The sequence below is a fragment of the Cynocephalus volans genome, chromosome X, assembly GCF_027409185.1.
Source record: "Cynocephalus volans isolate mCynVol1 chromosome X, mCynVol1.pri, whole genome shotgun sequence".
NCBI lineage: Eukaryota > Metazoa > Chordata > Mammalia > Dermoptera > Cynocephalidae > Cynocephalus > Cynocephalus volans.
Genome location: NC_084478.1, coordinates 20,582,719 through 21,159,307, shown reverse-complemented (window position 1 = coordinate 21,159,307; position 576,589 = coordinate 20,582,719). Strand labels below are relative to the sequence as shown.

Below are 576,589 nucleotides of genomic sequence, written 5' to 3'. Positions count from 1 at the left end.
CTGCTTTATCACTCTAAAGTAACTTCAAAATGACTATTTAATTTGGTCCTCACAATGTCCCTGGTGTGTAAAGTGGGTAGAAATGGCAAACAGGAGAAATGTAGGGCCAAATATTTAAGCAGAGAACATCTGTTACTACCAATGTGTTCCGTAGGTTGAGTTGCTTTTTTTTTTTTTTTCCAGAAGGAATTTAGGTGAGACAAAATGAACTGGTCTAGCAGCCTAACGTTCACAGTGCTGGTACTTCAGTGATTCCTCACGTTACTGGAAGGACGTCATAGTAACAGAGGTGATTCCCTTCCTAAGTGCTTCATATCAACTCATTTTAAATGTTCACTTCATGTTGACAGCATGATGGAAATTATAAAGCCTGGCTCAAATCCATTGCACGATTCGTACAGAAAACTAGCTCCCTCGCATTTATCCACTCAGCCAATTGTTGCCATTGCCGAGTAGTGATGTAGGATGTGAACATGAAGCCAGTGGAGGCCACGTGACTTGTTGACAATGAAGTTGTCAAGACTAGCATGGCAGTCATTGGTTTCCCAGATTCCCTGTTTTTTTATTGAATCCTAACAGGGCCAGCAATTGTTGTTGGCTCTGAACACAGCTCCCCCTGGATGACACAGGCTTGATTACCATGATGTGTTGGTCTTACATAAGCGGGTATTGTTCCACTCCAGAATGACTTGCCCAGTATTTATCCTATTCAGTGTTGTATGGAGTCATTTTCTAGCATGTCCTTTAAGACATAAAAAGTGGACCAGGTGGAAGTCCAATAGATGAGACTAATACAGTGTGTTATAGAAAGCAGTGGATTTGTTTACCTTGGAATCAGTCCCTATGTTCATGACGTTCAGTTTCTAGTGGATGTTACCTCACATGTAACTCACTACAACTACTGTGTACATCAGAATTTATTGTTGGTCTAGTGTGGTCTAGTGTCAACGAACTGCTGCTTCAGGGGTTTCCCCAGTGCCTGAGTGAAAATTATGCTCAGGAAACTCCAACTCTTCTTCTCATGGTGCTTGGTGAGCTGTCCTCTGTCATCCCATGCCCTGCCCCTTTGCTGGATGCCACTTAAAAGGTCAGTCTTTTGGATTGGTTTCCATATGAATGACTTGTTCTGTGTTCACTTTCCTCGGGGCCACTTACGGTCATATATGCAGCATATGATGCAGGCTTTGAACACTTACCCAGCACAATATTTTCTATGTGAGAAAATAAATGGTTCCATATTATGTATACCAGGCAATAATTTCTCTAGAACCACTTGCCATATGTTGGCTACCTTCTGTTTCTGCTGAACTAGGTGAACATTGGTACTGAGTTTTGTTTTGTTTTTTTCCCTCACCTCCCTGAAGAAAAACAGTTGGTCTTGTTATATCTGCTATAGAGATTGAATTAGGGCCTAAAAATTATATGCCCATGAGAGAGACAGATTGACCTCCATCACTACTGATTTAGAAACTACCATGCATGCTGCCATAGCATGGTGACTCCCCACAGGAGTGATGCAGGTACATTGGTCAAAAATAACATGGAAAAGTACCTAAGATTGCAGCATTTATTCAGCACGCTACAGGGCCGCATAAGAAAGCCTTGTTTAGCAGTTAAAGGTATGGGGGATTCAGTGATTATTCACATTACTGAAAGACTTTCGTTATCCAAGGAGATGATTAAATTCCTCTTAAAACTCCTCATTTCTACATTTTAAATTTTCATTAAACCAGCAGTATGAGGAAAATTATAGGCTCTGTTGAACATTCATTACATGAATCTCACAGAGAATGACATCCTTGTCATCTACAATCAAAGGGGGTTGTTGCATTTGCCAAAAAGTGCAGTGGTATACGAACCTACGTCTAGTGCATACCACAACATTTGATGATGGGGATGCTCCAGGTTTCCTATGTCAGCCACTGATTTCTAAGATCTATACTTTCTCATTGTTTATTGACAAGGCCATGCAGGCACTATTAGAAGTTTTCTACCACAAGTCTATCTAGTGCACAGGCAAGAAAAGACCGTCTTTCCCTTGGAGCAGTGCTCAGGTTAATAACTGGTCATGTGTGCACCCCGGTCTGAGCCACTACACATCATCCTTCCTCATGGCATGTGGGCTTTAAACACACAGCGACCTGCTTATTTCCTGGATATCCCAGGGGAATGAAGGTTCCATGCTGTGATGGCCAGATGTAAATCATTTCCCATGAGGCTAATTGTCACCTCCTCACACAACATCCTGAAGCCTCTTGTGTGTTCCCTTTGCATCATGCCGCTTTGCTGGTGGCCAGCAAGCGTGCCTAATGATCCCAGTAGTGCCATCCCAGTAGAACTTTTCCCTATTGGTGTACCTACTCCTCAGAACAGGCCAGACCACCTTGATCTCCACTGCACAGTACTGGTGGTTCAGGGGTTCCTTGGTTCCTGGCATTGGTGGATGAAGGTCTGAGCGATGGGACTGAATCCCTCCCTCTTGGGTCCGTGATTCCCGCTCCAAAAGGACAGAGGGCAATGGAGATACTGGTCGTATTATGTCAGGAACCAGATTGCAAAAGGTTATTTTAAATAGCAAGCAGGTTCATTGCAGAAATTGTACAACAAGTATTGGGTGCTGCAAGCAGAGCTTCACCCACAAGAGACAGGTCGGTCAGCAAAGACAGGGCCAGTCATGAACACACAGGTTATTGATGAGGTCAGAATGATTCACAGAGTAAATGCCCCTCTGAAGATGAAGTTACAGATATCTTCCCGAATGTGCTGTGGGATATGAAAGGAGAATCATGTGGAGGTGCAGCTGGGGTGAACGAGATTGTAGAAAAGGTAGAATGCTTTGTACTAGATTTCCGGAACATGACCCCGCATTCACGGCCATCAGTTTCTCAGGTGATTTTGTCCTCTAAGGAGCTGGTTACAGTCGATGTCCTATATGAAGACAAGTGGTGGCACATTTCCAAGTATTTCTGTTGCTGAAGGGTGATGTCAGTAATGGAAGAAAAGTCATGCCCTTAGTCTTCGACCTGTTGTCCTTCATTGAGCGGATAGCCTCACGCTTCTGTCGCGACAGGCTGTCCCTATCATGGTGATTCTTAGAATGGTGGGTTGGGATTCCCCCTGGTCGTCTCCCCCTCTGCGATAGGTCCTGTGTCAGTCCTCTCAAGGTCGTTAGCAGGCAACTGGTAGCATGTGCATCATGGTTGTAAGCACACCTGGCAATATATTCCCTAGTACCTATGTACCAAGAAGGATTCAAGGTCCTAAGAAAGGAAAAGGAAGTGTTACCCCAGAGCCAGTTACCCTTTTTGACTGCTTGTTTCTGCTGGACCTGTCCATTGAGGCCACTGATCTCATTTCCGTCAGCTCCTGCGAGGAAAGCTGGCCATTCCTGTGAACTCTGACCTGTTCCCCTGCCTCTGATGCCTGTCACAAAGACATTCTCCCCCGGAGTCTGACACTCTCCTGTTCTGTACTGCTTCGGGAATGCTCACGTATGTTCCCATTGTGTGACATTATCCTCCCAGGAAATGAAATTCCTTTTAGTACAATCCTTCGCAGATATTTCATCCATAGTTCTCATCCCCACTGTCACACCGCTTGGCAGAGTAGTCAAGCCTGTCTTCTCTGTGAGATGAGTACACGCGTGGTCCTTGACAACTGGCTTTTCTCTCAGAAGTGGGAGAACTATAATCTATAGTGGTGATGGGCCTTGCTTTCCTTCCCTTCAAAGTGCTTCATTTGCACTCATGTTCCAATCCTGGGGTTTCCCACATCTATATTAGAAATGAGGGTGTCTTAACCAAATCCATTGTGTGGGTCTTCCTGAGAATTACCTGTCCTGTGTTTGCACCAACTTAAGTCTGGTGCTTGCACTGCTCTCTGATGCTGTGTGTAGGTTCCGAAAGCGAGCTTCTATCCAGCCAAAAGTCTTGGGTCCTCTTGTGCAGCAGTGTGATGACAGGTAATCAAGTGCCTGTTGGGAGACCGAGGATGTGAGGGCAGTGGAGTTGTTCGAATCAGCATGTCAGGGCTCGGTGTCAGGGAATGTATTAATTATCGACACCATGCACCCTGCAGCCATATTACAAAACGTATGGGTTTCTTGGACTGAGCTTCCCATGCATGAGCCAGGCCTGTCCCCAAAGATGTGTTCATTCATGAATACACAGGGTGTTGCTTCACAGCAGAATGTTTCACAGATTAAACGCTCCTCCAAGAACCAAGTTTTAGAAGTGTTCCAGAAGGTGCTGTGGGGTATGAAAGGAGAACTTTCTGAAGGTGCCCTGGGGGTGAACATGATGGTCAAGATGGTAGAATGCTTTGTACTGGATTTGGGGAACTTGACTCCCATCATTCATGGCCTTCAGTTTCTCAGGTGCTCTTGTCCCCTCAATCACTGGTTACAGTTGATGTCCAGTATGTAGACAGGAGGTTGCAATTTTCCAAGTATTTCTGTTGCTGAAGGGTGTTTCCTGTAATGGAATAAACGTCATGCACTTGCTCTCCCTCCTCTTGTCCTTCAGTTAGTGCATAGCCTCTCGCTTCTGTCCCCACCTGCTTAAACCCAGCATTCTCAGAATCAATACCATAGGGACAGCCAGTGGGGACAGTAATCTTTGAATGCTGGCTTTGGACTCCCCCTTGTTGTCTCCTCCTCCATGACAGGTCCTATTTCACTCCTCTCAAGGCTCATAGCAGGGTACTCATAGCATGTGCACCCTGCTGGGAAAGCACGTCTGGCAAGATATTCCCTATTCCCTATGTGAGAAGAGGATTCGCCCTCCCTTGAAGGCAAAGGTACTTTTATCGCAGAGCCGGTTCCCCCGCTTTGACTGCTTCTTGTTTCTGCGGGACGTGTCCATTGCGGGCAGTGATTGCATTTCCGTCAGCTCCTGCAATGAAAGCTGGCCATTCCCGTGAACCTGACCTGTTCCCATGGCTTCGAGGCCTGTCTCAAAGACATTCTCCCCTGGAGTCTGACTATCTTCTGTTCTGTACTGCTTCGGGAACGCCCATCTATGTTCCCACTGTGTGACGTTTTGTCAGGGCTCCGTGTCAGAGAATTTATTAGTTATCAAAAGCATGCACCCTGCAGCCATAGTATAAAAAGTTTTGGGTGTCTTGGACTGAGCTTCCCGTGCATGAGCCAGGCCTGTCCACATAGATGGGTCCATTCATGAATACACAGGGTGTTGCTTCACAGCAGAATGGTTCACAGAGTAAACGCTCCTCCAAGGACCAAGTTGTAGAAAGGTGACAGAAGGTGCTGTGGGGTATTAAAGGAGAACCGCGTGTATGTGCCGTGGGGGTGAACATGATGGACAAGAAGGTAGAATGCTTTGTACTGGATTTGCGGAACATGACTCTCTGCATTCACGGCCTTCAGTTTCTCAGGGGCTCTTGTCCCTTATGGAGCTGGTTACAGTCGATGTCCTGTATGAAGACAAGTGGTGGCACATTTCCAAGTATTTCTGTTGCTGAAGGGTGTTGCCAGTAATGGAAGAAAAGTCATGCCCTTAGTCTCCGTCCTGTTGTCCTTCAGTGAGTGGATAGCCTCACGCTTTTGTCGTGACAGGCTGTCCCTATCGTGGTGATTCTTAGAATGGTGGGTTGGGATTCCCCCTGGTTGTCTCCCCCTCTGCGACAGGTCCTGTGTCAGTCCTCTCAAGGGCGTTAGCAGGCAACTGGTAGCATGTGCATCATGGTGGTAAGCACACTTGGCAAGATATTCCCTAGTACCTATGTACCAAGAAGGATTCACGGTCCTATGAAGGCAAAGGAAGTGTTACCCCAGAGCCAGTTACCCTTTTTGACTGCTTGCTTCTGCTGGACCTGTCCAATGAGGCCACTGATCACATTTCCGTCAGCTCCCACGATGAAAGCTGGCCATTCCTGTGAACTCTGACCTGTTCCCCTGCCTCTGATGCCTGTCTCAAAGACATTCTCCCCCGGAGTCTGAATGTCTCCTGTTCTGTACTGGTTCGGGAACGCCCACGCATGTTCCCATTGTGTGAAGTTTTTCTCCAAGGAAATGAAATTACTTTTAGTACAATCCTTCACAGATATTTCATCCATGGGTCTCATCCCCACTGTCACACGTCTTGTCAGGGTAGTCAAGCCTGTCTTCTCCGTGAGATGAGTACATGCGTGCTCCTTGACAACTGGCTTTTCTCTCAGAAGTGGGAGAACTGTAATCCATAGTGGTGGCGGGCCTTGCTTGCCTTCTCCTCAAAGTGCTTCGTTTTCACTCGTATTCCAATCCCGGCGTTTGCCACATCTATATTAGAAATGAGGGTGTCTCAAGCGAATCCGTTGTGTGGGTCTTCCTGAGAATTACCTGTCCTGTGTTTCCAACTTAAGTCTGGTGCTGGCACTGCTCTCTGATGCTGTGTGTAGTGTCCGAAAACGAGCTTCTATCCAGCCAAAATTCCTGGGTCCTCTCGTCCAGCAGTATGATGGCAGGTTTTCAAATGCTTGTTTGTAGACACTGGACATGAGAGCAGTAGAGTAGCCCGTATCAGCATGTCGGGGCTCGGTGTCAGAGATGTTATTTTAGATTACCAGTGTGCATGCTGCAGCCGCAGTGCACCAAGTTTTTGGTGCTAGAAACGGAGCGTCCACTGCATGAGCCAGGCCTGTCCACAAAGACAGTTCCAATCATGAATACAGAGGGTATCCCTTCAGTGCAGAATGATTCACAGAGTAAATGCTCCTCGAAGGACCCAGTTTAAGAAATCTTCCAGAATGTGCTGTGGGATATGAAAGGAGAACCATGTGGAGGTCCCCTGGGGATAAATGTGATGGTCGAGAAGGTGGAATGCTTTGTACTGGATTTCCCGAACATGACTCTCTGCATTCACGGCCTTCAGTCTCTCAGGTGCTGTTGTCCCCTAAGGAGCTGGTTAGTCAGTGTCCTGTATGAAGACAGATGTTGGCACATTTCCAAGAATTTCTGCTGCTGAAGGGTGTTGCCAGTAATGGAAGAAATGTCATACAGTTGCTCTTCCTCCTCTTGTCCTTCAGCGAGTGGATAGGCTCTTGCTTCTGTCCCCACCAGCTGTCCCTATGGTGATTATTCTTAGAATGCTGGGTTCGTATTCACCCTGGTTGTGTCCTCCACGACAGGTCCTATTTCACTCCTCTCAAAGGCTCATAGCAGGGTGCTCATAGCATGTGCACCCTGCTGGGAAAGCACGTCTGCCAAGATATTCCTTATTCCCTATGAGAGAAGAGGATTCACCCTCCCTTGAAGGCAAAGTCACTTTTACCCCAGAGCCAGTTCCCCCGCTTTGACTGCTTCTTGTTTCTGTGGGACGTGTCCATTGCACATTGCAGGCAGGGTTCGCTTTTCTGTCAGCTCCTGTAAGGGAAGCTGGCCATTCCCGTGAACTCTGGCCTATTCCCGTGGCTCCCATGCCTGTCTCAAGGACGTTCTCCCCCGGAGTCTGACTATCTTCTGTTCTGTACTGCTTCGGGAATGGTCACGTATGTTCCCATTGTGTGACATTATCCTCCAAGGAAATGAAATTCCCTTTAGTACAATCCTTCGCAGATATTTCATCCATAGGTCTCAATCCCCAGTGTCACACCTCTTGGCACGGTAGTCAAGATTGTCTTCTCCGTGAGATGAATGCATGCATCCTTCCTTGACACCTCGTTTTCTCACAGTGGGGGGAGAAATATAATCCATAGTGCTGGCGGGGCTTGCTTGCCTTCCCCTCTAATTGCTTCACTTGCACTCGTGTTCCAATCCCGGTGTTTACCTCCACTGTATTAAAATTGCGGTTGTCTGAACCAAAGCCTTTTTGTGTGTCTCCCTGAAAATTACTTGTCTTGAGTCTAGGGCTGTGAGGGACTTCCCCCACATGCAAACCTGTCAAAGCATTAGCCAAATAAAGCTTGTGTATGCTGCCTTATTGTGGTCTTATCTTTTTCCTTGATCAGCCCTGAAATTTCTTGAACTCCCTATATGGAGGCATGAAAAGAAGGTGGTAGAGTAATCTGTGATTATCTGTTGTGCATAAAACTTTTCTTAGAACGTGTGTTGGCCCATTTTCTGTTGCTGCTTATAACAGAATACCTGAAACTGGGTAATTTACAAAGAAACAGAATTTATTTCTTACAGTGTTGGAGGCTGGAAAGTTCAAGGTTCAGGGGGCATCAAAAAAGTCAGTACCAATTTATCAGGGATAGCTAAGTGAGGTGCTAGTTCGGAAAATTGAAAATCTAAGAGGCATCCTCAATCCCTGTGTTTCACATTCAATTAGTGAACAATTCCATTCATTTATACCTATAAACATGTATGCTTTTCACAAGTTCCACTGCTGTCACCTGATTGTTGCTGTGGTGTCTTGACTTGTCACTCTGCCTCCAAACTCAAATCCTTAAGATTCATCATCCACAATCTCACTACCCTGGTCCTTCAAAACAGAATGTCTGTTCATGGTAGAAGTACCCATTTGTGGCTCCTGTTGCCTTAAGCGATCCCTCCACCGTCTGTACCTTGGACCAGCTCTTCAGCCTCATGTTTAGGTTTGGTAGCATTGTCTTTCAGAAAGCCATGTTAGGGCTCACACTACTTGATGTCTTAAGCAGGACTTCCACTTGCAATTTTAAAGGTGAAGTTAAGAATGGCATATATATGAAGACTTTCCTAACCTTTCAAGGTAGAATGGAGCCCCCATCTACCCCGTTTGTTTTGTTATCATCCATAGAACCCATAACCATATTGAGTCCTGTTAGATTCTGCAGGTAGACAATACAATTTCTTATCTGTCAGTGTTTACCTTGCACCTTTTACTGCTCTTAGCACATATTAGATGCTCAAACCTATTGGTTGGTTGGTTGAATAAATGAATATTTGGAGAGTTGAATGAATATCTAAAGAGTATGCATTTTCATTTAATTAGAGTGTATTTAAAATACTCTATCCTGAAACCATACTTTTGATTATTTTAATGCCCAGGGCTCATAATTTTAATTTTGATGTTCAATGGTAAGTTTTCATCTATTTTTCTATACACAATAGAGAATAAGCTGGAGAAATATGTTTTTCAATCACGTGTCTTACAAAGTTTTTGTTTGATTTTATTAAATACTGTTTTATTGTTCCTCAATTAAATCTATTGGAACAATTAGAAGATAGCATGCAGAATATGTAAAAAGAAGCAAAATGTTTTATCATCCTTTTATCTTTATGAGTTCCTTGGTTTCTAAATAAAGAAGAGTTTATTTAACTAATGAAAAGTGTCAACAATTCTTCCATCACAATAAGAGTGGCAAGACTTAAATGATCTTTTTTCATCTATATGCAATGTAAATATAAATAGAAAATATTTCCAAAAGGATTTATTATTTGTCCAGAAACGTTTAAATGAAAAGACTGGCCTCTGTTTTATTTTCCTTCTCTCTAGTGAAGGGCTGTTTTAGTATACCAGATTTGTAACGCTAACATTTTTCATCGAAACATAGGTCAGAGAAAACCAAATACTATTTGACCTTTAGAAACTGGTTTTTTTGTTGTTGTTTGTATCTGAATTGATTCTCTCTCTATTGTTTGAAGGAGAAAAATGTTTGACATGGTGATCTTTAGCCAGGCAATGTACAAAATCATTTATTAATTTTCGACTTGGTAATTCTGTATAATAATGAGAAATAAAGCACTGCAATATATCACATATAAAAAATTACTGAAATTAAGTCAGTAGCAGATATAGGGTTAAAATACAAAGCACCGGTTCTTCATGAAGTTCCATGAGTAATACTTTTTAAAGATTTAGAAAGTTAATGACATTTGAGCTTACCATAAATTAATGTTCAACAAGAATTTTAGCATAGGTGACTTTGTTTTAAGGAAAGTATCTTTCACGTAAATTATTTCTGCATTTTGGTAATCATTGCATTCACGATAATTTTTTAAATTTTTTAAATTATAATTTTATAAAAAATAGTTTTGAAAGTTTTCTGGGAAGTGGGATTTGTAATTATATCCTGCCGTCAAAGCATGTTATTTATGTATCAAATGTGCGAATATGCCTTGTCCACTAGTATTGCAGATACGCAAAGTTCAAGCAGCATAAATTAAAAATGTTATAATCTCCTTATCCCTCACAAAGTTCTTTGAAACCAGTTTAAAGTGATGGAGAATAAAATGTGAAAATATAAACACCATCTCTGTAGATACTAAAGGCAAGTAATATTTAAGTAGGAAAATAATAAAGTGTTCCAGTGAATAAAAGTCAAGGCAAATAATTATTCTGGTAGGGGGTGTGGTAGAAGAGGGGTTGAGTTCCACAGATGTCACAGCAGCCCCCGACGGTCCATGTCAGGGCTTTTCTCTCTGCCGTGCTGCCTCTTCATGAATTCAGTTCCCAAATCACACCTCGCTCATCGAAAATCATGAATGGAAAAATCAGTTTGGGTAACCCTGATGTTAAGTAGAAAATTTGGATTTTTAAAGCAACAATGAGGAAAATCACAAGGACCCTTCTGCAGCGCCTTGAGAGACATATTTCCCCCTCCTGGGAAGTCTGGTATTTTATCATAGGTGACCCACTTCTGTTAGCTAAATCCACCCCAGGAAGCTTTTCACATCTCTCTCACCTTGCTTGCAAGGGCAGTGAGTCAGGAAAAGCTGTACTAGAGGGAGAGGCAGCCAAAAGGGAGCCCAGCCATGGTGCAATGGAAATTTCCTTAGCCTTGTGTCTTCTTATATTTTCTTGTGTGATGTTGTGGTTTTGTCTCATTGTAGTGGCACTATCAGAACAGGGTGATGTAATGACGGGAATAACGTATACCCCTTGTCTTCTTCCTTAATCTACTGAGAATGCTGCTACTCCATGCAATCCAGTAAGTCCCTTTATAATGATGTGATAAAAGTGTCCTTTTATTTCCAGTTACAAAAAATAATTTTTATCACTAATTAAGGTTGCATTTTATCAACTGTCTTTTCAGTATCCATTAACATGATCATACAGTTTTTACCATTTCATGCATTCTAGTATTAAATTTCTTCACATTGATTCAACTGTTACATAAACTGGGATTTGCTAAAGTTTATTTTTGGCATGTTGCTGGAATTAATTGCTGGGTTTTCTCCTAGGATTTTAAAACCAATTTTCGTAGAAGAACATCATGTAGGTTCTTTTTCAAGTGCTGATCCTTGAAACCCTTTCCCCCACCCCCAGAACATACATTATCATCTTGAAAGTGCTATAGAAAGATTTCTAATATTGTCTATGTTTAGAAATAATTATAATGCATTAAAAAAATGAGTTCACAGATGAAGAATCTGAGTGAGCCATGCATATTTTAGAGGAACAGTTTTTTGAAAATGTCTGACATCATCATTGATTTCAGGTTTTATACTTCTTTCTGAGTCCAATTCGGCTGTTTACAGTTCCAAAAAAAAATTTATTGTGTTAAGATTTCTAGTATTCTCATGGAATTTATAGAATATTTCCCATAGGATATCTACCTTTGTTGCTATGTTCTCTTTATATTTTCTAGTGTCTATATACATTTTTCTCATTTTTTATAACACTTGCCAAAAGTTCACCCATTTTTTGTTGTTGTTTAATCAAAGAACAAAATCTTGGATGTAATTTTCAATTCTATTCTTTCTGTTTTCTGATTCATCAGACTTATCTATATTTGTTAAGTCCTTACTCCTGTGGTCATTAAACTTGTTTTCTTCTTTTGATAACTCTTGACTTGGCTAATAGGCTCATTTATTTTTAATCTTTCTCAATTAATAACGACAATATCTGTAGCTATGACTTTTACTTGGAGTACTATATTGGCCACATGAAATAAGACATATAAATATACATTGTACTCATTCTTATTTTCTAAATAGGTTACAATTATAGTTTTAATTTTTTTCTTTATTCCAGTAATTGCTTCAAAAAATGTTTGACAACAGCAAAAGAAACAGCAGCCCAAAATGGCATGAGTCAAAATACAGGCTTCTATAAATCATGTCAGGGGAATAGCCAAAAGCTCAAATAACAGATATGAGACACTGTAAAAAACTCGACTTCAAATATGAAGACACCACAAGTTACATGTCACATGGAAGGTACTAAAAACAAATTCATTGTGATATAGCTTGATGGAGATCTCAACAAAATAGATGGGAAACAGAACTAGGCACTAGGGCTCTTGTCTCTCAACATAATGTCTTTACTTGCTTACACTTTTCAAAACTTTGCACAAAATTAGTGTTTGTTCTGACATACAAGTTTTAAGTAGTAAATTTTGAGATTTATATCTGTGTAACTTACTTCATAAAATGCTCATTTCAGCAATTTCACATATGGGAGGGTAAGAACTTATTAGTAACCATGGTAATGATGACAAATAAAGCAGTTTCAATCATTCTGAATATGCTAACACTGAATTCTAAATGTTCAGAGCTTAGAGAATGTAAATAAAAAGTTCAGATTACTGTTGCCATGAGCAATACAAAAGGGCACCAAGTCTCCTGAGACAATAAAAAATCGCTTTCTCCATGTTCTTGATACTCCACAACACTACTGAAAAGTGGTTTCTGGGCACACAGCTATTGATCTGCGGCTCTGGAGTAAGTAAAATATGAGATCACACAAAAAGACAAAATGTGTATTCTTTCAGTTCATGCAAGATGCCTTTTAAATTTCACCAGAGCCATAAATGCATGTGGGGATATGTAGGCTCCATTTACCTGCAATAAAGCAAGAAGTAGGGAGGGTCAGTGTTGCTTTTAAACTTTTACCTTGATTATTCGGTTTCATTGTCACAAACAGGAATTTAGTAAACCTATAGTGCTTAAAATTAGTATAGTAAACTGTGAAATTATTTCCAATGTGACATTACTCTGTATATTTTTATTGGGTTCTGAGAAATGTATCTGGCTGAGACACATTAAAAGAAATCAAATAAAACCTTTACTAACTGAACATGGAAACTTTTTATAAGATAAAACTTTTCACTTTTTAGGTTAACTTTTTCATTAAATAGCTGCAATCAATGATTTTCTAGAGTACAAGCTGCAGAATTTTAAAGAAATGTGATCCTTTGTTGTTTAAATTGGAATAAAATCAGTATACTATATAATAAACATCAAAATGTTTATATTAATACACTATCTTCAATATAATTGGGTAACAAAATAATTTTATCCTCTTTAAATTACTGATTAGTATTTACATGCATGGAGAGACAAGAACACTGTGCAAAAATATTCTATTTTAACTCAGTGGTTTTCAGTTGGGGGTTATTTTGTCCTCGAGAAAACATTTGGCAATGTCTGGAGCCATTTTTGGTTGTACAAATGGCAGGAGAGAGGGCTGCTACTGGCCTCTAATGGTAGAGGCCAGGAATGTTGCTAAACATCCTACAGTCTATAGTAACATCATTTAGACCTATATCTTTTACCTTTTTTCTCCTTGTAGTTGGGATAATAGAAATATCCCACACAAGAAAGAACAGGAGATAAAAGGGAACAAAATAGTGTGATTGCATGTGTGTAAAACTAAGCATATATTGAGGCACTCATACTTACCTGGCTGTGTCCAGCCCAGCTGGGGTTGTTAGACATCCATGCTGTGCCACGCTATGCAGTAACCAAGACCCCCACCCAGATGTCATGTCACTCCGCCTTCTCTCACGCTGTGGTTACCATAGACTTGCTAACACCCTGCTGCAGCTACAGGCCCCCTAGGTCTCACCCTGTGGTTTCCACAGACTGCTAAAACAGAATTTTTCAGCATGCTTCTCACCTGCTGTACTTTTCCACCCCGAGACAGAGTCATACCCCCATAAGATCATAAGATCATTGCTCTTGCTCAGTCACAGAAACCCTGAAATACTACAATATAAAAATAACTGCCCCACTGTGTTGGGGTGCTCAGCCTTTGGACTTGAGTCTGCTGAGACAACACCAGCCTATCAATAAACTCTGTTTTCCTGTTTTAATCCTTGGTGTTTCCTGCCTCTACCTGTGTGTTCACAGTAACTCACTGCAATACTAGCAGTAACCCATGAAAACTTGAGTTGCACAAATTGACTCTGCTCTGGACCCAAGCCGTAAGTGAAATCAAGCAATTTGACCTATTTTCACAAGAAAACCAATTAAAATCAAGGGTATTGAGAAATGGCAGGATCACCTAGAGCACCACAGGCTTTTGAGAGGACTCCTATTATACAGAACTCACCATCCAGCTCTAAAGCACACAGCTTAGACCAGCCACTCCTCCAGAGCCTCCCAGGCTCTAAGCCAATCACAGGCTTCCTCTCTTTTGCTGCCTTCACCTCAGAAAGTGCCTGGGCTGAGGAAGTAGGGAGGGAGACTATGTCTCTCAACAGCTCATAGGCATATGCAAGCCTTGATAAATTTGCATTTAACGCCTAGCCACTCTGCCCACGTAAACAAAAAGGCTTCAGTTTCTTGGACCCATTTTCTTTGAACGGGAGTAATGTGCCTTAAATAGTATAATAATGACTTCACCCGATACCATTGTGTTTTATACATGTTACCTCTTTTAATCCTATAACAAGCAACTGAAGTAGAGAATGGTTCCACTTTAGAGATGCAGAAATGGAGGCCCAGACATATTAGGTATCTGTCCATGTCACATGACTAGTGCCTGGCAGAGCCTGGGTTTCAACATGAACTATCTGTTTTTGAGTTTGAGCTCTTAATCACCAAGACTGCTTCCTCTCAGTGACAGATACAGATAAGGAGAGAAATGTGGATCTGCATATGTATGCATATGTGGATGGGATATAAATATGGATGCAAATGAACATACAGATGACTATAACTATATGCCACTGTATCTATCTATATATATCTTCTAAGTATAAAATAAATAGTAAATATATGTCATTGCACTTTTTTCCATGTGCTCTTATTTTCATTTCTTGTAGGCTTTCTTTTTTCAGTTCCTTGTTCCAGTAACTAGGTTTCTTCCTTCCTTTCCTTGATCTATTTTCTGCATGGGGGTAATTGCTTCCTATACTATAAGCAACTGACACTTCCCTGAAGTAACTGCAAAGACCCCAGGGACAGATTTATAGTCAGAGGCCTTAGGTGTTAAAACACCCTTGGGACTCCAGTTGAGCCTGAACGTTAGAGCCCTAGGGAATGGGTATGTCTTATCATTTTTCATTGCTTCCTTTGTTGCTTATTCTTAATAGATGGCAAAGACTCCCATAAGTATGTGCCAAGAGCAACCTCAAGAATATTACAAAAAAGGCATATTCTTCCTCTCATATTTTCGTTATTGAATTAAAGTGAAAAACAGACTAATATTGCTGAAGTCAGCATAAATACACAAGACACAGAAATTGGATAATTAGGTACATATAATTTTTGAATAATGGGGGGTTCTTTGAAGATATATAGAATTGCTATATAGTAGAATTCTATTTCTCCTTGAGATATGCTGCTAAAGTTATCTTTTGTGAAGAGAGAAACATGCAACCAAGAAAGTCAGACACCATAAATGCAATGGGATGGTCAGGTGTGACTGTCCTGGGGAAGACTGGCGCTTACCTTCTGATAAAAGGAAGCCACTCAGCACATGTGACCTCTCATTCTCTGCCTCGGGCAGTGAAAAGAGAATAGGAGAAGTTACAAAAGGAACGTTCAGAACGTTTATTTGAGAGGAAAGGCAAAAAAAGGGTCTCATTGGTGCAAGCTGAATGATATTAGAAAATATTATCTATGCAAGTTGTCACATCTCCTTACTTCATCATCTTTAAAATAAAAGCAAAAAAAAAAAAATCTTCTGCTCTGTATAATAAAACCAGTCTAGGTAATCTAATTCTACCTATGGATGGCATGAGATGCACAGAGTAAAGTATCAATGAGATAATCTCAAATGGATTTTTTTTAAAGATGAGCAGTAAGGGGATCTTAACCCTTGACTTGGTCCTGTCAGCACCACGCTCTCCAAGTGAGCTAACCGGACATCTCTATATAGGGATCTGAACCCGTGGCCTTGGTGTTATCAGCACCAAACTCTGCAAAGCGAGCCATGGGCCAGCCCCTCAAATGGAAAATTTTAAAAGGAGTTCTCCATATACACCTGCATTAAAAGAGATACAGCTTGAGCAAATGAGTGGCAAGCATCGTAATGAGATTACTACAAAGAGTGATCCCACTGATGAGTGAATGGGACAAATGGCTGTAAAAACCATGTTTACAAAGATCTTTTATGAGTTCAGAGTGGGAAAAAATAAAGAGAGAAAAAATACATTTGGAAAGAGAAACAGTTGTGAAAAGTCAAGGGGCAAGATATGCTGAAGGCAAATTCGAATAGCACACATTTGTAAAGCTAGCATTTCAACTGAAGCTTAGTACAATCAGAAGCATGTGGGAAAAAGAAATAAACTCAAAATTAGTTTACCTCTATTTAAAGCAAAAATAAGAAATAGGATAAGAATAGTTCTGTTTTGGAGAGAAATACTTTAACGTAGAGAGATGACGAAGTAGACGCAGTTGATACCTAATTGCCCTCTATTCTTTCCATTATGGAGAAAAAGAGGGCGGTGAGAGAAAGGAAGGGACATATGGAGACATATATTTGCCTGTCCTGAAAAGCTGAGAATTCTAACCTGATGATTTTATAACATTGATATATAACTTGCCTTCAGCACCTATTTAAAGAGAAGGGAAAGAGAACGGTGACATGCTGTAGAGCAAAGAGCTTAACGACACAGGTTCTTGACTCTGACTCCAGTTTTCATATCTAAGCTGAGTTTTACTGTGGAAACTCGGACAAGTTTGTTCACCTCAATACACTTAGACAGAAAGAAGTTTAAGGAAGATCCTGAAAAAAAAAAAAACTGGTTTCTGAAATTGATACTAAATTAATAGATTTTAATAAAGTGAGAAGGAATTTAATTCTTTTTATAATGAAATCTTCCATCATAGTGAAAAGAGTGATTTTTTTCATTCTTTTATACACTCGTTCTTAATATTCGCTGAATACCTATTGTCCTCTAGGCAACGCGATACAGGGGAGAATAAGACTGTCCAGGATCCATCTTTGCCTCTGGTGGGGTGGGGGCAGAAGAAGACAATAAAAGTAAGCAAATGATGTGGTGACTTCAGATTGAGAAAGTTCTATTGATAAGCTAAAATAAGGCAACGTTACAGAAGAGAAGGGGATGCTGTCTCAGATTGTGGGCCGAGAGGTATTTTTCAGGGACTGATTTTGGAGACGAAATGTGAAAGATGATGAGGGAGATATGTGAAAATATAGTGGCATGGAATTCTGGCCAGTGGAAGCAGCAGGAACAGAGGCCGTAGATAGGAAAGAGATATGCAAGAAAGCCAGTGAGCAAGATGAGCAGTAAGCTGAGGGGAAAGGGGTTGGAGATGAGTGTGAGGAGGTGAGACCTGCTAGAATGCTAGACTGTGGATTTGTAGAAAGTGTGAAAGCTCTTCCTGCTGGAGGGAAAGACCTGCAGGACATCAGAAGGGAAGTTGTGTCTTGAATCAACTCCTTGAGTTTCATTATTAACTTATTTGGTAGCTTCTGTCCCCAGCAGACACCAGAGGTGCACACATGAGTCTCCTGTGGGTGGAGGGTTGGTGCATGGGAAGGGCAGCCTCAGTGTCAGGGGTCAAATTGCTGCAGGCCTTCAATGACACAACCACAATATAAACCTTTAAGAGTTTTTAGTACTTATGGAACCTGGGGGGTACAAGGCATGCCTGGAGGAGGCCACATATACAGGGAGGTCAGGGAGGGAGTGCAGGTGGGCTGAGTGGGGACCCTTGGGCCAACACTTTTATAGCCAAACAGGTTTTCTGCAGGGAGTTTTAATTATTGGGCTTAAAGCAAGCAGGCATTAGTTCTAGGAGCTCATGCTGTGACTGAGGGGTCATCACTTTAAGTTTCCAGGCAGATGTCTGAATGGTCCCTTTAAAGGAAGCAGTGGGAAAGCAGGTAGCCCAGCCTGCTAGGTAGAGGACATGCCCCTAAGTCTTTATCTCTGGCCACCAGCTGAAGCCATCCAGGCAGGGCATAGAACTGGAAACTGTGTCAAGGGTGACTGAACTTTTCTTCTGGTATAAAAAGGTAAACGTATATTCAAAAATGGATGCCAAAGCAACATAAAACTATAAGCACTCACTACACATTACTAAAACAAATTCATTTTTTAATTATTTTCCTGGAGAAAGACCTGAAAATAAATGACATTTACTGTTTTATTATAAATGTGCAGAGATCCTGGTTAATAGAAATCTTGGACAACAAAAGTTCAAATAAGCTGGTTTTACTATATCAGACATGAAATAAGTACTGTAATATTTGAGTTTTTTAAACTGCTTTTTACATGTTGGAAACTTAGTAAATGATAAGAACTGAACATTATTACTAGCAGTATTTCTCGACTAGGAGTAATTTTGTTTTCCCCCGCCCCCCCAAGAGAGATGTTTGGCAGTGTCTGGAGATACTTTTGGTTGTCAAAACTGGGGGGTTGGGTGCTAATGGCATCTAGTGGACAAAGAAGAACTACCCTACTCCACCTCCTCTCAATAATCAACCACCGAGCCAATGTAGGCATTTTCCAGGCCTGAGATCTTTATCAAAATTCACTTCGTAGGGTCCTGTTTCATGGGAAACATAACGCTTAAGAATCATCTAAGACATAGGAATACAGTTATTGTATTTATGAAGTTATACAGTACACATTCAGTACTAAAAACCATGATACTCTATGCATCGTCTATAAATCTGATAAGCCTCTTAAATTATACTTTTAAGTAACTATAAACCAAAATTTGATATTTTTTGAGTGATTTTAGTGTATAATTTAAAAATACATTCCTACACCAGCATACCAGCACTCCTGCCCAATAAAATGATAGCAGATCACCTTGCGGTAACAAAACACAGAAGGTTATTTCTCGGGAAGAATGAACCACATCTTCACACATGTAGCAATGCATCCAAAATCAATACCAGCCAGGATGTTTAGGATTTTTCCTTATTTATCATCAAAACAATTTTTTCTCTGTCTGACTCAGTCCAGTTCTCTCACAAAATATCAAATATATTATATTCAAGGCACTCTTTTAAATGATAATGGAAGTAAATGTAAAGTTGATATCAAGTGCTACCTATAAAATGAAAATTTATATTTTATTGCATAATAGGTTTTGTGTTATTCTGAAGATATGGAGATTATTTCTATCTGTAAGTAAAAGTTGAGCAGTTTTTAACTCCAAATAAGACTCCTTGCTGTTATTTATACGAAATGGTTATAGGATAATTAGTAAGAAGACACCTAATGTTATTCCCAGTGTTCCAGGAGGGAAAAGGAAGTAGCCTGGTCTATCCAGACGAAGAAGAAGTGAAGATCTATGAATAATGTAATTTAAAACAAAATTCAAAATGAGTGTAGAAGTAACTATTTGAACAGTAGGAAGAGGAGAGGATGGCACTGAAAGTCAGATTCTAAAATTTACATGAGGCCAAGACAACATTTTTCTCCTTTTCAGTCCTCTCCTATGTTTCTGAGGTGTGAGCAGAAGATTATGGAGCTTCCACAGAAGCCAAGCACACAACTGAGAATGTGCTAGTGCTGACACCAACTGCCTGTAGATCCGAGAAAATACTTAAGACTGAGTCTCACTTCTGATACTATGGGAAGATGATGGCCAGTACTGCTGCAGTGCACACACAACAGGATGACGCTTTCAGCTGAGAATAAAAGGTTTTAAGTGTTCACACACGCTAATACTCTATGTATACAGGAACCATACATCACTCTTTGCCCAGAAAAGTTCTGCGTTCTACTTGTTGTCCAAGTTTGTGGAAGATTGCATCAATGTACCCAATTCTTCACCGTTCCCTCTCCCCATGTCCTTTGCTACATAACTTTGCTATGTTCCCGCACTCTAGGGGCAGCATACTATTTATCCCTTGATTCTGGTCTTGGCCATGAATTTTCTTTGGATAAGATATGACTCAAACAGAAGCTTGAAAGAGACTGAACATTTTAATACTAGAATTAAGGTTCTTTCAGTACTTGAGAGTGGATGGAAAAGCCGCAATCTCCATCTGAAATCTCGAAGTTAGGGAAGAAATATTTGACAGAACATGGAGGAAAACATCCAGCTGATTCAATTCACTAGCATTTCATGCAAGTAAAAGCTGAAAACAGGAGAATATTCGTCCCCTGGTCACTATCAGTAAGAAGTAAACTCTCCAAAAGGGTGGAATTGGGGCAGCAGAGAAAATGCCAAGTGTACCTTGTAAATTAATAATATCTCCTGATACAACCATCAAACTATTCCAAAATAGGACTGGACATAAAATTTCAAATTCCCTGTTTTGTCCCCAGTGCCTGATATAGGGCCTGTACATAGGGGCTGCTCAATGACTAAGTGAGAAAATAAATAAATGGATTATTGGAAATAATCCTAGAAAAAAAGGTTTGTTTGTTTGTTTGTTTATTTATTTATTTATTTATTTATACATACATACATATATACATACATACATACATACATACATACATACATACATACATACATACCATAAATAATTGTTGATAAAATATAATGAACCATGCCTACAGCAAGTGCTAGAAACACAGAACTGAACAAACTAAAACAATAATAAAATAAAATCACGGCCCTTCTACAGCTGATAGTCTGGTTTAAAAAACAGAATAAGAGAAATACAAAGTAATCAGATGATACTAAGTGATATGTAGGAAAAAAATATAAATATATATATATAAAAGGGATGGGCAGGTTGGGTCGGGAGGACATTACAATTTTCAAGAGGTGGTTAGGGAAGGTCTCACTGAGCGGGGGGACATATGAATAACTTTTTGAAGGAGGTGAGGGTGTGCCACGTAGATACAATTCTGAGAAGTAGAGTGTTCTGGGTGGAAAGAAGGGCAGGTGCAAAGGCCCTGAAGCAAGAGTGTGCCTGATGTACTTCAGACACAGCAAGGTGGCTAGTGTGGCTGGCGTAGAATATGGGAAAGAGAGACTATCAGGTGAAGAGCTGGCATAGTTCAAGGGGCCAGATCTTGTTAGGCTGTATATACCGTAGGTAGAACTTTGGCTTTCACTCTAAGTAGGGTAGAAACACATTTGAGCAAAGAAATGGGAGGGTATGACTTCTGTTTTAAAAGTCCCCGCTCTCGTTATTGTGCCGAGAATGTACTAGTAGGGCAAAAAGGTAGAATCCAGGGGAAGAGAATATTAGAAATTTCCAAATGAAAGATGATGGTGCTTTGACACTGGTGGCAGTGGTGAGAAGGAGTAGGATATTGAATACCTTTTGAAAGTCAGACAGACAGTATATACGCGAAAACTAAACGTAAAGAGTCAGAAAGAGAAAAGTCAAGAATGACCCCATATTGTTTACAAGAACAAAAGGAAGGATGGAGTTGACTCTGCTTGCCTTGTGTTTCAACTATGAAATGCTCTTTCTTCCTACAAAAAGAATATTTAGACGTGTAAATATTCTATCTGTATATATTTGCTTGGGTTACCCATATCTAAACTTCAGAAATATGTGACACATTTCTTTAATGTCTTCTAAAACAAATCAGGAAGTATACAAATTAAGCTCTTAGTAGTCATAAGATGTGGATGAATTGCAAAATCCTTGTGTAAAAGTATTTATTTTCAGAGCAGAGTCATCAAGAACTATACCTTTTACTCCCCTAAGTTCTGGGGGGAAAAGTGTGAGGAAGGCAGACGTCCAACATGGAAGAAGCCTCCTGAGTCTTAAGATTGATACCACCCATTTGGATTTTGAACTGCTCTTAAGTTTTTCCTTCACAAAACAAAATGGAGAAATATCAAATAACAGTGATCGTTGGGATAAAAATCGCATTGTTGTAAACATCTGCTGTAACCATTTATTCATAGTCTGAGAAAGAGCATTACATATTGGGAACAGCAAAGTGGGGAGTCGGAACTACTCTATAAAAGGCCTGGTTTCAAATACTGGCGTCATCACCAACTGTGAGGTTTTAAACCAAATATTTGACCGAGTTTGCAGTTTCAAGTTTTTTTCTCTCCAGTAGGACAGTAATAATATCTTCCTCATGCCATTAGTGAATGAAGGTTAAGTGAAAAAGCAAATAAAGCATACAAAATTATGAAAACACACAGATGTGTGCTGAATGCCTCTTGAAGAATAGAACCTGAGGGCACATTCAGAGAACTGACAGTTTTAGAATTGATTCTAATACATACTTTAATATAAGCACAATAGAGAAAAAAATTGGGCCTTTAGCATCCATGTCATTATTATTACGGTGTATTGGCACATCCTATCATTTAATAATTCTTATGTTTAAATATTATTCATGATTTGTAAATTTACTAAACCAGCAGTATCCTGGCATTGATTTGAATTTTATCATGAAATGACTGTCCAACAAAAAACAAAATAAAATAAACAAACAAATAAACAAGGGGGCTGTCTGGTTAGCTCACTCAGTAGAGTGTGGTGCTAATAACACTGGGGTAAATAATTCAGATCCCATATAAGCCAGTCACCAGAAAAAGAAAACAAAAAAAAATGATTGTAATTCACATTCAATTCTCCATGTACCCCATGTATACTGTCCCAGGGAACATGCCAGAATCTTCTGGAGGCAACACTGCAAGAGAGGTGTGTGGAAGTTTTTCTGTTTTACTTGAGAATTGTCATACATCTCCAATGCTATGTAAAATGAAGTGATTGTTACAAATAGGACAATTCAAGCTCAATTGAGCTTCGTGTGGCCCCGTTTTCAGATTTTCCCTTGCAATAACAGGGTTAAGGTTTTGGAGAAATATTTTTTAAAAGAACACTGCAGAAGTTGCTGCTACATCAAAAATCAACTTGGTTACTGTTAAAATTATATTTAACAGACTTGCCACATCCAAGCTTCTATTTTTCAGTTGGCCATACACAGATGTGTATCTAAAGGAGGAAGTGCGTGACTTTCATCTTGTCCTGATAATTTTATGTTATTACAAATTATATAGATGGAAGGAATGTGAAATAAAGTGTGATGAAAGCCAAGAAAAGAAGGGGATATCACAGTTCAATGGCTGAGAAAACCAATTTTGGAATCAGAAAGGTGTGTTCAAATCAGAGTTCCTCAATTTATTAGTTGTGTGACCTTTGGCAGTTTACTTAACTTCCCTAAGTCTGTTTCCTGATTCTAAAAGGATTCTTAATACTCCTGTATCACTGGATTATTACGAAAATTAAGTAAGAAATTATGTATAACATTCTTGTCACAGTGTCTTGAACATAGTAAGCACTTAAATATTATACTTGGTCAATTATGTTATTACCTTCTTCATAATAATAATAAGCAGTAATTATTGTTATTGATTTGTTGTGCTCGTTATGATTATCATCACTAAGAAAAGAAATAAAATAATTTATCTGTAATTGTCAATATCGACTCTTGGCTAATTTCAACTCACAGTTTCACTTTGGCTCAGTCCTTCCCTAAGAATAAGGAATGAACTTATGGATTGGAAAATGTAAGAAAATGTGTGCTGGAAGACAGAGCTTCAGGCCTAAGTGAACAGAGGAAAGGGGCTGCCCAATTCCCTCTTGGAACAATATCTTCTCTCAAAGATGGATTAAGAGAGGGATCCAGGCTTAGGCCAAGTCTTAGGGAGGAGACCCAAGCCTATTCCTCTGATTCTTGCTAATGGTCTGTAGGTCACTTGCTCCTGCTTCTTATTTGGTCCAGCCTTTTCTTGTCGTAGAACGTCAGATGTGGACTTGGTCAGGACATAGGTGATTAAGCTTCCCTTTTGTCAAAGGTCCTAAGTCTCCATCCCCACACACAAGATGAGTAAAAATGTTTCCGAGGGACAACAATCCTTTATGCAAGAACATCCTCTAACTTCGAAGCTCCCATGCGTGCATTTAGCAGCAGCTCCCTGTGGCAAGTATAGTTACTGTCACATAAGCACATTCTTGGGGCAGAATCCTGTGGGGATCACAAGATTCCTTCGGGATCGAGGCTATTTCAGACAGCCGAGAGCAGGCCCAGAGGCTCCCTTTTTAGGAGATCGTAGGTAAGGAGGGCAGAAGGCAGGGATGGAGGTTGGGGAGATTGAAGTGGGGACAGTGGAAGACAGCAGGGCCGCCGGGAACCCTGCTGACCTGTGGCCTCCCAGGAGCCGCTGCTGCCCCTGTCACCACTGCCGACCCGAACTGCCACCTCGGCCACCGCAGCTGTCCTAGTCGCCGCAGCTACCGTTGCCAGGATACGCAAAGCGGCGGCCAGAGCCAACCCCGGACATGGCGAGCAGACGGCGCCACGTCAGAGTCTGTGTTCGGGATGAAGACCAGCGCTGGGACCAAGTAGGTCCCGGGGACGTGTCCTGGGCTTCCACTGAGCTGGTCCAGCTGCCTAACTGTGAACTCGATGGGCTTGAACAAATCGCTGCTTTGGTTACCTCGGTTCTCCCCTCGCCTACCGGCAAGGAAAGGCTGGCTCTGGTCCTGGAAAGTGAGGATTATATTCAAAAACTCCTGCAGCTGTTCCGCACTTGTGAAAATCTAGACAACACCGAAGGCTTACACCGTTTCCATGCAATGATTAAAGGCCTGTTCTCCTTCGACAGCAAACCTCTGTTTAAGATCATGCTTTCTGATGAGTGTATCATGGATGTGATGGGATGCCTTGAGTACGATCCTGCTTTGGCTCAGCCAAGACGGCATAGGGAATTCTTGAGCCAAACTGCCAAGTTCCAGGGATTTATACCAATAACAGACTCTGAACTTAGGCAAAAAATACGTCAGATGTACAGAGTGCAGTACATATATGACGTTCTGGTGCCTCAGCCACCCACATCTGCAGATAATCTTTCTACTCTTCAACATTTTATTTTCCTCAAGAAAGTTGAGATAGCCAGCATGCTGCAGCGAGATCGCAAGTGTTTGTCTGAAGTTTTAGCAAAGTTTAAGGATAAGACTCTAGATGATGACAAATGGCGTGAATTGGTGCTTTTTTTCAAGGACTTCTGTGCATTTTCTAAGACATTACGGCCTCAAAGCAAGTATAAGTTATTCCAAAAGTTGACACAATTGGAAATTCTTCCTGCTCTTAAAATCATAATGAGTGCCGATGATTTGCTAATAAGATCGGCTGCTACAGATATATTTACTTATCTAGTTGAGTACAGTCCATCGAAGATCCGAGAACTTGTAATGGAGGAAGCAGAGAAGACTGAAGGTGATGACCTTTTCATTAATGTAGTGATTAAACAAGTGACCTGTGATACTGATCCTGAGCTGGGAGGTGCTCTGCACGTGATGGAACATCTGCGCACTTTGCTTGATCTGGACAACATGCTGTCAGTATCCAATAAAAACGTAAGATGCGATTTTCTAAATTTCTTCTATAAACATTGTCTACATAACCTGATAGCACCACTTTTGGCCACCACTTCAGAAGACAAACGTAAAGGAGGTAATATATCCACCGAAAGCAAAAATTGCCCCAATAATTATCAAACAGCAAAGCTGCTTGCTCTAATTTTAGACCTACTCACATTTTGCTTACAACAACACACACATTACATACAAAGCTCTATTTTGAGCAATGATTTGCTAAGAAGGGTCTTGATTTTGATGAATTCAAAGCACACTTTCCTGGTCTTGTGTGCTGTTCGCTTTATGAGAAGGATGATTGGCCTTAAAGATGAACTTTATAATAGTTCATCAGGGGAAATCTGTTTGACCCAGTTGTAAATGCTTTTCTGCATAATGGAACCAGGTACAATATGTTGAATTCAGCTATTATTGAGCTGTTTGAATACATAAGAGTGGAAAATATCCCGTCTCTTGTTGCACATATAGTCGAAAGGTTTTATAATGCACTTGAATCGATTGAATATGTCCAGACATTCAAAGATTGAAGATTAAATATGACGATCAGAAGGACAGGGAAAGTCGAATACAGAATTATTTGCGTTCCATACCATATGGTAACATACCTCAAGGAGGTGCCAAAGTCTCAGAGGTAAAGGAAGAAATGTGTTTTAAAGAAGATATGGGAGTAGCAGTCATGCCGTCATTGGAACATAACTTTCCAGATTCTTATGATCAATTCATGGAGATGAAAAGAACAAAAGAAGATTGGAACGAGGTAGGCCTTCCCAAAAGAACATCACCAGGTGACTTAAAATTGTTTTCATCTCCTTCTGCTGCTGTTGGTAATAGAACAAGGAGCCCAAACGGTAGCAGCGTAGTTCGCTTAGTGGATTATCCAGATGATGACGATGAAGAAGAAGATAAAAAAGAAGAAACATCCCAAAGAGAAAGACCTTATCTCAGCAAATAAAATCTTTATGGAAGACCCTCAACATGTGCTTCAACTAAAATTCTATAAATTTCAATGAGCTGAGAAAAATCTGATTCCAAAAGCTTTCTTGTGTGAGATATACAATAGCATATATGATGAGCTTAAGAGGGTTCAATTCTGTAAAAAAACAAGACTTTCCATAACCTTAAAAAAAAAAAAAAGTAACCAGACTTGCTTGATAACTTGTTAGCAAGAAAGTCTTAGTTTGGGGGGAAGACACAGGCTGATAAAGTAATATTAAGGTAGTTTTGTTTCAGAGGTTTATATTAGAAACAACTGCGACAGTTCTTGCAAAGTTTACTTGCACAATGGTTCTAGCCATGGTGTTCTTCCCTTCCGTTTCCTTTTTGAAATAAACGTTTATATTTATATGGAAAAACAAGGCCAAATAAAATAAAAAATAAAGTTATGCTGTCCAGATCTTTCTGCAAACATTTAACAAAAATTCAGCCTGATGGGTAGAGGGAAGGAACTTCCAGAGTATATTTCCATGAATAAAAAAAGCAAGCTGCATTCAAAATGTGCAGTTGTTGGTCCAATTCTTTTCTTAGACAAGAGATGGCAAGGAACAGTGTGGTAGTATTCCCACAGGGTTTTCTCTAGAACCTTGGGAGTAAGTAAAACCGAGTACTTTTAACTGCCTAGATTGTGAAAGATATTTTTAAGTCATTTCCTGATTCATTAATGAAATTTATCGTTCTTTCTAGACCAGAGGTAAGAGTTAAAGTGTAATATATAAAGACTAACATACAAAAAAAAAACAAAAGCACTGCTGAATGAAAAGGCATTTCATATGTAGAAGCCATTTTGGGCCAAGAAAAATCTACCTAAGTGTCAAAGTCAGCATACTCCACATGAAGTTTTTCTCTGTAAATAAATAAATGTATACTATAAAAAATACTTTATAAAAGAGTGTATGCAGATGAATCTCTAAAAATTAGTTGTAGCAAAGTGTTAACAGGATTCATTTCTAGAGGAACAAGTTAACTTATTCTATTTTTCCTGGAATTTCTTAAACTGAAAAACACTTTCTCGTGTTTTGAAGATTTCAGAGTTAATGTTAATTAGTGCTATGTACATAGAAAGTAGTTTTCCATAAAACAGATATTTATTTCGTATATTAAAAATACCACTGTACTTTTTTGTACCATTTGGTGATATTCGTGCTGAACTATAAAATTTAGGAGTTAAAATGTGACCTGTAAATCCAACAAATAAAAGAGACAATATTAAATTTCCTATTCTGCCAACAAGAGACACAGCTTATGCAAAACTAAGAGCCTAGTGGAGAAGCTACAAAGAGACTATATTCCTAAGAACAACAAGCAATAATTTCATCAGATATAGCATCTACTAGAGTGTGGACATGACCTCAGGAGATATAATTACACATTGTAGAGGACACAACACAGTAGGGAAACTGCATTTTTACACTTCTTAAGCCATGCTAGTTAAATCAAATGTTGTAACGGGATTATTCACATTGTGATTGTATGTCAAAAAAGATAGCTTGCTAGAAAGGAATTTCATGATTTCCTTCTGGCTAGACTGTCATGGGGGTGAATTTCTATAGTACACATGTACACAGAGTTGTGCTTTGAAAAAATATGTTTAAGTCTTTATTCTGGTGGGTGTAAACGAAGGTCCCTAGCAGAGCAGCTATTCACGACTGGACAGAGAAGAAAATTTCTGTTTTGACATTATTTCTGTTTATTCTCTTCCTATCAGCTAGTTTTAATCTGCCATGAAAAGGAAAAAAAAAAAAAAAAGGACAATAGGATTAAAAGAAAAAAAGAATACTGGCATTTCTTGCTGTATTTTTCCCAGTGAATTTGTAAGGAAAGATGAAAGAGGGCTTAGAACAATGGGAAGCAAAAATAAATACATAAATAAATAAATAAAATGTACAAAAAGAAAAACAGGATAGGCGTTCTATTGAGCTGAGTAACTTCTGTGAGCCCTTTTCTTGTCTCAGCTACCTAATGTTAGTGGAACCAGTGTGACAAGCAAAATGGTGCAAAGGCAAATTCCCCATCAGATGGCAGAACCTACTATGCAGAGAACATTCAAGTGGGCAACAAAACACAGAAGAGCAATCCTTACTGTGTACACACTGAGTGAAACATCGATCAAAATGTTCCGTGTGTCTAGCTGTGGTGTGTGAGAAGAGAACCATGTCAAGAACTTGTAATTTCCTAGTTAAGTTTTTTAGAAGTAATTTCGAAAGGACCCTTAAGTAGGTCATTAATGATATGAAAAGAAGCAGTTCGACATGGCACTGTATGTACTATAAACTCCGGGCAGGCATTTTTGGAGAGGTGCCCTGGACTCATCAAGGTTGGGCTTTAAACACACAACTTCCAGTAGTTTGTATGACTTGGTGACTTTCTAAACCCACCAGAAAGGGAGGGTGACATAACAGATAAAGCAAAAGCTTCGTATTGAGACGGACTTTGATGATAATGCTGGCTCGGACGCTTACCAATTCCATGACCTTAGTCCACTTGTTTCTACTCTGGGCACAGTTTCTCTATCTTGTCTTAAAATTAGAAATTATGTATAAATCACCCAGAACATATTAAGTACTCAAGAAATAGATTTTCAAACTCATTTTTAACAACGGCAGCTGTATAATCATTCCTAAGTAGATGCGGGACAAAGCCAGCTATAAGCACTTACATCACAAATTGTGCTTAAAAATTCATAATCTTATATTCTGGATCAGATTGACAGCAAGATAATAGATTAAGAACTAATGAGTTCAGTTCCGGTTGGCGGAGACGTCTATGTGTATGCGATGGGCCCTGCTGAGGTGCAGCTGAAATAAAGAAAAGTAGAAAGAAAAATGACCTCATGTGGCAGTGAGGACACTTGGTAGCGTTGTATGTGGCATGTTGAACAAGGAATGAGTGGTGACAGGAGTGAAGAGTGAAACGGAAATTAGGGGAGTCGGAGGGGACGTGGGAAGCGAATGGAAGGTTTGTAGAGGTGACAAGAGTCACTCAGCCTTCTTCCCTCCATGCCTCACACCAGCAGGTAGAGCAGTCACCCAGAACGTGTCCCTAATAACAGACCACAGATCCTTCCCCTAAAGCAATTGAAATAACAGGCCAGGCGGTCCTGGGGGCGGCGGGGAGGGGAACGAGGGGGACCAGGACGGACAGACACCACAAGAGTTGCTCCGACAGAGGCTCTGAGGACGGGACGGGGACGAGGGAACCAGGACGGACAGACAATGCGAGAGTGGCTCCGACAGAGGCTCTGAGGACGTGAGGGGGACGAGGGGACCAGGACAGACACCCCGAGAGTGGCTCCAACAGTGGCTCTGAGGACATGAGGGGGTGGAGGGGACCAGGGTGACGGGCAGGAGGCGGCGCAGATGCAGAACGGGGAGCGCGGGAGAAAAGGCGGGAAGGCAGAGTCCCTTTTGCAGGAGATGAAGAGAGGAGTGGATACGTGCAGGATGGGGACACGGCGGGGCAGCTGCGCTCTGCGACAGTGCTCAGTACGTCCCCTCATGGGAGGCGAGCTGAGCAGACGGTGGATGTCCAGAAGAGGAAGAAATGCAAAGGCGAAGGAAACAGGAGAAGGGTCTGATGAGCAGGTTCAGTGGACCAGACATGGCGTCCATCAGGGGACAGCGGGAGGCGCTGTGATGGCCCAGCAGGAAAGACGTGAGTGACACTAACCGCTGCCCTGCTGGGCGCCTGTGTCTGTGATGCGGCCATGCCCAGCAGGCTGGTGATGGAGCATGTGCTCTTGCTCAGCATCCTGCAGCATACGCTGGCAATCGAGGTTGGGGCTCACTTCTTGGAGGCCCTGGTGAGGAGGTTCGAGGACGTCTGTGGGACAGGAGTGAAGGGAAGGGACGCGGTGATTGGGGCACAGCAGAGCAGGTCCACAGTGAGAGGAGGAGCTCGAGCCAGGACGTCAGTAAACACACTGCTTCCTTCCTGCAGAAAGTCTTGCTGTGAAGGAAAATGTGTCAGTTGGACTAAACAGTGTGCTTAATGCCTTAGTCGGTTTCCATTCTGATGCGAGCTGATCTTGTGGACCAGGCGGTTCACAGACAGGCAGCCAGTGTATGGAACACGTTTCAGTAGCACAAACGTAACAGACTTGAATAAGAATTAATTATGTGCGCAGCTGGCAAGATTAGGAGAAGACACCACTGCAATGGTGCCCTCTAACTTCATTATGTCACGTGTACAGTAAACCTTGTTTGAAGTATAGATGAGTTCAAGCTGGTTGTTCTGCAAAAGGTAAATTTCTGTAAACAATCCCATTCTTATATCGTTTATTATTAAAACCATAAAAATGTCTTTCTCTTTGAAAATAAATAAATAAATAACAGGCAAAGCTGAGGGTCTTAGTATGGCTGTCGTTGCCGCAGAGTTAAGCCCTTCTATTTAGAGTGATTGAGTGTCTAAGATGCTGAAAGTTTGCCACCCGTAAGGGACAAGTCACAGCGTTTTCAGGAGCTGGGAGGTCTGGCATTACTCTGCTCCATAAAATGACTGACACTGGGAGAGGATTATGTGTGTGAGCGGGGAGGGAGGGACAGGAGCTGGAAGCCTCCCCTGCTGCTTCTGATAGATCTCTCAAAAGTAAAGGGAACTGGTGGTCAGAGCCATCTGGCTGGGCTGGCAGACCCAGCAGTCAGTTAAACTGAAGGTTCTTGCAACAGTTTAGAAGAGCTGCACCAGAATGTTCCTTGGGGAGAAAGGTTCCAGCGGCAGTTCTAATAGACAGAAGTCATTAATGCCCTTCCTCCCTTGTACATCCTAGATGCTGGGTTGTTGCCCTTCTCCCACCCTCCACAATACCTAAGTGTCCCATTCCTCTAACTATAACTTTCGTCATTTTCCCCCAATTATACTCTACACTCACCTAAACCTTTCATGTAGGAAGATCAGGTGTAAGAGGGAGAAGAACAGTTTTGGAAAAGGAAACCAGAATTAAGTTTGGATCTCATAGGCCCCATTTTTGCCAGGCTGCTAATCACAGGGTGGACCAATCAGGCTGGCCTGGAGAAAAAAATATGCATCATGCCCAGGAATGGTCAGGATAGAATTCTAAATTTTCAAAATAAATCCATACAATTTGTGATCCCTTTAGCTCTCGTCACTAGCTGGAGGTGGCTAATACGGAATGATCCCTTTCTAGGGACTGACAGGTGCAGTGACCAAATTGTCTTATTCTGTGGTTGGGTTTTTCAACTTTACCACTGTTGACATTTTGTGCCAAATAATTTGGTGTTAGCGGGTCTGTACTGTGTTTGGTAAAATATGAGCAGCATTCATGATCTCTGCTTACTAGATGCCAGCAGCACAAGCTCAGTTGTGACAACCAAAAATATAACCAAATACGTTAAATGTCTCTTGAGGAGGCAAAAATCACCCTTGATTGTGAACCACTGGTTGAAAGATGTGTGGAGATTGATTCAAAGGCTTCTCTTACTTTGTGGATGTCGGGTCCACTTCCACTAGCCTGAGTCACCTTCTCTGTTTCCCTGCTACCTACAAAAGCCAAGTACATACAAGAGTGCATAATGCACATTGATGAAAAGAGAAGGCACTTTGCTTAGAAGTACAGAGATTATGATTTTGTTTTTCATTACAAGTGTAACTGTGGCATCTTATTTGACAAATACGGTTCTCAGTTTTCCTGTTTGTAAAGATTGCCAATAACACTGTTACAGCTAATGTGCCCCCCCCCCAAATTCAAATGTTGAAGTCCTAAACGCCAAGTACTTACGGATATTATTTTATTTGGAGATAAAGTCTTAAATAAATAAATTAAAATGAGGTCCTTAGGGTAGGCCTTAATCCAATATGACTAGAGTCTTTAGGAGAAGAGGAGACGAAGGGACAGACACACATGGAGCGAAGGCCATGTGAGGACACAGGGAGAAGGCAAATGTCTGCAAGCCAAGGAGAGGGACGCAGAAGAAACAAACCCTGCCAACAGCTGGATTTTGGACTCTTAGCCTCTAGAACAGTGAGAACATAAATTTCTGTTATTTAAGCTCCCAGTTTGTGATAATTTGTTATGGCAGCCTTAGAAAACAAATACAAACACCTGAAAGGAAGGAGTTTGTGACTGTTAAAGAATACATATCCTATGAATACCACAGAGTCATTACGAGAAAGAGTCCACACATGGGCTATGACAATAGGTATTCCTTATTCTTTATGTGTCGAGCACACTGTCCACGGCCATTTACCTCCATTATTTCTAATTTCACAATAAACCTGCATGATGGGTGGGGTGGCCACAAGAATGCACCTTGTAGAGAGGGAGTGTAATTGACTAAAGGCCCCAACCACTGTGCTCTGAAATCACTGCCCTGTTACCTCCCAGACAGTGATTAGCATTGCAGGGGTGCTAAGTCAGGTCTGGGAGATGAAGGCCTCCCGTTACTGCAGACTTTTGCTTAAGGGCTTTCTGAAGGTCTTCCTGAACTTTCTTTCAACTGCACGTTAAGCGAGGATGTTTCCATCGTAGCTTTATTCCCTCTCTTTGGCACTTGGACTCAGTTGTACCTGGTGGCTCTTCTCACCTCCTCCAGCACACTCTCCATTGCCTCTCATAGGCAGTTTCCCTAAGAAAACTCCTGCACACTAAATCTTCACATGCTGACTGCTTCCTGGAAAACTTGGACCAGCACAGCAGATGACTCTATTTTTTAGAAGAAACAGAGGCACATAACTACTGCTAGTGAGCCTGTATTTAGATATAAGTTCATCTGATTCCATAAACTGAGTTCTTTCACCAACATATAATGTGTCTCAAAATCTATAGTGAAAGTACGTTAAGTATTAAAACCATTAAATGCAGCTGCTGTGTACATTTATTAACAATAACGTAGAAATATGGAAATAATATATAAGGTCTATGAACAATCTAAGCACATACACAGTAACGGTGTCTTTCTGTCTGCTTTACCCATGCTTCCAATGGTCATGTTAAGTTGAATTCTCTCTCGAAAAATGACAGTACTCTGCAGACTATTGTCATCACACTCACCACCGTAGTTGCTAAAGAGGTAGCGAGTAAAATTCCCACTGTTACCTTTGAAACGAAGAGAGGTAAAACAGCTAACTTATACTGTGTGCCAAGCACCGTGCTATGCACAGGACTTTATATGTATGGTGGGATACTTCAGTAGTAACAATGTGCCCCCATACTGGAATTTAGTGCTAATTTAAGAAAAATGTTGGGAAAGAAAACGTAAGTTACTGTGAGTAAGTTTCAGCGCCACTAAACAATGGTGGGTTGAAACAGAATTTATGTCCGATTTTATAAAACTCGGAATTAAATAACTTGTACATCTGAGTGCATGAACTGAGTGCCCCGGGCACTCTGTTCCTTTCCAGCTTTCCGTTGGATCGTTTGAGCGTTTGTTTCCCTTTTCCTCTTTACTGCTTTAGAAGTTATTCTTTCTATTCTGATCTGGTTAGTTACCTGTAAATGGTAACATGCATACTTCATTTTACACAGGCTAAATTTAATGTCAGTCTATCCTTCCCTTTTATAGTTAAGGAAATTACTTATATCCATCAGTCCTTTAGAGTATTGCACGTGACTGCTGTTTTAACATATCTGACACATTTAACTGTTTTTACTGGAAGGTTTTTGGTTTCCAAACTTTTGGAATCAGAAGCAAACCGAATATCAGAAACATTATTTCCTGTCCCACTGCAATGACTAAATTGAGAAATTATTTGGGCACTATTTAGAGAAAACTGTGGAAAACTACTTCTGTTGGATGGTTGCTAAGGCAACACTCTGGACAAGAAAGACAAACTCGTATGAATGGGCTGAGGAGCCTGTTTAGCCACCCAATAACACGAGAACGTTTCTGCTGTACACATTTTCAAAGATACTCCACAAAATCCAAAGCGTGCGTTAGTCTATCACACTTGACAGTGGAGAGTGTACTGTATTTTAGCATATTTCCAAACATTGTGAATTATCAAAGAATGGTACATTTATTTCAAGAGTAAAACAAGATGTGCTGTTTTAGGAAAGCGATGCACAAATTTTTTTCAGATTTATAGATTTCTCTTTAAATGTTATTAAATTCTGTATAATTTTCACTGATCCTAAATATTAAGATGTTTTAAGTGAATAATAGATTATATATTATAAGGAAAGTTACCGTTTGTTACAGTTTAAAAAATACATGTTTCCTTTATATATATATATATATATATATATATATATATATATATATATATATATTTTTTTTTTTTTTTTTTTTTTTTTTTGACCGGTAAGGAGATTGTAATCCCAGGCTCGGTGTCTTCTGCACCACGCTCAGCCAGTGAGCGCACCAGCCACCCCTACATAGGATCTGAACCCGCAGCCTCAGTGCTACCAGTGCTGCACTCTCACGAGTGAGCCACGGGGCCGGCCTGATAAATATATTTTTAATAATTGGATTATGTATGATTGTTTTGCATATCTTTACTAATATATTAGACATGGGTGAAAAGTTTTTTGTATTGGATATCGATTTAGTATGGTTTGGAAATTGTCATCATTGAAGTACTTTCTACCTATTGGCCTTCATTCAGATCACTCATTTAACCTCTCTGAGTCTCAGGTTACTTACCTATAAAATGATTCTGATGCTATAAATAATAATATAGATAAATTTTTAAATACGACAGAGATGTTGATGATTAGTATATACTTAGTTAATCTCACATTATAACAGTTTCTCTTTTATACCTAACAACTAATGCATTTCATTATTATTTCTCAAATGAAATATTGTATCTCAGTACTCAGACATGTAACCCCATGTTGATACCCTGAAATTAGACTGTAAGCAATAATTTACAGTAAACTCTTTTTTTTTTTAATAAGGTATTTTACTCAAATGTAAGAGGATTTGCACTTTCTTCTCTTTTTTTCTGTCTTCTTTTGAAATTTATAAAGTGATACTTCATATATGAATATATTATTCTGGTACAAAATACCTACTAATAAGATTTAAATCTCCTTTTACCATCACCTGTAATCTAAAATCTGTCAAGCCTACATATTGCTCAGGAACCCATCTTTATCAGTCTGATGTCCATGAATTTGGTGTTCCATGGATTTCTATAAATGGTATACATATATCAAGTTCACATTATAGCTATGTGTGTATTTACATAAAATGTATATATGTTGTTATGTAACATTAGTAGATTTTTACTTTTTGTCTTATCCATTATCCCTCGCCTTCCTTGAGAAGTATTCTAAATTACTAATAGGAAATTTAACTCCCAGTCTTTTTTTTTGTGTGTGTGACTGGTAAGGGGATCGTAATGCTTTGCTTGGTGTCGCCTGCACCGCGCTCAGCCAGTGAGCGCAAAGGCCATCGCTATATAGGATCCGAACCGGTGGCCTCAGCGCTACCAGCAGCGCTGCGCTCCCAGTGCTGCACTCTCCCGAGTGAGCCACGGGGTTGACCCTTAACTCCCTGTCTTAACAAAGCAGTCTGCCTCTGTGCCAGGCTGAAAAAGATAGTCCTCCATGTGATAAACATCTCCAAATCCATGTAACTGGTGAATATAACCTGAAATGGCCATGTCTTTGTAGGTGTGATTTAGTGATTACTTTTAAGATGGGAATATTACCCTAGATTATACTTGTTGGCCCTAAATGAAACCACATGTATCCTTATAAAAGGAAGGAAGAGGGAGTTTTGAAATACACACAAAGAAGAAGACAATATGAAAACACAAGATAGAGAAAGATTTGAAGTCGTAGCCTTGAGGATTAGCATGTTGTGGCCACAACCCAAAGAATGTTGGCAGCCATTAGAAGGGGAAGAAGCAAGAAGCAGATTCTCCCCTGGAGCCTCTGGAGTCCTGCTGACATCTTGATTTCCACCCAGTGATAGTGACTTTTGGAATTTGATCTCTAGAACTGTGAAAGAATATTTCGTTGTTAGAAGCCACCCAGTTTGTGCATACAGGAAACTAATACATATACACTCTGGAACAATTAAAAATATAAATTAGAATAAAAATGACATGTTATTCTGCAATGATCTCATAGGTAGATGGTTATAATGTTGATTAAATATGGTGATGGAAGGAATGCGGGGTACTTTTATTCCTTTCCCCTGCAATTCCTAAGGATGCATAGAAATAAACACTAACCTTTGATTCATATATTATCTCTTTAGAATTTTTCCTACTAACATATTTAAAAACTGTGACGAGGGAAATATACTTTGATATTTATTGCAGTGTTGTTTAGAGTAGCAAAGTCTGGAAACAACCTAAGTGTCCATCACTGAGTGACGAAAATTACACATTATAGCATAGCATAGTATAGTATACATATATGTAACGTAGTTTCAAAATGAAATATTTTTTCTCGGCTTCAGCAGAGGTCCCAAAGTTGGAAAACAGAGCAAAATAGTTGTTGTCAAAGGAAGGCACTAGTCCTCTTCGGCAGCTCGTATAAAGAAGTTGTATAGAGAAAGGTTGCCTAACCTTTAGACCACACCTGAGACTGTGAATAGGGTTTAAATTGAAGTGAGGTCAAGAGAGTATTTCTTTGGAGATGTTTGCCATAGTGTTCTGGTACTTCCTCTTATCTCACAATCACACTTACATCTTGGAAGGGGGAAGGGGGTGGCCAGTGGTGCTTTTCATTGCTAGCCTAGTGAGAGGAGCTTTAAAAGAACCATCTGGAGAAACTGAATTTTCTGATTTTGTGTTTCTTGAAGTTTGGGGGACACAGTGTTCTCTTGTTTGACTCTCACCTGAGACTTCTAAAGAGGCTATGTAATTATCCAGAGATAAACAGGGTCATTTTAGGAACAAACTGCACTTCCACAAACAGAATGAAAAAGGCTATGAGTGTGTGTTCCACAAACTGGTATGTTAATATGGGACCAGAGAAACAGAAAATAGCTTGAAGCCATTGACAGGAACTTGGCCAAAATAGCTCCCTGAAAGAGAGATGGGGCTTCAGTCTTGAAAGTCTGCTGACTAACCTACCAGACACCAAGGAACGTGAGAGCCATCACACACATCATGTGGACGAAATTCTCAGAAATCACTAAAATAGCCCTATGGGAGAACAAGCTATCTTTGAAGGGCTGCCAACCCCAGAGATTGCTGGCTGATAAGCACACACAGTAAATCCCTTCTGGAATTCTCAGAAACCATCAATAGTCAGGAAAATAAGAAACGAGAGAGAGAGAGAAAGAGAGAGATTGACAAGGGTGGCGGGGACGGGTGGATGGTGCTGATTCTCCCCACAGGTGTCCCCCGAGACAGACTCAAGCTGGACTAAGACAGCACTTTTGAAATTCATCTGTGGAGGTTCCTCACACTAAACAATTTGTTATTCGAAGAAGATGGGTACATTGTTTAAAGATACAAGAAGATTATGACAGCTATTATCCAAAAGTGACTGGAAAAAGTCATAAATAATAACCAAGACAGAAAAGAGAGTCCATAGAGCTGGTATGCGGGCACCATGGAAATACCTGTACCCTGTCAACTTGAGCCTATTGAATGACTGTTAAGTTACAGAATACAGGCCATCTACATATGTAGAGCCCAGAAAATATTTCAAAGCTACATTTCTAAGTAACAGAAATATCAAATAGATGCAGAAGGATGTGAACAGTGAGATCCCATACATGTATTTTTATAAAAATTAATTTCTAAGGGAAGATTTCAATGATTAAGACAGAATAATAAAGAAGGCTGTAGTGAAGATAATAACAAAGGAGACGTAAAAGAACAGCATATTCTGCTGTTGGATCCCACATAAATGCTCCTTTCATTCCGTGTTTCAACAACACCTCGTTTACTTCTTCTACTTTAAGAGCCTGGACGATAAAAGTGAATAGGATGAATACCATGCACCATTCTCTCTAAGTTCCCTGTAATCTTTTTCAGCGGTTCTTTCCCCAGCCTTGAGTAGTGTGTTCTCACAAAAATCCTCTGATCAGCACATCGATCAGAATAGTTGAGGGGTGCCATCTCTAGATCTCTGGGGTCTTTTCTCTGTGCAGCTCTTTTGTCTTCAATTCCCTTTTCTGAGAACAGAAACCATGCTGGTCTCCCTGCATTGTCGGCTCCATCCCAGAGAACCTACAGGCCCATGCCATGCCTGGATTCCCCGTCCCTATGTTGTAGTTAAGAAACACTCCCCAGAGGGTAAGCACAGGCAATCCTAGGTTTCTGTTTGTTTTCAGTCTCTCAGGAATCACTGTCCTTTGCTTCCTGATGTTCAGTGTCCTGCAACTGTTATCTGTTTTTGGTGTTTTCACATGAGAGGATGAATGCAGTCCCTGTTATGCCACCTTGGTCAGAAATGTGACTCAACTTTTTCCAAACAAAACACAAAAGAGTTAAATCAAATACATTTATTCCCCCGCTCATTCAAGAGGGTTTTGAAATGACAGAAGAATATCTCAAAAATACTGAATCCCTTGTTGTCACCTAGTTAACTCTTTCTTTAGATCTCGGCTCACTCTTCCAAGATTCATTTCTCTCCTTCTCGTACTTTCCAGTCTCTGTATGCCCTCACTTCATAACATGTGCCTCACGTACAATTTTATGTTTATGTAAGTGATTATTTGATTAATGTCAATTTCCCTTCCCAGACTGTAAGCACTATGAGGATAGGAGCCTAGGCGTTTTTTGCTCAAAACTCTCTCCCCGGTGCCCCCAAAGCACAGACAACAACAACAACAACAAAAATAAACAAAGGGATTATATCAAACTAAAAAGCTTCTGTTCAGCAAAGTAAACAATGAACAGAGTGAAAAGACCACCTACAGAATGGGAGAAAATATTTGCAAATCATGAATCCAACAAGGGATTAATATTCAGGATATACACAGAGCTTAAATAACTTTACAGTAAAAAAAACAATCCATAACTTTACAGTAAAAAAACAATCCAATTAAAAAGTGGGCAAAGGAGCTGAATAGACATTTCTCAATGGAGGATATACAAATGGCCAACAGGTATATAACAAATGTTCAACATCACTAATCATCAGGGAAATGGAAATTATATCCCCTTTGAGATATCATCTCACCCCACTTAGACTGGCTATTATCAAAAATACAGAGAACAACAAATGCTGGTAAGGTTGTGGAGAAAAGGGCACCTTTCTGCCCTGTTGGGGGGACTGCAATTTAGTTCAATCATTATGGAGAACACTATGGAGGTTCCTTAAACAACTACAGATAGAACTGCCATATGATCCAGCAATACCCCTTCTGGGTATATATCCATAGAATGGAAATCACCATTGTTGCTTTGCCCCCCACGGTTTAGTCACCTCTCTTTTCCTAGGTGATGGAGCTGCAAAGGATTACTCAAGCCCATCTCTTCTGACCAGTGAGAAGCTCCAGAACCCTCAAGAGAGAGGCATTCCTTCCATTTGGGAAATTAACCCTGAATTGGGGATCTCTTCCTGTATTTATTCTCCAGACCACGAAGTTACAGGAAGAGACATAGGTGGGCTTAAAGTTTTAACAAGTTTAACCATACAAGCTGTTAACATTTAGTAAAAACAAGTCAGATGACATTCCATTAAGGCAATTAAGTGATCCACCAACAAAAGTTGATCTTAGCAAACATTTTTTCTTATGGCAATTTCCCAGTATCTTTACATATCAATCAGAAACCTGTCTGTCTTTGAGCCAGCAACCTGCTGGTCTACAACTCTTTATCTTCCAACAGAGACTCAATACAATCAGGAAAATTACCTGTTTTTTGTAAGGTCAATATTTGAAACTGTAAGGCTTTGGAAAACCACTCCCTCTGAAGTACATTTGCTTTAGAGTATACTGCACACAACATGTCGAAGGGATACCTGCACTCCCATGTTTATTCCAGCTCTTTTTACAATGGCCTGGCTACGGAACAAACCTAAATGTCTAACCATGGGTGAGTGGATAAGGAAAATGTGGTGTATATGCACAATGCAATACTACTCAGCCATAAAAAAGAATGAAATTCTGCCCTTTTCAGCAACATGGATGAGTCTGGAGAAAATTATGCTAAGTGAAACAACCCAGGAGCAGAAAGAGAAACACTGCATGTCCTCACTCATAAGTGGCAGCTGAATTCATAAACAAACAATGAAAAGAGAAAGAAAGAAACAGCAATCAAAGTAATACACTGAACTCTTAGAAGGCCAGAATAGAACTGTGGTTATTAGAGTTGGAAAGGGTGAGAGGAGGTTGGAAGAGATGGGGGTTAATGAGAAATTGGTCAGTGGACACAAAGAATGATTACTATTGTAATGATGAATAAGGTAACTACCCTGATTTGACCACCACACGTTGTACACAATTATTGATAGTCAACTTTGTACTCCAGAAATTTATACAATAAGAAAAGGAAAAAAAAAAAAAAAAAGAAAGAAAAAAAAAAAAACTTAGAAATTTGTTTTCCCGATAAAATACTAAACTGCTGTATCAGTCCGTTTTTGTGTTGCTTATAACAAATACTTGGAACTGGGTAATTTTTAAAGAAAATGCAATTAATTGCTGACAGTTTCTGAGTCTAGGAAGTCCAAAGTCCTTCTGGTGGTAGCAACAGTGACCCAGGGATCTCACATTGCAAGATGGTGGAAGCAGAGAGAGCAGAGAGAGTGAGCAAGATAGACTCTCCTCTTCTTTTAAAGCCCTCAGGACCATGCCCCTGACGACCATTTTCAATTCATTCACTACTGCACAGTCCTACAATCCAATCACCTCTTCAAGGCTCCACCTTTCAATTACCATAATAGGATTTCCCACCCTCTTAATAGTCATAGTTGGGACTAAGTTTCTAATACATAAAACTTGGGAGATATTCAAGCCTCAGTGAGTTTTTTAGGAACATAATTAAATCCACTACATTCGGCTCCTGGCCCCACAAAATTCATGTCCTTTTCACATACAAATTCAATTATTCTACCCCTAAAGTATTAACTTGTTTCAATTCACAAGTCCAAAGTTCAAAGTCGCATCTCTGAAATCAATACAAGTTATCTACTTCAAAGATACAATGGTGGGACAAACTTAAGGTATATATTCCTTTTCCAAAATGGAGAAACATACCAAAAGAAAGGGGTAACTGGTCCCAAACAAGCCCAAAACCCAGCAGGGCCGGCATTAAATCTCAAAGCTGGCAAATCATGTACTTGGACTCCACGTTCAACTTCTGTAAGCTTGTGTCATGGCTGGGTCCCCAAGTCCTTGAGCACCTCTGCTCCTATGGCTTTCCTGGTGTCAGGCCACACTTTAGGACTCCCAGGCTGGTATTCCACTCTGGTAGCTCTACAGGTCTGGGGTCCCCATGGCTATCCCGCTCTTACAGCTCCAGTAGGCATGACACTGATGGGGTTTCTCTGCTGCAACTCTGACCCCACATTTCCACCTGGCTTTGCTCTAGCTAATGTTGTCTGTGGTGACTCTGACCCTGTGACAGATCTCTTCCTGGACCCCAGACTTTTCCATTAATCCTCTGAAATCAGGGTGGAGACTCCCAAGCCTCCACAGTTCTAGCATTCTGCCAGCCTGCAGACCTAACACCACGTGGATGCCACCAAGCCTTCTGGCTTGTATCTTCCAAAGCTGCAGGTCCACTCACACCTGGAGCCAATTGAGCCATGGCTGGAGCAACGAAAGCAGCTGGGATGCTGGTGCTGGAAGCAGCTTCCCAAGCTGGCCCTGAGCAGTAAGCCTGTGGAAGGTGCCTCAGGCCTCTTGCCCAAGACCTTTCTGCCTCCCTAGGTCTTTGGGCCTGAAATGGAAGCATTGTCCCCAGAGACTTCTGCAGTGCCTTCAGGGCCCTTTTCCCCTTCTCTTGATAATCCCTTTTCTTTGTAATAATCTTCTTAGCTAATGGTCACTGGACTGCACCATTGCATGCTCTCTGCATCTCTTGCACATGGCCAGGCTGCAAATTTTCTAAATTTTCACACTTTGCTTCCCTTTTAAATTCAGGCTTTACGTTCTGCCTTTGCTGCCATAACTCAGCATAGGCTGTTGCAAGTAGCCATGTGGCTTTCTTAATGCTTTGCTGCTTAGAAATTACTTCTGCCATGTAGTCTAGTTCCCAACTCCTAAGTTCCATCTTCCACAAAGTCCTAGGGCATGGGCACAATGCAGCCAACTTCCTTACCTATTCATAGCAAGGGTGATCTTTGACTCAGTTTCCAAAAAACTCCTTCCTATTTCTATCTGAGACCTCCTCAGAATGGTCTTTACAGTCCACATGTCTATCAGCATTCAGCTCACCACCATTTAACCCATCTTTAAAAGTTCCTCTAGTTTTCTTGGCTTCTAAACTTTCACTAGCATCTAGGCTTTTTCTAGCCTGTTCCTCCAAAATCCTCCAGCTTCTCCTCAACATCCAGATCCAAAGCTGCTCACATTTTCAAATATTTTTTATAAGCAACACCCCATTCCTTTGTACCAATTTTCTTTCTTAGTCTGTTTTGTGTTGCTATAACAGAATACCTGAGCCTGCGTAATTTATGAAGAACAGAGTTTTATTTGGCTTACGATTCTGGGACAGCTGCATCTGGCATGGGCCTCATGCTGCTTCTATTCATGGAAGAAAGCAGCAGGCAACCAGCAGGCACAAGCATATCATATGGCAAGAGGAAAAAAGAGAGAGAGAGAGGAAGTGCCAGGGTCTTTTAAACAACCAGCTCTCACTGGAACTAGTAGAGTAAGATCTCACTCAGGACCATCGTACCCCAGGGAGAGCATTAATCCCTTCATGAGGAATCTTCCCCCATGACTCAAACAGCTTCTAACACTATCACATTAGGAATCAGATTTCCACATGAGTTTCTGGGAGACCACATCCAAACTATATCAACTGCTTTGTCTCAAACTTACCAAATGTATTTCAGCATGACTTCCTTAAATTGACAGCGTAACCACCATTTGAATTCTTCTGCGAACCAAATTCCCCACGTGTTGTTTCACTCATTATTTTACTCATTATTGAGTTAAATAAATATTTGACATGTGTTCACATTATAACTTTAACTTTTGAAAGTGATTCTGTGTAACAACCAATTCTATGTATGAAAATCAAAATACTGTATGTATATGGATTGAAATTTTAACAAGCATTTTATGTCTGTGGACACAGGGTATTAAGGAGTAAAATTTGTCCTGTGGATTAATTTTTGTTACAATAATAGTTAATATACAATTGATCAAAACAATATTAAATAGTATAAATTTTATAAGTATTAAAAAGTTAAGTTTTATGGAAATTGTACTTCCTAATGAAATAAAATGTGATAGAAATTAGCCTTATTATTTAATATCTGACACCTAATAGATTATTTTTTGTGAAAGTGTAGTAGAAAATGTTAAACATTGCACAAGATAAAATGAGAATTGTTTGTAAAGGAAATAGATATTTCATAATGATTTGATAAAATAGGTTTTAACTTTATTATCAAAAGCCTATACTCAATCTGAAAAATATCATATAAAACTTTTATCCTTGAATTTTATCCAGTATGTCTTCAAGTTTTCTGTATGAAAACTTTTTGTTCTGTATGACAATATAAGGAACACCAATACTATGACAGGAAGGTGACATTTTTCTGCCTAGTAGCTCGTCCTTAGGGATCAGTAGTGAGAAAAGCTGAGAAGAGTTGCTTATGTTTACATATGTGGAAAAATGTCATTTTAAGGCTTCGCTATTTCTTACCAAACCTTTCTTTACTTTTCTCTCATGTGACTCTTTTTCAAAGGAGATGTGTTTGTTACAATAGTCTGATGGAGGAAAGTCATTTAATAAAAATCATCTTTACTCCTACCATCCTGCTCTACCATGTACCTGAAATGAGAACATCTCATCATGGGGCAAAATACCACAAATGGCTCATCACTGAAGTATGTAGAAAACAAGAAAATACAGGAAATGTTACATATTTATGGCTTCTTGATGCAAGTTTTAACCTTTGTTGGTGCCCTGGAGTTTTTCACCCCTTGAGGCAATGCTGCATAGTAGGACTAAGGATATCTGAGCATCGCAAACAAAACTCAGTATGTAACTCTTACACAAGGAGGGAGGAATCTTACTGTGAACTCACAGCTTTCTCAGTCAAATCTGTTTCAGAGAGTGTACATGGAAAAGGTGGCTATTTGAGATTTATGACCTTTAAAATTTTCTATCCATTGTTCTCTACCCCCCAAAACAATTTTGGCAAGCGTCCAAGGATGGATGATCACCAGATAGAAGGCTGCTTGCCCAAGGTATTCAGTGTGAGCTTCAGCGTGGAGAAATATAGAGAGCAGAAATTAGCCCTCAGGGAATGTTTCTAAAATTTTTATGATGATAAGAATCACATGGGGTTCTGTTGCTTTTGCAAACCCACTGTCCTCCGCTGGAGATTCTGATTCCATAGGTCCAGAGTGGGACCCTGCAATCTGTAGGTTTCACCAGTGTTAAGCTGATGTTTGCAGCATCTAGAACTAGATATACTTTGAATAAATACATAAGGGACGTGGTTTACAAATCTGGCTTCTCAATTATTGATTGAGGGGTGCTAAAGAAAAATAAACATAGATTCCCGTTTTATTCTAATTATATCAAACATTCTAGGGGCTAGAGCGCAGTCATCAGTTTTTAAATTTCCTCAGAGATGAGGGGTCCAGCGTAACCCCACTGCTCCTGCCCCAGTGCTTAGAGTCTCACAATAGAGAGGGCTCCCAGTGAAAGAATTCCTAGTGGGGTCTGAGGGAAACAAAACAAGTCTGCAGTAACTCTAAATCTCTATAACACACACAGATACTTGTTTATGACATACATGTTTAGGATTGTAATTTTCCAAGTGGCAAACTAGTATATGAATAGAATTCTGTTTTCTAAAGTAGGGGAAGTTGGTCAAATACTAAGATTTGGGCTTAATCTGTAGCCAACTTTCAAACGGCAATGTACGTTTTACAAAAAATATGCAAGGTCTATATGAATAAACAATCTCTGCTAAAGCACAGAATGGAGACTTTCCATAAATGGAAAGTATTTTCATATATGAGAAAACTCAATACTTATTAGCAATTTCTCCTACACTAATCTATAAATGAAATACAATTCAAAACAAGGTTACTTTTATTAATTAAACATAATCAAAAAAATTATAGAAAAATGAAGACAAAATAATTTTCAAGGAAAAAATTGCAAAAACAGAAATGAACAGGGACTTTCTCTGCACATATTAAACTGCTTATACTGTATACAATGGAATGTGTTATTGGCTCAGGAATAGACAAATCACTGGAATATATTCATATATGATAATTTAGCTTTTTATATTAACTGGGGAAAAGAACAGATTTCTTCCATTGTCTCTCAAATATGATGACAAGTATTCACTAATTACTAGATTTTGAGAAATACTTTATTTAATCTAAATGCTACAACTTTAGGTTTCCTGGGTAACATGTGATCTCAAAAAGGAAAATAAACAAGAGCCCTGAAATCAATAGATAGCATTTGACTATAACATGGTCAGTCTCAGGATGTTAGGAAATCCTGCTTAGCATTTATAGAAAAATAAGACCTGATCTCTGCTTTATCAGATATAAGGTTGTGAATTCCAGGTGGTTTAGAATGCTACATATGAAAGACAAAATTATCAAGTTAATAGAGAACAATTTAGTAGAAGAGTTTTATCCCCTCATTTTAAGAGAGAACTTCTTAAATAAGGCTCATAAAACATCAGTCAGGAGGCCCAGAAAAGAATTGATTTAGTTACATCAAAATAAGGATCCTCCCCTGATGAGTGACGTTCAGTGTAAACCTAACCTACAAATAAAAGAAGAGGAAAGGTATTTGCAATATCTAAAAGCAATGAAAATATAAACACAGGATATAAACAGGCCAGCAAAGAGGGTGCCCAAGAAATGAGTGCATATATGAAAAGATAATCAAACCCATTAGTAATTTTAAAATGTATTTAAAATAACAAGAAAAATAATGCTTTACATTGGCAAATAAGAAAAGTAGCACACTGCAAATATTGGTGAAGATGTGAGAAATAGGAGCCCTTGTGTCCTGCTATTGGGCATATTGACTGTTGCAAATCTGGATATCAATTTGTCAGTATTTAGTCAAATTAAAGTTGAATGTACTCTACTATCTAGCAGTGCCAATGAGCACATACCTGGAAACAATCCAAATGTCCATCAATGGTGAATGGATAAGCAAATTGTGGTATATCCACAAAATGGCAAGATGTTCTGATACATGCTGTATTAGTTTACGAGGGATGCCATAACAAAGTACCCGAACTGGGTGGTGTAAAAATGAGACGGTTATCATCTCAGAGTTCTGGAGGCTAGAAGTCTGGGATCAAGGTGTTGGCAGGGCATGCTCCCTGTGAAACCTGCAGGGGGGAATCTGTTCTTCTAGCTTCTGGTGGTTTTCTCGCGATCTTTGCTTTTCCTTGGCGTATAGATGTTCAACGCGATCCTCCATCTTCACCATGGTGTTCTTCCCACGTGTCTTCCACACAGTCTTCTCTCTGTGCATGTCTGTGTCTGTGTCCAAATGTCTCCTTCTTACAAGGACACTAGTCATATTGGATTAAGCCCCACCTTGCAGCTGCAGCACTTCAATCGCTCCCTGTGTCATCACATGGCATCTTTCTCTCCCATGTATGTGTCTCTCTTTCTCTTCTTATAAGAACAATAATCATAATGAATTAAGGGTCTACCCCACTTCAGTGTAACTTCATCTTAACTTCAGTAATTACATCTGCAGCAACCCTATTCCAAATAAGGTCGAATTCTGAGGTATTGGGATTAGGACTTCAACACATCTTTCTGGGGGACAAGATTCAACCCACAGTACATACTATAACAAGGATGAATCTCAAAGCAATTATTCTAAGAGAAAGAAGCCAGACAGGAAAAACTATCTACTGTATGATCCTATTTTTATAAAATTCCAGGAAATCCAAATGTATATATAATGGCATAAAGCAATCGAGTGGTTGCTTAGGGATGGGAGTGGGGGCAGAAATGAGAGTTAAAGGGAGGGATTATAAAAGGCCATGAGGAAACTTCTGGAGATGATGCATATGCTCATCATCTTGATGGTTTCATGGGTGTGTACATTTGTCAAAATTTGTCAAATTATACCTATGAAATACGCATAGTTTATTCAATGACAACTGTACGGCAATATTGTCGTTAAAAATAAATGCAAGTTTTGGTATTGCTACAAAGGTATGAAGCGCATTTCCTGATTCTAAATTTTATGTAAGCTTTGAAACTATGAATTAAAGAAAAAAGGTAAGATAATGCCTTACTTCATAATTTGCATATAAATATTTTGCCCCTAGTAGACAAACTTGCTATTGGGGGAAAAGTATGTATTGTTTTATCAATAACTCTAAGTAGCATGTAATATATTTTTTTAGTTATATTGTGATGGCCTAACCATAAATATAAATGCCTGGACCTAACATACCCCTAACATTTGTGACCAGGAAAGTTTTAAACCAACTCTACTTTCAGTAAATTCAAATGAATGCCAAGCACTTAAATTGATTTTTCCTCTCAATTCATGAAGCAGATTTTACTGTGGGAATATTAAGGGTGTTTCTGCTCTAGAACGTCCTTTTTTCTGCAGTCTTCATTGCTTGTATCCTTATTCTGTCGCAGTATTAGTGTGACAGTCAGGTAACAGGCTGTCTACTGTGCAGACTGTTTAACCACAATGGCTGGAAAGGGATCTATTTACATCACAAAGCCAGAGAATTTTAAATCCTCTCATTTTAACATAGAGTGTTATTTGGCAATGAGTTTTCTCTTGATATTTCCCTTTAACTACCCTCAAATACTCAGGAGAAAAGGGGAAAAAAAGAAATTTCTCTCAGTCTCTCTTCACATGCTTTCCGTTTTTTCTCTCTCCCTATTTTTTTCTGGATTATTATTTTGCCCCCTCCCTCGCTTTTTTTCTCTCTCTCTCTCTATTGAAACTCCTTCCTCATCTTAAAAAATATTTCTCCTGATCTGGTAAAACGTCAAAAAAATAAAGCATCAAAACAACTTCAATTATATGGCAAGCTGGTCTCAGATGGGTAAACTGACAGCTTTAAAAAATACATATTATTGCCCTCTTTTCCATGATCCAGATCCAACTGTTTATTCTTATTTCAGCTTTCAGAGTTTATGCTCTCACAGGGTATTTGTTACAGATGAACTCTGTAAATGGTAAGTTTGAAGAAAGGAATTGAGAAAATGTGTGATTTTAGAACACATCTAACGATTACTGTTTATTTAATAACATGTATTAGAAATAAAAAACCTTAATCATAAGGTAGGATAGGACTTAATATTTTATGTGAAAAATGATCATTTTCTGATGTCTGAAATATCTAGCAATTCTATAAAATATTCTAGTTATATAGAAGAAGGGAGAAAACTATTAACTCAGCGATATACTTTTCTTAACTTTTAATTTGGTAATACTGTATAGTCTTTACACCTCATTAAAAAAAAAAAAAAAACTGAAAGGAAATATCAAAAAACCTCAGAAGAAATTCCCACTCAGCTTGATCTTTCTCAAGCACAGTACATCTTATATCTCTCATGTGTAATATGACTAATGTAAAGAATCCAATTTTTCCTCTTTAAAAACTTCTCGAATAGGTGTTAGAAATTTTTTAAGAAGTAATTGATTTTTTTAATAAATTTAGCATTAAGTAGTTTGACTGATGAAACTTTATAGATAGCACGTTGTCTTTTGTTTTAGAAGTCTTTCAGCTTTTCCTTTATCTGGGCATCAAGGGGGTAGTTACTGAGCTAATTATTTTTCCTATTCCTTTCTAGCTATATTTCAATCCAACTTGCATTACATTTTATTCTTTACTAATCCTTCTTCCCTTCTAAATTGATTATTTACAGCCAACTTTTTTTTGTTTTAGGCACTTTTCCCTGATTAAAACATATACAGTATACAGCTCTTGCACAGACTTATATTGAGACTGAAATGGTGAAGTATCAATGTATGAATGACTAAGGTCTCTTCTGAAAAGTCTTTTTCTAGCATCCTGCTTCATACACAAGGCAGAATAATTCACACCCTCTACTGAACCCAGGTTGTTCTTACTACGGGTATAATGTCTTTCATTTTTAAAATTAGTTTTATATATGCATGTGTCTCCTGGAGATAACAAGCTTCTTATGGACTAGGTCTGGATTTTTCTAATATTTATATGCCTGGCAGATAGAAGAGCCTTAATAAATGTTTATTGAATCAATGCAGAAATACTCCATGGACTTCCTTTACATATATCCATTAATAACACTGTTTTATTTTTGTATGGGCTGTTATAAATATATTATTTTAAAATGCATATATTTCCTCTCATTTCATGGAGTTTTAGTCAGGAGTTGTGGAAACACAAGTGCTGGGTCTGACAGCAGACATGTTTTCTCACAAAATATATTAACAAAATGAGAATCTTGCAAGTAAGATTTTTTTCTTGTAGATTTTTATTTTAAATGTATGGAAAGGAAAAAAGAACATGTTTATAAAGAAAATATAAATAAATATGACAAATGGCTTCTTTGGGAGTCTATTTTTAGTTATTACTGATTTGGATATGTTATTTTAGAGAAGGAAATACATAGTATATTTCTTTGCAGATGCAGAACTCATTTGTGATACACACAATATAATGAAAGTAATGTATGTTTGCGTATGCACGTATGTGTGTGTATGTGGATATGTATGCCTATAGCTGTACACATTGTGGTATTTGTAATTTTGCAGTGACTCAATGAATTACAGAAATTAATCTTTGATGTTATGGTAAGTATAGTACGATTTTGAATTGCACTCACTGCTTCCTCACCTTCTGCTTGAATAAAGAAAATGACTATAGTCATATAGATATACATCATTTTTCTCATCCACTCAGGGAAGATAAGTATGTTATCATTTTAAACATACGTATCTTTATATGCTCCCTTTCCACAACCTTTTTTTTCCCACACTAGCTTCCTTCATATCCACTGTAGTTTAGATGGTGTAAAAAGTCATTTGGACCTTTAAATTTTCAGGAAAATAAAGCGGTCATTTGCATTCTCTTTTCCTACCTCACTTATGAGAGAGTCACGACTCTTTTCCCAATGCCACCCTAACTTCTTATCCTGAATGGAAGTAAAGAACTTTTGAATTTTGGGTGCACGGGGATTGAGGAGATTTAGAGCTCCCTAGACTGGTTGACTTGTTTCCATTCTTTTCTTTTTCTTGCTTTTTAACATTTTTTATTTTTAAGTCTTAGAAACTAGATCGTGCCTGGTTGTATGTAGGCAATGTGATTTATGGAGGGAATTTGATTTGAAATGCCTGGAGAGGCAGGACTTAAAACACATCAGTCTTGTAGCAAATGAAGGAACCACTGTGAATGATTTCTACACCCACCTGGAGCAGGAGACCCACCTAAGAGCTGTGCCAAAGGAGTGATCGGTATCACAGACAATGAGTCCATTGTTAAGTGACTAAATCGTAATGCTAATTCCAACCAACCTCTAATATCACCTTTTGTTAGTTGTTTATAGGAAGAAAGGGAACTGCCATTTAACAGTCATCATGTGGGAAGACTTGTGAAGTAATTTCCTAAACATTTTCATAGAAATAAATAGCTCTGGCATGTGGATGGCCACCAGCCCTTTGTGATGCACCTGGCTGCTGCATTACCACTGCCCTGCCCTTCTTAGTTCTATCTTGGCCAGGATCCCCTGACCTTTCATTAAGTATTTATTAATATTATTTTTTTACATTCTATGATGTTGTGGTGGAGCAGTTGGAGGGAGTGGGAGAAGGGAAGGGGGAAGGAAATAGGGTGGGAGGAGAAAGAAGGAGGAGGAGCAGGGTTGAGGCCTGTGGCACCCCCCTCATTCCTGCATGGGAGACCATGGGGCTTCTAGTGGTGTCTTGGTAATTGCTGGGCTGGTTATGGGTGTCGGGGAGGGGGTGCACAGACAAGGCCCTTGGAACCCCACCACCCTGACTCAGGAGAGCCTGGGGCACTTCCTGCAGGGGCTTGATGGTCATTGCTGAGCTGGTTGCAGGTGTCGAGGGGATGTAGCTGAGTCCACCAGCCCTCTCCCCTCCCTTGCTTGGTAGCCCAGGGGATTTCTGGTCTTTCTAGTTTTTATAGTTGTTCTTTGGTGATGTGAGACCTTTACTAGTTCATATCAAACATTGTCTCTGGTCTGTGGGTATTTTGTTTTTTCTTCCAGTACTGTGTTGGATTATTTGCTGTTCCTACCACTTAAACTCTGCACTGGAACTAATTTGTTGTCCTTTGCTTACCTCTAAAATGGGGGAAACTCCTGTGGGACCAGCACTTGAGCTCGGCAGTTTAGCTAAATTTCCATGTTGCTGCTGATGCCCTGGGGAAGGCTTTTTGGGCACCTCAGGTTTTAATGGTTGAATTTATAGTTACTACTGGCTCTCATGAGATCTTGCACGCCTGGGTTGTATAGAAACTCTGGTCTGGGCCTGAGTCTTTTCTCCAAACTGCACCCCATGATGTTCTATATTCCTGACCGCTCTCCACTGAGTGGTCCTATACTGATTGGGGGGCAGATCAACTGTCCTTGCTGTGCCCCAATATACTCCTGGTGGCCCGTCTCCTCCACTGCCCATACTCCAAACACTTCCCTTGGGGTGGACTGTGGGCCATTCCCTTCTCATGACTCATTGGCCTCTGAGTGGCTCCTTTTTTTCAGTTGTTCTGGCACCTCATACCTATGTGGGTACATGGGAACCCTATTAGTAATCTTGCTGGCCAGGGGGCCAGCAGGGCCCTCTTCTCCCCTGAAGCCTCCAAGCAACTTCATCCGAAGGGCACAGCTCAGCTTTTCCAGCTCCTGCTCCATGTGCTCACCAGCTCCAGCCTTGAAGCAGCTGGGGCTCAAAACGGTTGGAGCAGTTCTTTCTTTTCCTCATCGTGGCATCTCCTGCCTTCATGAACTCCGTAGGTGTCTCCTCCTCTTCCCCTGAGCCTTAGCAGCCCCAGCTTTGTTGCCCTCACTTTTTAGTAGTTGTAAATTGGTTGATTTGTGGGAGAGAGTGATGCTGGGAACTGTCTATTCCACCATCTTCACTGGAAGCTGGATCCCCTGATCTTGACTGGTGGCCTGGATTGCCCTTTTCCATTCACTGTGAGAACAAAAGACAGAAAGGAAGGGTTTGTGACAAAAGCAAGCCACATAAGGCATGTGTGGGGCCCAGGTGGTAATGGGCCTGCTTTCCCCAGAGCTGAGCATTGGGTAGTGCCATACCTGCCTCGAGACCAGCTATCTGATTAGGGTACATTCACCAGTGAGTGAACATATCCTTCAGTCTCCCCAGTGTACGTGGTCTCACATTTATGGACTTTCTGAGGGACAGTGGAGATTACTGCCAGGCCCTGCCCAACCTCTACCCAGACTCGTGAACTCCAGAAAGTCGTTAATATTTGAGAAGTTCCCATGAGAATGAATAACTGGGACACCGAATAGCTAAACTCAATGGCCAAAAATTATACAGGACCGGGATTGGGTAAAACTGAGTGCACTTATTATCTGTTGACTCAGTATTACTTGATTGAAACAGTGATGCTTTTTGGTTGGTGGTTCATTTCATTTCCTATTACTCCTAACTTTGTATTCAACTGGACTATTTTGTAGTAGAAGTCTGTTATTTTAAAATCTTTCTGTGTTTTTTAAAAATTTAATTACATCAACATAGCTGGAATGAATCGCCCTGCTCCTGTTGAGACTGTATACAGGAATATGAGATTTCATGTTATGCACAACTCAACCAATGCCCAACATATTCTTACAGAAACTTCAGAAAGATGGAGCCACCACTATAGTAAGAGTATGTGAATTGACTTACGACCCTGTCATTTTGGAGAAAGAAGACACGGAGGTTCTGACTGGCCATTTGGTGATGGTGCACTACTATCCAGCCAGATTGTTTATATGTGGGCAAAACTTGAAAAAAAGAAAGAAATTTCGTGAAGATCCCGGTTTTTGAATTGCGGTTCCCCATGCTGCGGGTCTTGGGAGAGCTCCAATGCTGGATGCCCTAGCGTTAATTGAAGGCGGAATGAAATATGAAGATGTGGTACAGTTCATAAGACAAAAGCAAGTTGGGTCTTTTACCAGCAGTCAACTTTGTACTTGGAGAAATATCACCCTAAAATGTGCATGCTCTCAGAAATGCCAGAAAGAACTGTTTCATTCAGTAAAAGGGGGCTGCATGATTCTACAGCCTTGGAAGTAAAACTTGTAAAGGATCTGATTTATTTTATATATTAGCCCATAGGAGACCTGGTGAATACTACTCTAATGTGGATTACATAGGAACATTCAAAAGAAGTTTTAGCAGGTCCCGAGCTTGCCAGAATTGGACCCTCTTTGTTTGATGTTATTTTGACACTTACTAAAAGATTCTAGATCTTTAATATTTAAAAGGTGTTTTTTCATAGGTACAATTGTTTCTTATCAATATATAAGGAATTTAGATAAATGACATGCCAAAACACCAGGCACAATACTTGTATGATTTTAGTGTCACACAGATCTTAGGTGGTTTATTTCTTTAGTCATTTTAAACTTTGAAGGGAGGACCTACGTGGTCACCTGTTCACTGTGCTTTTATATCTTAGACATTCAAACTGATGTACAGAAGGGCTTGCACAACCACTGACTTAGATGGATTTGTACAAAGTCTTAGGTGATTATTTCTTTTTATAAATTACATTTCTGTGTTGTTAGAAAAATTTCCATTTTGAAAAATCACACACACAAATTTCTGGCTGACAGTTCAATGTAAATTGCACTAATTCACCTCTATTTAAAGTCTCCAGACAAAAAAGAGTTATAGTTCATTTTAAGTTTGCACTTTAGTGTACAACTTAACAAAAGGGGCATGAGAAAATAATGAGAGGGTGCTATTAAATATTTCTAGTAAAATATTTCCTTTGTCTTATGTGGGATATATAGCAAATATTTCAATAAATGCTTTTACATTTACCAGATATTTTTAAAGCTAGAAAAACTGTGTTATTGTAGCTATAAATCTTATAATAAATGTTCTGAAAATCTTGTAATGCTTTGTTTCATACTTATTCGAAAATATTTGCCAATTTTTATTATTATATGGAAGCGTGTTAACATGTATGCATTTGTTTAATGTAATAGAGCGGAGTAGTAAATTAATATTACACAGATTTTGTCTCAAATAAATATCAATATTCATTATAATTTTCTATAAAGTGATATCAAATGCTGTTACTACCAATGTTGGCAGGTGTACTGGATTGAATTATGTCCCCCAAAACTCACTGAAGCTTGAATTGTGTCCCCCAAGTTTTATGTATTGGAAACTTAGCCCCCACTGTGACTGTTAAGAGGGAGGGAAATCCGATTATGGTAATTGAAAGGTGGAACCTGGAAGAGGTGTTTTTATTGGAGGAACTTACAGTAGGGAATGTATTAAAAATGGTCATTGGGGCATGGTTCTGAGGGCTTTAAAAGAACAGAGAGGGGAATCTGTCTCTCTCTCTCTGCTTCCACCATCTTGCAATGTGAGACCCCTTGTTCACTGTCGTGACCACCACTCAGGTATTTTGTTATAGGCAACAAAAACAGATGAATACAGAAAATCGGGCAAGTCCCATGTGGTAGAGAAGCAGAGAGCATGAAATGGTGCAGCCCAGCGACCCTTAGCTAAGATTAGTGCAAAAGAAAGGGATTGTCAAGAGAAGGGGAAAAGGCCCAGAAGGCATTGCAGAAGCCTCTGGGGCTAACCCTTCCATTTCAGACCCAGAGACCTGGGGAAACAAAATGGTCCTGGAAAAAAGGCTGAGGTGCCCACCACAGGCTTGCTGCCCAAGGCCAACTTGGGATGCTGCTCCCCACACCAGCATCCCAGCTGCTTTGGCTGCTCCAGCTGTTGCTAAACTGGCCCCAGGTGTGGCTGGACCCACAGCTTTGGAAAACGCAAGCCAGAAGCCTTGGCAGAGTCCACGTGGTGTTAGGTGTGCAGGCTTGCAGAATGCAAGAGCAGGAACGGCTTGGGAGTCTCCACTGCGATTTAAGAGGATGTATGGAAAAGTCCTGCCCAGAAAGTGATCTGTTGCAGAGGCGGAGCCACCTCAGACAACCTTCATTAGAGCAGTGCCAAGTGGAAACATGGGGTCAGAGTTGCAGCAGAGAAACCCCAACAATGTCATGTCTAGTGGAGCCGTGAGAGCAGGACCGCCACAGCAACCCCAGACTTGTGGAGCTACCAGAGTGGAATACCAGCCGGGGAGAGCTGAAGTGTGGCCAGAGACCAGGAAAGACATAGAAGCAGAGCTGCCCAAGGACTTGGGGATGCAACCCCCACACAAGCTTGCAGGGGAGGTTGGACATGGCATAAAAGTACCTGATTCACCAGCTTCGAGATTTGGTGCTTACCCTGCTGGGTTTGGGACTTGTTTGAGACCAGTTAAACCTTCCAGTTGGCCTATATCTCCCTTTTGGAATGAGAATATGTACCCTATGTTTGTCCCACCATTGTACCTTGGAAGGAGATAACTTATATTGATTTCACAGATGGGACTTTGAACCTTGAATTTTTGAGTTGAAACAAGTCAAGACTTTGGCAATGAAATGAATGTATTTGCTTGTGAAAGGACATGAGTTTTGTGGGGCCAGGGGCCAAATGTAGTGGATTGAATTATGTCCCCCCCAAAACTCACTGAAGCTTGAATTGTGTTCCCTAAATTTTGTGTATTACTTAACCCCCACCATGCCTGTTAAGAGCGTGGGAAATACTACTATGGTAATTGAAAGGTGGACTCTTGAAGAGGTGATTGGATTGTAGTACCATGCCATAGTGAATGGCTTAAAAATTGTGGTCAGGGACATGGTTCTGAGGGCTTTAAAAGAAGAGGAGAGTCTCTCTTTCTCTGTCTCTGCTCTCCCTGCTTCCACCTTCTTACATTGTGAGATCCCTGGGTCACTGTTTCTACCACCAGATGCACTTGGGACTTCCCAGCCTCAGAAACTGTAAGCGATATATTTTGTTTTCTTTATAAATCACCTGGATGCGTATATTTTGTTATTAGCAACAAAAATAAACTAATACCATATGGTAGCAAATGAAATAACATTCAACAAATATATGTGCATTTTTTTTTTGAGTGGTAAGGGGATCACAACCCTTGGCTTGGTGTTGCCTGCACCACGCTCAACCAGTGAGCTCACCAGCCATCCCTATGTAGGATCCGAACCTGCAGCCTCAGCGCTACCAGCGCCGCACTCTCCCGAGTGAGCCACGGGCCTGGCCCATATATGTGCATTTTTTGTAAAAAGTTATAGTCTCATTTTTCTAGTTGAAATATTCTTTATGTTTTGAATACTTTATAAACCCTATACCAAAATAAAAGCCCTGGGCCCCATGTGAGGATATCATCATGTAACGACCTTCAAAAAGTAACAATACTGTAAAGATTAATACAACTTAGTGAAAATATGAGTACCACAATACATATAAGCAACCTCAGGGCATAAAGGTGAAACTTCACCATCATCGCTAATGTTAAAAAGAGTGACCAGACATTGTTCACAGAACAGGGCAAAGCCAAGAAGGGATACTGTGGTATATTGAATCATTCGTTGCATTTCTAACTTTCCTTTAGTATAAATATTCTTCCATCCTATTACCAGCACCTCACAGTAGTTGATGTGCATTTCTTTGATTGACGAATTTGTACTTGGCTATGTGTTTTGCTTTGGCCAATGGAGTATTAGCTGATGGATGTATGCAAAGGCTTAAAATACTCTATCACAACTTGGCTTGTCCCTCTTGGCACATCTTTTTTCCCCACCAGAAAAAAAGGACTAAGTATCCACTACGCCTTCATCTGGGGTTGCAGAATGAGACACATGAAGCATACTTAAAATTGGTTTGTTATCTGGAGCCAAATCTAGATGAGCTACTAGCTACTTGCTAAGCAAAGCCTAGATCAGCCAAACCTTACGCTACTGATAAATTGACACTTTTTATTATACATCATTATTGTAGCAATAGCTAAGTAGTACAGGCTTTTAGCAGGTTGAAAAAAAGTGTGAAATGCAGAAACCATTTGTGAACACAATGAAAATCCCAGAATTTTAGATGCATTAATTGCACTTCATTACTACTGTAATATAAGGTATGAAGGTATTAGTGTGCTTTAAAAACACAGTTTGAGTTTATTTGAGTGTATTTAAAATTGTTTCCTTACATCTAAGTTTTCATTGTATGTCAACACTTCACATAGTGGCTGACACAGAGCAATTACTCAAACTTCACTGAAATAAAATAATCTAGACCCTCTAAAACTATGATCTATAATTGTTGTGAAGATCATTCAACGTAATCCAGTGTAAAATCACTGGATTGTAAAACTTCATAGTTGTGGCCCATACTATGGTGAGCAGGATTTGGTTAGTTTTGTTTTAATATCGGGACCAAAATTCTTGACAAATTACAATGTCTGAAGACTCAAAATGTATTACTATCTTTACTCAAATTAAGAACATGCTTATACCCGGTGCAAAATTTTAAAAATTCTCTTCCCTCCCACCTGAATTCAAAGTGACAGATTTTCCAACTAATATATTCTAATATATTCTTGTATATTCTTATATACAAACATGAAAAATGCTAATGTATTTTCTTTTTTGGAGGCAATGAGCAATGTAAAGTAGTAGTAATTCCCAATGAATTCTGATGCTGATGAATATGGATATATTTGTAAATGCTATTTTTGTCATCTGAATTGACATCAAGACTACAAGTTAACAACAACACAATAAAAAACTTGTCCCAAATACAGATTATATGAGTTTATTGTACATGCATTCTTGCTCTGATAGACTTAGCTGTAGTACGTTTACCATTGATATTTTTAAATAAATTGATTAAAAAATGACACAATTCCTCAGTTTTAATTTTGATATCAGTAGTATATCAATAATAATATATATAATCCATATAAGTAAAATGCTTTGTGGGTATCCAGTAATTTTTGAGTGTAAAAATTACTGAGAATAAATCGGTTAAGAACTGCTGTTAGGTTATGGCAAAGGCATCAGAGTTCTGGAAACAGCAGCTGTAGCAGTGATTTCCAGGTTATGGCAGAGGAAGCATGGCTTGAGAACTGGCAGTCATATGGAGTTCTAGCTTCCCGTTTGACAGGAAGCTTCCTCATTCTGGGTGCCTGACCTTGGCAGGGTCTGAAGTCTCCTTGTTGGCCTGTTTCTGCTTTGTGGCTTTGAGATTCAGCCATTTCCTATTTTTCAGTCCTTCCAGTTATTCAGTAATACATTTAGTGTTGTGTCACTAATCTGATTCCTCTTATAATAGCTACAGAGAACTAGAGACCACATCTAAGTAACAGAGCAGCTTCTTAAAAGAACCAAATAGGAATTCTAAAACCAAACAAAAGTGAAAGAAAGAACCTTGGAGAGACAAAAAATAATTGAAAAATACAGAAGAAAGGGTAAGATAAATAGTATGCAAGAAAAACTCCCACCATTATTGTAATCGGAGCTCCAAAGGAGAAAAAATAAATATTAGATCAAAAAAATTTTGAAGGTGCAATGGCAGGGAAGTTTCAAAAATCAGTTTAAAAATAGGTGCTTACATCCAACTGATGTTTGACAAAGGCACCAAGAACATACATTGGGGAAAAGACAGCAAGTGGTCTTGAGAAAACCGAATATCCATGTGTAGAAGAATGAAACTAGACCCATACCTCTCACCATGTACCAAAGAAAACTCAAAATGGATTAAAGGCTTAGGTATAGGACCTGGAACTATAAAACTCCTAGAAGAAAACATAGGGGAAACACTTCAGGAAGTAGAGTTGAGCAAACACTTCATGAATAAGACCCCCAAAGCACAGGAACGACAACAAACATAAACAAATAGGATTATATCAAAGTAAGAACCTTCTGGAGAGCAAAAGAAACAGTTAACAGAGCAAAAAGACATCTTACAGAATGGAAGAAAATACTTGCAAACTAGACACCCAACAAGGGTTAATATCCAGAATTTACAAGGAACTCAAACAACTTCACAGTCAAAAACCAAATAATCCAATAAAAAAAAAAATGGGCTAAGGAGTTGAACGGACATTTTTCAAGAAAGACATGTGCCAACAAACACATGAAAAAGTGCTCAGCATCACTAATCATCAGGGAAATGCAAATCAAAACCATGTTGAGATATCATTTCACCCCAGATAGACTGGCTATTATCAAAAATACTGAGAACAGCCAATGCTGATGAGGATGTATAGAAAAGGCAACTCTTCTGCACTGGTGGTAGGACAGTCAATTAGTGCAGCCATTATGGAAAATAGCATGGAGGTTTCTCAAACAACTACAGATAGAACTGCATACCATGCAGCAATTCCACTGTTGGGTATTCATCCAAAGGACTGGAAATCATCACCTTTGAAGGGACACCTGTACTCCCATTTTCACTGCAGCTCTATTTACAATAACCAACATGAGGAACCAACCTAAATGACCATCAACAGACAACCAGACATGGAAAATGTGGTTTATACACACAATGGAATACTATCAGTCATAAAAAACGAATGAAATTCTGCCGTTGACAGCAACGTGGATGTGCTTGAAGAAAATAATATTAAGTGAAATAAGTCAGGCACAGGAAGAGAAATATCTCACTTATAAGTGAGAGGAAAGAAAGAAAGAAAAAGAAAGAAAGAAAAAGAGAGAGAGAGAGAGCACAATAAAACACTGAGCTTTCAGAAGGAGGGAGCAGACCTAGAGGTGTGAAAGGGAGAGGGGAAGGGGGATTAGGGTCTAATCGGGTCGGGGATACAAAGAGTAGTTACTATTTGTTATGATGAACATACTAATCACATTCATTTGATCATCACATGCTGTACACAAATACTGATAGTCAACTGTGCACCCCATAAATACGTATAAACAAAAAAAAGATAGAGAATTTCTGTAAAGTCCAAGGAGGAGAGATTCATAGAAAAGAGCACCAGTTAGACAAAAAACTATTATTTGAACAGAAACACTGGAAACTTTAGCACAATGGAATTTAAATTTTAGCCATTCAGATGAGTGTTTAAGTGTTTAGAAGTATCCCACTAATAATAATATTTAGAAACCATATACTTTAATTGACTCTTTGGGTCTCCTTTTTTGTGAAGTGACTTTTCCAAAAATTAGGTTTTCTTCCATTTGCTTTTTGAAATTGAGGAAGAATTATAGAGTACATGGTCCTGTCAAGCACATATTACAAACTTACAAAAATTGGCCATATGATCATAAAACAAATTTCAATGAATATCAAAGAAATGAAAACCTACAGAGCATCTTCTCTTATCAGTACGCACTGTTTCAGAAATCATTATAAAAAGATAACTAACTTCCTGTCCATGTTTGAAGTAATGCCACTTAAATGATCTGTAGATCAAAACCAGTATTACAAGGGATAACAGACATTACTTCAATAATATTAAAGTATACTGATAATAAAGATACTGAAAAAGCACGCTACACCCAAAACAGGAGGAGAAGGGGAATAATATACACTAGGAGATAATCAATAACACAAAAAATTAGTTAAATAATCAGAAAAACATAGAAATAAAACGGAATCCCTACAAGCATTCCAGATAAGAATACCCATTTCAATCGACGAGATACCAAAAAAAGGATAATGAGATGATAACAAACATAACCCTATGACACTAAATTGGGAAATTTAGATGAAATTGGCAAATTACAAAAAGATACCAAAACTGGCCGCATAGTTCTATAACTATCAAATAAATTGCATCAATTATTATTTTCCCAAGAAAACTTTAAACACAGTTGGTTTCATTGCAGAAGTATAGCAAATATTTGATAAAAATATAAAAATAATTACACAAACTCTTCCAGGAAACAGAAATAACTGGAACAACCTCTGCTATAGCAAGAAATGCGAGTCGTCCTTTTCTGTGGGCAGAGGGCATTCTCTCTTCTCACTCTCCCAGCTCGTATACGGGACTGGATTTACCTCCACTTTTCTTGAAGTGCTGCTTTACTATCAGCCTATTCTATCCATGGCTTTGGACATATTCTCCATTACCTTGTAGCAGCTCAAGAAGAGATAACTAAGGGAGACATTAAAGAAATAAGAGAATGTGAAACTCTGTTTATGCTCTTCCTTATTCCATATTCGTTCCAGTCTGATTTTTTTTCACTTGGATTTGCTAATGAGGGCATTTGTGCCATGGCCTAAGGACTGTACATGCATTCTCGTAATGCCAGGACAAAGCAAATACATTGAAATATAAACTCTGATTTAGTTTCCATTCCCTAATCAAATTCAGCCAACAAAATGTTGAGAACACTAATAATTTAAACAACTCCCTAAGTCACATTTGCTCTGGATATTCTTATATATGACGCAGAAAAATAAAAAGAAATAAATTATTCATTAAGAAGTGTATCACCAGGGCTCCTATTGTAAGATTTAGTGGAATTGTTTTGTGCAGTTTAAGGAGTAAAGTTTGATAATGAACATAAAAGTGGTTTTCACACTTATCTAAGGAAACAGAACTAATAAGGGACTAACATGAAAAGAGTTTTTGCTATTTGTCACTGATAAAAATAGTGAGCTCTTCAAGTACCTGTCATTATTAATCCCATAGGTTTAGGCAATAAAATCATTAAAAAGATGAACAGTCATTGTTAATGAAAATGAAGATTACACAGTGATTGCAACAAGGGAACTATTCATATAATAGAAAGGTTGACTTGAATCTAATGAATGAACCCCTGGGGTGGGGTGGGGTGGGGGGCATAGAGGCTGGTTTGTAACAGTAAGTTACTTGACTTCCCAGGTTCCAGCCGGTGGCCCTTAAAGAATGAAAACAAAAACAAACTAATAAGCATTAAGAAACTAACTCAATTTATTTCTACAATAACAGTATATACAAATGCATACTTTCAGTATTATACATGATAAGTTAGTTTGAAAAAGCCATTTGATTTTGGCATTATGGCACAATGAACGGAATCCTTTTAAGAAGATGCTGTACAGAGTTATTCTAGTATGTGATGAATAAAATTAAGAAATATATTTAAGGGGATGCTGACAATAGACAGTATAGAAGCAACTCTTTCTCTAAGGAATTGAATAAGTGATATTGTATCAAATTCTATCACCTTTATAAATCACCTTTATTTTTGTTAGTGTATTAATATGGGCACCATAGTTCATGATTAAGATACAAATGTATTATATTTTGAAATAATTATTTAGCAATAGAGTGTATCATGAGGCCACCAAGTTTTGCTTTATTCTCCATTTTAGATTATTGTATCAATTAGTATGAGCATATTTCATAGAGGGGGAAATCACATATGCAATCAAGCTATTCAGTCTATCTATTAATTATATGTTCCAAATTGCCTTATATTTTACTTGTCGCTATCTAACTGTATCGTTATACAGCTCATGACTTTATAAGTTTTTGAAGTTCACTTTAAACTGTAGTGAACATGCCCAAACTGACAGACTCAAAATAATCATTATAATATGCTTACTTTCAACTAAGAATTCATTTTACTGCTAGAGTCCTTGATCAGACAGAATTAATTCAAATTGCCAAGTGAGAAGTGAATTGAATTTAAGATTGAAATTTCTAAATGCTGCTACTGGAAAGTTACTGTGACAGTAGGTACTTAATAAATATCCATTCTGTGTACCAATTGCACAAAGTACAACACCCTAATTATACCATTGATTATGCCATTTGCAATTGATAAATATTATATTTCATGTGTTGCAATAATTAAAATAGTTTTAGCTGTCAAATATTCATCCACAAATATGTATAATTTAGTATTTAAAATAAAAATTTTATAAATGGTTCAAAATTGGCATTCTAATTTCACATTAAAATATCCTTCTTTGAAATACTATAAACCTTTTACACTTTCCCTAAATAATGGCTATCAAAGGGTTTTAAAGTGGAAATCTCGACTGCTTGACGTTCAAGACCATATAATGACACACACAACCTCAGACTAAAAGGTTCATAAGGATTTTCAAGAATGAAATATGTCAATTACAGTAGACTCTTCAGAAGGTAGTTTGTAGTAAAGGTGGAAGGCTTCTTAATTAAGCATCCATTCCATGCTGAATAGGAGGTTATTCTATTCCATGCTGAATGGAAGCTGGCGATGGGTCAGTTTCTGGCAACTCAAGTGAGATGTCAACTCTACGATAAGTTCACTTATGGATCTCAGTTCTGGGATATATCCCAGAGCACCATTCACTATTGAGAATAACTCCAGATTAAAATAACCTATTATGTCACAAGGCCTGATCTTGTAGCCAGCTTCGGAAAACAAGCCCTTAGATCTTTTTATGAGTCCAGATAACGGTGTTTTATACCATCCTGCTGGGTGACAATTTCAAAGCTATTTTTCCAGGAGGATTCTATACACGGTCTATTGTAAGAAACAGGCATTGGTTAGTATTGTGTCTAGGCCCATGATGATTGTTCCATGTAAAATCCAATTCCAAATAGACTCTTTCATTTTGATCCATACTGATCACTATGAATGAAAAATTCTGGGAAACGAAGTAAAAAATTCTTAGTAATCACATTGCAAATGAAATTATGTTTACAGTAGGAGATGGGAGTTCTAAAGATAATAAAGCATATACAAATGTATTTTGAGTAACTAGTGTGTTTCAGGTATTCTTCTACATATTGGTTATAGTTTTCTTTCCATACAGAAATGTGTATTTGAAATTCAGAAGGTGCCAGACATTCTTGTAGGGGCACAGATTACAATAGTGAGTAAGAGAAGCTGAAATGCTGCCTTAACAGAGAAAAGGTTGAGTGGCAGAAGAGAAACAATTTAAAAATTCAAAAACTAATGAATTTGTGACAGAGAAGTACTGATTTCCGGGAGCACCTAACAAGGCTATTCAATTTGATCTGTAGAGGAGGCTCTTCAGAATAAAGTAATATATACAACAAACTTGAAAGATGAAAAGGATAGTGTTCAAGGCAAAGAAAAATCACACATTCAAAGAAGAAGAGATATCATGGAGAATTCAAGTGTTTATAAAATTTCTGATCATATATAAAGACGGTAGATCAATCTTTATGGAAAGTACAAGAGAATTACATTCTGTTTATTTTCTGTATTCATATACTGTCTACATAATGAACAGTTTATCTCCTAGTTTGGGATTCCCATAGCTTACTGTGTGCTATTTGCTAATACAGGAAAATAACATATGTTCTCTTGTTAGTATTAATAGATAAAATAGTGGGCTGTTAACTGTACAAACGATATATATGTATATATATACACACACATGCACACATATGCATACATATTTATTAATCAAGTTAAAATCTCAATATTTACTCTATGTTTTTGTCCCTTTGGCCATATTCTTCTTTAGTAAAATGTATGACTTATCTTTTATGATCAGATTATACTTCTAAAATTTTTCAATACAGGTTATGAGTATTATTTGCAGACATTTTTAGGAATTTTTTGTGTGGATCCCCATATATTACTAAGAAAACTTAAGAGACAGCTTAAAAGAAATTCTGCAGCCAAGCTGTTCCTGAGGCTTATAAAATACATGTGCATCCTTTTGTACTTGTGATAAATATCCACAGCAATGTGGGAGCAAATGGATTTAACTCTTCTGTTGCCTTCCCTCCTTTTTTTATTTTATTTTTTTTCTCAAGGTTATGTTCTTCTATTAATTATGTTTGGTAACATTAAATAAAAAAATTAAAATGTGAACAAGTGTTTTTCAGATTATTATAAATTAGGTATATGCACCAAGGCAATAGTGTAAAAATAGCATAGCTGAACAACTAGACAGATGACATAGTGCATTTTTTAGTGGGTGTATAGACAGGGTTTCCTGATTCTTCTTTCATATTGAAAGCAAGAATCTCTCCACTTCCACCATCTTGCAATGTGAGACCTCTGGTTCACTGTCATCACCACAAGTCAGGTATTTTGTTATAGGCAACAAAAACAGATGAGTACAGAAAATCGGGCAAGTCTCATGTGGTAGAGAAGCAGAGAGCATGTAATAGTGCAGCCCAGAGATCATTAGCTAAGATTAGTGCAAAAGAAAAGGATTGTCAAGAGAAGGGGAAAAGGCCCAGAAGGCATTGCAGAAGCCAAAGACCTGGGGAAACAAAATGGACTTGGAGAAAAAGGCTGAGGTGCCCTCCGCAGGCTTGCTGCCCAAGGCCAACTTGGGATGCTGCTCCCCATACCAGCACCCCAGCTGCTTTGTCTGCTCCAGCTGTGGCTAAACTGGGGCAAGGTGTGGCTGGACCCACAGTTTTGGAAAACACAAGCCAGAAAACTTGGCAGAGTCTATGTGGCGTAAGGTGTGCAGACTTGCAGAATGCCAGAGCTGGGACGGCTTGGGAGGCTCCAACACGATTTCACAGGATGTATGGAAAAGTCTGGCCCAGAAAGAGATCTGTTGCAGAGGCAGAGCCACCCTAGACAACCGTCACTAGAGTATTGCCAGGTGGAAACGTCAGGTTGGAGTTGCAGCAGAGAAATCCCAACAATGCCATGTCTATTGGAGCCATGGGAGCAGGACCGCCACAGCAACCCCAGATTTGTGGAGCTACCAGAGTGGAATACCAGCTGGAGAGAGCTGAGATGTGGCCTGAGACTAGGAAAGACAGAGGAGCAGAGCTGCCCAAGGACTTGGGGATGCAATCCCCACACAAGCTTGCAGAGGAGGTTGAACATGGTGTAAAAGCACCTGATTCACCAGCTTTGAGATTTGGTGTTTGCCCTGCTGGGTTTTGGGCTTGTTTGAGACCAGTTACACCTTACTGTTGGCCTGTATCTCCCTTTTGGAATGAGAATATGTACCCTATGTTTGTCCCACCATTGTATCTTGGAAGGAGATAACTTATATTGATTTCACAGATGGGACTTTGAACCTTGAATTTTTGAGTTGAAACAAGTCAAGACTTTGGCAATGAAATAAATGTATTTGCTTGTGAAAAGGACCTGAGTTTTGCAGGGCCAGGGGCCAAATGTAGTAGATTGAATTATATCCCCCCAAAACTCGTTGAAGCTTGAATTGTGTCCCCTAAATTTTGTGTATTACTTAGCCCCCACCATGCCTGTTACGAGGGTGGGAAATCCTACTATGGTTATTGAAAGGTGGACTCTTGAAGAGGTGATTGGATTGTAGTACCATGCCATAGTGAATGGCTTAAAAATCGTGGTCAGGTATGTGGTTCTGAGGGCTTTAAAAGAAGAGGAGAGTCTGTCTTTCTCTCTCTCTGCTCTCTCTGCCTCCACCTTCTTACCATGTGAGACCCCTGGGTCACTGTTGCCACGATCAGATGGACTGGGGACTTCCCGGCCTCAGAAACTGTCAGCAATAAATTTCATTTTCTTTATTTATTACCCAGTTCCCAGTATTTTTTTTTATAAGCAACACAAAAATGGACTAATAGAGCAGTTTAATACTTTATTGGGAAAACAAATTCCTAGGGTTCCTTTTTTTATTGTATATATTTGTGGAGTACAAAGTTGACTATCAATAATTGTGTATAATGTGTGATGGTCAAATCAGGATAGTTACGTTATTCGTCATTACAATCGTAATCATTCTTTGTGTCTGTTGACCAATTTCTCTTTAACCCCCATCCCTTTCAACCTTCTCTCCCCCTTTCCACCTCTAGTAACCACAGTTCTATTCTGGCCTTTTAAGAGTTCAGTGTATTATCATAAGTGGCAGCTGAATTCATAAACAAACAATAAAAAGAGAGTGAAAGAATTGTCCTCACTTATGAGTGAGGACATGTAGAATTTCTCTATCTGCTCCTGGGTTGTTTCACTTAGCATAATTTTCTCCAGACTCATCCATGTTGCTGAAAGGGGCAGAATTTCATTCTTTTTTATGGCTGAGTAGTATTCCATTGTGTATATATACTACATTTTCCTTATCCAGTCACCCATGGTTAGACATTCAGATGGGTTCCGTAACCTGGCCATTGTAAACAGAGCTGGAATAAACATGGAGTGCAGGCATCCCTTTGACATGGTGATTTCCATTCTTTGGATATATACCCAGATGTTGGATTGCTGAATCATATGGTAGATCCATCTGTAGTTGTTTAAAGAACCTCCACAATGTTCTCCATAATGATTGTACTAAATGGCAGTCCCACCAACAGTGCAGAAAGGACCCCTTTTCTCCACATCCATACCAGCATTTGTTGTTCTCTGTATTTTTGATAATAGCCAGTCTAAGTGGGGTGAGATGATATCTCAAAGTGGATTTAATTTGCATTTCCCTAATGATTAGTGATGTTGAACATTTTTCATATACCTGTTGGCCATTTGCATATCCTCCATTGAGAAATGTCTATTTAGCTCCTTTGCCCATTTTTTAATTGGATTGTTTTTTTTACCGTAAAGTTGTTTGAGCTCCTTGTATATCCTGAATATTAATCCCTTGTTGGATGCATAATTTGCAAATATTTTCTCCCATTCTGTAGGATGTCTTTTCACTCTGTTCATTGTTTCCTTTTCTGTACAGAAGCTTTTTAGTTTGATATAGTCCCTTTGTTTATTTTTGTTGTTGTTGTTGTCTGTGCTTTTGGGGTCTTATTCATAAAGTCCTTGCCCAGTCCTACAACCTGGAGGGTTTCCCCTATGTTTTTTCCAAGCAGTTTTAATGTTTCAAGTCTTATATTTAAGTCTTACCACCATGGTTTCTGTTCTCAGAAAAGGGTATTGAAGACAAAAGAGCTGCACAGAGAAAAGACCCCAGAGATCTAGAGAGGGCACCCCTCAACTATTCTGATTGATGTGCTGATCAGAGGATTTTCATGAGAATACACTACTCAAGGCTGGGGAAAGAACCGCTGAAAAAGATTACAGGCAACTTATAGAGAATGCTGCCTGGTATTCAACCTGTTCACTTTTTTTGTACAGGCTCTTAAAGCAGAAGAAGTAAACCGGGTGTTGGGGAAACACAGAATGAAAGGAGCATTTATGTGGGAGCCAACAGTAGAATATGCTGCTTCTTTTACTTCTCGTTTGTTATTATCTTCACTACGGCCTTCTTTATTATTGTGTCTTCCTCATTGAAATCTTCCCTTAGAAATTAATTTTTATAAAAATACATGTATGGGATCTCACTGTTCACATCCTTCTGCATCTATTTGATATTTCTGTTACTTAAAAATGAAACTTTGAAATATTTTCTGGGCTGTACATATGTAGATGGCCTGTATTCTGTAACTTAACAGTCATTCAATAGGCTCAAGTTGACAGGGTACAGGTATTGCCATGGTGCCCGCATACCAGCTCTATGGACTCTCTTTTCTGTCTTGGTTATTATTTATGACTTTTTCCAGTCACTTTTGGATAATAGCTGTCATAATCTTCTTGTATCTTTAAACAATGTACCCATCTTCTTCGAATAACAAATTGTTTAGTGTGAGGAACCTCCACAGACGAATTTCAAAAGTGCTGTCTTAGTCCAGCTTGATTCTGTCTCTAGGGGACACCTGTGGGGAGAATCAGCACCATCCACCCGCCACGCCACCCTTTTCAATCTCTCTCTTTCTCTCTCTCCCGTCTCTTATTTTCCTGACTATTGATGGTTTCTGAGAATTCCAGAAGGGATTTACTGTGTGTGCTTATCAGCCAGCAATCTCTGGGGTTGGCAGCTCTTCAAAGATAGCTTGTTCTCTCGCAGGGCTATTTTAGTGATTTCTGAGAATTTCGTCCACATGATGTGTGTGATGGCTCTCACGTTCCTTGGTGTCTGGTAGGTTAGTCAGCAGACTTTCAAGACTGAAGCCCCATCTCTCTTTCAGGGAGCTATTTTGGCCAAGTTACTGTCAAGTGGCTTCAAGCTATTTTCTATTTCTCTGCTCCCATATTAACATACCAGTTTGTGGAAAACACACTCATAGCCTTGCTCATTCTGTTTGTGGAAGTGCAGTTTGTTCCTAAAATGACCCTGTTTATCTCTGGATAATTCCAAGGCCTCTTAAGAAGTCTCGGGTAAGAGTCAAACACCAGAACACTGTGTCCCCCAAACTTCAAGAAACACAAAATCAGAAAATTCAAATTCTCCAGATGGTTCTTTTAAAGCTCCTCTCACTAGGCTAGCAATGAAAAGCACCACTGGCCACCCCCTGCCCCCTTCCAAGATGTAAGTGTGATTGTGAGATAAGAGGAAGTACCAGAGCACTACGGCAAACATCTCCAAAAAATACTCTCTTGACCTCACTTCAATTTAAACCCCATTCACAGTCTCAGGTGTGGGCTAAAGGTCAGGCAACCTTTCTCTATATAACTTCTTTATTCGAGCTTCCCAAGTGGACTAGTGCCTTATTTTGACAACAACTATTTTGTTCTGTTTTCCAACTTTGGGACCTCTGCTGAAGCAGAGAAAAAAAATCTCATTTTGAAACTATCTTCCATATATGTATACTATACTATGCTATACTATAATGTGTAATTTTCGTCACTCAGTGATGGACACTTAGGTTGTTTCCAGACTTTGCTACTCTAAACCACACAGCAATAAACATCAAAGTATATTTCCCTCTTTACAATTTTTAAATATGTTAGTAGGAAAAATTCTATAAAGATAATTTATGAATCAAAGGTTAGTGTTTATTTCTATGCATACTTAGAAATTGCAGTGGAATGGAATAAAAGTACCACACATTCCTTCCATTACCGTATTTAATCAACATTATAACTATCTACCTATGAGATCCATGCAGAAAAACAAGTCATTTTTATTCTAATTTATATTTTTAATTGTTCCAGAGTGTATATGTATTATTTTCCTGTATGCACAAACTGGGTGGCTTCTAATAACGAAATATTCTTTCACAGTTCTAGAGACCAAAAGTCCAAAAGTCACTTTCACTAGGTGGAAATCAAGATGTCAGCTGGACTCCAGAGGCTCCAGGGGAGAATCTGCTTCTTGCTTCTTCCAGTTTCTGATGGCTGCCAACATTCTTTGGGTTGTGGCCACAACACGCTAATCTTCAAGGCTACGACTTCAAATCTTTCTCTATCTTCTGTCTTCATATTGTCTTCTTCTTTGTGTGTATTTCAAATCTCCCTCTGCCTTCCTTTTATAAAGATACATGTGATTTCATTTAGGGCCAACGAGTATAATCTAGTGTAATATTCCCCTTCTTGAAAGCCATCACTAAATCACACCTACAAAGACTTGGCCATTTCAGGTTATATTCATCAGTTACATGGATTTGGAGATGTTTATCACTTGGAGCACTATCTTTTTCAGCCTGGCACAGAGCCAGACTGCTTCGTTAAGACTGTGAGTTAAGGGCCGACCCCATGGCTCACTTGGGAGAGTGTGGTGCTGGGAACGCAGCAGTGCTGGGAACGCAGCGGTGCTGGTTGCGCCGAGGCCTCTGGTTTGGAACCTATATAGGGATGGCCAGTGCAATCACTGGCTGAGCGTGGTGCAGGCGACACCAAGCCAAGGGTTATGATCCCCTTACTGGTCACAAAAAAAAAAAAAAAAAAAAGACTGGGAGTTAAATTTCCTATTAGAAATTTAGAATACTTCTCAAGGAAGGCGAGGGATAATGGATAAGACAAAAAGCAAAAATCTACTAATGTTACATAACAACATATATACATTTTATGTAAATACACACATAGCTATAATGTGAACTTGATATATGTATACCATTTATAGAAATCCATGGAACACCAAATTCATGGACATCAGACTGATAAAGATGGGTTCCTGAGCAATATGTAGGCTTGACAGATCTTAGATTACAGGTGATGGTAAAAGGAGATTTAAATCTTATTAGTAGGTATTTTTTACAAGAATAATATATTCGTGTTTGAAGTATCAGTTTATAAGTTTCGAAGGAAGACAGAAAAAAAAGAGAAGAATGTGCCAATCCACTTACATTTGAGTAAAAATACCTTATAAAAGAAAAAAAAAGAGTTTACTGTAAATTATTCCTTACAGTCTAATTTCAAGGTATCAACATGGGGTTACATCTCTGAGTACTGAGATACAATATTTCATTTGAGAAATAATAATGAAATGTATTAGTTGTTATGTATAAAAGAGAAACTGTTATAATGTGAGATTAACTAAGTATATACTAATCATCAACATCTCTGTCGTATTTAAAAATTTATCTACATTATTATTTATAGCACCAGAATCATTTTATAGGTGAGTAACCTGGCACTCAGAGAGGTTAAATGAGTGATCTGAATGAAGCCCAATAGGTAGAAAGTACTTCAATGATGACAAAATCCAAACCATTCTAAATCCATATCCAATACAAAAAACTTTTCATCCATGTCTAAAATATTAGTAAAGATATACAAAACAATCATACATAATCCAATTATTAAAAATATATTTATCAGGCCGGCCCCTTGGCTCACTCGGGAGAGTGCAGCACTGGTAGAGCCGAGGCCGCGGGTTCAGATCCTATGTAGGGGTGGCTGGTGCGCTCACTGGCTGAGCGTGGTACAGAAAACACCAAGCCAGGGATTACAATCCCCTTACTGGTCAAAAAAAAAAAAAAAAATATATATATATATATATATATATATCTGTGTGTGTATATATATATATATATATGTATAACATACTGTAACTTTCCTCATAATATATAATGTATTATTCATTTAAAACATCTTAATATTTAGGATAAATAAAAATTATACAAAATTTAATAACATTTAAAGAGAAATCCATAAATCTGAAAAAAAACTGTGAATAGCTTTCCTAAAACAGCACATCTAGTTTTAGTTGTGAAATAAATGTACCATTCTTTGATATTTCACAATGTTTGGAAATATGCTAAAATACAGTACACCCTCCACTGTCAAGTGTGATAGATGAACGCACTCTTTGCATTTTGTGGAGTATCTTTGAAAATGTGTAGAGCAGAAACATTCCCGTGTTATTGGGTGGCTAAAGAGACTCCTCAGCCCATTCATACGAGTTTGTCTTTCTTGTCCAGAGTGTTGCCTTAGCAAAGGTCCAACAGAAGTAGTTTTCCACAGTTTTCTCTAAATAGTGCCCACATAACTTCTCAATTTAGTCATTGCAGTGGGGCAGGAAATAAAGTCTCTGAAATTCGGTTTGCTTCTGATTCCAAAAGTTTGGAAACCAAAAACCTTCCAGTAAAAACAGTTGAATGTGTCAGATATGTTAAAACAGCAGTCACGTGCAATACTCTAAAGGACTGATGGATATAAAATAATTTCCCTAATTATAAAAGGGAAGGATAGACTGACTGATTAAATTTAGCCTGTGTAAAATGAAGTATGCATGTTACCATTTACAGGTAACTAACCAGATCAGAATAGAAAGAATAACTTCTAAAGCAGTAAAGAGGAAAAGGGAAACAAACACTCAAACAATCCAACGGAAAGCTGGAAAGGAACACGAGTGCCCGGGGCACTCAGTTCATGCACTCAGACGTGCAAGTTATTTAATTCCGAGTTTTATAAAATTGGACATAAATTCTGTTTCAAGCCACCATTGTTTAGTGGCGCTGAAACTTACAGTAACTTACGTTTTCTTTCCCAACATTTTTCTTAAATTATCACTAAATTCCAGTATGGGGGCATATTGTTACTACTGAAGTATCCCACCATACATATAAAGACCTGTGCTTAGCACGGTGCTTGGCACACGGTATAAGTTAGCTGTTTTACCTTTCTTCATTTCAAAGGTGACAGTGAGAATTTTCCTAGCTACCTCTTTAGCAACTACGGTGGTGAGTTTGATGACAGTAGTTTGCAGAGTACTGTCATTTTTGGGGGGAGAATTCAATTTAACACGACGTTTGGAAGCATGGGCAAAGCAGACAGAAATACACTGTTACTGTGTATGTGCTTAGAAATTTTCATAGACCTTATATATTGTTTCCATATTCCTACGTTATTGTTAAGAAATATCCACAGCAGCTGCATTTAATGGTTTTAATACTTAACGTACTTTCACTATAGATTTTGAGACACATTGTATGTTGGGGAAAGAACTCATTTTATGGAGTCAGACGAACTTATATCTAAGTACAGGCTCACTAGTAGTAGTTATGAGCCTGTTTCTTCTAAAATATAGAGTCATCTGCTTTGCTGGTCCAAGTTTTCCAGGAAGCAGTCAGCATGTGAAGATTTAGTGGGCAGGGGTTTTCTTAGGGAAACTGCCAATGAGAGGCAATGGAGAGTGAGCAGCAGGAGGTGAGAAGAGCCACCAGGTACACCTGAGTCCAAGTGCCGAAGAGAGGGAAGAAAGCTACGATGGAAACATCCTCGCTTAACGTGCAGTCGAAAGAAAGTTCAGGAAGACCTTCAGAAAGCCCTTAAGCAAAAGTCTGCAGTCACGGGAGGCCCTCATCTCCCACGCATGAGCCTGACTTAGCACCCCTGCAATGCTAATCCCTGTCTGGGAGCCTCCCTTCGGAAACACAGCCTGGGAGGAAACAGGGCAGTGATTTCAGAGCACAGTGGTTGGGGCCTTTAGTCAATTACACTCCCTCTCTACAAGGTGCATTCTTGTGGCCACCCCACCCATCACGCAGGTTTATTGTGAAATTAGAAATAATGGAGGTAAATGGCCGTGGACAGTGTGCTCGACACATAAAGAATAAAGAATACATATTGTCATAGCCCATGTGTGGACTCTTTCTCGTAATGACTCTGTGGTAGTCATAGGATATGTATTCTTTAACAGTCACAAACTCCTTCCTTCAGGTGTTTGTATTTGTTTTCTAAGGCTGCCATAACAAATTATCACAAACTGGGAGCTTAAATAACAGAAATTTATGTTCTCACTGTTCTAGAGGTTAAGAGTCCAAAATCCAGCTGTTGGCAGGGTTTGTTTCTTCTGCATCCCTCTCCCTGGCTTGCAGACATTTGCCTTCTCCCTGTGTCCTCACATGGCCTTCGCTCCATGTGTGTGTGTGCCTTGATCTACTCTTCTCATAAAAACTCCAGTCATATTGGATTGACGCCCACCCTAACGACCTCATTTCAATTAATTTACTTAAGACTTAATCTCCAAATACAGTTCCATCCTTTAAATACTGGGGGTTTAGGACTTCAAGATTTGAATTTTTGAGGGGGACACATTAGCTGTAAAATGTTATTGGTAATCTTTACAAACAAGAAAACTGAGAACCACGGTTGTCAAATAAGATTCCACAGTTACACTTGTAATGAAAAACAAAATCAGAATCTCTGTAATTCTTAGCAAAGTGCATTCCCTTATCATCAATGTGCATTATGCACTCTTGTATGTACTTGGCTTTTGTAGGTAGCAGGGAAATAGAGAAGGTGACTCAGGCTAGTGGACGTTGACCCGACATCCACACAGTAAGAGAAGCTTTTGAATCAATCTCCACACATCTTTCAACCAGTGAGCTTGTGCTGCTGGCATCTAGTAAGCAGAGATCATGAATGCTGCTCATATTTTACAAAACACAGTACAGACCCCCTAACACCAAATTATTTGGGACAAAATATCAACAGTGGTAAAGTCGAGAAACCCAACCTCAGAATAAGACAATTTGGTCACTGCACCTGTCTGTCCCTTGAAAGGGATCATTCCATATTAGCCACCTCCAGCTAGTGACAGGAACTAAGGGCATGATTGGTACAGCCTGGCAAAAATGGGGCCTATGAGATCCAAACTTAATTCTGCTTACCGTTTTAAAACTGTTCTTGTCCGTATTACACCTGGTTCCTACATGAAAGGTTTAGGTGAGTGTAGAGTATAACTGGGGGGGAAATGACGAAAGTTATAGTTAGAGGAATAGGACACTTAGGTATTGTGGAGGGTGGGAGAAGGGAAACAACCCAGCATCTAGGGTTGTACAAGGGAGGAAGGACATTAATGACTTTTGTCTATTAGAACTGCCGCTGGAACCTTTCTCCCCAAGGAACATTCTGGTGCAGCTCTTCTAAACTGTTGCAAGAACCTTCAATTTAACTGACTGCTGGGTCTGCCAGCCCAGCCAGATGGCTCTGACCACCTGTTCCTTTACTTTTGAGAGATCTATCAGAAGCAGCAGGGGAGGCTTCCAGCTCCTGTCCCTCCCTCCCCGCTCACACACACAATCCTCTCCCAATGTCAGTCATTTTATGGAGCAGAGTAATGCCAGACCTCCCAGCTCCTGAAAACGCTGTGACTTGTCCCTTACGGGTGACAAACTTTCAGCATCTTAGACACTCAATCACTCTAAATAGAAGGGCTTAACTCTGAGGCAACGACAGCCATAATAAGACCCTCAGCTTTGCCTGTTATTTATTTATTTTCAAAGAGAAAGACATTTTTATGGTTTTAATAATAAAAGATATAAAAATGGGATTGTTTACAGAAATTTACCTTTTGCAGAACAACCAGCTTGAACTCATCTATACTTCAAACAATGTTTACTGTACACGTGACATAATGAAGTTAGAGGGCACCATTGCAGTGGTGTCTTCTCCTAATCTTGCCAGCTGCGCACATAATTAATTCTTATTCATGTCTGTTACGTTTGTGCTACTGAAACGTGTTCCATACACTGGCTGCCTGTCTGTGAACCGCCTGGTCCGCAAGATCAGCTCGCATCAGAATGGAAACCGACTAAGGCATTAAGCACACTGTTTAGTCCAACTGACACTTTTTCCTTCACAGCAAGACTTTCTGCAGGAAGGACGCAGTGTGTTCACTGACGTCCTGGCTCGAGCTCCTGCTCTCACTGTGGACCTGCTCTGCTGTGCCCCAATCACCGTGACCCTTCCCTTCACTGCCTGTCCCACAGACGTCCTCGAACCTCCTCACCAGGGCCTCCAAGAAGTGAGCCCCAACCTCGATTGCCAGCGTATGCTGCAGGATGCTGAGCAAGAGCACATGCTCCATCACCAGCCTGCTGGGCATGGCCGCGTCACAGCCACAGGCGCCCAGTAGGGCAGCGGTCAGAGTCACTCACGTCTTTCCTGCTGGGCCATCACAGCGCCTCCCGCTGTCCCCTGATGGACGCCATGTCTGGTCCACTCAACCTGCTCATCAGACCCTTCGCCTGTTTCCTTCGCCTTTGCAGTTCTTCCTCTTCTGGACATCCACCGGCTGCTCAGCTCGCCTCCCATGAGGGGACGTACTGAGCACTGTCGCAGAGCGCAGCTGCCCCGCCGTGTCCCCATCCTGCACGTTTCCACTCCTCTCTTCATCTCCTGCAGAAGGGACTCTGTCTTCCCACTTTTCTCCTGCGCTCCGCCTTCCGCGTCTGCCCGCCTCCTGCCCGTCACCCTGGTCCCCTCCACCCCCTCATGTCCTCAGAGCCTCTGTCGGAGCAACTCTCGTGGTGTCTGTCCGTCCTGGTCCCCCTCGTTCCCCTCCCCGCCGCCCCCAGGACCGCCTGGCCTGTTATTTCAATTGCTTTAGGGGAAGGACCTGTGGTCTGTTATTAGGGACACGTTCTAGGTGGCTGCTCTGCCTGCTGGGGTGAGGCATGGAGGGAAGAAGGCTGAGTGACTCTTGTCACCTCTACAAACCTTCCATTCCCGTCCCACGTCCCCTCCCACTCCCCTAATTTCCCTTTCACTCTTCACTCCTGTCACCTCTCATTCCTTGTTCAACATGCCACATACAACGCTACCAAGTGTCCTCACTGCCACATGAGGGTCATTTTTCTTTATTTCAGCTTCACCTCAGCAGGGCCCAAAGCATACACAGAGACGTCTCCGCCAACCGGAACTGAACTCATTAGTTCTTAATCTATTATCTTGCTGTCAATCTGATCCAGAATATAAGATTATGAATTTTTAAGCATAATTTGTGATGTAAGTGCTTATAGCTGGCTTTGTCCCGCATCTACTTAGGAATGATTATACGGCTTCCATTGTTGAAAATGAGTTTGAAAATCTATTTCTTGAGTACTTAATATGTTCTGGGTGATTTATACATAGTTTCTAATTTTGAGACAAGATAGAGAAACTGTGCCCAGAGAAGAAACAAGTGGACTAAGGTCGTGGAATTGGTAAGCATCCGAGCCTGCATTATCATCAAAGGCTTTCTCAATATGAAGCTTTCGCTTTATCTCTTATGTCACCCTCCCTTTCTGGTGGGTTTAGAAAGTCACCAAGACATACAAACTACCGGAATTTGTGTGTTTAAAGCATAGACCTTGATGAGTTCAGGGCACATCTCCAAAAATGCCTGCCCGGAGTTTATAGTACATACAGTGCCATGTCGAACTGCTTCTTTTCATATCATTAATGACCTCCTTAAGGGTCCTTTCGAAATTACTTCTAAAAAATTTAACTAGGAAATTACACGTTCTTGACACGGTTCTCTTCTCACACACCACAGCTAGACACATGGAACATTCTGATCAATGTTTCACTCAGTGTGTACACAGTATGGATTGCTCTTTTGTGTTTCGTTGCCCACTTGAATGTTCTCTGCATAGTAGGTTCTGCCATCTGATGGGGAATTAGCCTTTGCACCATTTTGCTTGTCACACTGGTTCCACTAACATTAGGTAGCTGAGACTTGAAAAGGGCTCACAGGAGTTACTCAGCTCAATAGAACGCCTGTCCTGTTTTTCTTTTTGTACATTTTATTTATTTGTTTATGTATTTATTTTTGCTTCCCATTGTTCTAAGCCCTCTTTCTTCTTTCCTTACAAATTCACTGGGAAAAATACAGCAAGAAATGCCAGTATTCGTTTTTTTTTTTTTATCCTATTGTCCTTTTTTTTTTTTTTTTTTTTTTTTTTCTTTTCATGGCAGATTAAAACTAGCTGATAGGAAGAGAATAAACAGAAATAATGTCAAAACAGAGATTTTCTTCCCTGTCCCGTTGTGAATACCTGCTCTGCTAGGGACCTTCGGCTACACCCACCACAATAAAGACTTAAATATATTTTTTCAAAGCACAACTCTGTGTACATGTGTACTATAGAAAATCACCCCCATGACAGTCTAGCCAGAAGGAAATCATGAAATTCCTTTCTAACAAACTATCTTTTTTGACATACAATCACAATATGAATAATCCTGTTACAACATTTGATTTAACTAGCATGGCTTAAGAAGTGTAAAAATGCAGTTTCCCTACTGTGTTGTGTCCTCTGCAATGTGTAATTATATCTCCTGAGGTCATGTCCACACCTTAGTAGATGCTATATCGGATGAAATTATTGCTTGTTGTTCTTAGGAATATAGTCTCTTTGTAGCTTCTCCACTAGGCTCTTAGTTTTGCATAAGCTGTGTCACCTGTTGGCACATTAGTAAATTTAATATGGTCTCTTTTATTTTTGGAATTACAGGTCACATTTTAACTTCTAAATTTTATAGTTCTGCACGAATATCAAAAAATGGTACAAAAAAGTACAGTGATTTTGTGTTTTTTTTTTTTTTTTTTTTTTTTTTTTTTTTTTTTGTGCGGTAAGGGGATCACAACTCCTGGCCCAGTGTGGTCTGCACTACACCCAGCCAGTGAAAGCACTGGCCATCCCTATACAGGATCCGAACCCGCAGCCTCGGCGCTACCAGTGACACACTCTCACGAGTGAGCCACGGGGCAGGCCTTACTGTGGTATTTTTAATATACAAAATAAATATCTGTTTTATGGAAAACTATACTTTTATCTACATAAACAGCACAAATTAACATTAACTCTGAAATCTTCAAAACACGAGAAACTGCTTTTCAGTTTAAGAAACTCCAGGAAAAATAGAATAAGTTAACTTGTTCCTCTAGAAATAAATCCTGTTAAGCCTTTGCTAGATCTCTTTTTAAGAGATTCAACTGCATACACTCTTTAATAAAGTATTTTTTCATAGTATACATTTACTTTTTTACAGAAAAGAACTTCATGTGCAGTATGCTGACTTTCACACTTAAGTAACTTTTTCTTAGCCCCAAATGGCTTCTACATATGAAACGCCTTTTCATTCAGCACTGTATTTTTTTATTTTTTCTGTACATTATTCTTTATAAATTACACTTTAAATCTTACCTCTGCCCTAGGAAGAAGGATAAATTTCATTAATGAATCAGGAAATGACTTAAAAATATCTTTTCAATCTAGACAGTTAAAAGTACTCAGTTCTACTCACCCACAAAGTCCTCGAGAAAACCCTGTGGGAATACTACCAAACTGTTCCTTGCCATCTATTGTCTAAGAAAAAAATTAGATCAACTACTGCACATTTTGAACCCAGCTTGTCTTTTTTATTCAGGGAAATATACTCTGTGTAGATATACCTCATTTTCCGTTCCCACTCATCAGATGATATACATTTGGGCTGGTTCCAACTCTTGGCTATTGCAAAGAGTGCTGCGATGAACATTGGGGAACAGGTATACCTTCGACTTGATGATTTCCATTCCTCTGGGTATATTCCCAGCAGTGGGATAGCTGGGTCATATTGTACATATCTCTGCCATTGTTTGAGGAACCTCCATACCGTTTTCCATAGAGGCTACACCATTTTGCGGTCCCACCAACAAAGTATGAGAGTTCCTTTTTCTCCGCAACCTTGACAGCATTTATCTACACAATGGAATACTACCCAGCTATAAAAAAGAATGAAATTCTGCCATTTGCAACGACATGGATGGACCTAGAGAGAATTATATTAAGTGAAACAAGTCAGGCACAGAAAGAGAAATACCACATGTTCTCACTTATTGGTGGGAGCTACAAATAAATAAATAAATTCACACACACACCCACACACATACACACACACACAAAAAAAAAAAAACCCGGGGGGGGGGGGAAGAAGACACAACAATTACAATTCCTTGAAGTTGACACAACAAGCATACAAAAAGAACATTGTTGGGTGGGAGGGGTGAGAGGGAGGACGGAGGGCGGTTTTGGTGATGGGCCACAATAATCAACCACATTGTATATTGACAAAATAAAATTAAAAAAAAAAAAAAAAGAAATATATTCTGGAAGGTCCTTCCCTCTACCCATCAGGCTGAATTTTTGTTAAATGTTTGCATAAAGTCCTGGACAGCATTACTTTATTTTTTATTGTAGTTAACTTTGTTTTCCATATAAACATAAACCTTTATTTCGAAAAGGCAACTGAAGGGAAAACGCCATGGCTAGAACCATTGTGCAAGTAGACTTTGCAAGAACTGTCAAAGTTGTTTCTAATATAAACCCCTGAAACAAAATTACATTAATATTACTATATCACCCTGTGTCTTCCCACAAACTAAGACTTTCTTGCTAACAAGTTATCAAGCAAATCTGGTTACTTTTTTTTTTTTTAAGATTATGGAAAATCTTGCTTTTTACAGAATTGAACCCTCTTAAGCTCATCATATATGCTATTGCATATCTCACACAAGAAAGCTTTTGGAATCAGATTTTTCTCAGCTCATTGAAATTTATACAATTTTAGTTGAAGCACATGTTGAGGGTCTTCCATAAAGATTTTATTTGCTAAGATAAGGTCTTTCCCTGGGGGATGTTTCTTCATCTTTATTTTCTTCTTCATCGTCATCATCTGGATAATCCACTAAACGAACTACGCTCCTACTGTTTAGGCTCCTTGTTCCATCAGGAGCAGCAGCAGAAGGAGATGAAAACAATTTTAAGTCAATAGATGATGTTCCTTTGGGAAGGCCTACCTCATTCCAATCTTCTTTTGTTCTTTTTGACTCCATGAATTGATCATAAGAATCTGGAAAGTTATGTTCCAATGATGGCATGACTGATACTCCCATATCTTCTTTAAAACACATTTCTTCCTTTACCTCCGAGACTTTGGCACCGCCTTGAGGTATGTTACCATATGGTATGGAACGCAAATAATTCTGTATTCGACTTTCCCTGTCCTTCTGATCGTCATATTTAATCTTCAATCCTTTGAATGTCTGGACATATTCAATCGATTCAAGTGCCTTATAAAACTTTTCGACTATGTGTGCAACAAGAGATGGGATATTTTCCACTCTTATGTATTCAAACATCTCAATAATAGCTGAATTCAACATATTGTACCTGGTTCCATTATGCAGAAAAGCATTTACAACTGGGTCAAACAGATTTCCCCTGATGATGTAACTATTATAAAGTTCATCTTTAAGGCCAATCATCCTTCTCATAAAGCGAACAGCACACAAGACCAGAAAGTGTGCTTTGAATGCATCAAAATCAAGACGCTTCTTAGCAAATCATTGCTCAAAATAGAGCTTTTTATGTAATGTGTGTGTTGTTGTAAGCAAAATGTGAGTAGGTCTAAAATTATAGCAAGCAGCTGTGCTGTTTGATAATTATTGGGGCAATTTTTGCTTTCGGTGGATATATTATCTCTTTCCCGTTTGTCTTCTGAAGTGGTGGCCAAAAGTGGTGCTATGAAGTTATGCACACAATGTTTATAGAAGAAATTTAGAAAATCGCATCTTACGTTTTTATTGGATGCTGACAGCATGTTGTCCAGATCAAGCAAAGTGCGCAGATGTTCCATCACGTGCAGAGCACCTCCCAGCTCAGGATCAGTATCACAGGTCACTTGTTTAATCACTACATTCATGAAAAGGTCATCACCTTCAGTCTTCTCTGCTTCCTCCATTACAAGTTCTCGGATCTTCGATGGACTGTACTCAACTAGATAAGTAAATATATCTGTAGCAGCCGATCTTATTAGCACATCATCAGCACTCATTACGATTTTAAGAGCAGGAAGAATTTCAAATTGTGTCAACTTTTGGAATAGCTTATACTTGCTTTGAGGCCGTAATGTCTAAGAAAATGCACAGAAGTCCTTTAAAAAAAGCACTAATTCACGCCATTTGTCATCATCTAGAGTCTTATCCGTTAACTTTGCCAAAACTTCAGACAAACACTTGCGATCTCGCTGCAGCATGCTGGCTATCTCAACCTTCTTGAGGAAAATAAAATATTGGAGAGTAGAAAGATTATCTGCAGATGTGGGTGGCTGAGGCACCAGAACGTCATATATGTACTGCACTCTGTACATCTGACGTATTTTTTGCCTAAGTTCAGAGTCTGTTATTGGTATAAATTCCTGGAACTTGGCAGTTTGGCTCAAGAATTCCCTATGCCGTCTTGGCTGAGCCAAAGCAGGATCGTATTCAAGGCATCCCATCACATCCATGATACACTCATCAGAAAGCATGATCTTAAACAGAGGTTTGCTGTCGAAGGAGAACATGCCTTTAATAATTGCATGGAAACGGTGTAAGCCTTCGGTGTTGTCTAGATTTTCACAAGTGCGGAACAGCTGCAGGAGTTTTTGAATATAATCCTCACTTTCCAGGACCAGAGCCAGCCTTTCCTTGCCGGTAGGCGAGGGGAGAACCGAGGTAACCAAAGCAGCGATTTGTTCAAGCCCATCGAGTTCACAGTTAGGCAGCTGGACCAGCTCAGTGGAAGCCCAGGACACGTCCCCGGGACCTACTTGGTCCCAGCGCTGGTCTTCATCCCGAACACAGACTCTGACGTGGCGCCGTCTGCTCGCCATGTCCACCTCCGGCCTCACCACACCAGACCCGGGGTTGGCTCCGGCCGCCACTTTGTGTATCCTGGCAACGGTAGCTGCGGCGACTAGGACAGCTACGGTGGCCGAGGTGGCAGTTCGGGTCGGCAGTGGTGACAGGGGCAGCAGCGGCTCCTGGGAGGCCACAGGTCAGCAGGGTTCCCGGCGGCCCTGCTGTCTTCCACTGTCCCCACTTCAATCTCCCCAACCTCCATCCCTGCCTTCTGCCCTCCCTTACCTACGATCTCCTAAAAAGGGAGCCTCTGGGCCTGCTCTCGGCTGTCTGAAATAGCCTCGATCCCGAAGGAATCTTGTGATCCCCACAGGATTCTGCCCCAAGAATGTGCTTATGTGACAGTAACTATACTTGCCACAGGGAGCTGCTGCTCAATGCACACATGGAAGCTTCGAAGTTAGAGGATGTTCTTGCATAAGGGATTGTTGTCCCTCGGAAACATTTTTACTCATCTTGTTTGTGGGGATGGAGACTTAGGACCTTTGACAAAAGGGAAGCTTAATCACCTATGTCCTGACCAAGTCCACATCTGACGTTCTACGACAAGAAAACGCTGGACCAAATAAGAGGCAGGAGCAAGTGACCTGTAGACCATTAGCAAGAATCAGAGCAATAGGCTTGGGTCTCCTCCATAAGACTTGGCCTAAGCCTGGATCCCTCTCTTAATCCATCTTTGAGAGAGGATATTGTTCCAAGAGGGAATTGGGCAGCCCCTTTCCTCTGTTCACTTAGGCCTGAAGCTCTGTCTTCCAGCACATATTTTCTTACATTTTCCAATCCATAAGTTCGTTCCTTATTCTTAGGGAAGGACTGAGCCAAAGGGAAACTGTGAGTTGAAATTAGCCAAGAGTGGATATTGACAATTACAGATAAATTATTTTACTTCTTTTCTTAGTGATGATAATCATAACGAGCACAACAAATCAATAATAATAATTAGTGCTTATTATTATTATGAAGAAGGTAATAACATAATTGACCAAGTGTAATATTTAATGCTTACAATGTTCAAGACACTGTGACAAGAATGTTATACATATTTTCTTACTTAATTTTCGTAATAATCCAGTGATACAGGAGTATTAAGAATCCTTTTAGAATCAGGAAACAGACTTAGGGAACTTAAGTAAAGGAACTCTGATTTGAAGACATGTCTTTCTGATTCCAAAATTGGTTTTCTCAGCCATTGAACTGTGATATACCCTTCTTTTCTTGGCTTTCATCACACTTTATTTCACATTCCTTCCATCTATATAATTTTACAATCTAAAAGAGCCTCAAGTCTGTATTTCTTATTGCTATTTCTGCAGTAGTGTTTTTCAGTTCCTGTCTTATTTGGTTTGAAAAGTAGAGTAATGCCTTTTTTTGCCTCCTCTCTTATACCTACCAAAGATTATTATTTTGTTGTTTTTGTTGCTATTGTTTGACAGGGAGCAAATAATACGAATAAGTGATTGCCATAATCTAGGAGCTGTGTAAACCATTTTTTTGTATGCATTATTTACTTTTCCACTTAACCGTCATTCACTAATGGCATGAGGAAGATGTTACTACTGGCCTATTTGAGAGATAAAAACTTGAAACTGCAAACTCAATCAAGTATTTGGTTTAAACCCTCACAGTTAGTGATGACGCCAGTATTTGAAACCAGGCCTTTTATAGAGTAGTTCCGACTCCCCACTTTGCTGTTCCCAATATGTAATGCTCTTTCTCAGACTATCAATAAATGGTTACAGCGATCACTGTTATTTGATATTTCTCCATTTTGTTTTGTGAAGGAAAAACTTAAGAGCATTTCAAAATCCAACTGAGTGGTATCAATCTTAAAACTCAGGAGGCTTCTTCCATGTTGGACGTCTGCCTTCCTCACACTTCTTCCCCAGAACTTAGGGGAGTAAAAGGTGTAGTTTTGATGACTCTGCTCTGAAAATAAATACTTTTACACAAGGATTTTGCAATTCATCCACATCTTATGACTACTAAGAGCTTAATTTGTATATTTCCTGAGGTGTTTTAGAAGACATTGAAGAAATGTGTCACATATTTCTGAAGATTAGATATAGGTAACCCAAGCAAATATATACAGATAGAATATTTAGACGTCTAAATATTCTATTTGTAGGAAGAAAGAGCATTTCATAGTTGAAACACAAGGCAAGCAGTGTCAACTCCATCCTTCCTTTTGTTCTTGTAAACAATATGGGGTCATTCTTGACTTTTCTCTTTCTGACTCTTTACATTTAGTTTTCTCATATATGCTGTTTGTCTGACTTTCACAACGTATTCAGAATCCTACTGCTTCTCACCACTACCACCAGTGTCAAAGCACCATCATCTTTCATTTGGAAATTTCTAATATTCTCTTCCCCTGGCTTCTACCTTTTTGCCCTACTAGTACATTCTCAGCAAAATAACGAGAGCGGGTACTTTTAAAACAGAAGTCATACCCTCCCATTTCTTTGCTCAAATGTGTTTCCACCCTACTTTGAAAAAAAGCCAAAGTTCTACCTGCGGTATATACAGCCTAACAAGATCTGGACCCTTGAACTATGCAAGCTCTTCACCTGATAGTCTCTCTTTCCCATATTCTACGCCAGCCACACTAGCCACCTTGCTGTGTCTGAAGAATATCAGGCACACTCTAGCTTCAGGGCCTTTGCACCTGCCCTTCTTTCCATCCAGAACAATCTACTTCTCAGAATTGTATCTACGTGGCACACCCTCACCTCCTACAAAAATTTATTCAAATACTCCCCTCCCCTCAGTGAGACCTTCCCTAACAACCCCTTTAAAATTGTAATGTCCTCCCATCCCAACCTGCCCATCCCTTATATATATATATATATATATATATATATATATATATATATATATATATATATATATATATATATATTTTGTTGTTGTTGTTGTTTACCACCAAACCACTTAGTATCATCTGATCAATTTGTACTTCTCTTATTCTGTTTTTTAAACCAGACTATTAGGTGTATAAGGGCTTTGAATTTATTTATTTTTATTGTTTTATTTTGCTCAGCTCTGTGTATCTAGCACTTCCTGTAGGCATGGTTCATTGTATTTTATCAACAATTATTTATGGTATAAATAAATAAATAAACAAACAAACAAATAAATAAATAAATAAATAAATAAACAAACAAACAAACAAACAAACCTTTTTTTCTAGGATGATTTCCAATAATCCATTTATTTATTTTTCACGTAGTCATTGAACAGCCCCTATGTACAGGCCCTATACCAGGCACTGGGGACTAAACAGTGAATTTGAACTTTTATGTCCAGTCCTATTTTGGAGTAGATAGATAGTTGTATCTGGAGATATTTTCAATTTACAAGGTACACTTGGCATTTTCTCTGCTGCACCAATTCCACCCTTTTGGATAGTTTACTTCTTAATGATAGTGACCAGAGAAAGAATATTCTCCTGTTTTCAGCTTTTAGTTATATGAAAAGCTAGTGAATTGAATCAGCTGGATGTTTTCCTCCATGTTCTGTCAAATATTTCTTCCCTAACTTTGAGAATTCAGATGGAGGTTGCGGCTTTTCCACTGCACTCTCAAGTACTGAAAGAACCTTAATTCTAGTATTAAAAGGTTCAATCTCTTTCAAGCTTCTGTTTGAGTCATATCTTGTCCAAAGAAAATTCATGGCCAAGACCAGAATCAAGGGATAAAAAAGTATGCTGCCCCTAGAGTGCAGGAACATAGCAAAGTTATGTAGCAAAGGACATAGGGAGAAGGAAGGGTGAAGAATTGGGTACATTGATGCAATCTTCCACAAACTTGGACAACAAGTATAACCCAGAAGTTTTCTGGGCCAAGAGTGATGTGTGGTCCCTGTATACATAGAGTATTAGCGTGTGTGAACACTTAAAACCTTTTATTCTCAGCTGAAAGCGTCATCCTGTTGTGTGTGCACTGCAGCAGTACTGGCCCTCATCTTCCCATAGTATCAGAAGTGAGACTCAGTCTTAAGTATTTTCTCGGATCTACAGGCGTTTGTGTCAGCACTAGCACATTCTCAGTTGTGTGCTTGGCTTCTGTGGAAGCTCCATAATCTTCTGCTCACACCTCAGAAACTTAGGAGGGGACTGAAAAGGAGAAAAATGTTGTCTTGGCCTCATGTAAATTTTAGAATCTGACTTTCAGTGCCATCCTCTCCTCTTTCTACTGTTCAAATACTTACTTCTACACTCATTTTGAATTTTGTTTTAAATTACATAATTCATAGATCTTCTCTTCTTCTTTGTCTGGATAGACCAGGCTGCTTCCTTTTCCCACCTGGATCACTGGGAATAACATTAGCTGTCTTCTTACTAATTATCCTATAACCATTTCGTATAAATAACAGCAAGGAGCCTAATTTGGAGTTAAAAACTGCTCAACTTTTACTTACAGATAGATATAATCTCCATTACTTCAGAATAACACAAAACATATTATGCCATAAAATATAAATTTTCATTTTATAGGTAGCACTTGATTTCAACTTAACATTTAATTCCATTATCATTTAAAAGAGTGCCTTGAATATAATATATTTGTTATTTTGTGAGAGAATTGGACTGAGTCAGACACAGAAAAAAATGTTTTGATGATAAATAAGGAAAAATCCTAAACATCTTGGCTAGTATTGATTTTGGATGCATTGCTACGTGTGTGAAGATCTGGTTCATTCTTCCCGAGAAATAACCTTCTGTGTTTTGTTACTGCCAGGTGATCTGCTATCATTTTCTTAGGCAGGAGTGCTGCTATGGTGGTGTAGGAATGTATCTTTAAATTATACACTAAAGTCATTCAAAAAATATCAAATTTTGGTTTATAGTTACTTAAAAGTATAATTTAAGAGGCTTATCAGATTTATAGGTGATGCATAGAGTATCACGGTTTTTAGTACTGAATCTGTACTGCATAACTTCATAAGTACAATAACTGTATTTCTACGTCTTAGACGATTCTTAGGCCTTATATTTCCCATGAAACACAACCTATAAATTGAATTTTGATAATGGTCTTAGGCCTTGAAAATGCCTACATTGGCTGCTTGGTTGATTATTGAGAGTAGGTTGAGTAGGGTAGTTCTTCTTTGTCCACTAGATGCCATTAGCACCCAATCCCCCAGTTTTGACAACCAAAAGTATCTGCAGACACTGCCAAACATCTCTCTTGGGGGAGCGGGGGGAAGCAAAATTATTCCTAGTCGAGAAATACTGCTAGTAATAATGTTCAGTTCTTATCATTTACTAAGATTTGAAAATGTAAAAAACAGTTTAAAAAACTCAAATTTTACAGTTCTTATTTTATGTCTGATATAGTAAAACCAGCTTATTTGAACTTTTGTTGTCCAAGATTTCTATTAACCAGGATCTCTGCACATTTATAATAAAACAGTGTCATTTATTTTCAGGTCTTTCTCCAGGAAAATAATTTAAAAATGAATTTGTTTTAGTAATGTGTAGTGACTGCTTATAGTTTTATGTTGCTTTGGCATCCATTTTTGAATATACGTTTACCTTTTTATACCAGAAGAAAAGTTCAGTCACCCTTGACACAGTTTCCAGTTCTATGCCCTGCCTGGATGGCTTCAGCTGGTGGCCAGAGAGAAAGACTTAGGGGCATGTCCTCTACCTAGCAGGCTGGGCTACCTGCTTTCCCACTGCTTCCTTTAAAGGGACCATTCAGACATCTGCCTGGAAACTTAAAGTGGCCACTCCTCAGTCACAGCATGAGCTCCTGGAACTAGTGCCTGCGTGCTTTAAACCCAATAAGTAAAACTCCCTGCAGAAAACCTGTTTGGCTATAAAAGTGTTGGCCGAAGGGTCCCCACTCAGCCCACCTGCACTCCCTCCCTGACATCCCTGTATATGTGGCCTCCTCCAGGCATGACTTGTACACCCCAGGTTCCATAAGTACTAAAAACTCTTAAAGTTTTATATTGTGGTTGTGTCATTGAAGCCCTGCAGCAATTTGACCCCTGACACTGAGGTTGCCCTCCCCATGCACCAACCCTCCACCCACAGGAGACTCATGTCTGGACCTCTGGTGTCTGCTGGGGACAGTAGCTACCAAATAAGTTAATAATGAAACTCAAGGAGTTGATTCAAAACACAACTCCCCTTCTGATGTCCTGCATGTCTTTCCCTGCAGCAGGGAGAGCTTTCACACTTTCTACAAATCCACAGTCTAGAATTAGCAGGTCTCACCTCCTCACACTCATCTCCAACCCCTTTCCCCTCAGCTTACTGCTCATCTTGCTCACTGGCTTTCTTGCATATCTCTTTCCTGTCTAAGGCCTCTGTTCTTGCTGCTTCCACTGGCCAGAATTCCATGCCACTATATTTTCACATATCGCCCTCATCACGTTTCACATTTTGTCTCCAAAATCAGTCCCTCAGAACTACCTCTCTGTCCACAATCTGAGACAGCAACCCCTTCTCCTCTCTAACATCGCCTTGTTTTAGCTTATCAATAGAACTTTCTCAATCTGAAGTCACCACATCATTTGCTTACTTTTATTGTCTTCTTCTGCCCCCACCCCACCAGAGGCAAAGATGGATCCTGGACAGTCTTATTCTCTCCTGTGTCGCGCTGCCTAGAATACAATAGGTATTCAGCGAATATGCACGAGGGGACCGCTCGGCAGCCCGGGGACCCCATGCCATCCGGAGGAAAAGGGAAGCTCAAGCCCCTGTCCTTCCCACTGCTGGCCCCAGGCCCTTGGCTTGGGCACCAGGGCCTAGCAGCTGCCTCTGCTTTTGTAGCTGACAGTTAAAGGGAGAAAATGTGAGAATTTTGGCCTGGTCTGGAAAAGTGCAGATAGCTACTGACAGAAGGGTGCTCGCTCTCATCACTGTGAGAACGACCATAACACATAAAATCGAGTAACTGATTCACTGCCATAAGTAACGGCGATGCACGTTTCCTTCTTCTAGGACGGATGTTAATGTCACTTTCTGCAATTTAGCTCTTAAGGAAATGGCGAAAGCCACCTAGGGTTTGCGGTTTAGCCTTGATAGCGCTGAGTTGATGTGGACGCTCCTGTAATTTTCACCCATCATACGTCCCTGTCTTCTCTCTGAACGCTAATGCCATTTCTGTCCTTTCATTTCTACTGGTATCTTGGAGTAAAATGAGGCCTTTTCCTCTAATAGTTGAAAAGATCTAACTTCAAAACCAGTGTCCAAAGGCTGCTGGGTAATTGACTGTAGTGCTTAAGTTAGAAAGTCTGTTCACGTTGGTGTGACACAACCTCTTCCTGAAGTCATTTCCCTCAAAAGCACGTGCAGAAGGAAGCTGTCGAGCCCGTGGGAAAGCTGCAGTGCGGGGGAGACAAAGTAGAAGCCGGCAACGAATTCAGGATCGGGGAACAGACTTGGCTCAAATCTCAGACAGAGGGCCCAATGATGATAACACTTAGTAGAGCTTAATGAGGAAGCACCAAAACGTTTCTGAGGTCAGAGGGGGCCAAGCGTTTTGGGATGTAGGGTGGGTGACCCAGGGGTTGCAGGGAATAAGACCCCTAACACTCTCCATTCACTCATGAGTTCTTTTATTGGCTGATCCCTTATTTAAGGAATGATCCCTATGTATACGATTTTGAAAACACAGCGATACTCCTATGCTATAATTTTCTTCTGAAGAGAGTTTTCACAATGATAGAAATGACTTTGCTAAGATATCTCTCAACATAGCAATGGCATCAGAGTGGACAGTCTAAACCCACTGGGTATGGACTCTTACAATGTATTTTTCTTTCTGATGTCTACAGAATTTCCCATGTCTTTTTTGTAATATAACCCAGGGTTTCATATCTCAGGTTTGTGGCTAAAGACCCTCTGACAAACCGCAACTTTCTCCTGGTGAGCTACAGGCAGTCATTAAGTGAGTCACTGCTAGATACGCCTTCTATGGTAAATCAACGTGTCAATTAAAAGCCATTCTCATAGACACGGAAGACGTTTGTTTCTTCTCCTTCTCATGCATCAGGAGGTAAAGATTTCATTAGTTAGTTGATATCAGAGTATCACTAGTGTCTATTAGTTCTGTTCAACCAGGTGAGTTTGCAATGGACATTAGAGAATGTCTGGAGATATTTATGGTTGTCACTATCTTGGGAGGGTGGTACTACAGGCATCCAGTAGGTAGAGGGCAATCTTGCTGAACTGAACATCCCGCAGTGCCCTGGACAGACCCCCACAACAAACAATGATCCAGCCCCACATGCCAACAGTGCAGAGGTAGAGACCCTTTACCCAGCTTCCCCTAATATTATTGTACATAATCACGATGTACTCATTAAACTAAGAAATTAACACTGGGTCAGTACTGTTATGTAAACCCCAGGCTTTATTCAGATCTCCCTAGTTTTTTGCTAGTGTGCTTTCTCTGTTCCAAGATCCACTCCTCCTCAGTCTCCTCCACTCTGAGTTGTTCTGCCTCGTTTGTTGTGACCTTGATGCTTTTGAAGAAGTAGAAGTCCTTCCTCCATCAGCTTTATTTTGTGTTTTCTCATGATTTAGACTGAGTATACAAATTTTGGGAAAAGAATACCATACAGGTGACTGGTATTTAAGATGTCTACAAACAATGGTGCAAAGAGTAACTATGCATATGTATCATAGTTTAGGTGTGCAATTTATGTGCAGGATAAATTCCTCAGCAAAAGTTACGTGCATTTGCACTTTGATAGCTACTATAATGGTACCAATTTAGCATTTTACATTCCTTCAATACTGTAATTGCTAGTGAATCAAAATACTTTTTAGCCTATTGTATCATTGATTTATATCTTTATTCTTGTGCCATTACCACTCACCAGCAATACGTGAAGCTGCCCTTCTTAACACTTCTACCCACACTGGGGTGATCAAATTTTGGGGTCTATGCTAATTTGACAGGTGTATTTCTGTGTAGTAATTTCATCTTGTTTCATCCCTTTTTATGAATTAGGTTGAAATTTTTTTCATGTTTATGAGCTTCTTGTTTCCTTAATTGTAAAGAGTCTGTTTATACCATTTGCTGTTGATCATTTAAAAATTGACTTCTAGAAACTTTTTATATATTAAGGCAATTAGATCTTTCTCTCTTTGGTTCACTATCGTGTCCCAAACATCTAGAAGAATAGCTGGCACTCTATAAATAATGGCTGAGTGAGTGGACACAATTGCAAATGTTTTCTTAGTCATCTGTCTTTGGTTTACAGTGATTCTCAACATGCAGGATTTAAAAAAAATTCTTCATAGAATGAGTTTGGGAGATTTGCGCCCATTTCAGTCTTTTGGAATAGTTTGTAAAGAATCGGTGTCAATTCCTCTTTGAATGTTTGGTAAAATTCTGCTGTGAATCCATCTGGTCCTGGGCTTTTCTTTGTTGGGAGCCTTCTGATAACAGCTTCAATCTCCTTTATTGTTATTGGTCTGTTCAAATTTTCTACGTCTTCACGGTTCAGTTTTGGGAGCTTGTGTGTGTCCAGAAATTTATCCATTTCCTCCAGATTTTCAAATTTGTTGGCGTATAGTTGTTTATAGTAGTCTCGAATGATTCCTTGTATTTCAGATGAATCAGTTGTAATATCGCCTTTTTCATTTCTAATTTTTGTTATTTGAGTCTTCTCTCTTCTTTTTTTTGTTAGCCATGCTAATGGTTTGTCAATTTTATTTATCTTTTCAAAAAACCAACTTTCTGATTCGTTGATCTTTTGAATTGTTTTTTGGTTTTCAATTTCATTCAGTTCTGCTCTGATCTTAATGATTTCTTTCCGTCTGCTAACTTTAGGATTGGATTGTTCTTGTTTTTCTAGTTCTTTAAGGTGAAGTGTTAGGTTGTTCACTTGCCATCTTTCCATTCTTCTGAAGTGAGCATTTAATGCAATAAATTTTCCCCTCAATACTGCTTTTGCAGTATCCCACAGGTTTTGGTATGATGTATCATTGTTTTCATTAGTTTCAATAAACTTTTTGATTTCCTGCTTGATTTCTTCTTGGACCCATATGTCATTAAGTAGAATGCTGTTTAATTTCCATGTGTTTGTATAATTTCCAGAGTTTTGTTTGTTATTAATTTCTAGTTTTAATCCATTGTGGTCTGAGAAGATACATGGGATAATTCCAATTTTTTTGAATTTATTGAGACTTGATTTGTGACCTAATATGTGATCTATCCTGGAGAATGATCCATGTGCTGATGAGAAGAATGAATATTCTGAGGTTGTTGGGTGGAATGTTCTGTAGATATCTGCCAATTCCAATTGGTCTAGAGTCTTGTTTAGATCTTGTGTTTCTCTACTGATTCTTTGCCTAGATGATCTGTCTAATATTGACAGTGGAGTGTTCAGGTCCCCTGCTATTATGGTATTAGTGTCTATTTCCTTCTTTAGGTCTAATAGAGTTTGTTTTATAAATCTGGCTGCTCCAACATTGGGTGCGTACATATTTATGATTGTTATGTCTACAGGCCGATATCCTTGATGAATATAGATGCAAAAATCCTCACTAAAATACTAGCAAACAGAATACAGCAACACATACGAAAAATTATTCATCACGATCAAGTGGGATTCATCCCAGGGATGCAAGGTTGGTTCAACATACGCAAATCAATAAATGTGATACACCATATTAATAAACTCAAACACAAGGACCATATGATCATCTCTATAGATGCTGAAAAAGCATTTGATAAAGTTCAGCACTCATTCATGACAAAGACCCTCTATAAGTTAGGTATAGAGGGAAAGTATCTCAACATAATTAAAGCCATATATGACAAACCCACTGCCAATATCATCCTGAATGGGGAAAAGCTGAAAGCTTTTCCTTTAAGAACAGGCACTAGACAAGGATGCCCACTCTCACCACTCCTATTCAACATAGTGTTGGAAGTACTAGCCAGAGCAATCAGAGAAGAGAAGGAAATAAAGAGCATCCAGATTGGAAAAGATGAAGTCAAACTGTCCCTGTTTGCAGATGACATGATCCTATATATCGAACAGCCTAAAACCTCTACAAAAAAACTGTTGGAATTGATAAATGATTTCAGCACAGTAGCAGGATACAAAATCAACACACAAAAATCAGTAGCATTTCTTTTCTCCAATAGTGAACATGCAGAAGGAGAAATCAAGAAAGCCTGCCCATTTACAATAGCCACCAAAAAAATAAAATACTTAGGAATTGAGTTAACCAAGGAGGTGAAAAATCTCTATAATGAGAACTACAAACCACTGCTGAGAGAAATTAGAGAGGATACAAGAAGATGGAAAGATATTCCATGCTCTTGGATTGGAAGAATCAACATAGTGAAAATGTCCATACTACCCAAAGTGATATACAAATTGAATGCAATCCCCATCAAAATTCCAAAGACATTTTTCTCAGAAATGGAAAAAACTATCCAGACATTTATATGGAACAATAAAAGACCACGAATAGCCAAAGCAATGCTCAGCAAAAAAAAAATAAAGCTGGAGGCATAACAATACCTGACTTTAAGCTATACTACAAAGCTATAATAACCAAAACAGTATGGTACTGGCATAAAACCAGACACACTGACCAATGGAATAGAATAGAGAATCCAGAAATCAACCCACACACTTACTGCCATCTGATCTTTGACAAAGGCACCAAGCCTATTCACTGGGGAAGGGACTGCCTCTTCAGCAAGTGGTGCTGGGATAACTGGATATCGATATGCAGGAGAATGAAACTAGATCCATACGTCTCACCGTATACTAAAATCAACTCAAAATGGATTAAGGACTTAAATATACACCCTGAGACAATAAAACTTCTTAAAGAAAACATAGGAGAAACACTTCAGGAAATAGGACTGGGCACAGACTTCATGAATACGACCCCAAAAGCACGGGCAACCAAAGGAAAAATAAACAAATGGGATTATATCAAACTAAAAAGCTTCTGCACAGCAAAAGAAACAATTAAAAGAGTTAAAAGACAACCAACAGAGTGGGAGAAAATATTTGCAAAATATACATCTGACAAAGGATTAATATCCAGAATATATAAGGAACTCAAACAACTTTACAAGAAGAAAACAAGCAACCCAATTAAAAAATGGGCAAAAGAGCTAAGTAGGCATTTCTCTAAGGAAGATATCCAAATGGCCAACAGACATATGAAAAAATGCTCAACATCACTCAGCATCCGGGAAATGCAAATCAAAACCACATTGAGATACCATCTAACCCCAGTTAGGATGGCTAAAATCCAAAAGACTATGAACGATAAATGCTGGCGAGGCTGCGGAGAAAAAGGAACTCTCATACATTGTTGGTGGGACTGCAAAATGGTGCAGCCTCTATGGAAAATGGTATGGAGGTTCCTCAAACAATTGCAAATAGATCTACCATACGATCCAGCCATCCCACTGTTGGGAATATACCCAGAGGAATGGAAATCATCAAGTCGAAGGTATACCTGTTCCCCAATGTTCATCGCAGCACTCTTTACAATAGCCAAGAGTTGGAACCAGCCCAAATGCCCATCATCAGATGAGTGGATACGGAAAATGTGGTACATCTACACAATGGAATACTACTCAGCTATAAAAACGAATGAAATACTGCCATTTGCAACAACATGGATGGACCTTGAGAGAATTATATTAAGTGAAACAAGTCAGGCACAGAAAGAGAAATACCACATGTTCTCACTTATTGGAGGGAGCTAAAAATTAATATATAAATTCACACACACACACACACAAACCGGGGGGGGGGGGGGAAGAAGATATAACAGCCACAATTATTTGAAGTTGATACAACAAGCAAACAGAAAGGACATTGTTGGGGGGGAGGGGGGGAGGGAGAAGGGAGGGAGGTTTTGGTGATGGGGAGCAATAATCAGCTACAATGTATATCGACAAAATAAAATTAAAAACAAACAAACAAAAAAAAAAACAAATGCTTTTTCAGCAAAAATAAATAAATAAATAAATAAAATTCTATGTAGTCTAATTAGGTAGTTGTTTTCTTGGTGGCTTCTGGGTTTTGATTTATATTTAGAAAAGCTTCCTCCATGTGGAGATACAAAACAATCTTCCTATCCTTACCCAAGTACTTTTATGACATTATTTTCTATTTATTTATTTATTTTTCTTTTCTTTTCATTTCTTTTTTCTTTTTCTTTTTCTTTTTCTTTTTTTTTGCTGTTTAAAATTTTTATCGATAATTTATTGTTAAAAAAGAACAGCTGTTTAAATTATGTGGCTCATAACCCAGGTACATCCAATTCAGTTGGAAGAAACCCAATTTTTCATGTAGAACTTCAAAAAGGAAATTGTATAAAATCAAACATATAAGTTGATCATAAACTTTGATCAATCAAATAAGTATCTAAATACAATTTTAGACAAGATTTTTGATATTTCTGGGCCCCAGATTTATGTTCTATAAAATGAGGTTGTCTTGAATTTTACATAAGCTATATAAAGTAGATAGCATAGTAATCAGTATAGAGGAGATAACTAATTATGAGTTGAATGAATTCAAATACTAAATAAGTGAACTATTGAAGCAATTCATCCTTAATTAGACCCACTTACATTTATTACCTCTAATTTTGGAATACTATTAGTATAATTTTAACCCTCAATAATTCACTATTTAATGTATTATCTTTATCTCCTACCAACCAAATTTGTACACGTTTCAAAGCCAAAGATTGTTTTTATTCCACTTACATGAACTTTTTAAAAAATTTTTATTGAACCATAATTGGTTATACATATTTTTGGGGTTCAACAATCAATATTACTAGCATATATATTGTTACGAATCGTACTTATTCTTTATGTCCCTTGTCCAATCTCTCCCATCCCTTTCTTCCTCTCCCCTCTAATTACTCTAGATTTCTTCTTTCCTTCTGAAAGAGTAATGGTTACTCTGTTGATTTGTTGCCTACATGTTCTGTCCAATGCTGAGAGATGTGTTCAGGTCCCCCAATACTATCATAAAGCAGATGTTTCTTCTGTTGCTCTGAAATGGGCTTTGTGGAGAGAGACATCCTCTTCTTTTCTTTGGTCTCTGCTGGTGATTTTCCTCGTGTCAACGCACTCCAGTGGCTGGCGGATCATATGCATGGTGGTTGTGGCATCTAGCCTTTTCCGTGGAAGCAGTGGTTATTGTGGTGGCTGCGGTGGGCCACCCACATGGAGGTGATGTTTCTGGCATGCTCCTTGGTGCTGGTGGTGTGCCTGGTTGTGGGAGGGGGAGTCCAGTGCCCAGTTCCATACCTCAGTCCCTGGGTGGGCCCTGAGACACTGGTGGTATGCCTGGGCTGAAACTAACTTTTTGTCCTTTGCTTACTTGTAAAATGGGGAAACTTCCTGTGGGGACCAGTACTTGAGCTGTGTGGTTGAGCTAAATTGCTGCTTTGCTGCTGATTCCCTAGGGAAGGCTTTTTGTGCAACTCATGTTTTAATGGTTGACTTTACAGGTACTTCTGACTCTCTAGAGACATGGTGCACCTGGGTTTTGTAGAAAGTCTGATCTGGGCCTGAATCTTTTCAGCAAACTGCACCCCATGCAGTTCTATATTCCTGACCAGTCTCCTCTGAGTGGTCCTACACTGACTGGGGGGCAGATCAGCTGTCCTTGCTGTGCCCCACGGTTCCCCTGGTGGGCCTGTCTCTCCCACTGCCCATACTGGAAACACTTCCCATGGGACAGGTTGTGCGCCATGCCTTGGAATGACGCACTGGCCTCTGAGTGGCTCCTTTTCTTCAGTTGTTGTGACTCCTCTATCCTGTGTAGGTCCACAGAAACCCTATTAGTGGTCCTGCTGGCCTGTGAGCCACCATGGCCCTCTTCTCCCCTGCCACCTCCAAGTAACTTCATCCAAAGGGCACAGCTGTGGCTTTTGCCAGCTCCTACTCCATGCACTCAGCAGGCCCAGCCTTAAAGCAGCCATGGCATAAAATGGTCGGTGAGATTTTTTCTTTCCTCTTCGTGGCTTCTCTTGCCTTCATGCACTCCATAGGTCTCTCCTCCTCTTCCCCTGAGCTCCAGCAGGCCCAGCTTGGCTGTTGTTGCTTTTTTATAGTTGTAAATTTGATTTGTGGGAGAGAGTGACACTGGGGACTGTCTATTCTGCCATCTTGACTGGAAGCCTTTTATGGCATTATTTTTTAAAGTTTTGTTCCATCTGGAATATATTTTTGTAAGGACAGATGATCCAACTTTTTCTCCCAAATGCCTGCTCAGGTGTCCCCTAGTACCATTTACTGAATTTACCTTTTCCCTCACTGAACGGACATGCTATCTTTTTCATAAACTAAATTCTCATGTATTCAGCATATGTCTGAACTATTTCTTTCCCCTGATTGATAATTTTATTGATGTGCCAATACTATACTATTTAATTATTTTGGCTTTATTGTGTGTCTAATCATCCCTCATTTTCTCTTTAAGAATTTTTTCTCGCTATTCTTGCTTGTTTTCTTTTCCACCTAAACCCTAGAAGTAGTAGTACATCTACTTTAAAAATTCTGTTGGTATTTTTATTAAGACCACATTAAATTTAAGGAGATCACACCTGAATGGGAATTGACATCAAAGGTGTCTCTATGGTCTTTCTTCTCAATAACATGGTACAAATTTTACTAATTGGAGTCTTTTGTGTCCCGCAGGGAAGCTACAGTCTTCTTAACACTTCATGTTGAGTTTATCTCAAGGTAGTTTTTTAGCTTCTGTTATAAGTAAACTTCCTTCTTTCATTATGTCTTCTAATTAATTGTGAGTTATATGTGTCAAGAAACTGATTTCTGTAAGTTAATACGGTACTCCATTAATTGCCGAATTATCTATTTCTGTAACAGTTTTTGTTCCTCTACTGTTCTTTATTTTTTTGGTCTACCTTTATTAGCTCCGACCTGAATTTAATTCAACTTAATATTAACTATGCTAATAACAGTGCAGTTAGTAGATATCTTTTCCAATTCAAACATACTATTCATTTTTGAACTGAGATTCATCTACTTCACCAAGTTAGGGAATCCTCACTTGGTTTCCGTTTTATTAAATTATTTTTATAAAGGGAGGGTGAATTTTGTCAAATGTATTTTAGGAACCTATGGAAATGATTATGATTTTTCTCTTTGGATTTGCTAATGAGATGAAATGTAGTCATCATGTGTATATCATTCCTAGTACTGAACCATCCTTGCACTTCTGGAATACATCCTACCTGGACAAAGTATATATTTCTTCTAATGTACTGCTGGATGCTGTTTCTCATATTTTATTAGCTTTTGTTTTCTGCTAAATATTTCTCAGAGATATTGGCCTATTGTTACTTTGGGGGACTAGGGAGGAGTTCCAATCTTTGATGGGTTTTGGTATCACTGTTATTCCAGCTTCATAAAAAAAGAGTTTGGAAGCTTTTGTTCTTGTGAAAAATTTTTCATCAATAAAAATCCAATACAAACAAGTAAAAGCAGTTATTACTATAGGTTCGTTAATTTGTGTATTAAACAGGATTTTTGTGTTGATGTAGTACTCAAAACATACACTTAGTCTCTAAGGGAAAAATAAATCCCAAGTTCAAAACAACCAACCTCATTAAAATTTCTGGATAGAGATTGTTGGATTCTTTCTTTATCCTGAGATTCTATAGCAAAACTCCCTTCAGGACTTTAAAGGGTTTTGAGCACATCCATTTCCAGACATCATCTCTGCACTGAAGAGGGTCTGAGGAGAGGTGCAGCACTAACAAACGTGGCAGCTGCGCACTGGCCTCCCGTGTGTGGGTGTGAGGGCCATGCACGCCGAGGCTCCAGCTTGCACCTGCATCGGAAAGCTGGTGGAGCCTTCGGAAAGGGAGAGCAGGCCGAAGAGGAAGGCTCGTCCTGAGTGCCGACTAAAGAACAACCGGCAGCCTTGAGAAAGCACCATGAAGAGGAGATCGCTCATCACAAGGAGGAGACTGAGCGTCTGCAGAAAGAAATTGAGCAGCATAAGCAGAAGATCAAAACACTAAGAAATGATGATTAAGCACACACAGTTCCCATAGAATGGCACATGGGATTGCCCAATTCTATGTAGGCATAGTTCCGGTTTAATTAATATTGGTTTGTGTGCTACCAACAGATTATAATAAATGTCAGTGGAAAAAAGGGTGTTCCTTTTTATAATCTACCAATACATGTATAATAAATCATGTCATTGTCCAGTATAGAGGTAAAAAGCTCATGTTCTTCTATGATTTAGCTCTTCTCTCTAGTTAATTTGAAGCATCCTGTAAAGCTACACGGCTACACTAGTCGTTGGTTGAAGCAATAGTTAATAGCCACGCCAATTGTATTGTTAAAGCAATTCATAACTAAAGCCAACATGTTTCGTTATTTTAGTTATACTAAGTTTCCACTCATATTGTCAGGGCTAGGGCTCAGACCTTTCACACCCATTCCACAGACTGGGTCACCAGACCCCTCACACGCAGGTCCACGCTAGGTAATTGGGAAAGATCCCAGGAGCCATTGGCAGGTGACACGATCTCATTCCTCAGCAAGGACAGCAGCAGCCTCCAGCAGCAGTATTGGCCTCCCCGTGGCCCACTGGGGACATCCCGGGGGTAGGGGGGTGGGGTGGGGGAGACAGCGCTGTGGATTAAAGCCACTCATCCTTCATACTTAAGTCCATAACCCAGGACACCTGGGTGCACATGCGCAATTACATAAGACAATAACCAAGGAACACCTGGGTGCACGTGCATATTTACATCAAGTAAATATGCACGTGCTGAGGGACAGCACAGGGACCCTATTTTCCTATATTTTCCCAACACATCCCCAAATTCATCTGCAAACTGAGACAAGATGGTAGCACACTTTATTACAAATGTACAAAAATTACAAGACATTATAACTGATGCCAAAGTTTGACCCAGCCTTGTTTTCAACGGGCAGATTAGGATTTCCTTAGGTGGAAATTGTAGGAAGAACGTTCCTGATCATGATCAACCTTGACTGGCTGCTTCTTAATGATCCAGGTGACAGACACAGAGAGGGGCATGGTAGTCAGAGACCCTGAGCAGGTCCAGTAATCCCGGCAAGTGGGCATCAGGCAGGAAGGGTTGAATGACACAAATTCCACAAAGCTGTCCTGGCCAAGAGATGGGGGTCACCGAGTCACTATTTAGTGGTGAAACACTCAGGAATCGCATGACGAAATGATGATTCTCTGGGGTGTCCAGGTACCAGCAGTGGTCCAGGGAGCTCCAGGTACCTCTGGGCAGCTCCCTGAAGAGTCACTGCTTAGGACAGAATCATGCCCAGGCTTTGTTTCTGCAATCAGCTCCTCATTTCTGAACCTCCTCAGTGGGAAAACAGCCAAAACCGTGTTCTCCCTCAATTCTAGTGAGTTTACAGCAGGTGCTGTCCTCTGAGTACCGTTGGGAGGTATTAGACAGTGGCTGGTGCAGAAACAAGGCTTCTTTTTCTCAAGAGGGACTAACTGAGCATTTCCCCTTTCTAAAGTACAGTGCAGATTAGGAGACGCCAGGGTCCTGGACTAGGGAGCAGGGAAAAAGAGGAAGAAGAGGAGGAAAGGACAGGGGAAAAGGTAGGGGGACAGATGGATGGGGGAATATATGGACTTCCAGGGAGAGGCCCCTTTGGGATTCTGAATATGGAAGAATTAATCTTGGGGGTTGGGCAAAGGTTTCCAACCTGAAGGAGAGGGATCATTTCTCTTTCCAGCTGGAAAATCAAGTTTCTGTAAAATTTTTCTCTGCTCCCCGACTTGGGAGGGTAACTAGAGAAAAGAAGGCTGCACTGAGTGTTTTCACAAGAACTGATCAGGAACAGAACAGGAGACAACTTTATGTTCCTGAGTCCTCAAGTCCTCAGAGGCATGGCAGTAAAACCAGAAAGCTCAGTGCCCACTAACGCAATCACTTCTGTCCTCTGCAAAGTAACCCAGGGCCAGGGGCTTTCCCAACACAGCATCATAAATGGCAAGTCTCCTTCTAAGGGAACATTCAAAGAGAACCTGAATACAGTTCACTTAATTACACTTCCCGATTCAAAGTGCCTTGGTAATGTCTCCACTCTGAGATTGAAACACAAGATATATTTCAAGTGATATAGGAAAAAATATTACCTTATGCTTCACTGATGGCAAAGTATCCACCAACTTCTGTAGCTCTTTATGATGTTTGTGCAGCTAAAGAAAAACAAATGAGAAAATGCAAGGTTTAAAAACAATTGACATCGACTACAGAAGTGAATGGAATGAAAATTAAAATCAACCACCTGGTGATTACCTAAAAACAAATGACAGTCTGAAACTGACTTAAACTGGCAATTTAGGATGTGACGAACACTGCTGAATTAAATGAGATACAGAGCAGATGAGCAGGCTGTTTGCAGATGTGCCTGCGGTCTGCAGGGAAAGTGGCCTTGGTTCCATTCGCTTGCCACTGGGACTCACCAGGCCTCGGCCCACAGGGACTCTGGAGGCTGAAGCTCTAGAGCAAACCAGAGCACAGGAAGGCCCAGCTTTCAGCGCAAGCCCGAGGCCTCAAGGGCATGCTCCAGGAGCCTCTGTATAATAACCACGTTTTCTAGCTTCTGTATGTGATGCTTGGACATCTGGGGCCTTGCTGACACTGGAGGGATTGTCCCCTGCAAGGCTGGCTAATTCCTATTGTGCACAAACAATTGGGAGAGCACCTTTCATATGCCAGCCAAGCAATCCACAGCCCACACCCCCAACCTTCTCCTTTATGGGGCTCTTGCTCATGGGGCCACGACTCTCCTGCTCTAACCACCCCAGGGTCAGGTATGAGACAACTAGGGACTGACCCTCCACCCCAGAGCACGCTGAATTTATTCAAAGTAGCCAGATCCTCAGCTGCTTACCCTGCCTTGCTGTTCCTTCCCGAGAAACCCACAGTGAAGTCTCCTGCCTACACTTTCCCCTGGCTCCCTCTGCCTTGTCACCAACCCTGGTGAGTCATCAAGTAGACTTGCATGGTGTGCTGTAGGGAAAGTGAAGGAAAATGGTCAGGGCCCTTCAGATGTTCAGAATCGTGTGGAGCATTTGATGTAATTATGCACATGCGCCCAGGTGTTCCTTGGCTATTGTCTGATGTAGATGCGCATGGGCACCCAGGTGTCCTGGGTTACGGACTTAAGTATAAAGGACAAGCAGCTGTGCTGCACAGCCACCCCTTCCTCTGTCCGCAGGATGCCACTAGTGCTGCTGAAGGCTGTTGCTGCCAATGTCCCCGGGACCCTCCTAGAGGCCGCTGTTGCCAGACCTGTAAGCTGCTGCTGCTCATGAACCTGAGGACTGATGTCCCGGGATTTTTTCCAATTACCTAGCATGGACCTGTGTGTGAGGGGTCTGGTGACCCAGTCTGTACAATGGGTTTGAAAGGTCTGAGCCCTAGCCCTGACAATACAAATGGAAACTTAGTATAACTAAAATAATGCAACATTTTGGCTAGAGTTATGAATTGCCCTGGCCATACAATTAGCACAGCGATGGCCCTATCCTGACAGTTGGCGTAGTTGTGTAGCTATTTTTTTTTTTAACTATATAATTGTTTTTTCTTTTTAATGTCCACAGTTTGGAATATAAGGGCCAGAGCTTCCTCCCAGACTCAATATTGTACATTCTCAATTGGCTGGTGAGGCCAATAGGGATACTTCTGCTTGTCCAACTTGGTTTCTGGGAAGGCTTCATTCAAGTCCTCAACGGTCATCAACTCAAACGGAATTATGTTCTTCATCTTCTCCAGCTCTTTCTCATATTCCTGAATCCTGGCCTTCGAGAGGGACACAAACTCAGCACAGCTTTTCACATCTTCTTTTTCCTTGGCATCCACATGGACAGTATATTTATCCTCTGGCACGGGAACTTTCAGGGCATTAAACTTCTTTTCAAAGTCATCCACCAAGCCCGCCTTGGCCACATTAGCCTTGTAGTAAGCCCAGTCAATAGCTGGTGGCTTCTCAGGTAGAGCAGCCAACCTGGAGCTGAGGGTCTCACTATAAGATTTCAGGTAGTTAGCGATGGCCTTTTGGTTTTGGGGTATGATCTCCCCAAAAGCTACCCAGTCAATGGCTTTTAGAGCAACTTTTCGCCCAGCCATCTTGGGATCCTTCACCAACCCTGGCGGTGTACAGGCCAGGAGCCTAGTTGTGTAGCTATACATGTGCTGTGCCTCCTGCTTCAAGTGGTCTGTGTGTATAACAAACCTCTTCCTTCACGACAGTCATTCCCATGTCTGAACATCTTACCACACCTGATTAAAACAAATCCTGGGCCTCCTTTAAACACTCAGCCTCCAGAGTGGACTAAAGCAAGAAACTTGTGGGAGACCTGCAGCTGCTAAACCTTCAGGAACTCAGAGGCCCCGTGAGTGTGGTATAGGAATGTACCACCCGTTATCCATTAGCTAGTGGTGTGACCCAGCAGGAAAGCACTTAACCTTGTTAAGCTCCACTTTCTTCATATGAAAAATGGAGACAATAGTACTGGCACTGAGAGCTCTTGGGAAGATAAACTAAGCACTTAGCAAATACAGAGTCACAGAGCACTCGCAAATATTAGTTCCTGTTATAATCATTTCCTATAGTTGTTTGCCTTTATCTTTTTATTCTGTTTAAAATATATTTTTAACTAATTGCACATTTTAACCATTATTTACTTAGTTATATGCTTTTATCCTTTTATAACAGTGCTTAAAAATAGAAATACAATGCAAGCCACAGAGGTAATTTAAACTTTTTAGTAGCCACATTTAAAAAGTAAGAAACAGGTAAAATTCATCTTATTATGTATTTTATTTTACCAAATATATGTAAAATATTATCACTTCAACATGTAATCAATGTGAAAAAATTATTGAGCTAAGTTTACATTTTTTTCCATACTAAGTTTTGAGAATCTGTTGTGTATTTTACACTTACAGCCCACATCAATTTGGATGCTAAGTATTCATCACAAATAGTTGATCTGTATTTAGATTTTTAAACATTTACACCTCAAAACGTACATACACATACTCAAGTGGTTCCAAACATTGTTGTTTTACAATACCTAAATTAAATATCAGTTCTTAAATGAAACGTAAATGAATTAAAATTAAATAAAATTAAAACTTCATTTCCTCAATGGCACTAGCCACCTTTCAAGTGTTTAGTAGCCCCACATGGCTTGTGGCTGCCATATTGGATAGTGCAATTTTAGACCATTTAAAAGATATAAAATATATTCTTAACAATCCTGTATTTCAAGCATTGATTATGTAACCAATGTATTGATCCCAGTATTCTTAAAGTGAATAACAATATTGTAATGTATCTTTTCATGCTAGGATACAAAACATCATTTAGAGTTGGCGAGATTTTCGTTACCTTTAAAAATACTCCTGTCACAGCCGAACATCTTCCAGTCCTGCATCCTCGAAACTTTCAAATTTGACTGCATTCCAACACACCAAGTGCAGCTGAAACACCATTAAAGAGGTTTTAACAAATGACCATACAAAATCGCTCCAAAATAAACTGAGCCTCATTCCACAGATGATATTTAAACATTTTTCCTCACCCAAATTAAAGCCACTGAGAAAAGCATATGACAATCTGCTGCAAAATGAAATAGTAATAAAGAACAGGAAGAAATTTAGGCAAGAACAGCAATTAATACTATTTTGGAATACAGGGATTTATTCGGGGAAAGAAAAATTTATATTCCAAGGATGCAAATTTATTTGCATCTAAAGCAGAGAAGATGCTTATCTTGAGAGAAACAGATTCTTAAAAAGTTTTCCAATGTGACAATAGTTCAAGATACATTTCTTCTTTTAGGGATGATCACTTAAAATGTGCTGCTTTTATTTTTGATGCCACATTTACAACTAAATCACAGAAAAAGTTGTGAGCAGATATTCCATTTCCTTATGATCTCCCTACTTTTCCCTCCAAGTCACTCATCATCCATCACTCATGAGCTTTCTTTCTGGAACCAGCATTCCCCGAGCCTCCCAAGTGAGGCATCTTCAAGGTCATGGTCAACTTTGCCTTCAGTTCTATTTCAGAGGACTGCACCTTCAAGTTCTGTTGTTTATATTTCACAAATGCTTTCTAAACTCGCTCTTTCTCTTATTTCTATTGCCACAGCCTCTGTTTTGGCTCCTACCATCTCTCACTTAGATTTATCTGACCTTGCGGCCCTGCTCTGTTGTCTGGGTTAATGTAAAAACAGTAAACTAATTGACTAATGAATTAAATGAAATCTTCCATGCTGCTGTCCTGTTTAACAATGAGTGTCTGATGAGCCTGCCCTCCACCTGCTCTTGTCGGCTTCAATGACCACCATTGTCCCTGCCTCTCCTACATCAGACATTCTTCACTCTGGCCATATCACTTTGTTTTTTGGCCATTTCCAGAACATACTATCATATCTGCCTTTGAACACGATTTTCCCTCAGTCTAAGATGCCCTTCTAGTTCTCTTGGCAAACTCCTATTCATCCTTCAATACCCAATGTAGATGTCCCCTCCTCAGTGAAATCACCATAAACTCCTCTGAGCAGTCTACATCACATGCCTTACTCTGTGGTCCCAGAGCACATTTAGAAACCTTTTTAAGTCACACTTGCTTTATAATTCTAACTTCAAGGGTGCTTCTCTCACTAGATTTTAAACTCTAGGGAGTCAGGAATTGGGTTCGTATTCTTGACACTTTGCAGTGCCTGGTGCATGTTTGGCACTCAATAAATGTTGAATGAATAAATGAGTAACAAAATACATACATGTTACCAGGTGACCAAAAATATAAAATGTTTTTCTTGCGTAATTATCCTTTTGCTCTATGTTGCAATCTTATAATTTAAAATCAGATTAAATAGTATCAGTATTTAACATAGAAGTTATTTGAAAAGTCAGCAAGCAGAGGAAAATTAGCACATATTCAGCACCCACACAGAAAATAGATTTCTGGCAAAGTGTTCATTTCATTTTATGTCTATAGCAATTATAAAATCTATGCAGAGATACATGTATTTATTAATAGAAAATATTACCTATACTAGAAGAAGGAAACATGCAGAAAATATAGAAGGGAACTTTTTCGTATTCTCAGAAGTTAGTGTAATGATGATACAGCAATTCCACTTCTGGGCATGTACCCAAAAGAACTAAAAACAATGTCTTGAAGAGACATTTATACACCCATGTTCATAGCAGTACTACTCACAATAGTCAAAAGGTGAGGAATGGATAAAAGAAAAGTCTTATATCCACACAATGGACTATCACTCAACCTTAAAAAGGGAGGAAATTCTGTCACATGCTACAACATGGATGAACCTGGAAGACATTATGCTAAGTGTAATAACCCAGCCACAGTAAAAGAAATCGTGGCAGCCTCCACCCAGATTTCAGAGGATATATGGAGAAGCCTGGGGCCCAGGCAGAGACCTGCCACAGGGGTGGAGCCATGGCAAAGGCCATCTACTAGAGTAATGCTGAGCAGGAAAGTGGGGATGGAGGCCCCACAGGGAGCCCCCACCAGGGAAATGTCTCGTACAGCCAAGGGAGTGGGTCTGCCGCTGGGACCCCAGAACTGAAGGGCCAGGGCAACGTGCAACGCTGCCCTCAAAAAGCCATAGGCACCAGCGCTGAGCCTGGCAGAGCTGTGGGGGTGGGGCTACCCAAGGCTGGGTGGGTTACCCAGACCACCCTCTGTGCCCAGGATGCAAGACTTGGAGTCAAAGATTATTTTGGAGCTGTAAGATTTAAGGTCTGCCCTGCTGGGTTTTGGACTTGTTTAGGTCCTGTTTCTCCTTTCTTTTGGCCTATTCCTCCCTTTTGGAGTGGGAATGTGTACCCGCCGGCTGCCTGCCGCTTTCCACCAAGAGTAGAAGCAGCCTGAGGCCCACACCAGATGCAGCTGTCCCAGAACTGTAAGCCAAATAAACCTCTGTTCTTTATAAATTACCCAGTGTCAGATATTCTGTTATAGCCACACAGATATGGACTAATACACAAATACCGTATGATTCCACTCAAATGAGGTACCTAGAGTAGTGAGATCCACAGAGACAGAAAGTAGATTGGTGGTTGTCAGGGTTGTTAGCTGGGGAAAAGGGGAGCTGTTGAATGGGTAGAGTTTCAGTTTTTCAAGACAAAAAGATTTCTGGAGACAGATGGTGGTGATGGTCGCACAATAATGTGAATGTACTTAATACTTAAATGTATTCTTAAAAATGGTTAAAACGGTAAGTTTCATGCTATGAGCCTTTTTCCACAATTAGAAAAAAAATTCCAATGAGTTCCATGCCACTGCTAACAAAGACATCAGTACTACCATGGAGGGAGTTGGACCTGTCCTGTGTTGACATGACACTGTTCCTTTAACTCCAGGCAAGACCATCGGATCTTACCCTCACCTGATTTACCTGTAGAATCTTCAAATTCCACGAGGAAAGAACACCTGTTATTCCAGACGTGGAGGCAGGTGGTCAGGTCATAAGAGATGGTGAGGGATTTTAGCGCAGGATCATAAACACTTTCCCTCCACTGGATGTTGATGGGCGACTGTCGATCACCCCTGGGAACCAGATCCAGGCTCTCCCTGAGTGGATGCACTAGGAGAAAGCAGGTCGGAGCTATTAGCAAGACCGTCCACTGTCTAGCATCACACACGAGACAATTTCACAGGTGGGGACCCTGTGCAGGCTAATTGAAACTAAAAGTCAGGAAATAGCCACTTAGGGCCTTCATCAACTGACTAAAGCAGAGGATAAAGGCAGGTCAGACAGCACCTTGTGGAGCATTCTGTCAGCTTAGAAAACCAACGCGTCGCAGTCTGTCTACTAACTTCACCTAAAGCAAGTGTGATCACTCCTGAGATTAGTCCATCGGGAAACAGGGTATTCACGAATGAGTTTCTTGTCTTTGTTGATAGTTTCCTGGGCCCCAATCCCCCCCCCAAACCCAAACTAGCTTTAAATGCAAAGACAAATTAATTTAATTTCAATAACAGACTTTTCAGCAAAAGAAATGGAGGAAGAATTATTGGGCAGCAAATTTCTATCAAGTACCGTCAGTGTTTAGTTGCTTGGGTAGTAGACGTAAAGGCCCGTGGAACCTGCATCCCGTGAAAGGCGCACCCCACCTAGGGTGCGTGCTGAATTCACCTCTCATGTGAGCAAACTTTGAGGACTAGGCAGCCACCCTGCCATACCTGGGTAGAATATCAGCACTGTGAAGGTCCCGGGAATTCGCAGTCACACGAATATGAACTATTAAGGTGTACACAGACAATTCATTTACACAGGCACTAACGACATCGCTGATGCTGATTTTCTTCCAGAGTCAAGCACCAGGTCTTTGTAGCAGGTCCCTGAAAAATATCAGCAGAGTTCCTGATAACACAGATAGACCTGTTGTGACATCCATGCATGAGGAATGGAAGCCACGTGTATCAGTTAGGGGTGGTCCACTTCTCTGCCCTTCAGATTTGCATCACGGATGAGTAGAATCAAGACAAGGAGGAAAACTAGAAGAAACGTGACCGAGAGAAATCATTACCAACGACTCCCTGCATCTCGCCCCCTCTGCTAAGAATGAATCTAAGGATTTGAGAAAGTGACAAGGCAGCTGCTACTCAGTCAAATCCCCACCTATGGCAGGGCATCCTCCTATTTCCATAAAACCCAGAAAGCTGCCTCTAGTTTACTCTAAAACAGGAGACGTTCCTCTTGCTTCAGTAGCTGCCCAAAGATGGAATTTCAAAATCGTAGACTTGTTTTTTGGGGGGTGGGGCGCAAAAGCATCCTAGGGGTATGGACATCAAGCTCCCCTGGGAGTGTCTGGACCAGTGGTTCTCAACAGAGGAACTGATTCTTCCCCCAGGGGACATTTGGCAACCTCTGCAGAGACTTTTGCTTGTCACAACTAGAGGAGATACAGGAACACGGGGGCCTGTTTAGTACAGAGAATGCACAGAGGGCAAAAGCATTCACAGAGGGCAAAAGCCTTGAGTGCACAGAATGGGAACATTACGTGCTGAAAACAGCACATGCTGAACAGCGAAGATGTTCTGATTCAGTAGTAGGAAAGACTGAGATCGTTTCTGTCCTGTTCACACACTCCTTTCTGTACTTCTTTTGAAAGTATACTCAGCTTGTTACTTGGCCAAGGTCATGGTACCACAATAAAAGATGAGACAAGCCTGAGCTCGGGGCTACACCGACTTTCTCCTCTCTTGCAGGAGTTAGCTTGGTGTAGTCCCTCTGCGCCTCTCATCACTTTCAAGTATTTGGGCTCTGAGAGGACAGTGACAGAGGAGGGTGCTAGTGCCATCTAGTGTGTAGAGGCCAGTGATGCTGCTTAACGTCCTACAATGCACACACAGGTAGCGCCCCTACTGCAGAGAATTATCTGGCCCAAATGTCAACAGTGCCAAAGTTCAGAAATCCTGATCGAGGGAAATTGAGAGTATTCTTTTTTTATTTTCCTATTTCTTCCTATAACACATTCCTGTCTTATCTCTGGAGAGATCCAAACCCAATGTTTGTTTTTATTTTTCTTAGTATAAAAGAATTTGTTCCTAAGAGAAGAAATTTTTATTTCAGAAACTTAAAATAGGAAATGCATTTGGACTGGGAAAATATCTTACCAGGATGCAGATGCCTTCTGGAAAGCCCTTGAATGGATCTGATGTTGGTTCAAAGCTTCCTGGCACAGAGAGACCACATCTTCCCCTCAGAGATACTCCGACTGGCTGATAATTTGAGAATTCACACTTTTTAAAGCCAATTAATGAGGGTCTCCTGTGAAGACTAGGCAAGAAGTGAACGAATGATCAGGTCCCCTTAAGTGTCCACACTTCATGCAGGAAATGGAAAGTAGCATCTCTCACAGCCGTGCAAACACCAGCCCAAGAAAACCGGGCCTATTCACTCAGTTGCTCTTGCATGACCTTAATGCCACAAGTTCAGCTTCCAGAAGGTTTTCGTCCCCCCTACCCACCTACTCCTTTATTAACCCAAAGCATCCCCCAAGTAGGAGTGGTTGGTCCCTCTCCCCTTAGTGGAGGCACCTTTTTGCCCAGAGCTTATTTTGCTAAAGATAAACTCATATTTCTGTTCTCCCCTCCCTTTCTCTTCCTTATACAGATTAAAATGATTTCTTGGTAGTTGTCAAACCGTCCCTCAAAACAGGAAGATGATTAAGTGTTCTACCAAAGGCTTCATTTTCAGGTTTTTCTTCTATTTAGAAAATGAAAAACACAGAGAGATTTTATCAACCATGGTTTAAGTGAGCACTCTGCCATTGGTAAGGCATCAGTAAGCCATGACTGATAAGCGACAAAGGACCTTTAGATTTCAGAGAGAGGGTATGTTCGGTTTTAGTTCTGATTTATATGACCAGCCCTTGGTTGGATTTATTTTAGGTTTGCACCACCTATTTCTCCAGCCTCAGCTCTTCAAATGTGGAAAACTCATTCCTACCTTAGCCCCCTGGTTCCTGATCCTCCTCCTTTGCTTAAATTTCCCCTCATTTCACTTGGTGCTTGCTCCTCTTATGGGCTTACCCGTCACCTCCTCACCTCTCTGACTATCCTCTTATAACATGAGCCCTCGCATCACTATTTTGTAATCACAGGACTCCGATTCGTCTTCCACGACGTTATTACTCGGTACGGTTACAATTATACGCACATGTGCTTAATGATCTGCCTCCCCACTGCTCTGCACACCACTACCTGTGCATGGAACGGGGAAGATGAAGGGCATTGCTGACAAGGTTGGAGTCTCCTCTTTGCTCTAAATCCTCTTACCCTGCTGATTACCACGATTCCTTCGTTAAGAATCTTTCGGGCTCATCTCTTCCTTGCCTTGCCCATGACCACCTAGTTGGCGCCTTTCCTCCTGCACCACGCCCCTCCACTCCTGTTCTGCAGCTCAGCAGTTTTCCTCAACTACCACCTTCATCATGTGCTTGTGCTAAAGACTGTCCATCAAGTTGTGACTTCTGTGTCTAAGTGCCCAGCTTTCCTGCTAGGAAACCACCCACTTATCCAATCTCATTTCTGTTCATTCTTCCCAAACTCTGGTCCTCCCGTGCTGCTCCCCTTGGTCAGGCCAAATAAGAGGTACGGTAATTGTAGAACACCCACCAGGGTTTGAAGACTTGGTACAAAGGAAAGAATGCAAACTCTCTCAATAACTCTTCCATTAATTCCATATTAAAGTGATACTGCATATAGGTCAATATATTACTAAAATTAATTTCACCTGTTTCTTTTTCCCTTTTCTAACGCGACTAGAAGGAAATCTAGATTTGCCTATGTGGCTTACATTCTGTACCTGTGGGACAGCATTCCTCTGTACCCTCATTTGCTCTTTATCCTGCACCTTGCTTTGTACTGCCCTTTCCATAAGGAATGTGCTATTTCCTCATGTAACTGAAGCTCGTTTTAGTAGAACTAGCTATGCCTGAGCACAGTGGCAGGATACACAGGGACCCTCCATCTGACTTTGTGGAGGACGTTCACAGAATCACAAAGTGCCTTGTTGGAGCATCAGGGCTGCAAAAGACACTTTGATGTCGGGTCCATTAACCAGAGGATACATGTGCGGTAATCAGCACAGCAGAATGAAGCCCATACTTCCTGCTGGTCAGTTCCAGGGCTATTTGTCAGTCCCAGGTGGCTGAATATAACACTGAGGCCATTAATGCAATTCCGAGGGGCTCCTAATCCACCCATTGTTTCTCAAGATTATTCGAAAGCTAATGAAAGACAACAGTCTGGGGCACCCCAACCTATATGAGTTCCTCCTGAAGACACCACAAAACAAGCCTTTTAATGCTATTGTTCTCCAGGCTTTGTTCTTCAAAATTAATTGGACAAATAATGGAACAACTTTGTAACACAGTTCAGTTATAATATAGATCAGCGCTGTTAAACAGAACCCTCTCTGAAGACAGAAACATGGGATATGCTAAGCGGTAGGCACATGTGACAATAAAATTTTAATGGATTTAAATTTGTATGTAAATAACCACAAGTGGCTGGTGACTACATCTTAGACAGCGCCACTCTAGACCGAGTTGTCCTACAATGTTTTTCTTCTTTATAAAAATAGGGAGATCGTGAACATTGAGAACCATTGGAATAATACCAAATTTGTAGTATTTCCATTCAAGCTGATATTCTTTATATTTCATTAAGCTAAGAATTAACATCATTAAGTTTATTTTCCTATGGTCTAGGGTCTCACACCTAAATGGTTTTTTAATGTGACAATTAGGCTAAATTTCAGTAGATGATACACGCTGTGTGAATCTGATTTTATTTTCATCTTGGGCAACAGGTATAGGATTTGATCTTCATTTTATTAGATGACAAGTCCCCAAAGTAAGGACTCTCAACAGTTCCTGTCCATTACTTGAGATAACAGCAAACAGCAATCTCATTGACAGCCAAAGATTATCTGCAGGGAGCGTGGGCAACAAAAGCACAAGGGCAGAGCGTGGGGCTGTCCTGAAGTGCTGCTTTCCGAATTTGCCACCACTTCCTCCTTCCATTAATCCTTCTTCCGCTTCACATCTTCTTAAAATGATCACATTCATACATGTGAGGCAAGCACTGCACCTGTGAAGAGATAAAGATGATGAGGACGATGACAAGTGTCTCACCAGCAGTAGCTGCCAACCCTGTGTGGCAGGCACTATCTAAGGACTCGGCACGTTCTCTTTTCTAACCCTCACGAACTCGGGTCGTGCTTGGTCACTAGTGTACAGTGGCCTTTCTCTTCATGTATTGAGCTGCCAGAAACAATGACTAGTGTCTTTACAACTAAGCAGGTGAGGGTCCAGAATATAGCAATATGACATGCTCAGTGGCTCAGGTCCGCAGAGACCATAATACTCTCCTGGGTGAAAACAGGTCGGGACAGTTTAATATGGCAAAATCAAAATCAAATGGTGACGGCATCCTGTTTCTCCCAGTCACTTAGAAACATGAAACTAATGTGAGAAACCAATCACGGGAAGCCCCACTTCCTCAGGCCACTGCGATGCGGCTTTTGTCAGTGCTGAGAAGCAGCGAACTATCCTAAAGACATAAGCATATTGGAGTTTAGATCTTTAACTTTCAAATTTTCGCAAATAAAAACACACAAAATAAACATCTAGGACAAAAAACCACTCACACAAAACATTAATAACTGGATCAGTGTGATTAATTTTTTTTCCATTTTAAGCCTTAGACTGCCAAGTGCCAGTGTTTGCAATAAGCCAGTCTGGCAGGATGGAGGTTCACCCAGCAGTCGGAAATGTATGGTGACCCCGGCAAGTCCATTTCAATGAGAACAGTCAGCATTGGAGAAAATAAACTTACGCTAATAACATATTTATAAAGCAGTTTCAAGGGAACAGATTTCGCTGGATTAGCATTACTAATGAATTCTTTTTCTTATGTGCATATAGGTTCCAAGAGGAAAATGTGAGAAACCTTGAATCTTCAGGCAAGACATTCTTTGAAAACTATGTTAACTCACTGTGAATAGTGGAAATATATACAATAACTATTTAAAAGATATACTTAGCCAGTTGATTAAAGTCATCTCTCCACCATCGCACACATCCTCTCCTGTCATCTCAGTGACTCTCTACCAAGGTTACTGTTTTCCCCCCCAGACATTTGGTAATGTCTTCAGATATTTTTCAATGTGGTCACTTAGGATGGGGGGAGTGTGGTACTGGTAAGAGGGCAGTGATGCCATTCAACATCTGGAGCACAGGACAGCCCCCAACAACAAAGAATGATCCACACCCACCATGTCAATATGGTACAGTGGAAAATCCCTGCAACATCCAGACATGGATGAGCACCTGTCTTTCCAGGAGGGCAATGAGGTGGAAGAGGTTTGAGGAAGACCATCTGCTGCCTCACTTAATGTTCCATGTTTACAACAATGCACACCCTTTCAAGCAGGTCAGCTAGGGTTACTCAGCAATTCAAATTTGGGACAGAATATTCCAGAAGGTGAAGCTACTGAACTGCTTGCAAACTTTAATAAACAACTTCCAGAAACTTAAGAGTCACAGAAATAATTTGCAGTCTGTGGACCACCCTTAGTAAAAACACAATGGCTAACAAGAACAATAAACAATATGTTCCAAAATATTTGAAACTGGACATCTCATTTCTCTTGGCCAGTTTCTGTATGACATCATATTGACATTTTAAAATTGGTCAAAATGGGCAGGCCTGTGGCTCACTTGGGAGAGTGTGGTGCTGGTAACACCAAGGCCACAGGTTCAGATCCCTATATAGGGATGGCCAGTTAGCTCACTTGGGAGAGCGTGCTGCTGACAACACCAAGTCAAGAGTTAAGATCCCCTTATGGGTCATCTTTAAAAAAAAAAAATGGTCAAGAAAGTACTTTCCACATTTACTTTAATAGATCAGTAGAGAAACAGTCATTCTCACATATAATCTTAAATCATATAAAACCACACTGGAATGCCAATGACCCATAGCCACAAAGGCTTAACACATGTGATCGTTATAAAACCAACAAGCCTTTCTGCTCTCTTTGAGGTAGAAGTGGACTCGGTTCTGGGTTTTCTTAAGTGCAGATATGGAGGCTGCAGGGCCTCACTAAAATGAACCTCTGAAGCTGGAACCTTCTCCATACTAATTTGCATGGAGACACTTGAAGAATGACCCTCAGGCTATTCCTCACCACCATCCTTAGCTTGAATTCTATCGGTTCTCAAATAACTTGCAGGAACATATACCCTAGTGCGAGGAAGGAGGAGGAGGAAAGCTGTAAACACTAGAGATTTGAGATGCTGAGGAGGAGGAATCCTCTAGGTAGGATAACAACATTCAGAGCAGCAGTTCACACCCTGAGTGGTTGGGAGGGCCAGGGATAATTCACTTTTTCCCCAAACCCATTGGTCCCTCACAGCGACATTTACTTTTCGTCACATCCACTGCCTGCGCCTGGACCCACAGACTTCACTTCTCCATGTCCTGCCCTTCTCCAGCCTGTGCTGATGTTCTTGCTTCCCTGGACCACCCGCCCTCCATCTGGGCTTTGGTCACTCCTGCCCCCTGTTCAGGTGACTGACTCCAGCGTGATCCCTCAAAGGCTGCCTGACCACCTGCTCACCGGGTTGGCCCAGCACCCTCTTCTTGGCCCAGCACTTGCGGCAGCTGGAGGAAGCACCTGAACAGGAATGTCCTTTACTACTTCATCCTCCCAGCACCTAGACCCCACGGTGGTGGGGACTGTGTCTGTCTCCATCACAGCTGCGTCTTTCAGGCCCTGATTCCCCACAGGTGTTCGAGAAGTACTAGCTGAAAGACCTGAGGAGGCTTCCTTGGTGACAGAGATTTTAACGTCAAGAATTGAGAACTGTGACATGACAGCCAGCATGACATGACAGTACTGAGGGGCCTTCCATTTCTCAAATGCCACCCCCCCAATTGTAGGGCTGTTTATACTTTCAAAACTTTTAAATGCTTGTCCTTTAAAAGGAGGGTCTCATATCCCTACCTGTCAGATCTTAAGGAACCCCAAAGTCCTGCCTGATCTATAAGAGGGACATAGCCGAACATGAACCAGACCTAGCCTCACAGGGATGGGAACTCTGTCAGTTAGCATTTCCACCCCAACATCTACTGCATTTCCTCTGCTGCAGGCACTGCGTCAGGTGCTGTGATGCAAAAGTGAATAAGGCTTGAGCTCTACTTTCCAGGGGTGTAATTTTTCTCCTCCTATGAGTCTCTTGAAATGCACATAGTATGGAAAGGGAAAGCCACAGCAAACCAGGTCACAGCACGGTGTTTGTGCCGCCTAAGATTCTGCCTTGTCTTGCCAAAAAGTGGGCTCTTAGTGGTACAGCCATGGGGGGGCGGGGGTGCCAAACACCAGAAAAAGAGAAGTTTGGGGCCATTAAAGACACATTTCACCCACAGACCTGAACTTTATTTCTTCACATCATCTTTCCAAGACGAGTGTAAGAAACAAAACCCACGTGATCCCCAGCGATGCTAAGCAAGGAGGCCAACATTGTGATTTCACCATTCTCTCTTCATGCATGTCCCTGCTACTAGTTGGCTGTGAACTAGCTCTTTTCTCTGTACTGCTGTCCTTGAACCTGCTGCACCTGAGCTACAGGGGAGAAGGCTACACCTAAGTGAAAAGCAAGAAAATCACCTCTACGTGTATCACAAAATGCAGCACAGCAGGGCTGGAAGCTAGTCATTTGGCTGAGTGCCTTGCACTTTGTGCGTGCATCACTTTGGGAATGTTATACACTTGTAGTGGGTTAGAAATCTTGATTCTCCTTTGATCTTAGAATAAGATCTTTAGGTAAATATGTGAATGGAGCTAAGAGGCTCTCCAGTGGAGGACAAAAGTCCACAAATAGCTTGGCAAAAGCCATCTAATCAACTCTAATCACTGTTTAGGGATGGGATTGTGTATTTTAACTGTTTTAGGTCCCTGGTTTGATTCTGGCTTGAAGGACTATTGACTATTTAACTCACCGATTGTTCTTAAGATATGTTAAGGAAACTGCTTGAATGCTGTTTAAATATGCTGAGAAAATCGCTGTAGGAAGTATGTGGAAAAGAAAATGTTTGATAAGGACAAGCTGTTTCTTGGCGGATGGACTTAGCTTTTTACAAGTTGCATTCTGGAATGCCACAATGTTAATTTACTGCTGTTACTAGTTTTACACTGCCGGTTTTTAGGTCCTTCTTTGACGATTGAATCAACTGATTTTTCTTATGGAACTTCCTTGTCTTGTCAATAAAAAGAAAGGCGGATTTTGAATCGGGGCTGCTCCCCTGATGGGTGCAGTCCCTCTAGGCCTCATTCATGTTACTTTGAGTGTTTCTTTCTTTTTTTTGTCTGTTACACAGAGGGAAGTGTAACAGACACTGAACTCAGATGGGCCATCATGTGAAAGAGGAGTGTTAGGAAGTTCGTGTATAACACAGCAGCTCCTCACCTCCAGGCCTAACTCCCTACCTGGCATCTTTAGGACGGCATAATAGCTTCTAATAAGATACCATAGACTGGATGGCTTAAACAAAAGAAATTTATTGTTTTACAGTCTGGAGGCCTGAAGTCTGAGATCCAAGTTGTCTGAAGGGTTGTTTCCTTCTGAGGGCTGTGGAGGATCTGTTTCTGGCATCCCTACTTGGATAGTTAGTTTCATCTGCCAACTTGGCTAGGCCACGGTACCTACATATTTGGTCAAATACCAGGCTAAATGTCACTGTGAAGGCATTTTTTAGATGAGATTAACATTTAAGTCAGTAGACTTTGAGTAAAGCACACGACCCTCCATGTGGGTGGGCAACATCCAATCTGCTGAAAGCCTTAAGTGAAAAAAGACTGGAGGTCCCCTGAAGAAGAGGAAATTGTCCCTATTTACTGCCTCTGAGCTTCAGCTGTGCTATGGTTTGAATGGCTCTGTCCTCATGAATGGATTAATGCCATTATTGTGGGAGTGGGTTCCTGATAAAAAGCTGAGTTCAGCTCGCCTCCCCCTCACCCCCCCACCATACACTTGCTCTCTTGCCCTTCCACCTCTTGCCATGGGATAACACAGCAAGAAGGCCCTCACCAGATGCTGAGCAGATGCTGGTGCCATGCCCTTGACATCCCAGCCTCCAGAAAATGTGAGCAAAATAAATTTCTGTTTATTATAAATTACCCAGTCTCAGGTTTTCTGTTACAACATCATAACATGGACTAAGACAAGCTGCAACATCAACTCTTCCCTGACCCTCCAGCCCGCTGGCCTGTACTAGATTTCAGATTCCCATCCTCCATGCTCACATGAGCCAGTTCCTTAAAATAAATCTCTCTATACATACACACATACACACACACACACACACCCTACTGATTGTGTCTCTGAAGAACACTGACTAATACACCAGGCTTCCAGTAGTTCCTTGGCTTGTGACAGTGTTAACACCAATCTTCACAGAGCACTCTGTGTTCTGTGTACAAATATCCCCTCTAATTAGGGACACCAGTCATACTGGAGTAGGAACCACCCTCACGACCTCATTTTAATTTGATTACCTCTGTAAAGACCCAATCTCCATATAAGGTCACATTCTGGGATACTTACTGGGACCTAAGATTTGAGTATATGAATATGGGGGGGGGGGTTGTGGATAATTCAGTTATAACAACCAGTCACACCTAAAGAATGTCTGCATCACGCAAAAGGTGTTGGAAATCCTCAAGTCAAAGTTAAAATTACTTTTATTCAGCTTTATATGTGTGTGTTTGTATAAACACGTTTTTTAGAGGGAGTAGGTATGTCAAAATGTCTGAGCAGATGAGAAATCACCTTGTTTAAGCCATGTAAAGGTCTGGCTCAGGATTTAAAAGAGACTACAAATGAACTTTCAGTACACTGCATCGATACTACCTGGAACCAGATAATAGTACCTGGTTTTTAAATACAGTTGTCTCTCCATATCCATGTGGTATTTGTTCCAGGACCTCCCGTGGATACCAAAGTCTGTGGATGCTCAAATCCCTGATATAAAATGTTATATTTTCATACAACCTATTCACATCCTCCCATATACATTAAATCATCGCTAGATTACTTATAATACCTAATATAATGTATATGCTATGTTGTTGTTATACTGTATTGTTTAGGGAATGATGACACAAAATAAAAGTCTGTACATGTTCTCGGGTGGAGGCAATAGCTACGTCAATTGTATGCCTAGGGCAATTCATACCTAAACCCAAAATTTTCATTATTTTACTTACACTAAGTTTTCCATTTGTATTGTCCAGCCTGGGCCCCACATACCCTTCAAACCCATTGTACAGACGGGTCACCAGACCCCTCACACTCAGGTCCATGCTAGGTAATTGGGAAAGATCCTGGGAGCCATTGGCAGATTACACGAGTTCAGTCCTCAGCAGCAGCAACAGCAGCTTACAGCGGATCCAGCGGCAGTGGCCTCTCAGAGGGTCCCACACACACTGGCAGCAACAGCCTCCAGCAGCAGTAGCGGCCTCCCTGTGGCCCCCTTGGGGACATCGGTGGGGGGGGGCGTGGACCAGAGGCACTCGTCCTATCTACTCGTCATAATCCAGGACACCTGGATGCACATGCACAATTACATTAGACAATAACCAAGGAACACCTGGGCACATGTGCCTATTTACATCAAATGCTCTGCAAGATTCTGAACATCTGAGGGACCCTGACCATTCTCCTATATTTTCCCAACACATGTTCAGTACAGATGCAATTATTCTTTTCAAATATTTTCAATCCGGAGTTGCTAAATCCACAGATACAGAATCTATGGATACAGAGAGCAAACTGTACCTTCATTACCTGAATTCACCCAGCAGGTTTAAAGAGCAATAGACCATGGGTCATCTGAATTTAGAATCTGATTCTAATTTTTTTTTTCCCTCTTAACTTGTTATTAGGGAAAACTTCAAACTTATACAAACGTTGTGAGAATAACAAATCACCTGTATATCCGATACAAGAGTACTTCAAAAAGTGTGAAAAAATGAAAAGATAATACAAATCTTTCCATGGACTTTTTTTTTTTTTTTTTTTTTTTTTGCCGTTTTTTCGTGATCGGCACTCAGCCAGTGAGTGCACCGGTCAGTCCTATATAGGATCCGAACCCGCGGCGGGAGCGTCGCCGCGTTCCCAGTGCCGCACTCTCCCGAGTGCGCCATGGGCTCGGCCTTCCATGGACTTTTTCAAAACCCCTCATACTCCCTTGGAACCATTATCAACTTATGGTGGGATGCCATCACTCAAAATCTATGTAGGCATTGGATTTTACTAACACGTTCTTTATCTGCTATTAACAGACTCAGAAATGGGTGAAAAAAGAAAAGATTCAAAAAGTCTCTTTAAATCATCCATAATTGCGTATGAAATGCCTCCTAGCTTGAGCTCTCCCTAATTAAACCATATATACTGACGCACAACAGACAGCAAAAGTACTGACAAAAGGTTATAATTACATTAAAAAATTCCTTGTCATCAGATTGATCCTCCATTTTTTTCACCTTCTGATTTCAAAAGGAAGCCAACCTCTTGCAATTCCTTGCAATTCAAATTAGAAATTATGTTGTCATGTCTTAAGAAATTTTTGCTTCCTCCTCTCTCCCATTTCTTCCCTGAGACCATGATCCCAATGTAGTGTTGCCAAAGGTTTCAAACCATGTTTTTCATACCTGATTTGTGTGTTGCAACTAACCGCTCTAGTGCGGCCAATGAAATACAATGCACTTCCCTCTTTCTATCAGATTATTTCCCTAATATTCATCTTCACTCACAATTTACTCAACCTTTGTTGCATTCCAGCTGTGAGCCATTGCAGCATTTTGCCTGGGTCCAGGGAAAACAGGGCAGGTGTTCACAGAGAACCACGCCCTTGTTGATTTTAGACTTTGGGTGGATTCTAGCCAAGGTATTGACTTTAAAAAAATCTGAGTAAAGGAGGAAAGCCCGACAGAAGAGTTTTCATTTCCAAAACATTCGAGAACAGTGCAGCTCTTCACTAGGTCCCTGAAGAGACGGTGGGTGGGATGACCTTTGGTTCAGTGGGACTGTGAGGCCGGCTGTGAACAGTGACTGCTCTGAGAGATGTGAAGAGGAAGCTTCTCTCATCAGACTTCTCACTACTCTCCACACTGCAGCAACAGTTTTAAATAGCAGAGCGAAGATGGACAGATTATCAGTAAAGAAAGAAGGGGAAGCAGAAAGCAATGTGGTTTTCAGTGGCTGACACAGAACAAATTCTATCCAAATTAAGTTGTAAGCATCTTCGCTAACCCCTCTTATTTCTCAAGTTTTCCAGCAAAAACAAAAGAGAGGGAATTATCCTGACAGTAACGTGTTCCCAGCAGCATCGGAGCAGTAGCATTTAACGCTGAATGTCATATAGAATCCCAGCCACCAATAACGTTTGTAGTTTTGGAGGTTCCTCTCCTCCAGCTCTGGGGCGGGACACTAAAGGACAGAAGGAACTGAGGAGTGGAGAAAGCTCAGATGGTCCACGGGCCACACCTGTACTGTTGATGCCCTATCCTGGGTCTTTCCAGAACCCCTGGCATAGTCAGAGGAGGAAGATCAACAATGCAGACCCGAGGGAGTCCCAGCTGGCTGCGCCTCGGTATCTGGAACTGCACCCCTCATCCTGCAAAGTCTCTGGACAGCTGTTCTACACTTCAATGGACAGAAGAGTGTCTGGTGACGCTCGCAGTGGAAGAGAAGGGCTAAAGTGAGTAAGGGACTATTCTCCGCGGCCACCTACCACCCCCTTCCTCAGAGAAGCTCCGCCGGGACCCCAGCAATCCTAACGGGGCCAAGAGCTCTCTGCCAGGCCACGACCCCTGCTGCCCGCGCTCCACATCGCCCCCCGCCCTTACCAGAACGACTTCGCTGAGTCGGAACCCCCTCGTTCGCTTCCGGTTCCCGTGTTTCCTGCGCGCGGCCACCGTGGCCACGCCCCTTATGCGTCGCCACGCCCAGACGCTGGAGACGTCATTTCGTTGATTCAGGCCACGCCCCGTCAGTCAGGCCTCAGTCCCCGGCAAAGCCTGGAGCTCTGTCCTGGCTGCGCTCTCCACGCCGCCGGCGCCCGGATCCGCAGCTGTTCTCCGACTTGGCTGCATATCGCCTGTCACCGCCAGCGGCCTCCAGCTGCGGCCATGCGCCTGGGCGCTAACTTGCCTACGCCCCTACCCTCCGCGGGCTCCACCATCTTTGACACGCCCCTGAGCGCAGCAAAGCCCCGCCTCCGCGTTCCGAGCACGTCTCTTCGCTCCGCCTACGCCATGTCCCGCCAGAAGCACTAATAATATTGTATCAATTGTTTTCACTTCAAACAGAAGTTCAAAGTTTCAAAGCCAGAATTTAATTGTGTTTAGTCTGACTGAACACACTTGTAAATATCTTTGTGGAAATACTGCTTATTTAATCTTCATATCAAAAAATTTACATTTCTAGGCTAGAGTGTGGTGTTATATATAACAAGGTCCAGGGTTCCGATCCCCATACCAGCCAGCAAGAAAAAAAAATTACATTACTTTCTTCCTTTCTTTTTATTTTTGACAGCTGGCGGGTTCAAGGAACAAACCCTGGACCTTGGTGTTATCAGCACCATGCTCTAACCAACTGAGCTAAGCAGCCAGCTCCGAAATTTTACATTTCTATTTGCATAGGTTTTGAAATGAACACGATCTATTAGAACATCAGTACAGGTGTAAAATTTAAATAAATATGTATGTGTATATGTATGATGCACACTCAGAAAACTGTTCCAGACTAGCATGCATGATGACTCAATTTTAAAGGTTGGCAAAGTCACTTAGAGTGCTGGATAAACCGTCAAATGTCTTCAGGGGCACAGTTCATGTCTCTAGAAGGCCAGAAACAGGCAGTACATGCAGCAATATGGGATGTATAGTGCTTACTGGACCCTAGTTTGAGAACCCATTTGATATTTGATATAGATCCCTCCACTGCTAATCATTCAATATTATGGGCAGAACATACTTTCTGGCTTTACTGAGCAGTTGATATGTCATATCATGTTAATAGTTATCAATACGACCTTGTGGTCTTCGCGTTTCCAAGCTTTGTAGAGACCACTTAGATATCACCTAATGTTATATTACATAATAGGCCCTTTTGCAGTAATTATTGCATCAACGAAATAACTCAAATAAGCATTGTCTCTACTTCAGGGCTGTGTGATAATCATAGAAGCTTACCCTGAGAATTGTAGCACTAAATATTATAGTTTTTTCACTTAAGGAGTCCCAAACACTGGGGATGGAGGAGTTTATCTAAATGATTTAGAAAAAAGAAAAAATTAACCTCAGTCAACACATGTTTTGTCCCTATGCTATAAAAATGATCCTCCCGTTGTCCTTCATGTTTTTAATGTTGCATTTTCTGGCTATTTATCTCAAAACAAATACATAGGATTAGTATGTGTACCTATTAGTAATGAGTGCAATAATGTGAAAAACTCTGGAAGTTCTAATTATATCAGAGCTGTCAAGTAGTCGATAATGTATATATTCTCCAAATTCAGCCTCCGTCGTCTAGTTTATCATAATGACACTTGCATGTCATCGAGGAGAAGATTAGGGTCTATATTGCAACTGCTGTATGGAAGATACATGTTCCTTTGTGCCCTGCGTTTGTTTCCCATAAAATAACCATATAATCTGTTTATTATGCAAATAGCATCACTTAAGGCACAAATATAAAATGGTGTTCCTCTAATTGACCCTTTCTTTAAGCTGTACGGCTAACTTTTTTCACTGCCTAGGATAAAATTACATTCAGATTCCATAACATTTCCAATCACTCTTAGATAAGGAAAAGATCTTTGGCCACATTCAGTTCAAAGAACAGTCTCATTTTTATAATTAAAATATTTGGCTCATTATAACTATGAAAATTCCACAGTCTTATTCAGTTATGAGCTGGCTCTCTCAGTACAGTCCTGCATCACCCTTGGGGCATTATCTGGTTCTTCATCTTCATCATCTCTGTCTCACCTTAAGTTTCTTTATTTTTTTGTTTTATTTCCTTCACTCTCTTTCCTCAAATGGGCAGCCTATATGGTCAAGAAGAGTTTTCCTTGAATGACAGATGTATTTCCTTGACGATTCCCTCTGGATATGGTAGAATCCTAGTGACGATTAATGTTTCATAAAATCCTTTTTTGTGTGTTTGTGAGAATTATTGAAATGTATTCCATCTGCAGCCATCAAAGTTCATTGCCCTTGACTTTGAAAATATCTGGCTGGCAGCTTAGAACTTTCCTCAATTCCTGTTCCTAGGCTGGGGTCATATTCTACAACCAGGCAATAATTTTTGAATGGACACAGTAATTTTAGGAAGGAGCCCAGGCAGGCTTCCTCACACAAAGTCCACACAATCCATCTGAGGTCTTTTCTTTTTTAATTTTTACTATTTATTTTTACTTTTGGTGTGTGGGCAGTTTGACTTCCATGGTCTCCCTGTCTATTTTGGTAGAATTCTTTTCAGATGTGAGCCTGTCACTGTCCCTTCACAGCCCAAATTCTAAGAAGCACAGGTTTGATTTTCCAAATGGTTTAGTTACCATTGAGCGACACTTACAACAAGTCTTTCTTTTTGGAGAAATAAATCGTGTTGGATCCCTCACTGAGAGCATTTCTTAAGTTTCTCTCCAGAGGTACCCACTATCCAGAAAGTGGTGTTTATCTTACATTAGTTTTCTATTTCATGACATATGCATGGATTCAAAAATAACGTTGTATGTATTTTTCTGTTTTCAAACTTTAAGTGATGCATATCTTTCCAAAATTTTATTTGTGTATCGCAACTTTATGTGCTTAAATTTAATGTTAATAGCACATATACAATTCAGGAGTTGTATAACATTACAACCGTAACATGATACATGAGTTCTTAATCATTTATCTTAACCTCTACTCAGTGATTCACTGAAGAAGTGTATAATTTTTTGATCTATTCTAGTATGCAAAGGCAATATGTTGTTTCTAAATTTTCAATATTACAAAGAACATTGCATTAAATAATTGTGCAAATGTTTCTCCATGTTATGTTTTCTAGTTTCTCTAGGGTACGTTCTTGGAGGTTAAATAGCTTGTCTTAAAGTATAAACATCCCTAATTATTGGAAAGCTTGACAAATTGCTCTTTTACTATCTTATACTACCACGGCAACATACAAGGGTTTTTGATTTCCCAGATTCTTACTTAAACTTTTCTATCAGACACTGGAAAAATTTGGCAATCTAATGAGTGTTGTATTATTTAATGCTGTTCCTAAATTATTAGTGAGGGTGGCGTGTGTGGGGGGGGGTATGTCTGTGTGTTTGATATTTGGGATTTTGCCTCCTTTTCATTGGGTTGTCTTTTTATTTTTAATTTAAATGCATCCCTGACGTATTTTGTGTATATAATCCTTTGTCACATTTATGTTTTGCAAGAAAGAGCTTCTATTGTTTGGTTTCTATGAGGTGAGACTTAATTCCCACAGATGTGGAATTGTTCTGAGTTCTTTTACTGAAATAAGAGTACTTGGATAGCACTGACATAAACTACACTGACTACTAGTGTTGCTATGCAACTATAGGTCTGAGGAGTTCTGGGGCGATTTGCATGTCAATATTATTTATAGATAAGGAAGACTGATGATTTGCACCTGGTCTTGGTGAAAGACCTGGAGAGCTGTGCCATTAGGGCTGGTTGTGCAGCAGCAATATGCCTACATGATCTTCATGGTATAAGAAATCCTGGCTGAGACTCCGTCTTGGACTGCAATTTTCTGAGTCACTGATATGAGAGAAAATTCTGTTCCTCATCTGACAAAAAAGGTACATCCTGGTGTGGTCTTTGCAAAGCGAGGACACTGGGAGCTTCTGTTTCGATTCTTTAGACCCTTTCTGTGAGGAAGCTTTTTGCTATGATATTTATCCTGACTTCATGCGTTGCCTTATTGTAGCCTTTTAATGTAATGGACTGTAGATTTGTAAAGCTTGTCAAAGTTGGTCCTGTGAGTCTTCCTTAGCAATCGAACACTGCCTAATGCCATCTTTAATGCAGTTTGTCATTTAGTACTACTAACAGTGGAATCACTGATATCTGAAATAAAAAATTTAAAAAAAATTAAGCAATGTTTCTTATTGAAAAATTGTATTACAGATTCTTTGGATTGTGTTTATACTATCAATACACCTATTTGCTATTTGGGACTAATGTTTCCTTGAAAGTAACAAACTTCTCAGAATACACAAAATATTAAGTTGAGTATCAGATTTTTAATATATTAGCAACTGTCATAATTCAATATTTCCAAAGGGTAGGGTACCCACTATCCAAGTTTCCTTAATAGAAATGAACAGTTTCGTTGGAATGAATACAGATGGCAAACAAATGCTCATGGAGGAAAACATCTTCTCAACTTAACAAAATATTTTGGTTTAAGAAAAATATTTTCACATATTGTTTTGTTTTGTAGCATACAATTATAGTGTTTTAGATTGCTTTACATGAGGGAAGTGAAATGGTGAACAAATATCTAGAAAAATAAAAAGTAAAAATTACTTTGTGTAGGGCATATGTCTTACATATGCCTGTAAAAAGATAAAACAGTTTGCATAAAAAATGCAAACCATTAAGATATACCGGAAGAGATTATTTACATATTTGGGAGTATGTATATAACATGTCTCCATATATGGGATGTAGCCATTTATAAATTTGTATTTAACTAATGGCTTAATAACCTTTACTTGGAATGTTCTACTGATGAAAAGTGTTTCAAGTTCAAAGGTTCACATTCATTATTTGTTATTTAATACATTCATTTTTTTCTAAAAGTTACTTATTTATTTATTTATTTATTAGCTCCCACATATGAGTGAGAACATGCTGTATTTTTCTTTCTGTGTCTGACTTATTTCACTTAACATAATGTCTTCCAGGCTCATCCACGTTGCCATAAATGACAGGGTTTCAATCCTTTTCGTGACTGAGTAGTGTTCCTTGTGCGTATATATCACATTTTCTTTATCCATTCATCTTTTGTTGGGCACCTAGGTTGATTCCATATCTTGGCTATTGTAAATAGTGCTGTGAGAAACATAGGGGTGCAGACATCTCTTTAGTAAGCTAATTTCCTTTCCTTTGGATAAATACCCAGCAGTGGGATTGCTGGATCATATGGTAGCACTATTTTCATTTTTTTGAGGAAGCTCCATAGTGTTTTCCATAATGGTTGTACTAATTTATATTCTCACCAAGAGTATATGAATTCCCTTTTCTCTGCACGCTTACCACATTTTTTGTGTGTGTGTGTGTTTAATAATAACCATTCTAACTAGCTGATATGTCATTGTGGTTTTGATTTGCATCTGCCTGATGATTAGTGATGTTGAGCATTTTTTCATACACCTGTTGGCAACTTGTATATTTTCTTTTGAGAATTGTCTATTCAAGTCATTTGCCCATTTTTAAAATCAGAATGCTTTTTTGCTGTTGAGTTATTTAAGTTCCTTGTGTATTCTGGATATTAATCCCTTGTTGGATGAATAGGTTGCGAATAATTTCTCCCACTCTGCTGATTGCCTCTTTGCTCTGTTGATTTTTTCTTTTGCTGTGCAAAAGCTTTTTAGTTCAATGTGGTTCCATATGTTTATTTATGCTTTTGTTGCCTGTGCTTTAGAAATCATCTCCATAACATTTTTGCCCAGATGAATGTCTTGGAGTTTTTCCCTTATGTTTTTTTCTACTAGTTTTATTGTTTCAAGTCTTACATTTAAGTCTTTGATCCATTTTGAGTTGATTTTGGTTAATGGTGAGAGATAGGATTCTAGTTCCTTTCTTCTGCATATGGATATCTAATTTTTCCTGCACCGTTTATTGAAAGGCTATTTTTCCCCAATGCATGTTATTGGTGCCTTTGTCAAAGATCAGCTGGCTATATATATGTGGATTTATTTCTGGGTTCTATATTCTGTTCCATTGGTACCTGTGTCTATTTTTATGCAAACACTGTGTTGTTTTGCTAATCCATTCATTCTATAATCAGTTATTTTGGATGTTCTATGTGCCAGATAGTGGACCAAAAACTAAAAAGCATGGAATAAATCAGATAGGAACATGACCTCAAAGAGCTTATAAACTTATTTAAAAACATATATGTCAAGAGTAAATAAAGAGAGGTAACTAAAGTGCTGCAATGAAGAGAGAGCTGGCCTATAGTAGGGGAAACTGGGAAAAGCTTCCTGAAATAATTGGCAACTTAAGCTGACACTCAGCTAAGATGATTTGGAAATGCAGTTTGGGCAAAGGATTTTTAGAAGGGAATACTATACGAGTTAAATTATGAGTATTGAGGAAGCATAAACTATGACGCCAGAATAAAGATAATTCTATTTAGATAGATTAGAGCATATAAGAATGAGATTAATATAAATGACTGGAAAAGTGTGATGGAGGCAAATCAAAGTGAACTTCAAAAGTGAGCCTATGAAATATGGACTAAGTAGTAGCATAGAATTAGGCATTGATAATCTTTAAGCAGCAGAGGAAAATGTACACTTATCTGTATTTAAGAATAGATTGGAAGATATTTATCCTGGAACTTCTAAGATCAATTCAGACTACAGAAAATATCCTAGCACTGTGCTGTCCAATATAGTAGCTACTAGCCACATGTGCTTATTCAAATTTAAAGCTTATTAAAATTAAACTAAATTTTAGTTTCTCAATTGCACTGAGCACTTTTAAAATGTTCAATGTCTCCCCATTGGCTACCTTATTGAACAACGCAGGTATAGAATATTTCTATCATTGCAGAAATTCTATTGAATATCATTGTCAAGAGCAATAGATCTTACCTATCTTACTTAGGGCTACAGAAATAGATATTAGAGAGGAGAGAATAGATATATGAGATACTGCAAATAAATTTTTGAAGCTTAAATTCTGTGCCCAGACCTAATTCCTGAAGTGTTTCACTTATATTTTTCCCTTAGTGATTTTATAGTTTCAGGTCTTATACTCAAGTGTTTAATCAATTTTGAGTTGATTTTAGTATATAGTGAGAGGTGCATGTCTAGTTTCATTCCTCTGCATATGGATATCCAAGTTTCCCAGCACCACTTGTTGAAGAGGCATTGTTTTCCCCAGTGTATGTTTTTGTTGCCTTTGTCAAATATCAGATGGCTGTAAACCTTAGGGGTGATTTCTGGGTTCTCTATTCTGCTCCACTGGTCTGAGTGTCTAGTTTTAGGCCAGTACCACACTGTTTTGGTTGCTATAGCTTTGTAGTTTAATTTAAGTCAGGTAGTGTTATGCTTCAGGCTTTGTTTATTTATTTATTTTTGGTTTGGATTGCTTTGGCTATTTGGGGTCTTTAGTTGTTCCATATGAAAGTTAAGATTGTTCTTTACCAATATATAAATAAAATAATAATTAAATAGATAGATAGATAGATAAAATAAAAATTTAAATTCAATACCATTTACAATTGAACCAAAAATATCAAATACGTAGAAAAAGCTTAATAAAATATGTCCAAATTATGTACATTAAAACTAGGCAATGTTTCTGTGAAAATTAAAGAAGACTTAAATAAATCATGATATATATGGAAAAAAAAGAATTTGTGAAAATTAGTGGTGAACTAATTGGTAAGGGACAAAACAAAAGTTGGAAATCAAATATAAGTCATTGAAAGAGTCTAGGATAGGAGACTAAGTTAGTTATTATCTGTATATACTTGGTAAATAAAATAAGGATAATCCATAAAAATATTCCAGTGAGAGACTTAGGGAATACAAAGAGAACACTGCCTTTTAAAGCCACGATTAATATGTTAGGGAAATGAGAAGAGTCAAAAATGAGATACAGAAAGAAGCACTGGAAAAAGAAATCTAGAAATATAACACAGTAAACATGATAGAATATAGGAGGAAAATTATTTCGAGGATAGAATGATGACTGTGTTCAACAGCAAACTTCATTGTGAGAAATACTACAGTATTCTTGCCATATTATTAAAATGACTCAGGGCAACTTTGTTTATAATGTGGCATCACTTACAAAATAGTTAATAGCTTAGTAATTCTGCTTTAATATACTTTAATAACAAAATAAAATCCCCTTAAATGTAATGCCTCATTCATAAGTTAATCAATGGATGGATTGCCTTCCACAATATAATTTAAAAATATTGATGTGTGCACAACTGTTAACAAATTAATGACAGCCAAGTTCATCCAGCCACTCCATCTTGTTTTGCTCACTGTCCGTTGAATGTTTCTATACATGCTTTTAAGCATATTGAAATAATTACTGGAAGAATTAAATTTACACTTACAATTTGTCTGTACATTGTCTTACTGGGAAAAAAAGTTGGCAAAATGATTTTTTTTCCATCTCTCTTCAGAAAGAATGACCAAAGATACTACTCAGCATTTAAAAAGTGCCTCTGCATTTCCAAAGCTCTCTGAAATTACATAATATATACTCTATATGTACTGATCATTAAATCGTTTAGTTTAGTGTACAGTGGCATGGACTGCTTGAAAATTCCATTAAAAAATATCTCTAGAGTGCATTTGACTTGACCTTGGTTCATTAGATTGAAAATATGCTGATAGGCTTGAATGGCCAAGGAATAAGTACTTTAAAACAACAAATAGGAATGCAATTATTCTTGGTTAGTATGTTGCTTATTTGTTTAGTATGTTCAAATGTTTTAGAGGAAAGTGCAATAAATTAGAATGTTCATTATATAGTGGTTTTTGGTAATTCCAATAAAAATCACATTTAATTACACTCTCTTGAATATTACTTCAGTCTGGTGATACAAGAACACTTTGTGAAGAATTGTTCATATTGGAATAGGCAATATCTTTCTAATTTTACTGAAAACTTAAGTACAGTTTATATAGTATATTTTAAATGCTTCTGTAAGTTAAGCAAAACATTCATATTACTATTTAATTTATGAAACACTAAAAGTCATTTCAAAAGTGTTATTTTGCATTAATCAAGTAATGCGTATATGCACACATATATAGTTGTATATAATTCAAACATTTTTCAGATTTTAAACATCTATACTGTAAAAAATTGGAAGGAAATACATAAAGATTATAGAGGTTATCTAGTTATTAATATCTTTATTTTTCTTCATATGATATACCTACTCCAAATTGTTTATAACAATTATGTAGGACTTTAAAAAGGACAAATAATGCATCTGTTGTAACTCTAATGAATGTGTTTTGCTTTGGCCAATGGAATATTAGCTGATGTGATGTATGCAAAGGCTTGAAATACTCTATCACAGTTTGGCTTGTCCCTCTTGGCACTTCTGTCATCCCGACCAGAAAAAATGCCCTAAGTATCCACTACACCTTCATCTGGGGTTCCAGAATGAGACACATGGAGCATACTTAAAATTGGTTTATTATCTGGAGCCAAGTCCAGTTTGTCAGGCCCGCCACCAGCCAACCCGAACAGCCCTAGCCTCGTTGCTTTTGGTGGGCGAGCAAATGGCCTGGATTCCTCTTTCCCTCCTTTCCCTTTGGAAGGAGACAGGGGAAGAGAGCCGTGAAGAGAGGTGAGCACAGCTGCCGGCCCCAACCAGCCCGGTTAAAGGACACTCAGACGCAGAGGGGGTTCTGTGGAGCAGTTCCGTTTATTATCACACAAGCACTTGCTTTTAAAGGCAAATGGGGAAGGGAGGTTTTTTACATAATCTTATCAGCTTAAAGGTCAAGAGCATGCGTCCTGTCTCAATGCCTACCTATTGCAACCACACAGTGTTCACGAGAGCAGAAGCACGTATTTGGCCAGTAAGGGCTAAGGCAAGGTTCCTGCAGACACTCCCACCCTACTTCCTCCTGGTGCCATCTTAGGCTGCCACGTTAATTACACCCTTGTGGGCCCATAATGGTGCCACTTGTAATGTCACTTAAGGTGGCGTTAGTTTTTAAAGCCCGACACAGTTGAGCTACTAGCTACTAGCTAAGCAAAGCCTAGATCAGCCAAACTTTAAGCTACTGATAAATTGACACATTTATTATAAATCATTATTGTAGCAATAGCTACGTAGTACAGGCTTTCAGCAGGTTGAAAAAAAGTGTGAAATGCAGAAGTCATTCATGAACACACTGAAAGTCCCAGAATTTTAGATGCATTAATTGTGCTTCACTACTACTGTAATACAAGGTATGAGGGAATTAGTGTGCTTTTAAAATAAAGTTTGAGTTTATATGAATGTATTTAAAATTCTTTCCTAAAGGACAAGGATTATATCTAAGTTTTCATTGTATGTGAACACTTCACATAGTGCCTGAAACAGAGCAATTACTCAAACTTCACTGAAATAAAATAATCTAGACCCTCTAAAACTATGATCTATAATTGTTGTGAAGATCATTCAACCTAATCCAGTGTAAAATCACTGGACTGTAAAATTTCATATTTTGTGTCCCATACTATGGTCAGCAGGTTTTTGTTTAGTTTGGTTTTAATATAAGGGCCAAAATTCTTGACAAATTACAATGTCTGAAGACTCAAATTGTATTACTATCCTTACTCAAATTAAGAACATACTTATACCAGGTGCAAATTTTTTTAAATTCTTTTCCATCCCACCTGAATCCAAAGTGACACATTTTCCAACTAATATATTCTTATATACAAAACCATAAAATGCTAATGTATTTTTTTCTTTTTGAAGGCAATAAGCAATGTAAAGTAGTAGTAATTCCCAATAAATCCTGATGCTGATGAATATGGCTATATCTGTAAATGCTATTTTTGTCATCTGAATTGACATCAAGACTACAAATTGACAACAAACAATAAAAAACTGGTCCAAAATACAGATTATATGAGTTTATTGTACATGCATTCTTGCTATGATAGACTTAGTTGTCTTACTGCATATTTTTAAAATTCTATTTTAATAACAAACTATGAATAATTCATTCAAATAATGCTCGTAATTTTCCATTTAATTCTTCTTTAAATGTTGTCCACACACTATAATTGGTCATTTTATACAATTTAAGTTTTCTTTAATTTGATTATTTTCTCCTTTCCTTGAGTTATGTCACCGCTACAATTGTTTGGTCTTTTTCTGATTTACTGAACTCACCTTTCCTTCTGAATACAAATTATCCACGTTTCCAGAATTAGGTATCAACCTATATGAGCTGTGATATACAAAAAGAAAAGTGATATATCCTGTAGTTATTTATGTATTTTTTTCCAATATGTTAGTATTTTAAAACAATACTTATGTTTTAAAATTAAAATTAAATTTAATCTCTTCAAAGTAGTCTTTGAAAATTTGTATGCCCTTTTCATTGAGTCATTAGCTATTATTTTACAACTGTTACGTTTAAGATTATTTGAAAGTATCAGCAAGTTTAGATCAAATAATACTCTCTCTCTCTGTCTCATCCCCCACAACACACACATTACTGAATCTCCTTTAAAATATTTTTGCCAACTCATAACTCATCGTGGTGCTCTGTCATTAGACTGGTGCACAGATTTATTCCAGTGCTTTGTATGTATATAACATGCAGTAGCCAAAAGACAAGTTCAGTGAATTGTTTTTTAACTACACGAGGATTGCCTATTTATGACACATGAGCTGTAGAGCTTGAAAATTCCTCATAGAAAGCATCACCTTGAGGAACGTAAACGGTCCTATTACTTCTTTGGCAAATTTAAATACTGTGATCAAAGCCAGCAATTACTCTTTTTTATTAACAAGTATAAAGGGCTTATTTGTTTCCAAGTTGGAGGTTACTAATATTTTTTTCACTAAGTACCAAAATATAAATATCTTAGCACCTCTCCATATTGGTATTTTAGACAATTGCAGGACTAGACATGGTTCTTCTTGAAGAAAAGGTAAATGTAATTTTGGTACAGCACTCATTTTTTAGAAATGAAGGCAGATGTAAAACTAATATGCTTGTGTTTGATACTATTTGCAATTTTGCTTTGTTGAAAACATGGTCACAATGATTAAATGAGCCAAGACAATGGTTGTACCATGTGATATTACTTGCCTATTACTGAAAATACCAAATACTTAAACAGAAGGACAACATGTTAGCACCATCACAGTGAAACTAATGCTTCATGGTCTGAGGTTTGCATAAATTGAGATGGACCTATCCATAAAGGACAGGTCGGTCTGCCTCTATATCCATAGTGAGTGCATCATTTGCCTTCTGGATTCAATATCACAAAGCACTTGCTAATCAAAGTGCAAATTTACATGAAGCCCCAAGAAGCCATCATATTAAACTCAAATAATACAGTTGATGCATACCCCCTGTTTGTGCTCTCAGTTTCTACAAGTTATTTTTATTTTTTTATTTTTTATTTATTTATTTTTTTTGTCTTTTTCGTGACCGGCACTCAGCCAGTGAGTGCACCAGCCATTCCTATATAGGATCCGAACCCGCAGCGGGAGCGTCGCTGCGCTCCCAGCGCTGCACTCTCCCAAGTGTACCACGGGCTCGGCCCTACAAGTTATTTTTTTAATAGCTTTATTGAGATATAATTTATATGCCATACAACACACCAATGTAAAGAGTACAATTTAATGGTTTTTCGTACATTCACAGAGTTGTACAACCATCAATACAATAAACTTTAGAACATTTGAGAACATTTTCATCACCTCAAAAAGAAAGCCTATTCTTCCATATCACCTTGTAGCTCCAACCCCTCATCCCCAGCCCTAAACGACCACTAATCTGCTTTCTTTCTCTCGTATTTGTCTATTTTGGGCCTTTTGTGTAAATGGTATCACACAATATGTGATTTTTGGTGAGTGGCTTCTTTCACTTAGCATACTGTTTTCAATGTTTATCCAGGTTACAGCATGTATCAGCACCTCATTCTTTTTTATGGCCAAATACTATTCCATTATATTAATAGAACACTTTTTGTCTTTTCATCAGTTGATGGACAATCGGTTGTTTTTACTGTACTTTTGGACTATTATGAATAATGCTATGAAGATCTGTGTACAAGTTTTTGTGTTTTCATTTCTCTTGTAAGTAAACCTAGGAGTGGAATTGCTGGGTCAAATGTTCGAACTGCCAGACTGTTTTCCAAAGTGGCTGCATTATTTTGCATTACAATTGCAGTTAATGAGGGTTTCAGTTTTTCTGCATCCTTCCACCCTTGTTATTGTCTGACGTTTTTATTATAGCCATCCTAGCAGTGTGAAGTGGTATCTCATTAGTATTTTAATTTTTATTTCCCTGGTGACTAATGATGTTAAACTTATTGGCCATTTATTTATCTTCTGTGAAAAAATGTCAGTTAAATCATTTGCTCATTTTTGATTTGCGTTATTTATCATTCTAATTATTGTCTTAAGAGTTAGTTATTTATACATTCTAGGTATAAGTCCCTTATCAGATATATGATTTCAAATATGTCCTTGTATTCTGTCTGTTGTCTTTTTACCCTTCATAATATCCTTGGGTGCAAAAAAGTTTTCAATTTTGGTGAAGTCCAAATTATCTATTTTTCCTCTGTGCTTTTTGTGTGTCTTGGAAGCCAAGTCCAAGGACAGAAAAATTACCCATAAGTTTTGTTCTGTCAGGTTTATAGTTTTGGCTTTTACGTTTAGGCCATTTATTGTTACTTAACTTTTATATGTGATTTTAGGTGAGAGTCTAACTTTATTTTTTGTGTGCTGCTATACAGCTGTCCCAAGACCATTTGTCGAAAAGGCTATTTTTTACTTCTTAAATGATCCTGTTGAAAACTATTTTCATAAACACATTTTAATGTTGTGAACATGTAGTAGGTTTACCATTGCTATTTTTAAATAAATTGATTAAAAAATTACACAATTTCTCAGTTTTAATTTTGATATCAATAGTATATAAATAATAATAGATACAATCCATATAAATAAAGTACTTTGTGGATATCCAGTATTTTTTGAGTGTAAAAAAGTACCGAGAATAAAACAGTTAAGAACTGCTGATAGGTTATGACAAAGGCATCAGAGTTCTGGAAACAGCAGCTGTAGCAGTGATTTCCAGGTTATGGCAGAGCAAGCCTGGCTTGAGAACTGGCAGTCATATGGAGTTCTAGCTTCCCATTTGATAGGAAGCTTCCTAATTCTGGGTGCCTGACCTTGGCAGGGTCTGAAGTCTCCTTGTTGGCCCATTTCTGCTTTGTGGCTTTGAGATTCAGCCATTTCCTATATTTCAGCACTTCCAGTTATTCAGTAATACATTTAATGTTGTGTTACTAATCTGATTCCTCTTATAGTAGTTACAGAGTATTCTGTTTTCTGGCAGAGAACTAAAGACCACATCTAAGTAACAGAGCAGCTTCTTAAAAGAACAAATTAGAAATTCTAAAACCAAACAAAACTGAAAGAAAGAACCTTAGAGAGACAAAAAATGTTGGGCTTTAAAAACTAACGCTACCTTAAGTGACATTACAAGTGACGCCATTATGGGCCCACAAGGGCGTATTAAAGTGGCAGCGTAAGATAGTGCGCCGGGAGTAAGTAGGGTGGGGGTGTCTGCGGGAACCTTGCCTTAGCCCTTATTGGCCAAATATGCGCTTCCGCGCTCAAGGTTGCAATAGCTAGGCATTGAGACAGGATGCATGCTCTCTTGACCTTTAGGCTGATAAGATTATGTAGAAAACCTCCCTTCCCCATTTGCCTTTAAAAGCAAGTGCTTGTGTGATAATAAACGGAACTGCTCGACAGAACCCCCGCAGGGTCTGAGTGTCTTTTAACCGGGCTGTTTTTGGGGGGCTGGCGGTGTGCTCACCTCTCTTCATGGCTCTCTTACCCCGTCTCCTTCCAAAGGGGACAGGAGGGAAAGGGGAATCCCGGGCCATTCGCTCGTCCAACAAAAGCAACAATGCTAGGGCTGTTCGAGTCGGCCGGTGGCAGACCCGACAAAAAAATAATTGAAAAATACAGAAGAAAGGGTAAGATAAATAGCATGCAAGAAAAAATCCCACCATTATTGTAATGGGAGCTCCAAAGGAGAAAAAAATAAATATTTGACCAAAAAAATTTTGAAGATGCAATGGCAGGGAATTTTCAAAAATCAACATAAAAATAGGTGCTTACATCCAACTGATCTTTGACAAAGGTACAAAGGAAATACATTGGGGAAAAGACAGCCTCTCCCGTAAGTGCTGCAGGGAAACCTGGATATCCATATGTAGAAGAATGAAACTAGACCCATACCTCTCATCATATAGCAAAGTAAACTAAGTATGGATTACAGACTTAAGTATAGGACTTGAAACTTTAAAACTCCTAGAAGAAAACATAGGGGAAACACTTCCGGAAGTTGGTTTGGGCAAAGTCTTCATGAATAAGCCCCCAAAAGAACAGGCAACAAGAACAACCAAAAATAAGGGGGATTATATCAAACTGAGGACTTTCTGGAGAGCAAAGAAACAGTAAAACAGAGCAAAAAGACATCTTAAAGAATGGGAGAATATATTTGCAAACTACACATCCAACAAGGGATTAATATCCATAATATACAAGGAACTCAAAGAACTTCACAGTAAAAAAACAAAAACATACAAAGAAACAAAAAAACCCCTAATAATCCAATGAAAAAAATGGGCTAAGGAGTTGAATGGACATTTTTCAAAGGACGACATACAAATGGACAACAGACACATGAAAGAATGCTCGACATGACTAATCATCAGGGAAATGCAAATAAAAACCACGTTCAGATATCATTTCACCCCAGATAGACTGGCTATTATCAAAAATACTGAGAACAGCAAATGCTGGAGAGGATGTATAGAAAAGGCAACTCTTCTACACTGGAGGTAGGAGAGTCAATTAGTGCAGCCACTATGGAAAATTGCATGGAGGTTTCTCAAACAACTACAGATAGAACTACATACTATGCAGCAATTCCAATGTTGGGTATTCATCCAAAGGAGTGGAAATCATCACGTTTGAAGGGATACCTGAACTCCCATTTTCATTGCAGCTCTATTTACAATAACCAAAATAATGAACCTACCTATATGCCCATCAATGGACAACCAGGTAAGGAATATGTGGTATATGTACACAGTAGAATTCTATTAGCCATAAAAAGAATGAAATTCTGCCATTCACAGGAACGTGGATGAGCTTGGAGAAAATAATGTTAAGTGAAATAAGTCAGGCACAGAAAGAGAAATATCTCACTTATAAGTGGGAGCTAAGAAACAAAGAAAGAAGGAAAGGAAGACCACAATAAAACATTGAGCTTTCAGAAGGAGGGAGCAGACTTAGAGGTGTGAAAGGGAGAGGGGAAGGGGGATCAGGGAGTAATTGGGTCGGGGATACAAAGAACAATTACTATTTATAATGATGAACATGCTAATAATATTGATTTAATCATCACACGCTGTACACAAATACTGATAGTCAACTCTGTACCCCATAAATATGTACAAATAAAAAAAAGATAGGAAATGTCTATAAAGTCCAAGGAGGATAGATACATAGAAAAGAGCACCAATTAGACAAAAAACTATTATTTGAACAGAAACAGTGGAAACTTGAACAGAACGGAATTTAAATTTATGCCATTCCGTTGAGTGTTTAAGTATTTAGAAGCATACCACTTATATTAATTTTTAGAAACCATATTCTTTTATTGGCTCTTCATGTCTCCTTTTTTGTGAAGTGACTTTTCCACTCCTTGCCCATTTTAAAAATTGGGTTTTCTTCCATTATCTTTTTGACCTTGAGGAAGAATTATAGAGCACATGGTCTTGTCAAGCACATATTATAAACTTACAAAAGTTGGCCATATGATCATAAAACAAATTTCAATTAATATCAAAAAAAAAAAACATACGGAGCTTCTTCTCTTATCAGTACACACTGTTTTAAAAATCATTATTAAAAGATAACTAACTTCCTCACTATGTTTGAAATAATGCCATTTAAAATTATCTGTAGATCAAAACCAGTATTACAAGGGGTAGCAGATAGTACTTCAATAATAATAAATTATACTGATAATAAAGATACTAAAATAATAAGAAAAATAGATCATTGCAAACCATGCTATACCCAAAACAGGAGAAGAAAGGGAATAATATAGACTAGGAGATAATCAATAACACAAATATTAGTTAAATAACCAGAAAAACAAAGAAATAAGACATAATACGTACAAGAATTACAGATAAGAATATCCATACAAATCGATGAGATACAAAAAAAAAAAAAAAGTATGAGATGATACCAAGAATAACCCTATGACAGTAAATTGGGAAATTTAGGTGAAATTGGCAAATTCCAAAAAGATACCAAAACTGACCTCATAGTTCTATAACTACTAAATAAATTGTACCAATAATTATTTTCCCAATCAAACTTTAAGCAGAGTTGGTTTCATTGGAGAATTATAACAAACATTGGAGAGAAATATACAAATCATTACAGAAACTCTTGCAGGAAACAGAAATGATTGGAACAGTCTCTGCTATAGCAAGAAATGCGAGTCGTCTTTTTCTGTGGGCAGAGGGCATTCTCTCTTATCACTGACCCATCTCGTATAACGGGACTGGATTTACCTCCACTTTTCTTGAAGTGCTGCTTTACTATCAGCCTATTCTATTAATGGCTTTGAACATATTCTCCATTACCTTGTAACAGCTCAAGAAGCGATAAATAAGGGAGACATTAAAGAAATAAGAGAATGTGAAACTCTGTTTATGCTCTTCCTTATTCCATATTCGTTCCAATCTGATTTTTTTTCACTTGGATTTGCTAATGAGGGCATTTGTGCCATGGCCTAAGGAATGTACATGCATTCTCGTAATGCCAGGACAATGCAAATACATTGAAATATAAACTCTGATTTAGTTTCCATTCCCTAATCAAATTCAGCCAACAAAATGTTGAGAACACTAATAATTTAAACAACTCCCTATGTCATGTTTGCTCTTGATATTCTCTTATGTATGAGGCAGAAAAATAAAATGAAATAAATTATTCATTAAGAAATGTATGACAAGGACTCCTACTGTAAAATCTAGTGGAATTGTTTGGGCCTGTTTTTTAAGTAATTGCAGTTTAAGGAGTAAAATTTAATAAACAACATTAAAGTGGTTTTCACACTTATCTAAGGAAACAGAACTAATAAGGGACTAACATGAAAAGAATTTTTGCTATTTGTCATTGATAAAAATAGTGAGCTCTTCAAGTACCTGCCGTTATTAATCCCACAGGTTTAGGCAATAAAATCATTATAAAGATGAACAGTCATTGTTAATGAAAATGAAGATTACACAGTGACTCCAACAAGGGAACTATTCATATAACAGAAATGTTGACTTGAATGTAATGAATGAACCCCTGGGGTGGGGGTGGGTTGGGGGCATAGAGGCTGGTTTGTAACAGTAAGTTACTTGACTTCCCAGGTTCCAGCTGGTGGCCCTTAAAGAATGAAAACAAAAAAATAATAAGAAGCATTAAGAAACTAACTGAATTTATTTCTACAATAATAGTATATACATATGCATACTTTCAATACTATACATGATTAGTTAGTGTGAAAAAGCCATTTGATTTTGGAATTATGGCACCATCTAAGAATGGAATCCTTTTAAAAAGATGCCGTACTGAGATATTCTAGTATGTGATGTATAAAATTAAGAAATATGTTTAAGTGGATGCTGACAATAGACAGTATAAAAGCAACTCTTTCTCTAAGGACTTGAATAAGTGATATTGTATCAAATTCTACCACCTTTATAAATCACCTTTATTTTTGTTAGTGTATTAATATGGGCACCGTAGTTTATGATTAAGATTCAAATGTATTATATGTTGAAATAATTATTTAGCAATAGAGTGTATCATGAGGCCACAAAGTTTTGCTTTATTCTCCATTTTAGATTATTGTATCAATTAATATGAGCATATTTCATAGAGGGGGAAATCATATATGCAATCAAGTTATGCAGTCTATCTATTAATTATATGTTCCAAATTGCCTTATATTTTACTTGTCGCCATCTAACTATATCATTATACAGCTCATGACTTTATAAGTTTTTGAAGTTCACTTTAAACTGTAATGAAAATGCCCAAACTGACAGACTCAAAATAATCATTATAATATGCTTACTTTACAACTCAGAATTCATTTTATTGCTGGAGTCCTTGATCAGACAGAATTAATTCAAATTGCCAAGTGAGAAGTGAATTGAATTTAAGATTGAAATTTCTAAATGCTGCTACTAGAAAGTTACTGTGATAGTAGGTACTCAGTAAACATCCATTCTGTGTACCAATTGCACAAAGTAAAATACCCTAATTATACCATTGATTATGCCAGTTGCAATTGATAAAAATTATATTTTCATGTGGTGTAATAATTAAAATAGTTTATAGCTGTCAAATATGCATCTACAAATATGTATAATTTAGTATTTAAAATCAAAATTTTATAAAAACTTTAAAATTGGCATTCTACCATCATATTAAAATACCCTTCTTTGAAATATTACTAAATCTTTTACATTTTCCTTAAATAATGGCTATCAAAGCATTTTAAAATGGACATCTCGACTGCTTGACGTTCAAGACCATATAATGACACACACAACCTCACACTAAAAGGTTCATAAGGATTTTCAAGAATGAAATATATCACTTACAGTAGTCTCTTCAGAAGGTAGTTTGCAGTAAAGGTGGAAGGCTTCTTAATTAAGCACCCATTCCATGCTGAATAGGAGGTTATTCTATTCCATGCTGAATGGAAGCTGGCGATGGGTCAGTTTCTGGCAACTCAAGTGTGATGTCACCTCTACTATAAGTTCACTTATGGATCTCAGTTCTGGGATATATCCCAGAGCACCATTCACTATTGAGAATAACCACAGATAAAAATAACCTATTATGTCACAAGGCCTGATCTTGTAGCCAGCTTCGGAAAACAAGCCCTTAAATCTTTTTATGAGCCCAGATAAGGGTGTTTTATACCATCCTGCTGGGTGACAATTTCAAAGCTATTTTTCCAGGAGGATTCTATACATGGTCTATTGTAAGAAACAGGCATTGGTTAGTATTGTGTCTAGGCCCATGATGATTGTTCCATGTAAAATCCAATTCCAAATAGACTCTTTCATTTTGATCCATACTGATCACTATGAATGAAAAATTCTGGGAAACGAAGTAAAAAACTCTTAGTTATCACTTTGTAAGTGAAATTATGTTTACAGTAGGAGATGGGAATTCTAAAGATAATAAAGCATATACAAACGTTTTTTGAGTAACTAGTGTGTTCCAGGTATAATTCTACATATTGGTCATAGTTTTTTTCCATACACAAATGTGTATTTGAAAATCAGTATGTGCCAGACATTCTTGTAGGGGCACAGATTACAATAGTGAGTAAGAGAAGCTCAAATGCTGCCTTAACAGAGAAAAGGTTGAGTGGCAGAACAGAAACAATTTAAAAGCTCAACAACTAATGAATTTCCCGGACCACCTAACAAGGCTATTCAATTTGATCTGGAGAGGAGGCTTTTCAGAATAAAGTAATTTAGACACCAAACTGGAAAGATGAATAGGATGGTGTTGAAGGCAAAGAAAAATCACACATTCAAAGAATAAGAAGAGATATCATGGTGAATTCAAGTGTTTATAAAATTTCTGATCATATATAAAGATGGTAGATCAATCTTTATGGAAAGTACAAGAGAATTACATTCTGTTTATTTTCTGTATTCATATACTGTCTACATATTGAACAGTTTATCTCCTCTTTTGGGATTCCCATAGCTTACTGTGTGCTATTTGCTAATACAGGAAAATAACATATATTCACTTGTTAGTATTAATAGATAAAATAGTGGTCTATTAAGTGTACAAACGATATATATGTATATATATACACACACATGCACACATATGCATATATATTTATTAATCAAGTTAAAATCTCAATATTTACTCCATTTTTTTGTCCCTTTGGCCATATTCTTCTTTACTAAAATGTATGACTTAACTTTTATGATCAGATTATAATTCTAAAATTTTTCAATAAAGGTTATGATTAATAGTTGCAGATATTTTTAGGGTTTTGGGGGGCTCCCCATATATTACTAAGAAAACTTAAGAGACAGCTTAAAAGAAATCCTTGATCCCAGCTGTTCGTGAGGCTTATAAAATATATGTGCATCCTTTCTTACAGGTGATAAATATCCACAGCGATATGGGAGCAAATGGATTTAACTATTTTGTTCCCTTTCCTACTTTTTATTTTTTAGCTCAAGGATATGCTCATCTATTAATTATATTTGGTAACATTAAATAAAAAAATTAAAATGTGATCAAGTGTTTTTCGATTATTATAAATTAGGTAGATGCAGCAAGGCAATAGTGTAAGATAGCGTAGCAGAACAGCAAGGCAGATGACATAGAGCATTGTTATAGTGGGTGTATAAACAGGGTTTCCTGATTCTTCTTTCATATTGAAAGCCAGAATCTTTCTCAAATGGAATAGATTTTCAGTGTGACAGTGATTTGTATACTGGTAATTTATTATCATTATTTATATGTTGATAATTTATTAATTAATATATTTGTATACTGATAATTTATGCAAGACCCAAATTGCATAATGCCTTTATCTAGTCAATAATATATGCAGAATTTCTGTAGAAATGATTATATCATGTAATGTCAGCACTTTATGTGACATAAAAATATATTAAAATAAACAGTATACATATCAGTCAAAACCTCTTCAGAAAATTACTGTGATTTTCATAAAAGGATATTCTTCAAGACTTGCTTACTTGCTTGTTTGTTGTAGGTAGAGTTGATTCTCCTGACTGCAGTCAGTCTTCTCTGACGACGCCATCTTCTCTTGACGTGAGGCAATAATAATTTTTTTCTTGCAAGATAGACCCAAGTATGGTTCCATTCTCTCAGCACGTGAAAATTAATGTGATATAATTTTTTTCTTTGTCTGTGGTGGCACATATTTATGGAAATATTTTTTCATTGTGTTCTGTACCTTTAAGTTGTGTTTCATGTGACAAGTAGGATTAAACAAAGATTATTGTTCCTTGAATACTTGATCTGAGTGTAATAAATCTTAATAATTTTAGAAGTGATTTTGAAAAGCTATATGTAATTCCAAAGACATAGGAAAATTTTGACCAATAATCAAAGAACATCCTTTTTTTCCACTGAGATCTCTAAAGTGATAAGTATGTACTTTCTGTAAGTCAGGGAATGGATGGTTCAGTATTATAAGAGATAGGCTCTCAGTCAAAAGGGTTGCTTTATTTTCTACTTAAGTTAATTTTACATGACAATCAGACATTATCAGCTCTGGTTTCCAGCCCTTCTTAACAATTGCACTATGTCAATGAACCAAGCTCAGCTTCAAGACATACCACGATAAGACTCCCCTCTTCTATCTCTTAAGGTAGAAGGTAGTTTGTAGGGGAGGTTTGCCCATGGTCAAACCTTTTATAGGGAGTAAATTATTAAATTTCTGTAGGTGGCTTAAAAGCAGCTGCCAATTAAGAAAGTGCTCAAGCTCAACAATCAAAATGCTTTAATTCCAACTATTTATATAAACACTTAACATTATATATAAAATGAACTAGTGACCTCTTCTCTCCCTTGAGGTGACCTGCCTTTTTGTTTTGTTTTGTTTTACTCCAAAATGTTTTTCAATGATGACATCTAAGTTTTTCTCTTTTTCCTTCTCATTTTGGACACTGATCAGGGAGCTTCCACTATTCATCAATGAAGATCCAGTGGTATTTCAAAGTAGCAAGCCAGAAGAGTTTCTGATGACATACCACCGAACAAAAAGAAACACCCCGCGCTTGCATGCGTGCTTGTTATAAATTTCATGACGTAGGTTGAACACTGTGGCACGGCTTAAGCCTGCTCTCTACGTAACAGGCTGACAACTCTTCATGTTCACAGGAAATTCACATTCACAGAGCTAGCGAAAAAGAAAGGCCCAGTTCCATTGCCACAGTCTCAGGCTCATGTTAAAGATTACATTTTAAAAGTTTTTCCTTAATAATTTGATCAATAACATTAGTAACATGATGACAGACTTCATTTATTCACTCATTTTTTCAATACGTACTTATTACTGCCATAGTGTACAGACACTTAGTTTTAAATACTGGGGATAAAAGCTCTTTTCTCTATGAGCTCCGGGTATACTATCATCTCTGCCTAAACCTTAACAAAATCATTATTTTACCCGTAGTGAGGCTTGTATTTGTATAGAGATCTACAAATTTGATTCTCGTTTGTTTTTCGTGATCAATATTTAGATTACAACTTGGACTTTATTATTCACTTATTAAATAACTAAAATTTATCACGATCCTCTTATGTGCTTTGTACTGTGGGGATCCAGAGAAGAAAACTTGTCATCCACTTCACAAACATTCAGAAAATACGGAGTTATTTAAAAATAAATGTGTGTGTGTGTATATATGTTATAACACACACACGTATACATACATATATATATACATATATATATGCACATGTATATGTATATAATAAAACCTCCTATGATAAACATGTGTAATGCTGGATTAGGAACCCATTGATTTGGCTGTAAAATCTGAAGTTTCAGGAATGGTGGCAGGAAGAGAGAAATTTTTGGTCATATAAGTTATGTGGAGATTACCCAGCTAGAATTTGGTTGAAGAGATAGAGTTTAAAGATCTTTTTGTAGAGTTGTAAAAAACCAGAAAACCTTAATATATTGTCATATGACTACATGAGAGTGTTTTAGTCACACGGTGGAAGATAAAGATTCAGATGTAAGGGGCAGATTAGAAGAAACTAAGACATTTCTTCCAAAGACTTTTTAGAGTAAGCAAGAAAATGTCTTTTATTATAATGTGAATGATGATTAGTAAGTGGCAAAACTGGTGAAGGCACAGTTATAGGAAAAGCATTGCCATAATTCAGAAAAGTTATGAGTACAACTACCAACTACTGTCAGCAGAGGGCGCAATCTCAGTCTTTCTGCCCAGGGCTTTTCCGGCATACCGGATATTCTCGGCTTTCATCACGTGCCACTTCCTGCAGCCTGTAGAACTTCCTGTAGCAACAGAAATTACTGACGATTCAGTGACAAACTGCCTGAAGTTTGTGTATGTGGATATGTCTTTTTTCTTAGTTTGGAAAGAAAATTTTGCTGGATATAGAATTCTTTGGACAGTTTCATTTGTTCATCAGCATTGGAAATATTCTGCTCTTTTTTCTCATATTCCATGGACTCTGTTGGAAAGGCAGCCATCTTTAAATCATCATTCCTGGAAAGGTGATGTATCTTTAGTTCTCAGAGTGTTTCCTATTGAATTGAATTGCTATTGCCCCTCCTGACCTGCTCTTTTTAAAGCCAATGTTACTATACATATAGTTTGTTTCAGAGTTGTCCATCTTGCCATTTGTTTTCTATTTTTCCCATCACTTATTCCTGTCCCTCTTTTTGTACCTCCTTTTGTGTTTATTGGATTTTATTATTATTACATTTAAATTGGTCTTTTAGATTTTTATCTGGCAGCTTAAAATTTTCAAATTTCAATAGCTATTTTCAATAGCAATTCAATTCAAATTTTCCCATTTGTGTAAATAAAAGGATATTTGATTTGATTGACAATAGCAACAAAACAAAGGGCATTAAAACCCCACACATAGAAAAAACCAAAAGCCAGAAGTCCCATTTTTTTATTTCTCATTAAAATAAATTTAAAAATCTGCATAGATTATATGTATACACATTAAAAGAATGTGAGCACATTCATAAGCCAATATTAAAATCAATTGTTATAATTGTTGATCTGATGTTAATGTTGAATAGTGTGAGAAACTGTAAGATAATACAACTCTTGTGTTACCCATAGCAAAATATTTTGCATTACTTTAATTATATAATATATAATAACTTTATGCTTTGGAAAACATGTTCTGCTAGTGAAGTGATTTATGTAGAGTGCATATCAGAACCAATTCAGTAAGGAGTGTATAGACTGTAAGTGAAAGTAACAATTTATGCATATATTTATATACATAATATGTAATAATTTTGGTATTCAAATAATTATAAAATGACATACTGTGACATATGATATTAGTAAAATCCATATACGATATACCAATAATAAGTATTAGTTGGCTATTAGTATTAAAATCATTAACAATTAGTGTAAATTAAATAACAAGGTATTACATTGTTATCCATTGATACCAGATTTTGGAGAGAGCATAAATAGGACTGTTTTGGAAATTAATTTGGTATTTTTAAAGAATATTTTAAATTCACTTATCCTATTCCACAGTAACTGCCTTTCTATGACTGTATTTGACAGAACTTTTCAAAAGTGTATGAAAATATGAATATAAAAAGGCAAAACAGCTATTATCAATACAATAAACTGGGTTCATACCATAAATACCATGCAGATGTTAGACCCAATCAGGTAAATCTTTAATAATTACAGAAGATATCGTAATGACATATTGTTAGTAAAAAAACAAGCAAACTGTAGTTTATTCACGTGTTCCCATGTACATAAATGTATTATTTATGTATATTGATATGTATATTTGTTAAATTACCCACTTCACTGCTAATCGTGGTTACTCCTGTGAAAGAACATGAATCTGTACTTTTTGGAAATTTTACGTCGAGTGAACAATTTATTTGTAATTAATAAAGGAAAATAAAATGTTCAAATGACAGCATATTAGTAATGATTCTTATGGAATTTGTTTTTTTTAATGAGTACATTACAGTCCAGGTAAGAAATTATGCTTAAAGCCAAAATTAGAACAGAGTTATAAAAGAAAAAATAATGAGAAAAATATAGAAAATTTATGGGGAGAAATAATTTAATTTAGTTGTGATTGATTTATAAGAAGCTGACCTCTAATTAGTCTGCGAAATTATTATATTGAAGGCCATAAGAGAAATTGTCACAAAGAATGATCTTTTTGTTGTTCCACTAGGATTAAATGCCAAGTGAAAGCTAGAGTTTAACTAATATTCATGAGCCACTGTTGCCATGATATCAGAAAAACTGACAAGAATATTTAGGGTTAAAATATTCTCAATTTGTATCTGATTAGTGTATGAAAAAAGACTTAATTGTAACCTTGTTGTGCAGGGTTTTCATGCCATTTCTTATGATATCTATAAAATAGCAAGAATTGCTATTCTCATAAAAGTGTGTTTAGATTTAACTGTATGAAATCCAGAAATTTTGCCAGATGCAGTTATTAATTCTAATTTATTACCTGTAAATGGCTTTTAGATATTCTAGAAACATAAACATAAAATCTGTGAACAAATGTGGGTTCATTTCTTCCTTTGCTTTCATTACGCATTTTTTTCCTGCATTTTTGCCCTGGCTATGACCTCTGCAAAATGTTCAATGGATGGAAATAGTAGACACCCTTGTCTCAATCCTGATCTCAGGGTGAGGTTTTCAACATTGCATCACTTATCATGATATTTGCTGCAGTTTTCTGAGATTTTTCTTTTAACCGTAACTGGATGGTAAATTTGTCAAACGATTCCTGTGTATTTGTTGTGATCATGACATGATTTTGTCCTTTGTTTTGTTAAGGAGATTGAGTATGTTAGACTAGTAACAGTCCATTGGATTCACCCCAATTCGTGCGTGGGGTATTATAATTGAAAGTGTCTTTGGATTCCATTTGTCAAACATAAGAATATTTTTAAAAATTTTGTCTTGATGCATATTAGCCGTTGATTTTCTTTTATGCTAGTGTCCTTATTAGTTTAGTGTAAAGTTTATAGTGATCTTACTAACATTCTGTGGAGTGTTTTTACTGTTTTTATTCTGTGGAAGAGGTTGTGCATGTTTGGTATTCTTTGTGAAATGTATGTCAGAGTTCACAAAATCAGGCATTAGGCTGTGGAAACTTTGTAGGAAGGATTTTCACTATGGGCTTCAATTAATACACATAAGTATCATTGAGACTTTCTGAATTTCTTATTTTGTAAGATGTGTTTTTTTTTTTTTTTTTTGGAATTTTGTCACTTTGTATAACTTCAAATATTATATAAGCATCACCAGCATCTTTAATGATGATCTACTCTACATTTCTGGAATTGAAATGTATGTCTTCTTTTTTCTATTTTTTTTTCCCATCAGTCTTGTCATGGTTTATAATCTTTTAAACTTTTCAAAAGGAAAGCAATTACAAACAAACTAACTTTTGATTTGTCGATTTTAACTTTTTTTTCTGACTTTCATTTACTGAATCTAATTTTATTCTTTTCTGTTTTCTTTTGGTTTTAATTGACTGTTCTGTTCCCAAATTCTGAGGTGGTTTTCCGACCTTAAAATTTCAGGATTTCTTCTTTTCCTTTTAATGCTGAAATGTTTCTTTAGACACATATTTTGATGGGTACTACACATTTTTAGCAACTTTATTTTGGTATAGTTGACATAACAAATTACATAACTTTAAAATAATATTACATTTTGAGGTATCTACATATTTGTGAAGCCCTCATCGTGAATAATATAATGAACATATTCATTCTTCAACCAGGTTTCCAGGTGCACCTTTGGATCTACCCCTTCTGGTCCTGCCCAGGAACTTCTCCATTTTTCATGCTATGAATATTTTAATACCATTCTTATGTGCACAGACACTTTCATTTTTCTTGGAAAAGCATCAAGGAATAGAATGGCTGGGCCACATGTTCTTTGTATCTTTAAGATATTTTAGAAAATGTCAACCCAATATAAACAGTAATTTTCCTTCTAGGACTACAGTCAAAATAGCTACTTAGCAATGTTCATAAAAGTTTGTTAAAAAATGACCAAAGACCTATTTTTAAGTTAATTATATTGTGTTCAATGCATGACTATTACCGTTTTTGGCCTTTACATCTTAGCAACCAATCAGGTAGTTCTTACATATTTGCAGAAGATATGTCCAAGTTATACTACTCATGAAAAAACAAAGTAAATTGCAGTTTGTTTCACACGTCTGTGCATGTATATAACTATATCATATGTGCAAGTGAATGTGTGTGTGTATATCTGTTCATATAAAACTTCACTGCTCATCATTATTACCTCTGTGAAGAGATATGATCTGCAATTTTGGAAATTTTAAACCGAGCACCTACTAAATTTGTAATTCATAAAAGGAAATCAAAGAAATAGTCACATGAAGGGATATCACTAATGAAATATTTTCCTTTTTAAAGTAGGGCAGAATAGATGAGAAGTTATGCTTAAAGACAGAACTAGAAGTGAGACAGAGTAAATCTTTAACTAGTAAATGAGATCAATAAACTGGAGGCTGTACGTAGACTTGTCAAAAAGAATGCCCTCTTTTATTTCCCTTGGATTAAATGTCCAGTGCATTATCAAGTTCATTTTATATTCTGAGGCATCTATTCACATGGTATCAGAAAATATGACAACAATAATCAGGGTTATAATGACTCTCAAATATTATCTAATAAGTATATTTAAAAAGCCTTAAAATACATTGTGTAGGTTTTTGTGCCATTTCTTAAAATATGTATAAAAAAGTAAGAATTGCTGTTCTCAGAAAAATGTGTTTAGGTTTAGCTGTATGGTATCCACCAAGCTTGATAAATTCACTTATCATTGTAATATATTACCTACAGATTGCTTTTAGATAGTCTGGAAACATAAACATGCAATGAATGAATAAAGGTGGATTAATTTCTTCTTTTCCAATTGCTATGCCTTTTTCCCCCTCTTTTTGTTGCATTATTGTCCTGACTATAACATCCAGAAAATGTTGATTAGATCTGGTGACAGTAGGCATTCTTCTGTCTTCTGATCTCAGGGGGAGGTTTTCCATATTTCACCAATAGTTATGATATTTGGTGCAGCTTTCTAAGTTTTTAAAAATCATTAATTAGTAGTAAATTATGTCCAAAGGTATCTCTTTATTATTTGTTGTGATAGTGATATGATTTTACTCCTTTGTTTGCCATACTAGTTTGAGTTCAAAATGATAAGACAACAAAAATTTTCTCTTGGATGAAACACTTTTGTTCATAGAGTATTTTCGTTGAGGTATCTTTGATCTGTTTGCAAAACAAAAGTTTTACATTTTATGTTTTGTTTGTTTGTTTTTTGACATGAGGCATAAAAACCTTTGTAATTCCCTATGTACAATATCTTTATCAACCTGGTCCAAACTTTATAGGGGTCTCATAAAACATTTTGGGAGTGTTTTGACGTTATTTTTCTGTGGAAGAGGTTTTGCAAAATTGGTGGTTACATCTTTCTCCCTTACAAGGAGAAGATAGGAATTCAGGCATCAGGACATGGAATTCATTTGTAAGAAGGTTCTCAGTACAGATGCATTTTATCTAATAAATACAGAATTACTGACATTTCCTAGTTTGTCTCTTTGTTAAGTGGTGTTTTTATTTTTCGTGATATTTCATGTAATTAACATTTTATTGGCATAAATTTGATTGTAATTTAATTTAAGTGTTTCCAGAATCTACAGTGATGATCCCTTCTGTATTTCTGTTGGTGATGGTGATGGTGCGGGTGGTGGTGTTCTTTTTTGATCAGTCTTGCCAGGGTTTATCTAAAATATTTAACCTTTGGGGAAAAAAAACCCATTTTGTATTGTTGATTATTTAATATTTTTTAGTTTGATTAATTGATCATACTTTTAAGTTTTGGTTTATATTCCTCATTTATTTTCTAATTTTGTGTTTTATCGAATCTCAAATTTTCAGGACTTCCTCTTTTGCAACAATTGCATGAATTTCCCTTTATGCCCATGTGTTGATACATCTACACAGTTTTTGATAACTTATTGAGCTATAATTGACTTAAAGTAAACTGTACAACTTTAAAAGAAACATTATAAATTTTGATATGAGTATATTTATGAAATCCCTACCACAAGCAAAATAATGTAAATGTCCATCCCCCCTCACCAAGTTTCTTTCTTGGCCATTATTTTTCTCCTTCCTGTTTCTGCTCAAGCCCATTCACCAGTCACATGCTATTAAAAGTCTTCTTGCACAGAACTTCGTATAAACATATACTTTGGGTAGTTCTGCTTGTTTGTTTCTTTCATATTGTCTTTGAAAAACTTGAAGGAAAGAAATGACTGGATCACATGAGAGTTGTATATTTAATTTTTTCTAGAACATGCCAAATTGTCTTGGGATGTGACTGTACTACTTTACATCCTACCAGCAGTAAGAGTTGCGGTTGCTCTACCTCCTCGCCAGCAGTTGTTATAGTTAGTTCTTTTGATTGTAGCTTTCTAGTCGGTGTACACTTGTATCTCACCATGACTCTGAATTGCCAGGTTGTATGTCTTTCTGTCTCAGGTACCCTGTCGGGCTTTAAAAACTAACGCCACCTTAAGTGACATTACAAGAGACGCCATTATGGGCCCACAAGGGCGTATTAAAGTGGCAGCGTAAGACGGCACCTGGAGGAAGTAGGGTGGGGGTGTCTGCGGGAACCTTGCCTTAGCCCTTATTGGCCAAATACACGCTTCCACGCTCGTGGTTGCAATAGGTAGGCATTGAGACAGGATGCATGCTCTCTTGACCTTTAAGCTGATAAGATTATGTAAAAAACTTCCCTTCCCCATTTGCCTTTAAAAGCAAGTGCTTGTGTGATAATAAATGGAACTGCTCGACAGAACCCCCACCACGTCTGAGTGTCCTTTAAACTGGGCTGGGTTGGGGCCAGCGGTTGTGCTCACCTCGCTTCACGGCTCTCTTCCCCGGTCTCCTTCCAAAGGGGACAGGAGGGAAAGAGGAATCCCGGGCCGTTCACTCGCCCACCAAAAGGAACGAGGCTAGGGCTGTTCGGGTGGGCCGGTGGTGGACCCGTACCCCAAGTAAATGAAGAAAATAGATCGTAGGCCTGAAACTAACCATTTCTCATTACATTTTGCATGTATACTTATTTTTTATTGCGTGCTGGATTTTCAGTATGAAATACTTTAAGGATAATTGTACGACCTGGATGATTTTATTTTTATTCTGGAAGCGTTTTCCTTTTGCTTTGAGGTGGGCTGGGATAGTTCATCTCACCTCAATCAGTGATTAAGTCCTTTAGAGGCTGGATGTCATGATTTGGGAAGAGTTTTCTATTTCTAGTTTATATCAACACGAAATAAATAGCCTATTAGGGATGTTGTGTAAATCTTTGGACTGTTTTCCAGATCTTCTCTGTCATGGTGGGCCCTGAACTCAATGTGCATCCCCTGATTTGGTGAGACTGCTGAAAGCCCTGATCACGTGCTTAACTTCTCATCTAAAACTTCCTATGTAGCATCTTGGCTTCTCAGTCACCTCCTTTGAATTAGTATAAGCCTTGAGGGAAAACGAATATCACATTTGGGTCTTACCATCTGGGCTTCTCTTCAAACTGAGATCCAGTCTCCACCAATGCTTGTTTCCTTGGGTTTATGGTGCTTTCAAACAATATATTTAATATCTACCCGCTCTCTTAGTTTCTCTTAGCAGGATGGGTGGATGGAAATGGCTGTTTTGCCATTTAATGACATCAGACAGTTCCACACATACTATTTTTTTGAGATATGTTTTTGGTTTTAGATGTTTCACCTTCTATAGCCAATTAATAATATTTATATCAATAATCTAAAAATATTTTATGGCAATGACCTACTCAAGCAGTGGAGTTTTTCTGTTATTATTTGTTTAATGTACTCCAGTTATTTTTTTTTCCTTTGATACTCTAAATATTTCCATAGTCCCCATCATGTACCAGGTATGGATTAGGTGGTAGAAGTATATTACTGAGGTATTGCCTAATAAAATCTAACAAGTAAAAATGGAATATATTGTAGACAATATGTGTTTTGGTGATTAGTTATTATGCAGCAATAGTAACCAGAATATTACTTATACCACTTTGTATTATGTTCAGTCATTGGTGAAGGGGCTGGCATATGAATCCTTTACTTATCTTGGTTTATTTCAAGTTAGGATCATATCCCTTTGTGTAAATACTTGTATAACCAGAACAGTATAATTAATTTTGGTAAAGGAGTTAAAACACATTAAATTAAATACACAAATCTTAACCTTATAGTTTGATGAATTTTGCAAATATTTTCCATCTACGTTTCTACTTACATTTTTGTTTCAAGTGCTGTTTGTCTTTTAATGAAATAATAGAAAGAAACTAGTCTTTAATATGTGTTCAATTTTTTTTTTCTCAAGTCCTCTTCGCTCCATTCTGTAGTTCCCAGTATGTATCAGGTGTTGTTTCCCTTTAGCCAGGAGAACTTCCTGTTGTATTATTTATATTACAGGTTGGCTAGCATCAGATTGTCCCAGGTTTATGTGGCTGTGTCTTATTTCACTTTCAGTTTGAAAGGATAATTTCTCTGGATGTTGAATGCTGGCTTGAATGTTTCCTCTTTCAGCATTGGAAAGATGCTGGTGCTTTTTCTCTGGTTCTCCACGGGTTTTGTTGAGAAAGAAGTTATCATTTTAATCATCCTGCTTGGGTATGGGTGTTATCTATCTTTTTTTGTTTGTTTTGGAAGTTTTTGTTTGCTATATGTTTGTTTACCGATACTCTTGATACTTTACATTAATGTCAAATAAAGAGATTATTATGTCTTTTACAATTTCAATAGCTATTTTGTCAATCCCAATTTCTCCATTTCAGTAAATGAACAAATGACTTTGATTGGCAAGAGCAAGAAAACAAAGCAAAATAAAAAAAACCTTGTGAAAAATTTAAAATTCCAAACTATCAATTTTTCTTATTAAAATACATAAGCATATCTGCACAGATTCTATGCAAATTAAAGCACATTCACAAGCAAAATACCAAAGGATTTGTTTCTGTAATTGCTGTTCTACAGCTTATGTTGAGTTGCATGAGAAAATGTATAAGGACACACTAATACTCTTGATACAAAATAATGAAGTGCCCCTTGCATTACCTATAGCAAAATATTTTCTGTATGCTATAATAAAATAATACAAAATATAACTATTCTTCGGAAAAATATATTTTACATGTGAAGTGATTTATATATAGTATATATCAAAATCAATTAAGTAACAGGAAATATATAGAACATAAGTGAAAGTAACAAAATTTTAGGTGTATACATAGGCTTACTATTTAATCATTTTGGTAGTCAAGTAATTATGAAATGATAGTCTCTTTAACAAGTGGAATTAGTAAAATGCACTAAGGATATACAGAAAAAAATCATGAATTGGCAATTAGCATATAAGATGCCCTTCTTTATATTGAGACAAGATTATGGAAGATGTATAAAATGGTGTTGCATATTTAAAATTAATTACGTATTTTTAGCAAAGTTTTAAATTTGCCTCTTCCTTTATGCAGTAATTGCCTTTTTACAACTGTATCTGACAGACCTTGCTAAATGTGTGCATAAAAGTGTGGATAGAAAAAGGCGAAACAAATATTTTTTATGTAACATATGCTGTGTTAATACAATGAATACTATGTAACTTTTACAACCAGTCAGGTAGATCTAATATACTTGCAGAAGAAATCACAAGGAAATAAAAAGGGAAGCAAACTACTTTATTGCACTTGTGTGCACAAATATATAAACGTATTACATATGTAAATATTTTTGTATGTATCCGTTTAAAAACACTCCTCACTGTTAATCATGGTTCCTTCTGTGAAGGGATATACAGTTGCATTATTTTTTAAAATTAATTTACACCGAGCACATGAAGGATTGATAATTAGTAAAAAAAAATCAAAGAAATAGTGATATGAAGGCAACTCACTAGTGATATTTTTGGAGGATCTACTGCTTTCTTTCTTTTTTCTTTCATTCTGGTAAGGTAGTACAGAACAGGTAAGAATTTTACATTTAAAGCTAGAAATAGTAAAGGGTTAAAAAAAAGAAATAAGAAAATACATAAAGAATTTATGTAGAAAAATAATATAATTTAATAGTGAAACATTTAGAAGCAGCTGATCTCTAATTAGTCAGCAAGATCATTAACCTAGTGGCTGTAAATAAAATTGTCACAATGAATGCCCTTTTATTTGTTCCACTAGGTTTAAAAATTAAGTATTTTGTTGTGCAGTTTATATACATTTAGCGGCATCTGTTCTCATGAAAACAGAAAAAAAAATTACAAGAGGAATCAGGGTTAGAATAACTTTTGAATTTTAGCTGATAAATATCTAGAAAAAGAAAACATTTAAACTAAGAACTTGTATGATTTTTGTGCCATTTCTTATGATGTGTATTTAAAAAGTTAAATAAGAATTGTTAGTCCTAGAAAAAATATGTTCAGGTTTAACTGTGAATTTCAGCTCTCTTGCTAAATTCACTTAAAAATTCTACTATGTTGCCTATAGATCGCTTTTTAATAGCCTGAGGTCATAATTATTCGATCTATGAATAAATGTAGTTTCATTTTGTTCTTTCCAATCTTTATACATTTTGTTATTTTTCTTGCATTATTGTCCTGGCTATGTGACCTACCTAAAATTTTGTATAGAACTGGTTATAGTAGGCATTCTTATCTCTATAATCTCAGGGGGAAGGGTTTCAGTATTTCACCTCTAATTATGTTATTTACATAAGTTTGGTAAGTTTTTTTAAAAAATTATAACTGAATGGTTAATTTGTCATATGGTTTCTCTGTATCTATTATGATGGTGATATCACCCTCTCCTTTGCTTTCTTAAATTAGTTTCTTTACAAAGTGCTAATCCAACAATAATTCATGCTTGGATGCTACCCAGCTTATTCATGACCTTATATCATTGAAACTTTTGTTTCTGTTTGTCAAACATAAGTGGTTTCTTTTCTTTTTCTTTTTCTTTTTTTTTTTATGGGAGGAGATGAGTGGGAAGTGTGGTTTCGTGAGGAATATACATATTTGTTTTATTTTCTTATAATATACTTATTGTGGCAGAAAGATAATAAAGGTCACATGAAAGATCTTGGGAAGTGTTTCTACTCTTTTTATTATGTGGAAGAGTTTGTAAAAGATTGTTGTTATTTTATTCTCATCATATAGAAAATTTATAATTTCAGGCATAGAATTCATTTGTGTTTCATTTGTAAAAGTATTTTTCAATATGCAATTTTTTTATGAGCTGCAGGGCAATTGAGATTTCCTAGGTTTATGAGTTGTCAAGCTCTGTTTTTCTTGGTACTTTTTCATTGTGTGAAATATCAAATTTATTAGTATAAATGTTCCTATATAATTATGTATGTCCCTCCAGGATGTTGTGTGAGGATTTCCTTTACATTGCTGATGTAAATTATACAGAGTTTTTTCTTTCATCAGTCTTGCTAGGGACTTATCAATTTTTTAAATCCTTTATGAAAATAACATTTTTAGACGATTTATTCTTTTTAATTTAAAATTAAAATCTCTTACTGATCTTATATTATTTTATTTGCCTTTGCTTCTGTCATAGGTTTCCCATTCGTCTGCTTACATTACCCATCTGCTCTTGCTTGTTGTCCACTTTTTCCATTGGAACCCTTAACGTATTAATTATAGTTATTTAAAATTTCCAGTCTGAGCATTCCAAAATATCTGCCATATCTGAATCTTATTTTGATGCTTTTGATGGCTGACTCTTCAAACTGTTATTTTATTTTATATTTCCCCTTTTAGTATGCCTTGTAATTTTCAGTTGAAAGCCCAACATTATGTATTGGGTATAAGGAATTGACTTAAATAAGTCTTTAGGTTAAGGTGTTATGTTTTTATCTGGCTGAGTGTTAGACTGCATCTACTGTTAGTTGTAGCTGTAGGTGTCATAGGTCAAAATTTTTTCCAGGGTCCTTGTTTGGACTCCCTGTTGTCTTTTAGTTTCCCTAGAGGTTTTCCATATTTCACCAATAGTTATGATATTTGCTGTAGCTTTCTAAGTTTCTAAAAATCATTAATTAGTAGTAAATTATGTCCAATGGTTTCTCTTTATCATTTGTCGTGATAGTGATATGATTTTACTCCTTTCTTTGCCAAACTAGTTTGAGTTCAAAATGATAAGACAACAAAAATCTTCTCTTGGATGAAACACATTTTGTTCATAGCGTATTTTCGTTGAGGTATCTTTGATCTGTTCGTAAAACAAAAGTTTTTCATTTTATTTATTTTTTTGTTTGTTTTTTGACATGAGGCATTAAAACCTTTGTAATTCCCTATGTATAATGTCCTTATCAGTCTGGTCCAAAGTTTATAGGGGTCTCATAAAACATTTTGGGAGTGTTTTGATGTTATTTTTCTGTGGAAGAGGTTGTGCAAAATTGGTGGTGACATCTTTCTCAGTTACATGGAGAAGATAGGAATGCAGGCATCACGACATGGAATTCATTTGTAAGAAGGTTCTCAGTACAGATGCATTTTACCTAATAAATACGAAATTACCGGCATTTACTAGTTTATCTCTTTGTTAAATGGTGTTTGTTTTATTTGTTGTGATATATCATGTAATTGAAAATTTATTGGCATAAATCTGATTGTAATATAATGTGTGTGTCTCCATAATCTATAGTGATGGTCCCTTCTGTATTGCTGTTGGTGATGGTGGTGGTGCTGGTTTTGGTATTCTTTTCTGATCAGTTTTACCAGATTTTATCTAATATATTTAACCTTTAAAAAAAACTTTCTAGTATTGCTCGTTATTTAATTTTTTTAGTTTGATTAATTGATCATACTTGTAATTTTATTTCAACTTTTGGTTTATTCCTTGTTTATTTTCTAATTTTGTGAAATGTTTTATCAAATCTTAAATTTGGAGAATTTCCTCTATTGCAAAAATGGCTTGAATTTTTCTTTATGCCCATGGTTTGATACATTTACACGTTTTTTAATAACTTATTGAGGTATAATTTTTTAAAGTAAACTGTACAACTTTAAAAGAAACATTATAAGTTCTGATATTTTTATATTTATTAAATCCCCACCACAAGTAAATAATGTAAATGTCCATCATCCCCCCTCACCAAGTTTCTTTGTCAGCCATTGTATTTCTCCTTCCTGTTTCTGCTCAAGCCCCTTTCACCATTCACGTGCTATTAAATGTCTTCTTGCATAAGACATGGTATAAACGTATACCTTGGTTCTTTTTTGCTTGTTTGTTTGTTTGTTTTGTTTTGTCTTTGAAAAACATGAAGGAAAGAAATGACTGGATAACAGGAGAGTTGTATATGTTTTTCTAGAACATTTCAAAATTTCTTGGGATGTGATTGTACTATTTTCCATCCTACCAGCAGTAAGAGTTGTGGTTGCTCTACCTCCTTGCCAGCAGTTGTTATAGTTAGTTCTTTTGATTGTAGCTTTCTAGTCGCTGTGCATTTGTATCTCACTGTGACTCAACATTGCCAGGACGGATGTCTTTCTGTCTCAGGTAACCCCAGTAAATGAAGAAAACATATCGTAGGCCCTTTCTTATTACATTTTGCTTGTATGGTTATTTTTTATCGCATGCTGGACTTTCTGTATGAAATACTTAAAGGATAATTGTATGTTCTGGATGATTTTATTTTTATCCCGGGAGCATTTTCTTTTTGCTTTGAGAGGTGCGCTGGGATCGTTCATCTCACCTAAATCAGTGATTAAGTCCTTTAGAAGCTGGATGTCATGATTTGGGAAGAGTTTTCTATTTCTAATTTATATTAACACGAAGTAAATAGCCTATAAGGGATGTCACGTCAATCTTTGGACTGTTTTCCAAATCTTCTCTGCCATGGTGGGCCCTGAAGTGAATCTGCATCCCCTGATTTAGTGAGGCTGCTGAAAGCCCTGGTCAGGTGCTTAACGTCTCATCTAAAACTTCCTACGTAGCATCTTGGCTTCTCAGTCACCTCCTTTGAATTAGTATAAGCCTTGAGGGAAAACGGATATCACCTTTGGGTCTTACCACCTGGGCTTCTCTTCAAACTGAGATCCATTCTCCTCCAATGCTTGCTTCCTTGGGTTTATGGTGCTTTCACACAATGTGTTTAATATCTACCCGCTCTCTTGGTTTTTCTTAGCAGGAGGGGTGGACGGAAATGGCTTGTTTGTCGTTTAATGAAAGCAGACAATTCTGCACATACTATTTTTTTGAAATATGCTTTTGTTTTTAGTTGTTTCTCCTCTATAGCCAATTAGTAATATTTATATCAATAATATAGAAATATTTTATGGCAATAACCTACCCAAGCAGTGGAGCTATTCTGTCATCATTTGTTCAGTGTACTCCATTTAATTTCTTTTTTCTTTTGATTGTCTAAATATTTCCCTAGTTCCCATCAAGTACCAGGTATGGATTAGGTGGTAGAAGTATATTACCGACGTATAGCGTAATAAAATTTAACAAATAAAAATGGAATATATTGTAGACAGTATGTGTTTTGGTGATTTATTATTATACAGGTATAGTAACCATGATATTATTTACACCACTTTGTATTATGTTCAGTCATTGCTGAAGGGGCTGGCATATGAATCATTTACTTATCTTGATTTCTTTCAAGTTAGGATCATATCAATTTGTGTAAATACTTGTATAACCACAACAGTTCAATTAATTTTGGTAAAGGAGTGAAAGCACATTAAATTAAATACGCCAATCTTAACCTTAAACTTTGATGAATTTTGCAAATATTTTCCCTCTACATTTCTACTTACATTTTTGTTTCAAGTATTATTTGTCTTTTTTTTTTTTTCTGAGTCTGCACAATAAGTCTTTATTAAAGGGAAGCACATCAAGGAAATACATATGTTAAATAATGCAACTAAAAATATTTTTTAAAAACCGTTTATTTTATTTTATTTTTTTTTTTAAAGTTTATTTTGTCGATATACATTGTGGCTGATTATTGCTCCCCATCACCAAAACCTCCCTCCCTTCTCCCTCCCCCCCTGCCCCCCAACAATGTCCTTTCTGTTTGCTTGTCGTATCAACTTCAAGTAATTGTGGTTGTTATATCTTCTCCCCCCCCCCCGGTTTGTGTGTGTGTGTGTGTGTGTGTGTGTGAATTTACGTATTGGTGGGAGCTAAAAATTAATATGTTATTTGTCTTTTAATGAAATAATAAAAATAAAAGTCTTTAATATATGTTCAATTATTTTTTCGCAAGGCCTCTTCGCTCCTTTCTGTAGTTCCCAGTATGTATCAGGTGTTGTTTCCCTTTAGCCAGGAGAACTTCCTGTTGCATTATTTATGTTACAGGTTGGCCCGCAGCAGATTGTCTCAGGTTTGTGTGGCTCTGTCTTATTTCATTTTCAGTTTGAAATGATAATTTTGCTGGATGTTGAATGCTGGCTTGAATGTTTCCTCTTTCAGCATTAGAAAGATGTTTGTGCTTTTTCTCTCATTCTACATGGGTTTTGTTGAGAAAGAAGCTATCATTAAATCATCCTACTTGGGTATGGGTGTTATCTATCTTTATTTCTTTCAAGTTTTTGGTTGCTATATATTTGTTAACTTATACTCTTGATACTTTATATTAATATTAAATATAGAGTATATTATGTCTTTTAAAACTTCAACAGCTATTTTGTCAATCCAAATTTCTCCATTTAAGTAAATAAAAAGATAACGCAGATTGGCAAGAGGAAGAAAACAAAGCAAGATATAAAAAAGCCCGTGAAAAATTTAAAAAGACAAAGTATCAATTTTTCTTATTAAAATACATAAGCATATCTGCACAGATTATATGCAAATTAAACCACATCACAAGCAAAATATCAAAGGATTTGTTTCTGAAATTGCTGATCTACAGTTTATGTTGACATGCATGAGAAAATGTATAAGGACAGACTAAAACTCCTGATCCAAAATAAGGAATGACACTTGCATTACCTATAGCAAAATATTTTCTATATGCTTTAATTAAATAACGTAAAATATAACTATTCTTTGGAAAAGCATACTTTATATGTGAAGTGATTTATATATAGTACATATCAAAATCAATTATATTAAGAGGAAATATGTAGAACATAAGTGAAAGTAACAAAATTTTAGGTGTATACATAGGCTTACTGTTTAATCATTTTGGTATTCAAGTAATTATGAAATGATACTCTCTTTAACAAGTGGAATTAATAAAATGCACTAAGGATATACACAAAAATAATCAGGAATTTGCAATTAGTATATAAAATATGCTGAATACTTAGTGGGAATTAGGTAACAAGATGCCATTTTTTATATTGATATGAGATTATGGAAGATGTATAAAGTGATCCTGGATAAGTAAAATTATTTGGGTATTTTTAGCAAAGTTTTAAATTTGCCTATTCCTTTAAATGGTAATTGTCTTTTTACAACTGTATCTGTCAGACCTTGTTAAAAGTGTGCAAAAAAGTGTGGAAACAAAAAGGGAAAACAAATTTTCTTTAAGTAACATATACTGTTTTAATATAATGAATACTATGTAACTTTTACAATCAGTCAGGTAGATCTAATATACTCGAAGAAGAAATCACAAGGACATAGAAAAGAAAGCCAACTATTTCACTTGTGTGTACAGGTACATAAATGTATTACATACGTAAATAATTTTGTATGTATCTGTTTAAAAACACTCCTCCCTGCTGATCATGGTTCCTTCTGTGAAGGGATATATAGTTGCATTTTTAAAAAAAATTTACACTGAGTACGTGACGGATTGATAATTACTAAAAGAAAAATCAAAGAAATAGTGATACGAAGGGACGTCACTAATGATATTTTTGGAGGATCTACTCTATGTTTTTTTGTTGTTGTTGTTCTGGTAAGGTAGTACAGAACAGGTAAGAATTTAACGTTTAAAGCCGGAAACAGTAAAGGGTTTAAAAAAAAAAAAAGGAGAAAATATATGAGGAATTTATGTAGGAAAATAATATAATTTAATAGTAAAACATTTAGAAGCAGGTGATCTCTAGTTAGCAAGATCATTAACCTATTTGTCATAAGTAAAATTGTCACAATGAATGCCCGTTTATTTGTTCCACTAGGATTAAATATTAAGTATATTGTTGTGCAGTTTATCATAGATTTAAGGGCATAAGTTCCCATGATAATAGAAAAAAAGTTACAAGAGTAGTTAGGGTTATAAGGACTTTTGAATTTTAGCTGATAAATATCTAGAAAAAGAAAACATTTATTTTTTTATTTTTAAAATTTTTATTAATTTTAATTTTTTTACTATTTATCCAGTTTCTCCCAGCACCACTTGTTGAAGAGGTAATCTTTTCCCCAATGTAGATTTTTGTTGCCTTTGTCTAATATCAGATCACTATAAGCCTGAGGAGTGATTTCTGGGTTCTCTATTCTACTCCACTGTTCTGAATGTCTATTTTTATACAACTATAATGCTGTATTGGTTACAACAGCTTCGTAGTATAATTTGAAGTCAGGCAGAGTTTTGCCTCCGCCTTTCTTTTTTTGCTCAGGATTTCTTTGGCAATTAGGGGTCTTTTTTTTCCCATATGGTCTTTGTCCTTGAACTTGTTGATGTGATGTGTCACATTTATTGACTTTCATATGTTGAACCATCCTTGCATCCCTGGGATCAATCGTCCTTGATTATAGTGTATAATTTTTTTAATATGTTGCTGTATTCTAATTGCTAATATTTTGTTGAGGATTTTAGCATCTAGGTTCATCAGGAATATTGACCTGCAATTTTCATTTTTTCTTGTGGCTTTATCTGGTTCTGGTATCCGAGTTATGTTGGCATCATAGAATGAGTTCGGGAGAGTAGAGTCTGTTTCAGTTGCTTGGAACAGTTTCATGAGAATTGATATTAACTGCTCTTTAAAAGTTTGATAGAATTCAGCTGTAAAGCCATCCGGACCTAGGCTTTTTTTGTTAGGAGATTGCTAATTACCGCTTCAATCTCCTTGCTGTTGTTGGTGTATTCAGGTTTTCTATCTCTTCTTGGTTCAGCCTTAGTAATTTAGATGTGTCTAGAAACTTATCCATATCTTCCAGATTTTCAAATTTGTTGTCAGACAGTTGTTTATAGTAGTCTCTAATGATTCTTTGTATTTCTGTGGTGTCAGTTGTAATGTCTCCCTTTTCATTTCTGATTTTTGTTATACAGGTCTTCTCTCTTCTTTTTTTTGTTAATCTAACTAATGGTGTGTCTGGTTTGTTTATCTTCTCGAAAAACCAACATTTATTCTTGTTAGTCTTTTCTGTTCTTTTTTTGAGTCTCTATTTCATTCAGTTCTGCTCTGATCTTAATTATTTCTTTCCATCTACTGCCTTTAGGTTTGGATAGTTCTTTTTCAAGTTCTTTACGGCATAGAGTTAAGTCGTTTATTTGGAGTCTTTCCATTTTTTTGACATAAGCATTTATTGCAATAAATTTGCCTCTTAGTAATGCTTTTTCAGTATCCCACAAGTTTTGTTGCAATGTGTCTTTGTTTTCATTAGCTTCTAGAAATTTTGTGATTTGCTGTTTAATTTCTTCTTCCTCCCATAGGTCATTCAGGAGCCTGTTATTTATTTTCCATGTATTTGTATATCTTCCAGTGGTTTGCTTATTTTATATTGTAGAAACAATACAGTTTTAGTCCATTGTGGTCTGAAGAGCTTTGTTGGAATGATTTCATTTTAAAAAAATTTGCTGAAACTAGATTTGTCACCTAATAAATGGTCTATCCCAGAGAATGTCCCAAAACTTTTGTTTGTCTGGGAAATACACTATTTCTCCCTCATTTCTGAAGGAGAGCCTTGGTGGGTAAAGAATTCTTGGCTGGCAGTTTTTTTCTTTTAGTATTTTGAATATATCGTTCCACTTTCTTCTGGCCTGTAGGGTTTCAGTTGAGAAGTCTGCTGTTAGTTTGATGGGGGTTCCCCGTAAGTGACCTGACGCTTTCTCTTGCTGCTTGTAGAATTCTCTCTTTGTCTTTGAGCTTTGTGAATTTAACTATAATATGTCTTGGGGAGGATCTTTTTGGGTTGAATCTGTTTGGGGCCTCGAGCTTCCTGGATCTGAAGGTCTGTGTCTTGCCGTACACCTGGGAAGTTTTCTGTTACTATTTCTTTGCATAGGTTTTCGATACCTTTTCCCTTCTCCTGCCCTTCAGGAATACCCACAATTCGGATGTTACAGTGCTTGAGATTGTTTGCTATCTCTCTTAGGTTTTCCTCAATATTTTTAATTCTTTTTTCCTTTTTTTTGTCTGCCTGAGTTATTTCAAAAAGACCATCTTCAAGCTCTGAAATTCTTTCTTCTGCTTGCTCTGCCCTGCTGCTCAAGCTCTCAGTTGTGCTTTTTATTTCATTGAGTGAGTCTTTCATTTCTAGAAGTTCTGCTTTACTCTTTTTTATGGTATTAATCTCTCTGTAGATTTCTTCCTTCATACTCTGGATGTTTTTTCTTGTTTCATTCTGTTCTCTAATTGAGTCTTCCTTTATTTCTTCCAGTTTTCTTAAGATCGTTACTCAAAATTATTTTTCAGACATTTCAAGGATTCCCTGTTCCATGGAGTCTGACTTTGGGGCATTACTGTATCCTTTCGGTGGTGTCATTTCTTCTTTATTATTTGTACTTCTAGTGTTTTATCACTGATCCTTATTCATTTGATAGGGGGTATGCCTCTTCTATTACACTTAGGTTGGCTGTGGAGTGGCCTTGCTTGCTATTGCGGGGGTGAACTGTATTACATCTTGACAGTAGGTGTGGTGGTGGTTATGTTAAACCAATTTGGTTCCCATTCTTGACTCTGTGGTCATTGAATGAGCACCTAATGTGTGAAGCTCTGCTCGGTCAAAGTCGGTGGGTCAGATCTGTAGGCTGCTGTTCCCCCCTGGTTCTGAGGCAAGATGGGGCTACGTGGAGCCACGTGATTCTGCTGGCTGGCTGGTGCCAGTGGAATCACCTGCTCTGTGCCGGTTCGGGGTGGCAGGGTAGGGCCTGAGCTCCCCCTAAAGTTTACATGATTGTGTAAACTTTAGGTAGATAAATGTCTATGTGTATAGATGTTGACACACTTTACTGATAATCACAATTACTTCTAAAAGGAATATGTATAAGATTTTCTCAAAATTTCACACTATGCACACACTATATCTGTGCTACATGATGTAAATCAAAAAATAATCACGTGATGTCATATCACTAGCAATTTTTGGAAGATATACTCTTTGCTTTTTTTGTTTTAAAGTAGAGCAGATTGGAATAAAGAAGCTGGTTCTTAGAAAGAGAAGGTTTAGAAAATAATTAGAAAAGTAAGAAAAACATAAAGAAGTTATTAGAAAAAAAATAATTTGTGAGCACTTTATAAGAAGTTAACCTGTAATTAGTCAGTTAAGATCATTAAACTAGAGGCCATAAGTAAAACTGTGACCAAGAATTCTCTTTTTTTAATTGTTGCACCATAATTAAATGTCAAATATAGAGTGAAGTTTATCTTATATTCAGGGGCCTTTGTTGCCATGATAGAAGATAAAAATAACAGTAAGCAGAGACAAAACCCTCACAAAATTTATCTGATTAGTACATGGGAAAAGCCTTAAAAATATACCTTTGTCTTGCAGGCTTTTTTTTTTTTTTTTTTTTTTTGGCTTTTCTTATGATTTATATATATTGTTGAAACAAATCTGCTGTTGTTTAAGTATATGTTATCCCCCAATCATGCTAAATTCTCTCTTTAAGTCTAATGCATTATCTATAGATTACTTGTATATAATTTGGAAACATGAACATGCAATCTGTGATTAAAGATGATTATTTATTTATTCTTCAATCGTTAAAGGTTTTAAATTTTTTAAATGTTCCTGCTTTCGTGCCCTGGCTATTATCATCTCTGTAAAGCATTGAATAGACCTATCGGTAGTAGGTGGTTTCTTGTCACTTTCCTGATTGCAGGGAGACGTTTTCAATATTTCCCTATCACCTATGTATGATATTGGGTGCAATTTTTCAAAAGTTTTTGTTATTTGTTTTTATCATGTGTGGATGGAAAATTTGGTCATTTTGTTTCCCTCTGTCTTGTGACATGATTTCTGTCCTTTCTTTTGTTGGATTCCAGAATTTTTTTCTCACTATAATTCATCCTTTGATTTGTTCATGCGGTATTTTAGTTTGAATATCTGGGTTGTTTGTCAAATATATGTTGCTTAATTTTGTGGGGGGATGTCATTAGGAATATATGACAATAATTTTCCTTTGTTATAACATTCTTATTATGTTGGTGTAAAGTTTATATGGGCCTCATAAAACATATGGGAGGGTATTTTTACTATTTCTATCACATAGAAGTACTTATGCAAGAATACTATCATTTCACAGTATAAAGAAAAGTTCGTGACTTATGGCATCAGTGTGTGGAGTTCATTTCTAAGAAGATTTTTCATTACCAACACAATTTTTTATTAAAGATATAGGACAATTTTGATTCCCCAACTTTTCTTGTTTGTTCAGGTGTGCTTTCCTGGGAATTATCCTTTTTTCGTGTAGTATTAAAATTCTTACTGTAATTTTGTTTATATACTTATGTATGCATCTCAAGGATATGGTGTGGGGATTTCCTATATTGCTGATATGGAATGTATGTCGTCATCGTCGCCGTCTTCTTTTTGTTTTCTTGAATACTCTTGCAAGGGATTAATATAATGCTTTTACAAAAACAAGAAAAGAGTTGCACACTGGTCTATCCTCTCTGTAATTATTTTAATATTTTGAAATGGATTTACTGATGATAAAATTTCAATATTTCTATTTTGCATTTATTACTGCAAATTTTCTTTTATACACAAATGTTGTTGTATCCCATAGTTTGTAACCATCTCATTGAAATTGTGTTTAAATAATTGAGTTTGAATAAACTTTACACGATAAATTGAATCATAAGAGTACAAGTAACACGTACACACACACACACACACACAAACACACACACACACACAAATGTAAAAGCATCACTGCATGGCAATGCACAAATCCATTCCTGAACGCAAGTTTCCTCATGCAACTTTATATTTCCTTGTCCTGTTTCTGACCAAGCCCTACCTCCTTTACCATGGAGTGTATGTAATTGTACAAGTCGTTGTATGGATGTCTATATTTTTATTTTCCTTGGATAAACGTGATGAAATGGGATTTCTAGATATCCTGATATATTTACCTTTGTGTATTCTAGAAAATGTTAAAATGCTTTGCAACATGGTTGTACCATTTTCCGTTCTACCAACATTGTTATGAGAGTTTCAATTCTTATCCCTTCTTGCTAGCACTTATTATAATCAAAGTTTTTAATTGAGCCCTTCTAATAGGTGTTCAGTGGTATCTCTTTGTCTATCTAAATTGCATGTATGTACCCAAGTCATACTTTTTTTTATTTGGTCATTCTCAGTAAATAGAGAAAATAGATCACCCTGGGGTGGAGCCATTTGGGGTAAGGAAAGGGCACATTTGGGCTGAGAGTGGAGGTCTAGACTCTCAATTGGACCTTTCATGGTGTAGGTGAAGATGATGTTTGGCTACAGAAGAGTAGTTATTGTCTACAGGTTTTCTGTTTTGTTTGGCTGTGTCTTTCTTAGTTCTTTGTCTAGAGAGTGGGCTTTTGTTGGCTTCCATTTTTTGTTCTTGTTTTTGTTTATACCCTTTGGCATTTTGGGATTGCCTGATTCTTCAGGTCTGGGTCTGGCATGTATGATGCAAAACAAAGCAAAACAAAACAAAAGGGAACTTACCATCCTATTGTTCCTTGGGTCCTGAGTTCCCTAGTAGTTTTGAATTCTCTCCACCTTCAGTCTTACGTTTGTTTTATATATAATATCCGGATTTTTTAGTTGACCTTCGGGTAAAATATGGGGAGAAGACGTTGACTATATCTTCTCTGCCATATATATCCAGCAATATTTTTTAGCTAAATTACCTTTAGAAGCAGTGGATCTTTTTTTTTTTGGGGGGGGAGCTTCATTTGTTTAATTCTCTTAATGTAATTATTTCATTCATCTTATTAATGTGACTTTAGATTTAGACACATCCCAGGTATTGACAATGTGCTGGAATTGTGTTATTGAGGAACAACCTAGTAAGAATATAGACATGTAAATGTGGGTATTATTATGGAGGATAAATTTTGTGCTAATTTATTCCGCAGTAATACTAATTAGGATATTACCTAACTTTTTGCATTAGATTCAGTGATTCAAGGATTAGCATTTGAATTATTTATTTTTCATGGTCCATGTAGAGTTAAATAGAATCACTTTTTATAAATGTAACTTCATAATACTACAATCTCATATATTCACCCTTTCCTTTATGTTCTTCTTATATAATATTCATTTACAATAACATTTATCATTTTGTTTAAAGAATCAGTTGTCTTTCAAAAATATTTGAAATTTTGCCGTTTTAAATTTATCCAAATGTTTTTCTTCAGGTATTCTCTCCCTTTAGCGTAAAGAATTTTCCTTAGCATGACTTTTATTACTGGTCAGCCAGCTACATATTGTTTCAGATTCTGTTATGTATCTGTGCCTGATTTCCCTCTAAATTTGGAAGGATAATTTTGCTGAATATATAATATTGGTTGAAAGTTCTATCTTTTCTTTTGTCATTGGAGGGGTGCTTCCCCATTTACTTTTGTTTTCCATGAATTTTGTTGAGAAGACAGTCACCATTTAAATCATTTTTCCTGGGAATGTATTGTGTGCTTATTTCTTTTATTTATTTTTTTTGTTTGCTCTTATTTTATTAGTTTATATAACATTAAATGAAATAACTATAATGGATACACTTGTCCAAAGTAGATTTGGGAATGAACAAAGCTTGGCCAGTATTCACCTTAAATCACAAAAGTAGGAGGGTATAATTATAAGAGAAACTAGCCTACCGGCCTACTTGAGTAAACAGCTAATTGTGACAATTCTCCCTTCTAAAGCACTTTACTATTCCCCTCAAAAAAGTGCCAAGCACAGATGGATTTGAATTTTTTGGTGGATATACATTTGTTCAGTTCACTAATGTACTTTATATTTTATATAGATGTCCAATGTATAATTTGTTATTAAATATTTCAAAAACATAACTAGTTATTTTACCACTGAAAATTATTCTGTTTATATAAGAAAATAACTTAATCAAAGAGAGCAAAAAAAAAAATCGTAAGCAATAAGTCTGCATGAAAAGCACCAAATAGAAAAAATGATTTCTTACTTAAATATGTAAGAATGCCTGCATAGATATATACCAATTAAAATAATTGAAGCACATTCACAAGCAAAATATTGAAAAAGTTTGCTGCTACAACTTATAATGTTATCATTAAGTATCCTGGATTTGATATTGTACGATAGCCAAAATATCCTGATAGTGATACTTATATTTACTACAGCAAATATTTTATATCTAATATACTTATATAATATACAATACATTTTGCTCGGGCAAAATATGTTCTTTATGAAAAATTATTTATTTAAATATCCTAACATGTCACAATCAATTAAGGAACATGTGATACATAGAATATAAATGAACATAACAAGAGTTTATATATGGGTGTGTATATACAATATATGTTATAAATACTTTTATGAATTAAGCACCTCTCTTCTCTCTCCCTTTCTGTCTCTCTCTCTATATATATAAAGAACAAGATAGAGAGAAAAAAGGGAGGCTTAATTTATAGTTTTGATATTCAAGTAATTATGAAATAATAGACTTTAAAAAATAGAGTTAGTTGGGCGGGCCCAGTTAGCTCCTTTGGTTAAAGCATGGTGTTAAAGTCATGATTTCAAATGTGCATATCGGCTAGCTGCCAAAAAAAAATCAAACAGAATTAGTAATTTGCATCCAAGGATGTAAGGAGAATAAATATAAATGGGCCATTAGTGTATTAAATATGCTGAATACTTAGTGTAACAATTTTAAGTAACAGGATACCCTTTTTGTCTTGATAACAGATTACTGATGGAGTATAAATTGGTCCTGGGTTTTAAAAGTGGTGTTTTTTGTTTGTTTGTTTGTTTTTTAGTTAAATTGTTAACTTACCTATGGGTTTACATATTAATTTTCCTTTAAGGACTCTCTGAGAAAGTTACACACGTGCACAAAATCTACTACGCACACATGGTACAAAAGGCTACTTACACATATGCTACAAAAAGGCAAAAAAAATCACTGTATTCATCACTTTGTATTTGTTAATTTAACTATGTAAATTTTACCTCAATTTTGAAAGTAAAAAGAGCAAAAGAGCCAAACTGCTATTTTAAAAATAACTTATCCTATGTCTATTCTATTAATTCAGTGCAGCTTTTACACTCGTTTCGGTATTGAAAGTTTACAGAATATATCTCCAAGGCATGTTGCTAATAACGATAAAGCAAGTTGTAATTTACTTACAAACTTGTGTACAAAAATGTAAATATATGGTTTGTTTAAATGCATGTTTATACTTGTGTACAAACTTCAGTGCTAATCATAACCACTTCTTTTTTAAATTTTCTTTTTTTATTTATTTCTATTTGCTATTGTACATACATGTGAAGTACAACGCTGATTTTCAATAATTGTGTAGAATGTGTGGTGGTTAGATCAGTATAGATAGCTTATTCATTGTTACAATATGTGATAATTCTTTGTGTCTGTTGATCAATGAGAAATATTTGCAAAACGTGCATCTGACAAGGGATTAATATCCAGAATATACAAAGAGCAAAGACTACTTTACAGCAAAAAACAAATACCCAATTAAAAAATGGGCAAAGAAACTGAATAGACAGTTCTCAGAGAAAGACATACAAATGACCAACAGGTATATGAAAAATGCTCAACATCACTATTCATCAGGGAAATGCAAATCAAAACCATTCTGAGATATCACCTTATATTCACTTCATAAAAGGGGTATGCATTAGCAATTTTTTGAAAATTTTACTTTCAGCATATGCCATATTGTATGTAGTAAGAGATTTAAACAGTCACATGATGACTTGCTGTTTTCCATATAATGAAAAAGAACCCCAATCTTGCACAATGTTTTCCAGATAAAAGAAATGCTTCTCAATTATATTATGAGACTGGTATAAACTTTACATGAAATCAATACCATAAGAAAGATAAGAAAATAAAATCAGTGTTTATAGTGGAGAACAGGAGAAATATAGCACCATCTTTCCAATGTTGAAGGAAAAAGTAAAATTGTCAATTGAGAATTCCATATGTAGAAAAATTATGCTTTCATGGAGAGTGAAATAAGAAACAACCAAACTTGAGACAATTTACCACTGGGAAAACTGTAAAAGAAGTAATGCTAAAGGAAGTCATGCAGGGTGAGGGTAGAGTTATCTCTCCTGGTGCTAACTAAGAACTGCAGGAAGAAGTGAAAAGCTCTGATTAAGTAAAATATGTGAAAAAAAACACGATTATTTACGATTACTCATTTAATTCATAACTGAATAGAGCTAACTACTCTGTTCAAGCAAAACATCACAGCAAAATAGAATTCCCATCTTTAACTATGTTATCAAAGGTCCACCCAGACCAGGCTGTATGTAGCTAGTTAACTCAAATCACCATCACATGGCATCCATAGCGGTGCAGTTGGAAGCTGGTACGTTCACACTTGCTGTTAGTAAAGAATGCACCCTCCACCACACCACAGTGGTAATGGAGAGCAGGTAGACAGCACTTCTACTCTCTGGGAGTTAATGACATACTGCTCCCCTTCTTGCTGAAGTGCTGTCAGAGGAAGCTCAGAGAAGAGTAACAGTTTTCACCACAGCCCATGGTAAAGAAGTCACTCTAGATGGTGTCAGGATTATGTGCATCAGGAGCTGTGACCTGCCACTCTTAGTGGAAGCCTAGTGGGGGGACAGAACTTCCAACCCTCCCCAGGAGTAACGAGGAACATCCCCCACTCAGGAGTCAATGGAGGCCAAGGGTTGAATCTGGACTTCTACAATCACCTGGCAACAGAGGCTGTGCCTTCACTTTCCCCCTGTTGATGTGGTGCAAAGGAAATAATCATTGATGTTGAAGGCAAAAAAAGAGTAATTACCCAGTCAGGAAACAGAAAGGAAATATTAAAAAGGGGCTGGTTAGGAGAACAAAGTCTCAGAGACCTGTGGGTCAATAACAAAGGTTCTAACATTACTGTCATTAGAATCCCATAAGGAGTGGACAGAGTATAGTACTGAGAATAATTTTAAAAATAATGCCTGAAAACTTCCCAATTAGTCAAACAAAGTTTATACGTATACGGCCTTAACAAAATTCTCTCAGGATAAACCTGAAGAATTTCAGACCAAGATACATCATGATCAAAATTCTGAAAACTAAAGACAAAAAAACTTTATTGAAAGCAGCAAGAGAGAGATGGCATCTTACCTATAGAGAAAAAAAAAATACAAGAACATTCAAATTATGTTGAATTTATCATCAAAACCCAGGAATGCTAGTAGAAAGTGCCACATTTTTCAAGTGCTGAAAGAAAAGAACTGTTAAATTCTAAACCCAGTTAAAATATCCTCAGGAATCAAGTGAAAACCAAGACATTCTTCGATGAAGGAACTCTAAGAGAATTTACTGCCAGTACAACTACCCTGAAATAATAACTAAAGGAAATTCTCTAAACAGAAACAAATAATGAAGTCAGAAAACTTGGAAGATCAGAAAAGGTGAGCAAAAGACAGGTGAATACAGTAAACCAAGTTTCTCTTCTTGAGTTTTCTAAATTAGGGTTTTCATTATAAGTAAAAATTATAACATTTTCTGATGTGGACTTCGAAGAATGAAGAGGAAGTATTTATGATAATTATATTAAAAATAGGGGGCGGGTAGAGAGATGTAATAGGAGATAAGGTTTTTAACACATCACTAAAAGAGGTAAAATGATTACACCTGATTGTGATAAGTATACATATACATATATTTATAAATATATAATGTTCAGAGTAATCAGTAAAAAGAGTAATGCAGAAAGACACACTCAAATACGCTATAGATAAACAAAAATAAAAAGATGAATTGCTAAAAATGTTTAAAGTACCCACAGGAAGGCAGACAAAACACAACGAAAAAATAAAAACAGGGAAAACAAACAGAAAAAAATGTTATACCACACATAAATCCTAACACACATAATAACATTAAATAAAAATGAACTATACAATTGTATAACAACTAAAAGACAAATATTGGCTGAGTGAATTAACAAAAAAAATGACAACTATTTTCTGTCTACAACAAACTTGCTTTAAATATAATGACGTAAGCAGACTGAAAGTAAAGGATAAGAAAAGGTATACCAAAAATAATCAAAATAAAGCAGGAATGGCAATAAGAGTATTAGATAGAGCAGAATTCAGAGCAAAGAAAATTACCAGAGACAAAGATGGACATTATGTAATATAATAACAAATGGCCAGTTCAACAAAAAGATCTAGAAATCTTGAATATGTATGCACCCAAAACAGAGCTACAAAGTATGAGAAGCAAAACTGATACAATTGAAAGAATAAATAGTTGAATTCACAATTAAAGCTGGAGACTTCAACCACTGTCTCTCAACAGTTGACAGAAAAATTACATAGATTCAGAAAAATTTCTGAAGAAATCACCACCATCAATCAACAGGATGTGTTCCACAATTACAGAACACTGCACCCAACAACAGCAGAATACAAATTTGTTGCCATTGTCCATTGAACATACACCAAGACAGATCATATTGTCAAGCATAAAATAAACCTCAAAAAAATTAAAAGGACTGAAATCACAAGAATGTGTTCTGTGACCATAATAAAATCAAATGGGAAATCAATAACAAACATAACAGGAAAACCTCCAAAAATTTGCAAACAAAAAATTCACTTGCAAATAATCCATGGGTCAAATAAAAGTTCTTTTAAAAAAAGTCATTGAAATAAAATAGAAAATATATCAAATCAACGTTTAAAGTAGTAAACAGAAATAGAAAAATAGCAAGCTAAAGAGGCGGAAACACTTCTCAATTCACTTTAAAAAGCTACAATTATCATTACATCAAAATCAGACAAAAATGCATCACAGCAAAAAACCGATCTACAGACACAAAATCACAAAATCCTTAACATAATACCAGCAAATAGAACTCAGCAATATATAAAAAAGTTTATGCACCACAAACAAGCACATTTAATTCCAGGGATACACACAAAAAGGTAACCGTGGAATGTGATGGGTATGTAAATTAGTTTGACTACAGCAGTCAGTTTGCTATGTCCGTGTACATCAAAAAATCACGTTGTACACCTTAAATATATACAATAACTAAAAAACACAATTAATGTAATCTACCATATTAACGTGCAAAGAAATGAAAATAACATGAATACAGTAATTGATGAAGCAAAAGCAATTAAACAAATTTAATACCCTTTTGTCATAAAACTCTCAAAAAAACACGAATACAAGGGAGTTTCCTAAACTTGATGGAGCAGCTGCAAAATGCCTACAACATTCAGTATATATAATGATGGAAAACTGAATGCTTTACTGGTAGGTTCAGGAATAAGGCAAATATGCCCATTTTCACCACTCTTTATTCAAAAGAGTGCTGGATGGTGAGTGAGGGCAACAAAGCAAGAGAAGGAAGTAAAAGGCAAAAAACCTGAAAGGAAGAAAAAAAAACAAACTACCTATACTTGCAGGTCTCGTGATGTGAACAGAGACAATCTCAACGAAACTACGAAAAAAAAACAAAAAAACCCTTAGAAATAAGAAGTAACACTGGCAAGGTTATGAGACGCAAGAGGAACATGTAAATCCCGTTGTATTTCTATATACTCATGATAGACATATGGACACGGAAATAAAACATGTAATACAATTTACAATTGCTTCAAAAGTAAAATACTAAGAGTTAAATGTAACAAAGCATCTACTGGCATTCTATGCTAAAAGTTACATATTGACACTGATGAGAGAAATCAAAGATTATGGAAAGACAAATTAAACAAATGGACAGACATACTCTGCACATGGATTGACGGCTAACCATGGTAAAGATTTAAATTGTCACCTAAGTGATGTAAAGGTTTAATACAATTTCTAAGTAAATTCTAACAATACTATTTGGAAATATTCAGAATACTGTACTAAGATTGATATAAATGAGAAAAAGAGCTAGAATACTTAACATTTTGAAATAACAAGTTATGTGGGACAACTCACTCCACTTAATTTCAAGATGTATTATACAGCTATAGTAATCAAGACAGTGTGGTATTCATAGTAAGATAGACACATAGATGAAGGAAACAGAAACAGAACGCAGAAAGAACCCTACACAGCATGGCCAATGAATTCTTGATAAAGCTGCAAAAGCAATTCTATTAAGAAAGGGTATTTTCAAAAATTATGCAATAGCAATTGGATATTCATAGGCCCATAATTGAACCTCAATCTAAACTTCATGCCTCATACAAAAAAAATCTCATCAAAATGTATCATAAATTTTAAAAAAATAGACTTTTAGAAAAGAAATAAGATTAAAAACATTCCAGACATTGGGGGCATGACAAAGAGTAATCAGATTTGACATCAAATATACAATCCATACAAGGGAAATGTGAGAAATTAGGCTTGGTCAAAATTAAACACTTTTACTATGCTAATAGCTTTATCTTCTGTTAAGCAAACAGAAAGTCAAACTACATACTGGGAAAAATATTTATAAGCCAAATAAGTGACAGAAGACGAGTATCTGTAATATAGAAAGTATTCTCATAAAACACATCTTGAAAAATCCAACTGTAAAATGGTCAAAAGAAATAAAGAGAGATTTCACCAAAGAGGATATACAAATAGCAAATAATCACATGGAAACATGTTTAACATTATAGTTATTTGGTAAATGCAAATTAAAATCACAATGCAATATCACTACACAGCTATCTGAATGGCTAAAATAAAAAATAGTGACAGCATGAAATGCAGACAAACTCAGACACTATTTCTTGGAATGTAAGATGGTGCAGCCACTGTTCAAAATTTCTGCAGTCTGAAAAAATAATAATCCCTGACTATGCAAGTACCATATGACAGAGCATTGCACTCTTTGGCATTTAGCAAACAGAACTAAAGACGCATGTTTCCAAGGAAACATGTACAGAAATGTTTGACCCAGATTTATTTGTAATAGCCCCAAACTGAAAACACCCAGATGTCCCTCAAATAGTTAAACAAGATATGGTATATCCATACCATGGAATTCTACTCAGCAACAAAAACTTTAAAAACCTATTTATACACAAAACAATCTTTATGAATCTCCAGATAAGTATACTGAGAAAAAAAATTGTCCCAAAGGTCACATACAGAATGATTCCATGAATATAATGTTAATAAAATTTTTAAAAATTACACTAATGAAGAACAGATCATTAGTTGCAGGATGTCAAGTTTGGGAAGACGAACGACAGGGGCCTGCCTGTAACAGGGAAACGAGAGGGATTCTTGTGGCGATTGAAATGTTCTCTCTCTTGACTGTATAATTATTAATATCCTGCTTGAGATAGTGCACCATGGATTTCAAGATGTTAAACCTGGGAGAAAATAAGTAAAGGGTACATGGACCTCTTCATATCAATTCTTGTAACTGCAAATGAATGTACACTTCCTCAAAACAGGAAGTTTAGTTAATTTTGTTTATAGTCTTGATATAGTATTGTGATTAATTGGCTATGGGAGGAAAACACCTATTAATTAAAACTTATTTTAAATAATAGTTTTAGGGAAAAAAAATACTTCTTCCTGTAATAATCTATGAGTCCAAACATCCTGCTGAGAAAAACTGGGAAAGCTCCAAATATATGAAAGATATCTCTTTGATGTATTATAAGTGTAAAGGGGCAAGAATTAAAGGTTCAGAATCTCAGGAGGAAGAAAAGCCCAAGTGGTGAGATCTAACTTTGGTATCATCTTTGCCACAAAGTATTTGTTAATTCAAAGATCTGAATGAGCACTCAAGATGCTAAGCACAAAATTGAGGCTGAGAAACTAAGCAACTGACCATCTTCCAGTACTACCTCCATCACAGGCAGCACAAATCCAGCTCAGAGCCCACCAAAGCAGAAGGATAATTATTATTTTTTTTTAATTTTAGGTTCTTTTGACATACTAGAGGGGCTATGTACTAAATGTCTATGTGAACAAGAAATACAATATAACTTGAAATCCAGCTTCAAAAGTTCTCAAGGTCAGAAAGGGCATTCCACCAGTATACTGCCTCTCAATAGCAAAAGAAATGGTCCCTGGAGGAAGATAAAATCACCCAGAGCCTGCAATTATCTCTATACTACATCAAACAGAAAAGCCAGCATGCAATAAAATAGAACTATACATGCAAAACAATGAATGGAAAGGATTAGCATCAGGCCTTTAATCTGTTTTCTCCTTTTACTGGGAATGCTTGGAACACAAAGAACTATGACTTGGTTACACCTTGCAACATAAAGCAACAATGTGATACCAGTGCATACCTATTAGAAGGGCTACAGTTAAAAGTTCTGACCATGACAATCAATGGCAAAGATGTTGAGCACCTGTGACACTCATATTGCTGGTAAGCTGTAAAATGGTATAACGTTGCAAAGTTCTTTGTCATACTGTAAAATAACTTAAAGAAACAGTAATCATGCGATCCACTCATCCATTTCTGGAAGTTTACTTTTTTTTAAGAAAATGATAGTATATGTCCATAGAAAGTCTTACACAAGAAGGTGCATAGCATGGGAAAAGGTGGAGTGTTTGGGCAGAACCAGCAGAGAGGGGATACATATATGCACAAGAAAACTTGGAAAAGTATGTGAGATGGATCGTTACATTATCTTCATTATGTTGACTGTTTCATAAATATATAATATCTCAAAACATATATTGTTAATTTAGAAGTTGTACAGTTTTTTAAGTCATTTATATTTCAATAAAGCTATTATGATATATGAGTTGCACCAAAATATGTCTACACAAAAATAAATAGCACTAATTGCACAAGTGGAAAAACTGAAAATTTAAGATATGACAGCTCACCTCAAGAAATTGAAAAATGTGTAATTTACTACTAAATATCATTGAAGACATGAAGCAATAAAATTAAGATCGTTGAATGAAATTTTAATGATTGCAAAAAGAAGATTGACGAATCCCAAAGTTTTTATTGAACTGAATACAAAATTGACAGATCCCTTGCACAAATTATGGAGAAAAATAAAAGAAACCCATTACCAGTATGAGAAACGTAGAATGAATCATCACTACCAATCCTGTAGACAAACACATAATACTACAAATTTATATTTATATAAATTTTATGCTAAGAAATTTTAAAGTATACGAAATGATAAATAATTATAAAAGGATGGGAAATCTCAATAGCCCTTCAATTATTAAATAAATTGTGTCTATAATGAAAATCCTTTTTATGAATGAATTCCAAGTCCTAGTGCCTGAATTCCTGAACTTTTCCATATAATGAGAAAGAAATAACACCAATCTTGTACAAACTCTTTCATAGAATAAAAAAACAATCCCCCAAATGTTCTAGGAGACCCTTATAAACTTTACAACAAATCGAAGAGGATATTATAAGAAAGTAAAATCATAGGTTTATATCTTGCATGACCAAACACAGAAAACAACAACTTATGTTGGATAAACAAAATCAAAGATATATCAATTATAAAACGCAATGCAGAAATTGAAGTTAAGGGCCGAGCCTGTGGCGCACTCGGGAGAGTGCGGCGCTGGGAGCGCAGCGACGCTTCCGCCACGGGTTCGGATCCTATATAGGAATGGCCAGTGCACTCACTGGCTGAGTGCCGGTCACAAAAAAGACAAAAAAAAAAAAAAAAAAAAAAAGAAAAGAAAAGAAATTGAAGTTAATCCCAGAATGAATTCTTCTTGGATTAACATTTTGAAATCAAACCACTTTAAAAAAAAAAAAAAAAAAGAAAGAAAAAATTAATATACTATTACAATGGGTATAAATTATTCGACATAATTTGCCACACTTAAGATTAAAAATGAAAACTCAGAACACTGCAACAAATATCATACTTAGTGAAAAATATTGAAAACTTCCTCCTGAAATCAGAAAAGATACAACAATATCTCCTGTCCCCTGTTCTATACAACATTTTATGGAGGTCCTAGTCGGGGCCATAATGCAAGAAAAAATGTAAAAGACCAGAAATTAAAAAGGAAGATATGCAAACATCATTATTCCTAGGTTACATGTTTGTTTCCAGACTATCTAAAAGCAATCTGTAGAAAAATGCATTAGAATTAATAAGTGTTAGCAAGACTGATGGACACTAAAGTAGTAATCTGGTTACTGTGGCTGTAAAATTCATTCCCCCAAACTTATCTGTTTAGTATACTCATTATTTACTGTTTGTGTTTCCTAACAAACTGTACCTCAATAAAAGTACTTGCAGTATATGGCTCATACCTTGTGCATGTTAAAAACTGAAGAATGATATATTTAACTTGAAATAATTATGTATAATGATAACAGAGAAAAAGCACTCTTCAAGAAGATCATTTCCTGTTCTGCACTAAGTCAAAAAAGAAGAAAGAAAAGCATAAGCCAACTTTTTTCTATTTCTTTCATTTTTCATTTTTTACTTACACATACATCGTATGCTCATTGAACACTCTCCAAAACGCAGATCTACATTCCTTTCACAAGTAACCATGAGCAGCAGTGAATTGTGTGTATTAATAGATCTACACACACATATGTATTCACATTAATAGTATATTTACAGATTGGAAAGGAAATTACAATTTGCTTACTTTTATAGTAATATATCCTGGAAGTTTTTTCCATAAGTCTAGCTCTAGATTGGTTGAAAAAGCTACATAGTATTCATGGTACAGACAAAGCATAATTTATTCAGAAACAGCACTTTTACCGTATTCGGACGCATAATTTAATGTACATTTGTGAATAATTGTGTCAGATGTGGTATTAGAAGGAGAATTACTTTATAGAAGTTTAAGTAAAAAAAAAAAGCCAAATGGCTTTCAAAAAGCCAGTTCTATTTTATACCACTTTGACAACCTCGTAGCAAGATATTATATAGAGTCTTGCTATGAATAACTTGAAATAAGTATTAAGCATATTTAACAGAGTAATTGCCAATTTATAATTAGCTTGTGTGTACCTCAGTACTTAGATGCAATGTTAAGTACATTTGTTAACCTATCATTATAATTATTTTAAATACCAAAATTATTATATATTAAGCCTATCAAATTGTTACACATATCCTCTCATCACTGGCCTCTGTTCTATCTGTACATAGGAAGTATATGTCCATACTGATAGATTCGGCTTGCTAGTCATAGATACTGATATTTGCTACATTTCTATGAATTGTTTCTGATATGGTTTTGCCAAAGTTTAATGTTACCGAATGCTGTAGAATAGCCTTAGACACAAAATATTTGGAAATACAAGTGTCACTTCCTTATTCTCTCTCAAGGGGTTTTCGCATTTCTCATTCAATTTCTCATCCAAGTCACAAGTAATACCAGATCAGCAATAATAAGAACAAACCATTTGGATATTTTATGTGGAAATGTGCTTAATTTATTTCAAGTTGTGCACATGCAGATATCTTTACGTATTGAAGATAAAATTAAATGTTTGCTTTTTGGCTTTTGTTATTTTTCATACCAGCTATATGTTCTGCATTTGCTTTGCTTTATTGTTACTGTCCAATAAATTATCCTTCTATTTACACATGTGGAATAATCTGCATTGACATAAAATATATAGAAGTTTTTGAAGTCTTACTTAGTAAACTATATATTTGGCACCTATGTGAAATATAAGTAATATTAATGAAGTAAGCTACTGTATACCCACGAAATACTTCAGAGAAATAGATATAGGTTACAAACCCATGAACAATGATTTAAATGACAACTGCCTTCTTAGCAGGATCCACGGAGAACAAGAAAAGTGGTATGGAATGTTCCAGTGCTGAAGGACAAGGTAAAATTTCAAACAAAACAGTATTCTCACAAAACAAACACCAGACAAATGACAGCAACAAGCCAGGTGAGGGATAAATCTCCATATTTCCTACCTTATATTATGCAACATGTCCACTTCTTAAGACATTGAAAGAAACGGGAAAGTGTGACACATATAAAGGACAAAAGGCAAACAACAGACACTGCCTTTGTGGGGACCCAGATGTTGGACCAGCAGACAGATGTTACAACAGCTATTATGAATATGTTCAGAGAACAATAGGAAACCATGTGCTAAAATTTAAAAAGATACAGTAAGAACAATGACTCATCAAGTACAGATTAATAATGTAGAAATTCTCTTTTTAAAAAAGCACTAAATTGAAATTCTGAAGCAGAAAACTATGATAAACAAAATGAAAAATCCACTAGATGACTACAAAAGTAAATTTGAGGTGAGAGAAGAAAAATCACCATACTTAAAGATAAATCAATAGGAATCATGCAATTGGAAAAACAGAAGGGAAAAGGAATGAAGAAACATGAACAGAGCCTCAGATAAATTCGGGACACAATCAAAAACACCATTATACACATAACTAAGTACCAGAAAGAGGCAAGAGAAAACAGGCTAGAAAATATAATCGAAGAAATAATAGCTAAAAACCTCCCAGATTTTAGGAAAAACACTAATCTATACACCTAAACACCCAATGAACTTCCAAGAAGTTAAATGCAAAGAGATTCACGTCAAGAGATATCACAGCCAAAATGCTGAAAGCCAAAATGAAGAGAAAATATTGAAAGCAGGAAGAGAGAAGTAAATCAGCACATAGAAGTGGTCATGGGTAAGGCCAACAGATTATTTTTCATCAAAAATGCTGTCAGGATTCACTGGCATGACATATTCAAAGTGCGGAAAGAAAAAAGAAACTGTCAACCAAGATGCCTGTATCCAGCAAGGCCATCTTTCAAAATGAAGGCAAAATTAAACTTTCCCAGATAAATAAAAACAAAGAATTTATTGTTAATATCCTGCAATGTAAGAAATGTTAAATGAAGTTCTTCAGCAGGAGAGGAGTGACAATAGACGGCAGGTAGAATCTGTATGGAAAAAAAATTAAGATCTCCAGTAATAATAATTGTGTAGGTAATGATTAAACAAAGCATAGTGACTTACTGAGGTTCCTTTCCAATCATAACTCACTTAAAGGACAACGGCAAAAAACAATATCGATAAAATTGTATTTTGGTCATATAGCATATATCAATGTAATATATTTGACAATAAGCACATGATAAACGGGCTTGTGAATGAAACTATATAGGAGTAAGAAATTAAGAAAAGATGGTAACACAAATTCACAGAAAACAAATGAAAAAATTCAGAAGTAGTACATAAGTTGAATACAAAACCAAATGAACTCTACAAATATAATTCACTCTCCTTTCTTCTCCCTTCTTCAATGGACATTAGATTGTATACAGCAATAAACATAAACGTATTTTGTAGTGTGTAACATACAAAAACATATGAATAAAATAATAGCACAAAAATGAGGGAGTTTAATGGTAGTAAATATTCTGTATCCTACTGGATGGATGTACAGATTAATTTCGTGTAAATCTGAGAAGTGGTGGACTAATGAGGACAAAACTATGCTCTCTGTCCTAAGTGAATCATTGGGCCGTACATGCATGTATTGAATCAACACACTGCACCCCACAAATATGTAAAACTAAATGCTCAAATTTAAAAAATAGTGTAAATCCAAACTAGATTCTGATAAAATTTATACTGTAAATCACAGAGAAACCATTAAGAAAATAACCCAAAAGTATGATCATAATTATTAAAGAAATTAAAATGGTACACACAAAAGTCTACTTAATAAAAGGAAGTAACTGTGGAGTACAAGGAAAAAATAGTCATAAGTCATATAGAAAATAAAACCAAAATAAAGTCAGACATAAATCCAACCATATCAAACGCAATATTAAAAGTGAAAGGATTAAGCAATCCCAGCAAAGGAAAAGATTGTTAGACTACATAAGAGAACATATAACTCTATGCTGTCTACATGGGACACATTATATTCAAAGTTGCAAATATGCTGAAAGTAAAAGAATGGAAGAAGCACCATATAACGAACAACTGTGAGAAACCTGGAGTGGCAGAACAGAACATGTAGGCACAAAATCAGGCAAAAAATCGACAATTATATGCAAGATGTGAACAACATCATAAAATAAGAAGGCCCAAAAGACACCTGTATAATACTCCATCCAACAATTGCAGAATACACATCCTTTGCATGTGTACATGGAACATTTACAGTGTAGACCTCATACTAGGCCACAGAACAAACCTCAACAGAGTAAAAGTACCGAAATGGAACAAAGTATGTTCTCTAGCACAACACAGTGAAACTACAAATCAACAACAGACAGAAATTTGGACAATTTGTAACATGTAAAAATTAAACCATATTGTACCACATAAAAAATATGTCAAAAAGAATTCAAATGAAAAATTAGAACATTAAAAAGACAACGAATTTTGCTAAGCAAAAATGTGAAGTAATATTTCATATATAAAATATAATTTATAAAATTCATTGAAATGTTAGATTCAGATCTACACATTTAACTGAATATTCAATTTTCTCATTTAAAAAATTAATGGAAAATTTCCACAAGATATTTAAATATAATATAGGACAAAAAGACCACAAAGAAAAGGGGGGATATATGGAATTTCCCTGTTAGGAGGTTGTATTTACATAAAGTGCTACTTTCTTAACTCTAAGTAGATCAAGATAAGTAAAGGATTCATTTGCCAAACTCTATTGCAACCAGTAAACATAACTCACAACACAAAGAGTTATAACTAACATTTTGGTTACTAATGTAGCTTAAAAATTACCACAAAACTTATATCCTATAGTATATTCCAAATTTCCTTGTCTGCTTTACACTATGCTATACCTCAATAATGTACCCCCACCACATGATCCATACGTGGCACATGTTGGCAACTGGAGAAACATTTAGGCAATTAATGAAAATATTTAATTGCAGTACATTAAGTAGAAAAAGACAGAAGAGATCCACTCTGCAGAAGACTACCTGCCTTTAAAGAAAATTTATCTTATTGCTATAAATATTAGGTTAATTTGGTATGAGAGGAAAAACAACTAAATGTCTACCAGGCTAACCTTTCGCTGAGAAAAACTAGGAAATCTTGAAGACATTACAGATATTATTTGAAGGCACGACAAACCCAAGGAAGCAAACATTTGAAGAAACAAGATCTCAGAACAGAAGCCCGAGGGATGACATCCAAGTTTGGTAACATTTTTTTCCTTAAAATATATGCTAACTCAAAGGAGGTGATTAAGAAGTCGACATGCTCTGCAAAAAGTTGTAGTTTAGAAACTAAATAGCCGAGCAGAGATTCCAGCAGTCTCAAAAGTTCAGCTCAGGGGACACAGGTTAAGCTAACGGTGAACTAAAGAGAAAGGTTCTGGAAGACAACCCGAGGGGTCATTTGGCATCCCTGAGTGACTATGCCATAAATGTAATACCAACCAGAAATAGAAAACACCTAACAAAACCTGAGATACAGATTCAAAAGAACTAATTCCCTGAGATGAACTATGAGATGAACTTTCTGCATGCTAACTGCCTCTCAGAAGCAAAAGCAAATGCTCAGTTAAAGAAGAAAAATCAATTCAGAGTTCTGATTATTTCTACTGTATTTCACACAGAAAATAAGGCCTACGATTAAAAAAATACATACATGCAAAAGTGTAAATGTGGGGAAAGGATTAGCATAAGATTGTCATCCATTTTCTCCATTTATTGGGGATAACTGTGACAGAAAAAATAATGACTCGTGTACACCCCTACAATTTAGAGTGACAGCGAGATATCACGGCACACCTATTAGAGGAGCTACAATTAAAAACACTGACCATAAACATCTGTGAAATAACACCTCTCATATGACTCAGCCATTCCACTTCTTGGAGTTTATCCAAGAAAAAATGCAATTACACACCCATCAAAAGACTCATACAGGAATGTGCATAGCGTGGCAAAGTAGGGAGAGCTTGGGCGGAATTACGAGGAGAAAATCCAAAAGTACACTAGGAAGTCTGGGGAGCGGGATAAATATGCTCATCATCTTAACTGTGGTCATGGTTTCTCTCTCTCACACACACACACACCAAAATACACAGTGTTTATTTTCAATGGTGAGGTTTATTTAAAATCAATTATGCCTCAATTAAGCTGTTAAATATTGCGTGGTATATACCAAAATACATGTCTAATGGAAAATTTAGATCATTAATGTAAAAGGTGAAATCCTGAAAGTTTAAGATTTAAAAATAATTTTCATAAAATTAAAAAATAAATCAGGAATTTCAAAAAAAATTTTAAGCATGACAAATTAAAGTTAACATCAGTTAATGAAACTAAAAACAGACAAAAAAAGGCAAATGCAAGAGTTGTCTTTTTTTGTGAAAGGATAAAAAGGTGATAAATCCCTGGCAACACTGATCAAGGGAATACAAAAGAAGACGCACATGATCAACAGCAGGAAGGTGGACGGGATCATCATGAGGATACTGAACACACGTGCATCACGTTATGAGCAAATTTGTGCCGATAAATTGAAAATCCATGAAATGAATTCAAAAAATAGCAAAATATTTAAACTAGGAAATCTCAAGCATTCTTTATTCAATAAACTGCATCTTTACAGAGAAACATTCCTATAAATGAATTCCATCTCTTGGAGCCTGAATTCCTGAGTTTTCCCATATAATTGAGAATTAAATAACAGCCAATACTGCACAAACTCTTAGTAGGAGTGAAACAGCAATAACTGCCCAAAATGTTTCATAGGTCCTGGATAAAACTGATACCAAACTGATAAAGACATCACATGAAAAAATCAAATTCTGGAAACCTCATAACAAACATAAATTTAAATGGAACTAAAACTTTACGTTTAACAAACAGAACTCGAAGATACTACAACTTCCATGCACCACGAACAAGTTGGATTTAATACAGGAAGGCTTTTCTTGTTGGTTTCACACTTACAAATCAAACATCTTTGACAAACAAAATCAGGTCACTATGACAGCAGATACAGAAAAGCCGTTCGAAATAATTTACCACCTACATATGAGGGGTTTTCTTCCTAAAAAAGGACCCACCCAAATCTAGAAAATTACAGCAAATATAATGAGTGGTGAATTACTGAAAAACTTCTCCTTCATATCCGAATAGAGACAAGGATGCCTATTACCTCCAGTTCTATTTAGTCAGGGAAATAATGCAAGAAAAAAAAGCATGATTATTGGAAAAATTGAAACGAACCCAGCCATTATCAACCACACAATTATGCCTCCAGAGAATGTAAAAGCAACCTCTAGATAATGTTATAGAATTACTAAGTGAATTTATAAGGATTGATGAATACCACACAGTTAAATATAAACACACTTTTAAGACAGTAGCAATTTTTAATACACTTTTCATACTCATCATAAAAAAAGAATAACCACAATGCACAAGGTTATATTTTTAAGACTTTTTCGATATGCTTATCAGATAAAATTTGAGTCACCATAACTCTAAAGATTTCTATCATCTTTTCTGATATCATGAAAATAGAGGCCCTAACATATACAATAAACTTTTGCAGAACACTTGACATTTAATCCAAGGGGAACAATGAAAAGATCATTCTTTGTGCAAATTTTCCTACAGTCTTTTGTTTAATGATCTCACTGACTAGTTAGACTCGGCTTCTTTAAAGTGAATCATAACTTTTTTTTCTTATTTCTTGAACTTGTTTTTTTTTTCTTTTTTCTTTCCTTTCTATTTTCTAGTTCTATATTTCAGCATGAATTCTTAACTGTTTCTGTACTACATTAAAAGGAAAAGAAAAAAGGCAAAGGGTAGTTCCTTATAAAAAAAATCACTAGTTACATGCAATCGTGACGATGTCCTTAATTTTATTTTACTACTTAAATTTGGCCAATGTTCAGTAAAATTTTCAAAAGGGCAGATGTATCTTTCCTCTCAGAAGTAACGATGATGATCAGTGAAGAGTCTCCCAGAACAGATATTCACGTATGTTTGTATTTACATAAAGATTATATTTATACACGTGTGCACGCATGCAAAATTACAATTTGCTTTCTTTTTTTTACTGGCATAATATACTGACGACATCCTCTGAAAATATATAAAATCTACCTGATTCGTCATATACCCACAAAATATTCATGGAATGAAAACGATGTATTAAAAAATAACTTTTGTTAATTTTGTAACCATACACTTTTCTGCCCATTTGTAACTAGGTGTGTTCCATAGTCCTAAAAGGCAATATTATTTTTTACGTAGGTGAAAAAATACTTTGCTAAGTCTAAACTAATTTCCAAAACCCCAGTACCATTTTATACTCCCTCGAAAATCTGTTATTGAGGTAAAGAAACATCTTGTAATTTATTTAATTTGTACTAATTATTAAGCATATTTTAAGAGTTAATTAAAATTTATGCTTATTTTCTGTAAATTGAAGTATGTTAGTACTACATTTTTAGTTAATAATTTAAAAATATTTTAAATCCCAAACATTTTATATATTAAACTTGCACATATACTTTTCTCACTCTCTCTTATGTTCTATATTTTTGCCTGTTACTGAATCAACTCCTATTTGTGCTATATTTAATCAATTTCAGACACGGAATATGATTTGACAAAACAAATATTTTGCTCAAGTTAATACAAGTGCCACTTCATTACACTTTATAAAAAGTTTTCATTCCTTCCCACACATTTCCTCATGCATGTCAATCTCAGCAACACATGAGCAATCATAAAAACAACTTTTAGGTTTTTCTTGGGAACGTTCTTCAATTATTTTATTTTGTATATGATTTGTAGATATTTATATATTTAAATAAAAATTAGACGTTTCTCCTTGGGAGCTTTTCCTTTGCTTTTCTTGTGTTTTGTAGTGATTGTCAGTCAAAACATGTTTTATTTTCATTTACATAAATGGAATACTTAGATTGACACCATAGGTATTGGAATATTTGATTTTTTTTAATTAAACTATACGTTAGGCATCTATATGAGATATACAGAGTATCAGTGAAGTGAACAAATGTATACCAAGTGAAAACGTCTGAGAAATAAAGATACATTACCTATCCCAGAGGGACGATTGGAAAGACGGCGTCCTTCTAGACAGAATCCATGCAGAACGGGAGAAAACGGAGCAGAATCTTCCCAGTGCTGAAAGAAAAAATAAAACCGTCAGCACAGAATTTTCCATGAGGCAACATTATCCTTTCAAACTGAGAGTTAAATAGGACATGGCCACATAAACAAACCTGAGACAATTTGTGGCGGGACAACCTGTACTTTGCGTTGTTACCTGAAGTCCTTCTGGCTGCTGGAAGTGACACGTGATGGGAACTGAGAATCTCAGGAATCCGTGAAGAGCACCCGGCGCGAGGGCCACGACGGCGCCCTCCGCTGGTGGCAGTTGGTAATGGCGGGTGATAGAATTTCAGCCCAGGAATTTGTGTAATGTCACAACTGCCCGCATTGTATGGGTGACCAGAGGCACTAAGCTTTCTCCAGAGTCCAGACAAGGGGCCATAAACCCTACTCTTGAAAGAAGGATGTGTCATAGAATGGGTGGGTGTGTTTTTAAAATGTGTCAAATAAAAATCCAATGAAGGAATTTAAATTGAAGAATAAAAAAATTTCAATTATCCCAAAAGTAGACATGGAAGGTGGAATAGACAAATAAAAAGTGATGAAAATAAATAAATAAATAAAAGACTTTAAATCAAACAATATTAATATAAACATGAATTTTTAAAAAGTCTAAATATTCCAATTAAAATGCAGAGTTTTTCAGATTGGGATGAAGTAAGTCCCGATTATATGCTAAATGAGAGGCAATTACATGGAAAGGCACAGTAAGGTTGAAAGTAACAGTACAGACAATAATATACCACGTAAAATTAAGCATAAGACAACCGGAACTGGTAGAGTAATGCCAAACAAAGACTTTCCGAAAAGGAAGGTAACTAGAAGTAGAGAACACTGTCTTATGATTAAAGAATCCATTAATCAAAAATGGAAGAAACACATTATTTACAAAAGAAATATCACTACAGAATCTGGAAACAAACAAAATATAAGCATTTACATGCCAATAAATTTGAAATTCTATGAAATGTAGAAGTCCAAGTAAACCCACCTTAATGAAATACAAAACTGAGAAGGTCTGCATAGTCTTAAGTTTGTAAAATAAATTACACCTATGATGGAAAACCTTCCTCTAAGTGAGTCCCGAGCTCTGGTCGTGGAATTGGTGAATTTTCCCCTACAGTTGAGAAATACATGACACTCATCTTACACAAGACCCTGCAGAGAATAGAAACAGCAGGCATCGCCTCCAAATCTTTTAACTTTACTCGGAAATGACTACATAAAAGGAAAATGATAGGGTTATATCTTTCATGACCAAATGGAAATAAAAAGTTAGTTTAACAAACTAAATCCAAAGTTAAATCAAGTCTGATACACCATGATTCTTTTTGGATTACCACTTTGAAATCAAATGACTTCAATAAAACAAAGGAATATATAATAATGTTATGATTATTACAATAGATGCAAAACAATGACACAACTTATCTCCCACTTAAGATTAGTAAGAAAAACCCCATAAAGCTGCAGCAAGTATTGTAATCAGTGATGAAATAGGCACATCTTCTCTGTGATCAGGAATGAGAAAAGGATTCCTACAAACACCAGTTCCATTCAATATGTATTTAAGACAATAATAGAAGAAAAAGAAACAGAAATACGTAAGGATTGGAAAAGAAGAAATGAAACTGCCCTTATTCACTTATTGAATGTGTATATTTCTAGACTAACGTCAATCTATATGTCACATATTAGAATTAATGAGTGAATATATAGCAACATTACTGGTTACCTGGTTAAAAAACAGATTTTAACTGCAATTCCCAATACCAGAAACAAATAATTAAATTAATTTTCTTAAAAATACCATTTACAACTGCATTAAAGTTTGTCAAACTCCTCGGTAAAATTTTAATGAAAGCTGGGCAAGATCATCACACAGCAAACTACAGGAAATTATTGAGAGGATTTCATGGAGATATGAATAACTGGAATGGTGAACAATATTTACTAATGGAAGATTTGGGTTTTTTAGGGCAATCACTTCTTCCCACTTTTTTTTGTTCATTTTTTATTTTTATTTCTTTATTTTTTTAAATTTCATTTCATTTTATCAATACACAATGTGATTGTTTTTTGTGTCCCTTTACCGAATCCTCCCTTCTCCCTCCCACTTCTGCTCCCTCCCATCAATCTCATATCTATTCTCTTATCTTAACAATTTCAAGGAATTGGGTTTTTCTGTCTTCTTCCCTACACCCCCATTAGATTGTGTATTTATTTATATATTTTTCGCTCCCACAAATAAGTGAGAACATGTGGTAATTCTTTTTCTGTGCCTGACTTGTTTCACTTTATATAATTTTCTCTAATTCCATCCATGCTGTTGAGAATGGCAGTATTTCATTCTGTTTTTACAGCAGAGTAGCATTCCACTGTGTAGATATACCACTTTTCCCATATCCACTCATCTGATGATGGACATTTGAGCTGGTTCTAACTCTTGGCTGTTGTAAATAGTGCTACAATGAACACTGGAGTACAGGTATGCTTTCAACATGATGATTTCCATTCCTCTGGGAATATTCTCAGCAGTGGGACAGCTGGGTCATATGGTACATCTATCTGCAATTGATTGAGGAACCTCCATACCATTTTCTGTAGAGGCTGCACCATTTTGCATTCCCACCAACAATGTATGAGAGTCCCTTTTTCTCCGTCACCTTGCCAGCATTTATCATTCACAGTCTTTTGGATATTAGCCATCCTAATGGGGTGAGATGGTATCTCAGTGAGGTTTTGATTTGTATTTCCCAAATGCTGAGTGATGCTGAGCATCTTTTCATGTGTTTACTGGCCACTCATATATCTTCCTGTGAGAAAGGCCTATTTAGCTCCTTTGCCCATTTTTTAATTGGTTTACTTGTTTTTTTGCTGTAATGTTGTTTGAGGTCCTTGTATATTCTGAATATTAATCCTCTGTCAGATGTATATTTTGCAAATATTTTCTCCCACTCTGTTGTTTGGCTTTTCACACTGTTAATTGTTTATTTTACAGAGCAGAAGCTTTTTAGTTTGATATAATCTCATTTGTTTATTTTTCCTTTGGTAACCCATCCTTTTGGGGTCATAAATTCATGAAGTCTGTACCTTGTCCTACTTCCTGGAGTGTTTCCCCTCTGTTTTCTTTAAGAAGTTTTATTGATTCAGGGTATATATTTAATTCTTTATTACATTTTGAGTTGATTTTTCTATATGGTATGATGTATTGGTCTAGTTCCATTCTCCTGCATATGGATATCCAGTTATCCCAACACCATTTGCTGAAGAGGCACTCTCTTCCCCAGTGTATAGACTTGGTGCTTTTGTCACAGATCAGATGGCTGTAGGTGTATGGGTTGATTTCTGGATTCTCTATTCTATTCCATTGATCCGTGTGTCTGTTTTCATGCCAGTACCATGCTGTTTTGGTTATTATAGCTTTGTAGTATAGTTTAAAGCCAGGTAGTATTATGCCTCCAGCTTTACTTTTTTTGCTCAGAATAGCTTTGGCTATGCATGGTCTCTTGTTATTCCATATAAATGTAAGGATAGTTTTTTTTTCTCCATTTCAGAGGAAAATGTCATTGGAATTTTGATGTCCTCTATTAAGTATATTATATCTATGTGATTTGTCGTAGAAGCTTCATAGTATTCTTGGTATGGACACAGCATAATTTATCAAAAAATACCTGTTTTGACTTTTTTGTGCCCATACTCTAATGCACATGAGTGAGTAGCTATGTCAGTTACAGTCCTAGAAGGTGAATTACTGTGTCAAACGGTAGGTAAATTCATAAACTTTTAAAGAAAATGACAAATTACACTCCAAAATCCCTTTACCATTATATGCTCTTTTGATCAGCTGGTATCAAGATTTTCAAAGAATATTTTCTTACTTAAATAACTTACACAAGGTATTAAGCATACTTAAGGTAGAAATTGTCCATATATATTTATTATTCATCTACTATTGGATACATACTATTGATCCCATTTGTCTATTGTTTCATAATGTAAGTTATGAAACAAAATTATTATATATTACAGGTAAAAACATACATATATACAGATATCTACACGTGACTTTTTCTGTTTTATATATTTCCTTGTACCAAACAGATTTTCATACATACTATATGCTGTTTTATATAAATTACTTTGCTTGTACAATGCATTGTGTTTATTAAAATTATGATAGATATAAATATTTTGATATAGTTAATACAGTGCCTTTTCATTATTCTTTAACAGAAGATATTGGCTGTTATACATTATTACATTCATATCAACATTACCACAGGATGGGAAATAATAATAAAAAAGTTCGGCTATTTTATATATATCATGAAAATATTTTAATTTGTATTTGAACAGTAAAGATACATGTATATATCTTAATAAGAAAAACATTGGTTCTCTTTTGGCTATGGTAGTTTTCATGCAGCTTATCTCTGTTTTTCTTTTTTTTCTATTGTTGATCAAAAATTAACCTTTTTTCCACAAACGGAATCATGCTTGTTTACAACATAGCTAGCGAAGATTTGAAATAGTTCATTAGCAAACTATATACTTGGCACCCCTATAAAAAATAAAGTATTTTAATAAATTGAACAAACGTATATCACCCAAAAACTATAAATAGATACACTACCTACCTGGAAATGATGACTTAAATGTTGCCTGATTTGCCCATACAATCCACGGAGATTTGGAAAATAAAATACTATTTTTCATATGCTAAAAGATGACACGGAATTTTAAAACCAGAATTCTATATCCAACAAAATTGTCCTTCCGAACTATAAGTGAAGTAAGTCACATCCAGATAAGCAAAACTGAGAAAATTTGTTGCTAGTCAAACCTTAAGTAATGCTACAGGAATGTATTAGTATATAGGGCTGCCATGATAAAGTACCACTAACTAGGTGGCTTAAAACTAGTTGGCATTTAAAAAAAAAAACAACAGGAATTTTTTGTCTCATACTTCTGGTGGCTAGAAGTGTGAAATCATGGTGTCTACAAGGCCACGCTCTGTTTGAAACCTGCAGCAGAATCCTTCCTTGCTTCTTTTGTGTTTCATGGTGTTTGCCAGCGATCTTTGACATTCTTTGGCTTGCAGCTGAATCACCCCAATCCTCCATATTCACATGTCATCCCCCTGCATGTATCTTCACATAGACTTTCCTCTCTGTATATCTGCACCTGTGTCCAAATTTTCCCTTTTTGTAAAGACACCATTCAAATCGGATTAGGGCTCATCCTAACAACCTTATCTTAACCACATCTTGCAAAGACCATATTTCCAAATAAGGTCACATTCTGAGGTAATGGGAGGTGTAGGACACTTTTGGGTGACAGAATTCAACAAGTAGCAAGAAAGTTCTTCAGGCTGAAAGGAAATGACACCTGATGGAAACCAAAAACTACAGGACTACAAGAAGGCGAGAAGAACACTGGATGGGGAAAATAAGTGGATAAATATAAAAGACATCTTTTTAAAATTTATTTATGAGATATATGCCTCTTTAAAACAAAAATGACCAGTTAGGATGGCTAAAATCCAAAAGACTCTGAACGATAAATGCTGGCGAGGCTGCGGAGAAAAAGGAACTCTCATACATTGTTGGTGGGACTGCAAAATGGTGCAGCCTTTATGGAAAATGGTATGGAGGTTCCTCAAACAATTGCAGATACATCTACCATACGACCCAGCTATCCCACTTTTGGGAATATACCCAGAGGAATGGAAATCTTCAAGTCGAAGGTATACCTGTTTCCCAATGTTTATCGCAGCACTCTTTACGATAGCCAAGAGTTGGAACCAGCCCAAATGCCCATCATCAGATGAGTGGATACGGAAAATGTGGTACATCTACACAATGGAATACTACTCAGCTATAAAAACAAATGAAATACTGCCATTTGCAACAACATGGATGGACCTTGAGAGAATTATATTAAGTGAAACAAGTCAGGCACAGAAAGAGAAATACCACATGTTCTCACTTATTGGTGGGAGCTAAAAATTAATATATAAATTCACACACATACACACACACACACACACACACACACACACATACACAAACCGGGGGGGGGGAAGAAGATATAACAACCACAATTATTTGAAGTTGATATGACAAGCCAACAGAAAGGACATTGTTGGGGGGGAGGGGGGAGGGAGAAGGGAGGGAGGTTTTGGTGATGGGGAGCAATAATCAGCCACAATGTATATCGACAAAATAAAATTTAAAAAAATAAAAATAATTTAAAAAATAAAATAAATAAAAAATAAAAAAAATAAAAAAAATAATAAAACAAAAATGATAAATGTTGTTATTGATCTAAACTATACAGCAAGATCTCAAAGGAACGGGGAAATAAATAGAATTGTAGTGTAGTAAGGGTACATACTCAGGACACGACACCACCTAATTCTATGACGATGAAGAAAGTAAAGAATTTAATATCATTCAGTCCCTGAGGAATCACTAAACACACCACAAAAATGTATACATAATATTCTAGTTACTATCACAGGATAACAAATTATCACAAAATTTATTTTCTATAATATAATGTATATACAGTGGTCTGTATTTTCATTAGGCTTTCTAGCTCTACAGTGTAACTATACCAAATCATCTGTACTTGGTTCACATTTGAAATTGAAGAAATACTTATGGGAGGAATAAAATAACTACAATGAAATAAATTAAGCAAATCAGGGCCCCCCAAAAATTAAAAAAATTAAAAAGATCCACTGCTTCTTCATAAAGATCATTTGGTAAAAAGAAAAAAAAGATGTTGATATCTGCTTTCAGAAAGATGGAATATTTTCCCTATTTCTTCCCCAAAGTGCAACTTAAATCCCTGGATATTATATACAGTGAACATAAAAAGGTGGAAAAATAGGGAAGACTGACTAGGAACCTCAAAACTCAGGAAACAACGTGGTGTTTCCACAGTCTTTTGTTTTGTCTTGTTTTTGCCTCATAAATCCAAGACCTGGAGCAGAAAAATCCAACAACCCGAAAACACCGAAAAGTGCTAATAAAAAGCCTTTAAAGCCTGTTCTCTCTAAACCAAGGACTAGGAAAGTCACAGATAAAAGAGACAGAAAGCTTGTAGACAGTAACTGCTCTATGCCAGACAAACACCATCCTCATTCACACCAGCAGAGACTCTGTAGTGAACCTAGACCCAGTGAGGACCAGGCTCCAAAGAGTCACCCTAAGCTGTCTCTCGCCATGCTAATTAATGTTTCCATTTACTGAGCATGCATGGGAAAGAAAGAACTATGACTTGATTACACCTATGCAATTTAGATAAATGGTGAGATACCACCACACACTTATTAGATGAGATACAGTAAAAAACAATGGCCATTACAAGTGCTGATAAGAGTTCAGAGAAATTGAAACGGTTGGTAGGATATAAAATGGTACAACCACGTTGCAAAAGTCTTTGACATATTCTGATGTAACACGAAGGTTCACACATCATGCGATCCAGCCATCCATTTCCTTCATCCTCATCCAAATACACACACACACACACACACACACACACACACACACACACACACACACACACATTCATCTATTGATACAAAGCCTTGAAGGTAATGCATACAGCATGGTGTCTGAAGTCATGATCTTATCCATATAACAGTAAAAGAAATAACATCATATTTGCACAAGGCTTTCCACATAATTGAAACTGTAAAAATGCTACCCAGAAATGCACAGTGAGAACCATATCAACTTTACATCAAAATGATAACAAAAATGAAAATCAATGGTGTGTATCCTTCATCATATCCCTGGCACTTCCCAACACCCAATCACTCCTCTCCCAAAACACAACTTATGTTTGACAATCAGTTCCGAAGGGTACTTCACTATTCATGTACCATAATCATTATGGGTATATCCAAGAATACATTCAAATCAGATAAAAATTTTGGTATCAGACAACTATAACACAGCAAAGGGCAACAGTATGTCACTATCATAATAGAGAAACGATATGACCAAATTTAGCATCCAATCACAGAAAAGACACAGCACAGAAATGGCAGCAAATATACTTAGTCGTGAAATATTGAAAACTTCTCCCTGAGATCACGCAGTGGAATCAATCGGTAAATTAAGCAAGACTGTCTGATTAATAAAGTTAAATATTAGCTCATATTACCAAGAGCATCAATTGTTACTAACCTGTTTTTACACATCATAGGAAATGGTAGAAAACCCTACACTACAAGGTCACATTTTTATTGATTTATCTGGATAAAACTTGACAGGGTTTTAACCCTTACTATTGTTGTCATTTTTTTTGCTATCGTGGTAACTGAGACCCTGAAATATGAGAAAGTTTACTATACAATTGACAGTGTATAATTCTAGTGGAACAATAAAAAGATGATTCTTTGTGACCATTTCACAAATGGCCCCTTGTCTCAAAATCTTACTGACTGGAAGTTCAACTTTACAATTCAATTAAACTTGTTCTTGTTTTTATTATTTTTCCTTTCTAACTCCTTTTTTTCCTAGTCACCTAGTCTATGGTATTTGGTTATGGCTGCCCGAACTGACTAAGAATGACTTTTAAAACAGCATAAAAGGAAGGCAGAAAATGGAAAATAGGGAAAGAAAAAGAGACAACAAAGAGAAAAATAAATAAATGCCAGACTTAAGCAATAACACATTAATAATAACATAAATGTAAATGGTGCACACATAATAGTTAAAAGACAGACACTGGCACAGTAGATTAAAAAAACATTCCTCAACTATTGGAGGTATACAAAAAACACTTTTTATACAATGACAGAGGGAGACTGTAATTTTAAAGATGAGAAAATATGTATCATGCCAATGATAAACAAAAGCCGTCATAAAATAGCTATCTTAATATCAGATAACAGAATTCAGAGCAAAGAAAATTCTGAGAAACAAAGAGCATTATATAAGGATTGAAAGTTTAATTCAGTAATTAGACACAGCCATCCTAAGTGCATATACCCTAAATAACCTATCGGCAAAGTATGTGAACTAAACTGATAGACCTAATGGGAGAAATAGAAGAATCTAGGGATTACTGCTCCCCCTTCACAATAATTCATAGAACAACTGGGCAGATTCGGCAATAATATAGAATATCTCCACCAAACTGTCAACCAACAGGTTCTAATTGATAATAATTGAACACTTCTCTCAACAGCAGCAAAATTCCGTATTTTTCAAATCTCTACAAAACATACACCAAGAAGGAACATATCCTGGGACAGAAAACAAATCTCAACAAATTTAAAAGAACAGAAATCATACAGAGTTTGTTCTCCCATCACAATCGAAGCAAGCTGAAACCACCAAAACATAAAGGAAAAACTCCAAAACTTTGCAATGTGAACAATATACTTTATACGTAACCCATGAGTCAATGAGGAATTATCAAGGAAAATCAGAATATCCACTCAAATAGATGCAAACGCAACATTTCAAAATTTAAAACAGAAAACAGGAATAGAAAATGAATAAAGACAAAATGAAACACTTCTCAATTCATTTAATGAAACCACCATTACTTTGATAAAAGCAGAGAGAAACATTACAGAAAAATCAAACATACAGACCAATATCCATTGAATACAGACACAAACTCCTTAATGAAATATTAGCAAATAGAATTCAGCCATAAGTAAAAATATTATAAACTATGACCAAGCAGCATTAATTCCAGTGACACCAGGTTGAGTCCATATTTGAAAACCAATGAGTGTAATCTACCATAATAATGGGTTAAAGAAAAATAAAAATCACATGATAGTGTATGTATACACACACACACACACACACACACACACAGATACATTTTTTTTTTTTTTCTTGTGGCAACTGGCTGTTACGGGGATACAAACCCTTGTCCTTGGTGTTACAATGTCATTTTCTAAGCAACACAGCTAACCAGTAAGCCATTTAAAGGAAATGTATTATTTCATTAGGGAATCTAAATCTAATATTTTATTTTTGGAAAAGCCAGAATATAATATGTGCCCAATTCTATCCTTGTTTACCTAATTTTTGTATTAACAATTTATTAATTTATTTATTTTTCTGCGGCTGGCCAGCATGGGGATTCGAACCCTTGACCTTGGTGCTATAACATCACCCTCTAAGCAAGTGAATTTGATTGTATCAACTGATGAAGAAAAACAATTGACAAAAAATCAAAACCCATTTATAATTTTTTAAAATACCCTCATAAAAACAGGAGCAGAGAAAATCTTTTCAGACTTTACAAAGAGCATCTAGAAAAACCTATAGCTAACATTATACATAACTGTGAAAACTGAATGCTTTCCCTCCGGAAACAGGGAGGGTACGTGTACTCTCTCTACTCTTATGCAATACAGTGATGGAAGGTAAGTTAGGGTGGTAAAGGATAAAAAAGATGTAATAGGCATACATAAAATTGGCCCTATTTGCAGAGGGCATGATGTCTACATAGAAAATCATAAGGAATCTAAGAAAAACCTCCTAGAAGTAATGACTCAATTCATCAAGGGCGCAGGACAAGACAAGCTTACAAAATCAACTGTATTTATGTATACTACCAATGAACATATATACACTGATATTAAAATACAATCAAATTTATGATTGCTGAAAAAATAAAGCACTTTGGTATAAATCTGATGAAACATGTGTAGGCCTTATATGTTGAAAACATCATGATGCTGATAAAAAAAAAATCAAAGTAGATCTAAACAAATGCAGAGACGTACCATGTTTGTTGATGAGAGGACTGAACACAGTAACGTTACAATTCTCCTCAAATTGATATATTGGTTTAGTAAATTCCTAACAAAACCATAATAAGATTTTTCGTTTTACATGCAGATAGGGTAGTTCCAATAAAAATGCAAATGCAAAGAAATGAGAATAGATAAATTTCAAATTAAAAATAAAGTTAGAGGAATCACAGCACTCAATTTCAAAATGTATTGTATAGCTACAGCAATCAAGAAAGTGAGGTACTGGTGAATGGATAAACATATAGATCAATAGAATGGAAGGACAACCCAAAATGGCCCCACAGCAAGGCCAGCTGATTTCCAATCAAGCTGGAAAGGCAAATCAAAAGAGGAAAGCATAATCTTTCAACAAATACTGCTGGAACAATATGATATCCAGAAGCAAATACATGAACCTTGATCTAAACCTCACAGCTTATACAGAAATTTACTCATAATGGATCATAGATTTAACTGTAAAACGTAATTAAATAAGAAAAGGAAATCTCTGGAATACCGCAAAAGGAAGAATCCTTAGGCTTGATACCAAAAGCATGAACCATAAGGGAAACACTAAGAAATTAGGCTCCAAAAAACTGAAGACTTTTGCTATTCAAACAGTTTTATCCTGTGCTAAAAACATGAAAAGACAAACTGTAGACTGGAAGTAAATATTTTCATGCCATATGCCCCAAACAGACTTCGATCTAGAATATATAAAGAACACTCAAAACTCAACAGTATAAAAGGAACAATCCAATTTGAAAATGAGAAAAAGACACAAACAGAAACTTCACTAAAGAGGATGTACAGATTGCAAATGAAAATGAAAGGATGCTCCTGGCCATCGCATCTTGGGCACAAGTGGTGACAATCAGCTCTGTATCTCATGAATAATCATAACCAATACAATAACGTGGTAAGAAAAAAATGTAAAAAGAAATAGAAAATGAAAGGATGCTCAACATCACAACCACCAGATAAATACAAATGAAAACCACAGTGAGCTATCATTACACGTATATCGGAATTACTATTTTTTTTTTCAAATAGTGACCTCACCAAAGACTGAGAAGGCTGTAGGCAGTCCAGATCACTCACACATTGCTGTGGGAATGTAAACTGTCTCATTATGGAAAACTGTCAGGTTCTTTAAAAATAAAGAAACTAAACTTGCAAATATCATACAATACAGCAATTGCAGTCTAGGGCATTTATCCAAAAGAAATGAAGACTTTTGTTCACTTGGAAACTTGCATGTTCATCGCAAATTTTTTAAATTTTTAATTTTTTTTAAGTTTATTGTTTTCATTGTATACATTTATGGGGTACAGGTTTTTTTTTGTTTCAATACATGATTATATTCTATAATGTCTAATCAGAATACTTAGCATATCTATTATCTAAACAGTTATCACTTCTTTGTGGATATAACATTCAAGATTCTCTTTTCTAGCTATCTTGAGATATACAATACAATATTGTTAACTATTGTCACCCTAGAGCACCAGAACTTTTTCTTGTATATAACTGTAACTTTGTAACTTTGTACTGGTCTACCAACCTTTCCCCGGGTCCCCCGTCCACTCACTTCCCCGGGCTTTGGTAATCACTATTCCATTCTCTATTTATCTCTATTTTTCTTCTCTTTGTTATTTCTTTTTCTTAATTGCATAGTAGATTTATCTGTATTGCCTAAACCTGAAACAACCTGAAGTCCATAGAAGTGTAAATGGTTAAACTAAATGTGGTACATCCATTTCAGGAAGTACTATTTAGCAAGAAGAAGGAAAAATCTACTGATACATGCGAAAACCTGGATAAATCTCCAGCAAATTACGCAACGAAATAAAAGAAATACCAAGCTGACATACAGTATTATTCTATTATACAGCATTGCTGAAATGAATCATTCATGTATACACATGCACACACACATACATATATGATGAAGAACAGATTATTGGTTGCTGGAAATCAGGGATGGGAGGGAGGTGTGGGCTGGAGTGGTCAGATGTGGGTGGATTTGTAAAGTGCAACACGAAGATGCTTCAGATGACTCAAACATACTTCAACCTGGTTGGATCAGTGTTAATACCCTGGGCGGAATATTGCACTATGGTACTGCAAGATGATAAAACAGAGTGGAACTGGATAAAGGATGATTCATGGGACGTCTCTGTATCAGTACTACATCTGCAAGTGAATCTAGGATTATCACAAGATGAAAAGTCCCAGTGACATTTTCCAAATTTAATACGCCTCACTCCCCATAGTATCCTAACTCAAAGGAGGATATTGAAGACCCAAGATACTAAGTAGGGTGGCACTATATAGCACTGAACACCTATCTGCATTTTTAAATAATGACCATAACAAGTGCTAACAAGAATAGAGAACAAATGTAAATCTCATACACTGCTAGTAAGCTATGTAGAATATAAAATACTCAAAAATACGCAAAAACATTAAAATTTTCTAAAATAGCCACACCATGTCTTCATGTTTATACAATAAAATAAAAACATCCATCATACAAACACTTGTAGACAGGGTACACCTTATATGAGAAGGACAGGGTTATGGCAGGAGGAGGAGCAGGAAACTTAAAATTGCGCAATGAAACTGAAGTGGAGGGATGAATACACACATGGCCTGGCTTTTATTGATGGTTTCACAAATAAACGTACATATGTATGTGTGTACATATCTACATACTGATTTATACATGAGAGAGTACTTCAAAAAGTTCATGAAAAGATTCCTGTAATCTCTTCATTGTAGTTTTCATGAACCTTTTGAAGTACGCTTGTATACACACATATGAAGCTTGTATTATTTGAAGTTGAAAATTTTAATGAAATACAATTATATTCCCATGAATCTGTTATAAAGTTTAAGATGAACCAGTATATGCTCTAAAGGGACATCTATAGCAATAAATGCAAAATGGAAATCCTGGATATTTATAATCTGATAATATATCTCAAGGTATTAAACAAAAAGCAGTAATTTAATACTAAAAATTGGCAGAAATGAAACAAAGACCTCTAGTTCCTAGGAGACATGTAAGGTGCTTGGAAGGTGTCACTCTCATCCTCACAACAAGAAAAGAGCTGAACAAACTGGAAATTAACTCTTCTTAATCCATTATACAACTGATGATGTTACAGGGTGAAACGCTGCCCCAAGTACTGAAGAGAGGAAAATACACAGAGTCACAGCTTGCTGAAGCAAAAGCCCAGGAGCAGAAGGCCACCGCTGCAGCTAGTACCAAGGGTATTACAATGTGAAGAACTGCACATCTCAAGCCTTATTTAAGTCTCTAGGGAAACTAAAAGACAACAGGGAGTCCAAACAAGGACCCTGGAAAAAATTTTGACCTATGACACCTACAGCTACACCTAACAGTAGATGCAGTCTAACACTCAGCCAGATAAAAACATAACACCTTACACTAAAGACTTATTTACCTCAGTTCCTTATACCCAATACATAATGTTGGGCTTTCAAGTGAAAATTAGAAGGCATACTAAAAGGGGAAATATAAAATAAAATAACAGTTTGAAGAGTCAGCCATCAAAAGCATCAAAATAAGATTCAGATATGGCAGATATTTTGGAATGCTCAGACTGGAAATTTTAAATAACTATAATTAATACGTTAAGGGTTCCAATGGAAAAAGTGGACAACAAGCAAGAGCACATGGGTAATGTAAGCAGACGGATGGGAAACCTAAGACAGAAGCAAAGGCAAATAAAACAATATAAGATCAGTAAGAGATTTTAATTTTAAATTACAAAGAAAAAATCATTGAAAAAATATTATTTTCATAAAGCATTAAAAAAAATTAAGTTCCTAGCAAGACTAATCAAAGAAAAAAGTCTGTGTAATTTATATCAGCGATGTAAAGGAAATCCTCACACAACATCCTGGAGGCACATACATAATTATATAGGAACATTTATACTAGTAAATTTGATACTACACACAATGAAAAAATTTCAAGAAAAACAGACCTTGACAAATCACAAAACTAGGAAATCTCAATTGCCCTAAAGCTCATAAAAAAGTTGCCAATATATTGAAAAATACTTTTACAAATGAAATACAAATGAATTCTATGCCTGAAATCAAAAATTTTCTATATGACGAAAATAAAATAAGAACAATCTTTTAGAAACTCTTCCACATAATAAAAGTACATTATAAGAAAATAAAATCAAACATTTATATTCCTCACGAAAGCACACTGCCCAACCAACATCTCCTCCCGCCCCCGCCCCCCCCAAAAACAAAAACGACTTATGTTTGACAAACAGAAACAAAAGCTTCCACGATGTAAGGTCATGAATAAACTGGGTAGAATGCAAGCACGAATTATTGCTGGATTAGCATTTTGGAAAGAAACTACTTTAATAAAGCAAAGGAGAGTGTTATATAACCATCATAATAGATACAGAGAAACCATATGACAAATTTACCATTCTGTTATAATTTTTTTAAAAACTTACCAAACTTAAGTAAATATCGTAATTAGTGGTGAAACATTGAAAACCTTCCCCCTGAGATTATAGAGATAAGAATGCCTACTATAACCAGTTCCATAAAAAATTTTAGGTAGGTTACATAGCCAGGACAATAATGCAAGAAAAATAACAAAATGCATAAATATTGGAAAGAATAAAATGAAACCCCCTTTACTCACAGATTGAATGATTATGTTCGCAGGCTATTAAAAAGCGATCTATAGGTAATACAGTAGAATTTTGAAGTGAAATTAGCAAAAAAGCTGAAATTCACAGAGTTAAACCTGAACATATTTTTTTTAGGAATAGGAATTCTTATTTAAATTTTCTAACACACATCATAAGAAATGGCACAAAAATCATACAAGTTCTTAATTTAAACATTTTTTTCTAGGTATTCATCAGCCAAAATTCAAAAGTCATTCTAACCCTGATTCCTGTTACCATTTTTTCCTATTATCATGGGAACAGATGCCTCTATATGTATGATAAACTGCACAAAAACATATTTAATATTTAGTCCTAGTGGAACAAATAAAAGGGCACTCACTGTGACAATTTTACTTTTGGCCACTAGGTTAATGATCTTGCTGACTAGAGATCAGCTGCTTCTAAATGTTTCACTATTAAATTATATTCTTTTTCTACATAAATTCTTTATGTATTTTCTTATTTCTTTTTTTTTAAACACTTTACTGTTTCTGGCTTTAAATGTTAAAGTCTTACCTGTTCTGTACTACCTAACCAGGAAAAAAAAAAAGAAAAAAAAGAAAACAGTAGATCCTCCAAAAATATCACTAGTGATGTGCCTTTATATCACTATTTCTTTGATTTTTCTCTTACTAATTACCGACCTGACATGTACTCAATGTAAAATTTTTTTAAAAATAATGTAACTTTATATTCCTTCACAGAAGGAACCATGATTTGCAGTGGGGAGTGTTTTTAAACAAGATACATACAAAAATATTTACATATGTATTATATTTATACACTCGAGCACACGAGTGAAATAAAGTAGTTTGCTTCCCTTTTTATTTCCTTGTGATTGCTTTTGCAAGTATATTAGATCTACCTGACTGGTTGTAAAAGTTACATAGTATTCATTGTATTAACACAGTATATGTTATTTAAAAAATATTTGTTTTGCCTTTTTGTATCCACACTTTTATGCACACATTTAACAATGTCTGCCAGACACAGTGGTAAAAAGGCAATTACCATATAAAGGACTAGGCAAATTTAAAACTTTGCTAAATATACCAAATTAATTTTAAATATCCAAGACCATTTTATACATCTTCCATAATCTTGTATCAATAAAAAAATAGGGCATCTGGTTATTTAATTTCCACTAAGTATTCAGCATATTTTAGACACTAATTGCCAATTCATGATTATTTTTGTGGATATCCTTAGTGCATTTTATTAATTCCACTTGTTAAAGAGACTATCATTTCATAATTACTTGAATATCAAAACGATTAAATAGTAAGCCCATGTATACACCTAAAATTTTGTTACTTCCACTTATGTATATATTTCCTGTTACTTAATTCATTTTTATATATAATACATATAAATCACTTCTCGTGTAAAATATGTTTTTCCAAAGAAAAACTGAACAAATATTTAAGAGTGTTTTATTTCTATTATTTTATTAAAAGACAAATAACACTTGAAACATAAATGTAAGTAGAAACGTAGAGGGAAAATATGTGAAAAATTCATCAAAGTATAAGGTTAAGATTTGTGTATTTACCTTAATGGCTTTAAAATCCTTTACCAAAATTAATTGCACTGTTGTGGTTATGCAACTTTGTACACAAAGTGAAATGATCCTAACTTTAAATAAACCAAGATAAGTAAAGGAATCATATGCTAGCCCCTTCAGCAACGGCTGAACATAATACAAAGTGGTATAAGTAATATTCTGGTTGCTATGCCTGCATAATAACAAATCACCAAAACACATACTGTCTAAAATATATTCCATTCTTACTTCTTAGATTTTATTAGACTATACTTCTACCACATAATCCATACCTGGTACATGATGGGAACTAGGGAAATATTTAGAGTATCAAAGGAAAAAATTTAACTGGAGTACATTAAACAAATTATGATAGAAAAGCTCCACTGCTTGGGTAGGTTATTGCCATAAAATATTTTTATATTATTGATACAAATATTATTAATTGTCTATAGAAGGAGAAACATCTAAAACCAAAAACGTATTTCAAAAAAATAGTATGTGTAGAATTGTCTGCTTTCATTAAATGGCAAACCAGACATTTCCGTCTACCCTTCTTGCTAAGAAAAACCAAGAGAGTGGGTAGATATTAAACACATTGTATGAAAGCACCATAAACCCAAGGAAGCAAGCACGGGAGGAGACTGGATCTCAGTTTGAAGAGAAGCCCAGATGGTAAGACCCAAACGTGATATTCATTTCCCCTCAAGGCTTACACTAATTCAAAGGAGGTGACTGAGAAGTCAAGATGCTATGTAGGAAGTTTTAGATGAAAAGTTAAGCACCTGACCAGGACTTTCAGCAGCCTCACTAAATCAGGGGACGCACATTGAGTTCAGGGATCACCATGGCAGAGAAGATCTGGAAAACAATCCAAAGATTGACACAACATCCGTCATAGGCTATATTTACTTAGTGGTGATTTAAACTAAAAATGAAAACTCTTTCCAAATCATGACATCCAGCTTCCAAAGGACTCAATCACTGATTGAGATGAGATGAACTACCCCACCCCACCTTTGAAAGCAAAAACAAAATACTCCCAGGATAAAAATAAAATGATCCAGAGCATACAATTATCTTTAAAGTATTTCATACAGAAAATTCAGCATGCAATAAAACATAAGTATACATGCAAAATGTAATGGGAAAGGGTTAGTTTCAGGCCAACAATCTATTTTCTTCATTTACTGGGGGTACCTGAGACAGAAAGACATACGACCTGGTAATTTACAGTCACGGTGAGATACAAAAGAACTAACTATAACAACTGCTGGCAAGGAGGTAGAGCAACCGCAACTCTTACTGCTGGTAGGATGGAAAATAGTACACTCACAACCCAAGACACATTGATGTGTTCTAGAAAAAATTAAATATACAACTCTCATGTAATCCAGTCATTTCTTTCCTTCATGTTTTTCCAAGACAATACGAAACAAACAAACAAGCAGAAATACCCAAAGCATGTGTTTATAAGAAATTCTGTGCAAGAAGACTTTTAATAGCATGTGAATGGTGAAAGGGCTTGAGCAGAAACAGGAAGGAGAAATATAATGGCCGACAAAGAAACTTGGTGAGGGCGGATGGACATTTACATTATTTTGCTTGTGGTGGGGATTTCCTAAATATATAAATATTAGAACTTGTACAGTTTCTTTTAAAGTTGTACAGTTTACTTTAAATCAATTATAGGTCAATAAGTTATCAAAAACTGTGTAGATGCATCAACACATGGGCATAAAGGAAAATTCATGCCATTATTGCCAAAGAGGAAATACTGAAAATTTAAGACTTGATAAAACACAAAATTAGAAAATAAATGAGGAATATAAACCAAAACTTGAAATAAAAATTTAAAAGTATGATCAATTAATCAAATTAAAAAGTATTATATAATCAACAATACTAAATGTTTTTTTTCCCCAAAGGTTAAATATGTTAGATAAACCCTGGCAAGACTGAGCAAAAAAGACCACCACCAACTGCACCACCAGCATCACCAACAGGCATACAGAAGGGATCATCACTATAGATTCTGGAAACACAATAATTATATTACAATCAAATTTATGCCAGTAAATTTTAATTACACGAAATATCAAAAAAAAAAATAAAAACACCACTCAAAAAACAGATAAACTAGGAAATGTCAGTAATTCTGTATTTATCAGATAAAATGCATCTGTACTGAGAACCTTCTTACAAATGAATTCCATGTCCTGATGCCTGAATTCCTATCTTCTCCATGTAACTGAGAAAGATGTCACCACCAATCTTGCACAACCTCTTCCACAGAAAAATAACATCAAAACACTCCCAAAATGTTTTATGAGACCCCTATTAACTTTGGTACAGGCTGATAAAGACATTATACATAGGGAATCTACAAAGGTTTTTATGCCTCATGTCAAAAAAACAAACAAAAATAAATAAATAATATGTAAAGCTTTTGTTTTACAAAGAGATCAACAAAAATACCCTATGAAAAAAAAATGTGTTTCATCCAAGAGAAGATTTTTGTTGTCTTATCATTTTGAACTCAAACTACATTGGCAAACAAAGGAGTAAAATCATATCACTATCACAACAAATGATAAAAAAAAACCTTTGGACATAATTTACTACTAATTTATGATTTTTAAAAACCTAGAAAGCTGCAGCAAATATTGTAACTATTGGAGAAATATGGAAAACCTCCCCCTGAGATCAGAAGAGAAAAGAATGCCTACTGTCACCAGATCTATTCAACATTTTCTGCATGTCATAGCCAGGGCAATAATGCAACACAAAGAGGGGGAAAAGGCATAAACACATTTTTCTGAGAATAGCAATTCTTTCTTTTTTATACACATTTTAAGAAATGGCACAAAAACCTACACAACAAGGTTATATTTAAATATTTTTTCAATATGCTTATTAGATAATATTTGAGAGTCATTATAACCCTCATTATTGTTGTCGTATTTTCTGATACCATGTGAATAGATGCCCCAGAATATAAAATGAACTTGATAATACACTTGGTGTTTAATCCAAGGGAAATGGAAAAGCATTCTTTTTGAGAAGTTTACTTATGGCCTCCAGTTTATTGATCTCATTTACTAATTAAATATTTGCTCTGTCTCACTTTTAGGTTTGTCTTTAAGCATAACTTTTCACCTATTCTGTAGTACTTTAAAAGGGAGAAAATTACATCATTAGTAATATCCCTTCATGTGACTATTTCTTTGATTTCTTTTTACGAATTACAAATTTAGCAGGTGCTCGGTGTAAAATTTCCAAAATTCCAGATCATCTCTCTTCATGGAGGTAATAATGATCAGCAGTAAAGTTTTATATGAACAGATATACACACACACATTCACTTGCATATAAGATATACTAATACAAATGCACACACGTATGGAACAAACTACAATTTACTTTCTTTTTTCGTTAGTGATATAACTTGGACATATCTTCAGCTAATGTATAAGAACTACCTGATTGGTTGCAAAGCTGCAAATGCTATAAACCATAATATTCATGCTTTGAATAAAATATAATTTACTTAAAATAGATCTTTATCATTTTTTAACCAAATTTTTATGAACATTTACGAGTAGCTTTGTTGACTGTAGTCCAGGAAGGAAAATTACTGTTTATAAACTATTGACATTTTCTAAAATATCTTAAACATACAAATTTCATGGGACCCAGCCATTCTATTCCTTGATGCTTTCCAAGGAAAATGAAAGTGTCTGTGCACATCAGGATTGTATTAAAATTTTCAGAGGTTGAAAAATGGGGAAGGGCCCGGGCAGGACCAGAAGGGGTAAATCCAAAGGTGCACCTGGAATCCTGGGTGAAGAATGAATATGTTCATTCTATTAATTGCGATGATGGTTTCACAAATATGTACATATCTCAAAACGTTATATTATTACAAAGTTCTGTAGTTAATTTTATGTCAACTATAACAAAATAAAGTTGCTAAAAATGTGTAGAACCCATCATAATATGAGTCTAAAGAAACATTTCAGCATTAAAAGCAATAGACCAAATCCTGAAAATTTAAGGTCTGACAGCCACCTCAAAACTTGGGAACAAAAGAGGCAATGTAAACCAAAAAAAAAAATTGAAATAAAATAATAAAATTAGAATCAGTTAATGAAACTCAGAAGAAAAAGGTAAAATCAACAAATCCAAAAGTCAGTTTATTTTTAATTGCTTTCTTTTTGAAAAGGTTCAAAAATTATAAATCCTGAAAAGACTGATTGGAAAAAAAAAAAGGAAGACATACATTATCAATTCCAGAAATGTAGAGTAGATCATCATTAAAGATGCTGGTGATGCTTATATAATAAATGAAATTATGCAAAATGACAAAATTCCAAAAAAAAAAAAATACATCTTGAAAAAATACGAAATTCAGAAAATCTCAATGATACTTATGTGTATTAATTGAAGCCCATAGTGAAAATCCTTCCTACAAAGTTTCCACAGCCTAATGCCTGATTTTGTGAGCTTTGCCATACAGTTCAGATAGAAAGAATACCAAACACGCACAAAATCTCCTCAGAATAAAAACAGTAAAAACACTCCACAGAATGTTAGTAAGATAATTATCAACTTTACACTTAACTAATAAGGACACTAGTATAAAAGAAAATCAATGGCTAATATGCATCATGACAAAATTTTTTTTAAAATCATATGTTCGACAAATGGAATCCAAAGACACTTTCAATTATAATACCCCACGCATGAACTGGGTTTAATCAAAGGGACTGTTATTGGTTTAACACACTGAATCTCTTTAACAAAACAAAGAACAAAATCATGTCATGATCACAACAAATATACAGAAACCATTTGATAAATTTACCATCTTGTTATGGTGAAAAGAAAAAACTCAGAAAACTGCAGCAAATATCATAATTAGTGATGCAATGTTGAAAACCTCACCCTGAGATCAGGATTGAGACAAGGGTTTCTACTATTTCCATCTATTCAGCATTTTACAGAGGTCATAGCCAGAGCAAAACTGCAGGAAAAAGATGCGTAATGACTGGAAAGGAAGAAATGAACCCGCTTTTGTTCACAGATTTTATGTTTATGTTTCTAGCAAATCTAAAAGCCATTTACAGGTAATAAATTAGAATTAATAACTGCATCCAGCAAAATTGCTGGATTTCATACAGTTAAATCTAAACACACTTCTGAGAACAACAATTCTCGATATTTTACAGATATCATAAGAAATGGCATGAAAACCCTGCACAACAAGGCTATATTTTAAGTCTTTTTTCATATACTAATTAGATAAAAATTGAGAAGATTTTAACCCTAATTATTGTTGTCACTTTTTCTGATATCATGACAACAGTGGCTCATGAATATTAGGTAAATTCTAGTTTATACTTGACATTTAATCCTAGCGGAACAACAAACAGATCATTCTTTGTGACAATTTCTCTTATGGCCTCCACTTTAATGATTTCAATGACTAATTAGAGGTCAGCTTCTTATAAATCAATCACAACTAAATTAAATTATTTCTCCACATAAATTTTCGATATTTCTCTTATTGTTTTTTTTCCTTTATACCTCTGTTCCAACTCTGGCTTTAAGCATAACTTCTTACCTGTACTGTAATGTAGTCATTAAAAGAAAAAAAAAGACCGCCCAAAAGAATCATTAGTAATATGCTGTCACGTAAACATTTTATTTTCCTTTATTAATTACAAATAAAATGTTCACTCAATGTCAAATTTCCAAAAAATACAGACTCATAATCTTTCACAGGACCAATCATGATTAGCAGTGAAGTGCATAATTTAACACATATACATATCACTATATACATGCATAAATAATACATTTATGTACATGGGAACACGTGGAAAAATTAGAGTTTGCTTGTTTTTTCACTAACAATATATCATGAAGCTATCTTCTATAATTATTAAAGATTTACCTGATCGGGTGTAAAATCTGCATAGTACTTATGGCATCAACCCATCTTATTTTATTAAAAATAGCAGTTTTGCCTTTTGATATCCATATTTTTATGCACTTTTGAAAAGCTCTGTCAAATACAGTCATATAAAGGCAACTACTGTGGAATGGGATAGGTGAATTTAAAATATTCTGTAAAAATATCTTATTGATTTCCAAAACAGTACTATTTATGTGCTCTCCAGAATCTGGTATCAATGGATAACAATGCGAAATCTTGATATTTAATTTACACTAATTATTAAGTATTATGATACTAATAGCCAACTAATACTTATTGTTCTGTATTTCATATATGAATTTTACTAATATCATTTGTTAGAGTATATGAGTTTATAATTATTTGAATATGAATATTATTACATATTATGTACAAAAATATATGCATAAATTGTTACTTTTACATACGTTCTGTACATTCCTTGTTACTGAATTGGTTCTGATATGCACTCTGTTTACATAAATCATTTCACTAATAGAACATGTTTTCCAAAGCATAAAGTTATTCTATATTATATAAAGTAATTTAAATTATTTTGGTATGGGTAACACAAGTGTGTCATCTTACAGTTTCTCACACTATTCAACATTAACATCAGATCCACAATTATAACGATTGACTTTAATATATGCTTGTGAATGTGCTTACATTCATTTAATGTGTGTACATATAATCGATGTAGATTTTTTATATTTTTTAGTGAGAAATTAAAAAATGGGACGTTTGGCTTTTGTTTTTTTCTATACGTGGGGTTTTATTAGCTTTTGCTTTGTTGCTATTTATAATCAAATAAATTATCCTTTTATTTACACAAATGGGAAAATTTGAATCAAATTGCAATTGAAAATAGCTATTAAAATTTGGAAAATTTAAGCTGCCAGATAAAAATCTAAAAGAACAACTTAAATATAATAATAAAAAAATCCAATAAACACAAAAGTAGGCACAAAAAGAGGCACACGAAAACAGTGAGGGGAACAATAGAAAACAAACAGCAAGATGGTCAATTATAAATCAAACTATATTAATAGTAACATTGACTTTAGAAGGAGCAGGTTAGGAGGGGTGAAAGCAATTCAATTCAAAAGGAAACTCTCTGAGAACTAAAGATACATCACCTGTCCAGGAATGATGATTTAAAGATGGCTGCCTTCACAACAGAATCCATGGAGTACCAGAAATAATGAGCACAATATTTCCAGTGCTGAAAGAACAAATGAAACATTCCACAGAATTCTATATCCAACAAAATTTTCTTTCCAAACTAAGAAATAAGACATATCCACATACACAAACCTGAGACAGTTTGTCACGGAATTGTCAGTAATTTCTGTTGCTACAGGATGTTCTACAGGCTGCAGGAAGTGGCAAGTGATGATAACCGAGAATATCCCATATGCCAGAAAAGCCCTGGGCAGGAAGATTGGGATTGCGCCCTCTACTGACAGCAGTTAATAATGGCAGTGGGCTGGAACTTCAGTCTAAGAATTTATGCCGCATCACAACTACTGCACTGTATTACTGGTCCTGAGAGAGTCACTAAGCTTGGTCCAGAATCCAAGCAGGGGCCATAGCTCCATCTCCTTTCTCTTTTCATGACTTTTGTTTGTTTATTTGGTTGGTTGGTTTGGTTTGGTTTTTGTGGGTACTGCGATCTGGCCCCATGACCTTGGTGTTATAGCGCTCCACTCTAACCAACTGAGCTAATGGCCACCCCCAAACCCCCTCTCTTGGTGGAATGTATGTTAATGAATGTGTGGGCATGTTTTTAACCCACCACAGGTAAAAATCCAAAAGAGAAATTCAAATCGAATAATTAAAAAAATTAACAACCATAAAAGTAGGTATAAAAAGAAGAACAGAACAATAAAAAGTGATGGGAAAAACAGAAAACAAATAGCAAGATGTACAACTTTAAAATTAACTATATTAGCAATAACACTGAATTTAAAAAGAGAGGGTCAGGAGGGGTGATTACACAACTCCATACAGAAATTTGGCAGATAACAGTTATGTTTATTATCTTGATTGTGCTGATAATTTCATGAGTAGGCATATTATAAACTGCATCATATTGCACATTTAAAAACTGCACTTTTTTGCATGTCAATTATACTTCAATTAGTCCATTTTCAAATGTGTGGAATGAGCCTCAGCATACATCGAAAGAAAAGTTCCCACATTAAATACAAAAGAAAAAATGCTGAAAAAAAAAAAAAGCTAAAATACCTAAGATCAGGGATTAAACAAAGGACATCACTCTCAAATTTCCACAAACAAAAAAAAGGCTAATAAGAGATTACTATAAACAACTACATGCTAAAAATCAGATAACTTACATAAAATGGACCAATTCCTAGAATGGCATGAACTAATCAACTGCACAAAAAAAAAAAAAAAAAAAGAAAAGAAAAGAAAAGAAAAGAAAAGAAAAAAGAAATAAAGAAAAAAAAAAGAAATTCTGGATAGACTTACAACAAGTGAAGATATTAAATTAGTAAGTTGAAAGTAATTTCTTACCATGAAGCACAGCCCGTACCCAAATGGCTTCACTGGAAAATTTTACAGAACACTTAAACAATAACTAACAGCGATTCTTCACAAAATGTTCCAGAAAATTTAAGAGGAGAGAACACTCCCCTACTCATTCTATATTGCCAGTATCACCCTGATACCAAAACCAGACAAAGACATCACAAGAAAAGTATAGACCAGTATCTCCTATGAATACAGGTGCAAAAATCCTTTGCAGTATACCAGCAAACTAAATCCAGCAACATATGAAAGGATTATACACTATGACCAAGTAGGATTTATGCTAAGAATACAAGATAACTTCAATATCCAAAAATCAATCATTGTAAAACACCATATTAACAGAAAAACAAAAATCATACCATCATTTCAAGATATGCAGAGAAAGCACGTGACAGTATCCAACACACTTACCTAACAAGACAACAAACTAGGAATAAAAGAGAACTTCCTTAACCTGACAAAATGCATCAACGAAAAACCTACAGCTAATATCACACTTAATGAGAGACTGTATGTTTTCCACCTAATATCAAGAACAAGATAAATATGTCCACTCTGAAAAACTTTATTCAATATGCATTAGCAAGAAACAGACACATAAGGTATACAGATTAGAAAGAAAGAAGGAAAAATATCTCCACTTGCAGATGACATTAAACTGTATATTAAAAATTCTAAGAAATCCACTAAAACTTAGAACAATGATCAATTTCACCAATGTTGCAGAATACGAGGAAATATACAAAATCCACTGTATTTCTATACAGTCAATGAATAAGCCAAAACTGAAATTAAGAAAAATAATTGTTTACATCACAAGATATTAATTACTTAGTAATATAATCAATTAACCAAATGCAAGACTTATAGATCAAAAATCCCATAACAATGTAGAAAGAAATGATTAAAGATTTAAATAAATGAGAAATAACCATATTTACAGATTGCAAGTATAAATATTTTTATGATGGAAATACACCAATGGGAAAAGAATATTTTCACCATGTGGTACTGGGACAACTGGATATCTACATGCAAAAGAAAGAAGTAGGACCCTTACCTCACATTACATAGAAAACGGAACTCAAGTGGATCATAGATCTAAATGTAAGGGTTACAACTAAAAGGCTCTTGGAAGAAAGTATAGGAATGAACACGTGTTACCTTAGGTTAAGCAATCATTTCTTAATTATGACAGCAAAGCATAAGCAATAAAATAGAAGACTGATAAGTTGTAATTCATCAAAATTGAACATGTTTTTGTTTCAAAGAACATCATTAAGAAAATGAAAAGACAATTCACAGAATGAGAAAAAATCTTTAAAAATCATATACCTGATAAGGGATCTGTATACAGAATATGAAAAGAACTTTCTCAATAAGAAAACGAAAATCCAATTTTTAAAAATTTGGCAAAGAATTCCAATAGGCGTTTCTCCAAAGAAGATATATAAATGGTCAATAATCACATGAAAAGATGTCAAACATCATTAGTCCTTAGGGAAATGCAAATCAAACCCACAATGGTATACTACTTCATATCCAAAAGAATTAGTATAACCAAAAAGACAGATAACAAGTATTGGTGAAGAGAAATTGAAACCCTCATATATAGCTCTACAGTTCGGTCATTCTTCAAAAAGTTAGACAGTTAGTATATAACCAAGAATTTCCAACCTTACCTGTCCACTACAGATAACTAAAAACATATGTCCATGCAAAAATTATATCCGATTGTTCATAGCACCATTATTCATAATAGCAAAAAGTAAAAACAACCCAAATGTCTGTCAACTGATGAATGAACAAACAGAATGTGATAGACCCATATGATGGAGTATATTTGCCATTAAGAAGCCTAAAATACTCGTCATTCTGAAGCTTAGCAAAACTCAAAATTTAGGGTGAAGTTATTCTCTGCCCAAAATCGTGCATACTTGTATCTACTGGCTCCTTTCCACTAGATACAGTTAAAAACCCTGGAAATAATACAAAACACTACTAGAAAGGAACTCTGAACAGTGGGAAGAAGAGGGCGGCTTCTAAGTGGAGGCAAAGTGAAGGAATAACAGAGCAGCAGGCATTTGATGACCACTCACCCTACAAAAGAAGGTAACCCAGACCTGGTATTTCTCAAAACCCAGCATAACAACCTATTTTGGCTCATACAGGCTCCTTTCTCCCCTGGATCCAAGAAGAATTCTGCCCAAATCGCAGGACCAGCCAACTAGAATCAGAAAGAGGGGTGTTATTGGAAATACTGATGACAATAAAGAGCCAAGGAATGTGCTAGCCTTCCCAACTTGACCTGAGACCCTGCTCCATTCAGTGCATGGCAGCAGGCACTGGCAGGGATCATGTCACAACAACAGTTTGTATGTAGAAGAAGTCTGTTCATATTCATTGGTGAGTGGCATTACATTGCGTGATATACCTCATTTTACCCATTCTTAGAAATGGTGAACGTTTCGGTTGTGTCCAGTTTGGGCAACTAAGTATCAGTGTTTCTATACAAGTTTTGGGGACAGAAGTGCATTTTTAGGATAACTATGTAAGTCAGAGTAGAATAACTGAGTCATATCGTATGTGTCTATTCAGCTTAATAGAATCTGCCAAAATTGTGCCAGAGTCCTGGCTCTAATTTCTCTTTCCACAAACTATGTAGGAGAGTTCCTCACTGACACAAGCTATTGTCAAGGTGTGAGATTTATGTTCGCCCAGGCTCTCTGGATGAGGCAATTTCACCTATGGCAGGAAGTTTGAAACAGGTAGAGCATGGCAGAGTTGTTAAGCTGATGAAACAGAGATTAAAAGTCGAGGCTGCTGTGCAGCTGATATTTACCTGGTACGACACTCTAGATGAGGGAGCTGTCCACAGGACCAAGGCAGTAGTATGTGTGGAAGTTAACAATAGGTCCTTGGTCAGGGCCTGGGCTGAACATGTGCACAAGACTCATCAAGGCATAGCAGAAAGTGGCTGTGAGGCTAAGAGAGGAATGGAAATAACAGAGGTCTTGCAGTGCCCATTGACTGTGGGAAGAGTACAGCAACCTACAGCAACCTGTTAGATAATATTCAATCACCAAACTTCTACTTTAACAAGAGTCCAATATCAGTAGGAAGAGTAATGGATCAGGGAAAAAAACATATGATTTATAGAAATGAGGTCAAAAATTCCCAACTTTTGAAAAATATGTTCTAATTACAGATCCAAGATTAGTGGAACCAAAAAATCAAAATAGATATTCATGTGGTACATCGTACTTAAACAGCTAAAAGACAAATAATAAAATTAAATGTGCCAGAGAAATAAAAATGAATTGCCTTCCTATCTGGGAATAATGATGTAAACAATGGCTGCTTTCTCAAGAGTATCCACAGAGAGCTGAAGAAAAATGGACCAGCATCTTTCCAATGCTAAAGAAAAAATAAGATTGTCAACTCAGAATTCTATGTCCAGCAAAATTATCCTTCCAAACTGAGAATGACATAAGAAACCTCCACACAATCAAACCTGAGACAATTTGCTGCTGGATAACCTGTAAGGCAAGTAATACTGTAGCAAGTTCTTCAGACAATAGTGAAACAACACTTCATGCAAGTTAAAAATTAAGGAAAAAAATGAAGAGCACACACACAAAAAAGAAGATGTGAAAATACGTGGTGAGTGATCTTTTTAAAGGGCTACTTGATTCGGTTTGCTAGCGTTTTGTTGAAAATTTTTGCACCTTTTTTCATTGGGATATTGGCCTATAGTTTTCTTTTCCTGTTTTTTTTTCATGTCTGCTTTAGGATTGATCCCTGGGACGCAAGAATGGTTCAACATTTAGGTTGGTTCTGTATTTTGTCCAGTGTAAATAAAGCTGTGATAAACATGGGAGCGTAGTTATCCCTTCAACATGATTTTCATTCTTTTGGTTTATACCCGGAAGTGGGATTGTACCCCCAAACTATGTATAATCAATTTTGCTTCAGTTAACAAACAAAAGGGTGGTTAAACAAATGGAAATCAACAAACTTGTTACATCACAACAACAGAATGAAGGACAAAAACCAAACGATCATCTCAACTAATGCAGAAAATTTATTTTATAAAATTCAATATCCCATTATGACAAAAATCCCAACAAACTGGGTATAGAAACAACATACTTCAACACCATCAAGGCTACATATGACACACCCACAGTTAATATCACACAAATGTGGAAAAGATGAAAGTTTTTCCTCTAAGAACGATGCCCACTCTCACTGCTCATAACACAGTACTGAAGCAATTAGGCAAGAGAAAGAAATAAAGGTCATGCAAATTGTAAAGGAGGAAGTCCATTTGTCCCTGTTTGCAGATGGCATGATCTTATATGTAGAAAATCCTAAAAGCTCCAGCCAAAACTCTTAAAACTGATAAATGAATTCAGTATAGTTGCAGGATACAATTGAAAATACAAAAATCAGTAGTTTCTATACACTAATAATGATCAACCTGAATAAGTAATCACGAAAGCAATCCCATTTACAGCAGCTACAAAAAACAGAAACTACTAAAATATAAATTTTACCAAGGGAATGACAGATCTGCAGAAGAAAAACTAAAAAACACTGATGAGAGAAATTGAAGACATGAAGAAATGGTCAGACGTGGACATTCCACATTCACGGATTGGAAGAATCAATAATGTGAAAAATACCACACTACCAAAAGCTGCCTATAGATTCAACTCAATCCCTATCAAAGTGCCAGTGACATTCTTCACACAAAATAGAAAAAACACTACTGTAATTTGTTTGAAACCACAAAAAACCCCTAATAGCCAAATTAAACTTGAGCAAAGGGAACAAAGCTGGAAGCACCACAGTACCTGACTTCAAAATATACTGCAAAACTATAGAAACAAAAACATCATGATACTGGCATAAAAAAGACTAGAAACTAATAAAACAGAATAGAGAACCCAGAAATAAAGCCACATATTTACAACCAACTTGTTTTCTCTCTTCTTTTTTCAGATTATAAAATAATTTATTGATAATTTTTTTAAAATCTTGAGTAATTTTTTTTCTGTTGCACATCAAAAATTATATATGTCCCAGAAATGATTTCTTCTTATTATTATTTGCATTTTTACCTATTTATGGGGTTCAGAGTTGACTACCAGTATTTGTGTACAGTGTGTGATGATCAAATCAAAACTGATTTCGGACAAAGACCCTAAGAATATTCATTAAGGAAAGGACAGTCACTTCAATAAATGGTGCTGGGAAAACTAGATACCCATATGCGTAAGAATGAAATTTGACCCTATCTCTCACTATATGCAAAATAAACTCAAAATGAATTAAAGACTTAAATGTAAGACACAAGACTATGAAACTACTTGTAGAAAACATAGAGGAGATGCTTCAGAATATTGGTCTGGGAAAAGACTTTATGAACAAGACCTCAAATATACAGGCAACAAAAGAAAAAAAAAAAAAAACCCAAGAAACAGACAAATGAGATTACATCAAACTAAACAGCTTCTGCACAGCAGAGAAAAGAAATCAACAGAGACAACCTACAGAATGGGAGAAAGTATTTACAAGCTATGCATCTGACAAAGGATTAATATCCAGAATATAAAAAGAACTCAAACAACTTCACGGCAAAAAACAAGCAAACTTATAATCCAATTCAAATATGGGCACACGAGCTGAATAGACATGCTTCAGAAGAAGACATATAAATGGCCAAGAGGTATAGGAAACAATGCTCAACATCAGTAATCTTCAGGGAAATGCAAATCAAAATTAAAATGCAATATCATGTCATTCCAGTTAGAATGGCTAACATTAAAAGACAGAAAATACCAAAGGCAGACGAGGATGCACGGAAAGTTGAATTCTTACACACTGTTGGTGGGAATGCAAATTAATACAGCCATTATGGAAAACAAGATGGAGGTTTCTCAAAAAGCTAATAATAGAATTAAAATGTGATCCAACAGCCCCACTACTGGATATACATTTAAACAAAGGAAAGGAAATCAGTATATCGAAGAGATGTGTGCACACTCATTTTTATTGCAGCACTATTTATCATCACAAAAACATGGAATCAACCTAAGTATCTATCCAAAGATGAATGGATAAAGAAAATGAGGTATGTAAACACACAATACTATTTAGCCATTAAAAAGAATGTAATCCTGACATGGGCACATGTGTGAGCTTGGTGGATATTATGTTAAATGAAATAAGCCAGGAGCAGAAAGAGAAATACTACATGTTCACACTCATATCTGGAAGCAAAGAAAGTTGATCATGGGTAAGTAGAGATAAGAATGGTGCTTACCAGAGATTACCATGTGGAATTTTTGCAGAGGATTCTTAAAGCAAATGTTCTTCAGAGGTCTTGGTTTTCTAAAGCCATGCAGTTTCAAATATTGACCTTGCAGAGGACTGGACATTTTCCTCAGGCTATAAAGTCTTTGCTGTAAGATAAAGATTTGTGGAATAGCAAGGCTGCTGGCTCAAGGACAGAAAGATTACTGATTGTTATGTGAAGATACTGGAAAATTTCTGGAAAAGGAAGGAATGTTTGCTAAGATCAAGCTTTTGGTGGTGGATCACTGAATTGTCTAAGGGAATGTCATCTGACTTGTTTCACTGAAAGGTACCAGCCTATATTGTTAAACTATAACCCCACCTTTGTTCTCTTCCTTTAACTTCCTACTCTGGAAAATAAATGCAGGAAGAGAACCCCAATTTGGGGTTACATTCCTAAGGAAGGGATGTCTCTCGCTTGAGGGTTCTGGGGAAGTTAACCACTTTGGCGCTTCTCACTACTCAGAAGTGATGGGCTTTGAGTAATCCTTTGTGGCTCCATCACTAAGGGGAAGTGAGGTGACAAATCCGGGGCCAAAGCAACAAGTTTTTAGCAGAAGAATAAAGTGGTAGGGGATAGTGAGAGTTGATTAACAAATACAAAATTCAAGCTAGGTAGGAAGAATAGGATTTAGTGTTCTATAGCACTGCAGGGTGACTGTAATTCACAACAATTTATTGTATACATTCAATCAGCTGGAAAAGAGGATCTTGAATGCACCCAACACAAAGAAACAATAAAAGTTTGAGATAACAGGAAAAAAAATACCAGTGGTTACCAGAGTATCAAGGAGAGAGAGAGATGCACCAATGAATAGGTGGAGAACAGAGGCTTATTAGGGCAGTGAAACTATTCTGTATGATACTGTAATAGTGAATACATGACATTATGCATTTAGCAAAACCCATAGAACTATACAACACAGGGAGGAAATCCTAATGTAAACTTCACTTCATAATAGTGTATCAATATTGGTTCATAACTGTAACAGCAATGCTGGATATTAATAATAGGATAAAGTCTGTTGTGTGTAGGGTGGTATTTTCTGCTAGATTTTTCTGCAAACCTAAAACTGCTATAAAGTAAAGTCTACTACTCATAAATAATATAACATGTATGGGGAAATATAAGACAATTTTTCTATTGTTTTTAACATGCATTTCAATGAATAAAGCAAAAATTGAAAAAAAACAGTATCGTATCTGTAAAATATATGACAACAAGTCCACATATTAAAAAGGATTAAAAGAAAGGACTAAGTCCTGAGGGTACATTTACATGGAGTGGTACAAACATAACTCGAAGTACACAAGGGTAAGATAAAGGTTGATATGCCAATCCCTAGAGCAACCATTCGTCCCGGTGTACGTAGTAATCTGGTTTCCCCCAAACTTAGCTTTTTAGTATACTCATTATTTACTGTTTTTGTTTCCTAACAGACTGTACCTCAATGAAAGTACTTGCATCATATGACTCATACCTGGTGAATGCTAAAAACTAAAGGAAAATTTATTGAATCTATAAAAATTTTAACTTAAAATAACTAGGTATAATGATAATAAAGAAACGCACTCTTTAGCAAGATTATTTGCCTTAACAGCAATTGTTTATCTTATGGACATATAGACTGAATTAACTTTCTATAAAAGAAATAAAATGTACAGAATCAAAAGTATTGCAATAACTAGTATTTGTAGAGATAAAAAAAACTTGCTCTAATAGCACGCCAGCCTTTTCACCTCAACCATCCTACTGAGAAAAACTAGGAAAGCTGGAGGATATTAAAGATGTTGTTGGAAGGCACCACAAATGAAAAGAAGAAAGCATTCAAAAAGACAGAATCTCAATTAGGAGAGAAGCCTTTGTCGTGAGAACCATTCACATTTGTTACCGCTTCTCCCTTGAAGGCTTTTGCTAATTCCAAGGATGTGAGTGACGATCCAGGAGGCTTCAGCAGAAAGTTGGAGCTGAGCAGCTAAGCAGCTGAGAAAGACTTCTGGCAGTCTCACCGAACCAAGAGGACACAGGTTAAACCTGACAGTTCACAGACGAAACGAATCACAGTAAACAAATCAAGGGTTCATTTAGCATCCCCAAGGGGTTATGTCCTAAGGTCAATATAAACCTAAAATAGAAAACTCCACACAAAACTCGAGATCCAGCTTAAAAAGGACTCAATTTCTGACTGCAGTGTGATTAACTGTCCCCACCCTAACTGCCGGTCAACTGCAAATGTATGCCAGAGAATGATAAAATCACCCAGAAACTCCAGTTACCTCTACACTATTTCATACAGAAAATCCAGCCTGCAATCAAAAGTACCAACACATGCAGAAAGTGAATGGGTTGGGAAAGGATTAGCATCAGGATTGGGATCCATTTTCTCCATATAATGAGGTTGCCTGGAACAGAAAGAACTAAGACTTGGTGATTCCCACACAATTTAGGGGAACAGTGAGATACCACTACAAACCTGCTAAATGAGAAACAATGAAAAATAATAACCATAATAAGTGCTGACAAGTACTTAATCAAAGGTGACTCTTTTACACTGCTGCTAGGGTTTAACACAATATGTTCACTGCAGAATATTTACACAAATTCTAAAGTATCTGAAAGGCACAACTATCACGTGATCTAGCCATTCGGTTCCATGAAGTTAAATAATAAATAAATAAATAAATATAATTTTACATCCATACAAAGACACCTTCAAGAATGTCCATAACACAGGAAAGGATGGAGGGCTTTGGCAAGATGAGAAGGGAACAATATGAGGTTCATAAGGAACCTAGGTGGAAGAGGAGAGGATATTTATGTTATCTTGATTGTGATGACAGTTTCATTAACACATGAAAGTCTTTAAACTTTTTTGATGACTTTAAAATTGTGTGGTTTATTTTAAATCAACTATACCTCAAAGAATTGTTCCAAATGTGCAGTATGCACCAAATATGTGTCACAAAGAAATTTCAGATCATTAAATTTAAAACAAGAAGTACTAAAATCTGTAAATATGATCATCAAGCTCAAGTATTTGTAAAATTACCCAGTAATTTTAATCTAAAAAAAATGAAAAACAAAATTAAGATCAATGGATGAAATTTTTTCAGTTATAAAAAGCAGAATCAACAAATCCATAAGTTGTTTTTAGATGTTACTTTTGTTGTTTTTCTTTTCTGTAATACGTTTAAAAATGATGAATGCTTGAGACACTTATCAACACAAAAACCAGACATTATTCCCAGGAATGGAGAATTATCTGTCCAGATCCTTAAGACATACACATAATATTTTAAGCAAACTTACACTGATAAAATTGAAGTTACAGTAAATCAGTAAATTCTTTAAAAAAATGAAATTAGAGAAAAATTTAGGAAGTCCCAATAATCTTACATCTATGTGACAAATTGCATCTGTAATTAAATCTTTCCTACCAGTGATTCTATTCTACACCCTGGTGCCTGAATACTTGCTGTTTTCCATATAATGAAAAAGAACCCCAATCTTGCACAATTTTTTCCAGATAAAATAAATGCTTCTCAATTATATTATGAGACTGGTTTAAATTTTACATGAAATCAATACTATATGAAAGATAAGAAAATAAAATCAGTGGTTATAATGGAGGACAGGAGAAATATAGCACCATATTTCTAATGCTGAAGGAAAAACTAAAACTATCAATTGAGAATTCCATTGTAGAAAAATTATGCTTTCACTGAGAGTGAAATAAGAAACAACCAAGCTTGAGACAATTTACCACTGGGAAAACTGTAAAAGAAGTAACGCTAAAGGAAGTCATTCAGAGTGAGGGTAGAGTTATCTCTCCTGGTGCAAACTAAGAACTGCAGGAAGAAGTGAAAAGCTCTGATTAAGTAAAGTATGTGAATAAATACACGATTATTTATTCAATTAATAACTGAGTAGAGCTAACTACTCTGTTCAAGGAAAACATCACAACAAAATAGATTTCCCATCTTCAACTATGTTATCAAAGGTCCACCCTGACCAGGCTGTATGTGGCTAGTTAACTCAAATCACCATCACATGCTGTCCAAAATGGCGCAGTTCGAAGCTGGTAACTTTGTACTCGCTGTTAGTAAAGAGTGCACCCTCCACCACACCACAGTGGTAATGGAGAGCAGGTAGAAAGTTTGCACTTCTACTCTCTGGGAATTAATGATATACTGTTCCCCTTTTTGCTGAAGTGCCGTCAGAGGAAGCTCAGAGAAGAGTAACAGTTTTCACAACAGCCCATGCTAAAGAAGTCACTCTAGATGGTGTGAGTAGTATGCACAAGAGGAGCTGTGACCTGCCACTCTTAGTGGAAGCCTAGTGGGGGACAGAACTTCCAACCCTCCCCAGGAGTAACGAGGAACATCCCCCACTCAGGAGTCCATGGAGGCCAAGGGTTGAATCTGGACTTCTACAATCACCTGGCAACAGAGGCCGTGCCTTCACTTTCCCCCTGTTGATGTGGTGCAAAGGAAATAATCATTGATACTGAAGGCAGAAAAAGAGTAATTACCCAGTCAGGAAACAGAAAGGAAATATGAGTAAGGATGTGGTTAGGAGAACAAAGTCTCAGAGACCTGTGGGTCAATAACAAAGGTTCTAACATTCCTGTCATTAGAATCACAAAAGGAGTGGACAGAGTATAGTACTGCGAATACTTTTAAAATTAATGCCTGAAAACTTCCCAATTTGTCAAACAAAATCTATATGTACACGGCCTTAACAAAATTCTCCCAGGATAAACCTGAAGAATTCCAGACCAAGATACATCATGACCAAAATTCTGAAAACTAAAGACAAAAAAAAAAAAAATATATATATATATATATATATATTGATAGCACCAAGAGAGAAATGGCATCTTACCTATAGAGAAAAAAAAAAAATACAAGAACATTCAAATTATGTTGAATTTATCATCCAAAACGAGGGAAGCTAGACGAAAGTGCCACATTTTTCAAGTGCTGAAAGAAAAGAAATGTGAAATTCTAAACCCACTGAAAAGATCCTCAGGAATCATGCGAAAACCAAGACATTCTCAGATGAAAGAAAACTAAGATAATTTATTGTCAGCACAACTACCCTAAAATAATAGCTAAAGGAAGTTCTCTATACAGAAAGAAATAAAAAAATCAGAAATCTTGGAATATCCAAAAAGAAGGAAGGACAAGGTGAGCAAAAGCCAGGTGAATACAATAAACCAAGTTTCTCTTCTTGAGTTTTCTAAATTAGGTTTTTCATTAGAAGTAAAAATTATAACATTTTCTTATGTGGACATCAAAGTATGAACAGGAAGTATTTAAGACTATTATATTAAAAATAGTGGGCGGGTAAAGAGATGTAATAGGAGATAAGGTTTTTAACACATCACTAAAAGTTGTAAAACAATGACACCAGATTGTGATAAGTATACATATACATATATATTCGTGTGTGTGTATATAGGTTCTTTTGACATCCTAGAGGGGCTATGCACTAAATGTCTATGTGAACAAGAAATACAATATAACTTGAAATCCAGGTTCAAAAGTTCTCAGTGTCAGAAAGGGCATTCCACCAGGATACTGCCTCTCAATAGCAAAAGAAATGGTCCCTGGAGGAAGATATAATCACCAAGAGCCTGCAATTATCTCTATATTACATCAAACAGAAAATCCAGCATGCAATAAAAAAGAACTATACATGCAAAACATGAATGGAAAGGATTAGCATCAGGCCTTTAATCTGTTTTCTCCATTTACTGGGAATGCTTGGAACACAAAGAACTATGACTTGGTTACACCTTGCAACATAAAGCAACAATGTGATACCAGTGCATACCTATTAGAAGGGCTACAGTTAAAAGTTCTGACCATGACAATCAATGGCAAAGATGTTGAGCACCTGTGACACTCATATTGCTGGTAAGCTGTAAAATGGTATAACGTTGCAAACTACTTTGTCATACTGTAAAATAACTTAAAGAAACAGTAATCATGCGATCCACTCATCCATTTCTGGAAGTTTACTTTTTTTTAAGAAAATGACAGTATATGTCCATAGAAAGACTTACACAAGAATGTGCATAGCATGGGGAAAAGGTGGAGTGTTTGGGCAGAACCAGCAGAGAAGGAAGACATATATGCACAAGAAAACTTGGAAAAGTATGTGAGATGGATAGTTACATTATCTTGATTATGGTGACTGTTTCACAATATATAATATCTCAAAACATATATTGTTCATTTAAAAGTTGTGCAGTTTTTCAGTGAATTGCACCTCAGTAAAGCTATTACGATGTTACTTGCACCAAAATATATCCAAATGAAAATAAATAGCATTAATTACACAAGTGGAAATAATGACAATTTAAGATATGAGAGCTCACCTCTAGAAATTGGAAAATGAGTAATTTACTGTAAAAATCATTGAAGACATGAAACAATAAAATTAAGATCAGTGAATGAAATTTTTATGATTGCAAAGAGAAGACTGACGAATCCCAAATTTTTATTAAACTGAATATAAAATTGACAGATCCCTTGCACAAATTATGGAGAAAAATAAAAGAAACCCATTACCAGTACGAGAAACGTAGATTGAATCACCACTACCAATCCTGTAGACAAACACATAATACGACAAATTTATATTTATATAAATTTTATGCTAACAAATTTTAAAGTGTATGGAATGACAAAAAAATTTAAAAGTGGGAAATCTCAATAGTCCTTCAATAATTAAATCAGTAGTGTTTATAAATAAACCATTTCTACAAAAGAATTGTATGTCTTAGTGCCAAAATTCCTGAACTTTTCCATATAATGAAAAAGAAATAACACCAATCTTGTTCAAAGTCTTCCACAGAACAGAAGAACACTCTCCCAAATGTTATAGGAGAACTTTATAAACTTTACATCAAATTGATGAGGATATTATAAGAAAGTAAATCAAACGTTCATATCCTGCATGACCAAACCACAGAAAACGACAACTTGTGTTTGATATACAAAATCAAGGATGCATTAATTATAAAACACAATGCTCAAATTGAGGTTAATCCAAGAACGAATTCTTGTTGGTTTAACATTTTGAAATCAAACCACTTTTTAAAAAGTAAGAAAAAATGTACTATTACAAAGGGAATAACCATTTGACATAATTTGCCACACTTAAGTTTAAAAACTAAAACTCAGAACACTACAGCATATATCCTACTCAATGGAAAAATATTGAAAATATATCCCTGAGATCAGAAAAGATACAACAATATCTCCTGTCCCCAGTTCTACGCAACATTTTATGGTGGTCTTAGCCAGGGCAATAATGCAAGAAAAAATGTAAAAGACCAGAAATTAAAAAGGAAGATATGCAAACATCATTATTAAAACATTACATGTTTATGTTTCCAGACTATCTAAAAGCAATCTGTAGCAAATGTATTAGAATTAATAAGCGTTAGCAAGATTGATGGACACTAAAGAGTCAAACATAAACACATTTGTCAGAGAATAGCAGTTCTTTAATGAACTTTGTATACATATCATCAGAAATGGCAGACAAACCCTAGAGGACAAGGATATGTTTTTAAGGCTTTTTCTATATACTTATTGGATAAACTTTGAGAGTCGTTATAATCCTGATCATTGTTGTCAATTTTCTCAGATATCACGGTAACAGAAGCCCCTTTATATAAAGGAAACTATATACTACACTTGACGTTTAATGTCAGTGAAACTTCCAATTCTGTAGTTTTTAAGCATAGCTTCTTTTCCTGTTCTGCACTAACTCAAAAAAAGAAGAAAAGCATATGCCACCATTTTTCTATTTCTTTGATTTTACATTTATTAATTACACATATATTGTGTGCTCATTGAACACTCTCCAAAATGCAGATCTCCATTCCTTTCACAAGTAACCATGACTAGCAGCGAACTGTGTGTATTAACAGATCTACAAACACATATGTATTCACATAAATAGTATATTTACAAATTGTGCACAGATTGGAAAGTAAATTACAATTTGCTTTCTTTTATAGCGATATATCCGGGAAGCTTTTGCCATAAGTCTAGCTTTAAATTGGTTGAAAAAGCTACCGAGTATTCATGGTACAGACAAAGCATAATTTATTCAGAAATAGCAGTTTTGCCAAATTTGGACGCATAATTTCATGTACATGTGTGAATAATTGTTTCATATGTGGTATTAGAAGGTGAATTATTTAGAGAAGTTTAAGTAAAAAAAAAGCCAAATGACTTTCAAAAACCCAGTACCATTTTATGCCACTTTGATAACCTCATACCAAGATATTATATAGAGTCTTGCTATGAATAACTTGAACTAAGTATTAAGCATATTTAACAGAGTAATTGCCAATTCATACTTAGCTTGTGTGTACATCAGTACTTAGATGCAATGTTAAGTCCATTTGTTAACCTATCATTATAGTTATTCAAATACCAAAATTATTACATATTAAGCCTATCGAATTGTTACGCATATCCTCTCATCACTGGCCTCTGTTCTATCTGTCCGTAGAAAGTACATGTCCATACTGACAGATTCCGCTTGCTACTCATAGATTCTGATATTTGCTACATTTCTATGAATTGCTTCAGACATGGTTTTGCCAAAGTTTAATGTTACCGAATGCTGTAGAATAGCCTTAGATATAAAATATTTGGCGATACAAGTGTCACTTCCTTATTCTCCCTCAAGGGGTTTTCGCATTTCTCATTCAATTTCTCATCCAAGTCACAAGTAATACCAGATCAGCAATAAGAATAACAAACCATTTGGATATTTTATGTGGAAATGTGCTTAATTTATTTCAAGTTGTGCACATGCAGATATCTTTAGGTATTGAAGATAAAATTAAATGTTTGCTTTTTGGCTTTTGTTATTTTTCATACCAGCTATATGTTCTGCATTTGCTTTGCTTCATTGTTACTGTCCAATAAATTACCTTCTATTTACACATATGGAATAATCTGCATTGACATAAAATATATTGAAGTTTTTGAAGTCTTAGTAAACTATATAGTTGACACCTATGTGAAATATAAGTAATATTAATGAAATAAGCAAATGTATACCCATGAAAAACTTCAGAGAAATAGACATAGATTACCAACCCATGAACAATGATTTAAATGATGGTTGCCTTCTTAGCAGGATCCACGGAGAACAAGAAAAATGGCATGCAATCTTTCCAATGCTGAGGAACAAGGTAAAATTTCAAACCCAGAACCATGAGAGCAGTACCCAAGCCATAAACATAACCAAAGGTAAAGGATGAATACCTTTTTGGTAAGAAGCTTAAAGACAAAACCTGTGACAAAACAGTGTCTTATGCTGACCAGACGAAGAACCCAAAAAGGCCAAGCTAGAAGATGACAACATGGGGAAATATCTGAGAAAGTATATCAAAAGCCATACTCTGCAGTAGAAACAGACTTCATAAAATTAGTCCAGTTTTGTCACCAAACAAACACCAGACAAATGGCAGCACCAAGCCAGCTGGGGGATAAATGTCCATATTTCCTACCTTATATTATGCAACATGTTCACTTCTTAACAGCAACAAAAATTATGAGACATTGAAAGAAACGGGAAAGTGTGACACATATAGAGGACAAAAGGCAAACATCAGACACTGCCTTTGGGGGGACCCAGATGTTGGACTAGCAGACAGATGTTACAACAGCTATTATGAATATGTTCAGAGAACAAAAGAAAACCATGTTTTGAAATTTAAAGAGATATACTATTAGCAATGACACATCAAATACAGAATATTAATAAACACTTAGAAATTCTTATTTTTAGAACGTACTAAATTGAAATTCTTTTTTTTCCTGCAGAAAACTATGATTAACCAAATTAAAAATTCACTAGATGACTACAAAAGGAAATTTGAGATGACAATGAAAAATCACCAAATTTGAACATAAATCAATAGAAATCATGCAATTGGAAAAACAGAAGGGAAAAGGAATGAGGAACAGAGCCTCAGATAAATTCGGGACACAATCAAGAATACCAATATACACATAACTAAGTACCAGAAGAGGCAAGAGAGAATAGAATAGAACATATATTCAAAGAAACAATAGCTAAAAACCTCCCAGAATTCAATGAAAAACATTAATCTACCCACCTAAGAACTCAATGAACTTCCAAGAAGTTAAATGCAAAGAGATTCACATCAAGAGATATCACAGTCAATATGCTGAAAGCCAAAAATGAAGAGAAAATATTGAAAGCAGGAAGAGAGAAGTAAATCAGCACATAGAAGTGATCATGGGTAAGGCCAGCAGATTATTTTTCATCAGAAACGATGCCAGAATGCACTGGCATGACATATTCAAAGTGCTGAAAGAAAAAAGAAACTGTCAACCAAGATGCCTGTTTCTAGCAAGGCCATCTTTCAAAATGAAGGAAAAATTAAAACTTTCTCAGATAAATAAAAACAAAGAATTTATTGTTAATATCCTGCAATGTAAGAAATGTTAAATGAAGTTCTTCAGCAGGAGAGGAGTGATAGTAGACAGCAGGTAGAATCTGTATGGAAAAAAATTAAGATCTCCAGTAATAGTAATTGTGTAGGTAATGATTAAAAAAAGCATACTGACTTACTGAGTTTCCTTTCTAGTCATAAGTGACTTAAAGGACAATTGCACAAAACAATATCAATAAACTTGTATTTTGGTCATATAGCGTATATCAATGTAATATATTTGACAATAAGCACATGATAAAGAGGCATGTGAATGAAACTACATAGGAGTAAGAAATTAAGACCAGATGGTAACACAGATTCACAGAAAACAAATGAAAAAATTCAGAAGTAGTACATCAGTTTAATACAAAACCAAATGAACTCTACAAATATAATTCACTCTCCTTTCTACTCCCTTCTTCAATAGACGTTAGATTGTATACAGCAATAAACATAAACGTATTTTATAGTGTGGAACATACAAAAACAAATGAATAAAAAAACAGCATGAAAATGTGGGAGTTTAATGGTAGTAAATATTCTGTATCCTACTGGATGGATGTATAGAATGGATGTATAGATTAATTTCGTGTAAATCTCAGAAGTGGTGGACTAATGAGTACAAAACTATGCTCTCTGTCCTAAGTGAATCATTGGCAGTACATGCATATATTGAAACAACACCCTTTACTCCACAAATATGTAAAACTAAATGTTCAAATTTAAAAAATAGTGTAAATCCAAACTAGATTCTGATAAAATTTATACTGTAAATCATAGAGAAACCATTAAGATAATAACCTGAAAGTGTGATGAAAATGATTAAAGAAATTAAAATGGTACACAGAAAAAGTTTACTTAATTAAAGGAAGTAAATGAGGAGTACAAGGAAAAAATAGTCATAAGTCACATAGAGAACAAAACCAAAATAAAGTCAGACACAAATCCAAGCATATCAAACGCAATATTAAATGTGAAAGGATTAAGCAATCTCAGCAAAGGAAAAGATTGTCCGAATAAATAAAAGAACATATAGCTCTACGCTGTCTACATGGGACACATTATATTCAAAGTTGCAAATACGCGGAAAGTAAAAGAATGGAAGAAGCACCATACAAGGAACAACTGTGAGAAAGCTGGAGTGGCAGAACAGAACATGTAGGCACAAAATCAGGCAAAAAATCAACAATTATATGCAAGATGTGAACAACATCATAAAATAAGGAGGCCCAAAAGACACCTGTATAATACTCCATCCCACAATTGCAGAATACACATCCTTTGCATGTGTACATGGAACATTTCCAGTGCAGACCTCATACTAGGCCACAGAACAAACCTCAACAGAGTAAAAGTACCAAAATGCAACAAAGTATGTTTTCTAGCCCAACACACTGAAATTACAAATCAACAACAGACAGAAATTTGGAAAATTTTTGAAATGTAAAAATTAAACCATATTGTACAACATAAAAAATACGTCAAAAAAGAGTTCAAATGAAAAATTAGAACATTAAAAATACAACTAATTTTGCGAAGCAAAATGTTAAGTAATATTTTAAATATAAAACATGATTTATAAACTTCATTGAAATGTAAGATGAAGATCTACACATTTAACTGAATATTCAATTTTCTCATTTAAAAAAATAATGGAAAATTTCCACAAGACATTTAAATAAAATATAGGACAAAAAGACCACAAAGAAAAGGGGGGGATAAATGGAATTTCCCTGTTGGGAGGTTCCATTTACATAAACTGCTACTTTCTTAACTCTAAGTTGACCAAGATAAGTAAAGGATTCATTTGCCAAACTCTATTTCAACCAGTAAACATAACTCACAACACAAAGAAGTATAACTAACATTTTGGTTACTAATGAAGTTTAAAAATTACCACAAAACTTATATCCTATAATATATTCCAAATTTACTTGTCTGCTTTACACTATGCTATACCTCAATAATGTACCCCCACCACATGATCCATACCTGGCACATGTTGGCAACTGGAGAAACATTTAGGCAATGAATGAAAACATTTAAGTGCAGTACATTAAGCAGAAAAAGACAGAAGAGATGCACTCTTCAGAAGACTACCTGCCTTTAAAGAAAATTTACCTTATTGTTATAAAGATTAGGTTAATTTGGTATGAGAGGAAAAAAAACTAAATGTCTACCAGGCTAACCATTCGCTGAGAAAAAACTAGGAAAACTTGAAGACATTAGAGATATTATTTGAAGGCACTACAAACCCAAGGAAGCAATCATTTGAAGAGACAAGATCTCAGAAGACAAGCCCAGGGGATGACATCCCAGTATGGTAACTCTTTTTTCCTCAAAATATATGATAACTCAAAGGAGGTGACTACGAAGCCAAGACGCTAAAGCAAAAAGGTGTAGTTTAGAAACTAAACAGCTGAGCAGAGCTTTCAGCAGTCTCAAAAGCTCAGCTCAGAGAACACAGGCAGAGCTAACGGTGAACCAAAGAGAAAAGTTCTGAAAGACACCCAAGGGTTCATTTGGCATCCCTGATGGATTATGCCCTAAATGTCAATACCAACCAGAAATAGAACAAACCTCACAAAACCTGACATCCAGTTCAAAAGGACTAATTCTCTGAGATGAACTATGAGATGAACTTTGTGCCTGTTGACTGCCTCTCAGAAGCAAAAGCAAATGCTCACTAAAAGAAGTAATATTAATTCAGCGTTCTAACCATTTCTATTGCATTTCACAGAGAAAATAAAGCATATGATTAAAAATATACATATACGCAAAAGCCTAAATGTGGGGAAAGGATAAGCATCACGATTGTGATCCATTTTGTCCATTTATTGGGGACAACGATGAAAGAAAAAATAATGACTCGTGTACACCATACAATTTAGAGTGACAGCGAGATATCACTGCTCACTTATTACAGGAGCTACAATTAAAAACACTGACCATAAACATCTCTGAAATAACACCTCTCATATGATTCAGCCATTCCACTTCTTGAAGTTTATCCAAGAAAAAAAGAAATTGCAGATCCATCAACAGACTCATACAGGAATGTGCATAGCATGACAAAGAAGGGAGGGCTTGGGCGGAATTACGAGGGGAAAGTCCAAAAGTACCCTAGGAAATCTGGGGAGTGGGATAAATATGCTCATAATCTTAGCTGAGGTGATGGTTTCTCTCTCACACACACCAAAATATATAGCGTTTATTTTAATTTGTGCAGTTTATTTTAAATTAATTATACCTCATTTAAGCTCTTAAAAATTGTGTGCTATATATCAAAATACATGTCTAATGGAAAATTTAGAGCATTAATGTAACAGATGAAATCATGCAAATTTAAGATTTAAAAATATTTTTTCATAAAATTAAAAAGTAATTCAGGAATTTAAACCAGAATTTTTAGCATGAAAAACTAAAGTTAACATCAATTAATGAAACCGAAAACAAACAAAAAAAGACAAATGCAAGAGTTTTCTTTTTTTGTGAAAGAATAAAACTGTGATGAATCCCTGGCAACAGTGATCAAGGTGATAAAAAAGAAGACGCACATTATCAACAGCAGGAATTTACAAGGGATCATCATTAGGATACTGAACACATGTGCACTACGTTATGAGCAAATTTGTGCCAATAAATTTAAAATTCATGAAATGATAAAATAAAAAAAATAGCAAAATAGTTAAACTAGGAAATCTCAAGGATTCTTTATTCAATAAACTGCATCTTTATAGGGAAACTTTCCTATAAATGAATTCCAAGTCTTGGATCTAGAATTCCTGATTTTTCCCATATTTGAGAATTAAATAACATCCAATATTTCACAACCACTTAATAAGAGAGAAACAGCAAAAACCGCCCAAAATGTTTTACAGGACCCTTTAAAACTGACACCAAACTGATAAAGACATCATATCAAAAAAATCAAAGGTCTGTATTGCTCATAATAAACATAAAAATTTAAGTGGAATTAAAACTTTACGTTTAACAAACAGAACTCGAAGACACTACAACTACAATGCACCATGAACAAGCTGGATTTAGTACAGGAAGGCTGTTCTTGTTGGTTTCACACTTTCAAATCAAACATCTTTGACAAACAAACAAAATCAGGTCACTATGACAGCAGATACAGAAAAGTCATTCGATATAATTTATCTCCTACAAATGAGGGTTTTTTTCTCCTTAAAACAACCCCCCCAAACCTAGAAAACTACAGCACATATAATAAGTGGTGATATATTGAAAAACTTCTCCTTCATGTCAAAATAGAGAAAAGGATGTCTACTACCACCAGTTCTATTTAGTCAGGGAAATCATGCAAGAAAAGAAAGAAAAAAAGCATGAAGTTTGGAAACAATGAAATGAGCCCCGCCATTATCCACTGCATAATTATGCCTGCAGAGAATCTAAAAGCAACTTCTAGATAATGCAGTAGAATTAATAAGTGAATTTATCAAGATTGATGAATACCATACAGCTAAACAAAACACATTTTTCAGAGAATAGGAATTCTTAATACATTTTTCATACACATCATAAAAAAGAGCAGAATAACCACACTGCACAAGGTTATATTTTGAAGATTTTTCGATATGGTTATCAGATAAAATTTGAGTCACTATAACTCTAAAAATTGCTATCATTTTCTCTGATATCATGAAAATAGAGATGCTAACATATAAAATAAACTTTTGTAGAACACTTGACATTTAATTCAAGGGGAACAATAAAAAGATCATTCTTTGTGCAAATTTTCCTACAGTCTTTTGTTTAATGATCTCACTGACTAGTTAGACTTCGGCTTCTTTAAAGTGAATCACAATCACTTTTTTTCTTATTTCTTAAACTTGTTTTTTTTTTTTTTTCTTATTTCTTTCCTTTCTATTTTCTAGTTCTACATTTCAGCTTGACTTCTTAACTGTTTCTGTACTACATTCTGTATTACTAAAAGGAAAAAGAAAGCAAATGTAGTTGTTTAGAAAACAATCACTAGTTTAGTCCTAAAAGGCAGTATTATTTTTAAGTAGGTAAAAAAATACTTTGCTAATGCTAAATTAATTTCTAAAACACCAGTAGTATTTTATACTCCTCTGATAATCTGTTATCAAGTTAAAGAAACATCTTGTAATTTATTTAATTTGTAATAATTATTAAGCATATTTTAATAGAGTTAATTAAAATTTATGCTTATTTTGTGTAAATTGTTTGATGTCTCTTATTATTACATTTTCACTTTATATTCAAAATTAGTTTAAACACCAAAAATTTTATATATTGAACTTGCGCGTATACTCTTCTCACTTTCACTTATGTTCTGTATTTTTGCCTGTTAGTGAATCAACTCCTATGTGTGCTATATTTAATCTATTTCAGACACGAAATATGATTTGACAAAGCAAATATTTTGCTATAGGTAATACAGGTGTCACTTCATTATTCTTTATAAAAAGTTTTCATTCCTTCCCATATATTTTCTCATGCATGTCAATATCAGCAACACATGAGCAATCATAAAAACAACTTTTAGGGTTTTCTTGGGAATGTGCTTAAATTATTTTATTTTGTATAAAATTTGTAGATATTTATCCATTTAAATAAAAATGAGATGTTTCTCCATTGGAGCTTTTCCTTTGCTTTTGCTGTGTTTTGTAGTGATTGTCAGTCAAAACATGTTTTCTTTTCATTCACATAAATGGAATCCTTAGATTGACACCATAGGTGCTGGAATTTTTGAATTTTTTTTATTAAACTATATGTTGGGCATCTGTATGAAATATACAGAATATCAGTGAAGTAAGCAAATGTATACCAAGTGAAAACGTCTGAGAAAAAAAGATACATTACCTATCCCAGAGGGACGATTGGAAAGACGGCTTCCTTCGAGACAGAATCCATGCAGAACGGGAGAAAACGGAGCAGAATCTTCCCAGTGCTGAAAGAAAACATAAAACCGTCAGCACAGAGTTCTACCTGAGGCAACATTATCCTTTCAAACTGAGAGTTGAATAGGACATGTCCACATAAAAAAACCTGAGACAATCTGTGGCGGGACAACCTGTACTTTGCGTTGTTACCTGAAGTCCTTCTGGCTGCTGGAAGTGACACGTGATGGGAACTGAGAATCTCAGGAATCCGTGAAGAGCACCCGGCGCGAGGGCCACGACGGCGCCCTCCGCTGGTAGCAGTTGGTAATGGCGGGTGATAGAGTTTCAGCCCAGGATATTTGTGTAATGTCACAACTGCCCGCATTGTATGGGTGACCAGAGGCACTAAGCTTTCTCCAGAGTCCAGACAAGGGACCATAAACCCTACTCTTGAAGGAAGGATGTGGCATAGAATGGGTGGCCGTGTTTTTAAAATGTGTCAAATAAAAATCCAATGAAGGAATTTAAATTGAAGAATAAAAAAATTTCAATAATCCCAAAAGTAGACATGGAAGGTGGAATAGACAAATAAAAAGTGATGAAAACAAATAAATACATAAAAGACTGGCAAAATGGCCAACTTTAAATCAAACAATATTAATATAAACATGAATTTTTTAAAAGTCTAAACATTCCAATTAAAATGCAGAGTTTTTCAGATTAGGAAGAATTAAGTCCCAATTATATGCTAAATGAGAGGCAATTACATGGAAAGGCACAGTAAGGTTGAAAGTAACAGTACAGACGATAACATACCACGTAAAATTAAGCATAAGACAACCGGAACTGGTAGAGTAATGCCAAACAAAGCAGACTTTCCAGAAAGGAAGGTAACTAGAAGTAGAGAACACTGTCTTATGATTAAGAATCCATTAATCAAAAATGGAAGAAACACATTATTTATACAAGAAATATCGGTACGGAATCTGGAAACAGACAAAATATAAGCATTTACATGCCAATAAATTTGAAATTCTATGAAATGTAGAACTCCAAGTAATCCCACCTTAAAGAAAAATAAAACTGAGAAGGTCTGCATAGTCTTAAGTTTGTAAAATAAATTACACTTATGATGGAAAACCTTCCTCAAGTGAGTCCCGAGCTCTGGTCGTGGAATTGGTGAATTTTCCCCTACAGTTGAGAAATACATGACACTAATCTTACACAAGACACTGCAGAGAATAGAATCAGCAGGCATCGCCTCCAAATGTTTTAACTTTACACTGAACTGACTGCATAAATGGAAAATGATAGGGTTATATCTTTCATGACCAAATGGAAATAAAAAGTTAGTTTAACAAACTGAATCCAAAGTTATATCAAGTCTGATACACCATGAAAACCTTGGGTTTTAACCCAGAATTGATTCTTGTTCGATTAACACTTTGAAATCAAATGACTTCAATAAAACAAAGAATATATAATAATGTTATGATTATTACAACAGATGCAAAAAATTGGCACAACTTATCTCCCACTTAAGATTAGTAAAAAACCCATAAAGCTGCAGCAAGTATCATAATCAGTGATGAAATATTCACATCTTCTTCTGTGATCAGGAATGAGGAAAGGATTCTTACGATCACCAGTTCCACTCAATATGTATTTAGGGCAATAATACAAGAAAAAGAAAAAGAAATACATAAGGATTGGAAAAGAAGAAATGAAACTGCCCTTATTCACATATTGAATGTGTATATTTCTACACTAACATCAATCTATATGTCACATACTAGAATGAATCAGTGAATATAGCAAGATTATTGATTACCTGGTTACAAAACAAATTGTAACTGTAATTCCAAATACCAGCAACAAATAATTAAATTAATTTTATTAAAATTACCATTTACAACTCCAACAAAGTTTCTCAAACTCTTAGGTAAAATTTTAATGAAAGCTTGGCGAGATCATCACACAGCAAACTACAGGAAATTACTGAGAGGAATTCATGGAGATATGAATAACTGGAATGGTGAACAACTTTTATTAATGGAAGATTTGGGTTTTTAAGGCAATCAATTCTTCCCACTTTGAAGCACATGCAACCCTATTCAATGTGAACCCAGGTCAAATCCCAAAAGGAACTCAGCATGTATTGTAAATTCTTTAATTTAAAAAAATGGGCTAATGTAGAGTAACATGTTGGGAAACGATTAATTAGGCCAGTTCTGAAAACTGCGCATTCCTGCTACTGGTGTTCAAGTACAAACTGTATGGAACGTTGGTGAAGATGTTCTACTTGGAAATTAAAGATAGGGTGGCGGCTTGTGACACTTACACTTTATATTATATCTGAGCTGATATGATTCCATTGCTTAAGAGTATTTGGGTATCTGGTACCCTACCTACTGGATTTTCTTTCCTTTTTATTTTTTCATTTTTTTTGATTACTATTTTTTAATTTAGAAAAATTTTTGAAAATGATGACATGCTGCATTTGAATATGTATGAATATATATGAATTTGATGGTATATAGTAATTTCTTATAGCATATTATTCAACAATGCATCTTTTAAACCATGGAGAGGGTTTTCATTTTTATGATGATTTTAAAATGGCATGCTTATACATCGAAAGGTTCGCGGAAAAACGGAATTAAAAGATATTATGAATCTTTCCATGACTTTTTGAAGACTCACTGTATGAAAGGTAGGGTGTATAATTTGCTGCACATTTAAATATTAGCATCTCTTTGGAATACTATACCTTATGTTCAGGCTTGTGTCATGTACTTGGTGTACAGATCCTATAGAATGGGAGCGCTTAAGTTATGTTTTGCATGTTTGAAAAAAAAGACACTAAAGTAAGAGAATCGACCAGATTTTCCCAAGTTTAAGGAGAGAATAGAAGAATGGAACCTAAGAATATCCCTCCTGTAATCCAGTCCTGAGCATTAGACTATGCTATTTCCATAACCCATATGTAAATTTCCATAAAGGAGGACATTTATCAACAAGTGTGCTTCCCTGTAAATGAGAGGCAGACACATTCAAAATCCTCAGAATCATTTTCTCGAATTTGAGTTAAATGCTATAACTGAGATCTAATCTGGCCCAAGTCACAACTAATCATTTTTTTCATTTCTCCAATATGTAATTACAAACAAATGAAGCATTATGTTTTTAAAAAGTATTTCTGGAAGCTGGATCTTTTTATTCACTATACTCCTCACTTTCAAAATAAGCTCAACAGTCCACTGATTTTGATGTCACCTACGTGGTTTTCTGCACTCTACTTTGGCCCTATCATACAGTCTAACATAAAAGCATTTTTCTCTTTTTAAATTTTAATGTTTAGATTTTAAAAGTTCTTACGACAAAAAAGCAATAAGTATATGAGGTGATGGATGTTAATGAGTCTGATTTGGTCATTCCACAACGTATACATGTATCAAAACATTACATTTTAACCCATGAATACATGCAATTATTATTTGTCAATTAAAAATAAAATAACAGTTTTGTTCTTCAAGTTCTCTGCCTCAACTAGCAGGCCGAGCAAGCTGTCCCTAGAGTGTAGCACTGTAACTGCTTCCCCCGATAGCCCAAGGTTTCTGTCTCCCCAAGTCTGCTCCCATAAGCAGGCTATATCCGGAGTAGAAAACTGTGACCGTCTTCCTAGGCTAGGCCAGATGACAATCTTATCCCTCGAAAAATGACACACTGCTGTCTCTCGGCGCTGACACCATTTGTCGGCTCAGGCCAGCAGGTCTGCTTGTCGCTTGCTAACAAAATCTTCTCTTCTTCCTTCACCTGGCTAGTGTCTCCTTCCTCAGCAACCTTACACAAAGTACTAAAACAAGAAATGCTTGTAGAGATACAGCTTTTAATAATGGCAGAGAGACTTAACAGCCCAACCATGCTACCGAGAAATACTGGGAAAGCTGGAAGCTTCAAAAACATATGTTTAAAGGCACCTTTAACCCAAGGAGATAAATATTTGAAAAGACAGGGTCGCAATTACAAGAGAATCCCAGGTGGTGAGACCCAAATTTGGTACCCCTTTTACTCCCAAGGCTTTTGCTAACTCAAAGGACGTGACTGAGAAGTTGAGATGCTAAGAAGTAAACTGGAGCTGAGAAGCTAAGCAGCTAACCAGGGCTTCCAGCAGTTTCATCATCCCAAAAGACACAGACTGTACCTAAGTGTGCACCAATGAAGAGAGGTTCTAGAAAACAACCCAGAGGTCCGTTTGACATCCTGGAAGGGCTAAGACCTAAATGTCGATATGAACTCGAAAGAGATCATTCCTGACAAAACCTGAGACCCAGTTTCTCAATTCCTGACTGCTATGAGATAAACTGCTTCCATGTTAACTGCCTCTCAGAAGCAAACTTAAATGCTCGCTGGCTTCAAATTACTTTCATAATATTTCATACACGTGATACAGTTTGCAATTTAAAAAGAACCATACATGCAAAATATGAATGAGAGTGAAAGAATTAGCATCAGGCCTGTGATCCATTTTCTCCATTTATTGGGATGCCTGGGAAAGAAAGGACAATGACTTAATTATGCCCATGTACTTTAGAGGGACAGTGAGTTACCACTGCATACCTATTAACAGAACCAGAATTAAAAATACTGACCATCATTTTGTACACATGAAATTTATAAAGGAAAAAATAGTACTGACCACTGCAAGTGCTGCAAGGATGTACAGCAACTACAAGTCTCATGTACTGCTGGTTGGATGCACAATGGTATAAGCATATGGCCAAGCACTGACATTTTCCAAAATAACTTAAAGTTACACCAATCATACAATTTCATTTATTGAAGTTTATCCAAGAAAAATGAAATTATGTATGTATACAAAGACACAAGAATGTTTATTTCAAAGGAAAGAGGAGGGGACACAGGCAGAAATAAGAAGGGGGAAATGAAAAGATACAGAAGAAACCTTGGACATGTGGGAGAGATATTTACATCTTCTTAATCGTGAATATGGTTCTACAAATATACACACATTTCAATACTTGTTACTTTAATACTTGTTAATAAAGTAACTTTTTACATGTTAATTTCTATACTTGTTAGCTTAGTAAATATGAATTATTTTAAGTCAATTATATCTCCATCAATCTCTTATAAAATGCATGGAAATTATACCAAAGTACATGTCTAAAGGAACTTATACACCATTTTAAAGCAGGAGAGGAAATCTAGAGAATTTAAGATCTGATAATCAGCCTCAAGAAGATGAAATAAAAAAAAGTAATTTAGTAACAAAAAAAAAATAGAAACAAAACGGTAACATTAAGATCTAGAAAAGAAATTTTGAACAAAATTACAGAGAAGATAAACTAATTCAAAAGTTGGTTTTCATTTTTGTAAGAGTTCAAAAAAGATAAACTCATGGCACAACTGGTTAAGAAAAAAAGAAGGCTACCGTTAGCAATACCAGGAATGTAGAAAGTATCGTTAACTATAGATTCTGGAGACATAAATATAATACTATAAGCAAATTCATTTTAATACATTTGAAATGACACAAAATGATGAAATTCAAAGACAAGCACACATAATATATAAAAAAAAAACATTAGGAACTATAAATAGTTCGATATGAACTAAGTAAATTTTGTCTAATCAAAATCCTTCCTAAAAATAATTTCCCTGCCCTGGTGCCCTAAGCCATAAACATTTCCATAAAATCCATTGAGAAAGAAATAAAATCAGTCTTGCAGGAGTTCTTCTACAGAATACAAAGAGTAAAAGCACTTCCCAAAATGTTTTATGAGACCTATATAAACTTTACACAAATCTACTAGGGACAATATGTGGAAGAATAAACTTATCTCTGATAGAAAACAGCAATCATAAAAATTACTGTGATATTTTTACATTTATCATTAACTTATAAAAGCTAAAACAAACAAACAAACAAACAAAAAACTTATTTCTGGGCTGGCTGGTCAGCTCAGTTGGTTAGAGCACGGTGTTAGAAAACCAAGGTCAAGGGTATGGATCCCCATAACCACCAGCTGCTAAAAAGAAAAAAAACAAACAAAACTTTTTTTGTGAGAAATGGATTCACAAGACACATCAAATATCATGTATCTTACAGCACTGTTGATATGACATGAACAATCGGGGTTTAATCCAAGACTGAATTATTGTAGATTTAACAATCATAAATCAAACAACTTTGAAAAACCAAAGGAACAAAAATGTGTCACATCACAATAGATAGAAAAACTATTTGACAAAACTTATCACTCACTTATTATTAAAAAAAACAACTCGGAGAATTAAGAATAACATGATTAGTGGTGAAATATTGATAATGTTCCCCCTGAGATCAAGAATGATAAAAGGATGCCTATTATCACCAGTCCAGTCAACATTTTATAGAGTTCCTAGCCAGGGCAATAATGCAAGAAAAAAAAAAAAAAAAAACTATATAAAGATTTGAAAGGAAGAAATGAAACCAACTTTTTTTGAGAAAGAGCATGATCGTGTTTGGAAACTAAATGAACCTGTAGGTCATATATTAAAATTTCTTAGAGAATTTATCGAATTTGTTAGATTACATTAAGATAAACACAAACAAATTCTTCTAAGAATATCAGTCCTTACAAAACTTTTATTACACATTATAAAAAATGGCACAAAAAGTCTACATAATAATGCCATATTTTTTCTATATACTTATCAGATAAAACTTGAGTTTATTATTTTTTAAAGTCTATTATTTCATAATTATTTGAATATCAAAACTATAAATTAAGCCTCCCTTTTTTCTCTCTATCTTGTTCTTTATATATATAGAGAGAGAGACAGAAAGGGAGAGAGAAGAGAGGTGCTTAATTCATAAAAGTATTTAGAACATATGTTGTATATACACACCCATGTATACATAAACTCTTGTTATGTTCATTTATATTCTATGTATCATATGTTCCTTAATTGATTACGACATTTTAGTATATTTAAACAAATAATTTTTCATAAAGAACATATTTTGCCAAAGCAAAATGTATTGTATATTATATAACTACATTAGATATAAAATATTTGCTGTAGTAAATACAAGTATCACTATCAGGATATTTTGGCTATCACACAATATCACATCTAGGAAAGTTAATGATCACATTATAAGTTGTAACAACAAAGTTTTTTGATATTTTGCTTGTGAATGTGCTTCAATTATTTTAATTGATATATATCTATGCAGGCATTCTTACATATTTAAGTAAGAAATCATTTTTTCTATTTGGTGCTTTTCATGCAGACGTATTGCTTTCGATTTTTTCTTTGCTCTTTTTGATTATTTTCTAACATAAATAGAATAATTTTCAGTGGTAAAATAACTAAGTTTTTGAAATATTTAATAATAAATTACACATTGGACATCTATATAAAATACAAGGTACATTAGTGAACTGAAGAAATGTATATCCACCAAAAATTTCAAATCCATCTGTGCTTGGCACTTTTTTGAGGGGAATAGTAAAGTGCTTTTGAAGGGAGAATTCTCACAATTAGCTGTTTACTCTAGTAGGCCGGTAGGCTAGTTTCTCTTATAATTATGCCCTCCTGCTTTTGTGATTTAAGGTGAATACTGACCAACCTTTGTTCATTCCCAAATCTAATTTGGACAAGTGTATCCATTATACTTATTTCATTTAATGTTATATAAACTAATAAAATAAGTGCAAACAAAAAAAAATGAAAGAAATAAGCACACATTACATTCCTAGGAAAAATGATTTAAATGGTGACTGTCTTCTCAACAAAATTCATGGAAAACAAAAGTAAATGGGGAGGCACCCCTCCAATGACAAAAGAAAAGATAGAACTTTCAACCAATATTATATATTCAGCAAAATTATCCTTCCAAATTTAGAGGGAAATCAGGCATAGATACATAACAGAAACTGAAACAATATGTCACTGGCTGACCAGTACTAACAGTCATGCTAAGGAAAATTCTTTATGCTAAAGGGAGATAATACCTGAAGAAAAACATTTGGATAAATTTAAAACGGCAAAATTTCAAATATTTTTGAAAGACAACTGATTCTTTAAAGCAAAATGATAAATGTTATTGTAAATGAATATTATATAAGAAGAACATAAAGGAAAGGGTGAATATATGAAATTGTAGTGTTATGAAGTTACATTTTTAAAAAGTGGTTCTATTTAACTCTACATGGACCATGAAAAGTAAATAATTCAAATGCTAATCCTTGAGTCACTGAATCTAATGCAAAAAGTTAGGTTATATCCTAATTAGTATTACTGCGGAATAAATTAGCACAAAATTTATCCTCCATAATAATACCCACATTTACATGTCTATATTCTTACTAGGATGTTCCTCAATAACATAATTCCAGCACATTGGCTATACCTGGGATGTGTCTAAATCTAAAGACACATTTATAAGATGAATGAAATAATTACATTAAAAGAATTAAACAAATGATGCCCTCCCCCCAAAAAGATCCGCTGCTTCTAAAGGTAATTTAGCTAAAAAATATTGCTGGATATCTATGGTAGAGAAGATATAGTCAACATATTCTCCCCATATTTTACCCGAAGGTCAACTAAAAAATCTGGATATTATATATAAAACAAACATAAGTCTGAAGGTGGAGAGAATTCAACACTACTAGGGAACTCAGGACCCAAGGAACAATAGGATGGTAAGTTCCCTTTTGTTTTGTTTTGCTTTGTTTTGCGTCATACATGCCAGACCCAGACCTGAAGAATCAGGCAATCCCAAAATGCCAAAGGGTATAAACAAAAACAAGAACAAAAAATGGAAGCCAACAAAAGCCCACTCTCTAGACAAAGAACTAAGAAAGACACAGCCAAACAAAACAGATAACCTGTAGACAATAACTACTCTTCTGTAGCCAAACATCATCTTCACCTACACCATGAAAGGTCCAATTGAGAGTCAAGACCTAAACTCTCAGCCCAAATGTGCCCTTTCCTTACCCCAAATGGCTCCTCCCCATGGTGATCTATTTTCTCAATTTACTGAGAATGACCAAAAAAAAAAGTATGACTTGCATACATACTTGCAATTTAGATAGACAATGAGATATCACTGAACACCTATTAGAAGGGCTCAATTAATAACTTTGATTATAATAAGTGCTTGCAAGAAGGTATAAGAACTGAAACTCTCATAACAATGTTGGTAGAACGGAAAATGGTACAACCACGTTGCAAAGCATTTTAACATTTTCTAGAATACACAAAGGTAAATATATCAGGTGATCCAGCCATCCCATTTCATCATGTTTATCGAAGGAAACTAAAAATGTAGACATCCATACAACAACTTGTACAATTACGTATACTCCATGGTAAAGGAGGTAGGGCTTGTTCAGAAACAGGACAAGGAAATATAAAGTTGCATGAGGAAACTTTCATTCAGGAATGGATTTCTGCATTGCCACGCAGTGATGGTTTTACATTTGTGTGTGTTTGTGTGTGTGTGTGTGTGTGTGTCTTTGTGTGTGTGTGTGTGTGTGTACGTGTTACTTGTACTCTTATGATTCAATTTAATGTGTAAAGTTTATTCAAACTCAATTATTTAAACACAATTTCAATGAGGTGGTTACAAACTGTGGGATACAACAACATTTGTGTATAAAAGAAAATTTGCAGTAATAAATGCAAAATAGAAATATTGAAATTTTATCATCAGTAAATCCATTTCAAAATATTAAAATAATTACAGAGAGGATAGACCAGTGTGCAACTTTTTTTCTTCTTTTTGTAATAGCATTATATTAATCCCTTGCAAGATTATTCAAGAAAACAAAAAGAAGACGATGACGACATACATTCCCTATCAGCAATATAGGAAATCCCAACACCATATCCTTGAGATGCATACATAAGTATATAAACAAAATTACAGTAAGAATTTTAATACTACACGAAAAAAAGGATAATTCCCAGGAAAGCACACCTGAACAAACAAGAAAAGTTGGGGAATCTCAATTGTCCTATATCTTTAATAAAAAATTGTGTCGGTAATGAAAAATCTTCTTAGAAATGAACCCCACACACTGATTCCATAAGTCACGAACTTTTCTTTATACTGTGAAATAATAGTATTCTTGCATAAGTTCTTCTATGTGATAGAAATAGTAAAAATACTCTCCCATATGTTTTATGAGGCCCATATAAACTTTACACCAACATAATAAGAATGTTATAACAAAGGAAAATTATTGTCATATATTCCCAATGACATCCCCCCACAAAATTAAGCAACTTATATTTGACAAACAACCGAGACATTCAAACTAAAATACCCCATGAATTATAGTGAGATAAAACTTCAGGAATCCAACAAAAGAAAGGACAGAAATCATGTCACAAAACAGAGTGAAACACTATGACCACATTTATCATCCACACATGATAAAAACAAATAACAAAAACTTTTGAAAAATTGCACCCAATATCATACATAGGTGATATTGAAATATTGAAAACTTCTCCCTGCAATCAGCAAAGTGACAAGAAACCACCTACTACCGATAGGTCTATTCAATGCTTTACAGAGATGATAATAGCCAGGGCACTAAAGCTGGAACATTTTAAAAATTTAAAACCTATAATGATTGAAGAAAAAAAAATCACCTTTAATCACAGATTGCATGTTCATGTTTCCAAATTATATACAAGTAATCTATCGATAATGCATTAGATTTAAAGAGAGAATTTAGCATGATTCTGGGATAACATACTTACACAACAGCAGATTTGTTTCAAAAATATATACAAATCATAAGAAAAGCCAAAAAAAAAAAAAAACCTGCAATACAAATTTATATTTTTAAGGCTTTTCTCATGTACTTATCAGATAAAATTTGTGAGGGTCTTATCTCTGCTTACTGTTATTTTTTTTTCTTCTATCATGGCAACAGAGGCCCCTGAATATAAGATAAACTTCACTCTATGTTTGACATTTAATTATGGTGGAAAAATTAGAAGAGAATTCTTGGTCACAATTTTACTTATGGCCTCTAGTTTAATGATCTTAACTGACTAATTACAGGTTAGCTTCTCATAAAGTGCTCACAAATTATTTTTTTCTAATATCTTCTAACTGTTTTTCTTACTTTTCTAATTATTTTCTAAATCTTCTATTTCTAAGAACCACCTTCTTTATTCCATTCTGCTCTACTTTAAAACAAAAAAAGCAAAGAGTATATCTTCCAAAAATTGCTAATAATATGCCATCACGTGATTATTTTTTGATTTATATCATGTAGCACAGATATATTGTGTATGCATAGTGTGAAATTTTCAAAAAATCTTATACGTATTACTTTTCAGAAGTAATTGTGATTAGCAGTGAAGTGTGTCAACATCTACACACATAGACATTTATCTACCTAAAGTTTACACAATCATACACATATATGTAAGTAAATTATTATTAGTTTTTTCGTCGTTGGAAATATATCTTGGATATGTACTCTGGAAGTATTTTACATCTATCTGTTTGTTGTAATAGCGTCATTGTACTCTTGGTATGGACACAGCATAATTTATCAGAAAATAGCTGTTTTGAATTTTTTGTGCCCGTACTCTAATGCACATGAGTGAACAGCTATGTCAGATACAGTCCTAGAAGGTGAATTGCTGTGTAAAACTGTAGGTAAATTCACAGCTTTGAGCCAGCCAGCGGAACCGTGCAGCGCCTCACGCCCCCCCCCCCCCCACCCTGCCACCTTGGACCCAAGCAGAGGGGGAGCTCCAGGCCCCAACGTGCCACCCTGAACCCGCACCACGCAGGTCAGCCCACTGGTGCCAGCCTGCCAGCTGAACCTGGCAGTTCCATGTGGCTCCCCCAACCTGCTGCCTTGGACACAAGCGCTGGAGGGGGAGCTCCAGGCCCTACCCCGCCACCCAAACCGGCACAGCGCAGGTGAGTCCACTGGCACCAGCCAGCCAGCAGAACCACGTGGCTCCACATGGCCCCTCATCTTGCCTCAGACCCAGGGGGGAACACCAGCCTACAGACCTGACCCACCCCCCCCCGAGTTTGACCCAGCAGAACGTCACACATTAGGTGCTCATTCTATGACCACAGAGTCAAGAATGGGAACCAAATTGGTTTAACATAACCACCACCACACCTACTGTCGAGTAATACAGTTCACCCCCCGCAGTAGCAAGCAAGACCACTCCACAGCCAACCTCAGTGTAATAGAAGAGGCATACCCCCTATCAAATGAACAATTTTCAGCAATAAAACACAAAAAGAACGAACAATAAAGAAGAAATGACACTACCAAAAGGATACAGTAATCCCCCAAAGTCAGGCTCCATGGAACAGGGAATCCTTGAAATGTCTGAAAAAGAATTTTGAGCAATGATCTTAAGAAAAGTTGAAGAAATAAAGGAACATTCAATTAGAGAACACAATGAAACGAGAAAAAACATCCAGAATATGGACGAAATCTACAGAGAGATTAATACCATAAAAAAGAGTATAGCAGAACTTCTAGAAATGAAAGACTCACTCAATGAAATAAAAAGCACAACTGAGAGCTTGAGCAGCAGGGTAGAGCAAGCAGAAGAAAGAATTTCAGAGCTTGAAGATGGTCTTTTTGAAATAACTCAGGCAGACAAAAAAAAAAGGAAAAAAGAATTAAAAATAATGGGGAAAACCTAAGAGAGATAGCAGACAATCTCAAGCACACTAACATCCGAATTGTGGGTATTCCTGAAGGGCAGGAGAAGGGAAAAGGTATCGAAAACCTATTCAAAGAAATAGTAACAGAAAACTTCCCAGGTGTACGGCAAGATACAGACCTTCAGATCCAGGAAGCTCAAAGGGCCCCACACAGATTCAACCCAAAAAGATCCTCCCCATGATATATTATAGTTAAATTCACAAAGCTCAAAATTCTACAAGCAGCAAGAGAAAAGCGTCAGGTCACTTAGAGGGGAACCCCCATCAAACTAACAGCAGACTTCTCAACTGAAACCCTACAGGCCAGAATAAAGTGGAACAATATATTCAAAATACAAAAGAAAAAAAACTGCCAGCCAAGACTTCTTTACCCAACAAGGCTCTCCTTCAGAAATGAGGGAGAAATAGTGTATTTCCCAGACAAACAAAAGTTGTGGGACATTCTCCAGGATAGACCATGTATTAGGTCACAAATCTAGATTCATTAATTTTTTTTTTTTTTTTTTTTTTTTTTTTCGTTTTTTCGTGACCGGCACTCAGCCAGTGAGTGCACCGGTCAGTCCTATATAGGATCCGAACCCGCGGCGGGAGCGTCGCCGCCCTGCCAGCACAGCACTCTACCAAGTGCGCCATGGGCTCGGCCCTCATTAAATTTTTTTAAAAATGAAATCATTCCAACAAACCTTTTCAGACCACAATGGGAAAAAACTGTATTGTTTATACAATATACAATTAGCAAATCACTGGAAGATATACAAATACATGAAAATAAATAACACGCTCCTGAATGACCTACGGGAGGAAGAAGAAATTAAACAGCAAATCACAAAATTTCTAGAAACTAATGAAAACAAAGACACATTGCACCAAAATTTGTGGGATACTGAAAAAGCATTACCAAGAGGCAAATTTATTGCAGTAAGTGCTTATGTCAAAAAAAATGGAAAGACTCCAAATAAACGACATAATGCTATGCCTTAAAGAACTTGAAAGCAATCCATACATAAAGGCAGTAGATGGAAAGAAATAATTACGATCAGAGCAGAACTGAATGAAATAGAGACCCAAAAAACAACAGAAAAGATTAACAGCAATAAATGTTGGTTTTTCGAGAAGATAAACAAAACAGACACACTATTAGCTAGATTAACGAAAAGAAAGAAGAGAGAAGAGCCGTATAACAGAAATCAGAAATGAAAAGGGAGACATTACAACTGACACCACAGAAATACAAAGAACCATTGGAGACTACTATAAACAACCGTATGACAACAAATTTGAAAATCTGGAAGATATGGATAAGTTTCTAGACATATATAAATTACTAAGACTGAACCAAGAAGAGATAGAAAACCTGAATAGACCAACAACAGCAAGGAGATTGAAGTGGTAATTAGCAATCTTCTAACAAAAAAAGCCCAGGTCCGGATGGCTTTACAGCTGAATTCTATCAAACTTTTAAAGAGCAGTTAATATCAATTCTCATGAAACTGTACCAAAAAATTGAAACAGACTCTCCTCTCCCAAACTCATTCTATGAGGCCAACATAACTCGGATACCAGATCCAGATAAAGACGCAACAACAACAACAAAAATTGCAGGTCAATATCCCTGATGAACCTAGATGCTAAAATCCTCAACGAAATATTAGCAATTAGAATACAGCAACATATTAAAAAAATTATACACTATGATCAAGTAGGATTCATCCCAGGGATGTAAGGATGGTTCAACATATGAAAGTCAATAAATGTGACGCATCGCATAAACAAGCTCAAGGACAAAGACCATATGATTATCTCAATAGATGCTGAAAAAGCATTTGTCAAAATTCAACATTCCTTCATGATAAAGACTCTCAACAAATTAGGTATAGAAGGAAAATATCTTAACACAATAAAAGCCATTTATGACAAGCCCACCACCAGTATTACTCTGAATGGGGAAAAATTCAAGGCCTTCCCCTTAAGGACAGGAACAAGACGAGGATGTCCACTCTCACCGCTTCTATTCAACATAGTTCTGGAGGTACTAGCTAGAGCAATCAGGCAAGAGAAAGAAATTAAGGGAATCCAGATGGGAAAAGATGAAGTCAAACTTTCCCTATTTGCAGATGACATGATGCTATACATAGAAAAACCTAAAGACTATCAGAAAACTCCTAGAACTGGTGAATAACTTCAGTAATGTTGCAGGATACAAAATAAATGCCCAGAAATCAGTAGCATTTTTATACTCAAATAATGAATTAACAGAAAGAGAAATAAAGAACGTAAGCCCATTTACAATTGTCACCAAAAAAATATGATACCTATTGATCAATTTAACCATGGAGGTTAAAGACCTCTACAATGACACAAAAAGATGGAAAGATATTCCATGCACTTGGATTGGAAGAATTAACATTGTGAAAATGTCTGTACTACCTAAAGTGATCTACAGATTCAATGCGGCCCCCATCAAAATATCAATGACATTCTTCACAGAAAAGGAAAAAACAATCTTAACTTCCATATGGAAAAAAAAGACCCCTAATTGCAAAAGAAATCCTGAGCAAAAAAAAAAAAAAAAGAAAAGAAAGGCGGAGGCATAACTCTGCCTGACTTCAAATTATACTACGAAGCTGTTGTAACCAATACAGCATTATACTTGTATAAAAATAGACATTCAGACCAGTGGAGTAGAATAGAGAACCCAGAAATCACTCCTCAGGCTTATAGTGATCTGATATTAGACAAAGGCAACAGAAATCTACATTGGGGAAAAGATTGCCTCTTCAACAAGTGGTGCTGGGAGAAACTGGATATCCATATGAAGAAGAATGAAACTCGATATGCATCTCTCACCATACACCAAAATCAACTCAAAATGGATTAAAGACCTAGGTATAAGACCCAAAACTGTAAAATTACTAAGGGAAAATATAGGTGAAACCACTTCAGCAGTAAGGTCAGGGCACAGGCTTTATGAATGTGAGCCCAAAAGCACAAGCAGCAAAAGAAAAAATAAACAAATGGGACCATATCAAACTAAAAAGTTTCTGCACAACAAAAGAAACAATCAACAAACTGAAAAGACAACCTATAGATTGGGGGAAAATTTTGGCCAACTCTGTATCCGACACAGGATTAATATCCAGAATATACATAGAACTCAAGCAATTACACAGAAAAATAAATAAATAAATAAATGACCCAATTAAAAAATGCACAAAGGAGTTGAATAGACATTTTTCAAAGGAAGACATACAAATGTCCAACATATACGTGAACAAATGCTCAACATCACTAATCATCAGGGAAATGCAAATTCAAACCACATTGAGATACCACCTCACTCCAGTTAGACTGGCTATGATCAAAAAGACGGTGAATAAAAAATGCTGGCGAGGGTGTGGGGAGAAGGGAACACTACTGCACTGTTGGTGGGAATGTAATTAGTACAACCACTTTGGAAAACAATTTGGAGGTTTCTCAAACAACTACAGATAGATCTTCCATATGATCCAGTGATCCAAATTCTGGGTATATACCCAGAGGAATGGAAATCATCATGTCAAAGAGATCCTTGCACTCCCATGTTTATTGCAGCTCTGTTTACAATAGCCAAGATATGGAACCAACCTAAATGTCCATCAACAGATGACTGGAAATAGAAACTGTGGTATATATACACTATGGAATACTCCTCTGCTATAAAAAATAATGAAATTCTCCCATTCGCAACAACATGGATGAACCTGGAGAAACTTATGTTGAGTGAAACAAGCAAAGCACAGAGGGGTAAATAATGCATGTGCTCACTCATATATGGGAGCTAAGAGGGAAAGGAAGGCAGGAAAGAAAGACCACAGCAGTGCTGTGATCCAACAGAGGGAGGGAACATTCCTAGGGCTACAAATTGGAGTGGAGGGGAGAGGGGGAGGGGGAGGGAGGTTGGGAGACAATTGGGAGGGGACGAAGGGTACAAAAGTAATTTCTGGTAATGGGTATGCCCCCAGTATGAATCTGGACCTCACATCATGGACAGGAGGGGGGACAATCAGCTTTGTATCTTATGAATATTTGTAATAAATAAATAGTAAAAAAAATAAAATTAATAAAAATTTTAAAAATAAAAAAATAAATGTTTTCTTTTTCTAGATATTTATCAGCTAAAATTCAAAAGTCCTTATAACCCTAACTACTCTTGGAACTTTTTTTCTATTATCATGGGAACTTATGCCCTTAAATCTATGATAAACTGCACAACAATATACTTAATATTTAATCCTAGTGGAACAAATAAACGGGCATTCATTGTGACAATTTTACTTATGACAAATAGATTAATGATCTTGCTAATTAGAGATCAGCTGCTTCTAAATGTTTCACTATTAAATTATATTATTTCCCTCCATAAATTCCTCATATATATATATATATATATATATATATATATATATATATATATTTAACCCTTTACTGTTTCCGGCTTTAAACGTTAAATTCTTACCTGTTCTGTACTACCTTACCAGAACAACAAAAACAAAAAAAACATAGAGTAGATCCTCCAAAAATATCATTACTGATGTCCCTTCGTATCACTATTTCTTTGATTTTTCTTTTAGTAATTATCAATCTGTCATGTACTCAGTGTAAATTTTTTTAAAAAATAATGCAACTATATATCCCTTCACAGAAGGAACCATGATCAGCAGGGAGGAGTGTTTTTAAACAGATACATACAAAATTATTTACGTATGTAATACATTTATGTACCTGTACACACAAGTGAAATAGTTGGCTTTCTTTTCTATGTCCTTGTGATTTCTTCTTCGAGTATATTAGATCTACCTGACTGACTGTAAAAGTTACATAGTATTCATTATATTAACACAGTATATGTTACTTAAAGAAAATTTGTTTTCCCTTTTTGTATCTGCACTTTTTTGCACACGTTTAACAAGGTCTGACAGATACAGTTTGTAAAAAGACAATTACCGTTTAAAGGAATAGGCAAATTTAAAACTTTGCTAAAAATACCAAATTAATTTTACTTATCCAGGATCATTTTATACATCTTCCATAATCTCGTATCATCATAAAAAAGGGCATCTTGTTATTTAATTCCCAATAAGTATTCAGCATATTTTATATACTAATTGCCAATTCCTGATTATTTTTGTGTATATCCTTAGTGCATTTTATTAATTCCACTTGTTAAAGAGCCTATCATTTCATAATGATTAAATAGTAAGCCTATGTATACACCTAAAATTTTGTTAATTTCACTTATGTTCTACATATTTTCTCTTACTTAATTGATTTTGATATGTACTATATATAAATCACTTCACATGTAAAGTATGCTTTTCCAAAGTATAGTTATATTTGACGTTATTTAATTAAAGCATATAGAAAATATTTTGCTATAGGTAATGCAAGTGTCATTCATTATTTTCTATCAAGAGTTTTAGTCTGTCCTTATACATTTTCTCATGCATGTCAACATAAACTGTAGATCAGCAATTTCAGAAACAAATCCTTTGTTATTTTGCTTGTGAATGTGCTTTAATTTGCATATAATCTGTGCAGATATGCTTATGTATTTTAATAAGAAAAATTGATACTTTGTCTTTTTAAATTTTTCACGGGCTTTTTTATATCTTGCTTTGTTTTCTTCCCCTTGCCAATCTGAGTTATCTTTTTATTTACTTAAATAGAGAAATTTGGATTGACAAAATAGCTGTTGAAGTTTTAAAAGACATAATATACTGTATATTTAATATTAATATAAAGTATCAAGAGTATAAGTTAACAAATATATAGCAAGCAAAAACTTGGAAGAAATAATGATAGATAACAACCATACTTGAGTAGTATGATTTAATGATGGCTTCCAGGATAAAAATAAAATCATCTAGAGCATACAATTATCCTTAAAGTATTTCATACAGAAAATCCAGCACACAATAAAAAATAAGTATACATGCAAAATGTAATGAGAAATGGTTAGTTTCAGGCCTACGGTCTATTTTCTTCATTTACTTGGGGTACCTGAGACAGAAAGACATACAACCTGGCAATTCTGAGTCATGGTGAGATACAACTGCACACCGACTAGAAAGCTACAATCAAAAGAATTAACTATAACAATTGCTGGCAAGGAGGTAGAGCAACCGCAACTCTTACTGCTGGTAGGATGGAAAATAGCACACTCACAACCCAAGACACTTTGACATGTTCTAGAAAAAAATAAATATACAACTCTCATGTAATCCAGTCATTTCTTTCCTTCATGTTTTTCAAAGACAATATGAAAGAAACAAACAAGCAGAACTACCCAAAGTAAATGTTTATACGAAGTTCTGTGCAAGAAGACTTTTTACAGCATGTGAATGGTGAATGGGCTTGAGCAGAAAGAGGAAGGAGAAATATAATGGCCAACAAAGAAACTTGATGAGTGGGGATGGACATTTACATTATTTTGCTTGTGGTAGAGAATTCATAAATACACTCATATCAAAATTTAAGTGAAACAAGTCAGGCACAGAAAGAGAAATACCACATGTTCTCACTTATTGGTGGGAGCTAAAAATTAATATATAAATTCACACACACACACAAACCGGGGGGGGGGGCAAGAAGATATAACAACCACAATTATTTGAAGTTGATACGACAAGCAAACAGAAAGGACATTGTTGGGGGGGAGGGGGGAGGGAGAAAGGAGGGAGGTTTTGGTGATGGGGAGCAATAATCAGCCACAATGTATATCGACAAAATAAAATTTTAAAAAAAAATAATAATGTTTCTTTTAAAGTTGTACAGTTTACTTTAAGTCAATTATAGCTCAGTAAGTTATCAAAAAACTGTGTAGATGCATCAACACATGGGCATAAGGGAAAATTCATGCCATTATTGCAAAAGAGGAAGTACTGAAAATTTAAGACTTGATAAAACACAAAATTAGAAAATAAATGAGGAATATAAACCAAAACTTGAAATAAAAACTTAAAACTATGATCAATTAATCAAACTAAAAAATATTAAATAATCAACAATACTAAATGGTTTTTTTTTTCCCAAAGGTTAAATATGTTAGATAAACCCTGGCAAGACTGATCAAAAAAGAACACCACCACCTGCACCACCACCTTCACCAACAGACATACAGAAGGGATCATCACTGTAGATTCTGGAAACACATAAATTATATTACAATCGAATTTATGCCAATAAAATGTTAATTACATGAAATATCACAAAAAATAAAAACACCACTTAACAAACAGATAAACTAGGAAATGTCAGTAATTCTGTATTTATTAGATAAAATGCATCTGTACTGAGAACCTTCTTACAAATGAATTCCATGTCCTGGTGCCTGAATTCCTATCTTCTCCATGTAACTGAGAAAGATGTAACCACCAATTTTGCACAACCTCTTCCACAGAAAAATAACATCAAAACACTCCCAAAATGTTTTATGAGACCCCTGTAAAGTTTGGACCAGGCTGATAAAGATATACATAGGGAATTACAAAGGTTTTTATGCCTCATGTCAAAAAACAAACAAAATAAATAAGTAAAATGTAAAACTTTTGTTTTGCAACCAGATCAAAGATACCTCAACGAAAATACTCTATGAACAAAAGTGTTTCATCCAAGAGAAGATTTTTGTTGTCTTATCATTTTGAACTCAAACTAGTTTGGCAAACAAAGGAGTAAAATCATATCACTATCACAACAAATAATAAAGAGATACCTTTGGACATAATTTACTACTAATTTATGATTTTTAAAAACTTAGAAAGATGTAGCAAATATCATAACTATTGGTGAAATATGGAATACCTCCCCCTGAGATCAGAAGACAGAAGAATGCCTACTGTCACCAGATCTATTCAACATTTTCTGGATGTCATAGCCAGGGCAATAATGCAACAAAAAGGGGGGGGGGGGAAGGCATAGCAATTGGAAAAGAAGAAATTAATGCATTCGTTGCATGTTTATGTTTCCAGACTTTCTAAAAGCAATCTTTAGGTAATATATTACAATGATAAGTAAATTTATCAAGCTTGGTGGATACCATATAGCTAAACCTAAACACATTTTTCTGAGAACAGCAATTCTTACTTTTTTATACACAGTTTAAGAAATGGCACAAAAACCTACAGAACAAGGTTATATTTTAAGGCTTTTTAAATATACTTATTAGATAATATTTGAGAGTCATTATAACCCTGATTTTTGTTGTCGTATTTTCTGATACCATGTGAATAGATGCCTCAGAATATAAAATGAACTTGATAATGCACTGGACGTTTAATCCAAGGGAAATAAAAGAAGGCATTCTTTTTGACAAGTCTACGTACAGCCTCCAGTTTATTGATCTCATTTACTAGTTAGAGATTTGCTCTGTCTCAATTCTAGTTCTGTCTTTAAGCATAACTTCTCATCTAATCCGCACTACTTTAAAAAGGAAAATATTTCATTAGTGATATCCCTTCATGTGACTATTTCTTTGATTTCCTTTTATGAATTACAAATTTAGCAGGCGCTCGGTGCAAAATTTCCAAAATTGCAGATCATATCTCTACACAGAGGTAATAATGATCAGCAGTGAAGTTTTATATGAACAGATATACACACACAGATTCACTTGCACATATGATATATTCATATACATGCACACACGTGTGAATCAAACTACAACTTACTTTCTTTTTTCATGAGTAGTATAACTTGGACATATCTTCTGCAAATATATAAGAACTACCTGATTGGTTGCTAAGATGTAAAGGCTGTAAACCATAATAGTCATGCATTGAACCCAATATAATTAACTTAAAAATAGGTCTTTGGTCATTTTTTAACCAAACTTTTATGAACATTGCTGAGTAGCTTTGTTGATCGTAGTCCTAGAAGGAAAATTACTGTTTATAAAGGGTTGACATTTTCTAAAATATCTTAAAGATACAAAGAACTTGTGGCCCAGCCATTCTATTCCTTGATGCTTTTCCAAGAAAAATGAAAGGGTCTGTGCACATAAGAATGGTATTAAAATATACATAGCATGAAAAATGGGGAAGTTCCTGGGCAGGACCAGAAGGGGTAGATCCAAAGGTGCACCTGGAAACCTGGTTGAAGAATGAATATGTTCATTATATTATTCACGATGAGGGCTTCACAAATATGTAGATATCTCAAAATGTAATATTATTTTAAAGTTATGTAATTTGTTATGTCAACTATACTAAAATAAAGTCGCTAAAAATGTGTAGTACCCATCAAAATATGTGTCTAAAGAAACATTTCAGCATTAAAAGCAAAAGAAGAAATCCTGAAAATTTAAGGTCTGACAACCACCTCACAATTTGGGAACAAAATAGTCAACTACAACCAAAAGAATACAGAAATAAAAAAGAATAAAATTAGATTCAGTAAATGAAAGTCAGGAAAAAAAGTTAAAATCGGCAAATCAAAAGTTAGTTTGTTTGTAATTGCTTTCCTTAGAAAAGGTTAAAAAATTATAAATCCTGATAAGACTCACGGGAAAAAAGATAGAAAAAGAAGACATACATTTCAATTCCAGAAATGTAGAGTAGATCATCATTAAAGATGCTGGTGATGCTTATATAATATTTGAAGTTATACAAAATGAAAAAATTCCAAAAAAAAAAAACATCATAACAAAATAAGAAATTCAGAAAGTCTCAATGATACTTATATGTATTAATTGAAGCCCATAGTGAAAATCCTTCCTACAAAGTTTCCACAGCCTAATGCCTGATTTTGTGAACTCTGACATACATTTCACAAAGAAAGAATACCAAACATGCACAACCTCTTCCACAGAATAAAAACAGTAAAAACACTCCACAGAATATTAGTAAGATCACTATAACCTTTACATTAAGCTAATAAGGACACTAGAATAAAAGAAAATCAACGGCTAATATGCATCAAGACAAAATTTTTTAAAATATTCTTATATTTGACAAATGGAATCCAAACACACTTTCAATTATAATACCCCACGCACGAATTGAGGTGAATCCAATGGACTGTTACTGGTCTAACATACTCAATCTCCTTAACAAAACAAAGGACAAAATCATGTCATGATCACAACAAATACACAGGAATCGTTTGACAAATTTACCATCCAGTTACGGTTAAAAGAAAAATCTCAGAAAACTGCAGCAAATATCATGATAAGTGATGCAATGTTGAAAATCTCACCCTGAGATCAGGATTGAGACAAGGGTGTCTACTATTTCCATCCATTGAACATTTTGCAGAGGTCATAGCCAGGGCAAAAATGCAGGGAAAAAATGCGTAATGAATGGAAAGGAAGAAATGAACCCACTTTTGTTCACAGATTTTGTGTTTATGTTTCTAGAATATCTAAAAGCCATTTACAGGTAATAAATTAGAATTAATAACTGCATCCGGCAAAATTGCTGGATTTCATACAGTTAAATCTAAACACACTTTTATGAGAATGGCCATTCTCGCTATTTATAGATATCATAAGAAATGCCATGAAAACCCTACACAACAAGGTTATAATTAAGTCTTTTTTCATACACGAATCAGATACAAATTGAGAATATTTTTACCCTAAATATTCTTGTCAGTTTTTCTGATATCATGGCAACAGTGGCTCATGAATATTAGTTAAACTCTAGCTTTCACTTGGCATTTAATCCTAGTGGAACAACAAAAAGATCATTCTTTGTGACAATTTCTCTTATGGCCTTCAGTTTAATGATTTCGCAGACTAATTAGAGGTCAGCTTCTTATAAATCAATCACAACTAAATTAAATTATTTCTCCCCATAAATTTTCTATATTTTTCTCATTATTTTTTCCTTCATAACTCTATTTTAATTCTGGCTTTAAGCATAATTTCTTACCTGTACTGTAAGGTACTCATTAAGAAAAAAACAAATTCCAAAAGAATCATTAGTACTATGCTGTCATTTAAACATTTTATTTTCCTTTATTAATTACAAATAAAATGTTCCCTCGATGTAAAATTTCCAAAAAGTACAGATTCATGTTCTTTCACAGGAGTAACCACGATTAGCAGTGAAGTGTGTAATTTAACAAATATACATATCAATATACATAAATAATACTTTTATGTACATGGGAACACGTGAATAAACTACGGTTTGCTTGTTTTTTTACTAACAATATGTCATGACGAGATCTTCTGTAATTATTAAAGATTTACCTGATTGGGTGTAAAATCTGCATAGTATTTATGGTATGAACTCAGTTTATTGTACTGGCAATAGCTGTTTTGCCTTTTTATATTCATATTTTTATACACTTTTGAAAAGTTCTGTCAAATACAGTCATAGAAAGGCAGTTACTGTCGAATAGGATAAGTGAATTTAAAATATTGTTTAAAAATACCAAATTAATTTCCAAAACAGTCCTATTTATGCTGTCTACAAAATCTGGTATCATTGGATAACAATATGATATCTTGTTATTTAATTTACACTAATTGTTAAGGATTTTAATACTAATAGCCAACTAATAATTATTATTGGTATATCGTATATGGATTTTACTAATATCATATGTCACAGTATGTCATTTTATAATTATTTGAATACCAAAATTAGTACATATTATGTATATAAATATATGCATAAATTGTTACTTTCACTTACATTCTATACACTCCTTCTTACTGAATTGGTTCTGATATGCACTCTATTTACATAAATCACTTGCCTAGCAGAACATGTTTTCCAAAGCACAAAGTTATTATATATTATATAATTAAAATAACGCAAAATATTTTGCTATGGGAAACACAAGAGTTCTATTAACTTACAGTTTCTCACACAATTCAACATTAACATCAGATCAACAATTATAATAATTTATTTTAATATCGGCTCATGAATGTGCTCACATTCTTTTAATGTGTATACATATAATCTATGCAGATTTTTAAATGTATTTTAATGAGAAATAAAAAATGGGACTTCTGACTTTTTGTTTTTTTCTATGTGTGGGGTTTTAATGCCCTTTTGTTTTGTTCCTATTGTCAATCAAATAAATTATCCTTTTATTTACACAAATGGGAAAATTTGAATTGAATTGTTATTGAAAATAGCTACTGAAATTTGAAAATTTTAAGCTGCCAGATAAAAATCTAAAAGACCAATTTAAATTTAATAATAAAAACATCCAATAAACACAAAAGGAGGTAGAAAAAGAGGGACAGGAATAAGTGATGGGAAAAATAGAAAACAAATGGCAAGATGGACAACTCTGAAACAAACTATATGAATAGTAACATTGGCTTTAAAAAGAGCAGGTCAGGAGGGGCAATAGCAATTCAATTCAACAGGAAACACTCTGAGAACTAAAGATACATCACCTTTCCAGGAATGATGATTTAAAGATGGCTGCCTTTCCAACAGAGTCCATGGAATACGAGAAAAAAGAGCAGAATATTTCCAATGCTGATGAACAAATGAAACTGTCCACAGAATTCTATATCCAGCAAAATTTTCTTTCCAAACTAAGAAAAAAGACATATCCACATACACAAACGTCAGACAGTTTGCCACTGAATCGTCAGTAATTTTTGTTGCTACAGGAAGTTCTACAGGCTGCGGGAAGTGGCATGTGATGAAAACCGAGAATATCCGGTATGCCAGAAAAGCCCTGGGCAGAAAGACTGAGATTGTGCCCTCTGCCGACAGTAGTTGGTAGTTGTACTCATAACTTTTCTGAATTAGGGCAATGCTTTTCCTAAAACTGTCCCAACACCAGTTTTGCCACTTACTAATCATCATTCACATTATAGAGAAAGACATTTTCTTGCTTACTCTGAAACCTCTTTGGAAGAAATGTCTTAGTTTCTTCTATGCGGCCCCTTACATCTGAATCTTTATCTTCCACCGTGTGACTAAAACACTCTCATGTAGTCATATGACAATATATTAAGGTTTTCCGGTTTTTTACAACTCTACAAAAAGATTTTTTTTTTTTTTTTTTTTTTTTTTTTTTGTCTTTTTTCGTGACTGGCACTCAGCCAGAGAGTGCACAGGCCATTCCTACATAGGATCGGAACCCGCGGCGGGAGCGTCGCTGCGCTCCCAGCACCGCACTCTCCTGAGGGCACCATGGGCTCAGCCCTACAGAAAGATCTTTAATCACAATTTCCTCAACCAAAATTCTAGCTGGGTAATTTCCACAGAACTTATAATATATGACCAAAAATTTCTCTCTTCCTGGCACCTTTCCTGAAACTACAGATTTTTCAGCCAAATCAGTGGGTTCCTAACCCACCATTACACATGTTTTTCATAGGAGGTTTTATTATAAACATATACATATGCATATATATATATATATATGCACGTATGCATGTATATATATATATATACATGTATACGTGTGTGTGGTATAACATATATTCACACACACACATTTATTTTTAAATAACTCCATATTTTCTGAACATTTGTGAAGTGGATGACAAGTTTTCTTCTCTGGATCCCCACAGTACAAAGCACATAAGAGGATCGTGATAAATTTTAGTTATTTAATAAGTGAAGAATAAAGTCCAAGTTGTAATCTAAATATTGATCACAAAAAACAAACGAGACTCAAATTTGTAGATCTCTATACAAATACAAGCCTCACTACGGGTAAAATAATGATTTTGTTAAGGTCTAGGCTGAGATGATAGTACACCCAGAGCTCAAAGAGAAAAGAGCTTTTATCCCCAGTATTTAAAACTAAGTGTCTGTACACTATGGCAGTAATAAGTATGTATTGAATAAATGAGTGAATAAATGAAGTCTGTCATCATGTTACTAATGTTATTGATCAAATTATTAAGGAAAAAATTTAAAAATGTAATCTATAACATGAGCCTGAGATTGTGGCAATGGAACTGGGCCTTTTTTTTCGCAAGCTCTGTGAATGTGAATTTCCTGTGAACATGAAGAGTTGCCAGCCTATTACACAGAGAGCAGGCTTAAGCCATGCCACAGTGTTCAACCTACGTCATGAAATTTATAACAAGAATGCATGCAAGTGCGGGGTGTTTCTTTTTGTTCGGTGGTATGTCATCAGAAACTCTTCTGGCTTGCTACTTTGAAATACCACTGGATCTTCATTGATGAATAGTGGAGGCTCCCTAATCAGTGTCCAAAATGAGAAGGAAAAAGAGAAAAACTTAGATGTCATCATTGAAAAACATTTTGGAGTAAAACAAAACAAAACAAAAAGGCAGGTCACCTCAAGGGAAAGAAGAGGTCACTAGTTCATTTTATATATAATGTTAAGTGTTTATATAAATAGTTGGAATTAAAGCATTTTGATTGTTGAGCTTGAGCACTTTCTTAATTGGTAGCTGCTTTTAAGCCACCTACAGAAATTTAATAATTTATTCCCTATAAAAGGTTTGACCATGGGCAAACCTTCCCTACAAACTTCCTTCTACCTTAAGAGAGAGAAGAGGGGAGTCATATCTTGGTATGTCTTGAAGCTGAGCTTGGATCATTGACATAGTGCAGTAGTTAAGAAGGGCTGGAAACCAGAGCTGGCTGATAATGTCTGATTGTCATGTAAAATTAACTTAAGTAGAAAATAAAGCAACACTTTTGACTGAGAGCCTGTCTCTTAGAATACTGAACCATCCATTCCCTGACTTACAGAAAGTACATACTTATCACTTTAGAGATCTCAATGGAAAAAAAGGATGTTCTTTGATTATTGGTCAAAATTTTCCTATGTCGTTGGAATTACATATAGCTTTTTGAAATCACTTCTAAAATTATTAAGATTTATTACACTCAGATCAAGTATTCAAGGGACAATAATCTTTGTTTAATCCTACTTGTCACATGAAACACAACTTAAAGGTATAGAACACAATGAAAAAATATTTCCATAAATATGTGCCACCACAGAAAAAAAAAATTACATCACATTAGTTTTCACGTGCTGAGAGAATGGAATCATACTTGGGTCTACCTTGCAAGAAAAAAAATTATTATTGCCTCACGTCAAGAGAAGATGGCGTCGTCAGAGAAGACTGACTGCAGTCAGGAGAATCAACTCTACCTACAACAAACAAGCAAGTAAGCAAGTCTTGAAGAATATCCTTTTATGAAAATCACTGTAATTTTCTGAAGAGGTTTTGACTGATGTGTATACTGTTTATTTTAATATATCTTTAAATCACATAAAGTGCTGACATTACATGATATAATCATTTCTACAGAAATTCTACATATATTATTGACTAGATAAAGGCATTATGTAATTTGGGTCTTGCATAAATTATCAGTATACAATATTAATTAATAAATTATCAACATATAAATAATGATAATAAATTACCAGTATACAAATCACTGTCACACTGAAAATCTATTCCATTTGAGAAAGATTCTGGCTTTCAATATGAAAGGAGAATCAGGAAACCCTGTTTATACACCCACTAAAACAATGCACTATGTCATCTGTCTTGCTGTTCTGCTACGCTGTCTTACACTATTGCCTTGAAGCTTCTACCTAATTTATAATAATCGAAAAAAACTTGATCAGATTTTAATTGTTTTATTTAATGTTACCAAATATAATTAATAGATGAGAATACCCTTGAGATAAAAAATAAAAAGTAGGAAAGGGAACAGAATAGTTAAATCCATTTGCTCCCATATCGCTGTGGATATTTATCACAAGTAAGAAAGGATGCACAGGTATTTTATAAGGCTCACAAACAGCTGGGCTCCAGGATTTCTTTTAAGCTGTGTCTTAAGTTTTCTTAGTAATATATGTGGAGCCCCCCCAAACCCTAAAAATATCTGCAACTATTAATCATAACCTTTATTGAAAAATTTTAGAATTATAATCTGATCATAAAAGATAAGTTATACATTTTACTAAGGAAGAATATGGCCGAAGGGACAAAAAAATGGAGTAAATATTGAGATTTTAACTAGATTAATAAATATATACGCATATGTGTGCATGTGTGTGTATATATATACATATAGATCGTTTGTACACTTAATAGACCACTATTTTTTCTATTAATACTAACAAGAAAACATATGTTATTTTCCTGTATTAGCAAATAGCACACAGTAAACTATGGGAATCCCAAAAGAGGAGATAAACTGTTCAATATGTAGACAGTATATGAATACAGAAAATAAACAGAATGTAATTCTCTTGTACTTTCCATAAAGATTGATATACCATCTTTATATATGATCAGAAATTTTATAAACACTTGAATTCACCATGATATCTCTTCTTATTCTTTGAATGTGTGATTTTTCTTTGCCTTCAACACCATCCTATTCATCTTTCAAGTTTGGTGTCTATATTACTTTATTCTGAAAAGCCTCCTCTCCAGATCAAATTGAATAGCTTTCTTAGGTGGTCCGGGAAATTCATTAGTCGTTGAGTTTTTAAATTGTTTCTCTTCTGCCACTTAAACTTGTCTCTGTTAAGGCAGCATTTGAGCTTCTTTTACTCATTATTGTAATCTGTGCCCCTACAAGAATGTCTGGCACATCCTGAATTTCAAATACACATTTCTGTATGGAAAGAAAAGTATAACCAATATGTAGAATTATACCTGGAACACACTAGTTACTCAAAAAACATTTGTATATGCTTTATTATCTTTAGAACTCCCATCTCCTACTATAAACATAATTTCACTTGAATGTGATTACTATGAGTTTTTTACTTCGTTTCCCAGAATTTTTCATTCGTAGTGATCAGTATGGATCAAAATGAAAGAGTCTATTTGGAATTGGATTTTACATGGAACAATCATCACAGGTCTAGACAGAATACTAACCAATGCCTGTTTCTTACAATAGACCATGTATACAATCCTCCTGGAAAAATAGTATTGAAATCGTCACCCAGCAGGATGGTATAAAACACCCTTATCTGGGCTCATAAAATGATTTAAGGGCTTGTTTTCCGAAGCTGGCTACAAGACCAGGCCTTGTGACATAATAGGTTATTTTAATCTGGAGTTATTCTCGATAGTGAATGGTACTCTGGGATATATCCCAGACCTGAGATCCATAAGTGAACTTATAGTAGAGGTGACATCTCCCTTGAGTTGCCAGAAACTGACCCATCACCAGCTTCCATTCAGCATGGAGTAGAATAACCTCCTATTCAGCATGGAATGGGTGCTTTATTAAGAAGCCTTTACTACAAACTACCTTCTGAAGAGTCTACTATAAGTGATATATTTCATTCTTGAAAATCCTTATGAAACTTTTAGTCTGAGGTTGTGTGTGTCATTATATGGTCTTGAACGTCAAGCAGTCGAGATGTCCGTTTTAAAACCCTTTGATAGCCATTATTTAAGGAAAATGTAAAAGATTTAGTAATATTTCAAAGAAGGGTATTTTAATATGACGGTAGAATGCCAATTTTAAAGTTTTTATAAAATTTTGATTTTAAATACTAAATTATACATATTTGTAGATGCATATTTGACAGCTATAAACTATTTTAATTATTATACAACATGAAATATAATTTTTATCAATTGCAACTAGCATAATTAACGGTAAAATTAGAGTGTTTTACTTTGTGCAATTGGTACACAGAATGGATATTTATTAAGTACCTACTGTCACAGTAACTTTCTAGTAGCAGCATTTAGAAAATTCAATCTTAAATTCAATTCACTTCTCACTTGGCAATTTGAATTAATTCTGTCTGATCAAGGACTCTAGCAATAAAATGAATTCTTAGTTGTAAAGTAAGCATATTATAATGATTATTTTGAGTCTGTCAGTTTGAGCATGTTCACTACAGTTTAAAGTGAACTTCCAAAACTAGTAAAGTTATTAGCTGTATAATGATACAGTTAGATAGCGACAAGTAAAATATAAGGCAATTTGGAACATATAATTAATAGATAGACTGCATAGCTTGATTCCATATATGATTTTCCCCTCTATAAAATTTGCTCATATTAATTGATACAATAATCTAAAATGGAGAATAAAGCAAAACTTGGTGGCCTCATGATACACTCTATTGCTAAATAATTATTTCAAAATATAATACATTTGAATCTTAATCATAAACTACGGTGCCCATCTTAATACACTAACAAAAATAAAGGTGATTTATAAAAGTGATAGAATTTGATGCAATATCACTTATTCAATTCCTTAGAGAAAGAGTTGCTTTTATACTGTCTATTGTCAGCATCCCCTTAAATATATTTCTTAATTTTATTCATCACATACTAGAATTACTCTGTACAGCATCTTCTTAAAAGGATTCTGTTCTTTGTGCCATAATGCCAAAATCAAATGGCTTTTTCAAACTAACTGATCATGTATAATACTGAAAGTATGCATTTGTATATACTGTTATTGTAGAAATAAATTGAGTTAGTTTCTTAATGCTTATTAGTTTGTTTGTGTTTTCATTCTTTAAGGGCCACCAGCTGGAACCTGGGAAGTCAAGTAACTTACTGTTACAAACCATCATCTATGCCCCCCGACCCACCCCCACCCCAGGGGTTCATTCATTAGATTCAAGTCAACCTTTCTATTATATGAATAGTTCCCTTGTTGCAGTCACTGTGTAATCTTCATTTTCATTAACAATGACTGTTCATCTTTATAATGATTTTATTGCCTAAACCTATGGGATTAATAATGACAGGTACTTGAAGAGCTCACTATTTTTATCAGTGACAAATAGCAAAAACTCTTTTCATGTTAGTCCCTTATAATTTCTGTTTCCTTAGATAAGTGTGAAAACCACTTTTATGTTCATTATTAAACTTTACTCCTTAAACTGCAATGACTTAAAAAACAGGACAAAACAATTCCACTAAATCTTACAATAGGAGCCCTGGTGATACACTTCTTAATGAATAATTTATTTCATTTTATTTTTCTGCATCATATATAAGAATATCCAGTGCAAACCTGACTTAGGGAGTTGTTTAAATTATTAGTGTTCTCTACATTTTGTTGGCTGAATTTGATTAGGGAATGGAAACTAAATCAGAGTTTATATTTCAATGTATTTGCATTGTCCTGGCATTACGAGAATGCATGTACAGTCCTTAGGCCATGGCACAAATGTCCTCATTAGCAAATCCAAGTGAAAAAAAAAATCAGACTGGAAAGAATATGGAATAAGGAAGAGCATAAACAGAGTTTCACATTCTCTTATTTCTTTAATGTCTCCCTTATTTATCTCTTCTTGAGCTGCTACAAGGTAATGGAGAATATGTCCAAAGCCATGGATAGAATAGGCTGATAGTAAAGCAGCACTTCAAGAAAAGTGGAGGTAAATCCAGTCCCGTATACGAGCTGGGAGAGTGAGAAGAGAGAATGCCCTCTGCCCACAGAAAAGGACGACTCGCATTTCTTGCTATAGCAGAGGTTGTTCTAGTTATTTCTGTTTCCTGGAAGAGTTTGTGTAATTATTTTTATATTTTTATCAAATATTTGCTATACTTCTGCAATGAAACCAATTGTGTTTAAAGTTTTCTTGGGAAAATAATAATTAATGCAATTTATTTAATTGTTATAGAACTATGCAGCCAGTTTTGGTATCTTTTTGTAATTTGCCAATTTTATCTAAATTTCCCAATTTAGTGTCATAGGTTTATGTTTGTTATCATCTCATTATCCTTTTTTTGGTATCTCGTCGATTGAAATGGGTATTCTTATCTGGAATGCTTGTAGGGATTCCGTCTTATTGCTATGTTTTTCTGATTATTTAACTAATTTTTTGTGTTATTGATTATCTCCTAGTGTATATTATTCCCCTTCTCCTCCTGTTTTGGGTGTAGCATGCTTTTTCAGTATCTTTATTATCAGTATACTTTAATATTATTGAAGTAATGTCTGCTATCCCTTGTAATACTGGTTTTGATCTACAGACCATTTAAGTGGCACTACTTCAAACATGGACAGGAAGTTAGTTATCTTTTCATATTGATTTCTAAAACAGTGCTTACTGATAAGAGAAGATGCTCTGTAGGTTTTCATTTCTTTGATATTCATTGAAATTTGTTTTATGATCATATGGCCAATTTTTGTAAGTTTGTAATATGTGCTTGACAAGACCATGTACTCTATAATTCTTCCTCAAAGTCAAAAAGCAAATGGAAGAAAACCTAATTTTTGGAAAAGTCACTTCACAAAAAAGGAGACCCAAAGAGTCAAAGTATATGGTTTCTAAATATTATTATTAGTGGGATACTTCTAAACACTTAAACACTCATCTGAATGGCTAAAATTTAAATTCCACTGTTTTAAAGTTTCCAGTGTTTCTGTTCAAATAGTAGTTTTTTGTCTAACTGGTGCTCTTTTCTATGTATCTCTCCTCCTTGGACTTTACAGAAATTCTCTATATTTTTTTGTTTATACGTATTTATGGGGTACACAGTTGACTATCAGTATTTGTGTACAGCATGTGATGATCAAATGAATGTGATTAGTATGTTCATCATAACAAATAGTAACTACTCTTTGTATCCCCGACCCGATTAGACCCTAATCCCCCTTCCCCTCTCCCTTTCACACCTCTAGGTCTGCTCCCTCCTTCTGAAAGCTCAGTGTTTTATTGTGCTCTCTCTCTCTTTCTTTCTTTCTTTTTCTTTCTTTCTTTCCTCTCACTTAAAAGTGAGATATTTCTCTTCCTGTGCCTGACTTATTTCACTTAATATTATTTTCTTCAAGCACATCCACCTTGCTGTCAACGGCAGAATTTCATTCGTTTTTTATGACTGATAGTATTCCATTGTGTGTATAAACCACATTTTCCTTGTTTGGTTGTCTGTTGTTGGTCATTTAGGTTGGTTCCACATGTTGGTTATTGTAAATAGAGCTGCAGTGAAAATGGGAGTACAGGTGTCCCTTCAAAGGTGATGATTTCCACTCCTTTGGATGAATACCCAGCAGTGGAATTGCTGCATGGTATGCAGTTCTATCTGTAGTTGTTTGAGAAACCTCCATGCTATTTTCCATAGTGGCTGCACTAATTGACTGTCCTACCACCAGTGCAGAAGAGTTGCCTTTTCTATACATCCTCACCAGCATTGGCTGTTCTCAGTATTTTTGATAATAGCCAGTCTATCTGGGGTGAAATGATATCTCAACATGGTTTTGATTTGCATTTCCCTGATGATTAGTGATGTGGAGCACTTTTTCATGTGTTTGTTGGCACATGTCTTCCTTGAAAAATGTCCGTTCAACTCCTTAGCCCATTTTTTTTTTATTGGATTATTTGGTTTTTGACTGTGAAGTTGTTTGAGTTCCTTGTATATTCTGGACATTAAACCCTTGTTGGGTGTCTAGTTTGCAAGTATTTTCTTCCATTCTGTAAGATGTCTTTTTGCTCTGTGAACTGTTTCTTTTGCTCTCCAGAAGGTTCTTACTTTGATATAATCCTATTTGTTTATGTTTGTTGTCATTCCTGTGCTTCGGGGGTCTTATTCATGAAGTGTTTGCTCAACTCTACTTCCTGAAGTGTTTCCCCTATGTTTTCTTCTAGGAGTTTTATAGTTCCAGGTCCTACACCTAAGCCTTTAATCCATTTTGAGTTTTCTTTGGTACATGGTGAGAGGTATGGGTCTAGTTTCATTCTTCTACACATGGATATTCGGTTTTCTCAAGACCACTTGCTGTCTTTTCCCCAATGTATGTTCTTGGTGCCTTTGTCAAACATCAGTTGGATGTAAGCACCTATTTTTAAACTGATTTTTGAAACTTCCCTGCCATTGCATCTTCAAAATTTTTTTGATCTAATATTTATTTTTTCTCCTTTGGAGCTCTGATTACAATAATGGTGGGATTTTTTCTTGCATACTATTTATCTTAACCTTTCTTCTGTATTTTTCAATTATTTTTTGTCTCTCCAAGGTTCTTTCTTTCACTTTTGTTTGGTTTTAGAATTCCTATTTGGTTCTTTTAAGAAGCTGCTCTGTTACTTAGATGTGGTCTCTGGTTCTCTGTAGCTATTATAAGAGGAATCAGATTAGTGACACAACACTAAATGTATTACTGAATAACTGAAAGGACTGAAAAATAGGAAATGGCTGAATCTCAAAGCCACAAAGCAGAAACGGGCCAACAAGGAGACTTCAGACCCTGCCAAGGTCAGGCACCCAGAATGAGGAAGCTTCCTGTCAAACGGGAAGCTAGAACTCCGTATGTCGGCTAGTTCTCAAGCCATGCTTCCTCTGCCATAACCTGGAAATCACTGCTACAGCTGCTGTTTCCAGAACTCTGATGCCTTTGCCATAACCTAACAGCAGTTCTTAACCGACTTATTCTCAGTAATTTTTACACTCAAAAATTACTGGATACCCACAAAGCATTTTACTTATATGGATTGTATATATTATTATTGATATACTACTGATATCAAAATTAAAACTGAGGAATTGTGTCATTTTTTAATCAATTTATTTAAAAATATCAATGGTAAACGTACTATAGCTAAGTCTATCAGAGCAAGAATGCATGTACAATAAACTCATATAATCTGTATTTGGGACAAGTTTTTTATTGTGTTGTTGTTAACTTGTAGTCTTGATGTCAATTCAGATGACAAAAATAGCATTTACAAATATATCCATATTCATCAGCATCAGAATTCATTGGGAATTACTACTACTTTACATTGCTCATTGCCTCCAAAAAAGAAAATACATTAGCATTTTTCATGTTTGTATATAAGAATATACAAGAATATATTAGAATATATTAGTTGGAAAATCTGTCACTTTGAATTCAGGTGGGAGGGAAGAGAATTTTTAAAATTTTGCACCGGGTATAAGCATGTTCTTAATTTGAGTAAAGATAGTAATACATTTTGAGTCTTCAGACATTGTAATTTGTCAAGAATTTTGGTCCCGATATTAAAACAAAACTAACCAAATCCTGCTCACCATAGTATGGGCCACAACTATGAAGTTTTACAATCCAGTGATTTTACACTGGATTACGTTGAATGATCTTCACAACAATTATAGATCACAGTTTTAGAGGGTCTAGATTATTTTATTTCAGTGAAGTTTGAGTAATTGCTCTGTGTCAGCCACTATGTGAAGTGTTGACATACAATGAAAACTTAGATGTAAGGAAACAATTTTAAATACACTCAAATAAACTCAAACTGTGTTTTTAAAGCACACTAATACCTTCATACCTTATATTACAGTAGTAATGAAGTGCAATTAATGCATCTAAAATTCTGGGATTTTCATTGTGTTCACAAATGGTTTCTGCATTTCACACTTTTTTTCAACCTGCTAAAAGCCTGTACTACTTAGCTATTGCTACAATAATGATGTATAATAAAAAGTGTCAATTTATCAGTAGCGTAAGGTTTGGCTGATCTAGGCTTTGCTTAGCAAGTAGCTAGTAGCTCATCTAGATTTGGCTCCAGATAACAAACCAATTTTAAGTATGCTTCATGTGTCTCATTCTGCAACCCCAGATGAAGGCGTAGTGGATACTTAGTCCTTTTTTTCTGGTGGGGAAAAAAGATGTGCCAAGAGGGACAAGCCAAGTTGTGATAGAGTATTTTAAGCCTTTGCATACATCCATCAGCTAATACTCCATTGGCCAAAGCAAAACACATAGCCAAGTACAAATTCGTCAATCAAAGAAATGCACATCAACTACTGTGAGGTGCTGGTAATAGGATGGAAGAATATTTATACTAAAGGAAAGTTAGAAATGCAATGAATGATTCAATATACCACAGTATCCCTTCTTGGCTTTGCCCTGTTCTGTGAACAATGTCTGGTCACTCTTTTTAACATTAGCGATGATGGTGAAGTTTCACCTTTATGCCCTGAGGTTGCTTATAGGTATTGTGGTACTCATATTTTCACTAAGTTGTATTAATCTTTACAGTATTGTTACTTTTTGAAGGTCGTTACATGATGATATCCTCACATGGGGCCCAGGGCTTTTATTTTGGTATAGGGTTTATAAAGTATTCAAAACATAAAGAATATTTCAACTAGAAAAATGAGACTATAACTTTTTACAAAAAATGCACATATATGGGCCAGGCCCGTGGCTCACTCGGGAGAGTGCGGCGCTGGTAGCGCTGAGGCTGCAGGTTCGGATCCTACATAGGGATGGCTGGTGAGCTCACTGGTTGAGCGTGGTGCAGGCAACACCAAGCCAAGGGTTGTGATCCCCTTACCACTCAAAAAAAAATGCACATATATTTGTTGAATGTTATTTCATTTGCTACCATATGGTATTAGTTTATTTTTGTTGCTAATAACAAAATATACGCATCCAGGTGATTTATAAAGAAAACAAAATATATCGCTTACAGTTTCTGAGGCTGGGAAGTCCCAAGTGCATCTGGTGGTAGAAACAGTGACCCAGGGATCTCACAATGTAAGAAGGTGGAAGCAGGGAGAGCAGAGACAGAGAAAGAGAGACTCTCCTCTTCTTTTAAAGCCCTCAGAACCATGTCCCTGACCACAATTTTTAAGCCATTCACTATGGCATGGTACTACAATCCAATCACCTCTTCAAGAGTCCACCTTTCAATTACCATAGTAGTATTTCCCACGCTCTTAACAGGCATGGTGGGGGTTAAGTAATACACAAAATTTAGGGAACACAATTCAAGCTTCAGTGAGTTTTGGGGGGGACATAATTCAATCCACTACATTTGGCCCCTGGCCCCACAAAACTCATGTCCTTTCACAAGCAAATACATTCATTTCATTGCCAAAGTCTTGACTTGTTTCAACTCAAAAATTCAAGGTTCAAAGTCCCATCTGTGAAATCAATATAAGTTATCTCCTTCCAAGGTACAATGGTGGGACAAACATAGGGTACATATTCTCATTCCAAAAGGGAGATATAGGCCAACTGGAAGGTTTAACTGGTCTCAAACAAGTCCCAAACCCAGCAGGGTAAGCACCAAATCTCGAAGCTGGTGAATCAGGTACTTTTATGCCATGTCCAACCTCCCCTGCAAGCTTGTGTGGGGGTTGCATCCCCAAGTCCTTGGGCAGCTATGCTTCTATGTCTTTCCTGGTCTCTGGCCACACTTCAGCTCTCCCCGGCTGTTATTCCACTCTGGTAGCTCCACAAGTCTGGGGTTGCTGTGGCGGTCCTGCTCTCACGGCTCCACTAGACATGACATTGTTGGGGTTTCTCTGCTGCACCTCTGACCCCATGTTTCCACTTGGCACTGCTCTAATGAAGGTTGTCTGAGGTGGCTCCGCCTCTGCAACAGATCACTTTCTGGGCAGGACTTTTCCATACATCCTCTTAAATCGCAGTGGAGACTCCCAAGCCATTCCTGCTCTTGCATTCTGCAAGCCTGCACACCTAACACCACGCGGACTCTGCCAAGGCTTCTGGCTTGCGTTTTCCAAAGCTGTGGGTCCAGCCACACCTGGGGCCAGTTTAGCAACAGCTGGAGCAGCCAAAGCAGCTGGGATGCTGGTGTGGGGAGCAGCATCCCAAGTTGGCCTTGGGCAGCAAGCCTGTGGTGGGCACCTCAGCCTTTTTTCCAGGACCATTTTGTTTCCCCAGGTCTCTGGGTCTGAAATGGAAGGGTTAGCCCCAGAGGCTTCTGCAATGCCTTCTGGGCCTTTTCCCCTTCTCTTGACAATCCCTTTCTTTTGCACTAATCTTAGCTAAGGGTCGCTGGGCTGCACCATTTCATGCTCTCTGCTTCTCTACCACATGGGACTTGCCCGATTTTCTGTATTCATCTGTTTTTGTTGCCTATAACAAAATGCCTGAGTGGTGGTCACGACAGTGAACAAGGGGTCTCACATTGCAAGATGGTGGAAGCAGAGAGAGAGAGACAGATTCCCCTCTCTGTTCTTTTAAAGCCCTCAGAACCATGCCCCAATGACCATTTTTAATACATTTCCTACTGTAAGTTCCTCCAATAAAAACACCTCTTCCAGGTTCCACCTTTCAATTACCATAATCGGATTTCCCTCCCTCTTAACAGTCACAGTGGGGGCTAAGTTTCCAATACATAAAACTTGGGGGACACAATTCAAGCTTCAGTGAGTTTTGGGGGACATAATTCAATCCAGTACACCTGCCAACATTGGTAGTAACAGCATTTGATATCACTTTATAGAAAATTATAATGAATATTGATATTTATTTGAGACAAAATCTGTGTAATATTAATTTACTACTCCGCTCTATTACATTAAACAAATGCATACATGTTAACACGCTTCCATATAATAATAATACTTGGCAAATATTTTCGAATAAGTATGAAACAAAGCATTACAAGATTTTCAGAACATTTATTATAAGATTTATAGCTACAATAACACAGTTTTTCTAGCTTTAAAAATATCTGGTAAATGTAAAAGCATTTATTGAAATATTTGCTATATATCCCACATAAGACAAAGGAAATATTTTACTAGAAATATTTAATAGCACCCTCTCATTATTTTCTCATGCCCCTTTTGTTAAGTTGTACACTAAAGTGCAAACTTAAAATGAACTATAACTCTTTTTTGTCTGGAGACTTTAAATAGAGGTGAATTAGTGCAATTTACATTGAACTGTCAGCCAGAAATTTGTGTGTGTGATTTTTCAAAATGGAAATTTTTCTAACAACACAGAAATGTAATTTATAAAAAGAAATAATCACCTAAGACTTTGTACAAATCCATCTAAGTCAGTGGTTGTGCAAGCCCTTCTGTACATCAGTTTGAATGTCTAAGATATAAAAGCACAGTGAACAGGTGACCACGTAGGTCCTCCCTTCAAAGTTTAAAATGACTAAAGAAATAAACCACCTAAGATCTGTGTGACACTAAAATCATACAAGTATTGTGCCTGGTGTTTTGGCATGTCATTTATCTAAATTCCTTATATATTGATAAGAAACAATTGTACCTATGAAAAAACACCTTTTAAATATTAAAGATCTAGAATCTTTTAGTAAGTGTCAAAATAACATCAAACAAAGAGGGTCCAATTCTGGCAAGCTCGGGACCTGCTAAAACTTCTTTTGAATGTTCCTATGTAATCCACATTAGAGTAGTATTCACCAGGTCTCCTATGGGCTAATATATAAAATAAATCAGATCCTTTACAAGTTTTACTTCCAAGGCTGTAGAATCATGCAGCCCCCTTTTACTGAATGAAACAGTTCTTTCTGGCATTTCTGAGAGCATGGACATTTTAGGGTGATATTTCTCCAAGTACAAAGTTGACTGCTGGTAAAAGACCCAACTTGCTTTTGTCTTACGAACTGTACCACATCTTCATATTTCATTCCGCCTTCAATTAACGCTAGGGCATCCAGCATTGGAGCTCTCCCAAGACCCGCAGCATGGGGAACCGCAATTCAAAAACCGGGATCTTCACGAAATTTCTTTCTTTTTTTCAAGTTTTGCCCACATATAAACAATCTGGCTGGATAGTAGTGCACCATCACCAAAAGGCCAGTCAGAACCTCCGTGTCTTCTTTCTCCAAAATGACAGGGTCGTAAGTCAATTCACATACTCTTACTATAGTGGTGGCTCCATCTTTCTGAAGTTTCTGTAAGAATATGTTGGGCATTGGTTGAGTTGTGCATAACATGAAATCTCATATTCCTGTATACAGTCTCAACAGGAGCAGGGCGGTTCATTCCAGCTATGTTGATGTAATTAAATTTTTAAAAAACACAGAAAGATTTTAAAATAACAGACTTCTACTACAAAATAGTCCAGTTGAATACAAAGTTAGGAGTAATAGGAAATGAAATGAACCACCAACCAAAAAGCATCACTGTTTCAATCAAGTAATACTGAGTCAACAGATAATAAGTGCACTCAGTTTTACCCAATCCTGGTCCTGTATAATTTTTGGCCATTGAGTTTAGCTATTCAGTGTCCCAGTTATTCATTCTCATGGGAACTTCTCAAATATTAACGACTTTCTGGAGTTCACGAGTCTGGGTAGAGGTTGGGCAGGGCCTGGCAGTAATCTCCACTGTCCCTCAGAAAGTCCATAAATGTGTGACCAAGTACACTGGGGAGACTGAAGGATATGTTCACTCATTGGTGAATGTACCCTAATCAGATAGCTGGTCTCGAGGCAGATATGGCACTACCCAATGCTCAGCTCTGGGGAAAGCAGGCCCATTACCACCTGGGCCCCACACATGCCTTATGTGGCTTGCTTTTGTCACAAACCCTTCCTTTCTGTCTTTTGTTCTCACAGTGAATGGAAAAGGGCAATCCAGGCCACCAGTCAAGATCAGGGGATCCAGCTTCCAGTGAAGATGGTGGAATAGACAGTCCCCAGCATCACTCTCTCCCACAAATCAACCAATTTACAACTACTAAAAAGTGAGGGCAACAAAGCTGGGGCTGCTAAGGCTCAGGGGAAGAGGAGGAGACACCTACGGAGTTCATGAAGGCAGGAGATGCCACGATGAGGAAAAGAAAGAACTGCTCCAACCGTTTTGAGCCCCAGCTGCTTCAAGGCTGGAGCTGGTGAGCACATGGAGCAGGAGCTGGAAAAGCTGAGCTGTGCCCTTCGGATGAAGTTGCTTGGAGGCTTCAGGGGAGAAGAGGGCCCTGCTGGCCCCCTGGCCAGCAAGATTACTAATAGGGTTCCCATGTACCCACATAGGTATGAGGTGCCAGAACAACTGAAAAAAAGGAGCCACTCAGAGGCCAATGAGTCATGAGAAGGGAATGGCCCACAGTCCACCCCAAGGGAAGTGTTTGGAGTATGGGCAGTGGAGGAGACGGGCCACCAGGAGTATATTGGGGCACAGCAAGGACAGTTGATCTGCCCCCCAATCAGCATAGGACCACTCACTGGAGAGCGGTCAGGAATATAGAACATCATGGGGTGCAGTCTGGAGAAAAGACTCAGGCCCAGACCAGAGTTTCTATACAACCCAGGCGTGCAAGATCTCATGAGAGCCAGTAGTAACTATAAATTCAACCATTAAAACCTGAGGTGCCCAAAAAGCCTTCCCCAGGGCATCAGCAGCAACATGGAAATTTAGCTAAAGTACCGAGCTCAAGTGCTGGTCCCACAGGAGTTTCCCCCATTTTAGAGGTAAGCAAAGGACAACAAATTAGTTCCAGTGCAGAGTTTAAGTGGTAGGAACAGCAAATAATCCAACACAGTACTGGAAGAAAAAACAAAATACCCACAGACCAGAGACAATGTTTGATATGAACTAGTAAAGGTCTCACATCACCAAAGAACAACTATAAAAACTAGAAAGACCAGAAATCCCCTGGGCTACCAAGCAAGGGAGGGGAGAGGGCTGGTGGACTCAGCTACATCCCCTCGACACCTGCAACCAGCTCAGCAATGACCATCAAGCCACTGCAGGAAGTGCCCCAGGCTCTCCTGAGTCAGGGTGGTGGGGTTCCAAGGGCCTTGTCTGTGCACCCCCTCCCCGACACCCATAACCAGCCCAGCAATTACCAAGACACCACTAGAAGCCCCATGGTCTCCCATGCAGGAATGAGGGGGGTGCCACAGGCCTCAACCCTGCTCCTCCTCCTTCTTTCTCCTCCCACCCTATTTCCTTCCCCCTTCCCTTCTCCCACTCCCTCCAACTGCTCCACCACAACATCATAGAATGTAAAAAAATAATATTAATAAATACTTAATGAAAGGTCAGGGGATCCTGGCCAAGATGGAACTAAGAAGGGCAGGGCAGTGGTAATGCAGCAGCCAGGTGCATCACAAAGGGCTGGTGGCCATCCACATGCCAGAGCTATTTATTTCTATGAAAATGTTTAGGAAATTACTTCACAAGTCTTCCCACATGATGACTGTTAAATGGCAGTTCCCTTTCTTCCTATAAACAACTAACAAAAGGTGATATTAGAGGTTGGTTGGAATTAGCATTACGATTTAGTCATTTAACAATGGACTCATTGTCTGTGATACCGATCACTCCTTTGGCACAGCTCTTAGGTGGGTCTCCTGCTCCAGGTGGGTGTAGAAATCATTCACAGTGGTTCCTTCATTTGCTACAAGACTGATGTGTTTTAAGTCCTGCCTCTCCAGGCATTTCAAATCAAATTCCCTCCATAAATCACATTGCCTACATACAACCAGGCACGATCTAGTTTCTAAGACTTAAAAATAAAAAATGTTAAAAAGCAAGAAAAAGAAAAGAATGGAAACAAGTCAACCAGTCTAGGGAGCTCTAAATCTCCTCAATCCCCGTGCACCCAAAATTCAAAAGTTCTTTACTTCCATTCAGGATAAGAAGTTAGGGTGGCATTGGGAAAAGAGTCGTGACTCTCTCATAAGTGAGGTAGGAAAAGAGAATGCAAATGACCGCTTTATTTTCCTGAAAATTTAAAGGTCCAAATGACTTTTTACACCATCTAAACTACAGTGGATATGAAGGAAGCTAGTGTGGGAAAAAAAAGGTTGTGGAAAGGGAGCATATAAAGATACGTATGTTTAAAATGATAACATACTTATCTTCCCTGAGTGGATGAGAAAAATGATGTATATCTATATGACTATAGTCATTTTCTTTATTCAAGCAGAAGGTGAGGAAGCAGTGAGTGCAATTCAAAATCGTACTATACTTACCATAACATGAAAGATTAATTTCTGTAATTCATTGAGTCACTGGAAAATTACAAATACCACAATGTGTACAGCTATAGGCATACATATCTACATACACACACATACGTGCATACGCAAACATACATTACTTTCATTATATTGTGTGTATCACAAATGAGTTCTGCATCTGCAAAGAAATATACTATGTATTTCCTTCTCTAAAATAACATATCCAAATCAGTAATAACTAAAAATAGACTCCCAAAGAAGCCATTTGTCATATTTATTTATATTTTCTTTATAAACATGTTCTTTTTTCCTTTCCATACATTTAAAATAAAAATCTACAAGAAAAAAATCTTACTTGCAAGATTCTCATTTTGTTAATATATTTTGTGAGAAAACATGTCTGCTGTCAGACCCAGCACTTGTGTTTCCACAACTCCTGACTAAAACTCCATGAAATGAGAGGAAATATATGCATTTTAAAATAATATATTTATAACAGCCCATACAAAAATAAAACAGTGTTATTAATGGATATATGTAAAGGAAGTTCATGGAGTATTTCTGCATTGATTCAATAAACATTTATTAAGGCTCTTCTATCTGCCAGGCATATAAATATTAGAAAAATCCAGACCTAGTCCATAAGAAGCTTGTTATCTCCAGGAGACACATGCATATATAAAACTAATTTTAAAAATGAAAGACATTATACCCGTAGTAAGAACAACCTGGGTTCAGTAGAGGGTGCGAATTATTCTGCCTTGTGTATGAAGCAGGATGCTAGAAAAAGACTTTTCAGAAGAGACATTAGTCATTCATACATTGATACTTCACCATTTCAGTCTCAATATAAGTCTGTGCAAGAGCTGTATACTGTATATGTTTTAATCAGGGAAAAGTGCCTAAAACAAAAAAAAGTTGGCTGTAAATAATCAATTTAGAAGGGAAGAAGGATTAGTAAAGAATAAAATGTAATGCAAGTTGGATTGAAATATAGCTAGAAAGGAATAGGAAAAATAATTAGCTCAGTAACTACCCCCTTGATGCCCAGATAAAGGAAAAGCTGAAAGACTTCTAAAACAAAAGACAACGTGCTATCTATAAAGTTTCATCAGTCAAACTACTTAATGCTAAATTTATTAAAAAAATCAATTACTTCTTAAAAAATTTCTAACACCTATTCGAGAAGTTTTTAAAGAGGAAAAATTGGATTCTTTACATTAGTCATATTACACATGAGAGATATAAGATGTACTGTGCTTGAGAAAGATCAAGCTGAGTGGGAATTTCTTCTGAGGTTTTTTGATATTTCCTTTTAGTTTTTTTTTTTTTTAATGAGGTGTAAAGACTATACAGTATTACCAAATTAAAAGTTAAGAAAAGTATATCGCTGAGTTAATAGTTTTCTCCCTTCTTCTATATAACTAGAATATTTTATAGAATTGCTAGATATTTCAGACATCAGAAAATGATCATTTTTCACATAAAATATTAAGTCCTATCCTACCTTATGATTAAGGTTTTTTATTTCTAATACATGTTATTAAATAAACAGTAATCGTTAGATGTGTTCTAAAATCACACATTTTCCCAATACCTTTCTTCAAACTTACCATTTACAGAGTTCATCTGTAACAAATACCCTGTGAGAGCATAAACTCTGAAAGCTGAAATAAGAATAAACAGTTGGATCTGGATCATGGAAAAGAGGGCAACGATATGTATTTTTTAAAGCTGTCAGTTTACCCATCTGAGACCACCTTGCCATATAATTGAAGTTGTTTTGATGCTTTATTTTTTTGACGTTTTACCAGATCAGGAGAAATATTTTTTAAGATGAGGAAGGAGTTTCAATAGAGAGAGAGAGAGAAAAAAAGCGAGGGAGGGGGCAAAATAATAATCCAGAAAAAAATAGGGAGAGAGAAAAAACGGAAAGCATGTGAAGAGAGACTGAGAGAAATTTCTTTTTTTCCCCTTTTCTCCTGAGTATTTGAGGGTAGTTAAAGGGAAATATCAAGAGAAAACTCATTGCCAAATAACACTCTATGTTAAAATGAAAGGATTTAAAATTCTCTGGCTTTGTGATGTAAATAGATCCCTTTCCAGCCATTGTGGTTAAACAGTCTGCACAGTAGACAGCCTGTTACCTAACTGTCACACTAATACTGCGACAGAATAAGGATACAAGCAATGAAGACTGCAGAAAAAAGGACGTTCTAGAGCAGAAACACCCTTAATATTCCCACAGTAAAATCTGCTTCATGAATTGAGAGGAAAAATCAATTTAAGTGCTTGGCATTCATTTGAATTTACTGAAAGTAGAGTTGGTTTAAAACTTTCCTGGTCACAAATGTTAGGGGTATGTTAGGTCCAGGCATTTATATTTATAGTTAGGCCATCACAATATAACTAAAAAAAAATATTACATGCTACTTAGAGTTATTGATAAAACAATACATACTTTTCCCCCAATAGCAAGTTTGTCTACTAGGGGCAAAATATTTATATGCAAATTATGAAGTAAGGCATTATCTTACCTTTTTTCTTTAATTCATAGTTTCAAAGCTTACATAAAATTTAGAATCAGGAAATGCACTTCATACCTTTGTAGCAATACCAAAACTTGCATTTATTTTTAACGACAATATTGCCGTACAGTTGTCATTGAATAAACTATGCGTATTTCATAGGTATAATTTGACAAATTTTGACAAATGTACACACCCATGAAACCATCAAGATGATGAGCATATGCATCATCTCCAGAAGTTTCCTCATGGCCTTTTATAATCCCTCCCTTTAACTCTCATTTCTTCCCCCACTCCCATCCCTAAGCAACCACTCGATTGCTTTATGCCATTATATATACATTTGGATTTCCTGGAATTTTATAAAAATAGGATCATACAGTAGATATTTTTTCCTGTCAGGCTTCTTTCTCTTAGAATAATTGCTTTGAGATTCATCCATCTTATAGTATGTACTGTGGGTTGAATCTTGTCCCCCAGAAAGATGTGTTGAAGTCCTAATCCCAATACCTCAGAATTCGACCTTATTTGGAATAGGGTTGCTGCAGATGTAATTACTGAAGTTAAGATGAAGTTACACTGAAGTGGGGTAGACCCTTAATTCATTATGATTATTGTTCTTATAAGAAGAGAAAGAGAGACACATACATGGGAGAGAAAGATGCCATGTGATGACACAGGGAGCGATTGAAGTGCTGCAGCTGCAAGGTGGGGCTTAATCCAATATGACTAGTGTCCTTGTAAGAAGGAGACATTTGGACACAGACACAGACATGCACAGGAAGAAGACTGTGTGGAAGACACGTGGGAAGAACGCCATGGTGAAGATGGAGGATCGCCGTGATGCATCTATAAGCCAAGGAAAAGCAAAGATCGCGAGAAAACCACCAGAAGCTAGAAGAACAGATTCCCCCCTGCAGGTTTCAAAGGGAGCATGCCCTGCCAACACCTTGATCCCAGACTTCTAGCCTCCAGAACTCTGAGATGATAACCGTCTCATTTTTACACCACCCAGTTCGGGTACTTTGTTATGGCATCCCTCGTAAACTAATACAGCATGTATCAGAACATCTTGCCATTTTGTGGATATACCACAATTTGCTTATCCATTCACCATTGATGGACATTTGGATTGTTTCCAGGTATGTGCTCATTGGCACTGCTAGATAGTAGAGTACATTCAACTTTAATTTGACTAAATACTGACAAATTGATATCCAGATTTGCAACAGTCAATATGCCCAATAGCAGGACACAAGGGCTCCTATTTCTCACATCTTCACCAATATTTGCAGTGTGCTACTTTTCTTATTTGCCAATGTAAAGCATTATTTTTCTTGTTATTTTAAATACATTTTAAAATTACTAATGGGTTTGATTATCTTTTCATATATGCACTCATTTCTTGGGCACCCTCTTTGCTGACCTGTTTATATCCTCTGTTTATATTTTCATTGCTTTTAGATATTGCAAATACCTTTCCTCTTCTTTTATTTGTAGGTTAGGTTTACACTGAACGTCACTCATCAGGGGAGGATCCTTATTTTGATGTAACTAAATCAATTCTTTTCTGGGCCTCCTGACTGATGTTTTATGAGCCTTATTTAAGAAGTTCTCTCTTAAAATGAGGGGATAAAACTCTTCTACTAAATTGTTCTCTATTAACTTGATAATTTTGTCTTTCATATGTAGCATTCTAAACCACCTGGAATTCACAACCTTATATCTGATAAAGCAGAGATCAGGTCTTATTTTTCTATAAATACTAAGCAGGATTTCCTAACATCCTGAGACTGACCATGTTATAGTCAAATGCTATCTATTGATTTCAGGGCTCTTGTTTATTTTCCTTTTTGAGATCACATGTTACCCAGGAAACCTAAAGTTGTAGCATTTAGATTAAATAAAGTATTTCTCAAAATCTAGTAATTAGTGAATACTTGTCATCATATTTGAGAGACAATGGAAGAAATCTGTTCTTTTCCCCAGTTAATATAAAAAGCTAAATTATCATATATGAATATATTCCAGTGATTTGTCTATTCCTGAGCCAATAACACATTCCATTGTATACAGTATAAGCAGTTTAATATGTGCAGAGAAAGTCCCTGTTCATTTCTGTTTTTGCAATTTTTTCCTTGGAAATTATTTTGTCTTCATTTTTCTATAATTTTTTTTTGATTATGTTTAATTAATAAAAGTAACCTTGTTTTGAATTGTATTTCATTTATAGATTAGTGTAGGAGAAATTGCTAATAAGTATTGAGTTTTCTCATATACGAAAATAGTTTCCATTTATGGAAAGTCTCCATTCTGTGCTTTAGCAGAGATTGTTTATTCATATAGACCTTGCATATTTTTTGTAAAACGTACATTGCCGTTTGAAAGTTGGCTAAAGATTAAGCCCAAATCTTAGTATTTGACCAACTTCCCCTACTTTAGAAAACAGAATTCTATTCATATACTAGTTTGCCACTTGGAAAATTACAATCCTAAACATGTATGTCATAAACAAGTATCTGTGTGTGTTATAGAGATTTAGAGTTACTGCAGACTTGTTTTGTTTCCCTCAGACCCCACTAGGAATTCTTTCACTGGGAGCCCTCTCTATTGTGAGACTCTAAGCACTGGGGCAGGAGCAGTGGGGTTACGCTGGACCCCTCATCTCTGAGGAAATTTAAAAACTGATGACTGCGCTCTAGCCCCTAGAAAGTTTGATATAATTAGAATAAAACGGGAATCTATGTTTATTTTTCTTTAGCACCCCTCAATCAATAATTGAGAAGCCAGATTTGTAAACCACGTCCCTTATGTATTTATTCAAAGTATATCTAGTTCTAGATGCTGCAAACATCAGCTTAACACTGGTGAAACCTACAGATTGCAGGGTCCCACTCTGGACATACGGAATCAGAACCTCCAGCGGAGGACAGTGGATTTGCAAAAGCAACAGAACCCCATGTGATTCTTATCATCATAAAAATTTTAGAAACATTCCCTGAGGGCTAATTTCTGCTCTCTGTATTTCTCCACGCTGAAGCTCACACTGAATACCTTGGGCAAGCAGCCTTCTATCTGGTGATCATCCATCCTTGGACGCTTGCCAAAATTGTTTTGGGGGGTAGAGAACAATGGATAGAAAATTTTAAAGGTCATAAATTCTCAATAGCCACCTTTTCCATGTACACTCTCTGAAACAGATTTGACTGAGAAAGCTGTGAGTTCACAGTAAGATTCCTCCCTCTTTGTGTAAGAGTTACATACTGAGTTTTGTTTGCGATGCTCAGATATCCTTAGTCCTACTATGCAGCATTGCCTCAAGGGGTGAAAAACTCCAGGGCACCAACAAAGGTTAAAACTTGTATCAAGAAGCCATAAATATGTAACGTTTGCTGTATTTTCTTGTTTTCTACATATTTCAGTGATGAGCCATTTGTGGTATTTTGCCCCATGATGAGATGTTCTGATTTCAGGTACATGGTAGACCAGGATGGTAGGAGTGAAGATGATTTTTATTAAATGACTTTCCTCCATCAGACTATTGTAACAAACACATCTCTTTTGAAAAAGAGTCACATGAGAGAAAAGTAAAGAAAGGTTTGGTAATAAATAGTGAAGCCTTAAAATGACATTTTTCCACATATGTAAACATAAGCAGCTCTTCTCAGCTTTTCTCACTACTGATCCCTAAGGACGAGCTATTAGGCAGAAAAATATCACCTTCCAGTCATAGTAATAGTGATCCTTATATTATCATATGGAACAAAAAGTTTTCTTACAGAAAACTTGAAGACATACTGGATAAAATTCAAGGAGAAAAGTTTTATATGATATTTGTCAGATTGAGTATAGGCTTTTGATAATAAAGTTAAAACCTATTTTATCAAATCATTATGAAATTCTTATTTCCTTTACAAACTATTCTCATTTTATCTTGTGCAATGTTTAATATTTTCTACTACACTTTGACAAAAAATAATCTCTTACATGTCAGATTAATAACAAGGCTAATTTCTAACACATTTTATTTCATTAGGAAGTACAATTTCCAAAAAACTTAACTTTTTAATACTTATAAAATTTATACTATTTAATATTGTTTTGATCAATTGTATATTAACTATTATTGTAACAAAAATTCATCCACAGGACAAATTTTACTCCTTAATACCCTGTGTCCACAGACATAAAATGCTTGTTAAAATTTCAATCCATATACATACAGTATTTTGATTATCATACATAGAATTGGTTGTTACACAGAATCACTTTCAAAAGTTAAAGTTATAATGTGAACACATGTCAAATATTTATTTGACTCAATAATGAGTAAAATAATGAGTGAAACAACACGTGGGGAATTTGGTTCGCAGAAGAATTCAAATGGTGGTTACGCTGTCAATTTAAGGAAGTCAGGATGAAATACATTTGCTAAGTTTGAGACAAAGCAATTGATATAATTTGGATGTGGTCTCCCGAAAACTCATGTGGAAATCTGATTCCTAATGTGATAATGTTAGGAGCTGATTGAGTCATGGGGGAAGATTCCTCATGAAGGGATTAATGCTCTCCCTGGGGTGTGAGGGTCCTGAGTGAGATCTTACTCTACTAGTTCCCGTAAGAGCTGGTTGTTTAAAAGACCCTGGCACTTCCTCTCTCTCTCTCTTGTTTCCTCTTGCCATATGATCTGCTTGTGCCTGCTGGCTGCCTGCTGCTTTCTTCCATGAATAGAAGCAGCATGAGACCCATGCCAGATGCAGCTGTCCCAGAATCGCAAGCCAAATAAAACTCTGTTCTTCATAAATTACGCAGGCTCAGGTATTCTGTTATAGCAACACAAAACAGACTAAGAAAGAAAATTGGTACCAAGGAATGGGGTGTGGCTTATAACAAATGTTTGAAAATGTGAGCAGCTTTGGATCTGGATGTTGAGGAGAAGCTGGAGGAATTTGGAGGAACAGGCTAGAAAAAGCCTAAATGCTAGTGAAAGTTTAGAAGCCAAGAAAACTAGAGGAACTTTTAAAGATGGGTTAAGTGGTGGTGAGCTGAATGCTGATAGACATGTGGACTGTAAAGACCATTCTGAGGAGGTCTCAGATAGAAATAGGAAGGAGTTTTTTGGAAACTGAGGCAAAGATCACCCTTGCTATGAATAGGTAAGCAAGTTGGCTGCATTGTGTCTATGCCCTAGGACTTTGTGGAAGATGGAACTTAGGAGTTGGGAACTAGACTGCCTGGCAGAAAAATTTCTAAGCAGCAAAGCATTAAGGTAGCCACATGGCTACTTGCAACAGCCTATGCTGAGTTATGGCAGCAAAGGCAGAACGTAAAGCCTGAATTTAAAAGGGAAGCAAAGTGTGAAAATTTAGAAAATTTGCAGCCTGGCCATGTGGTAGAGATGCAGAGAGCATGCAATGGTGCAGTCCAGTGACCATTAGCTAAGAAGATTAGTACAAAGAAAAGGGATTATCAAGAGAAGGGGAAAAGGGCCCTGAAGGCACTGCAGAAGACTCTGGGGACAATGCTTCCATTTCAGGCCCAAAGACCTAGGGAGGCAGAAAGGTCTTGGGCAAGAGGCCTGAGGCACCTTCCACAGGCTTACTGCTCAGGGCCAGCTTGGGAAGCTGCTTCCAGCACCAGCACCCCAGCTGCTTTCGTTGCTCCAGCCATGGCTCAATTGGCTCCAGGTGTGAGTGGACCTGCAGCTTTGGAAGATACAAGCCAGAAGGCTTGGTGGCATCCACGTGGTGTTAGGTCTGCAGGCTGGCAGAATGCTAGAACTGTGGAGGCTTGGGAGTCTCCACCCTGATTTCAGAGGATGAATGGAAAAGTCTGGGGGCCCAGGAAGAGATCTGTCACAGGGTCAGAGTCACCACAGACAACATTAGCTAGAGCAAAGCCAGGGGGAAACATGGGGTCAGAGTTGCAGCAGAGAAACCCCATCAGTGTCATGCCTACTGGAGCTGTAAGAGCGGGACAGCCATGGAGACCCCAGACCTGTAGAGCTACCAGAGTGGAATACCAGCCTGGGAGTCCTAAAGTGTGGCCTGACACCAGGAAAGCTATAGGAGCAGAGCTGCTCAAGGACTTGGGGACCCAGCCACGACAGAAGCTTGCAGAAGTTGAACGTGGAGTCCAAGTACATGATTTGCCAGCTTTGAGATTTAATGCCGGCCCTGCTGGGTTTTGGGCTTGTTTGGGACCAGTTACCCCTTTCTTTTGGTATGTTTCTCCATTTTGGAAAAGGAATATATACCTTAAGTTTGTCCCACCATTGTATCTTTGAAGTAGATAACTTGTATTGATTTCAGAGATGCAACTTTGAACTTTGGACTTGTGAATTGAAACAAGTTAATACTTTGGGGGTAGAATAATTGAATTTGTATGTGAAAAGGACATGAGTTTTGTGGGGCCAGGGGCCGAATGTAGTGGATTTAATTATGTTCCTACAAAACTCACTGAGGCTTGAATATCTCCCAAGTTTTATGTATTAGAAACTTAGTCCCCACTATGACTATTAAGAGGGTGGGAAATCCTATTATGGTAATTGAAAGGTGGAGCCTAGAAGAGGTGATTGGATTGTAGGACTGTGCAGTAGTGAATGAATTGAAAATGTTCGTCACGGGCATGGTCCTGAGGGCTTTAAAAGAAGAGGAGAGTCTATCTTGCTCACTCAATCTGCTCTCTCTGCTTCCACCATCATGCAATGTGAGATCCCTGGGTCACTGTTGCTACCAACAGATAGACTTTGGACTTCCTAGACTCAGAAACTGTCAGCAATTAATTGCATTTTCTTTATAAATTACCCAGTTCCAAATATTTGTTATAAGCAACACAAAAACGGACTGATACAGCAGTTTAGTATTTTATCGGGAAAACAAATTTCTAAGTTTTTTTTTTTCTTTCTTTTTTTTTTTTTTTTTTCCCTTTTCTTATTGTATAAATTTCTGGAGTACAAAGTTGACTATCAATAATTGTGTACAACGTGTGGTGGTCAAATCAGGGTAGTTACCTTATTCATCATTACAATAGTAATCATTGTTTGTGTCCACTGACCAATTTCTCATTAACCCCCTTCCCATCCAACCTCCTCTCCCGCTTTCCACCTCTAGTAACCACAGTTCTATTCTGGCCTTCTAAGTGTTCAGTGTATTACTGTGATTGCTGTTTCTTTCTTTCTCTTTTCATTGTTTGTTTATGAATTCAGCTGCCACTTATGAGTGAGGACATGCAGTGTTTCTCTTTCTGCTCCTGGGTTGTTTCACTTAGCATAATTTTCTCCAGTCTCATCCATGTTGCTGAAAAGGGCAGAATTTCATTCTTTTTTATGGCTGAGTAGTATTGCATTGTACATATACACCACATTTTCCTTATCCACTCACCCATGGTTAGACATTTAGGTTGGATCCGTAACCTGGCCATTGTAAACAGAGCTGGAATAAACACGGGAGTGCAGGTATCCCTTCGACATGTTGTGTGCAGTATACTCAAAGGAAATGTACTTCAGGGGGAGTGGTTTTCCAAAGCCTTACAGTTTCAAATATTGACCTTACAAAAAACAGGTAATTTTCATGAGGGTATTGAGTCTCTGTTGGAAGATAAAGAGTTGTAGCCCAGCAGGTTGCTGGCTCAAAGACAGACAGGTTACTGATTGATATGTAAAGATACTGGGAAATTGCCATAAGAAAAAAATGTTTGCTAAGATCAACTTTTGTTGGTGGATCACTTAATTGACTTAATGGAATGTCATCTGACTTGTTTTTACTAAATGTTAACAGCTTGTATGGTTAAACTTGGTAAAACTTTAAGCCCACCTATGTCTCTTCCTGTAACTTCGTGGTCTGGAGAATAAATACAGGAAGAGATCCCCAATTCAGGGTTAATTTCCCAAATGGAAAGAATGCCTCTCTCTTGAGGGTTCTGGAGCTTCTCACTGGTCAGAAGAGATGGGCTCGAGTAATCCTTTGCAGCTCCATCACCTAGGAAAAGAGAGGTGACTAAACCGTGGGGGGCAAAGCAACAATGGTGATTTCCATTCTATGGATATATACCCAGAAGGGGTATTGCTGGATCATATGGTAGTTCTATCTGTAGTTGTTTAAGGAACCTCCATAGTGTTCTCCATAATGATTGAACTAAATTGCAGTCCCCCCAACAAGGCAGAAAGGTTCCCTTTTCTCCACAACCTTACCAGCATTTGTTGTTCTCTGTATTTTTGATAATAGCCAGTCTAAGTGGGGTGAGATGATATCTCAAAGGGGATATAATTTCCATTTCCCTGATGATTAGTGATGTTGAGCATTTGTTATATACCTGTTGGCCATTTGTATATCCTCCATTGAGAAATGTCTATTCAGCTCCTTGGCCCACTTTTTAATTGGATTGTTTTTTTACTGTAAAGTTATGGATTGTTTTTTTACTGTAAAGTTATTTAAGCTCTGTGTATATCCTGAATATTAATCCCTTGTTGGATGCATGATTTGCAAATATTTTCTCCCATTCTGTAGGTGGTCTTTTCACTCTGTTCATTGTTTACTTTGCTGAACAGAAGCTTTTTAGTTTGATATAATCTCTTTGTTTATTTTTGTTGTTGTTGTTGTTGTCTGTGCTTTGGGGGCACCGGGGAGAGAGTTTTGAGCAAAAAACGCCTAGGCTCCTATCCTCATAGTGCTTACAGTCTGGGAAGGGAAATTGACATTAATCAAATGATCACTTACATAAACATAAAATTGTACCTGAGGCACATGTTATGAAGTGAGGGCATATAGAGACTGGAAAGTACGAGAAGGAGAGAAATGAATCTTAATCATTGAAATCTTCCCTTAGAAATTAATTTTTATAAAAATACATGTATGGGATCTCACTGTTCACATCCTTCTGCATCTATTTGATATTTCTGTTACTTAGAAATGTAGCTTTGAAATATTTTCTGGGCTCTACATATGTAGATGGCCTGTATTCTGTAACTTAACAGTCATTCAATAGGCTCAAATTGACAGGGTGCAGGTATTGCCATGGTGCCCGCATACCAGCTCTATGGACGCTCTTTTCTGTCTTCCTTATTATTTATGACTTTTTCCAGTCACTTTTGGATAATAGCTGTCATAATCTTCTTGTATCTTTAAACAATGTACCCATCTTCTTCGAATAACAAATTGTTTAGTGTGAGGAACCTCCACAGACGAATTTCAAAAGTGCTGTCTTAGTCCAGCTTGATTCTGTCTCGAGGGGACACCTGTGGGGAGAATCAGCACCATCCACCCGCCCCGCCACCCTTTTCAATCTCTCTCGTCTCTTATTTTCCTGACTATTGATGGTTTCTGAGAATTCCAGAAGGGATTTACTGTGTGTGCTTATCAGCCAGCAATCTCTGGGGTTGGCAGCTCTTCAAAGATAGCTTGTTCTCTCGCAGGGCTATTTTAGTGATTTCTGAGAAATTCGTCCACATGATGTGTGTGATGGCTCTCACGTTCCTTGGTGTCTGGTAGGTTAGTCAGCAGACTTTCAAGACTGAAGCCCCATCTCTCTTTCAGGGAGCTATTTTGGCCAAGTTACTGTCAAGTGGCTTCAAGCTATTTTCTATTTCTCTGGTCCCATATTAACATACCAGTTTGTGGAACACACACTCATAGCCTTTTTCATTCTGTTTGTGGAAGTGCAGTTTGTTCCTAAAATGACCCTGTTTATCTCTGGATAATTCCACAGCTTCTTTAGAAGTCTCAGGTGAGAGTCAAAAACCAGAACACTGTGTCCCCCAAACTTCAAGAAACACAAAATCAGAAAATTTTAAATCTACAGAAGGGTTTTTACATAAAGCCCCTCTCACTAGGCTAGCAATGAAAAGCACCACTGGCCACCCCCTGCCCCCTTCCAAGAGGTAAGTGTGATGGTGAGATAAGAGGAAGTACCAGAGCACTATGGCAAACATCTCCAAAGAAATACTCTCTTGACCTCACTTCAATTTAAACCCCATTCACAGTCTCAGGTGTGGGCGAAAGGTCAGGCAACCTTTCTCTATATAACTCCTTTATATGAGCTGCCGAAGAGGACTAGTGCCTTACTTTGACAACAACTATTTTGCTCTGTTTTCCAACTTTGGGACCTCTGCTGAAGCCGAGAAAAAATATTTCATTTTGAAACTATGTTACATATATGTATACTATACTATGCTATGCTATAATGTGTAATTTTCGTCATTCGGTGGACACTTTGGTTGTTTCCAGACTTTGCTACTCTAAACAACACTGCAATAAATATCAAAGTATATTTCCCTCGTCACAGTTTTTAAATATGTTAGTAGGAAAAATTCTAAAGAGATAATATATGAATCAAAGGTTAGTGTTTATTTCTATGCATCCTTAGGAATTGCAGTGGAAAGGAATAAAAGTACCCCGCATTCCTTCCATCACCATATTTAATCAACATTATAACCATATACTTATGAGATCATTGCAGAATAACATGTCATTTTAATTCTAATTTATATTTTTAATTGTTCCAGAGTGTATATGTATTATTTTCCTGTATGCACAAACTGGGTGGCTTCTAACAACGAAATATACTTTCACAGTTCTAGAGACCAAATTCCAAAAGTCACTATCACTGGGTGGAAATCAAGATGTCAGCAGGACTCCAGAGGCTCCAGGGGAGAATCTGCTTCTTGCTTCTTCCCCTTCTGATGGCTGCCAACATTCTTTGGGTTGTGGCCACAACATGCTAATCCTCAAGGCTACGACTTCAAATCTTTCTCTATTTTCTGTTTTCATATTGTCTTCTTCTTTGTGTGTATTTCAAAACTCCCTCTTCCTTCCTTTTATAAGGATACATGTGGTTTCATTTAGGGCCAACAAGTATAATCTAGGGTAATATTCCCATCTTGAAAGCCATCACTAAACCACACCTACAAAGACTTGGCCATTTCAGGTTATATGCACCGGTTCCAGGGATTTGGAGATGTTTATCACATGGAGGACTATCTTTTTCAGCCTGGCACAGAGCCAGACTGCTTCATTAAGACTGGGAGTTAAGGGCCAACCCCGTGGCTCACTCGGGAGAGTGCAGCGCTGGGAGTGCAGCAGTGCTGGTAGTGCTGAGGCCACGGGTTCGGATCCTATATAGCGATGGCCTGTGCGCTCACTGGCTGAGCGCGGTGCAGCCAACACCAAGCAAAGCATTACGATCCCCTTACCAGTCACACACAAAAAAATAAAGACTGGGAGTTAAATTTCCGATTAGAAATTTAGAATACTTCTCAAGGAAGGCGAGGGATAATGGATAAGATGAAAAGTAAAAATCTACTAATGTTACAAAACAACATATATACATTTTATGTAAATACACACATACCTATAATGTGAACTTGATATAAGTATACCATTTACAGAAATCCATGGAACACCAAATTCATGGACATCAGACTGATAAAGAGGGGTTCCTGAGCAATATGTAGGCTTGACAGATTTTAGATTACAGGTGATGGTAAAAGGAGATTTAAATCTTATTAGTAGGTATTTTGTACTAGAATAAGATATTCATGTATGAAGTATCACTTTATAAATTTCAAAAGAAGACAGAAAAAAAGAGAAGAATGTGCAAATCCTCTTACATTTGAGTAAAATACCTTATAAAAGAAAAAAAAGAGTTTACTGTAAATTATTGCTTACAGTCTAATTTCAGGGTATCAACATGAGGTTACATGTCTGAGTACTGAGATACAATATTTCATTTGAGAAATAATAATGAAATGCATTAGTTGTTAGGTATAAAAGAGAAACTGTTATAATGTGAGATTAACTAAGTATATACTAATCATCAACATCTCTGTTGTATTTAAAAATTTATCTACATTATTATTTATAGCATCAGAATCATTTTATAGGTAAGTAACCTGAGACTAAGAGAGGTTAAATGAGTGATCTGAATGAAGGCCAATAGGTAGAAAGTACTTCAATGATGACAAAATCCCAACCATACTAAATCCATATCCAATACAAAAAACTTTTCACCCATGTGTAATATATTAGTAAAGATATGCAAAACAATCATACATAATCCAATTATTAAAAATATATTTATCAGGCCGGCCCCGTGGCTCACTCGGGAGAGTGCAGCACTGGTAGCACTGAGGCTGCGGGTTCAGATCCTATGTAGGGGTGGCTGGTGTGCTCACTGGCTGAGCGTGGTGCAGAAGACACCAAGCCTGGGATTACAATCTCCTTACCGGTCAAAAAAAAAAAATATATATATATACATATATATATATGTATATATATATATAAAGGAAACATGTATTTTTTAAACTGCAACATACGGTAACTTTCCTCATAATATATAATCTATTATTCACTTAAAACATCTTAATATTTAGGATCAGTGAAAATTATACAGAATTTAATAACATTTAAAGAGAAATCTATAAATCTGAAAAAAATTTGTGCATCGCTTTCCTAAAACAGCACATCTTGTTTTAGTCTTGAAATAAATGTACCAGTCTTTGATGTTTCACAATGTTTGGAAATATACTAAAATACAGTACACTCTCCATTGACAAGTGTGATAGACTAACGCACGCTTCGGATTTTGTGGAGTATCTTTTAAAATGTGTACAGCAGAAACATTCCCGTGTTATTGGGTCGCTAAACAGGCTACTCAGCCCATTCATACGAGTTTGTCTTTCTTGTCCAGAGTGTTGCCTTAGCAACCATTCAACAGAAGTAGTTTTCCACAGTTTTCTCTAAATAGTGCCCACATAACTTCTCAATTTAGTCATTGCAGTGGGGCAGGAAATAATGTCTCTGATATTTGGTTTGCTTCTGATTCCAAAAGTTTGGAAACCAAAACCTTCCAGTAAAAACAGTTAAATGTGTCAGATATGTTAAAACAGCAGTCACATGCAATACTCTAAAGGACTGATGGATATAAGTAATTTCCTTAATTATAAAAGGGAAGGATAGACTGACTGATTAAATTTAGCCTGTGTAAAATGAAGTATGCATGTTACAATTTACAGGTAACTAACCAGAACAGAATAGAAAGAATAACTTCTAAAGCAGTAAAGAGGAAAAGGGAAACAAACACTCAAACAATCCAACGGAAAGCTGGAAAGGAACACGAGTGCCCGGGGCACTCAGTTCATGCACTCAGACGTGCAAGTTATTTAATTCCGAGTTTTATAAAATTGGACATAAATTCTGTTTCAAGCCACCATTGTTTAGTGGCGCTGAAACTTACTCACAGTAACTTACGTTTTCTTTCCCAACATTTTTCTTAAATTATCACTAAATTCCAGTATCGGGGCAGATTGTTACTACTGCAGTATCCCACCATACATATAAAGACCTGTGCTTAGCACGGTGCTTGGCACACGGTATAAGTTAGCTGTTTTACCTCTCTTCATTTCAAAGGTAACAGTGAGAATTTTACTAGCTACCTCTTTAGCAACTACGGTGGTGAGTGTGATGACAGTAGTTTGCAGAGTACTGTCATTTTTTGGAGGAGAATTCAACTTAACATGACCTTTGGGGGCCGAGCCCGTGGCGCACTCGGTAGAGTGCTGCGCTGGGAGCGCGGCGACGCTCCCGCCGCCGGTTCGGATCCTATATAAGGATGACCAGTGCACTCACTGTCTGAGTGCCGGTCACGATAAAACGACAAAAAAAAAAAAAAAAAAAAACATAAAAAAACATGACCTCTGGAAGCATGGGCAAAGCAGACAGAAAGACACTGTTACTGTGTATGTGCTTAGATTGTTCATAGACCTTATATATTGTTCCCATCTTTCTACATTAGTGTTAATAAATATCCACAGCAGCTGCATTTAATGGTTTTAATACTTAACGTACTTTCACTATAGATTTTGAGACACATTATATGTTGGGGAAAGAACTCAGTTTATGGATTCAGACGAACTTATATCTAAATACAGGCACACTAGTAGTAGTTATGTGCCTCTGTTTCTTCTAAGAAATAGAGTCATATGCTGTGCTGGTCCAAGTTTTCCAAGAAGCAGTCAGCATGTGAAGATTTAGTGTGCAGGGGTTTTCTTAGGGGAAATGCCCATGAGAGACAAAGGAGAGTGAGCAGCAGGAGGTTAGAAGAGCCACCAGGTACACCTGAGTCCACGTGCCGAAGAGAGGGAAGAAAGCTACGATGGAAACATCCTCGCCTAACGTGTAGTCAAAAGAAAGTTCAGGAAGACCTTCAGAAAGCCCTTAAGCAAAAGTCTGCAGTCACGGGAGGCCCTCATCTCCCAGGCATGAGCCTGACTTAGCATCCCTACAATGCTAATTCCTGTCTGGGAGCCTCCCTTCGTAAACACAGCCTGGGAGGAAACACGGCAAAGATTTCAGAGCACAGTGGTTGGGGCCTTTAGTCAATTACACTCCCTCTCTACAAGGTGCATTCTTGTGGCCACCCCACCCATCATGCAGGTTTATTGTGAAATTAGAAATAATGGAGGTAAATGGCCGTGGACAGTGTGCTCGACACATAAAGAATAAGGAATACCTATTGTCATAGCCCATGTGTGGACTCTTTCTCGTAATGACTCTGTGGTATTCATAGGATATGTATTCTTTAACAGTCACAAACTCCTTCCTTTCAGGTGTTTGTATTTGTTTTCTAAGGCTGCCATAACAAATTATCACAAACTGGGAGCTTAAATAACAGAAATTTATGTTCTCACTGTTCTAGAGGTTAAGAGTCCAAAATCCAGCTGTTGGCAGTGTTTGGTTCTTCTGCGGCCCTCTCCTTGGCTTACAGACATTTGCCTTCTCCCTGTGTCCTCACGTGGCCTTCGCTCCATGTGTGTCTGTGCCTTCGTCTCCTCTTCTCACAAAGACTCCAGTCATATTGGATTAAGGCCTACCCTAATGACCTCATTTTAATTTATTTATTTAGGACTTTATCTCCAAATAAAATTACATCTGAAAGTAGTGGGGGTTTAGGACTTCACCATTTGAACTTGGGGGGGGCACATTAGCTGTAACAGTGTTATTGGCAATCTTTACAAACAAGAAAACTGAGAACCATAGTTGTCAAATAAGATGCCACAGTTACACTTGTAATGAAAAACAAAATCATAATATCTGTAATTCTAAGCAAAGTGCCTTCTCTTTTCGTAAGGTGCATTATGCACTCTTGTATGTACTTGGCTTTTGTAGGTAGCAGGGAAATAGAGAAGGTGACTCAGGCTAGTCGAAGTGAACCCGACGTCCACAAAGTAAGAGAAGCCTTTGAATCAATCTCCACACATCTTTCAACCAGTGGTTCACAATCAAGGGTGATTTTTGCCTCCTCAAGAGACATTTAACATATTTGGTTATATTTTTGGTTGTCACAACTGAGCTTGGGCTGCTGGCCTCTAGTAAGCAGAGATCATGAATGCTGCTCATATTTTGCCAAACACAGTACATACCCGCTAACACCAAATTATTTGGCACAAAATGTCAACAGTGGTAAAGTCGAGAAACCCAAGCGCAGAATAAGACAATTTGGTCACTGCACCTGTCAGTCCCTAGAAAGGGATCATTCCGTATTAGCCACGTCCAGCTAGTGACGAGAACTAAAGGGATGACAAATTGTATGGATTTATTTTGAAAATTTAGAATCTATCCTGACCATTCCTGGGCATGATGCATATTTTTTGTCCAGGCCAGCCTGATTGGTCCACCCTGTGATTAGCAGCCTGGCAAAAATGGGGCCTATGAGATCCAAACTTAATTCTGGTTTCCTTTTCCAAAACTGTTCTTCTCCCTCTTACACCTGATCTTCCTACATGAAAGGTTTAGGTGAGTGTAGAGTATAATTGGGGGGAAAATGACGAAAGTTATAGTGAGAGGAATGGTACACTTGGGTATTGTGGAGGGTGGGAGAAGAGCAACAACCCAGCATCTAGGGTGTACAAGGGAGGAAGGGCATTAATGACTTGTGTCTATTAGAACTGCCGCTGGAACCTTTCTCCCCAAGGAACATTCTGGTGCAGCTCTTCTAAACTGTTGCAAGAACCTTCAATTTAACTGACTGCTGGGTCTGCCACCCCAGCCAGATGTCTCTGACCACCAGTTCCTTTACTTTTGAGAGATCTATCAGAAGCAGCAGGGGAGGCTTCCAGCTCCTGTCCCTCCCTCCCCGCTCACACACACAATCCTCTCCCAATGTCAGTCATTTTATGGAGCAGAGTAATGCCCGACCTCCCAGCTCCTGAAAACACTGTGACGTGTCCCTTACGGGTGGCAAACGTTCAGCATGTGAGACCCTCAATCACTCTAAATAGAAGTGCTTAACTCTGCGGCAACGACAGCCATACTAAGACCCTCAGGTTTGCCTGTTATTTATTTATTTATTTTCAAAGAGAAAGACATTTTTATTGTTTTAATAATAAAAGATATAAAAATGGGATTGTTTACAGAAATTTACCTTTTGCAGAACAACCAGCTTGAACTCATGTATACTTCAAACAATGTTTACTGTACACGTGACATAATGAAGTTAGAGGGCACCATTGCAGTGGTGTCTTCTCCTAATCTTGACAGCTGCGCACATAATTAATTCTTATTCGTGTCCATTACATTTGTGCTACTGAAACGTGGTCCATACACTGGCTGCCTGTCTGTGAACCGCCTGGTCCGCAAGATCAGCTCGCATCAGAATGGAAACCGACTAAGGCATTAAGCACACTGTTTAGTCCAACTGACATTTTTTCCTTCACAGCAAGACTTTCTGCAGGAAGGACGCAGTGTGTTCTTTGACGTCCTGGCTCGAGCTCCTGCTCTCACTGTGGACCTGCTCTGCTGTGCCCCAATCACCGCGTCCCTTCCCTTCACTCCTGTCCCACAGACGTCCTCGAACCTCCTCACCAGGGCCTCCAAGAAGTGAGCCCCAACCTCGATTGCCAGCGTGTGGTGCAGGATGCTGAGCAAGAGCACATGCTCAATCACCAGCCTGCTGGGCTTGGCCGCGTCACAGCCACAGGCGCCCAGTAGGGCAGCGGTCAGAGTGTCACTCACGTCTTTCCTGCTGGGCCATCACAGCGCCTCCCGCTGTCCCCTGATGGACGCTATGTCTGGTCCACTCAACCTGCTCATCAGACCCTTCGCCTGTTTCCTTCGCCTTTGCAGTTCTTCCTCTTCTGGACGTCCACCGTCTGCTCAGCTCGCCTCCCGTGAGGGGACGTACTGAGGACTGTCGCAGAGCGCAGCTGCCCCGCCGTGTCCCCATCCTGCACGTTTCCACTCCTCTCTTCTTCTCCTGCAGAAGGGACTCTGTCTTCCCGCCTTTTCTCCTGCGCTCCACCTTCTGCGTCTGCGCCGCCTCCTGCCCGTCATCCTGGTCCCCTCCACCCCCTCATGTCCTCAGAGCCACTGTTGGAGCCACTCTCGGGGTGTCTGTCCTGGTCCCCTCGTCCCTCTCACGTCCTCAGAGCCTCTGTCGGAGCCACTCTCGTGGTGTCTGTCCGTCCTGGTCCCCTCGTCCCCGTCCCGTCCTCAGAGCCTCTGTCGGAGCCACTCTCGTGTTGTCTGTCCGTCCTGGTCCCCCTCGTTCCCCTCCCCGCCGCCCCCAGGACCGCCTGGCCTGTTATTTCAATTGCTTTAGGGGAAGGACCTGTGGTCTGTTATTAGGGACACGTTCTAGGTGACTGCTCTGCCTGCTGGGGTGAGGCATGGAGGGAAGAAGGCTGAGTGACTCTTGTCACCTCTACAAACCTTCCATTCCCTCTCCACGTCCCCTCCCACTCCCCTAATTTCCCTTTCACTCTTCACTCCTGTCACCACTCATTCCTTGTTCAACATGCCACACACAACTCTACCAAGTGTCCTCACTGCCACATGAGGGTCATTTTTCTTTTTTCTTTTCTTTATTTCAGCTGCACCTCAGCAGGGCCCATCGCATACACATAGACGTCTCGGCCAACCGGAACTGAACTCATTAGTTCTTAATCTATTATGTTGCTGTCAATCTGATCCAGAATATAAGATTATGAATTTTTAAGCATAATTTGTGATGTAAGTGCTTATAGCTGGCTTTGCCCCGCATCTACTTAAGAATGATTATACAGCTGCCGTTGTTGAAAATGAGTTTGAAAATCTATTTCTTGAGTATTTACTATCTTCTGGGTGATTTATACATAGTTTCTAATTTTAAGACAAGATAGAGAAACTGTGCCCAGAGAAAAAACAAGTGGACTAAGGTCATGGAATTGGTAAGCGTCCGAGCCTGCATTATCATCAAAGGCCGTCTCAATACGAAGCTTTTGCTTTATCTGTTATGTCACCCTCCCTTTCTGGTGGGTTTAGAAAGTCACCAAGACAGACAAACTACCGGAAGTTGTTTGTTTAAAGCCCAGACCTTGGGCCGAGCCCGTGGCGCACTCGGTAGAGTGCTGCGCTGGGATCGCGGCAACGCTCCCGCTGCGGGTTCGGATCCTATATAAGAATGACTGGTGCACTCACTGGCTGAGTGCCGGTCACGGAAAAATGACAAAAATAAATAAATAAATAAATAAAACCCAGACCTTGATGAGTCCAGGGCACCTCTCCAAAAATGCCTGCCCGGAGTTTATAGTACATACAGTCCCATGTCAAACTGCTTCTTTTCATATCATTAATGACCTACTTAAGGGTCCTTTCGAAATTACTTCTAAAAAACTTAACTAGGAAATTACACGTTCTTGACATGGTTCTCTTCTCACACACCACAGCTAGACACACGGGACATTCTGATCAATGTTTCACTCAGTGTGTACACAGTAAGGATTGCTCTTCTGTGTTTCGTTGCCCACTTGGATGTTCTCTGCATAGTAGGTTCTGCCATCTGATGGGGAATTTGCCTTTGCACCATTTTTCTTGTCACACTGCTTCCACGAACATTAGGTAGGTGAGACTAGAAAAGGGCTCACAGAAGTTACTCAGCTCAATAGAACGCCTGTCCTGTTTTTCTTTTTGTACATTTTATTTATTTATTTATGTATTTATTTTTGCTTCCCATTCTTCTAAACCCTCTTTCATCTTTCCTTACAAATTCACTGTGAAAAATACAGCAAGAAATGCCAGTATTCTTTTTTTCTTTTAATCCTATTGTCCTCTTTTTTTTTTCTTTTCATGGCAGATTAAAACTAGCTGATAGGAAGAGAATAAACAGAAATAATGTCAAAAGAGAGATGTTCTTCTCTGTCCAGTCGTGAATAGCTGCTCTGCTAGGGACCTTCGGCTACACCCACCACAATAAAGACTTAAACATATTTTTTCAAAGCACAACTCTGTGTACATGTGTACTATAGAAAATCACCCCCATGACAGTCTAGCCAGAAGGAAATCATGAAATTCCTTTCTAACAAGCTATCTTTTTTGACATATAATCACAATGTGAATAATCCCGTTACAACATTTGATTTAACTAGCATGGCTTAAGAAGTGTAAAAATGCTGTTTCCCTACTGTGTTGTGTCCTCTGCAATGTGTATTTATATCTCCTGAGGTCATGTCCACACTCTAGTATATGCTATATCGGATGAAATTATTGCTTGTTGTTCTTAGGAATATAGTCTCTTTGTAGCTTCTCAACTAGGCTCTTAGTTTTGCATAAGCTGTGTCTCCTGTTGGCACAATAGTAAATTTAATATGGTCTCTTTTATTTTTTGGAATTACAGGTCACATTTTAACTCCTAAATTTTATAGTTCAGCACGAATATCACCAAATGGTACAAAAAAGTACAGTGGTATTTTTAATATACGAAATAAATATCTGTTTTATGGAAAACTGTACTTTCTATCTACATAGCACTAATTAACACTAACTCTGAAATCTTCAAAACACGAGAAAGTGCTTTTCAGTTTAAGAAATTCCAGGAAAAATAGAATAAGTTAACTTGTTCCTCTAGAAATGAATCCTGTTAACACTTTGCTACAACTAATTTTTAGAGATTCATCTGCATACACTCTTTTATAAAGTATTTTTTATAGTATACATTTATTTATTTACAGAAAAAAACTTCATGTGGAGTATGCTGACTTTGACACTTAGGTAACTTTTTCTTGGCCCAAAATGGTTTCTACATATGAAATGCCTTTTCATTCAGCAGTGTTTTTTTTTTTTTTTTTGTATGTTAGTCTTTATAAATTACACTTTAACTCTTACCTCTGGTCTAGAAAGAACGATAAATTTCATTAATGAATCAGGAAATGACTTAAAAATATCTTTCACAATCTAGGCAGTTAAAAGTACTCAGTTCTACTTACTCCCAAGGTTCTAGAGAAAACCATGTGGGAATACTACCAAACTGTTCCTTGCCATCTCTTGTCTAAGAAAAGAATTGGACCAACAACTACACATTTTGAATCCAGCTTGCTTTTTTTATTCATGGAAATATACTCTGGAAGTTCCTTCCCTCTACCCATCAGGCTGAATTTTTGTTAAATGTTTGCAGAAAGATCTGGACAGCATAACTTTATTTTTTATTTTATTTGGCCTTGTTTTTCCATATAAATATAAACGTTTATTTCAAAAAGGCAACTGAAGGGAAGAACACCATGGCTAGAACCATTGTGCAAGTAGACTTTGCAAGAACTGTCTAATATAAACCTCTGAAACAAAACTACATTAATATTACTTTATCAGCCTGTGTCTTCCCCCCAAACTAAGACTTTCTTGCTAACAAGTTATCAAGCAAGTCTGGTTACATTTGTTTTTTTTAAGGTTATTGAAAGTCTTGTTTTTTACAGAATTGAACCCTCTTAAGCTCATCATATATGCTATTGTATATCTGACACAAGAAAGCTTTTGGAATCAGATTTTTCTCAGCTCATTGAAATTTATACAATTTTAGTTGAAGCACATGTTGAGGGTCTTCCATAAAGATTTTATTTGCTGAGATAAGGTCTTTCCCTTGGGGATGTTTCTTCTTTTTTATCTTCTTCTTCATCTTCATCATCTGGATAATCCACTAAGCGAACTACGCTGCTACCGTTTGGGCTCCTTGTTCTATTACCAACAGCAGAAGGAGATGAAAACAATTTTAAGTCACCAGGTGATGTTCTTTTGGGAAGGCCTACCTCGTTCCAATCTTCTTTTGTTCTTTTCATCTCCATGAATTGATCATAAGAATCTGGAAAGTTATTTTCCAATGATGGCATGACTGCTACTCCCATATCTTCTTTAAAACACATTTCTCCCTTTACCTCCGAGACTTTGGCACCTCCTTGAGGTATGTTACCATATGGTATGGAACGCAAATAATTCTGTATTCGACTTTCTCTGTCTTTCTGATCGTCATATTTAATCTTCAATCCTTTGAATGTCTGGACATATTCAATCGATTCAAGTGCACTATAAAACCTTTCGACTATATGTGCAACAAGAGATGGGATATTTTCCACTCTTATGTATTCAAACAGCTCAATAATAGCTGAATTCAACATATTGTACCTGGTTCCATTATGCAGAAAAGCATTTACAACTGGGTCAAACAGATTTCCCCTGATGATGTAACTATTATAAAGTTCATCTTTAAGGCCAATCATCCTTCTCATAAAGCGAACAGCACACAAGACCAGGAAAGTGTGCTTTGAATTCATCAAAATCAAGACCCTTCTTAGCAAATCATTGCTCAAAATAGAGCTTTGTATGTAATGTGTGTGTTGTTGTAAGCAAAATGTGAGTAGGTCTAAAATTATAGCAAGCAGCTTTGCTGTTTGATAATTATTGGGGCAATTTTTGCTTTCGGTGGATATATTACCTCCTTCACGTTTGTCTTCTGAAGTGGTGGCCAAAAGTGGTGCTATCACGTTATGCAGACAATGTTTATAGAAGAAATTTAGAAAATCGCATCTTACGTTTTTATTGGATGCTGACAGCATGTTGTCCAGATCAAGCAAAGTGCGCAGATGTTCCATCACGTGCAGAGCACCTCCCAGCTCAGGATCAGTATCACAGGTCATTTGTTTAATCACTACATTAATGAAAAGATCATCACCTTCAGTCTTCTCTGCTTCCTCCATTACAAGTTTTCGGATCTTGGATGGACTGTACTCAACTAGATAAGTAAATATATCTGTAGCAGCCGATCTTATTAGCACATCATCAGCACTCATTATGATTTTAAGAGCAGGAAGAATTTCCAACTGTGTCAACTTTTGGAATAACTTATACTTGCTTTGAGGCCGTAATGTCTTAGAAAATGCACAGAAGTCCTTGAAAAAAAGCACCAATTCACGCCATTTGTCATCATCTAGAGTCTTATCCGTTAACTGTGCCAAAACTTCAGACAAACACTTGCGATCTTGCTGCAGCATGCTGGCTATCTCAACCTTCTTGAGGAAAATAAAATGTTTAAGAGTAGAAAGATTATCTGCAGATGTGGGTGGCTGAGGCACCAGAACGTCATATATGTACTGCACTCTGTACATCTGACGTATTTTTTGCCTAAGTTCAGAGTCTGTTATTGGTATAAATTCCTGGAACTTGGCAGTTTGGCTCAAGAATTCCCTATGCCGTCTTGGCTGAGCCAAAGCAGGATCGTATTCAAGGCATCCCATCACATCCATGATACACTCATCAGAAAGCATGATCTTAAACAGAGGTTTGCTTTCGAAGGAGAACAGGCCTTTAATAATTGCATGGAAACGGTGTAAGCCTTCGGTGTTGTCTAGATTTTCACAAGTGCGGAACAGCTGCAGGAGTTTTTGAATATAATCCTCACTTTCCAGGACCAGAGCCAGCCTTTCCTTGCCGGTAGGCGAGGGGAGAACCGAGGTAACCAAAGCAGCGATTTGTTCAAGCCCATCGAGTTCACAATTAGGCAGCTGGACCAGCTCAGTGCAAGCCCAGGACACGTCCCCGGGACCTACTTGGTCCCAGCGCTGGTCTTCATCCCGAACACAGACTCTGACGTGGCGCCGTCTGCTCGCCATGTCCACCTCCGGCCTCACCGCACCAGATCCGGGGTTGGCTCCGGCCACCGCTTTGCGTATCCTGGCAATGGTAGCTGCGGCGACTAGGACAGCTACGGTGGCTGAGGTGGCAGTTCGGGTTGGCAGTGGTGACAGGGGCAGCAGCGGCTCCTGGGAGGCCACAGGTCAGCAGGGTTCCCGGCGGCCCTGCTGTCTTCCACTGTCCCCACTTCAATCTCCCCAACCTCCATCCCTGCCTTCTGCCCTCCTTACCTACGATCTCCTAAAAAGGGAGTCTCTGGGCCTGCTCTCGGCTGTCTGAAATAGCCTCGATCCCGAAGGAATCTTGTGATCCCCACAGGATTCTGCCCCAAGAATGTGCTTATGTGACAGTAACTATACTTGCCACAGGGAGCTGCTGCTAAATGCACGCATGGAAGCTTAGAAGTTAGAGGATGTTCTTGCATAAAGGATTGTTGTCCCTCGGAAACATTTTTACTCATCTTGTGTGTGGGGATGGAGACTTAGGAACTTTGACAAAAGGGAAGCTTAATCCCTATGTCCTGACCAAGTCCACATCTGACGTTCTACAACAAGAAAAGGCTGGACCAAATAAGAAGCAGGAGCAAGTGACCTACAGACCATTAGCAAGAATCAGAGGAATAGGCTTGGGTCTCCTCCATAAGACTTGGCCTAAGCCTGGATCCCTCTCTTAATCCATCTTAGAGAGAGGATATTGTTCCAAAAGGGAATTGGGCAGCCCCTTTCCTCTGTTCACTTAGGCCTAAAGCTCTGTCTTCCAGCACACATTTTCTTACATTTTCCAATCCATAAGTTCGTTCCTTATTCTTAGGGAAGGACTGAGCCAAAGGGAAACTGTGAGTTGAAATTAGCCAAGAGTGGATATTGACAATTACAGATAAATTATTTTACTTCTTTTCTTAGTGATGATAATCATAACGAGCACAACAAACAAATAATAATAATTAGTGCTTATTATTATTATGAAGAAGGTAATAACATAATTGACCAAGTATAATATTTAAGTGCTTACTATGTTCAAGACACTGTGAAAAGAATGTTATACATAATTTCTTACTTAATTTTCGTAATAATTCAGTGATACAGGAGTATTAAGAATCCTTTTAGAATCAGGAAACAGACTTAGGGAACTTAAGTAAACTGCCAAACGTCACACAGCTAATAAATTGAGGAACTCAGATTTGAACACACCTTTCTGATTCCAAAATTGGTTTTCTCAGCCATTGAACTGTGATATCCACTTCTTTTCTTGGCTTTCATCACACATTATTTCACATTCCTTCCATCTGTATAATTTGTAATAAAATTATCAAGACAAGATGAAAATAACGCACTTCCTCCTTTAGATACACATCTGTGTATGGCCAGCTTAAAAATAGAAGCTTGGATGTGGCAACTCTGTTAAATATAATTTTAACAGTAACCAAGTTGATTTTTGATGTAGCAGCAACTTCTGCAGTGTTCTTTTAAAAAATAATTCTCCAAAACCTTAACCCTGTTATTGCAAGGGAAAATCTGAAAACGGGGCCAAACGAAGCTCATTTGAGCTTGAATTGTCCTATTTGTAACAATCACTTCATTTTACATAGCATTGGAGATGTATGACAATTCTCAAGTAAAACAGAAAAACTTCCACACACCTCTGTTGTAGTGTTGCCTCCAGAAGATTCTGGCATGTTCCCTGGGACAGTATAGATGGGGTACACAGAGAATTGAATGTGAATTACAATCATTTTTTTTCTTTTCTTTTTCTGGTGGCTGGCTTGTATGGGATCTGAATTATTTACCCCAGTGTTATTAGCACCACACTCTACTGAGTGAGCTAACGAGCCAGCCCCCTTGTTTATTTGTTTGTTTATTTTATTTTGTTTTTTGTTGGACAGTCATTTCATGATAAAATTCAAATCAATGCCAGGATACTGCTGGTTTAGTAACATTTACAAATCATGAATAATATTTAAACATAAGAATTACTAAATGATAGGATGTGCCAATACACCGTAATAATAATGACATGGATGCTAAAGGCCCAATTTTTTCCTCTATTGTGCTTATATTAAAGTATGTATTAGAATCAATTCTAAAACTGTCAGTTCTCTGAATGTGCCCTCAGGTTCTATTCTTCAAGAGGCATTCAGCACAAATCTGTGTGTTTTCATAATTTTGTATGCTTTATTTGCTTTTTCACTTAACCTTCATTCACTAATGGCATGAGGAAGATGTTATTACTGTCCTACTGGAGAGAAAAAAACTTGAAACTGCAAACTCAGTCAAATATTTGGTTTAAACCCTCACAGTTAGTGACGACGCCAGTATTTGAAACCAGGCCTTTTATAGAGTAGTTCCGACTCCCCACTTTGCTGTTCCCAATATGTAATGCTCTTTCTCAGACTATGAATAAATGGTTACAGCAGATGTTTACAACAATGCGATTTTTATCCCAATGATCACTGTTATTTGCTATTTCTCCATTTTGTTTTGTGAAGGAAAAACTTAAGAGCAGTTCAAAATCCAAATGGGTGGTATCAATCTTAAGACTCAGGAGGCTTCTTCCATGTTGGACGTCTGCTTTCCTCACACTTCTTCCCCCAGAACTTAGTGGAGTAAAAGGTATAGTTCTTGATGACTCTGCTCTGAAAATAAATACTTTCACACAAGGATTTTGCAATTCATCCACATCTTATGACAACTAAGAGCTTAATTTTTATACTTCCTGAGTTGTTTTAGAAGACATTAAAGAAATGTGTCACATATTTCTGAAGTTTAGATATAGGTAACCCAAGCAAATATATACAGATAGAATATTTAGTATTCTTTTTGTAGGAAGAAAGAGCATTTCATAGTTGAAACACAAGGCAAGCAGAGTCAACTCCATCCTTCCTTTTGTTCTTGTAAACAATATGGGGTCATTCTTGACTTTTCTCTTTCTGACTCTTTACGTTTAGTTTTTTCGTATATGCTGTCTGTCTGACTATCAAAAGGTATTCAATATCCTACTGCTTCTCACCACTACCACCAGTGTCAAAGCACCATCATCTTTCATTTGGAAATTTCTAATATTCTCTTCCCCTGGCTTCTACCTTTTTGCCCTACTAGTACATTCTCAGCACAATAACGAGAGCTGGGACTTTTAAAACACAAGTCATACCCTCCCACTTCTTTGCTCAAATGTGTTTCTACCCTACTTAGAATGAAAGCCAAAGTTCTACCTACGGTATATACAGCCTAACAAGATCTGGCCCCCTTGAACTATGCAAGCTCTTCACCCTTTCCCATATTCTACGCCAGCCACACTAGCCACCTTGCTGTGTCTGAAGTACATCAGGCACACTCTTGCTTCAGGGCCTTTGCACCTGCCTTTCTTTCCATCCAGAACACTCTACTTCTCAGAATTGTATCTACGTGGCACACCCTCACCTCCTTCAAAAATTTATTCAAATGTCTTCCCGCTCAGTGAGACCTTCCCTAACCACCTCTTGAAAATTGTAATGTCCTCGCGACCCAACCTGCCCATCCCTTTTATATATATATATATTTATATTTTTTTCCTACATATCACTTAGTATCATCTGATTACTTTGTATTTCTCTTATTCTGTTTTTTAAACCAGACTATCAGCTGTATAAGGGCCGTGATTTTATTTTATTATTGTTTTAGTTTGTTCAGTTCTGTGTTTCTAGCACTTGCTGTAGGCATGGTTCATTATATTTTATCAACAATTATTTATGGTATGTATGTATGTATGTATGTATGTATGTATGTATGTATGTATGTATAAATATATAAATAAATTAAAAAACAAACAAACAAACAAACCTTTTTTTCTAGGATTATTTCAAATAATCCATTTATTTATTTCTCACATAGTCATTGAGCTGCCCCTATGTACAGGCCCTATATCAGGCACTGGGGACAAAACAGGGAATTTGAACTTTTATGTCCAGTCCTATTTTGGAATACTTTGATGGTTGTATCAGGAGATTTTTTTTTTTTTTTTTTTGTCGTTTTGGTGACCGGCACTCAGCCAGTGAGTGCACCGGCCATTCCTATATAGGATCCGAACCCGCCGCGGGAGCGTCGCCGCGCTCCCAGCGCCGCACTCTCCCGAGTGTGCCACGGGCTCGGCCGGAGATATTTTTAATTTACAAGGTACACTTGGCATTTTCTCTGCTGCCCCAATTCCACCCTTTTGGATAGTTTACTTCTTACTGATAGTGACCAGGTGACTAATATTCTCCTGTTTTCAGCTTTTAGTTGCAAGAAAAGCTAGTGAATTGAATCAGGTGGATGTTTTCCTCCATGTTCTGTCAAATATTTCTTCCCTAACTTCGAGATTTCAGATGGAGGTTGCGGCTTTTCCATCCACTCTCAAGTACTGAAAGAACCTTAATTCTAGTATTGAAATGTTCAGTCTCTTTCAAGCTTCTGTTTGAGTCATATCTTGTCCAAAGAAAATTCATGGCCAAGACCAGAATCAAGGGATAAAAAAGTATGCTGCCCCTAGAGTGCGGGAACATAGCAAAGTTATGTAGCAAAGGACATGGGGAGAGGGAAGGGTGAAGAATTGGGTACATTGATGCAATCTTCCACAAACTTGGACAACAAGTATAACCCAGAAGTTTTCTGGGCCAAGAGCGATGTATGATCCCTGTATATATAGAGTATTAGAGTGTGTGAACACTTAAAACCTTTTATTCTCAGCTGAAAGCGTCATCCTGTTGTGTGTGCACTGCAGCAGTACTGGCCCTCATCTCCCATACTATCAGAAGTGAGACTCAGTCTTAAGTATTTTCTCGGATCTACAGGTAGTTTGTGTCAGCACTAGCACATTCTCAGTTGTGTGCTTGGCTTCTGTGGAAGCTCCATAATCTTCTGCTCACACCTCAGAAACTTAGGAGGGGACTGAAAAGGAGAAAAATGTTGTCTTGGCCTCATGTAAATTTTAGAATCTCACTTTCAGTGCCATCCTCTCCTCTTTCTACTGTTCAAATACTTACTTCTACACTCATTTTGAATTTTGTTTTAAATTACATTATTCATAGATCTTCACTTCTTCTTCGTCTGGATAGACCAGGCTACTTCCTTTTCCCTCCTGGAACACTGGGAATAACATTAGCTGTCTTCTTACTAATTGTCCTATAACCATTTCGTATAAATAACAGCAAGGAGCCTAATTTGGAGTTAAAAACTGCTCAACTTTTACTTACAGATAGAAATAATCTCCATTTCTTCAGAAGAACACAAAACCTATTATGCAATAAAATATAAATTTTAATTTTATACGAAGCAGTTGATTTCAACTTAACATTTACTTCCATTATCATTTAAAAGAGTGCCTTGAATATAATATATTTGATATTTTGTGAGAGAATTGGACTGAGTCAGACACAGAAAAAAATGTTTTGATGATAAATAAGGAAAAATCCTAAACATCTTGGCTAATATGGATTTTGGGTGCATTGCTACGTGTGTGAAGATCTGGTTCATTCTTCCCGAGAAATAACCTTCTGTGTTTTGTTACTGCCAGGGGATCTGCTATCATTTTCTTGGGCAGGAGTGCTGGTATGGTGGTGTAGGAATGTATTTTTAAATTATACACTAAAATCACTCAAAAAATATCAAATTTTGGTTTCTAGTTACTTAAAAGTATAATTTAAGAGGCTTATCAGATTTACAGGCGATGCATAGAGTATCATGGTTTTTAGTACTGAATGTGTACTGCATAACTTCATAAATACAATAACTGTATTCCTATATCTTAGATGATTCTTACATGTTATGTTTCCCATGAAACAGGACCCTATGAAGTGAATTTTGTTAAAGATCTCAGGCCTGGAAAATGCCTACATTGGCTGGTTGGTTGATTATTGAGAGTAGGTGGAGTAGGGTAGTTCTTCTTTGTCCACAAGATGCCATTAGCACCCAACCCCCCAGTTTTGACAACCAGAAGAATCTCCAGACACTGCCAAACATCTCTCTTGGGGGGGCGGGGGAAAGCAAAATTACTTCTAGTCGAGAAATACTGCTAGTAATAATGTTCAGTTCTTATCATTTACTAAGTTTCCAACATGTAAAAAGCAGCTTAAAAAACTCAAATATTACAGTTCTCATTTCATGTCTGATATAGTAAAACCAGCTTATTTGAACATTTGCTGTCCAAGATTTCTATTAACCAGGATCTCTGCATATTTATAATAAAACAGTAAATGTCATTTATTTTCAGGTCTTTCTCCAGGAAAATAATTAAAAAATGAATTTGTTTTAGTAATGTCTAGTGAGTGCTTATAGTTTTATATTGCTTTGGCATCCATTTTTGAATATACGTTTACCTTTTTATACCAGAAGAAAAGTTCAGTCACCCTTGACACAGTTTCCAGTTCTATGCCCTGCCTGGATGGCTTCAGCTGGTGGCCAGAGGTAAAGACTTAGGGGCATGTCCTCTACCTAGCAGGCTGGGCTACCTGCTTTCCCACTGCTTCCTTTAAAGGGACCATTCAGACATCTGCCTGGAAACTTAAAGTGATGACCCCTCAGTCACAGCATGAGCTCCTAGAACTAATGCCTGCTTGCTTTAAACCCAATAATTAGAACTCCCTGCAGAAAACCTGTTTGGCTATAAAAGTGTTGGCCGAAGGGTCCCCACTCAGCCCACGTGGACTCCCTCCCTGACCTCCCGGTATATGTGGCCTCCTCCAGGCATGCCTTGTATCCACCAGGTTCGATAAGTACTAAAAACTCTTAAAGTTTTACATTGTGGTTGTGTCATTGAAGCCCTGCAGCAATTTGACCCCTGACACTGAGGCTCCCCTGCCCATGCACCAACCCTCCACCCCCAGGAGACTCATGTGTGGACCTCTGGTGTCTGCTGGGGACAGTAGCTACCAAATAAGTTAATAATGAAACTCAGGGAGTTGATTCAAGACACAACTCCCCTTCTGATGTCCTGCAGGTCTTTCCCTGCAGCAGGGAGAGCTTTCACACTTTCTACAAATCCACAGTCTAGAATTAGCAGGTCTCACCTCCTCACACTCATCTCCAACCCCTTTCCCCTCAGCCTACTGCTCATCTTGCTCACTGGCTTTCTTGCATATCTCTTTCCTATCTACGGCCTCTGTTCTTGCTGCTTCCACTGGCCAGAATTCCGTGCAACTGTATTTTCACATATCTCCCTCATCATCTTTCACATTTTGTCTCCAAAATCAGTCCCTGAAAAATACCTCTCGGCCTACAATCTGAGACAGCAACCCCTTCTCTTCTCTGACGTTGCCTTATTTTAGCTTATCAATAGAACTTTCTCAATCTGAAGTCACCACATCATTTGCTTACTTTTATTGTCTTATTCTGCCCCCACCCCACCAGAGGCAAAGATGGATCCTGGACAGTCTTATTCTCCCCTGTGTCGCGTTGCCTAGAAGACAATAGGTATTCAGTGAATATTAAGAACGAGTGTATAAAAGAATGTGAAAAAAATCACTCTTTTCACTATGATGGAAGAATTCATTATAAAAAGAATTAAATTCCTTCTCATTTTATTAAAATCTATTAATTTAGTATCAATTTCAGAAACCAGTTTTTTTTTTTTTTTTTTTTCAGGATCTTCCTTAAACTTCTTTCTGTCTGAGCGTATTGAGGTGAACAAACTTGTCCGTGTTTCCACAGTAAAACTCAGCTTAGATTTGAAACCTGGAGTCAGAGTCAAGAACCTGTGTGGTTAAGCTCTTTGCTCTACAGCATGTCACCGTTCTCTTTCCCTTCTCTTTAAATAGGTGCTGAAGCCAAGTTATATATCAATGTTATAAAATCATCAGGTTAGAATTCTCAGCTTTTCGGGACAGGCAAATATATGTCTCCATATGTCCCTTCCTTTCTCTCACCGCCCTCTTTTTCTCCTTAATGGAAAGAATAGAGGGCAATTAGGTATCAACTGCTTCTACTTGGTCATCTCTCTACCTTAAAGTATTTGTCTCCAAAACAGAACTATTCTTATCCTATTTCTTATTTTTGCTTTAAATAGAGGTAAACTAATTTTGAGTTTATTTCTTTTTTCCACATGCTTCTGATTGTACTAAGCTTCAGTTGAAATGCTAGCTTTACAAATGTGTGCTATTTGAATTTGCCTTCAGCATATCTTGCCCCTTGACTTTTCACAACTGTTTCTCTTTCCAAATGTATTTTTTCTCTCTTTATTTTTTCCCACTCTGAACTCATAAAAGATCTTTGTAAACATGGTTTTTACAGCCATTTGTCCCATTCACTCATCAGTAGGATCACTCTTTGTAGTAATCTCATTACGATGCTTGCCACTCATTTGCTCAAGCTGTATCTCTTTTAATGCAGGTGTATATGGAGAACTCATTTTAAAATTTTCCATTTGAGGGGCTGGCCCATGGCTCGCTTTGCAGAGTTTGGTGCTGATAACACCAAGGCCACGGGTTCAGATCCCTATATAGGGATGTCCGGTTAGCTCACTTGGAGAGCGTGGTGCTGACAAGACCAAGTCAATGGTTAAGATCCCCTTACTGCTCATCTTTAAAAAAATCCATTTGAGATTATCTCATTGATACTTTACTCTGTGCATCTCATGCCATCCATAGGTAGCATTAGATTACCTAGACTGGTTTTATTATACAGAGCAGAAGATTTTTTTTTTTTGCTTTTATTTTAAAGATGATGAAGTAAGGAGATGTGACAACTTGCATAGATAATATTTTCTAATATCATTCAGCTTGCACCAATGAGACCCTTTTTTTGCCTTTCCTCTCAAATAAACGTTCTGAACGTTCCTTTTGTAACTTCTCCTATTCTCTTTTCACTGCCCGAGGCAGAGAATGAGAGGTCACATGTGCTGAGTGGCTTCCTTTCATCAGAAGGTAAGCGCCAGTCTTCCCCAGGACAGTCACACCTGACCATGCCATTGCATTTATGGTGTCTGACTTTCTTGGTTGCATATATTTCTCTCTTCACAAAAGATAACTTTAGCAGCATATCTCAAGGAGAAATAGAATTCTACTATATAGCAATTCTATATATCTTCAAAGTACCCCCCATTATTCAAAAATTATATCTACCTAATTATCTAATTTCTGTGTCTTGTGTATTTATGCTGACTTCAGCAATATTAGCCTGTTTTTCACTTTAATTCAATAATGAAAATATGAGAGGAAGAATATGCCTTTTTTGTAATATTCTTGAGGTTGCTCTTGGCACATACTTATGGGAGTCTTTGCCATCTATTAAGAATAAGCAACAAAGGAAAGCAATGAAAAATGATAAGACATACCCATTCCCTAGGGCTCTAATGTTCAGGCTCAACTGGAGTCCCAAGGGTGTTTTAACACCTAAGGCCTCTGACTATAAATCTGTCCCTGGGGTCTTTTCAGTTACTTCAGGGAAGTGTCAGTTGCTTATAGTATAGGAAGCAATTACCCCCATGCAGAAAATAGATCAAGGAAAGGAAGGAAGAAACCTAGTTACTGGAATAAGGAACTGAAAAAAGAAAGCCTACAAGAAATGAAAATAAAAGAGCACATGGAAAAAAGTGCAATGACATATATTTACTATTTATTTTATACTTAGAAGATATATAAAGATAGATACAGTGGCATATAGTTATAGTCATCTATATGTTCATTTGCATCCATATTTATATCCCATCCACATATGTATACATATGCAGATCCACACTTCTCTCCTTATCTGTGTCTGTCACTGAGAGGAAGCAGTCTTGGTGATTAAGAGCTCAAACTCAAAAACAGATAGTTCAAGTTGAAACCCAGGCTCTGCCAGGCACTAGTCATGTGACATGGACAGATACCTAATATGTCTGGGCCTCCATTTCTGCATCTCTAAAGTGGAACCATTCTCTACTTCAGTTGATTGTTATAGGATTAAAATAGGTAACATGTATAAAACACAATGGTGCCGGGTGAAGTCATTATTATACTATTTAAGGCACATTACTCCCGTTCAAAGAAAATGGGTCCAAGAAACTGAAGCCTTTTTGTTTAAGTGGGCAGAGTGGCTAGGAGTTAAATGCAAATTTATCAAGGCTTGCATATGCCTGTGAGCTGTTGAGAGACATAGTCTCCCTCCCTACTTCCTCAGCCCAGGCACTTTCTGAGGTGAAGGCAGCAAAAGGGAGGAAGCCTGTGATTAATCGGCTTAGAGCCTGGGAGGCTCTGGAGGAGTGGCTGGTCTAAGCTGTGTGCTTTAGAGCTGGATGGGGAGTTCTGTATAATAGGAGTCCTCTCAAAAGCCTGTGGTGCTCTAGGTGATCCTGCCATTTCTCAATACCCTTGATTTTAATTGGTTTTCTTGTGAAAATAGGTCAAATTGCTTGATTTCACTTACTGCTTGGGTCCAGAGCAGAGTCAATTTGTGCAACTCAAGTTTTCATGGGTTACTGCTTGTATTGCAGTGAGTTACTGTGAACTCACAGGTACAGGCAGGAAACACCAAGGATTAAAACAGGAAAACAGAGGTTATTGATATGCTGGCGTTGTCTCAGCAGACTCAAGTCCAAAGGCTGAGCTCCCCAACACAGTGGGGCAGTTATTTTTATATTGTAGTATTTCAGGGTTTCTTTGACTGAGCAAGAGCAGTGATCTTATGATCTTATGGGGGTATGACTCTGTCTCGGGGTGGAAAAGTACAGCAGGTGAGAAGCATGCTGAAAAATTCTGTTTTAGCAGTTTGTGGAAACCACAGGGTGAGACCTAGGGGGCCTGTAGCTGCAGCAGGGTGTTAGCAAGTCTGTGGTAACCACAGAGTGAGAGAAGGCGGGGTGACATGACATCTGGGTGGGGGTCTTGGTTACTGCATAGCGTGGCACAGCATGGATGTCTAACAACCCCAGCTGGGCTGGACACAGCCAGGTAAGTATGAGTGCCTCAATATATGCTTAGTTTTACAAACACACACAATCACACTATTTTGTTCCCTTTTATCTCCAGTTCTTTCTTGTGTGGGTTATTTCTATTATCCCAACTACAAGGACAAAAAAGGTAAAAGATATAGGTCTAAATGATGTTACTATAGACTGTAGGATGTTTAGCAACATTCCTGGCCTCTACCATTAGAGGCCAGTAGCACCCCTCTCTCCTGCCATTTGTACAACCAAAAATGGCTCCAGACATTGCCAAATGTTTTCTCGAGGACAAAATAACCCCCAACTGAAAACCACTGAGTTAAAATAGAATATTTTTGCACAGTGTTCTTGTCTCTCCATGCATGTAAATACTAATCAGTAATTTAAAGAGGATAAAATTATTTTGTTACCCAATTATATTGAAGATAGTGTATTAATATAAACATTTTGATGTTTATTATATAGTATACTGATTTTATTACAATTTAAACAACAAAGGATCACATTTCTTTAAAATTCTGTAGCTTGTACTCTAGAAAATCATTGATTGCAGCTATTTAATGAAAAAGTTAACCTAAAAAGTGAAAAGTTTTATCTTATAAAAAGTTTCCATGTTCAGTTAGTAAAGGCTTTATTTGATTTCTTTTAATGTGTCTCAGCCAGATACATTTCTCAGAACCCAATAAAAATATACAGAGTAATGTCACATTGGAAATAATTTCACAGTTTACTATACTAATTTTAAGCACTATAGGTTTACTAAATTCCTGTTTGTGACAATGAAACCGAATAATCAAGGTAAAAGTTTAAAAGCAACACTGACCCTCCCTACTTCTTGCTTTATTGCAGGTAAATGGAGCCTACGTATCCCCACATGCATTTATGGCTCTGGTGAAATTTAAAAGGCATCTTGCATGAACTGAAAGAATACACATTTTGTCTTTTTGTGTGATCTCATGTTTTACTTACTCCAGAGCAGTAGATCAATAGCTGTGTGCCCAGAAATCACTTTTCAGTAGTGTTGTGGAGTATCAAGAACATGGAGAAAGAGAATTTTTATTGTCTCAGGAAACTTGGTGCCCTTTTGTATTGCTCATGGCAACAGTAATCTGAACTTTTTAGTTACATTCTCTAAGCTCTGAACATTTAGAATTCAATGCTAGCATATTCAGAATGATTGAAACTGCTTTATTTGTCATCATTACCATGGTTACTAATAAGTTCTTAAACTCCCATACGTGAAATTGCTGAAATGAGCATTTTATGAAGCAAGTTACACAGATATAAATCTCAACATTTACTACTTAAAACTTGTATGTCAGAACAAATACTAATTTTGTGCAAAGTTTTGAAAAGTGTAAGCAAGTAAAGACATTATGTTGAGAGACAAGAACCCTAGTGTCTAGTTCTGTTTCCCATCTATTTTGTTGAGATCTCCATCAAGCTATATCACAATGAATTTGTTTTTAGTACCTTCCATGTGACATGTAACTTGTGGTGTCTTCATATTTGAAGTCGAGTTATTTACAGTGTCTCATATCTGTTATTTGAGCTTTTGGCTATTCCCCTGACATGATTTATAGAAGCCTGTATTTTGACTCATGCCATTTTGGGCTGCTGTTTCTTTTGCTGTTGTCAAACATTTTTTGAAGCAATTACTGGAATAAAGAAAAAAAATAAAACTATAATTGTAACCTATTTAGAAAATAAGAATGAGTACAATGTATATTTATATGTCTTATTTCATGTGGCCAATATAGTACTCCAAGAAAAAGTCATAGCTACAGATATTGTCGTTATTAATTGAGAAAGATTAAAAATAAATGAGCCTATTAGCCAAGTCAAGAGTTATCAAAAGAAGAAAACAAGTTTAATGACCACAGGACTAAGGACTTAACAAATATAGATAAGTCTGATGAATCAGAAAACAGAAAGAATAGAATTGAAAATTACATCCAAGATTTTTTTCTTTGATTAAACAACAACAAAAAATGGGTGAACTTTTGGCAAGTGTTATAGAAAAATGAGAAAAATGTATATACACACTAGAAAATATAAAGAGAACATAGCAACAAAGGTAGATATCCTATGGGAAATATTCTATAAATTCCATGAGGATACTAGAAATCTTAACACAATAAAATTTTCTTTTGGAACTGTAAACAGCCGAATTGGACTTAGAAAGAAGTATAAAACCTGAAATCAATGATGATGTCAGACGTTTTCAAAAAACTGTTCCTCTAAAATATGCATGGTTCACTTAGATTCTTCATCTGTGAACTCATTTTTTTAATGCATTATAATTATTTCTAAACATAGACAATATTAGAAATCTTTCTATATCACTTTCAAGATGATAATGTATGTTCTGGGGGTGGGGGAAAGGGTTTCAAGGATCAGCACTTGAAAAAGAACCTACGTGATGTTCTTCTAAGAAAATTGGTTTTAAAATCCTAGGAGAAAACCCAGCAATTAATTCCAGCAACATGCTAAAAATAAACTTTAACAAATCCCAGTTTATGTAACGGTTGAATCAATGTGAAGAAATTTAATACTAGAATGCATGAAATGGTAAAAACTGTATGATCATGTTAATGGATACTGAAAAGACAGTTGATAAAATGCAACCTTAATTAGTTATAAATTTTTTTTTTTGTAATTGGAAATAAAAGGACACTTTTATCACATCATTATAAAGGGACTTACTGGATTGCATGGAGTAGCAGCATTCTCAGTAGATTAAGGAAGAAGACAAGGGGTATACGTTACTCCCGTCATTACATCACCCTATTCTGATAGTGCCACTACAATGAGACAAAACCACAACATCACACAAGAAAGTATAAGAAGACACAAGGCTAAGGAAATTTCCATTGCACCAAACAGTGGAATTGCTAGGACGGCTGGGCTCCCTTTTGGCTGCCTCTCCCTCTAGTACAGCTTTTCCTGACTCACTGTCCTTGCAAGCAAGGTGAGAGAGATGTGAAAAGCTTCCTGGGGTGGATTTATCTAACAGAAGTGCGTCACCTATGATAAAATACCAGACTTCCCAGGAGGGGGAAATATGTCTCTCAAGGCGCTGCAGAAGGGTCCGTGTGATTTTCCTCATTGTTGCTTTAAAAATCCAAATTTTCTACTTAACATCAGGGTTACCCAAACTGATTTTTCCATTCATGATTTTCGATGAGCGAGGTGTGATTTGGGAACTGAATTCATGAAGAGGCAGCACGGCAGAGAGAAAAGCCCTGACATGGACCATCGGGGGCTGCTGTGACATCTGTGGAACGCAACCCCTCTTCTACCACACCCCCTACCAGAATAATTATTTGCCTTGACTTTTATTCACTGGAACACTTTATTATTTTCCTACTTAAATATTACCTGCCTTTAGTATCTACAGTGATGGTGTTTATATTTTCACATTTTATTCTCCATCACTTTAAACTGGTTTCAAAGAACTTTGTGAGGGATAAGGAGATTATAACATTTTTAATTTATGCTGCTTGAACTTTGCGTATCTGCAATACTAGTGGACAAGGCATATTCGCACATTTGATACATAAATAACATGCTTTGAGGGCAGGATATAATTACAAATCCCACTTCCCAGAAAACTTTCAAAACTATTTTTTATAAAATTATAATTAAAAAAATTTAAAAAATTATCGTGAATGCAATGATTACCAAAATGCAGAAATAATTTACGTGAAAGATACCTTCCTTAAAACAAAGTCACCTATGCTAAAATTCTTGTTGAACATTAATTTATGGTAAGCTCAAATGTCATTAATTTTCTACATCTTTAAAAAGTATTACTTATGGAACTTCATGAAGAACCAGTGCTTTGTATTTTAACCCTACATCTGCTACTGACTTAATTTCAGTAATTTTTTATATGTGATATATTGCAGTGCTTTATTTCTCATTATTATACAGAATTACCAAGTCGAAAATTAATAAATGATTTTGTACATTGCCTGGCTAAAGATCACCATGTCAAACATTTTTTTCCTTCAAACAATAGAGAGAGAATCCATTCAGATACAAACAACAACAACAAAAAACAGTTTCTAAAGGTCAAATAGTATTTGGTTTTCTCTGACTTACGTTTCGATGAAAAATGTTAGCGTTACAAATCTGGTATACTAAAACAGCCCTTCACTAGAGAGAAGGAAAATAAAACAGAGGCCAGTCTTTTCATTTAAACGTTTCTGGACAAATAATAAATCCTTTTGGAAATCTTTTCTATTTATATTTAAATTGCATATAGATGACAAAAGATCATTTAAGTCTCGCTACTATTATTGTGATGAAAGAATTGTTGACACTTTTAATTAGTTAAATAAACTCTTCTTTATTTAGAAACCAAGGAACTCATAAAGATAAAAGGATGATAAACATTTTGCTTCTTTTTACATATTCTGCATGCTATCTTCTATTTGTTCCAATAGATTTAACTGAGGAACAATAAAATAGTATTTAATAAAATCAAACAAAACTTTGTAAGACACATGACTGAAAACATATTTCTCCAGCTTATTCTCTATTGTGTATAGAAAAATAGATGCAAACTGACCATTGAACATCAAAATTAAAATTATAAGCCCTGGGCATTAAAATAAAAAAAATTTGGTTTCAGGATAGAGTATTTTAAGTACACTCTAATTAAATGAAAATGCATACTCTTTAGATATTCATTCAACTCTCCAAATATTCATTTATTCAACCAACCAACCAATAGGTTTCAGCATCTAATATGTGCTAAGAGCAGGAAAAGGTACAAGATAAACACTGACAGATAAGAAATTGTATTGTCTACCTGCAGAATCTAACAGGACTCAATATGGTTATGGATTCTATGGATGATAACAAAACAAACAGCGTAGATGGGGGCTCCATTCTACCTTTCTTAACTTCACCTTTAAAACTGCAAGTGGAAATTGAGGAAGTCCTGCTTAACACATCAAGTACTGTGAGCCCTAACATGGCTTTCTGAAAGACAATGCTACCAAACCTAAACATGAGGCTGAAGAGCTGGTCCAAGGTACAGATCGTGGAGGGATCGCTCAAGGCAACAGGAGCCACAAATGGGTACTTCTACCATGAACAGACATTCTGTTTTGAAGGACCAGGGTAGTGTGATTGTGGATGATGAATCTTAAGGATTTGAGTTTGGAGGCAGAGTGACAAGTCAAGACACCAGAGCAGGTGACTGCAGTGGAACTTGTGAAAAGCATACAGGTTTAAAAACTGTTTATAGCTATAAATGAATGGAATTGTTCACTAATTGAATGTGAAACACAGGGATTGAGGATGCCTCTTAGATTTTCAATTTTCCGAACTAGCACCTCACTTAGTTATCCCTGATAAATTGGTACTGACTTTTTAGATGCTAGGTCAGTCCACTGTACACAAATTTCTGCCAAAATGGTGGAGGAGTCCAACATTAATAAAGGAAAAGTATTTCACGGGACCTAACTTATAGCTCAGTGGGGCCACAGCCCTGTAGTTTTAGGCATAGCTTAACTTTTTCGGATTGCACGCAGAAATGCTAAGCTTGGGAAAAACAGAATACTCTCCCCGGACTAAAGTCTCTGTTGTAGATAAAAAAAATTGTAACACAGTAAAAATGTTGGCTTTAAGGGCAGTCGTCCTTGGTGCAGCTAAATCTAATGATGGGACACTATGTGAGCTAAAGGCTTCAAGTTTAATGGGTGGGGGATGTTTCACATCTTGCCTCCAGCTGTTTCTTTGACTTTCTTAAGGAACTAAGTGCTGCCATGATGATTATCTTACTGTTGTTTTTGTAACCATCTGTGTTCCTTTTCTGTAACTTTCTTGTCTGGACAATAAAAACTGAGAGAAAACCTGATTTGGGGTTATTTTCCTAGGAATCCTTCTCTCTTGAAGGAATTCTTCCTGGGATTAACCCTTTCAGGCCTCTCATTGCTCTGGAGAAATGGACTTTGAGTAATCCTTTGTGCTCCATCACCCGGTGAGTGGTGACAAAAATAATTACTGTTGTAGAATAGTACTACATGCCAAAATATCCTCATCCCAATCCCATAACTTTTTGGCATATGTGAAATGTGAAAGTATGTTCTGATATAGTTTGAATGTTTATCCCCTCTCTAAAGCTGATGTTGGAACTTAATCCCCAATATGGTATTTGAAAGGTGGGGCTTTTAAGAGGACCATGCCCTCACAAATGGATAAATTAATAAATTAATGGTTTAATGGGTTATCAGGGAGTAGATTTGGGACTTTATAAGGAGAAGAAAGAATGTTGAAATGCCCTTGCTCAGCCATCTCACTATGTGATACCCTGCATTGCCATAGGACTCCATAGAAATCCCACCAAGAAGAAGGCCCTCATTAGGTGTGCCCCCTGAACCTTGGACTTTCCAGCCTCCAACACTGTAAGAAATAAATTCTGTTTCTTTGTAAATTACCCAGTTTTAGGTATTCTGTTATAAGCAGCAACAGAAAATGGGCAACACACGTTCTAAGAAAAGTCTTATGCACCACAGATAATCACAGATTACTCTACCACCTTCTTTTCATGCCTCCATATAGGGAATTCAAGAGATTTCAGGGCTGATCAAGGAAAAAGATAAGACCACAATAAGGCAGCATACACAAGCTTTATTTGGCCAATGCTTTGACAGGTTTGCATGTGGGGGAAGTCCCTCACAGCCCTAGACTGTCCAGAGGCTTCCGGGCAAGTGAGATACATATGGAGTAGTATTTCACTGATCTGATAGGCCATTACTTTCCCAGGGCTGGAAAAGTACACGAGCAAATGTTTGACTGTGGTGATAGTCTAGCATGTGCGGTAGGACTTAAACACAGCGGAAGTGATGCTCGGAATACCCAGTCAGTGACTTCCTACAGGCACCTTCACTGCAATCAACCAGGAGACTACACAGCAGAGCACTACTGGAAAGGTCATCAAGTGCTTGAGAAGAAAGGCATTGCCAAGGGCTTAAGAAAACTGGCACGCACTCAGGCTATGAGGAAAATGTAAAGCATCACTACATTAAAATGGTACACTATTTTCAGAACTGGTGAGGTACATTACCTCCAGTGGGTTGTGGTGACTGTCTCAGCAAAGCTGAAAGATTTTACCAAAGGGCAAGTGACTATGGCAATAACAATTCCAATGCACTGTAGTGGCAGCTACTTCACTGCCATCAAGTGAGGTGGCAAAAAGGCAGAGTGACAGTGGAAGGCATCACTCATATTGAGCAGAAAATTTCAGCAACATTGTCTTGGCAATCCTTTGGATTTCAGAGAAATACATGAGTCTTCATTACACTGCACTGATACACTGCCTATCCTGCCCAGGTCTGTACACAAACTGTACACAAACTCAGCACCGATTTTAACACTATTCGGTAGGTACAATAGGACGTAAACATAGAAAGTGATGTTTATAAAAATCAATGTAATGGATTGTAAACTGACATTGAAATTATCATCAAGCCAACCTGCATGCAGCAGGGGATTTAATAGGATAGATTTCAAACATCTGAACAGAAAGCATTCAGATCCGTTGGTAGGGCCGGACTGTGGCTCACTCGGGAGAGTGCGTTGCTGATAACACCAAGGCCATGGGTTCGGATCCCATATAGGGATGGCCAGTTAGCTCACTGGGTGAGCATGGTGCTGACAGATCCGTTGGTAAAACAGTTTTTCTGACCTGTGAGAAACAACAGAAATGGTACTACAAAGATATGATTTACTGTCCAGTCTTCCCAGTGCTGGTGAAGTAAATTCAGTCGGGTGTAACAAGTCAGATGTCACACATCTGAACAGAAGGGTGTTGGATACATGGATGTATCATTTTTTAGATGAAATGTGAGAAAAAAAAACACAAATAGCACCACGCTGACTCGATAGATTGCCCTTTTTCCCATAGCTGAAAAAGTACATGTCTAGCAGGTGCTGAAAAAGGTGAACACAGGCAAATAATGGTTGGTAAAAACCGTCCAATGGAGTATAAAACAGGCACATTCATTGCCATTTAGTTGGGCTGTATCCAGCAGGGCATTATGGAAGAAGTCATCAAGCATTTTGATCAAAAGGGACACTGATTCATATCCATGACATAGCTTTAACTCTGCGAGGAACGCTTGAAGCAGCAGTATGATAATCTACTGGATCAGCCATTTTCTCTACTACTGCTGGAGTAAATTGACATATGGTTGGCTGTGGTCATTGTCCAACAGTTGCTGAAGAATATGCAAAAAGGTAAATTGACGCTTTACAAGACTAATTCACAGACTTCCTATAACCAATGAAAAAAAATGATCTCAGAAATACTTGTCGTCTTTGTCCAACAGGTATGTAATGAGGTAAACAGGTGAAAAGTGATATTTTGAACAGAAATTCAGTGGATTGTAAGACAGTTACCAACGCTTCTTTCAAGTTTGTGAGCTTGGTAGAGTAACTCAGGAAAGAGAATGCAAGGTAAGTTCAGAGGACGAGACTGAGACTTGCTTCCATGAAATTCAAAAAGAAATAGGGCACCTCTAAAGCAGAAATACTGATCACAAAGATGAACCATTTTTCTACATGAGATAAAATACAAGAAAAAAAAAAAAAAACAACATCATTTCTGGTGATTATCCAACAAAGCCTGTAGAAAATGACCAACAGAGGGAGGGATGCTTGCAGACACTAATTCAGTAGACTCTCAGCAGTGCAATGTCATCCAGCAATACAGCAGGCAATGGGGATAGGAGCAAGAGGTCATGAAAAAACTAAACATGAAGAGAACGAGCCTCATGAGCAAAATACACCTTACCCACTAGTGAAACACATGAAATAAAACAAATGCATTGAAAAGAGAAAACCAGATACTTCAAAACCAGAAATCCATTGTAAAAAGTGATATGAGGTGCAACAGCCCTTCAGAAAATCAAGGCCGGGAATGCAGGGAGTGATTTTTGGGAAGAACCAGTACACTGCATTCTACCACATGCTCCACACATTCCTCCACAGGACAGCACCCAACTAACCTCCCCCTCATATCTTACACCACACGCCCAGCAATGACAAGCAAACAGTCCGTGCTGGGGTAAACGAAAGACAAGGCGCTTGGCACTGAAACCAATCACACCCTGCAGTCAAAGATAGGCACATAAGGGCCAGCTAGGCTGTGTCACCCGAAGGAGGCTGAATTCACAGCCCAAAGTACTCACTCCAAAAATGCAACACCTAAAAAAGGGACTGGAAGAGGAGACAATAAAGGAAAATAACTTGGATAACTTGATGTCTGAAATGCCAATTCTGGGCCCACGCTTCTCACCAATCAGGGAGATACGGGCTCGGCCCCCTTCTGTACCGTAAAAGAACATCACACAGCAAAGCAAGAACATGACCCGAGTTGGGAACACAGGACAAGTAATTCTCAGGGAGACACACAAAAAGGCTTTGGTTCAGACACCCGCAATTCTAATACAGTGGAGGGAAACCCCGGGATTGGAACACAAGTGCAAGTGAAGCAATTAGAAGGGAAGACAAGCAAGCCCCGCCAGCACTATGGATTATATTTCTCCCCCTGCCATGAGAAAACAAGGTGTCAAGGAAGGATGCATGCATTCATCTCACGGAAAAGACAATCTTGACTACCGTGCCAAGAGGTGTGACACTGGGGATGAGACCTATGGATGAAATATCTGCGAAGGATTGTACTAAAGGGAATTTCATTTCCTTGGAGGATAATGTCACACAATGGGAACATACGTGACCATTCCCGAAGCAGTACAGAACAGAAGATAGTCAGACTCTGGGGTGAACGTCATTGAGACAGGCATGGGAGCCAGGGGAACAGGCCAGAGTGCACAGGAATGGCCAGCTTCCCTCACGGGAGCTGACAGAAAAGCGAACCCTGCCCGCAATGGACACGCCCCGCAGAAACAGGAAGCAGTCAAAGTGGGGGAACTGGCTCTGGGGTAAAACTGACTTTGCCTTCAAGGGAGGGCGAATCCTCTTCTCTCATAGGGAATAGGGAATATCTTGGCAGATGTGCTTTCCCAGCAGGGTGCACATGCTATGAGCACCCCGCTATGAGCCTTTGAGAGGAGTGAAATAGGACCTGTCGTGGAGGACACAACCAGGGTGAATACGAACCTACCATTCTAAGAATAATCACCATAGGGACAGCCGGTGGGGACAGAAGCGAGAGTCTATCCACTTGCTGAAGGACAAGAGGAGGAAGAGCAACTGCATGACATTTCTTCCATTACTGGCAACACCCTTCAGCAGCAGAAATTCTTGGAAATGTGCCAACACCTGTCTTCATACAGGACATTGACTAACCAGCTCCTTAGGGGACAACAGCACCTGAGAGACTGAAGGCCGTGAATGCAGAGAGTCATGTTCGGGAAATCCAGTACAAAGCATTCTACCTTCTCGACCATCACATTTAACCCTAGGGGACCTCCACATGGTTCTCCTTTCATATCCCACAGCACATTCTGGATGATTTCTAAAACTGGGTCCTTCGAGGAGCATTTACTCTGTGAATCATTCTGCACTGAAGGGATACCCTCTGTATTCATGATTGGAACTGTCTTTGTGGACAGGCCTGGCTCATGCAGTGACCGCTCCGTTTCTAGCACCAAAAACTTGGTGCACTGCGGCTGCAGCATGCACACTGGTAATCTAAAATAACATCTCTGACACCGAGCCCCAACATGCTGATACAGGCTACTCTACTGCTCTCATGTCCAGTGTCTACAAACAGGCACTTGAAAACCTGCCACCATACTCCTGGACGAGAGGACCCAGGAATTCTGGCTGGATAGAAGCTCGATTTCGGACCCTACACACAGCATCAGAGAGCAGTGCCAGCACCAGACTTAAGTTGGAAACACAGGACAGGTAATTCTCAGGAAGACCCACACAACGGATTCGCTTGAGACACCCTCATTTCTAATATAGATGTGGCAAACCCCGGGATTGGAATACGAGAGAAAACGAAGCACTTTGAGGAGAAGGCAAGCAAGGCCCGCCACCACTATGGATTACAGTTCTCCCACTTCTGAGAGAAAAGCCAGTTGTCAAGGAGCACGCATGTACTCATCTCACGGAGAAGACAGGCTTGACTACCCTGCCAAGACGTGTGACAGTGGGGATGAGACCCATGGATGAAATATCTGTGAAGGATTGTACTAAAAGTAATTTCATTTCCTTGGAGAAAAACTTCACACAATAGGAAGATGCGTGGGCGTTCCTGAAGCAGTACAGAACAGAAGACAGTCAGACTCCAGGGGAGAATGTCTTTGAGACAGGCATCAGAGGCAGGGGAACAGGTCAGAGTTCACAGGAATGGCCAGCTTTCCTCGCGGGAGCTGACGGAAATGAGATCAGTGGCCTCATTGGACAGGTCCAGCAGAAACAAGCAGTCAAAAAGGGTAACTGGCTCTGGGGTAACACTTCCTTTGCCTTCATAGGACCGTGAATCCTTCTTGGTACATAGGTACTAGGGAATATCTTACCAGATGTGCTTACCACCATGATGCACATGCTACCAGTTGCCCGCTAATGCCCTTGAGAGGACTGACACAGGACCTGTCACAGAGGGGGAGACAACCAGGGGGAATCCCAACCCACCATTCTAAGAATCACCAGTATAGGGACAGCCTGTCGCGACAGAAGCGTGAGGCTATCCACTCACTGAAGGACAACAGGACGAAGACTAGGGGCATGACTTTTCTTCCATTACTGACAACACCCTTCAGCAACAGAAATACTTGGAAATGTGCCACCCCTTGTCTTCATACAGGACATCGACTGTAACCAGCTCCATAAGGGACAAGAGCCCCTGAGAAACTGAAGGCCGTGATTGCAGAGAGTCATGTTCCGCAAATCCAGTACAAAGCATTCTACCTTCTTCACCATCATGTTCACCTCCACGGCATATATACGCGGTTCTCCTTTAATACCTCACAGCACCTTCTGGCACATTTTTACAACTTGGACCTTGGAGGAGCGTTTACTCTGTGAACCATTGTGCTGTGAAGCAACACCCTGTGTATTCATGAATGGACCCGTCTATGTGGACAGGCCTGGCTCATGCACTGGAAGCTCGCTCAGTCCATGACACCCAAAACTTTTTGTACTATGGCTGCAGGGTGCATGCTTTTGATAACTAATAAATTCTCTGATACGGAGCCCTGACAAAACGTCACACAATGGGAACATAGATGGGCGTTCCCGAAGCAGTACAGAACAGAAGATAGTCAGACTCCAGGGGAGAACGTCTTTCAGACTGGCCTCGGAGCCAGGGGAACAGGTCAGGGTTCACGGGAATGGCCAGCTTTAATCACAGGAGCTGACAGAAATGCAATCACTGCCCGCAATGGACACGTCCGCAGAAACAAGAAGCAGTCAAAGCGGGGGAACCGGCTCTGTGATAAAAGTGCCTTTGCCTTCAAGGGACGGCGAATCCTCTTCTCACATAGGGAATAGGGAATATCTTTCCAGACGTGCTTTCCCAGCAGGGTGCACATGCTATAAGTACCCAGCCATGAGCCTTGAGAGGAGTGAAATAGGACCTGTCGTGGAGAAGGAGACAACAAGGGGGAGTCCAAAGCCAGCATTCAAAGATTACTGTCCCCACTGGCTGTCCCTATGGTATTGATTCTGAGAATTCTGGGTTTAAGCAGGTGGGGACAGAAGCGAGAGGCTATCCACTCACTGAAGGACAAGAGGAGGGAGAGCAAGTGCATGACGTTTATTCCATTATAGGCAACACCTTTCAGCAACAGAAATACTTGGAAAAGTGCCACCTCCTGTCTACATACAGGACATGAACTGTAACCCGTGTTTAAGGGTACAAGAGCACCTGAGAAACTGAAGGCCATGAATGATGGGAGTCAAATTCCCCAAATCCAGTACAAAACTTTCTACCTTCTTCACCATCACGTTCACCCCCAGGGCACCTTCACACAGTTCTCCTTTCATAACCCACAGCACCTTCTCGAACATTTCTAAAACTTGGTCCTTGGAGGAGCGTTGACTATGTGAATCATTCTGCTGTGAAGCAACACCCTGTGTATTCATGAATGGACCCATCTTTGGGGACAGGGCTGGCTCATGCACGGGAAGCTCAGTCCAAGACACCCAAAACTTTTTGTACTATGGCTGCAGGGTGCATGGTGTCGATAATTAATAAATTCTCTGACACCGAGCCCTGACATGCTGATTCGAACAACTCCACCGCCCTCACGTCCTCAGTCTCCCAACAGGCACTTGATTACCTGTCATCACACTGATGCACGAGAGGACCCAAGACTTCTGGCTGGATAGAAGCTCGCTTTCGGACCCTACACACAGCATCAGAGAGCAGTGCAAGCACCAGACTTAAGTTGGAAACACAGGACAGGTAATTCTCAGGAAGACCCACACATCGGATTTGGTTGAGACACCCTCATTTCTAATATAGATGTGGCAAAACCCGGGACTGGAATACGAGTGAAAACGAAGCACTTTGAGGAGAAGGCAAGCAAAGCCCGCCACCACTATGGATTACATTTCTCCCACTTCTGAGAGAAAAGCCAGTTGTCAAGGAGCACGCATGTACTCATCTCAGGGAGAAGACAGGCTTGAGTACTCTGCCAAGCGGTGTGACAGCGGGGATGAGAACTATGGATGAAATATCTGCGAAGGATTGTACTAAAGGGAATTTCATTTCCTTGGAGGATAATGTCACACAATGGGAACATACGTGAGCATTCCCGAAGCAGTACAGAGCAGGAGATAGCCAGCCTCCGGGGGAGAATGTCTTTGAGACAGGCATCAGAGGCAGGGGAACAGGCCAGAGTTCACAGGAATGGCCAGCTTTCCTCGCGGGAGCTGACGGAAATGAGATCAGTGGCCTCAATGGACAGGTCCAGCAGAAACAAGCAGTCAAAAAGGGTAACTGGCTCTGGGGTAACACTTCCTTTTCCTTTCTTAGGACCTTGAATCCTTCTTGGTACATAGGTACTAGGGAATATCTTACCAGGTGTGCTTACCACCATGGTGCACATGCTACCAGTTCCCTGCTAATGCCCTTGAGAGGACTGACACAGGACCTGTCACAGAGGGGGAGACAACCAGGGGGAATCCAAACACACCATTCTAAGAATCACCAGTATAGGGACAGCCGGTGGCGATAGAAGCGTGAGGCTATCCACTCACTGAAGGACAACAGGATGAAGACTAGGGGCATGACTTTTCTTCCATTACTGACAACACCCTTCAGCAACAGAAATACTTGGAAATGTGCCACCACTTGTCTTCATATAGGACATCGACTGTAACCAGCTCCTTAGAGGACAAAATCACCTGAGAAACTGATGGCCGTGAATGCGGGGTCATGTTCCGGAAATCCAGTACAAAGCATTCTACCTTTTCCACCATCTCGTTCACCCCAGCTGCACCTCCACATGATTCTCCTTTCATATCCCACAGAACATTTGGGAAGATATCTGTAACTTCATCTTCAGAGGGGCATTTACTCTGTGAATCATTCTGCCCTCATCAATAACCTGTGTGTTCATGACTGGCCCTGTCTTTGTTGACAGACCTGTCTCTTGTGGGTGAAGCTCTGCTTGCAGCACCCAATACTTGTTGTACAATTGCTGCAATGAACCTGCTTGCTATTTAAAATAACCTTTTGCAATCTGGTACCTGACATAATACGACCAGTATCTCCATTGCCCTCTGTCCTTTTGGAGCGGGAAATCATGGTCCCAAGAGGGAGGGATTCAGTCCCATCGCTCAGACCTTCATCCACCAATGCCAGGAACCAAGGAACCCCTGAACCACCAGTACTGTGCAGTGGTGATAAAGGTGGTCTGGCCTGTTCTTAGGAGTAGGTACACCAATAGGGAAAAGTTCTACTGGGATGGCACTCCTGGGATCATTAGGCACGCTTGCTGGCCACCATCAAAGCGGCATGATGCAAAGGGAACACACAAGAGGCTTCAGGATGTTGTGTGAGGAGGTGACAATTAGCCTCATGGGCAACCATTTACATCTGGCCATCACAGCATGGAACCTTCATTTCCCTGGGATCTCCTGGAAATAAACAGGTCGCTGTGTGTTTAAAGCCCACATGCCATGAGGAAGGATGATGTGTAGAAGCTCTGACCGGGGTGCACACATGACCAGTTATTAACCTGAGCACTGCTCCAAGGGAAAGATGGTCTTTTCTTGCCTGTGCACTAGATAGACTTGTGGTAGAATACTTCTAATAGTGCCTGCATGGCCCTGTCAATAAACAATGAGAAAGTATAGATCTTAGAAATCAGTGGCTGACATAGGAAACCTGGAGCATCCCCGTCATCAAGTGTTGTGGTATGCACTAGACGTAGGTTCGTATAGCACTGCACTTTTTGGCAAATGCAACAACCCCCTTTGATTGTAGATGACAAGGATGTCATTCTCTGTGAGATTCATGTAATGAATGTTCAACAGAGCCTATAATTTTCCTCATGCTGCTGGTTTAATGAAAATTTAAAATGTAGAAATGAAGAGTTTTAAGAGGAATTTAATCATCTCCTTGGATAACGAAAGTCTTTCAGTAATGTGAATATTCACTGAATCCCCCATACCTTTAACTGCTAAACAGGGCTTTCTTATGCGGCCCTGTAGTGTGCTGAATAAATGCTGCAATCTTAGGTACTTTTCCACGTTATTTTTAACCAATGTACCTGCATCACTCCTGTGGGGAGTCACCATGCTATGGCAGCATGCATGGTAGTTTCTAAATCAGTAGCGATAGAGGTCAATCTGTCTCTCTCATGGGCATATAATTTTTAGGCCCTAATTCAATCTCTATAGCAGATATAACGAGACCAACTGTTTTACTTAAGGAGGGGAGGGAAAAAAAACAAAACAAAACTCAGTACCAATGTTCACCTAGTTCAGCAGAAATTGAAGGTAGCCAACATATGGCAAGTGGTTCTAGTGAAATTATTGCCTGGTATACATAATATGGCACCGTTTATTTTCTCACACAGAAAATATTGTGCTGGGTAAGTGTTCAAAGCCTGCATCATATGCTGCATATATAACCGTAAGTGGCCCCGAGGAAAGTGAACACAGAACAAGTCATTCATATGGAAACCAATCCAATAGACTGACCTTTTAAGTGGCATCCAGCAAAGGGGCAGGGCATGGGATGACAGAGGACAGCTCACCAAGCACCATGAGAAGAAAAGTTGGAGTTTCCTGAGCATAATTTTCACTCAGGCACTGGGGAAACCCCTGAAGCAGCAGTTCGTTGACACTAGACCACACTAGACCAACAATAAATTCTGATGTACACAGTAGTTGTAGTGAGTTACATGTGATGTAACATCCACTAGAAACTGAACGTCATGAACATAGGGACTGATTCCGAGGAAAACAAATCCACTGCTTTCTATACCACACTCTGTATTAGTCTCATCTATTGGACTTCCACCTGGTCCACTTTTTATGTCTTAAAGGACATACTAGAAAATGACTCCAAACAACCCTGAATAGGATAAATACTGGGCAAGTCATTCTGGAGTGGAACAATATCCGCTTATGTAAGACCAACACATCACGGTAATCAAGGCTGTGTCATCCAGGGGGAGCTGTGTTCAGAGCCAACAACAATTGCTGGCCCTGTTAGGGTTCAATAAAAAAACAGGGAATCTGGGAAACCAATGACTGACATGCTAGTCTTGACAACTTCATTGTCAACAAGTCACGTGGCCTCCACTGGCTTCATGTTCACATCCGACATCACCACTCGACAATGGCAACAATTGGCTGAGTGGATAAATGCGAGGGAGCTAGTTTTCTGTTCGAATCATGCAATGGATTTGAGCCAGGCTTTATAATTTCCATCATGCTGTCAACATGAAGTGAACATTTAAAATGAGTTGATATGAAGCACTTAGGAAGGGAATCACCTCTGTTACTATGACGTCCTTCCAGTAACGTGAGGAATCACTGAAGTACGAGCACTGTGAACGTTAGGCTGCTAGACCAGTTCATTTTGTCTCACCTAAATTCCTTCTGGGAAAAAAAAAAAAAAAGCAACTCAACCTACGGAACACATTGGTATTAACAGATGTTCTCTGCTTAAATATTTGGCCCTACATTTCTCCTGTTTCCCATTTCTACCCACTTTACACACCAGGGACATTGTGAGGACCAAATTAAATAGTCATTTTGAAGTTACTTTAGAGTGATAAAGCAGGTTCTTGAACCTCATCTCTGCCGGACAATTACAAGGAGCAGCAATACCGTGAAATGACAGATCAGCCATTCTCCGCGGGTTTGGTGAAGTACGCGGGTCCACGGCGAGTTGTAGCTGTCGCTTAGCAGGCCGTGAAGGATTTGGAGACAGTGTGAATGAATCTTGGGAAGAACAATCCGACGCAGTGTATACCTGGCACCATCACTGTCACCAAGCTGAGAGGCACGAAGCAGGCATACAGGAGAGTTCATCGCGTGTTTTGAGCAGAAGGGATTCAGACTCACACCCACGAAGTTCCTTATGACCTATGAGGAAAACTGGAATCAGCATTACAATGACTCTAGAGACTGCCCGTCCTTCTTAGGTCTGATGAAGCACATGAACGCCGGCCAGCTGTGGCCACTGCTCAGCAGGTGCTGAGGGCGGTGAATGCAAAGGGGTTGTGAAGATTCCTAGTACGGGTTGAATCTCCCTTTGTGTTCACCACCTATGAAAGGAAGAGTAAAATGGTTCAGAAAATAATAGAAATAATTACAATATAATATGGTTATTGCTTCCATTGAAGAAGTGTGGAAGTTGGTGTAAAAGCACAGAGAATGAGAAAAATATTGTCCCTTCATGTTTCTCAAACTTAGGCTGCACCACAATGACTTCAGGCTCTTGTTAAAACATAAACCTCAAGAGTTTCTGATTCAGTAATTTTGTTGTGTGGCTTGAGAATTTACATTTCTATCATTTTCCCAGGTACTTATGCTGCCTGTTTGGGGTCACAATGTGAGAATCACTGACTTACACTAATGGGGGACACTTGTAATGAGGTCAAAGTCGAGCTGGGTCTTCCAGAGCATATAGAGTCCCCACGGATGATTTTAGCAGAAGGATATTAGAGACAACAAACAGGCATCCTTTTAAGCCACGAAACAATAGCTATGGGGAGTACGGATCAGGAAAGACCTCAGAGATACCGGGTTTCACAATTGAAGATGGAATATATGTTTACAAGTGAGACAAAGAGTAAGAATATTCCAAACAGAAGAAAAATATAACATATGCAGAACAGGAGAAGGGGAAGGAAGCTTGTTCCATTCAAATAATTTCTAATACTGAGATCATTCGTGAGGTCAGCAGAGGTGATGAGGACATGAATGAGAGATGTTCATAAAGTCAAAACCTGAGGTCGCAGTAGTGCGGGTGTAGAAGAAGAAATAAAGGTGCAAAACAAGGGAATCCTGAGGAATTAATGACCAGTTAGATGAGAGTGAATGAAAAAGCGAAGTACAGAAAGGAGTCTGATTATTCGTGGACTTTTCAACACGATAGTTTGTAAATGTTAGGTCTTGCTAGAGAAAACGTGAGGAAAACTATTCTGTGAGTATGTGTGTGTGTGGCAGTGCTGGGCAGGGGAGTTTGGTGGGTAGGGGCTGTTATGTGGAGAGGTTTGAAATGTATCAAAGAGGTAGCTAGATGATGAAGAATTCTCAGGCACAGATTTATGACGTGAGAAAAAAAAGAAAGAAGCCCACTACATTGTACATTGGGATAGTTGTGCTCTGGTGGCATTTACTCATCCTTAAATGACCACCTGAGAAGCTATTTTGCACTTTTGTTGGCCACAGGGAGATAAATGGACAGTGTGAGCCTGGGATCTGCTAGGGATCAAGTAAATGGTTAGTTCTTTGTATTTTGGGGATCGTCTGTTGATTTTGTGACTGACAGGGCATTTTTAGAGACTAAGGAGAAAAAGCAATGGAGAAGAAATGGGTGAAGATAGAAAAGGTCGGAGAAAGACTGCCTTCGAAGAACCTGTCCTAATTCCTAACATAAGTATGTTTTCAGCATACGTGTAAGTGATATATTTCTCTCTCTCACATACATGCATGTATAAAACAGAATGACGCTGGTTTGGGTGTAAAAAATAATCTATTATGTAGCCACAATGAGTAGCTTTACCACTAACAAAGCATTCCTTATTGAAGTGTTTATCACTTTGGCTTCCAGGGGACTGTCAGATTTGGCCTTAGTGAACACTTATATCAACATTTAGGCAATTAATAATCATAGAATTAAATTGTAATTTTATCCGAAAATGTGCATAGATTAGATTAGTTTTAGCATTGTATACTGAACTTAAGGAATTTTAATATAGGCATTTTATACTGGAAAAGAAAATATTATCAAATAATACTACTATATGAAATATTACAGAATTATAACTTTGAAAACAGTGAGAGTTTTTATTTTATATAATTTTAAATCTCAAATTATTTAACGAGGTTTTTGTTTTCTCATTATTTCTAAAGAACATGTGCTATTGACTTTCTTCCTGCACTCTAATGGATCAGGCCGCATCTCTCTGCAGGTGCCCTCACTCGACCTTGGTGCCGCTGTCGTGTGTCAAGAACCTACCGTAGATTCACGGGCCTCCTGACCACTGAGCTTGTTCTCTGTGCTCCCAAAGGATCCTCTGTGCCCTTTTCTCACTACTTGATATCATTTCCTACTCTGTGAACACTGTTTGTTTGCTTCTCCATCTCTCTCACTAAATGGTGAACCCAAGAGAAAAAGTTATGCCTTATTTTTCCTTATAAAACAATATCTGGCAAAGAGTAGATGTTCCATAAATGAGATGGGAGGTGTACAGCAGATAAGAATGTAGGAAAACGTATACACTCAACAGACATTTTCACCAAACAGTGGTAAAAATGATATTTTAAACAATAAAAGATTGTAATATTTCATCTGTCATAAGAGTTTTCTCTGTAATAATACAATCTACTTAGTATATGCAATGACCACATTTGTATGCAATATATATTTCTAGTTATTTCCAGATGATGATGTGGGCATTTCTTTTTCATTATAATTTTTCTCACGGACACTTTCAAAATTACTACTATATAACGACACACACACACATACATTTTATAAATGCTACTACATAATCTAATATATAGCATTAGAGTAGTATATTAATATATTCATATAATACACCATGTATATATACTTTATTCATCAAATTTAGACAAGGTACCTCAAATTTTAATATATCTGCATTTAAAAAATAATAATCATGAAAAGAAACTTTTTCTGCTTCTCTTCATAAAATATTTTATGCTTTCCTTTCTTCAAACTTAAAGACAAATGTTGACTTTTTTCCCAAATAAAACTACATTTATTTCGGGTTACACCCTCTCTAAGCATCTTCAATTCTCACCAAAAAGCACTCAGAGAGAACCAAGCTACAGCTCACATAATAGCACAGCAAACAACCAATTTTAATTCAGTTTTTAATTATTGCCATTTTTAAAATTTAGGTAGGCGAATCTCATATTGTAGAGAATAATCATGCTTTACCACTCATATATACTGATTATGATGATGGCTATAAAGATAAAGGAGGAGCAAGAAAAAAGCAAAGGGAAGACAAGGAGCAGGAGAGGAAAGAAGAAAAGGGAGAATAAAATCCTACACAATTATCAGGATATTATGAAGCCACAATGTCCTTACCGAAATTTCTGTTCCTAAGAACAAAAACTCCATCTGTGACTTGCCTTTACAATGAAAGTGCAAAAAGAGCAACTTCTGGAGTTCATTGTGTCAAGACTTAATTCTCAGCTGCATCAGTTTCCATGGCCAGATTACGTACGCCTTAAACCCCAGTAATATCATCAAACACATAATATCGATCTGTTAGTGTCTGTAAAAATTAAAGTAAATAACCCACTGCAAGTTCTACGTGCGACACCTGGCACACAGTAGGCACTCAGAAATCGGGGCCTCTCATTATCACTGGTTCCATTCCTCTGTAAGTAATATCCTTCCCTTTAACACAGTATTGCTGTTGCTTAGGCATTTTGGTTTCATTGGTTAATTTGGATGTCCACTTAAGCAATGCTAAAACACAGTGAACATTTTCATAAGCCTGTAGCTATTGATCACATAATTGTTCCTTGATGAATTATAAGTGCCCTTTGAAGCTGAGATCAAGTCATCTTTATCTCCTAATGGAACAAAATAGGATATTCTTTTGATAAATATTCTTTCTGTGACTGCACCCATTTTCCTTTTATTGCTCCTATAAATGGCAGTACCTGGCACCAATAATGAAACAACAGGTTACAGTAACACCACCCTTTTACAAAGCTAAGGGGAATGCAGAAAATGGTATCACACAAAGAGTACATTAGACAACCTGCTCGCAAAAGTGAATAATTGAGAGAAAAGTTGTAAGGAGATTTCAGCACCAATTCTTACTCTGTTATTACATTATGTGAAGTAAATTAATTCCAAGGCACCATTGTTTTTTCTCTTCTGTGTGGAAATGTAACCATTCTATTGAATAACCAGTACTGAATCTGGGACACAAAAAAATGTATTCCCTGGGCCTTCCACTGCCTATTTAAATTTGTTCACTGTCTAAACTGTGCACCCCATGGATAAAATCTAAGTATGTTCACAACTTTTTCATTCACTGATAGAAAAAATTATCTTCTGGCCACTTTGGTATACAAAAAAAAAAAAAAAATAGACTCATTTTAGTAAGTAACATATTCAAGTACGTATAATAAAGGTAAAAACTCAAATATTTATTTAAAATTATATCTTCTCTGTCTACCCTGAAAATCAACAACTCCGCTCCTAGCATGTACCCATGAAAAATAAGTGCTTATTTTCACCAGGACAAATGTACCACAATGTGCATACACCCTTATCCAAAGTAGCCACAGACAGGATAAATTCAAATGCCAGGCAACAACAGAATGGACAAATATCCATGTGATGGAACATTCAGGCAATAGAATACTACACACAAAAAGCAAATGGAAACTGATCCTACAAACGACTACAAAGATATTACTCTTAGAAAAAGAAGCTGGATACAGAAAGTACATATTATGTGTCCAGTTAAAAGAAGTTATCTCTTTAAAATGTTTTATTAGCAAACTATACATGTGGCATACACATGAAATACATAAATTATTAATGAAGTGAACACATGTATACCTACCAGAAAGAGAACATTACCAATGTCTTTGGAACCCCATACATACACGTCCAAAATTTTACCACTCTGCCTCCTAGAAAAACATACACAAACATACAAACACACATACACACACACACACACCAAACATTTAGTGATGATATTTCCTTGGTTTTCTAGGTAATATTTATTGTATTTATATGTCCTATGTATTTGTCTTTCATAACATAATATAAACAGAGAAGAGTGAAAAATACCAATAACCAGATCCATGTACTTAAGGAAAGAGAACACAGCTTATAAACACCACTCGGGTGGAGAATGAAACATTGTCAGACTTCCAGAAGAAGAAAGAGAGATAATTCCCTTTACCACCTCCCATCACAATGCTTTCCCTTTTCTCCATAGCTAATCACTGCCCTGCCTCCTAACATTTTAGACGGATTTTGCATGTTGTAGAGCAAAGGAATAAAAGAAATCCTGTAACTATTTCTTCTCTACCTGGAAAGCCAGGTGGGAGGAAATGACCTCCTTATAAAAGTGCTAATGACATTGGTAATGACTCTTTGTAAACATGCTAATAGTTATCACTGTCTTACCAGAGCACAACTTTTCTAGCTTGTTTATTCTAAATAAACCTAGAAGGGCAGACTTCAGGAGAGATGTGCGAGGATCTGGGTGAATACTAATCCCTGTAAAACAATCATTGAACTGGTGAATATTATATCAAAAACATTTGAAGTTTCTGGAAGTTAAGGGCACATAGCAAACAGAAAAAGAAACATTCAATAAAATCTACTAAATCTTGGTAAGAACAGTAAGAGTCTATGACTGTGACATTTGAGTTATGATCTGCTCTCATGCACCCTCCTTCCAGCTCTGTTACAGAATCTCTACTGCAGGAAGTGAAGACAAGAAGACAATCACTCCCTCCTCTCACAGCATACAATGTAGAGCTCCAATTTCACCTTGGGAGGACAGGCTATGTCTCTCATTCACCACCTCCCCTACAAGCCCTCTGCTGAAGAAGCTCTATTCCAGGAAAGCACTGTCAAGATGACTGGGGTACATTTTTCTCACCTAGCTCCCGCTTGTAGGGCAAGGGCTCTGCCCCAGGAGGTAATTTCCCTCTCCTGTGTGTCTTGTTGGGCAGAAGTTGAGTTTTGGAGAAGGCAAGCCAAAAAGGCCAGGTGCTATCTCCTTCCCCCGCCAGTGCCCATTCTTACAGCAGAGATGTCACTCTGGCAGAAGTGGATCTCTATCCCGTACCCTAACTAAGAGACTTAGTAGTAGTGAGGTTTTGCCTACGGGAAGAAGTAGGCTGTACGGACTAGTATATCTGCAGCTGTGCCTAAGGGTACTGACTTTGTATGGGACAGATGTGGACAGTTCATGCCCACGGGCTTCAAAAGCAATGGAGACATTGGTGACAAAATATTAAGGGGCTGCTGGCTCCATGGAAGTAGTAGCAACAGGGAAGTTGGAGAGCAGCTAGAAAATTAACAGAGAGAACCAGAGAAAGAGAAAGCCAGGAAGGGCCTATTTGTGATCACACTTATGCTTGGGGGTCCAGAAGGATGTTTGCATGTTTGAGTCTGCATCCACTGAGAAGTTATTGGAGTAGGATGTGGAGGAAGACTTTAAAGCATTCCCAAATTACAAACAGGTCAATCAGCAAAAGGTAAAAATCTCAAAGGCTCAAGTTGCTTAAACATAATCTGACAAATCAGGGGCTGAAGAATAAGCTATTCTCAACCCGGGGGATTCCTATAAAGCCAAGCTGAAAAATAAAATTATATTCAGTCTGTTCTTTCTGATGCTAAAAGATAAAACTTTGAACCTGGAATGATGAAAGCAGCCTCCAAGCAGCAAATAGATCCAAAAGTAAAGGATGAACATTTTTCCACTTTAGGGGCTCAAGTACAACTTTTCACCAACAAGTGTTTTCTGCCGATAAAGGGAGGATCCCTAGGAAGCCAGGCTAAAAAGATAAAAACAGAGAGAAAATCTGAGCAAGGATATCAGAAGCTTCACTATGAAGTAGAAACAGACTTCCAGTCAAGTCACTCAACAAACAATAAGCCTGTTTGGAGAATAGTATCCAGATATAAAATATTACTAATATGTCCAGTTTTTAACAACAACAACAACAAAACCTGAAGACATGCAAAGAAATAGGAAAGTGTGATACATATACAAAACAACAGGCAAACAATAGTCAATGCCTTTAGGGGAAACCATATGTTGGACTAGCGGAAAAATAGTTCATAACAGCTATTACATGGGGAGTTATTGTTTAATGGATCCAGAGTTTATGTTTACAATGACAAGAAAGTTTTGGAAATAGAGGTGATGGTCACACAGCACTGTAATTGTAATTAATTTCATGAATTGTATGTTTAAAACTGCTTAAAATGACAAACATTATGTTATATACATTTTTACCACAATGAAAGATATATGTATATCAGCTTCAAGTAAGTAGAGAGATTAAGTGTGTTTAACTGAAGAGTAAGTTTTACATATTCTTTAAGATCATTAAATGAAAAAATCAGCTTTGATAAATAGGTTCAAAGTACTAAATAAAACTATGTTTAAAGACTTAAGGAAAATGTGATAACAATGACTAATCAAATAGTGAATATCAAGTAAAAACAAATCCAGACTTAGGGAGAGACTTTCATTAGAAAAAAAGGAAAAGAAATCATTAGAAAGAAAGGGTAATAGGGAGAACACTCTGATCTCATTCTTTGCCAATACACATAAAACATTGTCAAGAATAGATGATACATTAGGCCTAAAACAAAGCCAAATTAATTCAAAGGAATTGTAATAAAGCAAAGTATGTTCTCTGACCACAACGGATTTAAATTGGAAAACAACAGAAGGAAAATAGAGAAATTTACTAATAAGTAGATATTGAACCACACCGTGAAAGACACAGTGAGACAAAGAATAAATCACATAGAAAATTTGAAAATCTTTGAGATGAATGAAAGTGCAAACAAAACATCACAACAAATTAGGGGATGAAGCTGAATAAACAATTAGAGGAAAATTTATAGCTGTAAGCATCTATATTCACATAGTGAAAAAGATCTCAGACTTTACCATAACTAGAAAAAGAAAAGTAAATTAAAACTAATAAAAGCCGAGGGCAGAAATAAATAAAGATTGTAGAAGAAATAAACGGACAATATAAAAAAATAAAAACATCAATGAGAGCAAAAGTTGATTCTTTAAATATACCAACATATACCAACACAATTGATAAATGTTTAGGTAGACTGACAAAAAAAAAAAAAAAAAAAAAAAAAAGCTAAAATAACTAAGATCAGGGATTAAACAGAGGAAATCACTCGCAAATTTGCACAAATAAATAAAAGGCTTATAAGAGTTTACTATAAACAACTACATGCTAAAAATTAGATAACTTACACAAAATTGACCAATTCCTAGAACGGCATGAACTAATCAACTTTTTCAAAAAAGAAAAAAACAAAACAAAACAAAACAAAACAAAAAACCAGAACTTCTGGATAGAACTATAACAAGTAAAGATACTGAATTAGTAACTTCAAAGTAATATCTTCCCATGAAGAAGAGCCCATACCCAAATGGCTTCACTGGAAAATTTTAAAGAACACTTAAACAATAAATAACAGTGATTCTTCACAAAATGTTCCAGAAAATTTAAGAGGAGAGAACACTTCCCAACTCATTCTATATTGCCAGTACTACCCTGCTACCCAAACCAGACAAACACATCACAAGAAAAGTATAGACCATTATCTCTTATGAATACAGATGCAAAAATCCTTGACAGTATATCAGCAAACTAAATCCAGCAACATATGAAAGATTAAACATTATGACCAAGTAGGATTTATGCTAGGAATACAAGATAGTTTCAATATCTAAAAATCAATCACTGTAAAACACCACCTTAACAGATTAAAAAACTAAAATCATATGATCATTTCAAGATATTCAGAGAAACACATGACAGTATACAACACACTTTCATAAAAGAAAACAAACTAGTAATAAAAGAGAACTTCCTTAACCTGAAAAAATGCATCAACAAAAAACCTACAGCTAACATTGCACTCAATGAGAGAGGGTATGTTTTCCACCTAATATCAAGAACAAGATAAATATGTCTACTCTGACCATTTTTATTCAATATGTTTCCCAGAAACAGACATAAGGTATACAGATTGGAAAGAAAGAAGTAAAACTATCTCCATTGGCAGATAACATTAAACTATATGAAAATTCTAAGAAATCCACTAAAAATTAGGAATAATAAATCAATTTCACCAAGGATGCAGAATACGAGGAAATACACAAAATCCATTGTATTTTTATACAGTCAATGAATAGGCCAAAACTGAAATAAGGAAAACAATTGTTTACATCACAAGATATTAATTACTTAGTAATATATTCAATTAAACAAATGCAAGACTTACAGATCTAAAAGCACAAAACAATGTAGAAAGAAATGATTAAAGATTTAAATAAATGAGAAACAATCATATTTAGAGATAGCAAGAATAAACATTTTTTTTTTTTTTTTTTTGTCTTTTTGTGACCGGCCGTACCGCATCCAGCCAGTGAGTGGACCGGCCATCCTTATATAGGATCCGAACCCGCGGCGGGAGCACTGCTGTGCTCCCAGTGCTGCATTCTCCCGAGTACACCACGGGTTCGGCCCGAGCAAGAATAAATATTTTTATGATGGAAATACATCAATTGGAAAAGAATGTTTTCAACAAGTGGTACTGGGACAACTGGATATCTACGTGCAAAAGAAAGAAGTTGGACCCTTACCTCACTTCACACAGAAAACGGAACTCAGGTGGATCACAGATCTAAATGTAGCTGTCACAACCAAAAGGCTCCTGGAAGAAAGTACAGGAATGAACATGTGTTACCTTAGGTTAAGCAATGATTTCGCAATTATGACAGCAAAGCACAAGGAATAAAAGACTGATAAGTTGTAACTCATCAAAACTGAAAATGTTTTTGTTTCAAAGAACATCATGAAGAAAATGAAAAGACAATTCACAGAATGAGACAAAATCTTTAGAAATCATTTGCCTGATAAGGGATCTATATACAGAATATGAAAAGATCTTTCTCAGTAAGATAAAGACAATCCAATGTTTTTAAATTGGCAAAGAATTCCAATAGGAGTTTCTCCAAAGAAGATACACAAATGGTCAATGTTCACATGAAAAGACGTCAAACATCATTAGTCCTTAGGGAAATGAAAATCAAGCCCAATGGTATACAACTTCACATCCAAAAGAATTAGTATAATCAAAAAGACAGATAACAAGTATTGGTGAGGAGAAATTGAAACCCTCATATGTATCTCTACAGTTTGGTAATTCTTCAACAAGTTAGACAAACAGTTAGTATATGACCCAGAATTTCCAACCTTACCTGTCCACTCCAGATAACTGAAAACATATGTCCATGCAAAAATTATATCCAATTGTTCATAGCACCATTATTCATAACAGCAAAAAGTAAAAACAACCCAAATGTCTGTCAACTGATTAATGAACAAACAGAATGTGATAGAACCATAGGATGGAGTATATCTGCCATTAAGAAACCTGAAATACTCATCATTCTGAATCTTGGTAAAACTCAGGAAAATTAGGCTGAAGTTATTCTCTGCACAAAATAGTGTATACTTGTCTCTCCTTGCTCCTTTCCACTAGATACAGCCAAAAACCCTGGAAAGAATACAAAACACAACTAAAAAGAAACTCTGAACAGTGGTCAGAAGAGGGCAGGCATCTAAGTGGAGGGCAAAGTGAAGGAGGGCAGAGCAGCAGGCATTTGATGACGACCCACCCTACAAAAGAAGGTGACCTAGACCTGGTATTTCTCAAAACCCAGCAAAGTAACATAGTTTGGCCCCTGGAGGCTCATTTCTCCCCAGGATCCAAGAAGAATTCTGCCCAAATCGCCAGACTAGCCAGATGGAATCAAAAAGAGGGGTGTTATTGGAAATACTGATGACAATAAAGAGCCAAGGAATGTGCTAGACTTCCCAACTTGACCTGAGACCCTGTTCCAATCAGTGCATGGCAGGATGCGCTGGCAGGGATCCCGTCACAACAACAGTTTGTATGTAGAAGAAGTCTGTTCATATTCATTGGTGAATGGCATTACATTGTGTGATATAACTTATGTTACCCATTCTTAGAAATGGTGAACTTTTAGATTGTGCCCAGCTACTAAGTATTACTGTTTCTATACATGTTTTGGCACAGAGGTGCATTTTTAGGATAACTATGTAAGTTAGAGTAGAATTACTGAGTCGTATTGTATGTGTCTATTCAGCTTAATAGAATCTGCCAAAATTGTGCCAGAGTCCTGGCTCTAATTTTTCTTTCCACAAACTATGTAGGAGAGTTCCTCACTGACACAAGCTATTGTCAAGGTGAGAGATTTATGTTCGCCCAGGCCCTCTGGATGAGGCAATTTCACCTATGGCAGGGAGTTGGAAACAGGTGGAGCATGGCAGAGTTGTTAAGCTGATGAAACAGAGATTAAAATTCGAGGCTGCTGTGCACCTGAGATTTACGTGGTACGACACTCTAGATGAGGGAGCTGTTCACAGGACCAAGACAGAAGTCGGTGTGGAAGTTTACTATAGGTCCTTGGTCAGGGCCTGGGCTGAACATGTGCACAAGACTCATCAAGGCATAGCAGAAAGTGGATGTGAGGCTAAGAGAGGAATGGAAATAACAGAGGTCTTGCAGTGCCCATTGACTATGGGAAACTACAGCAACCTACAGCAACCTACAGCAACCTGTTAGATAATATTCAATCATCAAACATATACTTAATCAGAGTGCAATATGAGGAGGGAGAGGAACCGATCAGGAAAGAAAACCATATGATTTGTAGAAAAGAGGCAAAAAATTCCCAACTTTCCAAAAATATATTCTAATTAGAAATCCAAGATTAAAGGAACCAAAAAATCAAACTAGATATGCATGTGGTACATCATACTTAAGCAGCTAAAGCCAAATAATAAAACTCAATGTGCCAGAGAAATACAAATGAATTGCCTTCCCATCTGGGAATAATGATGTAAATAATGGCTGCTTTCTCAAGAGTATCCACGGAGAGCTGGAGAAAAATGGACCAGCATCTTTCCAATGCTAAAGAAAAAATAAGATTGTCAACTCAGAATTCTATATCCAGCAAAATTATCCTTCCAAACTGAGAATGACATAAGAAACATCCACATAATCAAACCTTAGACAATTGGCTGCTGGATAACCTGTAATGCAATTAATACTACAGTAAGTTCTTCAGACTAAAGTGAAGCAACACTTCATGGAAATTAAAAATTACAGGAAAAAATTAAGAGCACACACAATAAAGAAAATAGGAAAATATGTGGTGAGTGATCTTTTTCAAGGGCTGCTTGATTCAGTTTGATAGTATTTTGTTGAAATTTTTTGCATGTTTCTTCATGGGGATATTGGTCTATCATTTTCTTTTTCTGTTTTTCTTCTTGTCTGTTTAAGGAATTATCCCAGGGATGCAAGAATGGTTTGACATTTAGGTTGGTTCTGCATTTTGGCTATTTTAAGTACAGCTGTGATGAACATGGGAGTGCAGGTAACCTTCCACATGATGTTTTCCATTCTTTTGCATATATTCCTAGAAGTGGGATTGTACCCCCAAAACATGTACAATAAATTATGCTCCAGTTAAAAAACAAAAGAGTGGTTCAACAAATGCAAATCAACAAACTGATACATCACAGCAACAAAATCAAGGACCAAAAGCAAATGATCATCACAACTAACTCAGAAAATGTATTTTATAAAATTCAATATCCCATTATGACAAAAACACCAACAAACTTGGTATAGAGAGAACATACTTCAACACAATAAAGGCCACATATGACAAACTCACAGCTAATATCATACCAATGTGGAAAAGCTGAAAGGTTTTCCTCGAAGAACAGGAATGACACAAGGATGCCCACTCTCACCACTCTTACTTAACACAGTACTGGAAGTTTTACTGATAGCAATTAGGCAGGAGAAAGAAATAAGGGGTATGCAAATTGTAAAGGAGGAAGTCAAATTGTCCCTGTTTGCAGATGACATGATCTTACATATAGAAAATCCTAAAAGCTCCACCAAAATCTCTTAGACGTGATTAATGAATTCAGTAAAGTTGTAGGATACAAAATGAACATACAAAAATCAGTAGAGTTTCTATAAACCAATAATGAGCAAGCTGAAAAAGAAATTAAGAAAGCAATTCCATTCTCAAAAGGTACAAAAAAAGATAAACTACCTAAAAATAAATTTTACCAAAAGGATGACAGATCTGTACAAGAAAAACTACAAAACAGTGATGAAAGAAAGTGAAGACACAAAGAAATGGGAACACATACACATTCCACATTCACAGACTGGAAGAATCAATAATGTGAAAAATACCACACTACCAAAAGATGTCTATAGATCCAACTCAATCCTTATCAAAACGCCAATGACATTCTTCACACAAAATAGAATAACAATCCTATAATTCGTTTGAAACCACACAAAAACCCTAATAGCCAAATTAATCCTGAGCAAAAGGAACAAAGCTGGAAGCACCACAGTACGTGACTTCAAAATATATGCAAAGCTATAGTAACCTATACAGCATGATACTGGCATAAAAAAAGACTAGAAACTAATAGAACAGAATAGAGAACCCAGAAATAAAGCCACATATTTACAGCCAACTGGTTTTCTTTTTTCTTTTTTCAGACTATAAAATGATTAGTTGATAACTTTAGTTAAATCTTGAGTAATTTTTTTTTCTGTTGTACATCACAAATTATATATGTCATAGAAACGATTTTTTCTTCTTATTTTTATTTATACATATTTAGGGGGTTCATAGTTGATTACCAGTATTTGCGTATGGTGTGTGATGATCAAAACAAAACTGATTATGGACAAAGACACTAAGAATATTCATTAGGGAAAGGACAGTCTCTTCAATAAATGGTGCTGGGGAAACTGGATGCCCATATGCAGAAGAATGAAGTTAGACCCTACCTCTCACCATATACAAAATCAACTCAAAATGAATTAAAGGTTGAAATGTAAGACCCAAAATTATGAAACTACTAGTAGAAAACATAGAGGAAATGCTTCAGAACATTGGTCTGGGAACAGACTTTATGAAGAAGACCTCAAATGTACAGGGAACAAAAGCAAAACAAACAAAAAAACAAACAAACAAACAGACAAATGGGATTACATCAAACTAAACAGCTTCTGCACAGCAGAGAAAAAAAATCAATGGAGACAACCTACAGAATGGGAGAGAATATTTACAAACTATGCATCTGACAGAGGATTAATATCCAGAATATAAGAAGAATTCAAATAACTCAAAAGAAAAAACCAGCAAATGAAAAATCCAATTAAAATATGGGCAAATAAGCTGCATAGACATGTTCCAAAAGATGACATGTAAATGGGCAACAGGTATATGAAACAAAGCTCCACATCAGTAATCATCAGGGAAATGCAAATCAAACCTACAATGCAATATTACGACATTCCAGTTAGAATGGCTAATATTAAAAAGACAAAATACCAAAGGCAGGCAAGGAAGCATAGAAAGAGGAATTCTTACATACTGTTGGTGGGAACGCAAATTAATATAGCCATTATGGAAGGCAGGACAGAAGTTTCTCAAAAAACTAATAATAGAACTACCATGTGATCCAGCAGTCCCACTACTGGATATATATATATATATAAACAAAGGAAAGGGAATCAGCATATCGAAGAGATGTGCGCACGCTCATGTTTATTGCACCACTGTTTATAATCACAAAGATATGGAATCAACCTAAGTATCTATCCACAGTTGAATGGATAAAGAAAATGTGGTATGTGTACACGTGATACTATTTAGCGATTAAAAACAGTGAAATCCTGCCATCTGCGGCAACACGTATGAGCTTGGAGGACATTGCATTAAGTGAAATAAGCCTGGAGCAGAAAGAGAAATACCACATATTCTCATCCATATGTGGAAGCAAAGAATTTTTATCACGTGTAAGTAGAGAATAGTATGGTGGTTACCAGAGATTACCATGCTGAATTCTTACCAGAAGGATAAAGGGGTAGGGGATAGTGAGAGTTGATTAACAAACACAAAATTACACCTAAGTAGGAGGAATAGGATTTAGTGTTCTATAGCACTGCAGGGTGACTGTAATTAAGAACAATTTATTGTATAAATTCAATCAGCTGGAAAAGAGGATCTTGAATGCACCTAACACAAAGAAACAAAAAATGTTTGAGGTAACAGGAAAAAAAAATACCAGTGGTTACCAGGTTCTCAGGGAGAGAGAGAGATGCACAGAGGAACAGGTGGAGAACAGATGCTTCGTGGGGCAGTGAAACTATTGTGTATGATACTGTACTAGTGAATACATGACATTACACATCTAGCAAAACCCACAGAACTATACAACACAGAGAGGGAATCCTAATGTAAACTTTACTTTATAATAGTTTATCAATATTGTTTCATAACTGTAACAAATGTATCACAGCAACGCAGGATATTAATAATAGGATAAACTCTGTGTGTGTGTAGGGGGGTATTTTCTGCTCGATTTTTCTGCAAACCTAAAACTGCTATAAACTAAAGTCTACTACTCAAAAAAAAATAAAATGTATGGGGAAATATAAGACAATTTTTCTATTGTTTTTAAAATGCATTTCAATGTATAAAGCAAAAAATGAAAAAAATAATAACGTATATGGAAAATATATGACACCAAGACCACAAAGTCCCATGTCATGAGGGTACACTTACATGGAGTGGTACAAACATAACTCTCAGTACACCAGGGCAAGATAAAGGTTGATATGCCACTCCCTAGAGCAACAATTCGACATAGTATAGGTAGTAATCTGGTGACTGGCTGTATAATTCATTCCCCCAATCTAATCTGTTTAGTATACTCATTATTTACTGTTTTTGTTTCCTAACAAACTATACCTCAATAAAAGTACTTGCATCATATGGCTCATACCTTGTGCATGTTAAAAACTAAAGAATAATTTATTAAATCTATGAAATATTTAACTTGAAAGAATTATGTATAATGAAACAGAGAAAAAGCACTCTTCAGGAAGATCATTTGCCATAACAGCAATTGTTTATCTTATGGAAATATAGACTGAATTAACTTTCTATAAAAGAAATAAAATGTACAGATTCAAAACTATTTCAATAACTACTATTTGTAGAGATAAACTCTTGCTTAATAGCACACCAGCCTTTTCAGCTCAACCATCCTACTGAGAAAAACTAGGAAAGCTGGAAGATATTAAAGATATTGTTTGAAGGCACCACAAATCAAAGGAAGAAAGCATTCAAAAAGACAGAATCTCAATTAGGAGGGAAGACTTTGTCACGAGAACCATTCACATTTGTTACCGCTTCTCCCTTGAAGGCTTTTGCTGATTCCAAAGATGTGAGTGACGATCCAGGAGGCTTCAGCAGAAAGTTGGAGCTGAGCAGCTAAGCAGCTGAGAAAGACTTCTGGCAGTCTCACCCAACCAAGAGGACACAGGTTCAACCTGACAGTTCACAGACGAAACGAATCACAGAAAACAAACCAAGGGTTCATTTGGCATATCCCCAAGGGGTTATGTCCTAAGGTCAATATAAACCTAAAATAGAAAACTCCACACAAAGCTCGAGATCCAGCTTTAAAAGGACTCAATTTCTGACCGCAGCTTGATTAACTGTCCCCACCCTAACTGCCTGTCAAATGCAAATGTATGCCAGAGAATGATAAAATCACCCAGAAACTCCAGTTACCTCTACACTATTTCATACAGAAAATCCAGCCTGCAATCAAAAGTACCCACACATGCAGAAAGGGAATGGGGTAGGAAAGGACTAGCATCAGGATTGGGATCCATTTTCTCCATATAATGAGGATGTCTGGAACAGAAAGAACTAAGACTTGGTGATTCCCACACAATTTACAGCAACAGTGAGATACCACTACACACCTGCTAAATGAGAAACAATGAAAAATACTAACCATAATAAGTGCTGACAAGTACCTAATCAAAGGTGACTCTTTTACACTGCTGGTAGGGTTTAACACAGTATGTTCACTGCAGAATATTTACACAATTTCTAAAGTATCTGAAAGGCACAACTATCATGTGATCTAGCCATTCTGTTCCTTGAAATTTTTCAAAAAAATATAAAATTTTATGTCCATATAAAGACTCCTTCAAGAATGTCCATAACGCAGGAAAGAGGGGAGCGCTAGGGCAGGATGACAGGGGAGCAATATGAGGTTCATAAGGAACCTTGGTGGAAGAGGAGAGGATATTTATGTTATCTTGATTGTGATGACAGTTTCATTAATACATGAAAGTCTTTAAACTTTTATGATGACTTTAACATTATGTGGTTTATTTTAAATCAATCATACCTCAAAAAATTATTCAAAACGTGCAGTATGCACCAAATATGTGTCTCAAAGAAATTTCAGATCATTTAATTCAAAAAAGGATGTACTAAAATTTAGAAATCTGATAATCAAGCTCAATTATTTGTAAAAATACCCGGTAATTTTAATCTAAAAAAAAATGAAAAAAACATTAAGATTAAAGGATGAAATTTTTTCAGTTATAAAAAGTTGAATCAACATATCCATAAGTTATTTTAAGATGTTACTTTTGTTGTTTTTCTTTTTGGTAATAGGTTTAAAAATGATGAACGCTTGAGACACTTATCAATACAAAAACCAGACATTATTACCAGGAATTCAGAATTATCTGTCCAGATCCTTGAGACATACACATAATATTTTAAGCAAACTTACGCTGATAAATTGAAGTTACATGAAATCAGTAAATTGTTTAAAAAAATGAAATTAGAGAAAAATTTAGGAAGTCTCAATAATCTTACATCTATTTGAAAAATTGCATCTGTAATTAAATATTTCCTCCCAGTGATTCTATTCTACACCCTGGTACCTGAAGACTTGCTGTTTTCCATATAATGAACAAGAACCCCAATCTTGCACAATTTTTTCCAGATAAAAGAAATGCTTCTCAATTCTATTATGAGACTGGTATAAACTTTACACAAAATCAATACTATAAGAAAGATAAGAAAATAAAATCAGTGGTTATAGTGGAGAACAGGAGAAATATAGCACCATCTTTCCAATGCTGAAGGAAAAAGTAAAACTGTCAATTGAGAATTCCACATGTAGAAAAATTATGCTTTCATGGAGAGTGAAATAAGAAACAACCAAACTTAAGACAATTTACCACTGGGAAAACTGTAAAAGAAGTAATACTAAAAGAAGTCATTCAGTCTGAGGGTAGAGTTATCTCTCCTGGTGCAAACTAAGAACTGCAGGAAGAAGTGCAAAGCTCTGATTAAGTAAAATATGTGAATAAATACACGATTATTTAATTCATAACTGAGTAGAGCTAACTACTCTGTTCAAGCAAAACATCACAACAAAATAGAGTTGCCATCTTCAACTACGTTATGAAAGGTCCACCCTGACCAGGCTGTATGTAGCTAGTTAACTCAAATCACCATCACACGGCATCCATAGTGGTGCAGTTGGAAGCTGGTACGTTCATACTTGCTGTTAGTAAAGAGTGCACCCTCCACCACACCACAGTGTTAATGGAGAGCAGGTAGAAAGTTTGCACTTCTACTCTATTGGAGTTAATGACATACTGCTCCCCTTCTTGCTGAAGTGCTATCAGAGGAAGCTCAGAGAAGAGTAACAGTTTTCACCACAGCCCATGGTAAAGAAGTCACTCTATATGGTGTCAGTAGTATGCCCATGAGGAGCTGTGACCTGCCACTCTCAGTGGAAGCCTAGTGGGCGGACAGAACTTCCAACCCTTCCCAGGAGTAACGAGGAACATCCCCCACTCAGGAGTCAATGGAGGCCAAGGGTTGAATCTGGACTTCTACAATCACCTGGCAACAGAGGCCGTGCCTTCACTTTCCCCCTGTTGATGTGGTGCAAAGGAAATAATCATTGACACTGAAGGCAGAAAAAGAGTAATTACCCAGTCAGGAAACAGAAAGGAAATACGAGTAAGGGGGTGGGTAGGAGAACAAAGTCTCAGAGACCTGTGAGTCAATAACAAAGGTTCTAACATTCCTGTCATTAGAATCCCATAAGGAGTGGACAGAGTATAGTACTGAGAATACTTTCAAAAATAATGCCTGAAAACTTCCCAATTTGTCAAACAAAATTTATACGTACAAGGCCTTAACAAAATTCTCTCAGGATGAACCTGTAAAATTCCAGACCAAGATACATCATATCAAAATTCTGAAAACTAAAGAGAAAAAAAAATTTATTGAAAGCAGCAAGAGAAATCCCATCTTACCTATAGAGGAAAAAAAAATACAAGAACATTCAAATTATGTTGAATTTATCATCAAAATCCAGGAAAGCTAGTAGAAAGTGCCACATTTTTCAAGTGCTGAAAGAAAAGAACTGTGAAATTCTAAACCCAGTGAAAATATCCTCAGGATTCAAGTGAAAACCAAGACATTCTTCGATGAAGGAACCCTAAAAGAATTTACTGCCAGTACAACTACCCTAAAATAATAACTAAAGGAAATTTTCTGAACAGAAACAAATAATAAAGTCAAAAAACTTGGAACATCAGTAAAGGTAAGCAAAAGACAGGTGAATAGAGTAAACCAAGTTTCTCTTCTTGAGTTTTCTAAATTACGTTTTACATTATAAGTAAAAATTATAACACTTTCTGATGTGGACTTCAAAGTATGAAGAGGAAGTATTTATGATAATTAAAAATAGGGAGTGGGTAGAGAGATGTAATAGGAGATAAGGTTTTTAACACATCACTAAAAGTGGTAAAATGATTACACCCGATTGTAATAAGTATACATATACATATATTTATATATATGTAATGGTCAGAGTAATCAGTAAAAAGAGTAAGGCAGAAAGACACACTCAAATACGCTATAGATAAACAAAAATAAAAAAAATGAATTGCTAAAAATTTTTAAAGTACCCACAGGAAGGCAGACAATAGAAAACGAAAAAATAAAAACAGAGAAAACAAACAGAAAAAATGTTATACCACACTTAAATCCTAACATACACATAATAACATTAAATAAAAATGACCTATACAATTGTATAACAACTAAAAGACAAATATTGGCTGAGTGAATTAACAAAAAAATGACTCAACTCTTTTCTGTCTACAACAAACTTGCTTTAAATATAATGACATCAGCAGACTGAAAGTAAAGGATATGGAAAGATATACCAAAAATAATCAAAATAAAGCAGGAATGGCAATAAGAGTATTAGATAGAGCAGAATTCAGAGCAAAGAAAATTACCAGAGACAAAGATGGACATTATATTATGTAATAACAAATGGCCAATTCAACAAAAAGATCTAGAAACCCTGAATATGTACAAAGTATGAGAAGCAAAACTGATACACTTGAAAGAATAAATAGTTGAATTCACAATTATAGCTGGAGTCTTCAACCACTATATCTCAACAGTTGACAGAAAAATTACATAGATTCAGCAAAATTTCTGAAGAAATCAACACCACCATCATTCAACAGGATGTGTTTCACAATTACAGAACACTGCACCCAACAACAGCAGGAGACAAATTTGTTGCCACTGTACATGGAACATACACCAAGGCAGATCATATTGTCAAGCGTAAAATAAACCTCAAAAAATTTAAAAGGACTGAAATCACAAGAATGTGTTCTGTGACCATAATAAAATCAAATGGGAAATCAATAACAGAAACATAACAGGAAAACCTCCAAAAACTTGCAAAAAAAAAAAAAATTCACTCGCAAATACTATGCTAATAGCTTTATTTTCTGTTAAGCAAACAGAAAGACAAGCTACATACTGGGAAAAATATTTATAAGCCAAATATGTGACAGAAAACGAGTATCTGTAATATAGAAAGTATACTCATAACACACATTTTGAAAAATCCAACTGTAAAATGGTCAAAAGAAATAAAGAGAGATTTCACCAAAGAGAATATACAAATAGCAAATAATCACATGGAAACATGTTTAACATTATTGTTATTTGGTAAATGCAAATTATAATCACAATGTGATATCACTACACAGCTATCCGAATGCCTAAAATAAAAAATAGTGACACCATAAAATGCAGACAAACTCAGACAGTATTTCTTGGAATGTAAGATGGTGCAGCCACTGTTACAAATTTCGGCAGTCTAAAAAAAAAAAAAAAAAAAATCCCTGACTATGCAAGTACCATATGACAGAGCATTGCACTCTTTGGTATTTAGCAAAGAGAACTAAAGACGCATGTTTCCAAGGAAACATATACAGAAATGTTTGACCCAGATTTATTTGTAATAGCCCCAAAGTGAAAACACCCAGATGACCCTCATATAGTTAAACAAAATGTGGTATATCCATACCATGGAATTCTACTCAGCAATAAAAACTTTAAAAACCTATTTATACACACAACAATCTTTATGAATCTCCAGATAAGTATATTGAGAGAGAAAAAAAAAAAAATGTCCCAAACATCACATACAGAATGATTCCATGAATATGATTGTCAATAAAATTTTTAAAAATTACACTAATGAAGAACAGATCATTAGTTGCCAGAAGTCAAGGATGGGGAGACGAACGACAGCGACCTGCCTATAACAGGGAAACGAGAGGGATTCTTGTGGCGATTGAAATGTTCTCTATCTTGACTGTATAAATATTAATATCCTGCTTGAGATAGTGCTCCATAGATTTCAAGATGTTAAAACTGGGTAAAAGTAAGTAAAAGGTACATGGATCCCTTCATATTAATTCTTGTAACTGCAAATGAATGTACACTGACCTCAAAATAGAAAGTTAAGTTAATTTTGTTCATAGTCTTGATATAGAATTGGGATTAGTTGGCTATGGGAGGAAAACACCTATTAATTAAAACTTATTTTAAATAATAGGTTTTTAGGGAAAAAAACCTGCCTCCTGTAATAATCTACGAGTCCAAGCATCCTGCTGAGAAAAACTGGGAAAGCTGGAAATATATGAAAGATATCCCTTTGAGGTATTACAAGTTTAAGGGGGCAAGAATTAAAGGTTCACAATCTCAGGAGGAAGAAAGCCCACGTGGTGAGATCTAACTTTGGTATCATCTTCGCCACAAAGTACTTGTTAATTGAAAGATCTGAATGAGCACTCAAGATGCTAAGCACAAAATTGAAGCTGAGAAACTAAGCAACTGACCATCTTCCAGTACTACCTCCATCACAGGCAGCACAAATTCAGCTCAGAGCCCACAAAGCAGAGGGCTAATTATTTTTTTTTAAATTTTAGGTTCTTTTGACATACTAGAGGGGCTATGTACTAAATGTCTATGTGAACAAGAAATACAATATAACTTGAAATCCAGCCTCAAAAGTTCTCAATGTCAGAAAGGGCATTCCACCAGGTTACTGCCTCTCAATAGCAAAAGAAATGGTCCCTGGAGGAAGATAAAATCACCCAGAGCCTGCAATTATCCCTATACTACATCAAATAGAAAATCCAGCATGCAATAAAAAAGAACTATACATGCAAAACATGAATGGAAAGGATTAGCATCAGGCCTTTAATCTGTTTTCTCCATTTACTGGGAATGCTTGGAACACAAAGAACTATGACTTGGTTACACCTTGCAACATAAAGCAACAATGTGATACCAGTGCATACCTATTAGAAGGGCTACAGTTAAAAGTTCTGACCATGACAAACAATGGCAAAGACGTTGAGCACCTGTGACACTCATATTGCCGGTAAGCTGTAAAATGGTATAATGTTGCAAACTACCTTGTCATACTGTAAAATAACTTAAAGAAACCCTAATCATGCGATCCAGTCATCCATTTCTGGAAGTTTACTTTTTTTTAAGAAAATGAAAGTATATGTCCATAGAAAGACTTACACAAGAAGGTGCATAGGATGGGGAAAATGTGGAGTGTTTGGGCAGAACCAGCAGAGAGGGAAGACATATATGCACAAGAAAACTTGGAAAAGAATGTGAGATGGATAGTTACATTATCTTGATTATGGTGACTGTTTCACAAATATATAATATCTCAAAACATATATTGTTCATTTAAAGGTTGTGCAGTTTTTTAAGTCAATTATACCTCAATAAAGCTATTACGAAGTATGAGTTGAACCAAAATATGTTTACATGAAAATAAATAGCATTACTTACACAAGTGGAAATACTGAAAATTTAAGATATAACAGCTCACCTCAAGAAATTGAAAACTGTGTAATTTACTACTAAAAATAATTGAAGACACGAACCAATAAAATTAAGATTGGTGAATGAAATTTGAATGATTGCAAAGAGAAGATTGACGAATCCCAAATTTTTATTGAACTGAAAAGAAAATTGACAGATCCCTTGCACAAATTATGGAGAAAAATAAAAGAAACCCATTACCAGAACCAGAAATGTAGACTGAATCATCACTACCAATCCTGTAGACAAACACATAATACTACAAATTGATATTTATATAAATTTTATGCTAACAAATTTTTAAGTATATGGAATGATAAATAATTTTAAAAGGTTGGGAAATCTCAATAGCCCTTCAATTATTAAATAAATTGTGTCTATAATGAATATCCTTTTAATGAATGAATTCCAAGTCCTAGTGCCTGAATTCCTGAACTTTTCCATATAATGAGAAAGAAATAACGCCAATCTTGTACAAACTCTTCCACAGAATCGAAAAACAATCCCCCAAATGTTCTAGGAGACCCTTATAAACTTTACATCAAATTGAAGAGGATAGTATAAGAAAGTAAAATCATAGGTTTATATCCTGCATGACCAAACACAGAAAACAAGAACTTATGTTGGATAAACAAAATCAAAGATGCATCAATTATAAAACGCAATGAACAAATTGAAGTTAATCCCAGAATGAATTCTTCTTGGTTTAACATTTTGAAATCAAACCACTTAAAAAAAAAGAAAGAAAAAATTAATGTACTATTACAATGGGTCTAAATCATTTGACATAATTTGCCACACTTATGATTAAAAACTAAAACTCAGAACACTGCAACAAATATCATACTTAGTGAAAAAATATTCAAAACTTCCCCCTGAAATCAGAAAAGATACAACAATATCTCCTGTCCCCTGTTCTATTCAACATTTTATGGAGGTCCTAGTCAGGGCCATAATGCAAGAAAAAATGTAAAATACCAGAAATTAAAAAGGAAGATATGCAAACATCATTATTCCCAGATGACATGTTTGTTTCCAGACTATCTAAAAGCAATCTGTAGAAAAATGCATTAGAATTAATAAGTGTTAGCAAGACTGATGGACACTAAAGTAATAATCTGGTTATTGTGGCTGTAGAATTCATTCCCCCAAACTTAGCTGTTTAGTATACTCATTATTTACTGTTTGTGTTTCGTAACAAACTGTACCTCAATAAAAGTACTTGCAATATATGGCTCATACCTTGTGCATGTTAAAAACTGAAGAATAATTTATTACATCTATGAAATATTTAACTTGAAATAATTATGTATAATGATAACAGAGAAAAAGCACTCTTCAGGAAGATCATTTCTTGTTCTGCACTAACTCAAAAAAGAAGAAAGAAAAGCATATGCCAACTTTTTTCTATTTCTTTCATTTTTCATTTATTAATTACACATACATCGTATGCTCATTGAACACTCTCCAAAATGCAGATCTACATTCCATTCACAAGTAACCATGAGCAGCAGTGAATTGTGTGTATTAATAGATCTACACACACATATGTATTCACATTAATAGTATATTTACAGATTGGAAAGTAAATTACAATTTGCTTACCTTTATAATAATATATCCTGTAAGTTTTTTCCATAAGTCTACCTCTAGATTGGTTGAAAAACCTACATAGTATTCATGGTACAGACAAAGCATAATTTACTCAGAAATAACAGTTTTGCCATATTCGGACGCATAATTTAATGTACATTTGTGAATAATTGTGTCAGATGTGGTATTAGGAGGTGAATTACTTTATAGAACTTTAAGTAAAAAAAAAGCCAAATGAATTTCAAATAGCCAGTTCTATTTTATACCACTTTGATAACTTCGTATCAAGATATTATAGAGTCTTGCTATGAATAACTTGAACTAAGTATTAAGCATATTTAAGAGATTAATTGCCAATTTATACTTAGCTTGTGTATACATCAGTACTTAGATGCAATGTTAAGTCCATTTGTTAACCTATCATTATAATTATTTTAAATACCAAAACTATTACATATTAAGCCTATCAAATTGTTACACATATCCTCTCATCACTGGCCTGTGTTCTATCTGTCCATAGGAAGTATATGTCCATACTGACAGATTCGGCTTGCTACTCATAGATTCTGATATTTGCTACATTTCTATGAATCGCTTCTGATATGGTTTTGCCAAAGTTTAATGTTACCGAATGCTGTAGAATAGCCTTAGACATAAAATATTTTGCAATACAAGTGTCACTTCCTTATTCTCCCTCGAGGGGATTCGCATTTCTCATTCAATTTCTCATCCAAGTCACAAGTAATACCAGATCAGCAATAATAAGAACAAACCATTGGATGTTTTATGTGGAAATGTGCTTAATTTATTTCAAGCTGTGCACATGCAGATACCTTTACGTATTGAAGATAAAATTAAATGTTTGCTTTTTGGCTTTTTTTATTTTTCATACCAGCTATATGTTCTGCTTTTCCTTTGCTTTATTGTTACTGTCCAATAAATTATCCTTTTATTTACACATATGGAATAATCTGCATTCACATAGAATATATAGAAGTTTTTGAAGTCTTAGTAAACTATATATTTGACACCTATGTGAAATATAAGTAATATTAATGAAATAAGCAAATGTATACCCACGAAACACTTCAGAGAAATAGATATAAGTTACCAACCCATGAACAATGATTTAAATGACAGCTGCCTTCTTAGCAGGATCCATGGAGAACAAGAAAAATGGCATGCAATCTTTCCAATGCTTAGGGACAAGGTAAAATTTCAAACCCAGAACCATGACAGCAGTACCCTAGCCACAAACACAACCAGAGGTAAAGGATGAATACCTTTTTGGTAAGAAGCTTAAAGATAAAAACTGTGACAAAACAGTGTCTTACACTGACCAGACGAGGAACCCAAAAAAGCCAAGCTAGAAAATGACAACATGGGGGAAAATCCGTGAAAGGATATCAGAAGCCGTACTGTGCAGTAGAAACAGACTTCATAAAATTAGTCCAGTTATGTCACCAAACAAACACCAGACAAATGACAGCACCAAGCCAGGTGGGGGATAAATCCCCATAATTCCTACCTTATATTATCTAACATGTCCACTTCTTAACAACAACAAAAATTATGAGACATTGAAAGAAACGGGAAAGTGTGACACATATACAGGACAAAAGGCAAACAACAGACACTGCCTTTGAAGGGACCCAGATGTTGGACTAGCAGACAGATGTTACAACAGCTATTATGAATATGTTCAGAGAACAAAAGAAAATCATGTTTTAAAATTTAAACACATACAGTAAGAACAATGACTCATTAAGTACAGATTAATAAACACATCGAAATACTTTTTAAATTTTTTTCCTTTAATTTTATTTTGTCTATATACAATGTGGTTGATTATTGTGGCCAATTACCAAAACCTCTCGCCCTCCTCCCTCTGCCCCCTCCCACCCAACAATGTCCTTTCTGTTTGCTTGTCAGAAATACTTTTTTTAAAAAGCACTAAATTGAAATTCTGAAGCAGAAAACTATGATAAACAAAATGAAAAATCCACTAGATGACTACAAAAGTAAATTTGAGATGACAGTAGAAAAATCACCAAACTTAAAGATAAATCAATAGGAATCATGCAGTTGGAAAAACAAACGGGAAAAGGAATGAAGAAACATGAACAGAGCCTCAGATAAATTCTCGATGCAATCAAGAATACCAATATACACATAACTAAGAACCAGAAAGAGGCAAGAGAGAACAGGATAGAAAATATATTCGAAGAAATAATAACTAAAAACCTCCCAGATTTTATGAAAAACACTAAACTATACACCTAAAAACCGAATGAACTTCCAAGAAGTTAAATTTAAGGAGATTCACATCAAGAGATATCACAGTCAAAATGCTGAAAGCCAAAATGAAGAGAAAATATTGAAAGCAGGAAGACAGAAGTAAATCAGCACATAGAAGTGGTCATGGATAAAACCAGCAGATTATTTTTCATCAGAAACGCTGCCAGAATGCACTGGCATGACATATTCAAAGTGCTGAAAGAAAAAAGAAACTGTCAACCAAGATGCCTGTTTATAGCAAGGCCATCTTTCAAAATGAAGGAAAAATTAAAACTTTCTCAGATAAATAAAAACAAAGAATTTGTTGTTAATATTTGGCAATGTAAGAAATGTTAAATGAAGTTCTTCAGCAGGAGAGGAGTGACACTAGATGGCAGGTAGAATCTGTATGGAAAAAAAATTAAGATCTCCAGTAATAGTAATTGGGTAGATAATGATTAAACAAAGCATAGTGACTTACTGAGGTTCCTTTCTACTCATAACTGACTTAAAGGACAATTGCACAAAACAATATCAATAAAACTGTATTTTGGTCATATAGCGTATATCAATGTAATATATTTGACAATAAGCACATGATAAAGGGGTTTGTGAATGAAACTATATAAGAGTAAGAAATTAAGACCAGATGGTAACACAAATTCACAGAAAACAAATGAAAAAATTCAGAAGTAGTACATAAGTTTAATACAAAACGAAATGAACTCTACAAATATAATTCACTCTCCTTTCTTCTACCTTCTTCAATGGACATTAGATTGTATACAGCAATAAACATAAATGTATTTTGGGGTGTGTAACATACAAAAACATATGCATAAAATAATAGCACAAAAATGAGGGAGTTTAATGGTAGTAAATATTCTGTATCCTACTGGATAGATGTATAGAATGCATGTATAGCCTAATTTCGTGTAAATCTGAGAAGTGGTGGACTAATGTGTACAAAACTATGCTCTCTGTCCTAAGTGAATCATTGGGCAGTACATGCATGTATTGAATCAACACACTGGACCCCACAAATATGTAAAACTAAATGTTCAAATTTAAAAAATAGTGTACATCCAAACTAGATTCTGATAAAATTTATACTGTAAATCACAGAGAAACCATTAAGAAAATAACCCAAAAGTCTGATCATAATTATTAAAGAAATTAAAATGGTACACACAAAAGTCTACTTAATAAAAGGAAGTAAATGCGGAGTACAAGGAAAAAATAGTCATAAGTCATATAGAAAACAAAACCAAAATAAAGTGAGACATAAATCCAACCATATCAAGCACAATATTAAATGTGAAAGGATTAAGCAATCCCAGCAAAGGAAAAGATTGTCAGACTAAATAAAAGAACATATAACTCTATGCTGTCTACATGGGACACATTATATTCAAAGTTGCAAATATGCTGAAAGTAAAAGAATGGAAGAAGCACCATACAATGCACAACTGTGAGAAAGCTGGAGTGGCAGAACAGAACATGTAGGCACAAAATCAGGCAAAAAATCAACAATTATATGCAAGATGTGAACAACATCATAAAACAAGAAGGCCCAAAAGACACCTGTATAATACTCCATCCAACAATTGCAGAATACACATCCTTTGCATGTGTACATGGAACATTTCCAGCGTAGACCTCATACTAGGTCGTAGAACAAACCTCAACACAGTAAAAGTACCGAAGTGCAACCAAGTTTGTTCTCTAGCACAACACACAGAAATTACAAATCAACAACAGACAGAAATTTGGAAAATTCTTAACATGTAATAATTAAACCATATGGTACCACATAAAAATATGTCAAAAAGAATTCAAATGAAAAATTACAACATTAAAAAGACAACTAATTTTGCTAAGCAAAAATGTGAAGTAATATTTCATATATAAAATATAATTTATAAAATTCATTGGAATGTTAGATTCAGATCTACACATTTAACTGAATATTCAATTTTCTCATTTAAAATATTAATGGAAAATTTCCACAAGATATTTGAATATAATATAGGACAAAAAGACCACAAAGAAAAGGGGGGATAAATGGAATTTCCCTGTTAGGAGGTTGCATTTACATAAAGTGCTACTTTCTTACCTCTAAGTAGATCAAGATAAGTAAAGGATTCATTTGCCAAACTTTATTGCAACCAATAAACATAACTCACAACACAAAAAGGTATATGTAACAATTTGGTTACTAATGTAGCCTAATAATTACCATAAAACTTATATCCTATAATATATTCCAAATTTACTTCTCTGCTTTACACTATGCTATACCTCAATAATGTACCCCCACCACATGATCCATACCTGGCACATGTTGGCAACTGGAGAAACATTTAGGCAATCAATGAAAAATTTAAGTGCAGTACATTAAGCAAAAAAAGACAGAAGAGATCCACTCCTCAGAAGACTACCTGCCTTTAAAGAAAATTTATCTTATTGTTATAAAGATTAGGTTGATTTGGTATGAGAGCAAAAACAACTAAATTTCTACCATGCTAACCATTCTCTTGAGAAAAACTAGGAAAACTTGAAGACATTGAAGGCACTACAAACCCAAGGAAGCAATCATTTGAAGAGACCAGTTCTCAGAAGAGAAGCCCAAGGGATGACATCTAATTTTGGTAACTCTTTTTTTCCTTCAAATATATGCTAACTCAAAGGAGGTGATTAAGAACCCAACATGCTATGCAAAAAGTTGTAGTTTAGAAACTAAATAGCCGAGCAGAGATTCCAGCAGTCTCAAAAGTTCAGCTCAGGGGACACAAGTTGAGCTAATGGTGAACTAAAGAGAAAGGTTCTGGAAGACAACCCAAGGGGTCATTTGGCATCCCTGAGTGACTATGCCATAAATGTAATACCAACCAGAAATAGAAAACACCTCACAAAACCTGAGATATAGATTCAAAAGAACTAATTCCCTGAGATGAACTATGAGATGAACTTTCTGCATGCTAACTGCCTCTCAGAAGCAAAAGTTTCCCAATGTTTATCGCAGCACTCTTTACAATAGCCAAGAGTTGGAACCAGCCCAAATGCCCATCATCGGATGAGTGGATACGGAAAATGTGGTACATCTACACAATGGAATACTACTCAACTATAAAAACGAATGAAATACTGCCATTTGCAACAACATGGATGGTCCTTGAGAGAATTATATTAAGTGAAACAAGTCAGGCACAGAAAGAGAAATACCACATGTTCTCACTTATTGGTGGGAGCTAAAAATTAATATATAAATTCACACACACACACACACACACACACACACACACACACACAGAAACCGGGGGGGGGGGAAGAAGATATAACAACTACAATTATTTGAAGTTGATACGACAAGCAAACAGAAAGGACATTGTTGGGGGGGGAGGGGGGGATGGAGAAGGGAGGGAAGTTTTGGTGATGGGGAGCAATAATCAGCCACAATGTATATCGACAAAATAAAATTTAAAAAAAAAAGAAAAAGAAAAAAAAATTAGCAAAAGCAAATGCTCAGTAAAAGAAGAAAAATCAATTCAGAGTTCTGATTATTTCTATTGTATTTCACACAAAAAATAAAGCGTACAATTAAAAAAATACATACATGCAAAAGTGTAAATGTGGGGAAAGGATTAGCATAAGATTGTCATCCATTTTCTCCATTTATTGGGGATAACTGTGACAGAAAAAATAATGACTCATGTACACCCGTACAATTTAGAGTGACAGCGAGATATCACTGCACACCTATTAGAGGAGCTATAATTAAAAACACTGACCATAAATATCTGTGAAATAACATCTCATATGACTCAGCCATTCCACTTCTTGAAGTTTATCCAAGAAAAAATGCAATTACACACCCATCAAAAGACTCATACAGGAATGTGCATAGCGTGGCAAAGTAGGGAGGGCTTGGGCAGAATTACGAGGGGAAAATCCAAAAGTACACTAGGAAGTCTGGGGAGCGGGATAAATATGCTCATCTTCTTAAATGTGGTGATGGTTTCTCTCTCTCACACACACCAAAATATATAGTGTTTATTTTCAATGGTGCAGTTTATTTAAAATCAATCATACTTCAATTAAGCTGTTAAAAATTGCGTGGTATATACCAAAATACATGTCTAATGGAAAATTTAGAGCATTAATGTAAAAGGTGAAATCCTGAAAGTTTAAGATTTAAAAATAATTTTCATAAAATTAAAAAATAAATCAGTAATTTAAAGCATGAAAAATTAAAGTTAACATCAGTTAATGAAACCAGAAACAAACAAAAAAAGGCAAATGCAAGAGCTGTCATTTTTTGTGAAACGATAAAAAGGTGATAAATCCCTGGCAACACTGATCAAGGGAATACAAAAGAAGACGCACATGATCAACAGCAGGAAGGTGGACGGGATCATCATGAGGATACTGAACACACGTGCATCACGTTATGAGCAAATTTGTGCCGATAAATTTAAAATCCATGAAATGAATTCAAAAAATATTTAAACTAGGAAATCTCAAGCGTTCTTTATTCAATAAACTGCATCTTTATAGAGAAACTTTCCTATAAATGAATTCCATCTCTTGGAGCCTGAATTCCTGAGTTTTCCCATGTAATTGAGAATTAAATAACAGCCAATACTGCACAAACTCTTACTAGGAGAGAAACAGCAAAAACTGTCCAAAATCTTTTACAGGTCCTCGATAAAATTGATACCAAACTGATAAAGATATCACATGAAAAAATCAAATTCTGGATGCCTCATAACAACCATAAATTTAACTGGAACTAAAAGTTTACGTTTAACAAACAGAATTCGAAGACACTACAACTTCAATGCACCCCGAACAAGTTGGATTTAATACAGGAAGGCTGTTCTTGTTGGTTTCACACTTTCAAATCAAACATCTTTGACAAACAAAATCAGGTCACTCTGACAGCAGATACAGAAAAGCCGTTCGAAATAATTTACCACCTACATATGAGGGGTTTTCTTCCTAAAAAAGGACCCACCCAAATCTAGAAAACTACAGCAAATATAATGAGTGGTGAATGACTGAAAAACTTCTCCTTCATATCAAAATAGAGACAAGGATGCCTACTACCTCCAGTTCTATTTAGTCAGGGAAATAATGCAAGAAAAAAAGAAAAAAAAGCATGATGATTGGAAAAAATGAAACGAACCCAGCCATTATCATCCACACAATTATGCCTTCAGAGAATGTAAAAGCAACCTGTAGATAATGTAGTAGAATTAATAAGTGAATTTATAAGGATTGATGAATACCACACAGTTAAATATAAACACATTTTTCAGACAGTAGCAATTCTTAATACACTTTTCATACACATTATAAAACAGGAGAATAACCACCCTGCACAAGGTTATATTTTTAAGATTTTTTCGATATGCTTATCAGATAAAATTTGAGTCACCATAACTCTAAAGATTTCTATCATCTTTTCTGATATCATGAAAATAGAGGCCCTAACATATACAATAAACTTTTACAGAACACTTGACATTTAATACAAGGGGAACAATGAAAAGATCATTCTTTGTGCAAATTTTCCTACAGTCTTTTGTTTAATGATCTCACTGACTACTTAGACATCGGCTTCTTTAAAGTGAATCATAACTTTTTTTCTTATTTCTTAAACGTTTGTTTTCTTTTTTCTTTCCTTTCTATTTTCTAGTTCTATATTTGAGCATGAATTCTTAACTGTTTCTGTACTACATTAAAAGGAAAAGAAAAAAGGCAAAGGGTAGTTCCTTATAAAACAATCACTAGGTACATGCAATCGTGACTATTTCCTTAATTTTATTTTACTACTTAAATTTGGTCAATGTTCAGTAAAATTTTCAAAAAAGGCAGATGTATCTTTCCTCTCAGAAGTAACGATGATGATCAGTGAAGAGTCTCCCAGAACAGATATTCACGTATGTTTGTATTTACATAAAGATTATATTTATACACGTGTGCACGCATGCAAAATTACAATTTGCTTTCTTTTTTTTATTGGCAAAATATACTGACGACATCCTCTGAAACTATATAAAATCTACCTGATTCGTCATATACCCACAAAATATTCATGGAATGAAAACGATGTATTAAAAAATCACTTTTGTTAGTTTTGTAACCATACACTTCTGCCCATTTGTAACTAGGTGTGTTCCATAGTCTTAAAAGGCAATATTTTCTTTACGTAGGTGAAAAAATACTTTGCTAAGACTAAATTAATTTCAAAAACCACAGTACCATTTTATACTCCCTCGATTATCTGTTATCGAGGTAAAGAAACATCTTGTAATTTATTTAATTTGTACTAATTATTAAGCATATTTTAAGAGTTAATTAAAATTTATGCTTATTTTCTGTAAATTGAAGTATCTTAGAACTACATTTTTAGTTAATAATTTAAAAATATTTTAAATCCCAAACATTTTATATATTGAACTTGTGCATATACTCTTCTCACTGTCACTTATGTTCTATATTTTTGCCTGTTACTGAATCAACTCCTATGTGTGCTATATTTAATCTATTTCAGACACGGAATATGATTTGACAAAGCAAATATTTTGCTATAGGTAATACAAGTGCCACTTTATTATTCTTTACAAAAAGTTTTCATTCCTTCCCACGCATTTCCTCATGCATGTCAATATCAGCAACACATGAGCAATTATAAAAACAACTTTTAGGTTTTTCTTGGGAATGTGCTTAAATTATTTTATTTTGTATATAATTTGTAGATATTTATATACTTAAATAAAAATTAGATGTTTCTCCATGGGAGCTTTTCCTTTCCTTTGCTGTGTTTTGTAGTGATTGTCAGTCAAAATATGTTTTCTTTTCATTTACATAAATGGAATCCTCAGATTGACACCATAGGTATTAGAATATTTGATTTTTTTTAATTAAACTATATGTTAGGCATCTATATGAAATATACAGAATATCAGTGAAGTGAGCAAATGTATACCAAGTGAAAACGTCTGAGAAATAAAGATACATTACCTATCCCAGAGGGACGATTGGAAAGACGGCGTCCTTCTAGACAGAATCCATGCAGAACCGGAGAAAACCGAGCAGAATCTTCCCAGTGCTGAAAGAAAAAATAAAACAGTCAGCACAGAATTCTACATGAGGCAACATTATCCTTTCAAACTGAGAGTTAAATAGGACATGGCCACATAATCAAACCTGAGACAATCTGTGGCGGGACAACCTGTACTTTGCGTTGTTACCTGAAGTCCTTCTGGCTGCTGGAAGTGACCCGTGATGTAAATGAGAATCTCGGGAATCCGTGAAGAGCACCCGGCGCGAAGGCCACGACGGCGCCCTCCGCTGGTGGCAGTTGGTAATGGCGGGTGATAGAATTTCAGCCCAGGAATTTGTGTAATGTCACAACTGCCCGCATTGTATGGGTGACCAGAGGCACTAAGCTTTCTCCAGAGTCCAGACAAGGGGCCATAAACCCTACTCTTGAAAGAAGGACGTGGCATAGAATGGGTGGGCGTGTTTTTAAAATGTGTCAAATAAAAATCCAATGAAGGAATTTAAATTGAAGAATAAAATTTTCGGTTATCCCAAAAGTAGACATGGAAGGTGGAATAGAGAAAAAAAAAGTGATGAAAATAAATAAAAAAATAAAAGACTGGCAAAATGGCCAACTTTAAATCAAACAATATTAATATAAACATGAATTTTTTAAAAGTCTAAACATTCCAATTAAAATGCAGAGTTTTTCAGATTAAGAAGAAATAAGTCCCAATTATATGCTAAATGAGAGGCAATTACATGGAAAGGCACAGTAAGGTTGAAAGTAACAGTACAGATGATGATATACCACGTAAAATTAAGCATAAGACAACCGGAACTGGTAGAGTAATGCCAAACAAAGTAGACTTTCCGGAAAGGAAAGTACTAGAAGTAGAGAACACTGTCTTATGATTAAAGAATCCATTTATCAAAAATGGAAGAAACACATTATTTACAAAAGAAATATCACTACAGAATCTGGAAACAGACAAAATATAAGCATTTACATGCCAATAAATTTGAAATTCTATGAAATGTAGAACTCCAAGTAAACCCACCTTAATGAAAAACAAAACTGAGAAGGTCTGCATAGTCTTAAGTTTGTTAAATAAATTACACTTATGATGGAAAACCTTCCTCAAGTGAGTCCCGAGCTCTGGTCATGGAATTGGTGAATTTTCCCCTGCAGTTGAGAAATACATGACACTCATCTTACACAAGACACTGCAGAGAATAGAAACAGCAGGCATCGCCTCCAAATCTTTTATCTTTACACTGAACTGACTACATAAAAGGAAAATGATAGGGTTATATCTTTCATGACCAAATGAAACAAAAAAGTTAGTTTAACAAACTGAATCCAAAGTTATATCAAGTCTGATACACCATGAAAACCTTAGATTTTATCCCAGAATTGATTCTTGTTGGATTAACACTTTGAAATCAAATGACTTCCATAAAACAAAGAGATATATAATAATGCTATGATTATTACAATAGATGCAAAACATTGACACAACTTATCTCCCACTTAGGATGAGGAAAAAACCATAAAGCTGCAGCAAGCATCATAATCAGTGATGAAATAGGCACATCTTCTCTGTGATCAGGAATGAGAAAAGGATTCCTACTATCATCAGTTCTACTCAATATTTATTTAGGGCAATAATACAAGAAAAAAAAAAAGAAATACATAAGGATTGGAAAGGAAGAAATGAAACTGCCCTTATTCACATATTGAATGTGTATATTTCTAGAGTAACGTCAATCTATATGTTACATATTAGAATTAATGAGTGAATATATAGCAACATTACTGGTTACCTGGTTAAAAACAGATTTTAACTGCAATTCCTAATACCAGCAACAAAAAATTAAATTAATTTTCTTAAAAATACCATTTACAACTGCATTAAAGTTTGTCAAACTCCTCAGTAAAATTTTAATGAAAGCTGGGCAAGATCATCACATAGCAAACCACAGGAAATTATTGAGAGGAATTCATGGAGATATGAATAACTGGAATGGTGAGCAATATTTACTAATGGAAGATTTGGGTTTTTTAGGGCAATCAATTCTTCCCACATTTTTTTTGTTCATTTTTTATTTTTATTTCTTTATTTTTTAAAATTTCATTTTATTTTATCAATACACAATGTGATTGTTTTTTGTGTCCCTTTTCCGAATCCTCCCTTCATCTTCCCACTTCTGCTCCCTCCCATCAACCTCATATCTAATCTCTTATCTTAACAATTTCAAGGAATTGGGATTTTTGTGTCTTCTTCCCTACACCCCCATTAGATTGTGTATTTATTTATATATTTTTCGCTTCCACAAATAAGTGAGAACATGTGGTATTTCTTTTTCTGTGCCTGACTTGTTTCTCTTTATATAATTTTCTCTAATTCCATCCATGCTGTTGAGAATGGCAGTCTTTCACTCTATTTTTACAGCAGAGTAGCATTCCATTGTGTAGATATACCACTTTTTCCATATCCATCATCTGATGATGGACATTTGAGCTGGTTCCAACTCTTGGCTATTGTAAATAGTGCTACAATGAACACTGGAGTACAGGGATGCCTTCGACATGATGATTTCCATTCCTCTGGGAATATTCTCAGCAGTGGGACAGCTGGGTCATATGGTAGATCTATCTGCAATTGATTGAGGAACCTCCATACCATTTTCTGTAGAGGCTGCACCATTTTGCATTCCCAACAAGAATGTATGAGAGTCCCTTTTTCTCCGTCACCTTGCCAGCATTTATCATTCACAGTCTTTTGGATATTAGCCATCCTAATGGGGTGAGATGGTATCTCAGTGAGGTTTTGATTTGCATTTCCCAAATGCTGCGTGATGTTGAGCATCTTTTCATGTGTCTATTGGCCACTCATATATCTTCCTATGAGAAAGGCCTATTTAGCTCCTTTGCCCATTTTTTAATTGGGTTACTTGTTTTTTTGCTGTAACGTTGTTTGAGGTCCTTGTATATTCTGAATATTAATCCTCTGTCAGATGTATATTTTGCAAATATTTTCTCCCACTCTGTTGTTTGGCTTTTCACACTGTTAATTGTTTATTTTACAGAGCAGAAGCTTTTTAGTTTGATATAATCTCATTTGTTTATTTTTCCTTTGGTCACCCATCCTTTTGGGGTTATATTCATGAAGTCTGTACCTTGTCCTGCTTCCTGGAGTGTTTCCCCTCTGTTTTCTTTAAGAAGTTTTATTGTTTCAGGGTGTATATTTAATTCTTTAATCCATTTTGAGTTGATTTTTCTATATGGTATGATGTATGGGTCTAGTTTCATTCTCCTGCATATGGATATCCAGTTACCCAAGCACCATTTGCTGAAGAGGCAGTCTCTTCGCCAGTGTATAGACTTGGTGCCTTTGTCAAAGATCAGATGGCTGTAGGTGTATGGGTTGATTTCTGGATTCTCTATTCTATTCCATTGATCCGTGTGTCTGTTTTCATGCCAGTACCATGCTGTTTGGGTTATTATAGCTTTGTAGTATAGTTTAAAGCCAGGTAGTGTTATGCCTCCAGCTTTAGTTTTTTTGCTCAGAATGGCTTTGGCTATGCATGGTCCCTTGTTATTCCATATAAATGTAAGGATAGTTTTTTTTTTTTTTTTCCATTTCAGAGTAAAATGTCATTGGAATTTTGATGTCCTCTATTAAGTATTTTATATCTACTTGATTTGTTGTAGAAGCTTCATAGTATTCTTGGTATGGACACAGCATAATTTATCGAAAAATACCTGTTTTGACTTTTTTGTGCCCATATTCTAAAGCACATGAGTGAGTAGCTTTGTCAGATACAGTCCTAGAAGGTGAATTACTGTGTCAAACGGCATGTAAATTCATAAACTTTTAAAGAACATGACAAATTACACTCCAAAAGCCCATTACCATTATATCCTCTTTTGATCAGCTGGTATCAAGATTTTAAAAGAATATATTGTTACTTAAATAACTTACACAAGGTATTAAGCATACTTAAGGTAGAAATTGTCCATATATATTTATTATTCATCTACTATTGGATACACACTATTGATCCCATTTTCTATTGTTTCATAATTTAAGTTATGAAACAATATTATTATACATTACAGGTAAAAACATACATATTTACAAATATCTACACCTGACTTTTTTTTTGTTTTATATACTTCCTTGTACCAAACAGATTTTCATACATACTATATGCTGTTTTATATAAATTACTTTGCTTTTACAATACATTGTATTTATTAAAATTATGATAGGTATAAATGTTTTGATATAGTTAATACAGTGTCTTTTCATTATTCTTTATCAGAAGATATTGGCTGTTATACATTATTACATTCATATCAACATTACCACAGGATGGGAAATAATAATAAAAAAGTTCGGCTATTTTATATTTGTGATGAAAATATTTTAATTTGTATATGAACAGTACAGATACATGTATGTATTTTAATAAGAAAACTATTGGTCCTCTTTTGGTTATGGTAGTTTTCATGCAGCTTATCTCTGTTTTTCTTTCTTTTTCTATTGTTGATCAAAAATTAACCTTTTTTACACAAATGGAATCATATTTGTTTACAACATAGCTAGCGAAGATTTGAAATAGTTCATTAGCAAACTATATACCTGGCACCCCTATAAAAAATAAAGTATTTTAATAAATTGAACAAACGTATATCACCAAAACCTTTAATAGATACACTACCTACCTGAAAATGATGACTTAAACGTTGCCTGCGTTGTCCACACAATCCACGGAGATTTGGAAAATAAAACACTATTTTTCATATGCTGAAAGATGACACAGAATTTTAAAACCAGAATTCTATATCCAACAAAATTGTCCTTCCGAACTACAAGTGAAGTAAGTCACATGCAGATAAGCAAAACTGAGAAAATTTGTTGCTAGTCAAACCTTAAGCAATGCTACAGGAATGTATTAGTTTCTTAGGGCTGCCATGATAAAGTCCCACTAACTAGGAGGCTTACAATTAGATGGCATTTAAAAAAAAAAAAAAAACAGGAATTTTTTGTCTCATACTTCTGGTGGCTGGAAGTGTGAAATCATGGTGTCTGCAAGGCCACGCTCTGTTTGAAACCTGCAGCAGACTCCTTCCTTGCTTCTTTTGAGTTTCATGGTGTTTGCCAGCGATCTTTGACATTCTTTGGCTTGCAGCTGAATCACCCCAATCCTCCATCTTCACATGTTATCCCCCTGCATGTATCTTCACATAGACTTTCCTCTCTGCATATCTGCATCTGTGTCCAAATTTTCCCTTTTTGCAAAGACACCATTCAAATCGGATTAGGGCTCATCCTAACAACCTTATCTTAACCACATCTTGCAAAGACCCTATTTCCAAATAAGGTCACATTCTGAGGTAATGGGAGGTGTAGGACACTTTTGGGTGACAGAATTCAACAAGTAGCAAGAAAGTTCTTCAGGCTGAAAGGAAATGACACCTGATGGAAACCAAAAACTACAGGACTACAAGAAGGCGAGAAGAACACTGGATGGGGAAAATAAGTGGATAAATATAAAAGACATCTTTTTAAAATTTATTTAAGAGATATTTGCCTCTTTAAAACAAAAATGATAAACGTTGCTACTGATCTAAACTATAAAGCAAGAACTCAAAGGAAAGAGGAAATAAATAGAATTGTAGTGTAGTAAGGGTACATACTCAGGACGTGACACCACCTAATTCTATGACGATGAGGAAAGTAAAGAATTTAATATCATTCAGTCCCTGAGGAATCACTAAACACACCACAAAAATGTATACATAATATTCTAGTTACTATCACAGGATAACAAATTATCACAAAATTTATTTTCTATAATATAATCTATATACAGTTGTCTGTTTTTTCATTAGGCTTTCTAGCTCAACAGTGTAACTATACCATATCATCTGTACTTGGCTCACATTTGAAATTGAAGAAATACTTATGGGAGGAATAAATTAACTACAATGAAAGAAATTAAGCAAATCACTGCCAAAAAAAAATGAAAAATTAAAAAGATCCACTGCTTCTTCATAAAGATCATTTGGTAAAAAGAAAAAAAGATGTTGATGTCTGCTTTCAGAAAGATGGAATATTTTCCCTATTTCTTCCCCTAAGTCCAACTTAAATCCCTGGATATTATATACAGTGAACATAAAAAGGTGGAAAAAATAGGGAAGACTGACTAGGATCCTCAAAACTCAGGAAACAACGTGGTGTTTCCACAGTCTTTTGTTTTGTCTTGTTTTTGCCTCATAAATCCAAGACCTGGAGCATAAAAATCCAACAACTCGAAAACACCGAAACTTGCTAATAAAAGCCTTTAAAGCCTGTTCTCTCTAAACCAAGGACTAGGAAAGTCACAGATAAAAGAGACAGAAAGCTTGTAGACAGTAAGTGCTCTATGCCAGACAAACACCATCGTCATCCACACCAGCAGAGACTCTGTAGTGAACCTAGACCCGGTGAGGACCAGGCTCCAAAGAGTCACCCTTAAATGTCTCTCCCCATGCTAATTAATTTTTCCATTTACTGGACACGCATGGGAAAGAAAGAACTATGACTTGATTACACCTATGCAATTTACATAAATGGTGAGATACCACCACACACTTATTAGATGAGACACAGTAAAAAACAATGGCCATTACAAGTGCTGATAAGAGTACAGAGAAATTGAGACTGTTGGTAGGATATAAAATGGTACAACCACTTTGCAAAAGTCTTTGACATATTCTGATATAACATAAAGGTTCACCCACCATGTGATCCAGCCATCCTTTTCCTTCATCCCCATCCAAATAAATAAATATATATAAATACATATACATATACATACACAAACACACACACAAACCTGCCTATACAAAACCTTGAACAGTAATGCATACAGCATGGTGTCTGAAGTCATGATCTTATCCATATAACAGTAAAAGAAATAACATCATATTTGCACAAGGCTTTCCACGTAAAAGAAACTGTAAAAGTGCTACCCACAAATGCATTGTGAGAACCATATCAACTTTACGTCAAAATGATAAGAAAAATGAAATTCAATGGTGTGCATCCATCAAATCCCTAGCACTTCCCAACACCCAATCACTCCTCTCCCAAAACACAACTTATGTTTGACAAACAGTACCCAAGGGTACTTCCACTATTCATGTACCATAATCATTATGGGTATATCCAAGAATACATTCAAATCAGATAAAAATTTTGGTATCAGACAACTATAACACACAAAGGGCAACATTATGTCACTGTCACTATCACAGTAGAGAAACAATATGGCCAAATTTAGCATCCAATCACAGAAAACACACAACACAAAAACTGCAGCAAATAAACTTAGTCGTGAAATATTGAAACTTCTCCCTGAGGTCACACAGTGGAATCAATCGGTAAATTTAGCAAGACTGTCTGATTAAATAAAGTTAAATATTAGCTCATATTTCCAAGAGCAGCAATTGTTACTAACCTGTTTTTACACATCATAGGAAATGGTAGAAAACCCTACACTACAAGGTCACATTTTTATTGCTTTTTCCGAACAAAACTTGACAGGGTTTTAACCCTTATTATTGTTGTCATTTTTTCTGCTATCGTGGTAACTGAGACCCTGAAATATGAGAAAGTTTACTATACATTTGACAGTGTATAATTCTAGTGGAACAATAAAAAGATGATTCTTTGTGACCATTTCACAAATGGCCCCTCGTCTCATGATCTTACTGACTGGAAGTTCAACTTTACAATTCAATTAAATTTGTTCTTATTTTTATTATTTTTCCCTTCTAACTCCTTTTTTTCCTTTTCTGAATCCTCTAACTTTTGCCTAACTTCCTATCTCATTCTGTACTACATTAACATAACAAAGCAAAGTTCAGGTTTTTAAAAAATTAGGAAATGTCATCACCATGGTGCTTTTATATATGTTATTATATATATAGTTTATTATGTATATAAGTATGACATCTGTTCAGTGTAAAAGTTTCAAAACCTGTGATACATAACTGTTTTAGGAAGTAAGTATGATTAGCTATAAAGTATGCATATTAAACTGGTGTAAACATATACATATATTTACATGAGTAATATATTTACTAATTGTACACATATCTCTATGTAAATTACAATTTGCTTCCCATATTAGCAACATACCTTGAGAATGTATTTTTGAAAGTACTTAACATACACCTATTTGGTTTTAAAAGCTTCATAGTACTCATAGTATAGACACGGCACAATGTATCAAAAAATAGTTTTGAATTTTGGGGCCCATACTTTATTGCTGTGTCACGTATAGTTCTGGAAGGTGAATTATTATGTATTACTGAAGGTTAATTTATACTAAGGTAATTTATACTAAGTATAGAGCCTAACTAATAGGCAGTTGCCCATTTAAATTTATTTTTGTATATCCTTTGAAGGGTAATACTAATCCCACTTTTAAGAACTCTATCAGTTCATAATTATTTGATTACTGAAATTATTATATATGAAGTCTATATACATTTATATATATACACACATATGAATCATATATAGATAGTATTACATACATTCATAAACCATCATTGCTTTTACTTACGTTTTATATATTGCATTGTACCTAATACTTGTGTATTATATTTATGTAAATAATTTTACACTTAAAACAAATTTTGCCAAAGCACAACAGTACTGTATACTACAAGAAGCAATACTATGTAACTCTAGGTAGAAAATAAAAGGTAAAGAATTCAAACATCAATCCCTTGAGAAACCACTAAAAGTAACACAAAAATATACATTAATATACTAGTTACTATTACTACATAAAAAATTACCACAAAATTTATCTGCTATTATATATTCCACATTTAATTGTTTGCTTTCCCACAGGGCTCTCTCAATAATAAAAATGCAGCACATAATCCACACCAGAGACACTATGGGAACTGAATGAATATTTATGGGATGAACGAAATAATTAGTTTGAAAGAAATTAAAGAAATGACGGGCAGAAAGAAATCCACTGTTTATTAAGATCATTGTCTAAGAATATTCTTGAATGTCTGTGTGTGAGAAAATGGAGTAGACACACCTTTCCTATTTTTCGCTCTAGGTAACACTAAAAATGTTGATGTTATATATAAAACAAACATGAGAAGGCTTGGACAGGTGGAGATACGATGTGAGATTTGTTAGGGAGCTTATGACCCCATTAAACATCATGATGATATTTTCCGTATTTTTCGATATTTTTCCGTATTTTCCCTATTGCTGTTTCTTTGTTTCTATTTCTTCATTTTGTTTTGGTTTGGTTTAATTTTGCCTTATACATCGCAGATCTGTAGCTGAAGATTCCGGCAACCCAGAAATGCCAGAGTGTGTGACAAAAAAAATAAACAAAAAAACAACAAGGCTTGCTTTCTGAAACAAAGTGCAAGAAAAAGGACAGTCTGACATTACGGAACACTTTTAGACAGTAGCCACATGACTACAGCCAAACTCTATCCTCACCCATGCCTGAAAACTTTTAGACAACAGACACATAATGACAGCCAAACACTATCCTCACGCATGCCAGCAAAGGCCAATTGAGAATCTAGAATTCACACTTTCTGGGCTGTAAGCAGTCACCTCAAACTGCCCCCAATGTTGTCATGGATGTCTCAATAGAGAGCTGGGACATTCACCCTGGAAGGATAAAAATAAAGAGCATGCCACACAACATTCAGTTAATGCATCTGTACCTGGATAGGATAAGGGGAGCCTTGATTACCATTCTCCCTGGGAAATCATAAAGTTCCTCTTCTCTCCTTGCTGGAGTGGTGTCAGAAGCGGCCTGATGGAGATTAATAAGTACTATGGATTGAATGTTTGTGTGTCCCCCAAATTAATATGCTGAAGTCCTAACCCCCAATGTGATGGTATTTGGAGATGGGGCCTCAGGCAGATAAGTTTAGATAAGGGCATGAGGGTGGGGTCCTCATGATGGGATTATTTGTGCTTATAAAAAGTGGCACCAGAAAGTGTGTACTCTCTCTCTCTTTCCTTCTCTTTCTGAAACAGTGAGAAGGCAGTTCTCTGCAAGCCAGGAAGAGAGCCCTCACCAGAATCCAGCCATGGTGGCTCTTAGATCTTGGCTTCCCAGCCTCCAGAACTCTGAGAAGTAAAGTTCTGTTGCGTAAGGCACCTAGTCTACGGTATTTGGTTATGGCTGCCCGAACTGACTAAGAATGACTTTTAAAACAGCTTAAAGGAAGGCAGAAAACGGAAAACAGTGAAAAAAAAAAGAGACAACGAAGAGAAAAATAAATAGATGGCAGACTAGAGCAATAACACATTAATAATAACATAAATGTAAATGGTGCACACATAACATTTACAAGACAGACACTGGCACAGTAGATTAAAACAACATTCCTCCACTATTGGATGTCTACAAAAAACACTTTAAATACAATGATAGAGGCAGACTGAAAGTAAAAGATGAGAAAATATGTATCATGCCAATGATAAACAAAAGCCAGCAGAAAATAGCTATCTTAATGTCAGATAACAGAATTCAGAGCAAAGAAAATTCTCAGAAACAAAGAGCATTATATAAGGATTGAAAGTTTAATTCAGTAATTAGACACAGCCATCCTAAGTGCATACACCCTAAATAACCTATCCGCAAAGTATGTGAACTAAACTGATAGACCTAATGGGAGAAATAGAAGAATCTAGAGATTACTGCTCCCCTTTCACAATAATTCATAGAACAACTGGGCAGATTCAGCAATAATACAGAATATCTCCACAACACTGTCAACCAACAGGTTCTAATTGATAATAATTGAACACTTCTCTCAACAGCAGCAAAATTCCGTATTTTTCAAATCTCTACAAAACATACACCAAGAAGGAACATATCCTGGGACAGAAAACAAATCTCAACAAATTTAAAAGAACAGAAATCATACAGAGTTTGTTCTCCCATCACAATCTAAGCAAGCTGAACCCACCGAAACATAAAGGAAAAACTCCAAAACTTTGCAATGTGAACAATATACTTTATACGTAACCCATGAGTCAAAGAGGAATTATCAAGGAAAATCAGAATATCCACTCAAATAGATGCAAACGCAACATTTCAAAATTTAAAACAGAAAACAGAAATAGAAAATGAATAAAGAAAAAATGAAACACTTCTCAATTCATTTAATGAAACCACCTTTACTTTGATAAAAGCAGAGAGAAACATTAGAGAAAAATAAAAAATACAGACTAATATCCCTTGAATATAGACACAAAATCCTTAATGAAATATTAGCAAAAAGAATCCAGCCATATATAAAAATATTATAAACTATGACCAAGCAGCATTAATTCCAGTGACACCAGGTTGAGTCCATATTTGAAAACCAATGAATGTAATCTACCATAATAACGGGCTAAAGAAAAATAAAAATCACATGTATATCATATATATATATATAAATATATATATATATATATATGATATACATATATATATATATATTTTTTTTTTTTGGCAACTGGCTGTTACAGGGATCCAAAGCCTTGACCTTGGCGTTACAATGTCATGTTCTAAGCAACACAGCAAACCAGTAAGCCATTTAAAGGAAATGTATTATTTCATTAGGGAATCTAAATCTAATATTTTATTTGTGGAAAAGCAGAATATAATATGTGCCCAATTCTTTCTTTGTTTACCGAATTTTTGTATTAACAATTTATTTATTTATTTTTCTCTGCCTGGCCAGCATGGGGATTCAAACCCTTAACCTTGGTGTGATAACATCACCCTCTAACCAAGTGAATATGATTGTATCAATGGATGAAGAAAAACAATTAACAAAAAATCAAAACCTGTTTATAATTTTTTAAATGCCCTCATGAAAACAGGAGCAGAGAAAAACTTTTGAGACTTTATAAAGAGCATCTAGAAAAACCCATAGCTAACATTATGCTTAATTGTGAAAAACTGAATGCTTTCCCCTTAGGAAACAGGGAGGGAACGTGTACTCTCTTCACTCTTATGCAACACAGTGATGGAAGGTAAGTTAGGGTGGTAAAGGAACAAAAAAGGTGTAATAGGCATACATAAAATTGGCTCTATTTGCAGAGGGCATGATGTTTATATAGAAAATCATAAGGAACCTAAAAATAACCTCATAGAAGTAATGACTCAATTCATCAAGGGCGCAGGACAAGACAAGCTTACATAATCAACTCTATTTATGTATACTAGCAATGAATATACACTGCTTTTAAAAATACAATAAAATTTATGATTGCTGAAAAAATAAAGCACTTTTGTATAAATCAGATGAATCATGAGTAGGCCTTATATGCTGAAAACTTCATGATGCTGATAAAAAATAATCAAAGTAGATCTAAACAAATGCAGAGACGTACCATGTTTGTTGATGAGAAGACTGAACACAGTAACATTACAATTCCCTCAAATTGATATATTGGTTTAGTAAATTCCTAACAAAACCATAACAAGATTTTTCTTTTTACATGCAGATAGGATAGTTCCAATAAAAATGCAAATGCAAAGAAATGAGAATAGATAAATTTCAAATTAAAAATAAAGTTATAGGAATCACAGCACTCAATTTCAAAATGTATTGTATAGCTACAGCAATCAACAAAGTGAGGTACTGGTGAATGGATAAACATATAGATCAACAGAATGGAAGGACAACCCAAAATGTCCCCACAGCAAGGCCAGCTGATTTCCAATCAAGCTGGAATGGGAAATCAACAGAGGAAAGCATAATCTTTCAACAAATAGTTCTGGAACAATAAGATATCCAGAAGCAAATACATGAACCTTGATCTAAACCTCACAGCTCATACAGAAATTCACTCATAATGGATCATAGATTTAACTGTAAAACGTAATTAAATAAGAAAAGGAAATCTCTGGAATAACGCAAAAGAAAGAATCCTTAGGCTTGATACCAAAAGCATGAACCATAAGGGAAACACTGAGAAATTAGGCTCCAAGAAAACTGAAGACTTTTGCTATTCAAACAGTTTTATCCTGTGCTAAAAACATGAAAAGACAAACTGCAGACTGGAAGAAAATATTTTCATGCCATATGCCCAAAACAGACTTCTATCTAGAATATATAAAGAACTCTCAAAGCTCGACAGTATAAAAGGAACAATTTGAAAATGAGAAAAAGACATAAACAGAAACTTCACTAAAGAGGCTGTACAGATTGCAAATGAAAATGAAAGGATGCTACTGGCCATCGCATCTTGGGCACAAGTGGTGACAATCAGCTCTGTATCTCATAACCAATACAATAACGTGGTAAGAAAAAAAATGTAAAAAGAAATAGAAAATGAAAGTATGCTCAACATCACAACCACCAGATAAATGCAAATGAAAACCACAGTGAGCCATCATTACACGTATATCAGATTTACTATTTTTTTTTTCAAATAGTGACCTCACCAAAGACTGAGAAGGCTGTAGGCAGTCCAGATCACTCACACATTGCTGTGGGAATGTAAAATGTCTCATTATGGAAAACAGTTAGGTTCTTTAAAAATAAAGAAACTAAACTTGCAAATATCATACAATACAGCAATTGCAGTCTAGGGCATTTATCCAAGAGAAATGAAGACTTTTGTTCACGTGGAAACATACATGTTCATTGCAAATTTTTTAAATTTTGAATTTTTTTAAGTTTATTGTTTTCATTGTATATATTTATGGGGTACATTTTTTTGTTTCAATACATGCATATATTCTATAATGTCTAATCAGAATAATTAGCATATCTATCATCTAAACAGTTATCATTTCTTTGTACATATAACATTCAAGATCCTCTTTTCTGGCTATCTTGAGATATACAATACAATATTATTAGCTATTGTCACCCTAGAGCACCAGAACTTATTCTTCTATGTAACTGTAACTTTCTAACTTTCTACTGGCCTACCAACCTTTCCCCGGGCCCCCCATCCACTCACTTTCCCGGGCTTTGGTAATCACTATTCTATTCTCTATTTATCTCTTTTTTTCTTCTATTCCTTATTTATTTTTCTTAATTACATAGTAGATTTATCTGTATTGCCTAAACCTGAAACAACCTGAAGTCCATAGAAGTGTAAATGGTTAAACTAAATGTGGTACAGCCATATCAGGAAGTACTATTTAGCAAGAAGAAGGAACAATCTACTGATACATGCAAAAACCTGCATAAATCTCCAGCAAATTACGCAGTGAACTAAAAGAAATACCAAGCTGACATACAGTATTATTCTATTATACAGCATTGCTGAAATGAATCATTCATGTATACACATGCACACACACATACATCTATGATGAACAGATTATTGGTTGCTGGAAATCAGGGATGGCAGGGAGGTGGGGGCTGGAGTGGTGGGATGTGGGTGGATTTGTAAAGTGCAACACGAAGATGCTTCAGACGACTCAAACATACTTCAACCTGGCTGGATCAGTGTTAATACCCTGGGCGGAATATTGCACTATGGCACTGCAAGATGATAAAACTGGCTGGAAGTGGATAAAGGATTCTTGGGATGTCTCTGTATCAGTTCTACATTTGCAAGTGAATCTAGGATTATCACAAGATGAAAAGTCCCAGTGACATTTTCCAAATTTAATACCCCTCCCTCCCCATAGTGTCCTAACTCAAAGGAGGATATTGAAGACCCAAGATACTAAGTAGGGTGGCACTATATAGCACTGAACACCTATCTGCATTTTAAAATAATGACCATAACAAGTGGTAACAAGAATAGAGAACAAATGTAAATCTCATACACTGCTAGTAATCTATGTAGAGTATAAAATACACAAAAATATGCAAAAACATTAAAATTTTCTAAAATAGCCACACCATGTCTTCATGTTTATACAATAAAATAAAAACATCCATCACACAAACACTTGTAGACAGGGTACACCTTATATGAGAAGGACAGGGTTATGGCAGGAGGAGGAGCAGGAAATATAAAATTGCACAATGAAACTGAAGTAGAGGGATGAATACACACATGGCCTGGCTTTTATTGATGGTTTCACAAATAAATGTACATATGTATGTGTGTACATATCTATATACTTATTTATACATGAGAGAGTACTTCCAAAAGTTCATGAAAAGATTCCTGTAATCTCTTCATTGTAGTTTTCCTGAACTTTTTGAAGTACGCTTGCATACACACATATGAAGCTTGTATTATTTGAAGTTGAAAATTTTATTGAAATACAATTATATTCCAATGAATCTGTTATAAAGAGTAAGATGAACCAGTATATGCCCTAAAGGGACATCTATAGCAATAAATGCAAAATGGAAATCCTGGATATTTGTAATCTGATAATATATCTCAAGGTATTGAACAAAAAGCAGTAATTTAATATTAAAAATTGGCAGAAATGAGACAAAACCTCTAGTTCCTAGGAGACATGTAAGGTGCTTGGAAGGTGTCACTCTCATCCTCACAACAAGAAAAGAGCTGAACAAACTGGAAATTAACTCTTCTTAATCCATTTCACAACTGATGATGTTACAGTGTGAAACGCTGCCCCAAGTACTGAAGAGAGGAAAATAAAGAGTCACAGCTTGCTGAAGCAAAAGCCCAGGAGCAGAAGGCCACCGCTGCAGCTAGTACCAAGGGTATTACAATGCAAAGAACTGCACATCTCAAACCTTATTTAAGTCTCTAGGGAAACTAAAAGACAACAGGGAGTCCAAACAAGGACCCTGGAAAAATTTTTGACCTATGACACCTACAGCTACAACTAACAGTAGATGCAGTCTAACACTCAGCCAGATAAAAACATAACACCTTACACTAAAGACTTATTTACCTCAGTTCCTTATACCCAATACCTTATGTTGGGCTTTCAACTAAACATTACAAGGCACGCTAAAAGGTCAGAAATAAAATAAAATAACAGTTTGAAGAGTCAGCATCAAAAGCATCAAAATAAATCCAGATATGGCAGATATTTTGGAATGCTCAGACTGGAAATTTTAAATAACTATAACTAATACGTTAAGGGTTCCAATGGAAAAAGTGGACAACAAGCAAGAGCAGATGGGTAATGTAAGCAGACGGATGGGAAACCTAAGACAGAAGCAAAGGCAAGTAGAACAATATAAGATTAGAAAGAGATATTAATTTTAAATTAAAAAGAACAAATCATCTAAAAAATTTTATTTTCATAAAGGATTAAAAAAATTGATAAGTCCCTAGCAAGACTGATCAAAGAAAAATATCTGAATAATTTATATCAGCAATGTAAAGGAAATCCTCACACAACATCCTGGATGCATATACATAATTATATAGGAACATTTATACTAAAAAATATGATATTACACACAATGAGAAAGTTCCAAGAAAAACAGAGCTCGACAAATCACAAAACTAGGAAATCTCAATTGCCCTGCAGCTCATAAAAAAATTGCCACTATACTGAAAAATACTTTTACAAATGAAATACAAATGAATTCTATGCCTGAAATCATAAATTTTCTATATGATGAAAATAAAATAAGAACAATCTTTTAGAAACTCTTCCACATTATAAAAACTGTAGAAACCCTGCCCAGATGTTTCATGTGACCTTTATAAATTTTATGTCACAATGACAAGTACATTATAAGAAAATAAATTCAAATATTTATATTCCTCACGAAAGCACACTGCCCAACCAACATCTCCTCCCGCCCCCCATCTCCTCCCGCCCCCCCCCAAATAAACCAGAAACGACTTATGTTTGACAAACAGAAACAAAAGCTTCAATGATATAAGATCATGAATAAACTGGGTAGAATGCAAGCACGAATTATTGCTGGATTAGCATTTTGGAAAGAAACTACTTTAATAAAGCAAAGGAGAGAGTTATATCACCATCATAATAGATACAGGGAAACCATATGACAAATTTATCATTCTGTTATAATTTTTTAAAAAAATTACCAAACTTAAGTAAATATCATAATTAGTGGTGAAATATTGAAAACCTTCCCCCTGAGATTATAGAGATAAGAATGCCTACTATAACCAGTTCCATACAGAATTTTAGGTAGGTTACATAGCCAGGACAATAATGCAAGAAAAATAACAAAATGCATAAACATTGGAAAGAACAAAATGAAACCCCCTTTACTCACAGATTGAATGATTATGTTTTCAGGCTATTAAAAAGCGATCTATAGGTAATACAGTAGAATTTTGAAGTGAAATTAGCAAAAACGCTGAAATTCACAGAGTTAAACCTTAACATATTTTTTCTAGGAATAGCAATTCTTATTTAAATTTTTTAACACACATCATAAGAAATGGCACAAAAATCATACAAGTTCTTAATTTAAACATTTTTTTCTAGGTATTCATCAGCCAAAATTCAAAAGTCATTCTACCCAGATTCCTGTTACCATTTTTTTCTATTATCATGGGAACAGATGCTTCTAAATGTATGATAAACTGCACAAAAACATACTTAATATTTAATCCTAGTGGAACAAATAAAAGGGCACTCATTGTGACAATTTTACTTGTGGCCACTAGGTTAATGATCTTGCTGACTAATTAGAGATCAGCTACTTCTAAATGTTTCACTATTAAATTATATTCTTTTTCTACATAAATTCTTTATGTATTTTCTTATTTTTTTTTTTTAACACTTTACTGTTTCTGGCTTTAAATGTTAGTGTCTTACCTGTTCTGTACTATCTTACCAGGAAAAAAAAAAATGAAAAAAAAGAAAACAGTAGATCCTCCAAAAATATCACTAGGGATGTGCCTTTATATCATATTTCTTTGATTTTTCTCTTACTAATTATCAACCTGTCATGTACTCAATGTAAAATTTTTTAAAAAATAATGTAACTGTATATTCCTTCACAGAAGGAACCATGATTAGCAGTGGGGTGTATTTTTAAGCAAGATACATACAAAAATATTTACATATGTAATACATTTATACACTCATGCACATGAGTGAAATAAAGTAGTTTGCTTCCCTTTTTATTTCCTTGTGATTGCTTTTGCAAGTATATTAGATCTACCTAACTGGTTGTAAAAGTTACATAGTATTCATTGTATTAACACAGTATATGTTATTTAAAAAATATTTGTTTTGCCTTTTTGTATCCACACTTTTATGCACACATTTAACAAGGTCTGTCAGACACAGTGGTAAAAAGGCAATTACCATATAAAGGACTAGGCAAATTTAAAACTTTGCTAAATATGGCCGAGCCCGTGGTGCACTTGGTAGAGTGCTGCACTGGGAGCGCGGCGACGCTCCCGCCGCGGGTTCGGATCCTATATAGGAATGACCAGTGCACTCACTGGCTGAGTGCCGGTCACAAAAAAACGACAAAAAAAAAAAAAAAAACTTTGCTAAATATACCAAATTAATTTTAAATATCCAAGACCATTTTATACATCTTCCATAATCTTGTATCAAGAAAAAAATAGGGCATCTGATTATTTAATTTCCACTAAGTATTCAGCATATTTTATACACTAATTGCTAATTCATGATTATTTTTGTGTATATCCTTAGTGCATTTTATTAATTCCACTTATTAAAGAGACTATCATTTCATAATTACTTGAATACCAAAACGATTAAATAGTAAGCCCATGTATACACCTAAAATTTTGTTACTTCCACTTATGTTTATGTATTTCCTGTTACTTAATTGATTTTTATATATACTACATATAAATCACTTCTCATGTAAAATATGTTTTTCCAAAAAAAAAAATGAACAAATATTAAAGAGTGTTTTATTTCTATTATTTCATTAAAAGACAAATAACACTTGAAACAAAAATGTAAGTAGAAACGTAGAGGGAAAATATGTGAAAATTCATCAAAGTATAAGGTTAAGATTTGTGTATTTAACTTAATGGGTTTTAAATCCTTTACCAAAAGTAATTGCACTGTTGTGGTTATACAACTTTTTACACAAAGTGATATGATCCTAACTTTAAATAAACCAAGATAAGTAAAGGAATCATATGCTAGCCCCTTCACAATGACTGAACATAATACAAAGTGGTATAAGTAATATTCTGGTTGCTATGCCTGCATAATAACAAATCACCAAAACACATACTGTCTACAATATATTCCATTCTTAATTCTTAGATTTTAATAGACTATACTTCTACCATATAATTCATACCTGGTACATGATGGGAACTAGGGAAATATGTAGAGTATCAAAGGAAAAAATTTAACTGGAGTACATTAAACAAATTATGATAGAAAAGCTCCACGGCTTGGGTAGGTTATTGCCATGAAATATTTTGATATTATTAATACAAATATTATTAATTGTCTATAGAAGGAGAAACATCTAAAACCAAAAACATATTTCAAAAAAATAGTATGTGTAGTATTGTCTGCTATCATTAAATGGCAAACCAGACATTTCCGTCCACCCTTCTTGCTAAGAAAAACCAAGAGAATGGGTAGATATTAAACACATTGTATGAAAGCACCATAAACCCAAGGAAGCAAGCATTGGAGGAGACTGGATCTCAGTTGGAAGAGAAGTCCAGATGGTAAGACCCAAAGTGATATTCATTTTCCCTCAAGGCTTATACTAATTCAAAGGAGGTGACTGAGAAGCCAGGATGCTATGTAGGAAGTTTTAGATGAAAAGTTAAGCACCTGACCAGGGATTTCAGCAGCCTCACCTAATCAGGGGACGCACATTGAGTTCAGGGATCACTATGGCAGAGAAGATCTGGAAAACAATCCAAAGATTGACACAACATCCGTCATAGGCTATATTTACTTCGTGTTGATATAAACTAAAAATGAAAACTCTTTCCAAATCATGACATCCAGCTTCCAAAGGACTCAATCACTGATTGAGATGAGATGAACTACCCCACCCCACCTCTGAAAGCAAAAACAAAATACTCCCAGGATAAAAATAAAATGATCCAGAGCATACAATTATCTTTAAAGTATTTCATACAGAAAATTCAGCATGCAATAAAACATAAGTATACATGCAAAATGTAATGGGAAAGGGTTAGTTTCAGGCCAACAATCTATTTTCTTCATTTACTGGGGGTACCTGAGACAGAAAGACATACGACCTGGTAATTTACAGTCATGGTGAGATACAACTGCACACCGACAAGAAAGCTACAATCAAAAGAACTAACTATAACAACTGCTGGCAAGGAGGTAGAGCAACCGCAACTCTTACTGCTGGTAGGATGGAAAATAGTAGACTCACAACCCAAGACACTTTGACATGTTCTAGAAAAAATTAAATATACAACTCTCATGTAATTCAGTCATTTCTTTCCTTCATGTTTTTCCAAGACAATACGAAACAAACAAACAAGCAGAAATACCCAAAGCATATGTTAATACGAAGTTCTGTGCAAGAAGACTTCTAATAGCATGTGAATGGTGAAAGGGCTTAAGTAGAAACAGGAAGGAGAAATACAATGGCCGAAAAAGAAACTTGATGAGGACGGATGGACATTTACATTATTTTGCTTGTGGTAGGGATTTCCTAAATATATAAATATTAGAACTTGTACTGTTTCTTTTAAAGTTGTACAGTTTACTTTAAATCAATTATAGCTCAATAAGTTATCAAAAACTGTGTAGATGCATCAACACATGGGCATAAAGGAAAATTCATGCCATTATTGCAAAAGAGGATGTACTGAAAATTTAAGACTTGATAAAACACAAAATTAGAAAATAAATGAGGAATATAAACCAAAACTTGAAATAAAAACTTAAAAGTATGATCAATTAATCAAACTAAAAAATATTAAATAATCAACAATACTCAATGGATTTTTCCCTAAGGTTAAATATGTTAGATAAACCCTGGCAAGACTGATCAAAAAAGAACACCACCACCTGCACCACCAGCATCACCAGCAGACATACAGAAGGGATCATCACTATAGATTCTGGAGATGCAATAATTATATTACAATCAAGTTTATGCCACTAAATTTTAATTTCATGTAATATAAAAAAACAATAAAAATAAAAACACCACTCATAAAACAGATAAACTAGGAAATGTCAGTAATTCTGTATTTATTAGATAAAATGCATCTGTACTAAGAACCTTCTTACAAATGAATTCCATGTCCTGATGCCTGAATCCCTATCTTCTCCATGTAACTGAGAAAGATGTAACCACCAATCTTGCACAACCTCTTCCACAGAAAAATAACGTCAAAACACTCCCAAAATGTTTTATGAGACCCCTATTAACTTTGGACCAGGCTGATAAAGACATTATACATAGGGAATCTACAAAGGTTTTTATGCCTCATGTCAAAAAAACAAACAAAAATAAAGAAATAAAATGTAAAGCTTTCGTTTTACAAAGAGATCAAGAAAAATACCCTATTCAAAAAATGTGTTTCATCCAAGAGAAGATTTTTGTTGTCTTATCATTTTGAACTCAAACTACATCGGCAAACAAAGGAGTAAAATCATATCACTATCACAACTAAAGATAAAGAAAACCTTTGGACATAATTTACTAGTAATTTATGATTTTTAAAAACTTAGAAAGCTGCAGCAAATATTGTAACTATTGGAGAAATATGGAAAACCTCCCCCTGAGATCAGAAGACAGAAGAATGCCTACTGTCACCAGATCTATTCAACATTTTCTGGATGTCATAGCCAGGGCAATAATGCAACACAAAGAGGGGGAAAAGGCATAAGCACATTTTTCTGAGAATAGCAATTCTTTCTTTTTTTATACACATTTTAAGAAATGGCACAAAAACCTACACAAAAAGGTTATATTTAAATGTTTTTTCAATATGCTTATTAGATAATATTTGAGAGTCATTATAACCCTGATTATTGTTGTCGTATTTTCTGAATCCTTGTGAACAGATGCCCCAGAATGTAAAATGCACTTGATAATACACTTGGTGTTTAATCCAAGGGAAATGAAAAAGCATTCTTTTTGAGAAGTTTACTTATGGCCTCCAGTTTATTGATCTCATTTACTAATTAAATATTTGCTCTGTCTCACTTTTAGGTTTGTCTTTAAGCATAACTTCTCATCTATTCTGTACAACTTTAAAAGGGAGAAAATTACATCATTAGTGATATCCCTTCATGTGACTATTTCTTTGATTTCCTTTTACAAATTAAAAATTTAGCAGGTGCTCGGTGTAAAATTTCCAAAATTGCAGATCATATCTCTTCACGGAGGTAATAATGATCAGCAGTGAAGTTTTATATGAACAGATATACACATACACATTCACTTGCACATATGATATAGTAATACAAATGCACACACGTATGGAACAAACTACAATTTACTTTCTTTTTTCGTTAGTGATATAACTTGGACATATCTTCGGCTAATGTATAAGAACTACCTGATTGGTTGCAAAGCTTTAAATGCTATAAACCATAATATTCATGCTTTGAATAAAATATAATTTGCTTAAAAATAGATCTCTTGTCATTTTTTAACCAAATTTTTATGAACATTTACGAGTAGCTTTGTTGACTGTAGCCCTAGAAGGAAAATTACTGTTTATAAACGGTTGACATTTTCTAAAATATCTTAAACATACAAATATCATGGGATCCAGCCATTCTATTCCTTGATGCTTTCCATGAAAAATGAAAGTGTCTGTGCACATCAGGATTGTATTAAAATTTTCAGAGTATGAAAAATGGGGAAGGGCCCGGGCAGGACCAGAAGGGGTAAATCCAAAGGTGCACCTGGAAACCTGGGTGAAGAATGAATATGTTCATTATATTAATTGTGATGATGGTTTCACAAATATGTACATATCTCAAAACGTTATATTATTACAAAGTTCTGTAGTTAATTTTATGTCAACTATAACAAAATAAAGTTGCTAAAAATGTGTAGAACCCATCATAATATGAGTCTAAAGAAACATTTCAGCATTAAAAGCAATAGACCAAATCCTGAAAATTTAAGGTCTGACAGCCACCTCAAAACTTGGGAACAATAGAGTCGATGTAAACCAAAAGATAATTGAAATAAAATAATAAAATTAGAATCAGTTAATGAAACTCAGAAGAAAAAGGTAAAATCAACAAATCCAAAAGTCAGTTTATTTTTAATTGCTTTCTTTTTGAAAAGGTTCAAAAATTATAAATCCTGACAAGACTGATTGGGAAAAAAAAAAAAAAAAAAAAAGGAAGACATACATTACCAATTCCAGAAATGTAGAGTAGATCATCATTAAAGATGCTGGTGATGCTTATATAATAAATGAAATTATACGAAATGACAAAATTCCAAAAAAAAAAAAATACATCTTAACAAAACACGAAATTCAGAAAATCTCAATGATACTTATGTGTATTAATTGAAGCCCATAGTGAAAATCCTTCCTACAAAGTTTCCACAGCCTAATGCCTGATTTTGTGAACTGTGCCATACAGTTAAGAAAGAAAGAATACCAAACACGCACAAAATCTCCGCAGAATAAAAACAGTAAAAACACTCCACAGAATGTTAGTAAGATAATTATCAACTTTACACTTAACTAATAAGGACACTAGTATAAAAGAAAATCAACGGCTAATATGCATCATGACAAATTTTTTTTAAAAATCATATGTTCGACAAAGGGAATCCAAAGACACTTTCAATTATAATACCCCATGCACGAACTGGGTTTAATCCGAGGGACTGGTATTGGTTTAGCACACTGAATCTCTTTAACAAAACAAAGGACAAAATCATGTCATGATCACAACAAATAGACAGAAACCATTTCATAAATTTACCGTCTAGTTATAGTTAAAAGAAAAAACTCAGCATACTGCAGCAAATATCATAATTAGTGATGCAATGTTGAAAAGCTCACCCTGAGATCAGGATTGAGACAAGGGTGTCTACTATTTCCATCTATTCAGCATTTTACAGAGGTCATAGCCAGGGCAAAAATGCAGGGAAAAAAATGTGTAATGACTGGAATGGAAGAAATGAACCCACTTTTGTTCACAGATTTTATGTTTATGTTTCTAGCATATCTAAAAGCCATTTACAAGTAATAAATTAGAATTAATAACTGCATCCAGCAAAATTGCTGGATTTCATACAGTTAAATCTAAGCACACTTTTCTGAGAACAACAATTCTCGCTATTTTACAGATATCATAAGAAATGGCATGAAAACCCTGCACAACAAGGCTATATTTTAAGTCTTTTTTCCTTTACTAATTAGATAAAAACTGAGAAGATTTTAACCCTAATTATTGTTGTCAATTATTCTGATATCATGACAACAGTGGCTCATGAATATTAGGTAAATTCTAGCTTACACTTGACATTTAATCCTAGCAGAACAACAAACAAATCATTCTTTGTGACAATTTCTCTTATGGCCTCCGCTTTAATGATTTCAATGACTAATTAGAGGTCAGCTTCTTATAAATCAATCACAACTAAATTAAAAATTATTTCTCCACATAAATTTTCGATATTTCTCTTATTGTTTTTTTTTCCTTTATACCTCTGTTCCAACTCTGGCTTTAAGCATAACTTCTTACCTGTACTGTAATGTAGTCATTAAAAGAAAAAAAAAAAGATCGCCCAAAAGAATCATTACTAATATGCTGTCACGTAAACATTTTATTTTCCTTTATTAATTACAAATAAAATGTTCACTCAATGTCAAATTTCCAAAAAATACAGACTCATAATCTTTCACAGGACCAATCATGATTAGCAGTGAAGTGCATAATTTAACACATATACATATCACTATATACATACATAAATAATACATTTATGTACATGGAAACACGTGGAAAAATTAGAGTTTGCTTGTTTTTTCACTAACACTATATAATGAAGATATCTTCTATAATTATTAAAGATTTACCTGATTGGGTGTAAAATCTGCATAGTACTTATGGTATCAACTCATCTTATTTTATTAAAAATAGCAGTTTTGCCTTTTGATATCCATATTTTTATGCACTTTTCAAGAAGAGTTCTGTCAAATACAGTCATAGAAAGGCAACTACTGTGGAATAGGATAGGTGAATTTAAAATATTCTGTAAAAATATCATATTGATTTCCAAAACCATAGTATTTATGTGCTCTTCAGAATCTGGTATCAATGGATAACAATGTGATATCTTGATATTTCATTTACACTAATTATTAAGTATTTTGATACTAATAGCCAACTAATACTTATTATTGTGTATTTCATATATGAATTTTACTAATATCATTTATTAGAGTGTGTCATTTTATAATTATTTACATACGAAAATTATTACATATTATGTACATAAATATATGCATAAATTGTTACTTTCACTTACATTCTATACATTCCTTGTTACTGAATTGGTTCTGATATGCACTCTGTTTACATAAATCATTTCACTAATAGAACATGTTTTCCAAAGCATAAAGTTATTATATATTATATAAAGTAATTTAAATTATTTTGCTATGGGTAACACAAGTGTGTCATCTTACAGTTTCTCACACTATTCAAAATTAACATCAGATCAACAATTATGACGATTGACTTTAATATATGCTTGTAAATGTGCTTACATTCATTTAATGTGTGTACATATAATCGATGCAGATTTTTAATGTTTTTTAGTGAGAAATTAAAAAATGGGACGTTTGACTTTTGTTTTTCTCTATATGTGGGGTTTTATTAGCTTTTGTTTTGTTGCTATTTACAATCAAATAAATTATCCTTTTATTTACACAGATGGGAAAATTTGAATTGAATTGCTATTGAAAATAGCTATTAAAATTTGAAAAATTTAAGCTGCCAGATAAAAATCTAAAAGAACAACTTAAATATAATAATAAAAAAATCCAATAAACACAAAAGTAGGTACAAAAAGAGGGACAGGAAAAAAGTGAGGGGAAAAATAGAAAACAAACAGCAAGATGGTCAATTATAAAACAAACTATATTAATAGTAACACTGACTTTAGAAGGAGCAGGTCAGGAAGGGTGAAAGCAATTCAATTCAAAAGGAAACTCTCTGAGAACTAAAGATACATCACCTGTCCAGGAATGACGATTTAAAGATGGCTGCCTGCCCAACAGAATCCATGGAGTACCAGAAATAATGAGCACAATATTTCCAGTGCTGAAAGAACAAATGAAACAGTCCACAGAATTCTATATCCAGCAAAATTTTCTTTCCAAACTAAGAAATAAGACATATCCACATACACAAACCTGAGACAGTTTGTCACTGAATTGTCAGTAATTTCTGTTGCTACAGGAAGTTCTACAGGCTGCAGGAAGTGGCACGTGATGAAAACAGAGACTATCCCATATGCCAGAAAAGCCCTGGGCAGGAAGATTGAGATTGCGCCCTCTACTGACAGAAGTTAGTAATGGCAGTGGGCTGGAACTTCAGTCTAAGAATTTATGTAGCATCACAACTGCTGCACTGTATTACTGGTCCTGAGAGAGTCACTAAGCTTGGTCCAGAATCCAAGCAGGGGCCATAGCTCCATCTCCTTTCTCTTTTCATAACTTTCGCTTGTTTGTTTGTTTGTTTGTTTGGTTTGGTTTGGTTTTTGTGGGTACTGCGATCTGGCCCCATGACCTTGGTGTTATAGGGCTCAACTCTAACCAACTGAGCTAATGGCCATCTCCAAACCCCATCTCTTGGTGGAATGTATGTCAGTGAATGTGTGGGCATATTTTTAAACCACCACAGGTAACAATCCAAAAGAGAAATTCAAATCAAATAATTTAAAAATTTAACAACCATAAAAGTAGGTATAAAAAGAAGAACAGAACAATAAAAAGTGATGGGAAAAACAGAAAACAAATGGCAAGATGTACAACTTTAAAACTAACTATATTAACAATAACACTGAATTTAAAAAGAGAGGTTCAGGAGGGGTGATTACACAACTCCATACAGAAATTTGGCAGATAACAGTTATGTTTATTATCTTGATTGTGCTGATAATTTCATTAGTGTAGGCATATTATAAACTGCATCATATTGCACATTTAAAAACTGCACTTTTTTTGTATGTCAATTATACTTCAATTAGTCCATTTTCAAATATGTGGAATTAGCCTCAGTATACATCGAAAGAAAAGTTCCCACATAAAATACAAAAGAAAAAATGCTGAAAAAAAAAAAAGCTAAAATACCTAAGATCAGGGATTAAACAAAGGACATCACTCTCAAATTTGCAAAAAAAAAAAAAAAAAAAAAAAAGGCTAATAAGAGATTACTATATACAACTACATGCTACAAATTAGATAACTTACATAAAATGGACCAATTCCTAGAATGGCATGAAGTAATTAACTGCGCAAAAAAAAAAAAAAAAAAAAAAAGAAATTCTGGATAGACTTACAACAAGTGAAGGTATTAAATTAGTAATTTGAAATTAATTTCTTCCCATGAAGTAGAGCCCATACCCAAATGGCTTCACTAGAAAATTTTAAAGAACACTTAAACAATAACTAACAGCGATTCTTCACAAAATGTTCCAGAAAATTTAAGAGGAGAGAACAATCCCCTACTCATTCTATATTGAAAGTATTACCCTGATACCAAAACCAGACAAAGACATCACAAGAAAAGTATAGACCAGTATGTCTTATGAATACAGGTGCAAAAATCCTTGACAGTATACCAGCAAACTAAATCCAGCAACATATGAAAGGATTATACACTATGACCAAATAGGATTTATGCTAAGAATACAAGATAGCTTCAATATCCAAAGATCAATCATTATAAAACACCATATTAACAGAAAAACAAAAATCATACCATCATTTCAAGATATGCAGAGAAAACACGTGACAATATCCAACACATTTACCTAACAAGACAAGAAACTAGGAATAAAATAGAACTTCCTTAACCTGACAAAATACATCAACGAAAAACCTACAGCTAATATCACACTTACTGAGAGACTATATGTTTTCCACCTAATATCAAGAACAAGATAAATATGTCCACTCTGACCAACTTTATTCAATATGCATTAGCAAGAAACAGACACATAAGGTATACAGATTAGAAAGAAAGAAGTAAAACTACCTCCACTTGCAGATGACATTAAACTGTATATAAAAAATTCTCAGAACTCCACTAAAAATTAGAACAATGTTCAATTTCATCAAGGTTGCAGAATACGAGGAAATACACAAAATCCATTTTATTTCTATACAGTCAATGAATAAGCCAAAACTGAAATTAAGAAAAATAATTGTTTACATCACAAGATATTAATTACTTAGTAATATATTCAATTAAAAAAATGCAAGACTTACAGATCAAAAATCCCATAACAATGTAGAAAGAAATGATTAAAGATTTAAATAAATGAGAAATAACCATATTTATAGATTGCAAGTATAAATATTTTTATGATGGAAATACACCAATGGGAAAAGAATATTTTCACCATGTGGTACTGAGACAACTGGATATCTACATGCAAAAGAAAGAAGTAGGACCCTTACCTCACATCACATAGAAAACGGAATTCAAGTGGATCATAGATCTAAATGTAAGGGTTACAACTAAAAGGCTCTTGGAAGAAAGCACAGGAATGAACATGTGTTACCTTAGGTTAAGCAATCGTTTCTTAATTATGACAGCAAAGCATAAGCAATAAAATAGAAGACTGATAAGTTGTAATTCATCAAAATTGAACATGTTTTTGTTTCAAAGAACATCATTAAGAAAATGAAAAGACAAAACAAAGAATAAGAAAAAATCTTTAAAAATCATATACCTGATAAGGGATCTGTAAACAGAATATGAAAAGAACGTTCTCAATAAGAAAACGACAATCCAATTTTTAAAAAGTTGGCAAAGAATTCCAACAGGCGTTTCTCCAAAGAAGATATATAAATGGTCAATAATCACATGAAAAGACGTCAAACATCATTAGTCCTTAGGGAAATGCAAATCAAACCCACAATGGTATACTACTTCATATCCAAAAGAATTCGTATAACCAAAAAGACAGATAATAAGTATTGGTGAGGAGAAATTGAAATCCTCATATATAGCTCTACAGTTTGGTCATTCTTCAAAAAGTTAGACAGTTAGTATATAACCCAGAATTTCCAACCTTATATGTCCACTCCAGATAACTAAAAACATATGTCCATGCAAAAACTATATCCGATTGTTCATAGCACCATTATTCATAATAGCAAAAACTAAAAACAACCCAAATGTCGGTCAACTGATGAATGAACAGAATGTGCTAGACCCATATGATGGAGTATATTTGCCATTAAGAAACCTGAAATACTCGTCATTCTGAAGATTGGTAAAACTCAAAAAAATTAGGCTGAAGTTATTCTCTGCCCCAAATAATGTATACTTGTCTCTCCTTGCTCCTTTCCACTAGATACAGCCAAAAACCCTGGAAAGAATAAAAAACACAACTAGAAAGAAACTCTGAACAGTGGTTAGAAGAGGGCAGGCTTCTAAGTGGAGGCAAAGTGAAGGAATAACAGAGCAGCAGGCATTTGATGACCACCCACCCTACAAAAGAAGGTGACCTAGACCTGGTATTTCTCAAAAACCAGCATAACAACCTATTTTGGCCCATACAGGCTCCTTTCTCCCCAGGATCCAAAAAGAATTCTGCCCAAATCGCAGGACCAGCCAATTAGAATCAGAAAGAGGGGTGTTATTGGAAATACTGATGACAATAAATAGCCAAGGAATGTGTTAGCCTTTCCAACTTGACCTGAGACCCTGCTCCATTCAGTGCATGGCAGGATGCGCTGGCAGGGATCACGTCACAACAACAGTTTGTATGTAGAAGAAGTCTGTTCATATTCATTAGTGAGTGGCAGTACATTGTGTGATATACCTTATTTTACCCATTCTTAGAAATGGTGAACTTTTAGATTTTATCCAGCTACTAAGTACTAGTGTTTCTATACACGTTTTTGGCACAGACGTGCATTTTTAGGATAACTATGTAAGTTAGAGTAGAATTACTGAGTCATATTGTATGTATCTATTCAGCTTAATAGAATCTGCCAAAATTGTGCCAGAGTCCTGGCTCTAATTTCTCTTTCCACAAACTATGTATGAGAGTTCCTCACTGACACAAGCTATTGCCAAGGTGTGAGATTTATGTTCGCCCAGGCTCTCTGGATGAGGCAATTTCACCTATGGCAGGGAGTTTGAAACAGGTAGAGAATGGCAGAGTTGTTAAGCTGATGAAACAGAGATTAAAAGTCGAGGCTGCTGTGCAGCTGATATTTATGTGGTACGACACTCTAGATGAGGGAGCTGTTCACAGGACCAAGGCAATAATATGTGTGGAAGTTTACAATAGGTCCTTGGTCAGGGCCTGGGCTGAACATGTGCACAAGACTCATCAAGGCATAGCAGAAAGTGGATGTGAGGCTAAGAGAGGAATGGAAATAACAGAGGTCTTGCAGTGCCCATTGACTGTGGGAAGAGTACCGAAACCTATAGCAACCTGTTAGATAATATTCAATCATCAAACATATACTTTAATCAGAGTCCAATATGAGTAGGAAGAGTAATGGATCAGGGAAAAAAACATATGATTTATAGAAATGAGGTCAAAAATTCCCAACTTTTGAAAAATATATTCTAATTACAGATCCAAGATTAGTGGAACCAAAAAATCAAAATAGATATGCATGTGGTACATCATACTTAAACAGCTAAAAGACAAATAATAAAATTAAATGTGCCAGAGAAATAAAAATGCATTGCCTTCCTATCTGGGAATAATGATGTAAACAATGGCTGCTTTCTCAAGAGTATCCACGGAGAGCGGGAGAAAAACGGACCAGCATCTTTCCAATGCTAAAGAAAAAATAAGTTTGTCAACTCAGAATTCTGTATCCAGCAAAATTATCCTTCCAAACTGAGAATGACATAAGAAACCTCCACACAATCAAACCTGAGACAATTTGCTGCTGGATAACCTGTAAGGCAAGTAATACTGTAGCAAGTTCTTCAGACTATAGTGAAACAACACTTCATGTAAATTAAAAATTAAGGAAAAAAATGAAGAGCACACACACAAAAAAGAAGATGTGAAAATACGTGGTGAGTGATCTTTTTAAAGGGCTACTTGATTCAGTTTGCTAGCGTTTTGTTGAAAATTTTTGCACCTTTTTTCATCGGGATATTGGCCTATAGTTTTCTATTCTTGTTTTTGTTCTTGTCTGTTTTAGAATTGATCCCAAGGATGCAAGAATGGTTCAACATTTAGGTTGGTTCTGTATTTTTTCCAGCGTAAATAAAGCTGTGATGAACATGGGAGCGTAGGTATCCCTTCAACATGATTTTCATTCTTTGGGTATATTCCCGGAAGTGGGATTGTACCCCCAAAATATGTATAATCAATTATGCTTCAGTTAAAATGCAAAAGGGTTGTTAAACAAATGGAAATCAACAAACTTGATATATCACAGCAACAGAATGAAGGACAAAAACCAAACGATCATCTCAAATAATGCAGAAAATTTATTTTATAAAATTCAATATCCCATTCTGACAAAAAGCCCAACAAACAGGGTATAGAAAGAACATACTTCAACACCATCAAGGGTACATATGACACACCCACAGTTAATATCACACAAATGTGGAAAAGCTGAAAGTTTTTCCTCTAAGAACGATGCCCACTCTCACCGCTCATAACACAGTACTGAAGCAATTAGGCAAGAAAAAGAAATAAAAGTCATGCAAATTGTGAAGGAGGAAGTCAAATTGTCCTTGTTTGCAGATGACATGATCTTATATGTAGAAAATCCTAAAAGCTCCAGCCAAAACTCTTAAAACTGATAAATGAATTCAGTATAGTTGCAGGATACAAATGAAAATAAAAAAATCAGTAGTTTCTGAACACCAATAATGAGCAACCTGAAGAAGAAATCACGAAAGCAATCCCATTTACAGCAGCTACAAAAAACATAAACTACTTAAATATAAATTTTACCAAGGGAATGACAGATCTTCAGAAGAAAAACTATAAAACACTGATGAGAGAAATTGAAGACATCAAGAAATGGTTAGACGTGGACATTCCGCATTCACAGATTGGAAGAATCAATAATGTGAAAAATACCACACTACCAAAAGCTGCCTATAGATTCAACTCAATCCCTATCAAAGTGCCAGTGACATTCTTCACACAAAATAGAAAAAACACTACTGTAATTTGTTTGAAACCACAAAAACACCCTAATAGCCAAATTAAACCTGAGCAAAGGGAACAAAGCTGGAAGCACCACAGTACCTGACTTCAAAATATACCGCAAAACTATAGAAACCTAAACATCATGATCCTGGCATAAAAAAAAGACTAGAAACTAATAAAACAGAATAGAGAACCCAGAAATAAAGCCACATATTTACAGCCAACTAGTTTCCTCTCTTCTTTTTTCAGATTATAAAATAATTTATTGATAATTTTTTAAAAATCTTGAGTAATTTTTTTTCTGTTGCACATCACAAATTATATATTTCCCAGAAATGATTTCTTCTTATTATTATTTGTATTTTTACATATTTATGGGGTTCAGAGTTGACTTACGAGTATTCGTGTACAGTGTGTGATGATCAAATCAAAACTGATTTTGGACAAAGACCCTAAGAATATTCATTAGGGAAAGGACAGTCACTTCAATAAATGGTGCTGGGAAAACTAGATACCCATATGCGTAAGAATGAAATTAGACCCTATCTCTCAGTATATGCAAAATAAACTCAAAATGAATTAAAGGCTTAAATGTAAGACCAAAGACTATGAAACTACTTTTAGAAAACATAGAGGAAATGCTTCAGAATATTGGTCTGGGAAAAGACTTTATGAACAAGACCTCAAATGTACAGGCAACAAAAGAATAAAAACAAAAACCAAGAAACCGACAAATGAGATTACATCAAACTAAACAGCTTCTGCACAGCAGAGAAAAGAAATCAACAGAGACAACCTGCAGAATGGGAGAAAGTATTTGCAAGCTATGCATCTGACAAAGGATTAATATCCAGAATATAAAAAGGACTCAAACAACTTAACAGCAAAAAACAAGCAAACTAATAATCCAATTAAAATATGGGCACATGAGCTGAATAGACATGCTTCAGAAGAAGACATATAAATGGCCAAGAGGTATAGGAAACAATGCTCAACATCAGTAATCTTCAGGGAAATGCAAATCAAAACTACAATGCAATATCATGTCATTCCAGGTAGAATGGCTAACATTAAAAGACGGAAAATACCAAAGGCAGACGAGGATGCACGGAAAGTGGAATTCTTACACACTGTTGGTGGGAATGCAAATTAATACAGCCATTATGGAAAACAAGATGGAGCTTTCTCAAAAAGGTAATAGTACAATTAAAATGTGATCCAACAGCCCCACTACTGGATATACGTTTAAACAAAGGAAAGGAAATCAGTATATCAAAGAGATGTGTGCACACTCATTTTTATTGCAGCACTATTTATAATCACAAAAATATGGAATCAACCTAAGTATCTATCCACAGATGAATGGATAAAGAAAATGAGGTATGTAAACACACAATACTATTTAGCCATTAAAAAGAATGTAATCCTGACATGGGCACATGTGTGAGCTTGGTGGATATTATGTTAAATGAAATAAGCCAGGAGCAGAAAGAGAAATACTACATGTTCACACTCATATCTGGAAGCAAAGAAAGTTGATCATGGGTAAGTAGAGATAAGAATGGTGCTTACCAGAGATTACCATGTTGAATTTTTGCAGAGGATTCTTAAAGCAAATGTTCTTCAGAGGTCCTGGTTTTCTAAAGCCGTGCAGTTTCAAATATTGACCTTGCAGAGGACTGGACATTTTCCTCAGGCTATAAAGTCTGCTGTAAGATAAAGATTTGTGGGACAGCAAGGCTGCTGGCTCAAGGACAGAAAGATTACTGATTGTTATGTGAAGATACTGGAAAATTTCTGGAAAGAGAAGGAATGTTTGCTAAGATCAAGCTTTTGGTGGTGGATCACTTAATTGTCTAAGGGCATGTCATCTGACTTGTTTCACTGAAAGGTACCAGCCAATATTGTTAAACTATAACCCCACCTTTGTTCTCTTCCTGTAACTTCCTGCTCTGGAAAATATTTTAGTATATGTGCTGCCGAAGCGAGCACCTGCTCTGGAAAATAAATGCAGGAAGAGAACCCCAATTCGGGGTTGACTTCCTAAGGAAGGGATGCCTCTCGCTTGAGGGTTCTGGGGAAGTTAACCACTTTGGTGCTTCTCACTGCTCAGAAGAGATGGGCTATGAGTAATCCTTTGTGGCTCCGTCACTCAGGGGACGTGGGGTGACAATTCCGTGGGCAAAGCAACAAGTTTTTAGCAGAAGGATAAAGTGGTAGGGGATAGTGAGAGTTGATTAACAAATACAAAATTCGAGCTAGGTAGGAAGAATCGGATTTAGTGTTCTATAGCACTGCAGGGTGACTGTAATTAACAACAATTTATTGTATACATTCAATCAGCTGGAAAAGAGGATCTTGAATGCACCCAACACAAAGAAACAATAAATGTTTGAGATAACAGGAAAAAAAATACCAGTGGTTACGAGGGTAACAAGGAGAGAGAGAGAGATGCACCGATGAACAGGTGGAAAACAGATGCTTATTAGGGCAGCGAAAGTATTCTGTATGATACTGCAATAGTGAATACATGACATTATACATTTAGCAAAACCCATAGAACTATACAACACAGGGAGGGAATCCTAATGTAAACTTCACTTAATAATAGTGTATCAATATTGGTTCATAACTGTACCAGCAATGCTGGATATTAATAATAGGATAAAGTCTGTATGTGTGTAGGGTGGTATTTTCTGCTCGATTTTTCTGCAAACCTAAAACTGCTATAACATAAAGTCTACTACTCATTAATAAAATAAAATGTATGGGGAAATACAAGACAATTTTTCAATTGTTTTTAACATGCATTTCAATGTATAAAGCAAAAACCGAAAAAAAACCAGTATTGTATACGTAAAATATATGATAACAAGACCACAAAGTAAAAAGGATTAAAAGAAAGGACGAAGTCATGAGGGTATATTTACATGGAGTGGTACAAACATAACTCGAAGTACACTAGGCTAAGATAAAGGTTGATGTGCCAATCCCTAGAGCAACCATTCGTCCCGGTGTAGGTAGTAATCTGGTTACTGTGGCTGTATAATTCAATCCCCCAAACTTAGCTTTTTATTATACACATTATTTACTGTTTTTGTTTCCTAACAGACTGTACTTCAATGAAAGTACTTGCATAATAGGACTCATACCTGGTGAATGCTAAAAACTACAGGAAAATTTATTGAATCTATAAAAAATTTTAACTTAAAATAACTAGGTATAATGATAATAAAGAAATGCACTCTTTAGGAAGATCATTTGCCTTAACAGCAATTGTTTATCTTATGGACATATAGACTGAATTAACTTTCTATAAAAGAAATAAAATGTACAGATTCAAAACTATTTCAATAACTAGCATTTGTAGAAATAAAAAAAAACTTGCTCTAATAGCACACCAGCCTTTTCAGCTCAAACATCCTACTGAGAAAAAATAGGAAAGCTGGAAGATATTAAAGATATTGTTTGAAGGCACCACAAATCAAAGGAAGAAAGCATTCAAAAAGACAGAATCTCAATTAGGAGAGAAGGCTTTGTCATGAGAACCACTCACATTTGTTACCGCTTCTCCCTTGAAGGCTTTTGCTGATTCCAAGGATGTGAGTGAGGATCCAGGAGGCTTCAGCAGAAAGTTGGAGCTGAGCAGCTAAGCAGCTGAGAAAGACTTCTGGCAGTCTCACCCAACCAAGAGGACACAGGTTCAACCTGACAGTTCACAGACGAAACGAATCACAGAAAACAAACCAAGGGTTCATTTGGCATCACCAAGGGGTTATGTCCTAAGGTCAATATAAACCTAAAATAGAAAACTCCACACAAAGCTCGAGATCCAGCTTTAAAAGGACTCAATTTCTGACCGCAGTGCGATTAACTGTCCCCACCCTAACTGCCTGTCAAATGCAAATGTATGCCAGAGAATGATAAAATCACCCAGAAACTCCAGTTACCTCTACACTATTTCATACAGAAAATCCAGCCTGCAATCAAAAGTACCCACACATGCAGAAAGCGAATGGGGTGGGAAAGGACTAGCATCAGGATTGGGATCCATTTTCTCCATATAATGAGGATGTCTGGAACAGAAAGAACTAAGACTTGGTGATTCCCACACAATTTACAGCAAGATACCACTACAGTGAGATACCACTACACACCTGCTAAATGAGAAACAATGAAAAATACTAACCATAATAAGTGCTGACAAGTACCTAATCAAAGGTGACTCTTTTACACTGCTGGTAGGACTTAACACACAGTATGTTCACTGCAGAACATTTACACAAATTCTAAAGTATCTGAAAGGCACCACTATCATGTGATCTAGCCTTTCAGTTCCATGAAATTAAAAAATAAATAAATAAATAAATAAAAATTTACATCCATACAAAGACACCTTCAAGAATATCCATAACACAGGAAAGGATGGATGGCTTTGGCAAGATGAGAAGGGAACAATATGAGGTTCATAAGGAACCTTGGTGGAAGAGGAGAGGATGTTTATGTTATCTTGATTGTGATGACAGTTTCATTAACACATGAAAGTCTTTAAACTTTTTTGATGACTTTAAAATTGTGTGGTTTATTTTAAATCAACTATACCTCAAAGAATTGTTCCAAATGTGCAGTATGCTCCAAATATGTGTCGCAAAGAAATTTCAGATCATTAAATTTAAAACAGTAAGTACTAAAATCTGTAAATCTGATAATCAAGCTCAAGTATTTGTAAAATTACCCAGTAATCTTAATCTAAAAAAAATGAAAAACAAAATTAAGATCAATGGATGAAATATTTTCAGTTACAAAAAGCAGAATCAACAAATCCAAAAGTTGTTTTTAGATGTTACTTTTGTTGTTTTTCTTTTCTGTAATAGGTTTAAAAATGATGAACACTTGAGACACTTATCAACACAAAAACCAGACATTATTACCAGGAATGGAGAATTATCTGTCCAGATCCTTGAGACATACACATAATATTTTAAGCAACCTTACGCTGATAAAATTCAAGTTACATGAAATCAGTAAATTCTTTAAAAAAATGAAATTAGAGAAAAATTTAGGATAAAAGAAATGCTTCTCAATTCTATTATGAGACTGGTATAAACTTTACACGAAATCAATACGATAAGAAAGATAAGAAAATAAAATCAGTGGTTATAGTGGAGAACAGGAGAAATATAGCACCATCTTTCCAATGCTGAAGGAAAAATTAAAACTGTCAATTGAGAATTCCATATGTAGAAAAATTATGCTTTCACTGAGAGTGAAATAAGAAACAACCAAGCTTGAGACAATTTACCACTGGGAAAACTGTAAAAGAAGTAACGCTAAAGGAAGTCATTCAGGGTGAGGGTAGAGTTATCTCTCCTGGTGCAAACTAAGAACTGCAGGAAGAAGTGAAAAGCTCTGATTAAGTAAAATATGTGAATAAATACATGATTATTTACGATTATTTATTTAATTAATAACTGAGTAGAGCTAACTACTCTGTTCAAGCAAAACATCACAACAAAATAGAATTCCCATCTTTAACTATGTTATCTAAGGTCCACCCAGACCAGGCTGTATTTACCTAGTTAACTCAAATCACCACCACATGGCATCCATAGCGGTGCAGTTGGAAGCTGGTACGTTTATACTTGCTGTTACTAAAGAGTGCACCCTCCACCACACCACAGTGGTAATGGAGAGCAGGTAGAAAGTTTGGACTTCTACTCTCTGGGAATTAATGATATACTGCTCCCGTTCTTGCTGATGTGCCGTCAGAGGAAGCTCAGAGAAGAGTAACAGATTTCACCACAGCCCATGCTAAAGAAGTCACTCTATATGGTGTGAGTAGTATGCACAAGAGGAGCTGTGACCTGCCACTCTTAGTGGAAGCCTAGTGGGGGGACAGAACTTCCAACCCTACACAGGAGTAACGAGGAACATCCCCCACTCAGGAGTCCATGGAGGCCAAGGGTTGAATCTGGACTTCTACAATCACCTGGCAACAGAGGCCGTGCCTTCACTTTTCCCCTCCTGATGTGGTGCAAAGGAAATAATCATTGATCCTGAAGGCAGAAAAAGAGTAATTACCCAGTCAGGAAACAGAAAGGAAATACGAATAAGGGGTGGGTAGGAGAACAAAGTCTCAGAGACCTGTGGGTCAATAACAAAGGTTCTAACATTCCTGTCATTAGAATCCCATAAGGAGTGGACAGAGTATAGTATTGCGAATACTTTTATAAATAATGCCTGAAAACTTCCCAATTTGTCAAACAAAATCTATATGTACAAGGCCTAACAATATTCTCCCAGGATAAACCTGAAGAATTCCAGACCAAGATACATCATGACCAAAATTCTGAAAACTAAAGATAAAAAAAAAAAAAAAAATTGAAAGCACCAAGAGAGAAATGGCTTACCAAAAGAGAAAAAAAATATGACAACACTCTAATTATGTTGAATTTATCATCAAAAACCAGGGAAGCTAGACGAAAGTGCCACATTTTTCAAGTGCTGAACGAAAAGAAATGTGAAATTCTAAACCCACTGAAAAGATCCTCAGGAATCAATTGAAAACCAAGACATTTTCAGATGAAAGAAAACTAAGAGAATTTATTGTCAGCACAACTACCCTAAAATATTAGCTAAAGGAAGTTCTCTAAACAGAAAGAAATTAAAAAATCAGAAATCGTGGAATATCCAAGAAGAAGGAAGGACAAGGTGAGCAAAAGCCAGGTGAATACAATAAACCAAGTTTCTCTTCTTGAGTTTTCTAAATAAGGTTTTTCATGAGAAGTAAAAATTATAACATTTTCTTATGTGGAGATCAAAGTATGAAGAAGAAGTATTTAAGACAATTATATTAAAAATAGTGGGCGGGTAAAGAGATGTAATAGGAGATAAGGTTTTTACCACATCACTAAAAGTTTTAAACTAATGACACCAGATTGTGATAGGTATACATATACATATATATTTGTGTGTATATATATATATACACACATATATAAGGTTAAGAGTAATCAGTAAAATAGTAAAATAGTAATGCAGAAAAACACACTCAAATACACTATACATAAATAAAAATAAAAAATCAAATTACAAAAATTTTTAAAATACCCTCAGGAAGGCAGACAAAGGAAAATGAAGAAAGAAAAACAGAGAAAACAAACAGAAAAAAAGTTATAGCGCACTTAAATCCTAACATACAGATAATAACATTAAATGAAAATGATGTATACAATTGTATAACAACTAAAAGACAAATATCGGCTGAGTGAATTAACAAAAAAATGACTCAACTATTTTCTGTCTACAACAAACTTGCTTTAAATATAACGACATAAGCAGACTGAAAGTAAAGGATAAGGAAAGATATACCAAAAATTTTCAAATAAAGCAGGAATGGCAATAAGAGTATTACATGAAGCAGAATTCAGAGCAAAGAAAATTACCAGAGACAAAGATGGACATTATGTTATATAATAACAAATGGCCAGTTCAACAAAAAGATGCAGAAATCCTGAATATGTATGCACCCAAAACAGAGCTACAAAGTATGAGAAGCAAAACTGATACACTAGAAAGAATAAATAGTTGAATTCACAATTATAGCTAGAGACAACAACCACTGTCTCTCAACAGTAGACAGAAAAATTACATAGATTCAGCAAAATTTCTGAAGAAATCAACACCACCATCAATCAAGAGGATGTGTTCCACAATTACAGAACACTGCACCCAACAATAGCAGGAGACAAATTTCTTGCCATTGTCCATGGAACATACACCAAAACGAATCATATTGTCAAGCATAAAATAAACCTCAAAAAATTTAAAAGGACTGAAATCACAAGAATATGTTCTGTGATCATAATAAAATCAAATGGGAAATCAATAACAGAATCATAACTGGAAAACCTCCAAAAATTTTCAAACAAAAATATTCACTTGCAAATAATCCATGGGTCAAATAAAATTTATTTTTAAAAAAGTCACTGAAATACATATAAAATAAAATGTATCAAATCAACATTTAAAGTAGAAAACAGAAATAGAAAAATAGCAAGCTAAATAGGCGGAAACACTTCTCAATTCACTTTATAAAGCTACTATTATCATTATATCAAAATCAGACAATAATGCATCACGAGAAAAAACCGATCTACAGACACAAAACTATAAAATCCTTAAGATAATGGCAGCAAATAGAACTCAGCAATATATAAAAAGTTTATGCACCACAAACAAGCACATAATTCCAGGGATACACACAAAAAGGTAACCGTGGAATGTGATGGGTATGTAAATTAGTTTGACTATAGCAATCAGTTTGCTATGTCCGTGTATATCAAAAAATCACGTTGTACACCTTAAATTTATACAATAACTAAAAAACACAATTAATGTAATCTACCATATTAACGTGCTAAGAAATGAAAATAAAATGAGCACAGTAACTGATAAAGCAAAAGCAATTAAACAAATTGAACACCCATTTGTGATAAAAACTCTCAGAAAAACACGAATACACGGGAGTTTCCTAAACTTGATGGAGCAGCTGCAAAATGCCTACAACATTCAGTATATATAATGGTGGAAAAATGAATGCTTCACTGGTAGGTTCAGGAATAAGGCAAATATGCCCATTTTCACCACTCTCTATTCAAAAAAGTGCTGGACGGTTTTTGAGGGCAACAAAGCAAGAGAAGGAAATAAAAGGCATATAAACCTGAAAGGAAGAAAAAAAAAAAACTACCTATACTTGCAGGTGTCGTGATGTGTACAGAGACAATCTCAACGAAACTACGAAAAAGAATCCTTAGAAATAAGAAGTAACACTGGCAAGGTTATGAGACGCAAGAGGAACATATAAATCCCGTTGTATTTCTATATACTCATGATAGACATATGGACACGAAAATAAAAAATACTACAGAATTTACAATTGCTTCAAAAGTTAAATACTCAGACTTAAATGTAACAAAGCATCTACTGGCATTCTACGCTAAAAGTTACATAACACTGATGAGAGAAATCAAAGATTATGGAAAGACAAATCAAACAAATGGACAGACATACTCTGCACATGGATTGAGGGCTAACCATGGTAAAGATTTAAATTGTCACCTAAGTGATATAAAGGTTTAATACAATTTCTAAGTAAATTCCAACAATACTATTTGGAAATATTCAGAATACTGTCCTAAGATTGATATAAACGGGAAAAAGAGCTAGAATACTTAACATTTTGAAATAACAAATTATGTGGGAAAACTCACTCCACTTAATTTCAAGATGTATTATACAGCTATAGTAATCAAGACAGTGTGGTATTCATAGTAAGATAGACACACAGATGAAAGAAACAGAAAAAGAACCCAGAAATAACCCTACACAGCATGGCCAATTAATTTTTGATAAAGCTACAAACAATTCTATTGAGAAAGAGTATTTTCAAAAATTATGCAATAGCAATTGGACATTCATAGGCCCATAATTTGATTTCGATCTAAACTTCATGATGCCTCATACAAAAATAACATCAAAATGTATCATAAATTTTTTTAAAAATCTATAAAATAGACTTTTAGAAAAGAAATAAGATTAAAAACATTCCAGACATCGGGCAAGACAAAGAGTAATCAGATTTGACATCAAATATACAATCCATACAAGGGAAACGTGAGAAATTAGGCTTGGTCAATATTAAACACTTACTATGCTAATAGCTTTATTTTCTATTAAGCAAACAGAGAGAGAAGCTACATACTGGGAAAAATATCTATAAGCCGAATATGTGACAGAAAACGAGTATCTGTAATATAGAAAGTATTCTCATAACACACATTTTAAAAATTCCAACTGTAAAATGGTCAAAAGAAATAGAGATTTCACTAAAGAGGATATACAAATAGCAAATAATCACATGGAAACATGTTTAACATTATAATTATTTGGTAAATGCAAATTAAAATCACAATGCGATATCACTACACAGCTATCCTAATGGCTAAAATAAAATATAGTGACACCATGAAATGCAGACAAACTCAGACACTCTTTCTTGGAATGTAAGATGGTGCAGCCACTGTTACAAATTGCAGCAGTCTGAAAAAAAAAAAAATCCCTGAATATGCAAGTACCATATGACAGAGCATTGCACTCTTTGGTATTTAGCAAAGAGAACTAAAGACGCATGTTTCCAAGGAAACATATACAGAAATGTTTGACCCAGATTTATTTGTAATAGCCCCAAACTGAAAACACCCAGATGTCCCTCAAATAGTTAAACAAGATGTGGTATATCCATAGCATGGAATTCTACTCAGCAATAAAAACTTTAAAAACCTATTTATACACGCAAAAATCTTTATGAATCTCAGGATAATTACATTGAGAGAGAAAAAAAAAATGTCCCAAAGGTCACATACAGAATGATTCCATGAATATAATGTTAATAAAATTTTTTAAAAATTACACTAATGAAGAAAAGATCATTAGTTGCCAGAAGTCAAGGATGGGGAGACGAACGACAGGGGCCTGCCTATAACAGGGAAACGAGAGGGATTCTTGTGGCGATTGAAATGTTCTCTATCTTGACTGTATAATTATTAATATCCTGCTTGAGATAGTGCTCCATGGATTTCAAGATTTTAATCCTGGGAGAAAATAAGTAAAGGGTACATGGACCTTTTCATATTAATTCTTGTAACTGCAAATGAATGTACACTTATCTCAAAATAGAAAGTTAAGTTAATTTTGTTCATAGTCTTGATATAGAATTGGGATTAATTGGCTATGGGAGGAAAACACCTATTAATTAAAACTGATTTTAAATAATAGGTTTAGGGAAAAAAAAAAAAAAAAAAAAAAACCTGCCTCCTGTAATAATCAACGAGTCCAAGCATCCTGCTGAGAAAAACTGGGAAAGCTGGAAATATATGAAAGATATCCCTTTGAGGTATTACAAGTTTAAGGGGGCAAGAATTAAAGGTCCAGAATTTCAGGAGGAAGTAAAGCCCAAGTGGTGAGATCTAACTTTGGTATCAACTTCGCCACAAAGTATTTGTTAATTCAAAGATCTGAATGAGCACTCAAGATGCTAACACAAAATTGAGGCTGAGAAACTAAGCATCTGACGGTCTTCCAGTACTATCTCCATCACAGGCAACACAAATTTAGCTCAGAGCCTACCAAAGCAGAAGGCTAATTAGTGTTTTCAGAAGGCTAATTAGTGTTTTAAAATTTTAGGTTCTTTTGACATCCTAGAGGGGATATGCACTAAATGTCTTTGTGAACAAGAAATACAATATAACTTGAAATCCAGCTTCAAAAGTTCTCAAGGTCAGAAAGGGCATTTCACCAGGTTACTGCCTCTCAATAGCAAAAGAAATGGTCCCTGGAGGAAGATATAATCACCCAGAGCCTGCAATTATCTCTATACTACATCAAACAGAAAAGCCAGCATGCAATAAAAAAGAACTATACATGCAAAACATGAACGGAAAGGATTAGCATCAGGCCTTTAATCTGTTTTCTCCATTTACTGGGAATGCTTGGAACACAAAGAACTATGACTTGGTTATACCTTGCAACATAAGCAACAATGTGATACCAGTGCATACCTATTGGAAGGGCTACAGCGAAAGTTCTGACCATGACAAACAATGGCAAAGATGTTGAGCACCTGTGACACTCATATTGCTGGTAAGCTGTAAAATGGTATAATGTTGCAAACTACTTTGTCATACTGTAAAATAACTTAAAGAAACACTAATCATGCTATCCAGTCATCCATTTCTGGAAGTTTACTTTTTTTTAAGAAAATGAAAGTATATGTCCATAGAAAGACTTACAGAAGAAGGTGCATAGCATGGGAAAAGGTGGAGTGTTTGGGCAGAACCAGCAGAGAGGGAATACATATATGCACAAGAAACTTGGAAAAGAATGTGACATGGATAGTTACATTATCTTGATTATGGTGACTGTTTCACAATATATAATATCTCAAAACATATATTGTTCATTTAAAAGTTGTGCAGTTTATTAAGTGAATTACACCTCAATAAAGCTATTACGATGTATGAATTGACCCAAAATATATCCAAATGAAAATAAATAGCATTAATTGCACAAGTGAAAATACTGACAATTTAAGATATGACAGCTGACCTCAAGCAATTGAAAAATGAGTAATTTACTATAAAAATAATTGAAGACATGAAACAATAAAATTAAATCAGTGAATGAAATTTTAATGATTGCAGAGATTGACGAATCCCAAAGTTTTTATTGAAATGAATATAAAATTGACAGATCCCTTGCACAAATTATGGAGAAAAATAAAAGAAACCTATTACCAGTACGAGAAACGTAGATTGAATCACCACTACCAATCCTGTAGACAAACACATAATACTACAAATTGATATTTATATAAATTTTATGCTAACAAATTTTATAGTGTATGGAATGACAAAAAATTTTAAAAGTGGGCAATCTCAATATTCCTTCAATTATTAAATCAGTAGTGTTTATAAAAAAAAACTTTTTTACAAAAGAATTCTATGTCTTAGTGCCAGAATTCCTGAACTTTTCCATATAATGAGAAAGAAATAACACCAATCTTGTTCAAAGTCTTCCGCAGAATAGAACACTCTCCCAAATGTTATAGGAGAACTTTGTAAACTTTACATCAAATTGATGAGGATATTATAAGAAAGTAAATCAACCGTTCATATCCTGCATGACCAAACCACAGAAAACGACAACTTATGTTTTATATTAAAAATCAAGGATGCATTAATTATAAAACACAATGCTCAAATTGTGGTTAATCCAAGAACGAATTCTTGTTGGTTTAACATTTTGAAATCAAACCACTTTTTAAAAAGTAAGAAAAAAATGTACTATTACAAAGGGAATAACCATTTGACATAATTTGCCACACTTAAGATTAAAAACTAAAACTCAGAACACTGCAGCAAATATCCTACTCAATGGAAAAACATTGAAAATTTACCCCTGAAATCAGAAAAGATACAACAATATCTCCTGTCCCCAGTTCTACGCAACATTTTATGGCGGTCTTAGCCAGGGCAATAATGCAAGAGAAAATGTAAAAGACCAGAAATTTAAAAGGAAGATATGCAAACATCACTATTAAAACATTACATGTTTATGTTTCCAGACTATCTAAAAGCAATCTGTAGGAAATTCATTAGAATTAATAAGCGTTAGCAAGATTGATGGACACAAAAGAGTCAAACATAAACACATTTGTCAGAGAATAGCAGTTTTTTAATGAACTTTGTATACATATCATCAGAAATGGCAGACAAACCCTAGAGGACAAGGATTTGTTTTTTAGGCTTTTTCTATATACTTATTGCATAAACTTTGAGAGTCGTCATAACCCTGATCATTGTTGTCAATTTTCTCCGATATCACGGTAACAGAAGCCCCTTAATATAAAGGAAACTATATAATACACTTGACGTTTAATGTCAGTGAAACTTCTAATTCTGTAGTTTTTAAGCATAGCTTCTTTTCCTGTTCTGCACTAACTCAAAAAAAGAAGAAAAGCATATGCCACCTTTTGTCAATTTCTTTGGTTTTTCATTTATTAATTACACATACATCGTGTGCTCACTGAACACTCTCCAAAATGCAGATCTCCATTCCTTTCACAAGTAACCATGACTAGCAGCGAACTGTGTGTATTAATAGATCTACACACACATATGTATTCACATAAATAGTATATTTACAAATTGTGCACAGATTGGAAAGTAAATTACAATTTGCTTTCTTTTTAGCAATATATCCTGGAAGTTTTTTCCATAAGTCTAGCTTTAAATTGGTTGAAAAAGCTACCTAGTATTCATGGTACAGACAAAGCATAATTTACTCAGAAATAGCAATTTTGCCATATTCGGACCCATAATTTCATGTACATGTGTGAATAATTGTGTCAGATGTGGTATTAGAAGGTGAATTACATTATAGAAGTTTAAGTAAAAAAAAAGCCAAATGATTTTCAAAAAGCCAGTTCTATTTTATACCACTTTGACAACCTCGTAGCAAGATATTATATAGAGTCTTGCTATGAATAACTTGAACTAAGTATTAAGCATATTTAAGAGAGTAATTGCCAATTTATACATAGCTTGTGTGTACATCAGTACTTAGATGCAACGTTAAGTCCATTTGTTAACCTATCATTATAATTATTTTAAATACCAAAATTATTACATATTAAGCCTATCGAATTGTTACGCATATCCTCTCATCATTGGCCTCTGTTCTATCTGTCCACAGAAAGTACATGTCCATGCTGATAGATTCTGATTGCTACTCATAGATTCTGATATTTGCTACATTTCTATGAATCGCTTCTGATATGGTTTTGCCAAAGTTTAATGTTACTGAATGCTGTAGAATAGCCTTAGATATAAAATATTTTGCAATACAAGTGTCACCTCCTTATTCTCCCTCAAGGGGTTTTGGCATTTCTCATTCAATTTCTCATCCAAGTCACAAGTAATACCAGATCAGCAATAAGAATAACAAACCATTTGGATATTTTATGTGGAAATGTGCTTAATTTATTTCAAGTTGTGCACATGCAGATATCTTTACGTATTGAAGATAAAATTAAATGTTTGCTTTTTGGCTTTTCTTATTTTTCATACCAGCTATATGTTCTGCTTTTGCTTTGCTTTATTGTTACTGCCCAATAAATTACCTTCTATTTACACATATGGAATAACCTGCATTGACATAAAATATATTGAAGTTTTTTTTTTTTTTTTTGTCTTTTTCGTGACCGGCACTCAGCCAGTGAGTGCACCGGCCATTCTTATATAGGATCCGAACCCGCGGCGGGTGCATCACCGCGCTCCCAGCGCTGCACTCTCCCGAGTGCGCCACGGGCTCGACCGTATATTGAAGTTTTTGAAGTCTTAGTAAACTGTATATTTGGCACCTATGTGAAATATAAGTAATATTAATGAAGTAAGCTAATGTATACCCAGGAAATACTTCACAGAAATAGATATAGATTACCCACCCATGAACAATGATTTAAATGACAGCTGCCTTCTTAGCAGGATCCACGGAGAACAAGAAAAATGGTATGCAATCTTTCCAATGCTGAGGAACAAGGTAAAATTTGAAACCCAGAACCATGAGAGCAGTACCCAAGCCACACACATAACCAAAGGTAAAGGATGAATACCTTTTTGGTAAGAAGCTTAAAGATAAAACCTGTGACAAAACAGTGTCTTACGCTGACCAGACGAAGAACTCAAAAAAGCCAAGCTAGAAGATGACAACATGGGGAAATATCTGAGAAAGGATATCAGAAACCGTACTCTGCAGTAGAAACAGACTTCATAAAATTAGTCCAGTTTTGTCACCAAACAAACACCAGACAAATGGCAGCACCAAGCCAGCTGGGGGATAAATGTCCATGTTTCTTATCTTATATTATGCAACATGTCCACTTCTTAACAACAAAAAAAGTTATGAGACATTGAAAGAAACAGGAATGTGTGACACATATAAAGGACAAAAGGCAAACATCAGACACTGCCTTTGAGGGAACCCAGATGTTGGACTAGCAGACAGATGTTACAACAGCTATTATGAATATGTTCAGAGAACAAAAGTAAACCATGTTTTGAAATTTAAAGAGATATACTATTAGCAATGACACATCAAATACAGAATATTAATAAACACTTAGAAGTTCTTATTTTGAGAAAGTACTAAATTGAAATTCTGAAGCAGAAAACTATGATTAACAAAATTAAAAATTCACTGGATGACTACAAAAGGAAATTTGAGATGACAAAGAAAAATTACCAAACTTGAACATAAATCAATAGAAATCATGCAATTGGAAAAACAGAAGGGAAAAGGAATGAGGAAACATGAAAAGAGCCTCAGATAAATTCGGGACACAATCAAGAATACCAATATACACATAACTAAGTACCAGAAAGAGGCAAGAGAGAATAGAATAGAACATATATTCAAAGAAACAATAGCTAAAAACCTCCCAGAATTCAATGAAAAACACTAATCTACACACCTAATAACCCAATGAAATTCCAAGAAGTTAAATGCAAAGAGATTCACTTCAAGAGATATCACAGTCAATATGCTGAAAGCCAAAAATGAAGAGAAAATTTTGAAAGCAGGAAAAGTAAATCAGCACATAGAAGTGTTCATGGGTAAGGCCAGCAGATTATTTTTCATCAGAAACGCTGCCAGAATGCACTGGCATGACATATTCAAAGTGCTGAAAGAAAAAAGAAACTGTCAACCAAGATGCCTGTTTCCAGCAAGGCCATCTTTCAAAATGAAGGAAAAATTAAAACTTTCACAGATAAATAAAAACAAAGAATTTATTGTTAATATCCTGCAATGTAAGAAATGTTAAATGAAGTTCTTCAGCTGGAGAGGAGTGATAGTAGACAGCAGGTAGAATCTATATGGAAAAAAAATTAAGATCTCCAATAATAGTAATTGTGTAGGTAATGATTAAACAAAGCATAGTGACTTACTGAGGTTCCTTTCTACTCATAACTGACTTAAAGGACAATCGCACAAAGCAATATAAAAGAAATTGTATTTTGGTCATATAGCATATATCAATGTAATATATTTGACAATAAGCACATGATAAAGGGGCTTTTGAATGAAACTACATAGGAGTAAGAAATTAAGACCAGATGGTAACACAAATTCACAGAAAACAAATGAAAAAATTCAGAAGTGGTACATAAGTTTAATACAAAACCAAATGAACTCTACAAATATAATTCACTCTCCTTTCTTCTACCTTCTTCAATGGACATTAGATTGTATACAGCAATAAACATAAACGTATTTTGGGGTGTGTAACATACAAAAACATATGAATAAAAAACAGCATGAAAATGAGGGAGTTTAATGGTAGTAAATATTCTGGATCCTACTGGATGGATGTATAGATTAATTTTGTGTAAATCTCAGAAGTGGTGGACCAATGAGTACAAAACTATGCTCTCTGTCCTAAGTGAATCATTGGGCGGTATATGCCTGTATTGAATCAACACACCGTACCCCACAAATATGTAAAACTAAATGTTCAAATTTTAAAAATAGTGTAAATCCAAACTAGATTCTGATAAAATTTATACTGTAAGTCACAGAGAAACCATTAAGATAATAACCTGAAAGCATGATGGAAATTATTAAAGAAATTAAAATGGTACACAGAAAAAGTCTACTTAATAAAAGGAAGTAAATGCTGAGACAAGGAAAAAATAGTCATAAGTCATATAGAAAACAAAACCAAAATAAAGTCAGACACAAATCCAACCATATCAAGCACAATATTAAATGTGAAAGGATTAAGCAATACCAGCAAAGGAAAAGATTGTCAGAATAAATAAAAGAACATATAGCTCTACGCTGTCTACATGGGACACATTATATTCAAAGTTGCAAATATGCTGAAAGTAAAAGAATGGAAGAAGCACCATACAATGAACCACTCTGAGAAAGCTGGAGTGGCAGAACAGAATATGTAGGCACAAAATCAGGCAAAAAATCAACAATTATATGCAAGATGTGAACAACATCATAAAATAAGAAGGACCAAAAGACACCTGTATAATACTCCATCCCACAATTGCAGAATAAACATCCTTTGCATGTATACATGGAACATTTCCAGTGCAGACCTCATACTAGGCCGTAGAAAAAACCTCAACAGAGTAAAAGTACCAAAATGCAACAAAGTATGTTTTCTAGCACAACACACTGAAATTACAAATCAACAACAGACAGAAATTTGGAAAATTTTAAACATGTAAAAATTAAACCACATTGTACAACATAAAAAATATGTCAAAAAAGAATTCAAATGAAAAGTTAGAACATTAAAAATAGAACTAATTTTGCTAAGCAAAATGTTAAGTAATATTTTAAATATAAAATATGATTTATAAACTTCATTGAAATGTTAGATGAAGATCTACACATTTAACTGAATATTCAAGTTTCTCATTTAAAAAAATAATGGAAAATTTCCACAAGACATTTAAATAAAATATAGGACAAAAAGACCACAAAGAAAAGGGGGATAAATGGAATTTCCCTGTTAGGAGGTTGCATTTATATAAACTGCTATTTTCTTAATTCTATGTAGACCAAGATAAGTAAAGGATTCATTTGCCAAACTCTATTTCAACCAGTAAACATAACTCACAACACAAACAGACATAGGTAACATTTTGGTTACCAATGTAGCTTAAAAATTACCACAAAACTTATATCCTATAATATATTCCAAACTTACTTGTCTGTCTTACACTATGCTATACCTCAATAATGTACCCCCACCACATGATCCATACCTGGCACATGTTGGCAACTGGAGAAACATTTAGGCAATCAATGAAAACATTTAAGTGCAGTACATTAAGCAGAAAAAGACAGAAGAGATGCACTCTTCAGAAGATTACTTGCCTTTAAAGTAAATTTACCTTATTGTTATAAAGATTAGGTTAACTTGGTATCAGAGGAAAAACAACTAAACGTCTACCAGGCTAACCATTCGCTGAGAAAAAACTAGGAAAACTTGAAGACATTAGAGATATTATTTGAAGGCACTACAAACGCAAGGAAGCAAACATTTGAAGAGAAAAGATCTCAGAAGAGAAGCCCAGGGCATGACATCCGAGTTTGGTAACTCTTTTTTACTCAAAATATATGATAACTCAAATGAGGTGATTACGAAGCCAAGACGCTAAGCAAAAAGGTGTAGTTTAGAAACTAAACAGCTGAACAGAGCTTTCAGCAGTCTCAAAAGCTCAGCTTAGGGGACACAGGCAGAGCTAACGGTGAACCAAAGAGAAAAGTTCTGAAAGACACCCAAGGGTTCATTTGGCATCCCTGAGGGATTATGCCGTAAATGTCAATACCAACCAGAAATAGAACACACCTCACAAAACCTGACATCCAGTTCAAAAGGACTAATTCTCTGAGATGAACTATGAGATGAACTTTGTGCCTGCTGACTGCCTCTCAGAAGCAAAAGCAAATGCTCACTAAAATAAGTAATATTAATTCAACTTTCTAATTATTTCTATTGTATTTCACACAGAAAATAAACATATGATTAAAAAAATACATATACGCAAAAGCCTAAATGTGGGGAAAGGATAAGCATCACGATTGTGATTCATTTAGTCCATGTATTGGCGATAACTATGAAAGAAAAAATAATGACTCGTGTACACCATACAATTTAGAGTGACAGCGAGATATCACTGCTCACCTATTAGAGGAGCTACAATTAAAAACACTGACCACAAACATCTCTGAAAGAACACCTCTCATATGACTCAGCCATTCCACTTCTTGAAGTTTATCCAAGAAAAAAAGAAATTGCAGATCCATCAACAGACTCATACAGGAATGTGCATAGCATGGCAAAGAAGGGAGGGTTTATGCGGAATTATGAGGGGAAAGTCCAAAAGTACACTAGGAAATCTGGGGAGAGGGATAAATATGCTCATAATCTTAACTGTGGTGATGGTTTCTCTCTCTCACACACACCAAAATATATAGCGTTTATTTCAATTTGTGCAGTTTATTTTAAATCAATTACACCTCATTTAAGCTCTTAATAATTGTGTGGTACATACCAAAATACATGTCTAATGGAAAATTTAGGGCATTAATGTAACAGATGAAATCGTGCAAATTTAAGATTTAAAAATATTTTTTCATAAAATTAAAAAATAAATCAGGAATTTAAACCAAAATTTTTAACATGAAAAACTAAAGTTAACGTCAATTAATGAAACCGAAAACAAACAAAAAAGACAAATGCACGAATTTTCTCTTTTTTTTGGTGAAAGAATAAAAATGTGATGAATCCCTGGCAACAATGATCAAGGTGATAAAAAAGAAGACGCACATTATCAACAGCAGGAATTTACAAGGAATCATCATTAGGATACTGAACACATGTGCACTACGTTATGAGCAGATTTGTGCCAATAAATTTGAAATTCATGAAATGATAAAATTAAAAAAAATAGCAAAATAGTTAAACTAGGAAATCTCAAGGATTCTTTATTCAGTAAACTGCATCTTTATAGGGAAACTTTCCTATAAATGAATTCCAAGTCTTCCATCTAGAATTCCTGATTTTTCCCATATTTGAGAATTAAATAACATCCAATATTTCACAACCTCTTAATAGGAGAGAAACAGCAAAAACCGCCCAAAATGTTTTATAGGACCCTTTAAAATTGACACCAAACTGATAAAGACATCATATGAAAAAAATCAAAGGTCTGTATTCCTCAGAATAAACATAAAAATTTAAGTGGAATTAAAACTTTACGTTTTACAAACAGAATTCGAAGACACTACAACTACAATGCACCATGAACAAGTTGGATTTAATACAGGAAGGCTGTTCTTGTTGGTTTCACACTTTCAAATCAAACATCTTTGACAAACAAACAAAATCAGGTCACTATGACAGCACATACAGAAAAGTCATTCGATAAAATTTATCTACTACAAATGAGGGTTTTTTCTCCTTAAAACAACCCCCCCCAAACCTAGAAAACTACAGCACATATAATAAGTGGTGAAATATTGAAAAACCTCTCCTTCATATCAAAATAGAGACAAGGATGTCTACTACCACCAGTTCTATTTAGTCAGGGAAATCATGCAAGAAAAGAAAGAAAAAAAGCATGAAGTTTGGAAACAATGAAATGAGCCCCGCCATTATCCACTGCATAATTATGCCTGCAGAGAATCTAAAAGCAACTTCTAGATAATGCAGTAGAATTAATAAATGAATTTATCAAGATTGATGAATACCGTACAGTTAAACAAGACACATTTTTCAGAGAATAGGAATTCTTAAAACATTTTTCATACACATCGTAAAAAAGAGCAGAATAACCACACTGCACAAGGTTATATTTTGAAGACTTTTTTGATATGGTTATCAGATAAAATTTGAGTCACTATAACTCTAAAGATTGCTATCATTTTTTCTGATATCATGAAAAAAGAGATACTAACATATAAAATAAACATTTATAGAACACTTGACATTTAATCCAAGGGCAACAATAAAAAGATCATTCTTTGTGCAAATTTTCCTACAGTCTTTTGTTTAATGATCTCACTGACTAGTTAGACATCGGCTTCTTTAAAGTGAATCACAATCACTTTTTTTCTTATTTCTTAAACTTTTTTTTTTCTTATTTCTTTCGTTTCTATTTTCTAGTTCTGCATTTCAGCTTGACTTCTTAACTGTTTCTGTACTACATTCTGTACTACTAAAAGGAAAAAGAAAGCAAATGTTAGTTGTTTAGAAAACAATCACTAGTTTAGTCCTAAAAGGCAGTATTATTTTTAAGTAGGTAAAAAAATACTTTGCTAATGCTAAATTAATTTCTAAAACACCAGTACTATTTTATACTCCCCTGATATTCTGTTATCAAGATAAAGAAACATCTTGTAATTTATTTAATTTGTACTAATTATTAAGCATATTTTAAGAGTTAATTAAAATTTATGCTTATTTTGTGTAAATTGTTTGATGTCTCTTATTATTACATTTTCACTTTATAATTCAAAATTATTTTAAACACCAAAAATTTTATATATTGAACTTGTGCGTATACTCTTCTCACTTTCACTTATGTTCTGTATTTTTGCCTGTTAGTGAATCAACTCCTATGTGTGCTATATTTAATCTATTTCAGACACGAAATATGATTTGACAAAGCAAATATTTTGCTATAGGTAATACAAGTGTCACTTCATTATTCTTTATAAAAAGTTTTCATTCCTTCCCACATATTTTCTCATGCATGTCAATATCAGCAACACATGAGCAATCATAAAAACAACTTTTAGGTTTTTCTTGGGAATGTGCTTAAATTATTTTATTTTGTATATAATTTGTAGATATTTATCCATTTAAATAAAAATGAGATGTTTCTCCATTGGAGCTTTTCCTTTGCTTTCGCTGTGTTTTGTAGTGATTGTCAGTCAAAATATGTTTTCTTTTCATTTACATAAATGGAATCCTTAGATTGACACCATAGGTGCTGGAATTTTTGAATTTTTTTTATTAAACTATATGTTAGGCATCTGTATGAAATATACAGAATATCAGTGAAGTGAGCAAATGTATACCAAGTGAAAACGTCTGAGAAATAAAGATACATTACCTATCCCAGAGGGACGATTGGAAAGACGGCTTCCTTCGAGACAGAATCCATGCAGAACGGGAGAAAACGGAGCAGAATCTTCCCAGTGCTGAAAGAAAAAATAAAACCGTCAGCACAGAATTCTACATGCGGCAACATTATCCTTTCAAACTGAGAGTTAAATAGGACATGGCCACATAAACAAACCTGAGACAATCTGTGGCGGGACAACCTGTACTTTGCGTTGTTAAATGAAGTCCTTCTGGCTGCTGGAAGCGACCGGTGATGGGAACTGAGAATCTCGGGAATCCGTGAAGAGCACCCGGCGCGAGGGCTACGACGGCGCCCTCCGCTGGTGACAGTTGGTAATGGCGGGTGATAGAATTTCTGCCCAGGAATTTGTGTAATGTCACAACTGCCTGCATTGTATGCGTGACCAGAGGCACTAAGCTTTCTCCAGAGTCCAGACAAGGGGCCATAAACCCTACTCTTGAAGGAAGGATGTGGCAAAAAACGGGTGGGTGTATTTTTAAATTGCCTCAAATAAAAATAAAATGAAGGAATTTAAATTGAAAAATAAAAAAGTTTCAATAATCCCAAAAGTAGACACGGAAGGAGGAATAGACAAATAAAAAGTGATGAAAAAAAATCAATAAAAAAGACTGCCAAAATGGCCAACTTTAAATCAAACAATATTAATATAAACATGAATTTTTTAAAAGTCTAAACATTTCAATTAAAATGCAGAGTTTTTCAGATTAGGAAGAAGTAAGTCCCAATTATATGCTAAATGAGAGGCAATTACATGGAAAGGCACAGTAAGGTTGAAAGTAACAGTACAGACGATAACATACCACGTAAAATTAAGCATAAGACAACCAGAACTGGTAGAGTAATGCCAAACAAAGTAGACTTTCCGGAAAGGAAGGTAACTAGAAGTAGAGAACATTGTCTTATGATTAAAGAATCCATTAATCAAAAATGGAAGAAAGACATTATTTATATAAGAAATATCAGTACAGAATCTGGAAACAGACAAAATATAAGCATTTACATGCCAATAAATTTGAAATACTTTGAAATGTAGAAGTCCAAGTAAACCCACCTTAAAGAAAAATAAAACTGAGAAGGTCTGCATAGTCTTAAGTTTGTAAAATAATTGCACTTTTGATGGAAAACCTTCCTCTAAGTGAATCCTATGCTCTGGTGATTGAATTGGTGAATTTTCCTCTACAGTTGAGAAATACATGACACTAATCTTACACAAGACAATGCAGAGAATAGAAACAGCAGGCATCGCCTCCAAATCTTTTAACTTTACACTGAACTGACTACATAAAAGGAAAATGATAGAGTTATATCTTTAATGACCAAATGGAAATAAAAGTTAGTTTGACAAACTGAATCCAAAGTTATATCAAGTCTGATACACCATGAAAACCTTGGGTTTTATCCCAGAATTGATTCTTGTTGGATTAACACTTTGAAATCAAATGACTTCAATAAAACAAAGGAATATATAATAATGTTATGATTATTACAATAGATGCAAAATATTGACACAACTTATCTCCCACTTAAGATTAGTAAAAAACCCATAAAGCTGCAGCAAGTGTCATAATCAGTGATGAAATATTCACATCTTCTTCTGTGATCAGGAATGAGGAAAGGATTCCTACTATCACCAGTTCCACTCAATATGTATTTAGGGCAATAATACAAGAACAAGAAAAAGAAATACATAAGGATTGGAAAAGAAGAAATGAAACTGCCCTTATTCACATATTGAATGTGTATATTTCTACACTAACATCAATCTATATGTCACAACTAGAATGAATCAGTGAATATAGCAAGATTATTGATTACCTGGTTACAAAACAAATTGTAACTGTAATTCCAAATACCAGCAACAAATAATTAAATTAATTTTATTAAAATTACCATTTACAACTCCATCAAAATTTCTCGAACTCTTAGGTAAAATTTTAATGAAAGCTTGGCGAAATCATCACACAGCAAACTACAGGGAATTATTGAGGGGAATTCATGGAGATATGAATAACTGGAATGGTTAACAACATTTATTAATGGAAGATTTGGGTTTTTAAGGCAATCAATTCTTCCCACTTTGAAGCATACGCAATCCTATTCAATGTGAACCCAGGTCAAATCCCAACAGTAACTCAGCATGTCTTGTAAATACTTTAATTTAAAAAATGGGCTAATGTAGAGTAACATGTTGGGAAACGATTAATTAGGCCAGTTCCGAAAACTGCGGATTCCTGAAACTGGTGTTCAACTACGAACTGTACGGACCGTTGATGAAGATGTTCTACTAGGAAATTAAAGATAGGGTGGCTGGCGGCTTGTGACACTTACACTTTATATTATATCTGAGCTGATATGATTCCATTGCTTAAGAGTATTTGGGTATCTGATAACCTACCTACTGGATTTTCTTTCCTTTTTATTTTCATTACTTTTTTTTAATTTAGAAAACTTTTTTTAAAATGATGACATACTGAATTTGAATATGTATGAATATATATGAATTTGATTGTATATAGAATTTTCTTATAGCATATTATTCAACAGTGCATCTTTTAAACCATGGAGAGGGTTTTCATTTTTATGATGATTTTAAAATGGCATGCTTATCCAAGGGTGGACATTTATCGACAAGTGTGCTTCCCTGTAAATGAGAGGCAGACACATTCAAAATCATCACAATCAGATTCTCGAATTTGCGTTAAATGTTGTAATTGAGATCTAATCTGGCCCAGGTCACAACTAAACATTTTTTTCATTTCTCCAGTATGTAATCACAAACAAATGAAGCATTGTGTTTTTAAAAAAGTATTTCTGAAAGCTGGATCTTTTTATTCACTATATTCCTCACTTTCAAAATAAGCTCAAAGGTCCACTGATTTTAATGTCGCCTACGTGGTTTTCTGCACTTCACTATGGCCCTATCATACAGTCTAACATAAAAGCATTTTTCTCTTTTTAAATTTTAAATGTTTAGATTTTAAAAGTTCTTACGACAAAGAAGCAATAAGTATATGAGGTGATGGATGTTAATGAGTCTGATTTGGTCATTCCACAACGTATACGTGTATCAAAACATTACATTGTACCCCATGAATACATGCAATTATTATTTGTCAATTTAAAATAAAACAGTTTCGTTCTTCAAGTTCTCTGCCTCAACTAGCAGGCCGAGCAAGCTGTCCCTGGAGTGTAGCACTGTAACTGCTTCCCCCGATAGCCCAAGGTTTCTGTCTCCCCAAGTCTGCTCCCATAAGCAGGCTATATCCAGAGTAGAAAACTGTGACCGTCTTCCTAGGCTAGGCCAGATGACAATCTTATCCCTAGAAAAATGACACCCTGCTGTCTCTCGGCGCTGACGCCATTTCTCGGCTCAGGCAGGCAGGTCTGCATGTTGCTTGCTAACAAAATCTTCTCTTCTTCCTTTACCTGTCTAGTGTCTCTTTCCTCAGCGACCTTACACAAAGTACTAAAACTTGAAGTGTTTGTAGAGACATAGCTTTTAATAATGGCAGAGAGACTTTATAGCCCAACCATGCTACTGAGAAATACTGGGAAAGCTGGAAACTTCAAAAACATATGTTTAAAGGCACCTTAAAGCCAAGGAAATAAATATTTCAAAAGACAGGGTCGCAATTAGAAGAGAATCCCAGGTGGTGAGACCCAAACCTGGTACCCTTTTACTCCCAAGGCTTTTGCTAACTCAAAGGACATGACTGAGAAGTCGAGATGCTAAGAAGTAAACTGGAGCTGAGAAGCTAAGCAGCTGACCAGGGCTTTCAGCAGTTTTACCATCCCAAAAGACACAGATTGCACCTAAGTGTGCACCAATGAAGAGAGGTTCTCAAAAACAACCCAGAGGTCCATTTGACATCCTGGAGGGGCTAAGACCTAAATGTCGATATGAACTCGAAAGAGATCATTCCTGACAAAACCTGAGACTCAGCTTCTCAATTCCTGACTGCTATGAGATAAACTGCTTCCATGTTAACTGCCTCTCAGAAGCAAAATTAAATGCTCGCTGGCTTCAAATTACTTTCATAATATTTCATACAGGTGATACAATTTGCAATTTAAAAAGAACCATACATGCAAAATATGAATAAGAGGGAAAGAATTAGCATCAGGCCTTTGATCCATTTTCTCCATTTATTGGGATGCCTGGGAAAGAAAGGACAATGACTTAATTATGCCCACGTACTTTAGAGGGACAGTGAGATACCACTGCATACCTATTAAGAGAACCACAATTAAAAATATTGACCATCATTTTGTGCACATGAAACTTATAAAGGAAAATATAGTGCTGACCACTGCAAGTGCTGCAAGGATGTACAGCAACTACAAGTCGCATGTACTGCTGGTTGGGTGTACAATAGTATAAGCATATTGCCAAACACTGACATTTTCCAAAATAACTGAAAGGTACACCAATCATACAATTTCATTTATTGAAGTTTATCCAGGAAGAATGAAATTATGTATATATACAAAGACACAAGAATGTTTATTTCAAAGGAAAGGGGTGGGTACACAGGCAGAAATAAGAAGGGGGAAATGAAAAGATACAGAAGAAACCTTGGACATGTGAGAGAGAGATTTACATTTTCTTAATCGTGAATATGGTTCTACAAATATACACACATTTCAATACTTGTTAATTTAATACTTGTTAATAAAGTAACTTTTTACTTGTTAAATTCAATACTTGTTAGCTTAATAAATATGGATTATTTTAAGTCAATTATACCTCCATGAATCTGTTATAAAATGCATGTAAATTATACGAAAGTACATGTCCAAAGGAACTTATACACCATTTCAAAGCAGCAGAGGAAATCTAGAGAATTTAAGATCTGATAATCAGCCTCAAGAAGATGAAATTTTAAAAAAGAGTAATTTAGTAACAAAAAAAAAAATAGAAACAAAATGGTAACATTAAGATCTAGAAAAGAAATTTTGAACAAAATTACAGAGAAGATAAACTAATTCAACAGTTGGTTTTCATTTTTGTAAGAGTTCAAAAAAGTAAACTCATGGCACAACTGGTTAAGAAAAAAAGAAGGCTACCGTTAGCAATACCAGGAATGTAGAAAGTATCGTTAACTACAGATTCTGGAGACATAAACATAATACTATAAGCAAATTCATCTTAATACATTTGAAATGACACAAAATGATGAAATTCAGACAAGCACACATAATATATAAGAAAAAACTTTAGGAACTATAAATAGTTTGATATCAACTAAGTAAATTTTGTCTAATCAAAATCCTGCCTAAAAATAATTTCCATGCCCTGGTGCCCTAAGCCATAAACATTTCCATAAAATCAATTGAGAAAGAAATAAAATCAGTCTTGCAGGAGTTCTTCTATAGAAAACAAAGAGTAAAAGCACTTCCCAAAATGTTCTATGAGACCTATATAAACTTTACACCAATCTACTAGGGACAATATGTGGAAGGATAAACTTATCTCTGATAGAAAACAGCAATCATAAAAATTACTGTGATATTTGTACATTTATCATTAACTTACAAAAGCTAAAATAAACAAACAAACAACAACAACAAAAAACTTATTTCTGGGCTGGCTGGTCAGCTCAGTTGGTTAGAGCACAGTGTTAGAAAACCGAGGTCAAGGGTTTGGATCCCCATATCGGGCAGCTGAAAAAAGGAAAATAAAAAACAAAAAGCTTTTTTGTGAGAAATGGATTCCCAAGACACATCAAATATCATGTATCTTACAGCACTGTTCATATGACAGGGAAATCTGGGTTTAATCCAAGACTGAATTATTGTAGATTTAACACTTAGAAATCAAACAACTTTAAAAAACCAAAGGAACAAAAATGTGTCACATCACAATAGATAGAAAAACTATTTGACAAAACTTATCACTTACTTATTATTAAAAAAAACAACTCGGAGAATTAAGAATAACATGATTAGTGGTGAAATATTGAGAATCTTCCCCCTGAGATCAAGAGTGATAAAAGGATCCCTACTATCACCAGTTCAGTCAACATTTTATAGAGTTCCTAGCCAGGGCAATAATGCAAGAAAAAAAAAAAGAGCATGATCGTGTTTGGAAACTAAAAGGAACCTGTAGGTCATATATTAAAATTTCTTAGAGAATTTATCGAATTTGTTAGATTACATTCAGTTAAACACAAACATATTTTTCTAAGAATATCAGTCCTTACAAAACTTTTATTACACATTACCAAAAATGGCACAAAAAGTCTACATAATAATGGCATATTTTTTGTATATACTTATCAGATAAAACTTGAGAGTTTATTATAATCCTGAATATTATCATTATTTTCTGACATTATGGTAACAGAGGTTCTAATCTTTAAGATAATTTACAATACATTCGAAATTTAATACAAGTGGAATTATAAAAGAGAATTTTTGTGACAATTTTACCTATAGTTTCTTGTTTAATGATTTCACTAACTAACTAGAGTTCAGCTTCTTTTCAATAGCTCACAATTCATTTAAATTAATTTCTCCACATATCGTTTTTCTATTTTTTTCTTAAAATTTTTCCTTTTTAACTGTTGTTAAAAATCTCTATAGAGGCTTACCTTCTTAAGCTATCCTGTACTACTCTGAAATAAAAGCTGTGTAGGTTTTTCAAAAAAGTTATTAATAAGAAGTCATCATGTGACTGTTTAAGTCTCTTACTGCATACAAATATGGCATATGCTGAAAGTAAAATTTTCAAAAAATTGCTAATGCAGACGCCTTTTAAGAAGTGATTATAAGGTGATATCTCAGAGTGGTTTTGATTTGCATTTCCCTGATGAATAGTGATGTTGAGCATTTTTCATGTACCTGTTGGTCATTTGTATGTCTTTCTCTGAGAACTGTCTATTCAGTTTCTTTGCCCATTTTTTTACTGGGTATTTGCTTTTTGCTGTAAAGTGGTCTTTGCTCTTTGTATATTCTGGATATTAATCCCTTGTCAGATGCACGTTTTGCAAATATTTCTCATTGATCAACAGACACAAAGAATTATCACATATTGTAACAATGAATAAGCTAACTATACTGATCTAACCACCACACATTCTACACAATTATTGAAAATCAACGTTGTACTGCACATGTATGTACAATAGCAAATAGAAATAAATAAAAAAAGAAAATTTAAAAAAGAAGTGGTTATGATTGGCACTGCAGTTTGTACACAAGTATACACATGCATTTAAACAAACCATATATTTACATTTTTGTACTCAAGTTTGTAAGTAAATTGCAACTTGCTTTATTGTTATTAGCAACATGTCTTGGAGATATATTCTGTAAACATTTAATACCGAAACGAGTGTAAAAGCTGCACGGTATTAATAGAATAGACATAGGATAAGTTATTTTTAAAATAGCAGTTTGGCTGTTTTGCTCTTTTTACTTTTTCAAAACTGAGGTAAAATTTACATAGTTAAATTAACCAACACAAAGTGATGAATACAGTGATTTTTTTGCCTTTTTGTAGCATATGCGTAAGTAGCCTTTTGTACCATATATGTGTAGTAGTTTTTGTGCACGCGTGTAACTTTCTCAGAGAGTCCTTCAAGGAAAATTAATATGTCAGTTAACAATTGAACAAAAACGAAAAAATACTTTTCAAAACCCAGTACCATTTTATACTCTATCAGTAATCTGTTATCAAGATAAAAAGGGTATCCTGTTACTTAAAATTTTTGCACTAAGCATTCAACATATTTAATACACTAATGGCCCATTTATATTTATTCTCCTTAAATCTTTGGATGCAACTTACTAATTCTGTTTGATTTTTTTTTTGGCAGCTGGCCAATATGCACATTTGAACTCATGACTTTGGTGTTATAACACCATGCTTTAACCAAAGGAGCTAACTGGGCCCACCCAACTAACTCTATTTTTTAAAGTCTATTATTTCATAATTACTTGAATATCCAAACTATAAATTAAGCCTCCCTTTTTTATCTCTATCTTCTTCTTTATATATATATAGAGAGAGACAGAAAGGGAGAGAGAAGAGAGGTGCTTAATTCATAAGAGTATTTATAACATATATTGTATATATACACCCATATATAAACTCTTGTTATGTTCATTTATATTCTATGTATCACATGTTCCTTAATTGATTGTGACATTTTAGTATATTTAAATAAATAATTTTTCATAAAGAACATATTTTCCCAAAGCAAAATGTATTGTATATTATATAACTATATTAGACATAAAATATTTGCTGTAGTAAATATAAGTATCACTATCAGGATATTTTGGCTATCATACAATATCAAGTCCAGGATACTTAATGATCACATTATAAGTTGTAGCAACAAACTTTTTCGATATTTTGCTTGTGAATGTGCTTCAATTATTTTAATTGGTATATATCTATGCAGGCATTCTTACATATTTAAGTAAGAAATCATTTTTTCTATTTGGTGCTTTTCATGCAGACTATTGCTTACGATTTTTTTTTTTTTTTTGCTCTTTTTGATTAGGTTATTTTCTTATATAAATAGAATAATTTTCAGTGGTAAAATAACTAGTTATGTTTTTGAAATATTTAATAATAAATTGTACATTGGACATCTATATAAAATATAAAGTACATTAGTGAACTGAACAAATGTATATCCACCAAAAAATTCAAATCCATCTGTGCTTGGCACTTTTTTGAGGGGAAGAGTAAAGTGCTTTTGAAGGGAGAATTGTCACAATTAGCTGTTTACTCTAGTAGGCCGGTAGGCTAGTTTCTCTTATAATTATACCCTCCTGCTTTTGTGATTTAAGGTGAATACTGACCAACCTTTTTTCATTCCCAAATCTACTTTGGACAAGTGTATCCATTATAGTTATTTCATTTAATGTTATATAAACTAATAAAATAAGAGCAAACAAAAAATAAATAAAAGAAATAAGCACACAATACATTCCCAGGAAAAATGATTTAAATGGTGCCTGTCTTCTCAACAAAATTCATGGAAAACAAAAGTAAATGGGGAAGCACCCCTCCAATGACAAAAGAAAAGATAGAACTTTCAACCAATATTATATATTCAGCAAAATTATCCTTCCTAATTTAGAGGGAAATCAGGCATAGATACATAACAGAATCTGAAACAATATGTCACTGGCTGACCAGTAATAACAGTCACGCTAAGGAAAATTCTTTATGCTAAAGGGAGATAATACCTGAAGAGAAACATTTGGATAAATTTAAAACGGCAAAATTTCGAATATTTTTGAAAGACAACTGATTCTTTAAAGCACAATGATAAATGTTATTGTAAATGAATATTATATAAGAAGAACATAAAGGAAAGGGTGAATATATGAAATTGTAGTATTATGAAGTTACATTTCTAAAAAGTGATTCTATTTAACTCTACATGGACCATGAAAAATAAATAATTCAAATGCTAATCCTTGAATCACTGAATCTAATGCAAAAAGTTAGGTAAAATCTTAATTAGTATTACTGCGGAATAAATTAACACAAAATTTATCCTCCATAATAATACCCACATTTACATGTCTATATTCTTACTAGGTTGTTCCTCAATAACATAATTCCAGCACATTGTCTATACCTGGGATGTGTCTAAAACTAAAGTCACATTTATAAGATGAATGAAATAATTACATTAAGAGAATTAAACAAATGAAGCTCCCCCCCCCAAAAAAAAAAGATCCGCTGCTTCTAAAGGTAATTTAGCTAAAAAATATTGCTGGATATCTATGGCAGAGAAGATATAGTCAACGTCTTCTCCCCATATTTTACCCGAAGGTCAACTAAAAAATCCAGATATTATATATAAAACAAACGTAAAACTGTAGGTGGAGAGAATTCAAAACTACTAGGGAACTCAGGACCCAAGGAACAATAAGATGGTAAGTTCCCTTTTGTTTTGTTTTGCTTTGTTTTGCATCATACATGCCAGATCCAGACCTGAAGAATCAGGCAATCCCAAAATGCCAAAGGGTATAAACAAAAACAAGAACAAAAAATGGAAGCCAACAAAAGCCCACTCTCTAGACAAAGAACTAAGAAAGACACAGCCAAACAAAACAGAAAACCTGTAGACAATAACTACTCTTCTGTAGCCAAACATCATCTTCACCTACACCATGAAAGGTCCAATTGAGAGTCTAGACCTCCACTCTCAGCCCAAATGTGCCCTTTCCTTACCCCAAATGGCTCCTCCCCATGGTGATCTATTTTCTCAATTTACTGAGAGTGACCAAAAAAAAAAAAAAAAAAGTATGACTTGCGTACATACATGCAATTTAGATAGACAATGAGATACCAATGAAAACCTATTAGAAGGGCTCAATAAAAAACTTTGATTATAGAGGTTTCAAGATGGCAGTGGCTGCAGCGGTTGGCGCAGAGTAGCTGAGGTGGAAAAGGCGGCCACTGGGCCTCAGGCAGCCGGGAAACTTGTGGACCTTCTTCTTGCCATCTCTTAAGGGAGGACCGCAGCTGCTGGCCGGTCATGGGGGCTGACTGCCACTTTGCCCCCGGCAGGAGAGGCTGCCTCATTTACAGGCAACAGCTTTGAAGTGTGGAGCAGGAAAAGAACTGTTTCTTAGCTGCAGTGAGTCTCGAAACAGGGAACACGGCGCCAGGGCTGCCATGGATGCAGACAGGATCCTGGAGGCCAGGGCCGTGCTGAAGGCGGCCAGCTGCCCTATTCAGAATCTGAGGTTTCAGGCCGGCTTTAAAGAAGCTTCCTGGGAGCGCCCGAGCCGTGCCGCGACAGAACAACCCGAGGCGGCAGCAGCCAAGAACGGGGACGGCGGCAAACCAGAGGCAGAGAGTGAGCGCTGGACCTGGCACAACCCTGTGAGTGAACCCTGGACCAGCCCTGTTTCAGGGGCTGATGCCCACCTGGCTCCCGCCTGCATCCATTTTCCCAGGTGCTAGCACAGGAGTCCTGCACAGGAAGTGAAAGCTCAACAGCAATCACACACCCTGTGTTAGGTGATCCACCAGCCCAGCAGAGTCCAAGCTGACCAGAAAGGTGGCTCCCCAGAGAAGCCCAAGACCCGAGGCAACCACACACTCAAGGCACTAGAGGCCAACTGAGCAGCCACGGAGGCAGCCATACGAAATTGGCAACCACAGCAACATCCTAGTTATTCATTAGTCTCAAACCGGTGGACTGTGAAATCCCCTGCCACAATGAATAAACATCAAAAAAAAGATACCAGAAATACAAAAAATCAAGAAAGTACACCAACAAAAGTTAATAAATCTCAAACCCTAGATCTTATAGAAAAAGAAGCCCTTGAAATGACTGACAAGGAATTTCGAGTGATAATTCTAAGGAAACTGAATGAGATACAAGAAAACACAGCTAGACATCATGATAAAATGAGGAAAAGTATACAGGTTCTGAAAGAGGATATGTACAAGGAAATCAATGTCCTGAAAAAAAATGTAGCAGAACTTGCTGAACTGAAGAAGTTATTCAGCGAAATGAAAAACACAACAGAGAGTTTAACCAGCAGGCTTGTCGAAGTTGAAGAGAGAACCTCTGAACTTGAAGATGGGCTGTTTGAAATAACACAAGCAGACAAAAAGAAAGAAAAAAGAATCAAGGACATGGAAGAAAATCTGAGAGAGATATCAGACAACCTCAAGCGCTCAAATATCCGAGTCATGGGTATTCCAGAAGGGGAGGAAAATGGAGATTCCATTGAAAACATATTCAACAAAATAGTGGCGGAAAACTTCCCAGGTATAGGAAAAACCACTGATCTTCAGATCCAGGAAGCTCAACGATCTCCAAACGTATTCAACCCAAAAAGGCCTTCTCCAAGACATGTCATAGTCAAATTGGTAAAACTCAGAGACAAAGAGAGAATCTTAAAAGCTGCAAGAGAGAAGCGTCAAATCACCTATAAGGGAGCCCCAATCAGGCTAACATCAGACTTTTCATCACAAACCCTAAAAGCTAGAAAGGAATGGGATGATATTTTCAAATTACTAAAAGACAAAGATTGCCAGCCAAGAATACTCTACCCTGAAAGGCTATCCTTCTGAAATGAAGGGCAAATAGTATATTTCTCAGACAAACAAAAACTGCGGGAGTTCACTACCACAGGACCACCCTTACAAGAAATCCTCAAGGGAGTACTGGGTTTGGTTCCTGAAAAATAACTACCACTGCCGTAAAAACCCAAGAAAAATAAATGCCCACTAGTATAATAAAAATGGCATTCAGGAAGAGAAAACAAGCAAAGAAAAATGCTATCTACAACCTAAGGAACCAACAAACACAGAAACCAAACAGTAAATCAGAAAGCAAGGAACAAAAGACACCTAAGACAACCAAACAACCAATAAAATGCTAGGAATAAATCAACACCTTTCAATAACAACTCTTAATGTAAATGGCTTAAATTCCCCAATCAAAAGACACAGACTGGCTGACTGGATCAAAAAGGAGGACCCAACTATATGCTGCCTACAAGAGACCCACGTCACCCATAAATATTCACACAGACTAAGAGTGAAAGGATGGAAAAAGATTTACCATGCAAACAGAAAAGAAAAACGAGCTGGAGTAGCTATTCTTATATCTGACAAAATAGACTTTAAACTAAAAACCATAAAAAGAGACAATGAGGGACACTACTTAATGATAACAGGACTGATGCATCAAGAAGACATAACAATCATGAATATGTATGCACCCAATGTTGGAGCAGCCAGATTTATAAAACAAACTCTATTAGACCTAAAGAAGGAAATAGACACTAATACCATAATAGCAGGGGACCTGAACATCCGACTGTCAATATTAGACAGAACATCTAGGAAAAGAATCAGTAGAGAAACACAAGATCTAAACAAGACTCTAGACCAATTGGAATTGGCAGATATCTACAGAACATTCCACCCAACAACCTCAGAATATTCATTTTTCTCATCAGCACATGGATCATTCTCCAGGATAGATCACATATTAGGTCACCAATCAAGTCTCAATAAATTCAAAAAAATTGGAATTATCCCATGTATCTTCGCAGACCACAATGGATTGAAATTAGAAATTAATAACAAACGAAACTCTGCAAACTATACAAACACATGGAAATTAAACAGCATTCTAATTAATGAGATATGGGTCCAAGAATAAATCAAGCAGGAAATCAAAAAATTTATTGAAACTAATGAAAACAATGATACATCATACTAAAACCTGTGGGAAACTGCAAAAGCAGTACTTTGGTGGAAATTTATTGCATTAAACGCTCACTTCAGAAGAATGGAAATATGGCAAGTGAACAACCTAACACTTCACCTTAAAGAACTAGAAAACAAGAACAATCCAAACCTAAAGTTAGCAGACGGAAAGAAATGATTAAGATCAGAGCAGAACTGAATGAAATTGAAAACCAAAAAACAAGTCAAAAGATCAACGAATCAAAAAGTTGGTTTTTTGAAAAGATAAATAAAATTGACAAACCATTAGTATGGCTAACAAAAAAAAGAAGAGAGAAGACTCAAATAACAAAAATTAGAAATGAAAAAGGCGATATTACAACTGATTCATCTGAAATACAAGGAATCATTCGAGACTACTATAAACAACTATATGCCAACAAATTTGAAAATCTGGAGGAAATGGATAAATTTCTGGACACACACAAGCTCCCAAAACTGAACCAGGAAGATGTAGAAAATTTGAACAGAACAATAACAATAAAGGAGATTGAAGCTGTTATCAGAAGGCTCCCAACAAAGAAAAGCCCAGGACCAGATGGATTCACAGCAGAATTTTACCAAACATTCAAAGAGGAATTGACACTGATTCTTTACAAACTATTCCAAAAGATTGAAACGGACGCAAATCTCCCAAACTCATTCTATGAAGCAAACATCATCCTGATACCAAAACCAGGTAAAGATATAACCAAAAAAGAAAACTACAGGCCGATATCCTTGATTAATATAGATGCAAAAATCCTCACTAAAATACTAGCAAACAGAATACAGCAACACATACGAAAAATTATTCATCACGATCAAGTGGGATTCATCCCAGGGGTGCAAGGTTGGTTCAACATACGCAAATCAATAAATGTGATACACCATATTAATAAACTCAAACACAAGGACCATATGATCATCTCTATAGATGCTGAAAAAGCATTTGATAAAGTTCAGCACTCATTCATGACAAAGACCCTCTATAAGTTAGGTATAGAGGGAAAGTATCTCAACATAATTAAAGCCATATATGCCAAACCCACTGCCAATATCATCCTGAATGGGGAAAAGCTGAAAGCTTTTCCTTTAAGAACAGGAAGTAGACAAGGATGCCCTCTCTCACCACTCCAATTAAACATAGTGTTGGAAGTACTAGCCAGAGCAATCAGAGAAGAGAATGAAATAAAGGGCATCCAGATTGGAAAACATGAAGTCAAACTGTCCCTGTTTGCAGATGACATGATCCTATATATCGAACAGCCTAAAACCTCTACAAAAAAACTGCTGGAATTGATAAATCATTTCAGCACAGTAACAGGATACAAAATGAACACACAAAAATCAGTAGCATTTCTTTTCTCCAATAGTGAACATGCAGAACGAGAAATCAAGAAAGCCTGCCCATTTACAATAGCCACCAAAAAAATAAAATACTTAGGAATTGAGTTAACCTAGGAGGTGAAAAATCTCTATAATGAGAACTACAAACCACTGCTGAGAGAAATTAGAGAGGATACAAGAAGATGGAAAGATAGCCCATGCTCTTGGATTGGAAGAATCAACATAGTGAAAATGTCCATACTACCCAAAGTGATATACAAATTTAATGCAATCCCCATCAAAATTCCAAAAACATTTTTCTCAGAAATGGGAAAAACTATCCAGTCATTTATATGGAACAATAAAAGACCACGCATAGCCAAAGCAATGCTGAGCAAAAAAAATAAAGCTGGAGGCATAACACTACCCGACTTTAAGCTATACTACAAAGCTATAATAACCAAAACAGTATGGCACTGGCATAAAAACAGACACACTGACCAATGGAATAGAATAGAGAATCCAGAAATCAACCCACACACTTACTGCCATCTGATCTTTGACAAAGGCACCAAGCCTATTCACTGGGGAAGGGACTGCCTCTTCAGCAAATGGTGCTGGGATAACTGGATATCCATATGCAGGAGAATGAAACTAGATCCATACCTCTCACCGTATACTAAACTCAACTCAAAATGGATTAAGGATTTAAATATACACCCTGAAACAATAAAACTTCTTAAAGAAAACATAGGAGAAACACTTCAGGAAATAGGACTGGGCACAGACTTCATGAATACGACCCCAAAAGCACGGGCAACCAAAGGAAAAATAAACAAATGGGATTATATCAAACTAAAAAGCTTCTGCACAGCAAAAGAAACAATTAACAGAGTTTAAAGACAACCAACAGAGTGGGAGAAAATATTTGCAAAATATACATCTGACAAAGGATTACTATCCAGAATATATAAGGAACTCAAACAACTTTACAAGAAGAAAACAAGCAACCCAATTAAAAAATGGGCAAAAGAGCTAAGTAGGCATTTCTCTAAGGAAGATATCCAAATGGCCAACAGACATATGAAAAAATGCTCAACATCACTCAGCATCCGGGAAATGCAAATCAAAAGCACATTGAGATACCATCTAACCCCAGTTAGGATGGCTAAAATCCAAAAGACCCTGAACGATCAATGCTGGCGAGGTTGCGGAGAAAAAGGAACTCTCATACATTGTTGGTGGGACTGCAAAATGGTGCAGCCTCTATGGAAAATGGTATGGAGGTTCCTCAAACAATTGCAGATATATCTACCATACGACCCAGCCATCCCACTGCTGGGAATATACCCAGAGGAATGGAAATCATCAAGTCGAAGGTATACCTGTTCCCCAATGTTCATCGCAGCACTCTTTACAATAGCCAAGAGTTGGAACCAGCCCAAATGTCCATCATCAGATGAGTGGATATGGAAAATGTGGTACATCTACACAATGGAGTACTACTCAGCTATAAAAACGAATGAAATACTGCCATTTGCAACAACATGGATGGACCTTGAGAGACGTATATTAAGTGAAACAAGTCAGGCACAGAAAGAGAAATACCACATGTTCTCACTTATTGGTGGGAGCTAAAAATTAATATATAAATTCACACACACACACACACACAAAACCGGGGGGGGGGGGTAGAAGATATAACAACCACAATTACTTGAAGTTGATACGACAAGCAAACCGAAAGGACGTTGTTGGGCGGGAGGGCGGGAGGGAGAAGGGAGGGAGGTTTTGGTGATGGGGAGCAATAATCAGGCACAATGTATATCGACAAAATAAAATTTAAAAAAAAAATAATAAATAAATAAATAAATAAATAAATAAATAAAGCTTATGTCTCATTATGTAGTAAAAATGATAGATGACTCCTGCTAGTGTAACTGTGTATAAACTATTAAATCTCCAAGGACAAAAGTATCTCCTGCATTTTAAACAAAATAAAAATTCTTATGTGAGTTTTTTCTTATCTATTGGGAATAAATTGAACTATACCAAATTAAACACGTCAAGCTTAAAGGTGGGTTTCCTTATTTAGCCTTTAAATATATCATTATGTCATAACATTAGCTATCTTCAAAAATAATCATGGTTGAACAATTGTTTATGCCTCAGAAGCATCTTTGTGATTTATATTCTGCTACTTATATTAATATTCCTATCAGTAATTTCAGCAGAAACTGTATTTACCCTATTTTATGGACATCAAATTCATTTCATGAGGGGTAAAGATACACTTACTAGCAAACTCAGACAGCTTGAAATGCCATTAAATCTCTCAGTGTTTTCCCCCTAATCCTCCTTCCACAACAGATTTCTATATCATAACACCTCCAGGGTAGAGAGATGAAATTGTGTTTTTGAATTATTCCTGAGAAAAAAGGTGTGGAGAACACATGATCAAGAAACATTATATCACTAAAATCCAGACAGTGACAATCCCCCAGCTGGCCACATTCAGCAAATTGTCTTCTCTTTAATGCTTCTTAATGAAATGCATTAGTGGAATTTTTAAAAGAATGCTTCAACTTACTCCAGACTTGGGAAGAATAAATCTTCAATAACTCTTCATTACTCAAAACCCGAAGGCAGCTTTTTATCTTCTAATGGCCTGCTTTCCTATCCTTGCAAGATGCCTGCTTTGTCTTAATCAGTTCAGCTATATAATAAGCCTTGCGAGAAATCCTTCTTTGCCACCCTATGAAAATTGTAGAAAAGCATGTAAATTTTCTTGGAAAACAAACCAAACAAACCTGACCAGAGTTTTGAAGTCAATTGCACTGAATCTACAGGTCAGCTTGAGATAAATGGGGCACTTTAAAATTTAATCTTTCAAGATAAGAGTATGGTTTATTTCTCCTGTGTTTTGGACTGACTTAATTCCTCTCAATAATGTATTATGATTTTCTATGTATGATTTTCTATGTAGAGGTTTTTACATATTTGTTTAGATTTTTTCTAGCTATTCAAATTTTTTAAATTTCTTATTCTGTTTGTTTCTAATAAAGAAGTGCTTATTTTTCTTTAATTACTTTGTATCTAACAAACTTAATGAACATATTTATCAATTCTCATAATCTTTTCATATAGTCTTTGTAATTTTCTAGAAACACAACCCTACCATCTCTGGAAAAAATGATTTTTATATCTTATTTTCCATTCTTTGAATTTTATGTGTGGTGTATGGTTACAAGAAAAGTTTCTTTTCAGAGTACTGGTTTTCATTTGTTTTGGATCATTTATTGAAAAGGCTATTCATTCCCCATTGAATTATCTTGGGACCTTGGCCCAAAATAATTTGAACATGTGTATGTGGGTCTGTTTCTGGACTCTACTCTGTTCCATTTTGTTTGTGTCCAGGGCACACCTCAATACAGACCGTCTAGACAATGATGGTGACTTGGTCTCTTTGACACAATTCCATGAACGGAGCTCACAGGTCATTTATATTGTCTGCTCCAGTGGCCCTTCCTCCTGGGTATCTGATTATCACTGATTAAGTGTTAATCATTTTAGCAGAAAAATTGAAAACAAAAATAGATCCTTCTTCTCTTATTCCACTGAACTAAGATGAGAAGTAAGAAAGAAATATGTTTGCTCTGTTAGGTGTCTGCAAACTCCAAACACTTGGGGGTTCTCTGGGCCAGTTCCAGGAGCTGAGCTGCCATCAGTGGGAGGACCCGGTCCAGGTGCACTGTCCTCCGCAGACAGCACATGAGCTTCCTGACCTGACCCAGCGCAAGGTGACCACAGGCTCTGCACCCCGCCCCTCCCCACCCCATCGCTAACGTCCAGCCTCTGCATCTCTGCAGCTGGGAGACATCCCAAATGGTGCTCGGCGGTCACACAGAGCCGCTGTCTCTTAGGAGCCCAGGAGGTGATATCACCAATAAGATCCTGACCTCTGCGACGGTCGTGTGGGGAAAGATGTGGACACTAAACAACTGCAAAAGTTTTGAATAACGGGCCGAGCCCGTGGCGCTCTTGGTAGAGTGCTGCGCTGGGAGCGCGGCGACGCTCCCGCCGCGGGTTCGGATCCTATATAGGACGGACCGGTTCACTCACTGGCTGAGTGCCGGTCACGAAAAAACGACAAAAAAAAAAAAAAAAAAAAAAAAAGTTTTGAATAACGACATATTTTAAAGCCACATACAACCCTCAGTTAAAAGCTGCTCGTGCATAAAAAAGTGAGTGGCTTTCAACTGCGTAGAGTCCTCGTTGCTAGTTATAACTCCGCTTATATCTTCCTTCCATCGAGCTCTTTATAAAAACAATAATTTCATTTATGTAGCTCTTTTCATGTAAATAATTCAAACTCTTCTGCCAATAGTACATTAATGTTACCTTCCTTCTCTGAGATCATCGAGGAGGTAGTAGAAAGTTTGATATTTAATTTTAACCATAGAATTGCAGTTTTAGAGGGAATCGAAGGTGATCTTCAGTCTCACTCATGCTGCACTTGAGACACATCGATAAAATTCTCATTGGCTGTTGGTCCAGGATTTGATTAAAACTAACACTGGAAGAGTGGCCTTTCCTGCAGGACGGTGATCCTGGCCGGTGGGCCCCACTGTCTCCAGAGCTGTCCATCTCCAGCCTTTGCTTCCAGCTTTCCCTGGGGGAAGCCTTCCCGACGGTGCCTCCCAGGACTTGGTACACTACGGCATGCCCCGTCTCTTCCTTTTCTCTAGGATACTTTATGCATTACTCATCCCGTAGTTCTGAGTCCTCTCTCTGTCCCCCTCACCAGCCCCAGAGCTCCAGGGGACAGTTGTCCTCTGGGCTTCTGTTGCCCACGGGGGGCATTGGGTAGTATCTGGATGCATCTATGGTGTCACCCATGGCCTATATGGGTGGGAGCCAGGATGCCACTAAACACCCCACGAGGCACAGGACAGTCCCTATGGCCAAGAAGGACACCAAAGTGCCCAGGTGGGGAAAGCCTGGCCTGTGCCCGCAGGATGCCTTCCCCAGCAGCTGCTCTCTGACCACTAACCACAGAGCAATGCTTATTTTACACCAGCCGGTAGCCTCTGTCCGTCCAGCATGTGGTTATAGAGTCACACTGACTCCTGTGGCCGAGGACAAATCGAGACTGGATGTCCAGGGACGTCAACCGCCTCCTCCCTGTGCTTACCAGGTGGACTTTCAGTCCATGTGCAGGGCCATAGAGGTGACAAATAAAAGTGTGTGTGTGCACACGTGTTACATGTGAGGGCATGCTGTGTGACACACACACAACAAGCTTGCGGTGCACCTGCCGCAGATGCATGCACATCTGCAGGACACGCTGGGTGATCTCCTGTGCCGACAGCTGATGCACATCTGGTGTTTCCAGGTGGTTGCACAGACTGTCTTTGGGAAGACCCCATCTTCCTGGGGGTCTCCCCTCTTGTCCTTGCCGTGGACTTCATTCCTCCTCATCCAACATCCATGTGCTCCACCCTGACCTGTCCTCAGAAACAGGCTCCTTTCCTTCCCTCCTCTCAAAATTACCAACCCTGTGTCCTGCTGCTCACCTGCTAATGGGTCAGCTGAAGCAAGGTGTCAGGGGACAGCTACGGCTCAAAATGCTCCTTTTGGGGGGAATATCTGAATTTTAATAAGAACTTTCAGTGACCTGACCTTAAAAAGAGAGTTCTGTGAGGATTTTAGGTACAGGTTTGGTGGAGTGGGGACAATTGTTTTGATAACTTGTTTCTGAGACTCTCAGATGGTGTGACCGCTTGGAAAGCCAAGCTGAACTGTCCTGCCTCAGGAAGGTCTGTGCAGGGCTGACCACAGCAGCTAGAGTCCTGAGCACAGTGACAGGCTTGGATGGATGCAGCCGCCACGCAGCTGCCATGGAGCTCCGCAGTGGAGACTCGTCTTTGGCTCTCGCTTGCTTCAATGGCAGAGCAAAGTACAAGGAACATGGGCATCAAAGATAATTTTCAAAGAAAAATAGTGACAGAAGGTCTTTTCTATCAGGAGAGAAACTAATGTGAAATGTCATTTTTCTGACCATTGGACTGAATAATCAAATACCTAAAAGAATTTTCTCATTCATCAGACATAAAAGAGGCAGAGAAAGAACAGTATTAGAGAATCATGGCCTCACTTTGTGACTTTAAGTTTAGAAGAAAAGCTCTGGCAAAATGCATGGTTTTGTTTAGCTAAAGTAAGGATCTGTAAGATATGCACAGCACTCTATAAATACTAAGATGGGTGAGGATAGCATAAAGGATTTCCAAGTGGGTTCAGTGATAATCAGTTATCTGGACTATTTGCTGATAGCCACCAGATTACAGACCAGTGATCACTCAGTGATTGTGGTGTTGAGTTCAAGCACTCAGGAGTCAGCCAGGCACACTGGCCACACACGTGTTTGCATCAGTAACTCACACGGAGTGATCTAGTCATGCATGGAGGCTTGGCTCAGAGCCGGGGTTTGCTGCCCAGGAATCCTCTTTGTCAGAGACATGTCTCCTTTCCTGCTGTCATCATATATAAAATCACTTTGTTTTGAAGATCATGTCTAGGGACATGGGATCTGTTAATGGGATCTGTTCAATGTTGAGTGAGTGAATCCATAACTGCTTTCATAAGACACCAAACCCACACTCAGGATAGTGAGAGAAAACCATGTCACAGTGGGTCTGAATCTATAAGCTACCAGAATTCCAAATAGCATATAGAAAATCATATCCAGCAATATATGAAAATCATAGAAAACTTTCACTAAGTAGGTTTTACCAAGAATAGCAACGATTTCAACACTGCAACATGGATGCACCTTGAAGACATCACACTAAGATAAGGAAGCCAGTCCCACACAAAAAAACACACATCGGATGATTCTGTTTATATGAAGTACATCCAAAAGAGGCAAAAACATAGAGACAGAGGTAGATTAGTAGTTTGCTAAGGGCTAGGGGTGAGAGGGTGAGAGGAATCGGGGTGATAAGTAACAGGTGGGGGTTTCTTTTTGAGGTGATGAAAATATTCTGAAATTGATGCACAGTTCTGCAAATATACTAACAAAATAGATGTAGAACCCCCCAAAATCAAATTATTAGGAATACAGTGAGGTTTCCACATTTACCAAGTGCAATATTAAGAAATAAAAATCAATAATATAATACTAACAAGTGAATGCTAATAAGAAAATGCAAAAGAATAAAGGATTGTGTCTATAACAATGAAATACACAAGACAAAATAATGAAAAGGAGCTTTAAAAAGTCGAATGAAATCACAAGTCATGATTTAAGAGACAATATTATTAAGATACCTGCAAAGGCAATTCATTAGCATAAAAATAACAAAACAACTTTAATTTGACAGTGATTCTAAAATTTATATGAACGACCAAATGTGCAAGTGAAAACAAGACATTTGTGAGTGGAGGGAGAGGAAGTGGTGGAGTGACGGGTAGAAAATGGGTAGAAAACAGTGCCATGTACCCTGAGTGAATCACGGTGCAGTGTGTGCGTGTACTGAAACACCACACTGCACCACACAAAACTAAACATAAACAAAATTGAAAAAATCTTAAAAAAAAAAATTATGAGAAAATAGCACAACATGGTGACATATGCCCTACCAGACAGAAATACATACTATTAAATTATTGTTAATTAAACATTATGACATTGGCAAAGAGACAAAATTAAATGGAACAAGTGTTTATTCACTAGGAATCTGTGTGTGATGTAAGTTTCACTAAATAAATAGGAAAAAAAATGAATAAACTATTTAATCAATGGTGCTAGAACAACTCAAATCCAAATTGGGAAAGATAATAGTGACCATTCTCCTATTATCCACATGTAATAAATTCAATGACATCAATACGTTAATAAATTCAATGATAACAAAAATCTTTGAAAATAAATCTTTAAAGTTATTAAAGAAAACAAAGTTGTGGCTTCATAATCTTATAATTAAAAAACATTACTGAAGACAAAATAAAAAGAGCATTAAAAAATTAATAAATTTAAATATGTCAAAAATAAAAGTTCTTTAGTTATTTAAAACTGTACTGTCAACATAGGTAAGGAAGAATCAGTATCCAGGATACTTAAAGATCTCTCATAGACAAATGAGAACAAAGTGAAAAATACATACACATGTGTAGGTAGCTTATGAAAGGATGTTCGGATGCCCAGCAACTGTATGTAAAAAAACTTCCATCTATAAAAATAAGGAGGTAGTTTAATTAGTTTATTTGCCTTTCTATTACTGAGTTGTAAGAATGACCACACGCAATGACCACAAAAGTAGACCAAGTACTGACAAACGCCACAATGTGGATAAACCTTGAAAATGTTACCACGAGTGAAAGAAGCCATCACAAAAGGCCGTGTCGAGTGCTGTGTGGTGCCATTGACAAGAAACATCCAGAACGAGCAAGTCCACAGAGACAGAAAGTAGGTTAGTGGTTGCTTAGGACTTGGGACAGTCCAGAAGAGAAAGCCAGAGGGGTGGGGTTTCTTTCTGAGGTGATGAAAATCTGCTAAAATTGATTGTGGTGATGTTTACATATACTAAATATGCAAAGATATATGAATATGCTAAAAAATCATTATTTTTGAATTGTGGACTTTAAATGGGTGAATTGTATGGCATGTGAATTATGTCTCAATACAGTGGCCACCAAAAATAAAAAAGTAAAAAAGAAAAAGAGGTCAGCCTAACCACATACATTTTGTTATGAAACTATAAAATTGGCAAAATTCATCAAACTGTATGGTTAAGATGGGTGAATCTTACTGTTTATAAATAACGACGAAATGCAACTCTCAAACACACATGGTGCACACACACACAGACAGGAAAACCAGGACAGTCTAGATTCACCCAGCAGACTGCCAAATTCATAGATGTTGACGCCACATGTGGCCAATGGCCTTGGTTGCAGAGCTCACCTGGCTCAGCGACTATACTTCAGAGTGTGTGTCTCAGGCAGCAGGTTAACTTCCAGGTCAGAACACTCTACACAGGACTGTTTGCAAAGACACGGCAATAGCTCAACCTCCATGTGCAGGGGCTGAGAACACAGTGTCCACAGGCCATTTCCTGGGGCCAGAACTGGCACTGAGAACCACAGCAGAAGAATCTAACCCAACACCTGGGAGTGATTTGGGGAACCAGCCCCTCCCAGGGGCTCCATGAGGTGGCAGTCTCAGGTCCATGTCTGCCCACCATACGGTGGGCCTGTGGGGCTCCTGGACAGAGACACCACCCCGGGCCATGCAGGGCCTCTCTAAGGGGAAGCTCGGTCTGGGCTGTCCACACGCTAATTTCCTGTGTGCTGATCTAAGCTCTGGAGAGAATAACAGGAGTGGGAAGTCCAGGTGGGGTCCAGGGCGGTTGCTGCCAGAGGGGCTGAGGGCCGAGAGCCGAGCTGACACTCCGTCGGCACCGTGTCTGGAAGGAGGTGAAGCCCTTAGGGCCTGGGAGGCAGTCCAACTGCGATGTGCCTGCAGGTCTCCCCCGAGTCCTCGTCCCAACTCAAGCCTATGCTTGGGGAGGAAAAGGGACACCACATAAATGGAATTTATGATTATGCTCTCAAACAGGGATTGGGTTGGTGACTGAGATGACCAGCAAGGTTAAGGGGTTTGTTAGAGGTTTCCTTTGGGGATGCGAGTAAGAGATGAACTGAGTTTGCTTGAAGGACATTATTAAAGGAAAAACCAAAAAAGCTTTTCTTGTTATAACCTACCATGCTGAGACCACGGAAAACCCAGTTAAGACTACAGTGGGCTGCTATGTAGCCCTCAAAAGGGATCCCTCAGGTCTGTGTATCGACATCGTGCTGGGGGTTAATGTTTGTGCCCTCCCCAAATTCGCACACTGAAGCCCTAATCCACAAGTTGTTGGTGTTTGGAGATGACACCTTAGGGAAGACATTAGGTCGTGACGTGGAGCCTTCATGATGGGATTAGTGCCCTTATAACAAGAGGCACCAGACAGATAATCTCTCTCTCCACATGTGAGGACATGGCCAGAAGGTGGCTGTCTGCAAACCAGGAAGAGAGTCCTCACTGGGGACTGACAGGCTGGCACCTTGACCTTGGACTTCCAGCTTCCAGAGCTTGAGGAGGAAACGTCTGCTGTTTAATCCACCCAGTCTTTGATATTTTGTTATAGCAGCCCAGGCTGACTAAGACACATGAGGAGATTTCAAAATCTATTACTTACGATAAAAATAAATCTGCACAATGACACAAACAACACATCACCATCAAAAATGATACTACATACCTTCTACTGACACACCTGTGCACACAGTTCTTATGCACAAGTATAGGAAAAGGCTGGATGGACACACACAAGTTAATGATGGTGTTAAGTGGGGAGGAGGGAGGGCGTTGAATGGGGGTGAGTGGTGTGCAGTCCTTTACAGGTACTATTCTCATTTTTAAAATGCCAAGTACGATTGTATTATTTATGCAATGTAAAAACATGTACTTAAAGAACAGAAGCCAATATGAACACATGTTCACTGAGGTTAAGGCTGACTATTACTTTCTATTGCGCTCTTCTGCATTTGCATATTTTTTTTCAAAAATCATTATTTTAATGTTTGCTTTTTGAGCAAACCATAAAAAATGAGTGATGGAGAAATATAGTTTAAATGAAACTGAATTAAAATTGGTTCTCTTCAAAGGGAAATCGTGTTGGTCTGACGCTGCTGTGGTTTCTTTGAATAACAAGGCATGTTTTGAGGTCTTTGGTCTCGTGCTCTCCTCAGCCTGGAAGGCTTTTCTTCTCAGGCCTCCACTCAAATGTCATCAGAGGAAACTCCCTGACTTGCTTGACTTGCTTGAAAGAAAGCACACACACCCCTGTCCCCCTCCAGCTCAGCTTTCTCTGTAGCCCTGTCATTCTGTGACTTCGTGTATGAATTTTCTAGATGCTCAGCTTGGGGAGGCAGAAGATTGAAGGTTGTGTCCTGGTTATAAGCCCAGAGCTATGCTCAGACATGAAATTAACACTTTCAAATGCATCGTGAGTTTTACTAACGGCACCTGTGTTAGTTTGCTGGGGCTGAAATAGCAGGGACTTACACAGCAGACACGCCTCTTCTCACGCCTCTGGAGGCTGGAAGTGCGAGATCAAGGTGTCAGCTGGGCTGGTCTCTCCTGAGGCCTCTGTCCTCGGCTTGCAGGTGTGTCTTCTCCCTGTGTCCTCCTGTGGCCTCCCTTCTGTGCACACACATCCCTGGTGTCCCCACCTCTTCTTATAAGGACACCAGTTCTGTAGAATCAGGACCCCACCCGTATGAGCTCGCTTTAAGTTAATCACTTCTTTAAAAGCCCTGTTTCCAGAGACAGCCACATTCTGAGGTCCTGGGTGTTAGGGCTTCGACATGAGTGCTAGGAGCACACAGTTGAGCCCAGGACAACTCCATGCTCACATTTCCCTTCTGGGAACAGCCTGGCTGCACCCAGAGAGGACGGCAGTTCACAGCTGCCTCCTCGAGGAAGGCCCGGGTGCTTCCAGCTCAGGGTTCCTCCAAGCCCATGTCTGGAAGCCCCCTCCGAGCAGATCATGAACAAAGCAGGCTCTTTCACTTCTCCCTCAAAACCGCCTTTGCCCTCTGGGTTTCCGTCTGGTGCTTTGAGATCAGCCTGGCACATCCACTGAATTCTGTCATAGAAGAAAAACCACATTTGACCTCGATTTCTTGAAACAGACTCTGAACTGCACTGAATCCAATGAAGGTTGTAATTTTCATGGCAGCAGAAAGCAGCATTTTTGAAATTGTTGATGGAGGGTGGTTAGCCTCTGGCTGAGATGGGGGCAATTTCCCCTAATGTGCATCCACATATTTTCCTCTGAAGCAGGGAAACCAGCAGCAGGTAAAGGATTCAGGCCATCTGCATGTGGACACAGGAGCAGGTGTTCCACCAGCTGAAGTTTCCACAACATTTGAGCACTTTGAAGACATGGAGTCTTGCAATGTTGTGACGGGGCTGACGGTGGCTGCAGCCGTCCTGTTTTCACGTGGTTTTGTGCTGACAGAGACAGGGCACAGCTGCCAGCTCTTCTGTAACACTCTTTAGGTGCTAGAGGAGACATGGGCCCTTCGGCTGTGATTGATGTCACAGAGGTGATTCTCAGACCTGAGAGGCCACCTCTGGACAAGGCCCTCGCCGAGTTCTCTCCAATTATTTCCTGCCTTGGCAACATGATAAACAACTGCATAGGCCCTCGTACAGAGGATTTCATTTTGGAATATGTCCAAGCTTGGTAATATTCTGCTGTCTTCAAACCGGGCCTTTCTTTTCCTAGCGAAAGCACCTCCAACAATGAGAGTGACTGCAGTGAGCCGTGTCAGCTCATCAGTCACTCACAGTACAGGGCTCCAGTGAAGCAGCCGTTCCATCCTGTCCCGGGTGTCCACGGGCTGGGGACCTGGGAAGGACTCTCTGGGGTCCCTGGGCAGCTGCAGTCAGATGCGGCCTCTGCTCATGCTGTCTCGGGCTTCTCTGTGTCCCCCCAGTGTGCCCTATGGGCTCCTCACAGCATGGTGGCCTCGCGGCAGGTAGACGGTATGTGTGGTGGCTCAGAGACAAGCACCAGCGTGCTGCCCCCAAGATGAAGCTGCCCCATCAGGACCAGCCTGGACAGCACAGTGTCGTTCCTACTTCATTGCAGTGGCTGTCCCATCATAGGTTGGTTGCTCATTACAGCGGGGGTGGGGGTGAAGACCCCACCTCTCAGGGGGCAGCTCGGAGAGTTTGCAGGTGTGCTCACATCTGTGACTCTCCTGTGCTGTTGTGTCACATGTGCCTTCCAAGGGGACGGTGTAAGGCCTGATTCAGCCTTCTGTGCTTCACGCTTTCACATCCCGCTATGGCAAAAGGGCTGGAGCATGCACGCGGTTCCACTTGCTGTTGTAGACAAAGACCAGCAGCACCACCTCTTCAAACATGCCGCTGGGACAGCATCCTGAGGATGCAGATGTCTGTGAAATGGTGACAGAAAAACACAGGCGTGAAACTATGTGTCTGATTTCTTTTTTTTTTTTTTTTTTTTTTTTTTTGCCTCACGTATCTTTCTGTAGGGTGCTGAATAACAGCCCCCAAAAGAAAAGTTCACGTCCTGATCCCTGCAACCTGAGAATATGTTACCTTACATGGCAGAACAGGACTTCCAGATGTGATGAGATTGAGGATCTTGAGGTGGGGACATAGTCCTGCACTCTGTGGGTGGGCCCCAAATTCCATCACATGTGTCCTTACAGGAGGGAGAGGCAGGAGATTGACGGGCAGCAGAGGCAGAGGCCGCGTGCCTGCCGAGGAGAGACTAGAGTCTGCACCACAGCCCAGGCACTCCTGCAGGGGCAGGACAGGGCCTCCCTCAGAGCCTCTGGAGGGAGCACAACACTGCCAGCTCCTTAGTTCTGGGCTTCTTGCCTCCAGAACTGTGAGAAAATAAACTGCTGTCCTAAGCCACCGAGTCTGTAGTGAGTTGTTACAGCACCTCTAGGACACCAGCGTGCTTTTCACACCTCGCACAGAGTTCCTGAGATGTCCAGCTGGGACCAGGCCTTTGTTAGGGAGGAATCAATATAAAGTGAATGGCTTAGTAAAAAGTCTATTTTATTTTTAAAATTTTTGATGGAGTACAACATCATTGTACTAAGAACTCTTTGCATAATTCCAGATCATAAAGATTTCCCCTCATGTTTTCTTCTGAAACTTTTATATGTTACATTTTACATTGATGTCAAGGATTGATTTTGAGTTATATTTGTGTATGATGTTAGGTTCAGACTGAGTTTTATTTTTTTTGCCTGTGGACGTGGACGTGACCCACAGCTGTTTTTTGGAAAGACTTCCTCCTGCCATCATTCCCTTGGCATGTTCGGGTCCGTTTGTGCTGATATTCTGGATGCTGTATTCTGTTTCATGGATGTGTGTGTTTGTTACTCTGCCAATGCCACCGTCTTGATTACTGTAGTCTTACAGCAAGTTGCAGAATGGTGTGATGTAATTCCCCCAACATTGTTCTTCTCCAGTATTAGGCAGCATGTTCTAGGTCCTTTTCCTTTCTATGTAAATCTTAAAATCAGCCTACTCTAAAATTTCTGGTGGGGTTTTGATTGGGATTGCATTAATGTACAGATCAATCTGGAAAGAGTCAACATATGAACATGACACCTCTCTCTCTCTCTCTCTCTGCCTCCCTACAGCTTGTATGTAATGCTTAGAGATCCTGTGCATGTTTCAGTTATATCTCAGTGTCTCATTGTTTGGAACTATTGTAAAAAGGTGTGTAAAAAAATTGGATCTCCAATTAAACATTGCTATTATATATAAACGTGATTTGCTTTCTATGCATATGTAAAATTATGGTTTGTTGAGCATAGATCGTACAACTTTTCTAAACATTCATTTTTTCTGAGAGTTATTTATTCATGTATTTCTTGAGATTTTCTGTGAATAAAATCATGTCATCTGCAACTAAGGACAGTTTTATTTTACTTTTTTCCAATCTACAAGCATTTTATTTTCTTGCCTATTGTACTGTCTAGGATTCCCAGCATGGTATTCAGTAGGACTAGCATACTGGACACCCTCAGCTTGCTCCTGATCTCATCGGGAAAGCACCCAGTCTTTCATCATCAAGTGTTAACTGTAGACATTGTGTACATACACGTTCTCAGGCTGGGGAAGTTCCCCTCTAGTCCTTGTTTGCTGAGTTTGTATCATAAATTGATGTTGACTTTTACCACATGCTTTTTGGTATCAGTTGATATGATCAGGTCATTTTTCTTATTTAGACTGTTAATATGGTATATGATATTAATTGATTTTATTTTTTAAATAAGAAATCAGGCTTGCGTTCCTGGAATAAACAACACCACTTGACTGTAGTGTAGTATTCTGTCCATATACTGCCAGATTCAATATGATAATATTGTGGTGAGGACTTTTTTGTCTATGTTTATGAGAGGTTTTGATCTGTAGTTAATTTATTTGAATGTTCTTTTTCTGGTTTTGGTATCAGAATGACTTGGCCTATTAAACGGTTTGGGAAACCTTCTTTCTCTTCTATTTTCTAGAAGACATTCTTTAAAACTTATGACTTTTTTTATTAAAGATGAGTGGAGGCCGGAGAGGCCGGAGTCCTGTGGAGACCACCCCCCCCACAGTGCCAGTGCACGACCGAGCAGGTAGGCCTCGCCACCGCTGGACCCCATCCCCAGCCCAGCTGAGTGTGCGCCAACCAGAGAGGCGCCCGCCAGAGAGGCCCGAGTCCTGTGGAGACCATGTGCCCCGTGGTGCCAGCAGGTGACTGAGCAGGTAGGCCTCGCCACTGCCGGACCCCATCCCCGGCCTGGATGTGTGCGTGCTGACCAGAGAGGTGCCCCCCCAGAGAGGCCCGAGTCCCATGGACACCATGTGCCCTGTGGTGCCAGCACACAACCTAGCAGGAGGCCTTGCTGCCATCGGACCCCATCCCCAGCCTGGCCAAGTGTGTGCTGACCAGGGAGGTGCCTCCCCAGAGAGGCCCAAGACCTGAGGTGACCACGTGCCCAAGGCACCAGCAGGCAACCGAGCAGACACTGAGGTAGCTGTACCAAATTGACAGCCCTGGCAGGATCCTACACAGACAGTAGTGTTGAACCAGTGGACTGTGAAATCCCTTGCTACAATGACTAAACATCAAAGGAAAGATACCAGAAATGTGAAAAATCAAGAAAGTACACCAACAAAGGGTAATAACTCTCAAGATCTAGATCCTACAGAACAAGAAGCCCTTGAAATATCTGAAAAAGAATTTCGAGTGATAATTCTAAGGAAACTAAATGAGATACAAGAAAACTCAACTAGATAACATGAGGAAATGAGGAAAAGTACAGAGGACCTGAGAGAAGAAATGTACAAGGAAATCAATGCCCTGAAAAAGAATGTAGCAGAGCTTGCAGAGCTGAAGAATTCATTCAACGAAATAAAGAACACAACAGAGTTTAACCAGCAGGCTTGCAGAAGCAGAAGAGAGAACTTCTGACCTTGAAGATGGGTTGTTTGAAATAACACAGGCAGACAAAAAAAGAAAAAAGAATTAAACACATTGAAGAAAATCTAAGAGAGATATCAGGCAACCTTAATTGCTCAAATATCCTAGTCATGGGTATTCCAGAAGGGGAAGAAAAAGGAGATTGCATTGAAACATATTCAACAAAATAGTGGCAGAAAACTTCCCAGGTATAGGAAAATACACAGATCTTCAGATTCAGGAAGCTCCAAAATCCCCAACTATATTCAATGCAAAAAGGTCTTCTCTAAGACATGTTATATTCAAATTGGCAAATCTCAAAGACAAAGAGAGAATCTTAGAAGCTGCAAGAGAGAAGTGTCAAATTACCTATAAAGGAGCTATAATCAGACTAACATCAGACTTTTCATCACAAACCCTACAAGCCAGAAAGGAATGGGATGATATGTTCAAAATACTGAAAGACAGAGATTGCCAGCCAAGAATACTCTACCCTGCAAGGCTATCCTTCCAAAATGAAGAGCAAATAGTATATTTCTCAGACAAACAAAAACTGCAGGACTTCACTACAACATGACCACCCTTATAAGAAATTCTCAAGGGAGTACCGGGTGTGGTACCTGAAAAATAACTACCACTGTCATAAGAACTCAAGAAAAATCAAAACCCACTAGTAAATTAAAAATGCCAACAATGAAGAGAAAAAAAAATTATCTACAACCCTAAAAACAAGCAAATACAGAAGATAAAGAGTACATCAGAAAGAAAGGAACAAAAGACACTTAAGACATCCAAACAAATATTAATAAAATGCTAGGAGTAAATCAATACTTTTCAATAGAGACTCAATGAAAAGGATTAAATTCTCCAATCAGAAGGCACATTCTGGCTGACTGGATTAAAAAGGAGGACCTAACTATATGCTGCCTTCAAGAGACCCACCTCACCTATAAAGACTCACATAGACTAAGAGTGAAAGGATGGAAAAAGATTTACCATGGAAACAGAAATGAAAACTGATCTGGAGTAGCTATTCTTATATCTGACAAAATACACTTTAAAGTAAAAACCATTGAAAGAGATAAAGATAGCCACTGCATAATGATAAAAAGATTCATGCATGAAGAAGACATAACAATCGTAAATATATATATGCACCCAATGTTGGAGTGGCCAGATTTATAAAGCAAACTCAATTAGACCTAAAGAAGGAAATAGACTCTAATTCCATAATAGCAGGGGACCTGAGCAACCCACTATCAATACTGGACAGATCATCTAGGCAAAGACTCAGCAGAGAAACAGAAGTTCTAAACAACACTCTAGACCAACTGGACTTGGCAGATATATACAGACCGTTCCATCCAACAACCTGAGAATATTCATTCTTCTCATCAGCACATGGATCATTCTCCACGATAGATCACATGGTAGGTTGCAAAGCAAGTCTCAACAAATTCAAAAAAATTGGAATTATCCCATGTATTTTTTCAGACCACAATGGATTAAAATTAGAAATCAATAACAAACAAAATTCTGGAAACTATACAAATGCATGGAAATTAAACAGCACTCTATTTAATGACATATGGGTCCAAGAAGAAATCAAACAGGAAATCAAAAAATTTCTTGAAAATAATGAAAACACTGATACATCATACCAAAACCTGTGGGATACTGCAAAAGCAGTTTTAAGGGGGAAATTTATCACATTAAATGCTTACTTCAGAAGAATGGATAGATGGCAAGTGAACAACCTAACACTTCACCTTAAAAAAACTAGAAAAACAAGAACAATCCAAACCCAAAGTTAGTAGACAGAAAGAAATCATTAAGATAAGAGCAGAACTTAATGAATTTTAAACCCCCAAAACGATACAAAAGATCAATGAATCAAAAAGTTGGTTCTTTGAAAAGACAAACAAAATTGACAAACCATTAGCATGGCTGACTAAAAAAATGAAGAGAGAAGACCCAAATAACAAAAATTAGAAATGAAAAAGGTGATATTACAACCAATACATCTGAAATACAAGGAATCATTAGAGACTACTATAAACAACTATACAGCAACAAATTTGAAAATCTGGAGGAAATGGATAAATTTCTGGACACACACAAACTACCAACCTGAGCCAAGAAGATGTAGAAAATCTGAACAGACCAATAGCAATAAAAGAGATTGAAGCTGTTTTCAGAGGCTCCCAACCAAGAAAACCCCAGGGCCAGATGGATTCACAACAGAATTCTACCAAACATTCAATTCTCTACAAGCTGTTCCAAAAGATTGAAACAGGGGCAATTCTCCCAAACTCATTCTATGAAGCAAACATCACCCTGATAGCAAAACCAGGTAGAGATACAACTATAAAAGAAAACTACAGGCCAATATCTTTAATGAATATAGATGCAAAAATCCGCAATAAAATGCTAGCTAACAGAATACAGCAACACATATACAAAATTATACACCACGATCAAGTGGGATTCATCCCAGGGATGCAAGGTTGGTTCAACATATGCAAATCAGTAAATGTGATACACCAACCATATCAATAAAATTAAACACAGGGGCCATATGATCATCTCCATAGATGCTGAAAAAGCATTTGATAAAATTCAACACTCATTCACGATAAAGACTCTCTACAAATTAGGTATACATGGAAAGTATTTCAACATAATTAAAGTCATATATGATAAGCCCACTGCCAATAACAACCTGAATGGGGAAAAGCTGAAAGCTTTTTCTTTAAGAACAGGAACTAGACCAGGAAGCCCACTATAATCACTCTTATTCAACATAGTGTTGGAAGTACTAGCCAGAGCAATCAGAGAAGAGAAGGAAATAAAGGGCATCCAGGTTGGAAAAGATGAAGTCAAACTGTCCCTGTTTGCAAATGACATCATCCTATATATTGAACAGCTTAAAGCCTCTACAAAAAAACTCTTGGAGTTGATAAATGAATTCAGCAAAGTTGCAGGATACAAAATCAACACACAAAAATCAGTAGCATTTCTATTTTCCAATAGTGAACATGCAGAAAGAGAAATTAAGAAAGCTTGCCCACTTACAATAGCCACCAAAAAAATAAAATACTTAGGAACAGAGTTAACCAAGGATGTGAAAAATCTCTACAATGAGAACTACTAACCACTGCTGAGAGAAATTAAAGAGGACAGAAGAAGATGGAAAGATATCCCATGCTCTTGGATTGGAAGAATCAACATTGTGAAAATGTCCATACTACCCAAAGTGATATACAAATTCAATGCAATCCCCATCAAAATTCCAATGTCATTTTTCTCAGAAATGGAAAAAACTATCCAGATATTTATAAGGAATAACAAAAGACCATGCATTGCCAAAGCAATTATGAGTAAAAAAAAATAAATAAATAAACCTGACTTTAAACTATACTACAAAGCTATAATAACCAAAACAGCATGGTACTGGCATAAAAAAAGACACACTGATCAATGGAATAGAATAGAGAATCCAGAAATCAACCCCACACCTACAGCCATCTGATCTTTGACAAAGGTCTCAAGTCTATACACTGGGGAAGAGACTACCTCTTCAGCAAATGGTGCTGGGATAACTGGATATCCATATGCAGGTGAATGAAACTAGACCCATACCTGTCACCATATGCTAAAATCAACTCAAAATGGACTAAAGAATTAAATGTACACCCTGAAATAATAAAACTTCTTAAAGAAAACATAGGAGAAACACTTCAGGAAGTAGGACAGGGCACAGTCTTCATGAATACGACCCCAAAAGCATGGGCATCCAAAGGAAAAATAAATAAATGTGATTATATCAAACTAAAAAGCTTCTGCATGGCAAAAGAAACAATTAACAGAGTTAAAAGACAACCAACAGAGTGGGAGAAAATATTTGCCAAATGCACATCTGAAAAAGGATTAATATCCAGACTATACGAGGAACTGAAACAACTTTACAACAAAAAAACAAGTAAACCAATTAAAAAATCGGCAAAAGAGCTAAACAGGCATTTCACAAAGGAAGACATACGAATGGCCAACAGACACATGAAAAAATGCTTAACATCACTCAGCATCCGGGAATGCAAATCAGCCCTTCAGATGAGTGGATATAGAAAATGTGGTACATCTACACAATGGAATACCACTCTGCAATAAAAAAGAATGAAATATTGCCATTTGCAATGACATGGATGGACCTAGAGAGAATTATATTAAGTGAAACAAGTCAGGCACAGAAAGAGAAATATCACATGTTCTCATTTATTTGTGGGAGCTAAAAATAAATAAATAAATACACAAATAAACTGGGGAGGGGGGTCGGGGAGAAGACACAACAATTACAATTCCTTGAAGTCGATAGGACAAGTGAACAGATATGAGGTTGTTGCGAGGGAGGCGAGAGAGGGAGCAGGAAGGGAGGTTTTGGTAATGGGCCACAATAATCAACCACACTGTATATTAACAAAATAAAATAAAATTATCTATCTATCTATCTATCTATCTATCTATATATATATATATATAGTAGAATTTCTCAGCAAAACAAACTGGGCCTGGAGATTCTCACGTTACAAGGTTTGGAACTATGAATTCAGTTTCTTTACTAGTAGCCCAGTCCTGGTCTGTCTTGGTAGTGGATGAGTTTGTGTTTTCTGGAGAACTTGTCTGGTTTATCTGAGGTGCTGAACTGATGTGTGTAGACCTGTCACATCGTTTCCTTCTTTCCTGTGATGTCTGCAGTGTCTGCGGTGATGTCCTGACCTCCTCTCTGGACATTGGCAATCTGCGTCTCCCCCACCCCCCACCTTATTTTTCCTTCAACAGTGTTGCTAGAGGTTTATCAATTTTGTTCCTCTTTTCAGAAAATCAGGTTTTGATGTCATTATTTTTCTGTGTTTATTTTTATTTATAATTTTATTTTTTTCTGCTCTTTATTATCTCCTTCCTCTTGCTTGTGTTTGATTTTTTATTTTCGGTTTTCTTTTTCTACATTTTTAAAAGTGGAAGCCTACATTATCGAGAAGTTTTTCCTTCCCAGTATAGTTATTATCAATAGGCCAGTGTTAATACCCTGACCATAATTGTGTCTTTGTCTATTTGTCCTTTCAGGTTTGTTAATTTTTGCTTCAAGTATTTTGAAGTTCTGTCATTCGGTGGATTCACGTTTCAGGTTCCTGTTCCTTTAACCCTTTCATCACTGTATATTTTTTCTCTTTATTCCTGGCAATTTTATTTACTTTAAAGCCTACTGCGTTTGGTGTTCTGCTCGCTTCGGCAACACATATACTAAAGCCTACTGCGTTTGGTGTTAACACAGCTTCCCCATCTGCCTTTGATTAGTGCTTGCATGGGATATTGTTTGAAGTGATTTAATTTTATATGGTACATAGTTGTTCAGAAATTAAATTATACATATTTAACTTTTCACAGTTTGCTTAGAATCAACATTTCACTAGTTGGAATTTATCAACCTACAATCCTCTAGGTCTCCTTTACCTGCCTTCTCCATTTATAGTACAATTATCTTGTGTGTTATATCTACACGTGCTGAAAACGCCAACAGACAATATGATAACTTGTTAACCATTCTTTTCTTAGTGTTTTTTTTCCTTGTTAATATTGGATAATTTCTATTCACTTGTATTCCAATACACTGACTTTTTCTTCCATTCTGCTATTAATCCACCTTCTCCTACTAATCTCACCTGGTGAGGTTTTTAATAAACTTGTTCTTTTTTGAATCCCCACTTCTACAATGTCCATTTGGTTTCCATATGTCTTCTATTTCCTTCCTGAGGTTTTCTGTTTTTCCCTTGGTTGAGGAACATGCATGACCTCAGGTTGGAGAGATTTTATCACAGCTGGTTTTGGGCCTGTGCCTTTGTCAGCAAATTACAACATCTCGATCATCCTGGTGTTGGCACATGTTGGCTGTTTCCTGTGTGAGTTGAGGTTCTCTGGGTTCTTCACATGCCTAGTAATTTTGGATTGTGTTTTGGACACTATGAATATCATGCTGTGAGATGCATCTTGTTTAAATCAAATGGAGAATATTAATATTTTTTGTTTTAGCAGGGAGTTGACCTGATTAAATTTAGGCCATGGGTTCCAACCCACCTCTTGGGGACTGGGATTCCAAAGTCATTTCAGTTTTCAGAGGCTTCGCAGGGCTCCTGCAACTGTCCTATGCGTACGCCAACCCGTGCTGGAACCCATGCACACTGCCATTTATGGAGCCTCCATCCCTCACTCCTCCCTCTCTACAGTCTCTTGGAACTTTCAGATTCCAAGGAAAGGACACACAATTCCTGAAGCGTGATGAGACATCACTTGTTTAACTTGGGCCTGACTCACATGCTGTATCATAAGCGCCCAAAGGTCCTTCTTTCCATGAATGTTCACCTCAATTATGTACCAGGCAGCTGAGGGGAGGAGCCAGGTCTGTTATTTCTTTAGGATTGCCCCTCAGTGCTGACAGTATTCCTGAAGGCAGACAAGGCCACCGCAAAACACTAGAGTTGCCTCTCCTGTAGCAGGGAGAGCAACCAAGCTGAATCTAAGCATGTACTTATTGGGGACAGTCGCTTTTACTATTTCTGTTTTTGGCGGCTGGCTGGCATGGGGTCTAAACCCTTCACCGTGGTGTTATAACACCGTGCTCAGACCAACTGAACTAACAGGCCAGCCCCAGGAGAGTCACCTTTAAGGTTGGATCTCATCGACCAACTGGACAAAACAGGGCAAACAGCAGGGAGGTAGAGGAAGGAACACTGTCCACCATGCATTCCAAAGGCGGGCCCCTGTTTGTCCCTCCTCTCTATCCTAGAGCACTCCCTCACCTCCGGGATCAGCCCAAGAGGACTTTGTAAGCAAGTCCCAGCATCAGGCTGTGGAAGGGTTGAAATCGACTCTGTTTGCTCAGCCAACTGTGGGTACAGTCCCTTCTGTAGCCTGAAAAAATAGTGCTTTTCCTCCCAATTACTAGTCTCAGTCTTTATGTATTAATTTTGCGCAGTACATAAGCATATGGCATTTTTACTCTTATGGATAGAGCCCTTGGTTTAAAAGTTTGGGCAATCCCACTCTAGAACATATTCTCTAAGACATTCCAAGGATGAGAAATCACATGCGTGGAAGATCAAAGCAAATGCTGGGTGTACCTGGAAGGTCTTAGAGCTCAAGGTGCAAAATTCTGCAGGCTAGAGAGGGTCAAAGGATGGACTGAGAGGCAAAGCTAGGGGAAAGATCACTTTAAACACCTGGAAAACTCACAGGAAAGAGAAAGTACATGATAGTCTCTGCACTCAAAATGTACAAACCTTACAGAAATAAAGAGGGGCACTGAATCATTCAATTCTCAGATCATTCAACTTGACACACTGTTCCAGCCAGCTGACTATCAACCCTGGAGCCTCAGTCAGGGCCCCCCCTGTCTCTAGTGGAAGTTGGGCCACCTATAGGCAGAGGGACAAGAGCCGGAATATCAGGGAGGCAGGTCCTGGGTCCCAATGGTAAAAGAGCGGCCAGAGTTTCCAGCCAGATGTACAGACTCAAACAGGACGAGGTATCTGGGGGCACTGGCAATTTCTAGCATGCTCGCATAATCAGTGATATCTGAAGTAACAAAGCTTTGGAGCACAGAAAAAGGTCACAGATTTAATTGCTTTTGGGCCCCCTGGGGTCGCATTTAAGGTCCATGTAAGAGATCAGCCCTTTGCTCCTAGGCATCTGTTTACCAGTAGTATCAGGCAGATTTTAAAACTCTAGTATTTGATGTAAAAAGCCACAAACCTACTAAAGTGGCTTTTTAAAACTTTTAACTAGTTCACGCATGAGTGTAGTACAGGGAAGGTAAGTAAACTCAGTTCTGAGTCTCTGACATCAATCGTTGCAGTTATTGAACTTTATTATATTTTAAAATCAGAAAACAGTAAAACAGTATTTATACTAACACCTGAGGACTGTTCAATTGAACACAGCATCTTCCTACAAACAATGTGAAACAAGACTAAGTTTAAGTAAGAATCTCGACTTCTAACATAAAAGGAATAACACAGGCGAAGCCTTCCTTTCAATAGCTGCCTTCATGTCTAAAGTACATTTGGCTTTCTAAAAAGAAAATGAACATTCTTGCCTCAGGTGGGCATTTTACTGGCATTTACAACAAATGTCGAATACTTTTATAACTGATTCTTATGACGTATAAATACCACACCAAAGTTACACATAGTAATATCAACGAACATATAGCAACATTTCCCCTTGAAAGTTCTAAGTTATAAAATAAAACCCCACACAGTAAGTCAGAACTAACGTATCTTTCCAAATGGAGCAGAATAAATGGCTCAGAACCAAGCAAATTAATTAGAACGTTGTATAGGACAGGGAATTCCCTGTATGGACACCAGTCTACAGATCGTTTCTAATCCCCTGAAGAGTAAGCTGAGAGGTGCTGGGGAGAGCAAACGCCGTGTACTTCATGGAATAGAAAGATCTAACCATATACACAGCTCACCAGTACTTCTGTGTAGTGCAAGTGCTATATTACATTCAAAGAGAAAAAGGTGTACTTGTGTGTATACTTCAGGCATAGAATAGACATAAACATTAAACAGCACCCGCACGAGGAATAAACAAATACAATAAAATATATCTCTTCAAGAAATTTGGACATAGCGATCGTCATAGAGAGATTTGAACAATACATGCCTAGTTAAATGTCCAAATTTAGCCAACATATGTAAGTTTCAAAATAATAGGTATTTCTTTGTACAAAATACAGTCGGACTCTATCAAAACCACCCTTACAGTATGGTATCTCTCACATAAATCTATTCTATCTATCCTATAATTTATCCAAAAAGGGGTAAGAACACTTCATGGAACTTTATAAACTTGTTTCTGTTCCCTCTAAATTTGAATACAACAGAGAAATGATAAACGAAAGGAAATTAATTTCTATGGCTATTCCCTTTCTATAAGCTGGTAAAACATGAACAGGACACTGTCGCATCAGACACATAAAACACATGAGAGACAGATGATATCTACACGTGCACCTTTAAACTCTCTTCTGAGGAAAAGTTCTCATGGATTTAATCATAGAAGTTGTCAATCCCTGATATTTCCTCTTTTAGCTGTTTTGGTTCCAGATATAAAGATGAACCAAAGTCATAGGTTTTTCACTATTTCCTATATGAAGTATATTTGTAGATTATGCACCGAAAACAATAAACAGACATAAAGGATGAACTTCCAACTTAACTATGCAAATACTAACATGTTAAGTGGATTTTAAAGAACTAGACTGAACTTGTGGTGATAATACATCTTTAGATGATACTTACACAAAACAAAAACTAGTAAGGGCAAAAAAGTGATTTCACACCAAGAAGGCACTGGTCCCCCCAGAAATAAGCCCCATCTAAACTGACACATTTTCTTCAATTGTTGTAGAATTTTTCTTCTTTAAACTTTCAATGTAGTGACACAGCTTCATGGCTGGCCCGAGCTTCAGCCCCATATCTTTCATCATTTTGTCACTCGTGAGTAGTAGCAGAGCCTGTCCATCAATCCCCTACAGAGAAAATAAAATTATAATAATTAATAATGCTTTCATATTTCATCAGATAGAGGTTCCTTCTTTATATACAAGAACATGTAAAACAAAGTAGAGAGCAGCTCATTTCACAAGTATATTCTTGGAATATGCATCTACTTTATGAAAACTATTAAAAATATAGTTTGGACAGTGACGCATCATTTGATAATTTAGAAATTCACTTCAAATTTTAAGATAAAGGACATTTAACCTTAATACCTTAAAAAATGAACTGTGTCAAACTACCTAATTTTAAAAACTGAGTTTTGAATAAAATACTACATATCTCCAACAAAGAGGAACAAGTATAAGTGGTAGAAATGAATTTCAGACAGTCAACTTTCTGAGCAGGGCTGGCAATAAGAGTAAATTCACATCAATGCAAACTGTGAGTGTGCTATACACAGCTGTCCTTATGTTGAAACCCAGTCAGTTGTCCGAGGCTAATTAGATACTAAAACGAGTTACTGATTTTCTCACCATACTGAAAACGGTACATCAGGCATGTGGCCAGTAACTTTATACTCCAGGACACACTGTCAAAATATTACTTGATAGTCACAAGGCATCCTCCTAAAAGTTCTTCTTATTTTAATGGACCAACTTCTGCTGCTGAAGCATATTATTGGGTTTTCACAAATTCCAGTTTAAAAATAAACCTTTACTTAATCATGTATCACTGTCTGAAAAGACCTGAAATCCCTTACGACACCTCCTTTGTCACGCAACTTCTATAAGTTTCCGACCAAGTACAACAAGAAATTTAAAGAAAAGAGAACTTGGAAAAACGTAGACCATGAGCTTTCTTTACAAAGCAGGAGGGTATCAGCATCACAAATGGTGAATAAGCATATAAGGTCAACAGAGCCAAAGGAATCAGTAGCTGGATTCATTGGGTGTCATAACAAGAAGGCCACCCTGTTACCGCGTATGGTCACCCCCTCCTCTTCATGGTCCTGGGGTTGAGCTGGGAGCAGGTGTGTGTGTGTGTGGGCAGGGGACCCTTGTATCTGTCATCACAAAAGGGAGGTCCACCTGAGGGTGGCGAAGCTGAATCATCACCTTTTGAGAACTTGAGGCCGTGTAGTATAGTAGACACTAGGACACCCATTGAAAGAACAGATCGTTAACCTACCATTTAAGGATCTAACCTTTCTCACATATGGAAAAATCAGTTGATAGGGAGCCCCCACCATCCACACGACTCTGTATCCAGCTGAAAGGCCTGCACAGAGGTCATTCAAAGGCATTACGGTAGCAAAACTGGAGAAAAAGATACATTACATGGTGCCTGAAGAGGTTGGCGAAGGGGCCTAATGTCTGAGGATCTGTATGTTGCAAAAACAGGATCACTTCATCGACGGACCAGGCTGAAGGGTCCTCAGAGACATAGGGGCCAGGCTCCACTGGTGAACTTGTAGCTTCGATGGGGAGAAAGAAAGACAAATCATACTTGACCTGCTCATTATGCTGAAAGAAGAGATATTATTAGGTAGGGAGTAACAGTCTCATTCCTCGAATCTTCTGTAAAATACCCCAGCAAGGACTCAGGACTCCAACTGCAAAATCTAGTGAAAGCCTGTGTAAAGATGATATAAGGATGGCTGCACAGGAGCGTCCCACCTGACCTTCCCCAAACAACAGAAGCAGCTTCAGAGGTTACCTTAAATCCTCACACATAACAGGCACTCAATAAAAGTTAGTTATCATTACGAATATCACCTAAAACCATCCCTCAAAAGAAAACACACAGCTTCCACTACCTTGCATCAAGAATGTTGATGAATACGGTTAAATAGTGCTATTTGTAATATGTGTCACTTCAAACTCACCACAACCAGAAGGGCCGTAGATAGATGGTACAGTATGTTTATTCCCCAGGAAGACTGAGTGACTCTTCATTTCATGGGTATACACTGAACTGGACTCTCCCTGGGTCAGCAGGGCTGCAGGTGCTGCCCCGGAAGCTGGGGCATTTGGAAGGATGCTGTTGTTAGCTGCCCCTGGGCTGGTACAGGAGGGCATTAAAGAAGTGCCCGGCAGAGGGTTATCAGGCACGATAGGAGGCTGATATGAATCTGCAGAAAAGAGTAGAAGAGTCTGTTTGAGCATCAGCTCCCGCTCCTTCTGCTTCTGCTCCTGCTCCCTGAGCAGTGACTCCTGATCTGTTTCCTGGGATTCCTCCGACTGATTAAATCCCCCTTCAGGGATGCTCTGGGAATCAATCTCCTGGCTCCCCACTGGTGAAGTTGGGCTAGAACTTTCACAGTAGGAGAATGAACTGGAAGGCCCCTTCTTCCTCATTCTCTGGAATTTACGTCTTCTAGACAGCCGGTACTTATAATTTCTGAAAGCAAATCCAAATAGCTTCTGAAATGACAAAAACCCACCATAAATTAACAGTGAGGAAAAAAGGAAATAAAATTAGTACATACACATTAATATTTATTTTCCATGCAACATTGCTTTGTATTATTAAAAATAAAGGCTCTATTTTGATTATATAATGAAGTTTTATGCCTCTTCAACCCTACATTTTAATTGTATTCCAGACATTACAGTTAGAAACATGAAAATGGTCACTGTCATGCATTTATCAGACCTAAACTTCAGCATTCTTCCAGCAGAGCCTTAGTCGCCATCTGCTACTAGAGCAAGTATCGATCAGCCTCGCTAATCTCACAGAGTGACTAGTTCTCTATCAATTGTAGCAGATTGGCAATTTTAGAAACCAGAGGTTTTTCAGAGTTGTGAGAATAGTGTTTATAACACTTACCCGATGTTGCCTCACTGATTTCGCATGGAGACGTTGGAGTTTTGAAACCTTTGCATGAATGACATCAAGTTTCCTGTCCAGGTTTCGAATAGCTTCACCTACGCCCTATGATAATACAAGGTATTAGTAGTTCCTATGTAAAACGAAAAGTAACATATGTGAAAACACCGTTAAGCCAGGGCCGGTCCATGGCTCACTATGAGAGTGTGATGATGACAACACCAAGGCCGTGGATTTGGATCCCTCTATGGGGATGGCCGGTTGGCTCACTCGGGATTCACAGTGCGGACACCACCAAGTCAAGGGTTAAGATCCCCTTACCAGGCATCATTTTCTTTAAAAAAAAAAAGAAGAAGAAGTAGAAGAAAACACCGTTAAGCCAAATTTTAACTCCTAGATAAAACAAAATTTTTCAAGCCATCAGAATAGTCTTGTTTCCTACTTTAGGCCTGGTTGTAGGTGACACAGAGCCAAACTGGCTGTGATGAGTAACCCCAACTTTTTCCCTGCTCTTCAACTCCACGTAGACTTTTTAAAACGCTGTGATGCTGGAAAGTGAAGGTACCACAACTCCTACAATCATCACCTTTATGATGGGAATATTCCACACCAAGAAAGGTGCTATTTTAGGAAAGAAATCTTCAAATGTGCTAAAAGGACAAAAAGTCCCTTTTCATATACACACGTGCGTCACTTATCAATGAGGACACATTCTGACACACGTATCATTAGGCAATTTCTTCCGTACGTGAACATCAGAGAGTGCACTCACACACACCTCCATGGCAGAGCCTACTGCACACATCCCGCTCCATTATAAACTTTGAGGACCGTCATCCTAATACGTGGCCCACTGTTGACCAAAACGTCAATATGTGGCACATGACTGTCATGACTTATGACCTGAGAAGACTGAGTACACTACTTTGGAAAGAACATTAAGCTAAACGTGGCTTTTGTCTTCAAAGTATTTTAAAATCATGCACTCTACAGTTAACCTTCCAAAACCATTAAGGACACATCATCTCTATGCCAAACAGATACGTGACTGTCTCCAGAAAAGAAGAGGCAGGACTGAGGGTGTGGAGCTCATGGAGGCCCTCATGAAGGGTTAGCAGGCAGGGGACAGCCCGCACAGGAGGACGTCGTCCCCTCTGCTCCCAGCCTGCAAAGGGCTGGGGTGGACTAAAGCGGATGCCGCGCTCCGTTGAGGGAAGAAGAAAACGACAATACTGAAGTAGTTTGGAAGGAGGTGGAGGAAGGACAGAGCCAGCCTATTCGGAGAAGGAACAGGAGCCGTGATGGCCCACTTCAGGGTGTGACTTAGGAACCTGGGCCCTCCTCATCCCAAACGCTGACCCCACCCGAGCTGGCACAATTGCCTAGGGGGCCCCTGGCCGAGCAGTGCAGACCTCGGCCTCCAGGATGCTTAGGTAAAGCTAAGGCAGGCCAGGGAGAGCCCCGCTCAAAGCAGAGCCCTCTGCCTCCTACCGCCCGCCTCCGCACACCCTACCCCACAAGAAAACAATTTTATGCGAATATTCAAAGTCTAATATACACTCATTAATGACATGTCCACGTTCTTTCCAATCAGGTTTTCATCCTGTTTAGGAAGATTTATCAATAAACCAAAAGGAAATAGGGAAAAAAGAATTGAAGGAAAAGTTCAGGACTTCTGTTTTGTTTTCAGGAAGTGTCAAAGGCCTATTTGTGATGTCAAAGGACCTTTGCCCACTGAAGAAACTACAGCAATATGAAAAGGTGCACTTGCAGAGCTGTGTTCTCATTAACCCAGCTACACGGCACAACCCATGACACCACTTTCCATCCAGCTTAACCCCTTATGTACTTCAGGATAAAAAGGCTAGTCTTCCAGTAACTAACACCAGAACTGATTTAAAAAGCAAATATTTCTAATGAGGAACAAAGAACCAAATGTTACATGGCTTTTGATTTTCAAATAATCCAACAGTGACACACTGTGGACCAGATAGGAAACACTTAACCACCTATTTTTCTTTCTTATTTTTTAAAAAGATTTTTTCAAATTTTTATTTTTTATTGTTAGCACATTCATTCGTACAAATTGTGATATTTCTTTATGCCCTTTACCCAACCTCTAAATCATCTTAAAATATTTTTTTGGAAGAAGACAACGTATAAATAAGTAAATAGATAATAACTATTATATTTCAATATAATAACTCTTTAGTCAAAGGAAGAATTATGGACTGTAAGAATAATCTTATTATAATCATACCAAGTAGTTATCAATGTCCTTGTTTGAAAATACATGAAAAAAAAAATACCTGAATTAGACCTGCATTACGAACATATTAGGAAACAAAATTATATGCAATTGTAATATAGATTAATATTTATAAACACAATATTACTATTTTACCCTCATAGAGTGCTTCATGCTTTCCAAAGTGCTTTCACATAATTACGGCAGAAACCATGACGCTTGATGAGCAAGTAACATCCCCAAAGATGAAACTAGTGGGACTGATAGAAGTTGAGAATTGCCTTTGTTACTTATGTGGTATTAGTATCCGCACCCTCACATAAGGATTTTCTGTTCAGCCAAATTATATATAATTTAATCGTCTATTTTATTTAACTCCAGAGATCAGGAAACACGGCCAAATATAAAACTAAAAAATAGTACAACCACTTCAGAAAACTGTTTGGCAGTTTCCTATAAAGTTCAACTTTCATCTACCCCATCACCCAATACTTTCACTCTCGGGTATTTGCCCAAATTAAATGTAAAAATAAGTTCACAAGGAGACTTCCATAAGTATATTCGTAGCCACCTTACTCATAAGAGCCCAGAACTGAAAACAACCCAAATGTCCATCAGAAGAAGAATGGATAAACAAAGTATGGATATTTATACAACAGAATACCACTCAGCAATAAACAAGAGTGAAATACTGAGACTATAAAATGAACCTCCAAAACATTATTCTAAGGAAAAGAGACTGTGACACAAGAGTACATTCAGTATGATTCTTTTTATATGGAGTTCTAGAATAGGCAAAAGTAAACTAGGAGGAAAGAATATCGGAAGGTTATTACTCCCAAGGTTAACAGAGATGGGGACCTGCTGGGAGAGGCATGAGGTGACTCTCCGGGGTGAGGGAAATGCTCGTTATCTCGATGGGGTACATGTGTACATATTTAGCAAAACTCATTAAACTGTACACTTAAGCTCTGTGCTGTTCACTGGATGAAATTAAACTCAACTTTACAAGAAGAAATATAGCAGAAAGAAAAAAACAAAAATTTTCACTTTAATATACAAACCGTATTATTCTCCTTTACAGTAGATGGTTGTCCTATTCTGTTCAATGGGATAAACTTGACTGAGTTGGGGTTGTATCTTTTAAAATTCGCTGGACGGTTCATTTGTAAAACTGCTTGGCCACCCTGGACTCCTAAACCTTCAGCTCCTGTAAAGCAATGCATAAAAAAGTTATTTCACACACATTACTTTAATAACCTTAATATGGACAGGTTCTCAGAATGCTACCTCAAATTGGAGTCCTCGTTGAATTTTCAAGAATGGCAAAACAAGAATTCTTCCATTAGTGATTTAGCATGTCTTTAAAAATTGAAGGGTTATATCGCCCATGAGCAGGAATAAGAATCAAATCAAACACAATACCAAATTGTGAAGCGAATACTTTGCAACTTAAAGTCTACAGAGTAAATGCTGGAAACAGATGAACGAGAGAACACAATGGCTAACTGCTTTAGCTGCGATGTAGTAAAGTGATTGGCTTTTGTGTATTAACCTGGTTTCTTGCAACCCTGCTATAATCGCTTACTACTTCCAGGAGATTTTTGTTGATTCTTTCAGACTTTCTACCCAGATAATCATGTCATCTGCTCTACAGACTCTTGACCTGAGCTGTTATTCCTATACGTTCAATTTTAGCTTTCCACTTTTGCTTGGCCACCAAATAGTGATAATTATAGTTGTCCGATAGAAATAATTTTCAGAGGCAGAGCATGTATTCTCCACAATGTTTTCTGAGGCTGTTGCCCCATAGAGCAAAAAGAGTAAAGGGCACACGTGAAAGATTAAGTGAAGGGAAAATGCAAGCACAACCAACCTCTGTGGTATTACCACAAAACTTGGCCCTCTGCTAAACACTTATTAATGTAAAGGTTATCGGAATATTTCAGCAACTCACTGAAAATGGGAACCAGAGAGCAAATTTTCGCCCAGAAGGAAATTTAACAAAATTACCATATGACATTCGGGATGGCTGCTGATAGTCATCACTGTCGCCTTCAATCTTTGGTTGTACAGTCAAACTGTCGTCAGAATCTTCTATTATGATGGCATCATTGTTATCAATCCTACTGTCACGGTCTTCTCCATCACTTACAACAATATAACCTAAGGAAAAGCAAAGAGAAAGTTTAGATCGGATACCACATTAAATAAACAATTTCTAGAAGAAACTACCTTATAAACTTATGGATTGTTTAAAAAACATATTTTAGATGGAAAAATTACATTAAGTATTTTTAAATCTATAATCAGTACAGGTTAGCTAACAAGCCAATTGTTTAGTATGAAGCTTTGAGATACATATATAGGTAGGTAGGTATGTATGTATGTATGTATGTAAACACACGCAGAGTATTATTTCTACTACTTTCAAATTTGTAGAGCAATGAATTTATTCTCGGTTATGAATTGTGACCACCTGGCCCACGCTCTAATGCGTTCACTGATATGCTTTAACTTTGAAACGATGCAACTGGTGTTACATAGCTACATTTGTGGTGACCATGAACTTCCAAACTTGTGCTCTAAAAATTAGTATTAATAGTTATACTAATTAATAATGCAGAAATAAAGTGCAAAGTACATGTTCTTATAAAGCAAATTCAATTCAATTTGAATCTCACAGACCTTGAAATAGGTAACTACAAATAAACTGGATGTGAAATATCTACTCAGTAAACCATTTTCATATATATGTGAAACAACCCAGTATGCATACTATCTGATATCTACATGGGTTTATTTCTTAAATTTGGCCTGGAAAAGAACATGTTTAAACTTGAAGTATTTACTCACAGATCGCGTGTACACAGACAGCATGATAACTTGGATTCACTGTACTTATTCCAAATGGACCAAAACAGAAGAATAAGGTAATTAGCAAGTGTGAGGGGTATGTGATGGTGTGAATATGGTACTAAATTAGAAATCACATAATGAAGTTTCCGATTCGACCTCTGGGCCAGAAACATCGACTCTTTCCCCTTGTTTTCTCATCCATAACACGTGCCGTTGGGTTTGAAGAGCCACTGTGAATTCTACTGAATAGTCTTAATGGGGGGGGGGGGATGGAACATTAGAAATTACCCTAATTATCTAATAATTATCTAAACAAAAAGGTTAAATAAACAAAAGCTTAAATAAGCAAAATGTGAAATAAATTACGGCATTTCCCTAATATAGAAGGTACGCTAGATAAGCATGTTCTCAAAAAACATTTCTAACGACATGGTAGAAACGCTTGTGATATAATGTTAAAAGGGGAAAAAAGGTTTTAAAACAGAGAAATACAGTATAATCCCAACCTTGAGAGCCAAAGAGAACATCAATGGTTATCTAGGTGGTTATCTCTGAATAGCAAAATTATTACCTTCATGCGACTTCCCTGTAGATTCTCTGCAACGAATTTTGACTTTAGCATCAGAAGAAAATGGTGGTCGAATTACAAAGGTAACTGAAAATTTATTTTTAAATCGAGCGTTTGTATATCGACAGATTTTTCAAACTACAATTAGTTAAAGCTACTGATGACTCCACTAAGTTTTCTCAATAAATGTGTAAAATTCCAATTAATTTCTTTAGGTATACATATAACCTTCATAATGAAAATTTAAAGGCATTATAATATTTAGAAGTTTTTTCAAAATTACGCTCCCAAGGTGCAAAGCATTCACTTGTATTCAACTTATCAGATAAGGCATGGTTCACAATGATGACATTTCACCCCAGGACCACTTCAAGGAATACACAGCAACCTGTCACAACGGCCAGACAACTCCAGTTTTTTTTAAAAAACAAAACTGAGGGCTGACGTGGTGCTCAGTTAGTTAGAGCACAGTGTTACAAAACCAAGGTCAAGGTTTCGGATCCCCTCATGTCCAGCCACCAAAACATAAATACAATGAAATAAAATAAAATACCGTATGTTAATACACTGACCAATCCCTTTCTGAATCTTCTCGCAGGACTCTAAAAAGCAGCCCTTTCATTGTCCGTGTCAAACTTTAGAGACCACCAAGTGCTATCTTTAAAATGGGCGATAGTGCAGCCAAAATTGTATCCCATCGTCCAGCACGTGCTGCAGGCCAGACAAGTGAGCTTGGGAAGTGCGTCTAGCCGGTGCTTTGCTTTATAGAACGCCCTGCAGAAAACTTGTTGGGAAAGTCGCTAATTGGAAACATTGAACCAGTTTGCCACCTCATGTTATGAACCCTAGAGCAGTCCGAACTTGGGAGAGCAGGACAGAGGCGGGAGGGAAGCCACCTCCTACAGACCTAAGGTAGAGCCTTTTCTATCAAAGGCCTGTTCAGCAGGCAGGCTGGGCCCTGGAGCTAGCATGGAAAAGCTCCCCGGCTTTACAGGGATCCCCACATTTTGAAGCATTTCCTGACTCTGGCATCTGCCCTCTTCAAGCAAAAGACAGGATCTATAGGCGGGGACTTCTCCACAACACCCCTACACCTTTGTTTTCGTCCTCATACGTGTATTTACAATGAAACACCGAAGCTCCACTCTCTGTCTTTGACCAAACGCGGTTACCATCAAAGTCTCCAAATCGACGTCTCAATCTCAAAAGGCCTTAAAGGAATCAATTCACGGATCTGTCAATTCTCAAAACCCAAGTCTGAGAGTCTGGGTCCTTCCCCCGCCCCCCTGCACCAAGGAAGAGAGAGGATGGAAACGGATCAACTTGGCCCAGAAAGTCAGCACCAACCACCTAATAAATGGCCCAAATCCGAAAAAAAAAAAAAAAAAAAGAAAGACAGAAAGAAAATACAGACCATCGCCCCCACGAAAAGAAAAAAGGAAAATGCACTTTTCTGATATCCTTCTTTTAAAAGCTTGATTTAATCATACCACATTGTATACATATATCAAAACATCATTGTACCCCTTAAGTGTATATAGTTATGATTTGTCGATTAAAATAACATTAGTTTTAAAATAAACAGATAAAAAAGCTCCCACTCACAAGGACGTGCTGCCGTCCCAGGAGAGCCGTGGGAAGCACCCAGTGCACCCCGCCGCGGCGCCGCTGCAAGTTGAGGCTGCAAAGTGCAGACTCGCACGTCCCGCCAAGCAGATTTCTACTCCCAGGAGCGCCCCAGCCCAGAAGCGAGATCGCTTTCCGGCTTTAACAAGGCTGTGCTCAAAAAGAAACAGCACAGAGGGACAGACCTGCCCTGGCGCCAGACGCCAGAGCCTGCCACGCCGAAGCTCCAGAGGGCGCCAGAAACACCTCGTGCTGGCGCAGTCTCCCCCTCTCGGTGACTGCCCGGAATGTTTTATGGCCCCTCGAAGCTCGTTCTGGAAAAATCCGTGGGCCCTGGATGCTGGAAACCAGGCCCACCCTCTTGACCCGCACTCGTGGATGGCCCTAGTCACCTCGAGCCCCTGAGACACCACAAGCACTCGGATCACTGTGAGCCCTAGGGTCACCTCAAGCCCTGTGATGCCACAAGCCCAAGGGTCACCTCAAGTCCCAAGATCAAACGAACCTAGGGTCACCTCAAGCCCCGAGACAAAACGAACGTATGGTCACCTCAAGCCCCGAGAGGCCGCGAGCCTGAAGGCCTCCTCCAGCCCTGAGACACCACAAGCCCTAGTTTCCCCTCGATTCTCAGGGACACCTTGAATGCCTAAGGCACCCTGGACACTGGAACATACCCGATAGGGGCACCCGGGTCCCCACGCGTGATCTACACAGTGGGGACAGCACCGCTGACCCGTCAGCAGGTAGAGGCCGGCGGCCACAGGCGGAAGCTCAGAGGCACCGTGGCCACGCACTGACCGTTGACCACCTGATCGGACTAGCCCGTGAGGCCGTCTAAGTGGGCGAGGTCCCAACCCTATCAGAGCCCGAGGCAGAAGCTAGTGGGGACAGCTGCATTGAGGGCCCCTTACCCTGCTCCTCAAAGTCTGACATGCTGAGGTGCTGGTGCAGGCTCTGAGGCCTTAGGCTCGGCGTCTGCCCTGCAGTCGGGTAGCGACTGTGCCCACCTGGCGTCCGCTATAGACAGAGGGGCCAGACGTGGCGGGTGCAAAACTTCCTGCATAGAAAGTTTCTGCGGCTGCGCAGTAGCTCGCCGCACACGAGCGGAGCGCCGCTCTGTGGGCGGCTGAGGTGACGTCAAGCTCGGCGCCTTGCCTCCCCACTTTCTACCTTTTTTTGTTTCTTTAGTGTACGTTTGCAAAAGCATAAATATATATTTATATGAACCGGTGGCCAACAGTGCAATTTTGCTCTTCCCAAAATGCTCTTCACACACAGCACAATATATTTAAAAGTATATAATGTAAGAGAATTGAGCTCAGACTCTAATGTTTTCCCGGGTTGCATACTCACTCACGAGCAACGCCACCTTTGGGAACAAAGCTGAAAACAATCCAACTTTTAATAACGCCACCATGTCACCCTGTTCTTCACCTGCACCACTCTCTCTGCTTGCCATTTTCCAAACAGCCATGTGCTTCCTTCCTTCGTAAAGTAAGAACATAGTAAGAACATACGATCTTCAGAGTAATCAACACAAGCCAGTTAACATGTCTGTCCTTAGCTGGTCCCCAATCCCGTAAGAAGTTGGTTATCAGTGGCCCATTTTAAAGATGAGAAAACTGAGGCTCAGAGAGGTGAACGTGCTCAAAGCCTGAAGCTTTGTAGCAGCGTTCTGATTTGAACACTCATATCAGCCCCATAACACATACTCATACCCCCAATGTCATTCTACCTCCGGCTCACTTACATCTGGAAACTCTTAACATCCTTCAAAGCCTGTTCCAGTACTGCATCTGTTCTAATAATACCACCAGCAGGACACTTTCCTATATAGCCCCTGGCAAGAATGAGTCAGTCCTCTCGGCTCCCACCTCACCTTCACCTCACTTGCAGCACGTTAATTACATTGCCTGATACTAGAAATCCTTGTCAACATGCCCCTTTCCCTCTAAGTTCCTGGACAGCAGCACCGTGTCTTACTTATGTTTGAACAGCAAGTCCCTCCCAAGGTACAAAGAGTTAAACATGACAAATTAAAAAGCACCCAGAACAGCACCTGGAATTTCTGTTCCATTCCCTCACCGTGTCAGTGATTCAGTGATTCTCCAGACTGCACGTCTCCTAGTCTGGGTCAACAGTGAGAATTTATTTTCCTGTAAGAAGGAAAGGTGTATCTTGTTAGGTAGAATCAGAGTTGATTTGCTTCTGTATAGGAGTGTGAATGTGTGCAGGAGGATATATGCAGAAACTGGAATGGATGCACGGTGGTGGTTGTTGATGTATTTTATTGACTCTGAGACCCAACTGCACACCCTTTTGCCAGCTCTGTGAAAATGGATATGGGCCCTTAAATACTTTTCCCTTTGCTAGTGGCACAATTTAAGCTTTTGTCAGTAGAAGGTGTGGGACAGTGGTTGTAGGAGGAAAGGGGGTTGTTTCCTGGTACCTATGAGCTCTCTGGGCAGCTGTTGCACAGCACATCTTTCCCCTGCACCTTAGAGGGCAAATTTGGATCAAGTTCTAGAGGGCAGGTTTCCAGCACGTTCCAGCAGTGCAGCACACAGTGACTTGTCTGGCACTCAGTGAGTCTTGGACACTCTATCTCAGCCCTAACTCTTCTTTACATTAACCTTTCCCTGTTCAAATGACGTTGGTTCTTGCCTCGTATCAGACCCAGACTGATACACTCACCCTTCTGGATTTCCTTGTCGTACATAATCCTAAATCGGTGTCGAAGGTTTGTTCATGAAATGTGATTGAAGATCCAACAGATACTCAACAATCCCCTTCGGTTTCATTTCCGGTCAATCCTCCCATTCATTTACTTGACCCCTCTTCTCCGTGGAGGGAAATGGAATACAGAAGGAAACGCTTTCCTGACCGTCACTCCTAAGGCTGGCTTTCCAGTTCCTGGTCTCCCTAAGCTGCCTTAATCTGAGTAGGGAAGAATTATAGTGACCAACAGGCGTGGGAGATCTCCCAGTAATGGGACGAATGGGGGCAGGTGCTGGAAGTGCTATCGACCTGTTCTCGGGTACAAGCTGGACCACAGAGGCAATGGACAGAGCAGGTAGTTCTGCCAACACGCAGTGCAGACGTGGCAACCTGTATGTCTGCTGCTGGTAATGTGTGACTGAGTAATACAGGGCAGCTATTTCCCTGAAAGACAACTAGAAAAGCTGCATGAAATGTTTTTAAAATGTTATCAGCGTAAAGAACATCAAAAAGTTCACAAAATATCACCTCTCCGCCACCGTGATGGACACGCAAGGGACTACTCAAAGCCCATTTCTTCGGAGCAGTGAGAGGCCAGAATCGGTTACCCCCAGGAATAATTCTGTCAAGAGAACAAAGATCCCGGGAATAGTCCCAAATGAGGTTTTCTCTCCATTTTTATTCTCCAGGCAAAAAAGTTAGAGCAAAGGAACATAGGTGGCTACAAAAGGAACAGTAAGATATTCGTCATGCCAACAATCCGTAGGTTTAGCTGCACCAAGGACATCCGCCCTTAAAGTCAGCATTTTTGCTGTGTTACAATATTTTTGTCTACAACAGAGACTTTAGCCATGGGAAAGTTTTCTGTCTTTCGCAAGCTGAACACTTCTATGTGCAATTCCAGAAGATTAGGCTATACCTTAAACTACAGGGCTTTGGCCATGCTAAAACTAATGGTCTTCGCTCTACTAGGCTAAAACCTAGGCTAAAGGGCTTTGCCCCTTCTGAAAACTAAGAACTGTGGTCCTACTAAACTATAAGTTAGACTCTGTGAAATACATTTGCTTTATTAATGTTGGAATCCTGCATAACAAAACAGTGGGCAATTGCTGACCTCAGAGCTTGGAAGAATCAGAAACCTAGAGAGGAGTGAAATGCTGAGAGGATTGCCTTTCCTCCTGGGCGTTTACTCCTCTAGAAAAGGCCTAAAGTGCCTGGGCTGCAGTTTTGCTGGCTTTGTGGGACTGAGGGACAAAAGTCACAATCTGGAACCCACCACAGGAGGGGAACTGGAAAAGCACCTCCTGCCTTGGGCTGGGACCACAAAGAGCGGTATCTTCGGAGTAAAAGTGATCCAGAACTAACCAACAGTTAACCACATGGTCTGTAGTTCAGGCTCATGACAAAAGGGGATTTAACAACCCCAAGTGTCTGGAATAAGCAATCAAAAGTGCATTCCTGTGTAGATAATGTCACGTTATTTCTACAAAGAATTTTTGAATAGAATTTCTGGCATGAACTGAAATACAAGCAGATATAAGAGAATATAAGACAGCAGGAAAAAGAAGCAATACAAACATCTAGGTTTGGGGGTACACAGCCCTCTGCTGCAACCCCCTCCCACCCTCCAACAACCACTGGGAACTTCCCGACATAGTGGTCGTGACACAGGCACCTGGCTAGCCACCTTGGTGCTCTGTAGGAGGCCAGTTTGTGAGCATCTTAGCACATGCATGGGAAGGGTCCAGATTGAAAATGCTGCAGGGGCCCTGTGTTCAGAAGGGAGACTCCCCCACCCTTCACGAATGGAAAACCGTGTAATAGCACAGCCTGGGACAGAGGCGATCTTCAGAGTAAAGAGAAAGGTGGTTGTGCTCAACTGTTTGCTCACTAGGATTGACACAACAACCTGGGCTACCCTCAGAGACACCGACTCTTCTGAGAACAGCCCAGGAAAAGGCAGGATGAAATCGCTGGAGGTGACCCCAAGGGAAACACATGGATGGGACGTACGTGTCCGGGTACAGAGGGGATGTTCAGTTCCTGTTTGCTGAGAGCTCCAATCCCACACCCAGTAGCTGCCACAATGGTGTGTCTAGAATGCACATCTGATTGTGTGACCTTCCCCCATTTATCGTCTTTTAATTGCTTCCCACAGTCCTTGAGATCCCATCCAAAGCTGTCCCAAGCAAGGTCCATCCTGTTGTAGGCCCTGCTTAGCTGTCCAGAACCCATGCTGAAATTTATTTTGAGAAAAAATTTAAAATCTTCTTTAATAGGAAGGCCACATAGCTGCTTTCCTGCGGCTCTGGTACAATCGGGGGTGAAGTGTGGACAGGTGAGCTCTGGGCAGGGACAGGGCCTGGGGAAGGGGAAATGTGGAATAAAGAAAGGAACAGGTTGAGCACTAGCTGTGTCAAAATGCTTCCCCTTCTTGATATCCCTGAAGTGTCACAACCCTGGAGGCAGAGACAACACTCATTTGCCAATGAAAAAAGAGACTTGGATTGCTTGAGAAATGTAATTGAAGTCACATAGACAGAATGTGTCACAAGGGTGGGGGCCCAACCATGAATACCCTGGAGACCACATTTCCCATTCATATCTCTTTGTACCATATCTGGAAAGACTCTGATGCTATTGGATGGAGGACCTGTTCCAAAGGAGAGACAAGGTGAAGGCCACGGAGTGGCCCTGCGATGACAGGGTAAAGTGAGTAGGAGGCGGCCCTCAGGACATGGGGCGCAAGCACCTCACCTTCACAGACCCCCACAGTAGGGCTCTCCAGAGTGGGGACCTGAGATTCCCCAGGGGGGCGCAGAAGAACATTGTAGAACACCTACTTGGATTTCTGACTTCATGTCGATTTTGTAACACACACATATATTGTTACCAGAGTCCACGTATTGACTTTCAGCCAAGGGGCTCGCCTGGCCTGGACTATCGCCTCCTCGGTTTCCAGGGCTGGGACCCCACTTACCGTTGCCTCGTTACCCTAGTGTGCTCTGAGCCTGGCTTGAGAAGCCTCAAACTATCCTCTCAGCCCCCGATTTATCCCAGCGCCAAGAGAGGCCAACTGCAGTCGGACATCGCCTGTCGGGCCCAAAGGCTATTTGGAATGGTCTCCATTTCTTTATTTTATTTTATTTTATTTTATTTTTAATTTTATTTTGTCGATATACATTGTGGCTGATTATTGCTCCCCATCACCAAAACCTCCTCCCTTCTCCCTCCCCCCTTCCCCCCCAATAATGTCCTTTCTGTTTGCTTGTCGTATCAACTTCAAGAAATTGTGGTTGTTATATCTTCTTCCCCCCCCCCGTTTTTTTTTTCTGTGTGTGTGTGTGTGTGTGTGTGTGTGTGTGTGTGAATTTATATATTAATTTTTAGCTCCCACCAATAAGTGAGAACATGTGGTATTGCTCTTTCTGCTCCTGACTTGTTTCACTTAATATAACTCTCTCAAGGTCCATCCATGTTGTTGCAAATGGCAGTATTTCATTCATTTTTATAGCTAAATATACATCTGACAAAGGATTAATATCCAGAATATATAAGGAACTCAAACAACTTTACAAGAAGAAAACAAGCAACCCAATTAAAAAATGGGCAAAAGAGCTAAGTAGGCATTTCTCTAAGGAAGATATACAAATGGCCAACAGACATATGAAAAAATGCTCAACATCACTCAGCATCCGGGAAATGCAAATCAAAACCACACTGAGATACCATCTCACCCCAGTTAGGATGGCTAAAATCCAAAAGACTCTGAATGATAAATGCTGGCGAGGTTGCAGAGAAAAAGGAACTCTCATACATTGTTGGTGGGACTGCAAAATGGTGCAGCCACTATGGAAAATGGTATGGAGGTTCCTCAAACAATTGCAGATAGACCTACCATACGACCCAGCTATCCCACTGTTGGGAATATACCCAGAGGAATGGAAATCATCAAGTCGAAGGTATACCTGTTCCCCAATGTTCATCGCAGCACTCTTTACAATAGCCAAGAGTTGGAACCAGCCCAATGTCCATCATCAGATGAGTGGATATGGAAAATGTGGTACATCTACACAATGGAATACTACTCAGCTATAAAAACGAATGAAATACTGCCATTTGCAACAACATGGATGGACCTCGAGATAATTATATTAAGTGAAACAAGTCAGGCACAGAAAGAGAAATACCACATGTTCTCACTTATTGGTGGGAGCTAAAAATTAATATATAAATTCACACATACACACACACAGACACACACACAAAAACCGGGTGGGGGGGGAAGAAGACATAACAACCACAACTACTTGAAGTTGATACGACAAGCAAACAGAAAGGACATTGTTGGGGGGGAGGGGGTGAGGGAGAAGGGAGGGAGGTTTTGGTGATGGGGAGCAATAATCAGCCACAATTTATATCGACAAAATAAAATTTTTAAAAAATTTTAAAAAAATAAATAAATAAAAAATAAAAACTTTGATTATAATAAGTGCTAGCAAGAAGGGATAAGAACTGAAACTCTCATAACAATATTGGTAGAACGGAAAATGGTACAACCACGTTGCAAAGCATTTTAACATTTTCTAGAATACACAAAGGTAAATATATCAGGATATCCAGGCATCCCATTTCATCATGTTTATCCAAGGAAAATAAAAATATAGACATCCATACAACGACTTGTACAATTACGTACACTCCATGGCAAAGGAGGTAGGGCTTGGTCAGAAACAGGACAAGGAAATATAAAGTTGCATGAGGAGACTTGCGTTCAGGAATGGATTTGTGCATTGCCACCCAGTGATGGTTTTACATTTGTGTGTGTGTGTGTGTGTGTGTGTGTACGTGTTACTCTAATGATTCAATTTAACGTGTAAAGTTTATTCAAACTCAATTATTTAAACACAATTTCAATGAGGTGGTTACAAACTATGGGATACAACAACTTTTGTGTATAAAAAAAATTTGCAGTAATAAATGCAAAATAGAAATATTGAAATTTTATCATCAGTAAATCCATTTCAAAATATTAAAATAATTACAGAGATGATGGACCAGTCTGCAACTTTTGTTCTTGTTTTTGTAATAGCATTATATTAATCCCTTGCAAGATTATTCAAGAAAACAAAAAGAAGACGATGACGACATGCATTCCATATAAGCAATATAGGAAATACCCACACCATATCCTTGAGATGCATATGTAAGTATATAAACAAAATTACAGTAAGAATTTTAATACTACACGAAAAAAGGATAATTCCCAGGAAAGCACACCTGAACATACAAGAAAAGTTGGAGAATCACAATTGTCCTATATCTTTAATAAAAAATTGTGTTGGTAATGAAAAATCTTCTTAGAAATGAACCCCACACACTGATGCCATGTCACGAACTTTTCTTTATAATGTGAAATGATAGTATTCTTGCATAAGTTCTTCTATGTGATAGAAATAGTAAAAATACTCTCCCATATGTTTTATGAGGCCCATATAAACTTTACACCAAAATAATAAGAATGTTATAACAAAGGAAAATTATTGTCATATATTCCTAATGACATCCCCCCACAAAATTAAGCAACATATATTTGACAAACAACCCAGACATTCAAACTAAAATACCCCATGAACAAATCAAAGGATGAATTATAGTGAGATAAAAATTCTGGAATCCAACAAAAGAAGGACAGAAATCATGTCACAAAACAGAGGGAAACAATATGACCAAATTTTCCATCCACACATGATAAAAACAAATAACAAAAACTTTTGAAAAATTGCACCCAATATCATGCATAGGTGATAGGGAAATATTGAAAACGTCTCCCTGCAATCAGCAAAGTGACAAGAAACCACCTACTACCGATAGGTCTATTCAATGCTTTACAGAGATGATAATAGCCAGGGCACTAAAGCAGGAACATTTTAAAAATTTAAAACCTAAAATGATTGAAGAATAAAACAATAATCACCTTTAATCACAGATTTCATGTTCATGTTTCCAAATTATATACAAGTAATCTACAGATAATGCATTAGACTTAAAGAGAGAATTTAGCATGATTGGGGGATAACATATACTTAAACAACAGCAGATTTGTTTCAACAATATATACAAATCATAAGGAAAGCCAAAAAAAAAAAAAAAAAAAAAACCTGCAAGACAAAGTTATATTTTTAAGGCTTTTCCCATGTACTTATCAGATAAAATTTGTGAGGGTCTTATCTCTGCTTACTGTTATTTTTTTTTTCTATCATGGCAACAAAGGCCCCTGAATATAAGATAAACTTCACTCTCTATTTGACATTTAATTATGGTGGAACAATTAAAAGAGAATTCTTGGTCACAATTTTTCTTAAAGCCTCTAGTTTAATGATCTTAACTGACTAATTACAGGTTAGCTCCTTATAAATTGCTCACAAATTATTTTTTTCTAATAACTTCTTTATGTTTTTCTTACTTTTCTAATTATTTTCTAAACCTTCTATTTCTAAGAACCAGCTTCTTTATTCCAATCTGCTCTACTTTAAAACAAAAAAAACAAAGAGTATATCTTCCAAAAATTGCTAGTGATATGCCATCACGTGATTATTTTTTGATTTATATCATGTAGCACAGATATAGTGTTTGCATACTGTGAAATTTTGAAAAAATCTTATACATATTACTTTTCAGAACTAATTGTGATTAGCAGTAAAGTGTGTCAACATCTATACACATAGACATTTATCTACCGAAAGTTTACACAATCATGTAAACTTTAGGGGGAGCTCCAGGCCCTACCCCGCCACCCTGAACCAGCACAGTGCAGGTGAGTCCACTGGCACCAGCCAGCCAGCAGAACCACGTGGCTCCACATGGCCCCTCATCTTGCCTCAGAACCAGGGGGGAACAGCAGCCTACAGATCGGACCCACCGAGTTTGACCCAGCAGAACTTCACACATTAGGTGCTCATTCTATGACCACAGAGTCAAGAATGGGAACCAAATTGGTTTAACATAACCACCACCACACCTACTGTCAAGATGTAATACAGTTCACCCCCCACAGTAGCAAGCAAGGCCACTCCACAGCCAACCTCAGTGTAATAGAAGAGGCATACCCCCTATCAAATGAACAAGGATCAGTGATAAAACACTAGAAGTACAAATAATAAAGAAGAAATGACACCACTGAAAGGATACAGTAATGCCCCAAAGTCAGACTCCATGGAACAGGGAATCCTTGAAATGTCTGAAAAATAATTTTGAGTAACGATCTTAAGAAAACTGGAAGAAATAAAGGAAGACTCAATTAGAGAACACAATGAAACAAGAAAAAACATCCAGAGTATGAAGGAGGAAGTCTACAGAGAGATTAATACCATAAAAAAGAGTAAAGCAGAACTTCTAGAAATGAAAGACTCACTCAATGAAATAAAAAGCACAACTGAGAGCTTGAGCAGCAGGGCAGAGCAAGCAGAAGAAAGAATTTCAGAGCTTGAAGATGGTCTTTTTGAAATAACTCAGGCAGACAAAAAAAAGGAAAAAAGAATAAAAAATAATGAGGAAAACCTAAGAGAGATAGCAGACAATTTCAAGCACTGTAACATCCGAATTGTGGGTATTCCTGAAGGGCAGGAGAAGGGAAAAGGTATCGAAAACCTATGCAAAGAAATAGTAACAGAAAACTTCCCAGGTGTACGGCAAGATACAGACCTTCAGATCCAGGAAGCTCAAAGCCCCAAAAAGATCCTCCCCAAGACATATTATAGTTAAATTCACAAAGCTCAAAGACAAAGAGAGAATTCTACAAGCAGCAAGAGAAAGCGTCAGGTCACTTACGGGGAACCCCCATCAAACTAACAGCAGACTTCTCAACTGAAACCCTACAGGCCAGAAGAAAGTGGAACGATATATTCAAAATACTAAAAGAAAAAAACTGCCAGCCAAGAATTCTTTACCCACAAAGGCTCTCCTTCAGAAATGAGGGAGAAATAGTGTATTTCCCAGACAAACAAAAGTTTTGGGACATTCTCTGGGATAGACCATGTATTAGGTGACAAATCTAGTTTCAGCAAATTTTTTAAAAATGAAATCATTCCAACAAACCTCTTCAGACCACAATGGACTAAAACTGTATTGTTTCTACAATATAAAATAAGCCAACCCCTGGAAGATATACAAATACATGGAAAATAAATAACAGGCTCCTGAATGACCTATGGGAGGAAGAAGAAATTAAACAGCAAATCACAAAATTTCTAGAAGCTAATGAAAACAAAGACACATTGCACCAAAACTTGTGGGATACTGAAAAAGCATTACTAAGAGGCAAATTTATTGCAGTAAATGCTTATGTCAAAAAAATGGAAAGACTCCAAATAAACGACTTAACGCTATGCCGTAAAGAACTTGAAAAAGAACAATCCAAACCTAAAGGCAGTAGATGGAAAGAAATAATTAAGATCAGAGCAGAACTGAATGAAATAGAGACTCAAAAAAAGAACAGAAAAGACTAACAAGAATAAATGTTGGTTTTTCGAGAAGATAAACAAACCAGACACACCATTAGTTAGATTAACAAAAAAAAGAAGAGAGAAGACCTGTATAACAAAAATCAGAAATGAAAAGGGAGACATTACAACTGACACCACAGAAATACAAAGAATCATTAGAGACTACTATAAACAACCGTATGACAACAAATTTGAAAATCTGGAAGATATGGATAAGTTTCTAGACACATATAAATTACTAAGGCTGAACCAAGAAGAGATAGAAAACCTGAATAGACCAACAACAGCAAGGAGATTGAAGTGGTAATTAGCAATCTCCTAACAAAATAAGCCCAGGTCCGGATGGCTTTACAGCTGAATTCTATCAAACTTTTAAAGAGCAGTTAATATCAATTCTCATGAAACTGTTCCAAACAACTGAAATAGACTCTACTCTCCCGAAATCATTCTATGATGCCAGCATAACTCGGATACCAGAACCAGATAAAGCCACAAGAAAAAATGAAAATTGCAGGTCAATATCCCTGATGAACCTAGATGCTAAAATCCTCAACGAAATATTAGCAATTAGAATACAGCAACATATTAAAAAAATTATACACTATGATCAAGGATGATTGATCCCAGGGATGCAAGGATGGTTCAACATATGAAAGTCAATAAATGACACATCACATCAACAAGTTCAAGGACAAAGACCATATGATTATCTCAATAGATGCTGAAAAAGCATTGGACAAAATTCAACATTCCTTCATGATAAAGACTCTCAACAAATTAGGTATAGAAGGAAAATATCTTAACACAATAAAAGCCATTTATGACAAGCCCACCACCAGTATGACTCTGAATGGGGAAAAATTGAAGGCCTTCCCCTTAAAGACAGGAACAAGACAAGGATGCCCACTCTCACGACTTCTATTCAACATAGTTCTGGATGTACTAGCTAGAGCAATCAGGCAAGAGAAATAAATAAATGGAATCCAGATGGGAGAAGATGAATTCAAACTTTCCCTATTTGAAGATGACATAATGCTATACATAGAAAAACCTAAAGACTCTATCAGAAAACTCCTAGAACTGGTGAATAACTTCAGTAATGTTGCAGGATACAAAATAAGTGCCCAGAAATCAGTAGCATTTATATACTCAAATAATGAATTAACAGAAAGAGAAATAAAGAACGTAAGCCCATTTACAATTGACACCAAAAAAATATGATACCTATGGATCAATTTAACCATGGAGGTTAAAGACCTCTAAAATGACAATTATAAACCACTTCTGAAAGAAATTAAAGAAGACACAAAAAGATGGAAAGATATTCCATGCACTTGGATTGGAAGAATTAACATTGTGAAAATGTCTATACTACCTAAAGTGATCTACAGATTCAATGCAGCCCCCATCAAAATATCAATGACATTCTTCACAGAAAAGGAAAAAACAATCTTAACTTCCATATGGAAAAAAAAAGACCCCTAATTGCAAAAGAAATCCTGAGCAAAAAAAAAAAAAAAAAAAAAAAAGAAAGGAGGAGGCATAACTCTGCCTGACTTCAAATTATACTGCGAAGCTGTTGTAACCAATACAGCATTATACTTGTATAAAAATAGACATTCAGACCAGTGGAGTAGAATAGAGAACCCAGAAATCACTCCTCAGGCTTATAGTGATCTGATATTAGACAAAGGCAACAAAAATCTACATTGGGGAAAAGATTGCCTCTTCAACAAGTGGTGCTGGGAGAAACTGGATATCCATATGAAGAAGAATGAAACTCGATATGCGTCTCTCACCATACACCAAAATCAACTCAAAATGGATTAAAGACCTAGGTATAAGACCCGAAACTGTAAAATTACTAAGGGAAAATATAGGTGAAACCACTTCAGCAGTAAGGTCAGGGCACAGGCTTTATGAATGTGAGCCCAAAAGCACAAGCAGCAAAAGAAAAAATAAACAAATGGGACCATATCAAACTAAAAAGTTTCTGCACAACAAAAGAAACAATCAACAAACTGAAAAGACAACCTATAGATTGGGGGAAAATTTTGGCCAACTCTGTATCCGACACAGGATTAATATCCAGAATATACATAGAACTCAAGCAATTACACAGAAAAATAAATAAATAAATAAATGACCCAATTAAAAAATGCGCAAAGGAGTTGAATAGACATTTTTCAAAGGAAGACATACAAATGTCCAACATATACATGAACAAATGTTCAACATCACTAATCATTAGGGAAATGCAAATTCAAACCACATTGAGATACCACCTCACTCCAGTTAGACTGGCTATGATCAAAAAGACGGTGAATAACAAATGCTGGCGAGGGTGTGGGGAGAAGGGAACACTACTGCACTGTTGGTGGGAATGTAATTAGTACAACCACTTTGGAAAACAATTTGGAGGTTTCTCAAACAACTACAGATAGATCTTCCATATGATCCAGCGATCCAAATTCTGGGTATATACCCAGAGGAATGGAAATCATCATGTCAAAGAGATCCTTGCACTCCCATGTTTATTGCAGCTCTGTTTACAATAGCCAAGATATGGAACCAACCTAAATGTCCATCAACAGATGACTGGAAATAGAAACTGTGGTATATATACACTATGGAATACTCCTCTGCTATAAAAAATAATGAAATTCTCCCATTCGCAACAACATGGATGAACCTGGAGAAACTTATGTTGAGTGAAACAAGCAAAGCACAGAGGGGTAAATAATGCATGTGCTCACTCATATATGGGAGCTAAGAGGGAAAGGAAGGCAGGAAAGAAAGACCACAGCAGTGCTGTGATCCAACAGAGGGAGGGAACATTCCTAGGGCTACAAATTGGAGTGGAGGGGAGAGGGGGAGGGGGAGGGAGGTTGGGAGACAATTGGGAGGGGACGAAGGGTACAAAAGTAATTTCTGGTAATGGGTATGCCCCCAGTATGAATCTGGACCTCACATCATGGACAGGAGGGGGGACAATCAGCTTTGTATCTTATGAATATTTGTAATAAATAAATAGTAAAAAAAATAAAATTAATAAAAATTTTAAAAATAAAAAAATAAATGTTTTCTTTTTCTAGATATTTATCAGCTAAAATTCAAAAGTCCTTATAACCCTAACTACTCTTGGAACTTTTTTTCTATTATCATGGGAACTTATGCCCTTAAATCTATGATAAACTGCACAACAATATACTTAATATTTAATCCTAGTGGAAGAAATAAACGGGCATTCATTGTGACAATTTTACTTATGACAAATAGGTTAATGATCTTGCTAACTAGAGATCACCTGCTTCTAAATGTTTCACTATTAAATTATATTATTTCCCTCCATAAATTCCTCATATATATATATATATTTTTAACCCTTTACTGTTTCCGGCTTTAAACGTTAAATTCTTACCTGTTCTGTACTACCTTACCAGAACAACAAAAACAAAAAAAACATAGAGTAGATCCTCCAAAAATATCATTACTGATGTCCCTTCGTATCACTATTTCTTTTATTTTTCTTTTAGTAATTATCAATCTGTCATGTACTCAGTGTAAATTTTTAAAAAAATAATGCAACTATATATCCCTTCACAGAAGGAACCATGATCAGCAGTAAGGAGTGTTTTTAAACAGATACATACAAAATTATTTACATATGTAATACATTTATGTACCTGTACACACAAGTGAAATAGTTGGCTTTCTTTTCTATGTCCTTGTGATTTCTTCTTCGAGTATATTAGATCTACCTGACTGATTGTAAAAGTTACATAGTATTCATTATATTAACACAGTATATGTTACTTAAAGAAAATTTGTTTTCCCTTTTTGTATCTGCACTTTTTTGCACACGTTTAACAAGGTCTGACAGATACAGTTTGTAAAAAGACAATTACCGTTTAAAGGAATAGGCAAATTTAAAACTTTGCTAAAAATACCAAATTAATTTTACTTATCCAGGATCATTTTATACATCTTCCATAATCTCGTATCAATATAAAAAATGGCACCTTGTTACCTAATTCCCACTAAGTATTCAGCATATTTTATATACTAATTGCAAATTCCTGATTATTTTTGTGTATATCCTTAGTGCATTTTATTAATTCCACTTGTTAAAGAGAGTATCATTTCATAATTACTTGAATACCAAAATGATTAAACAGTAAGCCTATGTATACACCTAAAATTTTGTTACTTTCACTTATGTTCTACATATTTCCTCTTAAAATAATTGATTTTGATATGTACTATATACAAATCACTTCACATATAAAGTATGCTTTTCCAAAGAATAGTTATATTTTACGTTATTTAATTAAAGCATATAGAAAATATTTTGCTATAGGTAATGCAAGTGTCATTCATTATTTTGGATCAGGAGTTTTAGTCTGTCCTTATACATTTTCTCATGCATGTCAACATAAACTGTAGATCAGCAATTTCAGAAACAAATCCTTTGATATTTTGCTTGTGATGTGGTTTAATTTGCATATAATCTGTGCAGATATGCTTATGTATTTTAATAAGAAAAATTGATACTTTGTCTTTTTAAATTTTTCACGGGCTTTTTTATATCTTGCTTTGTTTTCTTCCTCTTGCCAATCTGAGTTATCTTTTTATTTACTTAAATGGAGAAATTTGGATTGACAAAATAGCTGTTGAAGTTTTAAAAGACATAATATACTCTATATTTAATATTAATATACAGTATCAAGAGTATAAGTTAACAAATATATAGCAACCAAAAACTTGGAAGAAATAAAGATAGATAACACTCATACCCAAGTAGGATGATTTAATGATGGCTTCTTTCTCAACAAAACCCATGTAGAATGAGAGAAAAGGCACAAACATCTTTCCAATGCTGAAAGAGGAAACATTCAAGCCAGCATTCAACATCCAGCAAAATTATCATTTCAAACTGAAAATGAAATAAGACAGAGCCACACAAACCTGAGACAATCTGCTGCGGGCCAACCTGTAACATAAATAATGTAACAGGAAGTTCTCCTGGCTAAAGGGAAACAACACCTGATACATACTGGGAACTACAGAAAGGAGCGAAGAGGACTTGAGAAAAAATAATTGAACATATATTTAAGACTGTTTTATTTTTATTATTTCATTAAAAGACAAATAACATATTAATTTTTTCTCCCACCAATAAGTAAATTCACACACACACACACACACACACACACACACACACACAAAACCGGGGGGGGGGAAGAAGATATAACAACCACAATTACTTGAAGTTGATACAACAAGCAAACAGAAAGGACATTGTTGGGGGGGGGAGGGAGAAGGGAGGGAGGTTTTGGTGATGGGGAGCAATAATCAGCCACAATGTATATCGACAAAATAAACTTTAAAAAAATAAAATAAAATAAAAATGAAAAATAAACGGTTTTTAAAAAATATTTTTAGTTACATTATTTAACATATGTATTTCCTTGATGTGCTTCCCTTTAATAAAGACTTATTGCGCAGACTCAAAAAAAAAAAAAAAAAAAAAGACAAATAACACTTGAAACAAAAATGTAAGTAGAAATGTAGAGGGAAAATATTTGCAAAATTCATCAAAGTTTAAGGTTAAGATTTGCGTATTTAATTTAATGTGCTTTCACTCCTTTACCAAAATTAATTGAACTGTTGTGGTTATACAAGTATTTACACAAAGTGATATGATCCTAACTTGAAAGAAATCAAGATAAGTAAATGATTCATATGCCAGCCCCTTCAGCAATGACTGAACATAATACAAAGTGGTGTAAATAATATCATGGTTACTATATCTGTATAATAATAAATCACCAAAACACATACTGTCTACAATATATTCCATTTTTACTTGTTAAATTTTATTACGCTATAGCTCGGTAATATACTTCTACCGCCTAATCCATACCTGGTACTTGATGGGAACTAGGGAAATATTTAGACAATCAAAAGAAAAAAGAAATTAAATGGAGTACACTGAACAAATGATGACAGAATAGCTCCACTGCTTGGGTAGGTTATTGCCATAAAATATTTCTATATTATTGATATAAATATTACTAATTGGCTATAGAGGAGGAACAACTAAAAACAAAAGCATATTTCAAAAAAATAGTATGTGCAGAATTGTCTGCTTTCATTAAACGACAAACCAGCCATTTCCGTCCACCCATCCTGCTAAGAAAAACCAAGAGAGCGGGTAGATATTAAACACATTGTGTGAAAGCACCATAAACCCAAGGAAGCAAGCATTGGAGGAGAATGGATCTCAGTTTGAAGAGAAGCCCAGGTGGTAAGACCCAAAGGTGATATTTGTTTTCCCTCAAGGCTTATACTAATTGAAAGGAGGTGACTGACAAGCCAAGATGCTACGTAGGAAGTTTTAGATGAGAAGTTAAGCACCTGACCAGGGCTTTCAGCAGCCTCACTAAATCAGGGGATGCAGATTCACTTCAAGGCCCACCATGGCAGAGAAGATTTGGAAAACAGTCCAAAGATTGACGTGACATCCCTGATAGGCTATTTACTTCGTGTTAGTATAAATTAGAAATAGAAAACTCTTCCCAAATCATGACATCCAGCTTCTAAAGGACTTAATCACTGATTTAGGTGAGATGTAATATCCCAGCGCACCTCTCAAAGCAAAAAGAAAATGCTCCCGGGATAAAAATAAAATCATCCAGAACATACAATTATCCTTTAAGTATTTCATACAGAATATCCAGCATGCGATAAAAAATAACCATACAAGCAAAATGTAATAAGAAAGGGCCTACGATATGTTTTCTTCATTTACTGGGGTTACCTGAGACAGAAAGACATCCGTCCTGGCAATGTTGAGTCACAGTGAGATACAAATGCACAGCGACTAGAAAGCTACACTCAAAAGAACTAACTATAACAACTGCTGGCAAGGAGGTAGAGCAACCGCAACTCTTACTGCTGGTAGGATGGAAAATAGTACAATCACATCCCAAGAAATTTTGACATGTTCTGGAAAAAAATAAATATACAACTCTCCTGTTATCCAGTCATTTCTTTCCTTCATGTTTTTCAAAGACAAAACAAAACAAACAAACAAACAAGCAAAAAGACCCAAGGTATACGTTTATACCATGTCTTATGCAAGAAGACATTCAATAGCATGTGAATGGTGAAAGGGCTTGAGCAGAAACAGGAAGGAGAAATACAATGGCTGACAAAGAAACTTGGTGAGGGGGGATGATGGACATTTACATTATTTTACTTGTGGTGGGGATTTAATAAATATAAAAATATCAGAACTTATAATGTTTCTTTTAAAGTTGTACAGTTTACTTTAAAAAATTATACCTCAATAAGTTATTAAAAAACGTGTAAATGTATCAAACCATGGGCATAAAGAAAAACTCAAGCCATTTTTGCAATAGAGGAAATTCTCCAAATTTAAGATTTGATAAAACATTTCACAAAATTAGAAAATAAACAAGGAATAAACCAAAAGTTGAAATAAAATTACAGGTATGATCAATTAATCAAACTAAAAAAATTAAATAACGAGCAATACTAGAAAGTTTTTTTTAAAGGTTAAATATATTAGATAAAATCTGGTAAAACTGATCAGAAAAGAATACCAAAACCAGCACCACCACCATCACCAATAGCAATACAGAAGGGACCATCACTATAGATTATGGAGACACACACATTATATTACAATCAGATTTACGCCAATAAATTTTCAATTACATGATATATCACAACAAATAAAACAAACACCATTTAACAAAGAGATAAACTAGTAAATGCCGGTAATTTCGTATTTATTAGGTAAAATGCATCTGTACTGAGAACCTTCTTACAAATGAATTCCATGTCCTGATGCCTGCATTCCTATCTTCTCCATGTAACTGAGAAAGATGTCACCACCAATTTTGCACAACCTCTTCCACAGAAAAATAACATCAAAACACTCCCAAAATGTTTTATGAGACCCCTATAAAGTATGGACCAGACTGATAAGGACATTATACATAGGGAATTACAAAGGTTTTAATGCCTCATGTCAAAAAACAAACAAAAATATAAATAAAATGTAAAACTTTTGTTTTACGAACAGATCAAAGATACCTCAACGAAAATACGCTATGAACAAAATGTGTTTCATCCAAGAGAAGATTTTTGTTGTCTTACCATTTTGAACTCAAACTAGTTTGGCAAAGAAAGGAGTAAAATCATATCACTATCACGACAAATGATAAAGAGAAACCATTGGACATAATTTACTACTAATTAATGATTTTTAGAAACTTAGAGAGCTACAGCAAATATCATAACTATTGGTGAAATATGGAAAACCTCTAGGGAAACTAAAAGACAACAGGGAGTCCAAACAAGGACCCTGGAAAAAATTTTGACCTATGACACCTACAGCTACAACTAACAGTAGATGCAGTCTAACACTCAGCCAGATAAAAACATAACACCTTAACCTAAAGACTTATTTACCTCAATTCCTTATACCCAATACATAATGTTGGGCTTTCAACTGAAAATTACAAGGCATACTAAAAGGGGAAATATAAAATAAAATAACAGTTTGAAGAGTCAGCCATCAAAAGCATCAAAATAAGATTCAGATATTGCAGATATTTTGGAATGCTCAGACTGGAAATTTTAAATAACTATAATTAATACGTTAAGGGTTCCAATGGAAAAAGTGGACAACAAGCAAGAGCAGATGGGTAATGTACGCAGACGAATGGGAAACCTATGACAGAAGCAAAGGCAAATAAAATAATATAAGATCAGTAAGAGATTTTAATTTTAAATTAAAAAGAATAAATCGTCTAAAAATGTTATTTTCATAAAGGATTTAAAAAATTGATAAGTCCCTAGCAAGACTGATCAAAGAAAAAACTCTGTATAATTTATATCACCAATGTAAAGGAAATCCTCACACAACATCCTGTAGGGACATACATAATTATATAGGAACATTTATACTAATAAATTTGATATTTCACACAATGAAAAAGTTCCAAGAAAAACAGAGCTTGACAACTCATAAAACTAGGAAATCTCAATTGCCCTGCAGCTCATAAAAAAATTGCCAATATATTGAAAAATACTTTTACAAATGTAACATAAATGAATTCTATGCCTGAAATTATAAATTTTCCATATGATGTGAATAAAATAACCACAATCTTTTACAAACTCTTCCACATAATAAAAAGAGTAGAAACACTTCCCAAGATCTTTCATGTGACCTTTATTATCTTTCTGCCACAATAAGTATATTATAAGAAAGTAAAATCAAATATGTATATTCCTCACGAAACCACACTTCCCACTCATCTCCTCCCATGAAAAAAAATAAATAAAAAAGAAAGAAAAGAAACCACTTATGTTTGACAAACAGAAACAAAAGTTTCAATGATATAAGGTCATGAATAAACTGGGTAGAATCCAAGCATGAATTATTGTTGGATTAGCACTTTGTAAAGAAACTAATTTAAGAAAGCAAAGGAGAGGGTGATATCACCATCATAATAGATACAGAGAAACCATATGACAAATTAACCATTCAGTTATAACTTTTTAAAAAAACTTACCAAACTTATGTAAATATCATAATTAGAGGTGAAATACTGAAAACCTTCCCCCTGAGATTATAGAGATAAGAATGCCTACTATAACCAGTTCTATACAAAATTTTAGGTAGGTCACATAGCCAGGACAATAATGCAAGAAAAATAGCAAAATGTATAAAGATTGGAAAGAACAAAATGAAACCACATTTATTCATAAATCGAATAATTATGATCTCAGGCTATTAAAAAGCGATCTATAGGTAACATAGTAGAATTTTTAAGTGAATTTAGCAAGAGAGCTGAAATTCACAGAGTTAAACCTGAACATATTTTTTCTAGGACTAACAATTCTTATTTAACTTTTTAAATACACATCATAAGAAAAGGCACAAAAATACAAGTTCTTAATTTAAATGTTTTCTTTTTCTAGATATTTATCAGCTAAAATTCAAAAGTTATTAGAACCGTGATTCCTTTGTAATTTTTTTCTGTTTTCATGGGAACAGATGCTGCTAAATGTACATAAACTGCACAACAAAATACTTAATATTTAAGCCTAGTGGAACAAATAAAAGGGCATTCATTGTGACAATTTTATTTATAGCCACTAGGTTAATGATCTTGCTGACTAATTAGAGATCAGCTGCTTCTAAATGTTTCACTATTAAATTATATTATTTTTCTACATAAATTCTGTATGTATTTTCTTATTTCTTTTTTTTAACCCATTAATATTTCTAGCTTTAAATGTAAAATTCTTACGTGTTCTGTACTACCTTACCAGAAAGAAAGAAAAAAAAAGAAAGCAGTAGATCCTCCAAAAATATCACTAGTGAGTTGCCTTCATATCACTATTTCTTTGATTTTTTTTTACTAATTATCAATCCGTCATGTGCTCGGTGTAAATTAATTTTAAAAAATAATGCAACTGTATATCCCTTCACAGAAGGAACCATGATTAACAGTGAGGAGTGTTTTTAAACGGATACATACAAAAATATTTACATATGTAATACGTTTATATATTTGTGCACACAAGTGCAATAAAGTAGTTTGCTTCCCTTTTTATTTCCTTGTGATTTCTTCTGCAAGTATATTAGATCTACATGATTGGTTGTAAAAGTTACATAGTATTCATTGTATTAACACAGTATATGTTACATAAAAAATATTTGTTTTGCCTTTTTCTATCCACACTTTTATGCACACATTTAGCAAGGTCTGTCAGATACAGTTTAAAAAGGCAATTACTGCATAAAGGAAGAGGCAAATTTAAAACTTTGCTAAAAATACGAAATTAATTTTAATTATACAAGACCATTTTATACATCTTCCATAATCTTGTCTCAATATAAAAAAGGGCATCTTATATGCTAATTGCCAATTCATGATTTTTTTCTGTATATCCTTAGTGCATTTTACTAATTCCACTTGTTAAAGAGACTATCATTTCATAATTACTTGACTACCAAAATGATTAAATAGTAAGCCTATGTATACACCTAAAATTTTGTTACTTTCACTTATGTTCTATATATTTCCTGTTACTTACTTGATTTTGATATATACTATATATAAATCACTTCACATGTAAAATATATTTTTCCGAAGAATAGTTATATTTTGTATTATTTTATTATAGCATACAGAAAATATTTTGCTATAGGTAATGCAAGGGGCACTTCATTATTTTGTATCAAGAGTATTAGTCTGTCCTTATACATTTGCACATGCAAGTCAACATAAGCTGTAGAACAGCAACTACAGAAACAATTCCTTTGGTATTTGGCTTGTGAATATGCTTTAATTTGCATAGAATCTGTGCAGATATGCTTATGTACTTTAATAAGAAAAATTGATAGTTTGGAGTTTTAAATTTTTCACAAGCTTTTTTTTTTATTTTGCTTTGTTTTCTTGCTATTGCCAATCTGAGTCATTTGTTTATTTACTGAAATGGAAAAATTGGGATTGACAAAATAGCTATTGAAATTGTAAAAGACATAATAATCTCTTTATTTGATATTAATGTTAAGTATCAAGAGTATCGGTAAACAAACATACAGCAAACAAAAACTTCCAAAAAAAAAAAAAAAGATAGATAACATCCATACCAAAGCAGGATGATTAAATGATAGCTTCTTTCTCAACAAAACCCATGGAGAACCAGAGAAAAAGCACCAGCATCTTTCCAATGCTGAAAGAGGAAACATTCAAGCCACATTCAACATCCAGAGAAATTATCCTTTCAAACTGAAAGTGAAATAAGACACAGCCACATAAACCTGGGACAATCTGATTCTAGCCAACCTGTAATATAAACAATGCAACAGGAAGTTCTCCTGGCTAAAGGGAAACAACACCTGATACATACTGGGAACTACAGAATGGAGCGAAGAGGACTTGAGAAAAAAAAATTGAACACATATTAAAGACTGGTTTATTTCTATTATTTCATTAAAAGACAAACAGCACTTGAAACAAAAATGTAAGTAGAAACATAGATGGAAATATTTTCAAAATTCATCAAACTATAAGGTTAAGATTTGTGTATTTAATTTAATGTGTTTTAACTCCTTTACCAAAATTAATTATCCTGTTGTGGTTCTACAAGTATTTACACAAAGGGATATGATCCTAACTTGAAATAAACCAAGATAAGTAAAGGATTCATATGCCAGCCCCTTCACCAATGACTGAACATAATACAAAGTGGAGTAAGTAATATTCTGGTTACTATTGCTGCATAATAACAAATCAACAAAACACATATTGTCTACAATATAATCCATTTTTACTTGTTAGATTTTATTAGGCAATACGTCAGTAATATACTTCTACGACCTAATCCATACCTGGTACATGATGGGGACTATGGAAATATTTAGAGTATCAAAGAAAAAAAATAAATAACTGGAGTACATTAAACAAATAATAACAGAAAAACTCCACTGCTTGGGTAGGTCATTGCCATAAAATATTTTTATATTATTGATATAAATATTATTAATTGGCTATAGAAGCTGAAACATCTAAAACCAAAAACATATCTCAAAAAAATAGTATGTGTGGAACTGTCTGATGTCAATAAATGGCAAACCAGCCATTTCCGTCCACCCATCCTGCTAAGAAAAACTAAGAGAGTAGGTAGATATTAAACATATTGTGTGAATGCGCCATAAACCCAAGGAAACAAGCATTGGAGGAGACTGGATCTCAGTTTGAAGAGAAGCACAGATGGTAAGACCCAAACGTGATATTCGTTTTCCCTCAAGGCTTATGCTAATTCAAAGGAGGTGACTGAGAAGCCAAGATGCCAAGTAGGAAGTTATAGATGAGAAGTTAAGCACCTGACCAGGGCTTTCAGCAGCCTCACCAAATCAGGGGACGCACATTGAGTTCAGGGCCCACCATGACAGAGAAGATCTGGAAAACAGTCCAAAGATTTACACAACATCCCTGATAGGCTATTTATTTCGTGTTGATATAAACTAGAAATAGAAAACTCTTCCCAAATCATGACATCCAGCCTCTAAAGGACTTAATCACTGATTGAGGTGAGATGAACTATCCCAGCCCACCTCAAAGCAAAAGGAAAACGCTTCCAGGATAAAAATAAAATCATCCAGGGTATACAGTTATCCTTAAAGTGTTTCATACAGAAAATCCAGCACGCAATAAAAAATAAGTATACATGCAAAATGTAATGAGAAATGGTTAGTTTCAGGCGTACGATCTATTTTCTTCATTTACTTGGGGTACTGTCGTGTCCGCCGCTGGCTGACCCGAACAGCCCTAGCCTGGTTCCTTTTGGTGGGCGAGCAAATGGCCCAGGATTCCTCTTTCCCTCCTGTCCCCTTGGAAGGAGACTGGGGAAGAGAGCCGTGAAGTGAGGTGAGCACAACCGCTGGCCCCAACCCAGCCCAGTTTAAAGGACACTCAGACGTGGCGGGGGTTCTGTCGAGCAGTTCCATTTATTATCACACAAGCACTTGCTTTTAAAGGCAAATGGGGAAGGGAGATTTTTTACATAATCTTATCAGCTTAAAGGTCAAGAGGGCATGCATCCTGTCTCAATGCCTACCTATTGCAACCACGAGCGTGGAAGCGCGTATTTGGCCAATAAGGGCTAAGGTAAGGTTCCCGCAGACGCCCCCACCCTACTTCCTCCAGGTGCCGTCTTAGGCTGCCACGTTAATACGCCCTTGTGGGCCCATAATGGCGCCACTTGTAATGTCACTTAAGGTGGCATTAATTTTTAAAGCCCGACAGGGTACCTGAGACAGAAAGACATACAACCTGGCAATTCAGAGTCATGGTGAGATACAAGTGCACACCGACTAGAAAGCTACAATCAAAAGAACTAACTATAACAACTGCTGGTGAGGAGGTAGAGCAACTGCAACTCTTAATGCTGGTAAGATGTAAAATAGTACAGTCACATCCCAAGACACTTTGGCATGTTCTAGAAAAAATTAAATATACAACTCTCATGTAATCCAGTCATTTCTTTCCTTCAAGTTTTTCAGAGACAATATGAAAGAAACAAACAAGCAGAACTACCCAAAGTATATGTTTATACGAAGTTCTGTGCAAGAAGACTTTTAATAGCATGTGACTGGTGAATGGGCTTGAGCAGAAACAGGAAGGAGAAAAATAATGGCCAAGAAAGAAACTTGGTGACAGGGGATGGCCATTAACTTTATTTTGCTTGTGGTAGGGATTTCATAAATATACTCATATCAAAATGTATAATGTTTCTTTTAAATTTGTACAGTTTACTTTAAGTCAATTATAGCTCAATAAGTTATCAAAAAATGTGTAGATGCATCAACACATGGGCATAAAGGAAAATTCATGCCATTATTGCAAAAGAGGAAGTACTGAAAATTTAAGATTCGATAAAACACAAAATTAGAAAATAAATGAGGAATATAATCCAAAACTTAAAATAAAAACTTAAAAGTATGATCAATTAATCAAACTAAAAAATATTAAATAATCAACAATACAAAATGGGTTTTTTTTCCCAAGGGTTAAATATGTTAGATAAACCCTGGCAAGACTGATCAAAAAAGAACACCGCCACCTTCACCACCACCATCACCAACAGAAATACAGAAGGGATCATCACTGTAGATTCTGGAAACACTTAAATTATATTACAATCAAATTTATGCCAATAAAATGTTAATTACATGAACTATCACAAAAAATAAAAACACCACTTAACAAACAGATAAACTAGGAAATGTCAGTAATTCTATATATATTATATAAAATGCATCTGTACTGAGAACCTTCTTACAAATGAATTCCATGTCCTGATGCTTGAATTCCTATCTTCTCCATGTAACTGAGAAAGATGTAACCTCCAATTTTGCACAACCTCTTCCACAGAAAAATAACATCAAAACACTCCCAAAATGTTCTATGAGACCCCTATAAAGTTTGGACCAGGCTGATAAAGATATTATACATAGGGAATTACAAAGGTTTTTATGCCTCATGTCAAAAAACAAACAAACAAAAAAATAAAATGTAAAACTTTTGTTTTGCAAACAGATCAAAGATACCTCAACGAAAATACTCTATGAACAAAAGTGTTTCATCCAAGAGAAAATTTTTGTTGTCTTGTCATTCTGAACTCAAACTAGTATGGCAAAAAAAGGAGTAAAATCATATCACTATCACAACAAATAATAAAGAGATACCTTTGGACATAATTTACTACTAATTTATGATTTTTCAAAACTTAGAAAGCTGCAGCAATTATCATAACTATTGGTGAAATATGGAAAACCTCCCCCTGAGATCAGAAGACAGAAGAATGCCTACTGTCACCAGATCTATTCAACATTTTCTGGATGTCATAGCCAGGGCAATAATGCAACAAAAAGAGGGGGGAAAAGGCATAGCAGTTGGAAAAGAGGAAATTAATCCACCTTTATTCATTCATTGCATGTTTATGCTTGCAGACTATCTAAAAGCAATCTGTAGGTAATGTATGACAATGATAAGTGAATTTATCAAGCTTGGTGGATACCATACAGCTAAACCTAAACACATTTTTCTGAGAACAGCAATTCTTACTTTTTTATACTTATTTTAAGAAATGGCACAAAAACCTACACAATGTATTTTAAGGCTTTTTAAATATACTTATTAGATAATATTTGAGAGTCATTATAACCCTGATTTTTGTTGTCGTATTTTCTGATACCATGTGAATAGACGCCTCAGAATATAAAATGAACTTGATAATGCACTGGACGTTTAATCCAAGGGAAATAAAAGAAGGCATTCTTTTTGACAAGTCTACGTACAGCCTCCAGTTTATTGATCTCATTTACTAGTTAAAGATTTGCTCTGTCTCACTTCTAGTTCTGTCTTTAAGCATAACTTCTCATCTATTCTGCACTACTTTAAAAAGGAAAATATTTCATTAGTGATATCCTTTCATGTGACTATTTCTTTGATTTCCTTTTATGAATTACAAATTTAGCAGGTGCTCGGTTTAAAATTTCCAAAATTGCAGATCATATCTCTTCACAGAGGTAATAATGATCAGCAGTGAAGTTTTATATGAACAGATATACACACACACATTCACTTGCACATATGACATAGTCATATACATGCACACACGTGTGAATCAAACTACAACTTACTTTCTTTTTTCATGAGTAGTATAACTTGGACATATCTTCTGCAAATATATAAGAACTACCTGATTGGTTGCTAAGATGTAAAGGCTGTAAACCGTAATAGTCATGCATTGAACACAATATAATTAACTTAAAAATAGGTCGTTGGTCTTTTTTTAACAAACTTTTATGAACATTGCTAAGTAGCTTTGTTGACCATAGTCGTAGAAGGAAAATTATTGTTATAAAGGGTTGACATTTTCTAAAATATCTTAAAGATACAAAGAACATGTGGCCCAGCCATTCTATTCCTTGATGCTTTTCCAAGAAAAATGAAAGTGTCTGTGCACATAAGAATGGTATTACAATATACATAGCATGAAAAATGGGGAAGTTCCTGGGCAGGACCAGAAGGGGTAAATCCAAAGGTGCACCTGGAAACCTGGGTGAAAATTCTTGTTATAAAGGGTTGACATTTTCTAAAATATCTTAAAGATACAAAGAACATGTGGCCCAGCCATTCTATTCCTTGATGCTTTTCCAAGAAAAATGAAAGTGTCTGTGCACATAAGAATGGTATTACAATATACATAGCATGAAAAATGGGGAAGTTCCTGGGCAGGACCAGAAGGGGTAAATCCAAAGGTGCACCTGGAAACCTGGGTGAAAATTCTTGTTATAAAGGGTTGACATTTTCTAAAATATCTTAAAGATACAAAGAACATGTGGCCCAGCCATTCTATTCCTTGATGCTTTTCCAAGACAAATGAAAGTGTCTGTGCACATAAGAATGGTATTAAAATATACATAGCATGAAAAATGGGGAAGTTCCTGGGCAGGACCAGAAGGGGTAAATCCAAATGTGCACCTGGAAACCTGGGTGAAGAATGAATATGTTTATTATATTATTCACGATGAGGGTTGCACAAATATGTAGATATCTCAAAATGTAATATTATTTTAAAGTTATGTAATTTGTTATGTCAACTATACCAAAATAAAGTTGCTAAAAATGTGTAGTACCCATCAAAATATGTGTCTAAAGAAATATTTCAGCATTAAAAGCAAAAGAAGAAATCCTGAAAATTTAAGGTCGGACAACCACCTCAGAATTTGGGAACAGAACAGGCAATTAAAACCAAAAGAAAACAGAAATAAAAAAGAATAAAATTATATTCAGTAAATGAAAGTCAGAAAAAAAAGTTAAAATCGACAAATCAAAAGTTTGTTTGTAATTGCTTTCCTTTTGAAAAGGTTAAAGAATTATAAATCATGACAAGACTGATGGGAAAAAAGATAGAAAAAAGAAGACATACATTTCAATTCCAGAAATGTAGAGTAGATCATCTTTAAAGATGCTGGTGATGCTTATATAATATTTGAAGTTATACAAAGTGACAAAATTCCAAAAAAAAATAAATACATCTTACAAAATAAGAAATTCAGAAAGTCTCAATGATACTTATATGTATTAATTGAAGCCCATAGTGAAAATCCTTCCTACAAAGTTTCCACAGCCTAATGCCTGATTTTGTGAACTCTGACATACATTTCACAAAGAATACCAAACATGCACAACCTCTTCCACAGAATAAAAACAGTAAAAACACTCCACAGAATGTTAGTAAGATCACTATAAACTTTACACTAAACTAATAAGGACAATATTATAAAAGAAAATCAACGGCTAATATGCATCAAGACAAAATTTTTAAAAATATTCTTATGTTTGACAAATGGAATCCAAAGACACTTTCAATTATAATACCCCACGCACAAATTGGGTTAAATCCAATGGACTGTTACTGGTTTAACATACTCAATCTCCTTAACAAAACAAAGGACAAAATCATGTCATGAACACAACAAATACACAGGAACCTTTTGACAAATTTACCATCCAGTTATGGTTAAAAGAAAAATCTCAGAAAACTGCAGCAAATATCATGATAAGTGATGCAATACTGAAAACCTCACCCTGAGATCAGGATTGAGACAAGGGTGTCTACTATTTCCATCCATTGAACATTTTGCAGAGGTCATAACCAGGGCAAAAATGCAGGAAAAATATGCGTACTGACCGGAAAGGAAGAAATGAACCCACTTTTGTTCACAGATTTTGTGTTTATGTTTCTAGAATATCTAAAAGCCATTTACAGGTAATAAGTTAGAATTAATAACTGCATCTGGCAAAATTGCTGTATTTCATACAGTTAAATCTAAACACACTTTTATGAGAATTGCAATTCTCGCTATTTTATAGATATCATAAGAAATGGCATGAAAACCCTACACAACAAGGTTATAATTAAGTCTTTTTTCATACACGAATCAGATACAAATTGAGAATATTTTTACCCTAAATATTCTTGTCAGTTTTTCTGATATCATGGCAACAGTGGCTCATGAATATTAGTTAAACTCTAGCTTTCACTTGGCATTTCATCCTAGTGGAACAACAAAAAGATCATTCTTTGTGACAATTTCTCTTATGGCCTTCAGTTTAATGATTTCGCAGACTAATTAGAGGTCAGCTTCTTATACATCAATCACAACTAAATTAAATTATTTCCCCCCATAAATTTTCTATATTTTTATCATTACTTTTTCCTTTATAACTCTGTTCTAATTCTGGCTTTAAGCATAATTTCTTACCTGGACTGTAATGTACTCATTAAAAAAAAAAACAAATTACAAAAGAATCATTACTAATATGCTGTCATTTGAACATTTTATTTTCCTTTATTAATTACAAATAAATTGTTCACTCGATGTAAAATTTCCAAAAAGTACAGATTCATGTTCTTTCACAGGAGTAACCACGATTAGCAGTGAAGTGGGTAATTTAACAAATATACATATCAATTACATAAATAATACATTTATGTACATGGGAACACGTGAATAAACTACAGTTTGCTTGTTTTTTACTAACAATATGTCATGACGATATCTTCTGTAATTATTAAAGATTTACCTGATTGGGTCTAACATCTGCATAGTATTTATGGTATGAACCCAGTTTATTTTATTGACAATAGCTGTTTTGCATTTTTATATTCATACTTTTATACACTTTTGAAAAGTTCTGTCAAATACAGTCATAGAAAGGCAGTTACTGTGGAATAGGATAAGTGAATTTAAAATATTCTTTAAAAATACCAAATTAATTTCCAAAACAGTCCTATTTATGCTCTCTCCAAAATCTGGTATCAATGGATAACAATATGATATCTTGTTATTTAATTTACACTAATTGTTAATGATTTTAATACTAATAGCCAACTAATACTTATTATTGGTATATCGTATATGGATTTTACTAATATCATATGTCACAGTATGTCATTTTATAATTATTTGAATACCAAAATTATTACATATTATGTATATAAATATATGCATAAATTGTTACTTTCACTTACAGTCTATACACTCCTTACTGAATTGGTTCTGATATGCACTCTACATAAATCACTTCACTAGCAGAACATGTTTTCTCTCTTTCTTTCTTTTTCTTTCTTTCTTTCCTCTCACTTATAAGTGAGATATTTCTATTCCTGTGCCTGACATATTTCACTTAATATTATTTTCTTCAAGCACATCCACGTTGCTGTCAACGGCAGAATTTCATTCGTTTTTTATGACTGATAGTATTCCATTGTGTGTATAAACCACATTTTCCTTGTCTGGTTGTCTGTCGATGGTAATTTAGGTTGGTACCACATGTTGGTTATTGTAAATAGAGCTGCAGTGAAAATGGGAGTACAGGTGTCCCTTCAAAGGTGATGATTTCCACTCCTTTGGATGAATACCCAGCAGTGGAATTGCTGCATGGTATGCAGTTCTATCTGTAGTTGTTTGAGAAATCTCCATGCTATTTTCCATAATGGCTGCATTAACTGACTGTCCTACCACCAGTGCAGAAGAGTTGCCTTTTCTCTACATCCTCTCCAGCATTGGCTGTTCTCAGTATTTTTGATAATAGCCAGTCTATCTGGGGTGAAATGATACCTGAACGTGGTTTTGATTTGCATTTCCCTGATGATTAGTGATTTTGAGCATTCTTTCATGTGTCTGTGTTGTCCATTTGTATGTCTTCCTTTGAGAAATGTCCATTCAACTCCTTAGCCCATTTTTTTCTTTGGAGTATTAGGGTTTTTTTGTTTCTTTGTATGTTTTTGTTTTTTTACTGTGAAGTTCTTTGAGTTCCTTGTATATTCTGGATATTAATCCCTTGTTGGATGTGTAGTTTGTAAGTATATTCTCCGATTCTGTAAGATGTCTTTTTGCTCTGTTTTACTGTTTCTTTGCTCTCAAGAAAGTTCTCAGTTTGATATAATCCCACTTATTTTTAGTTGTTCTTGTTGCCTGTTCTTTTGGGGGCTGATTCATGAAGACTTTGCCCAATCCAACTTCCATAAGTGTTTCCCCTATGTTTTCTTCTAGGAGCTTTAAAGTTTCAAGTCTTATTCTTAAGTCTGTAATCCATACTTAGTTTAACTTGCTATATGATGAGAGGTATGGGTCTAGTTTCATTCTTCTACATATGGATATCCAGGTTTCCCTGCAGCAGTTACGGAAGAGGCTGTCTTTTCCCCAATGTATTTCCTTTGTGCCTTTGTCAAAGATCACTTGGATGTAAGCACCTATTATTAAGTTGATTTTTGAAAATTCCCTGCCATTGCATCTTCAAAATTTTTTTGGTCAAATATATATTTTTTTCTCCTTTGGAGGTCCCATTATGATAATGGTGGGATTTTTTCTTGCATGCTATTTATCTTACCCTTTCTTCTGTATTTTTCAATTATTTTTTTGTCGGGTCTGCCACCAGCCAACCCGAACAGCCCTAGCCTCGTTGCTTTCGGTGGGTGAGCAAATGGCCCAGGGATTCCCCTTTCCCTCCCATCCCCTTTGGAAGGAGATGGGGGAAGAGAGCCGTGAAGGGAGGTGAGCACACCGCTGGCCCCCCCAAAACAGCCCGGTTAAAGGACACTCAGACGTGGCGAGTGTTCTGTCGAGCAGTTCCGTTTATTATCACATAAGCATTTGCTTTTAAAGGCTAATGGGGAAGGGAAGTTTTTTACATAATCTTATCAGCCTAAAGGTCAAGAGAGCATGCATCCTGTCTCAATGCCTAGCTATTGCAACCTCAACCGCAGAAGCGCATATTTGGCCAATAAGGGCTAAGGCAAGGTTCCCGCAGACACCCCCACCCTACTTACTCCCGGCGCCATCTTAGGCTGCCACGTTAATACGCCCTTGTGGGCCCATAATGGCATCACTTGTAATGTCACTTAAGGTGGCATTAGTTTTTAAAGCCCGACATATTTTGTCTCTCCAAGGTTTTTTCTTTCAGTTTTGTTTGGTTTTAGAATTTCTAATTTGTTCTTTTAAGAAGCTGCTCTGTTACTTAGATGTGGTCTTTAGTTCTCTGCCAGAAAACAGAATACTCTGTAACTACTATAAGAGGAATCAGATTAGTGATGCAACATTAAATCTATTACTGAATAACTGGAAGGGCTGAAATATAGGAAATGGCTGAATCTCAAAGCCACAAAGCAGAAATGGGCCAACAAGGGGACTTCAGACCCTGCCAAGGTCAGACACCCAGAATGAGGAAGCTTCCTGTCAAATGGGAAGCTAGAACTCCATATGACTGCCAGTTCTCAAGCCATGCTTCCTCTGCCACAACCTGGAAATCACTGCTATAGCTGCTGTTTCCAGAACTCTGATGCCTTTGCCATAACCTATCAGCAGTTCTTAACCGTTTTATTCTCGGTACTTTTTCACACTCAAAAAATACTGGATATCCACAAAGTACTTTACTTGTATGGATTGTATCTATTATTATTGATATACTATTGATATCAAAATTAAAACTGAGAAATTGTGTAATTTTTTAATCAATTTATTTAAAAATAGCAATGGTAAACCTATTACATGTTCACAACATTAAAATGTGTTTATGAAAATAGTTTTCAACAGGATCATTTAAGAAGTAAAAAATAGCCTTTTTGACAAATGGTCCTGGGACAATTGTATAGCAGCACACAAACAATAAACTTAGACTCTCACCTAAAATCACATATAAAAGTTATGTAACAATAAATGACCTAAACGTAAAAGCCAAAACTATAAACCTGACAGAACAAAACTTATGGGTAATTTTTCTGTCCTTGGATTTGGCTTCCTAGACACACAAAAAGCACAGAGGAAAAATAGATAATTTGGACTTCACCAAAATTGAAAAGTTTTGTGCACCGAAGGATATTATGAAGGGTAAAAAGACAACAGACGGAATAGAAGGACATATTTGAAATCATATATCTGATAAGGGACTTACACCTAGAATGTATAAATAACTAACTCTTAAGACTCAATAATTAGAAAGATAAATAAGGCAAATCAAAAATGAGCAAATGATTTAACTGACATTTTTTCACAGAAGATATACAAATGGCCAATAAGCTTAACATCGTTAGTCACCAGGGAAATAAAAATTAAAATACTAATGAGATACCACTTCACACTGCTAGGATGGCTATAATAAAAACGTCAGACAATAACAAGGGTGGAAGGATGTAGAAAAACTGAAACCCTCATTAACTGCAATTGTAATGCACAATCATGCAGCCACTTTGGAAAACAGTCTGGCAGTTCGAACATTTGACCCAGCAATTCCACTCCTAGGTTTACTTACAAGAGAAATGAAAACACCAAAACTTGTACATAGATCTCCATAGTATTATTCATAATAGTCCAAAAGTAGAGTAAAAACAACCGATTGTCCATCAACTGATGAAAAGACAAACAAAATGTGTTCTATTACTATAATGGAATAGTATTTGGCCATAAAAAAGAATGAGGTGCTGATACATGCTGTAACCTGGATAAACATTGAAAACAGTATGCTAAGTGAAAGAAGCCACTCACCAAAAATCACATATTGTGTGATACCATTTACACAAAAGGCCCAGAATAGACAAATACGAGAGAAAGAAAGCAGATTAGTGGTCGTTTAGGGCTGGGGATGAGGGGTTGGAGCTACAAGGTGATATGGAAGAATAGGCTTTCTTTTTGAGGTGATGAAAATGTTCTCAAATGTTCTAAAGTTTATTGTGGTGATGGTTGTACAACTCTGTGAATGTACGAAAAACCATTAAATTGTACTCATTACATTGGTGTGTGGTATGGCATGTAAATTATATCTCAATAAGGCTATTAGAAAAAATAATTTGTAGAAACTGATAGCACAAACGGGGGTATGCATCAACTGTATTATTTGAGTTTAATGTGATGGCTTCTTGGGGCTTCATGTTAATTTGCACTTTGATTAGCAAGTGCTTTGTGATATTGAATCCAGAAGGCAAATGATGCACTCACTTGGATATAGAGGTAGACTGACCTGTCCTTTATGGATAGGTCCATCTCAGTTTACGCAAATCTCAGATCATGAAGCATTTGTTTCACTGTGATGGTGCTAACATGTTGTCCTTCTGTTTAAGTATTTGGTATTTGCAATAATAGGCAAGTAATATCACATGGTACAACCATAATCTTGTCTCATTTAATCATTGTGACCATGTTTTCAATAAAGCAAAATTGCAAAAAGTATGAAACACAAACATATTAGTTTTACATCTGCCTTCATTTCTATAAAATGAGTGCTGTACCAAAATTACGTTTACCTTTTCTTCAGGAAGAACCATATCTATTCCTGCAATTGTCTAAAATACCAATATGGAGAGGTGCTAAGATATTTATATGTTGGTACTTAGTGAAAACAATATTAGTAACCTCCAACTTGGAAACAAATAAGCCCTTTATACTTGTTAATAAAGAAGAGTAATTGCTGGCTTTGATCACAGCATTTAAATTTGCCAAATAAGTAATAGGACAGTTTACGTTCCTCAAGGTGATGATTTCTATGAGGAATTTTCAAGCTCTACAGCTCATGTGTCATAAATAGGCAATCCTCGTGTAGTTAAAAAACAAATCACTGAACTTGTCTTTTGGTTACTGCATGTTATATACATACAAAGCACTGGAATCAAGCTGTGCACCAGTCTAATGACAGAGCACCACGATGAGTTACGAGTTGGCAAAAATATTTTAAAGGAGTCAGTGATGTGTGTGTTGTGGGGGATGAGACAGAGAGAGAGAGTATTATTTGATCCAAACTTGCTGATACTTGCAAATAATCTTAAACCTAACAGTTGTAAAATAATAGCTAATGACTCAATCAAAAGGACATACGAATTTTCAAAGACTACTTTGAAGAGATTAAATTTAATTTTAATTTTAAAACATAATTATTGTTTTAAAATACTAACATATTGGAAAAAAGTACATAAATAACTCCAGGATATATCACTTTTCTTTTTGTATATCACAGCTCATTCAGGTTGATATCTAATTCTGGAAACGTGGATAATTGGTATTCAGAAGGAAAGGTGAATTTAGTATATCAGAAAAAGACCAAACAATTGTAATGGTGACATAAACTCAAGGAAAGGAGAATATAATCAAATTAAAGAAATCTTAATGTATATAAAATGACCAATTATAGTGTGTGGACAACATTTAAAGACGAATTAAATGGAAAATTCTGAGCATTATTTGAATGAATTATTCAGAGTTTGTTATTAAAATAGAATATTAAAAATATGCAGTAAGACAACTAAGTCTATCCTAGCAAGAATGCACGTACAATAAACTCATACAATCTGTATTTTGGACCAGTTTTTTATTGTTTGTTGTCAATTTGTAGTCTTGATGTCAATTCAGATGACAAAAATAGCATTTACAGATATGACCATATTCATCAGCATCAGGATTTATTGGGAATTACTACTACTTTACATTGCTTATTGCCTTCAAAAAGAAAAAATACATTAGCATTTTATAGTTTTGTATATAAGAATATATTAGTTGGAAAATGTGTCACTTTGTATTCAGGTGGGAGGGAAAAGAATTAAAAAAAATTTGCATCAGGTATAAGTATGTTCTTAATTTGAGTAAGGATAGTAATACAATTTGAGTCTTCAGACATTGTAATTTGTCAAGAATTTTGGCCCTGATTTTAAAACAAAACTAAACAAAAACCTGCTGACCATACTATGGGACACAAAATACGAAATTTTATAATCAAGTGATTTTACACTGGATTAGGTTGAATGATCTTCACAACAATTATAGATCATAGTTTTAGAGGGTCTAGATTATTTTATTTTGGTGAAGTTTGAGTAATTGCTCTGTGTCAGGCACTATGTGAAGTGTTCACATACAATGAAAACTTAGATATAATCCTTGTCCTTTAGGAAAGAATTTTTAATACATTCAAATAAACTCAAACTTTGTTTTAAAAGCACACTAATTCCCTCAAACCTTGTATTACAGTAGTAGTGAAGTACAATTAATGCATCTAAAATTCTGGGACTTTCAGCGTGTTCATGAATGAGTTCTGCATTGCACACTTTTTTTCAACCTGCTGAAAGCCTGTACTACGTAGCTATTGCTACAATAATGATTTACAATAAATGTGTCAATTTATCAGTAGCTTAAGTTTTGGCTGATCTATGCTTTGCTTAGCTAGGAGCTAGTAGCTAGTAGCTCAACTGTGTCGGGCTTTAAAAACTAACGCCACCTTAAGTGACATTACAAGTGGCGCCATTATGCGCCCACAAGGGCGTATTAACGTGGCAGCCTAAGTCGGCGCCGGGAGGAAGTAGGGTGGGAGTGTCTGCGGGAACCTTGCCTTAGCCCTTACTGGCCAAATACGTGGCTTCTGCGCTCGTGAAAACTGTGTGGTTGCAATAGCTAGGCATGGAGACAGGATGCGTCCTCTTGACCTTTAACCTGATAAGATTATGTAAAAAACCTCCCTTCCCCATTTGCCTTAAAAGCAAATGCTTGTGTGATAATAAACGGAACTGCTCGACAGAACCCCCTCTGCGTCTGAGTGTCCTTTAACCGGGCTGGTTGGGGCCGACGGCTGTGCTCACCTCTCTTCACGGCTCTCTTCCCCCGTCTCCTTCCAAAGGGGACAAAAGGGAAAGAGGAATCCGGGTCATTTGCTTGCCCACCAAAAGGAACGAGGCTAGGGCTGTTCGGGTCGGCCAGCGGTGGGCCGACAAACTGGACTTGGCTCCAGATAATAAACCAATTTTAAGTATGTTCCATGTGTCTCATTCTGCAACCCAAGCTGAAGGGGTAGTGGATACTTAGGGCATTTTTCCTGGTGGGGATGACAGAAGTGCCAAGAGGGACAAGCCAAACTGCGATAGAGTATTTCAAGCCTTTGCATACATCACATCAGCTAATATTCCATTGGCCAAAGCAAAACACATTCATTAGAGTTACAACAGATGCATTATTTCTCATTTTTAAAGTCCTACATAATTGTTATAAACAATTTGGAGTAGGTAAATCATATGAAGAAAAATAAAGATAGTAATAACTAGATAACTTCTATAATCTTTATGTATTTCCTTCCAATTTTTTACAGTATAGCTGTTTAAAATCTGAAAAATGTTTGAATTATATACAACTATATATGTGTGCATATACGCATTACTTGATTAATGCAAAATAACACTTTTGAAATGACTTTAGTGTTTCATAAATTAAATAGTAATATGAATGTTTTGCTTAACTTACAGAAGCATTTAAAATATACTAAATAAACTGTACTTAAGTTTTCAATAAACTTAGAAAGATATTGCCTATTCCAATATGACCAATTCTTCACAAAGTGTTCTTGTATCACCAGACTGAAATAATATTCAAGACAGTGTAATTAAATGTGATTTTTATTGGAATTACCAAAAACCACTACATAATGAACATTCTAATTTATTGCATTTTCCTCTAAAACATTTGAACATACTAAACAAATAAGCAACATACTAACAAAGAATAATTGCATTCCTATTTGTTGTTTTAAAGTACTTATTCCTTGGCCATTCAAGCCTATCAGCATATTTTCAATCTAATGAACCAAGGTCAAATGCACTCTAGAGATATTTTTTAATGGAATTTTCAAGCAGTCCATGCCATTGTACACTAAACTAAACAATTTAATGATCAGTACATTTAGAGTATATATTATGTAATTTCAGAGAGCTTTGGAAATGCAGGGGCACTTTTTAAATGCTGAGTAGTATCTTTGGTCGTTCTTTCTGAAGAGAGATGGAAAAAAAATCATTTTGCCAACTTTTTTTCCCAGTGAGACAATGTACAGACAAATTGTAAGTGTAAATTTAATTCTTTCAGTAATTATTTCAATACCCTTAAAAGCATGTATAGAAACATTCGAAGGACAGTGAGCAAAACAAGATGGAGTGGCTGGATGAACTTGGCTGTCATTAATTTGTTAACAGTTGTGCACACATCAACATTATTAAATTATATTGTGGAAGGCAATCCATCCATTGATTAACTTATGAATGGAGCATTAGATTTAAGGGGATTTTATTTTGTTATTAAAGTATATTAAAGCAGATTTACTAAGCTATTAACTATATTGTAAGTGATGCCACATTATAAACAATGTTGCCCTGAGTCATTTTAATAATACGGCAAGAACACTGTAGTATTTCTCACAGTGAAGTTTGCTGTTGAACACAGTCATCATTCTATCCTCGAAATAATTTTCTTCCTATATTCTATCATGTTTACTGTGTTATATTGCTAGATTTCTTTTTCCAGTGCTTCTTTCTGTATCTGATTTTTGACTCTTCCCACTTCCCTAACATATTAATCGTGGCTTTAAAAGGCAGTGTTCTCTTTGTATTCCCTAAGTCTCTCACTTGCACATTTTTATGGTTTCTCCTTATTTTATTTACCAAGTATATATAGATAACAACTAACTTAGTCTCCTATCCTAGACTCTTTCAATGACTTATATTTGATTTCCAACTTTTCTTTTGTCCCTTACCAATTAGTTCACCACTAAGTTTCAAAAATTCTTTTTTTTCCATATATATCATGATTTATTCAAGTCTTCTTTAATTTTCACAGAAACATTGCCTAGTTTTAATGTACATAATTTGGAAAGCTTTTTCTACGTATTTGATATTTTTGGTGCAATTGTAAATGGTATTGAATTTAAATTTTTATTTTATCTATCTATCTATCTATCCATCTATTTAATTATTTATTTATTTATGTATTGGTCATTAACAATCTTAACTTTCATATGGAACAACTAAAGACCCCAAATAGCCAAAGCAATCTAGAGCAAAAATAAATAAACAAAGCCTGAAGCTTAACACTACCTGACTTAAATTAAACTACAAAGCTATAGCAACCAAAACAGTGTGGTACTGGCATAAAAATAGACACTCAGACCAGTGGAGCAGAATAGAGAATCCAGAAATCACCCCTAAGGCTTACAGCCATCTGATATTTGACAAAGGCAACAAAAACATACACTGGGGAAAACAATGCCTCTTCAACAAGTGGTGCTTGGAAACTTGGATATCCATATGCAGAAGAATGAAACTAGACATTCACCTCTCACTATATACTAAAATCAACTCAAAATTGATTAAAGACTTGAGTATAAGACCTGAAACTATAAAATCACTAAGGGAAAATATAAGTGAAACACTTCAGGAATTAGGTCTGGGCACAGAATTTAAGCTTCAAAAATTTATTTGCAGTATCTCATAAATCTCTTCTCTCCTCTCCAATATCTATTTCTGTAGCCGTAAGTAAGATAGGTAAGATCTATTGCTCTTGACAATGATATTCAATAGAATTTCTGCAATGATAGAAATATTCTATACCTGTGTTGTTCAATAAGGTAGCCATTGGGGAGATATTGAACATTTTAAAAGTGCTCAGTGCAAGTGAGAAACTAAAATTTAGTTTAATTTTAATAAGCTTTAAATTTGAATAAGCACATGTGGCTAGTAGCTACTATATTGCACAGCACAGTGCTAGGATATTTTCTGTAGTCTGAACTGATCTTAGAAGTTCCAGGATAAATATCTTCCAATCTATTCTTAAATATAGATAACTACATTTTACTCTGCTGCTTAAAGATTATCAATGCCTAATTCTATGCTACTACTTAGTCCACATTTCATAGGCTCACTCTTGAAGTTCACTTTGATTTGGCTCCATCACACTTTTCCAGTCATTTATATTAATCTCATTCTTATATGCTCTAATCTATCTAAATAGAATTATCTTTATTCTGGCGTCATAGTTTATGCTTCCTCAATACTCATAATTTAACTCGTATAGTATTCCCTTCTAAAAATCCTTTGCCCAAACTGCATTTCCAAATCATCTTAGCTGAGTGTCAGCTTAAGTTGCCAATTATTTCATGAAGCTTTTCCCAGTTTCCCCTACTATAGGCCAGCTCTCTCTTCATTGCAGCACTTTAGTTACCTCTCTTTATTTACTCTTGACATATATATTTTTAAATAAGTTTATAAGCTCTTTGAGGTCATGTTCCTATCTGATTTATTCCATGCTTTTTAGTTTTTGGTCCACTATCTGGCACATAGAACATCCAAAATAACTGATTATAGAATGAATGGATTAGCAAAACAACACAGTGTTTGCATAAAAATAGACACAGGTACCAATGGAACAGAATATAGAACCCAGAAATAAATACACATATATATAGCCAGCTGATCTTTGACAAAGGCACCAATAACATGCATTGGGGAAAAATAGCCTTTCAATAAACGGTGCAGGAAAAATTAGATATCCATATGCAGAAGAAAGGAACTAGAATCCTATCTCTCACCATTAACCAAAATCAACTCAAAATGGATCAAAGACTTAAATGTAAGACTTGAAACAATAAAACTAGTAGAAAAAAACATAGGGGAAAAACTCCAAGACATTCATCTGGGCAAAAATTTTATGGAGAAGATTTCTAAAGCACAGGCAACAAAAGCATAAATAAACATATGGGACCACATTGAACTAAAAAGCTTTTGCACAGCAAAAGAAAAAATCAACAGAGCAAAGAGGCAATCAGCAGAGTGGGAGAAATTATTCGCAAACTATTCATCCAACAAGGGATTAATATCCAGAATACACAAGGAACTTAAATAACTCAACAGCAAAAAAGCATTCTGATTTAAAAAATGGGCAAATGACTTGAATAGACAATTCTCAAAAGAAAATATACAAGTTGCCAACAGGTGTATGAAAAAATGCTCAACATCAGTAATCATCAGGCAGATGCAAATCAAAACCACAATGACATATCAGCTAGTTAGAATGGTTATTATTAAACACACACACACAAAAAAAATGTGGTAAGCGTGCAGAGAAAAGGGAATTCATATACTCTTGGTGAGAATATAAATTAGTACAACCATTATGGAAAACACTATGGAGCTTCCTCAAAAAAATGAAAATAGTGCTACCATATGATCCAGCAATCCCACTGCTGGGTATTTATCCAAAGGAAAGGAAATTAGCTTACTAAAGAGATGTCTGCACCCCCATGTTTCTCATAGCACTATTTACAATAGCCAAGATATGGAATCAACCTAGGTGCCCAACAAAAGATGAATGGATAAAGAAAATGTGATATATACGCACAAGGAACACTACTCAGTCACGAAAAGGATTGAAACCCTGTCATTTATGGCAACGTGGATGAGCCTGGAAGACATTATGTTAAGTGAAATAAGTCAGACACAGAAAGAAAAATACTGCATGTTCTCACTCATATGTGGGAGCTAATAAATAAATAAATAAATAAGTAACTTTTAGAAAAAAATGAATGTATTAAATAACAAATAATGAATGTGAACCTTTGAACTTGAAACACTTTTCATCAGTAGAACATTCCAAGTAAAGGTTATTAAGCCATTAGTTAAATACAAATTTATAAATGGCTACATCCCATATATGGAGACATGTTATATACATACTCCCAAATATGCAAATAATCTCTTCCGGTATATCTTAATGGTTTGCATTTTTTATGCAAACTGTTTTATCTTTTTACAGGCATATGTAAGACATATACATTGCTGTCTAATATGCCCTACACAAAGTAATTTTTACTTTTTATTTTTCTAGATATTTGTTCACCATTTCACTTCCCTCATGTAAAGCAATCTAAAACACTATAATTGTATGCTACAAAACAAAACAATATGTGAAAATATTTTTCTTAAACCAAAATATTTTGTTAAGTTGAGAAGATGTTTTCCTCCATGAGCATTTGTTTGCCATCTGTATTCATTCCAACGAAACTGTTCATTTCTATTAAGGAAACTTGGATAGTGGGTACCCTACCCTTTGGAAATATTGAATTATGACAGTTGCTAATATATTAAAAATCTGATACTCAACTTAATATTTTGTGTATTCTGAGAAGTTTGTTACTTTCAAAGAAACATTAGTCCCAAATAGCAAATAGGTGTATTGATAGTATAAACACAATCCAAAGAATCTGTAATACAATTTTTCAATAAGAAACATTGCTTAATTTTTTTTAAATTTTTTATTTCAGATATCAGTGATTCCACTGTTAGTAGTACTAAATGACAAACTGCATTAAAGATGGCATTAGGCAGTGTTCGATTGCTAAGGAAGACTCACAGGACCAACTTTGACAAGCTTTACAAATCTACAGTCCATTGCATTAAAAGGCTACAATAAGGCAACGCATGAAGTCAGGATAAATATCATAGCAAAAAGCTTCCTCACAGAAAGGGTCTAAAGAATCGAAACAGAAGCTCCCAGTGTCCTCCCTTTGCAAAGACCACACCAGGATGTACCTTTTTTGTCAGATGAGGAACAGAATTTTCTCTCATATCAGTGACTCAGAAAATTGCAGTCCAAGACGGAGTCTCAGCCAGGATTTCTTATACCATGAAGATCATGTAGGCATATTGCTGCTGCACAACCAGCCCTAATGGCACAGCTCTCCAGGTCTTTCACCAAGACCAGGTGCAAATCATCAGTCTTCCTTATCTATAAATAATATTGACATGCAAATCGCCCCAGAACTCCTCAGACCTATAGTTGCATAGCAACACTAGTAGTCAGTGTAGTTTATGTCAGTGCTATCCAAGTACTCTTATTTCAGTAAAAGAACTCAGAACAATTCCACATCTGTGGGAATTAAGTCTCACCTCATAGGAACCAAACAATAGAAGCTCTTTCTTGCAAAACATAAATGTGACAAAGGATTATATACACAAAATACGTCAGGGATGCATTTAAATTAAAAATAAAAAGACAACCCAATGAAAAGGAGGCAAAATCCCAAATATCAAACACACAGACATACCCCCCCCACACACACCACCCTCACTAATAATTTAGGAACAGCATTAAATAATACAACACTCATTAGATTGCCAAATTTTTCCAGTGTCTGATAGAAAAGTTTAAGTAAGAATCTGGGAAATCAAAAACCCTTGTATGTTGCCGTGGAAGTATAAGATAGTAAAAGAGCAATTTGTCAAGCTTTCCAATAATTAGGGATGTTTATACTTTAAGACAAGCTATTTAACCTCCAAGAACGTACCCTAGAGAAACTAGAAAACATAACATGGAGAAACATTTGCACAATTATTTAATGCAATGTTCTTTGTAATATTGAAAATTTAGAAACAACATATTGCCTTTGCATACTAGAATAGATCAAAAAATTATACACTTCTTCAGTGAATCACTGAGTAGAGGTTAAGATAAATGATTAAGAACTCATGTATCATGTTACGGTTGTAATGTTATACAACTCCTGAATTGTATATGTGCTATTAACATTAAATTTAAGCACATAAAGTTGCGATACACAAATAAAATTTTGGAAAGATTTTATATATATGCATCACTTAAAGTTTGAAAACAGAAAAATACATACAACGTTATTTTTGAATCCATGCATATGTCATGAAATAGAAAACTTATGTAAGATAAACACCACTTTCTGGATAGTGGGTACCTCTGGAGAGAAACTTAAGAAATGCTCTCAGTGAGGGATCCAACACGATTTATTTCTCCAAAAAGAAAGACTTGTTGTAAGTGTCGCTCAATGGTAACTAAACCATTTGGAAAATCAAACCTGTGCTTCTTAGAATTTGGGCTGTGAAGGGACAGTGACAGGCTCACATCTGAAAAGAATTCTACCAAAATAGACAGGGAGACCATGGAAGTCAAACTGCCCACACACCAAAAGTAAAAATAAATAGTAAAAATTAAAAAAGAAAAGACCTCAGATGGATTGTGTGGACTTTGTGTGAGGAAGCCTGCCTGGGCTCCTTCCTAAAATTACTGTGTCCATTCAAAAATTACTGCCTGGTTGTAGAATATGACCCCAGCCTAAGAACAGGAATTGAGGACAGTTCTAAGCTGCCAGCCAGATATTTTCAAAGTCATGGGCAATGAACTTTGATGGCTGCAGATGGAATACATTTCAATAATTCTCACAAACACACAAAAAAGCATTTTATGAAACATTAATCGTCACTAGGAATCTGCCATATCCATAGGGAATCATCAAGGAAATACATCGGTCATTCAAGTAAAACTCTTCTTGACCATATAGGCTGCCCATTTGAGGAAAGAGAGTGAAGGAAATAAAACAAAAAAATAACGAAACTTAAGGTGAGACAGGGATGATGAAGATGAAGAACCAGATAATGCCCCAAGGGTGATGCAGGACTGTACTGAGAGAGCCAGCTCATAACTGAATAAGACTGTGGAATTTTCATAGTTATAATGAGCCAAATATTTTAATTATAAAAATGAGACTGTTCTTTGAACTGAATGTGGCCAAAGATCTTTTCCTTATCTAAGAGTGATTGTAAATGTTATGGAATCTGAATGTAATTTTATCTTAGGCAGTGAAAAAAGTTAGCCCTACAGCTTAAAGAAAGGGTCAATTAGAGGAACACCATTTTATATTTGTGCCTTAAGTGATGCTATTTGCACAATAAACAGATTATATGGTTATTTTATGGGAAACAAACCCAGGGCACAAAGTAACATGTATCTTCTATACAGCAGTTGCAATATAGACCCTAATCTTCTCCTCGATGACATGCAAGTGTCATTATGATAAACTAGAAGACGGAGGTTGAATTTGGTGAATATATACATTATCGACTACTTGACAGCTCTGGTATAATTAGAATTTCGAGAGTTTTTCATATTATTGCGCTCATTACTAATAAGTACACATCCTAATCCTATGTATTTGTTTTGAGATAAATAGCCAGAAAATGCAACATTAAAAACATGAAGGACAATGGGAGGATCATTTATATCGCATAGGGACAAAACATGTGTTGGCTGAGCTTAATTTTTTTTTTTTCCCTAAATCATTTAGATAAAGTCCTCGATCCCCAGTGTTTGGGACTCCTTAAGTGAAAAAACTATAATATTTAGTGCAACAATTCTCAGGGTAAACTTCCATGATTATCACACAGCCCTGAAGCAGAGATAATGCTTATTTGAGTTATTTCGTTGATGCAATATTTACTGCAAAAGGGCCTATTATGTATTATAACATTAGGTGATATCTAAGTGGTCTCTACAAAGCTTGGAAACACGAAGACCACAAGGTCGTATTGATAACTATTAACATGATATGACATATCAACTGCTCAGTAAAGCCAGAAAGTATGTTCTGCCCATAATATTGAATGATTAGCACTGGAGGAATCTATATCAAATATCAAATGGGTTCTCAAACTAGGGTCCAGTAAGCACTATACATCCTATATTGCTGCATGTACTGCCCTGTTTCTGGCCTTCTAGAGACATGAACTGTGCCCCTGAAGACATTTAACGGTTTATCCAGCACTCTAAGTGACTTTGCCAACCTTTAAAATAGAGTGATCATGGATGCTAGTCTGGAACAGTTTTCTGAGTGTGCATCATACATATACACATACATATTTATTTAAATTTTACAACTGTACTACGTTCTAATAGATCGTGTTCATTACAAAACCTATACAAATAGAAATGTAAAATTTTGGAGCTGGTTGCTTAGCTCACTTGTTTAGAGCATGGTGCTGATAACACCAAGGTCCAGGGTTTGTTCCTTGAACCCCGCAAGCTGCCAAAAATAAAAAGAAAGGAAGAAAGAAATGTAATGTATTTTTCTTGCTGGCTGGTATGGGGATCGGAACCCTGGACCTTGTTATATATAACACCACACTCTAGCCTAGAAATGTAAATTTTTTTTTTTTTTTTTTTTTTTTTTTGTCGTTTTTTCGTGACCGGCACTCAGCCAGTGAGTGCACTGGTCATTCTTATATAGGATCCGAACCCGCGGCGGGAGCGTCGCCGCGCTTCCAGCGCAGCACTCTACCGAGTGCGCCACCACGGGCTCGGCCCAGAAATGTAAATTTTTTGATATAAAGATTAAATAAGCAGTATTTCCACAAAGATATTTACAAGTGTGTTTAGTCAGACTAAACACAATTAAATTCTGACTTTGAAACTTTGAACTTCTGTTTGAAGTGAAAACAATTGATAGAATGCTATTAGTGCTTCCGGCGGGACATGGCGTAGGAGGAGCGAATCGGGACGCGGAGGCGGGGCTTTCCCGCGCTCAGGGGCGTGTCAAAGTTGGTGGAGCACGCGGAGGGCAGGGGCGTGGGCAAATTAGCGCGCAGGCGCGTGGCCGCATCTGGAGGCCGGTGGCGGTGACAGGCGATATGCAGCCAGGGCGGAGAACAGCTGCGGGCCCGGGCGCCGGCGGGGTGGAGAGCGCGGCCTGGACAGAACTCCAGGCTTTGCCGGGGACTGAGGCCTGACTGACGGGGCGTGGCCTGAATCAACGAAATGACGTCTCCGGCGTGTGGGCGTGGCGGCGCATAAGGGGCGTGGCCAAGGTGGCCGCGCGCAGGAAACACGGGAACCGGAAGCGAACGAGGGGGTTCCGACTCAGCGAAGTCGTTCTGGTAAGGGCGGGGGGCGATGTGGAGCGCGGGCAGCAGGTGTCGTGGCCTGGCAGAGAGTTCTTGGCCCCGTGAGGATGGCCGGGGTCACGGCGGAGCTTCTCTGAGGAAGGGGGTGGTAGGTGGCGGCGGGGAATAGTCCCTTACTCACTTTAGCCCTTCGCTTCCACTGCGAGCGTCACCAGACACTCTTCTGTCCATTGAAGTGTAGAACAGCTGTCCAGAGACTGCAGGATGAGGGGTGCAGTTCCAGATACCGAGGCGCAGCCAGCTGGGACTCCCTCGGGTCTGCATTGTTGATCTTCCTCCTCTGACTATGCCAGGGGTTCTGGAAAGACCCAGGGTACAGGTGTGGCCCGTGGACCATCTGAGCTTTCTCCACTCCTCAGTTCCTTCTGTCCTTTAGTGTCCCGCCCCAGAGCTGGAGGAGAGGAACCTCCAAAACTACAAACGTTATTGGTGGCTGGGATTCTATATGACATTCAGCGTTAAATGCTACTGCTCCGAGGCTGCTGGGAACACGTTACTGTCAGGATAATTTCCTCTCTTTTGTTTTTGCTGGAAAACTTGAGAAATAAGAGGGGGTAGCGAAGATGCTTACAACAATTTGGATAGAATTTGTTCTGTGTCAGCCACTGAAAACCACATTGCTTTCTGCTTCCCCTTCTTTCTTTACTGATAATCTGTCCATCTTCGCTCTGCTATTTAAAACTGTTGCTGCAGTGTGGAGAGTAGTGAGAAGTCTGATGAGAGAAGCTTCCTCTTCAAATCTCTCAGAGCAGTCACTGTTCACAGCCGGCCTCACAGTCCCACTGAACCAAATTCAGGCCACCCACCGTCTCTTCAGGGACCTGGTGAAGAGCTGCACTGTTCTCGAATGCTTTGGAAATGAAAACTCTTCTGTCGGGCTTTCCTCCTTTACTCAGATTTTTTAAAGTCAATACCTGGGCTAAAATCCACCCAAAAACTAAAATCAACAAGGGCGTGGTTCTCTGTGCACACCTGCCCTGTTTTCCCTGGACCCAGGCAAAATGCTGCAATGGCTCACAGTTGGAATGTAATAAAGGTTGAGTAAATTGTGAGTGAAGATGACTATTAGGGAAATAATCTGATAGAAAGAGGGAAGTGCATTGCATTTCATTGGCCGCACTAGAGCGGTTAGTTGCAACACACAAATCAGGTATGAAAAACATGGTTTGAAACCTTTGGCAACACTACATTGGGATCATGCTCTCAGGGAAGAAGTGGGTGAGAGGAGGAAGTGAAGATTTCTTAAGATATGACAACATAATGTCTAATTTGAATTTCAAAGATTTGCAAAAGGTTGGCTTCCTTTTGAAATCAGAAGGTGAAAAAAATGGAGGATCCATCTGATGACAAGGAATTTTTTAATGTAATTATAACCTTTTGTCAGTACTTTTGCTGTCTGTTTTGCATCAGTATATATGGTTTAATTAGGCAGAGCTCAAGCTAGGAGGCATTTCATACGCAATTATGGATGATTAAAAGAGACTTTTTGAATCTTTTCTTTTTTCACCCATTTCTGAGTCTGCAAACAGCAGATAAAGAACGTGTTAGTAAAATCCAATGCCTACATAGATATTGAGTGATGGCATCCCACCATAAATTGATAATGGTTCCAAGGGAGTATGAGGGGTGTTGAAAAAGTCCATGGAAAGATTTGTATTATCTTTTCATTTTTTCACAAACTTTTTGAAGTACTCTTGTATTGGATATACAGGTGATTTGTTATTCTCACTACGTTTGTATAAGTTTGAAGTTTTCCCTAATAACAAGTTAAGAGGGGAAAAAAAAGCAGAATCAGATTCTAAATTCAGATGAGCCATGGTCTATTGCTCTTTAAACCTGCTGGGTGAATTCAGGTAATGAAGGTATAGTTGGCTCTCTGTATCCATAGATTCTGTATCTGTGGATTTAACAAATCCGGATTGGAAATATTTGAAAAGAATAATTGCATCTGTACTGAACATGTGTTGGGAAAATATAGGAGAATGGTCAGGGTCCCTCAGATGTTCAGAATCTTGCAGAGCATTTGATGTAAATAGGCACGTGTGCCCAGGTGTTCCTTGGTTATTGTCTAATGTAATTGTGCATGTGCATCCAGGTGTCCTGGATTATGACGAGTAGATAGGACGAGTGGCTCTGGTCCACGTCCCCCGCCCCCCACGGATGTCCCCTGGGGGGCCACAGGGAGGCCGCTACTGCTGCTGGAGGCTGTTGCTGCCAGTGTGTGTGTGGGACCCTCTGAGAGGCCACTGCCACTGGATCCACTGTAAGCTGCTGCTGCTGCTGCTGAGGACTGAACTCGTGTAATCTGCCAATGTCTCCCAGGATCTTTCCCAATTACCTCGCATGGAACTGAGTGTGAGGGGTCTAGTGACCCGTCTGTACAATGGGTTTGATGGGTGGGGCCCAGGCTGGACAATACAAATGGAAAACTTGGTGTAACTAAAATAATGAAAATTTTGGGTTTAGGTATGAATTGCCCTAGGCATACAATTGACGTAGCTATTGCCTCCACCCGAGAACATGTACAGACTTTTATTTTATGTCATCATTCCCTAAACAATACAGCATAACAGCAACATAGCATATACATTATATTAGGTATTATAAGTAATCTAGAGATGATTTAAAGTATATGGAAGGATGTGCATAGGTTGTATGAAAATATAACATTTTATATCAGGGATTTGAGCATCCACAGACTTTGGTATCCATGGGAGGTCCTGGAACAAATAGCACATGGATATGGAGAGACAACTGTATTTAAAAACCACGTACTATTATCTGGTTCCAGGTAGTATCGATGTAATGTACTGAAAGTTCATTTGTAGTCTCTTTTAAATCCTGAGCCAGACTTTTACATGGCTTAAACAAGGTGATTTCTCATCTGCTCAGACATTTTAACATACCTACTCCCTCTAAAAAACGTGTTTATACAAACACACACATATAAAGCTGAATAAAAGTAATTTTAACATTGACTTGAGGATTTCCAACACCTTTTGGGCAATGCAGACATACTTTAGTTGTGACTGGTTGTTATAACTGAATTATCCACAAACCCCCCCCCCCATATTCATTATACTCAAATCTTAGGTCCCAGTAAGTATCCCACCATGTGACCTTATGTGGAGATTGGGTCTTTACAGAGGTAATCAAATTAAAATGAGGTCGTGAGGGTGGTTCCTACTCCAGTATCCCTAATTAGAGGTGATATTTGTACACAGAACACAGAGTGCTCTGTGAAGATTGGTGTTAACACCGTCACAAGCCAAGGAACTACTGGAAGCGAGGTGTATTAGTCAGTGTTCTTCAGAGACACAATCAGTAGGGTGTGTGTGTGTGTGTGTGTGAGTGTATGTATAGAGAGATTTATTTTAAGGAACTGGCTCATGTGAGCATGGAGGCTGGCAAGTCTGAAATCTGTAGTACAGGCCAGCGGGCTGGAGGCTCAGGGAAGAGTTGATGTTGCAGCTTGTCTTAGTCCATGTTATGATGTTGTAACAGAAAACCTGAGACTGGGTAATTTATAATAAACAGAAATTTATTTTGCTCACATTTTCTGGATGCTGGGATGTCAAGGGCATGGCACCAGCATCTGCTCAGCATCTGGTGAGGGCCTTCTTGCTGTGTTATCCCACGGCAAGAGGTGGAAGGGCAAGAGAGCAAGTGCGTGCTGGCGGGGTGAGGGGGAGGAGAGCTGAACTCAGCTTTTTATCAGGAACCCACTCCCACAATAATGACATTAATCCATTCATGAGGACAGAGCCATTCATACCATAGTACAGCTCAAGCTCAGAGGCAGTCAGGAGGGAGAATTTCCTCTTCTTCAAGGGACCTCCAGTCTTTTTTCACTTAAGGCTTTCAGCAGATTGGATGTGGCCCACCCACATGGAGGGTCATGTGCTTTACTCAAAGTCTACTGACTTAAATGTTAATCTCATCTAAAAAATGCCTTCACAGTGACATTTAGCCTGGTATTTGACCAAATATGTGGGTACCGTGGCCTAGCCAAGTTGGCACATGAAACTAACCATCCAAGTAGGGATGCCAGAAACAGATCCTCCACAGCCCTCAGAAGGAAACAACCCTGCCGACAACTTGGATCTCAGACTTCAGGCCTCCAGACCGTAAAACAATAAATTTCTTTTGTTTAAGCCATCCAGTCTATGGTACCTTATTACAAGCTATTATGCCATCCTAAAGATGCCAGGTAGGGAGTTAGGCCTGGAGGTGAGGAGCTGCTGTGGGATACACGAACTTCCTACCACTCCTCTTTCACGTGATGGCCCATCTGAGTTCAGTGTGTGTTACACTTCCCTCTGTGTAACAGACAAAAAAAAGAAAGAAACACTGAAAGTAACATGAATGAGGCCTAGAGGGACTGCCGCCCATCAGGGGAGCAGCCCCGATTTAAAATCCGCCTTTCTTTTTATTGACAAGACAAGGAAGTTCCATAAGAAAAATCAGTTGATTCAATCTTCAAAGAAGGACCTAAAAACAGGCAGTGTAAAACTAGTAACAGCAGTAAATTAACATTGTGGCATTCCAGAATGCAACTTGTAAAAAGCTAAGTCCATCCACCAACAAACAGCTTGTCCTTATGAAACATTTTCTTTTCCACAACTTCCTACACCGATTTTCTCAGCATATTTTAACAGCATTCAAGCAGTTTCCTTAACATATCTTAAGAACAATCGGTAAGTTAAATAGTCAATAGTCCTTCAAGCCAGAATCAAACCAGGGACCTAAAACAGTTAAATTACACAATCCCATCCCTAAACAGTGATTAGAGTTGATTAGATGGCTTTTGCCAAGCTATCTGTGGACTTTTGTCCTCCACTGGAGAGCCTTTTAGCTCCATGCACATATTTACCTAAAGATCCTATTCTAAGATCAAAGGAGAATCAAGATTTCTAACCCACTACAAGTGTGTAACATTCCCAAAGTGATGCACGCACAAAGTGCAAGGCACTCAGCCAAATGACTGGCTTCCAGCCCTGCTGTGCTGCATTTTGTGATACACGTAGAGGTGATTTTCTTGCTTTTCACTTAGGTGTAGCCTTCTCCCCTGTAGCTCAGGTGCAGCAGGGTCAAGGACAGCAGTACAGAGAGAAGAGCTAGTTCACAGCCAGCTAGTAGCAGGGACATGCATGAAGAGAGATGGGTGAAATCACAATGTTGGCCTGCTTGCTTAGCATCACTGGGGATCACGTGGGTTTTGTTTCTTACACTCTTCTTGGAAAGATGATGTGAAGAAATAAAGTTCAGGTCTGTGGGTGAAATGTGTCTTTAATGCCCCCAAACTTCTCTTTTTGTGCTGTTTGGTACCCCCGCCCCCCCATGGCTTTACCACTAAGAGCCCTCTTTTTGGCAAGACAAGGCAGAATCTTAGGCGGCACCAGCACCCTGCTGTGACCTGGTTTGCTGTGGCTTTCCCTTTCCATACTATGTGCATTTCAAGAGACTCATAGTAGGAGAAAAATTACACCCCTGGAAAGTAGAGCTCAAGCCTTGTTCACTTTTGCATCCCAGCAGCCGACGCAGTGCCTGCAGCAGAGCAAATGCAGTAGATGTTGGGATGGAAATGGTAACTGACAGAGTTCCCATCCCTGTGAGGCTACGTCAGGTTCATGTTCGGCTGTGTCACTCTTATAGATCAGGCAGGACTTTGGGGGTCCTTAAGATCTTACAGGTAGGGATATGAGACCCTCCTTTTAAAGGACAAGCATTTAAAAGTTTTGAAAGTGTAAACAGCCCTACAATTGGGGGGGTGGCATTTGAGAAAGGGAAGGCCCCTCAGTACTGTCATGTCATGCTGGCTGTCATGTCACGGTTCTCAGTTCTTGACGTTAAAATCTCTGTCACCAAGGAAGCCTCCTCAGGTCTTTCAGCTAGTACTTCTCGAACACCTGTGGGGAATCAGGTCCTGAGAGACGCAGCTGTGATGGAGACAGACACAGTCCCCACCACCGTGGGGTCTAGGTGCTGGGGAGGATGAAGTAGTAAAGGACATTCCTGGTCAGGTGCTTCCTCCAGCTGCCGCAAGTGCTGGGCCAAGAAGAGGGTGCTGGGCCAACCCGGTGAGCAGGTGGTCAGGCAGCCTTTGAGGGATCACGCAGGAGTCAGTCACCTGAACGGGGGGCAGGAGTGACCAAAGCCCAGATGGAGGGCGGGTGGTCCAGGGAAGCAAGAACATCAGCACAGGCTGGAGAAGGGCAGGACATGGAGAAGCGAAGTCTGCGGGTCCAGGGGCAGGCAGTGGATATGACGAAAAGTAAATGTCACTGTGAGGGACTAATGGGTTTGGGGAAAAAGTGAATAAACCCTGGCCCTCCCCACCCCTCAGGGTGTGTACTGCTGCTCTGAATGTTGTTATCCTACCTAGAGGATTCCTCCTCCTCAGCATCTCAAATCTCTAGTGTTTACATCTTTCCTCCTCTGCCTTCCTCACTCTAGGGTATTCGTTCCTGCAAGTTATTTGGGAACTGATAGAAGTCAATCTAAGGATGGTGGTGAGGAATAGCCTGAGGGTCATTCTTCAAGTGTCTCCATGCAAATTAGTATGGAGAAGGTTCCAGCTTCAGAGGTTCATTCTAGTGAGGCCCTGCAGCCTCCATACTTGCACTTAACAAAACCCAGAACTGAGTCCACTTCTACCTCAAAGAGAGCAGAAAGGCTTGTTGGTTTTATAACAATCACATGTGTTAAGCATTTGTGGCTATGGGTCATTGGCATTCCAGTGTGGGTTTATATGATTTAAGACTATATGTGAGAATGACTGTTTCTCTACTGATCTATTAAAGTAAATGTGGAAAGTAGTTTCTTGACCATTTTTTTTTAAAGATGACCCATAAGGGGATCTTAACTCTTGACTTGGTGTTGTCAGAAGCACGCTCTCCCAAGTGAGCTAACTGGCCATCCCTATATAGGGATTCGGACCCGTAGCCTTGGTGTTACCAGCACCACACTCTCCCAAGTGAGCCACGGTCCGGCCCCTTTGGACCAATTTTAAAATGTCAAAATGATGTCATACAGAAACTGGCCAAGAGAAATGAGATGTCCAGTTTCAAATATTTTGGAACGTATTGTTTATTGTTCTTGTTAGCCACTGTCTTTTTACTAAGGGTGGTCCACAGACTGCAAATTATTTCTGTGACTCTTAAGTTTCTGGAACTTGTTTATTAAAGTTTGCAAGCAGTTCAGTAGCTTCACATTCTGGAATATTCTGTCCCAAATTTGAATTACTGAGAAACCCTAGCTGACCTGCTTGCACGGGTGTGCTCTGTTGTAAACATGGAACATTAAGTGAGGCAGCAGATGGTCTTCCTCAAACCTCTTCCACCTCATTCCATTCCTGGAAAGACAGGTGCCCATCCACGTCTGGGCATTGCAGGGATTTTCCACTGTACCATATTGACATGGGGGGTGTGGATCATTCTTTGTTGTTGGGGGCTATCCTGTGCTCCAGATGTTGAATGGCATCACTGCCCTCTTACCAGTACCACACTCCCCCCATCCTAAGTGACCACATTGAAAAATATCTGAAGACAGTACCAAATGTCTGGGGGGGAAAACAGTAACCTTGGTAGAGAGTCACTGAGATGACAGAAGAGGATGTGTGTGATGGTGGAGAGGTGACTTTAATCAACTGGCTAAGAATATCTTTTAAATAGTTATTGTATATATTTCCACTATTCACAATGAGTCAACATAGTTTTCAAAGAATGTCTTGCCTCAAGATTCAAGGTTTCTCACATTTTCCTCTTGGAACCTATATGCAGATAAGAAAAAGAATTCATTAGTAATGCTAATCCAGCTAAATCTGTTCCCTTGAAACTGCTTTATAAATATGTTATTAGCGTAAGTTTATTTTCTCCAATGCTGACTGTTATTGAAATGGACTTGCCGGGGTCATCATACATTTCCGACTGCTGGGTGAACGTCCATCCTGCCAGACTGGCTTATTGCAAACACTGGCACTTGGCAGTCTAAGGCTTAAATGGAAAAAAATTAATCACACTGATCCAGTTATTAATGTTTTGTGTGAGTGGTGTTTTTGTCCTAGATGTTTATTTTGTGTGTTTTTATTTACGAAAATGTGAAAGTTAAAGATCTAAACTCCAATATGCTTATGTCTTTAGGATAGTTCGCTGCTTCTCAGCACTGACAAAAGCCGCATCGCAGTGGCCTGAGGAAGTGGGGCTTCGCTTGATTGGTTTCTCACATTAGTTTCATGTTTCTAAGTGACTGGGAGAAACAGGATGCCGTCACCATTTGATTTTGATTTTGCCATATTAAACTGTCCCGACCTGTTTTCACCCAGGACAATATTATGGTTTCTGCTGACCTGAGCCACTGAGCACGTCCTGTTGCTATATTCTGGACCCTCACCTGCTTCGTTGTAAAGACACTAGTCATTGTTTCTGGCAGCTCAGTACATGAACAGAAGGGCCACTGTACACTAGTGACCAAGCACGACCCGAGTTCATGAGGGTTAGAAAAGAGAACGGGCCGAGTCCTTAGATAGTGCCTGCCAAACAGGGTTGGCAGCTACTGCTGGTGAGACAATTGTCATCGTCATCATCATCTTTATCTCTTCACAGGTGCAGTGCTTGCTCAGATGTATGAATGTGATCATTTTAAGAAGATGTGAAGTGGAAGAAGGATTAATGGAAGGAGGAAGTGGTGGCAAATTCGGAAAGCAGCACTTCAGGACAGCCCCACGCTCTGCCCTTGTGCCTTTGCTGCCCACGCTCCCCGCAGATAATCTTTGGCTGTCAATGAGATTGCTGTTTGCTGTTATCTCAAGTAATGGACAGGAACTGTTGACAGTCCTAACTTTGGGGACTTGTCATCTAATAAAATGAAGATCAAATCCTATACCTGTTGCCCAAGATGAAAATAAAATCAGTTTCACACAGTGTGTATCATCTACTGAAATTTAGCCTGTCACATTAAAAAAACCATTTAGGTATGAGACCCTAGATCATAGGAAAATAAACTTAATTATGTTAATTCTTAGCTTAATGAAATATAAAGAATATCAGCTTGAATGGAAATACTACAAATTTGGTATTATTCCAATGGTTCTCAATGTTCACGATCTCCCTATTTTTATAAAGAAGAAAAACATTGTAGGAGAACTTGGTCTAGAGTGGCGCTGTCTAAGATGTAGTCACCAGCCACTTGTGGTTATTTACATACAATTTTAAATCCATTAAAATTTTATTGTCACATGTGCCTACCGCTTACCATATCAGATGTTTCTATCTTCAGAGAGGGTTGTGTTTAACAGCGCTGATCTATATTATAACTGAACTGTGTTACGAAGTTGTTCTATTATTTGTCCAATTAATTTTGAAGAACACAAAGCCTGGAGAACAATAGCATTAAAAGGCTTGTTTTGTGGTGTCTTCAGGAGGAACTCATATAGGTTGGGTTGCTCCAGACTGTTGGCTTTCATTAGCTTTCAAATAATCTTGAGAAACAATGGGTGGATTAGGAGCCCCTCGGAATTGCATTAATGGCCTCAGTGTTATCTTCAGCCACCTGGGACTGACAAATAGCCCTGGAACTGACCAGCAGGAAGTGTGGGCTTCATTCTGCTCTGCTGATAACTGCACATGTATCCTCTGGTTAATGGACCCGACATCAAAGTGTCTTTTGCAGCCCTGATGCTCCAACAAGGCACTTTGTGATTCTGTGAACGTCCTCCACAAAGTCAGATGGAGGGTCCCTGTGTATCCTGCCACTGTGCTCAGGCATAGCTAGTTCTACTAAAATGAGCTTCAGTTACATGAGGAAATAGCACATTCCTCATGGAAAGGGCAGTACAAAGCAAGGCGCAGGATAAAGAGCAAATGAGGGTACAGAGGAATGCTGTCCAACAGGTACAGAATCTAAGCCACATAGGCAAATCTAGATTTCCTACTAATCGCGTTAGAAAAGGGACAAAGAAACAGGTGAAATTAATTTTAGTAATATATTGACCTATATGCAGTATCACTTTAATATGGAATTAATGGAAGAGTTATTGAGAGAGTTTGCATTCTTTCCTTTGTACCAAGTCTTCAAACCCTGGTTGGTGTTCTACATTTACGGCACCTCTTATTTGGCCCGACCAAGGGGAACAGCACGGGAGGACCAGAGTTTGGGAAGAATGAACAGAAATGAGATTGGATAAGTGGGTGGCTTCCTAGCAGGAAAGCTGGGCACTGAGACACAGAGGTCACAACCTGATGGACAGTCTTTAGCACAAGCACATGATGAAGGTGGTAGTTGAGGAAAACTGCTGAGATGCAGAACAGGAGTGGAGGGGCGTGGTGCAGGAGGAAAGGCTCCAAGATGCTTTGCATGAGGTCTGGGGTGGAGGGGCCCGAACTAGGTGGTCATGGGCAAGGCAAGGAAGAGATGAGCCTGAAAGATTCTTAACGAAGGAATCATGTGGTAATCAGCAGGGTAAGAGGATTTAGAGCAAAGAGGAGACTACAACCTTGTCAGCGATGCCCTTCATCTTCCTTGTTCCATGCACAGGTAGTGGTGTGCAGAGCAGTGGGGAGGCAGATCATTAAGCACATGTGCGTATAATTGTAACCCTACCGAGTAATAATGTCGTGGAAGACGAATCGGAGTCCCGTGATTACAAAACAGTGATGCGAGGGCTCATGTTATAAGAGGATACTCAGAGAGGTGAGGAGGTGACGGGTAAGCCCATAACAGGAGCAAGCACCGAGTGAAATGAGGGGAAATTTAAGCAAAGGGGGAGGATCAGGAACCAGGGGGCTAAGGTAGGAATGAGTTGTCCACCTTTGAAGAGCTGAGGCTGTAGAAATAGGTGGTGCAAACATAAAATAAATCCAACCAAGGGCTGGTCAAATAAATCAGAACTAAAACCGAACGCACCCTCACTCTGAAATCTAAAGGTCGTTTGTCGCTTATCAGTCATGGCTTACTGATGCCTTACCAATGGCAGAGTGCTCACTTAAACCATGGTTGATAAAATCTCTCTGTGTTTTTCATTTTCTAAATAGAAGAAAAACCTGAAAATGAAGCCTTTGGTAGAACACTTAATCATCTTTCTGTTTTGAAGGACGGTTTGACAACTACCAAGAAATCATTTTAATATGTATAAGGAAGAGAAAGGGAGGGGAGAACAGAAATATGAGTTTATCTTTAGCAAAATAAGCTCTGGGCAAAAAGGTGCCTCCACTAAGGGGAGAGAGACCAACCACCCCTACTTGGGGGATGCGTTGGGTTAATAAAGGAGTAGGTGGGTAGGGGGGACGAAAACCTTCTGGAAGCTGAACATGTAGCATTAAGGTCATGCAAGAGCAACTGAGGGAATAGGCCCGGTTTTCTTGGGCTGGTGTTTGCACGGGTGTGAGAGATGCTACTTTCCATTTCCTGCATGAAGTGTGGACACTTAAGGGGACCTGATCATTAGTTCACTTCTTGCCTAGTTCACTTCTTGCCTAGCCCTCATTAATTGGCTTTAAAAAGTGTGAATTCTCAAATATCAGCCAGTCGGAGTATCTCTGAGGGGAAGATGTGGTCTCTCTGTGCCAGGAATCTTTGAACCAACATCAGATCCATTCAAGGGCTTTCCAGAAGGCATCTGCATCCTGGTAAGATATTTTCCCAGTCCAAATGCATTTCCTATTTTAAGTTTGTGAAACAAAAATTTCTTCTCTTACGGACAAATTCTTTTATACTAAGAAAAATAAAAACAAACATTGGGTTTGGATCTCTCCAGAGCTAAGACAGTAATGTGTTATAGGAAGACATAGGAAAATAAAAAAAGAATACTCTCAATTTCCCTTGATCAGGATTTCTGAACTTTGGCACTGTTGACATTTGGGCCAGATAATTCTCTGCAGTAGGGGCGCTACCTGTGTGTGCATTGTAGGACGTTAAGCAGCATCACTGGCCTCTACACACTAGATGGCACTAGCACCCTCCTCTGTCACTGTCCTCTCAGAGCCCAAATACTTGAAAGCGATGAGAGGCCCAGAGGGACTACACCAAGCTAACTCCTGCAAGAGAGGAGAAAGTCGGTGTAGCCCCGAGCTCAGGCTTGTCTCATCTTTTATTGTGGTATCAAGACCTTGGCCAAGTAACAAGCTGAGTATACTTTCAAAAGAAGTACAGAAAGGAGTGTGTGAACAGGACAGAAACGATCTCAGTCTTCCCTACTACTGAATCAGAACATCTTCGCTGTTCAGCATGTGCTGTTTTCAGCACGTGATGTTCCCATTCTGTGCACTCAAGGCTTTTGCCCTCTGTGAATGCTTTTGCCCACTGTGTATTCCCTGTACTAAACAGGCCCCCGTGTTCCTGTATCTCCTCTAGTTGTGACAAGCAAAAGTCTCTGTAGAGGTTGCCAAATGTCCCCTGGGGGAAAAATCAGTTCCTCTGTTGAGAACCACTGGTCCAGACACTCCCAGGGGAGCTTGACGTCCATACCCCTAGGATGCTTTTGCGCTCCACCCCCCAAAAAACAAGTCTACGATTTTGAAATTCCATCTTTGGGCAGCTACTGAAGCAAGAGGAACGTCTCCTGTTTTAGAGTAAACTAGAGGCAGCTTTCTGGGTTTTATGGAAATAGGAGGATGCCCTGCCATAGGTGGGGATTTGACTGAGTAGCAGCTGCCTTGTCACTTTCTCAAATCCTTAGATTCACTCTTAGCAGAGGGGGCGAGATGCAGGGAGTTGTTGGTAATGATTTCTCTCGGTCATGTTTCTTCTAGTTTTCCTCCTTGTCTTGATTCTACTCATCCGTGGTGCAGATCTGAAGGGCAGAGAAGTGGACCACCCCTAACTGATACACGTGGCTTCCATTCCTCATGCATGGATGTCACAACAGGTCTATCTGTGTTATCAGGAACTCTGCTGATATTTTTCAGGGACCTGCTACAAAGACCTGGTGCTTGACTCTGGAAGAAATTCAGCATCAGCGATGTCGTTAGTGCCTGTGTAAATGAATTGTCTGTGTACACCTTAATAGTTCATATTTGTGTGACTGCGAACTCCCGGGACCTTCACAGTGCTGATATTCTACCCAGCTGTGGCAGGGTGGCTGCCTAGTCCTCAAAGTTTGCTCACATGAGAGGTGAATTCAGCACGCACACTAGGTGGGGTGCGCCTTTCGCGGGATGCAGGCTCCACGGGCCTTTACGTCCACTACCCAAGCAGCTAAACACTGATGGTACGTGATAGAAATTTGCTGCCCAATAATTCTTCCTCCATTTCTTTTGCTGAAAAGTCTCTTATTGAAATTACATTAATTTGTGTTTGCATTTAAAGCTAGTTTGGGCGGGGGAGGGGGGATTGGGGACCAGGAAACTATCAACAAAGACAAGAAACTAATTCGTGAATACCCTGTTTCCCAATGGACTAATCTCAGGAGTGATCACACTTGCTTTAGGTGAAGTTAGTAGACAGACTGTGACGCGTTGGTTTTCCAAGCTGACAGAATGCTCCGTAAGGTGCTGTCTGACCTGCCTTTATCCTCTGCATTAGTCAGTTGATGAAGGCCCTAAGTGGCTATTTCCTAAGACTTTTAGTTTCAATTAGCCTCCACAGGGTCCCCACCTGTGAAATTGTCTCGTGTGTGATGCTAGACAGTGGACGGTCTTGCTAATAGCTCCACCCTGCTTTCTCCTAGTGCATCCACTCAGGGAGAGCCTGGACCTGGTTCCCAAGGGTGATCGACAGTCACCTGTCAACATCCAGTGGAGGGACAGTGTTTATGATCCTGCCCTAAAACCCCTCACCATCTCTTATGACCTGATCACCTGCCTCCACGTCTGGAATAACGGGTGTTCTTTCCTCGTGGAATTTGAAGATTCTACAGGTGAATCAGGTGAGGGTAAGATCCGGTGGTCTTGCCTGGAGTTAAAGGAACAGTGTCCTGTCAACACAGGACACGTCCAGCTCCCTCCATGGTAGTACTGATGTCTTTGTTAGCAGTGGCATGGAACTCATTGGAATTTTTTTTCTAATTGTGGAAAAATGCACATAACATGAAACTTACCGTTTTAACCATTTTTAAGAATACAGTTAAGTATTAAGTACATTCACCTTATTGTGCAACCATCACCACCGTCTGTCTCCAGAAATCTTTTCGTCTTGAAAACCTGAAACTCTACCCATTCACCAGCTCCCCTTTTCCCAGCTAACAGCCCTGACAACCACCAATCTACTTTCTGTCTCTGTGGATCTCACTACTCTAGGTACCTCATTTGAGTGGAATCATACGGTATTTGTGTATTAGTCCATTTTTGTGTGACTATAACAGAATATCTGAGACTGGGTAATTTATAAAGAACAGAGGTTTATTTGGCTTCCAGTTCTGGGACAGCTGCATCTGGTGTGGGCCTCAGGCTGCTTCTACTCTTAGAGGAAAGTGGCAGGCAGCCGGCGGGTACACATTGCCACTCCAAAAGGGAGGAATAGGCCAAAAGAAAGGAGAAACAGGACCCAAACAAGTCCAAAACCCAGCAGGGCAGACATTTAATCTTACAGCTCCAAAATAATCTTCTTTGACTCCAAGTCATGCATCCTGGGCACAGTGGGTGGTCTGGGTAACCCACCCAGACTTGGGCAGCCCCAACCCAACAGCTCTGCCAGGCTCAACGCTGGTGCCTATGGCTTTTTGAGGGCAGCGTTGCACGTTGCCCTGGCCCTACAGTTCTGGGGTCCTGGCGGCAGACCCACTCCCTTGGCTGTACGAGACATTTCCCTGGTGGGGACTCCCTGTGGGGCCTCCATCCCCACTTTCCTGCTCAGCATTACTCTAGTAGATGGCCTTTGCCATGTCTCCGCCCCTGTGGCAGGTCTCTGCCTGGGCCCCAGGCTTCTCCATATATCCTCTGAAATCTGGGTGGAGGCTGCCACGATTTGTTTTTCTGTGGCTGGCTTATTACACTTAGCATAATGTCTTCCAGGTTCATCCATGTTGTAGCATGTGACAGAATTTCCTCCCTTTTTAAGGTTGAGTGATAATCCATTGTGTGGATATAAGACTTTTCTTTTATCCATTCCTCACCTTTTCACTATTGTGAGTAGTACTGTTATGAACATGGGTGTATAAATGTCTCTTCGAGACATTGTTTTTAGTTCTTTTGGGTACATGCCCAGAAGTGGAATTGCTGTATCATCATTACACTAACTTCTGAGAATATGAAAAAATTCCCTTCTATTTTTTCTGCATGTTTCCTTCTACTACTATAGGTAATATTTTCTATTAATAAATATATGTATCTCTGCATAGATTTTATAATTGCTATAGACATAAAATGAAATGAACACTTTGCCAGAAATCTATTTTCTGTGTGGGTGCTGAATATGTGCTAATTTTCCTCTGCTTGCTGACTTTTCAAATAACTTCTATATTAAATACTGATACTATTTAATCTGATTTTAAATTATAAGATTGCAACATCGAGCAAAAGGATAATTAGGCAAGAAAAACATTTTATATTTTTGGTCACCTGATAACATGTATGTATTTTGTTACTCATTTATTCATTCAACATTTACTGAGTGCCAAACATGCACCAGGCACTGCAAAGTGTCAGGAATACGAACCCAATTCCTGACTCCCTAGAGTTTAAAATCTAGTGAGAGAAGCACCCTTGAAGTTAGAATTATAAAGCAAGTGTGACTTTAAAAGGTTTCTAAATGTGCTCTGGGACCACAGAGTAAGGCATGTGATGTAGACTGCTCAGAGGAGTTTATGGTGATTTCACTGAGGAGGGGACATCTACATTGGGTATTGAAGGATGAATAGGAGTTTGCCAAGAGAACTAGAAGGGCATCTTAGACTGAGGGAAAATCGTGTTCAAAGGCAGATATGATAGTATGTTCTGGAAATGGCCAAAAAACAAAGTGATATGGCCAGAGTGAAGAATGTCTGATGTAGGAGAGGCAGGGACAATGGTGGTCATTGAAGCCGACAAGAGCAGGTGGAGGGCAGGCTCATCAGACACTCTTATTGTTAAACAGGACAGTGGCATGGCATGATTTCATTTAATTCATTAGTCAATTAGTTTACTGTTTTTACATTAACCCAGGCAACAGAGCAGGGCCGCAAGGTCAGATAAATCTAAGTGAGAGATGGTAGGAGCCAAAACAGAGGCTGTGGCAATAGAAATAAGAGAAAGAGCAAGTTTAGAAAGCATATGTGAAATATAAACAACAGAACTTGAAGGTGCAGTCCTCTGAAATAGAACTGAAGGCAAAGTTGACCATGACCTTGAAGATGCCTCACTTGGGAGCCTCGGGGAATGCTGGTTCCAGAAAGAAAGCTCATGAGTGATGGATGATGAGTGACTTGGAGGGAAAAGTAGGGAGATCATAAGGAAATGGAATATCTGCTCACAACTTTTTTTCTGTAATTTAGTTGTAAATGTTGCATCAAAAATAAAAAGCAGCACATTTTAAGTGGTCATCCCTGAAAGAAGAAATGTATCTTCAATGATTGTCACATTGGAAAACTTTTAAGGAATCTGTTTCTCTCAAGATAAGCATCTTCTCTGCTTTAGATGCAAATAAATTTGCATCCTTGCTATGTAAATTTTTCTTTCCCTGAATAAATCTCTCTATTCCAAAATAGTATTAATTGCTGCTCTTGCCTAAATTTCTTCCTGTTCTTTATTACTATTTCATTTTGCAGCAGATTGTCATATGCTTTTCTCAGTGGCTTTAATTTGGGTGAGGAAACATGTTTAAATATCATCTGTGGAATGAGGCTCAGTTTATTTTGGAGCGATTTTGTATGGTCATGTGTTAAAACCTCTTTAATGGTATTTCAGCTGCACTTGGTGTGTTGAAATGCAGTCAAATTTGAAAGCTTCGAGGATGCAGCACTGGAAGAAGATGTTCGGCTGTGACAGGAGTATTTTTAAAGGTAACGAAAATCTCGCCAACTTTAAATGATGTTTTGTATGCTAGCATGAAAAGATACATTACAATATTGTTATTCATTTTAAGAATACTGGGATCAATACATTGGTTAGATAATCAATGCTTGAAATACAGGATTGTTAAGAATATATTTTATATCTTTTAAATGATTTAAAATTGCACTATCCAATATGGCAGCCACAAGCCATGTGGGGCTACTGAACACTTGAAAGGTGGCTAGTGCCATTGAGGAAATGAAGTTTTAATTTTGTTTAATTTTAATTCATATACGTTTCATTTCAGAACTGATATTTAATTTAGGTATTGTAAAACAAGAAGGTTCGGAACCACTTGAGTATGTGTATGTACGTTTTGAGGTGTAAATGTTTAAAAATCTAAATACAGATCAACTATTTCTGATGAAAACTTAGCATCCAAATTGATGTGTGCTGTAAGTGTAAAATACGCAACAGATTCTCAAAACTTAGTATGGAAAAAAATGTAAACTTAGCTCAATAATTTTTTCACATTGATTACACATTGAAGTGATAACATTTTAAATATATTTGGTAAAATAAAATACATAATAAGATGAATTTTACCTGTTTCTTACTTTTTAAATGTGGCTACTAAAAAGTTTAAATTACCTCTGTGGCTTGCATTCTATTTCTATTCTTAAGTACTGGTATAGAAGGATAAAAGCATATAACTAAGTAAATAATGGTTAAAATGTGCAATTAGTTAAAAATATATTTTAAACAGAATAAAAAGATAAAGGCAAACAACTATAGGAAATGATTATAACAGGAATTAATATTTGCGAGTGCTCTGTGACTCTGTATTTGCTAAGTGCTTAGTTTATCTTCCCAAGAGCTCTCAGTGCCAGTACTATTGTCTCCATTTTTCATATGAAGAAAGTGGAGCTTAACAAGGTTAAGTGCTTTCCTGCCGGGTCACACAGCTAGCTAATGGATAACGGGTGGTACATTCCTATACCACACTCATGGGTCCTCTGAGTTCCTGAAGGTTTAGCAGCTGCAGGTCTCCCACAAGTATCTTGCTTTAGTCCACTCTGGAGGCTGAGTGTTTAAAGGAGGCCCAGGATTTGTTTTAATCAGGTGTGGTAAGATGTTCAGACATGGGAATGACTGTCGTGAAGGAAGAGGTTTGTTATAAACACAGACCACTTGAAGCAGGAGGCACAGCACATGTATAGCTACACAACTACGCCAACTGTCGGGATAGGGCCATTGCTATGCTAATTGTATGGCCAGGGCAATTCATAACTCAAGCCAAAATGTTGCATTATTTTAGTTATACTAAGTTTCCATTGGTATTGTCAGGGCTAGGGCTCAGGCCTTTCAAACCCATTGTACAGACTGGGTCACCAGACCCCTCACACACAGGCCAATGCTAGGTAATTGGAAAAACTCCCGGGAGCCATTGGCAGACATCAGTCCTCAGCTTCATCATCAGCAGCAGCTTATAGGTCTGGCAGCAGCGGCCTCTCGGAGGGTCCCAGGGACACTTGCAGCAACAGCCTCTAGCAGCAGTAGCAGCATCCCCGAGACAGAGAAGGGGGCAGCTGTGGAGCACAGCTGCTTGTCCTTTATACTTAAGTCCGTAACCCAGGACACCTGGGTGCCCACGCGCATCTACATCAGACAATAGCCAAGGAACACCTGGGCGCATGTGCATATTTACATCAAATGCTCCACACGATTCTGAACATCTGAGGGGCCCTGACCATTTTCCTTCACTTTCCCTACAGCACACCATGCAGGGCTACTTGATGATGCACCAGGGTTGGTGACAAGGCAGAGGGAGCCAGGGGAAAGTGTGGGCAGGAGACTTCACTGTGGGTTTCTTGGGAAGGAACAGCAAGGCAGGGTAAGCAGCTGAGGATCTGGCTACTTTGAATATATTCAGCGTGCTCTGGGGTGGAGGGTCAGTCCCTAGTTGTCTCATACCTGACCCTGGGTAGTAAGAGCAGGAGAGTCGTGGCCCCATGAGTAAGAGCCCCATAAAGGAGAAGGTTGGGGTTGTGGGCTGTGGATTGCTTGGCTGGCATATGAAAGGTGCTCCCCCAATTGTTTGTGCACTATAGGAATTAGCCAGCCTTGGGGGGAACAATCCCTCCAGTGTCAGCAAGGCCCCAGATGTCCAAGCATCAGTTACAGAAGCTAGAAAACGTGGTTATTATACAGAGGCTCCTGGAGCATGCCCTTGAGGCCTCGGGCTTGCGCTGAAAGCTGGGCCTTCCTGTGCTCTGGTTTGCTCTAGAACTTCAGCCTCCAGAGGCCCTGTGGGCCGAGGCCTGGTGAGTCCCAGCGGCAAGCGAATGGAACCAAGGCCACTTTCCCTGCAGACCGCAGGCACATCTGCAAACAGCCTGCTCATCTGCTCTGTATCTCATTTAATTCAGCAGTGTTCGTCACATTCTAAATTGCCAGTTTAAGTGAGTTTCAGACTGTCATTTGTTTTTAGGTAATCACCAGGTGGTTGATTTTAATTTTCATTCCATTCACTTCTGTAGTCGATGTCAATTGTTTTTAAACCTTGCATTTTCTCATTTGTTTTTCTTTAGCTACACAAACATCATAAAGAGCTACAGAAGTTGGTGGATACTTTGCCATCAGTTAAGCATAAGGTAATATTTTTTCCTAAATCACTTGAAGTATATCTTGTGTTTCAATCTCAGAGTGGAGACATTACCAAGGCACTTTGAATCGGGAAGTGTAATTAAGTGAAGTATATTCAGGTTCTCTTTGAACGTTCCCTTAGAAGGAGACTTGCCATTTATGATGCTGTGTTGGGAAAGCCCCTGGCCCTGGGTTACTTTGCAGGGGACAGAAGTGATTGCGTTAGTGGGCACTGAGCTTTCTGGCTTTACTGCCATGCCTCTGAGGACTTGAGGACTCAGGAACATACTGCTGCCTCCTGTTCTGTTCCTGATCAGTTCTTGTGAAAACACTCAGTGCAGCCTTCTTTTCTCTAGTTACCCTCCCAAGTCGGGGAGCAGAGAAAAGTTTTACAGAAACTTGACTTTTCCAGCTGGAAAGAGAAATGATCCCTCTCCTTCAGGTTGGAAACCTTTGTCCAACCCCCAAGATTAATTCTTCCATATTCAGAATCCCAAAGGGGCCTCTCCCTGGAAGTCCATATATTCCCCCATCCGTCTGTCCCCCTACCTTTTCCCCTCTCCTTTCCTCCTCCTCTTTCTCTTTCTCCCTCTATCCCTAGTCCAGGACCCTGGCGTCTCCTAATCTGCACTGTATTTTAGAAAGGAGAAATGCTCAGTTAGTCCCTCTTGAGAAAAAGAAGCCTTGTTTCTGCACCAGCCACTGTCTAATACCTCCCAACGATACTCAGAGGACAGCACCTGCTGTAAACCCACTAGAATTGAGGGAGAACACGGTTTTGGCTGTTTTTCCACTGGGGAGTATCAGAAATGCAGAGCCGATTGCAGAAACAAAGCCTGGGCATGATTCTGTTCTAAGCAGTGACTCTTCAGGGAGCTGCCCAGAGGTACCTGGAGCTCCCTGGACCACTGCTGGTCCCTGAACACCCCAGAGAATCATCATTTCATCATGCGATTCCTGAGTGTTTCACCACTAAATAGTGACTCGGTGACCCCCATCTCTTGGCCAGGACAGCTTTGTGGAATTTGTGTCATTCAACCCTTCCTGCCTGATGCCCACTTGCCGGGATTACTGGACCAGCTCAGGGTCTCAGACTACCCTGCCCCTCTCTGTGTCTGTCACCTGGATTATTAAGAAGCAGCCAGTCAAGGTTGATCATGATCAGGAACGTTCTTCCTGCAATTTCCACCTAAGGAAATCCTAATCTGCCCATTTAAAACAAGGCTGGGTCAAACTTTGGCATCAGTTATAATGTCTTGTAATGTTTGTACATTTTTATTAAAATGTGCTAACATCTTGTCTCAGTTTGCAGATGAATTTGGGGATGTGTTGGGAAAATATAGGAAAATAGGTTCCCTCAGCTGTTCCGAATCTTGCCGAGCACTTGATGTAAATCTGCACGTGCACCCAGGTGTTCCTTGGTTATTGTCTTATGTAATTGCGCATGTGCACCCAGGTGTCCTGGGTTATGGACTTAAGTATAAAGGATGAGTGGCTCTAATCCACAGCGCCGTCTCCCCCACCCCACCCCCCTACCCCCGGGATGTCCCCAGTGGGCCACGGGGAGGCCAATACTGCTGCTGGAGGCTGCTGCTGCCGTTGCTGAGGACTGAGATCGTGTCACCTGCCAATGGCTCCTGGGATCTTTCCCAATTACCTAGCGTGGACCTGCGTGTGAGGGGTCTGGTGACCCAGTCTGTGGAATGGATGTGAAAGGTCTGAGCCCTAGCCCTGACAATATGTGTGGAAACTTAGTATAACTAAAATAACGAAACATGTTGGCTTTAGTTATGAATTGCTTTAACAATACAATTGGCGTGGCTATTAGCTATTGCCTCAACCCGACAACTGGTGTAGCTGTGTAGCTTTACAGGATGCTTCAAATTAACTAGAGAGAAGAGCTAAATCATAGAAGGACATGAGCTTTTTACCTCTATACTGGACAATGACATGATTTATTATACATGTATTGGTAGATTATAAAAAGGAACACCTTTTTTTTCCACTGACATTTATTATAATCTGTTGGTAGCACACAAACCAATATTAATTAAACCAGAACTATGCGTACATAGAAGTGGGCAATCCCATGTGCCATTCTATGGGAACTGTGTGTCCTTAATCATCATTTCTTAGTGTTTTGATCTGCTTATGCCGCTCAATTTCTTTCTGCAGACGCTCAGTCTCCTCCTTGTGATGAGTGATCTCCACTTCATGGTGCTTTCTCAAGGCTGCCAGTCGTTCTTTAGTCAGCACTCAGGACGAGCCTTCCTCTTCGGCCTGCTCTCCCTTTCCGAAGGCTCCACCAGCTTTCCGATGCAGGTGCAAGCTGGAGCCTCGGCGTGCATGGTCCTCACACCCACACACGGAGGCCAGTGCGCAGCTGCCACGTCTGTTAGTGCTGCACCTCTCCTCAGACCCTCTTCAATGCAGAGATGATGTCTGGAAATGGATGTGCTCAAAACCCTTTAAAGTCCTGAAGGGAGTTTTGCTATAGAATCTCAGGATACAGATAGAATCCAACAATCTCTATCCAGAAATTTTAATGAGGTCAGTTGTTTTGAATTTGGGATTTATTTTTCACTTAGAGACTAAGATTATGTGTTGATTACTACATCAACACAAAAATCCTGTTTAATACATAAATTAACCTATAGTAATAACTGCTTTTACTTGTTTGTATTGGATTTTTATTGATGAAAAATTTTTCACAAGAACAAAAGCTTCCAAACTCTTTTTTTATGAAGCCGGAATAACAGTGATACCAAAACCCATCAAAGATTGGAACTCCTCCCTAGTCCCCCAAAGTAACAATAGGCCAATATCTCTGAGAAATATTTAGCAGAAAACAAAAGCTAATAAAATATGAGAAACAGAATCCAGCAGTACATTAGAAGAAATATATACTTTGTCCAGGTAGGATGTATTCCAGAAGTGCAAGGCTGGTTCAGTACTAGGAATGATATGCTCATGATGACTACATTTCATCCCATCAGCAAATCCAAAGAGAAAAATCATAATCATTTCCATAGGTTCCTAAAATACATTTGAAAAAACTCACCATCCCTTTATAAAAAAAAAATTAATAAAACGGAAACCAAGTGAGGATTCCCTAACTTGGTGAAGTAGATGAATCTCAGTTCAAAAATGAATAGTATGTTTGAATTGGAAAAGATATCTACTAACTGCACTGTTATTAGCATAGTTAATATTAAATTAAATTGAATTAAATTCAGGTCGGAGCTAATAAAGGTAGACCAAAAAGATAAAGAACAGTAGAGGAACAAAAACTGCTACAGAAATAGATAATTCGGCAATTAATGGAGTACCGTATTAACTTATAGAAATCAGTTTCATGACACATATAACTCACAATTAATTAGAAGACATAATGAAAGAAGGAAGTTTACTTATAACACAAGCTAAAAAACTACCTTGTGATAAACTCAACATGAAGTGTTAAGAAGACTGTAGTTTCCCTGCGGGACACAAAAGACTCCAATTAGTAAAATTTGTACCATGTTATTGAGTAGAAAGATCATAGAGACACCTTTGATGTCAATTCCTGTTCAGTTGTGATCTCCTTAAATTTAATGTGGTCTTAATAAAAATACCAACAGAATTTTTAAAGTAGAAACTTCTAGGGTTTAGGTGGAAAACAAGCAAGAATAGCGAGAAAACATTCTTAAAGAGAAAATGAGGGATGATTAGACCCACAATAAAGCCAAAATAATTAAATAGTATGGTATTGGCACATCAATAAAATTATCAATCAGGGGAAAGAAATAGTCAGACATATGCTGAATACATGAGAATTTAGTTTGTGAAAAAGATAGCAAGGCAGTTCAGTGTGGGAAAAGGTAAATTCAGTAAATGGTACTAGGGGACACCTGAGCAGGCATTTGGGAGAAAAAGTTGGATCATCAGTCCTTACAAAAATATATTCCAGATGGAACAAAACTTTAAAAAATAATGCCATAAAAGGCTTCCTGTCAAGATGGCAGAATAGACAGTCCCCAGTGTCACTCTCTCCCACAAATCAAATTTACAACTATAAAAAAGCAACAACAGCCAAGCTGGGCCTGCTGGAGCTCAGGGGAAGAGGAGGAGAGACCTACGGAGTGCGTGAAGGGAAGAGAAGTCACGATGAGAGAAAGAAAAAATCTCACCGACCATTTTATGCCACGGATGCTTTAAGGCTGGACCTGCTGTGTGCATGGAGCAGGAGCCAGCAAAAGCCACAGCTGTGCCCTTTGGATGAAGTTACTTGGAGGCGGCAGGGGAGAAGAGGGCCGTGGTGGCTCACAGGCCAGCAAGACCACTAATAGGGTTCCTGTGGACCTACACAGGATAGAGGAGTCACAACAACTGAAGAAAAGGAGCCACTCAAAGGCCAGTGAGTCATTGCAAGGGATGGCGCACAACCTGTCCCATGGGAAGTGTTTCCAGTATGGGCAGTGGGAGAGACAGGCCCACCAGAGGAACCGTGGGGCACAGCAAGGACAGCTGATCTGCCCCCCAGTCAGTGTAGGACCACTCAGAGGAGACTGGTCAGGAATATAGAACTGCATGGGGTGCAGTTTGATGAAAAGATTCAGGCCCAGATCAGAGTTTGTACACAACCCAGGTGCACCATGTCTCTGGAGAGTCAGAAGTACCTGTAAAGTCAACCATTAAAACATGAGTTGCACAAAAAGCCTTCCCTAGGGAATCAGCAGCAAAGCAGCAATTTAGCTCAACCACACAGCTCAAGTACTGGTCCCCACAGGAAGTTTCCCCATTTTAGAAGTAAGCAAAGGACAAAAAGTTAGTTTCAGCCCAGGCATACCACCAGTGTCTCAGGGCCCACCCAGGGACTGAGGTATGGAACTGGGCACTGGACTCCCCCTCCCACAACCAGGCACACCACCAGCACCAAGGAGCATGCCAGAAACATCACCTCCATGTGGGTGGCCCACCGCAGCCACCACAATAACCACTGCTTCCACGGAAAAGGCTATATGCTACAACCACCATGCATATGATCCGCCAGCCACTGGAGTGCATTGACATGAGGAAATTCACCAGCAGAGACCAAAGAAAAGAAGAGGATGTCTCTCTCCACAAAGCCCATTCCAGAGCAACAGAAGAAGCATCTGCTTTATGATAGTATTGGGGGACCTGAACACATCTCTCAGCATTGGACAGAACATCTAGGCAACAAATCAACAGAGTAACCATTACTCTTTCAGAAGGAAAGAAGAAATCTAGAGTAATTAGAGGGGAGAGGAAGAAAGGGATGGGAGAGATTGGACAAGGGACATAAAGAATAAGTACGATTCGTAACAATATATATGCTAGTAATATTGATTGTTGAACCCCAAAGATAAGTATAACCAATTATGGTTCAATAAAATTTTTTTAAAAAAGTTCATGTAAGTGGAATAAAAACAATCATTGGCTTTGAAAAGTGTACAAATTTGGTTGGTAGGAGATAAAGATAATACATTAAATAGTGAATTATTGAGGCTTAAAATTATACTAATAGTGTTCCAAAATTAGAGGTAATAAATGTAAGTGGATCTAATTAAGGATGAATTGCTTCAATAGTTCACTTATTTAGTATTTGAATTCATTCAACTAACAATTAGTTATCCCCTCTATACTGATTACTATGCTATCTACTTTATATAGCTTATGTAAAATTCAAGACAACCTCATTTTATAGAACATAAATCTGGGGCCCAGAAATATCAAAAATTTTGTCTAAAATTGTATTTAGATACTTATTTGATTGATCAAAGTTTATGATCACCTTATATGTTTGATTTTATACAGTTGCCTTTTCAATGTTCTACATGAAAAATTGGGTTTCTGCCAACTGAATTGGATGTACCTGGGTTATGAGCCACATAATTTAAACAGCTGTTCTTTTTTAACAATATATTATCTATAATAATTTTAAACAGCAAAAAAAAAAAAAAAAAAAGGAAATGAAAAGAAAAGAAAAATAAATAAATAAATAGAAAATAATGCCTTAAAAGTACTTGGGTAAGGATAGGAAGATTCTTTTGTATCTCCACATGGAGGAAGCTTCTCTAACTATAAATCAAACCCCAGAAGCCACCAAGAAAACAACTACCAAACTAGACTACATAGAATTTTTTTTTAAATCCTGCATGATGAGAATCACTGTAAACCAAAGACAGATGATTAAAAAAACATTTGCAATTGTGTCCACTCACTCAGCCATTATTTAGAGAGTGCCAGCTATTCTTCTAGATGTTTGGTACACGATAGTGAACCAAACAGAGAAAGAGCTAATTGCCTTAATATGTAAAAAGTTTCTAGAAGTCAATTTTTAAATGATCAACAGCAAATGGTATAAACAGACTCTTACAATTAAGGAAACAAGAAGCTCATAAACATGAAAAAAGTTTCAACCTAATTCATAAAAAGGGATGAAACAAGATGAAACTACTACACAGAAATACACCTGTCAAATTAGCAGAGACCCCACGATAGTGAACCAAACAGAGAAAGAGCTAATTGCCTTAATATGTAAAAAGTTTCTAGAAGTCAATTTTTAAATGATCAACAGCAAATGGTATAAACAGACTCTTACAATTAAGGAAACAAGAAGCTCATAAACATGAAAAAAGTTTCAACCTAATTCATAAAAAGAGATGAAACAAGATGAAACTACTACACAGAAATACACCTGTCAAATTAGCAGAGACCCCAAAATTTGATCACCCCAGTGTGGGTACAAGTGTGAAGAAGGGGCAGCTTCACGCATTGCTGGTGAGTGGTAGTGGCACATGAATAAAGATATAAATCAATGAAACAATAGGCTAAAAAGTATTTTGATTCACTAGCAATTACAGTATTGAAGGAAGGTAAAATGCTAAATTGGTACCATTATAGTAGCTATCAAAGCGCAAATGCACATAACCTTTGCTGAGGAATTTATCCTGCACATAAATTGCACACCTAAACTATGATACATGTGCATGGTTATTCTTTGCACCATTGTTTGTAGACATCCTAAATACCAGTCACCTGTATGGTATTCCTTTCCCAAAATTTGTATCCTCAGTCTAAATCATGAGAAAACACAAAATAAAGCTGATGGAGGAAGGACTTCTACTTCTTCAAAAGCATCAAGGTCACAGCAAACGAGGCAGAACAACTCAGAGTGGAGGAGTCTGAGGAGGAGTGGATCTTGGAACAGATAAAGCACACTAGCAAAAAACTAGGGAGATCTGAATAAAGCCTGGGGTTTACATAACAGTACTGACCCAGTGTTAATTTCTTAGTTTAATGAGTACATCGTGATTATGTACAATAACATTAGGGGAGATGGGTAAAGGGTCTCGACCTCCGCACTGTTGGCATGTGGGGCTGGATCATTCTTTGTTGTAGGGGTCTGTCCAGGGCACTGCGGGATGTTCAGTTCAGCAAGACTGGCCTCTACCTACTGGATGCCTGTAGTACCACCCTCCCAAGATAGTGACAACCATAAATGTCTCCAGACATTCTCTAATGTCCATTGCAAACTCACCTGGTTGAACAGAACTAATAGACACTAGTGATACTCTGATATCAACTAACTAATGAAATCCTTTACCTCCTGATGCATGAGGAGAAGAAACAAACGTCTTCCGTGTCTATGAGAATGGCTTTTTTTTTTTTTCGTGACCGGCACTCAGCCAGTGAGTGCACCAGTCAGTCCCATATAGGATCCGAACCCGCGGCGGGAGCGTCGCTGCGCTGCCAGCGCAGCACTCTACCAAGTGCGCCACGGGCTCGGCCCTATGAGAATGGCTTTTAATCGACACGTTGATTTACCATAGAAGGCGTATCTAGCAGTGATTCACTTAATGACTGCCTGTAGTTCACCAGGAGAAGGTTGCGGTTTGTCAGAGGGTCTTTAGCCACAAACCTGAGATATGACACCCTGGGTTATATTACAAAAAAGACATGGGAAATTCTGTAGACATCAGAAAGAAAAATACATTGTAAGAGTCCATACCCAGTGGGTTTAGACTGTCCACTCTGATGCCATTGCTATGTTGAGAGATATCTTAGCAAAGTCATTTCTATCATTGTGAAAACTCTCTTCAGAAGAAAACTATAGCATAGGAATATCGCTGTGTTTTCAAAATCGTATACGTGGGGATAATTCCTTAAATAAGGGATCAGCCAAAAAAAGAACTCATGAGTGAATGGACAGTGTTAGGGGTCTCATTCCCTGCACCCCTTGGGTCACCCACCCCGCATCCCAAAACGCTTGGCCCCCTCTGACCTCAGAAACGTTTTGGTGCTTCCTCATTAAGCTCTACTAAGTGTTGTCATCACTGGGCCATCTGTCTGAGATTTGAGCCAAGTCTGTTGCCCGATCCTGAATTCGTTGCCGGCTTCTACTTTGTCTCCCCCGCACTGCAGCTTTCCCACGGGCTCGACAGCTTCCTTCTGCACGTGCTTTTGAGGGAAATGACTTCAGGAATAGATTGTGTCACACCAACGTGAACAGACTTTCTAACTTAAGCACTACAGTCAATTACCCAGCAGCCTTTGGACACTGGTTTTGAAGTTAGATCTTTTCAACTATTAGAGGAAAAGGCCTCATTTTACTCCAAGAGACCAGTAGAAATGAAAGGACAGAAATGGCATTAGGATTCAGAGAGAAGACAGGGACGTATGATGGGTGAAAATTACAGGAGCGTCCACATCAACTCAGCGCTATCAAGGCTAAAACGCAAATCCTAGGCGGCTTTCGCCATTTCCTTAAGAGCTAAATTGCAGAAAGTGACATTACCATCCGTCCTAGAAGAAGGAAACGTGCGTCGCCGTTACTTATGGCAGTGAATCAGTTACTCGATTTTATGTGTTATGGTCGTTCTCACAGTGATGAGAGCGAGCACCCTTCTGTCAATAGCTATCTGCAGTTTTCCAGACCAGGCCAAAATTCTCACATTTTCTCCCTTTAACTGTCAGCTACAAAAGCAGAGGCAGCTACTAGGCCCTCGTGCCCGAGCCAAGGGCCTGGGGCCAGCAGTGGGAAGGACAGGGGCTTGAGCTTCCCTTGTCCTCCGGATGGCACGGGGTCCCCGGGCAGCCGAGCGGTCCCCTCGTGCATATTCGCTGAATACCTATTGTCTTCTAGGCAACGCGACACAGGAGAGAATAAGACTGTCCAGGATCCATCTTTGCCTCTGGTGGGGTGGGGGCAGAATAAGACAATAAAAGTAAGCAAATGGTGCAGTGACTTCAGATTGAGAAAGTTCTATTGATAAGCTAAAATAAGGCGATGTTAGAGAGGAGAAGGGGTTGCTGTCTCAGATTGTGGGCAGAGAGGTAGTTTTGAGGGACTGATTTTGGAGACAAAATGTGAAACATGATGAGGGTGATATGTGAAAATATAGTGGCACGGAATTCAAGCCAGTGGAAGCAGCAAGAACAGAGGCCTTAGACAGGAAAGAGATATGCAGGAAAGCCAGTGAGCAAGATGAGCAGTAAGCTGAGGAGAAAGGGGTTGGAGATGAGTGTGAGGAGGTGAGACCTGCTAGAATGCTAGACTGTGGATTTGTAGAAAGTGTGAAAGCTCTCCCTGCTGCAGGGAAAGACCTGCAGGACATCAGAAGGGGAGTTGTGTTTTGAATCAACTCCTTGAGTTTCATTATTAACTTATTTGGTAGCTACTGTCCCCAGCAGACACCAGAGGTCCACACATGAGTCTCCTGGGCGTGGAGGGTTGGTGCATGGGCAGGGCAGCCTCACTGTCAAGGGTCAAATTGCTGCAGGGCTTCAATGACACAACCACAATGTAAAACTTTAAGAGTTTTTAGTACTTATGGAACCTGGGGTGTACAAGGCATGCCTGGAGGAGGCCACATATACAGGGAGGTCAGGGAGGGAGTGCAGGTGGGCTGAGTGGGAACCCTTGGGCCAACACTTTTATAGCCAAACAGGTTTTCTGCAGGGAGTTTTAATTATTGGGTTTAAAGCAAGCAGGTGTCTGATTGGTCCCTCTAAAGGAAGCAGTGGGAAAGCAGGTAGCCCAGCCTGCTAGGTAGAGGACATGCCCCTAAGTCTTTATCTCTAGCCTCCGGCTGAAGCCATCCAGGCAGGGCATAGAACTGGAAACTGTGTCAAGGGTGACTGAACTTTTCTTCTGGTATAAAAAGTTAAACTTATATTCAAAAATGGATGTCAAAGCAACATAAAACTATAAGCACTCACTGCAAATTACTAAAACAAATTCACTTTTTAATTATTTTCCTGGAGAAAGACCTGAAAATAAATGACACTGTTTTATTACAAATGTGCAGAGATCCTGGTTAACTTGGACAACAAAAGTTCAAATAAGCTGGTTTTACTATATCAGACATAAAATAAGAACTGTAAAATTTGAGTGTTTTAAACTGTTTTCTACATTTATAAATCTTTGTAAATGATAAGAACTGAACATTATTACTAGCAGTATTTTTGACTACGTGTATTTTTGATTCTCCTCGCCCCCCCAAGAGAGATGTTTGGCAGTGTCTGGAGATACTTTTGGTTGTAAAAACTGGGGGATTGGGTGCTAATGGCATCTCGTGTACAAAGAAGAACTACCCTACTCCACCTACTCTCAATAATCAACCAAGCAGCCAATGTAGGCATTTTCAAGGCCTAAGACCTTTATCAAAATTCAACTTATAGGTTCGTGATTCATGGGAAATATAACGCCTAAGAATCATCTAAGACGTAGGAATACAGTTATTGTAGTTAAGAAGTTATGCAGTACATATTCAGTACTAAAAACCATGATACTCTATGCATCACCTATAAATCTGATAAGCCTCTTAAATTATACTTTTAAGTAACTATAAACCAAAATTTGATATTTTTTGAATGATTTTAGTGTATAATTTAAATATATATTCCTACACCACCATAGCAGCACTCCTGCCCAAGAAAATGATAGCAGATCACCTGGCAGTAACAAAACATAGAACATTATTTTTCGGGAAGAATGAACCTGATCTTCACACACGAAGCAATGCATCCAAAATCAATACTAGCCAGGATGTTTAGGATTTTTACTTATTTATCATCAAAACATTTTTTTGTGTGTCTGACTCAGTCCAATTCTCTCACAAAATATCAAATATATTATATTCAAGGCACTCTTTTAAATAATGGAATTAAATGTTAAGTTGAAATCAAGTGCTACCTATAAAATGAAAATTTATATTTTATGGCATAATATGTTTTGTGTTATTCTGAAGTAATGAAGATTATTTCTATCTGTAAGTAAAACTTGAGCAGTTTTTCACACCAAATTAGGCTCCTTGCTGTTATTTCTACGAAATGGTTATAGGACAATTAGTAAGAAGACAGCTAATTTTATTCCCAGTGATCCAGGTGGGAAAAGGAAGCAGCCTGGTCTATCCAGACAAAGAAGAAGCGAAGATCTATGAATTACGTAATTTAAAACAAAATTCAAAATGAGTGTAGAAGTAACTATTTGAACAGTAGGAAGAGGAGAGGATGGCACTGAAAGTGAGATTCTAAAATTTACATGAGGCCAAGACAACATTTTTCTCCTTTTCAGTCCCCTCCTAAGTTTCTGAGGTGTGAGCAGAAGATTATGGAGCTTCCACAGAAGCCAAGCACACAACTGAGAATGTGCTAGTGCTGACACAAACGCCTGTAGATCCGAGAAAGTACTTAAGACTGAGTCTCACTTCTGATACTATGGGAAGATGAGGGCCAGTACTGCTGCAGTGCACACACAACAGGATGACGCTTTCAGCTGAGAATAAAACGTTTTAAGTGTTCACACGAGCTAATACTCTATATATACAGGAACCATACATCACTCTTTGCCCAGAAAACTTCTGGGTTATACTTGTTGTCCAAGTTTGTGGAAGATTGCATCAATGTACCCAATTCTTCACCCTTCCCTCTCCCCGTGTCCTTTGCTACGTAACTTTGGATGTTCCTGCACTATAGGGGCAGCATACTTTTTTATCCCTTGATTCTGGTCTTGGCCATGAATTTTGTTTGGACAAGATATGACTCAAACAGAAGCTTGAAAGAGATGGAACTTTTTAATACTAGAATTAAGGTTCTCTCAGTACTTGAGAGTGGATGGAAAAGCCGCAACCTCCATCTGAATTCTCAAAGTTAGGGAAGAAATATTTGACAGAACATGGAGGAAAACATCCAGCTGATTCAGTTCACTAGCTTTTCATGTAACTAAAAGCTGAAAACAGGAGAATATTCCTTCCCTGGTCGCTATCATTAAGAAGTAAACTATCCAAAAGGGTGGAATTGGGGCAGCAGAGAAAATGCCAAGTGTACCTTGTAAATTGAAAATATCTCCTGATACAACTCTCTATCTATTCCAAAATAGGACTGGACATAAAAGTTCAAATTCACTGCTTAGTCCCCAGTGCCTGGTATAGGGCCTGTACATAGGGGCTGCTCAATGACTACGTGAAAAATAAATAAATGGATTAATAGAAATCATCCTAGAAAAAAAGGTTTGTTTATTTATTTATTTATTTATTTATTTATTTATTTATTTATTTATTTATTTATTTATTTATACCATAAATAATTGTTGATAAAATACAATGACCCATGCCTACAGCAATTGCTAGAAACACAGAACTGAGCAAAATAAAACAATAAAAAAATAAATTCAAAGCCCTTATACACCTAATAGTCTGGTTTAAAAAACAGAATAAGAGAAGTACAAATTGATCAGATGATACTAAGTGCTTTGGTGGGAAAAAAAAAAAAATATATATATATATATGTATATATAAGGGATGGGTAGGTTGGGATGGGAGGACATTACAATTTTAAAGGGGTTGTTAGGGAAGGTCTCACTGAGGGGAGGGGAGTATTTGAATAAATTTTTGAAGGACGTGAGGGTTTGCCACGTAGATACAATTCTGAGAAGTAGAGTGTTCTGGATGGAAAGAAGGGCAGGTGCAAAGGCCCTGAAGCAAGAGTGTGCCTGATGTAGTTCAGACACAGCAAGGTGGCTAGTGTGGCTGGCATAGAATATTGGAAAGAGAGACTATCAGGTGAAGAGCTTGCATAGTTCAAGGGGCCAGATCTTGTTAGGCTGTACATACCGTAGGTAGAACTTTGGCTTTTATTCAAAGTACGGTAGAAACACATTTGAGCAAAGAAGTGGGTGGGTATGACTTCTGTTTTAAAAGTCCCCGCTCTCGTTATTTTGCTGAGAATGTACTAGTAGGGCAAAAAGGTAGAAGCCAGGGGAAGAGAATATTAGAGATTTCCAAATGAAAGATGATGGTGCTTTGACACTGGTGGTAGTGGTGAGAAGCAGTAGGATTCTGAATACGTTTTGAAAGTCAGACAGACAGCATATACGAAAAAACTAAACGTAAAGTGTCAGAAAGTGAAAAGTCAAGAATGGGTCCATATTGTTTAGAAGAACAAAAGGAAGGATGGAGTTGACACTGCTTGCCTTGTGTTTCAACTATGAAATGCTCTTTCCTAAGTATTCTATCTGTATATAGTTGCTTGGGTTACCTATATCTAAACTTCAGAAATATGTGACACATTTCTTTTATGTCTTCTAAAACAACTCAGGAAGTATACAAATTAAGCTCTTAGTAGTCATAAGATGTGGATGAATTGCATAATCCTTGTGTAAAAGTATTTATTTTCAGAGCAGAGTCATCAAAAACTATACCTTTTACTCCACTAAGTTCTGGGGGAAGAAGTGTGAGGAAGGCAGACGTCCAACATTGAAGAAGCATCTTGAGTCTTAAGATTGATACCACCCGGTTGGATTTTGAACTGCTCTTAAGTTTTTCCTTCACAAAACAAAATGGAGAAATATCAAATAACAGTGATCATTTGGATAAAAATCGCATTGTTGTAAACGTCTGCTGTAACCATTTATTCATAGTCTGGGAAAGAGCATTACATATTGGGAACAGCAAAGTGGGGAGTCGGAACTACTCTATAAATGGCCTGGTTTCAAATACTGGCGTCATCACTAACTGTGAGGGTTTAAACCAAATACTGGATTGAGTTTGCAGTTTCAAGTTTTTTCTCTCCAATAGGACAGTAATAACATCTTCCTCATGCCATTAGTGAATGAAGGTTAAGTGAAAAAGTAAATAATGCATACAAAAAATGGTTTACACAGCTCCTAGACTATGGCAATCACTTATTCGTATTACTTTGCTCCCTGTCAAACAATAGCAACAAAAACAACAAAATAATAATCTTTGGTAGGTATAAGAGAGGAGGCAAAAAAAGGCATTACTCTACTTTTCAAACCAAGTAAGACAGGAACTGAAAAACACTACTGCAGAAATAGCAATCAGAAATACAGACTTGAGGCTCTTTTAGATTGTACAGAGACTCTGTGAACCCAATTAAGATAAAGTGACCTTAACTGGCCTAAGGAAACTCTCACTGGTAAAATTATGAGAACACACAGATTTGTGCTGAATGCCTCTCGAAGAATACAACCTGAGGGCACATTCACAGAATTGACAGTATTATAATTGATTCTAATAGATACTTTAATATTAACGCAACAGAGAAAAAAATTGGGCCATTAGCATCCATGTCATTATTATTACTGTATATTTGCAGATCCTGACACTCAAATTTGTTTTTCACTAATACATGTATTAGTTTTTCCATTAGTCATTTATTAATTCTTATGTTTAAATATTATTTATGATTTGTAAATGTTACTAAAGCAGCAGTATCCTGGCATTGATTTGGATTTTATCATGAAATGACTGTCCAACAAAAAACCAAATAAAATAAACAAACAAATAAACAAGGGGCCTGGCTGGTTAGTTCACTCAATAGAGTGTGTTGCGGGCCGAGCCCGTGGCGCACTTGGTAGAGTGCTGCGCTGGGAGTGCGGCAACGCTCCCGCCGCGGGTTCGGATCCTATATAAGAATGACTGGTGCACTCACTGGCTGAGTGCCGGTCACGAAAAAACGCCAAAAAAAAAAAAAAAAAATAGAGTGTGTTGCTAATAACACTGGAGTCAATAATTCAGATCCCATACGAGCCAGCCACCAGAAAAAAAAAGAAAAGAAAAAAAAATGATTGTAATTCACATTCAACTCCCCATGTGCCCCATCTATACTGTCCCAGGGAGCATTCTCTGTGCTAGAATATTCTGGAGGCAACACTGTAAGAGAGGTGTGTGGAAGTTTTTCTGTGTTTTACTGGAGAATTGTCATACATCTCCAATGCTATGTAAAATGAAGTGATTGTTACAAACACGACTCTTCAAGTCCAAATGTGCTTCGTGTGGCCCAGTTCTCAGATTTTCCCTTGCAATAACAGGGTTAATGTTTTGGAGAAATATTTTTTAAAAGAACACTGCAGAAGTTGCTGCTACATCAAAAATCAACTTGGTTACTGTTAAAATTGTATTTAACAGACTTGCCATATCCAAGCTTCTATTTTTCGGTCGGCCATACACAGATGTGTATCTAAAGGAGGAAGTGCGTGATTTTCATCTTGTCTTGATAATTTTATTACAAATTATATAGATGGAAGGAATGTGAAATAAAGTGTGATGAAAGCCAAGAAAAGAAGGGGGTATCACAGTTCAATGGCTGAGAAAACCAATTTTGGAATCAGAAAGACATGTTTTCAAATCAGAGTTCCTCAAATTATTAGCTGTGTGACCTTTGGCAGTTTACTTAAGTTCCCTAAGTCTGTTTGCTGATTCTAAAAGGATTCTTAATACTCCTGTATCACTGGATTATTACGAAAATTAAGTAAGAAAATATGTATAACATTCTTTTCACAGTGTCTTGAACATTGTAAGCACTTAAATATTACACTTGGTCAATTATGTTATTACCTTCTTCATAATAATAATAAGCACTAATTATTATTATTGATTTGTTGTGCTCGTTATGATTATCATCACTAAGAAAAGAAGTAAAATAATTTATCTGTAATTGTCAATATCCATTCTTGGCTAATTTCACCTCACAGTTAACCTTTGGCTCAGTCCTTCCCTAAGAATAAGGAACGAACTTATGGATTGGAAAATGTCAGAAAATGTGTGCTGGAAGACAGAGCTTTAGGCCTAAGTGAACAGAGGAAAGGGGCTGCCCAATTCTCTCTTGGAACAATATCCTCTCTCTCTAAGATGGATTAAGAGAGGGATCCAGGCTTAGGCCAAGTCTTATGGAGGAGACCCAAGCCTATTGCTCTGATTCTTGCTAATGGTCTGTAGGTCACTTGTTCCTGCTTCTTATTTGGTCCAGCCTTTTCTTGTCGTACAACGTCAGATGTGGACTTGGTCAGGACATAGGTGATTAAGCTTCCCTTTTGTCAAAGGTACTAAGTCTCCATCCCCACACACCAGATGAGTAAAAATGTTTCCGAGGGACAACAATCCTTTATGCAAGAACATCCTCTAACTTCTAAGCTTCCATGCGTGCATTTAGCAGCAGCTCCCTGTGGCAAGTATAGTTACTGTCACATAAGCACATTCTTGGGGCAGAATCCTGTGGGGATCACAAGATTCCTTCGTGATCGAGGCTATTTCAGACAGCCGAGAGCAGGCCCAGAGGCTCCCTTTTTAGGAGAGTGTAGGTAAGGGAGGGCAGAAGGCAGGGATGGAGGTTGGGGACATTGAAGGGGTGACAGTGGAAGACAGCAGGGCCGCCGGGAACCCTGCTGACCTGTGGCCTCCCAGGAGCCGCTGCTGCCCCTGTGACCACTGCCGACCCGAACTGCCACCTCGGCCACCGTAGCTGTCCTAGTCGCCGCAGCTACCGTTGCCAGGATACGCAAAGTGGCGGCTGGAGCCAACCCCGGGTCTGGTGCGGTGAGGCCGGAGGTGGACATGGCGAGCAGACGGCGCCACGTCAGAGTCTGTGTTCGGGATGAAGACCAGCGCTGGGACCAAGTAGGTCCCGGAGACGTGTCCTGGGCTTCCACTGAGCTGGTCCAGCTGCCTAACTGTGAACTCGATGGGCTTGAACAAATCGCTGCTTTGGTTACCTCGGTTCTCCCCTCGCCTACCGGCAAGGAAAGGCTGGCTCTGGTCCTGGAAAGTGAGGATTATATTCAAAAACTCCTGCAGCTGTTCCGCACTTGTGAAAATCTAGACAACACCGAAGGCTTACACCGTTTCCATGCAATTATTAAAGGCCTGTTCTCCTTCGACAGCAAACCTCTGTTTAAGATCATGCTTTCTGATGAGTGTATCATGGATGCGATGGGATGCCTTGAATACGATCCTGCTTTGGCTCAGCCAAGATGGCATAGGGAATTCTTGAGCCAAACTGCCAAGTTCCAGGAATTTATACCAAGAACAGACTCTGAACTTAGGCAAAAAATACGTCAGATGTACAGAGTGCAGTACATATATGACGTTCTGGTGCCTCAGCCACCCACATCTGCAGATAATCTTTCTACTCTCCAACATTTTATTTTCCTCAAGAAGGTTGAGATAGCCAGCATGCTGCAGCAAGATCGCAAGTGTTTGTCTGAAGTTTTAGCAAAGTTTAAGGATAAGACTCTAGATGATGACAAATGGCGTGAATTGGTGCTTTTTTTCAAGGACTTCTGTGCATTTTCTAAGACATTACGGCCTCAAAGCAAGTATAAGTTATTCCAAAAGTTGACACAATTGGAAATTCTTCCTGCTCTTAAAATCATAGTGAGTGCTGATGATGTGCTAATAAGATCGGCTGCTACAGATATATTTACTTATCTAGTTGAGTACAGTCCATCGAAGATCCGAGAACCTGTAATGGAGGAAGCAGAGAAGACTGAAGGTGATGACCTTTTCATTAATGTAGTGATTAAACAAATGACCTGTGATACTGATCCTGAGCTGGGAGGTGCTCTGCACGTGATGGAACATCTGCGCACTTTGCTTGATCTGGACAACATGCTGTCAGCATCCAATAAAAACGTAAGATGTGATTTTCTAAATTTCTTCTATAAACAATGTGTGCATAACTTCATAGCACCACTTTTGGCCACCACTTCAGAAGACAAATGTGAAGGAGGTAATATATCCACCGAAAGCAAAAATTGCCCCAATAATTATCAAACAGCACAGCTGCTTGCTTTAATTTTAGACCTACTCACATTTTGCTTACAACAACACACACATTACATAAAAAGCTCTATTTTGAGCAATGATTTGCTAAGAAGGGTCTTGGTTTTGATGAATTCAAAGCACACTTTCCTGGTCTTGTGTGCTGTTCGCTTTATGAGAAGGATGATTGGCCTTAAAGATGACCTTTATAATAGTTACGTCATCAGGGGAAATCTGACCCAGTTGTAAATGCTTTTCTGCATAATGGAACCAGGTACAATATGTTGAATTCAGCTATTATTGAGCTGTTTGAATACATAAGAGTGGAAAATATCCCGTCTCTTGTTGCACATATAGTCAAAAAGTTTTATAAGGCACTTGAATCAGTTGAATATGTCCAGACATTCAAAGGATTGAAGATTAAATATGATGATCGGAAGGACAGGAAAAGTCCAATACAGAATTATTTGCGTTCCATCCCATATGGTAACATACCTCAAGGAGGTGCCAAAGTCTCGAGGTAAAGTAAGAAATGTGTTTTAAAGAAGATATGGGAGTAGCAGTCATGCCATCATTGGAAAATAACTTTCCAGATTCTTATGATCAATTCATGGAGACGAAAAGACCAAAAGAATATTGGAACGAGGTAGGCCTTCCCAAAAGAAAATCACCTGGTGACTTAAAATTGTTTTCATTTCCTTCTGCTGCTGCTCCTGATGGAACAAGGAGCCCAAACGGTAGCGGCGTAGTTCGTTTAGTGGATATTCCAGATGATGACGATGAAGAAGAAAATAAAGATGAAGAAACATCCCCCAGGGAAAGACCTTATCTCAGCAAATAATATCTTTATGGAAGACCCTCAACATGTGCTTCAACTAAAATTCTATACATTTCAATGAGATGAAAAGTCTGATTCCAAAAGCTTTCTTGTGTGAGATATGCAATAGCATATATGATGAGCTTAAGATGGTTCAATTCTGTAAAAAACAAGAATTTCCATAAACTTAAAAAAAAAAAAAATAACCAGACTTGCTTGATAACTTGTTAGCAAGAAAGTCTTAGTTTGGGGGAAGACACAGGCTGATAAAGTAATATTAATGTAGTTTTGTTTCAGGGGCTTATATTAGAAACAACTTCGACAGTTCTTGCAAAGTCTACTTGCACAATGGTTCTAGCCATGGTGTTCTTCCCTTCAGTTGCCTTTTTGAAATAATTGTTTATGTTTATATGGAAAACAAGTTAACTACAGTAGAAAATAAAGTTATACTGTCCAGACCTTTCTGCAAATATTTAACAAAAATTCAGCCTGATGGGTAGAGGGAAGGAACGTCCAGAATATATTTCTTTTTTTTTTTTTAATTTTATTTTGTTGATATACAATGTGGCTGATTATTGTGGCCGAGTACCAAAACCTCCCTCCCTTCTCCCTCCCCCCCTCCCCCCCAACAATGTCCTTTCTGTGTGCTTGTCGTGTCAACTTCAAGGAATTGTAATTGTTCTGTCTTCCCCCCCCCCCGGTTTTGTGTGTGTGTGTGTGGATGTGTGTGTGTGTGGATGTGTGTGTGAATTTATTTATTTATTTTTAGCTCCCAGCAATAAGTGAGAACAAGTGGTATTTCTCTTTCTGTGCCTGACTTGTTTCACTTAATACAATTCTCTCTAGGTCCATCCATGTCGTTGCAATGGCAGTATTTCATTCTTTTTTATAGCTGGGTAGTATTCCATTGTGTAGATAAATGCTGGTGAGGTTGTGGAGAAAAAGGGACTCTCATACATTGTTGGTGGGACTGCAAAACAGTGCAGCCTCTATGGAAAATGGTATGAAGGTTCCTCAAACAATTCCTGATAGATGTACAATATGACCCAGCTATCCCACTGCTGGGAATATACCCAGAGGAATGGAAATCATCAAGTCGAAGGTATACCTGTTCCCCAATGTTCATCGCAGCACTCTTTACAATAGCCAAGAGTTGGAACCAGCCCATATGTCCATCATCAGATGAGTGGAAACGGAAAATGTGGTATATCTACACAGGGTATATTTCCATGAATAAAAAAGGCAAGCTGGGTTCAAAATGTGCAGTTGTTGATCTAATTTTTTTCTTAGACAATAGATGGCAAGGAACAGTTTGGTAGCATTGCCACAGGGTTTTCTCGAGGACGTTGGGGGTGAGTAGAACTGAGTACTTTTACCTGTCTAGATTGTGAAGATATTTTTAAGTCATTTCCTGATTCATTAATGAAATTTATCCTTCTTTCTAGGGCAGAAGTAAGATTTAAAGTGTAATTTATAAAGACGAACATACAGAAAAAACTTTTTAAAAAGTGCTGAATGAAAAGGCATTTCATATGTAGAAGCCATTTTGGGCCAAGAAAAAGTTACTTAAGTGTCAAAGTCAGCATACTGCACATGAAGTTCTTTTCTGTAAACAAGTAAATATATACTATAAAAACTGCTTTATTAAAGAGTGCATGCAGATGAACCTCTAAAAAACAGATCTAGCAAAGAGTTAACAGGATTTATTTCTAGAGGAACAAGTTAACTTATTCTATTTTTCCTGGAATTTCTTAAACTGAAAAGCAGTTTCTTGTGTTTTGAAGATTTCAGAGTTAATGTTAATTTGTGCTGTTTATGTAGATAAAAGTATAGTTTTCCATAAAACACATATTTATTTTGTATATTAAAAATACCACTGTACATTTTTGTACCATTTGGTGATATTCGTGCAGAACTATAAAATTTAGGAGTTAAAATGTGACCTGTAATTCCAAAAATAAAAGAGACCATATTAAATTTCCTATTGTGCCAACAGGAGACACAGCTTATGCAAAACTAAGAGCCTAGTGGAGAAGCTACAAAGACACTATATTCCTAAGAACAACAAGCAATAATTTCATCCGATATAGCATCCACTAAAGTGTGGACATGACCTCAGGGGATATAATTACACATTGCAGAGGACACAACACAGTAGGGAAACTGCGTTTTTACACTTCTTAAGCCATGCTAGTTAAATCAAATGTTGTAACGGGATTATTCACATTGTGATTGTATGTCAAAAAAGATAGTTTGTTAGAAAGAAATTTCATGATTTCCTTCTGGCTAGACTGTCATGGGGGTGATTTTCTATAGTACACATGTACACAGAGTTGTGCTTTGAAAAAATATGTTTAAGTCTTCATTGTGGTGGGTGTAGCCGAAGGTCCCTAGCAGAGCAACTATTCACGACTGGACAGAGAAGAAAATATCTGTTTTGACATTATTTCTGTTTATTCTCTTCCTATCAACTAGTTTTAATCTGACATGAAAAAAAGAAAAAGTAAAAAAAAAGAACAATAGGATAAAAAAAAAAAGAATACTGGCATTTCTTGCTGTATTTTTCACAGTGAATTTGTAGGAAAGATGAAAGAGGGTTTAGAACAATGGGAAGCAAAAATAAATACATAAATAAATAAATAAAATGTACAAAAAGAAAAACAATAGGCGTTCTATTGAGCTGAATAACTTCTGTGAGCCCTTTTCTAGTCTCAGCTACCTAATGTTAGTGGAACCAGTGTGACAAGCAAAATGGTGCAAAGGCTAATTCCCCATCAGATGGCAGAAGCTACTACGCAGAGAACATCCAAGTGGGCAACAAAACACAGAAGAGCAATCCTTACTGTGTACACACTGAGTGAAACATCGATCAAAATGTCCCGTGTGTCTAGCTGTGGTGTGTGAGAAGAGAACCATGTCAAGAACTTGTAATTTCCTAGTTAAGTTTTTGAGAAGTAATTTCGAAAGGACCCTTAAGAGGGTCATTAATGATATGAAAAGAAGCAGTTCGACATGGCACTGTATGTACTATAAACTCCGGGCAGGCATTTTGGAGAGGTGCCCTGGACTCATCAAGGTCTGGGCTTTAAACACACAACTTCCGGCAGTTTGTATGTCTTGGTGACTTTCTAAACCCACCAGAAAGGGAGGGTTACATAAGAGATAAAGCAAAAGCTTCATATTGAGACGGCCTTTGATGATAATGCAGGCTCGGATGCTTACCAATTCCATGACCTTAGCCCACTTGTTTTTTCTCTGGGCACAGTTTCTCTATCTTGTCTTAAAATTAGAAACTATGTATAAATCACCCAGATCATATTAAGTACTCAAGAAATAGATTTTCAAACTCATTTTCAACAACGGCAGCTGTATAATCATTCCTAAGTAGATGGGGAACAAAGCCAGCTATAAGCACTTACATCACAAATTATGCTTAAAAATTCATAATCTTATATTCTGGATCAGATTGACAGCAACATAATAGATTAAGAATTAATGAGTTCAGTTCCGGTTGGCCGAGACGTCTATGTGTATGCGATGGGCCCTGCTGAGGTGCAGCTGAAATAAAGAAAAGAAAAAAGAAAAATGACCCTCATGTGGCAGTGAGGACACTTGGTAGCGTTGTATGTGGCATGTTGAACAAGGAATGAGAGGTGACAGGAGTGAAGAATGAAAGGGAAATTAGGGGAGTGGGAGGGGCCGTGGAGAGGGAATGGGAAGTTTGTAGAGGTGACAAGAGTCACTCAGCCTTCTTCCCTCCACGCCTCACCCCAGCAGGCAGAGCAGTCACCTAGAACGTGTCCCTAATAACAGAACACAGTTCCTTCCCCTAAAGCAATTGAAATGACAGGCCAGGTGGTCCTGGGGGCGGCGGGGCGGGGAATGAGGGGGACCCAGATGGACCGAAACACCGAGAGTGGCTCCGACAGAGGCTCTGAGGACAGGAGGGGGACGAGGAGGACCAGGATGGACAGACACCCTGAGTGTGGCTCCGACAGAGGCTCTGAGGACGTGCAGGGGATGAGGGGTCCAGGACAGACACCCCGACAGTGGCTTCGACAGTGGCTATGAGGAAGGGAGGGGGACTAAGGGACCAGGACGGACACCCCGAGAGTGGCTCCGACACAGGCTGTGAGGACGTGAGGGGGACGAGGGGACCAGGACAGACATCCCGAGAGTGGCGGTGACGGAGGCTCTGAGGACGTGAGTGGGACGAGGGGACCAGGGTGACGGGCAGGAGGCGATGCAGACGCGGAAGGCGGAGTGCAGGAGAAAAGGCGGGAAGGCAGAGTCCCTTTTGCAGGAGATGAAGAGAGGAGTGGAAACGTGCGGGATGGGGACACGGCGGGGCAGCTGTGCTCTGCCGCAGTGCTTAGTACGTCCCCTCATGGGAGGCGAGCTGAGCAGACGGTGGATGTCCAGAAGAGGAAGAAATGCAAAGGCGAAGGAAACAGGCGAAGGGTCTGATGAGCAGGTTGAGTGGACCAGACATGGCGTCCATCAGGGGACAGCGGGAGGCGCTGTGATGGCCCAGCAGGAAAGACGTGAGTGACACTGACCGCTGCCCTGCTGGGCGCCTCTGTCTGTGACGCGGCCATGCCCAGCAGGCTGGTGATGGAGCATGTGCTCTTGCTCAGCATCCTGCAGCACACGCTGGCAATCGAGGTTGGGGCTCACTTCTTGGAGGCCCTGGTGAGAAGGTTCGAGGACGTCTGTGGGACAGGCAGTGAAGGGAAGGGACGCGGTGATTGGGGCACAGCAGAGCAGGTCCACAGCGAGAGCAGGAGCTCGAGCCAGGACGTCAGTGAACACACTGCGTCCTTCCTGCAGAAAGTCTTGCTGTGAAGGAAAAAATGTCAGTTGGACTAAACAGTGTGCTTAATGCCTTAGTCGGTTTACGTTCTGATGCGAGCTGATCTTCCGGACCAGGCGGTTCACAGACAGGCAGCCAGTGTATGGACCACGTTTCAGTAGCACAAATGTAACAGACATGAATAAGAATTAATTCTGTGTGCAGCTGGCAAGATTAGGAGAAGACACCACTGCAATGGTGCCCTCTAACTTCATTATGTCACGTGTACAGTAAACCTTGTTTGAAGTATAGATGAGTTCAAGCTGATTGTTCTGCAAAAGATAAATTACTATAAACAATTCCATTTTTATATTTTTTATTACTAAAACAATATAAATGTCTTTCTCTTAGAAAATAAATAAATAAATAATAGGCAAAGCTGAGGGTTTAGTATGGCTGTCGTTGCCTCAGAGTTAAGCCCTTCTACTTAGAGTGATTGAGGGTCTAAGATGCTGAAAGTTTGCCACCCATAAGGGGCAAGCCACAGCGTTTTCAGGAGCTGGGAGGTCTGGCATTACTCTGCTCCATAAAATGACTGACATTGGGAGAGGATTGTGTGTGTGAGCGGGGAGGGAGGGACAGGAGCTGGAAGCCTCCCCTGCTGCTTCTGATAGATCTCTCAAAAGTAAAGGGAACTGGTGGTCAGAGCCATCTGGCTGGGCTGGCAGACCCAGCAGTCGGTTAAATTGAAGGTTCTTGCAACCGTTTAGAAGAGCTGCACCAGAATGTTCCTTGGGGAGAAAGGTTCCATCGGCAGTTCTAATAGACAAAAGTCATTAATGCCCTTCCTCCCTTGTGCACCCTAGATGCTGGGTTGTTGCTCTTCTCCCACCCTCCACAATACCTAAGTGTCCCATTCCTCTAACTATAACTTTCGTCATTTTCCCCCCAATTATACTCTACACTCACCTAAACCTTTCATGTAGGAAGATCAGGTGTAAGAGGGACAAGAACAGTTTTAGAAACGGTAACCAGAATTAAGTTTGGATCTCATAGGCCCCGTTTTTGCCAGGCTGTTAATCACAGGCTGTACCAATCAGGCTGGCCTGGAGAAAAAATATGCATCATGCCCAGGAATGGTCAGGATAGCATTGTAAATTTTCAAAATAAATCCATACAATTTGTCATCCCTTTAGTTCTCGTCACTAGCTGGACGTGGCTAATACGGAATGATCCCTTTCTAGGGACTGACAGGTGCAGTGACCAAATTGTCTTATTCTGTGGTTGGGTTTCTCGACTTTACCACTGTTGACATTTTGTCCCAAATAATTTGGTGTTAGGGGGTCTGTACTGTGTTTGGTAAAATATGAGCAGCATTCATGACCTCTACTTACTAGATGCCAGCAGCACAAGCTCAGTTGTGACAACCAAAAATGTACCCAACGATGTTAAATGTCTCTTGAGGAGGCAAAAATCACCCTTGATTGTGAACCACTGGTTGAAAGATGTGTGGAGATTGATTCAAAGGCTTCTCTTACTTTGTGGATGTCGTGTCCACTTCCACTAGCCTGAGTCACCTTCTCTTTTTCCCTGCTACCTACAAAAGCCAAGTACATACAACAGGGCATAATGCACACTGATGAAAAGAGAATGCACTTTGCTTAGAAGTACAGAGATTCTGATTTTGTTTTTCATTACAAGTGTAACTGTGTCATCTTATTTGACAACCGTGGTTCTCAGTTTTCTTGTCTGTAAAGAATACCAATAACACTGTTACAGCTAATGTGTCCCCCTCCCCCAAATTCAAATGTTGAGGTCCTAAACCCCAAGTACTTTCGGATATTATTTTATTTGGAGATAAAGTCCTAAATAAATAAATTAAAATGAGGTCATTAGGGTAGGCCTTAATCCAATATGACTGGAGTCTTTATGAGAAGAGGAGATGAAGGCACAGACACACATGGAGCGAAGGCCATGTGAGGACACAGGGAGAAGGCAAATGTCTGCAAGCCAAGGAGAGGGCCGCAGAAGAAACAAACCCTGCCAACAGCTGCATTTTGGACTCTTAGCCTCTAGAAGAGTGAGAACATAAATTTCTGTTATTTATGCTCCCACTTTGTGATAATTTGTTATGGCAGCCTTAGAAAACAAATACAAACACCTGAAAGGAAGGAGATTGTGACTATTAAAGAATACATATCCTATGAATACAACAGAGTCATTATGAGAAAGAGTCCACACATGAGCTATGACAATAGGTATTCTTTATTCTTTATGTGTCGAGCACACTGTCCACGGCCATTTACCTACATTATTTCTAATTTCATAATAAACCTGCACGATGGGTGGGTTGCCCACAAGTATGCACCTTTTAGAGAGGGAGTGTAATTGACTAAAGCCCCAACCACTGTGCTCTGAAATCACTGCCCTGTTACCTCCCAGACAGTGATTAGCATTGCAGGGGTGCTAAGTCAGGTCTGGGAGATGAAGGCCTCCCGTTACTGCAGACTTTTGCTTAAGGGCTTTCTGAAGGTCTTCCTGAACTTTCTTTCAACTGCACGTTAAGCGAGGATGTTTCCATCGTAGCTTTATTCCCTCTCTTTGGCACTTGGACTCAGTTGTACCTGGTGGCTCTTCTCACCTCCTCCAGCACACTCTCCATTGCCTCTCATAGGCAGTTTCCCTAAGAAAACTCCTGCACACTAAATCTTCACATGCTGACTGCTTCCTGGAAAACTTGGACCAGCACAGCAGATGACTCTATTTTTTAGAAGAAACAGAGGCACATAACTACTGCTAGTGAGCCTGTATTTAGATATAAGTTCATCTGATTCCATAAACTGAGTTCTTTCACCAACATATAATGTGTCTCAAAATCTATAGTGAAAGTACGTTAAGTATTAAAACCATTAAATGCAGCTGCTGTGTACATTTATTAACAATAACGTAGAAATATGGAAATAATATATAAGGTCTATGAACAATCTAAGCACATACACAGTAACGGTGTCTTTCTGTCTGCTTTACCCATGCTTCCAATGGTCATGTTAAGTTGAATTCTCTCTCGAAAAATGACAGTACTCTGCAGACTATTGTCATCACACTCACCACCGTAGTTGCTAAAGAGGTAGCGAGTAAAATTCCCACTGTTACCTTTGAAACGAAGAGAGGTAAAACAGCTAACTTATACTGTGTGCCAAGCACCGTGCTATGCACAGAACTTTATATGTATGGTGGGATACTTCAGTAGTAACAATGTGCCCCGATACTGGAATTTAGTGCTAATTTAAGAAAAATGTTGGGAAAGAAAACGTAAGTTACTGTGAGTAAGTTTCAGCCCCACTAAACAATGGTGGCTTGAAACAGAATTTATGTCCAATTTTATAAATCTCGGAATTAAATAACTTGCACATCTGAGTGCATGAACTGAGTGCCCCGGGCACTTGTGTTCCTTTCCAGCTTTCCGTTGGATTGTTTTAGTGTTTGTTTCCCTTTCCCTCTTTACTGCTTTGGAAGTTATTCTTTCTATTCTGATCTGGTTAGTTACCTGTAAATTGTAACATGCATACTTCATTTTACACAGGCTAAATTTAATCAGTCAGTCTATCCTTCCCTTTTATAATTAAGGAAATTATTTATATCCATCAGTCCTTTAGAGTATTGCATGTGACTGCTGTTTTAATAAAGACTTGAAACATTAAAACTGCTTAAAGAAAACATAGGGGAAACACTCCAAGATATAGGACTGGGCAAAGACTTTATGAATAAGACCCCCAAAGCACAGACAACAACAACAACAACAAAAATAAACAAAGGGATTATATCAAACTAAAAAGCTTCTGTACAGCAAAGTAAACAATGAACAGAGTGAAAAGACAACCTACAGAATGGGAGAAAATATTTGCAAATCATGCATCCAACAAGGGATTATTATTCAGAATATAGACGAAGCTCAAATAACTTTACAGTAATAATACAATCCAATTAAAAATGGGCAAAGGAGCTGAATAGACATTTCTCAATGGAGGATATGCAAATGGCCAACAGGTATATGACAAATGCTCAACATCACTAATCATCAGGGAAATAGAAATTATATCCCCTTTGAGATATCATCTCACCCCACTTAGACTGGCTATTATCAAAAATACAGAGAACAACAAATGCTGGTAAGGATGTGGAGAAAAGGGAACCTTTCTGCACTGTTGGGGGGACTGCAATTTAGTACAATCATTATGGAGAACACTATGGAGGTTCCTTAAACAACTACAGATAGAACTACCATATGATCCAGCAATACCACTTCTGGGTATATATCCAAAGAATGGAAATCACCATTGTTGCTTTGCCTCCCATGGTTTTGTCACCTCTCTTCTCCTAGGTGATGGAGCTGCAAAGGATTACTCAAGCCCATCTCTTCTGACCAGGGAGAAGCCCCAAAGTGGTTAATTTCCCAGAACCCTCAAGAGAGAGGCATTCCTTCCATTTGGGAAATTAACCTCGAATTGGGGTTCTTTTACTGTATTTATTCTTCAGACCAGGAAGTTACAGGAAGAGACATAGGTGGGCTTAAAGTTTTAACAAGTTTAACAATAGGATTGTTAACATTTAGTAAAAACAAGTCAGATGACATTCTGTTAGGGCAATTAAGTGATCCACCAACAAAAGTTAATCTTAGCAAACATTTTTTTCTTACAGCAATTTCCCAGTATCTTTACATATCAATCAGTAATCGGTCTGTCTTTGAGCCAGCAACCTGCGGTGTTACAACTCTTTATCTTCTAACAGAGACTCAATACCCTCAGGAAAATTACCTGTTTTTTGTAAGGTCAATATTTGAAACTGTAAGGCTTTGGAAAACCACTCCCTCTGAAGTACATTTGCTTTAGAGTATACTGCACACAACATGGCGAAGGGATACCTGCACTCCTGTGTTTATTCCAGCTCTGTTTACAATGGCCAGGTTACAGAACCAACCTAAATGTCTAACCATGGGTGAGTGGATAAGGAAAATGTGGTATATATACACAATGGAATACTACTCAGCCATAAAAAAGAAATAAATTCTGCCCTTTTCAGCAACATGGATGAGTCTGGAGAAAATTATGCTAAGTGAAACAACCCAGGAGCAGAAAGAGAAACACAGCATGTCCTCACTCATAAGTGGCAGCTGAATTCATAAACAAACAATGCAAAGAGAAAGAAAGAGACAGCAATCACAGTAATACACTGAACTCTTAGAAGACCAGAATAGAACTGTGGTTACTAGAGATGGAAAGGGGGAGAGGAGGTTGGAAGGGATGGTGGTTAATGAGAAATTGGTCAGTGGACACAAAGAATGATTACTATTGTAATGATGAATAAGGTAACTACCCTGATTTGACCACCACACGTTGTACACAATTATTGATAGTCAACTTTGTACTCCAGACATTTATAAAATAAAAAAAGGAAAAAAAAAAAAAAACCCTAGAAATTTGTTTTCCTGGTAAAATATTAAACTGTTGTATTAGTCCGTTTTTGTGTTGCTTATAACAAATACATGGAACTGGGTAATTTATAAACAAAATGCAATTAATTGCTGACAGTTTCTGAGTCTAGGAAGTCCAAAGTCCATCTGGTGGTAGCAACAGTGACCCAGGGATCTCACATTGCAAGATGGTGGAAGCAGAGAGAGCAGAGAGAATGAGCAAGATAGACTCTCCTCTTCTTTTAAAGCCTGCAGGATCATGCCCCTGACCACCATTTTCAATTCATTCACTACTGCACAGTCCTACAATCCAATCACCTCTTCAAGGCTGCACCTTTCAGTTACCATAATAGGATTTCCCACCCTCTTAATAGTCATAGTGGGGACTAAGTTTCTAATACATAAAACTTGGGAGACAATTCAAGCCTCAGTGAGTTTTGGAGGAACATAATTAAATCCACTACATGCAGCCCCTGGCCCCACAAAACTCAAGTCCTTTTCACATACAAATTCAATTATTCTACCCCCAAAGTATTAACTTGTTTCAATTCAAAAGTCCAAAGTTCAAAGTCCCATCTCTGAAATCATTCAAGTTATCTACTTCCTAGATACAATGGTGGGACAAACTTAAGGAATATATTCCTGTTCCAAAATGGAGAAATATACCAAAAGAAAGGGGTACCTGGTCCCAAACAAGTCCAAAACCCAGCAGGGCCGGCATTAAATCTCAATGCTGGCAAATCATGTACTTGGACTCCACGTTCCACTTCTGCAAGCTTGTGTGATGGCTGGGTCCCCAAGTCCTTGAACAGCTCTGCTCCTATGGCTTTCCTGGTGTCAGGCCACACTTTAGGACTCCCAGGCTGGTATTCCACTCTGGTAGCTCTACAGGTCTGGAGTCTCCATGGCTGTCCCACTCTTACAGCTCCAGTAGGCATGACACTGATGGGGTTTCTCTGCTGCAACTCTGACCCCACATTTCCACCTGGCTTTGCTCTAGCTAAGGTTGTCTGTGGTAACTCTGACCTTGTGACAGATCTCTTCCTGGACCCCAGACTTTTCCATTCATCCTCTGAAATCAGGGTGGAGACTCCTAAGCCTCCACAGTTCTAGCATTCTGCCAGCCTGCAGACCTAACACCACGTGGATGCCATTAAGGCTTCTGGCTTGTATCTTCCAAAGCTGCAGGTCCAGTCACTCCTGGAGCTGATTTTGCCATGGCTGGAGCAACCAAAGCAGCTGGGGTGCTGGTGCTGGGAGCAGCTTCCCAAGCTGGCCCTGAGCAGTAAGCCTGTGGAAGGTGCCTCAGGCCTCTTCCCGAGACCATTTTGCCTCCCTAGGTCTTTGTGCCTGAAATGGAAGGATTGTCCCCAGAGGCTTCTGCAGTGCCTTCCGGGCCCTTTTCCCCTTCTCTTGATAATCCCTTTTCTTTGTACTAATCTTCTTAGCTAATGGTCACTGGACTGTACCATTGCATGCTCTCTGCATCTATACCACATGGCCAGGCTGCAAACTTTCTAAATTTTCACACTTTGCTTCCCTTTTAAATTCTGGCTTTATGTTCTGCCTTTGCTGCCATAACTCAGCATAGGCTATTGCAAGTATCCATGTGGCTTCCTTAATGCTTTGCTGCTTAGAAATTTCTTCTGCCAGATAGTCTAGTTGCCAACTCCTAAGTTCCATCTTCCACAAAGTCCTAGGGCATGGACACAATGCAGCCAACTTCCTTACCTATTCATAGCAAGGGTGATCTTTGCCTCAGTTTCCAAAAAACTCCTTCCTATTTCTATCTGAGACCTCCTCAGAATGGTCTTTACAGTCCACATGTCTATCAGCATTCAGCTCACCACAATTTAACCCATCTTTAAAAGTTCCTCTAGTTTTCTTGGCTTCTAAACTTTCACTAGCATCTAGGCTTTTTCTAGCCTGTTCCTCCAAATTCCTCCAGCTTCTCCTCAACATCCAGATCCAAAGCTGCTCACATTTTCAAATATTTGTTATAAGCCACACCCCATTCCTTGGTACCAATTTTCTTTCTTAGTCTGTTTTGTGTTGCTATAACAGAATACCTGAGCCTGCGTAATTTATGAAGAACAGAGTTTTATTTGGCTTGCGATTCTGGGACAGCTGCATCTGGCATGGGTCTCATGCTGCTTCTATTCATGGAAGAAAGCAGCCGGCAGCCAGCAGGCACAAGGAGATCATATGGCAAGAGGAAACAAGAGAGAGAGAGAGGAAGTGCCAGGGTCTTTTAAACAACCAGCTCTTACGGGAACTAGTAGAGTAAGATCTCACTCAGGACCCTCACACCCCAGGGAGAGCATTAATCACTTCATGAGGAATCTTCCCCAATGACTCAAACAGCTTCTAACACTATCACATTAGGAATCAGATTTCCGCATGAGTTTCTGGGAGACCACATCCAAACTATATCAGCTGCTTTGTCTCAAACTTAGCAAATGTATTTCAGCCTGACTTCCTTAAATGGACCGCGTAACCACCATTTGAATTCTTCTGCGAACCAACTTCCCCACGTGTTGTTTCACTCATTATTTCCCTCATGATTGAGTTAAATAAATATTTGACATATGTTCACATTATAACTTTAACTTTTGAAAGTGATTCTGCGTAACAACCAATTCTATGTATGAAAATGAAAATACTGTATGTATATGTATTGAAATTTTAACAAGCATTTTACGTCTGTGGGCACAGGGTATTAAGGAGTAAAATTTGTCCTGTGGATTAATTTTTGTTACAATAATAGTTAATATACAATTGATCAAAACAATATTAAATAGTATAAATTTTAGAAGTATTAAAAAGTTAAGTTTTATGGAAATTGTACTTCCTAATGAAATAAAATGTGATAGAAATTAGCCTTTTATTTAATATCTGACAGCTAATAGATTATTTTTTGTCAAAGAGTAGTAGAAAATATTAAACATTGTAGAAGATAAAATGAGAATTGTTTGTAAAGGAAATAGAGATTTCATAATGATTTGATAAAATAGGTTTTAACTTTATTATCAAAAGCCTATACTCAATCTGAAAAATATCATATAAAACTTTTCTCCTTGAATTTTATCCAGTATGTCTTCAAGTTTTCTGTATGAAAACTTTTTGTTCCATATGATAATATAAGGATCACTATTACTATGACTGGAAGGTGATATTTTTCTGCCTAGCAGCTCGTCCTTAGGGATCAGTAGTGAGAAAAGCTGAGAAGAGCTGCTTATGTTTACATATGTGGAAAAATGTCATTTTAAGGCTTCGCTATTTCTTACCAAACCTTTCTTTACTTTTCTCTCATGTGACTCTTTTTCAAAGGAGATGTGTTTGTTACAATAGTCTGATGGAGGAAAGTCATCTAATAAAAATCATCTTCACTCCTACCATCCTGCTCTACCATGTACCTGAAATGAGAACATCTCATCATGGGGCAAAATACCACAAATGGCTCATCACTGAAGTATGTAGAAAACAAGAAAATACAGGAAATGTTACATATTTATGGCTTCTTGATGCAAGTTTTAACCTTTGTTGGTGCCCTGGAGTTTTTCACCCCTTGAGGCAATGCTGCATAGTAGGACTAAGGATATCTGAGCATCGCAAACAAAACTCAGTATGTAACTCTTACACAAAGAGGGAGGAATCTTACTGTGAACTCACAGCTTTCTCAGTCAAATCTGTTTCAGAGAGTGTACATGGAAAAGGTGGCTATTGAGAATTTATGACCTTTAAAATTTTCTATCCATTGTTCTCTACCCCCCAAAACAATTTTGGCAAGCGTCCAAGGATGGATGATCACCAGATAGAAGGCTGCTTGCCCAAGGTATTCAGTGTGAGCTTCAGCGTGGAGAAATATAGAGAGCAGAAATTAGCCCTCAGGGAATGTTTCTAAAATTTTTATGATGATAAGAATCACATGGGGTTCTGTTGCTTTTGCAAACCCACTGGCCTCCGCTGGAGATTCTGATTCCATAGGTCCAGAGTGAGACCCTGCAATCTGTAGGTTTCACCAGTGTTAAGCTGATGTTTGCAACATCTAGAACTAGATATACTTTGAACAAATACATAAGGGACGTGGTTTACAAATCTGGCTTCTCAATTATTGATTGAGGGGTTCTAAAGAAAAAAAACCATAGATTCCCGTTTTATTCTAATTATATCAAACTTTCTAGGGGCTAGAGCACAGACATCACTTTTAAATTTCCTCGGAGATGAGGGGTCCAGCCTAACCCCACTGCTCCTTCCCCCAGTGCTTAGAGTCTCACAATAAAAATTATTCCAGCACGGCTCATCTGGGCAGCTGAGTCCATCACAAATTCCTGAAGAACTCACCAACAGGTCAAGGGAACAAAGTAAATTTCCAGAAATAGGTACAAGTAGGTGAAATCTTTTAGTACATGATAATGATGATGATATTTCAATATTGCAGGTATGAATTACACTATTCAATTTAATAGTAAAATTTGATGAAAAATGAAAAATTATTCAGGTGTTTTAGTGTAAATTCTGGAATGATGAACGACAGCAAATCACTTTCCATAGGCCATATCTAGCCTACTGCCTGGTTTTATAATTAAGTTTTACAGGAACACAGACAAACCAATTTGTTTGTGTTGTCTGTGGCTGCTTTTGTGCTACAATTGCAGAGTTGAGGGGCTGTGCCAGACACCATCTGGCAAAGCTTTTCATATTTACTATTTGGCCCTTTGTAGAAAGTGTTTCCTTACCTCAGACTTAAAGTAAACATCCATCCTTAATGAATTACTTTAGAAAAAGAGAGCTGGGGGTACTGGAGGCCTGTTTCCTAATTTAGAGACACGAGACTGAAGGCTCAGTATTGCACTTCTTTAGGAAGTGGGTGATTTTCCTAGAGAGGGCTCCCAGTGAAAGAATTCCTAGTGGGGTCTGAGGGAAACAAAACAAGTCTGCAGTAACTCTAAATCTCTATAACACACACAGATACTTGTTTATGAGATACATGTTTAGGATTGTAATTTTCCTAGTGGCAAACTAGTATATGACTAGAATTCTAGTTTCTAAAGGAGGGGAAGTTGGTCAAATACTAAGATTTGGGCTTAATCTGTAGCCAACTTTCAAACGGCAATGTACATTTTACAAAAAATATGCAAGGTCTATATGAATAAACAATCTCTGCTAAAGCACAGAATGGAGACTTTCCATAAAGGGAAACTATTTTCTTATATGAGAAAACTCAATACTTATTAGCAATTTCTCTTACATTAATCTATAAATGCAATACAATTCAAAACAAGTTTACTTTTATTAATTAAACATAATCGAACAATATTATAGAGAAATGAAGACAAAATAATTTCCAAGGAAAAAATTGCAAAAACAGAAATGAACAGGGAATTTCTCTCCACATATTAAACTACTTACACTGTATACAATGGAATGTGTTATTGGCTCAAGAATAGACAAATCACTGGAATATATTCATATATGACAATTTAGCTTTTTATATTAACTGGGGAAAAGAACAGATTTCTTCCATTGTCTCTCAAGTATGATGGCAAGTATGCACTATTTACTAGATTTTGAGAAACACTGTATTTAATCTAAATGCTACAACTTTAGGTTTCCTGGGTAACATGTGATCTCAAAAAGGAAAATAAACAAGAGCCCTGAAATCAATAGATAGCATTTGACTATTACGTGGTCAGTCTCAGGATGTTAGGAAATCCTCCTTAGCATGTATAGAAAAATAAGACCTGATCTCTGCTTTATCAGATATAAGGTTGTGAATTCTAGGTGGTTTAGAATGATAAATATGAAAGACAAAATTATCAAGTTAATAGAGAACAATTTAGTAGAAGAGAGTTATCCCCTCATTTTAAGAGAGAACTTCTTAAATAAGGCTCATAAAACATCAGCCAAGAGGCCCAGAAAATAATTGATTTAGTTACATCAAAATAAGGATCCTCCCCTGATGAGTGACGTTCAGTGTAAACCTAACCTACAAATAAAAGAAGAGGAAAGGTATTTGCAATATCTAAAAGCAATGAAAATATAAACAGAGGATATAAACAGCTCAGCAAAGAGGGTGCCCAAGAAATGAGTGCATATATGAAAAGATAATCAAACCCATTAGTAATTTTAAAATA

At 37.1% G+C, this 576,589-nt stretch overlaps 6 protein-coding genes, 1 long non-coding RNA gene and 2 pseudogenes across 16 annotated transcripts; 4 read left to right on the top strand and 5 right to left on the bottom strand.

The window, feature by feature from the left end:
- Window positions 1–24,287: 24,287 nt before the first annotated feature.
- LOC134367796 (serine/threonine-protein phosphatase 4 regulatory subunit 3B-like) lies at window positions 24,288–26,334 on the top strand. The gene is given in 4 exon segments (XM_063084496.1): window positions 24,288–25,494; window positions 25,654–25,704; window positions 25,707–25,901; window positions 25,904–26,334. Coding segments are annotated over 4 exon segments (1,884 nt in total).
- A 54,587-nt stretch (window positions 26,335–80,921) lies between these two features.
- LOC134367795 (serine/threonine-protein phosphatase 4 regulatory subunit 3B-like) lies at window positions 80,922–82,972 on the bottom strand. The gene is given in 2 exon segments (XM_063084495.1): window positions 80,922–81,607; window positions 81,766–82,972. Coding segments are annotated over 2 exon segments (1,893 nt in total).
- A 17,977-nt stretch (window positions 82,973–100,949) lies between these two features.
- On the bottom strand, window positions 100,950–112,774 carry LOC134367794 (carbonic anhydrase 5B, mitochondrial-like; annotated as a pseudogene).
- LOC134367516 (ATP synthase subunit d, mitochondrial-like) lies at window positions 103,601–104,161 on the bottom strand. The gene has a single exon (XM_063084258.1). It carries the CDS (start codon window positions 104,140–104,142, stop codon window positions 103,651–103,653), a length of 492 nt encoding a protein of 163 aa, XP_062940328.1. The 5' UTR covers window positions 104,143–104,161; the 3' UTR covers window positions 103,601–103,650.
- A 420-nt stretch (window positions 112,775–113,194) lies between the features above and the next one.
- LOC134366963 (uncharacterized) lies at window positions 113,195–424,284 on the bottom strand. Of its 10 annotated transcripts, none has more exons than XM_063083556.1 (8): window positions 424,205–424,284; window positions 424,019–424,106; window positions 369,476–369,563; window positions 345,023–345,093; window positions 335,250–335,507; window positions 238,292–238,379; window positions 189,891–189,978; window positions 113,195–113,662 (listed from the first exon to the last, which is right to left on the bottom strand). In XM_063083556.1, the coding sequence occupies exons 5-8, from the start codon at window positions 335,451–335,453 to the stop codon at window positions 113,398–113,400; spliced, it is 645 nt and encodes a 214-aa protein (XP_062939626.1). In that variant the 5' UTR covers window positions 335,454–335,507; window positions 345,023–345,093; window positions 369,476–369,563; window positions 424,019–424,106; window positions 424,205–424,284; the 3' UTR covers window positions 113,195–113,397. The 10 variants fall into 10 exon arrangements, 7 of the variants coding, with proteins under 7 accessions (XP_062939626.1, XP_062939625.1, XP_062939627.1 ...); XM_063083555.1 differs by lacking the exon at window positions 424,205–424,284 and adding an exon at window positions 374,232–374,313 and having other exon boundaries at window positions 424,019–424,155; XM_063083557.1 differs by lacking the exons at window positions 424,019–424,106; window positions 424,205–424,284 and adding exons at window positions 395,616–395,701; window positions 395,794–395,831.
- Window positions 305,033–307,081, bottom strand: LOC134367028 (serine/threonine-protein phosphatase 4 regulatory subunit 3B-like). The gene is made up of 2 exons (XM_063083673.1): window positions 305,875–307,081; window positions 305,033–305,715 (listed from the first exon to the last, which is right to left on the bottom strand). The coding sequence occupies exons 1-2, from the start codon at window positions 307,079–307,081 to the stop codon at window positions 305,033–305,035; spliced, it is 1,890 nt and encodes a 629-aa protein (XP_062939743.1).
- Window positions 424,285–521,472: 97,188 nt separating the features above from the next.
- Window positions 521,473–530,684, top strand: LOC134367293 (uncharacterized). The gene is made up of 2 exons (XR_010022397.1): window positions 521,473–521,734; window positions 530,365–530,684. It is a non-coding gene; the product is annotated as an uncharacterized LOC134367293 (long non-coding RNA).
- Window positions 530,685–533,701: 3,017 nt separating this feature from the next.
- LOC134367793 (carbonic anhydrase 5B, mitochondrial-like) lies at window positions 533,702–542,512 on the top strand (annotated as a pseudogene).
- Window positions 542,513–558,167: 15,655 nt separating this feature from the next.
- On the top strand, window positions 558,168–560,214 carry LOC134367791 (serine/threonine-protein phosphatase 4 regulatory subunit 3B-like). Its single transcript, XM_063084494.1, is given in 4 exon segments — window positions 558,168–559,374; window positions 559,534–559,608; window positions 559,611–559,862; window positions 559,865–560,214. Coding segments are annotated over 4 exon segments (1,884 nt in total).
- The last annotated feature ends 16,375 nt before the right edge of the window (window positions 560,215–576,589 follow it).

Coding starts and splice junctions, on each gene's coding strand:
- LOC134366963 (XM_063083556.1), bottom strand. CDS start 335,453: ATGAACTCTCCTGTATGCCTGCTTCGTGCCTCTCAGCTTGGTGACAGT. Junction 189,979..238,291: donor CAATCGTCCCTCTGGGATAG/GTAATGTATCTT, acceptor TTTTTCTTTCAG/CACTGGGAAGATTCTGCTCC. Junction 113,663..189,890: donor CAATCGTCCCTCTGGGATAG/GTAATGTATCTT, acceptor ATCTCTTCACAG/GTGCAGTGCTTGCCTCACAT.
- LOC134367028 (XM_063083673.1), bottom strand. CDS start 307,081: ATGGCGAGCAGACGGCGCCACGTCAGAGTCTGTGTTCGGGATGAAGAC. Junction 305,716..305,874: donor CGAAAGCAAAAATTGCCCCA/ATAATTATCAAA, acceptor TCCTGGTCTTGT/GTGCTGTTCGCTTTATGAGA.
- LOC134367516 (XM_063084258.1), bottom strand. CDS start 104,142: ATGGCTGGGCGAAAAGTTGCTCTAAAAGCCATTGACTGGGTAGCTTTT.